Source organism: Dermacentor silvarum, chromosome 1 (genome assembly GCF_013339745.2).
Source record: "Dermacentor silvarum isolate Dsil-2018 chromosome 1, BIME_Dsil_1.4, whole genome shotgun sequence".
Classification (NCBI taxonomy): Eukaryota; Metazoa; Arthropoda; class Arachnida; order Ixodida; family Ixodidae; genus Dermacentor; species Dermacentor silvarum.
In genome coordinates, this window is record NC_051154.1 from 130,683,250 (window position 1) to 131,252,322 (window position 569,073).

Genomic DNA, 569,073 nt, shown 5'->3' on the forward strand with positions numbered 1-569,073 from the left:
CAATGAATGGCTCATACCCCCTTAAAGGGACACTAAAGGCAAATACTAAGTCGACGTGGACTGTTTAAATACCTTTCCAGAAACCTAGAAACGCTTGTCTTGTGCAAAGAAAGACTTAGTTTACGAAAAAATTGCACCTGAAGGGTCCAAATACCTTTATTGCAATTTAAATCTCCCGCCACGCCATCTGAGGAACGGTGACGTTGCATACGCCATTACCGCCCTTTGGTGCCGTCGGTGAGTGAAACGGCGCCCGACATAGGGCGGTACGCTGTGCCGCTGCAGCGTACTTGGTGGCTAACAAGGTGGCTAACAAGCGTACAAGGTGGCTAAAATCAAGGAAGGGGTGAAGTTTCACCCACCATGCACAAAGTACAAAATATGTTAATAGTCATGGCTAGGTGGCGTATGCCACCGCCCGATTTAAAGGGTTCAGCCTCATCCATCCACCCATCCATCCATCCAGCAGCTCCTTTTGGTCAAGCGGTGTGGACCGTTCGGGCATCCCGCGACGTCACATGAAATTCTCTGCTACTTGCAGTTAGTGCGAGGTTCACGAGCCAGAAAAACCAGCGCAGCACTACACGATAACGGAACAACTGAAACGCGAAAGCGTGGGCGGCGCAGAGTCGAGCGAAAACGAAACCTTTCGACCGCTCGCGTCGTTGTCAACGGTGTAATGTCAGTTAGTTCTTTTTTCTAAAAATGAAATAGAACTGGCTAAGTAGTATTTTCTTTCTTCTTATAATACAATACAATGATGTTTTATAACAAGTGGTTCAGTTCTAGTCACAGAATTTAAATGAGGAGTGCCTTCGTCATCGGGCTTCTTGTCCCGGGGGAGTACTTGAATGTCCCGGGGAGTCTCTAACCGCGTCCTGCATTTACCTCAATATCTCGATTACTAAGGCTCTGTTCGCGATAATATTGACACCTTAGAGATACTCGAGCACTAATTCATCACTTTAGCTTGACTTGGTATTTGCCTTTAGTGTCCCTTTAAGCAATGGCTCATATAGCGCCGTAAACGCGGCCTCCCCATTACGACGACAGAAGGGGAGTGAAATTCTACGCTGTAATGATTAGCGGCTACGCAGCCAGCTATGGAAGCAGACGACGACGACGACGAACGCTGGAGCAGTGGCACGAGCGCGTGCCGAGCACGAGCACGAGCGCAAACCGAGGGGCGCCAACAAGCCAGCTGCGGAAGAAGGCGACGACGCTAGAGCCAATGCTGATGATGAGAGTTTTGTGTACACAGGCGATTTCGCCTAGCCATATACGATTTCGCCTATAGTAGGATACAACTTTATTTTTATTTCATCATTCATCATTAGTACAGAAGGAGGTCCCGGAGTTACAAGAACTGTCAGGGGGACCTCCTATTAGTAATTTAACAATGCAATAATTAATACATTATGGCAACATAACAGCAACAGACATCGGAATACACGAAGTTAGTGAAGCAAATAATCAAATACAAGAAAGGTGCTTACAATAATTGAAGTTCAAAATACAGGCAAATGAAATACATACAGCGTATGAATAAATAAATAAATTGACACGTTATGGAAACATAGGAATGACACATATCAAAGAACACGAGGTTAATTTAACGGATAATTAGAAACAAATATATGCTCACAATACGCAAAGTACAAGTGTTATATAGACTATGCGACAAAAAATATATAACATCTAAAAAGAAGGAGAAAAAAAAAGAAGGCAAAGGGAGATATAGAATAAAAAATAAATAAAAGCTATCAATGCATTAGATAAATACAGAAACATTGAAAACTGGAAATTAATTCTGTACACAAAATAGACTCATAGTAATGAGTCTGTAGCCAGTGGTGTCGTTAGTAAATATTTCTTCGTATCTCGCTTGAATGTTAATGTTGTGCGGCAGGCTTTAATATGGGGGGGGGTGTAGTTTGTTCCAGTATTTAATGGCAGTAAAAAGAGCAGTAAACATTCCATAATTAGTGTTTATTCGAGGGAGTAAAAAATTGTTGTTAGCGGAAAATCTCGTATTGTTAGTGTTGGTAAGAGCAGGGCTAATAAATGTATCTAAAATGATTTCATGATTTAGTGTGCGGTATATTAGTAAAACCAATTTGAGCTGGAGCATGTAACGTAATGGTAGTATTTTTAGGGTACTGAAAATTAGTACTGCATGTGACATGTAACTGGAGAAATTGATGATCCTCAGGGCTTGATTTTGTAAATGTTGCAGATGTATTATGTGCGAGCAATATATGTGTTTCCCCAAACTGAGATGGAGTATTGCAAGTGACAATGAATAAATGCGACAATGAATAAATGCGTAATAAAGTGAAGTTCTTACGTTTTGTGGAAAATACGAACGTGTTAGAATTAGTACTCTTATTCCAAAGGCAATTTTTTTTTGACACCATGTCAGCATGCAAGTTAAACTTAAGTTGGGGGTCAAGTTTGACGCCAAGGAAGACAACTTCATGTGCAGGTGAGAGAACATGAGTTTGTAAGACGAGTGGTGGCGCGGGCACGATGACACGTTTATGTGTATGAAAAAGCATAAACTGAGTTTTCGAAGGGTTGATGTGAAGTTTGTTAGTTGTGCACCACGCAGACAAGTTGCTTAGGTGAGAATTTAGTCGGTCTATTACGGTATTTATGCATTAGCTATTAGTAAATATAGTGGTTGCGTCAGCATACAGTATAGATGAAGTACTGGTTAAACAGTGAGGAAGATCGTTAATGTACACCAGGAAAAGTAAGGGCCTAAAAGCGAGCCTTGTGGGACACCCTCAGTGACTGATTTAGTACGTGATAGTGAACCTCCGAAATTTACAACTTGTGTTCTGTTAGTCAAATAACTGCGGATGAGCGTAAGAGCTGGGCCACGAATGCCCAGAGCTTCTAACTTGTAAGAAAGAATGTTATGACAGATGGTATCAAATGCTTTACTGAAGTCAACGAAAACTGAACCAACAATATGGCCGTTGTCAAGGGCATGTTTTATTTTGTCAGTGAATGATGTTATAGCTATTTCAGTTGAATACCCTTTACGAAACCCGTGTTGCTCAGGCGAGAGAAGATTAAATTTGTGAAAGTAGTTTGTTAAGCGGTTTACAAGTAGTTTCTCAATAACTTTGCTAAAAAAAAGATAGCATGCAGATAGAGCGATAGTTTGATATTAATTCTTTGTCACCTTTTTTCAATATAGGAGTTATTTTACCGTGTTTTAATTCGTCGGGGAAAACACCTGTTATGAACATGCAGTTAATAATGTGCGCGAGTACATCGGCGATATGAGATTATACTAATTTGATTTTAGAAGGTTGTAAATTATCAAGGCCGGGACCAGTAGTTCGTAAACTAGCGATTGAATCGGATACTTCTTTGGGTGATGTAGGGAACAAGTAAAATGAATAAGGGGTTTGCCTGAGTACTGGCTGTGGTGTACTGTCTGGTGAATGATCTTGTGTAGGACAGAAAAAAACTATTGAATTCGTCTGCGATAGCAGTGGCTTCCGTTACTATCCTTGTTCATGTGTTAAGATGGTTAAGTGCGTGGTTTGGTGAAGACAGATGAAGAAAGTATCTAACGGTATCCCAGGTTTTGCGGGTGTTATTTTTGTGTCTAAGAATCGCTTTCTCAAAGTAACAACGGCTTGGCTTCTTTCAAGAGTCTGGTAAGTGTATTAGAATAAGTTACGTACCGCGACTTTAAAGTTACATTAAAAGGTTGGCGTTTTAATTTTTTATGAAGGTTATCACGTTTTTTAATACTTTGTAAGAAGGATCCTGTTATCCATGGGTTTCTAGGACGGAGAACCAGTGAGTATTTTGTGTTGGGCTCGTACACTCCGAGTATACGCTTTTAACTTTGTTGTTAAATTGTTCGAATGCCAGGACTGGGTCTGTTATAGAAAGAATCGGGTTCCAGTCGATTTCTTCAATTTGACTAATGAACTTAGTGGTGTGAAAGTTAGCTCTTTTTATGTTTCGTTGGCACGGTGGGTTAATAGACTTTATTAGAACGAATACGGGATAGTGGTCTGTTATGGGAACAGTGACTACGCCAGCGCATTGCTCTAGGTGTAAGTTTGATAACACATGATCTATTAAGGAGTGAGATCCGGACGGAGGACATCTTGTGGGTACGATTATTAATGAATCTAGGCCATATCCTGCATAGCAGTTGGTGTAATTAGAGCAATGACTAGCATTGGGGTTAGTAATATCTATGTTTATGTCACCGAGGATGACGACATTTTTGTTTTCGTTTGCAATGATGTTCAAGATAGCATCTAGTTGCGAACAAAAGTTTGCGGAACAAGATGATGGGGAACGGTATACTGATCCGATTATTGTGTTTCTACTGTTAGCTGAAAGAAAAGATTTATCGAATTCCAAAAATACAGATTCAACGTTAGGGCAAGATAGATCAAGGCGACGGTGATATGAATTGTTAGCTTGTACAAGAATTGCTGAACCACCATACCGAACATCCTTACGGACACATACTTCCATTGCGTATCAGGGTATACCAAACAATTTGCTATCAGCGTTTGTCAACCATATTTCTGAGAGGCAAATGATAGTGAAAGGGTTATTTAGGTTAGAAAAGAAATCTATCATGTTATCATAGTTCTTTGAGAGGCTACGTCTGTTAAAGTGTATCAGGGATTTATGGGTGAGCCTGCTGTTATTTGTTATTGTTTGCCAACAGCAGTTGGCAAAAAAGGCAGACGGATCGCGCGGGGTTGTGTTACTCCGCCAGCCAATCACAGAAGCAAACAAAATCGTCGTCATGCGACGTTTTCAAAATGGCGTCATACTTGATACGACTGTACTTGTCGTGCTTGTACTTTCTACTATAATAGTTGAGCGAAAACGTATAAAATTACGCGTTTATAATTTTATTTTTGTGGTTACCGCCTTATTTAGGTAACAGAGAAACCTTGAAGTACGAACTATTTGCAGCCTCGCGGAGGAACAGTGGCTGGCGCTTATGAGGGCGTGGGCGGGGCTTTACTGCAGACTTAAATTGTATTCGACTATAGACATATAAAGCTTCGCTTTATAAAAGTACATTGCACGAGTGAATCCCAGTACACTACAGTTAAAGAATTAAGAAAAATGGCAAAAGTGAAAGGTGAAGTTCCACTCAAATATGCAAGAAATTGCAATGTACACAGGGGAAAAGAAAGTCAGTGGTTTAGGATTTTAAAGCACACAATCTTTCCTACAGAGCGAAGGAATGTCACTTGGCTGGCATGTTTGGGTGAAACCGACACCTACTTTGAATGGCACACAACCAACATGCGAGAATATAGAACTCCATCGCTATGTCAAATGGTCTAAGCCGGCGCGCATTATGTGAAACATTCTTAGTGGACTGGGACTGGCACTACGATCAACGACTGGGTTCCCTTGAATTGTGAGGGCATTTCAAGCCTCCGGCTCCGCGCGGCGTGGTGGCGTGTGCGGTGGGGGGGGGGGGGGGGGAGAGGGAGAGAGAGAGGGGAAGCGCTCAGCTTGGCATCACTCTGGACTCGGAAAGACAGTCGACAGTCGCTCTTCCCCAGCCGCACAGACACTCACTGCTCGTGGGCCGCCGTTCCAGTACGATTTCAAAATTCTCGTGCCACTCCTGTCGAACTCTCGAACACGATTAATCGAACAGGCCTAATCGATTAAGTCGATTAAATGAAAGGTGGACATCGATTAAGATTAATCGTTTGCGGGATACGTTTAATCGATTAATCGATTAATCGTTCATCGATATTACCAACCCTAGTCGTTTACCATGGAAGAACTCGAAGCTGCCCTGGCAGCTTCTCAACGATCATCCTCTCCAGGCCCTGACGGTGTCACCTATTCTGCACTGGGTACACATTGGACAAGAGGCAAGAAGAGCGCTTCTGAACAGCTTTAACAACTCATGGCAAAGAGGTACAGTTCCCCGGCAATGGAAGTTAAGTCGGCTGGTACCATTACTAAAGCCGGGAAAATCTCCGTTGAACTTGGCGGCATACCGCCCTATCGCTCTCACCAGCTGCACCAGAAATGTCATGGAAAGGATGGTCCTTGCACGTCTAGAACGGTATCTCGAGCGTTACAATATCTACCCCGCTACTATGGCCAAGTTTCGTCGGGGTCGTTCCTCAACTGACAGGGTCATTGACCTCACAACGTTTGTGCAGCAGGAGAAAAGCCGTAAGCGCATATCAGTTGCGCTCTTTCTCGACGTGAAAGGCGCATATGACAACGTTGCACATGATGCCATCGTTACCTCCCTGGAGACTAATGGAATCGGCTGCCGCATGCTTCGTTGGTTATACGAGTGCATAACTCGATCGCCGGTCGTTTTCTGTGCAAACAGAACATGGCCCCACAGCTTATCATTACACGTACTGCGGCGTGCCTCAGGGAGGAGAATAGAGTCGACGTTGTTCAATGTGACACTCATTGGACTATAGCTGACGTTTTACCTAAAACAATCTGCCTCTCGATATACGCAGATGACATTTGCCTTTGGACTTCTGCAGTTACTCGCCTTCTGGTGAGCGCGCGCTTGCAGCGGGCAGCAACCTTGACATAAACATATTTTCAAGCACAAGGCTTGACTGTATCAATCGAGAAATGTTCATTGATTCCATTCACACGTAAACCTATGACACCATACCCAGTCTCTATTAATGGACACGCTATTGCCTACGGAAAGACCGACTGATTTTTAGGTGTAATAATCAACCGCAATCTTTCCTGGAGCCCTCATTGCACGTACCTGAAGAAAAAACTATCGTCGATTGCCCAGGTACTGAGATTTATGTGTGGAAAAACACGGGGCACATCTGTACACTCCATGCTTCATTTGCACAGAGCTCTATTTCTAGGATATCTACGCTACGCTACAGCCTTCCAGTGCTGTCCAGTACGTGCAAGTCAAATGTTCGCTCGTTGGAGAGCTTACAGGGCCAAGCATTGCGCACTTGCTTCGGACTTCCTCGCTGCGCGTCAACACCTGCAATAATCGTCCTCGCCAAGGATTATCCGATCCAAACATACGTTGCAGTGGATAGTCTCAGGGCGCATATCCGTCATCTTCCCCGCACCCCTGATCATCACTTAGGCGTTCTTGCCTTCGCAGAGACCTCGTTCCACCTTTTCTAAAGTTATTGTCACCAATCCAGATTGTCTTCCATCAGGATACACCCCAGCAGCAAAGCCTTCATTCTCCTTGTGGTGCCTGCAACAGCCTCAGGTGCGCCTAAGTATTCCGGGAGTAAAGAAGAAGGCCAATCACCCAAAAATAGTTCTGAGACAAATGGCGCTGCTATTGATGAATGAGACCTACGGGGACCGAATACACATCTATACCGATGGTTCGGTCTTATCTAGCAGCTCTTCAGGTGCCGTTGTAATTCCGGCTACGAAGACCACAATCAAGTTCAAACTGTCACACGTGACAAAAACAACGGCGGCAGAGCTTGCTGCCCTGCGTTCTGCTGTAAAATAACTCCTGCAAGAGACACCTCAAAAACGGGTCAACTTTTGCGATTCTAAGACAGCACTTCAGAGTCTGCATCTTGCCCTTTATCACAGGACTCATGAGCAGCTGGTATATCAGATAAGAGAAGACCGTGCACCATCAAGCTATCGCTAAAAGGCATGAAATTATATTTCAGTGGCTACCTGAACATACCAGCATTGCTGGTAATGAGTTCGCTGACGAAGCCGCCCGGTCTGCTCATCTGGAAGGCCGACCAGTCCCAATCCCCTTATCCAGGATCGACGCTGCAGGAAAGCTTCATATCGTGGCTAAAACTATGGCACACAAATATTGGTCTTCTCTTAACCTCCAGAAGTGTCATCTTCACAAAATTGACCCCTCCTTGAAGATACAAATGCCATCAAACATTTCCCGCTCTGAGGCGACAGTATTGTGTCGCCTCTGGCTCGGGGTGGCATTTACAAAGGCCTACTCGTTCCGCATTGGAATGGGGGATACGCCCATATGTGCGACTCTTGTGGAACCAGAGGAACAGTTGAACACGTCTTATATGTCTCTGTCCCCAGTACGACGTCGAGCGTGAAACTCTCTGGACAGCCTTGAACCAGCTCGACTCTAGACCATTTTCGGAAATGAAGATCCTTGGACTATGGCCGTATACGTCGATGGCACAGAAAGCCACGAAAGCGTTGTTACGATACCTCAAGTCGACAGGTCTTGGCGACCGTCTGTAGACTTGATGCGAAGCTTCAAATGTGCGCGAAACTGTGCACTCTCTATCTCCTTTCTCTCTTTCATCCTTATACCCCCTTCCTCCAGTGCAGGGTAGCAAACCGGACGTGCGTCTGGTTAACCTCCCTGCCTTTCCTCTCTTCTGTTTCTCTCTCTCTGTGTACTTTTGTGTGATGCCTCACTTCTGCAGCCCGGTGTCTGCGCCAGCTCAAGGGGCCTTGTGAACAGAGCTCATGATGAGGTTCTTTTTGTGAAGGGGTAGTGTGATAGATATATCTGTTAGGATACTGTGACTATACAGGGTGTCCCAGCTAAAAGTGGCCAATGTTATAAAAACGACGGAGTGTGCTATAGGAGGCTCAAACCAACTCAGTGGTGTTGAGGATCGCGTGTCCTAGTCTGCGGCATTTTTTTTTTTTTTGGTTTGCAAAGTCAATTAATAAGTATAAACTAATTGTCGAACTTTTTAAATATTGGATTCACCAAGAAAGTGCCAATACGAACGTTGTAGATCACATTTAAAACTGGCCGACTGAAGTGCTTGCAACTAAGTACCATTGATGGAGCTTCTTGTAATTGCCTTTAAAGAAAGCCCCGCGAAATACAAAAACAAGCGCGTGATAGCGCCACTATTTCAGCGCTCCTAAACGACCGATCAAGGAAGGAAATCCACATATCTGTATAGCGGTTCCGGGACGGGCTTGGCGTTACTGGTGGCCGCAAGGTACACGCCAAGAACGCTCGCTAGTAAGCTATGATCGCGAACGGATAGAAGAACATGACAATTGCATTTTCTTTCCCGATTAAACAGTTCGGCAGTCAACATTTACTCAAGCCCGAGCTTCCATTCTTTTTTTCTTGCCTTGTGCGTTCGGGCTTCGTTCCACAAGTGGAGCGAATGATATGTTTTACCATGCCACGTCGAAGCGCGACACACCTTTATCACCGCCGCTTGCTCTGTGCGCCCGATCGCGACAGGGCATGCGAGTGAGTCTCGAAAAAAGCATGCAAACAATGTCCTTTACTAAGCGGTTGTTTGGGGGCGCTGAAATAGTGGCGCTATTAAAGCCCCTATATTTATAAATATAGGGGCTTTAGGCGCTATCACGCGGTTGTTTTTGAATTTCGCGGGCTTTCTTTAAACGCAATTATAAGAAGCTCCATCAATGGTACTTAGTTGCAAACACTTCAGTCGACTATTTTTAAATGTGATCTACAACTTTCGTATTGGCACTTTCTTGGTGTAGCCAATATTTAAAAAGTAAGGCAAGTTTATACTAATTAACACTGCAAAACGAAAAAAAAAAAAAATACCGCAGACTAGGACACGCGATCCTCGACACCACTGATCGAGTTGGTTTGAGCCTCCTAGCAAACTCCGTCGTTTTTAAAACATTGGCTACTTTAAGCTGGGAACCCTGTATATGATAAAAGAGTCGGTGCGCGATGTGCTTGGACACGGGTCCGAGAATCCGAGAAGCAAATGCGCGGTTTTTTTTTTTCTTTTTTTTTTTTTCCCCTACTAGCCGCGGGTCCGAGGAGTCGACGCTCAATGTTCTTAGTCGCGCAGTCGGAAGCGCGGACGCGCGTAATGCTTAGTCACGGGCAGGGCTTAGTCTCCATTCAGTGGAGAGGGGGCCCTCATTGGGCGGTGACAGTATAACGCGCGCACTCACACTATATATATATATTCGCTTTCACTTTTTGATCAGTTTATTTGCGCTGAAAAGCCAACTTCAAGCAGTGTAGCGAAGAACTTTTTAAGGGCGTTCTTCAAAAAAATATATTATTCTTAATGTATTTCACCCACTTATTTATTGTGCCGATTCAATCAAGCATGAATTGTTGCCTTGCTTCACTGACAACCGCCGGCACTAAAACAATATATTTTATGGTTTCACACCTACTTACCTACGAAAGTGTACAAAATACATGCGTCATTAGTATAAAATGGCACTCATAATGCATAACCAAACGAATGGAAATTAACCGGTAACCTTAAGAAACCAAGGTGAACTTTCACTAATTCACGAGCAGGTAGCTTCACGCTCAGGTAGCTCATGAAACAGTATGCTAGCTGTGCCATGGATCTTAGTTGAACAAGGGTGGTGACGGTCATGTACAGTGTCTCATGAAAACGCATGCCAGCAGTACGACAATAACTGCTTTCCTGTCTTGCTAATGCCACATCAGCCGATTATTCGCGATTAAATAATTAATCGAAAATTTGGAGCGTTAGCATTGGCCCACACAAGGCACTACTGGTAATACAATCACCTCCAGCGCTTGTTGAATGGGTGCCGCAGTGCTACAGTTGACCTGCCGAGGGGGGCCGAGCCCCTCCTTGAAAAGACCCCCCCCCCCCCCCCCCTGACTTTAAGCACTGGTCGCGGGTCCATAAAGTACGCGCGCGATGAGCATGGTCGCGGGTCCGAGGAGTCCGCAAGCGATATGCTTGATGGCAGAGTGCGCTTTTGCGCGCTTGTTATGTGTGGAGGACATAGCTGAAGCGGCACATTTGAAGCTGGAGAAATGCGCTTTCTGATGAGACCAAGGTGGCGTCGCTCCGTTGCGCCGTTCCGGAGATACTGTGGCTTGAAAAACGCAGATTTTTTCGTGATTCCCACGAAATGTTTGCCACCTTGGCTGATACAAAAAAAAAAAAAAAATTGTTTGAGCACTTCTACGTGATTTTCAGTGAGGATATTTCGGAATCAGATAGAAAGAGTTGTAGAAACTGAAAATGTTATCTTCAAGAAATGTTTTTTTTTTTTCTTGCCATTTTCCGCGATGCGAAAGCCGCGTTCTCCTAAACTTTCTGAAAGCCAAAATTCCCTAGACCGCACCTGTGGCCAACGGAAGTGAAATAGCGAAAATTTCACCATCCCACTTCCCAAATACTTTTCTGGCAGAGGACTAAAAGTACAAACGCTTAACAATGATCAGATAAAGCAAAGTGGCAGGATGTGGTTTGCCAAGCTCTGTACACAAACACATCTGGGCACTATGCACTTTCTTCCGGGACCCACTGCAACGAAGGTCAGCATGCACCTCCAAGGTGTCCAGCAAAGGAAACCTCGGATCTCGGTCACTATGTGAAAGTTTCAATCGGTGTGCGCTATCTAACATTACACCAACTATAGCGTACTTGAATATTTTAACACGGTCACACAGCTGATGGCTCATTGGCTATGGCATAATGCTGCTGGATGCAAGGCTGTGCTTGGATTCCTGGCAGCAGCAGTTACATATGAATACAGGCAAAACATAATTTTACTTTGATAAAGTTCTTTGCATGATTTGGTTAATTTTAGGATACTTTTAGTTGGGATAATTATTCTAACCCCCCAATTATGGAACCGAGACCGGGCACTGCCAAGGACATAACACTCTAAAGCCGCTGCATGCAATTGAATGCATGCGACCATCTTTCTTCCACTGATATGAAAGTTCTTGTCGTTTGCCACTCTGTTAATCCACTTCCTAGAAATTGTCTGTTGCCCGTCAACATAACACACTTGCAGTCACCGAAAATTATTGCTTTACTGCTTGCCCCTCTACAAGTGGCACTCCTTTGTTGCTGAACAGTTTTTCATACATGTATACAAGTGGCTTTGTCACCTCAGACTATCATGTTTTGACCCTTGCTTTCTTTATTTCTTTTCTCTCTTTTTTTTTTTGCGACATGGCCATTAGGGGCAAGTCCACTTGAACTAAGCACCGACTCTTCCATGTCTCTTGTAAAAATGTGCGGTAGTGATTTCGACGTGCTATGGGCTTCTCAAACACCCAAGCTGTCATTATATGGCCTATAAATAAAAAGCAAAGTCATGATAACATTTTTATTAAAATACAGAGCAAGGACAGGCACTCCAATTCACCAGGAATAATGCCACATGAAAATGTAATGCCCAGGAACTCTTTACAACCACAGCTGAAAATAAAACTCATTTCAAGTGAAGTACATGGTTTCAAAAGATACTCAGTTATTGTGTAGTTTTTGATACAAGATATCCATAAAAATAACAAATTTAACATAAAAAAAGAATATATAATTCCTATATACATACAAACAGCGCTCTTACTGCCCAATGACCAACTTACTGAAATATGTACAGCAGACCTCCACGTAGTACATCTACCTTGTAAATATGGCAAACAATGGTCCCAGTTCTAAAGAACTGATTGTATCCTTGTCACTTTTTCCTTGTAAAGTAGGTCTGTGTAATTAACTATCTACCAGTTATTCAACTAATGTCTTGGACAAGGTTAACTAATTAATCAGTAAAAATGCACCTTATTAAAAGCCTAGTCTTCTCTTTTAAGCTTTCTTACACTTCTGTACAGACAGGCATGCAGAATATATTAAGATGCGCAATGCCATGCTATGTAAACTTTAATGTTTATATTAGAATTATAAACCTTATAGACAATTGCCATTTCAATTAATGATAAGAACGCGGAAGTCAGGTCCCTTCCAAGTTTTTGATAATTCAGTACAGCACCACAACGACAATACAACACTGTAGTGTTCGAAGCAAACTATCTATTTCAAGGTAGATACATATAACTATGTAGTTTGGGGCCGCTTGATTCCTAGGCATTTGTAAAAATTGGAACAGTGATAAAGCATAACAGACAGGACACTATCAAACGTAGTGGACAGAACAGATTGCTACTCCACCTGTTCCACATTTCAATATGTGCACTGGGCCAAAATTCTACATCTTTTGCCGTAAAAATGCAGACATTGCTTTCCGTTATTCACATCACTGTCAAGTTATTCCACCAAGGCACATACCAAACCAGACAGTGAAAATTAAACATCAATTAATTTACTAAACAAGCTGTTTGTGCACCACTAAACTGACATGCACATTTAAATTTTATTTTCGACATTTTAAAACACACAAACAGCTATAACTGTTGCATCACTTAAAGCTCAAACTAACAAAATTCAAGGCAGCAATGCATTATTTCACCTAATCAAATTTCCTCTACGCAAAGAGGGCATACATAAAGCTTTGTGGCGCTTTGGTGGAATCCACACTTGTTAATTTGGAAGGAATAAAGCTGTTTCATCACATTAAGGTTTGAATGTAATAGAGAGATGGGCAACAAAAATCTGCTAGGGTGTGAAGAGTGCAGATCTTGTAAGTGCAGATGGTATGATTAGCAGCAGAACCAGTTAGTTACGTGCACTCCACAGGGCCCTGCTGATACATGCTTGGCACACTCAGGACCCATATGAGAGCGTGCACTGAAAGTTTATGACAGCCAGTGAATATATTTCTACAAAGAATGGTAGTGGCTTTCTAAAGATAATTAGTGCAAGAAAAACTGTACCATCATAAGAGAAAACAAAACGACAGCTAAAATGAAAATATCACTAAGAGGCTTCATACCATAACTGCACAGCATTATGACATACTTTCAAGAAGATACTGAGTGTAGAAATAACTTTACCTAACTGAGTTCGATTGGACTAACCTTACAATGATAAATGCAGTGTTTAACATTTATTGACCAGAAACTGCTAAACTTCCTTCACACACACTCTTTGTTTTTGTTGACAGTACTCTGATACACATGGCAAATTTTTTGGGCGTGCATGATTATCCACGAGCACTCAAAGCAACTTTACAACCAATAACAAGAGCCCTCAAGACAGACATTAGAGACAAGAAAACAAATAGCAAATTTCAGTTTGTTGAGCATTGAAGTAATGCACGTTGTAGATATGCACTGTACAGAGCCACAAACTCACGTACTCGCATTCACATTTCCCACCTTGACAGAACTTTCTGCCTGATGTTTTTTTTTTTCTTTTTTTTTATAAAAGCCAAAAAGTTATCTTTGGGGAAAGTGTAGTGTGTTTTACACCCACAACTATGCAAGAAAACAGAACTAGTACATCTATAAGCCACGGCTGCAACAGACATTGATCTGTGAATGCCACACATGCTGTTTCACCAATCAAAGTGTCCGCCACATTTTAGGACTTTCTGCTCAATTGCAGTTCCTTGTTCCAGAGCAACTCTTGCAACAAGCAGAAAAAAATGAGGTTTAACTATTTAGCACTACTTATTTCATGGAGCTTATTAAAAAACAGCAAATGCAGTGTACTAATACAAGGTTAACGAAGCCATAAAAGGCTGCGAGTGGCAATAATCACTTGCATATCGAAAGGCATTGCACTAATAGTGGTTATATAAGCCTTTGTTCAGCAAAACGATAAGTGCATTGAAACATAAAAGACCGCAGTTCACCAAAAACATTAACTGTATCATATCACAAAACAGGAAGACATGTGCATAAGCCAGGCATGAATGTTAACTGTAATTTCATAGAAGCAAGGACAGTTATTGAATGCCCTATTACTAAGTCTGTAATTTTTGCCTTGATTGTTACAAAACATAAATATTTTGCAGCACGATGGTGTGCCAGTGCATATTGAGCAGTTTTCTTCTCAGTTGCGAGTGCAGTGGTCGAGTCACCTTTTTGCCTTTTAATGTGCGTACGTGTCCAAGCTAACTTTTTTAACGGGGCAGCCAGTTCCTAGAAGGCCAAAAATTGTGAAAAAATAGGATTTCTAAAACTTACATTTTAAATGTCTATAACTCTTTTTGCACTAATCTATTAATTATCTCACTTCATGGATCAATATTTTTGTCAGATAATAACAAAATTAACCCCATAAACCAGTTTCTCTCATATCTTCAGTTGTTCTTTCAGATGTTCTTGCAATTAACTTTGTTTTTACTCCTTGCAATCGGCTATCGTTGATATCTCAGCACCCAGAACAGGTAGAATCACTTTTTTAAACAGTAGAAAGCTGCATGTATGATAAGTGATATAATGAAAGCAAATTTTAAAATTATGGCATCAAAATTTAATTATTTTACTCTATTTTTTGTAGCATTATTCCCACATTGCAAAAAGTGAGCTTCAATGTATTATAATGGCACTTATATTGACGACTTTTTAAAAACACTTGCATTATTGCATTCTTCACTTTTTGGGCTGCTGACCCATGCATTTAAATAAAATTTTTATTCTGCCATTTTTTCACAATTGAGACCTCAAACAATGGTATGTGATTTCTAATTAATTTTATTTACCTTATGAAATATTTTATGCACACAAAAACAAAATAATATTTGAAATCAGCATGAAAAACTAAACAAGTATGCATAATTTCATCAAGATTGCTAGAAAAATTTTAAAATTCACTCAGAATCAGGCTGCTCTCTTAAACCCTAAACCACATCAGATATTTTTTTAACATTTAAAGTAAACACGCACATCGAGTTCAGAATGCCGTCACGATTAACGATGCCAAATGCTGCAGCGCTACGCGCTGCGGGAGCACCACAAAATAAAAAAAACAATGCCGTCCTCCTCCCGTCGCCTTTCCGGTATCCCCAGCAGTCATCACGATGTCAGCAGGGGGAATCTGGTGATGTCAACAGCGGAAACGATGTCCATTGGTTGAACAAGAACCTACAACTTCCGGTTAGTCTGCTAGCAGGTACGCGCGCTTTCTGCTCTTCCTCGTCGTGTTGCTCGTTTGTGCACCCTTGCGAATCGGTAATTACAGCCCGCAAGGCAAGTGCTAAATCGCTCGCGTTCCAACACAGTCGTGCTTAGCGGTCTGATTAGCTGCGCGAACAGAGTGCGACAGTGTTGGCCTTTCCAGACGTGCGCGCAACACAGGGTCTATAGTGGTACACTTCGCATAACACGGGCTGGCACCGCAGCAACAGCGGGTAGCCGAGAAGCGCAGAGTCTACGTTACCGACACGGTAACTCGTCGCACGCCGTTTGCCATTCGCGGGCCGCCGTTCGACAGCGGTTTTTGCTTGTGAAAGGCGAGATTTCCTTGCCGTACGTAGAGAGGATGAGACCGGGACTCATTTGTGTGGCAGCCTCACCACCACTGATTGCTCGACGGTGCCGATATCGTCACTAGCCCTTTTCTGGTTCCCTTCAAAACTAAAACGGACGGCACTTCGAAATGAAATACCGACGCTCACAAGCCGCAATATTTTCTTATCGTTGTTATTGCTCTTCGCAATAATTGTACACAAAGAAGAAAAATACGCTGATATTAGCGACGCCGTCGGCTGCGATGCGAGCACAGCCGAGCCCGTCGTCTCCCGGCGGTAGCCGTGCACTGCAGCTGAGCTGCAGCCGATGTTTTCATTGCCGGTGACGAATGCGCGCAGCTTCGCGGTCCGCGATTGGCCCGTTGATCGTGCAGCGGGCGGGGCGCCGGCCGAACTGCCGTCTACTTTGGACACCTCTCGCGCGGCAGACGTTCTACGGCACTGGCGGCCAGTTCACCGTCGGTATATGTGCCGCTAGCGTGGACGTGCCTTAACCGGAAGTAGGCAGTGTTTTGAGAAGCGCGTTGGCGATGACGTATGTCACATGACCTTTCGAGAAGCACTCGGCGAGGAGGGGAGACCAGCCGATGAGGAGAGTAGCGAAGGAAAGAGCGAAACGAGCGAGGGCCGTTTTTCGATCATCAAACGCGTGTAACTTCGCTATTACGGCACCATTTCGAAAAATTCTCGCAGCTACGTGTTCCTTGTAGACTCGTGCACAACTGCAACACCACAACTAAATTTCGACCTCTGGGTGGTTTAGAGCCCTTTAAAGGGACACTAAAGTAAAATATTAAGTTGAGCTAGATCAATAAAAGTATTGGTGTCGAAGTCTATCATTGTTCTCTGTGTGCCAATATATCCCTTTGTTGCATAGCAAATTGCCGTCGAAGGTCCCGCTGGGGCTCCTCAATTTGAATCGCCCACACCAAGAAGAACGAGTTGACATAATTTCCATGCGACCTCCCCTCTATGCTACTGTTATGTCTTTTAGAGACCGTGGTGTTTTGCTTGCACAAGTAGCTGAAGCTATCCATGCTCTGCGGCTGTGCTTAGCGGCCGGAGCAGGTGGTGCTGGTGTCTCGGCAGCGTAAAAAATGAAAGCCATGCGGCTTGCATTGGTGGGATCAAGGAGTTTATGTAGTATATGGTAGAACATAGCAGCCACACAATGTGAAACAGCCTGTGCTGACATCACATGTGAGAGGTACCATAGTTCACAATAGGTGGCATTACTCTGTTTTTATATTTTCGTCATTTTCTCCCTTAGAATAGCTCTGTTTTCGTTACAAATGACAAATTCGTTATTACAAAAGCAATCTAGCTTGACTTGCTATTTTTCTTTAGTGTCCCTTTGAAAACATAGCCGTGATTGCAAGGATTACTTGCCTGGTAATCTTTATTTTTGTGATGACTTTGCACACGACATAGGAAAAGTAACTACAGTAGCAAAAGAAAGGAAGCTTACTGCCAGTGTTGCCAGTTCCACTTAGAATTAGTGGATTTGGGCTTATTTTTTCACTGAGTCGCTTGTAGATTTTTAGTCGCTTGTCACATTTTTCTGGTCTCATTCGTGTTTTTCCCGCAAAGATTGTTATTATAGTGCCCGTCATGTGCATTTGTCGTTAAATATATGCGATAGCAGCAGGAGTCACGAAATACGAAACTGTCCCTATCCAGTCATCAATGCAGTTCCCAGCAATCGTGGTCATCGTAGTGTGTTGCCAGTGTTCTTTGCACAAAAAGGCTTCAAAGTGGTCAAAGTATGGAAAAAGATATTATAAAGAGTGGGAAAAGGAAATGCAGCTCAAGGACTCGTTATTCCCAGTCACCGGAGATGATAAAACGTTATTCATGTACTGGCAAACATGCAATGAACAGGCTGCAGACTACCCTGGAGGCTATTTTAAATGTAAATGAGTGCTTTTGTTCATTCTTGCGCATATTTTCATTGTACAAAATAATTAAAGTTATTTGTTTACCTTCTCTTTGTATTTGTGCAATTTTTTCATACTATAATTAAACTATTTTCAAGCATGAGAAAATCTGTTCAACTTCTGCTTCTTTAGGGCTTCTTTGCAAAAGTCGTGCCGCTTTTTTTGGGGCTTCTGTTCGGACGATTATTAGCTTGTTTGCTAGGCGGCATCTGGCAACTCTGCTTACTGCTAATATTTCAAGTAACTAAGATAAAAACAATGAGAGGGGGGGGGGGGCTTTTAACAGCAAAGCTGTTTAAGCCAGCCGTAATGTGTGGTTCGTATGAAGAAACTGCTGCGCCGTAGCCATGGCAACCAGGAGAGTGGCGCGGCGCATGCGCACGCGGTCTCCTCCTTGCCAGCTCCCTCCTTCTCTCCTCGGCGCGCTGAGCCAGGAGAAAAAAAAAGGCGAAAGCTTGCACTAGGCCGCGCAAAGCTCAAGACACAGCGAAGCTGGCCGATTGATTGCGTCTCTTGTTGTAGCTAGGTTGAACTTGGCTATGTCGAGGTTTAAACTTGGTTGTAGCTAGGCCTATACTCGTGTGCGTCATCTGTGCTAGTACTGCAAAGGTGCGCGACGGTAGCGCGACGGTGTGGGGGAGCATGACGTCATACCAGCTATGGCGGCGGCGATAGCGCTGCGGTGGCATGATGGCGCGGGCCACCTTTCCAGTACTACTGCAGCTTTTCCAGCACTAGCACAGATGACGTACACGAGTATAGGTCTAGCTATAACCAAGTTTAAACCTCGACATAGCCAAGTTCAACCTACCTACAACCAAGAGACGCAATCAATCGACCAGCTTCACTATATCTTGAGCTTTGCGCAGCCTAGTGCAAGCTTTCGCCTTTTTTTTTAAGCTATGAAGGAGGCATATTCTGCCGTTGAACTGGCAGCCCTAGATCCATGGCACTTTTTATGACGCGATAGGGTCTGTGCAGCTAAAGCCAGTACAGTGCATGAGGAACCGAACATAGCTCCCCTTCAATCCTCTAGATATTTTATTCCTGCAATCGTAGAAAAGCTACAATATTACTTTTCTTCTTGCCTTTCTCTCTCTTTTCTTTTTTTAAGTTGCAGTATGTGCATATAAAACTTTGTTGGTGCATTGCAAGTCCTTCTAAGACTTAAAATGAAGCTTATTTCCTATATTGCCACACTTTTAGTGACTAAAAAATAGAAGCCGCACTAATAACAACAAACTTTTACTCTCTATTTAAAGTATGTGCAAACTGAAGTAGTCCCAACTTAAAATGTAACAACCCCCTTCATGAGAAAACCTTCAATTCTTACAAACTTAGAAACAAAGAAGCATAGTCTATAAGGCTTCCCCATTATGATATACTTTATACTATACCAAGGCGCTGTGTATCCAAACAAGTACAAAACACTTTACGAGGAAACTGTAAATGGTCCGCGCAACAATTACAGAAGTGTTACAAACACTTTAATTTTACAAAACATAACAGGGATTGAAAACAAGGTTGGAAAAATATACAACAAAACAGTAACCAGTACATGTCATGCCATCTTCAATAAGGAACACCTTATAATGCCCAAACCTTGCACAGCCTACTTGCTTTCTGTCTTGTAGTCTTTCTATAGTCATACGACTTCAGAGGGCACATCCAAAAGGGCAAAGTTCGCTGAGTGAGACACGTCTGGAAGCAACTCATTGTGGTATCAACATTGTATCAACCCAATGACACATGATGCTAGAAGATAGCACTATAAGAACATAAATAACAACGGTTTAAAAACAGGCATTTTCTGCATAGATGCACCTAATGTTATATCTTTAGCATGGCCATTTTAGGGCATCTGCTTTTGTGTTAAAGGAGGACTTGAAAGGAGGCCTTTTACCTCATCGCAGCAAAATGGAATGAATAAATTTTTTATGCACTCACGCATATCAACTTTGAAAGAAGCCACACAGACACAGATAAACTGCAGTGCACGTAGAATACCACCAACACTCAAACAGATCACCCGAGTGAAAAGCTAACAGTCGCCGGAGTGCAGCACGCATACAATAGGTTCACCTGCAAAACTGAAAGCAGCATTGATGCAGCTCATTGATGCAGCTATATAACCCGAATTGCAACACACTTTGCCTCACAAAATATCCATCAGCAAACCCGTATGTTCCAGTAGTGCAGAATATGATGATAAAACAAAGCTTCAGATGGGGTTGGGTGGCAACACTATAGTAAATGATAACCCCAGAATCGCTGTCCAACTCAACGAGAATTCGTATAGGTGTGCCAGAAAATTATGTTCGTGTATTTCCATAACATCACGGTGGAAATGCACTACTTTCAATAGACCATAATTTGCAGGGCTTCTAAGGGGGGGAGCCATCTTTTGCCGGGCACGGTGGGAATTGGAGGAAAGAATGAAAGTACAACCGCGAATACGCTCAGCCTGTTCTTAACGCACGCTTGCCACCAGTGTCTGCTCGCCATCATAGGTCTTAGGATACATACATGGTTCATACGCCGTCATCATTTTTCGTAAGGACACCAAAGGCAAATATTAAGTCAAGCTAAAGTGACAGAATATTGCTCGATCAATATTATTGAGAACAGACCTTTAGTAAGTGATAAATTGAAGTAAATGGAGGACACGAATTGAGACTCTACTGGGAGTACTAGTATTAGGCCGATGATGTAACGTCTCACTATAATATCACTAATGCTCCACAATTGATAATAAAAAAATCATTGCATTATAAAACAGAAGAAAATGCCACTTGTCTACTTCTATTCGTTTATTAGAAAAAAGAACTCATTGACATTACCCTTGACAATGATGCAGATATTCAAAAAGTGTCATTTTCGATCGACTCTGTGCTGCCTGCGCTCTCATGTTTTGGTAGTTTCAGTATCACGTAGTGCTCTACTGGTTTTGCAGGCTCGCGAAGCTCATACTAACTGCAAATAGCAGGCAATGCCATGTCCATGCCATGTTTATGGCCGGTTTCTGACCTCACTTTCACATTTCACGCAAAAAGCTGCAGCACCGGTTCACTCACTGACAGTAGTAAAGGGCAGTGATAACGTATGCAATGTCACGCCACCTCACTCGTGGCGAGCGATTTGCATAGCGCTAGAGTAATGCAGCCCCTTCCGTTGCAAGTTTCTCTGGAACTAAGGAACTAAGTTGGCATGACACAAGCACTGTGAGGTTTCTGGATTGGTATTCTAACAGTCTATGTTGACTTAATATTTGCCTTTGGTGTCTGTTTAATGCTTGGGATTCTGAGGCGTTATGTCGGCACATGCAAGTGTAGACACAGCGCCGTAAGGCTAGTTTTTATTTAATGACTAAAGTACATTATTTTAGATTTTATCTTGTAATCTTATTCAGTTGAGCCACACAAGCCCACTTATGACACTGCATGGAGAAATCACTGCAGCCTTCCTGACTTGCAAAACTTTGGTGAGACAGGGGATAAATGAACCAGCAGTCAAATTAATATTAACACAGCAACTTATCTTTTGCTAATGTCCACTCTATACAACAATAATACATCAACAGAATTTGCACACTTCACCGGGCACCAGGTTACAATATCTTACCTGACCTCGCTGAACTAAATTTCGTATACAACTCGTGATATCACAGGAACATTTTCTGTGCTGTAACCTACTAGGAAAGCTGGGAGTTTCTCACGTTTTAGGGTTAGTTCTCTTTAAGGGTTAGTTTTAGGATTTGAAGTCTCGAATACTTCAAAAATATTTGGCTGAGAAGTGTACTAACACGAAACAAATATGGCTAACATCACTTGCACGGGGTCGCTTTTCTGAAGAAACAGTGCATGTCCTTCAAGAGGAACATGATTAAGCAGCTCGTGGAATTCCCACAAACAGAGACCAGCTCTCTAAGCAAAAACAGTAAAATCTCAAAAACAATAACAAAAGAGTACTGACACCAAATTTGTTCATAATTCTCAGCCATCCATAGCAAAAATTTCAATTGCACATAAAAAATAATCCATTATGTGTAGACTCTAGATCATATGTGCTAACCCACCAATGAAGTGACCTTTGTTTGATGTTTTAAAGCTACCTAAAAATTTCTGTGCCTCATAAGAATGGCTATAAAAGAAGTCATGGTGCTAGTCACCATATACAGGCAAAAATAACAGTTTGCTCCTCTAAGCACCCAATTAGTTTTAATTTAAGTAATTTCATTTACCCTAATTCAGACCCTACATCTGCTACAGAGGCCGACTGTGCTAGACTTAAGAAAAATCTGTGACAAAATATTTACATTTTGTTGAATTCCAGAAGGCGAATGACATTAGGTGGTAGTGTGCACAACCCTTAACAGTCTCAGTTATACTCTTAAGGACTGCAAATCTTAGCTTCATAAAAGCGGATGACATATAGTAAAATCCAATGGTTGATCTAGAGCAGGCATTTTTGTTTCACCACAGAATCCACTTTCTATATGTCAATGTGAATTGGGCTCAGGTTTAGCACTTATTTCACACTAGTCTGCACCTTCACACAATGATTGTATGAAGGCATGGATTAAAGCCAGAAGTTCAAGATGGTATCATGTCACTTTTACATAAAATGACCTTGCATTGTTTTAGCATTCCAAGTAAACATTAATGCACAACTTTGCCTTTTTTGAATGCTGGCTGTGTTTCCTGACACTGTCAGGCTCACTTCAACAGCGAGAGCAGTTGTATGTCAAATGATCTTGACACTTTTTTAATCACAGAGAAGCAGAAGCAGTGTATGCTGCACTGTTTCCAAATCTGCTGCCACGACAACTTTCACTATGGTCCAGCATTATTTTTCTTTCCAACTGACAGATTTAGACTTAAGTTACTCAAGTGGGTTCTCCAGATCAACCACAGATTCCTAATCGCAGTCAAACCTCATGGCAGAACACTCTTAGCAGCAACTTGGTGCACAATGGAAGGAAAAAATACAAGTGCACAACAGTGACCCGAAGGAGAAGGTACTTGAAGTTAACAAGCGAGTTTGGCAGAAATGCCAAAACACATACGCACCACACACAACCATTAAGGCAGTTCCCAAACATAGTCCATCTATCTCTCAACATAGCCATTCTCAAAAGCTTCATATTTAGAACTGAACACTTCCAACTTCAATATAGGCCAAGCAGTGACTTTCACACAGCTATGCAATCAAAAAATTGTCATCCGAGTGCAAGCTTGCTTTTGCACATAGTCATTTAACACCTGCAGTTACAATCATCCTTTAGCAGAAACTTCATAGCTGAGACTTGTACACATGCCTATCTTCTGACCATTCTTTTACATACCTCCAATCGTGTACAGCAGATTGTGAGCAATTTTTGCACAAAGAAATAATAAAATAATGAAGTGGTGGTACAAGTCTACGTTGGCTAGTGCTAGAATATGGCAAAATGTTTGCAACTAAGATCTGCTGCATTTGGCATTAAATTCCTCACTCAAGTGAACGCTGATGGCAATAATTTTAAACACAGCCCAATAAAGGTGCCGTGGTTCTGAATCAAAATGAAGCGTAACAACATCTTATAGCAAGCCTTTCAGAGAGCTAGTCGATGTATCATTTCTCTCTGCTCCCGCTCTTCTCTTTCCTTCTCCTCAGCCAAGACGCAATTTGTCTTTTCAGCTGCATCCGCTCCACGACAGATCTTCGACACAATTTCATTGAATTGATCAGGTTTGTCAGCAAAGATGTGATGGCCAGCACCATCAATGATCTGCAAGAGTGCAAACAAAAATAATAAAAGCAAGTACAAAGGTCAGAACACCGGTAACATTGTTTTTTCAGTGCTTTTTTACACTCATTTTACTGACAAATGGATGCACACACAAAAAAAAAAAAAAAAAATTAACAGCTCCAGGAAAGCATCATCCATCTTTTTAATGATAACTATTAAATATAACTACTTTTGGTCTCCTATAAAGTGCACTATAGCACTATCATAACGAAGTGCAGCAGTCACAGATGAGGAACTCAAAGAAAGATTTTGTGTTCTCAGCCCCACCCCTCTTGTCCCAAGATGTTGCAAGTGAAAACAGCCCATGCCATGTCGCATAAGTGGCGCTGTATGTTTTCGGCCTTCATGAGACCTACCACACGTATAGATATTCGCCAGATTTAAAAATGGCTGCCTAGACCATGTTGAATGTGAAGTAATTAGAGCAGATCACAGTCTCTTAGCCTACAGTTTTGATCTACTGATCACTCCAAAAGAAATGAGCGTTCAGATGTGTGGAAGTGCCATGCACTATAAAAGATTGCAATGCATGGGCATTCATGTGTGCTTTCACAAAACAAAGACGTACAGCACTGCACAGCACACCACAAATAATTATATGACATATGCATATGATATCTATCTAGTATTCTTAAAATGTATGTACAAGAAAAGAAAGCATGGCCACCACTCATGGTACTTGCCTCAACATCCACTTCACTCTCTTGCCTAAGTCGCTGAACACGAATACCAGGCTGTTTGTCAACCCAAGATCTAAAAGAACAAAATAAGAAAGTGTGTATATTCAAACATACACAGAAGAAAAGGAATTAGCATTATATCTTATACTAACGTCTACTCCACAAGAAAAGCTCTTCTGGCAGGCTTTTTTAGCTGCTGGCTAATTCGTAAGTTTCCTAACTAAATGACTACTGTCCCAATACACATGGGAATCTAAATTTTAAGGCCTTGAGTCTCCTTTGACCACTATGTTAATAGCTGTGGCACATAACTCCTTAACAATGTCAGCTAACGTGTACAAGAACATTAAAAATGCCCCGCAGTGCACCTGATGTATCCTTAGTTACGAACAACACCTTTCTTCAACATACATTTTCAGAGGCCAGCCAATTCTACATCCCTTTTTGTACAACTAAATTTGTGTGAATATTGTATATTTTCGAATGTAGTTAACCTCCATATAACAAAGTTGATAAAATCGGGACTTTATTATATCGAAATTTCACTATATATTAGCTGATAGTGTTGCCCGCAGTGGGGCGAAGCTATCATGAAAAGAGGCGGCAGCGGGGAGCGGATACTTGTCGGCCTCTCTGTCACAAAAGAGCGCGTAATCTGGGCGCGCGCCACGTGTCTCGAAGATTCCCAGGCTTTGGCCATGCTACGAGATCACGACTCCGATAGGAATGTTCGAGAACGCCTGTGGAAGCTATATAACCGCCGTGCGAGAATCGTTCGGTGGAGTTCAGGAGTTCAGTCCGCACCGGTGAAGTGATGTAACGTAAAGACCGATCGTCTGCCGAAGAAGGGGATTCCCCGGCAAGCTAGTCGACGAGTTCATCGAGCGTCTGCATTTCCGTAAGAAGTTCTTTCTTCGAGATTTGCCCGAGCTACGCCGAGATCGTCTGACTCCAAGACCAACCCAGCACGGTGAATACGATTGGACACTGAGTGTTCCTATTCCTTTTGTACTTTACGTGTTGGACTCTTAGTGCTTTCGTTAATTATTTTCCTGTATTTTGTGAATACCCATCTGATTTGTATTGTGTTGTGTCTAGCCTAAGTGTGCAAGTGTGTGTGTAACTGCCTAGAATATATTTTGTTGTGTTTTGAACCCTCTGGGCTCCGACTCGGTCTTTGGACAGCAACCGGCGTTCGCTGGCGCACCAGAGGGCCCACTCTTAATTGTCCTTGCTTTCGTGGGATTATTTTCGGAAGCTGATAAGGCGGCTTTGGAATTTGGTCCGGCGTCTGCGCCTCGTTCACGGGGTCTGTGACAATATTTCTGGCGTCCGCGACAGGACGTTTCTGGTGCGAATTGTGGGTCCATAGTAGGGAGAAAGAGCCTAGGGTCGTTTACATTGCTATTGTAAACGATTTTGAGTGTTGCACCACGTTTTGCTAACTTGTGTGCAGAGAGCAGTTCGATTGTTGAAATCTAGGCAGATATTTTTTGCACGCGGCAAAATTTTTGAAGGGCATTATGGATCCCGAGATATTAATTAGTTGCCCTTGGTGAGAAGATGGATCTTTCCGGAGCGGAACTACGGAAGTGGGTTAGTCAGAAGGAAAAAGAAGCTGTAGAAAGAGAGAAGCTAGCGGCCGAACGGGCCAAAGAAGAAAGAGAGGCGATGGAGCGAAGAGAGGAAAGAGAAGCAAAGGAGCGACAAATAAGAGAAGAAAGAGAAGCAAAGGTACGACAGATAAAAGAAGAAAGAGAGGCGATGGAGCGAAAAGAAGGAAGAGAAGCAAAGGAGCGACAGATCAGAGAAGAAAGGGAAGCTGAAATAGCTGAGAGAGAAAGACAAAGACAGCACGAGTTAGAACTCGAACGACTTCGTTCGCAGCAGCGCACAGACGCTCCCGCTCAGGCAAGAGTCGATAGCACTGAAAGGGAAGAAACTCGCTTCCGTCTGAACCCAAGCAAGCTGCCTGTGGCATTCGATGAAAGAAAAGATGACTTGGATGCTTATTTGCACAGATTTGAGACAGTTGCTAAAAGCCAGAATTGGCCAGAGGATCAATGGGCCACTGCGTTGAGCACGTGTTTGAGTGGAGAAGCACTTAGTGTGTACGGTAGGCTGATGCCAACCGATGCCTTCAATTATGGAAGGGTGAAAGCCGCTCTACTAAAGAGATTTAGGTTCACCGTAGAAGGCTTCCGAGACAAGTTTAGGACTGGAAAGCCCGCCGATGGCGAGACTGCCACGCAATTTGCCGTACGGCTCGAGCCACTATTTTGATAGGTGGACTGAACTTTCAGAGACTGCACAGGAGCACGGTGCGCTTAGAGAGCTTCTGATCAAGGAGCAATTCCTCATCAGTTACCAGCCGAGCCTGTCACTCTAGCTGAAAGAAAGGAAAGCTAAGTCGCTTCAAGATATGTTGGAATTGGCAGACCAATTTTTGGAAGCACAGGGAGGCACCAATCTCTCCAAGATCAAAAAAGAGGAACCAGTGGACGCAAAGAAACCGACATCCGATGCAAGGAGAAACCCTCAGAAGCCTGTTCCGAGGTGTTATCTCTGTAACCGACTGGGCCACCATGCTAGCAATTGTCGGAGCAATTTTACGCGCCCCAATGATGTCAAATGTTTTAAATGTGGGTGAACTGGGCGCAAAGCCGATACTTGCCGCAACGGAGTGAAAGAAATTTCTCAAGCATCCTGTGTGTATGTCCCGCAAAAACACCAAGAAGACTTACGTCTTCTTGGTGTTTTGATGATGACTTTGTAGACGATGACTTTGTGATGATGACTTTTGATGATGACTTTTTTGACGATGACTTTTTAGAACTCCGAGATGGAAAAAAAATTCCGGTCGTTAATGCGGTGATGACGCAACGCCCCGAATTTCCTGTAAAAGGAATGCCTGTACTTGCCGGAAAAATGGCAGGAAAACAAATTACGGTGTTACGAGATACCGGCAGCAGCACAGTGATCGTACGGAGGGACTTGGTCAAAGACAGTGAGCTCACGGGCGAAACCAGTTTAGTTTACCTGATCGATGGTACGACTAGGAAGCTTGCTGAAGCCAGGATTGAGGTCGAGACCCCCTACTACAGTGGGAATGTCACTGCTCTTTGCATGGACAGCATGACCTAATTCTAGGAAACATTGAGAGAGTTCGCGCCCCAGACGATCCGAAAACTTTGCAAGAGCCGAAGATCGAACCATCGACGATTGAAGAGCCACATGAAAAACCATCAGCAGCTAACGAGAACACCGCGGCAACTGTCACCCGAGCTCGAGCGAAGACTCCCGCAAGGCCTTTCCAACCCCTTTCCACGCCCGATTCCGAAAATAAACCGACCGGGACTCATAACCACGCGAAACAGTACAATCGAAAGACCAAAGACAGGAAATTTAAGAACCGTTGACGGTTAGTTGTGGTGCAAAGCATTTTGATTGAGTGCACCAAGTGTTTATTTATGTATCATGGACATAGTGTTTGTTTGTGTTCTGTAAACTACCCTGTCATAGTTTTGTATACTCGTTGCACATGTTATAATTCAAATGCTTGCCTTGTCACGCGAGATATGTATTTTGTGTAGTACAAATGTAATAGTTACACGAGCGATGTGTTTATTGTGTAGTCCAAGTGAACCTGTGTGACTTGTGTTTGTATTCGATGTATCGTGAGTGAAGTGATGTGTGAATTGTGGTGGACTGATTTATGGACTTATGGACTTGTACGTAGTGGACTTTTGTGCGCGCTTCTTTTGTGGTTTCTTGAATATTATTGCATAATATTCTTAAAGTAGGGGGCAGTGTCACAAAAGAGCGCGTAATCCGGGCGCGCGCCGCGTGTCGCGCAAGCCAGCGAAAAAACACGCCGGCCTCGCGGCAACTTCAACAGAAGGGGAGAGCGCATACGCCTCAAACAACAACGCGAACAACGGCGCCCGGACGTCTAGAAGAGCCTCGACGAAGCGACGAATTTGGTCCGGTGTCTGCGCCTTGTTCACGGGGTCTGTGACACTCTCGCTTCAACGTGTCTCCGAAACTCGATATTACGCAACCTCCAGTACTAAACACGCAGGAAGACCACGCACATGATGGCATGGCATCTCGGTACACCCGCTCTTTGCGAATGCAGCAGATTACCTCTACAACAGGGCATGCGGGCTGTGCATGCGCATAGCCACGCTGACTGCCATGCGCAGCTACAACCATGCTAAAAAAAGGAGACGTGGCCAATGTGCCCCCCCCCCCCCCCTCGTTGCAACAGTTTTTTTTTTCTGGAAAATGTGAACGAAATGTAACGCAGATTTAGGATTGTACTCGATTCTAACACGCACGCAATTTTTCGACCTGTTTTATCGGAAAAAAAGTGCGCGTTAGATTCGAGTAAATACGGTATTGTCGCGCTACTCCCTCGCAGCAACAGTGAAATTTTGTTATAATGAAATTGTCTATAAACACACTTCGTTATATTGAAGTACTAAATACATGGTGTTCTATGGACAAGTTACAAAAAGGTACACTTCGTTAATCGAGAATTTCGTTATGTTGAAGTTCGTTATATCAAGGTATAATTTATAGTAAGTTGTTTAAACATTCATGCTTTAATTTCATAAATGTACACAAATATGCATTCTTGTTGAAGCCTCATGCAATTTACAAAAGTCAGCTTGTACTTTTGCGCTTGCCAACCCTAAAAAAGAAACACTACCATTGCAATACCCTGAAGTCTCACTGACCTTGAGCCGTAGATGAACGTCATAGGCACACCTTGATGCAGCTCTCCAATGCGGCTAATCATAGGGTGTCGGGCCCAACCATACTGCGTCATCATGGCCTTGAATGCTGACTCTCCACTGCATGAACAGTAAGTAGTGAAAGGGCTAGTCAGTACAACCTTTAAAGGATAGCCACAAAGAAAAAAAAATCCACATACACACAAATACAGCCAAGAGACTAGGCTTGCTAGCTTGTTTTGTTTCTTGCCTTAAACAATGTTTTAAATTAGAACTTCAAGAAATAAGGACTAGCGTATGCACCAGTGGAATGATGTGACGCGGTATGAGCCTTCAGATAGAAGATGAAGCACAGGAACCTGGGGAGGGGAGAAAAAGAGAATGAAGTTGAAATAAATAGAGACAAGAGGGAATCGTAGACAACAGAAGGAGTGTTCTATGCTGGACGGTCGCTCCGGATCAAGCACTGCAGAAGCTTCACCGCGATCGAGCACGTCTACGCTGTTCGAAGCTGCGTCCACGTTGGAACTACACGGGTTTTGGTCAAGTAGCTGGCGGTTTTATTGCGATAGCAATTATACGGACACTTCAACCGGATTTCTGCCGTCGCCGTCGCCGTGAGGTTCCCTATAGATAAAATCTTCGCCGTGCGCCGTATGCCCGAGCGGAAGCGTGCGGGGACGCGCGCTATCACGGAGAGCGAACGCACTCAATCTCCCACGCGCAAGCAAGGAAGCGGGAAGCCAGCGCCGGAGGGAGCGGGGGGGCACTTCTACTCTGCCAACAACCGCGCTCGTCGCTCCGCCCGCACCGTCTCTTATCTCCCCACGGCTCTGACCTTTATGCGCCGTGCATTCGCCGCTCAGTTTCCGTTGAAGCGATAGACCGCACGTACCTTCGCCGCTGCGGCGTATGCGCTTGCTGCCAGCGTTTTGACAGTCGTTGTCTGCAGTCATTCAGTGTGATCTATTCATGTTTGTTTGTGCGCGCTCACACCACGCTTGTTCATTCAGTTAGTAATAGTCGGGCCACATTTTCCAACGCACGCTACACATGCAATGCTGCCCGGATCGGCAGTGCAGCGCTACAGGTGTGTCCCTTCGCACGCGCTGCCCACGGGAAGTGCTTCTCATCAACACCACCGTTTCACACGCGCCTTCTCGTGGTCATCGAGTCTCTCTTCATGTCGGTCTACTTACGCCGCAGCACACCTGCTTACTTAATCAGCTCATGGTTACTACAATTCATATTGCTACCAAAGCCGCTCACCTTACTTCGTATGACACTGTGTTGCTATCGCATTCATTGCTTCACCCTTAGGGCAAAACTGTGACATTTTTCTATTGTTCTTTGCTTGCTTAGCTAATTGACTTTGAACATTTCTTCCAATACCCGTTAACCTGTTAGTGTAATTATGTGCTCATCTGCAATGTCTCTCTCATCACCAGGCCAGGAGGCATACTCCTGGTCGGCTTTCATTCCTCCCCATGATTTGCCGGTGGAGCTTTTCTTATGCAGTGGGACCAACAGCGTTCCTGTGGCTTTACTCCCGAGTGATGGCGGAGTGATTCGCTACAACATCTGTCTACAAGGTGTTCTCTACGATTATACCTTGGGCTACCTAGATTCGTTACCAACACTGTGTTATATCAGGAAGCTCATATACCCACTCTAGATTATCGATTCCGCATGCTTACGGTTCAGACTTTTTTAAAAATCTAAGAGTTTTCAAAGAGACATGCACAATACATATTTCTCACTGAACCGTCTGGGTTTATTTACATATCGTGGTCGCGATTACAGTCCTGAGATAATATTTTTACATGCACAGTTACAACAGTTGAATGTGTCCATACGTCAAGTTTGCCATTCGAATGATGCCTTAACTGACTTCAAAATTGAATTCAAGGACATATTTCCAAATCATGCTACACTATTGCATAGCAGACATTTAAATAATATATTACAAGACCACCTAAGCCAGCTAGCTACTGACAACATAATAGCTACCAACACTTCCCTGTGCAATGAGAAGGCAGGAGTGCGGATCTTCTCTGAATCACTTCAATGGTCTTACTCTCTTCGCCTTCCCAACTTCACAGCCATTTGTTAAGCAGAACTAATAGTGATTTAATATAATCGAAAGATTCCCAAAAATGACTCATTAGCTGTTATTGTGACTGACTGACTGTCCATATGCACAGCACTTGCAGCATCTTCAAATTCAAGAATTCTGCAAACATTTTGCTCAATGGTTCCTTCGTACTTTCGGCAAGTACACTTGCTTTGGGTATCGGGACATTGTGGTTTGCACTTGAATGAAATGGCTGATTCACTCACACGAGCATCCCTTAATGGCCGTGTCATATCTGTTTTGCGGACGTCAGCTTATGTAACCGCAGCTAGGTACAAAAAATTGTCTATATCGCAAAATTCCGCAAAATTTAACATCGTCTTCTGATTTCCACCATCTTTGCTTCCCATGAAATAATAATTGCTGTCCTTCAAGGCAATTGGAAGTTTCTTTAACAAAATTGAGATGCTGTATACCACCTCTAAAGTTTTACTTACACAGGTCTGGTCTCCGTGTCCCATCTATGTTCTTTTTGCAATGCACCAGAATCTATTGAGCATTTTTTCTTGTCGTGCCAGCGATTTTTAAGAGAAAGAAATTTCATTTCGAAAACTTCGGCAATTACTAACCTCACCAACCATTCTCTTTTTTGGGGCGACTTCAATGGGACACAGCCACAGGGATGCTTTTCTTGCAGTTTACAATTTTATTAGAGACACAAAAAGAACACCTTGCTGAATTTCTAGAATTATGAATTGTTCCTATTATTTCAATTCTTTATGTGAAAATTATTTTATCTCAATATTCTTAATTGTATTTTTCTAATTGCTGCTAAGCAAATTTAGTTTTTGTTTAAATTCTAACAAACATATTTGAAACCGCCTGCTTCTTGGCCAGTTCTCCCATAGTGGGTATGAGCCAATGTTTGGGAGATGAGATGAGATGGACGCCAGTTCCCCAGCAGAGCAGTCTATTGTGTTCGTTTCACTAGGAATGCTACATTATTTTGGTGCAGACGGCAATGGACTCCAACATGTGGGTGACATTTTTCCTTGAGGAGACCTCTGCAGAGATCATATTTTTGAGATACCAAGCTCAAGATGAACAAGCGGTGGAACTACCTCGTGAACCTGGCTTTGGAGAAGGCTTCCGTGGACACTGCTGAACTATGTTGGAAGAGTGCTGTGAAAGTGAACTTGCATCTGGCGACCTTCAACGAACTAGTTCTTCAACCGATGAGTCGGAAGGGCTGGATCACGGTCTTCGACAAAAGAGGTGAGCCTCGTTTTGAAAGCTCATCAGATACGGCAGGACCAGATAGTGCAACAGAACCGACTGATGGCATCGCTTATAAGCTAGCTAAACGCTGAAAAGCCGGTGACTAAATTTGTAGAACCTGATGCGTTCGACGGCATGTCTTCAAGTACGGAAAGTTGGCTTGAATTCTATGAATATGCCGCTGGAAAGAACAAGTAACAAGCAATGAGGTTACACATGGTCCCTTTCAAACTAATTGACAAGACAGTCATCCGCAAATCACCTTACAACATGTCAAGATATGGTTGCAAGAAGAATTGCAGGAGATGCTACATGCCGATATAATCCGACCTTCGGTATCACCTTTCGGCTTTCCCATAACAATTGTGCTGAAGGAAGATGGGATTTTCAGAATGTGCATATACAACAGGGTTCTCAATCATCAGACAGAACTTATACCATTTCCCACGCCGAAGATAGACATGATTATAGATGAGACAGGCAGTTGCCAAAATTTTTCACGTATTGACTTGTGTAAAGGCTTCTGGCAGATCCCGCTAACCGAAGAAACAAAAATGTACACTACTTTTATCACACCCTTCAATTTGCACGAGTATAACCGGCTTCCTTTCGGCTGGAAGAACTCGCCAGCATGATTCCAAAAGATCATGAACGAAGTCCTGAAGGCTTTACTAGGTGTCTTTTGCAACATGTACATAGACGATATTATCGTCTACTACAAAACAGAGGCTGAACATCAGGAACACCTGTCTCAGGTATTAAATGCCTTGAGCTTGGCACAGCTCAAGGTTAATTTTAAGAAAAGTGCATTCTTTCAAATAAAAGTTGTCTTTCTTGGAAGTCTTTGATGGGACTACCAAAAGCACGAAACAGGAGTCCGTCGAGAGGATCTTCAACTGGTAAAACCATATGAAGTCCACTTATTGCGTGTGTTTTCGGGATTAGCAGGACATTTCAGAGATTTCATAAAAGACAATGCTGTCAAAACTAGATGACTCACGCGCCTAACACAGAAAGAAGTTCCATTTGAGTGGAATGATGAATGTGAGAGAGTCTACTGCGAGCTGGTGCACAAAATCTTTGCTGACCCTATTCTACGCATACCAGATTTTGCTTTACCCTTTGAGCTGAATACCGACGCCTCACACTATGGGACAGGTGCAGTCTTGTATCAGAAATGTTCAGAAGCATCCGGCCGAGAAAAGCGCCACGTAGTAGGTTACGACAGCTACACCCTCAAGCCGCTCTGAAGTTAACTAAACCACTATTGAAAAGGAGGCACTTGCAGTCCTTAAAGCAATTCAGTACTTCCGTACGTAGCTGGAAGGAACAAAGTTCACTTTGTTCACCAATCACCAGGCCCTCACTCATCTCTTGAATATGACCCAACCTAACGGACGTATCGCCAGATGGGCGAACTGCTTGCAGGGCCGTGATTTTGTAGCGAGGTATAATGACTTATTCCTACTCTAGTCTTATCATCCACCGCTCACGGCCGGCCGATCCCGTTGATAATGCGAGCGGACCGTCGCTCTGACCACTGACAAAGCGCGATAAGCGCGAAAAGGCATTATTACATGAAAGGCATCGCTACAAAATACCGGCCCAGCAGTTTGACTTCACCATCTCCCACCGACCTGGACCTCTTTTGACTGATGCAGATGCTTTGTCTAGACTGATGACACAATCCAACAAAGAACAATCGGAAGAAATCAATGAACTAAAATTGTGGGAAGGCACTGAACAACTGATTTTTGTTGAAGGTCGATATCAAGTCCCGTCAACGCTGGATCCCAGGGTGCTTTATTTGTACCATGATAGCCCAGAATCTGGAGAACACGATAGATTTTGGCACACCTACAACAAGCTAGTTGTTGTAGCCTCACATGAAGGAAGAAGTGAATCAGTCATTCGTTCATGCCATATCTGTCAAGTCAACAAAGTGAAACGTAAAGGCCATGATAATACCTTGCCACTCGAATGTGCCACTTGTATTTTGCCGAGCTAAATAAGAAACGAGAAGGAGACAGAAAAACGCAAGCTTTTCTTCTGGCCATAGATGAATCCATTAAGATGGTCGCGGCTTGGGCAGGAAAAGAAGATGCAAATAGCGTCATCGCTCTCCTTGAAAGGGATATGTTTAAGACTACCAGGACGATCCTATGTGACAACGGTCCAGCGTTTAAGAGTGCAGAACTAGCAAGATGGGCTCAAAACCACAATATATCAATCAAATTCTGAGCGCCATACCATCCCGCGGCAAAAGGGCTTGCAGAGTATGCAAGATGTGAAACAGTACATCAGGATGTACGATAGTTTCCCTGGTGGATGGAAATGCTCTTTAGAAGCAGCTGCAAAACATCATAATCGCACCTTCACCGGTGGTTTGGGATGCAGTCCACAGTTCGCTTTTTCAGGAGAAAGCCCTAATCTGCAGGTGGACCGTGAGTTGGGGCTCTTAGAAAATTTCTAGATAGTCGAGGAGAGGAAACAAAAAGCCTAGGAGAAGTACCGTATACCAATGAAAAAAAATTTGGACAAGAGACATCGCGCAGAGATCCCAGGCATTCAAGTCACCGACCTCGTTTTAGTTAGGAAAGGAGTAAGAGATTCCAGTGCCAAATTTTATGGTCCTTACTCAGTGACAAAGACACCCACTCAGAAAGGAATATTGAAGACTGTTTGGTACATCGGTGAATGTGGCTCGGTTGAATGTGCTTCAATTGAAAACATTTTTAAGTATTACCCCAGGAGGGTTTAGCAAAAGAAACCTGGAAGGGTGAAGCGGTATGAGCCTTCGAATAGAAGATGAAGAAGCACAGGAACCTGAGGAGGGAAGAAAAGGAGGATGAAGTTGAAATAAATAGAGAAAAGATGGATGCCAGTTCCACAGCAGAGCTTTAAGTCTACTGTGTCCTTTTAAAAAACTAGGAACGCCACATGATGATCAGAACAACCATGACAGTACTAACAGATAGCTGTCTTATTTCTCAAAATGTGAGACCAATCAGCTAAGGGCATTATGTGTGAACGCAACTTGTGGCCAGATCAGCCTGTTGCATGTATTTTCATAACTGGAGCACATTAAAACCAAGTAAAACAGCCATTTTTGGTGTCTAGTTTTATCCCAAAATGTTGTCAGACTTACACCGCAAATAATTTTGGTCAGCACAAGTCTTTAAAAACAAAACTGGTAAGATCTGACACTATCTAAATTATAAAGCACAAAGCCACTCAGTATTGCTTTTATTGCTAATTTATGTACAACTGCTGGAACTGATATGCACCAGTGCCCTCCAACCAGTTAGAGTGAAAGCACCACTTGTCCACGATATAGCCAATTCATCCCAAGTGTTAAAGACACACTAAAGGCAAATATTAAGTCAATGCAGACTGTTAAAATACCCTTCCAGAAACCTCACAGCATTTGTTTTGTGCCAAGAAGCAACACAGTAGCAGAGAAAATCGCTACTGAGTGGGCGCATTCCTTTACCGCAATTCAAATTGCCTGCGACAAGTGAGGTAGTGTGATGCAGCATATGTCATCACCACCATTTGCCACCGTCATTCCGTAAAATGGCACCCAAGAGCTGGCACTGATGTTTTTATGTAAAGTGCAAAGGGGCAGCCAGAAACCGACCCAAGACAAAGCCGTTAGTTGTGTTGACAAGATCAAAACAAAGTGCACTTGTTTTCCTGGCTTGCGAAGCTCATAATAAAGAGGCAACCACATGCATGCAATATTTAACTGACAAGCGACGTGAAAGACGGACCCTGTCATACTGCCCCGTTTCGCTCTTGGACAACTACAGTATAGACCACTTATAACGCAACCGCTTATAGTGCAGGACCGGATATAATACGGTCTTTTCAACAAGACTCCCGTTAATTTTCCCCTAGCACTCTATGTATACGCGTATCGCTTATAGTGCAGTTGCGGGACACGAAATACCGGTTAAAGTGCAGTTGCCTGGAAGTTCGGCAGTCAACCTAGACGGCAAATGCTCCCCTCAAGCCGCAAATGCCGTATTTACTCGAATCTAACGCGCACTTTTTTTTTCGATAAAATAGGTCCAAAAATTGCGTGCTTGTTAGAATCGAGTACAACCCTAAATCTGCGTTACCATATAGCCGTCGACATTTCAAAATGGCCGCCTCGCACGTGCATCGAGCCTAGCTACTCTCGAGCCTAGCTACCATAGCTTCCTCCATGTGCCGCAGTACACGTGTTTAGGCAATAGTCTACAGTCTGTCTTCACATTCTCTGCGTCTGCTCTATCAGCATGAAGTACCGAGTTCATCATGACGCCACATTCAAAAGGAAAGTGATCGTATGTGCGGAGACGGAGGGAAATCGGGCCGCATCACGGGCATTTGGAGAATCCGAAACTTGCGTTCAGGACTGGCGTAAACAGAAGGAGAGGATTTTCGCCAGCAACGCAATGCAGAACGGTTTCAGTGGACCGAACGTAATTTACGACGATCCACTTTGGCGATACGATCGCCTTGGCCCTATCTTGAAAGAAATCTGCGACAGGTAAAGTCCGCCGCGCGCCGTGTTTTCACCGCTTAGAGGTCGCGTTTAAGCGAGACGCATGATAGCACGAAGGTCAATTCGCTCGCCGCGCTTCGTCACTCGAGTGTTTTGACAGTTCGTTTACGCGGTCAACGAGCGAGATGTGTTCATGTTTGCTTGTGCGTGCATGACACCGTGCTTGTTAATTTATTTAGTAAGCGAATACAGAACCTAGAGCACGGTGACAGCGACGGCAGAAATGCACCTGGAGTGTCCATTATCGCAATAAAATAGTTGTTTTGGTTATAGTGCGGTACCGCTTATAGTGCGGATATTCGCGACTCTAGCGACTTACGTTATAAGCAGTCTACACTGTATAATCAATAATATGCAATGGCAAGAAAGCCTTACCTAGGTGTTTGAGCATTGCAGTGGTATATGTAGTGTGGAACTGTCTGCTTATCATCCACCACATGTCCGTACTTCTTTCCAATATCTGGCCTGATCTTTTCTACTAGCCGTGGACCTGGAAAACAAAAGAAAACAAGTACAGGTTAGCCTGCAGTTAAGGGTTGGCTTTAATGGCAATTAAAATATAGTTTAAGAAGCATTAACACTGACAAATGGATGAGTCAATATTCACCCTTGATCACACAACAACAGTGCAACAGGGCAGGAATAAAAAAAGTGGACAACACAAGTTGGGGAAGAATGGTACCTACAAGGTTTAACATCAAAACACAACACTTTGGCTGCGAGAGATACCGTAGCAGAGGGCTCTAGGATAATTCTGACCTCCTGGAGTTCTTTATGAGGTCCCTGAAAAGGTTTTTGTATCTGTTCACGAATGCTTTCTCACAAGAATTTCGTGTCAGCACCACACAATAAGATAATTATGACTCGTTAAACATTACCCTCTTCTCAAACCACGGCATTCCCCCTCAAGTTCTACACTGGGCGGCCATCGTTATGTTTCACCTCCTTCATGTGGTGATACAAATGTTGTCTACCGTACTTTCCGGTGTATAAGACACATTTTTTTTTTCTTAATTTTTCGTCGGTGCGTCTTATAGAACAGTGCGACTTATGTACATTTTTTTTACCGGAAAAACTGCCGTCAAAGTCGCATTCTATGTTATGGGCACGCGAAGCACGCTGGTTGACTAAATTGCTACGGGTTCTGTGTGCGCTATCAAGGTGGCGGGTACATTCTTCTCGTGATCGAGTTCCTGAGCGCCATGCGAGAAGGATGGAGCAGCAACGCAAGCAGCAGCAGGCCGACCGACTAACGATAAAAACACAGTATTTCTTTTTCTCAATAATTTGAGAATAGCTTTTTCAATATTTATGTTTCTCAATATATTTCTCCAATATTTTTCTCTCAATTTATTTGTCTATGTGTGCTGTAACCGTTTTGCGCGTGGTTTGATACGATAGCGTGAGTGTGATGCAGCTGATGACGAGGGCTTGAACTAGTCTCATCCTCAGTGAGGCCGTGCTTGCTTGGCGCTATTCGGGTTATTATGAATTCTGAGATCATGCTTAGTGCCTCAGTCAAGGCAGTGAGCATGGTCTCGGAAGCAGCACATCATCGAGTGTACTCACCAAAATGCGAGACCGCTGTTCCAATAAAACGAACTTAAAGGAACATTAAACGAATGATAAAGCTTCAGTAACAAAGCGTTGTACCCGTAGAAAATGCAACGATAAGCTCTTCAGCACGCAAGCCCTAGGTTTTCTGCTACGATGCCGATCTGCTAGTGCACCGAGTGGCAGGCTTAGATTAGTGGGGCACTCGACCGACTATCGCTCACACTATCCCTGTCAGAGATACGCGCTAATTCTCCCGTTGCCTAACGTCAGTTGTTGAACATTGCCAACTTTCCCCTTGAACCGAAAACCAATAAAAAATATTTCTGTTTCACTCTGCAACAAAATAATAAATAACGTTTCGGTTACGTTTTCACACCGGTCAAAAATATAGTTCTTTTTCGTTTTTGTTTTCGTTCCGTTCCGACACACTGGTAAATTGCCAAATGAATCGGCAGTGTGTTTTAAAATTTTTAAAGCAAAGCTTTCTTTGTCTTTCCTTTGACTTTTGCGCTGCTGCTGCTGCTGTTTCCTTAAACGTGGCGTCAGGGGGTGGTTCAGAGCATGGCAGAGAGGAAAGTCGATACGAGAAACTCGTTTGGACCTTTCTATCACGTGGCATGTGCACAATGCCCTCTGGAGCTCCCTGGGTGTTGCCACATTAGCCTCTTTACAGCTGTAATTATCCGTGACCCCCCTCAAAAGCACTGCAATAACTGCAGCACTTACCTTTCTACTAATGTGCAAGTCCAGAGGGGACGTAGATACAACTGTAGAGAGGAGGGGGGAGAGGAGGCAGAACTGACGCAGTTGCGAAACGAGTGAATAACAGCCTTGCCACTCTCACAGTTCCCATACAGGGGGCGAGGGAAAAGGTGATGTGAGAAGGCAAGGAAACAGCGGTTGCGGGCAAACTGAAGGTACGTAACGGTACAATTCTGCTATTTCTGAAAAATAAACAGCATGAAAATTTGTCAAGCGGACAACACACGCAGGGCGTGCAGACGCAAAGCCATATTAAAACATTGTAAGGTCTAGGCGACACTACGGAAGCAGGCGCACGTCAAATCAACACTTCTGTGCCTGCCATGATAGCTTGACGGCTATGGCATTGCTGGAGGTTGCGGGTTCAATCCCGAACGTGGCAGCCGCACTTCAATGGGAGCGAAATACAAAAACGCTAGTGCACTTTGATTAAGGTGCACGTTAACGCAGTGGATCATAAACAAGTATACCTGCAGCATACGTTGTGACCACTAGCTAAAAAAAGGCCAACACTTCAAAGAAGAAGGCTCAAGCTGCAAACGGCATCCAGGGCCACAATTTTGTAGCGATGCCTTATGACTTGTTCTATACTAGTCTTATCATCCACTGCTCACGGCCGGCTGATCCTGTTGATAACGCGAGCGGACCGTCGCTCTGACCACTGACAAAGCGTGAAAAGGCATTATTACCGGAAAGGCATTGCTACAAAATACTGGCCCAGCATGGTCATTTGCAGCAGAGGTGCATCTGTGCACAACCTGAATTGCTTGAATATCCTTCCTTGGCCTTCCGAAATGTTTCTCAACTTCTCTGCTAGGGCCAAGTGCATTCGCAGCATGCCATGAAAAAGGCAGATTGTAAAGAAAGAAAGAACCAGAAGTGTCTAGAAATTGCCAACTAACCCCAAGGCCCTGCAATTCGCACAGCAGCCAAAGGGTTGAAGGGGCTGAGCAAGGTGGAGACCACACGGACCCAACTTGGCAGCTGCAGCGCTGGACGAGGCGTGTTGCGCTCAGGGAAACCCCATGGGTCAGCAAGTACAAGGTGGGCCACACGCTCGGGAAAGCGCAATGCATATGAGGCAGCCAGGAAGCCACCCATGCTGTGTCCCAGCAATACAAAGCGATCAAGACCAACCTGTGCTCGCCACTCTTCGATGCCTGGAGTGAGAAAAATGCTAGATTAAGTTCACTCTGATGGAAAGTGATTTACACACAGCCTTATATTTTGCAAACAGTCATCATCAACCCATGTTTACAATTAGATTTATTGCCTTATTCAGTCCAACAGGTGATGCTTCCATTTCCACTGAATAGATGCTGCGTCAACCCAACTTCCACTCATCTACACCACGCAGCAAAAGCCAAGCCACATCATAATTTATTAACTGTCCTGTATCTATGCATCAACAGAATGCTCTAAAGGTAAGCTGTTTCATTGCACTACGGTGTCAGTTTATTCTGTTTCATTTTCTTCTGCTTCTTTATTTTTAATGGGTGCAGAACACCTAGGTACAAGCATGCAGCATGTTTTATCTCCACAAACTTTTAGAGATGCAAGTTTCCCTTGTGCTCCAGGATATGTATTAGTAGAGGGGACCTAGGCTTCCACTGAATGAGCTCAAGTATCAGCTCAAGTATAGCAGGTGGTTTAGCCCACAGAATTTTTCTAATCAAGGTTATAATATAGTATACAGACTTCACAGCTGTTCACAACACTGACAGTATATTACATGCATGTGCCACAAGGGGTGGGTCCAACTGATTTTTCATGGAGACTTATACGTTACCAAATGTTATGACACTTTGCCCACTCCTTTATTAATTCACTTGGACACATGCAATATTTCTTATCACTGTGACCACAGGTGACTTGTTATTCTTTCTACTGCATATTGCTTTATTGTGCTGTGTTTCGCATTTATTAGTCCAACACTTGCCAATTGTTTTTTTTTTTTTATGTATTGCACCATGCTAGAGGCATGAAACTGTTAGTGGTCACCTATGACAATAAATAATCTAACAATAAGTTTTTTGCAGCATATGCACCCTTACTCTGCACAAACTGGTATTCAGCTTCCAGAGGATCCCTCGAGAGGCGTGGCCGTGAACTGCGGCCAAAGCCCAGCAGATCAAAGCAGTACGTTGTGCGGTCCTGGGCTAGGTAATCCAGGTTGAGCAGCCAGAGAGCCACTCCCGAAGCAAAGCCATGCACCAGCACGAGAGGAACCCGCTCTTCCTCTGCAGCTACTTTGGTACTGGGACCCAGCTGAAGGGTACGGATCTGGTGGTTGCCCTTGCAGCCCAGGATTGAGTCTATAGTCACAAATGACGACCGAACAGGAAGCTTCACATCTGTGGAGTACAATAAACCAATAAACAAGAACATGAGCATCACTGGAATATTCGGACACCTTTTTTTATTTTTATTTTCCTTTTTTTTTGCTTTCAAGCAGTGTTTCATTTTGATGGCATAATTGGAGAAGCAAAAACAAGTGATATAGCTGTTGGGATGCGTATTTCATTATTTCTGAGCACTCACAATGACGTTTTCTATCACTAAAATTTTTACACTACAGTTTATATGATGTGGGGAGCACACATGCCCATTTTCTCCCGCGTACTCACGTCGTCGTGTTTGGATGTTGCGGACACGTCGGGAACAGACGTAGACACGCGAGAGGCACGCTATGCCCTCTCCTAGTTCTCGCTCACTCTCGCGACGAGCATACCCTTCCCCCAACTTGCGGGAAAGGAAAAGTTTTCCTACGGGCAAGGAGGACATTCCCCTCGCAAAAGGATAAAGGTGTAAAAGAGCGCCACCGGGGGAGAACCTCTCTCTCTGGCGCCCCGACCTCGAACCTGCCAGATAAGGATATACCTGCTGCACCCCGTGAGTGACCTCCTTTGCCTAACTATGACACACAACGAGATAAGCCTATTTATTACTTATTACAAAGTGGACTTCCCTCTGCAAGTGTGCCTTATTGCTTGCAGCAATAAATATTGTGAGCTGATACCCCTGGTTGCCTTATTCGCCCGAACCCAACATAGCTGCGATTACATGCGCTACGGGTTGGGGAGTACGACGGAATGACAGTGTGCGGCTAGATCTGGAACTTGCCTTCAGCCCTAGCCTCACGTAGAGCGTACCCCCACAATGTAGGGATTGGAGTTTTCAGTTCTTACCAATAAATGTCAAAAACTACCTGCAGATTCCAATTTTATGAATTCGGTCTCAACCGAAAACTGCCAAATTTATGAATTCGTCATGCGCGTCACACTGGGTCTGCACAACATGACCAGACCCTCCCAAGAGGGTTGGGCATTCGTGCTTAAGCCCTCTTACTCATGCTCAGTCGGTACAAAAGCTGCATAAGAATGGATAGTTGGGCTAATGGGTAGAGATGTCTTCTGGCCTGGTGCTCGGCTGTCGTGGGGGTCCACATCTCGAAAGAGGGCCCAATAGAGATTTCAGCTGTTGTCTCTGGGCGCCTCTTGTCCAACCACAGACGGCCTTGTAGACGAGCATCCGCCGCGGCTGTGGGAGGCAAGTGCTGCCGCCGGGTACCTACCGGTAAAATAGGTACAAGCGCGCTCCCGGCCTGGTGCTCGGCCATTATGGGACCTCAACGCTTGGAAAGGGGTGTTTGACCTCAACCCGAAGGTGCCCCCACCTCAATAGGTGCTTGGGGCGCCACATGGGAAATGACCGCATACCTGCCAACCTCAAGACTGTCAAATTCGTAAACTCGCGACCGGGGGGGGGGGGGGGGGGGGGGCGGGGGGGGCGTGTGCACGGGAATTCTGCCGAGGAGTACGACTTCAAACACACTTGGAAGTACTGATAGAGTCTAGTATTGACGAGGCTTCGAGCACGCCATCACACTTCGCAGCCTCTACGGCTACAAAACACCGGAGTGCCGGAGTCGCACTGCGCCCGATGCAGCAGCACGTCGCACAAAAAAAAGCGAGGCCCACAAAACAGGTCATACAGTAAAAGTTCGTTCATTCGGATTTCACGGGACCGACACAAATGTCCCAATTAACCGAATGTCGAATTATCGAGGGTATCAAGAAAACAGTAAACAAATGCTTACTACGTCAACACGCTCTTATTTGCAGTATGAATCAGCAAATTCTGTTTCTATTTTGCATAAACGCAATGCGGAAGCTGCAATTCTCGTCATCTCGCGACTGATTAGAGCTCGCAGCGGCGAAGGTTTCGCGACTTCCTTCACATTGCGGCCGCGGGGCGCGTCTTCATCTGAGACGCGCTTTTCACTAGCGCGCGCACATCCCGTTTATTTTTTCGCCAATGTCGCCGGGTCGCCGCCCATCGCGATGTAGACGGTGCGCCTCTTCCTCTTCACAACCGCAATCTCTCTCCATCCTCGACAGCTTTGCACTGAGTAAAAACGGAACTATTGCTTACCGCAACCGCTGTCAACGTGATCATGCACGGCGACCTTGCGGTTCTGAAGGCGCGCGGCCGACGCACGCATAGTCAAACCGAAACTACCGTTTGCTGCAACTGCGGACGAAAGCGCTGTCGATATCGCCGCGATCATGCATGGCGACTACCGAGTTATGAAGGCACGCGGCCGACGTGCGTACCGAGTCAAAACGAAACTACTGTTTGCCACAACCGCAGCGGACGGAATCGCGGCCGCTATCAAGACGATCATGGATGGTAACTACGCAGTCATGAAGGCACGCGGCCAACGCGGTGCTATGTGCGGCGGTAAACGCAAGCACGAAGCCTTCCGGCGTTGTTGTCATTCCAGTACTCCGTCGCTTCGTTTCGGTGGACGCTAACGTTGTTTTGACGCGGTCCATTCATGTTTCGGAGGGTGGCGTGGCTTACAGCTATGGGCGCGGACCATTCGTGTTCGGAGGGGCGGAAGGGCAACGGGACAGAGGCGCGCGAGGCTGGCGATGCGGAGAAGGATGGAAAACAACGCGCGGCGGCGTGGAACGGCTCAAATTTCTTCTTTTTTTTTTTTTTTTTTTTTTGTCTTTTCAAGGAGTTCGTATTTCATTCCCTGGCGGCACGACACTGAGTGAAAACGAAACTACTTTTTGCCGCAACTACTGCGAATGAAACCGCGGCCGCTATCAACGCGATCACAGATGGCGACTACGCAGTTTTGAAGGCACGCGGCCAACGCGGTGCTATGCGCGCCGGCAAACGCAAGAATAAAAGCTTTAAAGGCTCAAGTAGGCACGAAGCGTTCTGGGGCGCGATCTTGTACGCGTTCCAAAATGGAACGGAGGCGTTCCGTTCCATCGAGCCGCACACGATTGGTCAATTTCAACCGCGACGTTCAAATTGACCAATCGTGTGCGGCTCGATGGAACGGAACGCCTCCGTTCCATTTTGGAACGCGTACAAGATCGCGCCCCTGGCGTTGCTGTCATTCCCGTACGACTTGAACTCCGTCGCTTCGTTTCGGTGGACGCTAATGCCGTTATGGTAGAGTGCACTCTAGTTATAGCTCGTTTGCGTCGCACGTTTGCGGCGCTCCGCGCTCGCCGAGCACCGAGAGTTGTCCGAATTAACCGATGTGCGGCCAAATACGTCCGAATTAACGAGAGTTTCATTGCATTAAATAACGCAAACGCCTGCCGGGACCAAAGGACGTGTCCGAATTAACGAGCTTTTACTGTACTCGCGAAAAAGCCTAGCGAAGGTGACAGGCAAGACGACTAGCCACAGCCTCCCATACCGAAACTGTGCCTGCCGCATCGACCCGAAATCGCCGTCGTCTCTGGGGGCGCCACTTACGTACAGGTGGGCCTTTATGTTGAGACCGCCATGGGAGCGGCCCAGACACCACTTGATTTCCGTGCTCACGTTGGTTTCGACGGGAATTCAGGGCGCAGGCTCCTTTCCCAAGCGTATCACCCCTGAAGGAAGCCGAACGCCAGGCCGGGGTACGCTTGTACCCTTTTGAACCAGTGGGTGCCCGGCGGCGGTGGGAATCGAACCCACAGCCTCCCGCAGCCGAGGCGGGCGTTCTACCACTAGGCCACTAGCGCTCGTCCTGTCTTCTTCTGCCTCCGTCCGTGTCTTCTTCGCGCTTATATCAAGAATATGGTACAAAAGCTCCCATGCATGTGGGGGTGAAAGTGGGGTTTCTGGACAAGCGATTTTTTTTTGTTGTTGTTTTTGCCTACCTCGCCAACCCCCTCATGGCAAAATGAACTGGATAAGGGAGCTGTGTGCGTGTACGAGTCCATTCCTCCCCACTCTTCCAGTGAGTCCGCATCAGCTTACATGTTACTTCATTAACTTCAGACTAATTTTTCCCAGGTTATCACTCGCCTAAGTCGCGGTTCGAATACATTAGACCTCATGCTAGCAACTGCACCTGAAACAATTGACCATGTAGATTATTCGAATGGGTTTAGTGACCACATATTACTACAAGTAACTCTTGCTATCCAGCCACCTTTTGAAGGAACTGAATCAAAGAAAATTAGAGATTATAATAAAGTCAACTACAATGCAATTACACAGAACTCGCTTCCTTTTGTTATAGTATGTTATTATTTTCTTTTTACAGTCACTCAATAGAAGAAAACTGACTTCTTTTCAAAAATAAGATGTTGAGATTACTAGAAAAGCATTGGCCCTTTGATAATTGTAATTAATGATAAAACTAATAGGTGGTTTAAGAAGGCTCTGCGCCAACTCAGAAACAAAAAGAAGCGACTTTATAAGACAGAGAAAAACTCTCATTCACAATCTGCTTGGGATAAGTATGAGGAATGCCTGAAGACATACTGTTACGAAATTGCTGCTACCAAGGAAAAGTATTTTTCTCAGGACTTACCAGTCCTTAAGACTAATCCAGTACAGTCGAAACTAATAAGTACAGTCGAATCTCGATAATTCGAACTCGAAGGGGCCCAAAAATTTGTTCGAATTAAAAGAAGTTCGAATTAAAGGAAGGACGTATTTTTGAAGTACTCGAGCACCATAGCACGAAGCACGAACGGTGCGAGTCGTGAAATATAGCAGCGCACAAGCGCATAAAGAGCGCAACTGCCCACGCTGGCCAATGCTTGGTTCCCGATAACGGCAGAAAACAAAACTTCAGGGAGCGGACAGCGCCAGCATGGCGACGGGCGTGCGCACGGAGACCATGGAATGTGAGGGAGGAGGGCGGCAGGGAAGCTGATTTGGCCTCGGCAACTCCGCCGCTTCGGTGGCTCCCCTCGCCCTCTCTCCCAACTCCCTCGCAGCTCCCTCACCTTCGACGGTCTCAGCCCGCACTCACCGCCGTGCCAGCGCCAGCATAGCCCGCTCCCTGAAGTTTCGTTTTCTGCAGTTATCGGGAAGCAAGTGTTTCCCGGACTGGGCCTCCGCCACTGCATTAAGGGGTCTCTCCAAAGCTTTTTCTCTATGGCGGTGTCGGAGCAATGCTGGTCAGAGGCGCCGCCGCGTTATTTGGTGCGTTGCTGAGAGCATTGTCGGTCTGCGATATGTTCGAATTAACCGTCGCAAATGCTTTCGCCTTCGAACTGCCGAGCGTTTTCGCCCATTGAAATACACATAACTTTGATGGGACCACAGCGTCAGTTCAAGTAAACCGGCAGTTCAAATTACACGTGTTCGAATTAGCGAGATTCGACTGTAGTAAGTCCTGATTGCGACAGTAACCGCATTTCCTTGCATGATGAAAATAACACTCCTATCCCCAACCCTGATTGTCCATATGTTTCTAACTCATTGTTTTCGTCTGTCTTTACTAGTCAAGATGACCATCTTCCCAAAATTCTGGAGCTAAGTTACTCTTACATGTCACCTATTGATATTACAGTCCAAGGTATTCACATAATCGTAGAAAACATTCAAATGTCTTGTTCTTCTGGTATTGACAATATTAACTCTAAAGCTTTATAGAATACTACATCAGTCTCAAGCATAATTTTATCCCACATATTTCGGCATTCGTTAATTACTGGAAAGTTACCTGCTGACTGGAAAATAGCGAAGGTGGTGCCAGTTCACAAAAGTGGAAATAAAAATTCATCTGAAAACTATCGCCCCATTCCCTTGACATGCATCTGTTGCAAAATGCTTGAGCATATCTTAGCTTCTCATATATACGCTCATCTAGAGTCTAAGAGTTTAGTTTTTTTTCTAATAGGCATGGGTTCCGAAAGGGTTTTTCTTGTGAGGCTCAACTCTTCGAATTTACTATTGACCTGCATTCTAACATGAACAGTAACGTACAGACAAATTGAATATTCCTCGACTTTGCTAAGGCCTTTGATCGAGTAATTCACTGCTGCTTGATTTTAGAACTCTCATCACTAAGACAAGCCTCGCTTACGTTTACATGGCTCTGTAATTTTCGAACAAATCAACAGCAATTTAGTGTAGTAAACAATTATTCTTGATCACTTTATTACGTTTCCTCTGGGATAACACAAAGCAGTGTTCTAGGCCCCTTACTTTTTCTAATCTACAGTAATGACTTGCCGGATAACATATCTTGTATGCACATATTTGCTGAATATAGTATTACTTACCATCCAATTTACAACAATAGTGACCATCTCGCCCTTCAACAGGACCTTGAATGTATTGGCTAGTGGTGTAAGACCTGCTTAGTGACTTTACATGTTTCCAAGTACAAACTACTCACCTTTAGCCGTAAATTTCATAACTCTAGTGGCCTATATAAAATTGGTAACTACATGATGGAATATATTATGTAGTACAAGTACCTAGGCACAAACATAACCACGAATCTTTCTTGGTCCGCACATATTATTTCCATCTGTGCTAACACATCAAAGTCATTAAGTTATCTACACCGTAACCCACATAATTCTCCCTCCAGTGTATATAAACTGGCTTATCTCGCTTTAATTCGTCCTCAACTCAAGTTTGCCTCCTCAATTTGGTCCCCGTACCAACAATACCTTATCAACATGTTAGAAGCCATTTGGAACTCGCCGTGGTGGCCTGGTAGCTAAGGCGTTGCACTACTAAGCCCGAGGGCGTGGGATCGAATCACTTCGAAGGAGGTGAAATTCCATGTACCGTGCATTGGGTGCATGTTTTTAAAATGGTCAAAACTAATCCAGAGTCCCTCACTACGGCGTGCCTCATAATCATCGAGGTTTTGGCACATAAAACCCCAGAATTTAATTCAATTTTTAGAATCCATTTTGAACTGAGCCCTAGTTGGTTCATTACGTATAATTACAGATACCCATCCAGCATAACACAAATTAAACAAGACCTCTCACTTGAGCCATTAATTACTCGTCGTGAAATTGCTTTTTATCACTATTCCACAAATTCATTCACATCAGTATGACGTCCTCTGTACACCTTAATCGCGCTCATTGAACTTCACGCAGACTACATAGCAACTTTAGCTTAACACACGTATACGGTGATACTGACGCATTTAACTTATCAGTTCTTCCACAAGCTATTCGTTCGTGGAATGACCTTCCAGATAACCTTGTATCAGAGCGAGATCACGCAAAGTTTTGCAATAACCTTAAAAAATATCTATGCTTCAAAATCTGATGTTTTGCATTTGCCACTATCACCCTTGCCTTTGCCTACAGTACTGTCTTTTTTTACGTGAAAACAATGTTTTGTCAATTGTTTTTATTATCCATGGCTCTGTTGTCGTTAAGTTAAAATTGCTTTTTTGTTCGATGTTGCATTTTGATTTTTGTTTTTTCAATTTTGAATGATATTGTTACTCTGTTGCTTTTATAGTGTATCTTGTTAAGTTCTTGGGTTCATTCGCATCTTTCTGCACTAATCAATGTTTTACTTTGTTAAGGTGTCATTGTACTGTAATCTTTATGTATGTATTTACTGTACTGCCCCCTTACACAATGCTACACGAGGGCTCTGTGAGGTACTTATAAAAAAAAAAAAATATGTGTGATCAGTTTTTCAAAGGACCAAGAATGCCAAAAAGGTGGTACTGTAAAAAAAATTGGTGCTGATAAGTGCCAAATTCTCCAAGTAAAATAAAAATAACTACCTGCCACATTTCAAAAAAATATTGCTGAAAAATCCAATCCCTATTTAAATGCAATCATACAGTTCATTTTTAAACAAAAACACTTAAAGCGGAGCTCTAACATGCCACTTTCAACGTGACATTTTTTTTTTTTTTTGCATTAAACAAAGGGCGAAACCACAGTGCAAGATATATACTCTTTAGGTGGGGACACTTCTCAGCTTGCTTGCGAGACGCGATCGACCAGATAAAGTAGCAGCATCGCGCACCGATCGGCCCAGTGGCAGCAGCGGATACCTATCGGCGGTACGACGCAACTTCAAGACAGAAAAGATTTTTATTGGTTTAAACACCCGTTGGATAGCAACTGGTGCTTGGCGGGAAATCCAAAATGATTGAGTGATGCGCAAAAGTAGGTCACCGTGGTGAGGGGACAGCAGTGGGGGAGAGGGCATCACCTTGACGAAGCATATACGGCGACGCGACGCTGTTCTCTGGCTGCTTGTGGTATCCGATCGTTCCTTGCCCTCGCAAGCTCTAGCCTTCGTTTTAACTGAAGTTGTGTCTACCTGCCGATAGGTATCCGCTGCCGTCACCGGGCCGACGGACGAGCGCCATTGCTACATTTTCTGGTCGATCGCGTCTCGCCAGTGTCCTCACTTAAAGAGTATATATCTTACACCGTGGTCCAAACCCTAGAAAAATACTGACAAGCATCACAGAGCCCTGATAAATTTGTTATAAATACTTGTTTCTACAAAGCAGTTTTGGTTTCAGTTCCCAGGAGATGGATACATCATGACAATGGTTTGCTCCATTACTGCAATTGCTGCACCTGCCACATGCACAAGAAATGTGCACAGCACCCATTTATTACTTTTTTTGTGTGTGTGTGAGTACCATCATCAAATGTAGCCTTACGGCTACACAACATCCGAGAATTTTGCTCTGTGTCATGATGTCGTGATAATGTTGATGATTCCAAGTCCAGCATTTCAAGACCAACTTTAGTATCAAATTAAAATGTGTTTGCCAGCCTTCATACTTGCTAAGTGTCATCCTTTTACGAGCAAGAAGAGTGTGGTACAGTTTCTACAATTTCAAAAATATGTGTCAGTACTCACTATAAGCACAAAACACTTTTAAGAGAAGCACCCATGAACATTTTGATAAGCAACATATTGGTACTTTAAAAAAGAACTGTCCGTATGCCTAAATTAAAAAAAAAAAAAAACAGCACAGTTGGATAACTTTTGTTATCCCTCCCGGCATGCCTGCATTTGTGCAATAGAAGTGCACTCAAAAGGTAGTTTCACAACAAGGTGCATTTCCTGAATGCTGAACACTCCCCAAGTATGCCCTTGTATAACATAACCGGAATTCAAAAAAGAAATACAGGACCACATCTCACATGTGGAACAAGACACAGGACCTAGTGAACAAGACCTAGTGAACTGCAAAGCATGCAGAGGACCCAAAATGTGGCATGGGACAATGGATCAGGGCTAAGCAATGGTGAATGAACATACAAGGTCAAAGCAATAATTTCATTTGCTTTGAGCAGTTTTGCAACTTCAGTCCATGTAGGTAGCACACCGCTCCCGTATGTCAGCAAAAGAGCTGCATACTACAGCATGTACAAGGAATTAGAAGTCATCAACAGACCCAGTCAACAACCTTTCCTTGAATATAAAACACTATTGCCCACTTTCTTTCTAATGGAGGCAATAATGTACTGCAGCAGTTGAAAAACATATTCCTTATGCTCTTTTATTCTCACTGCTAAACCCCTGAACTCCCAGTCAAAAAGGCAAGATCAGTTTCATAGTTTATGCCCTAAACATGTAATTATTTTCTGCTTGTTTCACCTAGCTCCACTTAGAATTGTGTGGAGATAAAGCCTCACAGCACAACTGGACTTTTTGTTCAGTTAACACTAAAGTACTTCCTCTGACAATAACAATTTGTTGAATAAATTTCTGTCAATTCTCTTCTTATCAGTACTGCTGTGGAAAGGCCAAACCACCATGCCAGTGCTGGTCATTATTAAGCACTGACCTTTTTTTCACAGTTTCATTTTTTTTCCTGCGAGAACTCCCACACAATGCCCCTCGTCTTTAAATTTATGGGCTCGCATTATGAAATATGGTCCAAAAAGGTTCTTGCTTGTCTCCAGAAGTGCCTACACATCTGAGACAGCCAGCCAAGTAATCATGCCCGAAAGAGTTACTTACAAAGTTATTTTCTTGTGGAGATTTTAAAATCCCGTACTTAATGCACAAAAGTAATATAAATGCAGCACTAAAACCATGAAGACTTCCACCGCTACCAATTAAAGGGATTCGTCGCTTGATGCGGAAGGCTCGAAACCGTAAGCGGTAATATTTCTTGCCAAGTTGGAATGGTCCTCGTCTTCAGATGTGTACTCATCGCTGGTAGACGCACCAGAACTCGAATCCATGCTCGCGATGGCGACGGCGGCGCGCTTCGAATGACCGCGGCCGGTCGGCTGGCTATCCGACGAGGGTGACGCCTTACAACTCCCGCGGGTCGGGCGGTGAGGCGCTTGCTCACAAAAACGCCAAAAATAAAGCCATCGGCTCAAAAATGAGCTAAGTGACTACTTCTTTTTGGTGTAATCACAAACTGAGGATTCATTTTCAGCATTTTAGTAACATTTTTAGATTTTGTGTCTGTATCCCTTTAAGCCTGTTGCACATCATGACTTGCCAAACTTAAAGGGGCCTTGAAACACTTATCTACGTAATCATAGAATGGCCTCACTATTAAAGGACACGAATCTTATGCCACAAAAATTTTTTTAAGCCTTTAACTATAAAGTTATCATACCGACACCGGGCTTTCTTTCTCTATTCGTCTCCACTACTGTACTGGAAGCTATACAGTGGAGAAGCCAAGAGGGCAAAGCCCCGCCCAAAAGTTGAGTGTCGCGGCGGCGAAAGGGCTCGTCGCGGCACCCCGTGGCGGCCACGGTAGACTATGCTACACAGCACGCCACTGCTAACTCGGAAGCCATGTGCAGCAGATGCAGCTAGCTACACACAATTGTCGTGTGTAGACTGGTGGCGCAAAGATTAAATTATTCTTCTGTCTTTTTGAGATTGCAGACATATATGTTTCATTTATTTAACTCGAAATTAGCAATTATGTACTACTAAGAATGCGCTTGCAATCACGAAATCAGCCAATAAGCATTGGTGGGTCTAGCTGCTTGCGATGGCACTGCATGACGACATTGCGGAAGCAAGAGCAAGTAATATTGTAACGGTATTTCGAGGAGTAAAATACAATAACTGGTTTATTAAGGGCGAACCTATGCCCTGAAACTAACTATGTACACGAAGAGATTTCTAGAACATTCCACACGAGCATCTCTGCGTCGAACACACTTCTTTGTCTTCTCCAGTGATGGTCCGCGCCACTGTCTCGTGCGCGTGCACGAGCGGCATACATTGCGCCACCCCACGAAACCAAGCAGGCGCGCGAGACGTAGCAGACGCTCTTTTGACAGAGTGGCTCGCTGGCTACCGTCGTAGAACACATGTTTAGGAGCAGACTTGCGGCATTACTCCCCCTCCCAATAAGCATCGTCCCGATGCAGACAGAGGGGTAGCTAAGTTTGTCGGAGGCTTTTCGTTATCGCTCGTAGTAGGGCTTCATGCGGACTATGTGGACGACGTCAGCCATGTTAGGGCATTTAGTGCGCTCAATTCCACTAGGGATGACTTCGTAAGTCAGGTTGCTTAGTCGGCGGATAACCTCATACGGGCCAAAGTACCGTCGTAGTAGCTTTTCTGAGAGTCCGCGACGTCGCACTGGTGTCCATACCCATACGTTGTCACCCGGCTGGTACTGAACTATTCCGCAGTGCCTGTTGTAAGAACGTGCGTCCTTGCATTGTTGGTGGCATAATCGGCATCGTGCCAACTGGCGGGCTTCTTCGGCTCTTTGTAGGAACTCGTCAACGTCGCACGGGTTGCCGTCGTCATTATCTGCTGGCAGCATGGCATCTAGCGTTGTTGTGACGGTGCGCCCATAGACAAGTTAAAACGGAGTGACACAAGTAGACTCCTGTAGGGCCGTGTTGTAGGCAAATGTAGCGTAAGGCAGGATCTCGTCCCAAGTCTTATGTTCGATGTCAACATACATTGACAACATGTCAGCAATGGTGCAGTTCAGGCGTTTTGTCAACCCGTTTGTTTGGGGGTGGTATGCAGTGCTTTTTCTATGACTGGTGTTAGTCATCGTCATCAAGCACTGCATCAATTCAGCTGTAAATGCTGCACCTCGATCTGTTATGACAACCATTGGGGCGCCATGTCGAAGCACTATGTTGTGAACAAAAAACTTGGCAACTTCGACGGCCGTTCCCCGCTCAAGGCAGCCAGTTTCAGCATATCGTGTCAAATAGTCGGTCGCGATAACGATCCACCTCTTCCCTGATGAAGATGTGGGAAATGGTCCAAGACCATCCTTCCCAACTTGTTGAAATGGAGTCTTAGGTGGGTCTATGGGTTGAAGAAGACCAGCTGGCTTTACGGGTGGTGTTTTGCGCCTTTGACATTCGCGACATGTTTTCACGTAGTGCTGTACTGACGCTAATAAATTCGGCCAATAATATTTTGCATGGATTCTGGCGAATGTTCGGGTGACACCCAAGTGGCCTGATGATGGGTCATCATGGCAGGCTTCTAATATTTCAGGCCACATAACTGACGGTACGATGAGTAAGAACTTTTCATTTTTGTTTTGGAAGTTTCTCTTGTAGAGTGCGTCATCTCGGAGGCAGAATGAAGATAATTCTCTCTTAAACACTCGTGGAACTTCAACGTTATGCCCTTCGAGATACTTTATGAGTGGGAGCAAATCTGCGTCGGCCCGTTGATGCTCGGCGATTTCCGCGGCTCGCATGACACAAAGGAATGGGAAATTGTCGTCTTCGGAAGAAGAAGAGCCGACCGGTGCACGTGACAAGCAATCAGCGTCGTTATGCTTTCGCCCAGACTTGTATACAACAGTAATATCGTATTCTTGGAGTCTCAGGCTCCACCTCACAAGTCGTCCGGATGGGTCTTTCAAGCTTGCCAGCCAGCAGAGTGAATGGTGTTCGCTGACTGCATGAAACGGCCTGCCGTAGAGGTATGGTCTAAACTTGCTGATGGCCCATATGACTGCCAAGCACTCCTTCTCTGTCGCAGAATAGTTTCTTTCAGCTTTTGAAAGAGTGCGGCTAGCGTACGCTATGACCTTCTCTTCTCCATTTTGCCACTGAACTAAAACTGCGCCAAGACCCAGATTGCTGGCATCTGTGTGGACTTCTGTGTGGTCTCGTCGAAGTGGGCGAGGATTGGCGGGGATTGCAAACGATTTTTTAATTCTTTGAAAGCAGTGTCTTGTTCGATATGCCATACGAAGGGTATATCTTCTTTCGTGAGTCTTGTTAGAGGTTCGGAACTTTTTGAGAAATTTTCTACAAATCGCCTGTAGTAAGCGCATATGCCCAAAAATCGACGCACCTCTTTCTTATCTCGTGGCTTAGGAAATCCTGCGACGGCTGCAGTCTTCTCGGAGTCCGGCCCAATACCTTGAGCACTGATGACGTGACCCAAGAAATGAAGCTCTTCAAATCCAAACTGGCACTTTTCCGGTTTGATTGTCAAGCCGGCCGACTGGATAGCCTGGAGCACTGAACGTAGCCTCTCCACGTGCTGCTCGAACGTTGAAGAGAATACCACAACGTCATCCAAGTAGACTAGGCATGACTGCCATTTGAGACCCGACAGGACACTGTCCATCATGTGCTGGAAGATCGCTGGCGCGCAACGGAGGCCGAATGGGAGTGCTTTAAACTCATAAAGTCCGTCCGGAGTAACGAATGCTGTTTTTTCACGATCTCTTTCGTCCACTTCAATTTGCCAATATCCGCTTTTTAAATCCAATAGAAAAATACTTTGCATCACGCAGCCGGTCCAAGGTGTCATCGATACGTGGCAAGGGGTAGACATCACGCTTGGTGACGCTGTTCAGTTTCCGGTAATCAACACAGAATCTCATTGTGTTCCAAACACTGATACGACCATAGCAGAACTACAAGCGGTAGTAGCAGCGATACAACATCTCCCAGTAACACTCATCACTACACCCATCATATTTACTGATTCAATGTCAGCATGTAGAAAACTCATACATGACGACTTACCTAAACATATCACACAACAGTTACAAGAATGTCTCCATCGGCAGGTAGAGATTGTCTGGATTCCTGGTCATGAGGGGATGTTGGGGAATGAACGAGCTAACCTGCTTGCCTGCGATATGATACTCCAGGCTCCCAACATCCCCCGGCCAAATCTATTCATCTCACCAACGCCTCCACCACAATTGCACCCATTTAGGGACGAGCGCAGGATATACCCTAAGCTACACCAAGACATTACAAGGACACAGGGCACACTCATCAGACAAGCTCAGACGAACACCCTGCTCACTCCAGCATGGAAACACCTCCTCCAAGGCATAATTACTGAAGACCTCCCTCGCTGTAGCCACTGTGGTGCCTATCCTCCAAACACGTCACATATCCTATGGCAATGCCATCCAAAACTACCCCCCCTACCCAAACCTTCATCCCTCCCACCTACCCCTTCCTCCGAGTGGCTGACCGCCGCAACCACCCTTCACGACCAACGATTCCTTGCGGACTTCATCGGCCTAGCGCTGAAGCACGCCGCAAGCGACGCCTTGGACTGAGGGCGTCGATGCACTTTTTTTAATCGCAGAATAAAGTGATTTCTCTCTCTCTCTCTCTCTCATTGTGTAGTCCTTTTTCCTGACAAGAACTACCAGCGACACCCATGGGCTGTTGGACGGCTGAATGACATCGTCCTGAAGCATCTCTTGCACCTGATCCTTTATGATCTCCCATTCTTTCGGCGATACTCGGTATGGGTGTTGGTATACAGGTCTCGTTGCTTCGTCTGTTATTATATGGTGTTTAACAATCTGCGTTCTCCGTACTCTTGTGGAAGTAGAGAAACACACTGCAAAAGCACCTATGAGGTCTTGTATTGTTTTCGCCTAGGCTGGCGATAGGTGTGGGCTTATTGCAACTGCTGCTGCGGCCTTATTCATAGTTTTCGCAGGAGGTGGCTCCGACTCCAGGGTACATAAGCTTGTCACTGCAGTAAAACTGTGCAGGAAGGCGATGGCAGCGTTCTTCGCGACATGCTGAAGTTCGTTTCCGAAGTTTGTCAGCAATAGATCGGCAAGCCCATCGCGTAAGCGGATAATGCCCCTAGCAATGCAAATACCTTTCTTCAGCAGTAGCTCGACATTGCCATCCGCTATACCCTCAGAGTCAACGAATGCTTGATTTCTGACGCGAACCAGTACACTGCTTCGTGGGGGCACAGTTACGTCTGCGTCGAGAACTCGCAAGGCAGTGTAGTCCGGTTCCCTCAGGCTCCTCCATGTCAATGGCCAGCTTCGTCAAGAAGGAAACGCTAGAATTCTGGAGGTCAATTAATTATAGCACCGTTTGCGTGCAGAAAATCCATACCGAGTATAACGTCTCTCGAACAGTCCGGAAGTACTATGAATTCGATAACGTAAGTTACACCTCAAATCAGAACTCTTGCAGTGCATATTCCTAGAGATTTAATGAGGTGACCCCCAGCTGTACGTACGTGCGGTCCGTTCCGCGGCGTCAAAACTTTCTTTAACTGCTTTGCGAGTGCGTAGCTTACGACTGAATAATCAGCACTCGTGTCTACTAAAGCATTCCATTCATGTCCATCCACAGCAATAAGCAAGTCTGAAGAAATTTTCTGCGTACTTATCGTAGTCGTCGCTTTCTGCTTGTCGCTACTGCACTGCGACATTGACGGAGGATCTTCACTTTGTCGAACGTCAGCGGCCTTGCCTCCCCAGGTCGCTGGCTTTAGTTTTCCGGGCGCGGGCTTTCTGAACGACGCCTTGGGGAACTTGAAAAGGGTCATGGGCTTGGTGATCGGTAGCGGGCGGGCGCTGGTGACCGTGGCTGGTGTTGGTAACTAGTAGCTGCAAGTTGACTTCGCGACAAGTAATGCTCAATATCTAAGGGTCTTTCTCCATTGCGGGGGCAAGGTGCATTGACAGCAAATCCACGAAGGCCGACTCGCCGATATGGGCACCATCTGTACATGTGTCCAGCCTCTCCGCAATGGAAGCAGAGCGGCGTCCTGTCGGGTGTGCACCACACATTGCTTTTCCGTGGTCTGTACTCTCCCTGGAAGGATGCACTGCGCGGAGCCAGTGGACGGGCACTGAGGGCTGCGAATGACGCACGGCAGGCCGACGCACGGCGTCAGCGTATGTTGGTACGCGGCGTTCCTGCAGTGGTTGCCCGAGTGAAACAGGCTGCACCTCCGGTTGCGGTTCCAACATGGCATGCCTAACTTCATCCCGAATGACGGCGGCGAGCGAAGAAACAGTCGACCCGACTTGCGGTTGCTGCAGCTTCCGAAGCTCTTCTTTAACGATAGATCGCACCAGCTCTCTTAACGCTTCGGTGTTATTGCCCACGCCTGCCGAAAGAACGTCCACAGGGGCGCTGCTGACATCACGGTTGTAGTGGCTGCTGCAGGGCCTTCTCTATCGTCGTCGCCTCGGTGCGAAACTCCGTAACAGTACGTGGCGGGTTGCGAACCAACCCGGCAAATAGTAGCTCCTCCTTCACGCTGCGCATAAGATGGCACACTTTCTTCTCCTCGGGCATGTTTGCATCGGCACGTTTGAATAGACGCGACATGTCCTCGATGTACATGCCGACACTCTCGTTGGTGCGCTGGTTCCTGGCTTGCAGAGCATTCTCAGCCTTCTCTCGGCGATCGGCACTTGCAAACGCAGCAAGCAGATGTCGCCGAAACTCTTCCCACGAAGTTAACACAAGCTTCGTGATTCTCATACCATGTCTTTGCTGAATCCCCCAACGCGAAGTACATGTGGCGACGTTTCCGTGCCGGGTCCCAGCCGTTGACATCTGCGGCCCTCTTGAATTGCTCCAACCAATCCTCGACGTCTTCGTACGGGTCGCCGTGGAACAGCTCGGGCATGCGTGGCGAGTACACGACGACCTCGGGTGATGTCACCTGGCTAGTCATCGTTGTGGCGTCAGCGGAAGACACCGTCTGTGTGACTGTAGCAGTGGGAAGCGGTCCGAATTCAGGCGGGTCTCCCCGAAGTCAGCGGCTGGCGCGCTGGTGCACTGGAGTCAGCTCTCCAGATTCCAATCGCTGAGGATCGGGACTCCGGTCTCTGGCACCCAGCAGACTTCCGAACATACCCCACACCTCCACCAGAATGTAACGGTATTTCGAGGAGTAAAATACAATAACTGGTTTATTAAGGGCGAACCTGTGCCCTGAAACTATGTACACGAAGAGATTTCTAGAACGTTCCACACGAGCGTCTCTGCGCCCCCCGAACGCACTTCTTTCTCTTCTCCAGTGATGGTCCGCACCACTGTCTCGTGCACGTGCACGAGCGGCATACATTGCGCCACCCCACGAAACCAAGCAGGCGCGCGAGACGTACCAGACGCTCTTTTGACAGAGTGGCTCGCTGGCTACCGTAGTAGAACACATGTTTAGGAGCAGACTTGCGGCATTAATATTTCACCGTTTTTGACACGAGATTGTGAATTCCCTGCTGCATGCAATGCCGTAAAATTTGGCTCACATGTTCACAGCAGCCTCTACGATAGATCAACGTTTTCTTACCATGTTCAAACATTGTTTCAGGGCCCCTTTAATGATTTTCTCCAGCTATCTGTTTTGTTTACAACATCGCGCCATAAAAGGAAAAGTTACCATTCCCTTGACTACATCACGACCCTGTGGCTCAGTGTTTGACAATGAAGGAAACAAGCCAACCATAGCCCTTATCTTATTTACTTATTTGTTACCGTCAGGGCCATACAGTATTCACCCCGCTGTGCCCAAGTATACTTGTCTGGCTACTTGTAGAGCAGTAGCTTTAAAATGGATGGAGCATTGAAAAATGTCACGCTCTAAATACCCAAGCAAGCATTTTAAAATTTTAACCCACACAAACTGTCCAAGTTCAATCGGTTGTGATGTACACACCCAAGATATTTGATATACGTCCAATGCACATGCAGCCAAATTATGCACACAAAACTGCAAGGAAAGGTGGAAACTTCAAATAGGCTTGTTTTTTAAGTGTTGTAAAAATGCATGCATCAAACTCGGGGAACTTGAAAGGCAAACAACCCTTCAAGCGAAATGTTTGAGTACAGGGGCTTTGCCCAGAGCAGCAATGCTTGGCTAGGACATTATTGACCCTGTAATCTTATAATCAATCCAATTTATTTACCATTAAATGTTTTAGTGCACCTTTAAAGGTAGATAAAAGTGCAACATTAAGCAGAAAAAACCGACAACCAATTTTTCTGGTATTGCCCATTTTTTGGTGCAATGGAAATCTTACTTATCACAGATTCCAGTTCTGCAGTGGAGTGCAGAAAAAGTTGCACATTCTTTATCAGCATTTTTTTTATTCGTAGTCATAATCAGGTTTATGCAGTCCTATGCTGGAAACAGGGATATGTGAGCACGGTAGAATTGCACACCGCCTTGATGGGAAGTAGACGACAAATGCCAGTCCTAGGTATAACAGTAATAGTAGTATAAACTTTATTTTGTCCGAGATGGAGTTTAGGGAGGAAAGGAGTGGGAGGGCCCGTCCTCTTCTTCCTCAGGCGGCAGCCAGGCCTTGCGCTTTGGCGGCGTCTTCGGCTCCAGATCTGAGCTGAGCAGTGCAGTCTCCCACTGCTCTAGGGTAGTGATGGGAAGGGGAGGCAATAAGCTAGTGGGTTTTCTGTACCTTATCAGGGGACATGCCCACATGATGTGATGAAGATTGGCTCTACCTGCGCATAATTTGCAATCTGCTGTATATAGCCCAGGATAGAGGTGACTGTACATCACTGGGTTTGGGAAAGTGTGCCTCTGTAAAAGGCGCCAGGTAACTGATTGCTTTTTATCTAAATTTTGGTGGCAGGGTAATGCCTCCTGCCCTGGCGGTAGAATTGTAGAATTTCTTTGTAGGATACCATCCGGTCCCTGCCTGAACGGCGGAGGGATTCGAACTGCTCATTGCAAGAGGTTGTCATGCGGCCGCGGATTGCCAGTTCTCGCGCCGCACTGTGAGCAGCTTCGGAGTGCGCCGGTGCCCAAACGAGTTGCGTCCATCTGCACCAGGTCTCGGGTACCCTAGCCAGAATTTTGAGGGCTTCGAGCAAAATGCGCCTTTTCGAAAATTTCCTATAGCTGTCTTTGAGTCGCTGACTATGAATTTGGCTGCGGAGGAAGCGCACGCCTAAGGCGATTGCGACTTCCTCCCCGACCTCCGGTGAGGTTGTAATAACTGAGCTTGCAGCGATGACTTGATTTTGCTGATCTAGTACAGCTGCTGTCATAGCGTCTCAGTCACGATACTCGGCAGCGTCTACATAGGCCACGTCCTGAGAGTTTCCAAAGCGTTTTTGTAAGGATTTGGTTCTTTCCTGCCTGCGCTCTTGGTTGTGCAGAGGATGAGTGTTTTTAGGTAATGGTGGGACGTGTATGTGTTTTCTTAACTCTGTGGGAATGTCCCGCTTTGGTCCAAATTTGGTGCATGTAATCTCGAGTGATTGGAGAATGTGTTGCCCCGTCGTAGAACGCGCGAGTCTCTCCAGTTGGGCAATTCATTGGGCTTCCATGAGCTCGTCAAGAGTATTGTGTACTCCTAGAGCCTCAAACTTTTCGTTTGCGGTCGTAATTGGGAGGTGTAGAGCCTGCTTGTGTGCTCTCTTGATCATGAGGTTAATTTTGGAGCGTTCATCATTCTTTAGTTGCAGGAATGGGGTAGCATACACTATTCTGCTTATGACAAAAGCCTGTACCAATCTGAGTAAATTAGTTTCTTTCATGCCGTGGTGCCTGTTGGCAATGCGTGAAATGAGTCTTGTTGTTTGATGTACGTGCGAGTCAAGTGCCTTTATCACTTCGTTGTTGTGTCCATTGGCCTGTATTCTGAGTCCAAGGATCCTGATGCTCGGTACTAATGGGATGCCCTGGTCGTTAGCTTTGAGCATGATTGGAGGGGGTGTGGTGACAGTTTTCCTGCCTCTGCACGTGGGTCTATATAGAAGTAACTCTGGCTTTTGTGGGGAGCAGGAGAGTCCTTTAGGTGTTACGTATTCTGTGACAACTTCGATCGCGTTTTGCAAAGTTTCTTGGATTTCTCCGTCACTCCCTCCGGTTACCCAGAGTGTCACGTCGTCTGCATATAAGCTATGCTGTATTTTAGGGATTTTAGCCAGCTTGCTTGGCAATCCTAGCACGGCCATATTGAAGAGGTAGGGAGACAGGACCGAACCGTGGGGTGTCCCTCGATTCCCGAGCGAAATGCTCTCCGAGGTTACCCCACCGACGGTGATTGTGGATGTCCTGTCTGTAAGAAAGCCTTTTATATAATTGTATGCTCTGCAGCCAACTCCTAGTTTGTTTAGCTGGGTTAGGATGGCTTCGTGATGAACATTGTCGAAGGCTTTGGTTAGATCAAGGCCAAGAATTGCCCGGGTATCAAGTTCTGAGCTGTGATCACTGTCTATTATTTGGTGCTTAATTTGAAGCATAATGTCCTACGTGGAAAGTTTGGGCCTGAATCCAATTATCGTGTGAGGGTGCAGGCCGTGCGCTTCCATGTGTTTGTTTAGGCGAGTAAGGATGATGTGTTCCAGAAGTTTGCCTAGGCAGGAGGTGAGCGAGATGGGTCTTAGGTTCTATAGCTGCAACCTCTTGCCCGGCTTTGGTATTATGACAATTTTACTTTCCTTCCACTGTTGAGGGATGTGGCCAGTCTCTCAACACTTATTCAGATACTTAGTTAGTGTTTCTATGGAGTCATCATCCAGGTTCCGTATAGTTTTGTTTGTTACGACCGTCCGGACCCGGAGCGGAGTGCGTTCGTAGACTGTGTATGGCCTCGCGGACTTCAGCTTCTGCGATGGGTTCATCGATTATTGGGTTTGGATCTCCCGTGTATGCGGGTAAGGGCATATTGGAATGGTTTTCGATGTATAGATTCTTGAGTTTGTTAATTAGGTCTGTGTCTGATCCCGGGTAATTATGGATTATTTTGCTGAGATTATGCCCCCTGCATAGTTATACTGCTTTCGGGATCGAGTAGACATCTAAGTATGCGCCATGTTTTGGCCATGCCTATTTGCGCTTCCATTCTATCACATGTCACTGTGCCAGTTTTGGTGGGTTAGCTGGTGAGCATAGTCTTCAATTTGTTTGTTTAAGATCGATATGCGTTTGCGTAGGGATCTATTCAGTTTCTGTTGTTTTAGTCGTCTTTCCAAGCTAGCTTTTGCTTCCCACATGTGGAGGAGCTCGGCATCTCCCGCGGGGTTTTGGGCACCACAGTCTTTACACTGTTTCTTGCGGGGGTAGGGCACACGTCCACGCGATGACCGATCCGGCCGCAGGCTCCGCACACTTCGACTTTTTTCTTGTGGAGGTAGCAGCGGTACTCGGCGCCTCCGTAGTAGACGTAGAAGGGTACCTTTGGGCCTTCAAAGATGATGATGACTGAGTTGGTGTTGCCCATGCGACGGGCCTGCAGGATGGTGGGGTTCTTCTTGTAGATGAGACTTTTGGTGATGTCCTCCGCAGTGTCATAGTCCGGAATGTTGTGGATTACGCCTTTGTAGGTGTCTGCCAGTGGGGCGGTGTAGGCTGTGGCTTCGTAGTGCGTGTCTCAAATTTGGAGTTCTCTGATGCGGTTGTATTTCTCAGCATTTGCCATTCGCGGAGTGCTGATTACTATGACATTTTTTTCCATGCAGGAGCGATATATGTCATCTTCTGCCTCAGCAATCGGTACTGTTGCGGCTTGCAGTACTTCATCTCGAATTTGCGCATCATTTAGTTTTGAGACATTTAGCCCATCGCGGGGCCATACGATGATCTTTATATCTTCCCTTGGCAGTTGTGGCTGTCGCGGCAGCTTCGGTTTCTTGGTAGCACGCGCTGCGCTCTGGCACGCACTAGCACGCGCTTCGCCAGCGCCAGTTGTTTTGCGTCTTTTATCAGCAATTAGGCTGAACTGCGCTACAGCTCTACGGCTCCTATTGCGGTGGCTTCTTTAGTTACTTGTTCAGGTGGAATAGTTTCTCCCTCTACTTCAACGACGTCCGTGCCTTGAAAGGAGCTTACCCGGTGGGTCGGTGGGGTGGTTGACCTGCCCTCGGTGCGGCCTTGAGGCTCCGCGTCGTCCGGCATTGTGCAGCTGCGGCGCGGCAATGATGCCATAGTCTTGGTTAGGGCTGGCTGTCGTTCGGTGTACCCGAAGGGGTTTTGGGCCGTAATGGCCCTCCCAGTGGGCTGATGGTGATGAAACTGGTATCCAGTGAGAGCCTGTAGCTTCAGGGACCTGACACCGTAGGAATTTCAGTCGGAACATAGTTTGCACGCCACAAAAATTGGTTGTTCACGGAGCTCATGCGCGGTACGTTCGCTCCGGTTCACCCCCTGGTGGCGTCTAGGTATAACAAGTTCATTTTTTATTGATCAAGCTGATGTTCATGCGGTTCATAATTCCTGAAATGTTCAATTATATCTGCAACCTCTTTGATCAATACAAGTAAAGCCAAGTTCTTTTTTAGTTAAGCCAAACCATGTTTTCAAAAGCGAAAAGATGCTTTCACATGTGATGCTCAGTTCAGTGTGTTGCCATAGCCCAACACATCCTTTTGATTTAAGTATGCTATCTCTTGAAAATCTGAGCGAGCTGGAGTGAACGATTTTAACCTGCATGCACAATCAGAACTTAGATTCATGTGAAATAGCATGAAAAATATGATATAAAAAAATATCAAAGGACAGCATAAAATGTCATAGCACGTTTTGGGCGGTTTATTTTTTTAAAGCTGCATTCGTAAACTCCGCTTCTGCAATAGCAAACCAGCCACTTTTTCCATGAGAGGAAGCTTGGCAAGTGTCAGAAAACATGCAAAAATGTAAGACAGGCAAAACCGCCATAATGAATTTCCTGTGCCAGCTCACCTTGGACCTTAACAGCCTTTACTCAGGTCTATTTATTTGTTTACCGGCAAGCAAGGCCTACATTGCATTCTAGAGGAACCAGAGACTCAACTTTATTAGTTTCGAGAACTTTGTTTTGCACCATATAGTGGCCCAAAAAGGAGAAAATACTTTAAAATATGCCACACTAACATAGCAGAACTAAAGTTTCGGGGCTAAGTTAAAGTTGTGCCTTGACTTTTTCCAGTAAAAACATATTTTTTCATGCACAATGAATGAAAACGAAGTTTTGTAAGGATCCTTTACTGGTCTAAACTGATGTATTGTTACTCTTTAGTGCCCTTTAAGTTAAATCCTCACCAAGACATAAGAGATTTCAGTAACTCACAGGACAGCAGCTTTCGCTCAGCCTCTTCAAGGTGCTCAGTTGAAGTTGGGCACCATCGGATGTAACCGGAGATCCAACTGGGAACAAGGTCAATCAAGCTGCTCAACAAGGTGTCCGCCAGCAGGCATGTGTGTTTCAGCAGGCGCAACCTGTGCACCCCATATATACAAGCTGTCACCATGCAGACTAACATGCACACACACAGAAAGTGATATTTATTGCCTGCACTTTTTATAGCACAATTGAAAGATTTATATAATCGGAAAACACCCAGACTCGCAAGTCTTACTCAAGAAAGAGCGTAAAAGCATTTGAATAAAGCTGTGAAAACAGTATCAGATACCTTACAATGCTTAGAGTGATGGCAATGGTATGCTATAAAAACTAAAATGGAGATTACAGCGCCTCTGGAATCAGTAAAACTAGTTTTTGTCAAAAGATGCAAGATGTTAATATCTGTACTCAATGTGTGACACATGCTTCAATAACTTTTTTTTTTTTTTTACATTCTCATGCATTGTGACATTTGCTTGACACTACACACAACGGATTTGTGTTAAGAAACAGTGGAAAAGCTGAATGAACAGGAAATGGCAATCCTCAAAAGGGTTTGAAAGAGGACAGGAGGCATGTTAGGAACATGCATGCAGATGTGCGATATGTAGCTAATGCCACACACCGTAGGAAATGTGACATGTAGTAAAAATGGTGATGACCCTTTTGATCAAAAAGGTCAGTTAACAAAACGAAAAAAGTTAACAAAAAAAATTTTTTTCTGGTACTAAAGCCTTAACAGTAGCAAAGGAAAAAAATATTTTAATAAAAAGCAGGGTGCACTTGACTATGATTAAGGCATATACACAATCTCTGCAGCCAAGTGATATGGTCTATAATGCTTTTGACAATATTCACTGTTCAGTGTTGCCACATGCAATTTTTTTATCTTTCTGTGCCAATTCAAATATAAAATTTGTTTAACAGAGAAAAGCATGCTTGTTTACAAAACCTACGATATGAACTTTCGATCTGCATCATAATCTCATTCCATCTTTACAACAGTTGTCCATATGGTGCACTTCTCAATAAACTGCTATGCCAACATGCCAACACATCAACTTATATAGTGAAAAGCCTGTAAGCTAACAAGGATATAAAACATTGTAAAGCAAGGCAGGCAAGCTTCATATGGGCACACATATCAGGAAATGTTAATAACAATGTTTTGCACAGGACAAGTTCCCAGTTGATCCTTCTTCAAAAACATGCTGCAACATCCATCACAGAACTCTACACACAAACTATCATAAGCTACAGACTACTAATGTGAGCACAAAGTCAAAAGCTTGAGCCCAAATAACTAGATTTACCGTCAATTGGCACTTGGTAACTGAACATAATAAGACTACAATGCAATCAAAACAACTAAAGAAGGATTCTTCAGTTGCTATGCCAGCTGAAGACCATTCAGCTTCCAGACTTGAGACATTATTAACTAGTGCAAAAATGACATCGGAGAACAGCAAGAAGCACACAGGACATAATGCTAGGCTTCGACTAGTGTGAAGTCTAGCGTTGTGTCCTGTGTGCTTCTCGCTGCCGTCCAATGCCTTTTTTTGTGCAAGTTAAAAATGTCTCGTCTTCATGACATATTCACCACATGACACTAATTATGGATGCTTTAATGACAAGGCAGACATACATACTAAACGTTTATTTATGTGATAGCTATTTCAAAAATTAATTTCTGTAACATTTAACAATTTTATTAGATTTCCATAGTAAAGCCTTGAGGTGGATACTAGGGGCACCGACCATGTAACCATACCTTCAATGCCACTTCACTGTGGGTTAAAGATGGCGCATGCTTACACAGTTACCAGTTAAGGCACCTTTCAGGAACACATAGACAAGGAAGACTCATCTAATAATACATCCCATAGCATCACAATTACTTTAACAAATGCTATGCAGACAGATGAAATTACCTGTAACATTCTTTGCGTTGAACCTAAAGTACCTCAACCTATGAGCAACTCGGCGCAGACTACAACATGTTTCTAAGACCGGTGAGAGGTTATACTAGACAGCGTGCAGTATTTAAGATTTTCACCACAATTCCAAGCACCAGACACCCTGACTGACACATGACACAAAGTGCAATCAACAATACAAAAATACAGTGACTGTGAGGACAGAGACAAAAAGCCAATGAAGGGGGCTTGATAGGGCCTGTGCCCTCTTCAGACATAGTAGAGACAGAATACCAGAGACACGGGAAATGTATTCCAAGTTCGAAAGAAAATATTAGGGGTGTTCTAATAGTAAATTTCTTATCAAATTAAATATGAACATTCGAGAAAAACTATCACCAAATATCAAATTTAATATTTTCTAACTTCTAAAGCAACATGAAATATGAAGTATGTGCGAGGTCCATTCGGTCAAAAAAGAAATCGGGCTTATATACGTTGATACATGCATATAATGCTGTTCACAATTAGACATCAGGGCAACTGAGGAACCTGTAAATGACATACAACTGGTTAAAATTATCTGGGGCACTATGGCAATGACAGTGATGGAGCAAGAGAACAGCATGTTACCAGAAGCATGTACAATGTTGTTTTGGCAGAAAGAGAGAAGTGTGATACTACAGCACCGCAGATTGCTTTTGAACACTTGCAAACATGGTGAGACTGCCCACATAATAAATTGGAAGAAATTCATATGCGGGGTGCCTAAAAGCTAGCCATTCTTACTGAACGGCTGGAGAGTATTGAGCAGGATTTATCTACCAGTGCGCTCACTCAGGAACTAATGCCCCTGCACAGCAACCGCAACTACTATGCAGCAGAATCATTTGGAACAGTCCTTACATCCATGGTTCTGTCTTCCTCGAGACTCTAATAAGTGTTTTGTCCCTTGTATATTACAAAAAATTTATATTCGATGGCTTCAAATCGTGCATTCTTAAATCAAGTATGAATGGCAGGGACTATTACATTCACATTCGCAATTTCCAATAATCACATGCCCCTAGAAAATTTTTAAAAGAAGTCCCTTCTAGGTACACCCTGCGACAAAATAAGCCGCAGCATGACTTCTGACAAAAAGCTGAATATCTACACAGCCTCAAAATGCAGCCTGGTATTAGCATTTCAGGCTTCAACTAGAAGTATCAACAATGTCGTATACAGTTTTACTGGCTACTGCTACAGGATGCGGAGATATTCAGCTTTTCTCAGACTTCATGACCCGGCTTACTTTGTAACCAGGTGTACACAAAAATTAGTGCAACAAATATTGAAAACTTCTTCAAACAGAGCAATAAAATTCAGAAATTGCAATGGGCTGCTTTAAATGGTGACTGGTGACTTTCTTGCTTCAAATGTTTGATAATGTATATCGGATCATCGGTCGTCTGTAGTTAGTGTGTGTATTGGCTATTTTCCATCACTCACTATTTCAGGCTGTCAAACAAAATAGTTTTCTTTTACAGCTGTGAGGTCTTTAATGCATACGTAACTGATTCTCACGCTAACTTCATAGCGCTTTATCTACTGGGAGAAGTATAAATCTGTCATGGGCAGGAGCTTCAGCTGTTCATAAATAGGATCACCATGGACATCATACTCAACGTTGGCAATATTGTGAATCGCTTTCTTCTGTAATAAATAATTTTTTTTGTATTAGAGAAAATTGGGGTTCCCCAAACCAAGAGACTATCGCTGAGTACAGAGAGAAACTGAGCATTACAAGTTGTAAGCTTAACATGCTTTGGCAATAAAGAATGCTCTCAAGTAAAGGCTCTCAAAATCATAGCCTGAGCTGCAGAGGAGTTTTACAATATGATGAATTCTTGCTTAACCACATATGCTTAGGCTAGTCTACACTCATGAAGCCGCTTAAAAAAATGAGCGTCATGATCTGTGCAAAGCATGCAGCCCAGCCTAGGACACTGATTCCATCTTTACTATTCTGGTGGTTCTCACAAGTAATACCTGCTAAGTACATCCCACACTGGAGGAACACCATGTAGCAGTGTGCGATGTAATGTTACTACAGGTTTGACACCACATTGTCCAAGTCACTAATTAGCACTAAAGAAAGTGCTAATTTTACTGAGTGACATATGCATATGCTCAGGGGCGGATCCAGGTGCCCACTTTGGGAGGAGGGGTGTTGCGCGCCTAACCACACGTCTGTAACCAAATGGTCATGATTTGTTCTCAGTTGCATCCCTTGTGCCTTTTTCATCAATAGCTTGCAGACAACCATGTGAGCAGTTTGAAAGCAATTTATTGACACCGGTGGGCATGGTCAAACCTTGTAAAAGCACTAAAAATTAAACAAAAATTTTATGCAGGAATCTGGATAATATCAGCTACAAATATGAACACAACAATGATTTAGGAAAATTATACAAGCAGCATGGTGGAATGTAGCAGAAGAGTGTAGCGATTTCATCATTTACCCTAAAAGCCCTGCCGAGGTTTGCCTATAGGGAAGTAGAGTAATATGGGTATCACACGGCGTACTTTTGATCGCTATCAAGCCTGATCAGGATTGAATTTCTCGGTCGTGACTGGCTCCTTTCCACAAGCTGCGCGAGGGAGCCAATTGCAATAGACAATTTCGATCCGGATCCATCTTGATCACGATCAAAAGTGGTCATGTGACACTGGTGTAACACTCAAGAGTCATGGACAACAAGTAAACCCTGGGAGAACAAAATTCAAATATTATACAGATATGTCATCATCATCATAAATATAGGCTGATGATGATGACATATCTGTATAATATTTGAATTTTGTTCTCCCAGAGTTTACTTGTAGACAGAAGCAAAACAACTATAATAACGTCTGCTAAAAATAATAAACATACAACTACATCGGAACAAGTGACAATCTTAACCAACGAAAACGGAAGAATCGAAAAGCAGCACATACAACAGAAAGACAATATTTATACAATAACAAAGATGTCCATTTGCGATAACAAGGTTCACAGGTTTGTTATAACAGCATTAGGCTTGGCATATTCGGCAATTAAGGTTGCAAAGACACAACTCATGCAAGCAACTTAGATCACAAGCTAACCTCCGTTGTCCGCTATCTTTGGTTACAAACCGCTGAATTCCTTTTGTCGTGTCAATGTCCCTATGAGTATGTAACAATGACAGTCCCCCCCAGTCAAACACCCTTCGCTCATTTCAGAACGCATTTAAGTCTTCAAACGGTATAGAGCAGAGAATGACCTTTCAGCACTGGCAACATTCACAGGTATGGTGGCCAGTACCTGCAGTATCTGTCGCGCTTACTTAAACAACCTACAAGTCTCTGAAGGTGCGAAATTGGGGGTGGGGATGAAGCGATAAGCTCATTACTACAAAGGCAGCTTTCCAGCCAGTTTCGCGCCTAACAAATAGGTAGAAGTGAGAGGTGCTTTGCTCGCCACCAACAGCTGCAGATGGTTGCTGCAGATGGTTGCTGCAGTGGCCACAAAAATTCCATGTGCCAAAAAATCGCTGTCGAGGGAGGTGGAGGAGGGTGGGGTAGACTGGATTAGTTAGTGGCTTTCGGAGGAGGCGATCGCTAACACCCCCCCCCCTCCCCCCCTCCTCGGATCAGCAACTGCATGTGCTGATGTTTGAAACTGTCATCACATCGTGTCACACTGGTTTGCATTGCTTTATTTTTATTAATGGTTTTGTCATACTGGGTCCCTTCGATTATTCGTCCTCGACAGTCCCAGACTGCCCAAGGCAGTGCTTTCAGCCAATGAACGTTGTGTATATGCCGCGTTAGACAGTCCTGGATAAGTACGGGATGAAAAATCGAAGAGGCCACTAAGGGCAAGGCTTGCTCCTGTTCAGAAGGCTCCATTCACTCTATGATTTATTCCCAATCATAATCACCTTCATAATGTAAATGGTATCACACCACATGCTTAAGCATGTACCAAGTAAACAGAGGGGAGAAACCTAGCTGGGAAAATAAAAGGAAAGAAGGCATGTTACCGCTACCCTATCCCATTTCAACCGATGAGAAAGTTTCATCTCTTTAAGTACAAGTCTTGGCGCCTGTTTAGAGCAGTAGGTATATCTATCCCTTCTACAACAGGTGTCCTAAAAGAGTTAAGTAACTTCAAATTTATTCTAAATAAGCTGAACTCGCCGCTGTGTAGTCGGAAGTTCGACGGTAGCTAAAATTGTGCTGCACATCACATCTACAAGAAACGATCAAATGACTTAGCAAATTCGAGTAGAAATATCGGGTACAACAATGTCACGCATTTGAACAGACAGGCATTACATTATGCGGAGCAGTAAAAGTATACACGCTGGTTCACTGCTACGATTCACCATAGCTCAACGAACTCCAGTACTACGCCGCATGTAGCGCGAAACAGCGAAGTGACTCACCACGAAGCAACTACTGACTACTTCATTCACATGTCATCGACGAACAGCCATATGTAATGCTTGTCAATGTGTCAGCAAATAAAATGCAACTATGCCGTATTCTGGTCAAAAGACACAAACATGTTTTCACTCCCTCCCCAGCAATTACCGGAAACCACACACGTCCGAGCCAGCCCGAGCACACGCAATTGGAGTGAAACCTCTCATCACACAAACCACATTTTTAGCACAAAGCATCCAACGCGAAACTATTTTGATTAAAAAGCTATAGCGGTGTATAGCTAGAAAACTTACAAAGCAGTGATCATGACAGTCTGTCCGACCCCAACGTCGAAAGGAATGAGACTCATTTCAAGGGCGGAAAAAGCCTTGTATCTATGACATTACGAAACTGGCCTTGAAAAGCTCGATCACCCGAAGCTGTCGGCGAAATCATAACGACATCAAACCAATCAACGTGACATTGAACAAGGACTACCCGGAAAACAGATAAAAGGTATTCTTCCTTTTGTAATTGTGAAGGAGGCCTGTTTACAGTAACTTTCAATCAAACACTTCACGGGCGCTTTGCGTCGAGCACACAGGTACAGTCATTCATTCGTTCGCAGTTAAAACTCACCCTTTGGAGAGCTCCGCCGATGATTGATCTTCGAGGGCCATAGTGAAATTGTTCAGTAATCTCGTTACGCTAAGTCGAAAAACAATTCGACAAAGATATATTATATGTTAAGAGCGAGAGGGCGCGCTTGCAAGCACACAAGCGCGTCTCCACTCGCCGCCGATCTTCTACTGCGGCTACCACGGCAACGTACGCTTACACCGCGCACACACATACACACGCACGCGCGCACACTTCTGCGTGTGATTCCCAGCCAGTCTCAGTGGTCCCAGCGCCAAACATATGATTGCACGCCAGCTGGTAAAGAGGGCGCCACAAAACAGACGTGTTTGAATTTATTAAAGCAACGTTTAGTCACATAACGCTAAGCAATATATATATTTAATTATGATAAGTTTTAAATTTTAAATGTTGTTCACCCGCTTGAAAAAAAAGAAAAGTTTTGCTTCTGTTGTGAAAAAACAACAACAAAAAAAAAACAAGCAGAATGATTGTCGTTTGCAGAGGCGGCAAACTTGACTTCGGATATAACTTTCTAATTAAGAAAAATGGTTTAAACAAGATTAAAAATGAAAATGAATGTGTATGAAATCGTACTGGTCGTGCCAGACGATACACTGTGCAGAAGAGGCCAGACGCACTCTGTGTTCAAGATGTCGGATGCGTTCGTGTATTTCTTCGCCAACCCCTGCTTTGACTCGCTGCAAAGTGTCACCCTTGTTCACCACAATGGTGAACTTTCCATCGAGGGGTCTAGACAAGCACACATCTACAAGGCGAGGTTTGTCTTGCACATTTAAACCACTTATCTTCCCCAGCCCACTTCCCTCCGAGATCAACTGCCTAACGCGAGCTGTACAATTTGTAAACGCATAGTAAAACCACGTAGCGCATTATTATAACTCAGTGTGTTCCGTAATGCATGAGCCGGTATAAGTTAGCACATGCCAGAATCGTAGTGTAATAAAATGCGATGCTGCCCCATGAGGCGAAAACGATACCGCGTGGTATCGTGTTTCATGGCGAAATAACTCTTGTCATTAGGTATCTGCAATCTAGTATATATACATGCTGTAAGGACGGACGCTGTCTCTGCACTCATCTAGCATGAAGTCAGCGCTTTCAGTTGACTACATATAGTAATATCAGTTGCAGATTAATACAATTGACAACTGCACCGATCGTCGACGTCTGTTTGCGCCTGCCGGCAACTTAGTTTTATTTATAATTTTTGCTACTTGTTACGGCACTCTCAGTTGCTGTAGAAACAAGATGATTACGTGCTCTTAAAGTTGCGTCTACTGAACCAATAAAACAGGATTGTGCTTATCTGAAAAAAAAAATAATAAATAAAATTTTAAAAAGAAAAAAGAACGCCGCTTACATTTGCGTAGAGTCGTCAGATTTCATATTGAACGCAACGCAAGTTCAATATGAAATCTGAACATTTTGACGGCCTGGCGGCTGTACACCATTTGTGAGCAGTGAGTTTATGCATTGAAAGAAGTGTCCACCTCGTTCGTGCGTCGCGGAGTGCGATTATGTTACTGGAGGTATTGATGTACTATATGTATAAGCGAGAGGCATATTATTTTTTCGTAACTAATATTAAATGAAGCCCTCTGGCAGCTGAGTGTAAATACACTCGCTGTTCAAGCGGGTCGGGTACAGGCGCCAACGCTTGCGAAAAACGTTACGCAGTGAACAAACTCAGTGAATGTGCGCTGTGTGTCATGGTCGTTGCAGGGAGCTCATCTTCTCGGAGAGTCAAGTGATTGCAACGCCCGTATTCCGCGCGCCGTATTCTATCTTGGCCGTCATGCAGGTGAGTATTACCAGCGGTGTACTTTGGCGACTAATCCACATTTATTTATGCTTGCGTGCGCCTTAAAGAACGAAATAGACGAGTTGAGGCGCCTGCGTGCGCAAACTAAAGAGGGGGAGGAATAAACATTTTATTTAAACAGCGGACTGAGGTTCTTGCGGGTGAAGCCCAGGGCCCCACTGGCTCTAGCGGCTCGCTCGGCTTGGGTTCCCAGCTCGAGTCGCGCCTCCCACGACCTTTCAAGTTCGTGGGGAGTGGTGAGTTACCTTCTGCTGGTCTTTGTTTGCAATGCCAAGTGATATGTGTTTGAGGGTTGGTGTGTCGCCGCACCAAGGACAGCAGTCATCGTATTAGGAAGGGTGTATTTTGCTGAGTGTGTTGGGATATATGTGTTTGTTTGTAGGCGTCTCCAGTCACTACACTTCCAGCGTGTGAGTTTAGGGTGGGGTGGCGCCATTGCCTGTCCGCCCGTTCGTTTCCCTGTACACCTTCGTGAGCAGGGCACCGTGTGATGATGTGGTCTTCTCAAAGGTTGGTTCGTAGTATGCCTAGGACGCTCCGAGGGAGGACGCCCCTGAGAAACAGTCGGCAAGCTTCTTGCGAATCATGTGCAGATTGCCCCTTGCCCTCTGCCGCTCGTATGGCTAGTGCTATGGCTGCTGCTTCTGCCACGGACGTGCTCTGGGTGCGGATCGTAGCCGAGGTGATCGCTTGGTTCCCTCTAGTGACGACCGCAGCAAATGCTCTCTGCCTCGAGGAGTAGGGACTTGCGTCTCTGTTTGGGTCGCTGCGTAACCGTCCGAGGGCCACCGCTCTCGCTCGTCTGCGGCCGGCGTTAACCATGGGCTGCATGTTAATTCTTGGGTATTGGGTCCACGTGCATGCGTGCCCTGTCTTGTCTCGGTATTTGGTGCGTATCCTCCCCGCAGAATCGGGGTGCCAAGGGGTAGTGAAGTCTCTGTAGTAAAGCTCTGCCTTGGGTTGTCGAGTTGAGTCTCTCTCTCTCTCTCTCTCTCTCTCTCTCTCTCTCTCTCTGCGCGATGAAGACGGCGGCGGCGTGTTCATCGTATGTACGCGTATTGTAAATACCCCGACTCCCCAGACGCTCTGTGTCAGTGCAGTCGGGGAGGCCCCGTGCAGCTTTGTAGGCCGTGCCTATGAGTACGTTGGCCTGCTCCACTTCACACCTGCGTGAAAGCTGGTGTAGCGGCCACGAGATTGCCACAACGTGCAGGCAAGGGCGAGCAGCGAGCGCACCTCCGAAACCTTTCTAGCCACCATATCGGTTGCACCCCGCGCCCCCGTCCTACACTCTCCACCAATGGTGACGAGTGGAAAGGGCGAGCAGCCCCAATAGCGGCTGAAGCAAAATAAAAATAAAACGAGTTGACAGTTGGGATTCACGCCGTCGAGTCGTCTCTCCTCCACGCGTACTCGCGTCCCAACACTGGTAAGGCAGAGCGTACGCAATGTGGCTGATGACGAAGGCTTGTATCAGTCTCATGGTGTCCTCCTTCATGCCGTCCTTACTGCGGGCGATTCTCAATACGCTCCTGGCTGTGTGTTTGAGCTTGTTTAGCGTTGACGATACGCTTCCCGTCTCCTGAATTAGCATTCCTAGCAACCTAAGCTCCTGCACTTGTTTGGCCTGACTTCCGTTGATCTCCAGATTGAGGATGGGGGAGCGTGTCTGCCAGATGTTTTTAGGTCTGATTTGCATTGACCCTTTTCGCGGCGATCCCGTGTGCGCAGCCATGTTTGATCACGCTGGTGACGCGTCCATTGCTTGCCTCAGCTGCCTCCGTGTTTGCAATGGGTGTACATGACGCCCGGTGCGGCCTTGCAAACCTGTTTTGGGAGACATCTTAGACGCTGACTGGTTGGTCGACACGAAGCTTTGGCGACAGCTTCAGAGGACATGTAAAAGCGCTTTCGAAGCTCATTAAGCTTTGTCCAAACGGCGCGAGCAGCGTTTATGGTGCTTGTTCTAAAAACGAGGCTAAAAATGTATTCCAAGCTATCCAAGCTTTCCGCTTATGAATTGAATCAGGATCAGTGTGTTTTGCTCTTCCTTCTTTATTTGGCAAATACTTTGAAGCAGGTGTTTGTCACATTTCCGACTAAGTGAAGTTCGTCGGTGCGGTCACTATCTGATTATTTTCTGCCTAATCGCTCGCGGGTGTGCTTAGTTGTAATATATTTGTTTTTGCTGCTTCGAACGTAGCTGTTCTGTACTTTGTAATAGCTTGTAGCAAATATGTATTATCGCTAGTAATTACCTCGTTTACTCCTGTGAACCGTCACGAAACATTCAGCTTCGATCATTCGTGTGCTGTCAGTGTAGTCGCTGTCAACAATGCTTTCGCGCACTGATTCAAGAGTGCGCCCATTCACATACTCGTAATACGTTGGCGATAGAGTGTGCGTAAGCTTGCGTGCGAGTTGGGATCGATGTGTGTAGATGACGTGCGCGAAACTTACAATGCCCGGAAGCGGCGCTACTCCCTTTGTCATTGTTTAACGAGCGGTGCTCACCCTTGCCGAGGTTCCGGGGTTGAAGTCTTTTGTTTGGAGGCAGGTAAGCGATACAACGCTGGCGGATGAGTGATTTTTTTTTTTTTATCCACGAGGAAAGTTGTACATCGAGAAGGGCCGGCAACAGAGGCTGTCCGTATGTAGCAATGGTCCGTGAACTTGGTCAAACATACTCATTCCATTCCTTAAGGTGGCGGTCCCACTCCGTCGGCACAAGCCCCCCGTTTTCAGTACTTTTGGAGCAACCGTGGCGGCTCTTCTACTTATGATATAAAGTAATCGTGTATACAATAGCAAAGCTTAATTCTTGTAGATTCTAACTATATATAATATAAAGAAATTGATTAATGCGATTTAGAAATAAATGTTCAAGAAGAAGCATGAGATACATGGTTATTGCGAACTGTGTCTTAGCTGTGACCATATTTAAAAGAAACTACCGCATTTACTGCATTGCGGCTTGCTCTGTAGCTTTAGGACATATTTATCTATTTCCTAGACGCAGCAAAATAATGTTGAATTTTTACTTTTTGGATAATTTGCTTTTGAAGATTGCCAAATATCGCAAACTTCTGTTTTAAACAGCCCGGCAAATACACGCTCAAAGAAGCTAAATTTTGGATAAGTTAAGCCCGGCCCACATGGAGCGAACTTTCACGGCGAACTTCGCGCGGCCCGCACCAGCGCGGCTGATCGCCAGCGTGCCGCCGCCGTGCTGCACCCACATGCGGCGAAAAACAGGCGGCCGTCGCCGCCACGATTTCAGTGTTGCTAGAACAGCGTGATTTCGTTCCCAGTAAAATGCAGTGAAAAAATAGTTTTGTATCTGCAATTAAACCATTTTTTATGTAATCGCGGTAAATAAAACGACTTATTATCTAGGTTTAATGTCCATTTGACAATTTCTGTCACTTTTTATCAAAACATGGACTGCAGGACGCGGAATAATCGCTGGGGCTGGCCACGCTGTGCAGTGGCAATCGTGTTCAGCCGCCGCGGTACCGTAGCCACAGATGCCGTAGCTACAGTGTACTGTACCGTAGCCGCGATATCCGCGGTTTTATGAGAGGTGCTGCGGTAATTGTGCGTTCTGCAAACATCCGTTCCCAGTTTGCACTCGAAGTAATTGCTCAAGAAGGTCGCGGACACATCCTTTCAGTAGTCGCAGAAAACGCCCAGCTGCGCTGTGAACCGGTCCGGACAACGCCACACGACGATCTTTTTCCGTGAGTTCTTGTACTCTGGGTGGCAGCAATCCCATAATATTGGTCGCGCCTGGACGGCTATGATCAGCCGATCGTTGTACGCGATTCGCGCAGCTTTCATCGCCATGTTCTTTGGCTGGCTAGCGAAGTCAAATGTGGCGGCCGGAAGTCGGACGCGACCGCGCCCTGATTGGTCCACGCCACTCGCCGCTTCCGGCGAGCGGCGGATCGCCGGCGAAAATATTTAGCCCACCTTGATCGTCGGCGAACAGCCGCCGGCCGCCGGGCGAACGGCCGCCAGGTGGACGCCGCGCGCGGCCGTTCGCCAGATTTTCGCAAGAAAATCGCTCCATGTGGGCCGGGCTTTAGAGTTCAAGGAATTTCCATTTAGGACGCAAAATTTCATTCATGTACCTTTATTAGTTTTAAACCGCAGCTTCGTAGCTTTAGTACCTTCCCACAAAAATGGGCAAAAGTAGGACCAGAATTCTAAATATTGCTTAATTTCGGTCGCATTATTAGGGAACCACCACCACACTCACCACCACCACCGCCGCCACTACCACTACTACTAGCTGCTACTACTACTACTACTACTACTACTACTACTACTACTACTACTACTACTGATCACAAAGGCGAATCAGTATTAGTGATAGCGAAGCATATAAGACAATTACACAAAGGAAGATTCTTCCCGTATAAATCCGTGTAAGAGCCGCACCCCCCAACTAGAATGCAAATATTTTTTTTTAATAGAACCAAGAACCAATCGCGTTCAGCGCTGATTCCGATCGCGCTCCACTGCGAATTTTCCGCGCAGCGTACTTTCGCGCGTCGCAACTATAAAAAAAAGTCGGTCACAACTTAAGAATACAGGAGAGGCGCCCCGCCCTGATCACTGAAGCGCAGCAGCAGATTGCCACCGCGACTAAAGAAATAGTCCCGCTGACGCGACTCGGCCCAGCTCGAAGCGCGGGCTGCCATGTCCTCCGTCGGCGGGGTCACCGGCCGTCCTGCTCATGACGTCCGTCTTGAGTGCATGCCCATTGGTGGACGCTCGTGTGCATCCGCCTTTGAGGGGCAAATGCCGCTGCCTTCTAAAGTTCTACACGACTATAGTTTGCTGTAGAACCCTACCGGGTTACACAGCAAACTTCTCCGGTGAACTACGTCATCGAACATCTGACGCCTCTTACGGACCTGCGTCGCCGAGGCCGCGAAACTGCCCACGTCGATCGGCTCAAGCCGTATCACGAGCCCTTCGTCCTCACGACGCCTTAGGCCTCCTGTGCGGCTCCGTCTTCAGCGAGGGGGGAAGATGTAAGGAAGAAGTGCGCCGTGCAGAGCTCCGCAGCCGGAACGCCAGCGCTACTGAAGTAGGGCTCGAGTTCGACGCTAGCGGTTCCTGGTGCGCCTGGCTAAGCTTACGCTGTTGTGTCTTCCTGTCGGCGTCCTTCGTGTCGTCCACAGCCGTGCCAGACTTCCTTGTCATACTGCTATTATTCTATGCTACTACTGCTGCTGCTGCTCGTCACGTAGCTGTAATAACTTTTTGCATGAAGTTTATCCTTCATGTGCTAAAGTATAGTGCTCCTGATCAATGTCTCAGAAGCGGCAAGATAAAGGAGGAAAAGATACGCAAAATACTTTAGCAGTTGCCGCATAGTTATTGAATTGATGTACGACGCATCAGCTACCGCTGTCTTTAAAGGGCCCCTCACCGAGCCACATAGAAAATTTCGGTTATATGCTGGAAGTTGTTACGTGCCCTCTAGGGAACGTTAAACCACAAGAATTTTTAAAATTCGTTCATTATTAGACTAGATTTAAAAAAAATTGCGTAGCTTGCACGAAACAGCGGAACTGATCGGCATCTAGCACTACCAAGTCATCCCAAGCATTTTCCGGAATTTATTGATTATTGATCGATTATCGATTGCCTATTGATTGGCTATTGATTGGCTATCGTAAGGTATTGGCCACGTATTTGAGCTAGTCTAAGCACTACCAAGTCACCACAAGCATTTTCAGTAATTTATTTATGTTTGATCGATTATTGATTACCTATTGATTGGCTATCGGAAGGTATTAGCCACGTATTTGGGCTAGGCTTAAACACCTTCGCTAGTTCACAGTAAAGTCCCTATATATATATATATATATATATATATATATATATATATATATATATATATATATTGCTTTCCTTAGGTGGCGACAAGCTTTGAAGCACCGCCGACGAATCTCGTTGGTCGGCGCTCATTTCGTCCGCCATGTTCTTCCTAACGCTGTTCCGCCGCAGTCACTGGCATGCTGCTGCGAGCAAACTTGAGGGCAGGCTGAAGACGCATTATAGTGAGCAGTGTTTCTGTGCGCGTTTATCTTTTGTCTTTTCCTTGTGCGAAGGATTTTCTGCGGTCGGCGCGACCGCAATACAACACGGCAGGCGTCGCCGTAAAGACAACTTTCGCGTTCGGCCTCGACAGTGCAGTCCTAAGGCACTTTTGGGTTCGTATTTGAATATCTGGCCCCCTGCCTGAGACTTATATTTGACTCATGCGTCGCAGAAGCGGCCGTTGACGGTCGGATGCTATCTACGCGAATACGCCGCTTCAGGAGGTTAGGAAGAACATGGCTGCCGACGGAGGTGGATGTCGCTACTTCAAAGAGAGCAGAACATCTAGGGACTTTAATTCACAGGGGTATGTGCCATTGCGCTTGGACCCTTTCTGCACTACCGCCAGGATCGGCCCACATTTTTTTGTGAATGACTAACGGACTAACGGCCGGCTTAAACAGCTCCGCTGTTAATATGTCAGTGCCGCATATCCATCACTTCAGGAGGCGAGATTTACCGCCAACATACACTCTCTCCACTTGCCCCGTCTTTCCTCAGCTAAGTAAATTCATTCCCTGCGTTCTCCCATACCGGAGCTCGAGGGTCGCGTGACGCAAACGTCGCGGGTCCCGCCTTCTTTTTAGGAGCGAAGCTCCTTATAGCGGCACCCGTTCCGTCCCCGTCGTCGTAGTAGTAGTGTGTAACCAGTCTGAGAAAAATGAGAAAAAAAATCCGAAGTTGTGTCCGTAGCGCGGAATCGAACCAGGGACCCCTCGCTTCCGAGCGCGCGGCGTTAGCCCACTACGCCACGAAGCGCACATAGACACACGCACCACGATGGCAATAAATACCCAACATTAACGAAAGGCCGCGTTTCTAGCGCGTTTCTAACGCGTTTGTGCTAGCGCGTTACGGCCCGTGTAAGAAGCTGGTGTAAGACGCTGTGGCCTCTCCGCCTTACCTTCAAGGCGTTTCGAACGCGCTGCCCAAGGCGGTGGCAAGTCAAGTTCAAGTCGAGGAGCGTTTATGAATACGGGGGGTATACTCTCTCAGCAGTCATGTGATGGCGTCGGCAAACGCGGTGCACGTTCCGGCATGTGTAAATGGCTGCGTAAGACGCTGTGGCCGCTCCCCCTTACTAGAGAGTACTGCACGTTTCTAACGCGTTTGTGCTAGCGTCCCCTTAAGCGGGAGATCTGATGTTTCCCTCCGGAGCTTCGCCCACTCATCATCATTCACCCCGTGGATATGCTGTGATTTTTTTCAAGCGAAGCTTGTATACGCTAGCCTGCGCCGGCGATGTAGCGCTAAAGAAAAACAGCTGCTCTCAGAGCTGCACAGGTGGCTCGTGCCACTGCTCCCGCGTTCGTCGGCTGCTCCAACAGCTGGCTGCGTTGCCGCTAATCATTCCAGCGTAGAATTTCACTTCTCTTCCGTCATCGTAATGGCGAAGCTACGGCGTGCCTCATAATCAGAACTGGTTTTGGCACGTAAAACCCAAGAAAGAAGAAGAAGCCGCGTTTACGGGGGTATGAGCCATTGCTTAAGGAGGTATGAGCCATTCATTGTCTTACGTAACGGACAGATTTAATTTTGAAGCAATTTGATGGAAATCCACCCAGAATGAACGCGCTCGGGAAAGGGCTCGTCGTCGACGTGCCGATTCTAGCGTGAGGGCTTCCGAAGCCCAGGCAAAACGTCAGCGAAGAGTCGCGGACCCCGAGTAGAGCGAGCGCGATGTTGAGGCGAAACGTCAGCGTCGTCTAGCCCTCCAGGAACTCGACAACGGTGGTGCACGCCTCAACAACGCTAGCACCAAATTCCCCGGTGTGACGGCTAGGTTTCAACGCGAGTTTCTCAACCGGAACTTCGGAGCCAGCTGCAGTGCGTTGTTGGGACTCGCGTTGATGTCCGGTTCCATCTTACCGCGATCCGCCAGTTGTTGGGGCGCCTGCTACTACAACCTCGACCGGCATCACTTCTAGGTAGCGTGGCGCTGCCGGCAGGCTGCAGACGTCCGGTAGATCATGGCGACCAGGCAGGGCGAGACTATTTTAAGTGCGAAACTTGCACGGTTTATTTCATGTTGAAGGATTGCAAAGAAGAGAATGAATGAAAATACATGGCGGGGCCGCTTAAATGGGCCCTCTAACAATGAGGCGGGGTTTCGCTCCAGTCACGTGACAGGCAAGTCCAGTTGGGGGGGGGGGGGGGGGTGCGGCAGCATCTCCCTCTCGCCTAGGTGACGTTTCCCTGGCTTGTCCCCGCTGGTGGCAACCCGAAGTTCCCGAAGAACGTCATTCGCGGAAGGTGGACAGCTCCCCTAGGCGACGTTTCCCGGGCTTGCCTCCGCTGGCGGCAACCCGAGGCACCTGAAGACGTTATTCGTGGAAGGCGGGCCTATTCGGCTCCCACGCACATGCACACAAAAGGATCATCAACTCGGGCGTCCCAGTCCCCGCACCTGTACACAAAGGGATCAGACTACTGCGTTCCAGATGCTCCGGAAGAACGTTTCGTAGAATGCGGGCTTAATCTCCTCCCCGCACCTGCACACAACGGGATCAGCAACTACTGCGTCCCGCCCGCGACAACCAAGCCGATGGGGAGACCTCTGGTTAATCCTTTTAAACGGGCTGTCGTACGTCAACCGTAACAGCATCTCCGGCGGGGGAAGAAGATCCCGACGCGTAGGGGCCAGCAGCCACTGGGCGAGGGATCGGCGTTTCAGTAGCAGAATTTCTCTCCGTAGTGACGAACCCTTGGTTCGTAGCTTGCAGATTCCCTGGAGTCGTTCATCAGTTCTCGGGGCGCTCTTGTAGGCCTTCTCTCCCTGGTCCGGACCGGTGAAACAGGGCTTGCAAACAGGTCTCGCAACTTTTCGTCTCCTGTTTGGGCTCGCAATCACTCCAGAACAGTGCCGGACCCACAACCACAAACAAACGAGCACCAGGCCACTTTCCCCCAAGACACACCAGGCTTTACAAAAAAAAAAAAAAAAGAAAACTGCTACTGCTTTCCCATTCCTTTCGAGCGTCCTCCCCTTGAACACTAAAAACAGCCATTTCCCGAAAGCGTTATGACGTGATTACTAAATCCGCTAACGATCAACCACAACTACGCGGAAAAAAAAACGTACAAGAAAAAAAGATACTAACGTCGAAATCACGCTGAAACCAGAGCGATCATGAGGTTTTCGCTACTCTAGGGGCAACGACTCAGACCTTCGGCATTGCCTTTAAGTTTGCCCTTCTTATAGCGAATATCGAAGCCAAGCTCTGCCAATAAACTCAAAAAGCCTCAGCTGATGACCTCCGCGTGTTCATTCCTCTACCCCGTTGCGGGGGGAACTGAAAATTATGCTTGACTGAGCGACACCGTCGCAGTAAGCGACCACCTAAGATAGACTTTGCAGCTGTCACAATGGCAGTTAGTTAAAATGCGTACCAGCCAACTAGCGGCTAAGCTTACGAGTAGCCCACTCTAGCACTGCACAAGTTCTCTTTCATATGCCATTGGCATCTTCGCGTGCCGATAGCTTTCGACCACCTCACACACAGGCTGCTCTAAGCCACCTTTGTTCCTCCCTCTCGAAATGACTCTCTACGACCGCTGTCAATCATGTCACCCGGTATGAATAGAAAGAATCGGGACCCTCTCCCGGTAACGTGCTCCGCGTCCTCTAACTCCGCCTCTCCAAAGCGAGAATTTGCCTTAGTGGCACGTGATTCACAAGTCTTCACAGGACAAGAAACCAAGGCGCACTTTAGAACCACGGAACCCGTGACTGCGATTGAAAAAAGGTAAAAGGGACAAAGATGCGTATTGCGTTGCTCTTTCGGTCGTTGCTACCAGCCAGACTGCTACCAGTCAGATTGATACCAGCCCTATACTGTAAGCATTAAATTACAAAACTAAGGTCTGCCTTCGCAAACCCCAAATCTCAATGCTTAACTACAAAATCAGCGCGGTCAAGAGCCACCACCTTTGCAACCTGATTCACGCTTTCCTTCGTGTTAGCTGGCTCGTACGACACAGAAATTCGCAGCATAACACTTAACTTGTAAATTCAAAAGCAAGACTTCTTAAAACTAATAAAAGAAAAAAATTGCTTCACGTTTACATACAAACAAGTTACTGATCGGTGTGGCAAATTGACTAGTTCCTAATGCGCCCTCGATGGGGTCGCAGTCCGAAAGCCCTCGCGCTTCGCCGAGGACGACAAAGGGCGCCAGACATATACTGCCCTCTGCTGACACCTGGCACTCTGTGTCCTCGCAGCTTGCCCTCTCTTCCCCGAAGGGGAGGCCATAAACGCGGGAAGAATAGCCCTTCTCCCTTTGTTCTCGCTTTCGCGACGCATTCCTCCTCGGTGCCTGTTTGACTGGCTGGGTTCATACGCGCATACTCAACCAGTTTGAAACCTGAACATTTCAGCCGCACCTTAACTCGCGGAAACGCGCCCTTTGCTGTCGCAATTAGCCTTTGGGGACGCTTCCGTTTCCTAAGCCTCCCCAAAAAACCCTTTCCCGTTCGGCGCGATGGCCTGGTGCATTGTCTTACGGGCTGCGGTGTGGCGACTTTTTCAAGTTTTCGATGCACCGAATACTTGGCTCCCTTTTTCTGGCGGCGCTGTCTGAAAACGTTTTTCCTTGCCATGCGGTCATCTGTTATGCACCTGCAACCCCCGAGTGTTGGGTTCCCTTTCTGCTCGGCCGTCATGGCATTCTGCTCTACATTTGACGATTCCGGAACGTCTCCGCAAGAAACGCTCTTTGCAATCGCCACTGGCTCTGGTTCCGCGGCGTCTTCGCGCTCTACATTCGGCGGTACCCGAGAGCCGCTCAAGTGCCGAGGCACGAGGTCCGTATCCAGCTCCATATTGACCCCATTGGGGTTGCTGGAACAAGCCTCGTCCCCGCAAGGAGCGCTCTCCGGGATGGCCGCTGACTCAGTTTCGGTGGACGCCTCAAATGCGCTCTCTCCGAAGCTTGAGTCCAGAGCAATATCCGGTTCCCTGTACTGTCGGGCCAATTTACCTGCGCTATCATTGAAAACTATTTCCTTAGCCAGGCCCTCCCCAACTGTAACGGTGGGATCTCGAATCGCCGTTTCCGTACTTTGATCGGCCGCCCCGCTATCTAGGTCTACCTTTGACGACTCCGGCCTTTCGCCCATATGCAGGGGCATGAGGCAGGTCTCCAGTGCCTCGTTAATCTTCTCATGGCAACTGGAACCAGCCTCGTCCTCGCAAGGAACGCTTTCCGGAATCGCCCCTGTTTGTAGACAGGCGACGGCCTCGCTCTTTACGTGCTTTACCTCTGAGGGTTCTGCCACGTCGCACTCTGCGTGCTCTCCATTCCCTGACGCGACCTTAACTGTGGGTTGTCGCTCAGTTACCTCAAGAGTAGGAACTCTTTGTTCGTCCCCTGGATCTTTCCGATCGCTCTCAACCGGAATGCCGAGCTGCCGAAATAAAGCTCTCTTAGCTGTATCGTAATTCCGGTACTCGTCATCAGAAAGGTGAGACAAGACGCAGGACACGTTAAAGGGTAACACGTTGTACAGTTCGAAGGACCAATTTTCACGGTCAAGCTGCACCCCCGCGCATACCTTCTCGAAAAGAGAGAGAAGAACTTTATTTATTTCCGGCAGATTGCTGGAAAAGGGCAAGAAAACTTTTTAAGTTTTCGCCTACTTTGAATACGCCCAGCCTAGATCGTACCTGTTGCCCTCTAAGAAACTGGATTTTCTGTCGAATTTCTTCTATCCGAATTCTGTGCTCTTCCCGTTTTCGTTCCTGTTCCCTCTCGTGCTCTTTCCGTTTTCGTTCCTGTTCCCTCTCGTGCTCTTCTTTAGCCTCTAGGCGCTTGCGTTCTTCCTCCTTATGCTCAATGCTTTCTAAACATTCCTCAAGTTCATCGTCGTCTGCCCCGACTGCTTCGATCGCCTCAATGATCTCCGGCTTTCTCTTCGATTCGGCAATTTGGAGGCCCAACTCTCTGGCCAAGTTTAACAATTCCGGCTTCTTTAGTGCCTTCAGGTTCATGGCTGCCCTTAGTGCTGCTAACTCTTCACTCTATAACAACCTCGACGTACTCCAAACTTCCGTCAACGGTTAAAGAAAATCAATGCTCTGTACTTCCCCAAAAAATACGTAAAGCCTAGTGATATCTCAGTGAAGAAAAGCCGTGCACTCACCATATGCAGTCATGAATCCTGACACCTTCCTTCCGAAGTTGTCACCAGGACCAAGATGAGAAGTTCTCTTAGATGTTATCCAAAGTTGGGGCCTCCGGGGTAGCGCATCCCACCGCTGCCACCAGTTGTTGGGGCGCCTGCTACTACAACCTCGACCGGCATCACTTCTAGGTAGCGTGGCGCTGCCGGCAGGCTGCAGACGTCCGGTAGATCATGGCCACCAGGCAGGGCGAGACGATTTTAAGTGCGAAACTTGCACGGTTTATTTCATGTTGAAGGATTGCAAAGAAGAGAATGAATGAAAATACATGGCGGGGCCGCTTAAATGGGCCCTCTAACAATGAGGATGGGGTTTCGCTCCAGTCACGTGACAGGCAAGTCCAGTTGGGGGGGGGGGGTGCGGCAGCATCTCCCTCTCGCCTAGGTGACGTTTCCCTGGCTTGTCCCCGCTGGTGGCAACCCGAAGTTCCCGAAGAACGTCATTCGCGGAAGGTGGACAGCTCCCCTAGGCGACGTTTCCCGGGCTTGCCTCCGCTGGCGGCAACCCGAGGCTCCTGAAGACGTTATTCGTGGAAGGCGGGCCTATTCGCCTCCCACGCACATGCACACAAAAGGATCATCAACTCGGGCGTCCCAGTCCCCGCACCGGTACACAAAGGGATCAGACTACTGCGTTCCAGATGCTCCGGAAGAACGTTTCGTAGAAGGCGGGCTTAATCTCCTCCCCGCACCTGCACACAACGGGATCAGCAACTCCTGCGTCCCGCCCGCGACAACCAAGCCGATGGGGAGACCTCTGGTTAATCCTTTTAAACGGGCTGTCGTACGTCAACCGTAACAGCGTGTGACGGGTTGTGGTTCGAGCAAAACGTGGCACTCGTCAGTGCTATTCATTCGGAGGAACCCCAAAGAAGCACACGACAAGCTTCGATGACCCCCATCTCCTCGACAGGAAAAGAGCTACTGATGTTTTTTACTCTTTTTATTTTTTTTAACAGCAGAGATGTTAAGGCCTCGCTAGGTAGGTCTCGTCGTAGTGCGCAGCATCGCCGAGCTGAGAGAGTGTGAGCTGGAGAGAGTGGAGTGAACTCAGAGTATAGGAGGTGCAGACAGAGAAAGCGAGACAGAGTGAAAGATATAAAGAAACCAAAATTAACTTTCTTGGCGAGGCGGGATTCGAACCCGGGTATCCACGGTCCGAAGGCGAGCGTTATAACCACTACGCTAGGCACCCACGCTTACAGAACATGCATTTATGGGAACCATGTGGTTGCATTGTACCGACGATTGTAACGCAGCTTGCTGTGCGCGATGGAAAGAATGAGAGACACAGAGAAAGAAAACAATATAAACTTTCTTGGCGAGGCGGGTTTGGAACCCGGGTACTCATGGTCCGAAGGCGAACGTCATACCCACTACGCTATACACTTTTTTTTTATTGCCTGCCTTTGACAGAACATTTCACGAAAAGATCAGCCACAATCAGAACACACAGAGAACAACCTACATTTGGTGAAAACGTATTCAACCAGTATTCTGCTGACTTCGTTTAATTAGAATTCACGCAAAGCCTCCAGTGGCTCTACGCTTGAGAGCCACTCGAGACGTTCCGCTGACGCTTTATGCATTTTCGATAAACCAATGCGTGCTTTCACGAAAATAAATTCGAGCAGGCCGTGCATCCTTGTCAACGTAATATCCTGCCATTCTGGCACGCCAAATACAGTGCAGGCCCATAAGCATAATTAGATCAAAAGTTACCCCATCTTCGTAATCTATGCTTAAGTACCGAATGCCATATGGGTCTAGTGGAAATTCTTTCTGTATTGTTCTCTCTAATACATCCTAAAAATAAACCCCCTCCCAACAGTGTAAAAAAAAACAAAAAAAAAACATGATCTATTCTCTCTGGCTGCTTGCAAATTAAACAGTGCGATCTCCACGGTAAAAATAATTGTTTTCCCTCCAGAAACTTCTTAACAGGTAATGTTCCGGTGTTTAATTAAAAAAAAGTTTTTGTTCCTGGCGGCACCTGCATCTTCTTCACTCTCTTTAAAACATCGCTGCCTGGGCCTCCACTGTACAAGGAAGGACCTGTACAAGGGCACTGGGAAAACAATGTCGCACAAAGCGTAATACAGCTTTTCCCGTTTCACACTGGACAAGTAATCTTTCGAAAACCACACTGAAAGAAATCTTACACTCGATACGATTTCTTTGTAGAAACCACGAATCCCTCCCGAAAGCTCTTCGGTTCAAACAACATATTCGGGCAGCCTTCGGCTTAGCTTCATTTGGCATACAGTGCGCAGGAACGGGTATGTGGCGTGCCGAAAAAACAAGAACCGCTTTACCAACTGCCTTATAAAGAGGTGACCCATTCCCAGCCCGCCATCTTTTACCCGCCGGAACAAGTTGATAAGGCTGCAGCGCTCCCATTCAGATGCCCAGACAAAGACTGCGAAGACCCTGTGTAGCTTCTGAACGTTTAACCGTGAACAATGCAATACCTGCATTACATACCAAAGCTTGCTGATACCGAACAGGCTGCAAACGTTGGCTATGGCAAAAATCGATAGGTTGGCGCCTTTCCACTTCTTCCCTCTCTCCCGAATCATTTTGGTCTGCTTTTCCAATACTGCTCACTATCGCGATAAGCGTCGTGCGGGATTCCCAAGTACTTGCCCGGGGTCGTCACCCAAGGCACGTTGACAAAGAGGTCTGGCTTCTCTGAGTGCGATCCATGCCAGAGCCCAAGACACTTTGACCAGTTAACTCCACTACCGGCGACATGGCTGAATTTACGGACACATTTGACAGCCTCGATTAAACTTCCCTGATCATTCGTGAAAATTGCAACATGATCAGTATATGTGAACAGCTTCACTTGGGCTGCTTGTAACTGAAATCCTCTAATGCTGTTGTTTTCCAGTATCATGCACAGAGTTTGAATGTATATACCAAATAAGAGCGGGATGAGGGGGCAGCCTTGGCGCACCGAACGGTGCACGCTAATGGGGACCGCCAGACTCTTATTTACGATCAATCTCGTCCTGCAGTTTCGGTACGCCAGGGCCACTCCCTCGAAGATAACAGAACCGACATCAGCGTGGTCTAAGACGGCAAACAGAATTTCATGAGCCACGCACTCGAAAGCCTTTTCGAGGTCAATCTGTAGAATGGTTACCCGACCACTAGTATCATCACGGCATTCCAGTACACTGCGCGCTTTGTGAATATTTGTAACGATAGAGCGCCCTTTTATTCCACAGGCCTGGTGAGGCCGACTGTGTCCTGTACGCTATACACCCACGCTTGCAAAGCTCTGCTGTTTCATCAGATTTCACATGCGTGGCACTGGCTTAATTTTTGTGACAGCACGCGCCTTGTCATTGGTCGCCACATCCCCCAGCGCGCCTCTCCTCGTCTGCTGATCACGTGACCTGCCCTCCCCCGGCGCGGCTCTCATCCTCTCCTGGTCACGTGAGTGAGTGAATGAAATAACTTTATTGGAGGTCCGGCGAGGATGTGAACTCGTCGCCCACCCGGCGAGTCCCACGTCGGGACCTCTCCGGCTCTGCTCCTGCGTGACGGCGGCCGTCATCGACGGCGCACGCTCGACTAAGAACAGCTCCGCTGTTAAAACACGCAGACATTCGGTTTGTTTTTTATTATTTCTCTAAACTTTGTTTCGTCTATTGAAGCAACAGATTACACAAATAACAGATGTTTCCTTCAATAATTCTCGAAGGCACGTGTCACTATAAGCGACGTCACAGCACAGACACACATACGTTGGCGCACTTGCCATATTGACCCTTTTCGCGGCAATCCCGTGGGCGCTACCATGTTTTATCACGTGGTGACGCGTCCATTGCTTGCCTCAAGTGCCCCCCCCCCCCCCGTTGCCTCCTTGTTTACAATGGAAGTGTATGATGCCGGCACGGCTTAGAAAACCTCTGTTTTCGGAGATATCCTACACGGTGACTAGGTGGACGACACGAAGCTTTGATCACAGCTTCAGAGGACATGCAAAAGCGCTTTCGGAGCTGATTAAGCTATGTCCAAACGGCGCAAGCAGCGTATATGGTGCTTGTTCTAAAAGCGGGGCTAAATATGTATTCCAAGCTGTCCAAGCTTTCTGATTATGAATTCAGTCAGGATTAGTGTGGTTTGCTCTTTGTTCTTTATTCGGTAAATATTTTGAAGCAGTGGCTTGTGAGTTTCTGACTCCGTGAAGTTCCTCGGTGCGGCCACTATCTGATTATTTTCTGCCTAATCGCTCGCGGGTGTGCTCAGTTCCGATAGATTTGTTCTTGCTGCGCACAAAGCTTGAAACGTGGCTCTTTTGTACATTGTAATGCCTTGTAGCAAATATATGTTACAGCTAGTAACTCGCTTACTCTTGTGGACCGTCACGAAACATTCAGCTTCGACCATTCGTGCGCCATAGGTGTAGTCCGTCAATTACTGTGCGTATACAGTGCGCATATATTCAAATGTGCGCCCATTCACTAAGTGTATTCTTGATACGTCGGCGATAGAGTGGGCGTAAGTTTTCCTGACATTTGGGACAGATGTGCATAGATAACGTGCGCGAAACTTACTATGACAGGAAGCGGCGCTACTCCCTTTGCCATTGCTTAACGAGTGGCACTCACTCTTGCCGACGTTCTGGGGATGAAGCCCTTTCTTTGAAGGTTAGCGATACAAGGCTGGCGGATGAGCAAATTTCTGTATCCTCAAGGAAAGCCGTACATCACGAAGTGCCGGTAACACGTTCGGACAGTTGCAGCAGCGGTCCGCGAACTTGGCCACACAGATTCATTCTATTCTTTAACATGCCAGTAACTATTTTTGCAGCCAACTACTGCACACGTCTTCAATCCACATGGTTCAATCTAGCATGATTGGAGCACAGTGTGTTAGCGAAAACTCAGTTGCATTTCCGACAGCTGATCGCACAGAAACAAGGTAGAAGCGGTAATGGTTTCGTATTCGTGCGCGGTCGCTGAGGAGAGGTGTGGCGCGTTTTAGTGGCGCGCCGCCATGAGCGCCATCTCGTTTCTCTAAAACAAACTGCTCTGCGAAAAGGGTCAATACGTCAACCCTCCGGCTTGGATCGTGGCGCCCGCGAGGAGAAGGGCAAATGTTTGGTTTGAAATTTCAGCAATACTTAGGAAACACGATCATTAGCGTGCATTATATGCACGGCGCTTGTCAGCTCAATATGACCATACCTGGGGAGGGGCCTTTCAAAAAGTTAATGGAAGTATTGCTATTGCAAAACGTCCTATAGAAGTCTACAATGCATACGGGCAATGAATATGATAAAGTTAGAAAAAAAGAATAAAGAAAAAAAAAGCAGATGAAATTACATTATCCGTATAAAAATGAACCCACTGTGTAAGATTTCGACTACATACGGTCGCTACTAAGATGTAATAGATGTCGACGCCAGGCTAGAATAGGGGCCGCGACTAGCCTGAAGAGCGCTCGTCATATTTTGTGCACTAAATGGTTTCTACTACTACTACTACTACTGCTACATGTCGACTGCACGTCATATATACCAGGTGTTTCTGCAAAGACATTGCGAATTTTTTTTAATCGCCTGTGGCAGATAGCGCAATTCTAGTCCTTGAGCTGGTTCCCTCAAAGAGGTGCACATTACTTTGACGAGTAATCGAAATGCCTAATCGACTAATAACGAAAATTAACTAATTAAGTTGTTAACTAGTTACCTTACGGCGCACATTTCAATTTGCAAATTGTAGCCAGTGAGACTGCAACGCATATCCACTTAAAAGGAATTCTGCGGATGAGATCATTTTCGAGATACGCGCCATCAAAATTGCGGTAAAAATGCACTGTCGTTCCACTTACTTTTTTAACAAAACGCCGTTTTATTCATTGAAGCACAAAAGTAACTGGACCGCCACTATATTTGTTCGCAAAAGTCGGGAATTAATATTTTGAAACGGGTTTCATCGTGAGAATTGGTTCCAAATGGATCCGTCTTGCGAACTCCCCGGCTACAATTTGTAAATTGCAATATGTGCCAAAAGGTAATTAGTTAAAACTTATTTATGTGATTTGTCGTTAGTTATAAGTTATGAATTTCGATGTTTCTTGGGAATAATGTCGATGTCGACACGCACAATTAAACGACTCTAAACAGGTGTGGACATTTTGAGTAAACAGTCATGTATAACTGGTCGTTACAAGTCATGGGCAACCAAACGGCTACTGGCTACAAAAAGATGCATAAATATATCAAGAACAGAAATTTGGGCGAGTTTCTACGGATGCATGCTTGCGCTGACAGCGCAAGAGAGTATACGACAGAAACAAGCGTTATTTGACAAGCCGCTTGTCCTGTTACCCCTCTTCTTGACACAAGCGCTTGTCCCGTCGTATTCTCTGCTGCCTTCGTCTTTTCCTCACGCTATTGTGGCCATAGGCATTACAAGAATCCGGAGCAATCTGAATGCTTCTAAACACCTACAAAAATAGAATTTTTCTTGAAATTCCAACAACGGGAGAAAGGCGGAAGTATATTTACTACGGGGCTACATCCATGCAGTTATATTCTACGTTGGACGCCAGGTTTGACGCGCGTTTTCGGCGGCAGGCATGCCCCGCAGGTGCCTTTTCCGATTGCATTAGATTATCGATAGCTCCTGTGATTTCTGAGCGGACACTTTTTGCTCTATATCTGTACGCAGAATTGTTGACCGAAAGCCCAATAGGTCGATGAATGAATGAATGAATGAATGAATGAATGAATGAATGAATGAATGAATGAATGAATGAATCGAGATGACCGCGACTATCGACCGAATCTGAAACGGTCCGTAGAAAGTGGTTCACTGGCAAGCGCGCGAGGCCTCCCACACACAACGCCCTGGTGTCGCGTACTCACGGCGTGCGTTCTCGTGCAGGCGAGCCTGTTGGACAGCGAACCATTCGAGCAGCGCCTGGAGGTGATGGAGCTGCGCGTGTGCTCCAGGCAGCGCGTGCTGCCGAGTGACTTCCAGTCGTGCCTGGTCTACACGTGGCAGGCGCGGCTGGCCCCCGACTGGAACAGAGTGGCACAGTACCTGTTCCATGGTGCGCACCGCCCGGAGAATCCCGCGCCGTTCATGGAACCGGCGCCACTGTGCGCCTGTCCAGCAAAGCCTCGTCACTGGTCCTAATTTGTCTGCAGACGTGGTTTCGAAATGATTTGAGGAGTGTTGCGTCAGTCAAACTGCGGATATTGACTAAAAAAGAAAGAAGAAAAAAGAGAAAGTGACATCAATATTCTAAACGCATAATCTACGAGCATATGGACCTGCTATGGAAAGTTAGACCGCTTACTTGTGTTTTCTTAGCTTGTTTAGCATCATTTTTTAAAGCTGTTTTCAGAAGACATGGTCGGCTGCTCAGGCGCTAACATCGCCGTGAGTTAGCACGCGTCTACGAATGCCCCCTCGACGTCCACGTTTTCTTTCAGAATTTAGAATCGGGGACGCCACAGAAAGCAGCTTAGCGAGGAGCGACCGATAGCGTAGATACCCACTGCGCGCAACTTACCTGACGTAATCTGAGCAATGACTTCCTTTCGGAAAGCGCACCGCCAAGCCCATGGCGGGGACAAATTTGCTTCTCCACTCGAGTCCTGTGGGAAGGAAAGGGTAGTTTGTTTCTGACGTTTCTGATGGTAGAGGTCACAGATCAAAAAGTCACTTTCTACACTATTTGCGGATCCGATATAAAATTGTCCGTCGCTCCTGCATCTTTAAATGTACGTCCGCACTAGCGAGGAAAACGCCGCACGCAGCAGGCGGCAGAAGTGGCATGACCAGATTTGCGGGCGTCTTTGGCGCCGCAGCAAGCGACAGATTCGTTCTCAGCCGGAATCACCGCGACTGTGATAAGGGATGCTTTTAGAGGGGGTGATAGTTATTCGCGTCTTTTGGCCACGCGAATGAATCGGCCGCTACCACGGTGTACGATGTATACTCGTGGCCGCTACTCGCTGGTCTTCCCGCGTTCTATCACTTGCGACGTGCCCCGCGCGTGCGTTTCCCCCGTTAGTGTGGACCACGGTGTAAAATGTGGACCAAGGAGGTTCTAAAAACAATTCTGGAGCAGCAGTGCTCGCGGCTGTTTAACAGCAGTGGTTAAGCCAGCGTTTGCCCTGACTTCACTTCTGAAAGAGTGCCGCGCAGGCTGCAGTCCGCGCACACCTTAAGTGCTTTTGTTTTGCGAATGTGAACGCCAGGGCAATTGTAAAATAAAAGGTCGCTGTTTCTAGCTAAAATATTATATTTGGCTGAGTGTTGATATCAAGAACTCTAAAAAAATGTACCATGGCATTCAGGTTCCCTCCTAAAACCAGTGAAACAAAGGTATATATTCATGTCACACACCCCATGAACGAGGCCCAACGTCGGGCCAAATTCCAAAGCCGACTTATCAACTTCTGAAAATAACCCCACGAAAGCAAGGACAATTAGTAGAGGCCCTCTGGTACGCCAGCAAACGCCGGTTGCTCTCCAAAGGCCGAGTCAGAGTCCAGAGTTGTCAAAACACAACAAAATATATTCTTCAAACAAGGCAGTTATACACACACACGTGCACATAGGTTAGACACTTCACAATACAATTCAGATGGGTATTCACAAAACACAGGAAAATAATTAACGACAGGCACTAAGAGTCCAACACGTAAAGTACAAAATGAATAGGAACACTAAGTGTCCAATCGTATTCACCCGTGCTGGTCTTGAGCCGGATGATCTCGGCGTAGCTCCAGGCAAATCTCGAAGGAGGAACTTCTTCCGCAAATGCAGACGCTCGATGAACTCGTCGGTTACCTTTCCGGGGAATCCCCTTCTTCCGCAGACGGTCAGTCTTCACGTTACATCTCTTCGCCAGCGCGGTCTGATCCCCCTTCTGATTCCCGCACGGCGTTTTTATAGCTTTCACCGGGGGTTCTAGACAGAGGCGTACCAACTATTTCTCGAGTGGGGGGGCAAACCGCAGATGTGACTCTCTCTCTCTCCATATATATATATATATATATATATATATATATATATATTGAATTACTAGTATAATAAGTAAAAAAGCCCGGAAATGAATCTGTCAGGTATTTTTATATGTAACAATAGACCTATTTCTCAATAACACATGGTGAACCATCGAGGCCCGAAAAATTATTTGAATTTGCATTTATTTCTTGTTGCTATAAAATCTATATGTGATGCAGGGACAAATGGCATTGAGTGCCCAGAGGTCCCTGATCCAACCCAGTAGCAGCAGTGCAGCTCACAAAAAAAAAAATGCACATTTGTTGCAGTAAATTTTACTAATTAAAAATTTTACTTGGTGTCTACGGCATAAATATATCGCTATTTAAGGCAATAGTACTGTCGAGGTTATACAGAACGAAGTACAATCAACATGAATTACTCTCAATACTAAAAAGAAAAAGACGGCAGAGGTGTGCGAACTTGGTGAATTACAACTCGATTTTTAGTGAAGCTGTTTTTTTTTTTTTTTCGAACAGTTGCACTAAATGTTTCAGTTTCTTGTAATTACATCGCATACTTTAAAAAGTTACCCGCATATTGGTGTTCCGTTTTAAACCTTGTCCCCGTGTAATGCTTTGAAGCACTTCTTGCTGGAAACTTAAAAAAAAAACAGTAATTCATCAATACACATCTTACTTCGTCAGAAAATTTCATTATCCCCAGATATAAACAAGATGCTCGCTGAGGACACCGGAGAAGCAACCTATACGCATCCCGTATGGTGCACGGGAACAAATGGGAAAACAAGGGTTTAGTAATTATCTGCAACACTTGCATTTAAACCAGAAAAGTGACATTTTCGCAACGCACTGCGCTTAAAATTCTCCCTATTTTCATGGAAATTCAAGTCCATATCTCATGCAATTGTTTTAGGAGTCGGGGAAAGCGGCGGTATGGCACCCTGGAACACTTCAATATGTAACTTTCTACAAAGGCTTACAATGAACCTACACAGAAAAAAACATTTATCGCTCGTCACTCGGGATATTGTTTCGTACTTGGAATAAATATTAACACCGTGTCCCGCATAGCTTACTGAGGATACCGGGATCAACAACTAAATGCCGTGTATAAAGCATAAAAACTGGGGGAAAGGGAGTATTCAGTAGCGGTTTTTCGAGTACGTAAGCAACCACCGCAGTTCAAATTTTCGGAACACGTCACAATAAGGTGGTCTTCATTTCTTCAAAATATAAAATATCTGCTGTTCTTGCTCCTGCCGGGAAACAAGTAGTAGGGTAGCCCTTATTCAGAAACCGCCTGAAAATGAAATCGATAAAAGCAGAAGTGATACAGGCCTTTATAAAAAATTCAGTTAAATGTTCTATTGGCACTGAAATGGCTCTGCACGTTCGACCGAGGTCACTTTCACGAACATACCACCTCGCAGACCCTCATGTAATGTCCCGTTCTGGGACCTTTGAGGTATCATGAATAAATGAACTTGCATATAAAATCCTAATCCGTTGTAAACCAGAATATGCAAGTGCTATCTATGACAACCACCAGGTTAATATGATTAATTCGCTTGAATGGTTCATTGTTTCTGACTACTCCTATAATACAAGTGTCTCAGCCTTAAAATCCCGGTTGTCTCTTCTCTCGCTCACCTCCCGCCGCAAAAGTGCCCGTCTTTTTTTTTTATTTTTTGGGTTCTTTCATTCGCTGCCCACAGGTAACCAAATCATGACTCCAGCGCATCGTTTCTCCCGCCATACGCATCCCAATGCTGTGTATCTACCACGCGCCCATTCCACCAAGTATCAGCGTTCTTTTTTTCTGCACACAGCCCGAGAATGGAATACCCTTCCTTCTGGCATCGCCCTCATCACCGACATTTCCTGTTTCAAAACTGATATTGAAGGCCATCTTTCAAGTCACGCCACCTAACCTGTCCCGTCATTTTTCTACGTGCCCACCCCTCATGTAATGAATGTCCCGTTCTGGGACCTTTGAGGTATCATGAATAAATAAATAAATAAATATACGATAAGTCGTGATTACACAAAGAAATTCGGCAGTTACACCTGTAAGTGGTTTGATTACATTTTTGATAGTGATAAGATATATATTTATACTGCAACGCTACGTACACTATTTCTGGACAGAGATTCAATGGTTCCAGCGTTTCATAATCCAACCATTTCATGCAGTAAGGCATCGTTGGGCGCGGCTGATTAAAATACTTTATCCGGACCTCTCCCCTCGCCCGAAGGTTAAATATATCAAGCCGATTGTTTTGTTTTTCCAAGTATGGGTTAGGCGGTAATTTGTAACTGCGGGAACTGTCCAGCGCCAGGACTTCTGCGCAATGCAAGCGTGTATGGCGAATCTCGCGTGTCGCCCGCTACAGCGCGTCACGAGGAGGTACAATACTCGCTGCCCAAACCGGGGATATGTAGTAAAGAAAAGCATTATTAACGTGGTGACTCTATTAAGAAATAAAATTCAGCTTCAGCTGTAGTTTTGTTGGACTTTCCAGTGTGTAGCCGAAAGTGTCCGGTTTCAAAAGTGGGAGGGAGGGCAAATGGCAAGCTTTGCCCCCCCCCCACACACACACACACTTTTGAAAGCTTGCCTATGGTTCTGGAACCTTCGGTTAAAGTTGGGATCCCGTAGCATGGCCAAAGCCTGGGAATCTTCTAGTCAATAGACCGATCCCACCGACCGATCTGCGCATGCGCCGGTTTTCCTGAAGTAGCACTGCCACCATCTTGGTTGTAGTCAACTGGTCAACCACACCACCGCAGGCCGCGCTCGTTGAGTATGCGCATGAGCTTCCCAGACATCTCTGCGACTCCACCACCGAGAAACATTCGTCATGTATTTTAAGAAATTACATCGGCTGTTCATTGCAGCATGCGAGGCGAACGTTGAAAAGTGCCTGCTGCTCTTTCATTTCGGCTGTTACCCGCTGATTACGCGTTGAGTATCGTATTTGTTTGAGCTTTGTATGTAGTAAATGCTGATGTACGCGGTCGCTTTGCGTTACTATTTTTGCACACGTGCATCTCGGTGACTGCAACGTTATGTTTGCTTAGCGACGGACATAATAGGATTTGTATACATGTTGGAGACAGGTTTGAAATGCGGCGCCGAAACTTTCGTGCCTATAATGACGCGTATACCTATACATGGGTTTCGCGCACGACTTGCAGACTTCGGTAACAGCGATATCTAGAAGTTCTTAGGTAAGCTAGGCGGCGTTTTTAACATAAATGCCGATACCCAATCATCGCCGTGTCATCGCTAGCCAATCAATAGCTAATCGATCAATAATCAATAAATTCCTGAAAATTCTGGGGATGACTTGGTAGTGCATGCTTAGCCTATAGCCCAAATACGTGGCCAATACCTTGCGATAGCCAATCAAAAGCTAATCGATCAATAATCAATAAATTCCGGAAAATGCTGGGGATAACTTGGTAATTCTTAGTCTAGCCCAAATACGTGGCCAATACCTTGCGATAGCCAATTGATAGCTAATCGATAAATAATCTATAAATTCCGGAAAATCTAAGTACACGGGTGTTTTCGCATTTTGCCCCCATCGAAATGCGCCCGCTATTCGTCCCCGTGTTTCTTCTCGCGCTGTGTATTACCAGGACCACCTATTAATCCGTTGGATCCACGTCTCTCGAAGCTTTCGCTCTTTAGAAAACACATAGAATCCGAAGCCTTTGTCTCTTGTTTGGTTGTTGTAGCACCCAGGAACGCAGCAGGTCAATCCACCCATCGCACGATGGCTCTACACGAACCATAAAAATTGCCAAAAATCGTTCGGAAACAGGACGCACAGGCACTCCGGGCGGCTGGGGCGGCCGGATGACTACAAGTACTAGCATGCACCGCGACAGCGGTGGCGTCGTGAAGCTGGCCGGTGGGATCGGTCTATTCTCGGAGCGTCTACGAGGGGGGGTCGACTCCTCCTGTTGGCGCGCGTTCAGGCTTCTCTCTCTCTCTCTCTCTCTCTCTCTCAACTCTCCGTTTGTTCGGGGGTCTGAGAGGGCGTTTCGTCTCTCTCTCTCTCGTTACCGTCGCTTCTAGATTCCGTCGGTCACGTCATTGTGGTCGCGTCGGCTGTTTGAGGCGTATGCGCTCTTCCCCTCCGTTGAAGCTGCCGCGGGGCCGGCGTGCTACTTTCGCTGGCTTGCGTGACACACAGCGCGCGCTTAGATTATGCGCTCTTTTGTGACAATTCAACAGGATATTTACAGCGAAGTTAGCCATCTTAAACATAAACACTCCAAAAACAGTTGCACCCTTTCGGGCGTATTTTTGCCACAGAACAATAATTGTCATCTGACTTGCGTGGCTTTCCTTTCTTTAACGCTGTGCGCCCGGCACTTCTCGGTCACGAACGACAAGAGCGTTATCAGCGTGGCACAGCGTTCTCGACAGGAAAGTAGCAAGTGCAGAGTTTTCAAGATAGGAAACGCAAGCAAGAAAGATGACGATTATTGTTGTGTGGCAAAAATGCACCCCCAAAGGGTGCAACTGTTTTTAGAGTGACGGAGGCGAAAAGTAGGCGTTTCCTACATTCCGCTATTACCTGATGTCTCGTAAATCGTGCGCTCAGTAAGATGGCGGTGGCCTGACTTCACTTTCGAAGCAAGAGTGCCACTCCAGAATCTTTTTTAAAACCTCCTTGGTATGGACGCACCTTAAGAGTGCGCCCTCGCATTTTTCTTTTTTTTTTTTTTTGCGATGATTTAGAACTGCCAGTCACGCCGGCATTTGGTGATAGGACGCAGCGTCATTCCCAGCCCCTCACAATCAGATGCATTTTTTACAGCGTAAGCTGTTATATGCTCATTCCAATAGCCGTTTCTGGTCGCGATGATGCCGCTGCCGCCGCCCCGTAGCCGCTATCGCGGGAAATGCGATAAAAAAGTACCCCGCTCTGAGCCAGGATCGAACCCAGGCCCGCTGCGTGGGAGTCGGATCTTTACCACTAAGCCACGCAAGCGCTTGCTATCAGGCAGAAGAAATATTCCCTTTATACGCGCCCTGCGCCTGCCCGCCTAGGCAGACGCAGACCACCCGAGCCTCCGACAGTATGGTGGCGCCATCTAGTTAACGTACCTGCAACCGCCGCGTGCGACGAAATGCGATTCAGACGAGGCACGCAATCAACGCTATCCCGATGTTAGATGTGCGCCACGTATTCTGGGTACCTCTTCAGCACTGTTATGGCGTCTCCTCGCAAGGTACGAACCGCTCCTGAAGAAGCGAATCGTACAGCTACGTGCGCGGCTACAACCAGGCATCATCGGGCTCTGCAGACTGCTGTGCAGAGAGCATTACAACCGCAGCTCGCCGTCGTAGTCCGGACAGTTCAGATCATTCTCGTCAAAATCCAGGCGAAGACACTTTGCCACGAAGACCTTGTTGTGCGTGGTGCCGAAATTGGAGCGATTCTTGCGACGCTCAACCAGCTTACGCTGTGACTGTGCTGCGTGTGCGTCGCAGGCCTGTAACTTTTTTTTTACTGACTTTCGGTTTTAATTTATTTCGCTTCGACGCACAGATATTATTTGCCTTAGTTGACAATCTTGCAAGGCACAACTCAAAAGTGCAATGTTCTTGAGAAAATTTTGATATTTAAAAGTACAATCGTAAAAGAGAAAGCTGACACCCACCTTAAAGGGACACAAAGCAAATTACGCTTTTACAAATTAGGAAAAAAAAAAGAAATAAAGACACTCGTACCGCAAGTGGACGCTCTGTGCACCAGAAGAGAAGCAAACACGATAAGACGGGTGGCAACGCCTCTTTCACGTTCCCGCATAAGCTCGTACGCAAGGACGCCATGAATTTTGACGGTGACTGCTCTGGCCTAGTTAACTCTTTTTTTTTATCAGTAAGGATTCATTGTATTCTAAAGAGGCCTAAGACTGTGCTGAGCATGTTTCGAGAAATATTACTGTGTCACAACGGCCCGAACTCTAGAAAGCTTGCACTTTGAAATTCATGATGTCACAATGACGTACCGGGGCTGGGGTTTCGGCGTCAAATGGTAAAAAAAAAGGAAAAATTGAAAATTAATGAAGAAACAGGTTTGAAAGATTACTCTATATGCATAAACATTTAATGTTGCCATTTAGTGTCCTCTTGAATGCAGCACAAAACAAGGGAAACCCGCAAGGGATATTTGGAAAGAATTCGTCCTTCACCCTGGTATACACAAGGAACCCGTTTGTGTGTCGTTTGTAGTTTCGTGCTGCATCTACGGGGGATGTAAACTTTCGTTCATTTGCCTTTCTTTCTTTATTTATTTTTGTTATTTTACAGGAAGAGACTTCTTAGTCAACATCGGCGTCCAACTAGCAGTAGGTAATTATACTCTTCTACTGACCATGCTGTCCCTGCTTTTTGTGTATGAACTTTTATCACACCTCCGGGTCTGCTTTACACCGCTTAAGAATTGGTTACGCCGAAGGTATTGGCAACGAAGGATTTAAACTCGGGCCTACAAGAGGCTACGACTCCACAGTAAAGCCCGAAATAATATTACAACGCATTTTAGAAATCCTGCAATTTTGTATTGAAACAGGCTTTTAACGTGGCATTTTCATGACAGTATTTGTTTAAAAAGACTATAAAAACTGTCCAGATTCGGTAGTCATCATTAATTATAACACTAACTTGCGCTATAAGCAATGAGGGTGATGACTTGTGCATTGCTGTTGTCGAATCCCACGAGCGTTACAAGTGTCAATGAATGCGCCACTATTTGTCAAGGAAAAATTTGGATACGCCAAAGGATTCAAGACTGCGAGTATACAGATCAGAGTTGTATTTTTATATAGTATTTTTATTCTTTAATAATTCAACAACCCGACGCGATAAACGACTGAATACGTGCGACTTGGTAAAACAAATTATTATATTACATTGCAGCATTTCATGTCTTGCCGAACGTCCGCGAAATGTCCTATATGGTTGAAACCACGTGTGAAAAAAAAAAAAAGTGGATTCGGGGAAGGAGGCCGCTGCAATATAGCCCCCCCCCCCCCTCCCCTAACGAAAAGGCCTGCGGATGCCTGTGACGCCGAGTCTGCACTGCGCAAAATATTATGTCAAGGTCTTTGTAAAGTTGTAGAGAGTACGTAGCGTGTTTCTATCACTCTATGTGATTGTGAAAGCTCTCGATTATTATTTCTATTTTTCTTCTATTTATGTTGTTCTCTCGATTATAGTGTTTTTTTGTTAGTGTGTGTGTGTAGCAAATCAGTTCTGTGGAAGAGGGGGGGGGGGGGCGGAAGTTTCATGAAAGGCAAAAGTGTCATCCACAGGAATGTGGCGCGAAGCGACAAACCCAAACGGATTACCCAATACTTTTGGAGTTCATAAATGCGCCAAGGTCCAGCAGTCTCTCTGTTCATCTCTTGTTGTGCTCAAATACTCTCTATTTTACGTTTCCAGAGTACAAGCTATTAGCCACAGAGACGCAGACCCAGCTGACGCTGGCCGCTAGGGCTATCAGTCTGCCACACATGACGGTGAGTCCCCCCGCTCTGTCTCTCTGTATATATGTGTGTGCGTGTGCGTGTGGCAAGTTCTTTTATTGCGATAGCAATTATATGGGCACTGCAAGCGGATTTCTGCCGTCGGCGTCGCCGTCGCCGTGAGGTTTCATTTAGAGTCCAACCGCGATGAAATCATCGCCACGCGCCGTATGCTGTATGTGAAAGCTCAAACCTTCCGTAAACCTCTCCACGCAGATGGCTGACCTTCTGCGGGCGTCGCGACTCGACCGCGCCATGTTGCAGCGGCTGTGCGTGGAGGAGGTACCGATAGAGCCCCTGCAGTGCTACGTACTGCCAAGGTATGACGCCGTGTGCTGTGTAAGGCTGTTCAGCGGCAATCGCATATTTCATTTCTTGGGTGCGTCCGTCTAGGGCTTCTGCGCTAGCACGGAAAGTTCCTTGCGTGCACAGCCCACGTGCGCCTTATGTAGAAATAGCCGTAATTTCGCCGAGTCACTTAATGTGCACGATATATTTGGGTCACCCAGAGGAAGGTCACGTGAAGAGAGAAGCTATAGTTGATTGTCTCACTACTCGTTGGCGCCATCTTTCGTCTGTCGTGACCGTCGAGAGTTCACTGACGGAAAAGACAGCAGAAACAATGAAACGTCAGCGAATGTCTGCTGCTAAAGTGAGGCATATTTTTCGTAAAGTGAAGCCTCGCGAAAGTGAAATTGTCGCCGAGAGTGATCGATCGCGGATAAGGCCACTGGGAACAGTGAAAACGTCGTACAGGCGTGTCTTTCACTTTCAGTCACAAAAGTGAAAAACTGTTCACATCAGCAGATCATGGTTTTCATGATGACGGGATCAACCGACCGAAACAAAAGTTGTCTACGCTTTCCTATATGGCGTGTGCAGAGGCGTAGTGACACTTTTCCGAGGACGACGACGAAGTGTCTTCTTGGCAGAACACTTCTTTGCAATTGAATTTTTATTTACATAGAGCTGGTCTCACGAGGTCTCCTCAATGTCACAACTGTAAGGAAATTGAATCAATAGAGCATTACTTTTTATCATGCATGACGATATTCACACCACAGACAGTTATTACTGGAAGCTCCACTCTACAAAATTGGATTAGGTTTAAACATACCAGTATTGTTATCATTTGGGGCCTCAACACTAGGCTATAGTGACAGAGACGTGTGTTGCGCAGTATTTAATTTTTTAACTGAAACAAAACGATTACCCTGCTAATTATTGTATTTGTATTCTACATATCAGATGCATTCATATCACCTAAATTGATTTCTCCAAATTGTTTTGTTAATATTACCTCCCCGTGGTTTAACAGCTCTCCATTTTCACCTTTTCAGTTAGTCTGACTGGTCGCTTGCATGAAAATCTAGTTATTGCGACATCTGCCTTTTTTTTTTTTTGTCTATTACTTGGCGTTTCTTGTTTGCTTGTTTTCAAATAAGAATTTTCTTTAGCATTCCCACTGCCGCCCGATTCTTGGCCTATCCCCCTTAGTGGGTGCGAGCCATGACACAGGTACATCATCATATCATCATCATCATCATCTTTCTCTGCTGTCTGAATTTTTGGTAAAATCCTCGCCTCCCCGTCTTGCGGCCATGGACGCGAAGCATGCCAGATGCCCGCCTGGCCAGAAGTCATCACGGCCGTCAACCACAAGGAAGCGAGCTGGCTCCCCCATTGACACCGAAGCCACCAAGCTGTACTCTATGTCGGAAGACGACTCATCCGACGACAGCTTTATACCCGGCCGGAGTAAGAGGGCGAAGAGAAAGATCGTCAACATATCGCCGTCAACTCCTGCGAGTACAACGACTATGAAGTGAAGGCCTGCGCGCTGACCGCACGTCATCCTCTTTATACCGGAAGAACCCACAAGCAACGTACGATTGCTGAACAGGCAAGCCCTGTCCTTTTTTCTGGAATGTGCGGTGCCAGATCAAATTAAAGACATCAGAATAAATCTACGGAAGAATATACTCGCTATAGACGTGAGTGCACTTGGAAAACTTCAAGAAATCACGGAGCTAGGCGGCATCAAAATGCGCCCCTTTATCCCGATCGACGATACATTCATAGCTGGTGTAATTTACGACATCGACATTGCCATTCCCAATGATGACTTACCTAGCCTCATCAAGCCGGCAAACGAGGGCACTATCATTACGCATGTGCGCCGCCTTGGGAATACGCGCTGCGTAAAAGTAATTTTCAAGGGTGATTGTACACCATCCCACGTTAAAGTCCCACATTTCCGACATCCGGTTCGACCTTTCATCCAGAAGCCGCTTCGATGCCATCAGTGTGTCAGGCTAGGACACGTCAAGGGCGTGTGTCCCAACTCGCTACTGTGTCCCCGTTGCGCTGAACCTCATGCAGAAGAGACCTGCGGTGTCATGGTTCTGAATTGAGCCAACTGTAGCGGCCCTCACGCTGCCTCGTCGAAAGACTGTCCCCGCATCAAGAAGGAGCATGCGGTTCTCAAGCAAATGACCAGAGACAATTCGACCCACAGGGAGGCAGCCGAAGTAGTCCGGCGTCGACGTCGGCGCCATCGTACCTCTTCAAAGAAGGCGCATGCTCGAATTGATAGTGCCCACTCCACTTCGTCACCACTTAATTAGTCGCGGCGCGAAAGGGCCCACCACTTTCACGAAGAAAGAGGATAAGAATCTTTCTTTAGAGGAATGGCCTACACTACCGAGCCGCTCCCTTGCCAAGGAACCTCAGAAGGTCGCGGCCCCACCGGAGCCTTCTCCAGCCATGGATGATTCACCTAAAACAGATCGTCAAGTCATTTCGGTGCTGCGTTCCCTCATGGAAGCCATCCGAGCGCTTTTGGTGGACATGGGGACAACGTCTGCTCGAAGTGCACTTAAAGTGCTGAACGCCTTAAGCCCAGTGCTTGAATCCCTCAACTAGAAAGATGGCTACCCATACCCCATCCTTCCGAAAAGAAGTCAAGGCAGCGTCCTTCATCCAGTGGAACGCTAGAGGGCTCAAATCACGCCTTTCAGATTTTCGTCAGTTTGTGTACACCAATGTGTTTTCACTCATCGTCGTTTGTAAGCCCAACTTGTCGAAACCAATCAGACTGTCAGGGTACGAAGTCATCATGTCGTCAACAATGGTGCATGCAGCAAAATCATCGCTTTTGTTCGTCGTCAACTTATCAATGTTTTGCAACCAATTGCGCCCCACTACGACAATCAATATATATGCATCACAGTTAAAAAGCACAAACTCTTGTTTACTCTCATAGGTGTGTATATATCGCCCTCAAGCCATTTTGATACAAAAAGATTAGCGGATATCTTGAGTGTTTGTCCTGCCCCATGGGTCGTCATAGGGGATTTCAATGCACACCATCCGGCATGGGTAAGTACAAGGACAAATGCAAGAGGACGAAGATTAGCAAGCATCGCCTACAACTATGGCCTTACGCACCTGAACGATGGTAGTCCCACCTTTTTTCTAGGCGTGACATACGGCAGCTGCTTCGACCTTGCTTTCGTCTCCAACTTTCTCGCCATATGTGTGATGTGGTTTCCAGATATTGAGACACATGGGAGTGATCACATTCCCACTTATCTTAACATCAAAGGCTTGTCGTCTAGATCAGGTCCACGGAAAACCATTCGGACGATTCAATGGGCCACCTTCAAATCTGGAAGATGCTTGCCGGGAGGGCCTACCCTCTGGGTTAGAGCAAACAATTAAAAGTACGATGCAAAACGCCACTCGCATGATGACGATCTCTTCAACGCGAAACGACTTCGACATAGAATTAGAGCGACTTCGAGCGCTTCGTCGCCGGGCGGAACGTCGATATCGGCGTACAAAAACAATCAATGACCTTAGGGCGGCCAGGAGGATGCAATAGAAGATTCGGCGTCGGATGGATAGATTAGCGTCGGAACGTTGGCCAACGTTTTGCCAGACACTAGACACCCCCAAGCCATTGTCTCAGATTTGGAAAACGGTGCAAGGTCTGCGTTGCCTTCCGGAACAGCGTTTTCCATTCTAGGCGCTCGCGCTCTTCCAAGGGCGCCAAGACATCGATGTCGCAGAAGACGTTTGTGCGCGGATCGCCGACCAAGCGACTCGTCCAGATCCTCCAGCCCGAGGTGACGTCCCCCATTCCCGTGATTGCCGCATGGACCTTCCTTTTACAATGAAGGAGCTCGAGGCTGCACTAGCTCTCTGCAGGCGCTCTTCATCCAGATGGTATATCATACCGAGCCTTGTGCTAGCTCGGAGAATCCGCACGGAGAGAATTGTTGAGTCTTTATAACTCCTCATGGCAGGAGGGAAACGTTCCTGACGAATGGAAAATAAGCCGCCTGGTGTCATTCTTAGAGCAGGGCAAATCCCCACTCGAACTCACCTCTTGCCGCCCAATAGCGCTGGCCAGCTGTGTAGGAAAGATAATGGAATGGATGATCCTTGGCCGCCTGGAATGGTACCTTGAACACTACAAGATTTATCCGAATTCCATGGCTGGTATCCGACGTGACCGCTCTTCCATCGATAATGTAGTTGATCTCGTTTCGTATGTTCTGCACGAAAGGTCTCGTAAGCGTTTATCTGCAGCTTTATTCTTAGATGTGAAGGGCGCATACGGTAACGTATTACATGAAGCCATTCTCGATGCTCTTGCGAAGGTTGGCCTAGGTGGTCGAGTCTTTTTGTGGATTGCAAGTTACCTGGCTGCAAGATGATTCTTTGTGTTAACTGACGATGGCCCAACTACGCAACGCTATACCAGCAGGGGCGTACCTCAAGGCGGTGCTCTCAGCCCGACGCTATTAAACCTCGCTCTTGTTGAACTTGCAGAATACTTGCCAACTACCATCAAGGTTTCAATATACGCAGACGACATCTGTGTCTGGACTTCGGCAGTCACACGTCTTCAGATACGTGCGCGGCTTCAAAGAGCAGCAACTTTGACAGCGAGCTACTTGTGTAAACAAGGTCTCAGCATATCACCAGAAAAATGCGCAAGAGGCATTTACTCGCAAACCATTGAGGCCTTATGTCATCTCAATCAATGGGCAGACCATTTCATATGTCAGAACACACAGGTTTCTTGGCGTAATCATTGACCGAGACCTCTGTTGGAGCCCGCACGTGGCCTACATGAAACATCGCGTGACAGCAACTTCCCAGTTGTTTTAATACTTGGCAGGAAAGACGTGGGGGATGTCAGTAGACGCAATGCTGAAACTCTACAGAGCTCTCTTTCTCGGTTTTTTAAGATACAGTCTACCTGTACTGAGCAACACTTGCAAGACAAATATTCGTGTTCTGCAGGTAGCACAAGCTCAACACTCAGAGTTTGCCTTGGTTTGCCCAGATGCACGTCAATAGAGGAAACTATTGCGATTGCTCGGGACCATCCAATGCAAACTCACATCACGGTGGAAGTCCTTAGAACGCTCATCAGACATTTTGCACGTGCCCCTTATCATCACTTTGAAACACTACCTTCAGGCAGGCGCCAAGCATCGTTCTCTGAAACTATCGTCAAGTACAACGACAAGCTTCCCTCGGGCTTCACCGCTGCATCTAAACCATCGATACCCCCTTGGTGTCTTATTAGCCCGACTGTACATCTGAGTGTATCAGGAAGAAATCTGAGCTGTCGTCGTCTGTGCTGAAACAACTGTATCTGCTTCTTTTGCAGGAGAGGTATGCGGACAGTGCACATATTTATACTGATGGTTCCACAAACCTCCAGTGTTCGTTCGGTGCTGTCGTTGTCCCACCAAGAGATATTACCATCAGCTTTAGGGCTGACCACCCAATGACATCGACAACTGCGAAACTAGCTGCTCTGCGCGCTGCACTTTGTTTAGTCAATCGGGAACCACCTCGACAATGGTCAATATTAAGTGACTCAAAGGCAGCCCTACAATGTGTGCTTGCAGCTCTTCGTCGCGGGCCATACGTACAGCTCGTATTCGATACTAGATACCTACTCCATACATCACATGAGAAAGGACACCACGTGATGTTTCAGTGGCTGCCAAGTCAGTGCAGCGTCATAGGGAACAAAGACGCCTATAATGCCGCTCGGGAAGCTCTTGAAGACACACAGGAAGAGGCCATACCACTTTCACGGCCCGACGCAGCAAGGAGACTCGAGTGCTTGCACAGGAGATCACGCTTTCTTTATGGTGCACACCATGCAGCCAGACCAACCAAAGCAATCGTCAATTCCACGTGCCCACTTTGATGCATCTCTGTATGCCAACTGGACTCCGCCGAAGAGAGGCCACTCTGCTTTATCGCTTATGGCTAGGGGTGGCATTCACAAAATCTTATTTTTTTTCCTCATTAGAATGGCCGACAACGCACTTTGCAGTACCTGTCTTTGCGAGGAGACGTTAGAACACATTTCATGCGACTGTCCTGAATATAATGTTCAGAGACAGTCCCAGGCATCCGTTTTAGCGCACCTTGACAATAGACCAATGTCAGTGTAAACGATTTTCACATGTCGTCGACAGAAGACATCGCAGCTGAAGGCGACGAAAAGACTGCTTAGATTTTTGAAAGAAACGGGCTTGGACAAGCGGCTGTGACAGTGATGTCACGTACCACGCAAGAATGACGGACCGTGACTGACGATGTGTGTGCTGTGCTATGTGCTCTCTCTCCTCCCCATCTTTCATTCTCCCGCTCCCAAGTGTAGGGTAGCAAACCGGTTGTGCTAAACTGGTTAACCTCCCTGCCTTTCCTTCCTTCCGATTTTCCATTTCAAATACATGTACAACGCAAACATTCTCTCACGAGACAACCACTAGACCGACTTGAGATTTAAATGTGAAAGTTATATTCTAGAAAATGTAGGAAGCGTAATTTAGATTTAGAACCACCGATTTTGTGTCTACAAAGATTGTCGAAAGTTGGTAAGCTTAAAAAAAATTGAAGCTCCAATTTTACAAATCCGTAACTCTGCATCAAAACAGTTTTCGCAGTTCTGTAAACTGCATCTGTTAGAACGTCTGAATCGGACAAATGTGAATTTACAGCTTACGTGATATTGTTACAATGTTTACGAGGGTTTCTACTAAACAAATTAGCGGTATATTTCACAGCGGAGTGTAATGCATCAATTTCGTTCACTTTAGATGCATTGTTAGGCGCAGTTTACAAATTTGCGATATCGTTTTTGCGATACAGTAAGCCATATGTGTCGCATGGATGTGTCGCATGAAGCGCAAAACTTAACACTAACAACAGCTTCAGCTAACTGACATACAGAACATATGCATCATTGCAGGCCGTTATACGCTTGTGTCAGGCTCAACATGATTTTATCATTCAGAAACAACGAATACACGAAAATGGTGCTGGCGCTCCAGCGGTACGCCCAAGGGGCGAGGTTCTCCGTCATATAGGAGGGGGTTCATGGTGCCGTACCCACAGGGCCACCCCTCTTCTTCCAATTACCATAACCCAACTTCCGTTTCACCAGTTAGGCCACGAGCTCTTCCGAAGTAAAATAATTCATTCATTTCATCTGCTTCTGACAACGGATGGTGTCCCTTTATTTCGTGACCTATAATGGTGCTCAAGACTTTAAATTTTGCTTTCTTTTTCCTCGTTACAGCATGAAGACCGCAATTGTCATAGCAGTGTCCTTCAAAGTTTGCCCCGATTGTCCGTATGGAAGCTTCCGTGGGCTGAAGAAGTTCTGGAAAAACACCGTAAGCGACTATGATGTGGAGAATTCTCTACTTGGAGCGCACACTTCCCGCGCATATGCTCGAGATAGAACTACATGCAAAAAAGAAAAACAAAAAAAGATGTACAAAACTTATTCACGAGCTATTCGCGTAGAACTTTACGGAGGTTAAGAAATCCAAGCTCACTATGTACTACATCGTGCGCAAGATGTACGGGTATTTCTTTCCTTGCTTTTGTTCTCACTGTTGTCGTCGACATCGTCGTTACTGCTGTTGTGTTGACGAAAGCTGCGCACGATCGCCGCAGGATTCGTAACGCGCGCAGGAACCAAGAACCATCTTCGGCGACATCTGAAAAGCCATAAAAATGAGCTGAAAAGACGAAATTCATATCAACATATTACAAGCAGAGGAGATGAGCTCATGGAAGAAAAAGAAGTTGAAAAGAGGAGAGATGGGTCAGTGTTAATTAAGGAAAAAAAATACTGTGTATTGCAAGACTTTGAGTTCAAAGCGCCGAAAACTGTCAGTGTTGCATCCAGCCTTTTCGGATTGTAACAGGGGGCAGGCACGGTGCTTCTTCAACTTCTTCCTCAGAGACATTAGCTAACTCGCATGTAGAACACAAGCAAGCAAAGAAAACGGGGCAGAAACAGCGGGTGCTGAAATATTGGCGACGAGGCGTCTGTAACAGAAGAGTGAAAGGAAATGCATACATGTACACGCGCTTGCATTCCATGTAACGGCGCTCGATGACAGGCTGTTCCGTGTCGACAGGCAGCGAGAGAAAAAAAAAAAAAAAAAAGGTAGAACAACGCGCTGTTCGGCTTTGTCTATTCTGAACCCGGATGTAGATGTATGCGAGCAGCTAGTTTCGGTGAAAAAACCCTTGGCCTCTAGCCTTGGCTATAGAGATTCCTACAAAGATCCTTCTCTCGTTTATATGGCGTATTATAATATTTCAGTACGGACGTAGGGTGTTCCAATTCTGTACTCGCACATGATTTAAAATACAACGGGAGCTCTATGCAAATGAACTCAAATGTGTGCGTGCGTGCGCGCGCGTGTGTGTGTTTCCAATTGAAAAAAATTGAATGAATGAAAAACTTTATTTAGTGAGCGTTTTAGCGCACTTCCATCCAGCGCATGCGCTGAAAAGCTCACTAAACATAGTTTTTCATTCATTCATCCAATTTTTTGAATGCTTCTAATTTTCATTACTTTTCCTTTTATTATTTTGTCGATAAAATCCATGTAATGAGAAAAAAACGTTCGGTCACCCGTAATAGACCATTGCAAAAACTTGTTTTAATGATTAGGGTGACCACGCACCATGCACGACCGAAGACGTGGGTTCTCGCAATATTCGTCTGTCTGTACCAGATGAGGTTGCTTATGAAATGTGTAAGCTCGTTACGTTCTTTATTGCTTCTCTCTTGAGTGTATGGCCGGTGAAGTAGCCAACTGAGGCCTCATTCGCAACTGTGCGTGCCTGGCACATGCGTGATTTTAATGCCGACCTGATGGCGCAGTACGGCTACCACATCCCGGAGGAGACTGAGGGAACCATGATCTATGTGAAGGTGCGGTTCCCAGAGCCCCGCGAGCGCTGCTACGTGTACCCTATCCTGTGCGTGCGTCCCACGAAGCCACAGCCCTTGGCATGCCGCAACCCCTACGACATCATAAGCGAGTTTCTGCAATGCGTCGAGCTCAAGATGAGCCATGTGTGCGGCCAGAAGTTCCAATTGGTGTCGCACCATCCGGCGTTCCCCACCTCGGAGCTGCGCTGGACGGCCAAGGACGCTCAGGTGGGTCTGCACTCGCAAGGCCCATAATTGGGTCGCAAGCAGAGGCCGCAAGCAGATAACCACGGCGCCTCATGGGGCGCTACAGTGAGCGTTTGTCCTGTTGGGCTCCACCAGAAGTGAGGTCTTACATGCTGGTCGCATGGATGCTTTGTTTTATCGTTAACATGATTTAAAAAAAAAAATCACCCGTGACGTTTTAGCGCAATTCTACTTCTTGATCTAGATTACTCTCAGAGGCAGACGTTATTTGCGGGAAAAAAAGAAAGTGAATATTTGAATAATGAACAATTATTTGCTATTACCGTTAAGTTAATTACTTTACGCCTCATGTCGCAATTTAAGAACTGTAGTCGGTGAATTTTATAGTCATATCCCCTTTGTATGCATTCTGAAGAAGACACCCGTTTCGAGATATGCTTTTCCAATGTTTCCGACGAAATGCATTTATATTCCAGTAACTTTTGAGCTTCAATGCATAAAAAGCCGTTTTTATTATTATTATTATTATTAAGTAAGCGGAACAAAATGAATTTCTGCGGCAAGTGTGACTGCGTTTATCTCACTCAATTCGTTCCAAGGGGATGTGCCCTGTGATATCATGGGCATCATTTTTTTATATGTAGACGCGTGGGAAGGGTTGAATTCAATTCAAGTATTGGAATATGTGCGCTATACAGTAAACTTCCTGAAAAGTTAGTTAGTGGAATTACGTTAAGTAGTCAATTACGTGTGTTGATTTGCAGTGCAACTAATGTATACATCTTCGAGTATTCCAGCTCAATAAGTAGATTTGTGTTAAATGGCACAGCCGATTTTCAAAATTTCTGTTAACGTTAAAATAAGAAAAGACCCGGAATATATGGCACCGTGACGTGTAAGAACACATCGCATGCATGCATAGCTGCTACAGTTAATCGTGCACTTCGAAGGGCACTTAACTACGTCGTCATCGCTCCGTATTTGTTTCACATCATGCACGAAGCCTTCATTGTACACGAGACTATATATATATATATATATATATATATATATATATATATATATATATATATATACGGACGTGTTCGTGAAATGTGACACATTTTGCAGCGAGCGTCCCACGCCCGTGCTATAGCGCATATATAACGCAATGCAGCCCAATGCTCCGCGTTGAGGAGAATATCCGGGGCCGAACTCGTAACGCCTTTATTGCTCAATGTGCTCTTTGCCTAAGGCTGGTCGCCTTCGCTAAGATCGTAAAGCAGTACTTTCTTTACCTGCCCTCCCGCGTTTGGCTTGGCTGCTGTTGCTGCTGCTATAGGTCGGTCGGCATCTCGGCGGGTATATTTGTGGGCATATATACGAAGGTTATATGTGCGCAGAATGCAGGTACCAGCGAACGGGATTACAGTATAACCCCTGTATACTGAACGAGAACGCATATGACAGGAAGCGCATCTCTGTTCTGCGTAATAATAATGATAACAATTTCCTACATAAAACCTCACGTATCTCTGCACACCGACCTCTTGATAGAATGGTGTAATATATTCAGCGGATCCGTTGATTTTAGCCACTGCATATCATTATGTATGTGCCACTGGGCGTGTGTCCATTCGTGGCCAATCCTCCACGATGGGTATGTGACATTGTGACGCAAGAGGCACAGAATCCTTAAATGCGGCTACGTTTGTGTCGTGTATACACTTCTCCGTGCAAACGCCTGTCGTCGCCTGATATTTGGTGTTTGCATTTCAGCATATAGCTTGTGAGCGGTGTACAGCCTAAACATAAAAATTGCACGATATTGAAGTTGTGACCGCTGTGGTGGATAAACATAAACACTGCCGGAGATTACGCGTTTCATACGATGAAAGCAAACTTAATTGTACGCACTGCCGTTAGTTGTTAGCATTTAGTTATGAGCTTCACTAAAGCTTCCCTTCACATACATTCCTACATGAGCGTTGTCGATCTCCAGTTTTTTTTTTTTTCTACACATAATTCTTGCGTAAGAGTTTTTTTGTGAATACGGGCCCTGGTGTCGAACTGAAGAAATGTTTCTTTCCCAAGTGCTCATTTGTGTTGGCCCTCTACCTTCGCTAAAGAGCTTTTTTCTGAATGCGGGCCCAGGGCCTGCATTTTCAAAGTTATTACGCCAGAACTGTTTGTAATAGCAGATTCCAGACAATCGTGCTATCGGGCTTATTGATAGCTATGGCTTCCAGCCAACAGCAGAACACGCGTACGAACACTTCGACCCATAGCCACCAGGTTCCTCTTACCCAAGGGTGCTTCACCGGTGGCTGACGTTCGTTCGCGACCGCCACACATGCACGCGTTCGGCGCAATAACAAGGTGATCGCTGCAGCAATAATGAGTCATGGAATCCACGTGAAATGTTTGTGAGTAAGGGCCCTGGACACGGCCGCATTGAAGCTGCAGCTCGGTCGTATGACGATTATCGAGTCGACAGTAGCCAATCGGGCGTTGCTGCTGAGTGAATTGTACCCCCCCCCCCCCCCCCCTTGCCATTTCTTTCTCATACGCGACTTTCACCGTTGTTCCCGTTTTAAAGCAAAGCTTTCCATGTCTCACTGATTCGTCCGTGAGTGCCGAAAACGCAATGCAGGAAAGCCAACTTGCACAATGGGACAACGGCGCACGACATACGTATCCTAGAACGCTACAGTTTACATTCGCAGTTGTACCGATAAGAATGGGAACTGCAACGCCACGCTACCCAGATGAACTGTATATATCTGCATTGCATTACGCGCGTCACGCGATGCGTTCCCGGCTGCCACAATGGGTGCACCGCGCGTGCAGCGCACGGCAGAAGAGGCTGCCGTACCGCGAACGTAAGCGCGAGCAAGATCGTGCCCGTAAGGCCGATCCCGTGTATCGGCAACGGCAGAGCCTCAGACCGTCTGCCACAGCGATCACAAGGCAATACTGTGCAACTGTATAAGTCGTCCGTGAAAGTGTGAGTGTGTGCGTGTAATCAACGGCTACATGATCTAAAATAAAGGCTATGCAACTTAACGAAATGTGTCTTCATTCAACTTCAACGTTAAAAAAATACAATACTAAACAAGCAATCAAATGATATAAAAATCGCATCGGGTCGCTCAGCATTTCTTGGGTACGTTGCGTGGTCGTTGGCTTTGGACTTTGATTCAGTTTGCATGAGAGAAAGCTTCGCGTTCAACCATCTTTCTCTAAGAAAGCGCTTTGATTTTTTTCACCTAGCGAAGGCCAGGGTCTGATAGCACGGATTCGCCTTAAATGTACAAAACGGCGGCGGCTCCAGATCATTGCCTGGCGCGAGGCTAAGTCAGTAATAACGTCGAAACATCGCGAGTTTTTGTTGAATCTTCACTGAAGCTTATCGAGTTTCTCACATATGTCGCGCACGTAATTATCGCGCAAGGTCGTACAGATCACGAACTATAACCGTGTTGTGCGCTGTATTGAAATGCGCACGCACTCAAATCTCGACCGCAGGATTCGGGTTTCTAACGGTACAGACATAGAAAACAGATGATATCCGATATTTCAGTCGCTATACGTGTTGCAGAATCTGTTGACCAGAGAGTCGAAATTAGTCGTTTTCAATGAAGCCCACATGAGGGCAACAATTCGAGTTGCGGGCCGAAGATCAGACAAGCAATGTAACAAATAGTTTCCGTAATAGCTATAAGTTTGACAAAATGTATTTTTTTAACTGGACTAAACGCACGGAATCTCGCTTAGACATGGCATGCAAGCTGCTGAGGGGTGTTAAAAACCAGCGATTAAAGAAAATACCTCCGAAGACGGAAGAAACGAACAAGCGAAAACAGAATAACAACACTCGTGATGTCCAAGTGTCGTGCCTTCCATGAGCCGCGCGTCAGCACAGCTGTAGATTAGAGGCCACTATTTCATTCCAAGTATACACACCCTCAGGTTGTGCATTGGCAAGTACCAAAGTTCTATAGCGGCTATTCTTGTTTCAGCTGTGCCTGTCTAGACCGCTCCATCTGTGCAGCTTTTTCCGGGCTTAAAGTGCACGTCGAATAATCAATTAAGCAGTATGGTATTCAAGTGTCGATCGCGCGAGATGAATGTTGAAGGTGTTTTAGAGAGCGCCTTCTTAGCCGAATTGGCTAAAAGAAAAGACGGGGCCCGAGGTTACTGACGCAAGGAACACGCACATGCCCGGGGCCAATAGTCTTTGGACCACGGCATCGGCGCAGAAGGAGAATTTAGTCGATGCCTTTTCACGCAGTCTGGGAGTGCACTAGCAGCTCATGCCTATAAGTACATAGGTACTTATACGCGCGAATTCTGCAGCGCTGCGGTATAATTTCAGCAGATTAGGTTCGATCGAAAATCAGCTTCGTTCTTTTTTTTTTTTCTTCACTACGTTTCCTCAATATCTTTATGCAGGTACAGCCTTTTTTGTTTTTTGTTTTTCTTTTCGTCTCCCAAGAGCCTTGTCTGTCGGCAACGTTTTCATTATTTTTAAATAACACATGCAATGCATTAAAATTCCGCGGCTAGAACCCTGTCTTTGATAAAAAATTAACAGATGCAGCCAAATGCCAGTGTAATTGTTTCAGACCCTACAGAGTATATAAAAGTTTAATCGCGAAATGTGGAGGTCAAGAACTTGGAGGACGCTTAAGCTACGCCTTTAAGAGTGGAACGCGATAGCATTCAAAGATCCCCGACTGCTTCTCACGCCTCCCGGCAACTGCAGCTCATGTAACCGTAATGTTTACCGGGAAACGCTGGCGGCGAACGCTATGCACGAAGGCGATCGTTGTGGTATAAAGCGGCCTCTTCCGTGGGCCGATCCCGGAGGTATGTAGTGCACAGCCGCGCCAAAAAAAAAAATTAATCATTTTCAGCTTTCTGTTATTGTTTCGCGGTATTAATATTTCAGTCTGAGAAGATTTAACAAAAACGCAATGCGCTGTCGATGTTTTGTTTCATGACATTTGTTTGTGGGCTGTCATTATCAAAATTCGTAGGAATAACTTAGTCAAGAATGTAAGACAAGGTATGAGCAACTTTAGTGATAGAATGGTCTGGCAACATAACCCGCATATACCACACGTCATAGAGCAAGGCGTGGTATATACATGTATCTAAATATATACGGAAATTTTCGCGCACGGACAACGACACAGACGCCGGATTTTCTGCGACGCGGGGCCCGTGACGCTATCGCGATAAAAGAAAAAGGGAGCAAAAAGAACCACCTGAGCGTCGACGTACTTTATTCACCAGATGGCAAATTCTTGTGCTAACGGTGAGCGAAAACTGTGCAGCATGACCATCTATAGCTATTTATCAAAATTATTGTATGAAAAGCCCGCGCAAATGACTAAAAGCAAAAGAAGACTAAAATCATTTGCCGAGTATATATTCACTTCATTTATAACTTACCTAAATAGTACCGATTGCTAAGGATCACCACAATGAGAAACAATGCAATAAATAATAATAAAGAACAAAGAACGACATCACGTACAGGCCATTTTTTGAATAAATGATCGCATCCATTGAAAACAGTGCACGACTGGGTTCCTCGCTATGACGGTGAGCGCATTGTGAAATATACCAAGAAAGATCCGGTGCTGCGAATACGAGGTTGGGGGGAGCGTACGATAGCATAACGCAGGCACAACAAAGGCAGCCAGCAGGATGTGTTTCGTCGTTCAAGGCAGCGCAACTGCTGTTTGACTTGTGTCCACGAGCATCCTCAGATAATGACGCTCGGCTTCAAGGTGATGTGCCAGAAGCGTGGTTTTCGAGACGTGAACAGCTAGTGAGCAGTGACATGAACATCGCTAAAAACCACTTGTATGATATAATCCCTGAATCTATCTAGCTGCGACGCATGCTATAAATGTTCCTGACTGTATTACGACCATTTATTTCGCATATCACCTCGTAATAAAAACAATTTGTTTTTTCTTGAACTGCATACTTGCATTTGCTCAAGATATATACGTTGTGTTCTGTTGCTGAGAGATTCGGGTTAGCTCGGCTACTTGATATTCGTTATGTTATGATGCAAAAAATAAATAAGCAAATAATGACGATAAAATAAATAGATTCATTAATGAAAAAATTTCAATAAAAATAATAAACATAGCAACGCCGCAACGGAGTGTTCACTTGACGTATATCCGTGTCACTAACTGAACGATACAGGCACTTTGTGTGGCCCTAATTCATTGGTGTAAGACTCCTCCACGTACTTAATTGACAATAGGTCCAAACACAAAACTCAGTTCAGGTTCTTCTGCACCACGGAACATAAGTGCGACACTGCATACGTAACTGTACAGGACTACTTATCATAAATACCGATCTAGCTCTCTTTCCACTAAAAAGACGTAATTTTCGGACGAAAAAAAATTTTGGCAGATGTTACTTATCCTTAGAAAATCATTCATTTCGCCACACAGAAAAAAATTGAACTACGAATATCGCCCAAGCAGGAAGTTGTAAATACACAAACTCCTACAAGCTACAAAAAAAGAAGAAAAAGGGAAAGAAAGAGAAAAAAGCGGGGACCGGGGGGGTGGGGGGGGGGGGAGGAAACCGAGCACTGCATTCCATCACGTTTATCCCCGGTACGTGGCGTACATCGCCTCTTACATTGCGCCCGAAGAGTGAGGAATCCTCCCCGGATGGTCGGCTCTGGAGCCGCTGCACTTGGTTCCGAATCAGGTTGACAGGAGTGTTTGTTTTCCGCTTATCGGGCTGAGCCGGATCAAGTTATCTCTGAATACTACACACGCTGCTATCACCTATAGACCATGATACGTCGCTCCGTAATGAAAGCGCAATGCAGTTTTTCTGTGGCGGGCGAGCAGAAACACATGCTGCGTGAAACGGACTCGCCATTCGCGTTATTATTGCGATAGCAATTATATGGACACTTCAAGCGGATTTCTGCCGTCGGCGTCGCCGTCGTCGTGAGGTTCCGTGTAAATTCCAAGGGCGATAAAATCGTCGCCGCTCCCCGTATGTGCGAGTGAAAGCACGCTGGGGACGCGTGCTTTCACGGAGAGCAAACGCACTGCGGAGAGCAAACGCCACTTCTTCCGTCGAGCGAAAGCCGTGGGCGTATGAGAGGGAGGGAAAGGGGGGGCGACGCTGTGCTGCGGCACCAAATGCGTAGCTTGCAACTGGGCGCAAGGGGAACGCTGCCGCTATCGTGTGGAAAAGCATACGCACGCCAAACGATATGATGCGTCATTGAACGCGTACACCAACATTAACGCCCCATACTAAACGAAGAGAATGCATATTTAGGCGCGCAGTACCTTGCCTCCTAAATTTGCCCGTTTCTAGCGATAAAAAAAAAATGCGAGACGAGAAGCGTGGCGCGTCGGTGCCTGCGAACGCTGAGAATTGTTCCCTCGTTTGCCACACACTCGATCAGTGTCACGTAGTCAGTGACTCGAGTTGGCGAGAGCTTCATTGAAGAGCGGCACATAGCCAGTGCATTCATGGCGCAGCTCACTAAAGCGTTAGCGTAAAAGGCGTTCATTACAAAGCCGCACATAGTACTTGTGGCGCAGCCGGCTAATGCATCAGGTTTCTGTCCTTGAGGAAGCCTTGTGGCGCGAGTTCGATTCCGCTCAGCATCGGCCAATTTAAGGGATCTTTTTGGTCATTGTAGAGCGGCAGATTCCCAGTGGCACATACCGAGTTGGCGTCAAAGGCGTTCTTTGCAAACACCTACTAGCGCGTATCTAGTGACCCAATTTGGGATGAAAGATTGATATTGAAGACCAGCACGTACCCGGTACTACTCTCGGTCGCCGTAAAAGACTTTCCTCGAGAACAGCGGTACATACATAGTCCCGCGTCTACAGTGATCGGCGTGATAGAGACTCGTTGATGACGGGCACGTATTCACACATTGCCACATGCTCAGTGACCCAAGTTGGTCCGATGGTTGGTTCCGAACTCTGTTACCTCAACAAAGCAGTCAGATGGGCTACCCATTCAACCACTCACTACCCAGTCACTCAGGCAATCGGGAAAACGGTTATAGATACGTACATACATACAATACACATACATACTTAGCCCCCGGAAAGTGCCTGAAGTACGAATGATAACGCATTAAAAATGATCCCGAGAAAAACGTGATTGACAAAAGCAGGCTGCCTTAATTCAGCGAGATTAGATTTGCGTTGATGAAAACAAAATGAAATAAAGAGAAAAAGGGAAGCCAGCAACTTCTGCATCGACTAAGTCACAACAAGGTACCTCAAACAATATAAATGAGGAAGGGGCACATACATTCCCCATAATAATATAAAGTCGAGAACATTAAGCGGTGACTTGAGAGCAAGAACATCTCCATAACAAGACAAAATATAGGACAAGCAACGGTGTAGCTGTTTATTGTGCTATTTGGAATAAACAGCCAATTACTGCCTCCGTGATCTTCTATTCAAAGCATGAGGTATAAGGCGGTTATGGGAGAGCAAGAGAGGCGACGATGCAATAATAAAATGGAGCTACGTGTGCGCCGTCGATCGAGTATATAGGGTAAGTGTGCTGCGAATGCGCACTATACTGTACATGCAGTAATCACATCTGCACAACACACGCTCGCACTAGTGCACACAGACACGCTGAACATGGACGATACGCTTGTACATAAGTACACACACTTCTGTCGCACATCTGAGCGAGCAGGACCCGATAAAGTAGGGTTGAGTCGGCTTGTCGAGCCAAAATGCCGCGGTGTCGGGGTTGTGTATAAACGCTAGCGGGTCGCGCCGTACGAGGGTCGAGACGAGACGAGGTGTGGAGTTCGATCGCCTATCTCACCATTGCAAGATGCGTGTCAACGCGGTTTGGGTCGGGCGAGGTGAACCTGACTCGATCCGCTTGCGTCAAGTTCGTGCAAGCGAAACTGCGGGGGCTCTAAAATTACCTTCACAGCGCGTCATTCACGTTCGACATCTGTACACCCTCGAGCAATTGTGAAATGAAAAAAAAAAAAAAAAACTAATTGCTCGCAAAAGGCTTTGGCTAGGCTTCGCCCTTTAAGAACCCGGAAAAAGTGTTTATTTTCCACCGAAATGTGCAAAATACTCCGAGCACAAGCATAATCAACCAAACCGAAAAATGCTATGCGGAAATTTTTTCAGCAATAGGGAAGCAACACCAGGCAGAAAACCGAAAGCGGTCTTCACCTAAAGCCACCTATGGTATCGTTCGAACTTGTGCAGACAGCTCTCGTCAAATCTATATATATATACGAACCATATCTGTACATTGCATTTGCTTCACATACGTTTGTGATACCGCTGCAGCCGGAGATCTTTCATCCGTCTATCTCCTCTCACCTTGGTTTCAAAGAGAGCATATTCGCGTGCCAAATTTCTTTCTCGTCCTGTGTTCATGTTCTAAACCAACAAATGACGCTTGTTGCCTGTCAATCAGTACTGGCCGAATACATTTAGCCAGAAACTTCGTACTCAATACCAAAACTCAGCAAAAAAAAAAAAAAAACATTTGTTATGGCGCGTTGCCTGTAAGCAACGCTCTTCCATACATTTTTATGCATGCCCCACATATAATTATTCAACGAGATTAAACGTTAACGGGAAAGATACCTGTTACATAATATGTTAGAATGTCAGAGTCGAATCCACATCAGGAGTAATCATTCCTCACATACCAATTCGCTGTTCTCTCTCATATTGCTCACAATTAATCTGCGCCCCAAGTCAGACGTATGCAGCACTAGGGGCTGCGTTCACGTCCACTTTTGAGAAGATACCGGCGAGTGTGGGTAACAGCGAGTCGTAATCGATGTAATCGCGGGTTTCCTATCTGCACGGAGTGAGTTGGTCGCGGACGTGCATGGTGCTCAGTCACGCTCACTGCAGCTTTCCGGCCAGGACGCACCATGACGTGCCGAGCAACGACGGAGCATGCAAATAACAATAAAGGAACGGGAAGACATCAGAGAAAACAAAGGAGCTATTGCGCGAGAATGTTTAGGCGGACATTTTTGTAGCGCGGAAGTCCGCTAAAATAGCGTGCAGTGCGCAGCCCGCTCCATCGGCGTGCATGGTCGTTGTGCCCAGTAGGTCCGCAGCGAATATGCCCGTTACATCCGGCGGCCCTGAAAGCTCCACACGCTGCGTGCCGGTGTCTGGAACAGCTGTTGGATTGAGAAAGGCCATGCCGCTCGAAGCATGGGAAGTCACACTTGGCCGGAGGCTCCAATAGCGTGCTCCAGCCGGCGACAAAGAGGCATGCCAAGGCGCGTCTCCTCTCAGTGTGATATATAGATACGTCGGTTGCGCAAAACCTCGCAGCCGCCGTATTGGAGTGACACCAGCAGTGGAATGGCCGGGGAAGGGGGGGGGGGGAGCAGGGCTGATGCGGCTTCAGCCCCTCCCCCAAAATTTTTTCATGCTGGCATGCACCGCCGACCAAAACAACCGCCGGCTCCGGAAATCATTTTGGATTTTGTCTACAATGTCTTTTACACGCTCGAAAAGGCATTCGGGCACGAACATTGCGAACTCGTGCTGGATTTCGTGGCAATGCCCTTGCACCTGGAGTCACATAACGTAAGGAGCCCCATCCAAGCACAAACTTTCAAGCGAGCGGGCGCATTGCGGCATCTCGCAGCGGCCGCGGAATCTATACGGAGCGCATGGATTTCAATTCGAAACTTTATGGGTATAAAGTTCTCATAAACTTTTGACGCGAAAAAGGTGCACTGACATTTTCAAAGACGTGCTTTAGATTTTCAATTCTGGAACTTTATGGGTTTAGTGTTCTTATAAACTTGGGCCAACATGTGCGCACTGGAGCCCTCGGGTCCAAGCCGTTGCAGAAATGGAAGCATGCACTCGCAATCTTCCACACACACGAAAATACTAAATATCACCGTGACTGTCAGCTGACAGCTAATAATTTTCTCCAAACATATTCAGGAAGCGCGACCAATGTGATCGATTAGCTGGACCAACGCAGGCAAAATAAAATAAGAGAAAACAGAATAATCTCAACGGCCTATTATTGAGGCAGTTCTTTTTTTGCGGGTGACCAAGTCTGGCTTTCCGTGGCCATAGGGACAGTGGTCCTATAGATTTAAGCAAAGCCCCCGCTGAAAATACTGGTGTTTTCAGAGCGCTTTTTCGCATGCGAGCTGATTGTGGAAATTCATATCTGAAGAACCATTTGGAAAGTTGTCTCAGTAGCGCCTCGTATTTTAACCCAGATGTACAAAACCAAATTATAGTAATTTGTGGTGACATTATCAAAGAAAGCCTTGATGCAAGTAAACGCTGTAGACTGCTTCTCCATACTTGCTGACGGAACGACGAATATTGCTCGAATCGAACAGCTTACTGTTCGTGCAAGGTACTTAAACAAGGACGCCAACGACAACCAAGGGGTGTTTTTAGGTTTTAGCACCGGAATAGACGCCCTCTCTCATTACGACTGCAGGTTCTATGTAAATGTGTACAAACTGCTGCAGATTCTAGTCACCCTTCCAGTGACCACTGTCAGCGCAGAGAGAATATTTGTGAACATGAGATTACTAAAAAAACTACTTGCGCTCTACAATGTCGGAGAAACGCATGCTTAGGCTGGCGCTTCTATACGCCCACACAGACGTCGGCAACTTCCCCGCCGCGTGAAGTTTGTCCTTTGGATAGCGAAGCAGCAAAAATCAATGCAAGTAAAAAGCGATGTTCCTTCTCGGTCCATAAAACTCGTAATTATGAAAACGTATGACTGTTCATTAGTTCTTAAAACCGCAGAAAATTTCGCCGTTTATTCTAATAGTTAGCATCATGATCAAAAAATATCAAGCGAATACGAAAATTACGAGGACATCAATAACCAATTTTGACCGACCTTCCCAACAAACACAATCGAATATTGGGTAGTTCAACTTGCCGCATCATCTGTGGCTTTCGTTTGGCCTTTTATTTCGTTATTAGCTACCTCCTTTTATTTCTTTTTTGAACCGGAGCAATACCCTTCTTTAATTTTGGGTGCAGAATATTTGTTGCCGCTCTGCAGGCAGTTAAATTACACATTGTCGTACTGATTTTTGCATTATTCCTCTATTATTCTACCCATATGGTGCTGTCGCGACCGCCGCATGGCCCAAGTACATATCACGATTTGTGCAATTACAGTTTTGTTCTTGCCTGGATGGTCTCTCTTTCTATGCGTAGTTTACTATCTGTGACTGCGCAACACTTTATTTGTCTTGTTTGACGCATTATATACGCGTACAGGGACGTTTGGTTAAATACGTAGATTTATCGGATACTTATAAGTATATTTAAATATCTTGTTGCGAGGTTTTGTGTATACAAGCACTGAACTTTGTTTTCAGCGACACTTTCTTGCCCTTTATCAAGTTGTATCTTCGTATTTGTATATTCCATTCTATCTTCGCATTTCGAATGTATATTTTGCAGAAGTCCTGCTTTTTATATGTACTCACTGTTGCGATTATAATATCGGTGTAATTACAATACACGACCGGTGACAGCTGCTCCTGCGCAATCTTTTGCAACGAAGGACCGGGTCATTGAAGTTTTTCCCTGGCCTTTGCATATGTACAAAAATGTAAACAACGTTCTTGGGTGACAAAGATTCATCAAAATATTTGTCCTCAACTTGTTCATTTCATGGCCTTTACGTTTTTCATATCAGCTGCGTGCACTGCTTTGCTGGTTTCGAACTGATATAGTTCTAAAGTTCGTGTGGTATTTTCTTTACTTACTAAACAGACAAAAAAAAAGCGCGGAAGCACTGGTATCAGTTATTTCTGCCACAATTTTTAGGACATACAAGTATATTCTGGTACGAAAAAATACATACTTGACAGTACGTAGCATTCAATAATTCGTTTGTAGCGCATCTACTATAAAATGGCATTGACAGTGGCAATGTAGTCATTATTCACGTATTTGATCCCTCGACGAATTCTATAAGGAGGAGGCCGCGCTGCAACGTGAGCCCCCCCCCCCCCCCCCCCCTTCCTCCCGGAACAATATTTCCGGCTACGCCAGTGGCCACCAGCGCAGTACAAATGTGCGTATCCGCTGTGAATCCAAAATAATGGCGGTCACACCTCGCGTAGTAATTAGATGTTCGGTAGACTTTTGGGCACAAAGTGTTGTTAGGTGAGGTTGGCCAGGAAAAGAATGGCAGTGTTACGTACATATGCAAGGGACGTATGTGACAATTGAGATTTATCGCGATATTTTATGTGAGATTGTGGGCTCCCTGCTGCATGCAGCGAAATAATGCTTGGCTCGCATGTTCATGGCAGCGTCGGTTACAGATACCGTATTCAAAAACTGTTTCAGTGCCCCTCTAAGTTGTAAAAATGTAAAAATGTTACTTCTGTTATGGATCTGTATATAGGGGTGAGCGGTTTTAATTTTTATTTCCACCCGAAATCTTGGCGTTTTTCTGTGAATATATTTTACTATATAAACTTTCGCCGGTTTGATTGGGCGGATAATTTCTCGCGTCGAGCGTTCCTTTTTTTTATTTTTGTGATGCATATCTCGTTCTCTAATTTTGTAGATGCTGATATGTGCTGCATAACCTTAGATTCTACTCTTCAGCACTGTATTTGAGACCAATACACAAATGACGGAGTCACGGCGTATCTTATTGCGATAGCAATTATATAGACACTCCAAGTGCATTTTACCGTCGCCGTGAGGTTCCGTATAAAGTCCAACGGCGATAAAACCGTCGCCGCGCGCCTTGTACCGTGTGTGAGAGTGAAAGCTTGCGAGGGTGAGCCGGCAACCACCGCTTAATCTCGCGCACGCGAGAGAGGAAGGCGACCGGAAGCGCGAGCAGTCTTCGTTCGCGCGCGAGGCACGGGGAGGAGGCGACGGAGACGGTGGGGGCGCTGCGATCTGCGATGTGACCGAAGTGTGCGCTAGCGGGGGCCTCATATTCAAAGCGATCTGCGATGGGTTCAAAGTGCATGCGCCGAGTGCCGGTAGCTTCATATGCGCGGTGCTTTCGACGTTTAGTTCGCGTTGCAGCGAGAACCTGTGCGAAGGTCAATTTTCTCGCTGCCACTGGCGTGCTTTCTCACTCCAGCGTTTTGAGGAGTTTCCGCGGTCATCGAGCGAGATGTGTTCATTTTACCTGGGCGCGCGTGACACCGTGCTTGTTCATTTAGTTAGTAACCGAATATTTACAACTTTATACGGCCGCCGATAAAACTACTATCCTTAAGGCCCCATTCACACTTGCGACTAGGTGAGGTCGAGCGACCAAGTTAGTCGCAAAGCGACCAGTCGCCAGTAGTCGCAAAGGGTCGCTTTTCTCGAAATGCGACCGTTTCAGGTCAGTCGCTCACTGCTCGATTTTTCAGTCGCGCGACCGCAGTCGCAGAACAATTGAACCAATAAGATGCGAAGGAAGAGCACGTCCGTATACGCTGACGCTTATCTTACGCGGCGATGACATTTCAAGCAGACGTGAACAGCATATCGTGAGACATTTCGGTTTAGTGACTCGTCGGTCGCATTTGTGAGTGTGAACATCGTTCGTCTTGAGTAGCTTTTTGGTCGCCAGTCGCAATCGGTCGCGCAACCTCGCCTAGTCGCAAGTGCGAATGGGCCCTAATTCGTATAGCTGTCTCGAAATTTGCTATCGCAATCGATGCTTCGCTTGCGATAGCAAATTAGCAGACAGCTATATGAATTTGGGATAGTAGTTTTATCGGCGGCCGTATAAAGTTGTAAATATTCACTTAATAACTAAATAAACAAGAGCTTCGCACCCGCCGCGGTGGCTCAGTCATCTAAGGCGTTGCGCCGCTGCGCTTGAGGTCGCGGGATCGAATCCCGGCCGCAGCGGCCGCATTTCGATGGAGGCTGTTATGGACGGGTTGGCATTTCATCTCAGCACTGCCATCCGTTGTTGCGGGTCGGAGATTATTCAGCCGCTGCTGCCAGTTTGTTGAGACTCGGGTAGCGTTTAGGCCGGTGATCCTTCAGCCAGAGGGATGAGTACGTCCGGGAGTAAGAGCGAGAGAAAAAAGGGTTTATTTTACACTATTTACAGTGGCTCCAATATGGAAGCCCACTCCATGGGGGAGCACTTTGAAAGTCTCAGCTCACTACATGTCTGAGCACATATCAGAACAGGTCAGGACACACCACTGCACGCAAGGTGTCCCCTTATAAAACATCGGTCTTCCCTAGTTGACCCGACTAGGGAATCAGATGACCTTGATGCGGCCAATCAGGCGGGCCGTCTTGTTCGCTGAGCTCCGCCTCCAATGTTGCACCTTCGAAGCAAGGACGAGGCAATCCGGAAACAGGGGGTTGACACTCCTTCTACGAAAGTCGGTGACTTGTTTCTTGCCCTCCGACGGTCAGCTTGCCCGGGTCGGGAGAATGGCCTTTGCACTAATCCCCGCGTCTAACGAAGGGGGGCAAGCTTCGTGAGCTTCTTTGTCATCGCGTCCCAGCTGGTGTCGCGCCGCGTCGACAAGTAGGCGGCGGCTGATGAAGGGGGTGGCATCGTGGGAAGCACCTAAAGAATGCGCACTGCCTAGTTGGGGCGCTTGTTTGCCTGTCTCGTCGGTGTCTGGCACTGTCGCCGTCTCGGCGACGCTCATGAAAGGGCCTGCCTCGATGGGAAACAATCAAAGAATGCGCCCGGCCGATTCGGGACGCAACAAGGCACATCGATGGAGCCACGTTGTTGTGCAGATTAAAGAATCCCAGGTGGTTAAAAGTAATCCGGAGCCCTCCACTACGGCGTGCCTCATAATCAGAACTGGTTTTGGCACGAAAAACCCCAGAAAGAAGAAGAAGTATAGTTGCTTCGTCTTTCGGGCGAAACTGCGACTTTTTTTCCGAAAACACTGAACGCTAGAACACGAATGAAATTTTGCGTCCTAAATGGAAATTCCTTGAACTCTACTTTCTCCAAAATTTAGCTTCCTTGAGCATGTAGTTGTCGGGCTGTTTACAACAGAAGATTGCGATATTTGGCAATTTTCAAAAGCAAATTATGCAAAAAGTAAAAATTCAAAATTATTTCGCCTCGTCTAGGAACTAGATAAATATGTCCTAAAGCTACAGAGCAAGCTGCAATGCAATAAGTGCGGTATTTTCTTCTAAATATGGTCACAACTGAGACACAGTTTGCAAAAACCATGTATCTCATGCTTGTTCTTGAACATTTATTTCTAAATCACATCAATCAATTTCTTTATATTATATATAGTTGGAATCTACAAAAATTAAGCTTCTTATGGTTTATACGACAACTTCACATCCTAAGTAGAAGAGCCGCCACGGTTGCTCCAAAAGTACGGAAAACGGGGGGCTCGTGCCGCCGGAGAGGGACCGCCACCTTAATCAGAAGTGGTTTTGGCACGTAAAACCCCAGAAAGAAGATGAAAGGTTGGATTATTCGCATACCCCTAAAAATTACATTACAGGTTGTGAAAAAAAAAATACAATCGCACTTCGCAACAGGTGACATTGAGGCACGATCTTCGGAATAAACCGAGATTGTCCAGTTCAACGCCTGAAGCGCTTGACAAGCGATCACCTAGCGAGAAGCGACCTCAATAGGTGCTTGGGGCGCCACATGGGAAATGGCCGCCATGGGAGCGGCCCAGACATCAAATTGGTGCGTTCTTGTGGTTTTGTCTTGTTTCTTGCACAGCAAGCATGGCGGTCTTACGAACCTCTCCCAAACAACGCACCCCTATAGAAAGCCGGACGCCTGGCCGGGGGGAGTGCTTGTACCCATCTTATTAACCGGTGGGTGTCCGGCGGTGGGGATCGAACCACGCACCTACCGTAGTCGAGCCGGGCGTCCTACCCCATAGGACTGCAGGATGACTAAACACGACTATTCCACAAGACGTGGACGTAGGTGCCGCTTCGGGAGGCCTAGGGTGCCTCGATGCGCTCCTCCGCCGCTGGATCGGCAGCGGAAGAAGAAGAACAACTTTATTGATACAAAAATTTGATTAGTGTAGAGAGCGCGTCGTGGCACCATATATCATGGGCAGGCGGCTGGTGCAGAATGGCCTCGTCCCGCAGAAATTGGGGGCGCAGCCAGCGCCAGCGGGTGACAGCTGCCTCAACTGTGCCTGGGGACATGGAGTGATGGCCAGGGAATCAGCCGCTGCCTTCAAACAGCTCCGTTGATTTGATTACCACCACGTTGTGTTGTTAATTAAACACGACTCATGAGAGCTTGAGTCCAAAGTTTCGTTACGAAGGAATTAAACAAATCGCGCATTCGTGCGATTGGCTCCCCCTGCGCGTTGCTCGAGCAAGTATAGAATGCCATAGACATCGAGATTTGGCGAGATTAGGGCCTGAGGCGACTTCCAAGTGCAGAGGAAGGTTGATACTTTTGTACAGAGGAGGGTTTGAGGCCCACTGCTGGACTGGAGCACGCGCGCGTACACATTCCAGTTTCGGCCATGTGAGGCATTATAGGGTGCATCGATGCCATCGCGATGTTGCATTACCGCACCATGAGGAGTTGCAATGATCTGCCGTACGCTCCTAGAAACGGTGCCGCCGATCGAAGTCTGTGCACAGACATCAGCAGTAAAGTATGCCTGCTTTGATTACAACCCGCTGTAATGCAGGTTGTAATTACGGCCGTTATTGTTGCAAGATTTGTCCATGCGGCCGGGCATTTGTTAAATCGCAGTCGCCCTCAGACGGTGAAATATTTAGAAAATTTCAGTGATTGAAGTTGTGGTTAGATTTTTTTCAGATGTCCTATCACTAACATTATTCCAGTTTATGACGTCCAGATATCATAGAATTGAAATTCTAATTTCGAAAAGCGCGGATATAGGCAGACTCCCACAAACAGTGTTTGCGATAATAAATAAACGTAGAAAGTACAGAACCTTAGTTAATACCTCAAAAACACTTTTTTTATTTGTATTACGTTTTTTTTCTCTCTCTCTCCCTTCCCGCTAGACTAAAATCGAGAAAGTCAGCTGTACACCAAAGCCAAGGTCTGCACAAGTCCCCTACAGACCAGCAGTATCCCTTAAGGCAAAGCCAGTGCCAGCCTCCTTCGGTGACTTGGAAATAGTGCCAAAGAGTGATAAGAAGGTTGATCAGACGGAACAGAGCAGTCACTGTAGTTCGACCAAGATGAAACCATGGTTTGCACCAAAGCAAAGCCGCAATCACGACAGTCGCATCGGCGCTGGCACCAGCGCAGGACAACAAGATGCCCCTGATTGCAGCCGTGAGCAATTTGGCAACACATTAGCGAGCACCCAAGCGTACCGGAGCTCTACGTCAACCGCGTTCCAATATGTAGTAGAATGGCTGAATTCTATCGAGTCGCCCGTGGAACAGAAAGCAAATAACGAAATAACTGCGATGACAAAGGTGTCACATGGTGAACCCAGGGCTCCCCGAGCTACATGTACAGACACGACGAGCTACAAGACCCAAACGGTAGCCTCTCCAGCCACCGCAAGGTCACAGCAGACTCTGCAAGGACAGCAGCCATGCAGCAGCCAAGCTGGCCAAGAGGAAAAGACAAGCTTTGCATGTGTTGCCAACACTGCTAACACAGACGAGGATCCAACAGCCCGAGAGACTGCTTCGCAGCCCTTGGAATCAGCGCCAAAGGAAACTGATGACCTCCCGACATTCTCTAGCACACAGGTGGAGGTGAGTATAGGAGACCTTCATGTTCCTGTTAAACTAATTGTAAATCCTGGGGTGGAGGATGTTAGAAATGCACTAATACCCGCGTTGTCGTTAATTGGCTTTAAAAGATGGCTTCATTCATGTTATCTAGGCTTGGTAGAAAGGGCGGGATGCGCGCATTTCACTTACGAGGGAGCATATAGAAAGGGTGAAATGGCCGATTAATAATGCTCAGATATAAAGTGTTCAGAGCATCAGTCCCAGTCTTTATGGAACAACCCTTAATATATATATATATATATATATATATATATTGGTGAGATATTCTCATAGCATATCTTTATATAACGTTTTCAGCTCCTTCACGGACTGTTCAGCGACTGTTGAAATGAATCAATACGTTACTTGTTCCACGACCACTGCTAAATTTTTCGACGTCGACGATCTTCCTGAGCGCGTATTCCCTTCAACGACAAGTACGGGCTTCCATAAAACGTTCCCACCGTTTGTGCGTTGCAAGCTCTCCGAGAGGTGAATCTTCAAATCATTTTTGTCGCATATCAGGAATGTTTTCCGAGTTTTGCGCAGAAAGTCACAAAACGCCGTTTTTCTTCTCACTCGATCATTTCGGCCTGCGAAGAGCTAGCTGTTTTAACGATAGGAAAGGCGGGGAGGTAGTCACCACGTGTTTACTCAGGTGGCGTTGACAGAACAAACGAATGTACATTGCAGAAACCTTACGGTGGACACTACACAGAACTTGCTGATGGAGGACTGTGCAATACGCAACCAGACTCAACTTACAGATAGCGCGTAATTTCATAAGATTCGCGAATTATTTGGACAGACTTCGCATATTGGTCCAGTGTTATTCAATCTTTTCAACTTGCGCTCTAACTTCTTCGAACTATTATCATATATTTGTGTTAAATGGCACAGCCGATTTTCAAAATTTCTGTTAACGTTAAAATAAGAAAAGACCCGGAATATATGGCACCGTGACGTGTAAGAACACATCGCATGCATGCATAGATGCTATGGTTAATCGTGCACTTCGAAGGGCACTTAACTACGTCGTCATCACTCCGTATTTATTTGTTTCACATCATGCACGAAGCCTTCATTGTACACGAGACTATATATATATACGGACGTGTTGGTGAAATGTGACACATTTTGCAGCTCACCTGCTGGCGGCATCCGGACAAACTAGCGAGCGTCCCACGCCCGTGCTATAGCGCATATATAACGCAATGCAGCCCAATGCTCCGCGTTGAGGAGAATATCCGGGGCCGAACTCGCAACGCCTTTATTGCTCAAGGTGCTCTTTGCCTAAGGCTGGTCGCCTTCACTAAGATCGTAAAGCAATACTTTCTTTACCTGCCCTCCCGCATTTGGCTTGGCTGCTGTTGCTGCTGCTATAGGTCGGTCGGCATCTCGGCGGGTATATTTGCGGGCATATATACGAAGGTTATATGTGCGCAGAATGCAGGTACCAGCGAACGGGATTACAGTATAAAGGCTCATTCACACCGGCGACTGACAGTGGTCGCGCGACCAAGTTGGTCGCAAAGCGACCAGTCGCAAATGGTCGCAAATGGTCGCTTTTCTCGAAAAGCGACCATTTTGGGCCAGTCGCTCACTGCTCGATTTTTCATTCGCGCGACTGTGGTCGCAAAGCTGCTCAACCAATCAGCGCCACGCCAAAAGTGATGTTATGTGTCGTCGTCCGCGCCGAATGCAATGTCCGCGTCACGATATGCAGGCTACAGGCCGGTAATTGGTGTCTTGCCTTGTGATGCTGGAATGCAGCAGTTGCAGCAACGTGTCGAATGTACGCGGTCGCATTCACTGGAAGCTAAACAGCAGGAAAAGAAAGCACAACACAAACCCTCTTTCCAGCTGCCGTTCGTTGGATGAGCACGCCACCCAAAGGTGAACAGTGGGTGAACAGCTTCGCTTTAATATTATGCACCGAATAACACGCAATGTGAACTAGAAATTACAACTTGCTCTCGATAATACTCGTTGTCATGCGCACAAAGTTCGGGCAGGAGGCGGCTTGCGTGGCCGGTCACTTCACGCGCGCGGAGGCACGGGTGCACCTACGAGCGTCGCGTTTTCTTCGGAGGCTTCCGCGCTGCCACAGCTGACACCCCCGGCAGAGCGCATCAGCACAGGGCTCGAATCGCTCGAATCAAAATCGAGCCATCGCTCGAATCAAAATCTATGGCTGTTGCCGGAACGCGAAACCAATTCACACAGTGCCAGCGAAGTTCGCGCTAACTGCGTAGATCCCTAGAATTCTCGCTGAAGAACGAGAATGTCCGGGATTGCGACTTGCAGGTCGCGCTCAGCCGGGCTTGCCGGTGTGAACATCAGTCGCCTTCGGTCGCTTTTTGTTCGCGAGTCGCAAATGGTCGCGCGACCTCCTCAAGTCGCCTGTGTGAATGAGCCTCTGTATGCTGAACGAGAACGCATATGACAGGAAGCACATCTCTGTTCTGCGTAATAATAATAATAACAATTTCCTACATAAAACCTCGCGTATCTCTGCACACCGACCTCTTGATAAAATGGTGTAATATATTCAGCGGATCCGTTGATTTTAGCCATTGCATGTCATTATGTATGGGCCACTGGGCGTGTGTCCATTCGTGGCCAATCCTCCACGATGGGTATGTGACACTGTGACGCAAGAGGCACTGAATCCTTAAATGCGGCTACGTTTGTGTCGTGTATACACTTCTCCGTGCAAACACCTGGCGTCGCCTGATATTTGGTGTTTGCATTTCAGCATATAGCTTGTGAGCGGTGTAGAGCCTAAACACAAAAATTGCACGATATTGAAGTTGTGACCGCTGTGGTGGATAAACATAAACACTGCCGAAGATTACGCGTTTCATACGATGAAAGCAAACTTAATTCGTACGCACTGCCGTTAGTTGTTAGCATTTAATTATGAGCTTCACTAAAGCTTCCCTTCACATACATTCCTACATGAGCGTTGTGGATCTGCTGTTTTTTTTTTTCTTACAAATAATTCTTGCGTAAGAGTTTTTTGTCAATACGGGCCCTGGTGTCGAACTGAAGAAATGCTGCCTTCGCAGGTGCTCATTTGTGTTGGCCCTCTACCTTCGCTAAAGAGCTTTTTTCTGAATGCGGGCCCAGGGCCTGCATTTTCAAAGGTATTACGCCAGAACTGTTTGTAATAGCAGATTCCAGACAATCGTGCTATCGGGCTTATTGATAGCTATGGCTTCCAGCCAACAGCAGAAAACGCGTACGAACACTTGGACCCATAGCCACCAGGTTCCTCTTACCCAAGGGTGCTTCACCGGTGGCTGACGTTCATTCGCGGCCGCCACACATGCACGCGTTCGGCGCAATAACAAGGTGATCGCTGCAGCAATAATGAGTCATGGAATCCACGTGAAATGTTTGTGAGTAAGGGCCCTGGACACGGCCGCATTGAAGCTGCAGCTCGGTCGGTCGTATGACGATTATCGAGTCGACAGTAGCCAATCGGGCGTTGCTGCTGAGTGAATTGTACCCCCCCCCCCTCCCCCCTCGCCATTTCTTTCTCATACGCAACTTTCACCGTTGTTCCCGTTTTAAAGCGAAGCTTTCCATGTCTCACTGATTCGTCCGTGAGAGCCGAAAACGCAATGCAGGGAAGCCAACTTGCACAATGGGACAACGGCGCACGACATACGTATCGTAGAACACTGCAGTTTACATTCGCAGTTGTACCGATAAGAACAATGGGAACTGCAACGCCACGCTACCCAGATGAACTGTATATACAGGGTGTTTCAGCGAACACTTTCAAAATTTATTTAAGGTTGCCTGTGGCAGATAGTGCAATTCTACTTAATAAGCTGGTCTACTCAAAGAGGCGGACAATACTTGCACAAAAAACTAAAATGCACAATCGACTAATCAACAAAAATTCACTAATTAAGTGTTTAACTAATTACCTGATGGCCCATATTGCAATTTACTAATTGTAGCCGTGGAGTTCGCAAGGCGGATCCACTTGGAATTAATTCTCAGGATGACACCAGTTTCGATATATTAATTACCGAACTTTGCGGAGAAATGCATTGGCGTTCCAGTTAGTTTCTTAACAAAACGTCGCTTTATGCATTGAAGTACAATATTAACTGGAACGCCAATGTTACCTAATTAAGTTGTTAACTAGTTACCTTACGGCGCGCATTTCAATTTACAAATTGTAGCCGGTGAGACTGCAACGCATATCCACTTAAAATGAATTCTGCGGATGAGATCATTTTCGAGATACGTGCCATCAAAATTGCGGTAAAAATGCACTGTCGTTCCACTTACTTTTTTAACAAAACGCCGTTTTATTCATTGAAGCACAAAAGTAACTGGACCAGCACTATATTTGTTCGCAAAAGTCAGGAACCAATATCTCGAAACTGGTGTCATCCCGAGAATTCGTTCCAAGTGGATCCGTCTTGCGAACTCAACGGCTACAATTTGTAAATTGCAATATGGACCATCTGGTAATTAGTTAAAAATTAATTAGGGAATTTTTGTTAATTAATCGATTGTGTATTTCAATTTCTTGGGCAAGTAATGTCCGCCTCTTCGAGTAGACCAGCTCATGAACTAGAATTGTACTATCTGCCACAGGTAACCTGTAGGAATTTTCGAAAGTGTTCGCTGAAACACCCTGTATATCTGCATTGCATTACGCGCGTCACGCAATGCGTTCCCGGCCGTCACCATGGGTGCACCGCGGGTGCAGCGCACGGCAGAAGAGGCTGCCGTACCGGGAACGTAAGCGCGAGCAAGATCGTGCCCGTAAGGCCGATCCCGTGTATCGGCAACGGCAGAGCCTCAGACCGTCTACCACAGCGATCACAAGGCAATACTGTGCAACTGTAGAGTCGTCCGTGAAAGTGTGAGTGTGTGCGTGTAATCAACGGCCACATGATCTAAAATAAAGGCTATGCAACTTAACGAAGTGTGTCTTCATTCAACTTCAACGTTAAAAAAAAAATACAATACTAAACATGCAATCAAAAGATATAAAAATCGCATCGGGTCGCTCACCATTTCTTGGGTACGTTGCATGGTCGTTGGCTTTGGACTTTGATTCAGTTTGCATGAGAGAAAGCTTCGCGTTCAACCATCTTTTTCTAAGAAAGGGGCTTTGATTTTTTTTCCACCTAACGAAGGCTAGGGTCTGATAGCACGGATTCGCCTTAAATGTACAAAACGGCGGCGGCTCCAGATCATTGCCTGGCGCGAGGCTAAGTCAGTAATAACGTAGAAACATCGCGAGTTTTTGTTGAATCTTCACTGAAGCTTATCGAGTATCTCACATATGTCGCGCACGTAATTATCGCGCAAGGTCGTACAGATCACCAACTATAACCGTGTTGTGCGCTGTATTGAAATGCGCACGCACTCAAATCTCGACCGCAGGATTCGGGTTTCTAACGGTACAGATATTGAAAGCAGATATCCGATATTTCAGTCGCTATACGTGTTGCAGAATCTGTTGACCAGAGAGTCGAAATTAGTCGTTTTCAATGGAGCCCACATGAGGGCAACAATTCGAGTTGCGGGCCGAAGATCAGACAAGCAATGTAACAAATAGTTTCCGTAATAGCTATAAGTTTGACAAAATGTATTTTTTTAACTGGACTAAACGGACGGAATCTCGCTTAGACATGGCATGCAAGCTGCTGAGGGGTGTTAAAAACCAGCGATTAAAGAAAATACCTCCGAAGACGGAAGAAACCAACAAGTGAAAACAGAATAACAACACTCGTGATGTCCAAGTGTCGTGCCTTCCATGAGCCGCGCGTCAGCACAGCTGTAGATTAGAGGCCACTATTTGATTCCAAGTATACACACCCTCAGGTTGTGCATTTGCAAGTACCAAAGTTCTACAGCGGCTATTCTTGTTTTAGCTGCGAGTGTCTAGACCTCTCCATCTGTGCAGCTTTTTCCGGGCTTGAAGTGCACGTCGAATAATCAATTAAGCAGTATGGCATTCAAGTGTCGATCGCGCGAGATGAATGTTGAAGGTGTTTTAGAGAGCGCCTTATTAGCCGAATTGGCTAAAAAAAAAAAAAAAAGACGGGGCCCGAGGTTACTGACGCAAGGAACACGCACATGTCCGGGGCCAATAGTCTTTGGACCACGGCATCGGCGCAGAAGGAGAATTTAGTCGATGCCTTTTCACGCAGTCTGGGAGTGCACTAGCAGCTCATGCCTATAAGTACATAGGTACTTATACGCGCGAATTCTGCAGCGCTGCGGTATAATTTCAGCAGATTAGGTTTGATCGAAAATCAGCTTCGTTCTTTTTTTTTCTTCACTACGTTTCCTCAATTTCTTTATGGAGGTACAGCCTTTTTTGTTTTTTGTTTTTTTTTTTCGTCTCCCAAGAGCCTTGTCTGTCGGCAACGTTTTCATTATTTTTAAATAACACATGCAATGCATTAAAATTCCGTGGCGAGAACCCTGTTTTTGATAAAAAAATTAACAGATGCAGCCAAATGCCAGTGTAATTGTTTCAGACCCTACAGAGCATATAAAAGTTTAATCGCGAAATGTGGAGGTCAAGAACTTGGAGGACGCTTAAGCTACGCCTTTAAGAGTGGAACGCGATAGCATTCAAAGATCCCCGACTGCTTCTCACGCCTCCCGGCAACTGCAGCTCATGTAACCGTAATGTTTACCGGGAAACGCTGGCGGCGAACGCTATGCACGAAGGCGATCTTTGTGGTATAAACGCGGCCTCTTCCGTGGGCCGATCCCGGAGGTATGTAGTGCACAGCCGCGCCAAAAAAATTTAATCATTTTCAGCTTTCTGTTATTGTTTCGCGGTATTAATATTTCAGTCTGAGAAGATTTAACAAAAACGCAATGCGCTGTCGATGTTTTGTTTCATGACATTTGTTTGTGGGCTGTCATTATCAAAATTCGTAGGAATAACTTAGTCAAGAATGTAAGACAAGGTATGAGCAACTTTAGTGATAGAATGGTCTGGCAACATAACCCGCATATACCACACGTCATAGAGCAAGGCGTGGTATATACATGTATCTAAATATATACGGAAATTTTCGCGCACGGACAACGACACAGACGCCGGATTTTCTGCGACGTGGGGCCCGTGACGCTATCGCGATAAAAGAAAAAGGGAGCAAAAAGAACCACCTGAGCGTCGACGTACTTTGTTCACCAGATGGCAAATTCTTGTGCTAACGGTGAGCGAAAACTGTGCAGCATGACCATCTATAGCTATTTATCAAAATTATTGTATGAAAAGCCCGCGCAAATGACTAAAAGCAAAAGAAGACTAAAATCATTTGCCGAGTATATATTCACTTCATTTATAACTTACCTAAATAGTACCGATTGCTAAGGATCACCACAATGAGAAACAATGCAATAAATAATAATAAAGAACAAAGAACGACATCACGTACAGGCCATTTTTTGAATAAATGATCGCATCCATTGAAAACAGTGCACGACTGGGTTCCTCGCTATGACGGTGAGCGCATTGTGAAATATACGAAGAAAGATCCGGTGCTGCGAATACGAGGTTGGGGGGAGCGTACGATAGCATAACGCAGGCACAACAAAGGCAGCCAGCAGGATGTGTTTCGTCGTTCAAGGCAGCGCAACTGCTGTTTGACTTGTGTCCACGAGCATCCTCAGATAATGACGCTCGGCTTCAAGGCGATGTGCCAGAAGCGTGGTTTTCGAGACGTGAACAGCTAGTGAGCAGTGACATGAACATCGCTAAATACCACTTGTATGATATAATCCCTGAATCTATCTAGCTGCGACGCATGCTATAAATGTTCCTGACTGTATTACGACCATTTATTTCGCATATCACCTCGTAATAAAAACAATTTGCTTTTTCTTGAACTGCATACTTGCATTTGCTTAAGATATATATGTTCTGTTCTGTTGCTGAGAGATTCGGGTTAGCTCGACTAGTTGATATTTCTTTATGTTATGATGCAAAAAATAAATAAGCAAATAATGGCGATAAAATAAATAGATTCATTAATTATAATATTTCAATAAAACTAATAAACATAGCAATGCCGCAACGGAGTGTTCACTTGACGTATATCCGTGTCACTAACTGAACGATACACGCACTTTGTGTGGCCCTAATTCATTGGTGCAAGACTCCTCCACGTACTTAATTGACAATAGGTCCAAACACAAAACTCAGTTCAGGTTCTTCTGCACCACGGAGCATAAGTGCGACACTGCATACGTAACTGTACAGGACTACTTATCATAAATACCGATCTAACTCTCTTTCCACCAAAAAGACGTAATTTTCGGCGGAGCAATTTTTTTTGGCAGATGTTACTCATCCTTATAAAATTATTCATTTCGCCACACAAAAAAAAAATTGAGTTATGAATATCGCCCAGCAGGAAGTTGTAAATAGACAAACTCCTACAAGCGACAAAAAAAAAAAAGAAGAAAAAGGGAGAAAAAAAAGATAAAAAAGCGGGGCGGGGGCGGGGGGGGGGGGGGGGAGTAAAAGAAAAAAAAAGAAACCGAGCAATGCATTCCATCACGTTTATCCCCGGTACGTGGCGTACATCGCCTCTTACATTGCGCCCGAAGAGTGAGGAATCCTCCCCGGATGGTCGGCTCCGGCGCCGCTGTACTTGGTTCCGAATCAGGTTGAGAGGAGTGTTTGTTTTCCGCTTATCGGGCTGAGCCGGATCAAGTTATCTCTGAATACTACACACGCTGCTATCACCTATAGACCATGATACGTCGCTCCGTAATGAAAGCGCAATGCAGTTTTTCTGTGGCGGGCGAGCAGAAACACATGCTGCGTGAAACGGACTCGCCATTCGCGTTATTATTGCGATACCAATTATATGGACACTTCAAGCGGATTTCTGCCGTCGGCGTCGCCGTCGTCGTGAGGTTCCGTGTAAAGTCCAAGGGCGATAAAATCGTCGCCGCTCCCCGTATGTGCGAGTGAAAGCACGCTGGGGACGCGTGCTTTCACGGAGAGCAAACGCACTGCGGAGAGCAAACGCCACTTCTTCCGTCGAGCGAAAGCCGTGGGCGTATGAGAGGGAGGGAAAGGGGGGGGGGCGACGCTGTGCTGCGGCACCAAATGCGTAGCTTGCAACGGGGCGCAAGGGGAACGCTGCCGCTATCGTGTGGAAAAGCATACGCACGCCAAACGATATGATGCGTCATTGAACGCGTACACCAACATTAACGCCCCATACTAAACGAAGAGAATGCATATTTAGGCGCGCAGTACCTTGCCTCCGAAATTTGCCCGTTTCTAGCGATTAAAAAAAAATGCGAGACGAGAAGCGTGGCGCGTCGGTGCCTCCGAACGCTGAGAATTGTGCCCTCGTTTGCCACACACTCGATCAGTGTCACGTAGTCAGTGACTCGAGTTGGCGAGAGCTTCATTGAAGAGCGGCACATAGCCAGTGCATTCATGGCGCAGCTCACTAAAGCGTTAGCGTAAAAGGCGTTCATTACAAAGCCGCACATAGTACTTGTGGCGCAGCCTGCTAATGCATCAGGTTTCTGTCCTTGAGGAAGCCTTGTGGCGCGAGTTCGATTCCGCTCAGCATCGGACAATTTAAGGGATCTTTTTGGTCATTGTAGAGCGGCAGATTCCCAGTGGCACATACCGAGTTGGCGTCAAAGGCGTTCTTTGCAAACACCTACTAGCGCGTATCTAGTGACCCAATTTGGGATGAAAGATTGATATTGAAGACCAGCACGTACCCGGTACTACTCTCGGTCGCCGTAAATGACTTTCCTCGAGAACAGCGGTACATACATAGTCCCGCGTCTACAGTGATCGGCGTGATAGAGACTCGTTGATGACGGGCACGTATTCACACATTGCCACATGCTCAGTGACCCAAGTTGGTACGATGGTTGGTTCCGAACTCTGTTGCCTCAACAAAGCAGTCAGATGGGCTACCCATTCAACCACTCACTACCCAGTCACTCAGGCAATCGGGAAAACGGTTATAGATACGTACACACATACAATACACATACATACTTAGCCCCCGGAAAGTGCCTGAAGTACGAATATATATATATATATATATATATATATATATATATATATACGAACCATATCTGTACATTGCATTTGTGATACCGCTGCAGCCGGAGATCTTTCATCGGTCTATCTCCTCTCACCGTCGTTTCAAAGAAAGCATATTCGCGTGCCAAATTTCTTTCTCGTCCTGTGTTCATGTTCTAAACCAAAAAATGACGTTTGTTGCCTGTCAGTCAGTACTGGTCGAATACATTTAGCCAGAAACTTCGTACTCAATAGCAAAACTCAGCAAGAAAAAAAAAACATTTGTTATGGCGCGTTGCCTGTAAGCAACGCTCTTCCATACATTTTTATGCATGCCCCACATATAATTCAACGAGATTAAACGTTCAACGGGAAAGATACCTGTTACATAATATGTTAGAATGTCAGAGTCGAATCCACATCAGGAGTAATCATTCCTCACATACCAATTCGCTGTTCTCTCTCATATTGCTCACAATTAATCTGCGCCCCAATTCAGACGTATGCAGCACTAGGGGCTGCGTTCACGTCCACTTTTGAGAAGATACCGGCGAGTGTGGGTAACAGCGAGTCGTAATCGATGTAATCGCGGGTTTCCTATCTGCACGGAGTGAGTTGGTCGCGGACGTGGTGCTCAGTCACGCTCACTGCAGCTTTCCGGCCAGGACGCACCATGACGTGCCGAGCAACGACGGAGCATGCAAATAACAATAAAGGAACGGGAAGACATCAGAGAAAACAAAGGAGCTATTGCGCGAGAATTCTTAGGCGGACATTTTTGTAGCGCGGAAGTCCGCGAAAATAGCGTCGGCAGTGCGGAGCCCGCTCCATCGGCGTGCATGGTCGTTGTGCCCAATAGTGCAATCCGCAGCGAATATGCCCGTTACATCCGGCGGCCCTGAAAGCTCCACACGCTGCGTGCCGGTGTCTGGAACAGCTGTTGGATTGAGAAAGGCCATGCCGCTCGAAGCATGGGAAGTCACACTTGGCCGCAGGCTCCAATAGCGTGCTCCAGCAGGCCACACAAAGAGGCACGCCAAGGCGCGTCTCCTCTCAGTGTGATATATAGATACGTCAGTTGCGCAAAACCTCGCAGCCGCCGTATTGGAGTGCCACCAGCAGTGGAATGGCCAGGGAAGGGGGGGAGAGCAGGGCTGATGCGGCTTCAGCCCCTCCCCCAAAATTTTTTCATGCTGGCATGCACCGCCGACCAAAACAACCGCCGGCTCCGGGAATCATTTTGGATTTTGTCTACAATGTCTTTTACACGCTCGAAAAGGCATTCGGGCACGAACATTGCGAACTCGTGCTGGATTTCGTGGCAATGCCCTTGCACCTGGAGTCACATAACGTAAGGAGCCCCATCCAAGCACAAACTTTCAAGCGAGCGAGCGCGTTGCGGCATCTCGCAGCGGCAGCGGAATCTATACGGGGCGCATGGATTTCAATTCGAAACTTTATGGGTATAAAGTTCTCATAAACTTTTGACGCGAAAGGTGCACTGACATTTTCAAAGACGTGCTTTAGATTTTCAATTTTGGAACTTTATGGGTTTAATGTTCTTATAAACTTGGGCCAACATGTGCGCACTGGGGCCCTCGGGTCCAAGCCGTTCCAGAAATGGAAGCACGCACTCGCAATCTTCCACACCCACGAAAATACTAAATATCACCGTGACTGTCAGCTGACAGCTAATAATTTTCTCCAAACATATTCAGGAAGCGCGCCCAATGTGATCGATTAGCTGGACCAGGGCATGCAAAGTAAAATAAGAGAAAACAGAATAGTCTTAACGGCCTATTATTGAGGCAGTTCTTTTTTTGCGGGCGACCAAGTCTGGCTCTCCGTGGCCATAGGGACAGTGGTCCTATAGATTTAAGCAAAGCCCCCGCTGAAAGTACTGGTGTTTTCAGAGCGCTTCTTCGCATGCGAGGTGATTGTGGGAATTCATATCTGAAGAACCATTTGGAAAGTTGTCTCAGTAACGCCTCGTATTTTAGCCCAGATGTACAAAACCAAATTATAGTAATTTGTGGTGACATTATCAAAGAAAGCCTTGATGCAAGTAAACGCTGTAGACTGCTTCTCCATACTTGCTGACGAAACGACGGATATTGCTCGAATCGAACAGCTTACTGTTCGTGCAAGGTACCTAAACAAGGACGCCAACGACACCGAAGGAGTGTTTTTAGGTTTTAGCACCGGAATAGATGCCCTCTCTCATTACGACTGCAGGTTCTATGTAAATGTATACAACTGCTGCAGATTCTAGTCACCCTTCCAGTGACCACTGTCAGCGCAGAGAGAATATTTTTGAACGTGAGATTACTAAAAAACTACTTGCGCTCTACAATGTCGGAGAAACGCATGCTTAGGCTGGCGCTTCTATACGCCCACACAGACGTCGGCAACTTCCCCGCCGCGTGAAGTTTGTCCTTTGGATAGCGAAGCAGCAAAAATCAATGCAAGTAAAAAGCGATGTTCCTTCTCGGTCCATAAAACTCGTAATTTGAAAACGTATGACTGTTCATTAGTTCTTAAAACCGCAGAAAATTTCGCCGTTTATTCTAACAGTTAGAATCATGATAAAAAAATATCAAGCGAATACGAAAATTACGAGGACATCAATAACCAATTTTGACCGACCTTCCCAGCAAACACAGTCGAATATTGGGTAGTTCAACTTGCCGCATCATCTGTGGCTTTCGTTTGGCCTTTTATTTCGTTATTAGCTACCTGCTTTTATTTCTTTTTTGAACCGGAGCAATACCCTTCTTTAATTTTGGGTGCAGAATATTTGTTGCCGCTCTGCAGGCAGTTAAATTACACATTGTCGTACTGATTTTTGCATTATTCCTCTATTATTCTACCCATATGGTGCAGTCGCGACCGCTGCATGGCCCAAGTACATTCATTGGGGGCGAACTTGTGCCCGGCAAGTAAATAAATTAAATAGCTGCAGCGTTCCAAGCAGGAGATCAAGAAGCCTTCTTTTCCACGAGCGGCGCTTCACTTCCTCTTCTTTTTGACAACGGTCACATATATCCCAGTGCGTGCGGCCAATGCACGTGCCATTACGTCTTCGTCTTTGTTGTTCTTACTAATACGCCGTTGTCCTCTTGGAGGGCGCACGAACCTGCGCGCGTTATTTAAAGACGGTTTTTGTCCTGCGTCATTATTCCCCCTCCAAGAACGCATCGTCCCGATGCGTAAAGTGGTGAAACTGTTGACAAGCTTTTGTCCATACTAATGTGGTATATGGCACTGAGTAGAGGTGTTTGCTAGAACATTCACTGCCTGGCATAATATGGCTTCATTCCGACCACATGCACAATTTCTGTGCGACGTGGGCATCGTGATGAGGTCACTTGTCCTTCCGGCCTAACTTCCTAGTTTAAGGGACTAATGCGGCGAAGTACTCGGTATGGGCCGAAATAATGGCGCAGAAGCTTTTCGGACAGGCCGCGCGTCCGTACAGGAGTCCACACCCATACTCTGTCACCTGGTGCATACTCGACTTCTCTTCGCCGCAAGTTGTACCGGTCGGCGTCAATGCGCTGTCTTTGTTGAATGCGGTGTCGCGCCAGCTGACGTGCTTCTTCGGCCCTCTGTATAAATTCGCTGATTTCAGGGGTTTGTTCTGCTCTGTCGTTTACCGGTAGCATTGCATCTAAAGGTGTGGTAACTGTTCGGCCAAAAACAAGCTGAAATGGCGTCACTTGAGTGGTCTCTTGCAATGCGGTATTGTAAGCGAATGTTGCATATGGTAGTATCTTGTCCCATGTACGGTGCTCTAAGTCTACGTAAATTGACAACATATCGGTCAGCGTCCTGTTCAGTCGCTCGGTCAATCCATTTGTTTGAGGGTGATAGGCAGTTGTTTTCCTGTGGCTGGTATGAGTTAGTTGCATAATGGACTGCGTCAAATCCGCTGTAAATGCAGTTCCTCGGTCCGTGATATTAACTGCAGGGTCACCATGTCGTAGTACCACGTTGGTGACAAAGAATTCAGCCACTTCAATGGCTGTAGCACTGATTAGAGAGGCTGTCTCGGCATATCGGGTTAGGTAATCAGTCGCTACTACAATCCATCGTTTCCCTGATGACGATGTCGGAAATGGACCAAGCAAGTCCATTCCTACTTGTTCGAACGGGGCTTCTGGGGGTTCTATTGGTTGAAGGAGGCCTGCGGGTTTTAATGGAGGCGTTTTGCGTCTTTGGCAATCCCGTCATGTTCTCACATAATGCTGCACCGAACTCAATAGCTTTGGCCGGTAGTAGTTGGCATGAATTCGAGCGAATGTTCTGCTCACTCCGAGGTGTCCTGCGGATGGGTCATCGCGACAGGCTTCCAAGATTTCGGATTGCAAAGATGAAGGAAGGACGAGTAAGAATTTATCTGTGCTGTGCTCAAAATTTCTTTTGTAGAGGACGTTATTTCTCATCACATACGATGATAATCCCCATCTGAAAACTCGCGGAACATGAACGGGGTGTCCTTCCAGGTGCCTGATGAGTAGAAGCATCTCGGCGTCAGACTGTTGATGTTTGGCCATCTCAGACGTGGTCACGGCTCCAATAAACTGAAAGTTGTGTCCATCTTCCACAGCACCAGACTCAATCGGAGCACGTGATAAGCAATCAGCATCACTGTGTTTGCGACCAGATCTATACACGAACGTTATGTCGTATTCCTGCAGCCTCAGCCTCCATCTAGCAAGTCGACCAGAAGGATCCTTGAGGTTTGCAAGCCAGCACAACGAGTGATGGTCGCTGATTGCTCGGAACGGCCTACCATATAAGTATGGTCGGAATTTTCCTATGGCCCATATTACTGCAAGACATTTCTTTTCCGTTTCAGAGTAGTTAGTTTCAGCCCTCGAAAGAGTGCGGCTAGCGTATGCAATCACTCTTTCCTCTCCGTTTTGCCATTGAACGAGGACGGAACCAAGCCCGAAATTGCTTGCGTCCGTGTGGATGTCTGTTTCCGCTTCGTCATCAAAGTGCGCAAGAACCGGGTGGTCTTGAAGTCGGCGTCGTAGCTCATTGAATGCATCTTCTTGTTCACTTAGCCAAATGAAAGGTACATCTTCTTTTGTCAATCGCGTTAACGGCTCGGCAATCTTCGAAAAATCTTTGATGAAACGTCTATAATAGGCACAAAGTCCTAAAAATCGCCTGATGGCCTTTTTATTCGTTGGTCTAGGAAACTTTTCTACTGCTGTGGTCTTCTCGGGGTCAGGACGGATGCCTTCAGAACTAATCACATGGCCGAGGAAAAGGAGCTCATGGAAGCCGAAGTGACATTTTTGTGGCTTTATCGTCAGCCCTGCTGAACTAATAGCGTTGAGCACAGTCCGTAGTCGTTCCACATGCTGATCAAAGGTGGTAGAAAAAATCTCGACATCGTCAAGATAAACAAGACAGGACTGCCATTTTAACCCGGATAGTACAGTATCCATCATCCGCTGAAATGTGGCAGGTGCGGAACAGAGGCCGAACGAAGTACCTTGAATTCGTATAGCCCGTCTGGTGTGACGAACGCTGTCTTCTCAAGATCTCTTTCGTCCACTTCTATCTGCCAGTATCCACTTTTGAGGTCGAGAGGGGAAAAGAATTTCGCATCCCGTAGTCTATCAAGGGTGTCATCGATCCTCGGAAGTGGATAAACATCCCGCTTTGTGACGACGTTCAACTTTCGGTAATCTACGCAGAAACGCAAGGTATGATCCTTTTTCTTTACCAGCACCACCGGCGAAGCCCACGGGCTGGTCGACGGTTGAATTACGTCGTCTCTCAGCATTTCTTCAACTTGGTTTCTGATGATCTCTCTCTCCTTCGGTGCCACTCGGTAGGGATGCTGGCAAATAGGCCTGACAGCTTCGTCAACAATGATACGGTGTTTGGCGATGGATGTTCTCTGGACTTTGGATGACGTTGAGAAACACGTGGAGAATTCTCGTATAAGGCTTTCTATTTGCTGCTTCTGGGTCGGTGATAGTGCTGCTTCGATCTTGATGGATGTGAGTATGAAGTATACGCTGTCAGACTTGAGTGGTGCAGCCTCGGAAGGCTTCAAATCCATAATCTGGACATAATCATTAAGGCGGGCAATGACAGTTTCCTTCGCAATGTGCTGGACTTCATTTCCAAAATTAGTCACAAAGACATTCGAACACCCACCACGCAGCTGAACAAGACCTCTGGCCATACAGATCCCTTTTTCGAGTAAGAGGCCAATGTTACTGTCTGCAATTCCTTCATAGTCGCTGAATACGTTGCTTCTTACGGCGACAGCTATGCTGGATCTAGGGGGTATCGTGACGTCGTCGTCTATAATCTCGAGCGCATCAAATTGTTCTTCACACTTGAACGTAGCGATGGCGTGCTTCGTTGAGAACGACACACAAGATTCCTGCAAGTTGATTACTGCACCGTTCGCCTGCAAAAAGTCCATTCCAATAATTAAATCCCTCGAGCATTCTGACAGGGCAATGAAAGTAGCGACGCATGTGAAGCCAAGTATGCCAATTCTAGAAGAGCACCTGCCCACCGGGTCGATAAGGTGTCCTCCGGCTGTTCGAATTTGCGGTCCTCTCCAAGCAGTCAGCACTTTCTTCAGTCTTCTGGCAAGTTCTTTACTCATAACTGAATGGTCTGCGCCTGTGTTTATTAAAGCAGTAATTTCGTAGCCGTCTACAACCACACACAAATCGGAAGTAACGTCACTGTTTCCGCAACTGCTCTCGCGTCTGTCGTTACATTTCGGAGTCACCGCTGGAGGCTCTGTTCTTGTGCCTTACCTCCACAGGTCGCCGGTATTAGTTTTCCCGACGCGGGCTTTGGGAACTTCGCCTCGGGGAGCTGGAGGATGGACGCGGACTTGGTGATCGATACCGCAGTGGTACTGTTGACCGAGGTTGGTGTTGCTGTGAAGTATGAGGGCTTTGGCGCGTTGACAAATGCTCCCGGATTTCAAAAGGGCGTTCGCCGTTTCTTGGGCAAGGAGCGTTTACGGAAAAACCCAGAAGTCCCGCTCTGCGGTACTCGCACATCCGGTAGAGATGACCAGCTTCGCCGCAGTGGTAGCACAGTGGGATTCTATCAGGAGTGCGCCATATGTCAGCCTTCCGCAATCTCGTCTCAGGCGGAGGTGGCGTGAACTGAGGTTCGGGTACATGGGTAGGTGCCGTGACGAAAGTACGTCCAGGCGTTCCTATGAGTACCTCGGCGTACGATACTGTCGGCCGTACCATTAGTGACGCTTGTGGCTGTGCTTGTGGGTGCTGTTCGCGGACTACTTGTCTCACTTCTTCACGAACCACTTCTGCCAATGAAGAGACCGCTGTAGGGCCATTGTTCAGCTGTTGCCTCTGGGGCTCTTCTCGAACCACAGACATTACGAGTTCTCGTAAGACATCGACGCCGTTCCCGAACACCGTTGATATGGCGTCCACAGATGCGACATTGATATCGCGGTTGTAGAGCCTCGCTCGCTGTTGGAGTGTTCTCTCCATAGTTGTCGCCTCGGTGCGGAATTCGGCAACGGTGCGTGGAGGGCTTCGAACCAAACCGGCAAAAAGCTCCTGCTTCACACCGCGCATCAGATGCCGAAGCTTCTTGTCCTCGCTCATGCTCGGATCGGCCCGGCGAAATAAGCGGGACATATCTTCAACATACATTGCCACGCTTTCGTTGTTTCGTTGGCTTCTTGCTTGCAAAGCGGCTTCAGTTTTTTTTCTCTGCGGTCTGTGCTCGAATACGTAGCCAGCAGCTCCCATCGGAAGTCAACCCACGACCGGAGGGCAGCTTCATGGTATTCAAACCACGTTCGTGCAGTCTTGCAACGCGAAATAAACGTTGCGGCGCTTCCGACCTTCGTTCCATCCATTGTAGTCCGCCACACGCTCAAAGCCTTCTAAGCAGTCCTCGGCGTCTTCAAAAGTGTCGCCGTGGAAAGGCTTAGGCGTCATCGGCTGATCAACGACGACGTGGGTTGAGGTGGTCTGGGATGTCATTTCGGTATTGGCTGCTGCTGCTATTCTAGTTGGCTCCGGCAAAAGAGAAAACTCGGGTCGCTCACCACATAGGCGACGGCACGTGCGCTGGTGGACAGGCGTGAGCTCGTTGGGTCCGAGTTGGCGTGGCTCCGGGCTGCTTTCTTCAACTCGAATAGGGCTGGAAATCATACCCCGCACCTCCACCAGAATTGTAACGAATGATACAAGGACTTCTGAGATAACTATTCATTGGGGGCGAACTTGTGCAAGGCAAGTAAATAAATTAAATAGCTGCAGCGTTCCAAGCAGGAGATCAAGAAGCCTTCTTTTCCACGAGCGGCGCTTCACTTCCTCTTCTTTTTGACAACGGTCACATATATCCCAGTGCGTGCGGCCAATGCACGTGCCATTACGTCTTCGTCTTTGTTGTTCTTACTAATACGCCGTTGTCCTCTTGGAGGGCGCACGAACCTGCGCGCGTTATTTAAAGACGGTTTTTGTCTTGCGTCAATATCACGATTTCTGCGATTATAGTTTTGTTCTTGCCTGGATGGTCTCTCTTTCTATGCGTAGTTTACTATCTGTGACTGCGCAACACTTTATTTGTCTTGTTTGACGCATTATATACGCGTACAGGAACGTTTGCTTAAATACGTAGATTTATCGGATACTTATACGTATATTTAAATATCTTGTTGCGTGGTTTTGTGTATACAAGCACTGAACTTTGTTTCCAGCGACACTTTCTTGCCCTTTATCAAGTTGTATCTTCGTATTTGTATATTCCATTCTATCTTCGCATTTCGAATGTATACTTTGCAGAACTCCTGCTTTTTATATGTACTCACTGATGCGACTATAATATCGGTGTAATTACAATACACGACCCGTGACAGCTGCTCCTGCGCAATCTTTTGCAACGAAGGACCGCGTCATTGAAGTTTTCCCCTGGCCTTTGCATATGTACAAAAATGTAAACAACGTTCTTGGGTGACAAAGATTCATCAAAATATTTGTCCTCAACTTGTTCATTTCATGGCCTTTACGTTTTTCATATCAGCTGCGTGCACTGCTTTGCTGGTTTCGAACTGATATAGTTCTAAAGTTCGTGTGGTACTTTCTTTACTTATTAAACAGACAAAAAAAAAAGCGCGGAAGCACTGGTATCAGTTATTTCTGCCACAATTTTTGGGACATACAAGTATATTCTGTTACGAAAAAATACATACTTTACTTGACAGTACGTAGCGTTCAATAATTCGTTCGTAGCGCATCTAATATAAAATGGCATTGACAGTGGCAATGTAGTCATTATTCACGTATTTGATCCCTCGACCAATTCCATAAGGAGGAGGCCGTGCTGCAACTTGAGCCCCCCCCCCCCCGGAACAAAATTTCCGGCTACGCCACTGGCCACCAGCGCAGTAAAAATGTGCTTATCCGCTGTGAATCCAAAATGATAGCTGTCACACCTCGCGTAGTAATTAGATGTTCGGCAAACTTTTGGACACAAAGTGTTTTTAGGTGAGGTTGGCCAGGAAAAGAATGGCAGTGTTACGTACATATGCAAGGGACGTATGTGACAATTGAGATTTATCGCGATATTTTATGTGAGATTGTGGGCTCCCTGCTGCATGCAGCGAAATAATGCTTGGCTCGCATGTTCATGGCAGCGTCGTTTACAGATACCGTATTCAAAAACTGTTTCAGTGCCCCTCTAAGTTGTAAAAATGTAAAAATGGTACTTCTGTTATGGATATGTATATAGGGGTGAGCGCTTTTACTTTTTATTTCCACCCAAAATCTTGGCGTTTTTCTGTGAATATATTTTACTATATAAACTTTCGCCGGCTTGATTGGGTGGATAATTTCTCGCGTCGAGCGTTCCTTTTTTTATTTTTGTGGTGCATATCTCGTTCTCTAATTTTGTAGATGCTGATATGTGCTGCATAACCTTAGATTCTACTCTTCAGCACTGTAGTTGAGACCAATACACAGAATGACGGAGTCACGGCGTATTTTATTGCGATAGCAATTATATAGACAAGTGTTCCAAGTGCATTTTTGCCGTCGCCGTCGCCGTAAGGTTCCGTATAAAGTCCAACTGCGATAAAACCGTCGCCGCGCGCCTTGTACCGTGTGTGAGAGTGAAAGCTTGCGAGGGTGAGCCGGCAACCACCGCTTAATCTCGCGCACGCGAGAGAGGAAGGCGACCGGAAGCGCGAGCAGTCTTCGTTCGCGCGCGAGGCACGGGGAGGAGGCGACGGAGACGGTGGGGGCGCTGCGATCTGCGATGTGACCGAAGTGTACGCTAGCAGGGGCTTCATATTCAAAGCGAACTGCGATGGGTTCAAAGTGCATGCGCCGAGTGCCGGTAGCTTCATATGCGCGGTGCTTTCGACGTTTAGTTCGCGTTGCAGCGAGAACCAGTGCGAAGGTCAATTTGCTCGCTGCCACAGGCGTGCTTTCTCACTCCAGCGTTTTGAGGAGTTTCCGCGGTCATCGAGCGAGATGTGTTCAGTTTACCTGTGCGCGCGTGACACCGTGCTTGTTCATTTAGTTAGTAACCGAATATTTACAACTTTATACGGCCGCCGATAAAACTACTATCCTTAAGGCCCCATTCACACTTGTGACTAGGTGTGGTCGCGCGACCAAGTTAGTGGCAAAGCGACCAGTCGCCAGTAGTCGCAAATGGTCGCTTTTCTCGAAATGCGACCGTTTCGGGCCAGTCGCTCACTGCTCGATTTTTCAGTCGCGCGACCGCAGTCCAGAACAATTGAACCAATAAGATGCGAAGGAAGAGCACGTCCGTATACGCTGACGCTTATTTTACGCGGCGATGACATTTCAAGCAGACGTGAACAGCATATCGTGAGACATTTCGGTTTAGCGACTCGTCGGTCGCATTTGTGAGTAGCTCGTCTTGAGTAGCTTTCTAGTCGCCAGTCGCATCGGTCGCGCGACCTCGCCTAGTCGCAAGTTCGAATGGGCCCTAATTAGTATAGCTGTCCCGAAATTTGCTATTGCAATCGATGCTTCGCTTGCGATAGCAAATTAGCAGACAGCTATACGAATTAGGGATAGTAGTTTTATTGGCGGCTGTATAAAGCTGTAAATATTCGCTTAATAACTAAATAAACAAGAGCTTCGCACCCGCCGCGGTGGCTCAGTCATCTAAGGCGTTGCGCCGCTGAGCTTGAAGTCGCGGGATCGAATCCCGGCCGCAGCGGCCGCATTTCGATGGAGGCACATCGACGGAGCCACGTTGTTGTGCAGATTAAAGAATCCCAGGTGGTGAAAAGTAATCCGGAGCCCTCCACTACGGCGTGCCTCATAATCAGAACTGGTTTTGGCACGAAAAACCCCAGAAAGAAGAAGTATAGTTGCTTCGTCTTTCGGGCGAAACTGCGACTTTTTTTCCGAAAACACTGAACGCTAGTTATAAGCCACAAATCTGATGACACTGAGAATAAGGAGCTGGGCGTTCATAACGAGGACAGACAGGTGTGCTCGATGACCTTCCGGAATTCACAACAGTCGCAGGTTGACAATACGGAAAGGATAAGGGCTGTAAAGGCAATACACGCGGTGCAGTAATGTTGCATTGGAGCAGCATGAACTATTGTTACAGAACTCAAACCTATTCGTTTTTTGTTGTTGTTGTTCAACCAAGGACGGATAAAACTAATACAAACTAACAGTATCAATACTACGGGCATTGGCGGTTTGTCACCACTTGTGAACTCCTTACCTGAGCTAGCTTCTTCATTATCTTTATTCATCTGTTTATACCGTGCGGTTAGTGGGGCAGCCATACCGGGACTCTATTTAGCACGTGTTGAAGGTTTATGAACGGTCGACATGAAAATCTCCGTTCTTGTCTTTTTTTTTTTTTTTTTTTCCCTACGGCGGTGTGTCTTTACTACACGTATTTCTTATTTCACGCTTAGGAGCAGAGTATAGTAGCCGGTGCCTATGACAGGCACCAAGATTTCCATGCCCACATTACAAAGCTACGTGAATAAGGATAATCTTCGTGCCGCTCTATGCAAAACTTATTTTCCAAGATTTCTTCTGGTGCGCCACGTTTTGCTCTATGCAGGCCGCGAGTGTAAAACGACTAAGGGTGTGCGAATAGTGGTTTTTGAGGCCGAATCGAATACGAATCGAACAGTGCCAGAAGCGAATCGAATCGAATATCGAATAGCTGTCGATTGATGAACAGCCGTGATTGCAATTAATATAAAATGAGATTCACATCCTGGTATTCTTAAGGTTAGCTGCAGTTTCTGTCATTACACAGTACGTTATCAAGTGTTGTTTAATAAAAGCACAAATGGAGCATTAGGAGCAAAAAAAAAAAAAAAAACTAATTTCTTCTCATACACAACACTCTTGAGAGAGCGTGAATGATCGCTGTATGGCTATCTAAGCGACGCAGCTTGCTCCAATCCGAAAGTTCTCATGTTTTATGTCTATATAATGCCCGCGACGGGGACAATTTACCGTACTTTTGCTCCAATTTAACGTTTATTTGGGCGCAGTATTCGTGTTGCTATATTCAATAAGTATTCGAAAATATTCACATTTACGAATACTGACTATTCGATTCGTTATTTGAAAGGTTGGATTGCCCGCCGTGCTGGCCCAGTCAGCTAAGGGGTTGCGCTGCTGAGCACGAGAACGCGGGATCGAATCCCGTCCGCGGCGGCCGCATTTCGATGGAGGCGAAAAGCAAAAACGCCCGTGTGGTTGCGTTGTAACGCACGTTAAAGAACACCAGGTGGTCAAAATTATTCCGGAGCCCTCCACTACGGCATGCCTCTTAAGGTGGTGGTCCCACTCCAGCGGAACGAGCCTCCCGCTTTCAGTACTTTTGGAGCAACCGTGGCGGCTCTTCTACTTAGGATATGTAGTTGTCGTATAAACCATATAAAGCTTAATTCTTGTAGATTCGAACTATACATAATATAAAGAAATTTATTGATGTGATCTAGAAATAAATGTTCAAGAACAAGCATGGGATACATGGTTTTTGCGAACTGTGTCTCAGTTGTGACCATATTTAGAAGAAACTACCGCACTTACTGCATTGCGGCTTGCTCTGTAGCTTTATGACATACTTATCTAGTTCCTAGACGTAGCAAAATAATTTTGAATTTTTACTTTTTGCATAATTTGCTTTTGAAAATTGCCAAATATAGCAATCTTCTGTTGTAAACAGCCGGACAACTATATGCTCAAGGAAGCTACATTTTGGAAACTTTAGAGTTCAAGAAATTTCCATGTAGGACGCAAAATTTCATTCATGTACTTTTATTAGTTTTAAACCGCAGCTTCGCAGCTTTAGTACCTTCCCGCAAAAATGGGCAAAAATAAAACCTGAAATCAAATTAATGCTTAATTTCGGCCGCATTATTAGGAAAACTAATAAAGTTACATGAATGAAATTTTGCGTCCTAAATGCACCATTCCTTGAACTCTATTTTCTCCAAAATTTAGCTTCCTTGAGCATGTAGTTGTCGGGCTGTTTACAACAGAAGATTGCTATATTTGGCAATTTTCAAAAGCAAATTATGCAAAAAGTAAAAATTCAAAATTATTTCGCCTCGTCTAGGAACTAGATAAATATGTTCTAAAGCTACAGAGCAAGCTGCAATGCAATAAGTGCGGTATTTTCTTCTAAATATGGTCACAACTGAGACACAGTTTGCAAAAACCATGTATCTCATGCTTGTTCTTGAACATTTATTTCTAAATCACATCAATCAATTTCCTTATATTATATATAGTTGGAATCTACAAGAATTAAACTTCTTATGGTTTATACGACAACTTCACATCCTAAGTTGAAGAGCCGCCACGGTTGCTCCAAAAGTACGGAAAACGGGGGGCTCGTGCCGCCGGAGAGGGACCACCACCTTAATCAGAAGTGGTTTTGGCACGTAAAACCCCAGAAAGAAGATGAAAGGTTGGATTATTCGCATACCCCTAAAAATTACATTACAGGTTTTGAAAAAAAAATACAATCGCACTTCGCAACAGGTGACATTGAGGCACGATCTTCGGAATAACCCGAGATTGTCCAGTTCAACGCCTGAAGCGCTTGACAAGCGATCACCTAGCGACAAGCGACCTCAGTAGGTGCTTGGGGCGCCACATGGGAAATGGCCGCCATGGGAGCGGCCCAGACATCAAATTGGTGCGTTCTTATGGTTTTGTCTTGTTTCTTGCACAGCAAGCATGGCGGTCTTACGAACCTCTCCCAAACAACGCACCCCTATAGAAAGCCGGACGCCTGGCCGGGGGGAGTGCTTGTACCCATCTTATTAACCGGTGGGTGTCCGGCGGTGGGGATCGAACCACACACCTACCGTAGTCGAGCCGGGCGTCCTACCCCATAGGACTACAGGATGACTAAACACGACTATTCCACAGGACGTGGACGTAGGTGCCGCTTCGGGAGGCCTAGGGTGCCTCGATGCGCTCCTCCGCCGCTGGATCGGCAGCGGAAGAAGAAGAACAACTTTATTGATACAAAAATTTGATTAGTGTAGAGAGCGCGTCGTGGCACCATATATATGGGCAGGCGGCTGGTGCAGAATGGCCTCGTCCCGCAGAAATTGGGGGCGCAGCCAGCGCCAGCGGGTGACAGCTGCCTCAACTGTGCCTGGGGACATGGAGTGATGGCCAGGGAATCAGCCGCTGCCTTCAAACAGCTCCGTTGATTTGATTACCACCACGTTGTGTTGTTAATTAAACACGACTCATGAGAGCTTGAGTCCAAAGTTTCGTTACGAAGGAATTAAACAAATCGCGCATTCGTGCGATTGGCTCCCCCTGCTCGTTGCTCGAGCAAGTATAGAATGCCATAGACATCGAGATTTGGCGAGATTAGGGCCTGAGGCGACTTCCAAGTGCAGAGGAAGGTTTATACTTTTGTACAGAGGAGGGTTTGAGGCCCACTGCTGGACTGGAGCACGCGTGCGTACACATTCCAGTTTCGGCCGTGTGAGGCATTATAGGGTGCATCGATGTCATCGCGATGTTGCATTACCGCACCATGAGGAGTTGCAATGATCTGCCGTACGCTCCTAGAAACGGTGCCGCCGATCGAAGTCTGTGCACAGACATCAGCAGTAAAGTATGCCTGCTTTGATTACAACCAGCTGTAATGCACGTTGTAATTACGGCCGTTATTGTTGCAAGATTTGTCCATGCGGCCGGGCATTTGTTAAATCGCAGTCGCCCTCAAACGGTGAAATATTTAGAAATTTTCAGTGATTGAAGTTGTGGTTAGATTTTTTTCAGATGTCCTATCAATAATATTATTCCAGTTTATGACGTCCAGATATCATAGAATTGAAATTCTAATTTCGAAAAGCGCGGAAATCGGCAGACTCCCACAAACAGTGTTTGCGATAATAAATAAACGTAGAAAGTACAGAACCTTAGTTAATACCTCAAAAACACTTTTTTATTTGTATTACGTTTTTTTTTCTCTCTCTCTCCCTTCCCGCTAGGCTAAAATCGACAAAGTCAGCTGTACACCAAAGCCAAGGTCTGCACAAGTCCCCTACAGACCAGCAGTATCCCTTAAGGCAAATCCAGTGCCAGCCTCCTTCGGTGACTTGGAAATAGTGCCAAAGAGTGATAAGAAGGTTGATCGGACGGAACAGAGCAGTCACTGTAGTTCGACCAAGATGAAACCATGGTTTGCACCAAAGCAAAGCCGCAATTACGACAGTCGCATCGGCGCTGGCGCCAGCACAGGACCACAAGATGCCCCTGGTTCTAGCCGTGAGCAATTGGGCAACACTTTAGCGAGCACCCAAGCGTACCGGAGAGCTACGTCAACCGCGTTCCAATATGTAGTAGAATGGCTGAATTCTATCGAGTCGCCTGTGGAACAGAAAGCAAATAACGAAATAACTGCGATAACAAAGGTGTCACATGGTGAACCCAGGGCTCCCCGAGCTAGATGTACAGACACGACGAGCTACACGACACAAAAGGTAGCCTCTCCAGCCACCGCAAGGTCACAGCAGACTCTGAAAGGACAGCAGTCATACAGGGCGACTGTTACTGTGCACAAGAGTCATGATTTTTCTGAAGGTGAGAGCCCTGAAGAATCCGGAAGTGAACTCACAAACCAAGTGAAGATAACACATCTACCCCAGAAGACGTTTACGCAACTCGGAGCACGCAAAGGTGCTCCCACACTGAAGAATTATGATGCCTCTAGTGGCGGGGCTACTAAAAACGCAATGCCTGGACATTCAGGCCACACAAAGGCCGCACAGCAACCGCAGAAAACGTCTGCGCTATATGGAGAAAAGTGTGGCAGCTTAACCACTCCCACACAGAACATTAACGATGTCTCACGCGGTGAAACTCCTGGAAACGAAACAGGTGGATTCCCCGACCATGCTAAGACTGCGCAACTAGTAGAGGGCACATCCACGCAACTTGGAAAAATGTGGGACGGGTCAACTGCTACCGCACAGACTAATCATGACCTCTCACAACGTACAACTTCTCTATACTCAGGCGGTATACTTCCAGCACGAGCCGAAATAGATCAACCAGCACACGAAGCATCCTCCACGATGCTCAAAGGTATGTGGGACGAAGCTCGTTCTACATCAAGGAATACGCCTACGGAAACTCTAGCTTGGGAAGGCGAGACAGCTGGCCAAGAGGAAAAGACACGCTTTGCAACAGCCAGCACTGCTAACACAGACGAGGATCCAACAGCCCGAGAGACTGCTTCGCAGCCCTTGGAATCAGCGCCAAAGGAAACAGATGACCTCCCAACATTCTCTAGCACACAGGTGGAGGTGAGTATAGGAGACCTTCATGTTTCTGTTAAACTAATTGTAAATCCTGGGGCGGAGGATGTTAGAAATGCACTAATACCCGCGTTTGCGTTAATTGGCTGTGAAAGATGGCTTCATTCATGTTATCTAGGCTTGGTAGAAAGGGCGGGATGCGCGCATTTCACTTACTAGGGAGCATATAGAAAGGGTGAAATGGCCGATAAAGAATGCTCAGATATAAAGTGTTCAGAGCATCAGTCCCAGTCTTTATGGAACAACCCTTACATACACACACACACACACACACACACATACACACACACACATATATAGGCGATAGCTGCCTGGCCACCTCTTCACGAATAAAATCTTTTATGTGTTGCGATAGGGTCGAGTTGGGCAGAAGGTCGGCAGAAACCGCATTGCTCGAGACGGAATCGGTGAGCTGAATGTTTTGGCGAGCGATGGAACGTTGGCGGCGCAGCTCGTCAAAGCTCTGACATAGGTTAGTAAGGACTGATACGCTCGTTGGGCTTTTTGCCAGCAGCATCTGGAATGCGCCGTCCTCGATGCCCTTGAGGATATGCTTAATCTTGTCATCCTCTGACATGGTGGGATTTACCCGCTTGCACAAATCGAGAACATCCTCGATGTAGCTGGTGAATGTCTCTCCAGGCTGCTGTGCGCGCTGGCGCAGACGCTGTTCAGCGCGTAGCTTACGGACAGCGGGGCGATCAAACACTTCGGCAAAAAGGGTCTTAAATGCTGACCAGCTTGAAAAGTCTGATTCGTGGTTGAAGAACCACAGTTTGGCTACGTCGGCGAGGTAGAAGGACACATAGGACAGCTTAGCCTGGTCGTCCCATTTATTATGGGCACTTACACGTTCGTACGATGAGAGCCAGGCTTCCACGTCGTGTTCGGCGGTCCCACTGAAAATGGGTGGATCGCTATGAAGAGGGACGCCGGCGCAGACGACAGTGGCAGCCGGTGGTGCAGGCAACGAAGTGGCTGGATCAGGCATAGTGCAGGGCGATTGTGTTGGTGTTGGCAGGGTTCGAGTGCGGAGCTCCAGGACGAGGCGGAGGATCTCAGCAACCTCCACCAAATGCGACGAGGTTTATTGTCGTCGATAACGTTGTAAGAACGCTAGGTACTGGTAGGCACTGCAAGGACTGTTTGTAGCACGGGGTTCTCTCGCGATCACGGCACGGTCCTTTGTCTTCCTCCTCAGTCGGCACATACCCAGGGGCACCTCTGCTTCATTACAATATATATATGTCAGATTCTCATAGCATATCTTTATATAACGTTTTCAGCTCCTTCACGGACTGTTTAGCGACTATTGAAATGAATCAATACGTTACTTGTTCCACGACCACTGCTAAATTTTTCGACGTCGACGATCTTCCTGAGCGCGTATTCCCTTCAACGACAAGTACGGGCTTCCATAAAACGTTCCCACCGTTTGTGCGTTGCAAGCTCTCCGAGAGGTGAATCTTCAAATCATTTTTGTCGCATATCAGGAATGTTTTCCGAGTCTTGCGCAGAAAGTCACAAAACGCCGTTTTTCTTCTCACTCGATCATTTCGGCCTGCGAAGAGCTAGCTGTTTTAACGATAGGAAAGGCGGGGAGGTAGTCACCACGTGTTTACTCAGGTAGCGTTGACAGAACAAACGAATGTACATTGCAGCAACCTTGCGGTGGACACTACACAGAACTTGCTGATGGAGGACTGTGCAATACGCAACCAGACTCAACTTACAGATAGCGCGTAATTTCATAAGGTTCGCGAATTATTTGGACAGACTTCGCATATTGGTCCAGTGTTATTCAATCTTTTCAACTTGCGCTCTAACTTCTTCGAACTATTATCATATATTTGTAGGGACGCAAAGCATCCCAAAGCAAGGCAAGCACTCGTAAGCATTGGACAATTCCAGAAGTCGACAGCCTGATCAAAGATAAGAAGGTAAGTGCGCCGTTCTACAAAAACTATCTTTTATCTTTCCGTATACCATAAGTTGATTGGTTAACCCCTTACTGCATCAATTTTTATTTTGCTTATGGAAAAAAGTAGACGAGCTTTTGTTTTGTCCGGATATGCCTAAACAAGCCTCAATTTTCCAAACAAACGCATGGTTGCGATTTTATGAGCCAATGTTGTCGCTTTGCGAATATGATACACAATGAAGGTTATGGGTTTATTTTATCACCATGCATAAAGACATTTGAATTGCAAAAAAACCTGCCAAAAATTATCAAGACTATTGAAAAAAACATGAAACATTGGTTTAAAAATGGAGTGTATTTCTCGCAGCTCCAGCTAGTACCAGTTATTTTTTTTTTGACGTCACGTTTGATTGACTAATCGATAGATTCAATATCTAGGCCTGATCATTTAGACACCTAGATATTATGTCAGTTTTTGGTTTTCGTAGTCTTTTGGAGTTGACGCAACCCGAAAAAGAAAACCAACTTCCTCTTCCTGTGGTACTCCGTCTGTCGGCCCCCTTCTTGATTTTGGCCTTCCTGTCAGAGTTATTTGTTGCTGCTGTTCTTAGTAGCTCTTGATACATGGAAGGCCCCATGCTAACTTTGTCGTAAACACTGCCAGAGTTTTCATTTGTGGCCTATTCATCACCAGTAATGGCGCTAAAACACCGTATAACCAGTAGAAACATTGCATTTTGTCACCAAATTTGTTCTTTTGCGAGAAGACAAATCTCTCCTCTCCTCCACAAAACATCGCATAACTGCATGGTGTATCATAAATGATCGATTATCGCCAGTGTATAGTTTACTATGAAAACATCGCAGTAGGTTAATAAACAATTATCACCCTGGTATTATTTCAGGACTGATTTGGAGTGTAGAAATAATGAAAATACCCTGTTTATTTGCGGGCATTTTTGCACGTTGCGTGGCGAGCTGCCGTCATACATGTTATTAAAACAATAACTCAAAACTTATTTCCAGCGCTAGAGTCACAATGTATTTAAATGCCTGAGAGGACATAGATGTCGTGTAAATATGTAGTATGTTCTTTCTTTTCGATTCTGTGATGCCAGAAGAAGTTGCTCTATGCGTATCATGGCTTTTTAGATCATTTCACATATCAAAACGTTTTCATCAATTGTGTCTTTCAGTTGGACATCCTTGGAATTTGTGGTTATTCTGGAAATTCTGTTATGTGTTATAGGAAGTTATCCGCTCCGATTTGTGCTTGTTCTGTTTTCGTTTTGGAGCCAACGGGCGAGCTGCTTAACAGTCCTATTAGTTATTCATAAATTTCCAGACGCAACAATGGGCAGCTAAGTACCAAATGGTCGTAATGGCACATGACAAGACGATTACTGCGAAGTAACAACGAAATAAGTAATAAAAATATAAGTATAATATAAAATGAAAGTTGTAAACTAAGAGCTCGTTAGGGTCGGAGTAGTCAGCGGAACGCAGACTGTGCTTTTCTACAAGCAACAAAATACGCTATGACCACTTTCAAGCCCGGACACGTCTGGTATATATACAAAATCATTATACCGGCTGTTTCTACGAAGACTTTAGGTAGTATTTAAAAACAGCCGTTTTGAAATAAATGGACGGTTCCTTCGGAGACATGCCGTCAGTGGTGGCGAGCGCGAGGTGACGGGCGATACGTGGTAATTAGTCGCTAATTAACAAACATTCATGAAATAACCTTGGAACTTTTAGTTTCAGCAGGCTCACCGTAACTGGGAAATTAAAGCAGGCTCTCCGTACAAGCCATATCAACTTTCGTATGTGGAAAAATGCGATTATTCTCCGAACTGTGGCGCGACGAATTTCGGCTATCAGAGCCCTGCGAAACCGAAACGGGGAGGCTGCAGCGAGCGTATAGCCGCGCTTCCTCGAGACGACGTTCTGCTTATGACGTCATCCAGCAGCGGGCAGCCAGCGCGCTGCGGCTTCGCGCTCGTCGCTGTCGCAGCGCGCTGGCTGCCCGCTGCTGGGTGACGTCATAAGCAGAACGTCGCCTCGAGGGGGGCGTGGTATTAATTTTCTTTGCCGATGTATGTTTTCTTTTCTTATTTATGTTTTAATATCTACCAGATATGTCAGAAAGAGATATCACTTCAAATAGCAAAGACGAGCACTTTTTAAAACGCCTTACTAAACGTACCCATATGCTCCCTAACTCCCATTCAATAATCATATAAGAATAATGGGAACATAGGGGGCTTTTTATATGGGATCCCTATGCGCGCACGCACGCATGCACGCACGCACCCACGCCAATAAATTTAATGTAAAACTTATCGCATTTCGTTGCGCACATTTGTGATAATTTATGCTTTTAATTCTCATGACGTCATATAAATGCCGAACGCTAAATGTGCTGACAGTCTGTATAGCTTGTGTGTACTGGTATCTGTGGAGAGAGTTGTTGTTCCAAAATTTAATTCAAGCGCAAAGTCATTGCCAGTTGCAAAGTGTGAAGTCGAAAAAATACTCAAGAGGCCCTATAATTATAACTCTTGTTCTGAAATCTCCTCACGTACTTCCGCCCAAACTGAGCCAATGGCTCTGACATTATTAATGACGTATGAGAGGAGCTACAGCTATCCCATATGCAATGTGAATGCATGAGATGACATTTTCGCATTTCTCTCTCTCTCTCGCTTTCGAAGCCCCGAAAAGCGGTTTTAAGCGTCATTTTTATTTTTTTATTTGAGGGATTTGATGTCGATTTGTGCTAAGTGACCATAGCAGAAATGGGCCGTAATACAGTTGACTTGGCGTGTCTCAACGCTCCTATATATACGTACACGTTTTGAAATAGGTCTGTAATTGAGTGAATAGCTATATTTATCTGCCGTATCATTTTGGGGAAAAACACTTCATTACTTTTTGCTCGTGCATAAATAAAAGTCCTATATAGAGTCATTATGTAAGAAAGACAAAAAACGAACAAACTTGTGCTGTACCTGTACAGTGCATCACAAACTGTCAAATAGCTCCTGATCACCGCCATCACAATGTCAAGCGGCTTAACGCAGAAAGTTGGCTCCTGATCATAGAAGAACACTTAAAGCAGGTCGAAAACTGAGGGGAAGGGAACAAAAACATTTTGACTAATTCATTTGTGGTTGACGCAGGATAAGACACCACCGCACGTAAAACAAGCCGCACATCACATGCCATCAGGCCGCGTGAATTCGAAGTTTTCCTCTTCACGGCAATCTCAAACCCCCGACTCGCGAGTCGTATGTATCGAAGCAGCACAGTATCCGAGTAGCATGACTCCATCAGATGTCTGATGAATGAGCGCATGTCTGAAGAGATGTGGTTAACAGGCATATGCTGTCCCAACAAAATGTCCGCATGACTTCAAAATAACGGCCGAAGGGCTCTACGCGAGTATTAGTCGCGGTAATACGCCAGTGCTTTCCCATTTCGTGAAAAGCAGAAATAAACGCTACGAAGAGCAATCATAAATGAAAACGTTGTAGGATTTATTGAGACTGACCAGACCAACTACTTCTGAAGAGCCAACGTTTGGGTAGTCTTTAGGCATCGAAACTAGAATAGTACCAGGGTCCAGCTGGTAGTACTCTCAACAACCACTATTATGGCAATAATTGCAGGTGAAAACGCTTCCTTGCGCCAAATCCAGCTTATTGGCTAGACCCTATCGAAATGTGAATACGGAAATGTCAGCTCGTGCGCTGAGGACATACCGCAGCTGCACGCCGCCGATGTTCTGCGCACACATCATGCCTCATGATTCATACAGGACTTGGTTTGTGGGAACAAATGGTTGTTCAAATGTGTCCGAGTTCATTCCTGTAAATGCCATGCAAACACACGTGCGTATAGCATACAGAACAAGAGACTATAATTATTGTCAATTGTTTGTCACGTGTAGGATCATGTATACGTAGCGCTTCAATTGATATGTAGGCGCGTGTGTAATTTTAATGGAGTGCACTCAAGGTCAATATAAGTTGAACTATAGAGACATTTTCTCGATTATACAGGGTTTCTCTGCAGTTTGTGCTTGAGTGCTTTAAATGCTTTTGAGCAATAATCGTTTTAACAAAATTTTGGAGGAAAGAAATAAACTACGCTTTCTATAGGTTCGATAATTGGCCCATGAGATAGTGTACCGACGCGGCCACAAATTGTCACCATATTTCGCCACTCATACATTATAACGTCCTGAGAAACCAAAAAGCGTAAGATCGAAGGACCATAAGTTAGAGATAAAATGCGCAATGTGCATTGTTCATGAAGAGTAACCCAAGCAAGCAAATACTTATAAGGCACGTCGCGGCAGGTCCTTCCCAGGCAGAATTAACGTCCAGTCTCATTATCTGGCGTCACTGGCCGCGAAGTCTCGTTTCAAATTTCGTCGCACATTTAAATCTACGTTTTCTTTGCCTTCTTTCCCGGGTTTAGTCTGGCTGCTAGGTTGGTCGCTATCTCGCAGGATTTATTTGTGGATATATTGAAAGAGGGAAGACGACCAGGACAGGCAGCACTGGCAGACCCGTTTATACCGCAGGCACGGCCCGGGCTCAAACACGAAGAAGAAGACAAAACAGGGATAATGATGGCTATGTACAAATGAGAACGATGAAGTACGTTAAATGTGCTTACAATATATACGAAGGTTATATAAAGGTACGCACGAAGTGGCTCATATAAACATTATACAGTTTTTTTTTTTAGCTGCACCAAACTTTTAAAATTAGAAAAATGTAAATCTTGGTCACGTTATGTTTACCATTCGTATGTACGGATTGGCGGCCTCTAGATACAGAGCAATTCCCGCACTTACGTGCGTAATTAGCGAAGTTACGCTAATTAACTTTCTAATTATCAACAATAGGTGGCTACAGCAAATGAGTACTTTGGGGCCCGTCCTCGACACTACCTAGCCCAACGATCAAATTTTCAATAGCGGAGTTCATGTGGGAGCTACGCGAACAATTGGTTCCCCTCGGCAGGCTGCTTGAAACTGAAATTGGCATGCAGCAAAAAGAGCGTCTGTGTCGTCGATGTCGCCGCCCGCCTGCCTTTCGTTACGTCTCCGACGTCACCGCCGGTCCGGCCCAACGAGCAGCTTGCGTTATCTCCTTGCTGTCTGCAGCGTTGGCGTAACGCTTCAATGCCGGCGGGCCGCCAAGTTTACTTCGTCATTCCGTTGGGCCCCACGTTGCGCTGTAGCGCCAACTGCGCTCCTTGGGCTTTTAGATACGACAGGCACGGCGTCATATCAGTCCGTAGCGTCGACGGCGAACGCCGCAGATAGCAAGGAGATAACGCAAGCTGCTCGCGGGCCGCACCGGCGCCTACCTCGGAGACGTGACGAAAGGCAGGGGTGCAGTAGCCACTGTAGCAGGGGGGCGGCGACAACGACGACATCGACGACATAGACGCTCTTTTTGCCTCCATGGCCGTAGCCATTCAGTGTGGCGGATGCGCCGCCTCCGCAAAAGAGGGGGAGAAAAAGAGGAAGTTGACCGCGCCGGCGACGGTGTTGCGGCGTAGATCAAAGCGTGTCGCTACTTTCTAACATCAAGGGGCTTTAGGCTTACGTCCGTATCACGGTGCGTGGACAGGTATAGGAACGGCCGGGGAGAGGGGGAACTTTTTGCAGGGGGGGGGGGGGGGGTGCAGTGGTATGTTCACAGCCAAAAGGCACTATTTGCGGAGTAAATTTATTTCTTTATTCATAAATAAATAAGTAAAATAGACGCATGAAAGCAAAAGTAGAAACAAAATTAATGCGTGGCTTGGAGATATACATTGGAGTTTATTAACGAACAAACAATTAAAATTAATTTTTAAAATGCAAAAAGATACTATCACTTCGTGGAGAAGAGTGCTCAGTCTTGCTGCATGCGGGTTCTCGACTCACCCGAATTGATGACCAGCACACAGCACAATATGTTCACAAACACGCAACTACAGTCACTTAGTCAGTCTTCCTTGAACAGCAACTGCAGACGCCTCGGATTTTTCTGGCCGAATTGCGTGGTGACACGGGTGATAAAGTCATTTCTGTGCTTCATTACACGCTCTCGGTGCACACTCATCATGCGAAGGCCGTCCAGCCTGTCGTTTGTCATCGTTGAGCGTAGCCAGGTTTTCACTCTCCTCATTGTACTGAAGGAGCGTTCGACCGTACAGATAGTAACTGGCAAAGCCAGAGCCACCTCAATGACTTTTGCAACACCGGGGAAGAATGTCTTGGCCTGATGTAGAATCTCGCAGTAAGTTATTTGCGATGGGTCCCCAGTTTTGTTGCACCACATCTCGTACCAAGAGATGGCCTCTTCCTTGAAGTTGTCGATGCCGTAAAAACATTGGAGTTCTTCGGCGAGGGCAGCGAACTCAACAAGGCTCAAATGCTTCATTTTTGATGGATGCAGCTGGAGAAGTTTGAAGCTCCTCTCAGTGCTTTCAGAAAAGCGGCGAGCTAAAGAAGCAGTGAGAGAGTCCAAGTACGGCACATATATTGCCACACGGTAGTATTCCTCCGGCGACTGAATCCCCTAGTTGTCTCGGTGGGCCTGACGAGAGACTTGTCTTGGTGCAGATATCACCACATTTAAGTGATTGGCTACCTCCCTTGCTGCATTCATGATGTTGGAGAACTCCTCTACAGCGTTTGCCTGGTGGCCGCGAAAAATACGTTGCAGCTCAATGATGTGGTCATGCACAGAATGGAAGTCCGTGGGTTTCATATGCTTTTACTCGTTCTCTCCGAAGCCTAGCTGCGGCGTCCCTTTATACCTGTTTTCATTACAGTACGGAAATAGCGCGCGGGCCTCCATTTTTGGTGTTTCTCTCGAACACGTTTTCACTTCTGCAACACCACCTGCTGCAGACACCTCATCGTACACTAACCTTTGTGCTACAAGTGACTCCTTCCTTTTCCACAAGATATTCCTTGTTCACCGAAAATCCCCGCCCCACGGAAGAATTTCCATGCGAAAGGCACAGCACAATCTTCACAAACAGCAGTAGCTCTTCATGAGAACTTGCACAGAGTTCCACCCACAGCTTCTCCAAGCGCTCTCTTGCGCGATCAAATTTTCGCAAACGCACTTGTGCAGTGCTGTTCGATAACACTTGTACATATGATCTACTTTCTCTTTCTCCTTGTTAGCCTTAACACGCCCGTGCTCTATAAGTACTTCAAGTGCAACGTTCAGCTGCTTCTGGCCAGCTTTCACAGAAGCGGCACGAACTGCTGGGTTTAAGCAACTGGTCCCCCTTGTCAGCTTGTATTTCAGAGGTGATCTTTCGTTTATCTTTGCTAAACAGGCCTTAATAAATAAGATGCATTGTTTTTTGACACTTACCACCGCAGTGTCAGATGGTTTAGTGATCTTTCGCAACTCACTTTTGGCGGCAAGGCCTATGTCAAAGGCAGCTATACCAATGATGTTGTTTGGGTTCTCCAGACCAATTTTCATCAGTTTTGAAAATGTGCCTGCAGCATCCAGCTTTTCCTTTAACACGATTCGTTCCAGCAGTGACCGCAACAGGCCGTCCAGTGCTGTTGCAAGAAAAGGTAGCATCGGCTTCTCTGTCTGAAACTCTGCCAAAAATGTCTCCAATTCTTCTGAAACTGAAAGCATAAAGGCCCGCTTTACTGGCAGCATCTCGTCTTTCACAGCCATCTCAACATGAGCATAGCTGCCACACGTTGGAGGTTTCTTTTCTTTCTTGACATGCTCAACATATTTGACCACATTTGGGAGGGCTTGCAGTGCCCTAGCAAGAACCTTGCCATTTTCCAGCCAGCGCACTGAGCAAAACTTTAGCGGAAACAGTGTGAAATTGACCAAGTCGGCTCGGCGTGCAGGGAGGTTCTTGAATAAATTGTACATGCTTCTAAGAAACACTACTGTGTTCCACTTTGTGACATTGTGGCCTGTTTTAAATGCACCACTCACAACGTGCAGTCCGCAGCTTCCAATGTCCATAATATTCTGATTTCCATCAGACGCAGAAAACTCTTGCTTCAATGACTTCAACAACTTCAATTTGACGTTTGGACCATCCATCGAAAGTTGAAGTTTTTTTGCCGGCTCAATGTTCTCGGTGGCCTTTTTGAAAGCGGCAGCTAAATCCTCTGCGCGAGTGTGTCCTAAAAAACAGGACGCCAGGTAGCGGGTTTTGACAACGTCGTCAGCTGGGTCCCAAAACCTGATCAGAACGTCCATTTGCTCTTTCCGAGCAATTTTGTTCAGAGAATCGTCAAAAGCCACGACCACGTGTGGGACACCACGCAGCTTTGATAGTAGCCTGTTTCGGAGGGGCTATACCGTAACAAATTGTATAGCCAACTTTGTCATTACCAAGTTGCAACTTCTTCGCGACGTCGCACGTGGGGAACATGATGGGAAAAAGCGCCGCTGACGCTGCTGCTGAACGAAACGATCCATGGGTCGCTATAGTGCTCAGACACCAAACAACTTCTGCTTTCGTGACACATTTCTTGACTAGAAATTTAAGGATGCCTTCCCGTCAGGCACGACGGCCACTGGTTTAGCAGGCATGCTTTCAGCACTCGTGCTTGGCACAGCCGATACACATTCACTCGTAGCAGTCACGGAACACGGCAAGTTGGGTCCAGCACCGAAAAACGCGCGGATGTTTGTCTGGGAAGCACTTTGCAGCACGCTCACAGCAGCGATGCCCATATTGCTAAGCGTGAAAGTCTTCTGGCATGCTGCACACTGAGCCTTACTTTTATCGTTCGGCACTGCTCTAATACATGAGGCGTGCTCGGATATTTCCGCGTTCACCCAATCAGGGTTAAATGAACACTTCTTCGCAAGAGGCATAGCAACTCACTGCATGCTCACTTCATCGCAAGAAGAATGGTAACTTGGCAATATGGCCGCAGCCCAGGCAGCTTTGCTCCATGCGCGTGAGTAACGTTGTACTCGGAAAGCCCCATGGAGCTATGCACTGCTCTTTTTTTTTTTTACTACGCTTCTGCTTAGCTGTTCTCTGTGGTTTAAGGAGCGATTTCTTAAGCTTTGATCAATGGTAATGAATATTTTCGTGACGATCTGAAAGACTACAGTCAGTTTCCATGACCTGGCCAGATTTTTCAGAAATTCCCTGACTTTTCCAGACGTGTTCAAGTTCCCTGACTTTTCCAGGTTTTCCAGGTTGGTAGACACCCTGCTAGCCTGCGAATCGCTCATCTTTTCAGGGTAATCATGGTCGGGGAGCATTGCTGATACAAAAGGACAGACTGGTGGGCTAGTTGGTATGGCATTATTTACACAGTAGCGCAGAAGCACATGCACGGCGAAAGAAACGGACGGCACACAGCGCTAATAACTGAGTTTTTGTCGCGTTAGGCGCCTGTGTCAGTTAAATTTGCTGTGTTGATACACACACACACACACACACACACACACACACACACATATATATATATATATATATATATATATATATATATATATATATATATATATACAGGGTGTTTCAGCGAACACTTTCACAATTTATTTAAGGTTGTCTGTCGCAGATAGCCCAATTCTAGTCAATGAGGTGGTCTACTCGAAGAGGCGGACATTACTTGCAGAAAAACATGCAATGGATAATCGGCTAATTAACAACATTTTACTAATTAAGTCTTTAACTAATTACCTGATGGCCCACACTGCAATTTACAAATTGTAGCCTTGGAGTTCGCAAGGCGGATCCACTTAGAATTAATATCTCGAAACTGGTGTCATCCCGAGAATTCGTTTCATGTGGATCCGCCTTGCGAACTCCACGGCTACAATTTGTAAATTGCAATTTGGGCCATCAGGTAATTAGTTAAGAACTTAATTAGTGAATTTCTGTTAATTATTTTGTTATGCATTTCAATTTCTTGTGCAAGCAATGTCCGCCTCTTCGAGTAGACCAGCTCATGAGCTGGAATTTTGGTATCTGCCACAGGCAACCTTTAAGAACTTTTGAAAGTGTTCGCTGAAACACCCTGTACATATATATATATATATATATATATATATATTACCCTTTTCGCTGAGCACTTTGTTTAAGAGAAAGAAGATGGCGCTCACGGCGGCGCGCCATTAGGGTGCCTCGATGCTCAGCGCCGCCGTTCAGGGTGGAGACAACCCCGCTGGCGCCGCCATATTGAATCACACGAGCTCAGACTCAGCTACGCTTGCGTTCACAAAGTGTTACTCGCGGCGCACTTCCAAGTGCTTTGCCTTGATGAGGATTTTTTTATCGGTATCGCATCTGCACATCTTTATAACCAATAGCTGTTAACTCGTCGAAGGTCCAAGACGTAAATGTATGGCGCCGGGAACATGCCCCAAGTTGCCGAATTCAATCACATTTAATATGTCGTGTGTATGTTTGAAATACGCACTATTTTCTTGCGCCTCGATGCTTGGTATATAAGGTTTGCGACCCCCTGTGTGTGGAAGTTTTTCTTTTTCGCTGTTGTATTTTGGTTCACACGTCACGCCTCCTTTACCGTAGCCAGCCACTCGCGCACGGCGGTTGCGCGTGCTCTTCGCGTTCGTTGCAATTATTTGACGATATCTACGCGCAATTTTGCTTTTTTTGCCCACAAAACTGTGTGCTGACAGGATTAAGCTGGTGTAAAAATAACTGCGATGTGATAATAAGGTTTAGTTACTGCTGTAGAGAAAAATGTAACGTAACTTGTCTGTGTCAATCTTGCGTAGTACACACAAGAAACCAAACGATGCACAAAATACATTTACTTAGTAATGTCTAGTACAGTCAATCAAGAAAGAGATATGTACATGAAAAATTATATGTACTGTGTGGCGCCTGAAGGTTATGTTGAAAGAGGAAATAAAAAAAAATTCGCAAGGTAGGCTCGACACACACAATTCGGGATAGGGAGAGTTTTTTTTATTTATTCATTACATGGGGGGGGGGGTGTCCAAGTGAGTACATCAACCTTATTACACACAATATAAATCGGAAAACAAGAATACAAACAAGAAAACGCAACCGCGGGTAATATTAATCAAAGAAATCCAGCCAGAATACATCAGCTACCATCAAATACGTCGCATCAGCCAAACACATCGATGGCGAGTACAGAACATTTTATAAATAACCATTACAACACTGATAACTACATTGAAAAAAATAAACAACATTGCATACATATCGCGTACAAAAACCGTAAATGAAACTAAGACAGTCAAATACAGATTAGCAATGTTTTTCACTTCGAAAATATAGTCCATGATGATGTAGGGCTGTTGACTTTAACAGACGGCGCCCATCCTGTCGATTTCCCTCGTACTGGTCCTCTTCAAAGTGTTTCTAAGTACAAGTAAAACGACAAAAGTGATTATTGATATGAAAAGTTGCCTTGTAAATACAGAGAACCCATTACAGTGCTTAAAAATAAATTTTCGCAGAAGTAATGCTGTATTACCTCGCTTCACACGTTTCGAAGAAATGCACAGGCTACAACAGACACCACGCCAGAAAGCGCCGAAACATTTTGGTCCCATGATGTCCCTTGACTCTACTACACTTGGGCATACCGTGCACAGGCATTTAAAGACCGTCACAGTACCCACTACGATCGGGAATGAGCACGAATGACCATCGGCTTACGAGCACCGCGCTACAAATATATTCGTCTAAAGAATCAGCTATATAACGTAACAACCTGAGATCCGCAAGATATCTGCTGAGAAATCAGAGAAAATCACAATGCTTCGCTTGCCACGTACACAACAGCCGCTCTCCCCAGAAGAAGCAATGCGTTCTTTAGTCCCAAATAACCAGTAGCGAAAAAGGAAACTGAGGAAAAAAAAAGAAACAAGAGACACACGATGTGTACTTCCCGTGAAAAAGTAAAATAGGTGGTTTACATGACGATTTGTAGCTAATGTAAGGCTATTTCGCGGCGAAGCAGTTTCGTCAGTCCTTAAAATAAGGGTACTACTCGCATCGACTGCGCCGATCAAACCGGCAAAAGCCTATGCGACGCGCGCTCGCAAACCATAGGCTACTCAGACAGCATCGGTGCAGTGCTTAGTTCGTGAGCGAACGTAGGTACGTGAGCGAGGCTCAGAGAATACTTTCTTATTTAAATGAAAAACACGGTGCGATAGTCTAAACTTTCTTGACACTTACCTCGCAAATGTAGGAGCTATCCGTTGCCTTCCAGTGATACCGCTTTACTTGGGCTTCCCATCTCTTCCTTCGCTCTGGGTCCCGGGGGAAGTGTAAACAACGAAGCCCTTTACGCGTCGATCCGGTGCACTTGGGAACACAACAGCCCGTCATGTCGACTCGATGCACTTGACAAGCTTGTCATTCACGCGGCTGAACACTGTCCAGCAAGTAGAAGCGTCAGCGAAGCATCCGCGCGCACTGTGTCTCGAACTAAGCACCGGCACCAAGCACTCGCAACCGCTCGCTGTGATTCAAGATGGCGTCGCAGCGAGGAAGCGGCGGCGCGGGGGCGGTCAAAGGATGGCACCACCCTGAACGGCGGCGCTGGCATCGAGGCACCCTAGCGCGCCATACCTCTCCTCAGCGACCGTGCACGAATACGAAACCATTACCGCTTCTACCTTGCTTCTGTGCGATCAGCTGTCGGAAATGCGACTGAGTTTTCGCTAACACACTGTGCTCCAATCATGCTAGATTGAATCATGTGGATTGAAGACGTGTGCAGTAGTTGGATGCAAAAATAGTGACTGGCATCTTAAGGAATAGAATGAATCTGTGTGGCCAAGTTCGCGGACCGCTGCTGCAACTGTCCGAACGTGTTACCAGCACTTCGTGATGTACGGCTTTCCTCGAGGATACAGAAATTTGCTCATCCGCCAGCCTTGTATCGCTAACCTTCAAAGAAAGGCCTTCATCCCCAGAACGTCGGCAAGAGTGAGTACCACTCGTTAAACAATGAAAGAGGGAGTAGCGCCGCTTCCTGTCATAGTAAGTTTCGTGCACGTCAGCTATACACATCTGTCCCAAGTGGCAGGGAAACTTACGCCCACTCTATCGCCGACGTATCAAGAATACACTTAGTGAATGGGCGCACATTTGAATATATGCGCACTGTATACGCACAATAAATGACGGACTACACCTATGGCGCACGAATGGTCGAAGCTTAATGTTTCGTGACGGTCCACAACAGTACGCGAGTTACTAGCTGTAATATATATTTGCTATGTAAGGAAGAAGTGCGTCGTGTAGAGCTCCGCAGCCGAATCGCCAGCACTACTGTAGTGGGGCTCGTGCTCGACGCTGTTCCTGGTGCGCCTGGCGAAAACCTACGCTGTTGTGTCTTCCTGTTGGCGTCCTTCGTGCCGTCCACAGCCGTGCTAGACTTCCTTGTCATAATTGGTGGAGGTTTGCTGGGTCTCCTGTAATCCTGGAATTGCGCAGCCGGATCCTCCCTGCCATCATGACCTCCGCAAGCGCCACGAGCGTACCACCACCTGCTCCCCAGTCCTCCGTATGCCCCGGCACACTCCGTCAGCGGGACCCTCCCATCTTTAGCGGTGCTGATGACCACGACGTTGATGGCTGGCTATCATCATACGAACGTGTCAGTCTTAACAACAAATGGGATGACACCACGAAATTGACCACCGTCCCTTTTTAGCTTACCGGAATTGCCCACTTGTGGTTTCGCAACCACGAAAGCGAATTCCCAAGCTGGACTGTGTTCAAGACAAAGTTCAGTGAGGTCTTCGGCCGCCCTGCTGTTCAAAAGCTTCGTGCCGAACGGCGTCTGCAGTCGCGCTCTCAGCAGCCTGGTGAGACCTTTACGAGCTACATCGAAGATGTCATCGCTCTCTGCAAACGCGTCGATGCATCCATGACTGCGGGCAATAAAATCAAGCATATACTGAAGGGCGTCGACGAGGATGCTTTTCAGATGCTGATTTCAAAGAGCCCCTCGACTGTTGGCCAAGTTATTGAACTCTGCCAAAGCTATGACGAGCTCCGCCGTCAACGCCTCCTCATCCGCCGTCCTGTTCCCCATCAGAAATCGTTGTCCGGCTTGACCTCTCCTCTTCACGATTCCAACCTCCTCTCGCAGATCAAGGCTTTCGTCCGGGAAGAAGTTGCTCGCCAGCTCTCCCTTATCTCCAACCCGCCGGAGTCCAGTTCGTCCCTTAGTCCGACCCTACGACACGTCATAGAAGAACAAGTGTCCGAGGTCCTTCCTCTGGAGCGGGCGCCTCAACTCACCGCCCCACTGACTTACGCCGACGCCGTCGCACGACCACGCCCCCCGACGTTCCGGGCTCCGCCTCCGATGCCTAGCCCTGTTTTTACTTCCCCGCCACCACGACCTCCAGTCCATCGAGCAATTAATCCCTGGCGCACAGCGGACAATCGGCCCATCTGCTATTCGTGCGGTATTCCCGGACACGTTGCACGCCTGTGCCGCCGCCGTCCACTTCATCCACGTGACGACCCACGCACAGCAGCGTACGACCATCCGTTGTCTTACGCTCCAGACCGCGATTTACCTCTTCCCCGCCCTAGCCTTCGCCCAGTTTCTGACCGCCGTTCTCCTTCTCCTCGTCGTCGCTCGCTCTCCCCGATGCGTCGACGTCCCTCTACCGCTGACACGGAAAACTAAGTGGCGCAGTTCCCGAGGCAAGAACTGCGTCATCGTCGCAACGCTCAAGCCCTCTTCTTTCGCCGCCCAACGTTATTGATGTCGCTGTTTAAGGTGTCTCTGTGCTTGCCCTCATTGACACAGGTCTTCCATTAGCGCGTTGGAACTTCCATTAGGAAGTTCCAACGCGGTAATGGTGTCGTAAGGCTCCACAGTGCCGAGAGATTCACCGCGAAGCAACGTGATTGCCGAAAAACTATGCCGCTCAATACGAAAAGTTACGACGCCTTTCTTCGGTCCATTACTCCGCACGGCCACAGCGCAGCACGTCCAGCCGGTGGCTGCGTGCACCGCCAGACTTGAAATTCAAGGAGTACGAAATTCGTATAAGCCATCTCGTGTGATGAAAGCTGTTTTAGGCTTATCGTCTGCAGCCATAGGCACCTGCCAATAACCAGAGCGTAGATCGAGGGAGGAAAACAACTCTGCACCTTGTAAGCAGTCTAAGGCGTCATCAATCCGTGGCAATGGATAAACATCCTTTCGGGTTATTTTGTTTAGGCGACGGTAGTCCACGCAAAAGCGGATCGAGCCATCCTTCTTTTTAACTAAAACAACTGGCGATGCCCATGGACTGTCGGATGGTTCAATGACGCCACGCTTGAGCATTTCACCAACTTGCTCATCAATGACGCGTCGTTCTGTCGAAGATACGCGGTATGGTCGCTGCCGTAGCGGTGAGTGAGCACCGGTGTCAATCCGGTGGCATACAGTCGTCGTTCGACCCAGAGAAGTGCTATGGCTGTCAAAAGCAGGGCGAAATTTGTCGAGGAGACGGAGGAGGTCATGGCGCTGCTTGGGGTTTAAGGCGTTGTCGATGACGTGACTGAAAACGTCATCAGGTGATGTGGCAGGTATGGGACAACCGGAGAGGGTGTTGACCTCGGACGATCCATTAGGAAGTTCAAACGCGGTAATGGTGTGGTAAGGCTCCACAGTGCCGAGAGATTCACCGCGAAGCAACGTAATCGGGAATGGGAAGTGGTTGTAGACAGGAAGGTGAGTCGCACCTGCTTGAAGGCCAAGCAGCGCGGTTGGGAGTGGTGAGATGTGGCGACGAACGAAAGCAGTGGAAGGTGTGAAGAGTACGGTAGAGTCGGAGGCAATGGAACAGGATACAGGTGCCAGAACGGATGCGTGCGGAGGTATCTGGATGTCGTCAGTGAGGGACAACTTGGTGCAGGAAAGCGAAACTTCGTCAGATATGGCATTGCCAAGCGAAGAGAAGGCGACTTCTGCACGGGAGCAATCAATGACAGCTTGGTGACGAGAGAGAAAATCCCAACCTAAAATAATATCGTGGGAACAGTGGGGAAGAACGACGAACTCGACGATGTAGAGCAGGTGGACGACGACTTGCGACGAGGCCTTCGCGACGCTACGTCGCCTGCTTACAACACCACCGATACTGCGCCATTTTGATCCAACTGCTCCCACGGAAATCCATACGGATGCTAGCGGCGTTGGTCTTGGCGCTGTGCTGGCCCAGCGAAAGCCCGGCTACCAAGAATATGTTGTTGCTTACGCGAGCCGCACTCTTACGAAAGCCGAAGCAAATTATTCAGTCACGGAAAAAGAATGTCTAGCGATCATCTGGGCCATTACAAAATTTCGTCCATACCTGTACGGCCGGTCCTTCGATGTTGTCACCGATCACCACGCACTTTGCTGGTTGTCGTCCCTCAAGGATCCCTGCAGCCGCCTAGCCCGGTGGGCGCTGAGGCTCCAAGAGACGACATCCGGGTTGTCTACCGCTCAGGCAAGAAGCACCCCGATGCCGATGCTCTTTCGCGCTCGCCTGTCCACACAGACATTGTCAGTGTCTCCGTCCTAGACGACCCACTTCCCCCATTCGCTTCTGTCGACATGGCTTTGGAGCAGCGCAAGGACTCCTGGATTTCATCTTTGATAGATTACATCTCTGATTCACCTGAACGTCCACCATCCCGAGCACTACGCCGGCAAGCTTCGCACTTCGCCATCCGCGACGGCATCGTCTATCGCCGTAACTACAGTTCCGACGGCCGCAAATGGCTGCTTGTAATACCCCGGCAGCTCCGCACCGATGTATGCGCCGCTTTCCACGCCGACCCTCAGTGTGCACACGCTGGTCTCTTCAAGACCTACACCAGACTACGTCATAGGTTTTATTGGCGCGGTATGTACACATTTGTGAAAAAGTACATTCGCGCTTGGACAGAATGTCAACGCCGCAAGCCTGATCCTTGCCGCTCTTCTGGACCAATGCAACCTTTTCCGTGCCCGTCACGACTTTTTGACCGGGTTGGAATAGACCTATACGGGCCTCTTCCATAAACAGCGGCTGGCAATCGCTGGGTCATTGTATCTATAGACCACCTCACGAGGTATGCCGAAACGGCCGCTCTACCAGCCGCGACGGCTCGTGACGTTGCCTCCTTCCTGCTTTAACGCTTCGCTCTACGTCATGGCGCTCCCCGCGAACTACTGAGCGACCGCGGCCGCGTCTTTCTCGCCGATGTCCTTCAAGAACTTCTCACTGATTGCCGCATTATTCATCGCTGTACCACCGCATATCACCCGCAAACAAATGGATTGACAGAACGCTTTAACCGAACTCTTGGCGACATGCTTTCGATGTATGTCGCCTCCAACCACACCAACTGGGACATCATCCTTCCCTATGTCACGTACGCCTACAATACGGCACCCCAGGCAACGACGGGCTTTTCTCCGTTCTTTCTTCTATATGGCCGAGAACCGTCATTTCCCATTGACACTATTCTTCCTTACCGTCCCGACTTATCAGAGGGTACACCGGTTTCCGAGGCCGCCCGGTATGCAGAAGAATGTCGGCAACTAGCTCGCTCCCTTACAACGCAAGAACAAGCGCTACAGAAATTTCGTCATGACGACGAGAGCCCCCACACCCAGTTTTCGCCTGACGCTCTCGTTTGGTTGTGGGTGCCTCCTACTTCCACATCAGGTGTCTCCTCCAAGTTTGTATCCCGATACCATGGACCCTACCGGGTTCTGCAGCAAACTTCTCCGGTGAACTACGTCATCGAACCTCTGACGCCCCCTACGGACCTGCGTCGCCGAGGCCGCGAAACTGTCCACGTCGATCGGCTCAAGCCGTATCACGAGCCCTTCGTCCTCACGACGCCTTAGGCCTCCTGTGCGGCTCCGTCTTCAGCGAGGGGGGAAGATGTAAGGAAGAAGTGCGTCGTGTAGAGCTCCGCAGCCGAATCGCCAGCGCTACTGTAGTGGGGCTCGTGCTCGACGCTGTTCCTGGTGCGCCTGGCGAAAACCTACGCTGTTGTGTCTTCCTGTCGGCGTCCTTCGTGCTGTCCACAGCCGTGCTAGACTTCCTTGTCATAGCTACAAGGTATTGCAATGTACAAAACAGCTACGTTTCAAGCCTTGTGCCCAGGAAGAAGAAATCTATCGGAACTGAGCACACCCGCGAGGGATTAGGCAGAAAATAATCAGATAGTGGCCGCACCGAGGATCTTCACTTAGTCAGAAACTGACAAGCCACTACACGGGTGTTTTCGCATTTCGATGGGGGCGAAATGCGAAAACACCCGTGTACTTAGATTTAGGTGCACGGTAAAGAACCCCAGGTGGTCGAAATTTCCGGAGTCCCCCACTACGGCGTGCCTCATAATCAGATCGTGGTTTTGGCACGTAAAACCCCATAATTTAACTTAACTGCTTCAAAATATTTGCCGAATAAAGAACAAAGAGCAAAACACACTAATCCTGACTGAACTCATAATCGGAAAGCTTGGATAGCTTGGAATACATATTCAGCCCCGCTTTTAGAACAAGCACCATATACGCTGCTTGCGCCGTTTGGACATAGCTTAATAAGCTCCGAAAGCGCTTTTGCATGTTCTCTGAAGCTGTGATCAAAGCTTCATGTCGTCCACCTAGTCAGCGTCTACGATATCTCTCCGAAAACAGAGGTTTTCTAAGCCGCGCCGGCGTCATACACTTCCATTGTAAACAAGGAGGCAACGGAGGCAGTTGAGGCAAGCAATGGACGCCTCACCACGTGATCAAACATGGCAGCGCCCACGGGATCGCCGCGAAAAGGGTCTATATATATATATATATATATATATATATATCTGCACTCGATGAGTTAGCGCTCTGTTCCGTCTGTTTATTTCGCCGTCCGTGTGCTGCTGCGGTACTGTGCGACTAAATCATTGTGGACTTCTTTATCATGTGAGAAGCTTCTTCAACCTTCCCACTATCCAGCAGTGCGCCCAGTTCATTGTTTGAATCCTCGACTGCTGAGGCGAAATGTCAGATCGGACCCCTTCAGAGCTTTGTCCAAATCGTAGAAACTAACAGCAAAAATTGGGCAGCAGTACGATAGTAGCATCCAGGCACGAAACAATGTTTTCGCGCCATGAGTACACATATATACTTGCTGCGGCACAAAAAAATCGCAGTTTCACCCGAAAGGCGAAGCATCAATTGCGATAGCAACTTAGCAGAGAGCTATACGGAGTAAGGATAGTAGTTTTATCAGCTGTATAAACTTGGACATGCAGCAGCACCAGCAACGCGCAGAACTGTTGTCGCGACGCCGTCGCCGTTTTGCCCGCGTTCGCACCGAACGCGCGCGACGTTGGCGACTGTTGCCAGGGCCTCTGGGGGTGGCTCGGAGGTTTTCGACGAGATCAGAACGGGAAACTCGTCGAGCAGAGTCGCAAGTCTTTACCACCTTCTCGCCTCGCAACGTTTTTATATAAATACGTATTTGGTGCCGCAGCTAAACGTCGCCTCCCCTCCCTCACTCCCGTCCCCCCACGGCCTTTCGCGCGACGGAACAAGTCGCGTTTGCTGTCTCTCTCTATATATATATATGGTGATTCTAAAGGAGGAAAGAGACGCTTAATTCTGCAGCCCTTCAGGGAGCACGGCGCAGAACGCGCGTTTGTTCTCCGCCGTATGCAATGTGCAAACGGTGTTAATCTAAGAATATTAGTGCATGAAATTCGTGCTTTTTGCTTTGTAAGGAAGTGAACGTGCAACTTGTTGCAAGGATCTGCATCATCTGACAATATATTTGACAACTTCACAATTAACTCATGCTCTTAAATAATCAACTGATTAGTCCACTATGTTCACTAGAGAATAAACTTGTCATACAGTCAAGGGAACACCCAAGCATATGACGATGGCCTCATTTTTGTTTTTTACTTGCTACCTTTTCTAAATACTGCTGAGGCTGCATGCCTGTATCAAATTTTTAGATGCACTTTACTGATAAAGCTTTTAGAACACGGGAACAGTGAAAAACTTTCAGCCAGAGCACACATCCTGAAACTGAAAAGCTTTATATCTAGGCTGCTATTGTGCTCCAAAAACTATCTGCAGTGAGCCAGATGTGCATCTGCTTAGCATTCAACAGATTAACACTGCTAATTACAGTCTTTCTGGTCCCAGTTTGACAGGCTCAGCAAGGTGAACTCAGCTGTGCTGCTTGCTTGGTTGTGCCACAGCAACATTCCTTGTAACGTCAAGACCAAGAAGAGCGACATCCTCTCCAAGATAATTCAGCATGCTACAAAAGGCTGACAGCAGCAAGGTTACTGGAAGAAGCTTTTTTTATTATTTCTCTTCTTGGGTTGTTTTATTTGACAAAATAAAGCATGCTGCCATAGCAGTCTTTACCACTTTCTTTTCCATCCACTGTAGTGTCGCAGAACATTTCTTGTGGCACCACTGACCTTTGCAACAGGTATTTACACTATTCACAACAAACATATACTCTATACAGCATCCCGAACAAGTTAGGTGTTCCTGTCTGGCCTGGTAGAATGGATCTGCCTATGATGGTTATGTACAATATTTACATGTTGGCCTTGTCCTGGGACAGACACACACTGTACACTTTAATACAAGTAACGTTGTGACCTCTCCTGTCTCACAATTCACTGCTCGCAGGGTCTTGTACTAACACACCAAAATTGTGCTGCTCCTTTACACACAGGCACGTGCCACCATGTGCCACCAACAGCCATTTTACTACTGACAAAAGGAACTCAGTACCACTGCCACATAATTTAGCACAACCTAATCTAGGTCCAGCTTGAAGGCAAAAACACAGAAGCAGAAATGCTTATTGCAATGGTGTTGAGCCCTCTAACTTGGAAGGCAGACACTTGGTGAACAACAGAGAAGCAGCAATTTGAAAGATGGCAGTTGGTGCTAACTATTGTTGCCTTAATGCACTGCAACGTTTTTGAGTATTAAATAATTGGCACCCTTGAAACGCCTTTCATATACGCCACATTTTGCCCCAGGCAACAATGTTCTCAAGAAGAAACAAATGATGTGGACAAACAAAACACAGCTTTGAATTCTCACGTGTTGCACACACATTATAAAAAGAATAAAAACAGAGAACCAAGACAGGCCTAGAAATAAAATAGCCACTAGAAAAAGGCATCAAAGTTATGCTTAATTTTCCTTCCAACTTTGGACTTCTTTTCAAACTTTACCCGTAGACCCTTAAGTTACTATGCAAGCCACCTGCAAGACAGCAATAGAATGCACATGGTTTTCAGTTGCTGCCAATATAAAAAGCTGCACAAGCATAGCTTAAACATGAACAAGCAGCAAATTACATTCAGGACTATCCCAAAGCAGGGAATAGCCCAGTAGAAGCTTGGTAAAGATGTTATGTGACATAACTTACTGCTCTGATCATTACAGAAATCAAAAAAGATGTAGGAAGGAGGATTCTGAAAGAAAATGTCAATCAAAAGTGCCACCCATTGCAGTTGTTTGCACATAATCATTTGCAACACATGATGTCAATGTCACCTATACAGTCAGCCCAAAAAAAATCAATCACTTCGGTGGTCAGTAACTTGCAGAATATACTTTGGTGCAAGTCACCTTTTTCATAACCAAAACACGTTTACAAAAGGGCACATTTGTAGCTTTGAGCTAGCAGATAGCACATATTACATAAAGACAGGAATCTACATTTTGTTGGCAGCACAGTGTTGTTGCATTTCAACTTGCACTTATTTACCTGCACGATAGTACTTTGTGAGAGCTAAGCTGCATGCTGTGGGTGCAGAAGTTTGCATTACATAATGTACTGTGCCACTCACTAGCACATACAGTCTAGAAGTCACGTAGACAATGTGAGTGGTCGTCCACAGTTTTCATTGCATCTCATTTTTGGCAAGTTGTATGATGTCAGCATGCACAATGCCTTTTCATACTCGTATAATTCAGAGTAACAAAAGACTTTCTATCTAACAGAATATATTGTAGAAACTGACAGTTCTGGTTATTTAATAAACTTTGGGTGCAAATGCCAGTACCGTACTAAAATTAGTCTACGATAGTGCCAACTGCGTAGCAAAATTTGTTTGTTTAATTCATATGTGTAAAACTTCCATAACTTAAGGGGACATGGCCTTTGGCAACTGCTTTATTATTATCCTAATATTAACCTTTCAGACTTGTAAACACTACTTTGGTGCAAGTGACCTTTTTCATAACCAAAACATGTTTGCAAATGAGCACATTTGTAGCTTCAAGCTAGCATAGAGCATGTAGCGCCACGAAACGGCGCTTCCGTAGGCAATGCCAAGAGCGCATGCGCGAGGACACGTCACTTTTCTTAAGAGCTTGGAGTGAATAAAAGTTCAGTTGTTGTTTGGGATGCGTGTTGCCTGTACTCGCTTGGCTCAGCCTTGCAGCGTGTCCCAACATTGGTGACCTGGAATAGTGGTGCAGCCACCGGGGTTGAGCATCATCGTCGCTATGACTTCGACGTCGACGACGGACTCCACGACTATGACTTCGACGTCCACGACGGACGCTACGCCGACAGTCTCTTCAGTCGACGGTAAGCTGCCCCCCTTTTGGACCGCAGACCCCGCACTCTGGTTTATTCAAGTAGAAGCGCAGTTCGCAGCACGACGCATCACAGCAGACCTTACCAAATACCACTACGTCGTAAGCAGCCTCCCGCCGCCCATAGCCAGTGAAATACGGGATCTTTTACTCGACCCGCCTGCTGAAAAAGCATACGCAACGCTAAAAGAGACCCTCATCCGCCGTGTCACGCCCCCCGAATCGCAGCGACTGCAGCAACTGCTTCGCGACACGGACCTCGGCGACCGTACTCCCAGTCAGCTGTTGCGGCACATGCAACTATTGCGCGGCGAAACAACAAACAGTGTAGACGGAGCATTATTCCAAGAACTCTTTTTGCAAAAGCTGCCGTCAAATGTCCGCTTGGTTGTCGCTGCGTCAGAACAGAAAGACCTACCTGCGGTCGCCGAGCTTGCTGATCGACTCATGGCGATCACCGCACCCACATCACTGGCTTCCGTGCGAGCACAACATGCTCAGGACGAACTTCAGCAAATGCGTGACGATATTTCTCGGCTCACCGAAACGTTATCAGCTTTGCGCACAAGCAGGAATGCACCAAAGTTAAGCGAGCCAAACACGTCGCTATCGCAACCTCAGCGGGAGAATATATGCTGGTATCATCGGCGGTTCGGAAATGCTGCGCGTAACTGCGTTCCACCCTGCGCGCGCTCGGGAAACGACAGCGGCAAGCACTGAGGGCGACCAGTGCTTCTAAGTTGCCTTCAAGTCGTCCCTCGGTATTTTTTGTTACCGACCGCAACAACGGGGCTCGTTTCTTAGTCGATACAGGCGCCGAGGTGAGCGTGATACCCGCGTCACAAGCCGAAAGGAAGAATCCTAGTACGTCGCCACTCCAAGCCGTCAATAACACGGTGATACGAACATACGGACATCGTTCGCTCACGCTGAATTTCGGTTTCAACAGAACGTTCAAATGGGTGTTCATAGCCGCTGATGTCAAGTTCGCCATATTGGGCGCTGACTTTCTGCAATACTTCGGCCTGCTGGTTGATGTTCGGAACAAACGGCTTCAGGATCCTGTATGTCGTGCACTGGTACAAGGCAAGCCGTGTTGGCGTCCTCCTCTCAGCCCGAGATTACTCCGTCCGTCCGGAGAATCGCGCTTCACCACCATAGTACAAGAGTTCCCAGAGCTGACGCGACAGCAACAGGCATTTGCCGAAGTGAAACACGATGTTCAGCATCACATAGAAATCACAGGACCACCGGTCTACACGCGACCACGGCGTCTTTCATCCGAGAAACTACGGCTAGCCCGACAGGTGTTTTCGCATATGATGGAACTCGGCATAGTACGCCCTTCGTCCAGCCCATATGCGTCGCCTCTTCACATGGTCCCCAAATCAACAGGCGGCGACTGGCGTCCTTGTGGGGATTATAGGGCACTAAACCGTGTGACTGTACCGGACCGTTACCCAGTGCCGCACATCCACGACCTCACCTCCTGCCTGCATGGCGCTAACATTTTCTCAAAAATAGATCTGGTGAGAGCATATCATCAGATACCGGTAGCACCAGAGGATGTTCCCAAGACTGCAATAACAACGCCATTCGGAATGTTCGAATTTCTACGGATGCCTTTCGGCTTACGGAATGCAGGCCAAACTTTTCAACGGTTTATGGATGGCGTTGTCCGGGGCCTCGACTTCTGCAAGGTTTACCTGGATGACCTGCTGATTGCTAGCCGCACGCCCGAAGAGCACGAGGGTCATCTACGCTGCGTACTACAGCGACTGGCAGAGCACGGGATCGTTATCAATATGGCCAAGTGCGTGTTCGGGGTACCATCGCTACCATTTTTGGGCCACAGCATTTCAAGCGCGGGAGTGCAACCACATCAGGACAAGGTCGAAGCAGTACGACGGTTTCCACAGCCAAAAACCATCCGCCAGCTCCGAGAGTTCCTGGGACTCGTAAACTTCTACCGTAGGTTCGTTCCAAAGTGCGCCCACATCCTTCACCCGCTGCACAGCCTACTAGCAGCATCGGGGACTAATGCAAGCACCATTCAGTGGAACGACCAAGCCGTTGAAGCATTCCTGCATGTTAAGGAGGCTCTCGCGAATGCCGCTCTGCTCGTGTACCCACAGCCCGGGGTTCCGCAATGCCTAATGGTGGACGCCTCCGACGCAGCTATTGGAGCCGTATTGCAGCAGAAGTCGAGCGGGAGGTGGCGTCCGATTTCCTTCTTCTCCAGAAAATTGAGCCCGGCCGAACGACGGTACAGCACCTTTGGTAGGGAGCTCCTGGCCATATACGCTGCTATACGACATTTCCGCCACTATGTAGAAGGGCGAGAATTTTTTGTACTCACGGATCACAAGCCGCTGACTTACGCATTGCGCGCGATCAACTCAGACACGGGTGCACACGTGGCACGAGAGCTCCGCCAAATGTCGTACATCGCAGAATTCACGACGGATATACGACATGTCAGCGGGAAGGACAATGCAGCGGCAGATGCTCTTTCGCGCAGCCCAGTGAACGCCATCAGCCTACCAAACGGCATTGACTTCACCGCACTAACGACCGCTCAACACAGCGACAGGGAGTTGAAACACCTACTGAAGTCAACAACCAGCGCCTTGAAGCTACAATGGGTGGATGGACCGACAGGATCTGTATGCTGTGACATGTCCACAGGTAGGGCCAGACCGTTCGTGCCCCATGATCTTCGCCGCAACATTTATGAACTGCTGCACGGCCTCTCGCATCCGGGGATTCGCGCCACTCAACGGCTGTGCACAGATAGGTTCGTGTGGCCCGCAATAAACCGGGATGTCCGACGTTGGACACGGGAGTGCATATCATGTCAGCGCTCCAAAGTTCAGCGCCATACGGTGACCCCCTTAGGATCGTTCCCCGAGCCGGACACTCGATTTTCCAATGTACATTTGGACCTTGTGGGACCATTGCCTTATTGCCAAGGGCAAAACTACTTACTAACTTGCGTAGACCGCTTCACGCGGTGGCCGGAGGCCGTCCCCATCCCAGATATGACCGCCGACACTGTGGCCCGCGCTTTCATCTACCACTGGGTAGCGCGATTCGGAGTTCCATCAACAGTGACAACGGATCGCGGAACGCAATTCGAGTCTGCCCTATTCGGGAACATCACGCGGCTCCTAGGAATCATGCGCATCAGAACCACGGCCTACCATCCCATCAGCAACGGTATGGTGGAAAGGTTTCATCGCCAACTAAAGACTAGCCTGACGGCAGCTTCAAGTCACAGTTGGGTAGAGGCGCTACCCCTGGTTTTATTGGGAATTAGGACGGCTCTGAAAGCGGACATTGGCTGCTGCTCGGCTGAACTCGTATACGGCTCAACACTTCGCCTTCCGGGGGAGTTTGTCGCTGACAGTAAAAACGCAAACGCCCAGGCCAACAACGATTACGCCCTGCGAATGCGGGACATTATGAGCAAGCTACGCGCTGTCCCTCCGCGTCTGCCAGCACCACGGCTTGTCCACGTCCACAGTGATCTCTCCTCCTGCTCTCGCGTGTTTGTAAGACATGACGCCGTACAGCGTCCACTCCAGCCCCCGTATGATGGGCCGTTCAAGGTGGTGAAACGAGGAGAAAAGCACATCACGATCGACCGAGGTGGCCGTCACGACGTGGTTGCGCTTGACCGCGTAAAACCAGCGCATGTGGACAGCAGCAGTGAATTGCGTTCGTCAGCTCGAGTTCTACAGCCACAAGGACTACCAGCAGAACAGACTGAACCGGCTCAACCAGTCGTCGAAAGGTTCACACGGAGTGGACGGCGCACAAGACCTCCCTTGCGAATGAACTTATGAACCGCAGCTCATTGTGGACCCATCCACTAGGGGGGGAGTATTGTAGCGCCACGAAACGGCGCTTCCGTAGGCAATGCCAAGAGCGCATGCGCGAGGACACGTCACTTTTCTTAAGAGCTTCGGAGTGAATAAAAGTTCACTTGTTGTTTGGGATGCGTGTTGCCTGTACTCGCTTGGCTCAGCCTTGCAGCGTGTCCCAACAAGCACATATTACATGAAGACAGGAGTGTATATTTTGTTGGCAACAGAGTGCCGTTGCATTTCAACTTGCACTTATTTACCTGCACAGTCTTATTCAATATCTCTGGGAGACACTTCCAGTCAAAAAAGAGCATTTCGCTTGTATTGCAGCAATTTTAGTCACTGCTGCATAAACTTTTTCATTACCCGAACAACACACAGTACCCTCTCTCTGCAAGTCTTGCTTAGGAGTCACTTTCGAGGCTGCAATCAACTACACCTGTTAAAAAAAAGAACAACCCACATGCATTCTAAGCACTGTACAATAAAACAAATTTGAGGAATTATGGATGCCAAGTTTCTAGAGCAACTGAAGACACTGCAAAAGCCATGTCCACCTCCCTCCATCTAAAAAAAACCAAAGGTTCGAAAACCAGAACCACCAACAGAGAAAAAGTTTTGCATGATAACAAGCATATTAGGATGCATGAAAATAAGCACACTTTGTTCTTATGCACTTACACCAGACCACTGTTTTGCAATACAGACTTTGAGCCCTCCTCAGGCAGTTAAGACTTGATCACAAAATGCCTCAGCAAAGAAATGCTACAAGTAATGGAGATCTTCCAGACAGAAGCGCTATCAGTATTTTCCATCAATGACAAATGAAAATATATGATATAAAAAACTAATGGTCAAAAGAAAATTTAACGCGACTATGAAAACATGAATAAAGGGAAAATGAGCAGCGATACATCACATAATGGCTCAAGTTTTCATGCTCATGGCAGTGGAGCCGTGACAGCTAATGCTACACTGCACCTCCCAAGTGGACTTTGCACTTACACCATGGTGCACTCTTTGAGTGTAACCATAGCCACCAATATGACAAGTTCAAGTTTCAGGAACCCTCTGTTCCTATTTGCAATAGCCCTGTGCCAGGCTGACACAAACCTGACCACACGAAGTAATACTGTCTTCACTAAACATTCACAAAAACTGACTAATAATTCCACTGTCCTGTGCCGGGAATGAATTGCGGGGTAATGCTCCCATGAGTGCGCCAGCCACATGAGTGTGCCATCAGACCGCAACTGACTGCAACCCCTTTTCTTTTGGGTCACCACAATGCCTGGCAAGGGCTTCTCAACCACAAAGAAGGCATGGCTTCAAAACCGCACGAAAATCACACGAATGTTTCCATTCTCGTAGGCACTATGCCAAACATTTAAACACTTCAAAACTGTGGCTGGTGTACTAAACAGAACCTGACTAAGCTCCCCCTTGCAAAAAGCAGTAAGAAAGAAACAAAAATCCCATCAGCAATAAAAAAAACACCATGCCAAGGCGACTGCAAATGGCCATGCCACTGATCAAGAGTCAGCGGGCTGTGTCAGTTGGAAATGACAAATTGTGACACAGCCCTTTCTTTGAACAACACAAATCGCAGGAGCACATATGAACAGATAACAAAGCAAGCAGCTGAAGACTTTGGTCGGGTGAAATTTGGGGCTGCATAGCTGAGCCGAAGATGCGGCAGCATAGGGCACAAATGCCGCAGCAGTCTCCTCCTCTGAGGTGCACAACACTGGCATCCTGGCCTGGCCTCTCTGGCAAGTCATCCAGCAGCAAGGTCAGAGGGTGGCAAGGACTTGGGTGTAGGACATGACAAATGCAAACATTGTCTGCCCACAGCCCCACACCAGTGCGTAGAAGGGCATCATGTGAAACCGAGCTGCCCGGTACACACCAGCTATCACTGCACCTGCACAGAGTCACAACATATGAAGTGAGTACAGGAAGCATGGAACAGCTAAAAGAAACACTTTGAGCCAGGAAGCAATCAAAACTCCATATATTACACAAGGTAAATAAGTAGGAAACGAAATTAAAGAACCCATTTCAACACTACAGTGCTGAGCAACCCTTGCAGTCAGAATTCTAGCTCAGAAACATCTCTAAACATTTCTTGCATTTCTTTAGTAATCAATTGACATCACATGCTTTTCATGTGTCATTTTCATTTCGAAACCTATTGCTTTTCAAAATCAATTTCAGCAAGACTAAGCTTACAGTAAAGCAACTCTTGCACTTGAATCTAGCTGGGAAAATTCGTAAATACTTTTGTGTTTATTTATTTATTAATACTGCAATATCAACGAGTGATCGTAGTAGGGTGGTACATAGCAATTTTTGTGCAAGACATAAGAAGGGACAAGGAAACACGAAAAAACACTGCAGACAACATTGACAATAGGAACAATGTATATGGTTAAAAAAAATATCAGTAGCAGAAGCTACTCAATTGAAAAGAATGAAAACACTGCAAACAAAACATGCTATACAAATCAACGGAACTGTCCTTAAAAAGAGTACAGTGAACCTTCAGTCATAATATAATTAGGGATCGGTTATTGATAGATTAACCTTCTGATTAATCGATTAGAGCTTGAATTGTGACAATTTTTTTATTGTGATTAATCCATTAAGCTCACATGACCAAAATCAGGAAAGTTCAGGCATTGATGCCACCGCTTCTTTTGTTCAACAGCAAGGCATGGGGAATGACTTCCGAGTACGGCCATGCATGCGCGCTGCACTTGCAGCAAAATCTGTCAAAATGATTTGTTTTCTAATTGCTATTTTGTGTGCAATAGGTGCACGTGTGTACATCATTTTTTCTTATCAAGAAAATGGGTAGAGAGCCAGAGGCACGTTCCTTTCCTAGGGTGCTTGAATAAAAGAGGAGGCATGGTGCAGAAGGAAAACAGATGCTGCCCCCTTTGACTTTTTGAGAGAGAGAGTAGACGACATGACCCACTTAAAAGTGCTGGAAAAAAGCGGGCCTGAACTTGTCACGACGTTTGTAAATTTCCTGTGTTCCTGCATTGTAAACTCTCAGCAAGGCACAAGCATGGATGAATATAGGAGTATGAAGGCAAGTCTCGTAGGAAAGTTTGGATTCAAAGTAAAATCAGGGGTTGAACTTGGTAATCTTAGGCGTGATCACTGCCTTATATGCAAGAAGGCATGTTCATACAGTGGGAGTGTCAATACACCCAACTATCACATGATTTAACACAGGAGCTCCCTACTACCAGAGAATCTTAACCCTTTAAACCCCACTACCAAACTGTACTCGTCATGGGAGGTTGTATCAATATCGCCAATGACGAGTCACACTCGTTAGCATGATGTTGTGCTGCTCCCACAGCCAAACACGAGTAACGGTCGACATTGATGGAATGCTGCCATAAAGAGCAGCTTTTTAAATTTTCTTAAAATTCTAACCAGAAACCGCTTAATATATTTTGAGAATTAGAATGACATAGAAAAAATTATGACTACATGAAAAATGTGGGAGATTGTAAATTTTTATGGAATTAATTTGGGGGTTAAAGGGCTAACAAGCTTCTTTGCCTCCACAGCTGGACCTGCGATTGCATTTTACCCAGTTTGATGGTCTTGCGCGTTTGTGCAGAGTGCTGTTTAAGTGTATCATAATAAACATCCTTTTCCATTCTTTACTTGCAGTCTTCCTTCTTTTTAGAAAGAAAATTAGTACCATTTTGCACCTCACCCCTTAAATATTTTTTTCGGCTCTCCATACACACCTGTGATACACCAGTGGTGCAGGATAAGGCAATTCTACTTCAATGCCTCACTCCCTCTATGTCTATTCAAATAGCATGTTTTTTTCCTTTCGCAGTGTCTGGGTGTCAGAAGGTGAAAGAATAGTGGATTCAAAGTGTATTTAATGTGACAAATGACCAGCTTTGATTTTTTTGCTGATGTACGTAAATCAACAAATCCAATTATTCGACTAATTATTCAATTAAAAGGTACTGAATAGTCAAGTTAAACTTTTTAATCAACGCCCAGCCTTACAATTGTCAAGGCTAATTTATTCAACAATGGTTCTCAGAGAGAGAGGGAGAGAAAGACACGTTTATTGATGAAACTGTCCCGAGCGAGGCCCAGTATCACACTGAGGTGGGAAGGTTCCTTAGTCCAGGAACCCTCTGGCTTCGACTGCCTTCTTGGCCCTGGCGACAAGTTGTCGTTGGTCTTCCAGGTCCCCGAGGGTGAGTTTGGCCTCCCACGTTTCGACTAGGTGGTCTTCGTTTGCTTGTGGTGCCCAGTTCGCGTCTGCTTCCGGTTGCATTTCGCTATCTTCATGCCTCGGGCATTCCAGGAGCACTTGAGCCAGGGTGTCGGGAACATTGCAGAGTGGGCAGAGGTAGTTGTGGAGCATCAAGTAGAGGCGGTGCATTATCGTTCCATGAGTGTACGTGTTGCTTTGTGGGCATCTAAGGATCACGCTTTCTTCTGTGCAGAGTTTTAGGTGTGGTGGAGGGTACACTCGGCACTCAAGCCTGTAGTGTAATATCGCCAAATAGTTGGCGGGTACAGCCTCAGCCTCTTCTGCCGCGGGTCAGAGCGTGTGGGGGGAGGGGAGCCCAGCTGATGTGCTCGCGAGCAGCGGCGTGGGCCGCTTCATTCCCCTCTAGTCCCTGGTGTCAGGGTACCCATGTTACGCAGGTGTACGGGAGCAGAGTGCTTGGTCCTTTCAGTAATTGAGTTTTTAGAAAAAAAGGAATATTTATAGCAGCTTATTCGTGGAACTTATGTATTTATTACATACACGCAATCTGCACCACTACGAATACGCAACCAAGCCCAACTAAGCCAAGCCACTGCTGTTAAGACTTTTCGGACAAGGAGTAGACTGCCATGTGGATCCGACCTCCGCTATTACGTAAGGTTGTCTGTCTAGCACGTGCATCTGATTTCTCGGTCGATCGCTGATAAGGTCTATGAGTGCAAACATATTGACAGCAAGTTTCCCGCGATGGCTTGTTACCAGCAACTCTGCCGGCCGCACTAAACACTCTAAATAAGGGCGCACTGCTTAGGCCACTAGCCCTAACCAGCATCGCTTCATTGGAAGTCAGCAAACAAAGTTGCAGAGTGTTGTGCCTAGTCGATGTGGCGGCAACTTTGTTCATGGCTGCCATGTTTGTGGCATTGTGCATGCGATTAATGCCCGAAATACTGTGTGGCATCTGAAAATTTGGTTACTAGGTATTGGTAAAATTTGGTAATTGGTACAGCGTCTGAAATTTGGGCGTGGAACCAGCGGTATGGCAGGAGCGCTTACCAGCTTTCTACTGCTTACGAGGGCTATCTGGGCGGACAGTTTCTCGGCAGCGATGTTTTCAGCCTCAATTTCCGGCGACAGTATGCACCTGCGGATCTTGCCCGGTGTTTCTTCAGCAAAGCCTACAGCTTCCGTTCCCGTCGACGTGTGCCCGGTGCGATATGCAAGCGAGACAATGCCTGATCTTTGTCCGGAGACATATCAAATACGCTCCCCCACGACGGAATTTGACGTTTTCCTAAACTCAAGTGGACAACAATGTGCGCCTGGTAACAATGACTGTCACCTATGGGTACAAATGGACTTGAAGGGTCGTATTTAATCACTAGAAGCTAAGATCGACAAAGTTAATGACGTACGCAATGCCCTCGCGACAACTGCATACCAACAACGGGATGATTGTACCACACTGACGGTTCTCACCGAAAAGATTGACGATATTGAGAACAAAGGAACAATTTGGTCTTCCGTGGTATAGAAGATTCTATTGCAAACGAGCCAGCAGCCAAATCTGAAGAAATTATTTTGGAATTATGCAGAAGCACGCTTGATATCACAGGCCTGAGTATTAGACATGCGCACCGTATAAGGGCATATAAGGCAGGCAAACCACGTCCAGTCATAGAAAAATTCTGTCCCTTCAAATCACGTCAATCGGTGCTGTTGAAAGCTTATAAACTCAGACGCACCAGTTATAGCACATCTGATGATTTTTCACGCTCAGTTAGGGACAAAAAGAAGCTATGGGACTATGCGAGGCTGAACAAGCAGGCCGGTGAGAGGGCTGTCTTGAAGTATGATACGCTTTATCTGCGGGGAAAGCACGTTCGACTCGATAATGCAACAGGAGATATAGCACCGCTGTGATCTTCACAGTTGCGTAACACAGAGCAACCGCTCAGAGTTTTGTTGATAAATTGCCGAAGCATAAAGAATAAAATTGACAATTTTCAATGCCCTCTTCAGCCTACGATTGTTCAGGGCACGGAGTCATGGCTAGATTCTTCTATTTTTGATTCAGAAGTTTTCCTGGCAGGCTACCACTGTTTTCGACGCGATCGAAATTCTCACAGAGGAGGTGTCTTTATTCTTGTTGTAATGAAGAAGACAAGACGACGACGAAGCAGTCAGCAAGCAAGCCACAGTGTTGGTGCTAACCACGCGCCCCGAGCTTGCGCTTGCCCGGATTTTGGCTGCTGGTCGCCTCGCCGCTTCTTGACGTTCGCCTAGCGTTTCTCACCTTCATTGACGTTTACACGTGAATAAATCACGTTGCATTTGGTGGAGGCTGCGTGGGTCCCCCGCACCAACCTGGAACTCCGCTCCCAGACGCTCCCTTCGGTTCCTGCACCCATGATGGTCAACGACACCTCGACTCAGACTGACCCTTCGGCAGCGCCTGCCACCTGCAGCGCCGTGTACCGTGAGCGGGATCCGCTCATCTTCAACGGCTCAGGTGACTCCGATGTTGAAGACTGGTTGTCGACATATGAACGGGTCAGCGCCAATAACAAATGGGACGATTCAACGAAGTTGAATCACGTCATGTTTTATCTCGCGAACATCGCGCGACTGTGGTATCGCAACCACGAGACCGACATATCCACTTGGTCCGTTTTTAAGACTTCCATTTCGCACGTATTTGGTCGGCCTACGGCCCGCAAGCTTCGCGCAGAGCAGCACTTGCGTGAACGTGCGTAACATCCAGGGGAGAATTACACGAGCTACATCGAGGATGTGCTGAATCTCTGCAACCGCGTCAACCCCACCATGACAAAGGGGGAGAAAATCCAGCACATACTGAAGGGCATAGAGGACGACGCTTTTCGGATGCTGCTCGCGAGAAATCCCACCACGATCACGGCACTCATCTCCTTGTGTCAAAGCTTTGACGAGTTGCGTAGGCAGCGCAGGATCGCCCGCCAAGCCCTCATGACGCCAGACACACTATCGAGCTTGCAGCTAGCTGCCCACCCTGCCGATCAACAGCCGCTGCTATCTACCATCAAGGACTTTATCCGGGAAGAGGTAGCGCGTCAGCTTTCATTGCTACCTCTCATGCACGCGCCTTCGCAGTCTTTGGCTCCGGACCTTCAACACGTCATTCGGACCCAGGTTGCTGAGGCCCTCCTGCGTGTGACTCACCAACCACCCGTCACTGCACCACTTACCTACGCTTCCGTCGCGGCTCGGCCCCCTCAACATCCTGCGCCGTATGCTCGACCAGCGATGCCGACCCATGCCTGGCCGACGACCGCGAATGCTGCGCCGCTCGCCTTCACGAGACCTTCGGCTCCGTTCCTCCACCGCCCCGACGCGTGGCGAACGCCAGACAATAGGCCCATCTGCTTTGTCTGTGGTGTCGCTGGACACGTCGCCCGCCACTGTCGCCGATGTCCACCTTCGTCATTTGACGTCATGGGCAGGCCTGTTCTTTCGTCTGCCCGGTCGCCACCAAGGTACGTCCCCGACGATCAACCAGCCTCTGCTAACCGCCGGTCCCTGTCTCCGCGACGATGCTCTCTATCACCCATGCGTCTCCGACCTCCTACGGAGGAGGGAAACTGATCGCTGCAGCTCCGGAGGCAAGAGGTGCATGCGCGTGGAACTGCCCAAGGCCTCCATCTATTTCCGCAAAACATTATCGACGTCGACGTTGAAGGAACCGCCGCATTAGCGCTTATTGACATGGGGGCCGCTGTTTCGGTTATCTGCGAAAACCTATGCCGCAAGATCAAAAAAAGTGACCACGTCGCTCTCGGGACTAATGCTCCGCACGTGTCGCTATTCAAAGTGAACTTTATGTAATCGAGTTTTTCGTGCTGCCGTCATGCTCCCACGACGTTATTCTCGGATGGGACTTCCTTTCACGTCATCACGCAGTCATAGACTGCTCCCGTGCAGAAGTGGCCCTTACGCCACTGCAAACCTCTCTCTCGGTGGATAATCATCCCGACGTTCACAAACTTGTCGTTGCTGCGGACACAGATATTGCCCCTGAAACGTCGACCCTTGTGCCTCTGTCCTGTACGGCCGCCCCTGACGGAACTGTTCTGTTTGCCCTATCGGAGGTACTTCTCCGCCGTCGTGGCCTACGACTGCCGTTTGCTGTACTTACGGTTGAATCAGGTGCTACTACTATGTTAGTTTCCAACTGGCTCCCATCCTCCGTTACATTACTTCGTGGGGAATCTTTGGGTCACATTCAAGGTTCTGATCTCCTGCGCTCCCTCGAGTTTGCAGAGGACCAACCCCATCTTCAACTGAATGCCATGATATCACCTGTTCCCAAACCTTCGGGTCCAGACAGTTTCCACCCTTCTATTGCTGGCGATCTATCGTCAACACAATGCAGCGAACTCCTGGCCCTTCTTCGACACTTCCGCTCCTCCTTCGATTGCGCTCAACCATCTTTAGGTCGTACAACAAGCGTCACACACCACATTTACACCGGTTCCCATGAGCCCTTACGCCAACGACCATACAGAGTTTCAGCAGCAGAACGGCGTATTATCAATGAACAAGTGGATGACATGCTTATGCGTGGTGTCATTCAGCCGTCCCAGAGCCCCTAGTCCTCTCCTGTTGTACTTGTGCGCAAAAAGGATGGATCATTCAGATTCTGTGTTGACTACCGCCGCCTCAATAAGATAACACGGAAGGATGTATACCCGCTGCCCTGCATCGATGATGCTCTCGATTGTTTGCAAGGGGCAGAATATTTCTCGTCACTGGATTTGCGGTCGGGTTACTGGCAAGTTCCAATGGCCGACCCTGACCGACCTAACACGGCGTTTGTCACTACTGATGGACTGTATGAGTTTAACGTCATGCCGTTCGGATTGTGCAATGCCCCAGCTACTTTCGAATGGATGACGGATAACATCCTTCGTGGCTACAAGTGGAATACCTGCCTGTGCTACCTTGACGACATCGTCGTTTTTTCTCGCGATTTTCCAACTCACCTTGTTCGTCTCTGTGCGATTCTCACGTGCCTAACCTCTGCTGGCCTTCAACTTAACATCAAGAAGTGCCACTTTGCTGCACGCCAGTTGACGATACTAGACCACGTCGTCTGCAAGGAGGGCGTTCTTCCGGACCCCGCGAAGCTCCGTGCCATAGCCGAATATCCCAAGCCCAATTCCTTGAAAACACTTACAAGTTTCATTGGGCTGTGCTCGTATTTTTGTCGATTTGTGCGCGACTTTGCTACCATCATCGCGCCTCTTACCAACCTTCTGACCGCCTCTAACGGCCTGTCTGCTTGGCCAACAGAATGCGACGAATCTTTTCGAACGCTACGGCGCTTACTAATGTCGCCACCAATACTTCGTCACTTTGACCCTAATGCGCCTACGGAGATCCATACTGACGCCAGCGGTGTTGGCCTTGGTGCGGTATTGGCTCAAAAAACACCAGAATACCAAGAATACGTCGTTGCCTACGCGAGTTGAACGCTCAAGAAAGCCGAATGTAATTATTCTGTCACTGAGAAAGAGTGCCTCGCCATAATTTGGGCTTTGGCTAAGTTTCGTCCGTACCTTTATGGCCGCCCTTTCGACGTCGTCACGGACCATCATGCTCTATGCTGGCTCTCGTCGCTGAAAGATCCCTCGGGACGCCTCGATCGTTGGGCGCTTCGCCTGCAAGATTAAGACATCCGTGTTGTGTACCGATCCGGCCGCAAACACTCGGACGCTGATGCACTGTCTCGCTCGCCGCTAGCGTCTGAAACGGCTTCTCCATCAGCCTCTTCGGCTCCCTTGTCGCCTATTGACTTTGCAGACATGTCGTCGGAGCAACGCAAGGATGCGTGGATTTGTCAACTCCTTGACTTTCTCACTGACCCATCCACTTATCCCGCCTCAAGAACTCTACGTCGCCAAGCCGCCCATTTCACTATTCGCTACGATCTCCTTTATCGCCGGAATTACGTGTCTGATGGCCAGAGGTGGCTTCTAGTTGTACCTCGTCACATGCGCACGGACATATGCGCTGCCTTCCACAGTGAGCCACAAAGTGCTCACGCCGGTGTTCTCAAGACCTACAATCGCCTGCGGCAGCGATTCTACTGGTGCAGAATGTATGCATTTGTGTGCAAGTACATACGTGCTTGCACTGCCTGTCAGCGGCGCAAGACTCCACCTCAACGCCCCGCCGGTACACTTAAGCCTCTCCCTTGCCCGGCCCGTCCATTCGACCGCGTCGGTATCGACTTATACGGCCCGCTTCCCTCGACCACCTCTGGGAATAGGTGGATAATTGTCAGCGTGGACCACCTCACGCGTTACGCCGAGACTGCAGCTTTGCCCACAGCCACAGCAAGAGATGTTGCGTTTTTCATCTTACGCAACTTCGTACTGCGCCACGGTGCTCCCCGTGAACTTTTAAGCGACAGATGACGTGTTTTCCTGTCTGGTGCAATTGAAGCCTTGCTCGTTCAGTGTAACATTGTTCATCGCATGACAAGTGCATATCATCCGCAAACTAATGGCCTCACTGAGCGATTTAATCGCACTCTGGGGGATATGCTGACGATGTACACTGCGTCAGACCAGACCAATTGGGACACCGTCCTTCCATTCGTCACATATGCGTACACCACTGCTACGCACGCGACTACAGGATTCTCGCCATTCTTTCTCTTGTACGGACGTGAGCCATCATGCACGCTGGACACTATGCTTCCCTACACACCTGACTCATCTGAGTACACTGCAATTTCGTTCACGGGTGTGCTTAGTTGGAATATATTTGTTTTTGCTGCTTCGAACGTAGCTGTTCTGTACTTTGTAATAGCTAGTAGCAAATATTTATTATCGCTAGTAATTACCTCGTTTACTCCTGTGAACCGTCACGAAACATTCAGCTTCGACCATTCGTGTGCTGTCAGTGTAGTCGCTGTCAACAATGCTTTCGCGCACTGATTCAAGAGTGCGCCCATTCACATACTCGTAATACGTTGGCGATAGAGTGTGCGTAAGCTTGCGTGCGAGTTGGGATCGATGTGTGTAGATAACGTGCGCGAAACTTACAATGCCCGGAAGCGGCGCTACTCCCTTTGTCATTGTTTAACGAGCGGTGCTCACCCTTGCCGAGGTTCCGGGGTTGAAGTCTTTTGTTTGGAGGCAGGTAAGCGATACAACGCTGGCGGATGAGTGAAGTTTTTTTTTTTTTTTTTTATCCACGAGGAAAGTCGTACATCGAGAAGGGCCGGCAACAGAGGCTGTCCTGTAGCAATGGTCCGTGAACTTAGTCAAACATACTCATTCCATTCCTTAAGGTGGCGGTTCCTCTACTCAGGATATAGCAACCGTGGCGGCTCTTCTACTCAGGATATAAAGTAGTCGTATATACCATAAAGAAGCTTAATTCTTGTAGATTCCAACTATATATAATATAAAGAAATTGATTGATGTGATTTAGAAATAAATGTTCAAGAACAAGCATGAGATAGATGGTTTTTGCGAACTGTGTCTCAGTTGTGACCATATTTAGAGGAAACTACCACATTTACTGCATTGCGGCTTGCTCTGTAGCTTTAGGACACATTTATCGATTTTCTAGACGCAGCAAAATAATTTAGAATTTTTTTGCTTTTTGGCTAATTTGCTTTTGAAGATTGTCAAATATCGCAAACATCTGTTGTAATAAGCCCGGCAACTACAAGCTCAAAGAAGCTAACTTTTGGATAAGTTAGAGTTCAAGGAATTTCCATTTAGGACGCAAAATTTCATTCATGTACCTTTATTAGTTTTAAACCGCAGCTTCGTAGCTTTAGTACCTTCCCGCAAAAATGGGCAAAAGTAGGACCAGAACTTTAAATATTGCTTAATTTCGGTCGCATTATTAGGGAAACTTATAAAGGAAAATGAACGAAATTTTGTGTCCTAAATGGAAATTCCTCGAACTTTGACTTATCCAAAATTTAGCTTCCTTGAGTTTGTAGTTGCCGGGATGTTTACAACAGAAGTTCGCGATATTTGGCAATCTTCGAAACCAAATTATCTGAAAAGTAAAAATTCAACATTATTTTGCTGCGTCTAGCAAATAGATAAATATGTCCTAAAACTACAGAGCAAGCCGCAATGCAGTAAATGCGGTAGTTTCTTTTAAGTATGGTCACAACTGAGACACAGTTCGCAAAACCGTGTATCTCATGCTTGTTCTTGAACATTTTTTTCTAAATCACATTAATAAATTTCTTTATATTATATATAGTTGGAATCTGCAAGAATTAAGCTCTTTTATGGTACAGACGACACCTTTATATCTTAAGTATATAGAAGAGCCGCCACGGTTGCTCCAAAAGTACTGAAAATGGGGGGCTCGTGCCACCAGAGTGGGACCGCCACCTTAATATGCCAGTCACTATTTTTGCAGCCAACTATTGCACACATCTTCAATCCACTGCTCCACATTTTGCAGCATGAATTGAGCACAGTGCATGAACGAAAACCCAGTTGCATTTCCGACAGCTGATCGCACAGAAACAGGGCACAAGCAGTAATGGTTTCGCATTCGTGCGCTTTCCCTGAGGCAACGTATAGCGCGCCGCCGAAAGCGCCATCTCGTTTCTCGAGAACAAACTGCTCCGCGAAAAGGCTCAATAAATTCTGATTTTTCCGGTGCGCACCGCATGCCTGCCCTCCTCGCGTGTTCTTGAATTGTGTCGATCGCTCTTTGTAGTGTCATGTCTGTTCCGGTAGGACCCTTTGGTCGTCCAAAAGGTGACGTCGTCCGCGCAGATGGCTACTCCATGTTCCGGGTCTTCCTTCAACGCTAGAGCCAATTTCCTCATCCCTGAGTTGAAAAGTAGTGGGAAGAGTACCGTAGAGCCATGTGGAGTGCCCTTGTAGGCCATGTGAATCTTGTCTCATCTTAGGTGGCCAAGCCCTATGGACGCCGTTCTGTCTTTGAGAAAAATGTGCACGTTATAACTGTTGATCCTCTCCCCACAGCCTACCTTTCGTAGGCCGGTGAGTATCGCGTCATGTGATACGTTGTCAAAGGCCTTCTGCAGGTCCAATGCGAGCAGGATTCTGTTCATGCTTCTGGGTAGTGGGTTGAGAACCTCGTCCCGAAGGAGGAGGAAGACGTCCTACGTGGAAACCCCATGTCGGAAACCGTACGTACATCGAATTTGGTGGGAGTTTGTTGTGCTCTAAGTATCCCCCAAGCCGTATTTGTGTGACTTTTTCGAAGAGTTTGCCAAGGCAGGAGCTTAACGAGATTGGTCGGAGGTTCTGGAGAGATTTTGGTTTCCCCGGCTTAGGTATTAGAATGATCTCAGCCTCTTTCCATTTAGGGCCGGGGTATGGACCTTCCTTTCTTCCAAACCGTGTCGTTGAAGAGCAGCATTATTTTCTCTAAAGCTTCGGTGCCCAGGTTTCTGATCATGGCGTTTATTGTGATACGATCCGGTCCGGGCGCCGTGTTCCTCTTGAAGGCCTGCGCTGCAGCGTAAACTTCTGCAAGCGATATCGGTTTGTCAAGGGCGGGGTTAGCCAGTCCCATGTAACCTGGTGTGGTGGTTGGGGTCACCCTTTTTCCCATGTACGTGTTTTGGAGCTCGTGCAGTATAGTTCCACGTCTGAGCCTGCGTAGTTAGCTATGCGCCTCAGGGCGAGCGTCGTTTCTCTCAGCGTGCTTGCAGGGGCGAGCATACTGCGAAGGATTGCCCACGTTTTAACGCGACAGCGTTAAGGGCTCCGTGTCGCAGAGAATCCGGCGTCGGCGGGGATGTTGGCGTCCGTGGCGGAGAAAATCGTCCGCAACCACCCCGACCCTCCGCGGCCCCCCGGCCCTCCGCGTGGCGCAAGGTGTTAGAGCATGAGAAAATCATTCCGAACCACCCCGACCGCGCAGGTCCTTCGTCGTGGTGCAAAGTGTTGGTGAACAAAAATTGAATTTCTCACAGTGAAATCCGTCAGAAAAATTGTAAAGTACAACTTAAGCACAACCTACAGACATGGTGGCGTCGGACTGTTATTTGAATGTACGAAAAAACATAAGTCTGTTACGAGGAAACTCACAAAACTCTTTTGTCAGAATTTCTACCGGGTAGGCTACCGTGCGCTCGAGTGGGCTACTTGCCAAAATATTATCCAGATGGCGCTCGCATCCTCGGCAGGTTAGAAGATAATCTGTTCTCATTGACGCAGTGTATTGAAATAGCAGAAAAGGAACACAGGCCCCTATGGCTCGCATTTCTGGATATCAAGGGAGCCTATGACAGTGTAATCCAAAAGGATTTGTGGGACATACTGGGCACTCTAGATGTGGAAGATGGAGTAAGTAATCTTTTGAAAGATATCTATAAAAGTAACAAGGTGCTTATAAAATGGGAAAACAAGGTATCTGGGCCTGTAGAGATACAGCAGGGGCTTAGGCAGGGGTGCCCTCTGTCACCTCTGTTGTTCATGCTGTATTTACAAGGATTAGAGAAAAAATTGGAGAGGAGCGGACTTGGCTTCAACCTTTCCTATTTCAAGCAAGGAGAATGGATTAAACAGTCATTACCAAGACTGATTTATGCGGATGACATTGTACTTATGGCTGACAGCAAGGAAGACTTGCAGAGATTAATGGACATCTGTGGTAAAGAGGGAGATAGCTTAGGTTTGAAGTTTAGTAAAGAAAAATCGGCAGTCATGATTTTCAATGATAATCAGGGCAGCAAGCATAGGATACAGGAGGTTACGCTGGAGGTAGTGGATAAGTACAAATATCTTGGAGTGTGGATAAACAATGGGGATGAGTACCTAACGGAACATGAAAAATATGTAACGGCTAAAGGTAGCAGAAATGCAGCTGTGATGAAAAATAGGGCACTGTGGAATTACAATAGGTACGAAGTGGTGAGAGGGATTTGGAAAGGGGTGATGGTCCCTAGTTTGACTTTCGGCAATGCGGTCCTGTGCATGAGATCAGAGGTTCGAGCAAGGTTGAAAGTTAAGCAGCGAGGGGTAGGTAGACTTGCTCTGGGAGCACACGGAAATACACCAAATCAGGGGGTACAGGGTGACATGGGATGGACGCCTTACGAGGGCAGTGAAGCTAGCAGCAAGATAGAATTTGAGGAGCGATTGAGAGAAATGGCAGAAAAGCGGTGGGCAAGGAGAGTTTTCAGTTATTTGTACATTAGGAATGTGGACACAAAATGGAGGAAGCGGACCAGAAAATTGTCAATCAAATATTTGGACTGCAGGAGGGGCGCAAACCGGGAAACAGCGGTTAAGAAAAAGGTTAAAGAAACAGAGAGGGGTCTATCAAAAACAGGGATGCAGACGATATCAGCACTGGGAACATACAGAACTTTCAAGCAAGAAATTGCCAAAGAAAATATCTATGATAATTCTAGGGGAAGCTCTTTGTTGTTTGAAGCCAGGACGGGAGTATTGCGGACTAAGATGTACCGAGTCAAGTACCAAGGTATAGACACGTTGTGCGGTGCGTGTGGAGAAGAGGAAACGGCTGAACACCCCATACTTTTCTGTAAAGGACAAAGCAACGGGGCTGATTTTTTCAAAGCATTGGGGTTTAGGGACAGTGAAGGCAAAATAGACTTTAAGCTGGTAGAAATAACCAAACGGAGGTTATCTGATTGGTGGCTAAAATCAAGGCAGGGGTGAAATTTCACCCACCACAAAGTACAAAATATGTTAATTGTCATGGCTAGGTGGCGTATGACACCGCCCGATTTAAAGGGTTCAGCCTCATCCATCCATCCATCCGTGAAATTGGGACTTGGCCTGCCTAATACGTTTTAGATACGCGCGCGCGTCGGGGCAATAGCAAACAATTAATAAAATAATGAAAAAAAGGTCCTAGGGCCTTCCCATTTTAATATAAGACGACTTATATTTCCCCTCGAAAAACGTCTTCCCAGCAATGCATTTCTGTTTAAGTGTGAAGCCGACTTTAAGGGGATCGGTGTTAGCTTAGTCTTTGTAAGCTGGCTTTCCCATGTTCTTTGTTGCAGTGAATGAAGCCTACTTGCCGGATGCGAACGATGCGATGCGAACGGGTCCCGATAACGCTATCGCGTTCTACTCTTAAAGGCGAAGCTTAAGCGTCCTGCAATTTTTTTCTTCGTGCTTAGACTGCCGCGGAGAGAGTCGCCGAAATTCCTTCAGTTCGTAGTGCACAGCCCTTGCGAGTGCGCATTGGCTGCCTCCTTGAGTTGTGCTACGCGCTGTCTGAGCTTTCGGTTGTGCCGTTGTTTCTTCCATTTTTGGTAAGGCTTCTTCTTGCTTCCCAAAGGTGGCTCAGATGGTTGTCGATCACTGGGTTTTCCTCAGTAGTATGAAATTGTCTGGTGGCTTGTCCCGCCGCGTCCCGTAGGTACCCCGTCAAGTCTCCTATCGTGTTGAAGTTCGGGGCCCCTGTTTGGCATTCCCTAAATTTCTTCCAATCTGTCAGACGTGCCGTGCTGATCGGATGTCTTATTTTTGCTGTTTGAATGGAGGCACTGAGAATGTAATGGTTGCTCCCCAGTGTCTCGTCTAGGTTAGTCCAACTGACTCCTCGTTCTTCGCTTACGAAAGTGAGGTCAGGGGCTGTGTCTCTTGACACGCTATTTCCCAGTCTGGTGGGCGAGTCAGGCTGCGTGACGAATATCAGATCGTGAGTCTGAGGTGCCTTCAGTAGCCTGGTACCTTTGGCCGCGTCCCTTCTGTAATCCCACTCCGTGTGTCAGGCGTTCAAGTCCCCTAGCAATACTGCTATATCTCCTCGTTTCGCGGTGTTCATGACGTGTAAGATAATGGGTGTGAAGTGCGCCTTGTGGTCTCGTGGCGAGCTGTATACATTTTCTACGATGTTCTTAAGACGACCTCGCTTTACCGGCCATACCGTGGTGATTTGATGTGGTATTTGAATCCCGGTATAGTTTCAACGCTCGCCTCGAGATACTTCCTAGCCAATATTGACGTCCCCGTGTGATAGGTGTTTGTGTGGCGTGTGTATCCTCATAGTGAGCGTCTCGGTTTGCCTGCTTCTTGCAAGCATATGAAATCTCGGCTGCCTGAGTCGCTGTGTACAGCTGCGGTCATAGGCGCCGACTACGGGGGCGCTCCGGGGCTCGAGATCCCTCTGCTACTAAAATGTTATTCTCAGAGTTCTGTTACCCAACTCGTTTATGGTTTCTATTGAGTTGCCTCGACCTTTTCCCTTCAAATGTTAGTGGGGCTAAAAGCTAACTACGTCATTGTTGACGCGGGCGTGCATGGCTTTTATTCATACTTTCGCTTTATTTCTGAAAATCCTGACAATCGGAAAACAAGCGCATTAGAAGCACCAACGGTGGCTACCTCATCCGCATTTTTTTCACTTCAACATGTTGTTTTAATTTCCAGAGTGAACACGATGCAGACACATTATATTTGAATGTGTACACAGAACTAAATGTATTATATTTTTAAAGAGAAAGAGCTTTTTTGACACATGCTGTAGAACCCGGTAGGGTTCTACAGCATAAAGAAAAAAAAAGCAGATGAAATAACATTATCCGCATAAAAATGAACCCACTGTGTAAGATTTCGACTACATACGGTCGCTACTAAGATGTAATACATGTCGACGCCAAGCTAGAATAGGGGTCGCGACTAGCCTGAAGAGCGCTCGTCATATTTTGTGCACTAAATGGTTTCTACTAGTACTACTACTACTGCTACATGTCGACTGCACGTCATATATACCAGGTGTTTCTGCAAAGACATTGTGAAATTTTTTTTTTAATCGCCTGTGGCAGATAGCACAATCCTAGTCCTTGAGCTGCTTCCCTCAAAGAGGTGCACATTACTTTGACGAGTAATCGAAATGCCTAATCGACTAATAACGAAAATTAACTAATTAAGTTATTAACTAGTTACCTTACGGCGCACATTTCAATTTACAAATTGTAGCCAGTGAGACTGCAACGCATATCCACTTAAAAGGAATTCTGCGGATGAGATCATTTTCGAGATACGCGCCATCAAAATTGCGGTAAAAATGCACTGTCGTTCCACTTACTTTTTTTTAACAAAACGCCGTTTTATTCATTCAAGCACAAAAGTAACTGGCCCACCAATATATTAGTTCGCAAAAGTCGGGAATGAATATTTTGAAACGGGTTTCATCGTGAGAATTGGTTCCAAATGGATCCGTCTTGCGAACTCCCCGGCTACAATTTGTAAATTGCAATATGTGCCAAAAGGTAATTAGTTAAAACTTATTTATGTGATTTGTCGTTAGTTATAAGTTATGAATTTCGATGTTTCTTGGGAATAATGTCGATGTCGACACGCACAATTAAACGACTCTAAACAGGCGTGGACATTTTGAGTCAACAGTCATGTATAACTGGTCGTTACAAGTCATGGGCAACCAAACGGCTACTGGCTACAAAAAGATGCATAAATATATCAAGAACAGAAATTTGGGCGAGTTTCTACGGATGCATGCTTGCGCTGACAGCGCAAGAGAGTATACGACAGAAACAAGCGTTATTTGACAAGCCACTTGTCCTGTTACCCCTCTTCTTGACACAAGCGCTTGTCCCGTCGTATTCTCTGCTGCCTTCGTCTTTTCCTCACGCTATTGTGGCCATAGGCATTACAAGAATCCGGAGCAATCTGAATGCTTCTAAACACCTACAAAAATGTAATTTTTCTAAGGCAGAAGTATATATACTACGGGGCTACATCCATGCAGTTATATTCTACGTTGGACGCACGGTGGAAGAATATTTAGGTGCTGACACTGCGCGCGAGCGAGCGTCCAGATTATGTTCGGCCGCGCGCGGGCGCACCGAGTAGCTCTGCTGCGAGCAGATAGATGGCGCCGCGGCCAGCGGTCCCAGCTTAGCGGCGCCGGCGGCTTGGCATTCCTCTGCCTCCGCTAAATTTTCGTTCATAGTGGAGTGAGTAAATCTCAAAGCGCAAAAAAAAAAAACGTCATTTCACATTAAAGTGATAAGTCTACCAGGCTTCGCTAACATGAAGGTTCCTTGTGCAGGGCGTGGATGACGTGAACACGAATCAATCGGGCAGCACTCAAAGCCCACTGAAGTTACCCTCGCGCGCACAATTTGTTTCGTCCGGTCTAGCCGTTCATCCAAGCATAAAAAAATGAGTGTTAGCCCACGTGCTACCCCCTCGATCAGAAGAAAATAGTGACTGCACCAGAAAATGTATTTCATGCTTATCGCTGCTTCCATTCACACTCAGAAAACCGTTCAATCATCGTTGCGCGAATTCAATGTGGCCGCGATATAAATTAAGAAATGAAACGGCGCAAGCTTGCGATATGCAATGCACTAGAGCAAAGTGGCTGTTCATGGCTAGAACTTAAGATGAGAATGCACATCAACTACTCTTTCAAATGGAAATTTATTAGGCGGGACGAAGGCAGGCGTCTATCTTGAATTAGAGCATCACTACCACAGTTTACTGATGAAAACCTGAGCAAATGCCTTTTTTATTCCAATTCCACTTAACATAGACCGTGTATATTATTCATTGGGCTTTCGTCCATTGAGGACTGAGTGGCTCTTGCAAGATCTAAAAAAAGAGGACTTTCTTCTTCTGAAATTGCATATGAGAATGTGCCAATGTAAGCGTGTTTGACAATGAATGCTACAGCCTGTCCACAAATACACTTACACCCACCACACAATAATCCCATATACCTTTTTTTTTTGCATAGACACAATACGAAAAAACTTGTGCATGAAGCAGCTCGATAATTTTAATAGGTAATAACCATCCCAGAAGCTGGCGGTCTCATACACTCCCACAATGGAAAAATGTTGTATAAAAACATGCAAGCGTGTAATATACACCGCACGCGCATTGTAAAAAAAAAATCAGTAGCCAGTATGGAACAAATTTGAAAATCAGGCACACATCTGCACAGAAAACAGCAGTATTTTACAGGGTGCACAAATATTTCAAAATATGCAAATGTCACGTAGCTGGACAGAACCATAGTAATGTTGTTGCCGTCCCTTGGAGATACTCAGTTATATTTTACATTCCACCAAATTAGATAATTTGTTTTATTTATTGATCAACTGCTCAATTATTATAATTAAATTAAAAGTGTCAATGAGAAAATTGTAGAGCAACATGAAAGATTCCCGATACAGCTTTCTATTGCTCAATACGCGCTACGTAGAAGTGTTTTTCCGAGCATGAAAGAAGCTCACGAATACACGCAAAGTGCCTCGAGCGGCCAGTCGCGCGGCAATATTTCTGCATTCGCGGGTTTCGTTCACGCTTGGAAAACACTTTTATGAATCACGTATTGAGCAACAGAAAGTTATATTGGGAGTTTTCCACGCTGCTGTACAATTCTCTCGTTCACACTTTTTATCCAATTATAGCATTAAAAAAGTTGATTAATCAATTAAGAAAATAATTATGTAATTAAGCGGAATAAAAAATAATCTGAATGTCTCCAAGCGACGGCAGACAAAATTACCTTGGTTCTGTCCAGCTACATGACATTTACATATTTCAAATCTTGGTGCATGATAGTAAACCACCCAATATATATCTTGTACATGCAACAAAATTTGCACAAACTACTGCGGCACACAGGAGGTTCTCTCTTCCGCAGCGGCTTTCGAGGTTTATTTGACCGTGTGAGGTTCTTTGGACAGTTTGGAAATAAGGTGGGAATCCTTTTATCGAGCGCTCCGCGTAATATTGCCACGTGTCTAGCGCGTTGATGACGACGACATAAGACACATCGGCACTTATGAAAAACATGGACAAGAAGAAGAAGAAGCAGTGACTAGCGCGCGGTATTTTAAAACCGTCCGTTCTTGTTACTGCTTCTGCCGACAAGTGCGTTTCATTTGGCCCTCGAGCTTTCGACGTCGTGACAATATGCCATCGATATCGTATCCTCTGAAAAATGGCTGGTGCAGACATGGTCGGTAGGCGTTAGAGTTCGGTCTGCCCTCAGATTTGCACGGCGCCACTGCTCTAGACAACCGCTGTCGGACGGCGCTTTGAATAAAAGCATACGCTCCGCACAAGTCAGGTATCCAGAATTGCAGTTCGGAACGAAGCACTTTCTAGCCATTTCAAACGCCCCTGAGAAGGCCGGTGCCACCTTCGTTGAGGGCACGTGGCGACAATACCCAAGCACAAGCTCATGAAACGAACGCGAACAAAAATCGTGCCTTCAAAACAGCGCAACCGCACATGCAAGCAGGAAGACGAAGCAGCGGCAGCACGCGCCTTGCCGCCCAGGCAGGGACCGCATACCGCAGCGCCCTCTACGACGGCGCCGAACCAGCTGCAACCAAGCCGAACATAATCTGGACGCGAGCGAGCGGCGCTTTCGCGCGCGTTGGGGGGAGAGTGTCAGCACCTCTCCTTATTCTTACACCGTGGTTGGCTGGCGCTGAGCCGTGCTCCCTCATGGGCTGCAGAAGATAGCGCCAACCCCTTTCCTTTCCAAATGAACCACTTAGTAGTAGTGGTTGGACGCCAGGTTTGACGCGCGTTTTCGGCGGCAGCCATGCCCCGCAGGTGCCTTTTCCGATTGCATTAGATTATCGATAGCTCCTGTGGTTTCTGAGTGGACACTTTTTGCTCTATATCTGTACGCAGAATTGTTGACCGAAAGCAGAATAGATCGATGAATGAATGAATGAATGAATTAATGACTCGAGATGACCGCGACTATCGACCGAATCTGAAACGGTCCGTAGAGAGTAGTTCACTGGCAAGCGCGCGAGGCCTTCCACACACAACGCCCGGTGTCGCGTACTCACGGCGTGCGTTCCCGTGCAGGCGAGCCTGTTGGACAGCGAACCATTCGAGCAGCGCCTGGAGGTGATGGAGCTGCGCGTGTGCTCCAGGCAGCGCGTGCTGCCGAGTGACTTCCAGTCGTGCCTGGTCTACACGTGGCAGGCGCGGCTGGCCCCCGACTGGAACAGAGTGGCACAGTACCTGTTCCATGGTGCGCACCGCCCGGAGAATCCCGCGCCGTTCATGGAACCGGCGCCACTGTGCGCCTGTCCAGCAAAGCCTCGTCACTGGTCCTAATTTGTCTGCAGACGTGGTTTCGAAATGATTTGAGGAGTCAGTCAAACTGCGGATATTGACTAAAAAAGAAAGAAGAAAAAAGAGAAAGTGACATCAATATTCTAAACGCATAATCTACGAGCATATGGACCTGCTATGGAAAGTTAGACCGCTTACTTGTGTTTTCTTAGCTTGTTTAGCATCATTTTTTTAAAGGTGTTTTCAGAAGACATGGTCGGCTGCTCAGGCGCTAACATCGCCGTGAGTTTGCACGCGTCCATGAATACCCCCCGACGTCCACGTTTTCTTTAAGAATTTAGAATCTGGGACGCCACAGAAAGCAGCTTAGCGAGAAGCGACCGATAGCGTAGATGCCCACTGCGCGCAACGTACCTGACGTAATCTGAGCAATGCCGCCGCCCTGCCTTCCTTTCAGAAAGCGCCAAGCCCCTGGCGGGGACAAATTTGCTTCTCCCTGCGGGAAGGAAACGGTAGTTTGTATCTGATGGTGGAGATCACAGATCAAAATGTCGCTTTCTACACTATTTGCGGATCCGGTATAAAATTGTCTGTCGCTCCTCCGTCTTTATATGTACGCCCACAGTAGCAGGAAAGCGCCGCACGCAGCAGGCGGCAGAAAGTGGCATTACCACATTTGCGGGCGTCTTTGCCGCCGCCAGCAAGCGACAAATTCGTTCTCAGCCGAAATCACCGCGACTGGGATAAGGGATGCTTAGAGTGGGTGATAGTTATTCGCGTCTTTTGGCCACGCGAATAAATCGGCCACTATACTCGCTGGCCTTCCCGCGTTCTATCACTTGCGACGTGCCCCGCGCGTGCGTTTTCCCCGTTAGTGTGGACCAAGGAGGTTCTAAAAACAATTTTGGAGCGGCAGTGCTCGCTACTGTTTAACAGCAGGGGTGAAGCCAGCGTTTGCCCTGACTTCACCTCTGAAACAGTGCCGCGCAGGCTGCAGTCCGCCCACACCTTAAGTGTTTTTGTTTTGCGAATGTAAACGCTAGGGCAATTGTAAAATAAAAGGTCGTTGTTTCTAGCTAAAATGTTATATTTGGCTGAGTGTTGATATGAAGAACTCTCAAAAAATGTCCCATGGCATTCAGGTTCCCTCCTAAAACCAGTGAAACAAAGGTATATATTCATGTCACACATCCCGTGAACGAGGCCCTGCGCCGGGCCAAATTCCAAAGCCGACTTATCAACTTCAGAAAATAACCCCACGAAAGCAAGGCCAATTAGTAGGGGCCCTTTGGTGCGCCAGCGAACGCCGGTTGCTGTCCAAAGACCGAGTCAGAGCCCAGAGTTGTCAAAACACAACAAAATATATTCTTCAAACAAGGCAGTTATACACACACACGTGCACACTTAGGTTAGACACTTCCCAATACAATTCAGATGGGTATTCACAAAACACAGGAAAATAATTAACGACAAGCACTAAGAGTCCAACACGTAAAGTACAAAATGAATAGGAACACTAAGTGTCCAATCATATTCACCCGTGCTGGTCTTGAGCCGGATGATCTCGGCGTAGCTCCAGGCAAATCTCGAAAAAGGAATTTCTTCCGGAAATGCAGACGCTCGATGAACTCGTCGGTTAGCTTGCCGGGGAATCCCCTTCTTCCGCAGACGGTCAGTCTTCACGTTACATCTCTTCACCGGCGCGGTCTGATCCACCTTCTGATTCCCGCACGGCGTTTTTATAGCTTTCACCGGAGGTTCTGGAACCTTCGGTTAAAGTTGGGATCCCGTAGCATGGCCAAAGCCTGGGAATCTTCTAGTCAATTCTCGCATCTTCGACCGCCGCTGTCGCAGTGTCGTCGAGGGGGGGGGGGGGGTGGCGCCTCCTCCTGCTGGCGCGCGCTCGGGCTTCTCGCTCTCTCTCTCTCAACTCGCCGTTTGTTCAGGGTCTGAGAGTGTGTTTCGTCTCTCTCTATCGTTACCGTCGCTTCTAGATTCCGTCGGTCGCGTCGGCTGTTTGAGGCGTATGCGCTCTCCCCCTCCGTTGAAGCTGCCGCAGGGCCGGCGTGCTACTTTCGCTGGCTTGCGCGACACACAGCGTGCGCTTAGATTATGCGCTCTTTTGTGACAATTCAACAGGATATTGCCAGCGAAGTTGGCCATCTTAAACATAAAGGAGGCGAAAAGTAGGCGTTTCCTACATTCCGCTATTACCTGATGTCTCGTAAATCGTGCGCTGAGTAAGATGGCGGCGGCCTGACTTCACTTTCGAAGCAGGAGTGCCACTCCAGAATCTTTTTTAAAACCTCCTTGGTGTGGACGCACCTTAAGAGTGCGCCCTCGCATTTCTTTGCGATGATTTAGAACTGCCAGTCACGCCGGCATTTGGTGATAGGACGCAGCGTCATTCCCAGCCCCTCACAATCAGATGCATTTTTTTTTTACTGACTTTCGGTTTTAATTTATTTCGCTTCGACGCACAGATATTGTTTGCCTTAGTTTACAATGTTGCAAGGCACAACTCAAAGTGCAATGTTCCTGAGAAAATTTTGATATTTAAAAGTAGACTCGTAAAAGAGAAAGCTGGCACCCACCTAAAGGGACACAAAGCAAAATACGCTTTTACAAATTAGGAAAAAAAGAAAGAAAGACACTCGTACCGCAAGTGGACGCTCGGTGCACCAGAAGAGAACCAAACACGATAGACGGGTGGCAACGCCTCTTTCAAGTTCCCGCATCAGCTCGTACGCAGGGACGCCATGAATTTTGACTGTGACTGCTCTGGCCTAGTTAACTTTTTTTTATCGGTAAATAGTAATTGTATGTTAAAGAGGCCTAAGACTGTGCTCAGCATGTTTCGAGAACTATTACTGCGTCACAACGACCCGAACTCTAGAAAGCACTTTGAAATTCATGACGTCACAATGACGTACCGGGGCTGGGGTTTCGGCGTCAAATGGTAAAAAGAAAAGAAAAAGAAAAAAAAGTGGAAATTAACGAAGAAAGAGGTTTGAAAGAATACTCTATCAGCATAAACTTTTAATGTTGCCATTTAGTGTCCCCTTGAATGCGGCACAAAACAAGGGAGACCCGCAAGGGATATTTGGAAAGAATTCGTCCTTGACCCTGGTATACACCGAGGAACCCGTTTGTGTGTCGTTCGTAATTTCGTGTTGCATCTACGGGGGATGTAAACTTTCGTTCATTTGCCTTTCTTTCTTTGTTTATTTATTTTTGTTATTTTACAGGAAGAGACTTCTTAGTCAACACCGGCGTCCAACTAGCAGTAGGTAATTATACTCTTCTACTGACCATGCTGTCCCTGCTTTTTGTGTATGCACTTGCGTGACACCTCCGGGTTTGCTTGACACCGCTTAAAAATTGGTTAGGCCGAAGGTATTGGCAACGAAGGATTTAAACTCGGGCCTACAAGAGGCTACGACTCCACAGTAACGCCCGAAATAATTTTACAACGCATTTTATAAATCCTGCTATTTTGTATTGAAACAGGCTTTTAACGTTGCATTTTCATGACAGTATTTGTTTAAAAAAACTATAAAAACTGTCCAGATTCGGTAGTCATCATTGATTATAACACTAACTTGCGCTATAAGCAATGAGGGTGATGACTTGTGCATTGCCCTTGTCGAAACCCACGAGCGTTACAAGCGTCAGTGAATGCGCCACTATTTGTCAAGGAAAAATTTGGATACGCCAAAGGATTCACGACTGCGAGTATACAGATCCGAGTTGTATTTTTATATAATATTTTTATTCTTTAATAATTCAAGAACCCGACGCAATAAACTACTGAATACGTGCGACTTGGTAAAACAAATTATTATATCCTATGGCGGCATTTCATGTCTTGACGAACGTCCGCGAAATGCCCTATAGGGTTGAAACCACGTGTAAAAAAAAAGTGGATTCGGGGAAGGCCGCTGCAAGATAGCCCCCCCCCCCCCCCCCCCTCCCCGCCCCCCCTCCCCTAACGAAAAGCCCTGCGCATGCCCATAACGGACATTGTTTAACTGCGCGAAAAAGACCGACCACAAATACAGCATGGAACAAGGACGGGCGCAAACAATGTCCGCTAATATGTACCAACTCGCCCAACAACAAGTTCTTCTAAACAGCATGCCTGTAACGCTGAGTCTGCGCTGCGCAATATATTATCTCAAGGTCTTTGTAAATTTGTAGAGAGTACGTAGCGTGTTTTTATCACTCTATGTGATTGTGAAAACTCTCGATTATTAAAGTTTTTCTTATATTTATGTTGTTCTCTCGTTTATAGTGTTTTTTGTTTGTTTGTGTGTGTGTATCTGGCAAATAAGTTCTGCGGAAAGGGGGGGGGGGGGGGGGGGCGGAAGTTTCATGAAAGGAAAAAGTGTCATCCACACGAATGTAGCGCGAAGCGAGAAATACTTTTGGAGTTCATAAATGCGCCGAGGTCCATCAGTCTCTCTGTTCATCTCTTGTTGTGCTCAAATACTCTCTATTTTACGTTTCCAGAGTACATGATATTAGCCACAGAGACGCAGACCACGCTGACGCTGGCCGGTAGGACTATCAGGCTGCCACGCATGACGGTGAGATAAATGCGCCGAGGTCCATCAGTCTCTCTGTTCATCTCTTGTTGTGCTCAAATACTCTCTATTTTACGTTTCCAGAGTACATGATATTAGCCACAGAGACGCAGACCACGCTGACGCTGGCCGGTAGGACTATCAGGCTGCCACGCATGACGGTGAGCCCCCCGCTCTGTCTCTCTGTATACATGTGTGTGCGTGTGTGTGTGTGGCAAGTTCTTTTATTGCGATAGCAATTATATGGACACTCCAAGCGGATTTCTGCCGTCGGCGTCGCCGTTGTCGTCGCCGTCGCCGTGAGGTTTTGTATTGACCCTTTTTCCGGAGCAGTTTGTTTTAGAGAAACGAGATGGCGCTCATGGCGGCGCGCCATACCTCTCCTCAGCGACCGCGCACGAATACGAAACCATTACCGATTCTACCTTGCTTCTGTGCGATCAGCTGTTGGGAATGCAACTGAGTTTTCGCTAAGACACTGTGCTCCAATCATGCTAGATTGAATCATGTGGATTGAAGACGTGTGCAGTAGTTGGCTGCAAAAATAGTGACTGGCATGTTAAGTAATAGAATGAATCTGTGTGGCCAAGTTCGCGGACCGCTGCTGCAACTGTCCGAACGTGTTACCGGCACTTCGTGATGTACATACGGCTTTCCTCGAGGATACATAAATTTGCTCATCCGCCAGCCTTGTATCGCTCACCTTCAAAGAAAGGGCTTCATCCACAGAACGTCGGCAAGAGTGAGTACCACTCGTTAAACAATGACAAAGGGAGTAGCGCCGCTTCCTGTCATAGTAAGTTTCGCGCACGTTATCTTTACACATCTGTCCCAAATGGCAGGAAAACTTACGCCCACTCTATCGCCAACGTCTCAAGAATAAGTGAATGGGCGCACACTTGAATATATGCGCACTGTATACGCAGAATAAATGACGGACTACACATATGGCGCACGAATGGTCGAAGCTGAATGTTTCGTGACGGTCCACGAAAGTAAGCGAGTTACTTGCTGTAATATATATTTGCTACAAGGTACCCAATGTACAAAACAGCGACATTTCAAACCTTGTGGGCAGGAAGAACAAATATATCGGAACTGAGCACACCCACGAGCGATTAGGCAGAAAATAATGAGACAGTGGCCGCACCGAGGAACTTCACTGAGTCAGAAACTGACAAGCCACTGCTTCAAAATATTTGCCGAATAAAGAACAAAGAGCAAAACATACTAATCCTGAATTAATTCATAATCAGAAAGCTTGGATAGCTTGGAATACATATTTAGTCTTGCTTTTAGAACAAGCACCATATACGCTGCTTGCGCCTTTTGGACATAGCTTAATCATCTCCGAAAGCGCTTTTGCATGTTCTATGAAGCTGTGATCAAAGCTGCGTGTCGTCCAGCTAGTCACCGTCTACGATATCTCCGAAAACAGAGGTTTTCTAAGCCGCGCCGGCGTCATACACTTCCATTGTAAACAAGGAGGCAACGGAGGCAGTTGAGGCAAGCAATGGACGCGTCACCACGTGATCAAACATGGCAGCGCCCACGAGATCGCCGCGAAAAGGGTCAATAGAATCCAATGGTGATGAAATCATCGTCGCGCGCCGTATGCTGTATGTGCGAGTGAAAGCGCGCGAGGGACGCGCGCTTTCACGGGGAGCGAACGCATGGCGGAGAGCAAACGCGACTTCTTCGGTCGCGCGAAAGGCCGTGGGGGGACTGGAGGGAGGGGAGGCAGCGTTTAGCTGCAGCACTAAATGCGAATTTATATATATAGACCGTTTTTTCATGGGCGCCGCCATTGCGTAGGCAGTGGCGCCATCTGTGGGCAGTTGGCATGCTGGCTTGGGCGAACGCCCGTGTTGTATGCTGTGGTATACGCTCGGCGGCAGTTTCTGGTGGATTTTTTCGCACTCGCGCGGTCTATTTACCATGAAATGGCGTCTTCTACGTGGGGAAGGGTCCTGTGAGGCGTAGTGAAGGAATTTAAGTCTGAAGTAATTAAGCGGCTGGAGTAACTGCTGGTGTTAGGGCGGATGGAGCACCCAGCGCGCGGTGCGCGCGTTTGTTTGAGCTTGCAATCAGCCTCGAATATCAGTTAGATATTTCTGAAAATTCGTTTCACGAATGTTACCTTACTGCAGCAATCTCAGCACTATAATTCTAAGCTGTGGTATAGCTGCAACGTATAGTTACGAAACATTTGACGATCCTAACAGCGTGCATTGGTACCGTTCTGCTGGAGAATAAGTCGTGTTGTTTACTTTGACAAGCGTTCAAGATGTTATGTGTAGATACACTGGGCGACAGCCTTGTTTGCTGGTCAAGGTTCCCGCCTACAAATAAAATAGTTTGGTTAATAATAACCGCATACCGTACAGTGTGAATCTCACTTTTCGAGTGGTCGAACGACTAGCTGCAGACTGTGCGAGCGCCCGAGGCAGTACTAAATGCTGTGTTATAGATCTGTTTGTTCTATATAGCGTATGGTCGAAGTGGTCCAAGCATGCAGCACGACCATGCGGAATCTTATTGCGTCGTTATCCCGTGTTCTGTTTTATTTTGACGCAAAAGGAGTACATATGAACCCCCCCCCCCCCTTTTTTTTTTTTCAGCCTCCTAAGTTCAGTCATTTACGACGCATTCACCCACGTTACGGAAATTGTGTACTTACAAATAGCTGTTGGATTCTCTTTATGCGATCCGATTTGTATATTGTGCCTTAAAGAGCAAAAAAGGCAATGCCGATCTAAGCACGAAGCAATTGCATGTGTGTATCATGTTGGTTTGCCAACCGCAGTGCTCGCTGTGTTGAGCAAAGCCTTCGGCCCCTTGCAGGACGTAGACATAGTGATTTGAAGTCTACTAGACTTAAAATGGGTGAGAACGATGCCGGAGGACTGATGGAAATGTATCACAACAACTCTTTGTCGAGTGAAAACCGAAACATCCAACATAGTTAATTCACTTCACATACACACACCGCGGCTGATCATGCGCGTCTCATTTTTGCACATCCAAGAGAAATTTCCAGATACGTAGCTACTGCTGCGCCTAAAGGCTACACAGTGGTTGTCCGACGACTTCGTAAGAACGACGGCCGCTGGATAAAAAAAAAAGGTACGGCCCGTTGCGTGGCGCCGAAACGGCGTCACGGGCCTAGTTCTCCTCGCGCCCGCTCTGGCGCCACTGCTCGGGTACCCCCGTTCACGGAGAAGCATTCCCACAGCCGCGTTTGTACGCGCAACAGTGACTTTATTCAGGCCGTAAATAACGCGTTTTATAGTGGTACATTACAGGTTGAATATTGAAGTAGTTATTAGAAGTGCCGATTACCCCACATATGTGAAAAATCTGCTCTGGGAGTGCCAATCTTTTGTAGAGTGAGCCTCAATGCTCTCCATGAAGACTGCCCGCTCGACTCACCTGAAATGAAAAGAAATGCTCTATTGCGAATAATCGGTTGTGGATTTACGTGTTTCTTAAACACGACTTCAATACGATTGATCGTGTTTATTTACAAGATGTTGAATGCGAAGGTATCGCTCAGCGAAAACAATCCATAGTGCCGCACATGATCCAGCCCAGCTTCGTTCTTCTCTTCAACCGAACTCCCCTCGCACGTTTCAATATTTCTCTGCGCTGGCAGTGGCACGGCCGCTAGGTAGGCAGGTAGTAAAATTTATTAAGGCCCGGAAGAATCTTCACCCCGTTTTCATAGGGCCAAGACTGCAGGCCGCTACCACGTTGGGACGGGAAGGCCAAGGCTCACCGCCTCATGTGGGCCTTCTGGACAGCCCGGAGTTGATCAATCCATTCGTGGCTCTTTTTACATAAAAAAGGTGCGGCCTGCTGCGTCGTGTCGCCACCAGTGGGCGAGCGCGTCTCGGCTGAGTTGACAGTTGCGGCCGATGTTTTTCCTGGGCTCGAAAAAAAAAAGTTTCCTGGGCTGCGCGTTCTTTTTTTTTTTTTTTTTTTTGCATGTACGGCGGATAACCGGGAAACACAGTCGGGACCGCAGTCGGAAGCAAGAGCCTAATCTTTGTGTTATTTTTATAATCATCCTCAGTAAAATGTAATGAACACACCAGCGACCTGTCGCTTGGCTCCCACTTGCTTCCTTTCCCTGACGGCCCTTGGCGACAAATATTCTTCAGCCACGCTTTCCGACCCTGTGGATCGCAAGGGAATTCGTGGTACTTCACAGTAGCGTCTCTTCTCGCGTTCGAGTTGCACAGCGGCACACAACCGCTTCGCGGCATCACACCGCTAGGAAAAACCGTCTGCCAGACATGCGCACACCAAAGAACCGTAGTCAAGCACAGAAAACCTAAGGCAAGCTGCTCACACACAAGATCACACAAAAAAAGCACACTAGAATGCGCACGAAAAAGCACACCAACACGGATAAATCCTACGGCAACCACATTGTAGCACGAACCGGCGTCTGCCTTGTGTACCGTAGTAGTGGCTCCCTCACCAAAAACTGCGGCCGCAACTGTCAACTTTGCCGAGACGCGCTCGCCCATTGACGGCGACGCGATGCAGCAGGCCGCACCTTTTTTTTTTTTTTTTTTTTCTATCCAGCGGCCGTGTAAGAACTGATATCCCGTAAATTACACTCAGAACTAGGCAAAACGCCTCGAATTCGTTCCGCATTGCGCGACCGGCAACACATTCAAGCCGCGCCGCGCCGGCTCGCACAAGCCAGAGAGGAGGAAAGGCTCGTCGCGCGCCCTTTCCTCCTCGCCCGATGAAAAGGTCTATACATAAACGTTGCGAGGCGAGAAGGTGGTAAAGACTTCCGACACTGCTCGACGACTGTCCCGTTCTGATCTCGTCGAAAACCTCCGAGCCGCCCCTAGAGGCACCGGCAACAGTCACCAACGCCGCGTGTGTTCGGTGTGAACGCGGGCAAAACGCCGACGGCGTCGACAGCAGTTCTGCGCGTTGCAGGTGCTGCTGCATGTCCAAGTTTATACACCTGATAAAACAACTATCCTTACTCCGTATAGCTATCTACTAATTTGCTATCGCAATTGATGCTTCGCCGTTCGGGTGAAACTGCGACATTTTTTTTTTTCTGTTTGCTTTTTCTTTGTCGGAAGAAGCTTTCACCTCTGGTAACTGCTGCGCTAAAAGAGTTTACAAGAACGTGACCTGTGAAAACACAACACTGCAGAATGCAAGCAACTTAGACATAATGTGTGGCACCCTTTTCCATCATAGGTATAGTGGTAAACGACGCACTCAGTACACATGTGCTATATTTCATAGCACGCATTGTCCCTAAACGCAAAAAATAATAATCTGAAATAAAAACAATTTTAAAAAACATCGGCCATAAATGTGCGGAGTCAAAAGGTTGTTTTGGTGCGATATTTTCATGTCGTCATTATAGGCAACGCTCTCTCGCTCTCCCTTTTCTTTGTAACACTTCCCATGCGAGCTTGCACTCATCACGTAACTTTTACCTCGAAATTCTTTATTGATATTACACGAGAAGGCAGAGCAACGTGGACTTGGGCACGGACCCGTTTTCAAGCTACAATGACCAAAACCCACGTGGGCAACTTGTGTGTCCGACTTCGAGTCTCAAAATATTTTCTGAATATTTCGAAATAAGACAAGACAAGAAAAATAAAAGAATTGCATGAGGATATACTTGCGTAACCATTTCTGTCAAACATGTACACTTGTGCGCACCAGCTGAAATAAAACGTTTATTGAATTAAAGCCGACGGACTGCTTGTGCGGCGTGCGATTTTTCTTTTCTCTGTCTCTTGTTCTATCTTTTCGTGCCCTTGCGTAACATTACTGCCCAAACCTTTTCCATGCTCGGTAATCGTAAACTTCTCCTCGCAGATGGCTGACCTGCGGAAGTCGCGACACGACCGCGCCACGTTGCAGTGGCTGTCCGCGGAGGAGGTACCGATAGAGCCCTTGCAGTGCTACGTACTGCCAAGGTATGACGCCGTGTGCTGTGTAAGGCTGTTCAGCGGCCATCGCATATTTCATTTCTTGGGTGCGTCCGTTTAGGCTTCTGTGCTAGCACGGAAAGTTCCTTGCGTGCACAGCCCACGTGCGCCTTATATAGAAATAGCCGTAATTTCGCCGAGCCACTTAAAGTGCGCGATATATGTGGGTCACCCAGAGGAAGGTCACGTGAAGAGAGAAGCTATACTCGATTGTCTCACTACTCGTTGGCGCCATCTTTCGTCTCTCGTGACCGTCGAGAGTTCACAGACAGAAAAGACAGCAGAAACAATGAAACGTCAGCGAATGTCTGCTGATAAAGTGAGGCATATTTTTCGTAAAGTGAAGCCTCGCGAAAGTGAAATTGTCGCCGAGAGTGATCGATCGCGGATAAGGCCAGTGAAAACGTCGTACAGGCGTGTCTTTCACTTACAGTCACAAAAGTGAAAAACTGTTCACATCAGCAGATCCTGGTTTTCATGATGACGGGATCAACCGGCCGAAACTAAAGTTGTCTACGCTTTCCTATATGGCGTGTGCAGAGGCATAGTGGCAGTTTTCCGATTTTCCGAGGATGACGTCGAAGTAGCAGAACACTTGTTTCTCTGCTCTCTGAATTTTTGGTGAAATCTTCGCCTTTCGAGGTGCCTTCCCTCTCTGTCTTGCGGCCATGGACGCGGAGCATGCCAGAGGCCCGCCTGGCCAGAAGTCATCACGGCCGTCAACCACAAGGAAGTGAGCTGGCTCCACCAGTGACACCGAAGACACCGAGCTGTACTCTATGTCGGACGACGACTCATCCGACGACAGCTTCATACCCGTCCGGAGTAAGAGGGCGAAGAGAAAGATCGTCAACACATCGCCGTCAACTCCTCCGAGTACGACTATGAAGTCAAGGCCTGCGCGCTGCCCGCACGTCATCATCTTTATGCCGGAAGAACCCACAAGCAACGTACGATTGCTGAACCGGCACGCCCTATCCTTTTTTTCTGGAATGTGCGGTGCCGGATCAAATTAAATACATCAGAATAAATCTACGGAAGAATATACTCGCCATAGACGTGTACAACGTGAGTGCACTTGGAAAACTTCAAGAAATCACGGAGCTAGGCGGCATCAAAATGCGCCCCTTTATCCCGATCGACGATACATCTATAGCTGGTGCAATTTTACGACATCGACATTGCCATCCCCAATGATGACTTACCTAGCTTCATCAAGCCGGCAAACGAGGGCACTATCATTACGCAAGTGCGCCGCCTTGGAAATACGCGCTGCGTAAAAGTAATTTTCAAGGGTGATTGTACACCATCCCACGTTAAATTAGGACATTTCCGACATCCCGTTCGACCATTCGTCCAGAAGCCGCTTCAATGCCATCAGTGTTTCAGGCTAGGACAGGTCAAGGGCGTGTGTCCCAACTCGCTACTGTGTCCCCGTTGCGCTGAACCTCATGCAGAAAAGACCTGCGGTGTCATGGTTCTGAAGTGCGCCAACTGTAGCGGCCCTCACGCTGTCTCGTCGAAAGACTGTCCCAGCATCAAGAATGAGCATGCGGTTCTCAAGCAAATGACCAGAGACAATTAAACCCACAGGGAGGCAGCCGAAATAGTCCGGCGTCGACGTCGGCGCCATCGTACCTCTTCAAAGAAGGCGCATGCTCGAAGTGATAGTGCACACTCCACTTCGGCACCACTTAATTAGTCGCGGCGCGAAAGGGCCCACCACTTCCACGAAGGAAGAGGATAAGAATATTTCTTTAGAGGAGTGGCCTACACTACCGAGCCGCTCCCTTGCCAAGGAACCTCAGAAGGTCGCGGCCCCACCGGAGCCTTCTCCAGCCATGGATGATTCACCTAAAACAGATCGTCAAGTCATTTCGGTGCCGCGTTCTCTCATGGAAGCCACCCGAGCGCTTTTGGTGAACATGGGGACAACGTCTGCTCAACGCGCACTTTAGTGCTGGACGCCTTAAGCCCAGTGCTTGAATCCCTCAACTATAAAGATGGCTGTACCCATACTCCTTCCGAAAAGAAGTCAAGGCAGCGTCCGTCATCCAGTGGAGCGCTAGAGAGCTCAAATCACGCCTTTCAGATTTTCGTCAGTTTGTGTACACCAATGTGTTTCCACTCGTCGTCATTTGTGAGCCCAACTTGTCGAAACCAATCAGACTGTCAGGGTATGAAGTTATCATGGCTTAAAGAAATGGTGCATGCAGCAAAATCATCGCTTTTGTTCGTCGTGAACTTACCTATGTTTTGCAACCAATTGCGCCCCACGACGACAATCAATATATATGTATTACAGTTAAAAAGAACAAACTCTTCTTTACTCTCATGAGCGTGAATATATCACCCTCAAGCAATTTTGGTACAAAAAGATTAGCGGATATCTTGAGTGTTTGTCCTACCCCATGGGTGATTATATAGGGATTTCAATGCACACCGTCCGGCATGGGGAAGTACAAGGACAAATGCAAGACGACGAAGATTAGCAAGCATCGCTTATAACTGTGGCCTAATGCTCTTGAGCGATGGTAGTCCCACCTTTTTTCTAGGTGGGACATACGGCAGCTGCCTCGACCTTGCTTTCGTCTCCAACTCTCTCGCCATATGTGTGAAGTGGTTTCCTTATATTAGGATGCATGAGAGTCAACACATTCCCACTTATCTTAACATCAAAGGCTTGTCTTCTAGATCAGGCCCACGGACCATTTGGACGATTCAATGGGCCACCTTCGAATCTGATATGGCAGATGCTTGCCGCGAGGGCCTACCCTCTGGGTTAGAGCAAACAATTAAAAGTGCGATGCAAAACACCACTCGCATGATGACGATCTCTTCCACGCCAAACGACTGCGACATAGAATTAGAGCGACTTCGAGCACTTCGTCGCCGGGCGGAACGTTGATATCGGCGTACAAATCAATCCATGACCTTACGGCGGCCAGCAGGATGCAAAAGAAGATTCGGCGTCGGATGGATATATTAGCGTCGGAACGTTGTGCAACGTTTTGCCAGACACTAGACCCCCGCAAGCTACTGTCTCAGATTTGGAAATGGTGCAAGGTCTGCGTTGCCTTCTGGAACAGCGTTTTCCATTCAAGGCGCTCGCGCTCTTCCAAGGACGGCAAGACATTGATGTCGCAGAAGACTTTTGTGCGCGGATCGCCGACCAAGCGACTCGTCCAGATCCTCCAGCCCGAGGTGACGTCCCCCATTACCGTGATTGCCGCATGGACCTTCCTTTTACAATGGAGGAGCTCGAGGCTGCACTAGCTCTCTGCAGGCGCTCTTCATCTCCGGGTCCAGATGGTATATCATACCGAGCCTTGTGCTATCTCGGAGAATCCGCACTGGGAGAATTGTTGAGTCTTTATAACTCCTCATGGCAGGAGGGAAACATTCCTGACGAATGGAAAGTAAGCCGCCTGGTGCCACTCTTGAAGCAGGGCGAATCCCCACTCGAGCTCACTTCTTACCGCCCAATAGCGCTGGTCAGGTGTGTAGGAAAGATAATGGAACGGATGACCCTTGGCCGCCTGGATTGGTACCTTGAACACCTACAAGGTTTATCTAAATTCCATGGCTGGTTTCCGACGTGACCGTTCTTCCATCGACAATGTAGTTCATCTCGTTTCGTATGTTCAGCACGAAAGGTCCTGTACGCGTTTATCTGCAGCTTTATTTTTAGATGTGAAGAGTGCATACGATAACCTATTACATGAGGCCATTCTGGATGCTCTTGTGAAGGTTGGCGTAGGTGGTCGAGTCTTGTTGTGGATTGCAAGTTACCTGGCTGCAAGATCATTCTTTGAGTAAACAGACGGTGGCCCAACTACGCGATGCTATACCAGCAGGGGCGTTCCTCAAGGTGGTGCTCTCAGCTCGACGCTGTTTAACCTCGCTCTTGTTGGACTTGCTGAATACTTGCCAACTACCATCAAGATTTCAATATACGCAAACATCTGTCTGGACTTCAGCAGTCACATGTCTTCGGATACGTGCACGGCTTCAAAGAGCAGCAACTTTGACAGCGAGCTTCTAGTGTAAACAAGGTCTCAGCATGTCACCAGAAAGATGCGCACTAGTGGCATTTACTCGCAAACCATTGAGGCTTTAGGTTATCTCGATCAATGGGCAGACCATTTCCTATTCAGAACCCACAGGTTTCTTGGCGTAATCATTGACCGAGACCTCTGTTGGAGCCCGCGCGTGGCCTACATGAAACAGCGCCTGACAGCAACTTCCCAGTTGTTTAAATACTTGGCAGGAAAGACGTGGGGGATGTCAGTAGACGCAATGCTGAAACTCTACAGAGCTAGTCTACAGATACAGTCTACCTGTACTGAGTTATACTTGCAAGACAAATATTCGTGTTTTGCAGGCAGCACAACCTCAAGCACTCAGAGTTTGCCATGGTTTGCCCAGATGCACGTCAATAGAGGCAACTATTGCGATTGCTCGGTACCATCCAATGCAAACTCACATTACGGTGGAAGTCCTGAGAACGCACATCAGGCATTTTGCACGAGCCCCTTATCACCACCTTGCAACACTACCTTCAGACAGGCGGCAAGCATCGTTCTCTAAAACCATCATCAAGTACAACGACAAACTTCTCTCGGGCTTCACCGCTGCATCTACACCATCGATACCCCCGTAGGGCCTTATTACCCCAAAGTACATCTTAGTGTATCAGGAAGAAATCTGAGCTGTCGTCGCCTGTGCTGAAACAACTGTCTCTGCTTCTTTTGCAGGAGAGGTATGCGGACAGTGCACATATTTATACTGATGGTTCCACAAACCTCCAGTGTTCGTCCGGTGCTGTGGTTGTCGCAACAAGAGCTATTGCCATCAGCTTTTGGACTCACCACCCAACGACATCGACAACTGCGGAACTAGCTGCTCTGCGCGCTGCCCTTTGTTTAGTCAATCGGGAACCACCTCGACAATGGTCAATCTTCAGTGACTCAAAGGCAGCCCTACAATGTGTGCTTGCAGCTCTGCGTCACGGGCCATACGAAGAGCTCGTATTCGGTATTAGATACCTACTCCATACAGCACATGAGAAAGGACACCACGTGACGTTTCAGTGGCTGTCAAGTCAGTGCAGCGTCATAGGGAACAAAGACGCCGATAATGCCGCTCGGGCAGCTCTTGAAGACACACAGGAAGAGGCCATACCACTTTCACGGTCCGACGCAGCAAGCAGACTTCAAGTGCTTGCACAGGAGATCACGCTTTCTTTATGGTGCACACCAAGCAGCGAGACCAACCAAAGCAATCGTCAATTCCACCTGTCCTCTTTGATGCATCTCTGTATGCCAACTGGACTCCGCCGAAGAGAGGCCACTCTGCTTTATCGCCTATGGCTATGGGTGGCATTCACGAAATCTTTTTTTTTTCTCAATGGAATGGCCGACAACGCACTTTGCAATGCCTGTCTTTGCGAGGAGACGCTAGAACACATTTCATGCGACTGTCCTGAATATAATGTTCAGAGACAGTCCCTGGCGTCCGTTTTAGCGCACCTTGACAATAGACCAATGTCAGTTGAAACGATTTTCACATGTCGTCGACAGAAGACATCGCAGCTGAAGGCGACGAAAAGACTGCTTAGATTTTTGAAAGAAACGGGCTTGGACAAGCGGCTGTGACAGTGATGTCACGTACCACGCAAGAATGACGGACCGTGACTGACGATGTGTGTGCTGTGCTATGTGCTCTCTCTCTCCTCTCCATCTTTCATTCTCCCGCTCCCAAGTGTAGGGTAGCAAACCGGTTGTGCTAAACTGGTTAACCTCCCTGCCTTTCCTTCCTTCCGATTTTCCATTTCAAATACATGTACAACGCAAACATTCTCTCACGAGACAACCACTAGACCGACTTGAGATTTAAATGTGAAAGTTATATTCTAGAAAATGTAGGAAGCGTAATTTAGATTTAGAACCACCGATTTTGTGTCTACAAAGATTGTCGAAAGTTGGTAAGCTTAAAAAAAATTGAAGCTCCAATTTTACAAATCCGTAACTCTGCACCAAAAACAGTTTTCGCAGTTCTGTAAACTGCATCTGTTAGAACGTCTAAATCGGACAAATGTGAATTTACAGCTTACGTGAAATTGCTACAATGTTTACAAGGGTTTCTACTAAACAAATTAGCGGTATATTTCACAGCGGAGTGTAATGCATCAATTTCGTTCACTTTATATGCATTGTTAGGCGCAGTTTACAAATTGGCGATATCGTTGTTGCGATACAGTAAGCCATATGTGTCGCATGAATGTGTCGCATGAAGCGCAAAACTTACGGAATATATGCATCATTGCAGGCCGTTATACGCTTGTGTCAGGCTCAACCAGTGGCGTAGCCAGAAATTTTGTTCGGGGGGGGGGGGGGGGGGGGGGGGGGCTCACCTTGCAGCGCGGCCTCATCCTTACAGAATTTGTCCAGGGGTCAAATATATTGTGACGGGGCGTCAAATAGATAAAAGAGGGACATTATTTATGTACAGGGACTGTTGGCAGAGATGGCCAACGCGCGCAGCGTTTTTCGGCGATCGTCGTCTTCTTCCTTAATGCAAGGACGCGGCCCGTAACATCTAACCGCCCCGGCGGGCTGAGCGCCGTCTCGGCGCAGACTAATTACACGAGGAGGCGACGGAAAAGTACGGCTTCAGTCGGGATACGTGCACGACGTCACGAGATGGCAGGGTAGATGGTGAAGAACTGTTCAGTGGGGTGATTGGCGATTGTGACGCGGGCCGCCTCCTTGCATTAAGGAAGAAGACGGCCCATAACAAATAACTGCATTGCCATTGCCAATGCCATTGTATATTAGATGCTGCAAACGAATTATTGAACGCTACGCACTGTCATGACAAGTAAAATATGTATTTCTTCATAAAAGAATATATTCCCATGTCCCAAAAATTGTGGCTGCAATAACTGATATCAATGCTACCACGTTTTCGTGTCTATTTAATAAGTAAAGAACATATCATGCGAACTTTAAACCTATATCAGTTCGAAACCAGCAAAGCATTGCAAGCAGCTGATATGAAAAACGTAAAGGCCATGTAATTAACAAGTTGAGGAAAAATATTTTGATGAATCTATGTCATTCAAGAACCTTGTTTGTACATTTGCAACGGCCAATGATGCTGTCCTTCGTTGCAATGGATTGCGCAGGATCAGCTGTTACTGGTCGTGTATTGTGAGTAATTGCACTGAAATTGTAGTCGCAACAGTGAGTACATATAAAAAGCAGGAGTTCTGTAAAATATACATTAGAAATGCGATGATAGAATGCAATATACAAATCCGAAGGTACAACTTGATCAAGGGCAAAGAAAGTATCGCTGGAAACAAAGTTCACTGCTTGTATACACAAAATCTCGCAACAAGATGTTTAAATATACGTATAAGTCACCAATAAATCTAGGTGTCTAATCAAACGTCACTGTATATGATGCGTCAAACAAGACAAATAAACATGTTGCGCAGTCTCGGATAGTAAACTTAACGCATAGAAAGACAGACGATCCAGGTAAGAACAAAACTATGATCGCAGAAATCGTGATGTGTACTTGGACCATCCTGCTCTATAAGGGTAGAATAATAGAGGAAGATGTCGAAATCAGTACGAAAATGTGTATTTTAACGGCCAGCACAGCGGCAACAATTATTCTACACCCAAAATTAAAGAAGGGTATTGCTTCGTTTAAAAAAAGCAGTAAATTCTGGTAGCTAAAAAGGAAAGAAAAAGACAAACGAAAGCCACACATGATGCGGCAAGTTGAACTACCCAATATCCGAGTGTGTTTGTTGGGAAACGCTGCGTGGGCCGGGCTTTCAATGAACTAGGTCGGTCAAAATCGGCTATTAATGTCCTCGTAATTTTCGTATTCGCATGATAATTTTAATCATTATGCTAACTATTGCAATAAACGTTGAAAATTTCTGCGGTTTTAAAAGCTAATGAACAGTCATCTGTTTTCATAACTACGAGCTTATGGACCTGAAGGAACAGAGATTTTTAGTTGTATTGATTTTTGCGGCTTCGCTATCCAAAGTACAAACTTCACTCGGCGTAGAAGTTTAGCGAAGCGGTCAATGACTTCGCACACGTTGATGCCAACGTTTCTGTGGGCGTAGAGAAGTGCCAGCCTAACCATGCGTTCCTCAGACATTGTAGAGCGCAAGTAGTTTTTTAGTAATCTCAAGTCTGAAAATATTATTTCTGCGCTGGCAGTGGTCACTGGAAGGGCGACTACAATCTTCAGCAGTTTGTACATATTTACATAAAACCTGTAGTCGCAGTGAGAGAGGGCATCTATTCCAGTGCTAAAACATTTCTTTGATGTCATTGGCATCCTTGTTTAGGTACCTTGGACAAACAGTAAGCTGTTCGATTCCAGCAATATACGTCGTTTTGTCAGCAAGTACGGAGAAGCAGCCTGCAGTGTTTTCTTTTGCATCTAGCCTTTCTGTGATAATGTCACCAGCCAAAAATTTCTATAATTTGGTTTTGTACATCTGGGCTAAAATACGAGGCATTACTGGGGCAACTTTCCGAATGGTTTTTCAGATATGCATCACCACAATCAGCTCGCATGCAAAGAAGTGCTCTGAAAATATCAGTATTTTCAGCGGAGGCTTTGCTTAAATCCACAGGACCACTGTCTCTATGGCCACGGAGAGCCAGACCTTGTCGCCCTCAAAAAAGAACTGTCTCAATAATAGGCCGTTAACTTTCTTCTGTTTTCTCTTAATTTACTTTGCTTGCCCTGATCCAGCTGATCGATCACATTGGGCGCGCTTCCTGAATATGTTTGGAGAAAATTATCAGCTGCCAGGTGACAGTCACGGTGACATTTAGTATTTTAGTGTGTGTGGAAGATTTCCAGTGCGTGCTTCCACTTCTGGAACAGCTTGGACACGAGGGCTCCAGTGCGCGCAAGTTGGCCCAATTTTATACGAACATTAAACACACAAAATTCCGGAATTGAAAATCTAAAACACGCCTCTGGAAATGTCAGAGCACCTTTCGCGTCAAAAATTTGAGAACTTTATACCCATAAAGTTTCGGAATTGAAATCCATCCGCTCCGTAGATTCCGCGACCGCTGCGAGATGCCGCGACGCGCCCGCTCCCTATCGAAAAGCCCTTGAAAGTTTGTGCTTGGATGGGGCTCCTTGCGTTATGTGACTCCAGGTGCATGGGCGTTTCCACGAAATCCAGCCAGGGTTCGCAATGTTCGTTCGGAAATGTCTTTTCGAGCATGAAAAAGACATTGTAGATAAAATGCAGAATGATTGCTGGCGCCGGTGGTTGTTTTGGTCGGTGGTGCATGACACCACAAAAAAATTTCGGGGGGGGGGGGGGCTGAAATAAGCCCCCCCCCCCTGGCTACGCGCCTGGGCTCAACATGATTTTGTCATTCAGAAACAACGAATACACGAAAATGGCGCTGGCGCTCCAGCGGTACGCCCAAGGCACGGGGTTCATAGTGCCGTATCCACAGCGCCACCCCTCTTCTTCAATCCCCATAACCCACCTCCCGTTTCACCAGTTAGGTCACGATCTCTACCGAAGTAAAATAATTCATTCATTCATTCATTCATTCATTCATTCATTCATTCATTCATTCATTCATTCATTTCATCTGCTTCTGACAACGTATGGTGTCCCTTTATTTCGTGACCTATAATAGTGCTCAAGACTTTCAATTTTGCTTTCTTTTTCCTCGTTACAGCATGGAGACCGCAATTGCCATAGCAGTGGCCCCCAAAGTTTGCCCCGATTGTCCGTATGGACGCTTCCAGGAGCTGAAGAAGTTCTGGAAAGACACCGTAAGCGACTATGATGTGGAGAATTCTCTACTTGGAGCGCACACCTCCCGCGCATATACTCGAGATAGAACTACAGACAAAAAAGAAAAAAAAAGATGTACAAAACTTATTCACGAGCTATTCGCGTAGAACTTTACGGAGGTTAAGAAATCCAAGCTCACTATGTACTACATCGTGCGCAAGATGTTCGGGTATTTCTTTCCTTGCTTTTGTTCTCACTGTTGTCGTCGACATCGTCGTTACTGCTGTTGTGTTGACGAAAGCTGCGCACGATCGCCGCAGGATTCGTAACGCGCGCAGGAACCAAGAACCATCTTCGGCGACATCTGAAAAGCCATAAAAATGAGCTGAAAAGACGAAATTCATATCAACATATTACAAGCAGAGGAGATGAGCTCATGGAAGAAAAAGAAGTTGAAAAGAGGAGAGATGGGTCAGCGTTAATTAGGGGAAAAAAACTACTGTGTATCGCAAGACTTTGAGTTCAAAGCGCCGAAAACTGTCAGTGTTGCATCCAGCCTTTTCGGATTGTAACAGGTGACACGGTGCTTCTTCAGCCTCTACCTCGGAGACATTAGCTAACTCGCATGTAGAACACAAGCGAGCAAAGAAAACGGGGCAGTAACAGCGGGTGCTGAAATATTGGCGACGAGGCGTCTGTAACAGAATAGTGAAAGGAAATGCATACATGTACACGCGCTTGCATTCCATGTAACGGCGCTCGATGACAGACTGTTCCGCGTCGACAGGCAGCGAGAGAAAAAAATCGAAAAGAAAAAAAAAAGATAGAACAACGCGCTGTTCGGCTTTGTCTATTCTGAACCCGGATGTAGATGTATGCGAGCAGCTAGTTTCGGTGAAAAAACCCTTGGCCTCTAGCCTTGGCTGTAGAGATTCCTACAAAGATCCTTCTCTCGTTTATATGGCGTATTATAATATTTCAGTACGGACGTAGGGTGTTCCGATTCTGTACTCGCACATGATTTAAAATACAACGGGAGCTCTATGCAAATGAACTCAAATGTGTGCGTGCGTGCGCGCGCGTGTGTGTGTTTCCAATTGAAAAAAATTGAATGAATGAAAAACTTTATTTAGTGAGCGTTTTAGCGCACTTCCATCCAACGCATGCGCTGAAAAGCTCACTAAACAAAGTTTTTCATTCATTCATCCAATTTTTTGAATGCTTCTAATTTTCATTACTTTTCCTTTTATTATTTTGTCGATAAAATCTATGTAATGAGAAAAAACGTTCGGTCACCCATAATAGACCATTGACAAAACTTGTTTTAATGATTAGGGTGACCACGCACCATGCACGACCGAAGACGTGGGTTCTCGCAATATTCGTCTGTCTGTACCAGATGAGGTTGCTTATGCAATGTGTAAGCTCGTTACGTTCTTTATTGCTTCTCTCTTGAGTGTATGGCCGGTGAAGTAGCCAACTGAGGCCTCATTCGCAACTGTGCGTGCCTGGCACATGCGTGATTTTAATGCCGACCTGCTGGCGCAGTACGGCTACCCCATCCCGGAGGAGACTGAGGGAACCATGATCTATGTGAAAGTGCGGTTCCGAGAACCCCGCGAGCGCTGCTACGTGTACCCCATCCTGTGCGTGCGTCCCACGGAGCCACAGCCCTTGGCATGCCGCAACCCCTACGGCATCATAAGCGAGTTTCTGCAATGCGTCGAGCTCAAGATGAGCCATGTGTGCGGCCAGAAGTTCCAATTGGTGTCGTACAATTCGGCGTTCCCCACCTTGAAGCAGCGCTGGACGGCCAAGGACGCTCAGGTGGGTCTGCACTCGCAAGGCCCATAGAATTGGGTCGCCAGCAGAGGCCGCAAGCAGATAACCACGGCGCCTCATGGGGCGCTATACAGCGAGCGTTTGTCCTGTAGGGCTCCACCAGAAGTGAGGTCTTACATGCTGGTCGCATGGGTGTTTTATTTTATCGTTAACATGATTTTTTATTGCGATAGCAATTATATGGACACTCCAAAGCAGATTTCTGCCGTCGGCGTCGCCGTCGCCGTTGCCGTGAGGTTCCGTATGACGTCCGTGGAGATGAAATCGTCGCCGCGCGCCGAACGCTGTATGTGCGAGTGAAAGGGCACGAGGGACGCGCGCTTTCACGGGGAGTGAACGCACGGCGAAGAAAAAACGCGCGTTCTGCGCCGTGCTCCCTTAAGGGCTGCAGAAGTAAGCGTCTTTTTCCTTCTTTACAATCACCATATATGTAGAACAAACGCGCCTTCATCCGACGCGCGAAAGGCCGTGGCGGGGAAGGGGGGGGGGAGGGGGAGGGAATGGAGACGACGTTTAGCTGCGGCATCAAGTGCCTATTTATATCAGAGGCTCCGGCAACAGTCACCAACGCCGTACGCATTTTGTGCGAACGCGGGCAAAACGCCGACGGCGTCGACAACAGTTCTGCGTGTTGCCGGTGCTGCTGCATGTCCAAGGGTATACACCTGATAAAGCTACTATCATTACTCCGTATAGCTCTCTAATAATTTGCTATCGCAATTGATGCTTCGCCTTTCAGGTGAAACTGCGACAACTTTTTTTTTAAATCACCCGAGACGTTTTAGCGCAATTTATTTGTTTTCATCATGCACGAAGTTTTCATCATCAGACGGCTCCGACGTCCGTCCGTCCGTCCGTCCGTCCACGTTCTTTATTTCGGCACGAGAAAAAGCGTAGTTCAGACAACAGATCCAGCAACAGCAGAGAGGCCTGAGAGATCAAAATTGAGCATAGAAAGTTTTTATTGGAAAAAGGCAGCAGAAAATGTACCTAACAACACGACAGCAGGACCCGATGAAATCACAATACAGCTAATCAAGAACCTCGGTCCAGAAAGCAAGGCACTGCTGACTAATGCCATAGAGCAAGTGATTAGAACAAAGAAAATTCCCGTTGGATGGCGTGAAAGCAAGATGAACCTCATCCACAAAGGCAAAGGAGATAAGGATAAGACGAGCTCGTACAGGCCAGTTACAGTAACGTCGGTGATATATAGAATGGCAATGCAAGCCATAAAATTAGAACTGTCGAAGTGGGTAGAGAAAAACGATGTATTGGGGGAACTACAGAATGGGTTCAGGCCAGGCAGACGCTTAGAGGATAATATGTTTGTACTAAGTCAGTGCATAGATATTTCAGTAGCTCAGAAAAGACCTTTATCGATAGTATATATTAAAGGAGCTTATGACAACGTAGACAGTGAATTGTTGTGGGATATATTTCATCAGCGCGAAGGCAAAGATGACGATTTCGTGGAGCTGCTGAGGGAGATATATAGAGACAACCAAGTACAAGTGGTATGGGAAGGTCGAAAAGGTAATGAAATGGTGGGAATTCACCAAGGATTGAAGCAAGGATGCCCTCTGTCACCGTTCTTGTTCAGCTTTACGTTAAGGGTACAGAAAGACGACTGGAAAACAGCGAATTAGGTTTTGATTTATCCTACATGCGTAATGGACAAATGGTGCAACAGAAGGTCCCTGGACTGATGTACGCAGACGACATTGTGCTACTAGCGGACAATAAAAAGATTTACAGATACTTGCCAATATCTGTGGGAATGCAGTGACAAATCTAGGCCTTAAGTTTAGCACAGAGAAATCAGGAATTATGATCTTTAATGAAGAGACGAGTAACTTCGTGGTGTCAATTCAACAGCAAGTAATACCTATAGTGAAGCAATGTAAGTACCTCAGCGTACACATAAACGAAGCAAAGAATTACTCAAGCAACCACCACGATAATCTGAAAATAAAGGGGAAGCGGAATGCAGCAATAATGAAACACAGAACACTGTGGGGCCACAATAAGTATGAGGTGGTGCGTAGAATCTGAAAAGGAGTAGTGGTGCCAGCGCTAACATTCGCAAATGCCATTCTATGCTTAAAATCGGATATCTTGTCGGGTTTGGAAGTTAACCAAAGATCAGTAGGCCGTTTGGCTTTGGGAGCCCACGGTAATACCACAAATTAGGCAGTGCAGGGTGACATGGGTTGGGCCTCTTTTGAAGTCAGAGAAGCACAGAGCAAAATTAGTTTTGAAGAAAGGCTCAGGAACATGGATGAAAATAAATGGGCGGCTTAAGTGCACAAGTATCTGTACATGAAAAGCGTGGACACAGAATGGAAGAAGAGGTCAAGGAAGGTGGCAACCAAGTACAGGATAATCGAAACTGTAAATAGACAACAAGGAGTCATCAGAAAGAGAGAGAAATAGAGACCGTGAATTAGATGCAAAGAATGGAAACAAAAAGGACAATGGAGATTTACAAGAATGAGAAGAAGTTAGAAGGGAAAATCTGTACGATAACACAATGGGCAGTGCCTTCCTATTTGAGGCTTGAGCCGGTTGCCTAAGGACCAAAACATACCGGAGCAAATATTCGGAACTAGATGAGGCATGTGTATGCTGCAGTAAAGGTCCAAAGACCACTCAGCACATCCTAATGGAATGCGACGGGATCCACCCAGCGAGAACCGTAGGTAACGTGCAACTCCCAGAGGCGCTTGGATTTAAAGTGGAAGGAAACATCAACAGATCAGCCGTACAGATAAGCAAGAGACGATTAGAGTACTGGTGGAAAAAGAAAGCAGGGAAAAGATGGATACGACCTGATCTCTTAAAATCATAGGTAGCGGTACAAGGTAAATTTTTGGGGAAAAAAAGAAAAATAATAATGCGAGACAAAAATGCTAGATAAAGAACTTGTATAGTATACCTGATTTAATCAAGCAGGCTAGGTGACTATTTGTCGCCGTACCGTTTCAAAGGGGATGCCAATAAATCATCATCATCATCAACGTCGGCAGCGACGGCGGCTAGCAGCCACTGTAAGGGCGCTGCATGGAATGCGATCATCCGCGTGAGCAGCTTAATATGCAATAACAAAAAAAAAAAGAAAGCTTCGTAATATACTCGCTCATGCATGGCTACAACTGGCGATAGAGTAGCTATGCTAGCCCTTTCGTAATTGAAAGGCGCCAAGGTAATAATCCGATTGAGCGCGCGTCGATGGTAGAATTTGTAGCTTGCTTTAGCCGATTTACTCCCCGCTGACACCTTATCGAACGCAAAACAAGAAAATTCGCAGTGGTAACTCGGGAGCAAACATTTAATTTTGACACACTGTTTACGCAAACAACTCATTTTTGAAGAGTGGCTCACAATCCGTCCAAAACAAACCATTCTCAGTCATCGATGATGTTTTGCTACGCGATGCACCTGAGTTGGTGCTTTTTTCTCATGGAAAAAAAAATTGTTTAAATTGTTCACAAACAGTTCAAACAGAACGTTCTCAGCCTTATATTATTCTCTGCTTAGTACTGACGCGCCTGAGCTTCAGGTGCTCCTTCTTTTCATGGGAAGACGCTCTCTCTTTGTTGAGCTAGTGCTTTCGTGTAGCAATGCAAACGGTTGACCAAAAAGAATTTAGTTACCTGGTTGGTAAGGCTGGGGCCATGCGGCGCACAGCCCATTATGACGTCGTTTTTGTGCAGGCAGGAGACAAGTTCTTACGACCTGTCACTGTGCAGCACGTTGTAACTGAACCACGTCGAAAAAAGTGGTTTCAAGGGCGTCTATACAAATGAGAAGAGCTTCTCCGAAGGCGAAGGGTAATGAGGCCCCCATTGACGCAGAACTTGGTGAACATCGCCACCTGTTCGTTGGCTTCGCCGGCAGCAACAAGGAGCTCGTCAAAGCATTCCTTGCACACAGACTTCAGGATTATTTTGCGTGCAACATACCCTGTACGTCACGCAAAAGACTAGCCGCGAGTCGCTCATCTTTTCAGGGTAATCATGGTCGGGGAGCATTACTGATTCAAAAGGACAGACTGGTGGGCTAGTTTGTATGGCATTATTTTACACAGTAGCGCAGTAGCACACGCACGGCGAAAGAAACAGACGGCACACAGCGCTAATAACTGAGTTTTTGTCGCGTTAGGCGCCTGTGTCAGTTAAACGTGCTGGATTGATTTGTGTGTCTTCCTGCTCCCTTCCTTTTGTGCAATGATATACAGGGTGTTTCATTTTAGCTGCACCAAATTTTTAAACATTGCCTGTGGTAGATAGCACAGTTATAATCCTTGATCTAAACTAATCGATGAGGCGGCCATTACTTCCACGAGAAATCAAAACGCCTAATTGTGTAATTAACATAATTACGCTAGTCAACTTTTTAATTAATGATTTTACGGCACATCTTTCAATCTACGTATTATAGCCGCTGAGTTCGCAAGGCGTATCCACTTGGAACGGATTCTCAGGACTGAACCAGTTTCGAGATATTAATTTTTAAAGTGTCCGATGAACTGTATGGGCGTTCCAGTTAACTTTTTGAGGCAAACGCTGTTTTATGCATTGAAGCACTAAGTTAACTGGAACGCCCATGTATTTCGTCGGACACTTTGAAAATTAATATCTCGAAACTGGTGCAGTCCTGAGAATTCGTTGTAAGTGGATACGCCTTGCGAACTCAGCGGCTATAATTCGTAGATTGAAAGATGTGCAGTTAAACAACTAATTAAAAAGTTAATTAGTGTAAATATGTTAATTACTCAATTCGGTGTTTTTATTTCTCGTGGAAGTAATGGCCGCCTCATCGATTAGTTTAGATCAACAATTACAATTGTGCTATCTGCCACAGGCAATTTTTAAAATTTTGGTGCAGCTAAAATGAAACACCCTGTATATATATATATATATATATATATATATATATATATCTGCTCTCGTGCAATAAACACTCATGAGTTAGCGCTCTGTTCCGTCTGTTTATTTCGCCATCCGTATACTGCTGCGGTACTGTGTGAATAAATCATTGTGGACTTCTTTATCATGTGAGAAGCTTCTTCAACCTTCCTACTATCCAGCAGTGCACCCAGTTCATTGTTTGCATCCTCACTGCTGAGGCGAAATGTCAGATCGGACCCCTTCAGAGTTGCCACTGCTGGGAGCTTTGACCAAATCGTAGAAACTAACAGCGAAAATTGGGCAGCAGTACGATAGTAGCATCGAGGCACGAAACAATGTTTTCGCGCCATGAGTACACATATATACTTGCTGCAGCACAAAAAAATCGCAGTTTCACCCGAAAGGCGAAGCATCAATTGCGATAGCAACTTAGCAGAGAGCTATACAGAGTAATGGTAGTAGTTTTATCAGCTGTATAAACTTGGACATGCAGCAGCACCAGCAACGCGCAGAACTGTTGTCGACGCCGTCGCCGTTTTGCCCGCGTTCGCACCGAACGCGCGCGGCGTTGGTGACTGTTGCCAGGGCCTCTGGGGGCGGCGGCTCGGAGGTTTTCGACGAGATCGGAACGGGAAACTCGTCGAGCAACGTCGGAAGTCTTTACCACCTTCTCGCATAGCAACATTTTTATATAAATATGCATTTGGTGCCGCAGCTAAACGTCGCCTCCCCTCCCTCCCTCCCGTCCCCCCACGGTCTTTCGCGCGACGGAAGAAGTCGCGTTTGTTCTATATATATATATATATATATATATATATATATATATATATTATGGTGATTCTAAAGGAGGAAAGAGACGCTTAATTCTGCAGCCCTTCAGGGATCACGGCGCAGAACGCGCGTTTGTTCTCCGCCGTGCGTTCGCTCCCCGTGAAAGCGCGCGTCCCTCGCGCCCTTTCACTCGCACATACAGCGTCCGGCGCGCGGCGACGATTTCATCGCCGTTGACGTCATACGGAACCCCACGGCGACACCAAAAATCCTCTTTGAGTGTCCATATAATTGCTATCGCAGAAAAGAAACGAGCGCAACTGCCCACAGGTCAGGGCGGGCGGCGTCATTGTAGCAGCAGAGCCGGCGCGACTCGCATCGGGCGACGTGGTGATCATGATGATGATGATTTATTGGCATCTCCTTTGAAACGGGGCGGCGACAAATAGTCACCTAGCCTGCTTGATTTAATCAGGTATACTATACATGTGCTTTATCTAGTATTTTTGCATACCTCTCATTATTCTTTTTCTTTTTCAAAAATTTACCTTGTACCGCTACCTGTGCTTTTCATACCCGTCTCACACGGGCACCCACAAACTCTTTTAGGATAAGGGAGCGCGAAACTTCCTAAGGGAGTTGAACCTCAAGGAAGTTGTGGCAGTGTCACACGGCCAATAACAAGTTTTCATAAGAAGCCGCCAGAGGCGCTATCAGCGGCGTTTGATGTTTGTAGAATTACAAAAATGTAACTTCTAATTACGCTCCTAGCCATTATAATTAACGCTTCTTCCATAAAAATACTATTTATTATATTTGATGCGAAAAACATACACCTCCCTAAAAATCAAAGTGCACTCGCTAAACATAGCAGTGCTGACAGCGACGCTAGCCACCATGTGCTTCTCTGTGTTCCTTTGCGGCGTGGCGAGTATACTGAATTGCACTTGAACGTTTATTTATTTCAACAGAACTGTTTTGAAAAACACTCGACATTATTTTTAAAGCAAACCATAATTAAATTCTCAGCTTTACAACAACAAGCCTGGGCACGAGAGTACTCCCTTCAGCCGCTGAGGGAGATCGCCGATCTCCCTTGACCAAAAGCTCAAACTCCCTTTTGAGCGTGCTTTGACTACGACAACGTCTTAGTGCGATTGGTACACTTGGGAAAGACCTGCAGAGCACACATTTTTTTAGCCATACGCATTTATTCAATAAGGAGAGATACGAGTAAAAAATCACTGTGTGTAAATGTGTTCGAAAACACGAGAGGCCATGCCCTCTGCGTCCTTTGGTCGGCGTCTCCAAAGTTCGACCCTGACAGGTCTTTGACGCCGTTGTTCAGCTCTGCCTGGTACGTGGCCTCTCGACAAACAGCGCCACATGCGCCTCAGCTGTCTGTGTCCTCTTCAAAGTCAAAGGCGCCGCCATGGAACCAAAATTCAAATGCCAGTTCGACAGACCTTGGCGCAACGCCTCCCGTGCCGACGTACTCCTCGCTGTGGGCCGCTCGGCAATCCTCGAGGTGGTATAACTGCGCGCTATGGGCTGGGAGCCCTACGAAAGAAGAAAAGGAAGACGCGCAGTAGGTAGGAGCCACTCTTGGAGGAAAACAAAGAAACAACCAAACAAACGCGGGGGTTGCGGCGCACCATTTTGAAGCTTAGAAGACGCCTGCTGCTGCGAGGTCCAGGAATTGTAGCTACGCATCTTGATGCGAGACGAGCAGCAGCAGCAGCAGCGGGGAGAGCCAGCGCCGGCCTGGACATGGCGAACATGGCGCTGCCGAACGCGCCCGCCGAACGCGACCTTCTTCGGCATCATGGGTGTCGTGGCCGCGATCACGTTCAGCGCCTTGGGCATCGCGTACAGCACCGCCAAGCCCGGCATGGGCACCGGCGCCATGTCGATGAAGCATCCCGGGATCATTGCCCTTCCTGAAGTCAATCCTCTCAAGTAGCTTCCTCGTTGCCAACTAGCCGCGAATGTGCTGCGACTGTCGCCTAGAGAAAGCTCACAGAAGGACTACCGTAGCAGCACTTATTTTACCCTCGTGCGCAGGCTGCGGGCGCGCTATTATACTCTCGACACCAGGCGCCACCTCTCGGCGTGGACTGTGAGAATCGGCGGACTAGCCTGTGTTTCTATGTGCGTGGCGCTTGGTGGGGGGGGGGGGGGGGGGGGGGGGGTCGTTTTCAGCGTTGCCCTCTTTCCGCGATGGCGATGGTGCTGGCCCGCTATGGCGCAAGACAGGGGTAATTGGAGATCGCAGGGAGATGTCCTCGTCCTGCAGTGGACATAAATATAAGCCGATGATAATCATGGCGATATATATATATATATATATATAGTCTTTTTTATAGTATGTACATACATGCAGCTGGGTTTTATCACGCAATTCTGAAAGATATGACGCCGGCAATATCGAGGCGGCGATACCCTTCAGTATTTTTTTTTTTTTTTCGTTTTCACGTCCTCCCTGGCATACTTGAAGCTCCTATTGTAGTAGCGGCGACCCAACTGCAATTATAAGTTAGGTCACCACCTAACACCGAAGTGGGGCTGATTCAACGGAATCAGCACCACTTCGAAGTTATTTCGCGCGAAGAAAATGCCCACAGAATTCGCCATATTACTTATTGCACATGCGTGCGTTTTCGAATTGAACTAAATCCGTACTTTTCAAAAGGTAAACATGCAGCTGGCGAGTGGGTATACGCACATGGAACGTGAACCGTGTCTCATATGCCACGCTACTCTAGAAAAGAAATGTCTGTTATACAAGCTAGCACCTGATCGGAAGCGTCCGTTTTGATGTGGGGTTTCAGGGACATTTGACTTTTGAGCATGCTTTGACTACGACAACGTCTTGGTGCGATTGGTACACTTGGGAAAGACCTGCAGAGCACACATTTTTTTAGCCATACGCATTTATTCAATAAGGAGAGATACGAGTAAAAAATCACGAAATGTGTTCGAAAACACGAGAGGCCATGCCCTCTGCGTCCTTTGGTCGGCGTCTCCAAAGTTCGACCCTGACAGGTCTTTGACGCCGTTGTTCAGCTCTGCCTGGTACGTGGCCTCTCGACAAACAGCGCCACATGCGCCTCAGCTGTCTGTGTCCTCTTCAAAGTCAAAGGCGCCGCCATGGAACCAAAATTCAAATGCCAGTTCGACAGACCTTGGCGCAACGCCTCCCGTGCCGACGTACTCCTCGCTGTGGGCCGCTCGGCAATCCTCGAGGTGGTATAACTGCGCGCTATGGGCTGGGAGCCCTACGAAAGAAGAAAAGGAAGACGCAGTAGGTATGAGCCACTCTTGGAGGAAAACAAAGAAACAACCAAACAAACGCGGGGGTTGCGGCGCACCATTTTGAAGCTTAGAAGACGCCTGCTGCTGCGAGGTCCAGGAATTGTAGCTACGCACCTTGATGCGAGACGAGCAGTAGCAGCAGCGGGGAGAGCCAGCGCCGGCCTGGACATGGCGAACATGGCGCTGCCGAACGCGCCCGCCGAACGCGACCTTCTTCGGCATCATGGGTGTCGTGGCCGCGATCACATTCAGCGCCTTGGGCATCGCGTACAGCACCGCCAAGCCCGGCATGGGCACCAACGCCAAGTCGATGAAGCATCCCGGGATCATTGCCCTTGCTGAAGTCAATCCCCTCAAGTCGCTTCCTCGTTGTCAACTAGCCGCGAATGTGCTGCGACAGTCGCCTTGAGAAAGCTTACAGCAGGACTACAGTAGCAGCACTTATTTTACCCTCGTGCGCAGGCTGCGGGCGCGCTCCTATACTCTCGACACCAGGTGCCACCTCTCGGCGTGGACTGTGGGAATCGGCGGACTAGCTTGTGTTTCTTTGTGCGTGGCGCTTGGTGGGGGGGGGGGGGTAGTGTTGTTGATGCTCACGGTTTGAGAAGCTGGTTCTTTATTCTATGGTTTGAGTGAGTAGCAACGATGTACAAAAGCTACTTGTTAGGGCGGCATTGTGCCGTCGTCGGCATTCTTGACAGGAATGTGGCGAGCGCCAATTTTTTAAACATTCCGATCAGTGTTACACTCTTTGCAACACTTGAAGGCGAAAGCCTGTTGCAAATTTAGTCATGCATGGAGTTATACATTAAGTTACACATTAGGTTATACATTACCAAATGATAGGCTTTCGCTGCATGTAAAACCCCGTGTCACGCATACCCGCATATCCCGGACTTGGGTATGGAGGTATGCGCCAGACGTGATCGGGTATATGCATTTCCATAGGACCACGTGACATTTCTTTTTTTTTTTTTTTGCCATCCGTGGTGACGCCGGGTTTTCGACAAGCCCATTGCCAACGCTTTAAAAAACACCTCCGCATGAGACACATAAAAGTTTCGCCATAATAACTGCTGGTGGTTTACGTGCCAAAGCCACGATGTGATTATGATGCACGCCGTAGTGGACGATTCCGGAATTTTCGACCACCTGTGGTTTCTTAACGTGCACTGACATCGCACAGTACACGGGCTTCCAGCATTTCGCCCACATTGAAATGCGACTGCCGCGGCCACGATCGAATCCGCGTTGTTCGCGTCAGCTGCAGCCGAACACCGTAACCACTGCACCAACGCGGCAGCGCCGAGCGATGAGTTTGCAAGAAATGAAACGCTAGGAAACCAGATCATGATTATTTTTGCGTGGCAGAAGGGCTCCGCAAGTTCAAGCAAGCGCGCTTTGGTCATGTATCGCGTAGCCAACGATCGAGGCTATTACAAAATATAGAGAAGCTTTCAGAGGCTGTTCAAAAGAAAACAAACAGTGCTTCGCGGCAATATTGCTAGTTTCATCACATCATTCACTCAGTAACCTTACACGAGGTGCAAAACGCATTTCGAAAACCGCTACCCTGTTTGGATAAGTTTGTCGAGGTACGAATGAAATCTAGTTTTATACCTTGTTTTACTTTTGTCAGCAACTATAAAGCTTCACCACAACACGATGTCATGTCACCTCAAAGGCTCATTGACAGCGCGCAGCGACGTTACATGCAGCTGTAAGATGCTATTGGCACTAATTATCTTGCACCATGGCTGGCACTTGCTAGAACACTTAATCTAACAAAATATATCGCTCTACGACGCACGGAAACCAATGCATACGTCTTCCGCAAACGAAAATGCGTCGCCCTCGTCGCGACCACGATACCGCGAAACTTAAGAAGAGTCAAGCGTGCCCTCGGTCCGACGCGTGTTCTACTGCGTTCACCATGCGTACATAATGCAAAAGTGAAATGAGCAGGCACTTAACAATTTTAAGAGTCAACGGTCTGCTTGAAGAACAATTCATTGCCACCGCTCCTGCTTCCGCCAGTGCAGAGATTCGCGGTGCTCGCAGTTCACAGCCATGATGATGATGATGATGATTTATTGGCATCCCGTTTGAAACGGGGCGGCGACAAATAGTCACCTAGCCTGCTTGATTTAATCAGGTGTTCTTTAACTAGCAATTTTGTATGCCTCCTATTGTTCTTTTTCTTTTTTCAAAAATTTACCTTGTACCGCTACCTATGATTTTAAGAGATCAGGTCGTATCCATCTTTTCCCTGCTTTTTTTCCACCAGTACTCTAATCGTCTCTTGCTTATCTCTACGGCTGATCTGTTTATGTTTCCTTCCACTTTAAACCCAAGCGCTTCTGGGAGTTGCACGTTACCTACGGTTCTCGCTGGATAGATCCCGTCGCATTCCATTAGGATTTGCTGAGTGGTCCCTGCATCTTTACTGCAGCATACACACGCCTCATCTTGTTCCGAATATTTGCTCCGGTATGTTTTGGTCCTTAGGCAACCGGCTCGAGCCTCAAATAGCAAGACACTGCCCTTTGTGTGATCGTAGAGATTTTCCCTTCTAATTTCTTTCTTCTCATTCTTGTAAATCTCTATTGTCCTTTTTGTTTCCATTGGGTCAACGTGTCAACGACAGCGTGCGCCCCCTGGCGGCTCCCTACCAGCGGCTTCAATGCGCCCCGTAGGCGCTGCGTGCCGCTCGTCACACTTCCCCATTAAAGTCCCTTTATTCCCCATTCTAGCCACTGTAATGTGGCGACGGCGACTGCGCACGTGACCTGCGCTTCTGTGGTTATAACGTCACGCGCGTCGGAGGTGCCCGCGCGGCTGCAGCAGCGGTTGCGGCAGATGCATGGGAGATGCGGTAACCGCGGCGACGCTTGTGTCGGCGTAGTGTGGTGCCGTATGAAAAAAAAAAAAAAATGCAAGATTTACTAATCTATGCAGCATAAACAGTTGCGCTGGTAATCCGTCCCCATATGAATGTTGCGAACCCACGAATTTATTTAGCCATTCGGTATGCGCCACTTGGGGTATGCGCGTTCTTGGCCAATTCTCTAGAATAGGTATGTCCCACGGTAACGCATGAGGTACACAATCCCTAAATGTTGCTGTATTCTTCTTTCTGGGGTTTCACGTGCCAAAACCAGTTCTGATTATGAGGCACGCCGTAGTAGAGGGCTCCGGATTAATTTTGACCACCTGGGGTTCTTTAACGTGCACTACAACGCAAGTACACGGGCGTTTTTGCATTTCGCCTCCGTCGAAATGTGGCCGCCGTGGCCGGGATTCGATCCCGCGATCTCGTGCTCAGCAGCGCAACGTCTTATAGCTGACTGAGCCACCGCGGCGGGTGGTGCCGCAGCGTACAAGGGCCTTAGACGGTCAGCGCGAGCAAGGACAATGCACTGAAAAATCACCGTTGGACTCTGTCATCAAAGTGATGCTGCGTCCAATCATCGACGTCCTGCAGCTGCTACTGAGTGGTTTATATACGCCAGTGGCGCTAACAGCTGCAAAAATTATGCAAGCTATAGACAGTCTTCTAGCTACACTGTAGTAGCCTCTACCTCTGCCAGCGAAGGTGACTGTGCTGTTATGGGAAGTGTGCACGTACGCGTAGCACAGAAACAGTATGCTTTGCAGCCCTCATCATCGTGTTAACCATACCAACGTCCTCCTTCCTCTTCACGTCCTATTTGTTAACACCTTCCCCAGCGCGGAGTAGCAGGCTAGAGGCACTTCACTGAGGCCGACCTCTCCACCTTTCTGCCATTAAAACGTCTCTCTCTCTCCGCGGCGGAGGAAAATGTCGTACTTCACTTTGCATACGTACACCTTTCAGCGCTAAATTGTACGCATATCCGTTAGCTGTAAAGCATTTAATCAACCGCTTTACTTAAGGTTCGCTTCACATAGATTCCAATCTGCCTTAAGTTTACTTTTGTAACGAGGCGCTTCCGTTTTACGACAGCGCGGTGGACTCGGTTAATTAATTTTGATAATGACTGGATTAAGCGATGAAATTCGATGATGATATTATGAATTAAGTGCGATTTCCAAGATTTAAGGAAACTGGGGGTGCATTAAGATGCGACTGCCTCCAAATAATCTATATAAACTGCCCCTTAAGATAATAAAAAAGTAAATTAACAAATGTTTGTTAATGTTTGTCAAGTCTTCTGAAACACGTTATTAGCGGCAAAGTATTTCCTATCCGCCTCGCAACTCTTCTGCAAAAACACCACATTCACTATGCTCACAGCGTTTTTATAATACATCTATAGAGTCTAAAGCAAGAACACATCCCGTAAGCAATGTGCAAACGGTGTTAATCTAAGCATATTAATACGTAAAACTCATGATTTTTGCTTTGTAAGGAAGTGAACGTGCAACTTGTTGCAACGAACTGCATCATCTGACAGTATATTTGACAACTTCACAATTACCTCACGCTCTTAAAATTTGCAAAGTGGTTTCAACTAATTAGTCCACTATGTTCACTAGAGAATATACTTGTCATACAGTCAAGGGAACACCCAAGCATATGACAATGGCCTTTTTTTTTTACTTGCTACCTTTTCTACATACTGCTCAGGCTGCATGCCTGCATCAGATTTTTAGATGCACTTTACTGCCAAAGCTTTTAGAACACGGGAACAGTGAAAAACTTTCAGCCAGAGCACACATCCTGAAACTGAAAAGTTATATATCTAGGCTGCTATTGTGCTCCAAAAACTATCTGCAGCCAGCCAGATATGCACCTGCTTAGCATTCAACAGATTAACACTGCTAATTACAGTCTTTCTGGTTCCAGTTTGACACGCTCAGCAAGGTGAACTCAGTTGTGCTGCTTGCTTGGTTGCGCCACAGCAACATTCCTTGCAACGTCAAGACCAAGAAGAGCGACATCCTCTTCAAGATAATTCAGCATGCTGCATCAGGGTGACAGCAGCAAGGTTACCGGCACAAGCTTTTTTTTCTCATGCTGCAAAAGGGTGACAGCATCAAGGTTACCGGAGGAAGCTCTCTTTTCTCATGCTGCAAAAGGTTGATAGCAGCAAGGTTACCGGAACAAGCTTTTTTTTTCTCATGCTGCAATAGGGTGACAGCAGCAAGGTTACTGGAAGCTTTTTTTTCTCACGCTACAAAAGGGTGACAGCAGCAAGTTTACCGGAAGCTTTTTTTTTTCTCATGCTGCAAAAGGGTGACAGCAGCAAAGGTTACCGGAACAAGTTTTTTTTTTCTCATGCTTTAATAGGGTGACAGCGGCAAGGTTACTGGAAGCTTTTTTTTCTCACGCTACAAAAGGGTGAAAGCAACAAGATTACTGGAAGAAGCTTTTTTTTATTTCTCTTCTCGGGTTGTTTTATTCGACAAAATAAAGCATGCCGCCATAGCAGTCTTTACCACTTTCTTGTCCATCCACTGTAGTGTCGCAGAACATTTCTTGTGGCACCACTGACCTTTGCAACAGGTATTTACACTATTCACAACATACTCCATACAGCATCCTGAACAAGTTAGGTGTTCCTGTCTGGCCTGGTAGAATGACTCTGCCTATGATGGTTATGTACAATATTTACATGTTGGCCTTGTCCTGGGACAGAGACACACTGTACACTTTAATACAAGTAACGTTGTGACCTCTCCTGTCTCACAATTCACTGCTCGCAGGGTCTTGTACTAAGACATCAAAACTGTGCTGCTCCTTTACACACAGGCACGTGCCACCATGTGCCACCAACAGCCATTTCACTACTGACAAAAGGAACTCAGTACCACTGCCACGTAATTTAGCACAACCTAATGTAGGTCCAGCTTGAAGGCAAAAACACAGAAGCAGAAATGCTTATTGCAATGGTGTTGAGCCCTCTAACTTGGAAGGCAGACACTTGGTGAACAACAGAGAAGCAGCAATTTGAAAGATGGCAGTTGGTGCTAACTATTGTTGCCTTAATGCACTGCAATGTTTTTGAGTATTAAATAATTGGCACCCTTGAAACGCCTTTCATATACGCCACATTTTGCCCCAGGCAACAATGTTCTCAAGAAGAAACAAATGATGTGGACAAACAAAACACAGCTTTGAATTCTCACATGTTGCACACACATTATAAAAAGAATAAAAACAGAGAACCAAGACAGGCCTAGAAATAAAATAGCCTACTAGAAAAAGGCATCAAAGTTATACTTAATTTTCCTTCCAACTTTGGGCTTCTTTTCAAACTTTACCCGTAGACCCTTAAGTTACTATGCAAGCCACCTGCAAGACAGCAATAGAATGCACATGGTTTTCAGTTGCTGCCAATATAAAAAGCTGCACAAGCATAGCTTAAACATGAACAAGCAGCAAATTACATTCAGGACTATCCCAAAGCAGGGAATAGCCCAGTAGAAGCTTGGTAAAGATGTTATGTGACATAACTTACTGCTCTGATCATTACAGAAATCAAAAAAGATGTAGGAAGGAGGATTCTGAAAAAAAAAATGTCAATCAAAAGTGCCACCCATTGCAGTTGTTTGCATATAATCATTTGCAGCACATGATGTCAATGTCACCTACAGTCAGCCCAAAAAAAATCAATCACTTCGGTGGTCAATAACTTGCAGATTATACTTTGGTGCAAGTCACCTTTTTCATAATCAAAACATGTTTCCAAAAGGGTACATTTGTAGCTTCGTGCTAGCAGATAGCACATAATACATAAAGACAGGAGTCTATATTTTGTTGGCAGCACAGTGCTGTGGCATTTCAACTTGCACTTATTTACCTGCATGATAGTACTTTGTGAGAGTTAAGCTGCATGCTGTGGTGCAGCAGTTTGCATTACATCATGTACTGTGCCACTCACTAGCACATACAGTCTAGAAGTCACGTAGACAATGTGAGTGGTTGTCCACAGTTTTCATTGCATCTCATTTTTGGCAAGTTGTATGATGTCAGCATGCACAATGCCTTTTCATACTCGTATAATTCAGAGTAACAAAAGACTTTCTATGTAACAGAATATATTGTAGAAAATGACAGTTCTGCTTGCTTAATAAACTTTGGGTGCAAATACCAGTACTGTACTAAAATTAGTCTACGATAGTACCAACTGCGTGGCAAAATTTGTTTAATTCAAAGGTGTAAAACTGCCATAACTTAAAGGGGACATGGCCTTTGGCAACTGCTTTATTATCCTAACATTAACCTTTCAGACTTGTAAACACTACTTTGGTGTAAGTCACCTTTTTCATAACCAAAACACGTTTACAAATGAGCACATTTGTAGCTTCAAGCTAGCATAGAGCACATATTACATGAAGACAGGAGTGTATATTTTGTTGGCAGCAGAGTGGTGTTGCATTTCAACTTGCACTTATTTACCTGCACAGTCTTATTCAAAATCTCTGGGAGACACTTCCAGTGAAAAAAGAGCACTTCGCTTGTATTGCAGCAATTTTAGTCACTGCTGCATAAACTTTTTCATTACCCGAACAACACACAGTACCCTCTTTGTGCAAGTCTTGCTTAGGAGTCACTTTCGAAGCTGCAATCAACTACACCTGCAAAAAAAGAACAACCCACATGCATTCTAAGCACTGTACAATAAAACAAATTTGAGGAATTATGGATGCCAAGTGTCTAGAGCAACTGAAGTCACTGCAAAAGCCATGTCCTCCTTCCTCCATCTAAAAAAAGCAAAGGTTCGCAAAACCAGAACCACCAACACAGAAAAAGTTTTACATGATAACAAGCATATTAGGATGCATGAAAAAAAGCACACTTTGTTCTTATGCACCTACACCGGACCACTGTTTTGCAATACAGACATTGAGCCCTCCTCAGGTAGTTAAGACTTCATCACAAAATGCCTCAGCAAAGAAATGCTACAACAAGTAATGGAGATCTTCCAGACAGAAGCGCTATCAGTATTTTCCATCAATGACAAATGAAAATATGATAGAAAAAACTAATGTCAAAAGAAAATTTAACGCGACTATGAAAAACATGAATAAAGGGAAAATGAGCAACGATACATCACATAATGGCTCAAGTTTTCATGCTCATGGCGGTGGAGCCGTGACGGCTAATGCTCCACTGCACTTTCCAAGTGGACTCTGCACTTACACCAAATGGTGCACTCTTTGACTGTAGCCATAGCCACCAATATGACAAGTTCAAGTTTTAGGAACCCTCTGTTCCTATTTGCAGTAGCCCTGTACCAGGCTGACACAAACCTGATCACACGAAGTAATACTGTCTTCACTAAACATTCACAAAAACTGACTAATAATTCCACTGTCCTGTGCCGGGAATGAATTGCGGGGTGATGCTCTCATCAGTGCAGCAGCCACATGAGTGTGCCATCCGACCGCAGCTGACTGCAACCCCTTTTCTTTTGGGTCACCACAATACCTGGCAAGGGCTTCTCAACCACACAGAAGGCATGGCTTCAAAACCTCATGACAACCACACAAATGTTTCCATTCTCGTAGGCACTATGCCAAGCCTTTAAACACTTCAAAATTGTGGCTGGTGTAGTAAATAGAACCTGACTAAGCGCCCCCTTGCAAAAAGTCATAAGAAAGAAACAAAAATCCCATCAGCAATAAAAAAACACCATGCCAAGGCGACTGCAAATGGCCATGCCATTGATCAAGAGTCAGCGGGCTGTGTCAGTTGGAAATGACAAATTGTGACACAGCCCTTTCTTTGAACAACACAAATCGCAGGAGCACATATGAACAGATAATAAAGCAAGCAGCTGAAGGCTTTGGTCGGGTGAAATTTGGGGCTGCATAGCTGAGCCGAAGATGCGGCAGCATAGGGCACAAATGCCGCAGCAGTCTCCTCCTCTGAGGTGCACAACACTGGCATCCTGGCCTGGCCTCTCTGGCAAGTCATCCAGCAGCAAGGTCAGAGGGTGGCAAGGACTCGGGTGTAGGACATGACAACTGCAAACACTGTCTGCCCACAGCCCCACACCAGTGCGTAGAAGGGCATCATGTGAAACCGAGCTGCCCGGTACACACCAGCTATCACTGCACCTGCACAGAGTCACAACATATGAAGTGAGTACAGGAAGCATGGAACAGCTAAAAGAAACACTTTGAGCCAGGAAAGCAATCAAAACTCCATATATTACACAAGGTAAATAAGTAGGAAACGAAATTAAAGAACCCATTTCAACACTACAGTGCTAAGCAACCCATGCAGTCAGAATTCTAGCTCAGAAACATCTCTAACCATTTCTTGCATTTCTTTAGTAATCAACTGGCATCACATGTTTTTCATGTGTCATTTTCATTTCGAAACCTATTGATTTTGAAAAACCAATTTCAGCAAGACTAAGCTTACAGTAAAGCAACTCTTGCACTTGAATCTAGCTGGAAAATTCGTAAATACTTTTCTGTTTACTTATTTATTAATACTGCAATATCAACGAGTGATCATTGCAGGGTGGCACATAGAAATTTTTGTGCAAGACATAAGAAGGCACATGGAAACACGAAAAAACACTTCAGACAACATGGACAATAGGAACAATGTATGGTTATAAAAAATATCAGTAGCAGAAGCTACTCAAATGAAAAGAATGAAAACACTGCAAACAACACATGCTGTACAAATCAACGCAACTGTGCTTAAAAAGAGTACAGTGAACTTTCAGTCATAATATAATTAAGGATGGGTTATTGATAGATTAACCTTCTGATTAATTGATTAAAGCTTGAACTGTGACTAATTTTTTTATTGTGATTAATCTGTTAAGCTCACATGACCAAAATCAGGAAAGCTCAGGCATTGATGCCGCCGCTTCCTTTGTTGAACAGCAAGGAACGGGGAATGATTTCCGAGTACGGCCATGCATGCGCGCTGCACTTGCAGCAAAATCTGTCAAAACGATTTGTTTTCTAATTGCTATTTGATGTACGTGCGTACATAATTTTTTTCTTATCAGGAAAATTGGTAGATAGCCAGAGGCATCTTCCTTTCCTAGGGTGCTTGAATAAAAGAGGAGGCATGGTGCAGAACGAAAACAGATGCTGCCCCCTTTGACTTGCTGACAAAGAGGGTTGACGACATGACCCATTTAAAAGTGCAGGAAAAAAGTGCGCCTGAACTTGTCATGACGTTTGTAAATTTCCTGCGTTTCTGCGTTGTATACTCCCAGCAAGGCACAAGCATGGATGAATACAGGAGTATGAAGGCAAGTCTCGCAGGAAAGTTTGGATTCAAAGCAACATCAAAGGTTGAACTTGGGAATCTTAGGCACGTTCACTGCCTTATATGCAAAAAGGCATGTTCATACAGTGTGAGTGTCACTACGCCCAACTATCCATAGGTCGGCGCACTCACTCACACTCATTTCAAAGGCGTGAGTGCGAGTGAGTACCAGTGAGTGTGAGTGGAAGTGAGTGCGAGTGTGAGCGAGTACCAGCGAGTGTGAGTGCAGGTGAGTGTGAGTGCGAGTGAGTTCCAGTGAGTGTGAGTGCAGGTGAGTGCGAGTGAGTGCCTGTGAGTGTGAGTGGAGGTGAGTGCGAGTGCGAGTGAGTGCCTGTGAGTGTGAGTGCCTGTGAGTGTGAGTGGAGGTGAGTGTGAGTGAGTGCCAGTGAGTGCGAGTGAGAGTAAGTGCCAGTGAGTATGAGTGCGAGTGAGTGCCGGTGAGTGTGAGTGAGTGCCAATGAGCGTGAGTGGAGGTGAGTGCCAGTGAGTGTGAGTGGAGGTGAGTGCCAATGAGTGTGAGTGGAAGGTGAGTGTGAACGTCGCGAGTGCCTGTGAGTGTGAGTGGAGATAAGTGTGAACGTGACTGAGTCCTGTGTGAGTGGAGCTGAGCGTGAACGTGAGTGCGAGTACAGGTGAGTGTGAACATGAGTGAGTGCTTGTGGTGGTGAGTGCTTGAACGATAAGCAGTGGTGATATCGGTTCACCTTGCTTGCGGAAAAAATGGAGGGACGTTGTGTGTACAAGCTCACTCGCGGTGATGACTTATCGCGCGAGCAGATTGTGCACGCCAAGATAGAAACCACTCACTAAGGTCGTAATAATCCAAGGTTCGGGCATGAGTGAGACAATGTATAATGAGATGAGCGGATATATTATATTGCGACAGCAATTATATGGACACTCCAAGCGAACTTCTGCCGTGGTCGTCGTTGTGAGGTTCCGTATGAAGTCCAAACACGGCAAAATCGTCGCAGCGTGCTGGCGGTACGCTGTGTGTGCGAGTGAGTGCAAGCTTGCGAGGGTCAGCCGACACTTGCTGCTCAATCTCGCGCGCACGAGGGAAAAGGCGGGGCGGAAGCGCGCGGCTTCTGTCGCGCGTCAGGCATTGAGGGGGGGGGGGGGGGGGGGGGGGGGTCTTCTTGCTCTGGCGGCGGCCGCGTGGGTGTCGTATCTTGAAAGCCATCCGCGACGTGGAAAAAGGGCGCGCGCGCGCGCCACCTCTTCAAAGCGATTTGCGACGTGAACAATGTTCAACTAGAGCCGGTAACTTCGTATGCACGGTGTTTTCGACGTTTAGTTCGCTTTGAAGTGAGAGGTGGCATGAAGGTTAATTCGCTCGCGGCTGTAGCTGCGCCTCCTTACTCCAGCGTTCTGTTCTGTCAGCGAGTCTCCGCAGTCATCGAACGAGATGCGTTCATGTTTACCTGTGCGCGCGTGACACTGTGCTTGTCTATTTAGTTAGTAGGCGAATGTTTACAAGATTATACGGCCCAATAAACTACTATCCTTGCTTTGTATAGCTCTCTACTAATTTGCTATCGCAATCAAAGCTTCGCCTTTCGGGCGAAACTGCGACATTTTCTTTAATACGCCAGGGAATATGTATGGGCTGGAGCGCTGATGGCAGACATATCCAAATCATGACCGGCAAATTTTGCCGTGACTTCCACTGAGTGAAGACGCTTAATACCATGTGATTTGCTACACCTTCGCTGGTCATACGCCTTCAGATGGTGCAATGGCTCCTCATTTTGTTCCTGCTTCTCTCTTAAACGTACACATACAGGCTCCATATTATAAACAGGCAGAGCGGAAGAGGGACTAGCCAAGTTAGCATAGAGTAACAGACACGCACACTCGCATACATACAGAAAAAGCGAAGATGCAATGATAGATACCGCTTTGTTCTCCCTTTTGTGTTTGTTCCGGCGTTAATTAAGTGGTTGACTAAGTATACGGACCGTCAATCTCTCCCTCTATTTCCCGGTCTCTTGGCTCAATCCTACCAAAGGGGAGCTTAGCGAGCATGGGTGGCAAGCATGCACACGTCTAATGTCAATGACAGAGAGATGGGCAGAGAGAGGTTGGGGCTGACGTCAATGTTTATGTCACCGTGAATAAATTGAAACAAAAACGTTAGTCGTGCTAGTTTTGCTCTAATTTACAGTGTTAATAAGCCAGCTCTCTTTAATAATTCAGTCAATGAATCCGTTAACTTGTATTTACTAAAACAGAACCTTATTGCCTTCCTCTGCACCCCTTCCATTCTTGCAATGAGTACTTTTGTGTACGGAAACCAAACAATATTGGCGTGCTTCAGCACTGTTCGAACAAGCATTTTGTAGGCCACCAAGTTTTATCTGGGGGTGCAAGACGAAGGTGTCTTCTCAGAAAGAAGAGTCGCTTTAGTGCTCAGCATGTACATTGATTTCCACTTGAGGTTATTTTGTTAACATGGCTTTCCCATTGTGGAGCGTATGTTAAAGTGACACTTAAATATTTACGCTGAAATGCACAAGTGAGAGGTGTGCCATTTATAATATAAGTAAACTCAGATATCTGTTTCTTTCTTACTTTTAGCGTTACAGATTTTGGGGCATTTAGAGTCATCTGCCACTCCTGACACCAAGAAAAGGCAGAATTTTGTATATGGTGATTATCACTGCAATTAATTTCGTGGTAAGAAATACAATAGTCAGCGAATAGTCAGCGACGGATGTTACCATGTAATCGGGAAGGCAAATTTTTTATGTATATTAAAAATAAAACTGGGTCCAAAACACTGCCTTGGCGCACTCCCGATGGAACAGGTGCTAAATTGGAAGCTTCGTTATGAATATACACGAATTGAGAGCGGTATAGATCGGCACAGTGATTCATGAGTGCACTCACTCACACTCGCACTCATTTCAAAGGGGTGAGTGCCAGTGAGTGCCAGTGAGTGTGAGTGAAGGTGAGTGCGAGTGAGCGCCAGTCAGTAGCGCACCCAGGATCTCTGCCAGGGGGGGGGGTTGACAGTTTGCCAATACCATCTAAACAGCACTAATTTCGATTTCTTCACGGGGAATTGTCAAAAAAATTCGCTTTTTGTGAGTGCGCAGACGTTTGCGCGTCTTATATCTTAGTTGCAGTACTCAAATGCGTAAGGAACGAAAAGGGGTTAAACAAAAGGGGGGGGGGGGTTACAACCCCCGAATCCCCCCCCGTCGGTGCGCCACTGGCGCCAGTGAATGAGAGTGCGAGTGAGTGCCAGTGAGTGTGAGTGCAGGTGAGTGCGAGTGTGAGTGAGTGCCAGTGAGTGTAAGTGGAGGTGCGTGCGAGTGCGAGTGAGTACCAGTGAGTGTGGGGCAGGTGAGTGCGAGTGAGTGCCAGTGAGTGTGAGTGGAGGTGAGTGCGAGTGAGCGCCAGTGCGTGTGAGTGGAAGTGAGTGCGAGTACGCCAAGTGCGAGTGGAGGTGAGTGTTAACGTGAGTGATAGCGGGGCCTGGAAAAAATTATGGTGAGCGAGTGTGAGTGAGTATTCTCCCACACTGTCGACCTACGCAACTATCACATGATTTAACACAGGAGCTCCCTACTACCAGAGAATCTTAACCCTTTAAACCCCACTACCAAACTGTACTCGTCATGGGAGGTTGTATCAATATCGCCAATGATGAGTCGCACTCGTTAGCATGATGTTGTGCTGCTCCCACAGCCAAACACGAGTTACGGTCGGCATTGATGGAATGCTGCCATAAAGAGCAGCTCTTAAAATTTTCTTTAAATTCTAACCAGACACCGCTTAATATATTTTCAGAATTAAAATGACATAGAAAAAATTATGACTACATGAAAAATCTGGCAGATTGTAAATTTTATGGAATTAATTTGGGGGTTAAAGGGCTAACAAGCTTCTTTGCCTCCACAGCTGCACCTGCGATTGCATTTGACCGAGTTTGATGGTCTTGCGCGTTTGCGCAGAGTGCTGTTTAAGTGTATCGTAATAAACACCCTTTCCCATTCTTTATTTGCAGCCTTCCTTTTTTTTTTTTTTTAGAAACAAAATTAGTACCATTTTGCACTTCACCCCTTAAATATTTTTTTCGGTTCTTCATACACAACTGTGATACACCAGTGGTGCAGGATAAGGCAATTCTACTTCAATGCCTCACTCCCTCTATGTCTATTCAAATAGCATGTTTTTTCCTTTCGCAGTATCTGGGTGTCAGAAGGTGAAAGAATAGTGGATTCAAAGTGTATATAATGTGACAAATGACCAGCTTTGATTTTTTTCGCTGATGTACGTAAATCAACCAATCCAATTATTCGACTAATTATTCAATTAAAAGGTACTGAATAGTCGGGTTAAACTTTTTAATCAACGCCCAGCCCAGCCTTACAATTGTCCAGGCTAATTTATTCAACAATGGTTCTCCCAGAGAGAGAGAGAGAGAGAGAGAAAGAAACGTTTATTGATGAAACTGTCCCGAGCGAGGCCCGGTATCACACTGAGCTGGGAAGGTTCCTCAGTCCAGGAACCCTCTGGCTTCGACTGCCTTCTTGGCCCTGGCGACAATTTGTTGTTGGTCTTCCAGGTCCCCGAGGGCGAGCTTGGCCTCCCACGTTTCGACTAGGTGGTCTTCGTTTGCTTGTGGTGCTCGGTTCGCGTCTGTTTCCAGTTGCATTTCGCTGTCTTCATGCCACAGGCATTCTAGGAGCACTTGAGCTAGGGTGCCGGGAACATTGCAGAGTGGGCAGAGGTAGTCGTGGAGCATCGGGTAGAGGCAGTGCATTATCGTCCTGTGAGTGTACGTCTTGCTTTGTAGGCGTCTAAGGATCACGCTTTCCTCTCCGCAGAGTTTTAGGTGCGGTGGAGGGTACACCCGGCGCTCAAGCCTGTAGTGTATTATCACCAAATAGTTGGTGGGTACGGCCTCAGCCTCTTCTGCCGCGGGTCAGAGAGCGTGTGGGGAGAGGGAAGCCCGGCTGATGTGCTCGCGGGCAGCGGCGTGGGCCGCTTCATTCCCCTCTAGTCTCTCGTGTCCGGGTACCCACGTTAAGCAGATGTACAGGAGCAGAGTGCTTGGTCGTTGCAGTATCTTGAGTTTTTAGAAAAAAAAGAGGAATATTTATAGCAGTTTATTCTTGCAACTTATGCATTTATTACATACACGCAATCTGCACCACTACGAATATGCAACCAAGCCTAACCAAGCCAAGTCACTGCTGTTAAGACTTTTAGGACAAGGAGTAGACTGCCATGTGGATCCGACCTCCACTATTACGTAAGGTTGTCTGCCTAACACGTGCATCTGATTTCTCGGTCGATCGCTGATAAGGTCTATGAGTGCAAACATATTGACAGCAAGTTTCCCACGATGGCTTGTTACCAGCAACTCTGCCGGCCGCACCAAACCCCCTAAATAAGGCCGCAATGCTTAGGCCACTAGCCCTAACCAGCGTCGCTTCATGGGAAGTCAACAAAGTTGCAGTGTTGTGCCTAGTCAACATGGCGGCAACTTTGTTCATGGCTGCCATGTTTGTGGCATTGTGCATGCGATTAATGCCTGAAATACTGTGCGGCATCTGAAAATTTGGTAACTTGGTATTGGTACTTTGTAATGGTAAAATTTGGTATTTGGTACGGCATCCGAAATTTGGGCATGGAACCAGCGGTATGGCCGGAGCGCTTACCTGCTTTCTACTGCTTACGAGGGCTATCTGGGCGGACGGTTTCAACATAAATTTCCGGCGACAGTATGCACCTGAGGATCTTGCCGGGTGTTTCTTCAGCAAAGCCTACAGCATCCGTTCCCGTCGACATGTGCCCAGTGCACCACGCGAGCGAGACAGCGCCTGATCTTTGTCCGGAGAAATATCAAGTATGCTCCCCCATGATGGAATTTGACATTTTCCTCAACTCAAGTGGACAACGTGCACCTGGTAACAATGACTGTCACCTATGGGTACAAATGGACTGCAATGGCATTTCGATGACGGGGCGTGGAACTGGCGGTATGGCGGGAGCGCTGACCAGCTTTCTACTGCTTACGTAGCTTGGTGCTCTTGAAATTTCCTGTAAGAAACTGTGTTCTGCTGTGCCGGTTCCACCCCAAGTGCTGTTTTCTATGGTTTTCTTCACGGTCGAGTTCGAAGAGAACGCAACATACACGGCATTTTGCAATTTTTCGCAGTTCAGTGCTTTATTTATTGCTTTTGTTGCTGTGTGGTGGGGATATCAAAATGAACCCAGGGCCAACCAAAGAGCAATTTTCAAAACTTCTAGCTCGTCAGAGTAAAATGATGTCGAAGCTAAATTCGATTGAAGAAAAACAAAACCAACTTACTCTAGACGTTACAGACTTGAAGGGTCATATTTAATCACTAGAAGCTAAGACCGACAAAGTTAACGACGTACGCAATGCCCTCGTGAGAATTGCAGACCTACAAAGGGATGATTGTGCCACACTGACAGTTCTCACCGAAAAGATTGACGATATTGAGAACAAACAGACAAAGAAGGAACAATTTGGTCTTCCGCGGTATAGAAGATTCTATTGCAAACGAGCCAGCAGCCAAATCTGAAGAACTTATTTTGGAATTATGCAGAAGCACGCTTGATATCACAGGCCTGAGTATTAAACATGTGCACCGTATAGGGACATATAAGGCAGGCAAACCGCGTCCAGTCATAGAAAAATTCTGTTCCTTCAAATCACGTCAATCGGTGCTGTTGAAAGCTTATAAACTCAAAGGCACCAGTTACAGCACATCTGATGATTTTTCATGCTCAGTTAGGGACAAAAAGAAGCTATGGGACTATGCGAGGCTTAACAAGCAGAACGGTGAGAGGGCTGTCTTGAAGTATGATACGCTTTATCTGCGGGGAGAGCACTTTCGACTCGATAATGCAACAGGAGATATAGCACAGCTGTGATCTTCGCAGTTGTGTAACACAGAGCAGCCGCTCAGAGTTTTTTTGATAAATTACCAAAGCATAAAGAATAAAATTGACAATTTTCAATGCCCTCTTCAGCCTACGATTGTTCAGGGAACGGAGTCAAGGCTAGATTCTTCATTTTTGGTTCAGAAGTTTTCCCGGCAGGCTAGCACTGTTTTCCACGCGATCGAAATTCTCAAAGAGGAGGTGTCTTTATTCTTGTGAAGAATAGCATACCCTGTGTCCACTTGGCATGCCCAGTTCTTGATGTCGAGACGGTTTTTTTGTAAGATGCGGCTGGTGAACGGCAAGGGCTTGGCGATTGGCTCGTACTATCGGCCGCTAAACGCATCGTATGAGCAGTTCATTGGGCTTTCCGAGTTTCTTGAGGGTATAAAAAATGACCGTGTCTTGATCGGAGGTGATTTTAACCTTCCCGAAATTGACTGGTCCTGTGAGATTCGCAGAAATACCGTTAGTGGTTGTTTATACTTCGCCTTTTTTGACCTAATGAACACTCATGCATTTCAACAGTATGTTCTTAGTGCGTCGCGTAATAATGGTACTGGCCATGTCTTGGACTTGCTGTTGTGTAATGAGCCTGGTGTTGTATCGGATGTGCACACTTTACGTGGTTTGAGCAACCATAATATTGTTGTTGCTGATGCTAGTGTAAAAAACGCATCCGTGACGAAGAAATTGCCAAGGAAAGTGTTCTTGTATTCTAAGGCTGATTGCGGTTCCATAAATCTGTTGTTGGAATCCTATTTCCCAACGTTTGACACATTAGCAGATGATGTGAGCGCTGAACAATTGTGGGAAAACTTTATGTTGTATCTAATAAAAGGACAAGCGCGGTGACGTCACTACTGACGCACCGCAACTTGTGTGTGTATATATTGCCAAGCAAGATGCTGGGTGATCAGATTAAACTGTTCGCCACGAAACGTGTCACAGCTGCCTTCTTGTTCCCGAGCTACAACAACTGGCGACGAGGATGCTGAAACGAATCTACGATGAGAAGGGGCGGATCCCGTGAAGAACTGAGGCAGGGCAGAGCACGGCATGGCCAAGATGTGGGAATTCGACGCATTCCTGGAGGACGGCGATGAAGACTTTGCTTCGTACGTGGAAAGATTCGAGCACTACTGAGAAGTAGCCAACGTACAAGAGGAGAAGCTTAAGAAGTCGGCCTTCATAACGGCCATTGGCAAGAACGCGTACAAGACGCTCAAGGATTTGCTTCTACCGGCGACCCCTGCGGAGAAGAGTCTCGAAGACCTGGTCAAGGTACTGAGTGACCATTACGAGCCTGCAAGCCGAATCATCGCAGAGCGATTCAGATTCAACAGGCGGTACCAAGCGGAAGGTGAGACAGTAGCGACGTTTGCAGTTGCACTGAAGCACTTGGCCGCTAAATGCAAGTACGGCACATTCCTTGACGACGCACTACGCGACCGGATCGTCGCTGGACTGCGAAACCCTGCCATTCAGACGGGTCTACTAAAAAAGAAGGAGCTGTCGTTTGAATCTGCTTGCGACTTTGCCAAAAGCGTTGAAATGGCGGAACAGGAGTTGAGGGGGTTTCGACCTGGCAGTGGAACGGAAGCCGATGTCCATGCGATAAGGAAGACAGGCAGGAAAGCGGCATTTGCGGGCAAGCCAGGCAAGCAATACGAGGCAACCAAGACAAAGTGTCACCGTTGCGGGCAAGAGCATGACGCTATTTCTTGTCGTTATCGGAAAGCAAGGTGCTACAGTTGCAAACGCACGGGTCACTTGGCTCGAGTATGCGGACAACGCCCGCCGGGTGCGGAAAAAATTCACGCCGTTGCCGACCAGCAAGAAGATAATGAGATGATGCTCTACGCCGTACATCACGCCGGCCTTGCGAAGCAGCCGTATCAGGTAGAACTTATGCTCGGAAGGAAGCGCTTGCAGATGCAAGTAGACACAGGAGCCACTGTTTCTCTGATATCGGCAGACCTATGGAAGCAGCTAGTGAATCCTCCCCCGCTCACACCGTCTACGGTTAAGCTGAAGACTTACGGAGGAGAACCGCTGGAAGTGAAGGGGCAAGCCGAGGTTCCGGTCGAGTACAACGGACAGCACAAGATTCTACCAGTAGTTATGGTGCCAAAAAACAAGCCAGCGCTACTTGGACATGATTGGATTGAGAACCTAGACGTCGACTTGAATGGCATTCACACGGTGCAAGCGGAGCTTATGGCTGACAACCTTGTGAAAAGGTATGCCAGTGTTTTCACTCCTGGGTTAGGACTGATAAAGGGCTTTCAAGCGAAACTTTCCTTAAAAGAAGGTAGCTTGCCAGTGTTCTGCAAGGCACGTCCAGTACCATATGCCATAAGGGAGCGAGTTAAAGAAGAGCTAGATAGCCTACAAGCTGATGGGGTACTGGTGGGTGTAACGCGAAGTGACTGGGCCACACCGTTGGTGGTAGTCGAAAAACCAGGGAACAAAGTGCGTCTTTGTGGAGACTATAAAGTGACAGTAAATCCCTGCGTTAAAACTGATCACTACCCGCTGCCAACGGTTGAAGACATGTTCGCGGTCCTAGCAGGAGGCAAAGTGTTTACCGTTTTGGACTTGTCAGCGTACCAGCAAATTGAGCTGCACCCTGACTCGCGGCCCTTGTTGACTATAAATACACACATTGGCTTATTCCAATATGTTCGAATGCCCTACGGCATTTCCAGTGCACCAGCAGTATTCCAAGCAATCATGGACGAGTTGCTGAAGGGATTGTGTGGAGTAGTTTGTTACCTTGACGATGTGCTTATCACAGGTGCCGACTACAACGAATGCCTGGCACGTGTAGAAGCAGTCCTGCAGTGCTTCGAGAAGCACGGCGTCAAAGTAAGGCACTAAAGGTGCAAATTTTTTGTGAAGTCCGTAAGGTATCTGGGCCACGTCATTGATGAGACAGGCGTGCACCCTTGCCTTGAAAAGGTGGAAGCAATTAGAAAGGCTCCAACGCCGAAAAGTTGCACGGAACTAAAGGCCTATCTTGGCATGTTGACATTTTATTCCCGGTTCATGCCGAACATGTCATCGGAACTAAGGCCGCTATACCAACTTCTTCAAAAAGAGGAACCTTGGGCATGGTCGGAGGAGACTGAAAGGGCATTTCAGAAAAGCAAGAAAATGCTCACTCAGGATTCAGTACTAACCTTCTATGACCCTAAAAAACCACTAGGTCTGGTTTGCGACGCATCCCCTTATGGGGTTGGAGCAGTTTTATTTCATGTTGTTTGCGGCCAAGAGAAGCCGATAGCATACGACGCTAAGCAGCGCCGAGAAAGGCTACGCGCATATCGAGAAGGAGGCGTTGGCCGTGGTGTTTGGAGTAAAGCGCTTTCATAAATACATTTATGGGCGTGAGTTCACGATTTATTCCGAACACCTTCCACTAGCTAGCCTGTTTGGCCAGACAAAGCCAATTCCACAGTCGGCTGCCGCGCGCATGCGACGTTGGATGCCGTTACTGGCGGCTTATCAGTACAAGTGGACTTTTAGAAAGGGTGCGCAAGTGGCTAACGCTGACGCGTTATCACGATTGCCGCTTCCGAACGAAGCAGACAAGAGCGACTACGTTCTGTTTTTCTCCGCTGTTGAAGCAGTACCGCTTTCAGCAAGCAAGATTCAAGCAGAAACTGAGAAAGACCACACGTTGTCTAAAGTGAAACTTTTCGTTTTGAATGGCTGGCCTGAAAGGCATTCAGATGTTGACATTGCACCCTATTTTGTCCGGCGAAACGAGCTATCTCTAGACTCTGGTTGCATAACCTGGGGCACTAGAGTAGTTATTCCCGAATCTTTGCAGCCAGAAGTGCTACAGCTTTTGCACGAGGGGCACCCTGGTATCACTCGCATGAAAATGCTATCAAGAAGTCACGTGTGGTGGCCGAAGTTAAATGAGCTGGTCGAAGAAACAGTTCGACGCTGTTCAACTTGCCAGCTCAGCCAAAACGCTGCACCCGCCATACCCCTTATGTCATGGGGAAGGCCCGCCAGACGGTGGCAACGAGTGCATCTAGACTTTGCATACTACAAACAAGACTGGTTTTTGGTGCTTGTCGATGCCCATTCTAATTGGGTCGACGTTATACACATGAAATCGACCACGGCGTAGAAGACTGTAGAAAAGCTTCGCACCATTTTTGCAGCGTTTGGGCTTCCCGAACAGATTGTGACAGACAATGGTCCTCAATTTGTGTCTGACAAATTTGCAGTTTTCCTCAGATCCAATGCTGTGCAACACGTCAAGACACCTCCGTACCATCCGGCTTCGAATGGGGCAGCAGAGAGGCTCGTCCAGACGGTAAAGAAGAACCTGGTACGCCAACTGCAAGATGAGAGGCGCTCGGGGCAAGCCCGAACCATTCAACACCGGCTGGACCAGTTCCTCTTCACATACCGCAACACGCCATGCTCCACGACTGGTAAGACTCCTGCACAGAGTTTCCTGTCTTGGGCACCGCGGACGCGTCTCAGCATTTTGCACCCTGAATTAGCCAAGCGGTCAGAGCCTACTCCATCTAGAGATCAGGACCAGGGACAGAAAAAGAATTGGAGAGAATTTGATGCAGGAGAATGGGTCCGGGTGAGAGGTATCCGACCAGGCGACCCGCACTGGTTAGAAGGAACGATTGTTCGCCGTGTCAGCGTTGCAACTTACATAGTCAAGGTGGAAGGCCAGGAGCGATTCATGCATGCTGATGACATTGTTAATACAAGTACTCCTCTTACTCTACCCAGAACAGTGCGCATCACTGGCGCACCTCTAGCGCAGCCTGGTCCGGCGACCTCTGAAGAAACAGAGGAAACTCCTACCGAGGTCCAGGAACCAACTTCGGAAGCTACAGATTCTACCGCCGAAGAACAACCTTCTGAACCTCTGCCACGCCGAAGCACAAGGGTTCGGCGACAGCCTGAAAGATATGAATATTAACGAAAATAAGGGAGAAGGAATGTTGTATCTAATAAAAGGACAAAGCGCGGTGACGTCACTACTGACGCACCGCAACTTGTGTGTGTATATATTGCCAAGCAAGATGCTGGGTGATCAGATTAAACTGTTCGCCACGAAACGTGTCACAGCTGCCTTCTTGTTCCCGAGCTACAACACTTTAAAGAAAAGCTTTTCTATCTTCCTGATAAGTTCCTGGGACACGGTGCTTTCATCTAGACAAGATAAAGATAAGCCGTGGTTTCATCAGCAACTGTGCATCTTGCTACGCAGGGTGCGGAGGGTGTACTTAGAGTATAAAAAACACAGGTCCCCGGAAAACTCATCTGAACTAAAGAGGCTGAAGTCTGATTTACAGAACTTAACTAAATCAGCTAGGCAATCCTATTTTTCTGGGCTTGGGGAACACTTGGTAGAAGATCCTAAGGAATTTTGGAAGTATATCCGGAAAAATGGTACGGACGAAAATTCTGTCCCCCCCTCTAGAATACTTGGACACAGTCATAGATGATGACAAGTTCAAAGTTGAATTATTCAGTAGTTACTTCTCTTACGTATTTAGTCAACGCCAATTTCGTACACTAGCTGTAGATTTTTCGTTGGGGAAGGAAGAAATGCCTGAGGTTAAGTTTGGCTTGGCAGGTGTGCGGAAGCTATTAGCAAATATTTTCCTAGAAAGGCAAATGGGCCAGATGATATAGCAGCAGCAATCAATAGTAATTGTTATGAATCTTTAAGCCTCCATTTTTGCCGCCTTTTCCAAAAGTGTTTAGATATGCGCGCCGTACCTGCCGACTGGAAATAAGCCAATGTTGTGCCTGTATATAAGAGTGGACCTAAAAATTGTGTTGAGGACTACAGACCAGTGTCTTTGACTAGTATTACATGTAAAGTAATGGAGCACGTTATATACAGTTGTATTATGTCACATCTTGTTAAACATAACCTATTAAATATAAACCAACATGGCTTTCGGCAAGGTTTTTCTTGTTCTACACAACTTGTGGAATACACACACGACTTGGTACTAGCAATTGGCAAAAGGCAGATAATTGATTCCATCTTTCTAGATTTCCAAAAAGCGTTTGACATTTTGGCTCATGATCTACTTATTAGCAAATTACACGCCTACAAATTGAACAAAAAGGTACTTGCATGGATATATGGATACCTTTCAAATAGACAACAGTCTGTGGTTCTCGATGGCATCTCCTCTGATCTTGCTGCGATTACTTCTGTAGTGCTCCAGGGCTCAGTTTTGGGGCCTCTCTTATTTTTTTTATATATAAATGATATTACTAGAGGTATTACGTCGACTTTCAGGATGTTCACCGATGACTGTGTGGTGTAATGGGTTATTAATAGCGATTCCGATTTTTCTTCTCTTCAGAGTGACTTGGATAGAGTTTCATTTTGGTGTGCCAAATGGAAAATGTCATAATACGCCTATCAGACACGATGACGGGACTACACATCCTGAGTAGACTGAACATTAAACCCATATAGACCACGGGAGGCAGAGCACCACTACCTCCCGCAATCAGACATTACCTAATAATCAAGCCAATACCTAAAAACACCCTGGCAGGCAGGCACGATGGCAGGAGAAAAGCCAGGGCAGACAAACTACGCGAAAAGCACGCGCAAGACAAAACCGCAGTCTTTGTTGATGCCGCCAACCAGGGATACAACACATACACCCCGAGTGCCGTGGACGGAAAATCTAGAATCGTAAATGTGGCCTCAACTAGAGCTGCATCAATCAAAGAGGCCGAAGAAGTGGCCATAGCGCTGGCCATCATGAACCCAACTACCCATACTGTCCTGAGCGACTCTAAGAGCGCTATTCTCAGCTTTATGAGGGGCAGTGTGGGACTAAATACAGCCAAGATCTTGAAAAACTTTAATCAGGATGACAGAACAAAAATTAATCTTGTCTGGGTCCCCGCTCACTCGGGAAATCCCGGTAACGAGGAAGCGCATAGAGTGCCCCGAGGGTTAACAAACCGGGCCGCGCTCTCCTTGGAACCGGACCCCCCCGATGGGAGAGGTAGTGACTTCCTACAACGAACTTACCAGCCTATACAAAGAGAACAGGAGAATATACCCAATACCACACAGCAACCTTACAAGAGCGCAGGCCACTATCCTCTGCCGAATTCAAACTAACAGCCTTATCACTCCTCATCGCTTAGCGATCTCCACAGATGGGGAGGTTGACCCAATATGCCAAAACTGCGACAAAAATGCCATAGCAAACCAAAGACACATCCTCTGGGAATGCGAGGGTCTTCCCCCACCCAGAGAGCTTCTGCCAGCTCCCTCTGAAATGACATGGGAGACCCTAATACGGTCTCCTGAAGAAAAGCTACATAAAGGAATCGTTGCCTGGGCGGAAGAGGTCGCCGCAGACAAGCGGCCACCTACAACGCCCTGAAATTTTTTTAATAAAATTGTTTCCTCCCTCCTCACAAAGAAACATTCATATAAGTCATGTCATATGTGTACAAACTAAATAGCGTTACCCTATGCAGGGTTAGCGAATACAAATACTTAGGAGTTTTGTTTACCTCAGATTTAAGATGAAACAGGCATGTACAGAAGATAAGAAAGGCGGCACGTAAGTTGCGCTTCCTACGTCAAAATTTTGGCCAATGACCTAAGGTAGTAAACTGAAAGAATGGCTATATTCTACTCGCGTATGTACGGTACTTGAGTACGTGTGTGTTTGTAGGGACCCTTATAATGGTGAGTTGGTTAATTTACTTGAAAAAATCCAGAATAGGGCGGTACGATTTGTATTGAAAAATTACAACAATAACCTCAGTATCACTGAAAGCAAGCGTAAACTTCAGTGGCAGGATTTAAAGGACAGAAGAAAAAAACCTTAGGCCTAAATTATTTATACATTATTCTAAAACAGGCATTGACAGAGAAAAGTATATTAGGCCACCATCGTATATTTGACGCAGAAGGGACCATAAATTGAAACCTTACAAACTTCCTTTTAAAGATGATGCCTTTGAGATACTAATTTTTTTTGTCAAACCACAAGGGACTGGAACGCTCTTCCGTCAAATATTGTAGGTATTGAATCTAATGATGAATTTTATCGCGCTTTGTGTGTTTCAATTGAAAAACAATTTTTGTAGCGATTTATATAGCCCCTTGCTGTAATGCCTGCAAAAGGCGATGATCCAGGTACCTAATAAATAAATAAAAAATACTGCCATTAGACATTGATGCTAGGGTAGGTGGCGGTGCCGCAGGGAAGTCCAAATAATCACACAGGTTGGAAAAATCAAGTTTCTGAAAAATCAGTCGATGTCTGTATTTCAGACGACCCCTGTCAGACGGCTGCCAGAATATATACTTTGAGGAATGTGCAAACAAAAATTTGCTTCACTATAACTGATAACGTGTCAGATCCTGCATTTTAGATTTTGTTACAGCAGGAGAATACTCACTGAATTAAAGCCTGATCAACAAAATTTTATATTTAAGTACTTTTGATACCCGCGCTCATTGTAACGATATTCAAATGTATATGCATGCACATTTACCAATGTTGGAATTGGCCATTGTGGTATCTTATTTCCAATTTATGAAATGAAACTCAAGAATGGACTTTCACCATTTGTACAAGATACATAAAAAGCCAGCAGATCCAGAGCACTATGTGAAAGGACAGGCCAGTCTCGGGCATGCACCGTCCAGAAAACTAGGAGCTCAATGATACATTCAACAGCATAAGTGATTTTCTGAAGACGTCGTAGCTAGGCAACTAAGTGCCATGCCCCGTTCGAAAAAAAATCAGAAAACAATTCATACGTGTAAAACGCTGCTGGCAGTTCCATCTTCATGTCTGTGTTCATGATCTGAGTCAGAATCAGTCACTGATGTAGTACAAGTCGTGAGGAATGTTTCTCTGTACAGTACCCCTTAACTTTTCTGCAACAACAGCGTAGTAATATCGGGATCTGTTAATGACTTCAGAGCGTTTCTCACACTAGCATAATTTTGGCAGCGCAACAGCGGAGAGAGCACAGCCTAAACAGTCTTCTTTGAATATGCAGCTCTACTCATGAACGCAATCCCAACTCGCTCCTTCCATCAAAGATAATCCTGCAGCGTCCGCACGGAAACACACTGGCTTTGGCATCTCATCACCTTGTGACCTAATGTGAATCTAGGCATGACTTGCCTGCTTCATCGGGAGAAAGCCCTGCAGCGCATGCACGGAAACGCATCAATAGCGCCAACAAACCTATAAAAGGCTGATGCCTGTGATGACCGGTGGCCATACGGCAACGCAACAGCGGAGAGAGCAAAGCCTAAACGTCTTCTTTGAATATGCAGGTTAGTAACACTGCTGTAGCATAGCTGCTATCGTTTTTTTCTCTGCTGTTGTTGCTGCCACTGTTATCTTCACACAACTATGCTTATATTTTTGCTATCCCTGCTGTTTGGTTGATTTGGAGAAAATTCAAACAAATGCTGAGTTTGCGAAGTGACTGGAGGTGCTTGAGTGTAGACTTGGTGATAAGAATGCTAAATTAGCTGAGGATGTGTTCAGAAAGTCCATGCTGAAGTTTCAGGCCTCTGACTTCAACTGTCAAGTCAGAGGCCCAAGGTTAAAAAAGTTGAAACCTTAGTATCTAGTGTTCAGTTTTTGAATGAGTTGGTCAAAAAGTTGTGGAGTGTGAGTTATTGAGGACTGACAACACATCCCTAAAATTTTTAAATACTACTCTCATGACTAAAGTAGCCCAACTCGATCCATATTTGAAAATCAACAACGTTGAGATCAGGGGCATTCCGCGCACTCAAGGAGAAAACTGCAGATCTATAATGCAAACCATTTGAGAAAAAGATTGGGTGCTCTGTTTTGTCCAATGATCTGAACGTTGTTCCCCGGATTTCCACCAAATCGGAAAGCTGAAAGAACCTGATCAATCATTTTTGCTCACCCAAAAAGAAAGCAGAATTTATCAGTAAGGCATGAAAAGCGAGACTTCACGACAGTAACATTAGTGTTTCTCCAACGTCTGATCCTCCCGAGTTTGTCAACGACCATCTGTCTCCAGAGAATAAGGTGCTCTTTTCTAGGGCTCTAGCCTTAAAGAAGGCAAAGAACTGGAAGCTTTTTTAGACTGATAACTGTCAAGTTAAGCTGCAGAAAACAACCGACAGCAGGGTCCATCACATCGTTCACGTATCTGACCTTGAAATAATTACGTAGTTGCACACATAATTCCTAATGCTAATTCTTTTGATTCCAAAACATGGTGTCCTTTTCTGTTGATCATGTCAACCAATTTCAGTCCTAAAGCTTTCACTCTCTAAATATCTTAATGCTAGAAACCTACGCGGGCAGTTTGACGACACCATAGTGAAATCATAGTGAAATATTTAGTGCTCACAATAGACAAGGACACAGTGAAAGTGGACACACGAGCGCTTAATCACAACTGTTTATTTTTTGGAAAGATACAGAACATAAATGACGACATTAACCAATGTACTCTCGACACGTATTACTTCTTTTACAATTATTTGTGTGTCCGAGACTTGGCTGTGTAATGACAATTCCAATGTTTTTTTTGTTTTTTTTACATATTATAGTTCTTGGGAACTGGTATCCAGAGTACTGGTAGGCATTGCTGTTTTTGTATAGGTTAGCCTTACGTATCAGCGTAGACCCGATCTAAACATAAATTTCTGCAATGGTGAAGCTGTATTGCTTGAACTTGACAACGAGTATCTTAATCTTGACAACAAAAATCTTGTACTCGGAATTATTTATTGCTCGCGATGCTCATCCACCACTTAATTTTGTGACACACTCAGTAAAATCACGGAAACATTATTACATGAAAAAAAAAAAAAAAAGCAAGAGCTTATCATCATGGACGAAACAAATATTAACTTACATGATAAAACAGCTTTTTCCTCTACAGGCTATTCTAGTTTATTTCCTAGTTTCAGTTACGAGTGCCTAAATTACCCAATTGACAAGGTGTAGTAATGACGTAAGCATGCTTACTTGATCATGCACTATCAAATGTGCAGCATCTGCCCAAAGCGGAAGTCTTGAGGGTGGATATTGCGGATCATTACCGCAAAAACCGGGCTAGAGATCGAACCGGAATATAGGTCAACGCCCCAACTAACCAATTCCAAAAATGAAAAAAATATTTTTCAATGGCAAAAGTACCGAAAGACACCCTTACCTTTAAACAAATGCGACTCAGCCGATTGCACAATGTTTATTTAAATGCTACTCCGTGCCGTGATGATAAGGTGCTGACAAACACGCGGGTCGATGGTCGCACGATACGAAGCCCACGGCAACCCGCCATCAGTTAAAACTCCAGCAGGGATATTGAACTGACCTAGCTAGCCCTGGTCTATTTAACTGATATTCTGAGTAAAATTATTGATGAGGGTAATTTTGCTGGCTGGGTATTTCTCGATCTCAATAAAGCATTTGACACAATTCTTCATTTCATACTCTTTAAAAAGGTTGAATTAATCGGAATTTGTGGTCCTCCTGTGCTACTTTTAAAGAGTTCCTTACATAACCAAATTCCAATTGTCAGTGTTCTTGATGTTGTCTCGGATATGAAAACAACTAGTTTAAGTGTACCTCAAGGGCCTATTATTGGCACAATTTTTATAAATAATATGCCAAACTGTTAAAATACTGCCAATGTATGCTATATGCCATTGACTTGACACTAAATTCATCCAATTGCATTTCAAAAGTGGTAATTAACTGAACTCTGATATTGCAACCGCTCGTGAATGGTGCAATTAACAAAAACTGCAAATAAACCCTCTAAAATCAAAATTCATTGTTTTCAGCTCTGGCGAACGTCTCAGAAATAGTATACCTCCTATATTAATTAGGTAGCATAATTACCACGAGTGATTATGCCACATACTTGGGAGTCAAATTGGACCACAATCCTAAAAGGGCCCTAAACCACCCCTCGGGCTTGGTGAAATTGCATAGCCAGCGGGTAGCATACGCTGCTGTGAACATCTCAGCCAAGTTTTGCTGTTGAACGCGGTGTGTGGAGCTCACAAGTGGAGCGGGAAATCACCTTTCTCTCAAACGCTCCCTTTTAAAGAAAAGCCATGTTCCTTACTCTTTTCTGGACGCTTTATTTCATAATAAAGCGCATTCCAATATGTAGCTGCCCTTGGCAGCTGCGGTCGGCTACGTAGCGTAGATACCACGGCCGCCGCGAGGTGGCGCCACGAGTCCAATGGCTAAACGCATTGAGGCTCGCTAAGGAGAACCAACCGCGTTTGCCTTACGTTTAGCGCGTCGATGCACCAAAATCGGAAGTCGTGGCGTTTACGTCAACATCTAAATGAAATTTGAACTGCGTGCCACGGTGCCACTTAGAAGGCGGAGCATTCTGACCATGCCCCATTCTGCCGTAGCCTTCGCAGTGCAAGGCAATGAAGGATCGGAGCACAGCGGAGGCCGTGTCTGATTTTCAATAACTACGCTTCTGCTGAACGCATTGAAGTACTTTTTGCGGCAAAGTATCTCTGAAATAGCCTATTTTCACTTCAAATGCCTTTCTCCACTTCCATAAAAAGTGATTCAGGGCCCCTTTAAATTCCATCGTCGTATTGCATGCGTAAAAAGAAAATAGCTTACGGCATACGAGTCCTATCAGAGCACGTCATTTCAACCCTAACACACTATTGTCACTCTATTACGCATTTATTTATTCCCATATCAAACATGCTGCGGTGTCTTGGGGGAACACATATACTCGTACCAGCTCATTGCCAAGTCATTCAATATCAAGCCATCAGTGTACGAACTTATAGCTTTGTGATGCTAATACAAGAGAACTGCTCAGAAGTAATAACACGCTCACCATAACTCAGAGAGGACGCACCGGTCGCCGAGCAGTGTGGACGTGTCCGCGTCGTGCTCCGACAATCTTGCCTATGCTTGGTGTTACAAGCCTGGATACGTGATCCAAAGTATGCACATCAGATTCTGCTAACTGTGCTGCATCTGTGAATATCGGTCTCACCAGGTAGGACCGCTTTTTTGCCATTTTACGGGACTTCTTACTCCGACCTCGTGTGGGAACGCCGGCTTTCACCGGCGGTCGCAGAGGGAGCGTCCGTGCGTGCCGAGCGCGCCGGGCGTTCGCCGAACGCGCCGGGCGTCTGCCGAGCTTCGCGCACGTCATGCCATACACCGCAGAAGGGGAAACGATCGCGCCGGCGGTCCTTCAGGGGGCCGAATGGAAGACAATCGTCAGCAAGAGGCATGAAGAATTCTACCAACGCGAGCGCCGGGAGGCCGCGGAGCGCCGTGCCCTCAATGCGCTCCTGCGACCGACCGACTCAGCGAGTTCGCCCGCTGACAAGGCACACAACAACGGCAAGTACGTCATCAGTCGGAAAAAGACAGCCGAGAGAAAGAAGAGGCCACCCATCCCACGCCTACCACGTGACGACCGCAAGATTGTTGTCAGACCGCGTAATTTAAATTTACGCACTATTCCCCCCGGCATACTGCTGGCGACGGTGTGCGCGCAACTGAATCTCCCGATGCCGGTGATCAGGAACGAAGACCAGCTACGGATTAACCCGTACAACAACACTTTTACCATCAGTACCCCGGAGTGACGAACGCGCCCAGCTCTACCTGAACCTCCCCGGTATCCGCATCAACGATGTGGATCACCCAGTCATGGCCTACCTCCCGGCTCCCGACAACGCCGTACGCGGAGTCATCTATGGAGCGTTGGGAGACGAGTCGGCGGAAGAGATCATTGAACTATGCACCATCGAGAACCCGAAACTCCAGATTCTATCTGCGAGGCGAATGGGACAATCCAGGGCCATGGTGATCACCTTTGCCAGCACAAAGCTCCCAAGAATCGTCAAATTCCAGTGTATGCCCTTCAACTGCTTTCCCTTCAGGGAGAGAGTGGAAACGTGCTACAACTGCAGAAGAACCGGTCATCGAGCCGACGTCTGCTATCAACCCCAAACGCAGCGGTGTCGCCGTTGCGGAGAAGAGCACCCACCACCACCGGAGGGAGAACTCCCGAGCTGTGAAGCACGCTGCATCATATGTGACGGCGTGCACGCCACAGGCAGCCGTAACTGTAAGCAACGTTTCATTACTAAACCCATGAAGGCCCTGCCTTCTTTACCCCCACCGACTACGACGAGCAACAGATACCTACTTCTATCGTCAGATGATGACGAAGATGAAAAAGACTACAGGGATCACTCGGAAAAGAAGGAGAAATCTAGGAGCCACCGCTCAAGAACCCGACGACGATCTGCCAGCCGAGGGCACAGCTACAGCCGATCCAGGGACAGATCAGCCTCCTTCCCGCCCCTTGAAGAAATGAAGAAAGGCGGCAGTAACCAATCCGGCGGCAGAAGCGGCAACAGCAAGACAAGCAACAGCCACGACAACAAGTCTGAGAAGACCTTGAGGTCAAGAAGCAGCAGCAGCAGCTCCAGGAAAGCGGACAAACAGGTGAGCTGGGCAGCTAGGGCCTCTCATGCTCACGCGAGGGAACGCGAGCTTCTGGAGTATAAGGCTATAAACAAAAAACTGCTCGACACTATCGCGCAAATGCAAAAAGCCAAGGTGGAAAAGGCCGAGAACCAAAATTCCCCGCCTAAATTCGCCTCTTTAAGCCGCCCCCCTGCCACCCCAGTAGCGAAACTGCCCTGTGCCTCCACATCTCTCCCGTCTACCAGCGGGGTGACAACCAACATGGAAACGGATGCTAATCGAGGTACTCAAAAAAGACAGTCCTCAGAAAGCATTGATACCGCCGCTAAAACACTAGCTGAAAGCTCTAGCGAGGGCGAGCCGGTGCCCAGGTCTAAGTTCCAGGTAACGTCCAAGGCTCTAGAGCGCATCAATGCGCGCCTAGATAAACACGACCAAGAAATCCACGCTCTTAAAGCAGCTTTCAACCTTTTCACTGACCAAACCATCTAACGCTTCAATAGCATAGACCAGTGCTTTGAGTGCATAGACCAACGCTTTGACCACCTGGACCAACGCTTTGAGCGCATTGAGCAACAGCTGCAGCTAATCCTATAAAGTTTATCACCGCACAACCCTCGCCAACATGGCGCCGCAACCTCAGCGCCTTAGAATTTGGCAGTGAAATTGCAGGGGCTACAAAAACAAACGTAGTGACCTGCTCTTCCGAGTCCAACATGCCGCCAACAAGCCAGATGTAATCGCACTTCAAGAAGCTACCTTACCCGCCCGTCTCGCAGGCTACACCTCTTTTATACCTGCGAATGCGGATCCACAAGGAGGTAGTCGTCTGGTCGCGGTAACTCTAGTCCAGAGAAACATCGCGGCCATACAACACGAATTTGATCACACGTCGGTCACGCACACGATGATAGAAATTCCGCCACGGAAGAAGGGTGATGGAAATGTCTTCATTCTTAATATATATACTCCACCCAGCGATCGCACTTGCGCCATATCAGGCTTAGTCCGTAAAGCGGTCAAGCTCGCCGACAAAGCGCCGTTACTCATAGTCGGAGACTTCAACGCGCCACATCCTGCCTGGGGGTACAGAAAGGCCCAATATAAAGGTACAGTCCTTTGGCAAACCATACAGGATCTAGGTCTAACTACACTCAATGACATAGGCACCCCTACCAGAATAGGAAACAGCATAACTGCAGATACAACCCCAGATCTCACACTCACCAAGAACGTACTTACGGCCACGTGGGTAAACACCGGGCTCACAATGGGTAGCGACCACTACCTGCTCGAAAGGATAGTGGAAACAGCACCATTCAAACCACCGCCACCTAAAGCCAGAATCACCAATTGGGATAATTTCCGCAAAGCCAGGCATAGTAAGGCTCCGATTGACATCGAGGACCTCAGTGATTGGACCCGCGAGCTTAAACAGGATGTACAAAGCCACACCGCAGTTACGGAAGCGGTGAATGAGCAACACACGACTGACCCCAAGTTAAATCACTTGTGGGAGGCGCATCTAGGGCTGCAAAAGCGACGGAAGTCTCAGAAACACAACCGCAAACTCAGGAAACGAATAGCCGAACTAGAAAAGCAAAATTGCAGAATACGCCGCGGAGTTGGAAAGACAGCAATGGGGACAGGTATGTGATCGGGTCAACGGTCAGCTAGGCAACCGGAATACTTGGTTCTTGCTTAGACATCTCCTTGACCCTACGCAGTCCAAGTCAGCCCAGCGAAACAAATTCATTCAGATCGCGCATCAACACGAGGGCACTGCGGATGACCTCATAAAGAGCCTCAAAGACAGATACATCAATACGCATCCGATGCCCAATCCGTACCCGTGGTATGAAGGTGAGGAAAACCCGGAATTAGACCAGGAATTCAGTATAGCAGAGACATGCCACGCCCTCGGGCAACTTAAAACCATGTCAGCAGCTGGCCCCAATGGTGTGACTAACAAAACCCTTAGAAATCTCGACTTTACGTCGGTTACGGCCCTTACTAACCTAATCAACACCTATTGGGAGAAAGGGGATATTCCGCAAGAATGGAGACACGCCAGAATCATCTTCATCCCAAAACCAGGCAAAAAGATGAACATTGAAAATCTCAGACCAATCTCCCTTACGTCGTGCCTAGGCAAGCTCATGGAGCACATGGTCTTAAACAGGCTCAAGGCGTACGTGGAAGACAACAACCTTCTCCCAAACGAAATGATAGGCTTCAGACCGCATCTCTCTACACAGGACATCATGCTCCTCATTAGCGAAGAAATCATCCCACGTAGCAGCTGTGTCAGGGCAGTCCTGGGCTTAGATCTGAACAAAGCCTTCGACAATGTCACGCATGAAAGTATACTTACCAACTTTTCCCAAATTAATCCGGGCCCCAGAACATACAACTACGTCCGATCTTTTTTAATGGAAAGAACGGCCGAGATCTCGGCTGGCAGCACAAACTCAGATCCTATCAGCATGGGTGACCGCGGAACCCCACATTGCTCGGTGCTCTCACCCTTCCTCTTCAACCTGGCCCTGATAAACCTGCCGGCTAAACTAAGAACTGTACCTAATCTCAGGTTCACCTTATATGCGGATGACATCACCCTATGGACTACCAAAGGGCGAGATAGCGACATAGAAGATACCCTGCAAATAGCAGTCGATATTATAGAAGCCCCATGTAGAAACCTTGGGCCTTAGCTGCTCACAACCTAAATCCGAGTTACTGGTCAAGCGTGACATCCCAAGAGGCAAAAAAGCAACTGACTACCCCATCCCGGATCTCAAAATCCTTGTACAAGGAGAACCGGTCAAAAGAGTAAGCACTCTACGAATCTTAGGCATGTATGTACAAGAAAACCGCAGTAATCACATCACCATAGAAAAATTAAGACACGCCACAACGCAAACTATCAGGCTCATTAGGAGAATAGCCAACAAGCGAACAGGGGTAAAAGAGCAGGACCTATGCAAACTAGTCCAAGCCTTTGTAATCAGCAAAATTACTTATGCGCTCCTGTACCTGGAATTAACGCAGAGGGAAACACAAGCGATTGACGGACTAATTAGGCAAGCTTATAAAGCAGCCATCGGGCTCCCAATCAACACGCCTACTGATAAACTATTACAGCTAGGAATACACAACACCTTGGACGAGCTTGTCAAGGCCCACCGGAGGGCACAAGAGCTCAGACTAACCCGAACGACAGCCGGCAGAGAAATACTAAAGGCTATAGGTAAAAACGCTCAACCCTTGGTGGAGGACGTACAGAAACTTCCCCCAAAGATCAGAAACACCATAACTATCAAACCTCTACCAAAGAACATGCATCCTTCCTACCACGAGGGTAGGAGAATAGCTAGAGCCAAAACTCTAGCAAAGAAATACGGGGGAAGGCAGGACGTGGCGTATGTTGATGCGGCGGCATACCCCGGCAATACCAACGCCTTCGCGATAGCGGTCTCCGCGGCAAACGGAGAACCGATATCAATAGCTGCAGTCAGAGTCAAACACTCTAACATTGCGGAGGAAGCGGCCATAGCACTAGCTTTAACTAACCCCAAAATTGAAACAGTTATAAGTGATTCCAAAACTGCCATTAATAATTACTCGAGAGGAAGAATCTCAAAAACCTCTCTCAAAATCCTTCAAAACTACCCCGAAAACCGGGGGGACGCGGAACTGATCTGGGTACCGGCTCACTCTGGCAACCCTGGGAACGAGGCAGCTCACAGTATGGCTCGAGGATCTATCGGCCGAGCCGTGAGCAACGACTCGAGCCCGGAACGCACAAAGGAAGGTCTCATCAGTTACCAGGAAATCACCCAGTACTTTAAGTTAGCTAGACAAACGCTAGCGCCACCTCACAAAAGCCTTACCAAAGCTCAAGAGGTTAAATGGAGACAACTCCAAACCAATACTCTTCCAAACCCGGTCCGAATGCACCACATCAACCCAGACGAATTCAAACCCAATTGCTCGAAATGTGGTCAGAGAGCCACAATGGAACACATCTTTTGGAACTGCCCCGCAGACCCCCCATCCGAAGAACTCCAGAAGCTTGTAGGCTCGCAAAAGTGGGAGACCCTGCTGGCCAGCTCTGATCCGGAAGTACAAGTCCGGGTCACAGCGCGAGCCCAAGAGGTCGCCTTCAGCACTGACTGAGGGCCATCTGGTGGGGTCGCAGAACCCATCACTCCCAGTACCGAGAATAAAGTTTTATGACTGACTGACCATAACTTAGATAATTGATTATAATTTGGACATATTGTTTTATAAGTCGATAAGCAATCAACTCCCAGTTGACCGAATTTCAGAATAATTTTCACTGAATGCTAACATTACCAGATTTACATCAAACAAACATTTTATCTAGCACAAAGGCACCTTAGCTTATTTTCATGTATAATGCTCATATATATATATATATATATATATATATATATATATATATATATGAGCATTATACCAATGGAAATGGAAAATAGCCAATGAAGTAGCCAATAGCCTAGCCAATGGAAAATCGGGGAAGGTGGTTCCACTGCATAAGTCAGGTAACAAAAATCTAACAGGCAATTATCACCCCATCTCACTCTCAAGTACTTGCTGTAAGTTGCTCGAACATATAATTTTAACACATATTGTTCACTTCCTTGAATCAAATGCATTTTTCACACCAGCTTAGCATGGATTTAGAAAAACATTTTCACGTGAAACTCAGCTTGCAATATTTACGCATAAATCACATCGTATTCTCGATCGTTCATCATTTGCAGATTGCATTTTTTTAGACTTCGCTAAAGCATTTTATAAGGTCTGTCATAACCTTTTACTTTATAAACTAAGTCAGCTGAACCTTGACACTAACATCCTGAAGTGGATTGAATGCTTCTTTTCTAATCGCACTCAATTTGTAACCGCAAACAGCCATAACTCTCCACTTCAAAGCGTAAATTCCGGTGTACTGCAAGGTTCAGTGCTCGGGCCTCCTTTGTTTCTCATTTATATTAACGACCTTCCTTCCGCTCTGTCATCTAACATTCACTTATTTGCTGATGATTGTGTTATCTTTCGTGAAATAACTAATGCAGAAGATCCTAACCATCTGCAGTCTGATGTAACTACTGTAGCTAATTGGTGCAAAAAATGGTTAATGGAACTAAACGCTGGCAAATGTAAAGTGATGTGTGTATCCAGAATAACTAACAGCATGCATACATATTATCTAAATAATGTACCCTTGGAAATGGTTAACTCTTGCAAATACCTAGGTGTGCATATCTCTGCTAACTTATCTTGGAATGTTCATACCAACTACGTTATTAGCAATGCTAACCGCATGCTTGGTTACCTGTGCCGTAACTTTTCAACTGCCCCTTCATCCTTAAAAATGCTTCTTTATACTAACCTTATACGTCTGGAACTAGAATATGTATGTGCTGTTTGGGATCCTGCCACTAATAAACTAATAATTTCATTAAGAACTCGTTCAAAATAATTCAGTTCGTTTCATCTTACGTAATTACAATAGAACTGCAAGTGTGTCTGCCATGAAAACTAATCTTTCGCTTAGTCCACTTTCTTCTTGTCGCAAAATCGCACGTTTAGTTCTGTTTCACAAGCTATACCATCATTCAACACTCTGCAATGATTTCATTTTTCAGCCAAAATATGTATCGCCTCAAATCGACCATCGTTGTAAGGTTGGTCCCCAATCATGTCACACTAAAACTTTTTTGCAATTTTTCCTTCGGTCATCCATGGAATGGAACCACCTTCCTGCTGAAATCGTATCCATTCACAATAACCAAAGGTTTCGAGCAGCTTTAGCTAACATTGTATAATCGAAGCATTTTTCCTACTATATGTTTGTAACCTAAGTGCATTTAGTATTTACCATTTTACTATCGTATGTCGCTACCAATTTCTTATGACGATTTAAGCCTAGCTAAATCTGTATAATCAGAAGCCTTTGTACTTGATCGTTCTGCTTTTTTATTATTGTTTTTTTATGTTCATTTGCTGTAACCCACTCCCCTCTTTAATGCCTTTGGCCCTGAGGGTAATAATAAATAATTAAATAAATATATATATTAGTGTGTGTTCAAAAAGAAACTGAACTTTTGGTATAGCATCTTTATTGCTTATTGTACAACATTTTAAGCACTGTCCCCCTCAATGTAGTCCCCTCTACTAGCAATGCACTGTACCCGTCGTTTCTTTCATTTTTGGAAACCCTCCTGGAACACAATTACTGGGATGGTGCGCAGGTCTCTTCTCGCATTGTCCTGAATCACCCTCTATGGTTTCAAAACGACGTTCTTTCAACGTGGTTTTAAGTTTGGGAAACAGGAAATAGTCTGATGGCACTAGGTCCAAAGAATGAGGTGGGTGGGGCACAATGGGAGTGGGATGCTGCAGATAAGGAGCGACGTGTGAGCCGGTGCATTGTCATGATGCATCATCGAAGTCTGGTTTGCCACAATTCAGGCCTCTTACTACACACAGAATTCCTCAAATGTGCTAGAATTCCCTGATAGACTTCCTTGTCTCCCATCTGAACATGTGGTTCAAATTCCTGATGAACAATGCCTTCGCAGTCAAAAAACACAACCAACATCACCTTGATTTTTGACTGACTCATGCGTGCTTTTTTGGACAAGGAGACTCTTTGCCCACCCACTGCGAAGACTACACCTTCATTTCAATGTAGTCAAGAGTTCGACGGAATACCGTCTGGTCAGGTAAAAGCATAGTTATTTGTGAAGCAGGTCACTGACCAAGGTCAAAATGAAAATAAAATGACGTTTCGGGATCCGTACGGGTCCCTTGTTCACAAAGCCATTGTGAACAAGGGACCCGTACGGATCCCGAAACGTCATTTTATTTTCATTTTGACCTTGGTCAGTGACCTGCTTCACAAATAACTATACCTTCATTTCAGTATCGTAGCCATAAACCCACGTCTCATCGCCTGCTACGACGTTCTTAAGGAGAGATAGAGAAAAAAATTATTAAAATAAAGGGACACCGCAGGGTGCACTGTCACTTTGGCACTAATCCAGCGAACAGCTTGTGCACGTGTTCACTCAAGCGGCTGTAGCTCGCCAACTAACGGTCAGAGTGAAACACCGCAAATGTCAGTTTGTTGTCTAAACCTGCTGCTACATGTGCTCAGTAGCCGCTGCACGCTCCCTCTGCCGGTTGGAGCGATTTGAAAAGTTCGGTTTCTTTTTGAACACACCTCGAATTCGATTGATATCTCTGTAATGAAATACATCTATGTGCTTTTTCTCTTTATGCTTATCTGCTTGTAGTTCATGTTTGATATACATCTGTACATACTCACACACTTGTCTTTTATTACTTTTTTCTCTCTTTTTCTATTTTCGTTCAACTTTTATTTTTGTTCTACTTTTTGACCTGTATGTTAATGTCACGATATTGCTTTATTTTGCTGCCATATAGTAATTGCTCTCAACACTTAACCTTGATCGTAGGTTATAGCCTTTGATTATGGGACCTCCTTTGGTATTTCATATCTGTCAGAACTTGTACTACTTTGAAGCAATAAACTTGTATAAACTTTTAGTGTCAAGCATGAGCAGCTGGCTTAGCGGTGCCTGAAAGCGCACGGCAAGGAGACTATACACATCATGTAAGAGAGAAGACTCTGCTTCTACAAGTTTTCCTGCTCACTTTAATCCAAGTGCGAGCCGAAATAATCCGAGCACCATAGAAATAAATTGTACTTTTGGAAACAGCGCTAAAGCAACATAGACAAAAAGGAAAAAAAAACGCAACATGGCACTGACTCACAACTAATTCGTTATTCAGGAAGTTCACACACATATCCCCTTCAGACATGGTGTACACATTTGTGGACGCGACCAAATATTTTGGCCATTTCTGTGCAGTGATGGTAGGAAATCAAGCATGAACATTAAGCTTAGGGTAAGTTGAATATTCTGCTAGCCTAAATTACTTCCATTTTACTTTTGAGTGATGTGTATCGCTACAGAGGACTGCTTTGGTAAAGCATTACTATGTTTTACAGGACGTTTGACATGGAGCATGTCCGGTAGCAACCATGAAATACTTTTTCTTTCTAGTAATGCTTGCAGCCAATAAATAACTTGTGCAAGTAATTCGAGAGCGTGATTGAATCCTTTTATTGCGATAGCAAATATATGGACACTCCAAGCAGATTTCTGCTGTTATTGTGTATGAAGTGACTGACTGTGTATGAAGTAACTGATTGCGATACACTATATATCATGATCAAGCTTGATCTGCCACAGAACCAAGACAAATATTTCGGGCTTCATTAGCTAGCCAAACAGCTAGTACACAACTTATTCTTGAGTGGCCGATTTAAGGTCACTTCAGATGAAACAATCAGCGATTCTAACAAATGAACCGAGTGTTGCGTTAACTGTCACAAGAGTGCTGCACTATATTCGTCCATGCCAGGAGCCTCAACCCTTGTACAGAAGGAGGTAAGGCGTCTTCACAGAATGGTTCAGCTGTTCAAAATTCTGTGAAGTGACCAGAAAGGAATGCTCACAAAATATTCAGAAAATATGCCACAAGAGTATCTTTCCATGAAAAACTCAAGAATCGTTGCTGAGCACTTCAGGTGCTGCAATACGAGGCATGGCATACATAATAAGGCACTAGTAAAATGTGATGACCTCTAGAAAATTTTTTGTGACCAACTTTTTCAGACAGTGCACAGTTCCCTCATCATGATTTCCTGTATGGCCCTTACGCTTCCAAATTGACATTCCTTGAGGGCCTGCTTAGTCTGTCAATCCAGAAAATGACCAAGAGATGTATAAATGCATGCCTGAGCTGCTATCATAATTTTTTCAGCAATGATTTGTCTAGGATTTTCATCCACTGCAGCTTTTCCCCATGCACACACACATATGACCAGGTGCACAATTTTTCAATTAGCAGATGCTGATGGAGACAAATTTCTACAAGAAAGAGGCTCACTCGTCAGGGCGCCTCCTGTCAAGGGCGCCACCAGGCCCATGAGCAAGATGAGCAGTGGGCTGAAGCGGCCTATCTGTTGCTTCCTCAGCATGCTGAAGGCGACCACTGCAGCCACGAAGTGAACAAAGAGAGACGAAAACAGCGCCCACAGGAACACCTGGTACCAGATCTCTGCAGCAAGAAAAATACAATTGAATTCCTGAAAACCCCATATTGTGAAGTATAGCCATTTATGCTCGTGGTTGCCACCTTCTTAAGCATGGTAGACTGCTGAGAGCCCTTTCTCACATTTATGCCCCATTGTAAAGAGGCAATGGCTGTAACACTGCTCCTTAGGCAGCACTGCTAGAAATTTTTATCAATTACCCAATTTGATGGGGCCACACACAAACTTCATTAAAATGGTCTATATAAGTGAAAGCTATGGCATCTGCAAACATCTGGCCTCCAATTAGCTTCAGACACACTTGCCATAAGCAGGCTAAGATTTTCTAGGTGTCTGTTTATGTAAATTTTAAAGTGCAACTGTATTTAGTTTTGCATTCAAACTTTTTCAGACTACATCCAATGTCAGATGCACAAAGCCCAAACTGCATCGGGCTGACTATGGGGATCAAATGGGAGCTCTTACGGTATCCTCCATTTTGGAAAGACCCCTTAACCTTACCCTAAAGAACTTTGCAATACTGCCATAAGTCTAGCAAGTACACCGGTAATCTGAACAGCACACTGCATACTTTTGGAAAAGTTTATATATCCAATTGTAAGTATTTCTGTTAACTTCATGTTTGCAAAGACACCCACCACAGGTTGTCTTGCCGAGTCTAATTTAGCCTTGGCAGGATGCACACAATGTCATTGAGATGCACTGAAGTATTTTTCTTGCAGAGCACCAGTTACAAATAGCAGGAAAAAAAGAGGCCTCCAGTGCAACTAGTGCTCCATTAGAGAAAAACTCAGTTTAGGCAAGGCTTACCAACACTTTCACTGTAGGGTCTACAATCAATACCAGTGTATGTATGATCGATTCAGATAAATAGCAAGGCACCGAAAATAAGCACTGCCTGCCTTAAAACTAGTCCAGCATAAAGAGTGCAAGCGCTGCTGAATCTTAAATGAAAATCAATTGAATGAAATTACTGCTCAAATGGAACACAACCATCAAAGTTGGTTGGCTTTACGTTTTGGAGACACAAAAAAAACTTTTTCTAGTTAAAATCAAATTTGCAAGAATGCTAACTAAACAAAATAAATATGGAGCTGAAAGCTTAAAACGTAATCAGAGCATCATCACGGTGTACATTGCTTGCATTATTCATGGGCCTTTGCATCCTTGTTCAAGCGTTTGCCTGCAGCTATTTTTTCCTCCATCCAAGTTTCGATATGCTTCATTCACACTGGGATCACGGTAGCATTTACACTATGCGCACTCAATGAAATTTTCACCAAAACAGCACTCACTATGTGGAATGTCACTACAAAGTGCTGCCCCACAAACATTCAATACAACTAAAATACAAGGAAATGCAGCTGCAAGAGCTAAAACAGAGATTAAATAACAACCCAATAAATGACTGATCTTTACACTTCGAAAGTTTACTATGCAGAAAAGCGGCCATGATCTCTCTATTTATTAGTGTTTGCGACAATTTTAAATTATATTTTCTGTGGCTACTTTCCAAAATTAAAATTTGTCCATGTAAACAGCCTCTGATGTGTCCTCTGGTACATTCACCCAGTAAATAACACCTAATTAAAAACTTAATGACCTAGACCTGTTTATGAAATTCTGGCATTGACTAGCGCATTTTATGGCTACCTAATATGAAGAATATGCCTTACGGCTACCTTGCAACTATACTCCATTTCATACATCAGGTGCGATGTTGTGGTAGCAGGCTAGGGAGACTTTCTGCAGTGGCTGCGTTCAAACTTAGAAATAGCTCAGTGTTTTCAAGCCACAACTGTGTAAAACTGTTCTTAATATAGGCTCAGTATTGAATGAAAGAAGTTTTAGACCTCAGAAACAAACTGTGGTACACGGATGCTAACACGAGGGCGATTTAGAAAGTAATGCCTTCAAGCACACTACTTTTCCAATAGTACTGCAAACATTTTGAATTCTTTATCATTAATGCACTGATGTTTAATTAAGCTACAGAATGTTACTTGCCTCCACCTTCCTATCTCTTCTCGTTCCAGAGTAATCGAGCAATCCGTGGCGTCCAGTTGAAACAGCAGGCTGCAATTGAATTTCTGACTACAAAGGTTATGGCTTGTGTGGAAATATGATGCGGCTGGATTTTGGTCTTTCACAGTTCTTTCCCACCTCTGCACAATGCTGACAACACAGGCATCCCTGTAAACTGCAGTCAGACGGCGATGAATGTTGATGGGTGCACAACCTTCCGCAGTCAATAATTAAATTACAGCCCACTGTTTCAACCGGACGTCACCACTGGATGCCATGGATTGCTCGATTACTCTGGAACGAGAAGAGATAGGAAGGTGAGGCAAGTGACATGCTGTAGCTTAAACATCAGTGCATTAATGATAAAGAGTTCAAAATGTTTGCAGTACTATTGGCAAAGTAGTGCGCTTGGAGGCATTACTTTCTGAATTGCCCTTGTATATTTAGACCGATTTGCTTTTCATTGTTTTTCTTGCTGGGTTTTTCTTTTGCAGCCCAATGCAGCAGCCACATGTGAATGCTGTTGGCACGCAGTGAAGTGCTGACTGGCTGATAGCTGCTTCTGTTTCGTGTTGTTGCATGTAATCTGGCAAATCTGATATGATGCTCAAGAGACACCACAGGAAATTCACGTCAGGCAAACTTTCAAAAAAAAAAAAAGAAAGAAAGAAAAGAAAAAACTGTCCAGGCAAGGTGTCGAATGCAGGCATTTTTGATTCAGAGCTGTATCTCTAAACCGCTTGACCACAAAAAAAGCGGAGTGACGCTTTTTGATGATCGTACTTGTGTAGCTGCCATTGCATGCCATGTATAGAACCGAGTACAGTCATGAAGCTCCTCTAAAGAGAAACAAGCTTTGTTTTAATCACCTATTTGTACTTGTTCAAGGCTGCGAGCATAACATTTTTTCTGCTTTAACACTTTCCTGTACGCACCTATACATATCGATAGATCGCTATCGATGGTCTCAACTTCAAATTTTGCTGAGCTCGGAGCGGTTTTGGACAGCTAGCACTATTTTTTTAGTTCCACTTTTTTGTTTCTTTTTTTGCAACGCGGGGGATTTTTAAAGCGCCTTTTAGTCGGCCGTGACGAGCACTCGTAGTTTCCAACATGGCGTCAACATCTCGCACAGCTGTTCTTTAAAAATGGTGAATTTTGACGGATTTCTACGAGCCTGCACCAGAACTTTTAGATGGTGGTAGCAGCACAGACTCGGAAGATGATTTTGATTCATCGGATTTCAGCATGGACGGCGAAAGTGCATCAAATAGCCCCGGAACGTCAACAGGCATCCGCCAGCAAGATGAGTTTTCTACTCCAAATTGTTTCGTTGCTGCCACGCTCAGATCTAAAGATATCCGGTGTGTTCTAAAGGTGACAGTTCGTATGTGCAGGGTGTCAACGTCATTTGGGCCAGCGGCGTTTGGGCCGGTGGCGCGCTTGTTGGCGGCCGCACGAATATTTAATTATGAGGTTTTACGTGCCAAAACCACGATCTGATTATGAGGCACGCCGTAGTGGGGGACTTCGAAAATTTGGGCCACCTGGGGTTTTTTAACGTGCACCTAAATCTAAGTACACGGGTGTTTTCGATCCTTTAGCGGCACAAAGAGTACAGTTTTGAGCAAGAAGACAGCTGGGAGTGGACTTCCCGGCCATATGTATATGTATTTATACATGTAAATGTATATTTTGACATTTTTTTATGTTCTCTTGGTGCAAAGCAGCATCAATGTTTTTACGAAGTTTTCTCTTTCTCGTTACAATTCTTTTTTTCTGAAAAAATTTTTTTCATAGACTTCTTAATAAATGTTTGCTTGAAAATAGCACCATTAGAAAGCACATTCCTTCATCTACAAATTGATACCACACACATTTTAATATCAAGCATTTGCTGTAGCAGTAAAAAAATTGTTTACTAGACTGTCCAAAAACTGCCTATTTTCCTGCGGACAGGAAAGTGTTAAATAAGCATCCACAAATACATAAAAATTTAAATGTAAAGCCCAACTGTGAGTAAAATATGCAGTCAGGATGCTTTCCTACTGGATATTGTAACCAGCTACAAAAAGCCACCAGTGCAAAATTGCTATAACATCAATTTTCTTCAAAGTATACATTAACACAGGCATTTCAAGTACGTAGTAAAATATAATAAAATGACGCACAAATATTTAAAAAGCTAGAGGTTTTAATATTGAACTGTGTGCTGAAAAGAAGCAGAAAGAATTTCCTTCTTTCAATAGAAAAAAAACTATTTCGTACAATACATGCATGGCTATTTTAAATACCACTCAACTGGATAACTTGCAAAGCATGATGTGAAGGTCACCACAGTTCCTGGTTGGGCTGGCAATGAACACTTCAAGCAGCCAAAGGAGTCTATACATTGGCCATCTTTCATGACAGGCAAGCTCCAATAATCATAGAGTAATGCCATACGTTTCATCGTACCCAAATATGCAACGAAATTCATTATTGAACTTCCGAACGGAATGCACTGATGTTTAACAGAAGTATTCACTTATGTACTCAATTTGTATTTAAAGTTAGAATACTTACATGTTCCTAATTAATAATAAATGGCTCACATGCTCACCATATACAACTGTTAGAGCTGTGTTTGTAGGGTTAAAAAATGCAGCAGGGACTAGTCTCACAAAAGCGACCAAATGACAGTTTACTGCAATGAGGAAGAGGAGCCTGCTACATAACTTTCTCTGAAAGATGCAAGATACACGCACCAACAAATGTGTCGAGGGGATCACTTGGTGTGAGTCCAATGACATTGATGACTGAGTCTAGGTCCGCTGTCTCAAACTCCGTTCCAGAGGCCATTGGGCACGCTTGCGTTGCACTGGGGCTGTGCCAGAGGCCCCCTCAAAAAGAGTCAAAATCTGCAAAAGAAATTTTACAGTTTATAGCCACAATAAGCAGTGTAGCCAAGCTGAATACCATTTAGTGCGTCTATGCTGAAACCTGTCATGAACAATAGTGTGCCTTTTCTTGTCACTATATATTAAATTTTAGGCAAATTAGAATCCAAATTGTGTGGTTTAACATCCGAAAAATGCTCAGTGGTTTATGAGGGGCATCATAGTTGAGGAACCTGTATTAATTTTGATCACCTGTAGTTTAACATGCACCCAAAGTACAGTACACTAATGTTTTTGCATTCCACTCCTATCGGAATGCAACTACTACAGTTGGTAATTGAGCCCACGGCCTCGTGCTTGAACCCAAGACTAATTGAACCTATGACTACTGAACCACCACGGTGGATCGAATTAAAATTAAACTACGGGGTTTAACGTTCCAAAGAAACTCGAGTGCTGCGACAGATGCCGTAGTGGGGGGTCTCCAGATGAACTTTGACCTTCTGGTGTTCATTCACTTCACCGAAAGCTTCGTACACAAGCACATTAGTATTGCACCTCCGTAGGAATGTGGCAGAAAACCAACCTGCAATCTTGTGCTTAGCTGAAGAAGGTCCTGCCCTTCACCAGCCATCACGGCACATAAATTTTAGGCAAATGCTGCCCCCCCCCCCTTTTGTTTCTGTGCGTCTGCATCACAACCTTTTGAATAATGAACAAGAACTAAGGGGTACTCAATGATTTAGCAGTACTTTTATACTGCCTATAAATGCATATTTTCAACAATGGTGCCTAAAAATGCCCACCATTGATGTGTGCAGCTAAAAATGACTATTACTGGCAATTTTTTCTTTAGAGTATTTTTTTCACAGTGCAGTTTCCTTGCTTTATGTTCACATGATACCAGGTAGCACTAACTTTTGTTACCAGAAACAGGCTCACGTGCAAGGTGATCATCATCACTCTGTGTCCAGGTATCTGGAGGTAGTGTTGGTTCTCCTCAGAGTTTCACTAGTTTTATACAGTAATTTAATAGAATATGCCCACTGCAGCCTTTCAGCCCACAGCATCAGGTGGGCACAGATGCTCAATCATTATGGAAGGCATACTCAACAGTAAAATGTCACAGTACATCTACGTTTTGTCCATCTTCGGACTAGAATGACACAAGCACTTAATAGGTGATATACTATTTGCAGTACCTTTTCACAGCAAGCACCTATTATTTTCTCTTGAGGTGAACAAAAGTCTGCTTTAAAGTGACACGTCAGTGAACTCTCATTAATACGAATTCGGTTAAGCCGAATTCTTAAATGTAACGAACAACATGGGAATATTTCTTTGGTTTTCCATAGACTCAATGCAAAAAAAAATCCGCTTAGAACGAACCGCCTCAGACATACTCTTCATTTATGACAAACATTCGGAGTGACCGCCACTGCTACTGATCCTGGAGGCTAGGGTGCCGGCGGCGCACATCGTCCGTGGACAGAGGCGAAAACACGTGTAGGAAACAAAAACAAAAAAGTAGGAAAAGCGGAGAAACTCTCCTGGCCCATGCCGTTTTTCTCAGCGAGAGCATGTGACCTCGCGTCATCATATGGGTCCTACAGGGTCTCCACCACGACGGCGCCACCGGTGTTGGTCACCGACACCTGCACCAATGACGTGCGAGGTGGCAGATACCTGCTTGAACTCCCTAGTGAACTTTTTCCAGCAGCACGAAAGCACAGGATTTTTAAGGTCATTAGGTGAGATGACGTCGTTTAGTGGCTGCTCGCCGATTCGCACAGAAGCGACAAACATCCAACACGGACTGAATGAAACCAAGCAAGAATACCACTTGAGGACAGTTTTCTATTAAGTTCAGCTAAATAAATGCTTTTTATGTCATTTTTCCCCCCATTGTAAGTCTACTTCATTTACTGTTTTGCAGTAAGATATTTGGATGCACCTGGTCATCTTGCCAGTTATTTTTTGGAGGGCACTTCCGTTAAGACGAACTTCTGATAAGATGAACAAATTTTCATGGTCTCTTCAAGTTCGAAAGGGAGTCTACTGTAATCTATTTCCAGTAAATAAGATAATTTGATTTCACATTACATAAGGTCACCTCACACTGCCAAGAAGATGGACAGCACATTATTTTCTTGCCCATTCCATAGCCATTAAAAGTGCTTACAAACTGACTAGGACATTTAAGCTCATAGGAAACCAGAATTTCCATTTTATAGGTGTCAAATACATCATGGAAACATACAACTGTACCTGTGCTTGTAGGGTGATAAAGTGCAACAAGGACTAGTCTCCCAACAGTGACCAAATGACAGTTAAATTTATTGCAATGAGGAAGGGGAGCCTGCCACTTAAATACATCTTCCTCCACAACCATCTAAATGTAAGTTTCTGGAATCCTATATGAAATACATATCTACTGATCCATGGAACTGCCTTTGTACCAAATTTCAGAATCCTAGCACAAGCATTTGAAAGCTGCATAAAAAAAGGATCAGACAATACTCTGAATCCATACGTATTGTGCGGAGAGAGGTGGCATCTGTAGCCATCCTCAAAAAGAAGCCATTATTTTAAATGTGCAAATATTTTCAGAAAACTATAAACAGCACGATTAATAGTCGAGGAATTATTCAAATTTATTTCACCCTTAAATGTTACCCTAAATTTACCCCTAAATAGCCAGATAGCACGATGTATACAACAGCAATGCGAGCCCAGTTTCTTACTCATAGGGGTGCAGGGAAACTTTAAATTATTCCTTGACTAGATTCACCAACTTTAGTCTTCCATAATTTATCATAAGCCTTCTTGCTGTGCCTGAAAAAGCAAAGCTCAAAGCCATTATCTGCACCAATGTATTTTATCTAGAGGCTGTATCTTATTCATGGAGACGTGAATTGCTCTCCCAGTTTGTGAACAAATCATTTCCTTTTGTAGCATGCCTTGCTTCCATCTAGATTTCTTTTACGATATTACCTCTTTCCGTTAGACACAACTTGTTCCTACTCCAACAAGCATTTCACTTGCATGCTGACAGCTGCTGCACTACACATGATAAATTATGACTGCAGGTATGGCTATTGAATACAAATTTCCTATTTGTGTCCTACTTGGAGCTTTGCAACGCCACCTAATAAGTTAGCCAGTTAACCAACGCCAGCTGATAAGTTAAAAAGTTAACCAGCTGCACTGTGATTATTGACGTGTGTGGCAGGGCTTATAAATGACATCCTTACATGGGTGATGCCCCTTTTTGCAACCCAAATCATTATTCTGTCAATCTTCATCATGCACACCACTGTTTAAAATTACAGTTTTGACATAACTATGTGGTAATTTCTGCCCATCCAGCCACTAAAATAGGGTTATTTCTAACTAGTAAAATTTTGTTAAATAGCCAGGACAATTGTTTCATCAAGCAAGTAATGTACGCCTCTTCAAGCAATCCAGTTCAAGGATTAAACCTGTGCTATCTGCCAGGGTCAATTTTTAAAAAAAATTCTGTATAGATTAAAACAAAATACCCTATATATGATACCATCATAGGCACGACATGACATCAAAGCAGATTATGCGCATTGTCACCTCGGAACTTTCTCTGGGCATACTACTATGAAGATTCAGTTTCCTGTATCAAGGTAGCAATTATTAGAAGGAGCAGTAAGAGTACACAAGACACAAGTACGAGTCACAAGAGTACAGAAAATGCCAAGTGTGAGAAAAACAAATTACCTCACAGCCTCCAATTTTCCGTAGGCACTGCAGTGTCACAGGAATCACTGTCTAAAGTACTTTACTAAAAAATTACGGGACTTTGTTGGATGGACTGTATTGCTACGAGCTGTCAAATCGGGGCCACATTCCCACTGAGGCTAACGAACTGCTGCTTCACACAGTTCAAAAACTCGTGACAATATCAGCCCCTGTCAGGACATTCCACCCCACCATGAAGTTGATTCTAAGCACGGACCGAAACCTTATTTCGCTGTCAACTTTTGTCAGCCTTTGTAGCAGGCTTCTATTCCACAGCAAAACGGCAGCCCCCTCTATACACAAAACTTCTGCACACTGCCTGCAGTCACACACATTGCTCTCTTGGCTTACACTCTAATCAGTGCGACCAATGACCCTGAAGTGGCAACACTACTTGCCTCTACGTTATTCCTTCCTGAAAGATAGGGTGCACTAAACTACAAGACAATAAGTAGGCACCTGCATAATGCATGGGAAACGCACTTTTTGTCTCAACCTTTTTGACCACAAGGTACTACAAGAAATCACAACTAGCATCAAATAAGTATTTAACAAGCACAGAATAATAGCTCTTGTAAGTGTTTGTAGGATACAAAGTTCCCAAAAGAATCTAAATGAGACAAGAGCAACTTCATCATGAAGCATGAACCTATGTATAAATCTGTCAGCTCTAACTACTGAACAAGCAAAGGAAGGCTGACTACGAAATGTGCGCGGCAGCAGTTAGGCTACTATATTTCACTTCATACACATATGCATGCACACACACACAATTTTTTGCTATGCCTTGGAAAGTGTCATACACGACAGTACCGGGTAAAGCTGAACTTCAAAAAATGTAGAACAAAAAAATCATTCTAAAACCTGTAGCTGGCCTATTAAAAGATCACACCAGCTTATTTCACGAATGAAAAAAAAGAATGTAATGTCAGGCTGACCTTGCAAATAAGCACCTACAAGATGCTTGCAGTCAAAAGACAAGGTCAGTGCCGTAAAATGTAGAAACTTTTGCAAATTGTCTTAGCTTAGTGAGAATGCTGCGAACAGCAAAACTGGCACCAAATGGTACCTGGCATGCATTTGGAAGCTACATGCTGTTATTCTCCCAAGGCGCATACAAGGAAGCTGAACAACACTCAAAACACTTTTTCTATGAGCTCCCTTAATTTATGGCTCACTAGGTATACGCATGTTAGAAATGTGCACAAGATATTTAGAACTCAGTTGCTTTCTTTTCTTTTTATGACACGTAATACCATTAAATAAGATTTAGAAGCTTAGCAATGACAGTACCTAAATGCATACCTAGAAATTGCAGAATGGAGAAGACCTGAATACCAACTCTCACACCTGTTGTATAATTTTTATTTGTACACAGACACAGGCAAGTAATGTTCAAAAACTATGCATGGTTATTAGTTGATAAAGTGGCATATTAGCGTTCTTGAGTTGCAAGTCTAAAAATGCATCTTTGGAAATTTCAAGCACAAAAAATGGTCGCATACCATCCCTGGAACTTATATCACACCGTGTTAACCAAGGACCAGGCAACACGCTGTTTCGTCGGTCTAATCGGACGTGCGGAAAATGGTTTCCACTGTTTCCCGATGAATGATAGACAGTTTTGGCACCGTGCTCAAGCGTTGCGAGAGAGCAACAGGAAACGCATAGGCATATACACGTGACATAATCGTCGAGTAACTTAAAACCCCAAATCCCCGTTCCCCAGTGTGTGACTCAACCGCTGCTGCTTTTGTGGTCCAGCTCCCGGCTGCAAACGTTCATTCGACCGGCTTAGAGACACAGCCAGAGAACGACACTGCTTCATGTAACGCTACCGTTCTCCGTTTAACAAAGCAAGCTTCTTTTATCCTGTTATCAAGCTTCTAAAGAGCGCAAGGTGACAAGGCTGCACACAAGGCCCATCATAGCATGATGATGTATTACGAAGGTCACAGCTGCAAACAAACCCGCTTCATATCACCCAGATTAGTAAACACAGCCAGGTTTGCAGGGCAAGCGATAGCACATCGCGTGCTGTCGCTTTGTTCCGCAAGAGGCCGGAGCAACTTTCGGCATGTGTCCTGATCGAAATCACTTTTCAGGAACGCAAGAAAAGGCCGTGGCATCAACCCGCGTGTCGTTAAGAGCATCGCGTTGCTAGGCGCCACCAGAAGAGAAACAAAAATACAGATATCAAGCATTATGCTTTTTTTTTTTTTTCCATGACAAAGAACCGGCAGCTAATTTGGCAAATTGTACCGATTTTAGGCAAGGTTACTGCGAAAACGAAACTCCAAAGAGCAGTTCAGGCCCGTTCGGTCGGTAGGTCGCAAGTACTGCATTCACCACTAGCAAAGACTGTAAACAGCACTTACCATTTTTAAGGCATAACAGGACTAACTTCACTACATTATTCATACAGCCAGCGAAGGTGCTTAGTTCGAAACGTCTACGGAAAATGATAAGTGGCCAAATCCCACGGTGGGTGTATCAATGATGTATACGGTGACCTTAGCCTAAGATACAAATGTTCGCCGGTAGCCTGCTATCCTAATAGAAGGTTTCATAGCTGCCGACTAAACTGAGAATCTTCAAAATATTCACATATCCACGGGAAAGGCGCATAATATTTAAATACACGGGAACCGAAACACTAGCGCTTGTATGGATGGGCATAGGTGACAACCAGCCCTGACACTTTCTTTTAAAAGAAAGGAAAACGTCGGCGCTCTTTAAAGTAACTAATTTAAATAAATAATTTGTAAATTGTTATAAATCGTTTAACAACTGATTAAAGTTAGGTTATAATAAAATATTGTTGTTCAAAACTACCCTGTTACAGCAATGTTATTATAGATGGCAGCACTAAGTTGTCGCTTATAGCGAAAGGTATTTCAACTCGTTCAGCTGGCAAAAAATAGGTTTGCATTAATTTATAGCAGTGTAAAACTGGTTCTTTATTCTATGGTGTCACACGGTCAATGTACCGAATGATGCTGGGTTGTTGAGTACATGTAAGCTCTGGCGCGCGGTACCTACGGGTGCCAAGTCCTCTACCCATCTAACAACGGCACCGGGACTACCGATCTCCACTAGGGTTGGAGATCAGTGACCGGGACCATAGAGTTTCATATTACTATAATTATTTAGAAACTCTATGACCGGGACCGATCTGAGCCGCTATTCTGGACATTCCGCCATTTTCTTCGAGGCGTGACGTAGGCGCGACGCTTACAAAATGGCGCTGATGGCCCCGTTTTGCTTTCGTAACGTGACGCAAATTTGACGTTTCGCCTAAGAAACTGTAATATAGGCATTTAAACTAGCGTGGTTGATAAAGCAAAACAGTTTTCCTCCCCAGTAAAAATAAAGCAGCTAGCTCAAAGCGTACGATTATTCCATCAAAATCGTTTCTCGCTTCCGTCGTCTGCATGCGCGCAGGTTGTCGTCTGCTTCATTAGCTAGGATGCGTGTCCTCGGGAAACTGAATGAGTCATCGTATATTGGCGCCCACGCGCTTGCTTTCTACCTTGAGACAACATACGCGACCTGCCAGTGATGATCAGCGCACGCTCTAGGCCGCGTTATCGCTATCTCGTGATCCGCAAGTGACTCAGCCAGACTCGTCTGGCTGAGAAGCGGCCGAATATCATCGATAGCGTTGCGCGCGCCACAGGTATCCGCTTGCACGACGCAAGCGCCGGCACTGCCATCTCTTGTTCACTTCGCTGCTTACTCGCACCGCGAGAGGTAACTTCAAGACGCCGCCTTGCGTACATTTATTTTTATAAATTAAAAAGTCGCCATTGTCATAGCCTTTGATTACGCGAAAAGACATTAATATTGATTACAATACAAACGCAGTGGCGAAAAGTGCAAAAAGTCGCAAGAAGTTTGCTAGTTGCAACCAATATTATTTCAAATAAACGTGTTTTTAATAAAAATGATGGTTCAAAACACAAATGCCAACACCACCCGAGAGCGATGCAAATGCTATGAGCACGCGTTGTGAACAAAAGATTTTCATCGCCCCAATTGACAGGGAAAATGCGGCGATACGCATGCCTCTCCGCTGTCATTGCATATGGCCGCTCATTACCATAATTCGCGTGGCTCGTCGCACCACAAATTATGGCGGAAAATCTCTGCAATGGCGGCCGAGCGCAACGTCACGCAACGTCAAATTGACGTTTACGAAACAGCCCTTCCTGTGACGCTCTTAACAGGACATTCCTTCAGCCAATCAGCAAGCTGACATGCCGGCTATCTTGGGACGCCACCACATATTCGCGAAATTGCAGATGCATTGCACGAGCTTCTGCACGCTACCGTCCACTTTCTTTTTAAGCGCTAAAGTCGCAATAGAGGTGCCAAGGACCACAAAAAAGTATTAGTCGATAAAGTTTGCAGCTCCACGTCACGTTTCATCATTCTGACGAAAACGCAAAATTGCATTTAGCAAAACTTCCGTTTCCCGGCACAAATTTCAAAACACGTGACCTCCGGACAGCCAATGAGACAGCCAAGATGGCGGATAATGGCGGCCGTGCAGCCGCCATGCGTGTCCAGAATAGAGCCCCTGGATTGAGCTCGATGCAGAGCTTAGAGTGTACTAGACAATTATTCTAGTACACTCTAGCAGAGCAGCTACAGGGTCACTTTCGATCGCGATATTTCTGGATCCGGATCCAGATAATCGTCATCCGGGTAAACCGGGCCAGCGCCTGTACATGCATTGCGATTGAGCAATCATAGGATGACGACCATGCAGTTATGAGAGTTGCAGATGATCAGCAGACGATACAATGACAAACGAAATAATATTTTCTTGAAAAAATAAAGGGAGTTTTATATAACCATTTTTACAGCATATTACTTCTTTCTTGGGTTTTACGTGCCAAAACCAGTTCTGATTATGAGGCACGCCGTAGTGGAGGGCTCCGGGTTAATTTTGACCACCTGGGGTTCTTTAACGTGCACTACAACGCAAGCACACAGGCGTTTTTGCTTTTAGCCTCCATCGAAATGCGGCCGCCGCAGCCGGGATTTTACAGCATATTAGGACAAACGTGATAACTGCTTTGGATCCACTATAACGACACCTGCACCTGGTCCAAGCTTAAATGGTCTGGTCAACTCACCCAAACGAGACCAGGCTGGTTGGACCATAGAGTTGGACCGTGTGGCAGCGATCATTGTCGATTACGATCGAGACATTCAACGCCCAGTATAATTATTACTCCACTAATGGTACGTATGGGATGGAGCATTAAATAATACTTAAATCCTTTTCTGCATTTATAAGGCACCAGTACGAAGCATGGATGACGGCATTTGTGTGTGTGTGTGTGTGTGTGTGTGTGTGTGTGTGTGTGTGTGTGTGTGTGTGTGTGTGTGTGTGTGTGTGTGTGTGTGTGTGTGTGTGTGTGCGTGCGTGCGTGCGTGCGTGCGTGCGTGCGTGCGTGCGTGCGTGCGTGCGTGCGTGCGTGCGTGCGTGCGTGCGTGCGTGCGTGCGTGCGTGCGTGCGTGCGTGCGTGCGTGCGTGCTTGATTCCACCAAACCCTATCACCGGAACTTAAGCCGTAATACTTAAGCCGTAATACTTAAGCCATAATACAGTCTGACTCTTCAAGAGTCATACTGTATTGATAGAACACAATCTAGAAGGACAATCTAGAGCTGGGCGAGTTGTTCCACTTTGAAAGACAAGAAACATCGCACAAACGACGGACAGTACGTGTTGTGTTTTCACTGTCCTTCGTCCTTTGTGTGCTGTTTGTGGTCTTCTTGAAGGACAATGGGTGAGAGTTGTCCGCTCAACAGTTTGGTAATAGGTATGCAGCACAGTTTCATAGCTCTTCCACGCTAATATTTTGTTCAATCTCTGATCTCATGGAAATGGTGGTCGATCGCAGCGGCACAATCCGAAAGCGAAATCGCCCATTATACTACCAGGGGCGGCTCTGAAGGGAAGCGAGGGGAAGCACCCCCTAGCGCCATATGGAGTTCCAAGTGATGGATTGCTTTCCCGCGACCCCAACGAAAATAAAGAATCATGCTCTGCGCCACCAACAGAAAACATCCTGGCGCCGCCCCTGCATGTGTACTAGCATTACAGAACACGTAATGAACCCCATATTAATCGGGAGCTTTTTATTCTGCAGCTAGATCAGCATCCTTTTCGGCTAGTTCAGCATCGAACCGGTAACACTAATTTTTCCGAGCTTCCTTCTTATTCGTTCTTTCTTTTCTTCTTTTTTCTCAGCAGGCGTAGGCCACCTCAGCTGTTAGTACTGATCGAGAACCGTTGCAGGAATGTGTATGACAACAACAAAGTGCTATATATATGACAAATAAAATAAAAAAACATTAAACACTTTTACGATATATATATATATATATATATATATATATATATATATATATATATATGGCCACAAAAAACAAGTATTCGTTCTACGAGACCGTATTGCTGCTGTTTGGATTCGCCTCACATTAAATTGATGAATTCTTTCTGTGATGATGGCTCGGGCACCGAAGCGGAGACGACGCTTGACGGTTGGTGCCCAAGTCACGATGTGGAAAACGGTGTCGTCATACCACTGCAAACGATTTCGCGTTCGTAACCTTCCACGTGTTGCAAGGCGCGGCTGTCAAAAGTACACCGCGCCGTTCACCGAAGTGCACCGGCTCATCAGGAAATGTCCTCAGAAAACTCAGCAGGTCTATGAGCACGCTGCACCAACACTCCTCAATTTGAGCCGCACTGAAAGTAAATGTAAAGGCTTTAGAGCTTATAATAGCCTAGCCAAAGCTAACGTAACCTGCCTATCATGAGGAAAGAGGCAGGGCCCGATCGAAGGCATTAATGACGAAATAACCATATAATATGACATCTTAGCGCATACAGCACAAGTTATAGGTTATGTATTATTGTATTGAATAAATTGAATAAACAAGATGGTTTCTTGTCTTCGTGGGAAGCTATTTAATAATGACTGATTTTCTCCTCTTGGGCTAGCAGTAACTTCAGAAGAACAAAGTTGAAATTTTTTCGCGTTTCAATTTGCCTAATTTTTAAAACTCGATGGTCGAATGAGAGAGAGAAAAACAGAAACACATAATCAACAAGCTAAAATTTTATCGTGAGACACTCCAGGCTGAAGGTCATCCTCATTTTAGTGCGCAAGGAGCATACGAGACCTATTTATTTATTTATTTATTTATTTATTTATTTATTTATTTATTTATTTATTTATTTATTTATTTATTTATTTATTTATTTATTTATTTATTTATTTATTATAAGTACTATCAGTTGCCGAAGCTTCAAAGAGGGGAGTGGGATTGAATTGAATGTTTATTTGATATTGAATACAATTTCTAGAAAGGTACAGGAGCAAAAGGCTCGCAGCGCCTGACAGGGGCCCCTGTACCCTCAACATTATATTGTACGTCATTTAGTAGCAGTTCATTGGCAGTGAGCTAACACACATGATGTTATAGACATCTCACACACTGCACATGGGTTCCACAGAAACAACAATATGATTTCACAAATTATTGTGTTACAGTTTGCTCTTAAAAATAGACGGTGAAACAATAAAAGTTGATAGGTTGCAAAAAGAACAAAACAAAAGAAATAAAAAAATTATGCCCACAAACAGTAAAATACAGGGTATACATGTAATTTGCAATAGTACACTCAAATGCAGCATGTGAGCATGAACATATATGTATCCACGCAGAAAAAGAAAAGGACATTTGTGATATATTTATGTTACAACAATCACTCTCTCAAACACTGTGTTCCTAACAATTCCTTAACGTGATTTTTAATACATTTCTAGTCGTATTCAAAATCAGTATTATTTTCTAGCTTATTTAGGACTGTTAGTACTTGGTAGCTGGCTGTTTACCATAATTAGTCCATGTTTTTACCATTTTCTCTTGGGTCTCGTATTGTAAGGAACTTCATTAATGTTTTCGTGTAGATATAGTGCATTGTTATGTATGTACCGCAGTAGTTTAAAATCATAAGCGTCGTTTGCTTGAAGCATTCTGTATTTAAAAAATAATGGTAATGTGCTTAGTTCATACATGGTACCTGATAGTTTTCGTAAATGCGCATTATCTTCTTTTGTAGAATAATTAGCCTGTTGTGTGTTTTTCTTGGGGTGCCCCATACCAATATTCCGCACGATAATCTGGAGTAGAACAGTGAATTATATGTGTTTTGTTTCAGCCAGATAGGTATTAGATGTGCAATTTTATACAAGCATCCAACAGATCGGGAGAGTTCGATGAAACTGGAACGAAAAACTTAAAAAACAATTGAACTGAAAAAGCAATTCAAAATTCAGGAAAAAAGAAGGCGGCATCATTATACAAGTGTTAAAAAATATAAGAACACTGAGAAACACTAACAGAACAGATGGCATGACACTAAACAAGAATAGTGCCTAGTAAAACAACAGGGGAAACGAAAAAAAAAAAAAACCCACCAGCGGTTAATACTAATATGCCAGATACGTGCATAATGTGAGAAGCCCAGTGAATGTCCACCACGCGAACAGATGTATATCTTTATTGCAGCTATGTATGATTCGTATTAGAACGAGAAAAAAAAATCTGGTGTCGGTATCACGAGAAAGTAAAGAATCAAATAACCAATTGAGAAAAAGCGTACTGTCGGTGACAGATACAATAGAGGCCGGTTGCAATAATTGCAATATGGAAGATGCAATAACTAGCAGCTGCTCCTGCAAACAACTTCAGGGTAAAGCTCCCCTTTCAATGAGAAAATCCGATCTCATGCAGCGGGGATATTTCTCTCGTGAGTTCAATTTTTTAAAAGAAAATAGTCAGTACACTTAATTCATTGCAACTTCACTTCAATTTTCGCAAAATAGGAATTTCCCAACATCACCGCAGAAATCACCGAATCTTTAAACAACGCCTTCATAAAAACTACTTTCCTTTGACATTTGTTTTGTACTGCCGGTACAACACATTCATATGGCTCAGGTCACCTTTCGCAAGCGTGGGTGTTTAGTGCAGTGGGTAAGACAATCGGCTTTTGAGCGTGGGGTCATAGGTTCGAAACTCACCAACGTTTATCATTTCGAATTTATTTTGTTCTATAGATTAATTTCTTTATAGGAATTCGTCTTACGTGACAGACGAACGAACGGGCTTCCTCGTTAGGTAGGCGTTTAAAAGATACCTATCGCTTGGCGCAGCAAATTGAAAGCGATATACGTAAGAGAACATCAGTGTTACGCTATCACCAAAAAAAGCAGTGTATCGAAGAAAAGCAAACACAGAAATACAATACTGTCTATGTAAAAAGGCGATTCTTCAAATGTGACTATCATTCATTCACAGGCATGGTTAGAAATAGCGAATTGCACGCTTGAAAGTATAAGTTGTTTTAGGCTATTTAGCTATAGGAATGAGTCTTAGATAGGTATTGCACAATGTCATAATTTGATGGAAAGTTCTTTGTGCGCCATAAACGCGTTAGTGGCTTTGGCCCGGGAGCGCGGGATCAAATTCCGGTCACGGCGGCCGCATTTCGGTGGAGCCGAAATGCAAAAACACCTTCTTACATGCACTGGGTGCACGATAAACAATCCCAGGTAGTCAAAATTATTCCTCCGTCCGCCACTACGGCGTGCCTCCTATCATATTGTGGTTTTCAAACGTAAAACCCTGGATGTATGTGTGTGCGTGTGTCATAATTTGTGCGTGACTTTTGAAAGTGTAGCCAGTATTTCTACTTAAATAGCGGCTATGAGAAATGCATAGTTTTTTCTCAATTCATTAAATATAGGTACACTTCATTCGATTTAATAAGAATATTTCACGTTTGGAATTCTGTGCACTTATTTCCTGACGAGGAGGTGCTGCTCATCGCTGTAGAACAGAAAGTTTCGCTATGTCCGTAGTGTTACATACGTAACCTAGACCAATAAATAATAGCTAATAAGTCAATGCATAAAGGAGAGAAATACAGTTAAACCTGCTTATAACGAACCTCCATATAACGAATTCCTGGATATAACGAAGTTTTTCAATTCTCCGCAGTTACTCCATAGAAGCACATTTGTTATTTCGAGGGGGTCTCCCACCCCCTCGAAATAACGAATTTTCCCCGCCGACAACCTAAAGATTTCGCCCCAAATTTTGTCATTTTTGCGCGAGCAGCAACCGGAAGCACCTTCTCCGCTCGAATTCACGGCGACTGCGAGGCGAGAGCGAGCGCACGTGTGCGAGCGTGCGCGAGGCGAGCCTGCATCCCTCGACCCGGCGATCTCGCCGTCGCGGGCGTTACCTTTCCCACTCCCTTCATTCAAACCTGATTCCGCCGCTTGCTGGAGCTGGCCTAGCCCGCCAAGCCGGCACTCTCATTTTCCTGTTAATAGAGAGTTTTAGATTAGGGGGACGCAAGCGCTAGCGGGCCCCTACGCTTGCGTCCCCCTAATCTAAAACTCTCTAATGTTGCCGAAGGAAAAAAAAAACGTTTTTTTTTTCAACGCGCTGGCAGCGCCACTCTTTGGTTACTGCGAATCTCTCTGCGCTTCACTTCACTAACATGACACTAGGTGACACTATACGACGCTACGATGCCATCGTGTCGCTCGCTCTTCGTTTCCGACGCCTCGCGCTTGTGCGAAACGACACGCGTCCACGCATCCAGTACCTGGTGTGACATTCCAAGGATGAGTGCTTCGACGTAAAGCCCCTCTATATAAAAAGTAGCGACACGCTTTGAAGAATACCGCCTCCTCCTCGCACGCCCTGTCCGAGGCGGACGCCGCGTCGGTATTGGCCTAATGGCATCACAGGGCCGTCCCGCCGCCGCGCGCTGGCTGCGTTTGTTTACGATCGTGCTCCATCGCCATTTTCGCCCGAGAAGCGTCTACCGACTGGCGAGGAGCACAACGATAGCGGCAAACAGAGTCGGCTTTTATACATGAGTCATCGAAGGTTCGACAGTAATCCCTGGTGCCCGCGTGTCTTCCAGAAAGTACTACACAATTCGAGACACTCAAACAATCAGATTACATAAGCGTCGGTAAAAACGGATAGACCCATCGATAACGTTCCAGAAACTTCCGATACATGCAGGCGCGTCCTGCGCTGAGCGATTACGTTTAACATTTGTTAGCTGGTGAAAAGCGATCAATGGTGAAAGATAAACAAGTGCACGTGTCTCAAGCGGTGTAGACGGCGCCACGGTCGAGAAAGGAGCGCGAAAGAGAGGAGAAACGAGGGGGAGGGAAGGCAGAGGAGGAGAGTTTCGCTGCTTCGACGAAGAAACGCAAGATATTGACCTTGTCTGCAGTTCGCTTTGAAGATAAGCCCGCGCGGGCGCACACTTTTTCCACATCACAGATCGCTTTCAAGATACGGCGTCCGCCGCCGAAGTAAACGCCTCCCTTTCTTGCCTCCCCCGCCGTGCATGTCTAGGACGGAAGCGCGCTTCTGCGCGGTTACTACTCCGACGATGGATGGATGGATGAGGCTGAACCCTTTAAATCGGGCGTTGGCATACGCCACCTAGCCGTGCCTATTAACATATTTTGTACTTTGTGGTGGGTGAAATTTCACCCCTGCCTTGATTTTTGCCACCAATCAGATAACCTCCGTTTGGTTATTTCTACCCGCTTAAAGCCTATTTTGCCTTCACTGTCCCTAAACCCCAATGCTTTGAAAAAATCAGCCCCGTTGCTTTGCACTGTAGGGTTAAGCCCTTTACAGAAAAGTATGAGGTGTCTAGCCGTTTCCTCATCCTCTCCACACGCACCGCACAACGTGTCTATACCTTGGTACTTGACTCGGTACATCTTAGTCCGCAATACTCCCGTCCTGGCTTCAAACAACAAAGAGCTTCCCCTAGATATTTTCTTTGGCAATTTCTTGCTTGAAAGTTCGGTATATTCCCAGTGCTGATTTTGTCTGCACCCCTGTTTTCCCCAGACCCCTCTCTGTTTCTTTAAACCTTTTTCTTAATCGCTGTTTCCTGGTTTGCACCCCTCCTGCAGTCCAAATATTTGATTGACAATTTTCTCGTCCACTTCCTCCATTTTGTGTCAACATTCCTCATGTACAAATAACTGAAAACTCTCCTTGCCCACCGCTTTTCTGCCATTTCTCTCAATCGCTCCTCAAATTCGATCTTGCTGCTAGCTTCCCTGCCCTCAAATGACGTCCATCCCATGTCACCCTGTACCCCCTGATTGTGTGTATTTCCGTGTGCTCCCAAAGCAAGCCTACCTACCCCTCGCTGCTTAACTTCCAACCTTGCTCGAACATCTGATCTCATGCACAGGACCGCATTGCCGAAAGTCAAACTAGGGACCATCACCCCTTTCCAAATCCCTCTCACCACTTCATACCTATTATAATTCCACAGTGCTCTATTTTTCGTCACAGCTGCATTTCTGCTACCTTTAGCCGTTACATATTTTTCATGTTCCGTTAGGTACTCTGCCCCATTGTTTATTCACACTCCAAGATAGTTGCACTTATCCTCTACCTCCAGCGTAACCTCCTGTATCCTATGCTCGCTGCCCTGATTATCATTGAAAATCATGACTGCCGATTTTTCTTTACTAAACTTCAAACCTAAGCTATCTCCCTCTTTACCACAGATCTACATTAATCTTTGCAAGTCTTCCTTGCTGTCAGCCATAAGTACAATGTCATCCGCGTACATCAGTCCTGGTAATGACTGTTTAATTCATTCCCCTTGCTTGAAAAGGAAAGGTTGAAGCCAAGTCCGCTCCGAATTTTTTTCTCTAATCCTTGTAAATACAGCATGAACAACAAAGGTGACAGAGGGCACCCCTGCCTAAGCCCCTGCTGTATCTCTATAGGCTCAGATACCTTGTTTTCCCATTTTATAAGCACCTTGTTACTTTTATAGATATCTTTTCAAATATTACTTACTTCATCTTCCACATCTAGAGGGCCCAGTATGCCTCACAAATCCTTTTGGATTACGCTGTCATAGGCTCCCTTGATATCCAGAAATGCGAGGCATAGGGGCCTGTGTTCCTTTTCTGCTATTTCAATACACTGTGTCAATGAGAACAAATGAGAACAAATTTAAACCGCAATTACGCATTAAGCGGGTACGTGTTAACGAGGTTTGATTGTACTATCCATACTTCGTATAGCTGTCTGCTAATTTGCTGTCGCAATCGATGCTTCGCCTTTCGGACGAAACTGGGACTTTTTTGTTCATCGCAACTTTAGTGTATTGTGAGTAAATCTTGAGCGATAGTACATACGGTAAGCGTTTCGTTTTCGAATTTTCGTGCCGAACCTGCATATAACGAAATCCTCTTTATAACGAAGTTTTTCAGGAATTTGTCAATTTCGTAATATCCAGGTTTAACTGTAATTGCCTTTTGATGGAGAGGGGAAGAACATTACGAAAACGGTATATCATTACAATTTCTCTTGAAATTTTTATGCGTATTTTGTCTACATGGTTATTCCAGCTTAAATTTTTGTGAAAGTTAACTCCCGAAAAAGTATGATTGTTAAGTGTTATAGCTCTATGCCCCATAAAATAGTTTTACGTCACAACATAAACTAGCGGCAGGACAATTTCGGCAGCCCTTGGCTAGGGATATCGCTTGTTTGGGTGAAGCCGTTAGTTAAGTTTAATATACCGGGTGTCCCAGCTAACTAACATTAGCCAAGCTGTTCAATGAAAAAAAAAATTAAGAGAACACTGACGACCCAAGAACTCAGGTGGTATAACTAACTTGCCATGTGTTTTAGTAATCCTTTTTTTTTTTTTTGAACTGCTTGGCTTACGTTAGCTGAGACACCCTATATATAGTATATATACCGTATTAATTCAAACTTGGCGCGACAACAAGATTGGCTCATTATGTCTCATGTACTGAGGCTTGACGGAGGCTGAGTTAATGTGTGTGCGTGTGTTTGCGTTTGCGTGTGTGTGTGTGTGTGGGGGGGGGGGGGTGCAAAAGCTAGTTCAATGAGATTTAATGAGATATCTGGAAATACGTTATCCCAGCGCGGTTAAAATGACTAATGAGCCCTACCCTAAAGTTTTTTTTTTTTTCCATATTCCAGAGAGTCGACTCGAACAAAACATTTTCAGCGGTAAGTTTGCGCCTGTAGTTAAAAAGAACCTTCGCGCAAACCACCCCAGCTGTAACCTTGAAGAAGACGGCTCACTGGCTGAAAGAGGGAGCGGTGTAATTTGATTTGGCAAAAAGAAAGCACATATATGACGGACGATCCATGCCAGCTTCGCCTGCAAGATAACATACGCAAATTGTGGTGCTCGTGCGCTCGTTGTGCATTATCCACCCTTACATTTGCCTTGACAGGTGGGATGAGAAGGCACCCATGTATGTATGTATGTATGTATGTATGTATGTATGTATGTATGTATGTATGTATGTATGTATGTATGTATGTATGTATGTATGTATGTATGTATGTATGTATGTATGTATGTATGTATGTATGTATGTATGTATGTATGTATGTATGTATGTATGTATGTATGTATGTATGTATGTATGTGTACAGGTTTAAAAACCGAAATATCGTGTTCGCTTTATTTTTATATAAGAAAGTATTTATGATCCCTGCTTTTTTTTCAACACAATGATGACTGCAACGCATTTTTGAACCCATTCATAGCATGCTTATCTGATGCTAAGTGTATGTCCTATGTAGAGATGCAAGGACCGGGAAGAAACCCGGGAAGATGGTGGGGAAAAAAGAAAAACTTTTTTTAACTTTATCATCACGAAGAAAGTAAAAAAAAAGAAGAAAAAACAAATTTCCCCATACAGTTCGGCTTGCTATGCTCTGCTTGTGCAGCATACAATTCTAAAAGCGCCGCCACCACCGACGACATGAAAACGGCAGCGCACTTTTCAAGTATCTTCATGATATGCTTTAATTTCGTCTTGAAAATGTATCGCTTTCAAACGTAGCAGAATACAGGACCCCCTTTGGCGTTTGGGACTCCACGAAACACGTGGAACCGTTAGTCCTGGTGGCAAGGCCTTTGCACTAACCAGCCGATGACGCATAGCTTCTATAGACTGGTGCAGATACCTTCGCCATCTGCCAGTTGTGAACGAAACTGTTTTTTGTTTGAAAGTGTTAATAACGAGCTTCGCAACAGACTGACAAGTAAATGTATTCAAAAACTCGTCTATGTACAATCAAATTTCAATGTGGAAGCAGCCGTGATCAATTCTAAAGCGAGTATGTCCAGCGAGAGTGACTCGGGCACTGAGTGACCTCTTTCTCAGTTATAGATCAGCAATGTTTCGTAGAAGAGAACAAGCTTAGTGTTCATTCCATCGTCTTCCCGCTCTCTGCATAATTATCACATGTATTTAAGGATAATTATTTTTATTGTTGGAATAATAGATATAGCTATTTTACTGGTAATGCAATTGTTCTCAAATTTCAAAATTTTCCTTTAGACAATCAGAAAAAAAGTTTTTTGACCCCCTCAAAATTTCCTGAAATTTCGCATCCTTAGACGTACGCCGGTGGTATGAGTACATTTGTTTCGGCCTAGAAAACCTATACTTCAGGGATTTATACACCCCCTTATCACCCCCCCCCCCCCAACCCCCAGGAGAATGTAAGCCATGTAACGAATAACTTCGTATCCACACCCTCCCGCTATGGTGGCTACCACACTCCCGCGTTCTGGTAACACCCCCCCCCCCCTCCAAAAAAAAATCGAAATTCCGGATAAACCCCTGCCTATACTCTATTCAAAACTCATAGAATAGCCAGCTTTACACCAGGCGAAAAACTTGGAGCACGCTTAAGCTTCGCCTTTAATAGTGGAACGCGATAGTATTCAAAGATTCCTGACTGCTTCTCACACTTCCCGATAACTGCAGCTTATATAACCGTAATGTTTAACTGCAAACGCTGGTGGAGAACGCTATGCACGAAGGCGAGCTTTCTGGTTCTTTTTTTTTTTTTTTCTTTCTCCCGCACGGCGGGATCCCCCGCTACCCCGGAGGCGAGCGCCATACCTGGATGGTGTTGCAAGGAACCGAGCAGGGGCGCGCGCCGCTTCCACTAAGACAGACCTCAGACGGCAGCTGGAAAACGGGATGTGTTTGAGTTCTCGTGTAACAGAATTATGTTTTCTCGTATATTGAAATTACAATCCGACGCCATCATGTCTGTAGGTTGTGTGTGTGTGTCGTACATTACGAATTTTCTGACGCATTTTACTTTGAGAAATTCAATTATTTCAGTAACGCCTGTGCGCCACGCGGAGGGCCTGCGTGGTTCGGGATTATTTTTCCCTAACGGACAACGCCGTTAGGTCAAACAAAAGCATATAGGGTGCAGCGGATTCGCCTTGGTGTTGTATTCACCAGGCGCTATATACACTTCATTGGTTGCAGTTAATTTGGCCCGAATTGTGAGCACTGTCAGGTGCAATACTTGCGCACGTGTTTTGCGTTTGTCCTGTGTCCGGGTGAGAACGGCAAAAGCTGGGGCCAAATTCACAAATCTTTTAGTTCGTAAGTGCGTGTTGCTACTGGCCGGCCGCCTGCTCTAATACGTCCAACGTCACGATTCGTTGACGTCTCTTCTTACGAACGGATATAGCGTAATAACGTTTTTGTCAATACAAGCCCTCGTCTCATTGGCTTCACATGTTGATAGCCGACCACTATCTGGTAGCTTTGTTTTGGGCCCCCACTGCATGGTCGGTGATAAGCAACGCCACCGTGATTATATGGACATCTCTAGTCTTTATACAAGACACCGGTCTGGACACACATTTTAAGAGATGCCGCAACGTGCGCAACCTCCACACGAACCTGATAAAATCGGGTCGAGTAAGCCTGTCCAGCTGAAATCCGGTCGTTGGCTTCATGTAAGTGCGAGCGGGTAGGGCTGAGCGAGCCTGCAAGGATGGGTTGTCTGAAAAAAAAAAAAATATATATATATATATATATATATATATATATATATATATATATATATATATATATATATTCTTGTAATTTACGTGTTTACGTGCCACAATTATGCACTGGTTATGAGGCACGCCGTACAGATCAATTTTGACCACCTGGGGTTCTTTAACGGGCACTTAGATCTAACTACACGAGCGTTTCTTGCATTTCGCCCCCACCGAAATGCGGCGTCTTTGGCCGGTCCAGCGAACTCCAGCTCAGCAGCGCGACGCCATAACCACTGGGCTACAGCCACGGGTGGTTTGACTCGCCCAACCCGCTCGGCAAAATGCATGCCAACGCGGTCGAGCGGGCTGGGTCACCTTTGTGACTTCTGACTCCGCCCTCTCGCGTCGAGTTCTTGTAAACGAATGCAATGTTAACTTGCATTCACGCACATTACTTATTTTCATCATCATTCATCACGCATCTCCTTCCCCATCCACGGTGCACAGCAGACCACTCAACACTCCTTAACTAAACTCTTTACATGCTGGTAAAGAAAAAAAAATGGTATTGGGTATAAGCCACTGTTTTACACATGCATCTCTTTCGTGGCTTCTTGGTAGAGGGCAAGACGACTTGGACAAACTATCAGAAATAATGTAATTTAGGGTAATTACAACTATCATTTGTATGAGATGTAAGATTGGTGGCGTCTGTGGATGCATTTTGGATACCACAACATGCAATACTGTAACGAACGAGGAAGATGCCGTGTGCATCGCAGACAAGTTCTTGAAAAGAAGGTGTCGCTGCCATAGGGGTGCCGATTGTTGTACACTTTTGCTTTGTCTAGCATTTCAAATAAAATTTTACACGGCATTGTGTCACCTAAATTTATTTTTGATTGTTTGTCTTGTTCATACTTTCTTGCTCGCTGTGGACAATTATTGTCAAATGTGTGGCTAATTCCTCTCGTCAGTATGAGAAATATTTTAAGGCAACAACAACGACAACAAACAACGCCGATGACGACAACGACGGCTATATATATATATATATATATATATATATATATATATATAGTGTAGCATGTCGTCTGTGACAGCCTGCCGCTGTCGCAGTAGTTGAGTTCACAGACGGAAGAAACGCTGAAGTCTGCTCATTTTTCTTTTCCTTCTATAGTAGCTAGTGTTATAAAGATCTCAAAGTCCGCAAAAAAAAAAATTCGGCTTGTTCATTAGAAAATTTCCGTTTGTTTTTATGCTACACTGGCAATCTTTCCCTTTTGCCTGTGTGCAACATGATGCGGGCTTTCTTGTGCATGCTTTCGAGCAACGTCATTAATTGTAATGATTGTCACAAAGTAACTTAATTTTCTCCTTCCATGGAGCAATTAAGATGTTTAATTTGCACGCAAAAGCGGTTGTCCATAAAAAAAAAGGGGGGGGGGGAGGGGAGGAGGGCAACATTGAATGCTCGTATGTCAGACACCCACCACAAAACAATTGTTTAAAAAATAAATATTTAACAAATATATTGTAAACACGAGTACATAATTGTAATTACCGGCATACACTGGGACACGATTCAAAACTGCTTGCCTTGCGTGGACGAACGAGACGAGAATGAATGAACGAAATAAAATAAAATGACTGTGTTCTGGTGCGTGCCGTAATTAAGCGACATTGCATCTGATAGCCGGCTAATTTCTGTATTCTAAACTGAGGTAAAATATTTTTGAGGTAAAATATTTTGAGGTGTTAGTCTTTTGAATGGTGGGCGTTCAAGCACGCCGTTGTGGGGGACTCCGGATTAATTTGTACCACCTGGGGTTCTTTAATGTGCACCCAATGCGCGGTACACGGGCGTTTTCGCATTTCGCCCGTGTACCGTGCTATATATATATTTATATATATATATATATATATATATATATATGTGTGTGTGTGTGTGTGTGTGTGTGTGTGTGTGTGTGTGTGTGTGTGTGTGTGTGTGTGTGTGTGTGTGTGTGTGTGTGTGTGTGTGTGTGTGTGTGTGTGTGTGTGTTAGGATGTTCCACATCCGCCCCTATAGGTTTCATAGTGGGTGGCGCTGGCTAACACTCCCAGGGTTAGTTCTAGTTGTAAAACATAAATACCCCAGAAAGCAGATGGGAAAACGACTCCGCGGTAGCTCAATGGTGAGAGCATCGCACGCGTATTGCGAAGACGTAGGATCGTTCCCCACCTGCGGCCAGTTGTTTTTTCATCCATTTTCATTTCCATTAATTTATCATTTCTTTAATTCAATTAGTAAGTACAAGTAATTTCCCCTATGTTGTCCTTGGTGTCATTGTTTGTTGGCTTCTTATGATATGATTAGTAATAATCGGGCCCCTCGGTTCCCTTTCTTCTCATTCATATATATATATATATATATATATATATATATATATATATGACGTGTGTGTTTGTGTACATCTATTCATTTTGAAATGAATGGATGCATACACGAAAAAAAATGCAAAAACGCCCGTGTACCGTACATTAAGATCACGTTAAAAAAATCCAAGGTGTTCAAATGTATTCCGGAATCCCCCACTATGACGTGCCTCGTAATCATATCGTGGTTTTGGTGCGTAATAACGCCATAATTTAATTCAATACTCTGGAGTATGTAGTATACTCCGTATATACAACACAGTCCGACTGAGTCCGTATACATACTGTATATATTGGTTTCCTGCAAGACAGTTCAAGACAGAAAACGTCAGACACGAGCCGACGTCATAGGCGTAATAAGCACGTCAGTGTGTGAAAGACGAATTAAGTGGCAAAGGGCAGTCAGTCTTTTGAGGTTATGATTCACTGAATAATTATTTATATACAAAACATGCGCGCGCGCGCGTACTCGTATGCACATACACATGCACGTAATTTGTGCACAGAAGCGGCAATAATGAGCACTGTTACGCAGTACCGCACCCAGGATCTTTGCCGGGGGGGGGGGGGGGTGAATTTTTACGTCGGGGGGTGCAAGCAAGCACTTTGCATAATATGCAATTTCCTTGCTTTAGCCAAAGGAATCCAACAGCAAATAAAATGCATTTTAGTTATAATAATAATGACACCAAGCATGATGACGCTGTGTATTTCTTCAGCGTTTTACTCAAAGTAATTTAAGAGTGAATGAATAAATACAAGACAGTGATAGAGTGTTTTTGTTAATCAGGAAAATTCGACCACAAGTCACCTCCTGAATTGTAATGACAATGTGAACAGAGCACTGCAGGTACACGTTGGACTGGTGGGGCTGGACACGTGGGGGGGGGGGGGGGTTACAACACGAAAAAATTCGACCTCAAGCCACCTCCTGAATTGTAATGACATGTGAACAGAGCACTGCAGGTACACGTTGGACTGGTGGGGCTGGACACGTGGGGGAGGGGTGTTAACTCGGCCTCAGGGGTGGGGGGGGGGGGGGGGGGGGTTACAACACGGAAAATTCGACCTCAAGGCCACCTCCTGAATTGTAATGACAATGTGAACAGAGCACTGCAGGTACACGTTGGACTGGTGGGGCTGGACACGTGGGGGAGGGGTGTTAACTCGGCCTCAGGGGGGGGGGGGGGGGGGGGGTTACAACACGGAAAATTCGACTCAAGCCACCTCCTGAATTGTAATGACAATGTGAACAGAGCACTACAGATACACGTTGGACTGGTGGGGCTGGACACGTGGGGGGAGGGGTGTTAACTCGGCCTCAGGGGAGGGGGGGGGTTACAACACGGAAAATTCGACCTCAAGCCACCTCCTGAATTGTAATGACAATGTGAACACAGCACTACAGATACACGTTGGACTGGTGGGGCTGGACACGTGGGGGGAGGGGTGTTAACTCGGCCTCAGGGGGGGGGGGGGGTTACAACACGGGAAAATTCGACCTCAAGCCACCTCCTGAATTGTAATGACAATGTGAACAGAGCACTACAGATACACGTTGACTGGTGGGGCTGGACACGTGGGGGGAGGGGTGTTAACTCGGCCTCAGGGGGGGGGGGGGGTTACAACACGGAAAATTCGACCTCAAGCCACCTCCTGAATTGTAATGACAATGTGAACAGAGCACTGCAGGTACACGTTGGACTGGTGGGGCTGGACACGTGGGGGGAGGGGTGTTAACTCGGCCTCAGGGGGGGGGGGGGTTACAACACGGAAAATTCGACCTCAAGCCACCTCCTGAATTGTAATGACAATGTGAACAGAGCACTGCAGGTACACGTTGGACTGGTGGGGCTGGACACGTGGGGGGAGGGGTGTTAACTCGGCCTCAGGGGGGGGGGGGGTTACAACACGGAAAATTCGACCTCAAGCCACCTCCTGAATTGTAATGACAATGTGAACAGAGCACTACAGATACACGTTGGACTGGTGGGGCTGGACACGTGGGGGGAGGGGTGTTAACTCGGCCTCAGGGGGGGGGGGGGGGGTTACAACACGGAAAATTCGACCTCAAGCCACCTCCTGAATTGTAATGACAATGTGAACAGAGCACTGCAGGTACACGTTGGACTGGTGGGGCTGGACACGTGGGGGGAGGGGTGTTAACTCGGCCTCAGGGGGGGGGGGGGGTTACAACACGGAAAATTCGACCTCAAGCCACCTACTGAATTGTAATGACAATGTGAACAGAGCACTGCAGGTACACGTTGGACTGGTGGGGCTGGACACGTGGGGGGAGGGGTGTTAACTCGGCCTCAGGGGGGGGGGGGGGGTTACAACACGGAAAATTCGACCTCAAGCCACCTCCTGAATTGTAATGACAATGTGAACAGAGCACTGCAGGTACACGTTGACTGGTGGGGCTGGACACGTGGGGGGAGGGGTGTTAACTCGGCCTCAGGGGGGGGGGGGTTACAACACGGAAAATTCGACCTCAAGCCACCTCCTGAATTGTAATGACAATGTGAACAGAGCACTACAGATACACGTTGGACTGGTGGGGCTGGACACGTGGGGGAGGGGTGTTAACTCGGCCTCAGGGGGGGGGGGGGTTACAACACGGAAAATTCGACCTCAAGCCACCTCCTGAATTGTAATGACAATGTGAACAGAGCACTGCAGGTACACGTTGGACTGGTGGGGCTGGACACGTGGGGGGAGGGGTGTTAACTCGGCCTCAGGGGGGGGGGGGTTACAACACGGAAAATTCGACCTCAAGCCACCTACTGAATTGTAATGACAATGTGAACAGAGCACTGCAGTACACGTGGACTGGTGGGGCTGGACACGTGGGGGGAGGGGTGTTAACTCGGCCTCAGAGGGGGGGGGGGGGTCACAACACGGAAAATTCGACCTCAAGCCACCTCCTGAATTGTAATGGACAATGTGAACAGAGCACTGCAGGTACACGTTGGACTGGTGGGCTGGACACGTGGGGGGAGGGGTGTTAACTCGGCCTCAGGGGGGGGGGGGGTTACAACACGGAAAATTCGACCTCAAGCCACCTCCTGAATTGTAATGACAATGTGAACAGAGCACTGCAGGTACACGTTGGACTGGTGGGGCTGGACACGTGGGGGGAGGGGTGTTAACTCGGCCTCAGGGGGGGGGGGGGGTTACAACACGGAAAATTCGACCTCAAGCAACCTCCTGAATTGTAATGACAATGTGAACAGAGCACTGCAGGTACACGTTGGACTGGTGGGGCTGGACACGTGGGGGGGGGGGGGGGTGTTAAAACTCGGCTAAGGGGACCTACTGATTGTAATGACAACTGTGCACAGAGCTACTTGACGGTACACGTTGGAATGGTGGGGCTGACCACGTGGGGGAGGGGTGTTAACTCGGCTCAGCGGGGGGGGGGTCACAACACGGAAAATTCCGACCTCAAGACCACCTCCTTAATTGTAATGACAATGTGAACAGAGCACTGCAATGTACACGTTGGACTGGTGGGGCTGGACACGTGGGGGGAGGGGTGTTAACTCGGCCTCAGGGGGGGGGGGGGTTACAACACGGAAAAATCGACCTCAATCCACCTCCTGAATTGTAATGACAATGTGAACAGAGCACTGCAGGTACACGTTGGACTGGTGAGGATGGACACGTGGGGGAGGGGTGTTAACTCGGCCTCAGGGGGGGGGGGGGGTTACAACACGGAAAATTCGACCTCAAGCCACCTCCTGAATTGTAATGACAATGTGAACAGAGCACTGCAGGTACACGTTGGACTGGTGGGGCTGGACGCGTGGGGGGAGGGGTGTTAACTCGGCCTCAGGGGGGTCGGGGGTTACAACACGGAAAATTCGACCTCAAGCCACCTACTGAATTGTAATGACAATGTGAACAGAGCACTGCAGGTACACGTTGGACTGGTGGGGCTGGACGCGTAGGGGGAGGGGTGTTAACTCGGCCTCAGAGGGGGGGGGGGGGGGGTCACAACACGGAAAATTCGACCTCAAGCCACCTACTGAATTGTAATGACAATGTGAACAGAGCCCTGAAGGTACACGTTGGACTGGTGGGGCTGGACGCGTGAGGGGAGGGGGGGGGGGTTAACTCGGCCGCAGGGGGAGGGGTTACTCAGGGGGGGGGGTTACAACACCCGACCCCCCCCCCTGGTCGCTGCGCCACTGCTGTTAAGACAAATGCCAGTTTAACTGGCGAGGGCGCTTTGTTCAAGGAACATTTCTTTTGCTTAGCAACGTTGGCTTCATGAGCACTGGGAGCATTGGCTTCATGAGCACTTCATTACATCGAATTTACAAGGACGAACATAGTCTATATATTCACACCAAATCCCGAGTGTTCTGAAATAACATCAAAAGACAAACTCGACGATTTCACAAGTTTCTAACAAATTACGGCGTAATGAGTAATCACTGAGCTATCTTCCCTCCTCGGGGACACCGCCGAGGCGCAAGTTTACGGCAAAGGAACAGGAAAACGAACCAAAATCGTTCTGGTTCCGAGCAGTTGTCGGGACGTTGTTGACCCATGTCTCATATGGCCACCGGCTCCTCAGCTGTGCCGGCGCAAGGAGGGAGGAAAAGCTTGAGATGCTGCAAAGCTATGCCGCCGTGGGTCATCCATCGCCCCCCCCCCCCCCCCCCCCCTTCCCGCTTTCAAAGCAGGGCCCTCGCCGCCGGGCTGAGGAGCGGATACACGCTGTGTATACAGAGCCGAAGGCAAACAGCCGCGAGTGCCTCTCTCGGTGGCCTGTCAGATCGGCGTTCCCGACAGCGCCGACAAACGACGGTCCACAGGAGCCGCGGAAAAGCAAAGCCAGCATGGAGACATCGCGATGCTCGTCACTGCGCGTGTGTGTGGGGCACGTGCCACGCCTGTTGAATGGATCCGCACTCGCTTATACACGGGAGAAACATGTCGGGGGGCGCTTGCATCGCCGAGCTGACCGGGTGGCCCGGTGCCTAAACGCTTCATGTGTGCAAGATTCGTGCGCTGGTTGGTTGATCTTAACCTGTTTTCTTTAACCACAAAATTAGTAACACGCTAACAAAGCGAGCCCGCGGAAGGTAAAGCAGACTACCAGGGTTGGGAGCGGTGCATGCCTTTGAATGTTCATCTGTCTTTGTGTCAAATTTTATTTTTGTTCACCTGTCGGGCGCCGGGAGGAGATTTTCTCATTTTTCGACGATCCACTTTCGTATACATTCGTAAGTGTATGCAAAAATGTTCCAAGTATTCAAACAATATACAAAAAAATGCACATTCGTCATGGTGGCTAACGTAAACCGCAGCCTAAGTGTAAAACTAACCTATCAAGGAATTGTTAGGCATCATCTACTTCACGCGGGCTCCCAGTAGCAGGGCAGAAATGCCGGTCGCTCGCTGTGCAGACAGTTCTCCCATTTTATTGGGGACACAGCGGGCACAGACAGCTTATCTTACTGATGCGCCAGTTGTAACCAGTTGTAAGCGCCACGATACAAGTCTCGAGATGCCTGCACACTGAGCTAGAGATTGCAGGATCGATCCCTGCGGCCGCGGCGACCTCATTTCGCCGGGGGGCGAAATGCAAAAACGCTCGTGTACTTAGATTTAAGCGCATGGTAAAGAATTCCAAGTGGCCAGAATCCATCCGGAGCCCCATGCACTAAGGCGCCCCTCATGACCCACTGGGCAGTTTCGGGGTATTAAACCTCACAGTTAAATTTTTTACAATACTGCTGCGGGAGCAGTGCTACTCACTACACTCAGCGTTCAATCACTTGACTTTACTTCAACCCGTCACTTTAACTCCCCCTCCCCTCTCTCCCCAGCGTAGGGTAGTAAACCAGACCTTCCCCTCTGGTTAACCCCCCTGCCTTTCCCCTTTTCTTCTGTCTGTCTCTCTCTCTCTCTCTCTTCCCTTTGCGCGGCCTCCAGTACGTCAGACACCGTCCGCCTTTGCACACACGCTCCTCAGCTACACAAAGTGAAACCTCTATATAATAAACTAAACTTTAAAAAAAACATAACATATTCGCTTCTTACACCGAGTGCGTAGTCTATGCCCATTATCTCCTAGCAAAAAAGAAAAAAGAAAAAAAAATGTAGAGCCAACAGCACATTTTGGAATCTATGTGAAGCGAACCTTTCGTCAAGAGGTCAATGCTATAAAACTGTTCGCAGCATACGTGCCTACCCGGCGAACCACCAAGACTCCGTAAACCCCACCCTGTGATTATTTATTTATTTATTTGCCCATACTATGAGCCCTTTTCGGGCTGTTACAGGGTGGGAAATACAATCTTATAACAAAACAGTTGCATGCGCAAAAATAATTCATCAGCAATTATCTGTTAACATAGCAATTGCATACAAGGCATATATACACTTACGATTAGAAAAACAACCTTTCCAAATTTCTTTCAAAGGAAACGACAGAGTCAACATTTTCAAAAACCTCGGAATTAAGTTTTTTCCAGACAAACAATTGTTTTAACCAAAAAAGAATGCTTAAAGACATCAACTCTGGAGGAGTAAGGCATGAAAGCATAGCTGCGATTAATCCTTTGTGATTTTAATCTAGCAACCCTTCGGCGCTCTGCAAGTGTCGGAAGGTTAGCCCGATCAAATAATTCTGTAACTGATTGCGTTCGATTGTAGCAGGAAAAGACAAACCTGGCAGCCAGACGCTGAACTTTTTCTAGTTTATTAATGAGGTATTGCTGGTATGGGTCCCAGACTATATACTTGCGTACTCTAGACTAGGGCGAACAATTGCCCGTGGATCCATGTGATCCACGCCACCGCGGATTACGCGGACTCCGGGATCGACCGAATTTTTAATCCCGCCATTCTCCTGGATCAGCCCATTTTACTATTGAACTATCTACAGGACCAGCCCATCTTACTTGGCAAGAAGACAACCGAGCAGACGCGCCGAATCCCAGAAAATAAGGCATAGAAAGCTTCGCTTTAAAAATGAATTATGTGGTTGAAGGCGCACATTTAAGCAATCAATCAATCTCACATTTGTTGCAGTTACCTATAAAATAATTAGGTACCGGTTGCTGTTTCACTGCGTAATTCCGCAGAGAACTGAGCCTGAATAGAGAAACGTCCTCTTTCTCTTTTTATCCGCTTTCCCCCTTGCAGGGTAGCCAACCAGAAATACTTCTGGTTAACCTTCTTGCCTTTCTGCACATCCACGTGCTCACATTCACCGCATTCCTCTCTAACTTCTTTCAATTCCTCTTTTCCCTTCCCCCAGCGTAGGGTAGCCAACCGACCTCTTGACTGTTTAACAATCCCTGTCTTGTTTTTGATCTCTCTCTCTCTTCCCCTCTCTCTCTGTCCTGTGTGTGAGCTATTCGGCAAGACAGCAGCAGCAGCAGCACCCAGCATCCACGGGCAGAAAAGTTCGGCAGGGTTCGACTAGAGAGCTTCGGCTTTAAAAGAAAAAGATGAACAGGAAAGACAAGTGACTAACATTTGCACCATTGGGGTGCGTTACTACTGTAAATCCCTGGACAAGCCCTGAGCAAACGCTTCACTGCAATGCATTCTACCACATAACTGCTCGGCTACTTCGTGTACCCGCGATCCTCATGTCGACGAGGCGCTTATCGGTGAGGAACCCGGACTTGGATGGACGCTGTCGTCGGCAGGGTCAAGGTGCACCGCGCTTCTTTCGGCATCTCTCAGAGGTCATTGATAACGCATCGTCTTCGCAGCGCAGCTAAGACCGATCGGTTCTGAGTACGTGCTTCATCTTATGGCGAACGCCAACACAGGCCTGATAATACGCGCGTAAACCACTCTTACGTCTGCAAAACCGATGCAGCGCAAGAGAGTTTGCGCGAAGGAAGAAATGCAGAAACTGGCGGCAACGTTGTTGATGCGTCGCGAAAGAAAAGTGGGGAGAAGGGGCCAACACTTATAAGAAGTGCATGGGGTGGGGGGGCAAAGACAGAGACAAAGGAAGCGACTACCTTGCAGCGCGTACTACCAAAGTTCGCTGCACACAAAAGTCGAGAAGAAAATTAAATTAAATTATGGGGTTTGACGTGCCAGAACCACGATCTGATATGAGACGTGCCGTAGTGGGGGACTTCGGATTAATTTTGACTGCCGTGGGTTCGTTTTGCAGTTTTTGCATTTCGCACCCATCGAAATGCGGCCGCCACTGCCGGGATCGAACCCGCGACCTAGATTTCAGCGGCGCATTGCAGCCTATAGGCTACCGCGGTGGGTCGTTGCGAAAAGAAAGAAACCTATTTATTGGCAGCATAAAGCCTGAAATTAAAAGATTGGCTGCGGTAGTCGTGGACACGACTCACGAGTACGTGCCATTCGGTGAATACATTCGGTGAAATGCCAAACGTAGAAGTAACACCGCAGTATCACTCACTCACTCACTCACTCACTCACTCACTCACTCACTCACTCACTCACTCACTCACTCACTCACTCACTCACTCACTATATCAATTAATCAATTTTATTAACGTTCCCAAGAACAACCTATACTGGTGTTGGCAGTGGCGCACGTGATAATTGGTATAATTATAATATACATATACAGCCAGTCAAGCGTCCACCACATTTGGCTGGGCACAAGAAATATGTTCATTACATAAGATTTATTTATTTATTTATTTATTTATTTATTTATTTATTTATTTATTTATTTATTTATTTATTTATTAAACATACTTTCAGAGCCCGAATACACTACAGAAAGGAGTGGAAAATATAAAAATAAAAATATTACAAGGAGACCTTGAATTGTTCGGCATCAGTTATGACAGCTATGGTGGCGAAATGTTGGTTCCATGCGACGCTTGCTCTAGGAACAAAAGAACCATTGTAGAAGTTTGTGCGACAAGATGGTAAGCCCACCTTAATTGTGACAATGATCGGTCCTAGCTCATATGTAACGAGAGGGATGAAAAATGGCGTCTTTCAAAGCATTGTCGTAATGATAAATTTTACGAAAAATATTGAGGCGAGAGGATTTACGGTGGGAGGGGAACATCAGGCAAATTTAGGGTTTTCTTCATTGACATGACACAGGAATGACGTGAATAATTTGATAAGATGAAACGTGCTGCGCGATTCTGAATGGCTTCCAGAGTTAGAATGAAGGTGGTCTGATTGGGATCCCATATGGCAAACGCGTACTCTGATTTAGAGCGCACTAGGGTATTGTAGAGTGGTAACTTCAGGGAGCAAGGCACTATGGAAAAATTCCGGCGCAGATAATCGAGCATGCGGTTCGCGTTATCAGGCATGTGTTCTACATGCACATTCTATAGGAGAGATTAGAGGAGACGTGAATTCCAAGGTATTTATAATGTGGTATAAAGGTTATAAACATGGATAAGGTGCTTCAGAAAGGCTGACCAACGTTTCGATAGGAGGACCTATCTGCGTCAATTATAGTTGACAGAAGGTAATGTAATGTTGAAGTACGTATGTGGGCAATGGGTATAAGTGTGACGAGAAACGCGCGCGGTTTTACATTTAGTTGTGTCACGAGCCAATTGCTGCACCATTCAGATACACTATCTAGATCACGCTGAAGGTTAAGAGAATCCGTATGGTTAGTAATTTTTTTGCTAGATTACACTTTTATCAGCAAAAAGCCGGACAGTTGAGGAAGAAAGGCAAGTAGGAAGGTCATTAATGTAAATTAAGAAAACCAGAGAGCTCAGAACAGACCCTTGCGGGACACCAACGATAACTGTTGGCCGTCACATACTGACGACGGTTAGACAGAAATTCTTTAATCCACGAAAGCGCATTGCCATCTATGTTAGGCTGGATAAGCTTTAAAATAAGCAAGTAAGGTGAAACCGAGTGGAATGTCTTAGCAAAATCAATAAAAGTTTTGGATAATTATTAATGGCACGACAAAACACATATTCAATTAATCCAATCAAGCGTTCCAGTCGTTTCAAATTAATTCTGCAAAGTTCTGAACGATACGTTCGCTACCCACTTTCATGAGTGCACCCCCACAGTATTTCCGCATAACCCGAAAAACGCTTTCTTGTCAATGAACCCCATCGCCATTGATGTAATTGGTGTCGAAAGACTGGTTGACTATTTGAAAGTGTCTTCGTCGGCCGGTCAAAATTGTAGTTCATCAAAAATGCTGGAACACATACAGGTGTATTCGTCATTGATTTTGCCAAAAGTTTTTGAACAGTCATTACAGACGTCTGCACTGCCTTCAAACTCGAAGCTAGGGAAGGTGCTTCCTGTGCACAAATCAGATGATGTGCATTCTCCCGCTCTGAAGCGACAGTATTGTACCGCCTCTGGCTCGGGGTGGTATTTATAAAAGCATACTCGTTCCGCGTTGGAATGGGGGATACGCCCATGTGCGACTCTTGTGCAACCAGAGAAACTATTGGACACGTCTTATGTCTCTGTCCCCAGTACGACGTCGAGCGTGATGCTCTCCCCCCTATCCCTTCCGCCGAGTGGATGACCGCCGCAACCACCCTTCACGACCAACGATTCCTTGCGGACTTCATCGGCCTAGCGCTGAAGCACGCGGCAAGCGACGCCCTGGACTGAGGGCATCTATGGATTTTTTATAGTAGAATAAAGTGATTTCTCTCTCTCTCTCTCTCTCTCTGGACATCATTGAACCGGCTGGATTCAAGACCGTTTTCCGAAATGAAGATCCTTGGACCATGGCTGTATGCGCCGATGGCACAGAAAGCGACGAAAGCGCTGTTGAAGTACCAAAAGTCGATAGGTCTTGGCGACCGTCTGTATACTTGGTGCGAACCTTCAAATGTGCGCGCAACTGTGCTCTCTCTATCTCCTCTCTCTCTTCATCCCTCTACCCCCTTCCCCCAGTGCAGGGTAGCAAACCGGATGTGCGTCTGGTTAACCTCCCTGCCTTTCCTTTCTTCTATTTCTACCTCTCTCTCTCTCTCTGCCGTCCCATTTTATTAACGTTCATTCCAGTTACAATGTTAGAGCACATAATATGTTCGCACCTCATTGATCTTTCAGTCCAATTCCTTCTTAAGTAGTTATCAGCATAGATTCCGAAAAGCAGTTTCGTGCGAAAAGTAACTGCTTTGTTTTACTAACAGCATGTTCATAACACTGATCTTGAATTTGATCCTGATTGCATGGCAACTTATCCAGTACACGCGTGAGAACGCCTACTACTGGCTCGAACAGCAGGTCTGTTTTCTTTCTTTTTTTTTTTTCTGTGAAGCTCATGAGACTCATCGAGTTTGTGTACAAAATAAGTTTATGCTGTTTTCGTGCAATGATTTTTAGCTTTTGCAAATGAACATAAACAGGTTCAAACCAGTTTGAATCGTTAGTGTGTTGAACCGGAACAGAACCATTTTTACTGAACAGAACGAAAACTGCACCGCCAAGCAAGTGATTCAGAGCAGGGAACTGAGCCATGTATCAATTCATTAAAAAATCTCTTCATTACCCGTCTGGAACAAAAATAATTAATTTTTAAATTTTGTTTTGTTAACACGTCCATAGCGATCGAAAGCAATGTTTTCGTCAAAGTGGCGATCAAAAATGGTGATAATTCTTTTTCTGTACGGTTTTAATAATGTTAGAATTCGCCTTGCACACTCGGCCCCAGACAACGGAGGCATACTCAAACAAACGAAGGCACACAACTATGCAAAGCGTTATAACTGGTCCGGAACGCTTGCAGTCTCCGGATATCCGGCCACAGCACCGAGAGTGTGAAGTGCGCGTCGCCTCAGACCCTGATTGCCGAAGAAGTTGAGTGTGCTGTCAACATACACGCCAATTATCACTTGCTTTATTCAGTCTTTCTACAATAGTACAACGTTAGCATTGTACGTGAAAAGAACACGTTTCATTTCCACAAAGAAAATCGGTGGACAATTCATCGAAGCATCTTACTTTATTTTCGGACCGATGAATAGCCTTCCGACGAACATTGATTGAATATAGTCATCCTTGTGTCATATCTTGATGTATAGCCATTCGTGATATTTCTTTGTCACAAAGACACAAATATCACGTTCGTATACACCACTTCATTGAAATTGAATATGACTTGCATGAGCGACGAGCGCGCAGAGCGCATTGAAACAACGCAGCGCGGTCGTATCGCTCACACTGAGTCCGCTCCGGGACTACTGATGCTGATGAATTCGGGGCGACAGCCGAAGAGAAGCGCTATCGTTTCAGTGTTGCCTCTTACCGCCGGGCTGCACGCTTTGGCGTTGTCGACGCTGGATGGCTATCGCGTTTAGACTCCTGTATAAGGGCGCTTGACCAGGTTCACAAATGTTCCCTGTCCACACGACGATGAATTTGCCAGTCTGCAAAATCGCTGCCAGGCAAGATCGACGGAACTTTGGAAGGAACAGTTAACCTTTTTTTTTCCCCTTAATGCGGAGCATGGTAACAGTATCTAGTATCTTCTAAAACAAAATGGTAGTCAGATTAGTGCAATCTGTATGAATTTGTTGAATATTTCTGATCAACCCGCCGTGGTTGCTCAGTGGCTATGGTGTTGGGCTGCTGAGCACGAGGTCGCGGGATCGAATCCCGGCCACGGCGGCCGCATTTCGATGGGGGCGAAATGCGAAAACACCCGTGTACTTAGATTTAGGTGCACGTTAAAGAACCCCAGGTGGTCTAAATTTCCGGAGTCCCCCACTACGGCGTGCCTCATAATCAGAACTGGTTTTGGCACGTAAAACCCCATAATTTAATTTTTTTGAATATTTCTGATCACGCAATTTAAGTGTGAACTGACTCTGTAGATGCCCCCCTTCCCCGGCACCCCCTTCCCCTATGTGGTTCGACGCCACCCTGTGAAGCCAACTTCGAGCAAAGGTGCTCAATCGAGCACAACCACCTTCAAACACTTTTTGAACTCTGGATAAACTTCTTGTGATGAATGGACCACAATAACGCTGCGTGTTGTGTATGTACTGTGAAAAATCGATAGAACCCCCTTTCGCCAAAATATATATATCTTACATGTAGTCACTTCCCAATGATATCATAGCTCGAGGATCTAGCTTGCATTGTTAAATATAGATTCGTAGAGTCCAAAGTACTTACATGCTTGCTATTAAAGTCAGTGTGACTAGCACTGGCTTTCTCTGTTTATTTCTTTTACTACGACAAATGAAAAGAACAAAAAAAAAAAAACGAGAAGAAAGGAGAGCGAAATGAAACGAACTTTTGGTGGTTGCCGTGTACATGCTTATTCACGGGCCTTCATAAACAACGTCCACAATCTTGCCTGTGAGCGCGTGTTAATTATTGCGCGTGCATACGGCAGACATCCTTGACTTCAGATACATGTACCTAAAACCTAAAGCGGCGGCATCACTACACTAATTATGCCATATAGAAAACAGCACATTAATACGAGATGACTCGGTGTAATTCTGTGCTAGGCTACGAAACTTTTCGAGAGCGAACGAGATGTAAGGGCGATCGCCGAGAGGAACTAATGTTTACTCGAATGCGTTTATGCAAGCGCTTCACAACGCGTCATGTCAAATGCAATATGACGACTCCCTTTTACGATGCGGATAGACGGATAATGGATTAGTCATTCCCAGTCGTTCCCTGTGACAAATGTTTCAGGTTCATTACTTATCAAGCAAGGCATCTGGCTGCACAGACTAAGAAATGTATCTTTTCCTTGTCACCGCATAGCGTTGTTTGCAAAACCATTCTCTAGTCCTCTCTAGCGCGTAGTTGCCTCGCCACATACGTATTGCGGTGGGTAACATTTAGTGAAAACCCTGGTGCAGGGGTTAGAACACATGGCTCTCAACGGAAAAGTCGCAAGTTCGAGCCCTGCCAGGAAAGGTGGTGTTGTGCTAGGAGACGAGGTCTCTGTGCGGCTCAACGGTATTTTGTGATGACGGATCAACCGACCGACCGAGTAAATTAAGGAAGGAATTGTATTAGACTAAGGCCCTTTAGAATTGATATATTATATATCGCAATGAGAAAAGCACAGTCGTTGACTTTTCGCGTTTTCTAGGTTTCATGGTCAGTTGTCACTGCTCGTCATGACTCATGAAAGAAGACATCCTAAGCACACGAAAAAAAATAAAAAAAAATAAAAATTAGTTGTCTTGGTCACAGTTGTAAGTCGTTTCGGGCTTGAAAATCATCGCGTCAAAATAAGCTTTATGATTAACATTTGCAACAAAATCATCAGCAAGAGAATGATACCAAATTGCAGTTCGCCTGCTATTATCCTTTGTGACCAGCGGCAGCGCTTCCTTTCCTCGCAGTATAAGGCACCGCTGGCACCCAAGGGCCGCCTTGGCCGTCGAACACGTTGCCAGGGCAGTGCCCCGAGGCGAGGCACGATATCGCCTCCAGGGGCTTCGAATAGCCACGACATAATCCTTCAGCCCGCAGCTGGGTTTTGCCGAAGCCAAGGAAACAGAGAAACGAGCAGAGGAAAAAGCGAAAACAAAACTGAGAACGCCGGGTCTGTTCACGGGCGTTCGCCTCGTTAGGAAAAGGCAGCGAGAAAGGGAGACGATCCCCGCCGAACACTGCGGCCATACGCGCGCTGGGGTGGTTCGCCCAGCCGCTACCTACACGCGAGGCTGCTGTCGTCGTCTGCGGCCAGATTAGGCATGCAGCGCAGACACCGCTTAGAAGTCGGCCGCCGGCCATCGGCACGTGGGGGCCAAGCTGGTCGCCCCGTCGAAGGCGACCCCGAACTACACGGCTACGACGAGATGAGGGAACCCTGCGCGCCGGGGTCGCAACCGTGACCCCCAGGCGCACGCGCGCGAGCCCGGCGCGTGCCGAGCGCGTGCCGCCCCATCCTCGCTGCGCTTGTGATGCGCCATTTCCAGGGGCTTCCGGCGCCGGCCGGTGGACGGGGGAGACGGGCTACTTTTAGGCGCGCTTCTTGTACCCCCGGTGAAGGGGCGCGTATATTTATTTCGTCGTATATACCAGGGGGCACCGCGGAGCCGCTTTCTTTTCTTTACTTGGCTCGTCTTCTTCGCCGCGGCTTGTCTCGACTCACCAGGCTTGTCCCCGCCTTTTGATTCGGCTGCTACTGGCGGTAGCGAGAAGAGGACGCAGCGCCCGCACCACGTTCCTGGGCGCCCGCCTTTTATTTATTTCGCCTGCGCCGTTTTTCGATGGAACCTTGGGTTTTGGTTCCGCGCGCCCGAGCGCCGTTTTCTGTCTCTCGCTGCCGCTCCGGATCGCCCGGAGATCTCCTCTCCGTGGGCAAGAGTGGGCGCGGGGTCCCGGCCTTGGGTCGAGCCAAGCTGTTGGCGCCGCGTCTCCCCCATCCAACTTGCGAGCTCAGCTCACGTGCGGCGTCGGCACATGGGCAGGCAGCCATTGGTGCGCTTCCGCCCCCTCCGACACCGCTGGTTGTTGCACTGCTGCTCGCTCGTCGGCGCTGGAATGGCACGGTCGGGAGGAATACTTAATGCGCCACCTGACGTCACTTCCGTGCCAGCTGCAAACCTTGATCTCAAAGTTCAACCCTTTATTTCAGTCTCCACAGTTGCGTTTGAAAGCCCGCAAGCTCGGGCATTCCATCTGGCACTACATTTGCCATCCAGATTTTGCGCCGCCGGAAGAGCGGCCGCCGAGGCGAGCAGTGCGGCGTTAGCGAAAGAAAATTGCAAAGTTTGCCATGAAATTCTTTTGAGCATTTTCGCACCACGTGTACGTCTGAATGCGTCGAGGAGAAGGGAATAAAATGGGGGTGGAAGGAGGGGCTTTTCAGAGAGAAGGGAACTGAGTTGTTATCATAAAAGAAACTTACATGCCGGTTCCGCATGGGCCGCAACGTTCGGGCTTCACTGATTCTTTAAATGACTCAGTGAGGTATTTGCACACGTATATAGAGTAGGGCTGCGCCGTGTCTCAGGTTTGGATACGTCTGCGCCCCAGGGCAACTGAACTCGAGGCAACGTAGTAAGGTATCGGTAAAAACCATTTGATTTTAATGCGGATGCCAGAGGATGAGAGAGCATGCAAAGAAACGCAACAATATCGGCAAAACACGTTGGGGAATAAATCATCAGACCTGGCTGCGGCTTCTCTCTGCGAGACTGTCGCGAGGGACGGGGAGGAAGAACATCTGGAGCGCGAGCCTCTCTCGTCCAGGCGCGCTGAAGCTGCGCGCTAGAATGGGACGCGACGTCGCTTCCGTGAATGTCCGGCTCAAAACCTGGCGCAGGCCGAGATGATAAATCACCCTCGATGCGTTGACTACATTAGAGCGCAGACGAATGACAGTTAGACGAGCGCTGTCGGAGGCGACGATTCCGGCTTTCCGGAAGTGGCGCCGGAAATGGCACCTCCAGCATTAAAGCTCTCGTCCTGCACCTTTCTTTCTTTTTTTAGCGAAGCAGCACCCAACGTGGGCATGGTACAGAGTAAGGGGGGGGGGGGGGGGGGGGTTGACCAATGAGCGGCTTCTAGCTGACACAAATGCTTGGGCACGGCAGATGGAGAGGGGGCTGGCTTAGGTAGAAAGACAGAGAGAAAAAGATTTGGCTGACAATGTTGCAGTCTGCCAACAGCGACGACTGCTGACGTGTGCCACACGTTATAGCCGCTGATGGCACTAGAAGGAGGGGGCGCGCGAACACACACGGAATAATACCACGTAAGGCAGTTACAAAAATAAATGCTGGGCTTGCTTTTAACGTTGACCCCCCCCCCCCCCCCCCTCTTTGTTTTCTTCATGCACCTTATACTTTCTAGACATAAGAACGATGGTACTTACTGAAAATTTTGTCCAAATACTCACTTTGGATCTGTGTCGGCTTCTTCCAGAAGCTGCAAGGTTTTAATGCATGTTTTTTTTAAATTTTGTTATTATTATTCTTAATTAGAGGATTAGAAACGGGGAGACGTTACAGAATACCCATCTGTAGATTGACGTTCATAAACGCAACGCTTCCCGAGGTGCTCTCACAATACGAGTGTCATGCGGTGCGGGCATTCTGTGACGACACCTTTAAAGATGGCGCTCAAAAGGAACCGGTGGACCCGTCTCAAATTGGTCTCCATTCCAATTATGGAGCATTAACAATGCTGCTAAGCTTTGTGACCTGACAAGAACCCGCGTATTCACCATGCCGTGACTGGCGGTGCTACATTTTATGGCATGTGCACCCGCTACTGCGGGGCACGCCACCTGATTCTGATGCGATTGCACGAGGACACGCCACGCCCTTTTGGTTCTCATCCCTTTCTATCGCCGACCCAGCAACAGTGGAATAAATTGGCTCCCGTTTTTCCGTAATTTAAAAGTAGTTCTGCTCTTTCTTAAACTCAGGCAGTGTATACGAACGCAGCTTTGGTTTCTGTGGCTACGGGACAACGGAAAGTCACATAATACAGAATACATAATCAATAATGCGTTTGTATCCCAGAGGATACAAATTCCCTGAGGCAATTGGAGCGCTTTGTGGGAGATAAGGAATTATTCCTGTTGAAGATGATGGCTACACATTTCTTGTCTGAACTTGCAATCGTCTTTATTAAAACTGGCAAATGATTATGATTGCTAAGAGCCAGACGGAGAAAAGAAGCCTGTGCGCGCCCTTTCATAAATGGCATGCACAAAGAGCGCTTATAAGGTATTGCACAGCACTCCGAGTGTTTGTGCAGCCCCCAGCACAATTTTTCGAGAGCGCGGGAGCGGTGTGTTGCAGACTGCGTTTGCTCCATCTACCGGAGGTTCATGTGTCGAGACAATTCTGATATCGAGCAGTGCCTGATTGGCTGCATCATCGCTTCTTTCACTGCCCTTTGCGGGGCGAATATGGCTGTTGAAATGTGCGACATACCACACAGTGCAATAAGACAAACCTTTGGTTACCAGTTTGACGTCTATACTGAGGCTCGCCTGGCGTAGATATGGTGTCTTGATAAAGCGTTGCCGCGAAAGTCAATCACAGAGCGAGAAGTACAGGTGCCCACGAAATAACTCGGAACACGCCGGACCAGTGGCCTTTCGCCGGTGGAGCGCGCCGGTGAAAAAGTTGTGCCAGGGTCTGCGCATGCGCGGTCTCCCTATAGCAAGCTCGCCTGGCTCCCCAGTGCATCTAAACAGCAGGTGTTGCCTTGCTCCAACAGAATAGCGTTGGGTGCCTTTTACCGTTGTCACAGGGGGCTGCATGTGCCGATGCGGTCTCGAGAACGCCGTGTGCTCGCGTGTGCACGCGATCGGCACCTTTTAAAGTGAAAGGCTTAACTGGCTCATTAGTCGCGGAAGGTGACCATCGTCGACAACACTTGCGATAGCAAAAATCAGAAAGCAGCGTACTACACCTCTACCATTCAATGAAGCATGTAAAACTGAATTAAGCACCAAGTAGCTAAAATAATTAAAAGTAATTCAAGAGTCTCAAAGACTAATTAAAAGTAATTAGTGCAATTAAAAACACCGATACACAGACATCATACGACACCTTTATTAAAGCGTGCTAAAGTGAATTACTAAGTAACTAAGAATAATTACGATTAATTAAAAGTAATTAAGGGTTGCGAACAGTAATAGACACTACTTAACATCAATTCGAGACTCCGTGATAAGACTAGGTCACGCCAAATTAAGACTAATTAAGAGTTCCAACAAAGAGGAGTACACACTAATTAGGATCAAAAAAAGGCTCAATAACAGCAAGTAAGAAAACAATTAAACCGAATTACGACCAATTAATAGTTATTTAACTAATTAAACCAACATAAGCAAACAATTGAAAATGAAATGACGTCAACGCATTGAAACTTTCGCCATCAAAGTCATCTCAGCAATCAATATGGGACCCGACTCAACGTTTTTTCTTTTTTTTTTTTTTCATACACACTTAACTCACACAGCTGAACACCCCCTTGATTAGCAACGTATCATCACTGAACGAAAAATTGGATGTTTGCGCCAACCAACGCAGACACGCGAATAAATGTTACAGTACTCCCTAGTAAAACTGCAGTGAAGCGGCCAGATTTCGTAAATAAATAGCGCACTACGCGATGTTCATTGTGACTGCGAAGCATTGAAGAGACGTTTATTACAGTGCCGCGTGCATAAAATTAATTCCTGTGCACGAAAATGGCGTGTTGGACTGTACGCCGTCTGATGTCATTTTGAAAACTTTTATTACTGCACGCAGTCATGCTTGTTAAAGGAGCCGTCATGTGACAGTCAAAGTTCTGATCTTATTCCCAAGTAATAAATGCGGCTCGGAATATAATTGTACAAGGACTAAAATACATCGCGCAACACAATAATCCGGTTGAAAAGTGCGCTACAATGCTATTATAGGCGAGCTGTGGCGCTAGCCCAGATGAAAGGTAAGCTATGAATTCATAGTTTCTTTAGGCGAAATAATTTGCTCAGATATGCAAGACATTAGGTATAATGAAAAGTAGAGCACGGTGAACTCACTGGCCACCACGCAGTTATAAACGCTCATGAATGCCATCCACGCAAGCTATCCAGAAAGCATGACTATCTGTCAGAATGAATGCAGATTCCGACGAGAATACGCCACAAGGATTACGCGTGCGTTTAGAGATTGCGCTGTAGCATACAAGCCCCGCGTAGCCCTATACGCATATCAATGAGTTCATCCGACCACTGCATTAACGAGCAGTTATTTGCGTCGCCTTGGGGGCAAACCATCAATCCGTATTGTGACGATTTTGGTTGTTTAGTAGGACAGTAGAGCATGTTTTATTAGAATTCTCAACCTATAGAGGTGAAAGACTTTATCAATGTCAAATGGATGCTATTTGCTAGACGCTACTATCACTGAGAGGTGTGCATCTGACACATGCAGCTGTGACGAGACACTCACGCCTGTGCCTCGTCATGTCTGTGTCTTATCTGTGCCTACCCGTGCTATATTGCCGAGAAGCAAGCGACCTTCTCTGGAGCGTTTCATCCATGCATAGCCAGCACCGGAATAGCTCAGATATGTCACCTCATATGTAAATTCCCACGATCTTGCTGTAATTTTAGAACTGGCAGCCAGTTAGTGCAGTTTGCAAAGTGGCTCGTCGGGGCGCAGGCATGTTAGTATAATACACTCGCGAACGTATGAAAAATTGGGGACCGTCAAAGAGTCATATTCGGTGGTGAGAGACCTATATAGTATAATCACTCAAATGAAGAAGCGTTTCCTAGCTAGGTGGTTACTTCTGACCCTAATGGTCTGTAAACTGAAGTAGATGCGCTAGGAATGACGTGTTTCTACTGAGATCTATACTTCCACAATGTGGTTTTTTTTTAAATTATAGCTAGCTACTTGCGGCATGTTTTTTTCTTCAGTCTTTTTGTGCAGTGAACTAAGGAGTATCGCTGAGTTTTGTGCGATAGCTTCGTTGCCTTTTCAGCAGCTTTCCGCGGTCGCCACTGATTTGGAATGGCGTTTCTAACCTATAACCAAATGATGGGCAGATACGTGGTAAGGGTGCGGCGAAGAAATGTGAGGAGCAAAGTACACGACGTAACGGTCGCGACGCCGACGAATCACCTTATGTATAGCCACCTGTAAAGGCCCGCCCTACAAATGCGCCGGTGGCCGGTTTTGTTCGCTGCTGAATTACGCAATGAAGCAACAGACGGTATCTAAATATCTTAATTGCAACAAATATCAGCCTTCAAGCGCATACTTATTTTTTTTTTTTTTTGAAGCTTGCTTTGCCTTCCTCCACGGGGTTTGGAGTGTATATGCTCGGTCGGTTTCTCGCCGTGTAAAGAGGGCCGACCCCAGAGGCAGTGTAAATGTAAACTGGGCTGATACCGTATATGGTGTAATCAAAACTGGGCCGATGTCGGATATGATGTAATCAAAACTGGGCCGATCCCGGAGGAAGTGTAATAGTAAACTGGACCAATCCAGGAGATGGCGCACTCAAAAGTTGCCAATCCTGGAGACTGTAATCCGCGGTCGCGTGGATCACATATAGTCTGTGTAGTGGGGGCCTCCGAAGTCGCTTGGTTGGGAGGGCGTATAGGCAAGGCCTGAGCCTGAGCATATAAAACCCCGCATTGTGGGAGTGTGTGGAATTTTTCACCAGTGTTATGGGACAGAAGTTCATTCTCAAATCGGGGGCAGCAGTCGAGACGAAAATGACCCGCGAAAATGGCTAACTATAGTGCATCATCATTGCACGCTCCCTTCCCATAAACTGGAATTTAGTTTTGACTCCCTGATTTAATATGAGTCGTGCCATACTTTCCTCCATCTGTGCGCTGTCTTCGAGGTCATCGCTGTAAATAAATACGTTGTCACCACCAAAGCCAAGTCGAAACATCTTGTCGGGCAGGCACTTATTTGCTATGCTGGAAAACACGGTGCAGAACACGAAAAGTTACGTACGCGTTACCACGAAGTCAAACACCAACAAAAATATTCTGTGATTGAGGAAGAACGTAAGCAGTCCCTTGCGCATAATTGGAACTAAAACAAAATTGCCTCCATCATATGTGTCTATTTGCATAGCATTTAATTGAAATGTGTCGACAAAGGTTCGCTTAACGTTGATTCCAACAAGTGCGTTAGACGTTCCCTCTTTTTGTCTTGCTATCGCTGTCAGTGCTTCGACCTTCGGGTTAAAATACTACAATTTTTGTATAAAATATATGTAGGACGATTTTTTGTAATTATTCTTAGGTTATGCAAACGAATATAAACCGGTCCAACAGGGTTTTTTTTTTTAATCCAAAGTTGAGTCTAACTGAACCGTTTTTGCTTAACCATATCAACAACGGGAACGAAAAGCATTTGATTCGACATTTCGGCGCCAGACCTTTGGATTTCCTCATTGCCTATCTTCTGAATGTTGGTTTGCTTTAAAAGCATTAGCAAATGTTCCTTCCCCGTCACAATGACGGAACATAATTTTTACATCACCCTACTACACCACGCTCAGCTTTTATGTCCATTCACTGTTTCTCCTCCATTCTTTTAAAGCGAAGCTTTCCTTGCCTCTTCCCCGGGATTTGGCGTTAGTCGTCGTTTCATCAGGGGAAATACTTGTGCAAGTATAGTATAAGTCGGGTCACTGCGTGTGTGCCTGAACAGACAGCTTGCTGATGGCTGGCATAGTAGAGACAACTTGGGTCACTGGATAATGTGCCGCTGTGACACAATGGGTGTGAAGCCCTAAATTCATTTAGATGTCGTAATTTTTGTGCCCCATACACCTCTCATCAACATTCCTCCCTTGACATGCATCATACATCGTGCATGATGCAGACAGATAATATCTTCTGCGGGTACCTCGCAAACTCAAACGGGCTTCGCGTTATTTATATTCCAACATTGCGTTGGATCTGCGTGTTTGTTTTTTTTCTTTCCCCTTTCGTCTTGGGGCCTTTCCATCGGCTATTCCATTCTCAGTGCAGAGTAAAGCTTGTAGGTGGTTAGCCACATGCCGGCAGAAATCCCCTCTTCTGACAGAGACTTTCTCGGCTCGTGTGACTGCACCGCCGGGGACTGCATACTGCTCCCGAAGTGCCCTTCTTCTTCTTCTTTTTTTTTTTTTATAGCTGTACTATCATTCGTCTCGTCACTTTTTATTGCCTGCAAAGGGTATCTGAAGGCACCGCTTACAAACTGTTATTACAGATTCATCAGCTATAGTGATCATCACCAGCGGCTGCTCACGTGTAGGCTCGTTGTGCCTATAGCGCAGCCATACTGTTTTAAGCACTCTATACATTGTATTAGCGTCACCCAGTTTCACGAGTGCTCAACTTTCCGATTTTTTTTAATTTAAGTTTATTTTTTATTCCTTACCTTTTTGTACACGGCTCCTGTCTATTCTCTGCGAAGGTCAACAAATTAGGCTGACACATGGGAGTGACATCATGCAAAAGCTGAATCTGCGACCCGACGTTTCACCACCTGTCGACCACACAACGACGAAAAGGACAGTTTGTCTGAAATTTCTATCCGGCGCCTTCGTTGCGTGCTCCCGCGCCTCCCTTTACAACGCGTGTATGCCGTTGAACGCACATGACGCAGCGCATGCACGCACGATCCCGCCCTCAGAACTCGCAGAGCGCACCACGTGGCACGAGTCTAAGGATGCGTAAAGAGGACATTCGTGCTGCCGGCACAGAAGCCGCGTTTGCAAGACATCTGTAGCAGGCACAAGGGGGGGAGAAAGAGATGTCACAGAGTGCCAAGGATGCCATCCGCGCCATAGCCGTGTTGCGAGTGCTCCTGTACGCTCGTGCCGAGCGACCACCGCAAAGACCAGCGCCGAGCAGTGCGCAAAAGAGGAGCCCCTTCGGCGCCAGGAGTATCGCGTTGCCGACTGGGCAGGACGAGCGCTTGCTGCGTGAGTCGCGCGTCTCGTGTCGCGACTTCGCACGTGCGGTCGTCGGTGACGCGGTCGGTTGCTCTGCTGGAAGCCGTCGTTGCATCTCGAGCTCGAGGGAGTGTCACGACACATGAAGGCAACCCGGGATGGCGGACCTGCGAGTGGCTATTCAGAGCACGGTTATACGTATACGAGAGTGTCGGCAAGAGATCGCAAAGGAACAAGTCGGGGCATCGCGAAGGGCGAGTGCCACTGCGCATCTCATAAAAGCCCACTGTTGATTGAAACGCGCTACCGAAAAGACAAACAACATGTAGGGAAAAAAAAAGACGTATACATGCTTAAATGGGGAAGAAAAACACACTAGCAACTGTTTATTTTTCCCGATCACGCGAGCTATAAATACATACCCTAAAGAGAAAGAACCAGGGAAAGACCGGACGGGAGAAGAAAGAGGAAGGAGAGGCAGATGAAAGATGGTGCTCTGGAGGACTGCCTCCTTCCAATATTACGGTGGCGAGACCACGTGATATCGTCATACCCATACACGACAGGTGGAAAGAATCTGAATGAAAAAAAAAAAGGAAGCAAGAGACAGCAAGTCAAGACAAACCTGTTCCACGTTACCAGTCACCTTCGGTCTTCGAGACCCCTATATATATATATGATCTCGCTAAGAAGAAAAGTGACTACATCCTCGAAACGCAATCGAAGGTGCTCTGACGCTTATGTCAGCATTTATATGCCAAATGGCAATCACTTCAACAATTCACTTTCCTGTTCGATATTTTTATATGTGCTACGATACTTGTGCTGTCTAACTTTGATTGGCAGCGGCTGGTGCGATCTGTGCCAAAAGACAGCTGGCAAAGAAAAAAAATCACGCAGAAACTCGTCTGGGAGTTGTCTATAAGTATGCGTACGCATTGTTCCACTTGCTCATCACCACGCAGCCCGGTGTCATTATCAATGTTATGAAACATGATCCGACCATGCAGTATACACGACAGCGCTGCGGCAAAATGAACTGCTGCAGACGGCGGCGCGAGGTGAATCGATGACGCAAGCAAACTGCTGCAGGTGGCGGCGCCAGGTGCGCTGATGACGTTCGGATCATTATAAGCCGTTATCGCTCTTTAGCGCCTTACCCATCCGCGTCGAACCATTATCAAGCGTGATGAACCGTTCTCCGGCGGAGGCTGCATGTGGCGTACGTGGTCGCGCAAGGGATGAAAGCGGGAAGCTAGCGCGCCGTCTTCCTCCATCGCGTGCAAGGCTCTGGGTGGAGGGAGGCGTTCTACACCGGCGGCGGCTGCGTATGGCGCGGCCGCGCGGGCCCTATGTATTTTGAAAGTGATCTGCGATGGGAACTGAGCGCGTCAAGTGCTGATAGCTTCGTGTGCGCTTTGTTCTCACCGCTTAGTTCGCGTTGAAGCGTATGTAAATAATGCGGTATGCAAATGTGCGTTTGCCGGTTTGCATATCTGGAATGCAAATCACACGGACGTAAAGGACCCCTTGCTGTTGCATCGGATATTTACTTGCGTATAAATTCTTGACAACTTGACAAGATGACCTGCGTAATGAAGCACGCAAATCAATGCATGTAAATCAATGCGTAAATCAAGTTTGATGGATTACACCTAGTATGGCTGAGTGAGCTCTCTCAAACGTAATCACTCCCGCTCAGATCGACAAACGTATTGCCGGCAGTAGCGCACCCAGGATCTCTGCCAGGGGGGGAAGGGGGGGGGGGTGTTGACAGTTTGCCAATACCATCTAAACAGCACTAATTTCGATTTCTTCACGGGAAACTGTAAAAAAAAAATGCGCTTTTTGCGAGTGTGCAGACGATTCCGCGTCTTACATCTTAGCTGCAGTACTCAAATGCGTAAGGAAAGAAAAGGGGTTAAACAAAAGGGGGGGGGGGGTTAAGTCGGCCTCAGGGGGGGGGGGGGTTACAACCCCCGAATCCCCCCCCCCCCCCCGTCGGTGCGCCACTGATTGCCGGGCTATGCCTCTCTGAACGTCGAGCGAGAGGCTAAATTTAGCTACGATTGCGTAATGCGTGGTGTGACAACAGCGTCATCTAGGCACGCGACCCATGCATGAACGAGTAATGGCTTCTATTCTCCGCGCAACGATCCGAAAGTAAGGCGCGTTGGTAGTACAGTTGCAAATATGTAAGCGATAATAGTACTATATGTTTTCGTTACAAATGCGGTATTAGCAAGCGACGTCCTATGCTGATCGAACTGAAAGCCGTTTCACGTCAAAATTATGTGCGTAAGTCTTTGTGTACTTTGAGTTCTCCTCTCCTGCGACAATCTGCGGCTGCATTACGGCGTTTTGCTGCCAGCACGTTCTCCTATTTTTCTTGGATGATGTTGACGCTAGACCGGAGCACGCCTGCGCGCTGACTGGGAGGAATTAGCATGAGCCAATTATGGAAGCATTGCACTCAGTGGCGTGAGTGAGCCGATACCGAGCCAGCGCCCGCGCACAACGCGCCCAGCTGCAGACGGAATCTCTGAACGCTTGTCCAGTCATCGGCCTAGAACAGCACGTCTTTCTGCGAGCACGCTAGCGCACGAAATAGGTGCAGCAAGTTTGCGCCTGAAGGAAAAGCGACTCCAGAGACCGTTTTAAGCCATGGCGCGTGTCGTCTCGGTGGTCTACGCAGGGGGACAGTGGACGGACAAGCGGTGCAAACACCAGCCTCGCCCTCATAACAAGGGGGCGAACGAGAATTTCATTCCCGATCAGCACCGCCTGGATTCCATGAACGCCCGCCTGCACACATGGCCGCCACGTTCCCGAACCACCATTGCCGTCGCCATGTTTATAGCGGCGCGCGGGGGGTGGACGGCGGGCCCGGCCGCGAGCGCGGCGCGCACAGCCAGCACCACCGGCCGGGCGGCTGTCGCGCTTGTGTTGTTCCGACCGGATTTATTGCGTAAACAAACCACCGTGCCGAAGGAGGAGGATCTCGGCAATGAGCGCTGCAGCGAGAAAGAAAAACGGACACGATCCTACCACGCTCCTCCCCTCCCTCTGTTGCCTCATCTCGATCACTGGTGGCCTTTGTCAGCGCCTTCCGACAACGCGCAGCCGCTTTTTAACCCCGGTAGCTGCCTGCGGGACGCTGCAATTTCACTTCACTATGCGCGGCCTTATCTCGAAGCGGCTAACGACCCCAAATTTTTGTCGCGCACAGACAACCTCCGCAAAGCTGTGGCCGAGCGGTAAGTGCGATATTTGCGCTATACTGAGGCAACTGACGTGCGATCGATCGACATACCGCGTCTCAGCCACGGATCCAAAATGGTTTAATCTGTACAATATTGTCGGAAAACAGGCGAACGACGCTTGCACGCCACGCGTACGACCGCGTGACAAAAGTTGAATCAAACACGCGTGCGTGCACGACGTCTTGTTCAGCGATGCTCGCGCATTGATGTCGTTCCTTCCGTTCTCTTGTCTCGGCTCGCCAAAACACGAGAGTGCGAGCACGGAAAAGCAAAACAGCGAAAGCGGGCTGCTTTAAATATTTGGATTATCCCCGTCACTGAGCGCGAGCACGTGCAGCCACGTGCCGATGCGCTGCACATGATATCCCGCGAACGCACGGCGCTCTGCCGAGATGCCATCTGTGGTTCTTCCTCCACCAGCCTGTCGGTAAACAGGCCTGCCGCGGCACAGCCATTGTTCATGCAGCAGGGGCGCCTGGCGCTTCACCCAAGCCTTGCGTGTGCCTGCTCTTCGATCTGCAGCGAAGCAGCGGAGCGTTGGGCATCGGCCGCACCCGCCGGCGCCGTCACACGCCAATTCCCTCAACCGAGGCACGCGATATGATAGAGAAGCGGGTTCAAAAGGCTAGCAGGGATCGTCACAGGCCGGACGAGTGCCTGCTCTTCGATCTGCAGTAGCTAGCCCTTTCTTTTTCGCTATTTCTCTCTCACTTTTTTTTTTTTTTTTCAGCGTGTGCGTGAATGAAAATTCGGGGATTTGGGTCGCTCGATCGCTGGACGTGACTGCGTGACATCTCTGTTTCACTTGTTTTCCGTGCACGGCGGAGGGAAGGAAGGCATAAAGGGAGGGGGCATGCATGGCATAATTTTCGCTTAATGATATCCACAGCGATGAGGTTTCTTCAAATGCCGAGGCTAGCCTCTTCTCCCCGACAATACCGGGTGTTCTGCGGTAAGCGATTAAGAAACCGCAGATTCACATAGTAAGAGTTTGTTCTTTCGCAACACGTCTTTCGCGGCGGTGGTCATGACATAGGATAGATGTATTGATCGCCTATGAATATACTAAGTGACTATAATTTACTCAGTAACGTTTTAATCAACAACTTTAGAGGACACCAGAACAGTATTCACTGAAGCTATGATTGGTTAAATCGCAAATTGATGGACTTTTTAACTATAATTTAGCAATTTACATTTTATTTAACTTTATTGGACATGCTGAAATGGCAAAATTGAAGCAAGGTAATGCAAAAAGGTTTGCCCGTTCGCTAGAAATGCTCCAATGTATAGACATGCGCCTTCAAAATTAGAGGCAAAATACATTGCGCTTGTAGTTAACACTTATCATCTCATCGAAAAAATGAATAGCTGATATGTGTTAGCAAGAGCAGCAATGTGTTTTCTGTAAGTATTGAGGACATATTTTTCGAAATACGTGTTATGGACATGAATTCTATCAAATGAATATGATTTATGAAATCGCTGGCTTCAATTCTTTAAGTTCTGCAATTACCATGTGCCTCCTGAAGTTTTAATTAAGAGGTGAGTTAGTCATTTGTACTTAAATAGTCCATTCATTTGTGATTTCATATAGGTCCTACCGTCCGTCGCTCCTGCTTAAGAATTGTAACTTAATCTAATATTCTACTACTACGCGTTTCGTAATAACTTTTAGCTGACGCATGGCGACAATCTGGAAATACGAGCATAAGGAGTACTGCCCGGCACGGAGACTCGTCTCATCTATACCTGAAAAAAAAAATATTAAGAAACCTGTCTGGAATTCCCTATACCGCTTAATCATCCCATCAGTGCGACGCTTATCTCCAATCGGTACCATAGTCGGTACCGCTTTTCTCTCCACCTGTGCTCCAACAAGGTCATCGATCCTGACCCACAGCAACAAGAGACAACGTCCGCAACTGCCACAGTACCAAGCTGCGCTTTAATGTCGAATTTCTTCTGTGTGTCTCAAAACTGGGAGTCAAAGTGCGAAGGAGATTTTTTCTTCCAGCGGGCTATGCAAACTGTTGAACGTGTCTGTGACGTAGACTTCAACCTAAACACAAGGGTTCTGTCAGGCATCCTGGTCACGCTTCCAGCGAGTGCAGCGATCGACAGCACAGCTATTTTTCACCCAGCGACGAGATCATGGCAGTCTGGAACCATATCTATTTTGTTAATTCCTCTGATATTGTGGTGGTCACTTCTCACTGGAGTAACTGCTACTTTATTGCTAACGTAATTGCTAGATAGCCTGTTGTCCCTGCTCCCTTCAATACCTCCCAGTGTACGGTTCGTTTATTTTCACTCCTTAGTTAGTAACCTGTAGTTAAATAGCCCATCCATTTGTGGTTATCACATAGACACTATCGTCTAGTGGCGCCTGTAAGCGTCTGCAACTGTTATATCCAACGTTTAATTTACACGGCCCAGTCTGCATATTTAAAGACTGGAATTCGTCATGAGTAACTTAAGGACACGGCTATATTGCAGTGTGATCAGGAAGACGTCATACCACCATTTGAAGCTTTTTTTACTATGTTTACCCAGCTAGCTGGTGCCTGTAGATGACGCCAGTTATATCCTTCTTCTTTGTCATGTAACCATGCATAACAACGCTACATTTCTATAAGCAAAAACGAAAAAAAAAGAGAAAAGAAATGAGAGAAAAATACTGAGGTCACTTGCAAAGTTCAAAATATTGCACTGGCAGTGACTCCATTCCCTTGAATGCACATCCAAAACACGTCCCTCGAAACATGAAACCGAGCACATGACTGTCACATCGCAAACCCATTGTTTCTGTACGTACGAACAAGCACAGCTTTTTTTCTGAAATGAAATAAGCGAAGTAATTGATTCTTTGAAGCAGTTGCAACCACTGCATCCAGGGCCCAAAACTGTCAAAACTTGATCTACGAGCGAAACGCATACTTGCGAAACATGCGTGCACACTTAATTTTCTTAGAAAAGCGAAATGTAAAACGCAGTTCAGCGTTAAGTTTTGCACTCGGAACGGCATACTTCCATTCTTGTAAATATCACTTCTTCGGTTGGGTAGTCTCAGTCATTCAACGACTGCATGCCAGGTGCTGAATGTACTGAAACATTATCTCCGCAGCGATATCAGGATGTTGTTGTTGTTTTGCTGTCGTCGTCGTCACCGTCTCGTTGCGTTGTTGTGTTTTTGTTTTGAGTTGGCTGTGCTGTACGAGCGCTGCGAGAAGAATAGCTGATTCGCGGCAACGCTACGTAATTACGTCGCTACATCCGGTTGCTTTTCTGTGCCGTAAGCTCACAACATACTGCGAATCGTAAGTTGGGCATGTTCCGCACATGTGCACAGTGTGTACGGGATAGAATATATCCAAAGCATAGTCCCTTAATGTGTTTCTGGTCCACGAACCCGCTCGTTTGATCTAGAGCAGCGCCTGCGCTAGGGGCGCCATAAGAAAGGCCACCAAGCCGAGCGGCCGCCGCAGGCGGCGGCGGTATTTTTTCTGCTCTGCTCGCGTTGCGGCCGAAAGCCCAGCTCCTTTTCGATTTTATTTACATTCTATTGTGTCGAAGCAGTTACAGTATCCAAACTTGAACGTCTGAGAGTGTTTTCTAACTAAAATCAAGGCGCGTACAAAAAGTAAACAATCTCAAAGTCAGCTGGCGGCTCCGTGTGTCAGCAGACGACGCGCATAGAATTCTTCTTACTGAGAAATCTGTCGTTAGTTGGCCCAACCGGCTTCGATTAAAAACTTTAAGCGAATTTTATGTGAATAAGACATTAGCGGCTTGGCGTTGCCAGTAAACGACAACCTGAGCTCAAGGTCGTGTGCAGTTACTGAATTCCGATTGCACTCGAGCCGTTCAGGCAATGGTGACAGATTCTAATCGCGCGTAGCATAAAATGTTCTATGACATCAGAATTAGTTTGAAACAGGTACGTCGGCAGATCACAGCCGTGAATGAAACGCTTGTTTGAAGGGAAGTATTGTCATTTTCATGCATCGCAAGCTTGCTAGTTTTCGTGCGTATTATTCCAAATGTGCGACAAAGTTTTCAAACGCGATTTTTGTTGTCTATATACCCTATGAAAAACCAAACGCTTTATTATGCCTGACTAACTCATCACTGCGCTTATTAATCTCTAACTCGCACAAGCAGAGTGACGATGATTGACGGTCCGTTGCACTCAGTACCATACCTCCTTGGCGAACTGCGACGCATAATAGTATTTGAATCGCGAGCTTTCTTTTAAGCAAATGTAGCCGTTCTAACTCGCGAAAATTCTTATGAGAAATAACATTTAATTTGCGCTTTCACTCAGCACTGCTATAGTGTAGATCTCAAAAACTATCTGAAAGTTGTATTGACACAGAAAATTGACATCTTGTATTTTTGCTGTTGCACTAAGTTCCTAATGTTCCATTTATCACGGCTGGAACCCTTCTTTGCTTCAGGAAAAAAAATACTTCTGTGGCATGGCCCTTTTGTAAGCCGCGCAGCGCTGAGGTAGCAACCTTAAGCAAATGTTAGAATTGTCAATCGCTGTTGCCATCAGCATGCGAAATGCATACGCAAGAACTCAAACTAAGTGGTTATGCGAATAATTTGCCGTCTATAAATATCAACACACAGACAGTGCAATCATGGTTACAGGTCATAAATATTTTCTTGTTTAAACCAGAACAAAGTATTTATATGTGCTTATGTTCTCATGGAGGTACTAATAGGCACCGATTTTATTTGCAATATATAAATGAAACAAATGTTGCAAACAGAACAGGCTATTGAGAATCACACAAACACACACATACACACACACACCCACAGGCACGCACGCACACACACGCACAAGCACACACACACACACACAGACCGTAGAAAACACGAGGAATGGCAGTAGGCCTGAGGCGCGGTTTGTCCCTCGGCAATGATACGGCGTCACCGTTTATCGTGAAATCGTCCGTACGGAGATGGATGATGGATTGAAGTGCTTCGCGCACACACGCACATGCTTGAACTCGAAGCTGAAATCGTCCCTTGCCGTGGCATGGCTCGCTTCCAATTCTCGAAGTGCTCACGAACACTCGGCATGCAAAATAGCGATACCTTTTCGGTAGGGCCTTTGTAGCCGCAACGGCCCTCCGGCACACAACACCTGAACGGCATCGTCAGGCGAACGTGCCACTTCATTTGTAGAATGCCAGAATTCGGATCTTGCCTAAAAATCAATCGCAAATATAAAGTACGCATCCAAACCTTCATCCCACGCCGTTCGCATCTGCAGTCTCTCCGGATTTAACATGAAGAAAGGTGGCCCGCGGCGGCTTCATGCGACATATCGAGCTCTCCCATAGAGTGACGGCGGAGTTTCGTGACCAGAAAAGTATTAGAGTATGCGAAGAGCCACAGCATTGTATAACGCCGTTCGCACGTCTGCCAAATACAACTGCGACACCCTTACGTGAGGACAAGTAGAGAATGCGACGATGCAACGACGATCGATATCAGACTACCTGACGCAGATTGTGTGGTGAGAAGTTTCCTGGCGCACTTTATTCAAGCACCAGTAAGCTGAACAACTTGCCTACGGTATACTACCTGTTCGCCCATGGTCCGCCAAGGACTCGCAAATCTGGGAGTTCGTTTTGTGTGCGCCATTGTCAGTTCACGGTTCTATGATGCTTCTTATCGTTCGCCTGGTCAACGGTACCCTGCACACTACCGAAATCCAATGAAGTCATGAACTATAGACTATTGAAAAATCTGCTTTAGCTGCCGTCGTACCGTTCATATTGCCCACCATTGTAACAAATGGCGGGTACGCCTCCTTGCCTTTGTGACCACCGTTCGCCAGTTATCATCGGCCCGAACAGATTCCGCGTCATATTCAGTCTCAATTTGAACCGCAGCCACCTAACGGCGACCCTATAGTGCAGCATGGAAAGCGGTTCCTCGGCATCATACTGCCGTCGCCAGTCTTGTTAGCCGTCAACTCTTATTTCGGAAAAACTAAGTGATGCAGCTTCCGGAGGTAATGCTGCACTGACAACTCGACCACAACACCCTCTGCCCACTTTGCCGACTCGAAAGAACTTGAATGACGTTGTAGTAGATGGCGGAAGTGTGCCAGCGCTTATCGACACAGGCGCGGAAATATCCTAGATAAATGCTCAGTTCTCCGAACAAGGCCCGAGTACTTTGTTCAGGCGCGGCCGCCTGAACAACGAACTTACACCTGCCGCATCACACACCCTTCGCGCCGCCGATGGAGTGTCACCTACCGTGCTTGGAACGTGCACTACTAGTGTTGGAATCGTTGAACACCTCACCACTGTTTTATTTGTCGTTCTTGAACTGAACTCATCAAGTGGAACTTTGGACACCGTCAAATTACGATATACTGTCCTTGGAAGCTTGGTCTATGCCGCTCGCGCTCAACCCGACACTGACGAGATTTGCTCTGTCCAGAACTTTCCTGTGCCGTCTTCCATTGCAGACATGAGAAGCTATGTTGAATTATGCTCATACTTCCATCGTTTCTCGAAGAAATTTGCCGACAATACTCGCCAGCCTCTCACCGACCTATTGAAAGACGACGTTCCCTTCACACGGGGCCCTGCTCTAGCCGAAGCCTTCTACGCCCTCGTCCGCTTGCTAGCTGCTCCCCCTTTGCTGACGCATTTTCTGTGATTAGTGATCACCATACCAACTGGACGACTGGGTCGGCGGGGTGCTGCACCAATGCGGACTTGCAGCTTTAAGAAAACCGCTGTGTTAAATATTTTCGAACACGCATCCCATATTTCCGTCTTCGTCATCATCCTTTGGCATTCTTGTCATTCCTCCCACTCCCCCACTCTTCCCACCTTGCACAAAGTGCAGCTATCAGCACAGTGGCCAAGGCCGCCCTTTGTGTCTTCCTCCTAATAAACTTTCATGTGCCGCTTTATTTCCCTGCCCTTCTTTCCTCTGCCGAGTTGCTTGTCAGGGGCTGCAAGTTTGAACGCGATAAATCCGTTAACACATTGGTGTGAGGGGCAATAAACCAACAAAACATTGACGTGAGAGGTATATAGTTGCGCAGTAGGTATCTACATCAGCATTGTCATCAACATCGCCGTCGTCGTCATTATCCTGCTACAATTACACTGCAAAATGAAGACTTCTCCCAGCGATATCCAATAACCCCTGTGTGTTACGTCAGCCAACTGTATCATATGCCTATAAAAATTTCCTGATCTCATCACACCACCTAATTTCCCTTCCCTTTTCACTCATTTTGTTAGTCTGATATACGACCCGTTATCTAATCTGCAGAGCAATAAACGTTGAGTATTCTTGTCGCCACTGTGTGGCGTCACTTCATGAATTAGATGAATTGCTCGACCCGCTTTTTTATTTTCATCGCAACGAGAATACTGGCTACAGCTGTTTGCTCTCTAATCCAGTTTCTTTGTTTTGGCTAGTGTTAGAATGCGCTGATCGTATACTTTTCTTTTAAAGGATAACGGTACTTAACGACGTTCACGGCATTCAGTGCGCATAACATGGTAAACTCTAACTCGCAAGACTTCTAGAAAGATCAAAGACAACTCTATATGCTGCCTCATTAAAATGAATTTGAGGTAAAAGAAGATATAACTAATCCTACAATCTTTTATACCAGAAGCAATTTAATTAATGATAGTACGTACGGCCCGCATATTTTACAGCATATCCCGGGTGTAATACAAACCACTCTAGGAAGGCATACTTGAGGGCACGTATGCCCATCCTTTGTCAAAACTTCCTATAGATTACTCCACCAGTGACGAGATCACTCGCGAGGACTGTGGCAGGGCTCCTGTAACATTTCTGGTACTTCAATGCTCAGGTGAACGAAGTGAGTGAGTGAAGAACGCTGTTCCTCTCAATATTTCGGGCTATCGAGTAGTGATTATTGTGCAGATGCCTCAGTAAGTGGCCCGAAGGCAAGTGCGGTCACGAATGCAGTGCTATCGAAACTTCTGCCGATGACAGCCTCGTTTCAGTATTTTAACCCAGTAATTGAAGAATAGCGAGATAACAAGTTTTTGTATGCTACTTTTGAGCAGCACTGCGAGTTTTCCCATATATAGATAAAACACCGTAACCCTCGGCATTAACGGCAAGAGAATTGGTGGCCACTTTTTGGCTGCAATAAAATGCGGAAGCCGGCTGTAACATCGCAGCTGCAAAGACTTGGCCCTGGAGGAAAACAAATAGCATTGGCGGAGGCAAAATGCTTGCTTTCGAAACGTATTGGTCGCAAAGAAATAGCTCGTTTAAAAAAAAAAACATTCCCCAAATAGAGCTGTTTGTTGACCTGCACACGTTTGGGTATAGAAACGACCTTGGACTTATCGTACGGAGGAAATGTCCGTATGCCTTGGACATGGCAGCATTGTTAAACATATTATACACTGGTTGGCTTGCTGACGACATTGGGAGAATCATGTAGGCCTCTCTATGTTGTACCATTATCCAAAACTTGAACACTTTCTCTTAAATGAATCAATTTACAAGGACGCGACATCTATGCATTTCATAAGCTATGATTTCACTTTGTTCTAGGCAACTTTTCTGCAGTATATTTATGTTGCAGGATATGCAAGGTTCGTGTTAGTGTTCCTGTGTGTACCACCTTTGCAGAGCTATACACTATACAGTTCGCAGCGCTTTGTAGCGCGCTCCAATTCATTAATGATGAAGTGACACACAAATGGACCATTTTCTGCGACGCAAAGGCGGCTCTGCAGTCCCTACTATCACCTTTACGCCGCGGTCCACACGAGCAGCTGGTCTTTGTGATTGCCGAGGCAATACACAATCTGACTGAGATAGGGCAAGAAATAACTTTTCAGTGGCTTCCAAGTCATTACGGAATTATCGGCAATGAACGGGCCGATCAAGCTGCCCGCACAGCTCATAAAGAAGATCACCAACGGCCCATACCACTTTCTAGGACTGACGCTGCACGGAAGCTCCGCGTGCTTGCTCGCCAACGCACAAGGTCACAATGGAATGAATCGCACTTCAAGCATGCTCGCTTATACTCTCTGGACCCAACCCTAAGCCTTCGAGTACCATCAAGGCTTCGGCGAGGAGACGCAACCCTTTTGTGCCGATTATGTTTGGGCGTTGCGTTTACCAACGCATATGCGTTCCGCATAGGAATGGCCGACAGCGCAGCCTGTGACCACTGCGGCAATGAAGAATCGATTGTACATATTTTGTGCGACTGCCCGCAGTACAGTGCGCAGAGACATTCTCTTACCAATGCGTTCAACCAAATATTGGACGACCGGCCTCTGTCGGAAGAAAAAATTCTCCACCACAGACTGGACTTAACGTCACAGAAGAAGGCTGTGCAGGCGCTTCTGCGCTTCTTGAGAGCCACCGGCCTATCTGACCGACTGTGATTAGAACACTCTTCCAGTGCAACGAAACAATCGCACACCTTCTTTGTGAGTGCCCTCGTTTCAACCCGCAGAGAGCAGCTCTCTCAGCCACGATAGATCAACTGGACAAAGGGCCAATAACGCAAATCAACATCCTTGGAAACTGGCCTGCACGAGCAATTAACATCGCGATCGAGCCGCCCTGAAGGCACTGCTGCGTTACTTAAAAGACACCGGACTCAGTGACAAATTGTGACTCTACACTGTGTGACGTAGGATGGGACGTTGACACTATGCAACACTAGAACGCCTTCGCAGACTGCGTGACAGTGCCCAAAGAAACAGTTCTGTTTTGTGTGTGTGTGTGTGTGATTTTCTTTCCTTTTTTCCCCTTTTTTTATACTTCATTTCTCTCTCTCTCTCCTGTCGAAACCCTTTACCCCTCCCCCGGTACAGGGTAGCCAACCGTAGATAATTTCTGGTTAACCTCCCTGTCTTTCCTTTACCTTTTGTTTTCTCTCTCTCTCTCTATACACCATACAGTCATACAGATATGCAAAAAGACTGTAAAAACGAAAAATAAAAAATGTTTTATTTGCGCTTGCTAGCTTCATATTGTTCGGGATAAAAGGAAGAGCCTCCCCGAGATTTGAGTACTGTCAAGCATCGGTGTCTTGTGCGTCGATGAAGCGTACCTGGCATATAGGTATTTCTTTTTGACGCCCGGATAAATGTACGTTAGAGAACGCCACCAGTTCATAGAGTTAAACTTTCTTTGGCTCAGAGAGGGCCGACTTGCGCGTTGTGAAAATTACGGAGCGATACACTCGCCTCTGTGTACTAGGTTAACCTGCGATAGTTTAGCCAGCTATTTTCACTGGAAGCGGAGCTTCCGCAATAGTGGTGGGAAAACAGGGATGGCCGCTCAGTAAAGACACGTGCGTGCAAAGCGCGGGATGCGAGTGGCAGTGACGTCACGTGCTAAAGCAACCTCTCTTCATAACAGATGATAAAAGCGGAACGAGAGCAGTATTCTTTGTCGAACAGCACAGAACAGCGCGGCCTGGTGCGATACTCGCTTGAGCAAACACGCGGGCTTGTTTTCCGCCGCCACGGGAAAGCAAGCCCTTGCAGCGGCCACAATCCGCTACAAGGGCCTGCTTTCATGAAACGCGCAGATCGGCCTGGTGAACCATGCAGTTCTGACCGGCATAGGAGTGGAAGAGCCGAACGGTAATGAGGGTGGCGGTGCTCCAGGTTGACCCGCGGCTATTTATTGAGAACACGGCTGGGCGAAATTCCCTCCTTCGCCCACATTTCCCGTCTAGTGCCTCCTCATTGAGGCCCAAGATAATATGGCACTGCTGTCGGAGCGCGCTGTAAGGAAACCGCGTGCGATGAATTTATTTTGAGGCGTTGCCCGTGTATGCGGGGGGGGGGGGGGGGGGGGGGCAGGCTAAGAAACAAAGGAACCAGAAAGCAAGCGAGCAAGCAAGCAGGCAAACAAACAAACAAACAAAGAAACAAGCAAACAAGCAAACAAACGAACAACCGAACAAAACAAACACACGAAGTAAGTAAATAAATAAAATATTGTGCCGCAACTTCTCATGGTGTCCTATAAGTGAACCTCTGGTGCGAGCCTGCTAAATGTATTGCAACATAATTACAGCTCCTGAAAAAAAAAATCAGGAACCATGAGGCTCACAGAATATTTCATACAGTGACGCAGTAGCTCTTAGCACTGTGAATGACCTCCTGTATATTCATTGGGGACCCACGGCAACAACCACCAAGATCTTCGTGCAGGCCGCAGGAGCCCTAGCTCACACACTCGGCGAACCAGCGTATGCACGTGTGTACCATTAAGCGTCCTGAATAGCGAAGCGCACCCTGCAGAGCTCCCTCGGGAAGCGGCGCTGGCCGAGGCCGCGTGAGCGTAAATGGTCAGGGCCCCGTCGCGCGGGCGTGGAGCCCAGGCGGAAGCGCCGCGTTCTGGCAGCCGGCCGGGCATGCGCGCTGGACGCGCGGCCCAAAAGAGAGTGACGATGCACGGCCGGGGGCGAGGACCAGGGCTCACGAGAGACAAGGTGGTTGCCAGCCTTCTCCACCTGTTGGCCGGCTATTTCCGGCGCGACCGAGGTGGTTGGTCGCGACTGCGAAGCGTCTGCAGAGCGTCACGGCCCCAGCGGCGCCTCGGTGCTTCAGGACCCCCGCCGCGTCCATGCAATAGCAGGTCGCGTCCGGTGCAAACACTTTGAAAGGAACTCTTCCGCAGCGACAGCAGCATCAGCAGCGACGACATGTCATCTGACCCACCGAAGGCCGATGAGTGTTAGGCCTAGCGGAAGCACTCGGCTGGTCCACGCAGCTTAGTGCGTGCCTACCACGTCTAGGGGAGACCGACTCTGTTTCAGGTAAGGGTGGCCTCTGCGGGTTCATCATTCACCCGTCCAGTCTTTGCTTAAGTAATGGTTCGGGTGCCTCCGGGCTAGCCGTGTGACGGGCAACTTTGCAGTCCTTGGCGACTAAGTGTCTCCTTTGAGGCACTGGAAAGTTCCTCGTCTGATTGCCAAACGAAGGTGCGCACTGAGCTCGGAGGACTTCGGGTTGGCATGATTAAATCAGCCCATCCGAAACGCAACGATCGCCTTAGGTCACGCTGCTGCGGCTTCATTTCATCGTTGCCTTTTCTTGTAGCGAGATATCGCGCTACGAGAAAAGGCAACGATGAAATGAAGCCTTCTAAAATTTTTGCTGAAAGTCTGATTAATAGCTGTATACAATTCTCATCAAACCCACCAGAAAATTGTGGCTAAATTGTGATGCTTTTTTTTTGTGATGAGTACTTGACAACTTTCTGCTTGTATTTGGCTACCGCGTTTCCGCATTCTTGATGCATTCTTGATTACAGCATTTGTGGTGCATTCTTGATTACTGCATTTGTGGTGAATTCTTGATTACCGCGTTTCGGAAAGGCTTAGATCACTAAACACAGTAGTTACTGCATAAACCGATAGCTGTCGCTCAAAAAGAAAAAAAAATTCCTTCCCTCTTTTTTTTTTTATCTTTCAGTGCGAGACAACGGAAATCACATCATGGCACTTATGTGCCATGATGTGATTCAATTAGGAAGTACAAGTAATTTCCCCTATGTTGTCCTTGGTGTCACTGTTTGTTGGCTTCTTATGATATCATTAATTAAATCGGGCCCCTCGGTTCCCTTTCTTCTCGTTCATTACATAACGAGGGCTCGAATCCGGCAACATGGATGCCTTCAGGTAGCATATGTGGGTTTATATGTCGTTTGCTATAATGTCTGTTTCGTTTTTTCTTATAAAATGCTCATTTCTATACAGCGGCGTGCTTTTAATAAGCCTTTAGAAACACACAATTTCTGGTTGCTGGCGAAAGGTTCATCCTCACCATCTAGCTCTGCGGGACTACTAAGGACATATAAAAAAATTGTCAGGCAAATTTGATTAGTGATTCGCGGGTGCCTTGGATATAATTTGGTCATCGCTCCGTTTGCTACCATGCATACTCCATGGATGCTACACGGCGCCAAAGGCAACATATTTCCAGATTGCTTCGACAGGTGTCCATTTCTGAGGGAAGTTCTAACGACTGTTGTGTTTAATTCACGCCATGAGCGATAGACCCCTCTGGCTTGACTTAATTAGTGTGCACGCGATTCTGTTTGCTGGCTGTATGTGCACATGCACATATCTGTGTTGAACCTGTACTTTGTTCACCTTTTCTTCTTTTTTTTTCATTAATTCAGCAAACGTTTTACGTCTACCCGTAGAACCAGCCAAACGTCCAACATGTATATCTTTACCTATCTCTTCATCGCTAGAACTATGTACGATCTTACTTCATCATTACATCGGCATATATGTCTTACTTTTCATCCTTTTGCAGAACATGTCTAATCGTAAAGTGCAATTGAAAAGTTGTTATAAAATATTTTTGTGGCTCAGATTTCATATCATTCAGTTAAAGCAGAGCGTATCCAAAATGCGCACCCGCCGTTGGCTAGGCGTTAATTGCGCTGCTGAGCGCAAATAACGTAGATCGAACCCGCGACGCATTAGGTTCGATCCCTGGCGCGGCTGCCGCATTTCTATGAGGGCCAAATGCAAAGACACTCGTGTACTTAGATTTAGGAGCACGCTAAAGAACACAAGGTGGTCAAAATTAATCCGGAGTCACTAGTGTGCCCCGTAATCAAATCGTGGTTTTGGCACGTAATACCTCATAATTTAATTTTTTAACGCGCAACATTCTTACCAGAGTCACTTTTTTGAAAGCATAATTACAAATATAACAGAAGCCTTGTACTCCTGTCCATACGAAGAAACGCTTGACCGACCGCTTGTAGAGCTGTTTTGCGTTCACACACGTAGTTTCGCGATAACGCGAACACAATTAAGTTCACCAGTTCCAATCGAGATCAGAGGTTTGTTAATTTCTTTTTTTGCTGCTTTGGTGAATATATTTACTTATTGGCGACAACCAGCGATCTAGGTGACCGATTACTCACTTGCTGCTTGCGTCATCACTGGAATTTCGAATTTTAAAATCTTATAGGTGTTATTGAAAGTCGCAGTCCTCCGGGTGATAGTGAACCGGACAAATTGATCCTATATGTCCAGAAGTCTATATGACATATGTTCTCGGCAAATAGTATTGGTGACCGAAGCTGTTGTCCGAAGCTGTTGTGTATAGCTTACCTTACCGTTTGCCTACAGTTACTAAGCAACAACGCCAAGTTTTCTTCTGCTCTCCAAAGTGTTGAACAGTACTTGGCGTGTTGGTGCAAATTTACTTTTGGGTGAATATTGTACGATTCTTTACTCTGGACCTGCTACATAAGTTACATGATTGATTGATTGATTGACAATGTTACATCAAAGCGACGAGGGCAGAGAAAGCTCGTGGGAGAGCTGACAGTGAACTGGCATTGAAACCGGGCATGTAAGCTTATCAGTGTCGACCGTGCATCGAGGCATCCTCCGTCAGTGGCCGCTGGTTGGAGGGGCAGGACGGCTTCCTCTTTCGACGCTGATCGGGACACTGCAAGCGGAGCGGCCAACTCGCACACGTGGCCGCAGGGCACGGAAGTACGCAAGCACACGCAAACAAGCGCCGAGTGAAACGGCAACCGCGCGGCCGAATCGAGAGCAGAGGAGGCAGGCGCACGTGTGAACATTAGCACGCGCACATGTGCCGAGACTATACCGTCCGAGGAAAAAAAAAAACAGAGCAGAGAGTGGGACAAGAACGAAAGCATGCGCGAGGCAGGGGGCGAAAAAAAAGCGGCGACTCTGCCGCAAAAGAGGGAGGAAGAGGGAACAGACCTGCAGGCACCGATCTTCTGCTTGCTCCGAATTTTAGTGCTCTTTTTTCTCATTGTTGCGGGTCTCTTGGCGATACGATTTTTTTGTTTGTTTGCTTTATTTATTCAGTGATGTTCTAAACGAGTCCACATTTGCGATGAGGAATAAAAGGTCGCCAGAGCGTCCTTCATTCTTGTCGTGCAGAATTCGGTTCGTACGCACACGTGGGAAGGCAAGCAGTGAGACGAGAGCGCCGGCGGGCGTCCGTGTATGAGACAGGATACCGCGCATGTGGCTTCCGGCCCCACGCAAAGCGCAGTGCCGAGACACTTGTTGCGTCCCCACATGCACAAACGGCTTTCGCATTTCTTTTTCTTCTCTCTCTCTCTCTATTTGTGCGTGTGTGCGCGTGTCTTACGAAACATCTGGCGCTGCCAGACCGTTAAGTATATATCTGGAAGTTGCAGGAGCATGCATAAGAAGCTGCCACCATCTGGATGGTTCTGCAGTACTAACCTCTGGTGCCAAAACTTGCAGGGTAACGAAGCTCGAAAGGGAGATAAAGACCGCGCAACGAGCGATGGAATGAAAACTGACAGGTGTGACGCGAAGAGATAGAAAGACAGCAATGTGGACTTGAGATGAAACATGAATAGGTGGGACAGTTGCCACTACAATGGAAAAAATGAGGACTTCGGCAGGTCCTTTATAATGCGTAGAACAGAGAGCATGTTGTCTGTTAGAGCAACTGAATAGGTGTCAATCGAAAGGAAACGCTGTCGAAGGCGACAAAGCACTACAGGTATAGCGCAATAAGATTAGAAAACTTGTAGGCGCAGGATGAGTTCGGCTGGCGCAGTAAAGGGGTAATCGGAGATTTCTGGCAGAAGGCCATGTCCTGCAGTGGAACTAAAAGGGCTGCTGCTGGTCATGCTTCGAGAAATTAATGCGCGGTAGCTGCGCAGCGTGACAGATAATAAATGAGGAAGAAAGTTAAAAGAACACAGAAATACATCAAGATGATCTTTATTATTCGCTGTTATGCGCGCTTTATGTTTTGTGAAGATGTATGGCGACAAATGCGACCCCTGCCCGGAATTCTGACACGCAGAATTGCTTTGTAGCTACTCTGTATTTTTTTTCTTGCTGTATTTTCTCTCTCTCTCTATTTTGTGTGACTTGGCTGACGTGGTGGCTCAGTGTGGTCTGCCGCTGAGCATGCAGTCGTGGGTTCGACTCTACGCGCAGCGGCGACCGCAGTCCGATGGCGGCGGAGTGAACTTAACGTTCGTGTATAGACAACTTTGGGTGCACGGTCAAAAACCTCAATTGCTCAAAATTAACCCGGAGCCTACCACTACGGCGTTCCCCACAAAATACGCGTATCTCTCTATCTATATATCTAATCACTGGAGTGAATTAGTGTTGGCATAGTAAATATATATCTGCAGGCTTTATCGGCTCATGCATGAGCCCTACGCTGCCGTGCATTCCGCACTGCTCCCTTATCGTCATGTCCCAGTCACTACGATGTCAAACGTGATGATTTCACGAATGAAGAAGTACCACAAAGAAAAGGATACGGGCTGTCAAAATTCATAATAACCATGCATTGCTCTAGAACTTGGAATGTTTGAGGTGTCAATGTGAAGATCGAAAGAGATACACCAAGAGATCATTCGCCTCCACGAGAGGCGATCTCCGCGATAACGCGCACCGTTTTTTTTTTTTTTAATGAAACAGATGGAGCGCATGCAATATAAGACTAGGAATATATTTACGCTGTGGTGCTTTAAACATACTTGCGAACTGTAAATGTCTCGAATAATGACAGACTTGAAATCTGCAGTATGAACGTATATGCTTTAAATTCAGCAACAAAAAAGAACATTGGATCCCATTTGTTATAGATTGCTAAAGGATTATTGTAATTTAATTGTGAACGTTATGTGAACTTGTACGCATGCAACTCGGCCTCAAAAACGGAATCGTGCATATGCACCACGAAATGTTTAAAAAAGAAAGAAAGCAAAAAAAAAAAAGAAGAAGAGCATGTGCAGTACTAAATATATAGAAGCCAACGAACGCACTCTACTCATATGGCTGTCAGACTATGAACATTATTCGAAGATACCTATTACCGATTTGCGCTTTATCATTGTTACTCCCCTGGTATGCTACTGCTGGTCAAAGCTTTAAAGTGCTGCGCTGGATACACTAATGCAGGCGTTGGCCGGATAAAGGGGCCGGATAAAGGGGCCGCAACGCTCTGTTATTTTCGTTCGCGCAATTGGACTTATATGGCGCGCCTTTTCGAAGGAAATTGGCAAGGCAAACACTTGTGTGGAAAATAACCGAAAAACAAGAAGACTGAGATGAACGACATGTGCGTCGATGAAAAAGAATGCCTACGGAGAAAAAGTAAACTGCCAGTGTAGCGTGAGAGCAGTCAGTGAAACGAATGCTATGTGTCTCGCTATATGACTGACTTAATAAATCAAATAATGCACCTTGACATTCAAAATGAGAGAATAAGAAACAAATCACTGTTGACATTGCACGCAAATTACTAATTATTATACCATTCGGACTTGATCTCGTGGTTCTTTAAATATTCAGCGGCTTTATCCTTTTCTTTCTGTAAACATTCGTACACACCAAAATTCGCCTAAAAGCAGTAGGAACCTATGCACAAGTTTCTTTAGAAAACAATAACTTATGAATACTTTGTGCAACAGTGCAGCTACTCCAACTTAGCAGTGACCAAGAAAAGTTGGCTCTGCGCGAGAAAGGGTCAGCTAAAACGCGACAAGCACCCGCACAAACACACACAATAAAAGTCATAATGCTGACAGTCGATGCCGTTACGGTTCTTTAAAAGCAGCAGTATCTACCGCCCTCTTTCTTCGAGAGGGGGCTCAACTTACAAAACAAAAAGTAACTGAAAAGGTTCTAACTGCGATCTCGGAGGGGGGATGCGTGCACGAGTGTTTCATGGCTAGCCCTAGTAACGTTAAGGTGTCAATGGCTCCCGCTTTGAGAGAGCGACCGACCAACTGGATAAAATAATAATAATAAAATGCGGAATGGCGCGGGCGCACCACCATCCCTCTCGGCGTCGAGCTGCTACCGGTGGAAACGCACCACAGTCGGCTAAAAATCCACAACCTAGCGCACCATCTGAGGAGAAGAGAGAAAGAAACACAGGAGCACACGCCGCACGCGAGGGGTTGGTGGCGGTGGTGGTGGCGTACCGAGGTCGGGAGGTTGCAGCAGGGGGGTCCAGGGGGGGGGGTTGCGGTGGAAGGGGGTGGCGAGCCGGCGGATACGTCACACGATCCTCCCTTCACTACCGCGACTTTCTCTTTCCCCTCCTGGTGGCATGTCTTTCATTTTGTTTTTTTTTCCCCTCGAAGATCAGTGTGTTACGCGCGCGCTGCTCTTGTTTTTCGCTACGTGATTTCCTCCGGCGTCCCCCATCCTCTCTGTCTCCTCCCCCCACCTCCGGACCCGTGGAAAAGGAGGTGTAGGAGGAGCCTCCTCCCGGAGGAGCTCTCGGGCATCCCGAAACGTCATTCCGTTGCAGACGACGCCGCGGACCAGACGAAGTGTGCGAGCGCGTCAGCTGCCGCTCAAGACTACGTGGTGACTCCAAGACCGTCGTCTCCAAAAGTGGGACGCCCGGTGCGTGACGCTCAGCGGACACCATGCCTCGGGCATTCCTCATCACGAACAAGCGCTACAATTCGACCGTCGACCACGACGACACCGATCAACACCGTCCCGCCGGTGGCGGCAGAGGTGAGCATTTACTTCCGTCGCTTTTCCTGCGGCGACTGTTAAGAATTTGCGCGCTCCTGAGACTGTTTGCCGAATGACAAGTGCAGTTCGGGAGCGACGTTTGTCCAAAGCGCGCAAGGACGCGCTGTCGGCTGCCGAATTCGCGCTTTGGAAAAAAATGCCCTCCTGCGGGATACGCAACTGAACGCTTTTTTGAACGGGAAACAGCTCCCTCTAGTTTTTTGTCAGTTGAAGTGTCGTTGAAAAAATCGGTCCTTAAAATGTCAGTTGAGACCAGGAGTGAAATTATTGAGGCTATTTTTATCTATTGTGAATACACGACACTCATATTCATTTTTCTTTTTTTTTTCTTTTTTTTTTTGCATGAGAAAGTCATCGTTATCGCGAGAAGAGCTGCTTAGAATAGCGCCTGGTCCTTTTGCCTTCTTCGTTCCAAAACGAACATTTTCCCGCGTATAGAGCTAATTTACGATTTGCGGCGCTAACATGGCCTGTACACCGCGACACGTACGGGAGGTTCTACCGTCTACGTCCGCTCTGTTGGAACTCTTAGCCACATTCGTTCTCATTTGCTAGCATCCGTTTCATCTGCGGTGAGACAAAGCTATGCAGTGCGCGACGCACAGACTCTCGCTCTTCTCTGGATCTGCGCTCGACGCCCATTTATGATGGCCATTTCCAGTATAGGTATTTCTCCCTCTTTTTTCCTCGTCTTTTTCATTTTCGCCGCTCAGCTGAGGAAACAGTGGCTCTGGCAATGACAAATGCGTCGCAGACCCAAGGAGCGCTAGCGACACCGGCCCTTCGCGACAACTGCGACTCGGACGCGCCCGATAGTTGCCGTCGTATAGCAAGTCTTCGCAAACCGCCGGTACTGCTACTCGTCGCGCGACACGCACTCCTTGGCCATCGACGGCAATGGCACTTTACCGCATAGCATTTGTGCACTACCTGACAGGTGAGTCGGCGGGGAGCGCACGGCCGCCGAGCCCACGCCGAGCCGCTCGGCGCAAGCCTGAAGCATCGCGCACGCCACTTTGCTTTCTGCTACTGCAGCCGTTTCTGTGGGTATGCGTGTCGGCTGATGACGACGGTTGATTTGTTCCTTGATGTTGCTGTTAATCTTCTGTGGCTTTGAGAACTGATTTCGTGTCCTTGAACAGTCTGGGTCATACGCGGTGCACATTCTGTTTGGTTTGCTTTCGCTCGTATGAATGATTCTAAAACATTTTATTACCTCACCATATAAGCATCGCTTTACCAGCTAGTAGTTTATGAGTATGTGTGCTAGGTCAGCGCTCTTTATTAATGATGCCGGCGAGAACAGATATTAATAATAATAATAGTAGTAATAATAATAGTAATAATAATAATAATAATTAGAAGAAGAATGATGATGATGATGATGATGATGAAGAGGGTGGCGAAGCAGATAAGTAGATAAGTTCGCTGTCATCCCGATGTGTTTAGCGATAACTTGTTGCTTCGTTTTCAGGGGTGTGTTTATAGTGTTTGGCCTATAGGGGAAACCGATGCAGGGGTTGGAAGCGCTTAAATTGTTTCCTGCTATACTCCTTTCGCTTCTAGGTGAGCTAAGGTGATAAATTTATGAGCAGGGACAATTACCATAAATAATGTAATAAAGAAACTACAAAGAGATGCGGACGTAGAAAAAAAAACGAGATATATAGGAACAAACAGTGGAGGACAAATTATCACACTTAAGCGCATAGTTTACGAAAAAGAAATGAGTTCCCACGCACGCACGTAACACAGAATGTTCTCACTGCAATGTCTGTAGAACGCTACGGTTAGAGAGAAGTTCCTAATAGGGCGTATGGTTCCACCGCGTGCGCTAAGCTTGACACACAGTTCTCGCCTCTGCTGCTGGACGTAAAGCTGACAAGTTAACAGCACATGTAAAATGTTATCTGATTCACCGCAAGTGAACACAGAATTTAACGAGCTCAATCTTGCATAGGGAGTGTTTCGTGAAGGAAATACTTTGCCGGAGTCAACATTGCGTAAAAACTATGGGTGAGTGAGCGGTCGCTTCAGTTATGCATGTACAGTGGTCCTTGACCAAATGATTGGAATAACGCGCAGTGATAAGCAACAGTCCTAGTGAAAATTTCTAATATTTTCCAGAGCTCAGATGGAGGAGACGCTGCAAGGTAATAAAGACAGGAAAATTACTGCACCCCGAAAAAGGTTTTCAAGCAAAATGAGAAAAATGTTCTAGCAATGTGTACAGTTATTTTTATGGCTAGCGAGGTTTAAGTTTTAGTTTTAAAAATGGTTATTGTAGGCCACTGACTGGTAGCTATCAACGCCATCTGTTTATAGCAGGGTTAATCCTTTATAAAACAAAAACAAGCTAGACAAAACCTGACGGAGACAAAAGAAAACAGGGGTATCAAGCAGATCACACCTCCTCTAATATTAATATTCAGGGATGAAGAAGAACGATAAAAAAAAACAAAGTCAGAATGAGGCCGGAAGGGTTGCCTAGGAAACTTCAGCGCAACACTAAGGTAATCGTGCACCGTATAGCACGGTGAAGAAGGATAGAAAGCATAAAACTCCAGGCAGTGCAAAGACACTTAATGCGGTAGCATTCATATTCTCCTCCCTCCTTTTCCTGAGGCATGTTTTCCAGTGATCACGTAATTTTTTTTTGTTCCACAGTGAGTAAATCAGGAGCAACATGAGGCGCATAAAGAGCGTGTAATTGTAATGAAATATTTGCCTAGTCAGTGGCTGTGCAGTCGATGGAAGTATAGGTATGATGGCCTTGTTTCCTCCGTACGGTTGTGAAGCACTGAATCAGCCATTATAGAGTGAGAGGGAGAGAGATAGCCTATATTTTATGTATTTATCCTTCTTCCTTAAACACGCACTTTGGCATCTCCAGTCTAGCATGGAGAAAAATAATAGATGGAGAAACTAATGGTCTTCTGGCAACGAGGAAACGCTTCATTAAGCAGTCGTCACTGTATACCGTAGCTTGAATATAACGCGCCAAGTTCTACTAGAATACCTCGTAGGCTAGAGAGTAAATTAAATTTCTTTCGAACTACAAGAGTTCTCGTTTACATTCCGGAGTCAATACCACCGGGCTGCTAGGGACGCATTAGCGGATAGCTCCGGGTTAATTTTTGAGCGTATGGGTTTCTTGAACGCCTCTCTTTAATCTATAAATACTAAGTGCGAGTTCGATTCCCGGTTGCAGCCGCTGTGGAATGGAACATGGCGTGCTTAGATCTGCGTGCCCGTTGAAGAAGGAATCTCCGCCGGTCAAAAGAACCTACACGGCGTCCATCATAAGCTCATTCACTCTGTAGTTGTGAAAGCTAAAACCGGTCAATTATTGTCTCCTCATTAAATATAAGTACGCAGGCGTTTTCGCATTCCGCCTCGATCGGAATACGGGCTATACAACCGGAAACCAAGCCTGCGAATCGAGTTGCGCAGAAGTATTGTTATAAACCTTGTGTGGCGGCAACAAAACGGCAGAATTTCCGACCCACTGAGGTGGGTCATCGGGAGAAAAACACAGACCAATGTGGACATGGCGTTACGAACCTGTAAATAATTAAAAGAACGACCACAGCTTACGTAACTAACAGTGTGCCTCCTTGCTTTGCTGCTTACACTTACATTTCCTACACGCAGTTAAATCAGCCCACTGGTGCCTTCGCGTTATAACGCAGGACCTGCGACGGCGGCGCTTTAAGCTGAAAAGCGCAGAGGCCTGGCCACCGCCTCCAACGTGGTGGTGGGTCAGACAGGAAGCAGGGGAAGAGCCTAAAGTGAGGACAAGAAAATAAGGATAAATTGAAAGAGTAAAAAGAAGAAGAAATGAGTGTTTGCGCGTTCGGCAGCGTAAAAATGTGTGGATAACGATGGGGACGACAGGCCGCGTCTGCGCACAGAGGCGGCCAGCTCGACGCACGCCAATATAGCGTGCGGCTGGCAACCATTCGTTGACACCCGGGAGGTATACCGAACGCGACCACCTCGGTGCACATAAACAGGCGGGCTGCTTCTGTGAGCTGAACTGCACCGACAGCCTTGTGTTTCATCGTTGTTGTATTGGCTGTGTTTTTCTTTTTTTCTTCTTCTTTTCATGTAACTTCACGGTGGCCTACGCGTACGGGCTGTGGCCATACGGGCAGATGGCGTCCACTCTGCCCTTGCAAAGACGTAGGGCGCGGACAAGTCCGGCCTTAGACCAGCCCGAACCTTGAGAAGTGATGTGCTAGTGAATGTTGATTCGTGCTATTGTGCGCAAGCGGCCATTTCGTGACGTTTATGCAGTAAATGACATATAGCTCATACCAGTGAACATTAAGGAGAACTTTTGAGTGTTTTGCAATGCCTCACGAAGTGCTCTCGCGAGAGCGCTGTCATAGCACACAAAGGTGCGAGATTGCCAGTGGTATACTCAGACCTAGCTGACTTGGAACATATGCTCTGGCGGTGCCCCGCGTTACACGACGGCAACTATGTCACGTCGACCAAATGGGAGGCTGCCCTAAGCAGCCCCGATCTTGAAGCACAGCTATGGGCTGTCCATCGGGCCCGCGACGCAGCAGAGAGGCTCGGCCTTTCTGTACCGACGTGGGAGCGGCCCGCTACGTGCTGACGCGCGTTCCGAGGGACTGTCATAAAGTTTTACCATACCATACCATACCATACCATACCATACCCATCAGAAAGCGTACGGGTACCACTTTCCTGTCCTTGTTATTGTCAAATGCAAGGACTGCTGCCCCAGAACGTATAGAAATATACCCTTGGAGATGGGTCGGTTGAATTTCCACGTGTACAAAACGCGCATGCACTTTAAGTTTTACCAGTCAACGTAGATGGCAGATGGCTATCGGCAGAAGGGACACCTTGAAAATGCCATTAGCCCAAATTCCAATGTTGCAGGGTGGTGTTACACATGGTTCTAGTACTTCGGATGACACAATATCGCCCGTCAAATTGCGAAGAAGTACAAGCGGAATGGGGAAGCGAAAAGCCTGGCAGAACTATAGATGGCCGAGGAAAAAATACAAGGCAGTGAAGCTTAAATTACTGTCAAGAATCTACGCCTCTGTAGGCAATAACTTTTTTGTCGTTATAATGTAAAACGCCCAAAGAGCCTGCCATGCTCGTCTTTGCAGATTACACAGTGCACTGCGCATACATAAACCGGATGGTTTACACAACTTGCTGGCCTCGGGCGGACCATAAAATCTCGCGCCCCCTCCTTATAACTTGCTCAGCGCGAATATTGGGTTACAGACAAAAATTATTGGCCGGCAAGCACGCGGCAGCGTCAGACAAGCTCGGAGCAAGAATTCTTTTACGAGCCGGTAATCAGAGCGGCTCGTCGTCCAGGCTCCGCTGACAGGTTCCAGAAGTCATCGCGCCCCTGTAGGTAACGAATGACCGCGCGTCGTCAAAAATCGTAAAAACATGTCATGTCTGCAGCGCGAAAAAAAATCCGCATCAATTTTCTGTGCACCTGCGTATGTGTGGGAGAGAGAGAAGAGAGAAATGAGACTTCTTGTTATCCTTGTAGACCCCCCTCCCCCTCGCTCCTCTCTCTACACACGGTTGGCAGTTTTTCTTGGCTGTAATACTACAGTCTTCCAAACGCTCCCCGCTCCTCTTTCCATCCCACATAAAAAAAAGATAGAGACAAAAAAGAAAGAGAGAGAGACACAAAAAAATAAGAGCAAAGAGAAAACCATACTTTCACCTCTTTTTTTCTTTTTTTTTTTCTTCCCGCCAAAAAGATTGATAGTTGCTGCCGAGCGCTGTGTCGCTTGGTAACGATAGCTACCGAGAATTACCGCGCACTTACTGGCTTGCGTCTGGCTCCACAATGACAAAAAAGGCACGCGTGCTGGTATCTAGAGAACCACCTGCTCCGCGTTCACTGTGCTCTGAGCAATGTGAGAAAGCAGAGTATAGGGCCCTGAATTACAGTATATAACTGCAGCATTGCAAGCATATATATTTCTGACTCTTGAGGTTTATTTGCGTGCGTGACGCGTACGCGGAAGCTCCATTTTGGTTGTTATATTCTCTTTTTCTCTACTCGGCCGAGACACTGCAACACTACGCACGCTTCTAACAGGCTGCCCAGCTGGAAACAATTTTATTGCAAAGCTTGGTCATTGTGTCTTAGAAGAGCTAAACCTTCTTTCTCTAGTGATGTTGCCATACCGAAGAAAAGGCCGAGCGCTGTCTTAGCATGATTGTTATTGAATGTTGAGCCGTTTAATTGATGTATTTGAGGAGGTGACTTCGATTTTGTTTTCTTTTTGCTCAATATTCGGCGGCATACGAATCTTCTACCACTGATAAGTGAGAAATCGCAACGCTGCTGCCGGACAAATTTACATTGTATAAATGGGCCTCTGCGTACATTTAACATAGCTATCGTACCATACGTTGCGCTGAGCATCGTGCACATGCGATATTGGAGCACCGGATACCGTTCTTTTTTAATTGAGGTTTCCTGTTTTGGTTTCCTCTGAGGGAGCAGGAAAAGACAGAAAGGGACCCGTAGATGTCCTTAAAGTCCCGAAGTGCCTCGAGCTTAAAGCGATTGCATTGAACGTTAGAAAAATATATACGAAAGAAAAAACCCCCAAGGTGTGCAACACGGGTGTACATAAAAAACAAACGACCCCACAGCGTCCTTGCGCGTTCATCGCGCTTATATCGAGCTTGCAGGAAAGAGAGCCCCATCTGAACTGAGGACCACCACTTCCGTCTCTCCATGTCGGTTTATTTTGCGTGTGGATTTGCGTCGGCGGTGTCACGCTTCCTTGACGTCACATCCTGTGTCAGTGCACCTCGCAGCGGAGAATCCAGACGAGGTGAAGATGCTGCACATGACAGAGAGCAAGAAAGAAAGAAAATTGACGCCCGCCCCACCTTCTGCAGGCGCGACGCACACTTGCGCGCAAGATGCAACCGACGGGAAATCCGCGTGCCAGGACCTGCGGTTGCGCGCGCCCGTGGGCCCGAGATTGCGGCTCTCAAACACCGAGTCAAAATTAACTTTGCGCGGGAGGGGTGCTCCGCAGCAGCGGCTAACGTGCGGGGAGAGCTGCGGCGGCCGCGGTGAGGGCGCATTCACTCGGGAGCACGGCTCTGCCAGGTTTCGACGCGAGAGTGAGCAGCAAAAAACAAAAAAAGTGTCGTCGTGTCGGAAGGGCCGGAAGTGGCCACATGTTGAATGCCCCGCTACCGGAAGTTCTTCCGAAAGAAGAGACCACGAGTGGGATACGAGGGCCCCCTTAGGGACGGAGGCTGTTACGGGAAGGAAGTGCTTGAATTACAGCACTGTTCAACAGATTGCACACTGCTGCTAAGAGGCTGGAAAACTTCAGCTCAACCAGAGACAGGCCCACGGAGAGTGACCGCTTCTTGCCCCCGTCGCATTTCCTATCGGGTTCCTCCTTGTGGGCTTTCCCCAATAACTTCTACGCCTCTCAAAGCGTTGTCTGGGACCCCCATCGGCATAACCAAAGGCCAATGGCGCTGACTAATTGGACCACCGCTCCATAAGAACATACCCGTGGAGTTCGCCTACCTCTGTTCACGCCGATCATATTTTGGTCCGCTGGTCACACTGAGTTGCTCATTTTGCTATTGTACAGCATAAGGCGCGCTCCATGAGCATGGCATACTAATTGCGCGCAATCGCGACTATCAGGCAGCAGGTTTTATAGATGCGCCCGCCGCTGTCATTGATGACAGTTTCTTCTCTTTCCTCATGACCTAGAAAGAAAAATGAAACAAAGAAAGAAAAAGAAAAGATGCCATTCTGACGGGCTTCAGATTTGCCTCCCTATATGCGTGGCTGGAAAAAAAGGGCTATAAAGAGAAAAAGGAGAACGAACGCGCGGCATGATGCGATGCACTAGACCATTACCCAGTCCCGTAGATTTCCTCAATCCGTAGATGTCCTCAAGTGTCTTGAGCTTAAAGCGATTATATTGAAAGTTAAAAAAAAGTGTACAGAAAAAAAGAAAGGAAACCCAAGTTGTGCAACACGATAATCGAAACAAATGTGTAGCAACGCTCGAACTGCTTTCGGCGTCATCGACGGGTATAGTATTGGGCTTGAAAAACATTTAAGAGAGCTGTCGGTCTAACGCGGTCTCAAATCACACCTCTGTCGCCCGCATGAAACCTTACTTGAAAGTCTATAGACGCCGTCGTTTGACATTACTTTCGTGAGCAGATTTACGACAAAGAAATCTGGACATGGTCAAACCGGGCATTGAAACTCGCGTTTTTTTTTTTTTTTTTTTTTTTTTTGTTAAACAACCGTTCATGCATGCAGTTCAATGTCATCCGAAGGGAAGAGATAAGCGTTCAGTATAAGAATAGAATAACCGGCCTATCGTTTTGTTTTATGCCTACCAATTGTTGTGTACTAAAACCAGAAGCAGGTTAACACAGTACCACCGGTCGAATAGTTTAATAAATACAGAAAGGTATGTCCGTCCTCTCTTTTTGAGATGTGCACGCAGTGTACTATGTATACTGTGAGAAAGTTGAAGCTCTTCCGCCTGCAGAGCTTTCTCGTTTTGACTGGGCGTCTTTCGCGTCAAGCGTACCGCCAGTGCGCGCAGCTTGCCTTCAGGTGTGCAACAATATGAAAGAACGCTTTTCTGCGGAACCCCCTCCCCGGAGGCTCTTTACTGGTGCCCCGTGTTGCATGCACAGGCGTTATCTTAAACGCGCGCCCACGTATTATTTCACAGACACAAACCAACAGGTACTTTGGCAGTTAGAACGTGTCCGGAATTAGCCACACAGACAAACAAAAAAGGTGCACCGAGCAGAGAGACACCAGCCAGGGGCCGAGCGGCACGGTAGACAGCGCCTCCCGCTGCGCCGTGGTACTGCCTGAGTTTACCCAGCGGCGGTATTTCACGTTCGGCCCGGTGGTCTCTGGCGCGTCGCCAGGCCAGCGCTGTCTGCTAGCGCGTCGCGCGGCAGACAACGCCGCGCTGTGCTAAATCGAGCAAAGACGACATCCCGACTTGTCGCGCGCGCGAGGCAAACCCTGCGAAGAAAGCGAAACACACAAGCGCTGCGACCGGCGGCGAAGACGACGACACGACGGCGGCGGCGGTTTAAGCCCATGCAGGAAAACAAAAGGGGAGGGGGAAACTCTCCGAAGGGGTCTGCGTGCGTGGTTCGTTCATGAGGCAGCCCCGTTTTGCTCCGACGTCCGTACAACGTGGGTCGCCATCCATTCTTAGCAAGTCACGGCCGGTGCCTGCGTCTCGTCGTTCGGCCATATGCCTCTTTCGGCAGAGCCGATCGTCTTTCAACCATAATCGACACATTCTCCGCTTCGTGCGGGGACCCTTTCGCGAGGGGACGGGCCAGAAGCACCAAGGTCACCACAGCCAAGTGTAGGTGGAACCACGGCGCCCTCTTTTTATCGGCACCTGCGCGCGCGGGTCGAGGCTGGCTTCCGCGCGAGGACCTCGAGTGACTCAAGTGTCCGTAATCTGGGAAGCGGGGCCTTATATACGCAGGGCTTCTGCTCGTGTTTCACTGAAGCAGATCGTGCCCCATATGGGGCACGTGCGCTGAGGTAGCCCGTCCCACCAACCGTCTTGGATACACAGGACGAGCCGGCGGTTAGCCGTGTGTCTAAGTGCGCCGCAGTTTGCCAAATCGGCGTCTGACATACTGAAATGGGCAATTTAGAATCGGCAGGCTGTAGCTGAGCTGAATACGTAGGTTTCTGCGCTCTATGGACTAAGAAGTGTACTGCTATCGAAGGGTGCATTATACCGGGCCTTCAAAAACTTTCACTATGTTTATTTTAAAGGCTATGCGAGGGCTATGTAAGGGCGTCCTGTATTGATATTTTAGGCTTCTTGACGTGCATATTGCGCGCGGTAAAGTACAGCCACAAAATGTATAATTAAATAGGATTCAATTGAACTGGTTTCACGCTTGCGCGCTTGCGGTGTGCATTTTATATTTGAAACTTGAAGAACAGTCGTATCATAATTAAGGCCAGTTTAATTTCTTTGATTTTTCTACCAGGCTCGTCTCTCAAAATATTATTCGCCAAATTTGTCACTCAGTGAAGCTGAATTTCGCATTCTGAGGTGACAATGTCAGCGCAAGAACTTGACCCATGGGGATGCTCACCGCGTGCTCGGTATACATGTGCCATCTCCCCTGGCTATGCCACTGCTGCACAGCAATGCTTCTTTCCGCTGTGGTGGAAAGCACAAAGTGTGGACGTCAGGGTACTTTTGAGAGCTCTGGATAGTTTATGCTTATGAGCCATATTTTATTTCCTTAAGTTATGTGTAAATAAATCACCTTTCCTAGTCACTTGGCCAAATGTCCCCCCGAGCGAAGATAGCAAAAAGTGAAAATTTTGAATATATTTTTGCCTGCGTCCGTTCGACCGTTGACATGCTACTCTGCGTAGGGAGAGGAAAGGGGATTAAAATAGTCCAGAGGACAATGAAAAAAAAATGTGCGAGTAATCCTGATAATATTATTGCAGATGACACCATGGCGAAAAATTTAGGCTTTTCTGTTATGAAGTGAATAAAGATTTTCGAGAAGGCCAATGTCTGAGAGGTATCGGAGCAAATAAATCGAAGGCCCGCCGCAGTTTTGAAAGACAGCTCATAGAACCTAAGATGCCACGTAACGTTAGCGGAGCATGACAAATCATGTCCGTTTGGCGCTCAAGACAAAATCTATCGTCGCGGTAAGGCGGGGCATTCAAGTAATATGTGTCCCACTGTCTCTAAACTGGCACAGTTATCACATTATGTATAGGTATCGGGGGTACGCCGTACGCGACACAGATAACTGTTCGGGAATGTCGCGCTCATTCGAGGACAATAGTATAACGTACTGATGGTAAATAGCCGTGAAATTCTTGATCTTACAGTGGGGTGACCTAATCGTAGGAAGTTATCTTGATGAAGCGGCAGGCTTCAGCGACGATCCCTTTCTTCATAGGCATATTTTTTTGCCATGTTGGAAGCGTCGGCTTTAGTTATGAGGGATTCTGATTGATTGAGAAGATCTGATTCTACAATTCCTGTACTGACGTCAATTTAGGACAGCTTCATCCGTTTTTTTTTTTTTTCGTTTCCCAAAACAGCGGAGGCGCCAGGTGTCCACTGGAAAGTGATGCAATGTCCAGCAATGATGACCTTGTAGTAAAGATAGCTAATGTGATGGGCTGCAGGTCGGTTGTTAGAGCGCCTGTGCATGTTCCGCATATTTTATAGGGCAATATGACCCAGTGCCATGATGGCTATTGAAGCACACACATAAGGGCTTTCTTAATGCCATATAGCTCGGCTGTCGTTGATGGTGTCGCTCGCTCAAGGGGGAACTATAATCGCTGCCCTGCATATAGAGCAAAAAAAAAAAAAAATGCGTTCAAAGAACGGCGATGAGCTGGAGAGGCATCTGTGACAATGTGGGTTACGGGTGATTATACTCTGTGAACGTATTCCAGAGCAGTCTGATTGGTCGCTGCCTCAGGCATGTTTCTTTTTTTTTTTTTTTTTGCACTGGATCCAAATATTTGATACAATACCAGTGGGTAGCTGTCCATACGCCTCCGCGTGAAAGTCATGGCAATGCTTTTGTCGGGGGACCTCTTGAACTCAGGTAATCCGAAATGTTTGCCAGCGTTCTCCCTGTAGTCTCTGTCCGTTAATACGTATACTATAAACGCAAGCACGTCGCTCTGTAAGTGTTGGCACGAAATTTATTTTTGTCGCGTGTGAGTGAGGTCTCAGGTGTTCCATTGTTATATGGCCACTAGCCATTTTATCGCAAATCAGTTCTGCGGAATCCCCCAAGGTGGAGAATCCCTGCAGCGTTACATAAAAGGGACCTGATTGTCGACTGACTGTGACTGTGTAACAATGTGCACTGTGTGACGCTGTATGTCTATACATCCACGTAGGCCTCTGCTTGTCATACTGCATATGTCTCTCCGTCTCTGCGCGTGATACTGTGTGACTGTGTGTGACACTGCTCCCCAATGTAGTCTCGATGATTCTTTCTTTCTTAATTTTCTCGACTCTTTTGGACACTTTCCCCAGCACAGGACAGACAACCGGAGATGTCCTCTGGTTAACCTACCTGTCTTTTCTTTTCTTTTATCTGCCTGTCTTTATCTGCCAGCGCCGCGCTTGCGGACGGGCACACTGCGCTTCTTATTTACCGGTAGATGGCCTCACCACGCTATGATCATAGATCTAGTGTTCGGGCTCCTTTCGGTGTGCACAGTTGTCAGTGGCGAAGCGTTGTTTGGCTCGGGCATGTCGAGCCGCCACTGACCAGCCAGCCTGGGCCTCGCGTTTGCAGAGAACAGCCCCGAGCGGCGCGTGAGCACAGCCGAGGAACCTGCCGAGCACGAGGCGGAACCATCGTCGCGCGGCCCGGAGGCGACGGCCCAGGGCTGCTGGGCCTCCTGGAAACCGGCCAGCCCGCGGTCTCCCGCTAGCCTCTCGCGGACTGCCACGCCTACCGTGTCTGAAGAGCCGCTCAGCCTGACAGTGCATGATGCGCAACCACAGCTCTCATCTGCAGCAGCAGCGTCGGCGAGCATACTCGCTGCAGTACTGCAACAAGTTCGAACTCTTCAGGTGAGACGCCTTCCCGTCGTAAACAAGAAAGTAAAATATTTGCTTGTTGCGATTATAAACTATATGCACGTCATGTAAACAAGTCATTCCCTGACGCTGCGTTTTGAGAGGTTTCATTGAGATCAATCCGACTAGGGCATTCTATAGCTTTCCCGCAAGTAGCCTGAACTGCATGCACGCCAGCTTAACGCAATTGGTTCATCGCTCGCTATAGCACCATCTATACGCTACTGGTGAAGAGCACCCGCGTAACTCACATAGTATTTAACACATTGACTGCGGCGCAATACTTGTTCATGAACTAAAGTTACTTCACTGACGCGACGTGCACGACATTCTCTCACCAAGCGGCAAGTCTGTCTCTACTGCGGAAACTCTTTTGGGTTCCATGACCACGTTTATGTTCCCATTGAAAATCTATAGCGATGTGTTTAGAAAGGTGATATCAGCGTAATGCGCTTTCAACCGCTCAAATCACCCTACTGACGTAACCACTACAAAACACTCTTGACACATGTCAAGTCTGGTTTCGTTCCGGAAAGTCGCCTAGGTTAAAAAAGCATTTTTGTAAAAGACTCCTGAAGAAACTGCGGTCTGAAGGTAACCAAAACAACGGACACTGGGGTGATTTTTCAGCTTAACAAGAAAAGTACGGAGTCTCATAGCAGACAGCGAAACCGTATAATGACACAGAGCTCAAAAACTATAGTCAGAAGCATCATTAACTAAGTCTCTTAGAATTTCCTGTGAACACAAATGAGAAAACCATAGGTGTTGCATGATCGTTTCTTTCTTTATTTCTTTTTCTCTTGTGAAACGTAAATTTACATCAGGAACTGTGCGTTTCCGATAAAATGGAACTCGCCGTTACGATTATTGATAGACAAATAACAGGAGCTGTTTACAGTCAAAATTTTTTTAATTTTACGCCATGAACGATACCATTATGTTCTACACGTAAAAAAAAACAGTCAATGAAGTTGAGTTTTGAAATTATTAACGAAAAATCGCCTCCAACTCTCACCAAAATGCAAGCTTGTCACCAAAGCGCTAAGCAATTGTACAATGCAGTGGAATGAACGCGTAGAGTCGAGTCGCTAACTAACGATGTGAAACGAGTTCCTAGGGGTGTGACGTCACACAGCACACATTGAAGAGGTGCAATGGCTACTAACACGGCGAGAAAACGTTCGAGTGGCAGGTTGTGGTGAGAGCGGCGAACTGTACTCGTTAATCTGGTTAATTATGATGAGCGCTGACAATGCCCGCTTTCTGTCGCAGGAGCCCGGCGGCACCTCGCGGCTCTCGACCAGTGGGGCCGGCGAGCCGTACTACGCGTGCCCCGAGTGCGGCAAGCGGTACAGCACGTCGAGCAATCTGGCACGACACCGGCAGACGCACCGCAGCGTGACGGACAAGAAGGCACGCCAGTGCCCGCACTGTTCCAAGGTGTACGTGTCCATGCCGGCCTTCTCTATGCACGTGCGGACGCACGGCCAGGGCTGCCAGTGCCCCTTCTGCGGCAAGTGCTTTTCTCGGCCCTGGCTGCTGCAGGGCCACATCCGCACGCACACGGGAGAAAAGCCGTTCAAGTGCTCCCAGTGCTCCAAGGCGTTCGCAGACAAGTCTAACTTGCGCGCCCACGTCCAGACCCACTCTCCCACCAAGCCGTTCGTGTGCCGCCGCTGTGGGAAAGCGTTCGCGCTCAAGAGTTATCTCTACAAGCACGAGGAATCATCATGCATGAGGGTCCGCGCCGGGGCTCCGTCGCCGGCCGTGTCCAAGGCGGAACCCGACATGTGAGCGACGCCAGGCGGCGCAGTCGACACCGAGGCGCCGGCGCACGCGTTGGACTTGTGGCAAGCGTCGTCTCCCAGTGTGGTGGATTCGCCCTCCTTGGCAGCCTGTCCTCACGTCTCCGCGCCGTGGCACAGACTCTCTTTTTCGGCTGTCCGGCGCCTTGTGGGCTTCTTTACACCGGTTCTTTCTGTAGCCACTGCGGCAGTGATGACGATGTGTGGCCCGCCGAGGCCGTCAGCCTTATCAACGTCCGTCCATTTTTGTACACATCTTATTGAAGTGAGACATCAAAAATGTAACCTATACACTACTCTCCGGGGTGTTTAAAGAGCCGCGGTTTAATCATCATGAACTCTGTGAACGCATTAGTCGTAAAAGAGTTGATTACGGTTGTTTTTCGCCAGCATGTACTTCGGTACGAACGCATTCGTGCAAGGGAAAGTGTTCTCTGCACTTCTTCCCTCCTTCTCTCTTTTTTTTTTCTCTCTCTCGTTTAAGTACTTAAACATAGCGGGTGCCTTTGCACGATTTACTATGCATGTGAGGTCGAGTTTCTCAGCTGATCACAAGAGTGTAGCGCTAGTCTACGATGTGTGCCCAGCATGTCAGCATTGTTTTCTGCCTCTTGCATTTAATGAGTCATGCACAACGATGTCATGACTTGCTTGGGCTCATTAAGGGTGCTTATACAACGAAAACATATGTAGTTAGATAACATATTTTTGCAGCATAATGTCATTATCAGTATCATTTATACTTAGGAGTTTTTCATTCACCACCGACTGTATCAAATATATTGGGTCGGTGCATACATCCATGCCATTCTGTTTATTTATTATTTTTAAACCATAGATTAAGAATAGCGAAAAGCTCTAGAATATTCCTGGTGATGTGTTTTGTTAATTTTTTTTCTCAACAGCAGTGTAAAAAACCTCCGCAGATGTGAGATCATCATGAACATTAGATGGGGTGGGGTGGGGCGGGGGAATGTATAGTTGAATGATTCTAAGGATATTTCTGATGGCATAAATTATTCTATCATATATTTAAAAACAAAACGGCATGAACTCTTGCACCAACCTAACCATGCAATATGCTGAAGGGTATTTGTTTCTATTCACGTGATTCTTGTCTTCAAGCGACACGGTTTTTCATTGTTAGATTTCTTCTGCTTAATATTACTCAAATCTATTTACTGATATTTTTAATTACTTTAGGAGTACAAGGAAAAGCCTCAGTGTTTGGAAGTACGACATAGAAGAAAGCCATGCATTATTCGATCTTTATGCTTTACTTCCATTCTTTATATTTGGGATGTGTAATATTACAGTCTTCTCTTTAGAAGAAAAAGAAGTCTTTAAAACGAGGCTCTTCTGCTCTACTACTTTGTTTTTAAAGTTTTTAACTAAAATATCAGATAGAAACTACAAGCCAACGCTCCTTAAAGTGCTGATATGTTGGTTCATTTTTACGCTGGAAGTTTGCCTAACGGCATAAATGATAAGGCTATATACAAATGCAGGCCTGTTTCGGCTATATATACGATGGCAATGCTTGTGGGAGGGTCCAAAATTTCCAAGAATCATAATCCGGTCTTATCGTGGGATGAAGACCCACTGTTTGCAGTTTTTTAGAGCGCCGAAAACAAAGTAAACTTAACCGTAATGCATAGACAACATCGACTTAACATGTTGTACTTACTTTTTCGTTTGTTTCTCACGTAAGGCGTCAGTCAGTGGCGCTACCAGTCATTTTAGTACCGGACGTGAATACTTATTTTGTACAGCTCAAGTCAACAAATTAGAGAAATAGCGACGTATAGTTTTCTTTTCCTTGCATGCCCCACCAAAAGGCTTACATGAAAAAAAAAAAAGAAAAAAAAACGGGCCAGAAAGTGTTACCGTTTGCATTTTTTTCCTTCATCAGATGAGAGTGGCACAATGCCGAAACCAATAATTTTTTTTGCCGGCGGCTTTCAAGCTGGAAATGGTGATAGTGGAAGTGGTGCTACGAATGCGGCTATTTAAGTTCAAACGTGTGAACTGTGGATGTGACCGCAGTGCACTGCCCTCGGCATAAGTATCACAAAAGGACCATGGAGCCCTCAACATATATATATAGATAAGGGGCCGAGATTTATTTTGTGCTTCCAGCATTATTTCATACAATCTGGTCCACAATTTAAAAAAAAATGTTCTGCGCATCTGAACAGAGGCCTCCTTGAACGGAGTTGGGTTTTCGGACGCAAGCCTAAAGCTCATGTCTTAGCTCTTAACGCCGGCAGATCATGGTTGTACATATACTCGGTGATGACGTTATTCGCGTCTGCTGCGAGCGAAAGCAGTGCAACACACAACACGTCCCTCTTTGTCTGTCTCATCGCGCACATTTATTACGAGCATTCCTGCAGCTTAGCAGCAAATCCACTTCGACATTCACTCACGACGTGCCTTACCTTTACATCAATTTCATCGAATCAGATGCGACCTATTTTTAGACGTGACCACCTTTTTTTCATTGTTGCGAGAACAGAAGTTGACGTTTACTCCCTATATTTACCTCTGTGTGTAGCATGCGCGCAGCCGCTGGTGCGCTAGGGCTAGAGGCAATTTCCTCGTCACATGTGCCTTTGTTGGCGCCGACATGCGCTTGCTAACCCGATTGTGTGCTGCTTCCCGTGCGCTGACCACGTTTCCGAGGGTATTGAAGCGAGAAGTTGGCGGGAAAACGCTATTCATCCAAGTCCTCGGGCTGTGCTCCGATCGTTAGCGCACAGTTAGGCCGGCCTGTGCAATATATTTGTGGCGTAACTCGTTGTTCCCAGTGTTTCTTTAACGTAAGCTCGTTGAGGCGCGCTTGGTGCTCCGCTGTTGACTGCAACGGCAAGGGGAGCACACAGCTCAGAGGCGTCGACAGGAGGGAGGGCGATGGGGTGCATGGAGAGGACACCGCTGAGCTGCACGCGATTTCCCTTCAGCGTTTAATTTGACTCGACGGTGAGCGTTGCTGGAGCCTGTTTGCCTCTGCAGAGCAGGACGTGGCGCTCCGGTGATTGTCATCTTATCGTGTCGGTACCAGGATTGGCGTGCGTCTTCCGATGCATCTGGAGCTTTCTCAAGCACCGACTCCCATCGCCCGGTCGACGCCCGGCCGTGTAAATTGAAATCTGCTCTGCAGAGAAAACGGCGCCATTGAGGAGCGCTGAGCTCTCGCTGCAACGCGAAGCCGTGGCACCCTTACAGCCCTCACCTCTGCGCCCCCGTTAAAAGTATAATGCCGTAGTTGTCTGTTGCTCTTGTGTGTTCGTCGTTCGCGCTTAGTCAGTGTCAAGAATGGTTGGGTCCGATTTAAGACCGTTATATTTATGGCAACGCCGCGCTGTGTATACAATGCTCAGTATTCAGCAAACTTTTTTTTTTCTTTTAAAGACCAGCATCACCGCTAGTGCCTTATTACGCGCCGTCCGACGGCGGACGAGCCCGTCTTCTGTTGCTGAATAGTTGGAAGAAGAAATGTGTCCAGTGCCTTGAAGCTAGTATAATACATGACGTGGATATATTTACGGCCATAACAGCAGATACCATGGACTATATAGGAGATGTCCGCCTAACATTGTTTATTTGTACAGCGCGTGTGAACGGCCCTGTTTTTCAATCGCTTTTTCAGCGTCGGAGAGCAAGAACTCCAAGTGCCTTGTCTGTATTTTTTCCCCTTTCCGTTTGATTGATTTCTATATATAATCCACAAGTGCCTTGTTTTTGTTCGTGGACTATGGCACCGCTATATGCCTGACGTCAGACAGGCTTATAGCGTCTGTGTGAGTGCGGCTGGAGGGTGATTTTCGGATACATTTTTTTTTCTTTCTCCCTAATGTGGTGCATGAGTGTGCGTGTGTGAGCGTGTTCCCGGTTGTCGAAATGACAGATGAAAGTGTATAATCTCACTCGCGGCGCTTTCTTGTTGGCGTGAGCCTCACCTGACAGAGAGGCATTGTCAATACTTCAGGGTTGGTGGGACGGGTTGTTTGCCCGAAAAATAAACGAAAAGTGTATTCCAGAAAAGGACGAAAATTGAGGCTCTGGATTATGGCAGACTGGACGGTGCAAATGTAGCGTGCGCGCTTCAATTCCTGAAGTGAACGCATGAGGGTCAGCGCCGAACGATAGATCGATGAAGTTTCTGGCAGTCTAATCGGCGGCACCTGTCGTGCTCAGCGAAATTCCGAAAGTTTGTAAGCCACGTGTAACTGTCGGATGGAGATGCTGTAAGCTGTCAATACGCCCGTCCGGCTGCTGCCACACGCGCCGCAGGTCGTCGTGGCGTTACTTATTTTCGTTAGACGTGAAAGTAAAGACTTTCTGTGGGTTACATCCATTAGTAACAGAAAACAGGGCAATTCATTCTATTTGTTTGCTTCGCTTCATTCCCGAATCAATGTGGTTATTATTTATTTTTTAACTTCGCCATACACTTCCAGAAGGGAAATGGTATTAAAAAAAATGTTAAAGTCCCGATTGTGAGGCAACATATGAGTCCGCGGAAATATCGCTCGTTCACCTCAGGTGCCGTGTACTGCGTTAGTTATGAACAACTGTTCTCAGTAGTGAGCTACGCCTTCCATAAATGGTAGAAATAAAAGTGCGAAAAACAAAAATGCTTAATATTTAGACAATACTGCGAAGTGCTAAACATGTAGCTTCAACTGGAGCTTCAACTGGACTATGACGATATCTATACCAATGAAAGGTACTTTTCACGGAAACTTTTTTTTTTTTTTTTTTTTTTACTATCGTCCTGTGTGCCCGAAATATGTATCCTGCTGCGTCCTTGAAACCAAAGAGGCTAGTCTTGTTTAGGTGCGCGACCTTATATAGTTACTGTACTCTACACTGTGTATTTATTTCTATTTGTATGACGTATTTTGCGCTCGCAAAGAGCGACCTGGTCTGTATCTTTCACCTTCCTGGTTTGAAAGAAAGTAAAACTATCATGCATTGGTACAACCTGACTCCGTCTGTTTCTGCTTCGCCGATATCATTGTGTCTGACTGTCATCATGTGGCTTTGGCACTGTAAGCGTGGAAAAATCTCTTGTGACGACCATCATACGCAGTCAACGTCATGCATGCAAAATGGCTAGTGCGTATTGATAATATAACATGGAATCTCAAGAAACGCAACAGCCAACGCCTTGCCGCAACTGGATTATTGTAACGTTTTACTAAACCCCATTTTCTTTCGATGAAAAAAGAAAGACACAATCCAATGTAGAAAACAGGCAATTTTTTATATATATAATGGGGCATGTCTCCAATGTCTGGGACTCAATATTTAGCAGTGTTTCATTCTATAGAGCTAGCCAGCTGCATTATTCAAGCCACTCCGATAAGCATGTCCCAGTAAGAGACAGAAAAAAAATATTTCTGTTTGGTATACTGGCATGACCGCCCATTAAGGTGCATTCACACGACCGGACGGAGGAGGAATTTCCGCAGCGGATGGCGTATCACGTCACGCGCGCGTCATCAAAACGTGCCGCCCTCGCCTAGTCCGGCCTCCTCCGCTCGTGGTCCTGATTGAAAATGCTCGTCGGTATTTCCATCCGTCCGTTCGGCGGTCGTCTGACGTCAATTTAGCGTAGTCAGCGTCAAATCTGTCAACATTGGACAGATTGGCGTGGCTGCGTGACCTCAACATGAGTGAGGTGCACAAGAAAACGCTAAGTGACGAGGCAACTATCACTTTTTTGGCGCTTGTTGAGGGATTCACAGCGCTATGGAATATAGAGCACGCGGAGTATGCAAACGTGCAGCTGATAATAAGCGTTGGAGTCGAGAGTAAGCACGCGGATTCCGCAAACGGCACTCCGGCTGTGGGAATGCGACCTAACTCGGCTGCGCCGGATTCAAGTGATCACGTGACTGTATGGCCCGCGGAGCAGGCGGGATTTTGCCCTTGCTTGTGTATCCACCTTTACGGGCAGAAAATGAAGGCGGCCACCTGATTTCAGTAGTCTCATTGACTGAACCGTCGGGCTCGCTTTTTAGTATTCAACCATCGCCCCCTTCGAGAACAGGGGCGCTATAACGTAAAATGATTCCAAACTGTTTTGATTCCAATTTCTGCAATCAGCCTCCACGAGTGGTCAAAACATTTTCGGGCCACTCCCAACTTCGCCTGTCTGTCACGCGACGTCACGAAAACCGCGATAGCTCCCCATCTGATATAACGTGTATATACACACTAATTATGCATGATTAAATCACACAAAACAAAAATAATCATTCCTGATTCGACGCATTTTCACCATTAGCCATCTGCTATTGGTCCAATGATTTCTGGCTACGCCCACTTCGCCTGTCGGTCACGCGACCTCATAAAACTGCGAAAACTCACCACGTCAAAGTGACGTGTACGCGAAAAAAAAAAATGCAAAACTGATTTTTTTTTTTCTGAATAGCCACAGACTGCCCCGTTCCGAAAGGAATAGAAGATCGTTGCCCGACGATCTCTCAGGCCCTCGCTACTCGCACCTGCCGGTGAGCATGTATTTATTTGCGCATGATATATCTTTTTTTGCGTGGCAGTAAAATGTTATCGAGCCCTTTCGGCAGGCATACGACATCGCTCTGCCAACTCTTCCTTGCTAAGGATCCGTTTTAGCGGCATTCTTATCCTTCCGTTGCACGCCGCCGCGATTTTCGACCAGCCACCGCAAGCTAAGTAAGGCGAAGCGGACCAATCGGAGAAGCCGACACCACCCTCTTCATGCGGTTATCTATTTTCACTGTGCTGGCTCGGCCCCATCGAAACTCCCTCCACCAGAGAGTGCTCCTCACCTCTTGTCAGCCAATTAGATAAGAAAAACCGCTGATTGTAGACAATGTTATTGGTTTTGAAAGCGAACAAAGGTGACCTCCTATAAACGAGGAGAGTGTTTGATTGGGTTGTTCAGACAACGCTGCGGGTCACCGCCCGATGCTTGCTTCGGTGGTTGCGCAAATTTGACGTCAGGAGTTTGGAATCAAAACAGTTTGGAATCATTTTACGTTATAGCGCCCCAGTTGTGTCGCAGACGCTCGCGCCGCTGAGTATATTTCGCGCTCATATATTCAAAGAGCTACAAACTAACCGAAACGTCCTACCAGAGCATCATGGGACATGCAAACTGTGTCATATTTCTTAATTTTGGGGCTAAAAATTATCATGTACCGGTATCTGTCGGGGAAAAATAGGTTTGCGAAAGTAAGGGCTCGTTTAGTCGTTGACCTTGAACGTGCTCGTATATTGCGCACGATGAATAGTTCCTGAATAGTTAAAAGGAATTTCGAGTGCGTCGGTGGATGTCGTCGATGATCATTGTATATCTATACGAAGCGCTCACGAATCAAGCCCTAGAAGCGGCGTCATCGAAACCGATAAAGAGTCTTTAGAAAACTATTCAGAAGTGTTTAGACATTAAAAAGGCTAACATGAAGTGAATACAATTGCTGTCGGGTATGTCGAAGAATATCTGAACCAAAATGTCACGTCATGAAAGAGTTCCAGCATGTCAAAATCTCTCACAGCGCGGTTCTTACACGAATGCACCCGAAAAAGAGTGCAAGAGTGTAAAAGTGCAATAGTGCAAGGGTGGGCAAGGTATGCTGCACGTTGTCAATAAACTCTGCACTTGCAAATGTGGGTGTGGCGTGAAGAAAACGGAATTGTTATAGACAGTCTTTGAAAAGACGACGACAGTGGTTCTTGGCATTCTTTCGCAGTAGGAATAAACAACGTATAGGAATAAAGCCTCTTGGATCGTCTCAGATCGTTCGTTCATTCATTCATTCATTCATTCATTCATTCATTCATTCATTCATTCATTCATTCATTTTTATTTCCTTAAAGACTCTCGAGGGGCTATTACTTGAGGGGCGGGTTTGTACAGAAGAAGGAATAATTGTCACAACGATTCAGTGTGAAAGTACACTTTTTACGCTTTGCATGAAACCTGAAGGGCAGGCGATACAGTAGCGATACTGTTCGGTCTTTGGCTTCTCTGGGAAAATATGAAGCAGAAAATTTTTTTAGTGTGGGCCCGTGAGCGAGTAACTTGTAGTGAATGCATGGCCAATGCGATGAGATATGTGAGCTGCAGGGATGATGTAAGGGGCGTTGATTAAGTGGAGAGTGAAATAACTTATGAAAGAGAGACAGAATTGCAGCGCGCAGACGAAGAGACAGCTGTGTCTTTTCGTTGGCGCGCTGCAACTCTATCTTTCATAAGTTCTTTCATTGATGCTACGAGTTCATGCGACATCAACGTTTCAGCCCTGAAAGCCGAGTGTAACGTATCACCTTTGGGTGAAAGTCACTCGGTTTTCAGGGATGGAACGCTGATGTCATATGACCCCGAAGCATGAATGAATCTAGCGGCACAATTTTCAACCTCTTCAAGACTGTTTCTGAGACCTATATACTTATGGCAAATTCCCGATGGGGGAATTAATTAACTTCTGGGGTCTTACGTGCCAAATCCACGATATGATACTGAATCACGCTGTAGTGAGGGACTCGTAGTGTGGTACTCAGTGGGGCACGCCGTAGGAGGGGGGGGGGGGGGGGGGTTAATTTTGCCTATCTGGGGTTATTTAACATGCACCTAATGCACGGTACTCCGGTGTTTTTGCATTTCGCCCTCATCGAAATGCGGCCGCCGCCGCCGGGATTTCGATGGGGGATGCGTACTATAACTTAGATCTAACTAATTATTTGTAAGCAAGTAGTTTTACATATTTAGGAGCGTTACGAAAAATGCGTTTTAGGAAACCCAATGCTTTGTTAGCTGGTGACGTGACGTTAGCAACTTGCGTGTTCCAAGACAGATCGTTAAATATGGTATTTATCAGTAGTTACCGATTTAATACGTATTTCAGCAATATTGTAATGAAAGTAAAGTGGACTATGACGGCAAGTGGTGGAAATAAGATTGCATTTATTAGGGTTCAGGGATATTCCAATCATCACACCATTGAAGGACGTGGTCGAGATCTTGCTGTAGTATTATTTGATCAGATGGGATAGTAACGGATGGGTAAATAGAGCCAAATTATCTGCCAATGTCACCACCAGGGAAGCAGCCGAAGCCTGTGGGACGTGTTCCACCAGCGGCACAAGCTGTTTCTCCCAAAAACTCAATAATGCGGGTGTGCTTTTATGCAGGATAGCCAACAGGGCTTAGTTCTGGTTATCATCCCAGCCTTGTTCCATTTCATCAACTCAACTCCTCCTTGGACTCTGCAGACCAGAAAGAAAAATCCTACAGCCAAGGTTAGAAGTATAAAAGGAAACCTGCGAAACAACAGGGATGTGGCATGCGTGGGGCAAGTTGCATAAAATATTTCATGCAGTACGAGTGATTTTAGAAATGAATTTTGTTCTTTAGCACTTTCGAATGATGAGAGTGTAGTACATGCGTGAAGACATGCATTTGCACCTTATGCAGTTCCCTCTTTTATTCTTAATTATTTTTCGAGCGCCGCCCACGGCTAATATAAATGCTGGACCGAGCCACAAACGATAATGCAAAGAAATTAACCTGCCTTAATTAATCTGCATTAAATACAGGAATCAGGTCGTCACGGTCCATAGCTATTACGTGCGAGTACAGTGACAGAATAATCAGTCGCCTTCGTTTACCGCCTCGAGTGCATTTCGATGTGACGCTTACTCATTAGGAATGGCAGCATGCATGAATGCGAATTTGAGGGCATGGTATTGCTGTACCCAGCAATAAGTATATGTACGCTCAAATTAAATAAGGTTCCCGGCGCCATGTACATGATATGGCGCACGCCTTTATCTCCGAAATTTAACCGGCGCGAAGGCTGACTCCTGCTGGTCCACCTTAATTATGATGCACTTTCCACGCTGCATGCAGTGTCCCTGCGCATACGAAAATTCTCTTTTTGCGCTCCCTATCGTATTGGCCTCAGCTTTGTCAGTCCTTTGCAGAGATTCCACCTGTAGCTGAGCGACCCGTGCAGCCTTTCGCAGGGCTAAACTGACGAGAACGCGCAAGGCTATGCCTATAGCATCGCGGTATACTGGGGCCGTATTCTCGGACGATCACTTTCGGGGATACTTTCGCTTTCGCGAGATTACGCGTGGCTACCGCCGGATTCATCGGCGTCTATACGAGCGACAGCATTCATGGTGAGTGCGATGCACGCTGTCTAAGCGCAGTGGCAGGAACGCTCTCACTCGTGGGTACCGATGCTATAGCCCTGCTAAATTTCGCGACAGTGAAAGTATTCAAGAAAGTGATCGTCCGAGAACACTACCCCTGTCGCTGTGCGATCGGACATGAGGCGGTGGTTTCAGCTTTGGCGTATACTCTTTCACTCTTATATAGACCACACTTTTTTTTAAATATGCGACAAATTAGCATGTACAACGAGAAAACCAAGGAATCTATGCAGCTAGCTATACACGATTGGCCACGGCAACCTTACTATCTGATTGTCAGACTGTCGCTGACCGTTATAATCGAGGCGGAGCGCCGCCACCGCAGTCGGTGCAGGTACGGGCGGTACGGGTATCGGTACGGTTATGGAGAAATCTGGAACACATCGGCTGGTGATGTGCCATGTTCCATAGATGAGACGCACCAGTTCTGATAAAAAATATGAGGCCGTGGTGCCTAGCCCAACTCCCCTGTGTACGTACAAAAAAAAAGAAAAAAGAAAGAAAGTGTATGCAGTTTTGATAAACAGTCGACGTAGGATTGTTGGGACCATAACGCTTAGGTGACACGGACAGGGAAAGACGACTAGAACGGGTGCTAGGTATACAGCGCCCGTCCTATAGTAGTCGTTCCCTGTCCGCGTCACCTAAGCGCTATGGCCCCAATAACTGTATCCAACCAACTAGCCCTAAAAGTCTGTAATCCTTGATATAGGATTGTCTTTGGATTAAAATTCGGCCTCTTTCCGTACTAATGCGCATGCGCTAGTACTTGAAACTGGACCGCAGGATGACTTTAGTTGTTTTGCTGAAAGACCGGGCGCAAACTCACTGACACATACGAACGAAGGGAGGGGAACTATTGGCAAGAAAGGGTAGAGAAGATGGCCTAACGTGCATTTCTAAAGCCAGTTGCTCTGCAATGAGGGAAAGAAAGGGGAAGAGAAAGAGGAGTATGATGGTTGGCTATGTGGCGCACATTTTTTGCTGCACACCATATAGAGAAATGGAGTATCCGAGGTTGTCATTACATCAATCTCTCGACAGCAACCCCCTGTATAACAGAACAAAAGCACAAAGTATAGTTAGCGACGTATAGTCGAGTACCACGAAAGACAAACGCGTGACGAGGTGCCCTCCATGTAAGAAACGTGCTTGAGGCGCTCAGTTACTCCCATGTCATTATAGTGTAGTGATGTACGTGGTATACACTGTCGTTAGCGCTTCTTGCATGCCTCGAAACAATTTTAATGATAAAAGAAAACTTCGTTTTTCTTTTTTTTTTCTGCTCTAGATTGTTTGCTTTGAAGAGGTTGAATTCCTGCACACGTCCATTCATACGAACCTTGAGGTAAAAAGTGCGTCTTACCGTGATCTGAGACCTGGTAAGCCAATATTAACGCCGGACCGAAAGACGGATGATGTCGCTTTCTTGAAGTTCCCGTGCCATCTACCTCATCGCCATCTACACCATCGATTTTGACAACGTGTGCCCAAGGGTAGTTATTTCTCGATAATGAACGACTACACAGCGTTCTGAAAGCGCCAGAGAATCAACCTAACAATTTCTGAGACATTTTTTCGCACGCGCACCCACATACACACGTACACAAATTCTTTCTTCCTCTCGTGTCATAGAGTTCACGAGAACAGTGCGCACAGCACAGACCAAGCGCAGCTCCGAACACCACACCTCTTGACCTGCGTGACGCATTTCTGCAAGCGCATCGCGCTTTTCATTGTCGCTCCGGATAAATTATGGTGGATATTTCAGGACTCCGGATAAATTATGTGGCCAGGTGTTATCCTTCGCAGCAAAGCCTTACCCTTTTTTTTTGGGGGGGGGGGGGGGGGGGGGGGGGGCGTTATGTGAGGAGGAAGTTGTAGGTTTGTTCCGTATGGCTGGGTTAAGACTTCCACCGCTCGAGCCAGCCAGGGCTTTGCGTAACTTAACACGCTTGCATAGCAGCCTCTCGTTAGTGTCGCGATTGCTCCCACCGCAGAACCCTTGCGGATGGTACCGCCCAGGTAGGTGGTGGTGGTGGTGGTGATGATGTTGAAGCAGGCGGGGTTAGCCTGGCATACATAGCCGGCAATTGTTCCGCCTGATCCTCCTTCGAGTTGATATCAGGGGTGTGTCACCAAGTGTCTATGAGCCCCGTGTCTCGCAGGAAGGCCAGCAGCAGTCGTTGCACTCTCTTCCTGGTTGTCGCAGGTCCTCCGGGGAAAACGACGTCTTCAAATGTCCTGTGCGTAAGACCGCTCTTTTGTAGGCTGTCGATCATCGCTTTTCTTTCTTTGTCAAACTGCGGGCATATCCAAATGTAATGTTCGATGTCGCCAATGTCACCACAGAAAGCACAGAATGGGGAAGCGCGAAGCCCAGTCTTGAATAACCAAGCTGTGGTGTACGCGGAGTCGGTCCTGATGCGGTATAAAAGCGTCGCTTCTTCGCGGGTAAATCCATGAGTCACGCAGGCGTCGTGGGGATTCTTGTGGATCTCCCTAAAGTGAAGGCGGATTACACCCTTAGGGTTCTGAAGAGCTTTTGGAGCTTTCACTTTTGGGACACATGTCAGCGCTAGGCGTGCAAGGGCGTCAGCTTTCTCGTTTCCATCAATTCCTACGTGTGATGGTATCCACTGGAATCTTATATTAAATCCTTTGCTTGTTAGATCGTTAATCAGTGCCAGAGATTGCCTTGTAAATTTCTCTAGAGGTAGGCCACGATGCAATCTCTGTAACGCTGACTTGGAATCCGTCAGCACCACGACATCTCGTGCAGAGAAGGCCCGTAGTTTCCGCAAAGCCGCGGTGATTGCGGCGCTTTCTACTGTTGTAGAGGAAACTACGCGATCCAGTCGGCCAGACCATGACACATCAAGGGATGGTATGCAGAATGCCGCTGCACAGCTATCTGTTTGTGCGCACACCGAGCCGTCTGTGTAAACTTGTAAGTGGCGTTGAAATACTGTGCTCAAGTGTTCCAGCACAATAAACTTTGCTTCTGCAGTTGAAATGGTGCGTTTCGCCGGTAGGTGGGGTACACTGAGGCTGCAGGTAACGTCCGAAAAAGACCATGGCGGGTCAAGGCGACTGCGTTTAGGCCATTTCAATCCTAAACATTGGAAAGTGTTCAGCGCCGCATGGAAATGTGAGCGAGTTCTTGCTCTTAGCCGCCGGAGAAGCGCCGTGCCTGCGCGGGACTCGCCCAGCCTTAATAGCTGCGTCAGCAACGCCTGAGATGCCAAGAGATGGAGTGGAAGAGATTCTGCCTCATTAGTGACTTTCTTGTTTGAAGCCGTCTGTGGAACTCCCATCGCCAAGCGAAGTCCCTTTCTGTGCACAGCCTCCAAGCGCTCGGATTGACTCGATGACGGGGATATCAGAGGGAGCTGATAGAGAATGCGGCTTGTTATCAGTGCCGCATTCAGTTTAAGCATGGACATAGGATTGTTTCCCCAACGTACACCTGCCAATCGACGAAGTGCGTTGACTCTTTGCACTGATGCAGCCACAACACTTTCGACCGCACGACGCCATAGTAGCTTGCTGTCGATGGTGACGCCCAGGAATCGAACATGAGTTGCACAAAGAATTGAATGCCCTCTGATATTCAGCGTCAGGCGTGTTGACTTGCGTCTCACTCCCGGGAAAAGCATGAAGGCAGATTTTTCCGCTGATAAAGATAGGCCAAGCATCGATAAGTGGCGTTCGATGGCGGAGATTGCGCCCTGGGCGATCCGGGCCAACCGTTTGTGTTGGTACCCCGAGATCCAAATGCAGATGTCATCTGCGTAGATGGACATTTTAACTGCCGTCCGACCTACTTTCAGTGCATCTGGAAGGCTGGCCATGGCAACGTTAAAAAGCAAGGGAGATAGGACGCTTCCTTGTGGGACACCGAGGGAAATTCGTCGCTTATCACTCATTATACTTCCGAGCTTAACTTGGGCATACCGATCTCTGAGAAATTCATGGATGAATCGAAGAGCATTTCCTGAGACACCCATGTTTTGGAGTCCGTTGATGATGCCTGTATGAAGCACACAGTCGTATGCCTTGGCAACGTCCATAAAGATGGCGAGTGTGGAAAGGCCGTCCGCGCGATGGTGCTCGATATGGCTTATTAAATCCAAGACACTGTCCTGGGCACTCAACCGTGGACGAAAGCCGGTCATGCACGATGGCAGTCTATTTCCTTGCTCAAGATACCATGTTAACCTCGCACATACTAGTCTTTCCATCAACTTTGATACGCATGATCTTAGCGATACTGGCCGATATGAGGCGAGGTTCGCAGGATCCTTCCCGGACTTGAGTACTGGCACCACCCATGCTATCTTCCACGTTTCTGGGATCTCTCCCGTGCTCCAGACGTGATTAAATATGTCCAGAAGGGCGCGTCTTCGTTCGTACGGCAGATTTGTCAGCATCTGATTGCTGATCGAATCGGGACCCACAGCACAGCGTCTTCTTAATTTGCTGAGCGCCATATCCAACTCACGGAAAGTGAATGGCGTATCCATGGTATGGAATGCTTGAGACAACAGAGGGTTCGATACTCCTGCTGATCTGCCAGATGTGAATCCATCTGCAAAATCTTCTGCAAGGGTTTGCAAATCTTTTCCTTGCTTCAAAGCAAGTGCTTCAAATGGCCTGTGCGGGCGAATCTTTCCGGATAGGCTATTCATTACTCCCCATATTCTTGTCATGGGAGTAAAGGCCGATAAGCTCTCACAGAAAGCAGCCCACTGAACTCGTCGTAACCTTTTTGTGTGACGACGGATGACAGCGTTTATCCTGTTGTATTCAGTTTTTGCAGAGGGATTTCCCGTTTTTCTCATTAGTTTCCGCTCCGCTCTCCTACGCGCTGCGCAGAGGTTCTTTAGTTTCAAATCAGGAGTAGGAAAATGATCTGGCAGTTTCAACATTGAGGTAGCCACTCTCTTGCTCCGCAGCATATCTGCGAATAGCTCACCAGGGGATTCATCCAACGCTTCTCTGTATGTGTCCCAGCGTGTCACAGCACAGAATTGTCGACCAGCAGTGTGAAATCCGGTGATGTTGGTGAAGATCGGAAAATGGTCGCTGCCCATCCTGTCTGGGGCCGTTGTCGACGATACGTAAAGGTCTGTAGAATGGATCACGAGGTCTATGGCACTCCATGAATCTGGTGGTCTGAAGAAAGTTGGTTTACCATCGTTCGCGATACATAAGTCAGCAGCATCCGCGGCTGCGACAAGTTCCTTGCCTCGGAAATCTGCAATCTTATCTCCCCAAAGCGAATGATGTGCGTTAAAATCGCCACAGATTATTCTAGGAGAGGGGCAACGAATGCAAAGGTCCTTTATAAACGCCTCCATAGAGACCTTCCTGCGTGGACTTATATACACCGACACCACACTGAGTTTTCGGTTTCCTAGGCACACTTGCACAGCGGTGACTTCCAAGTAGGTAGAACAAATGTCCTGCACTGGTAAGGCGACGTGAGGTATTTCTCGCCTGATGTATATCATCGCACTTCCATTAGCAAATGACGGTATACTCGGATTTCCATGTCTGGTGTACCCTGGGATCGTCCTTCCATTAGGGAGACCAGCCTCCGAGAGGGCTAGAATTGGTATAGGTATGTCTCGAAGGAAAAGGCTGAGTTCACACAGACGCTGTTGAATACCGGCGCAGTTCCATTGCATTATTAAGGGCACTTTTGGGCGACGGAATGGACCAAGTGGGCGAGAAATTGTCATTATGCTACTGAGGGTATGTGGAAGTAGAGCAGAGTATTACTGACTCAAGAGCCAGCACTGCTTCCAGCATATCCTTCGTTGAGCTCGCAGGCATCTTCGCGACGTGGGAACGTAGTGCCGTGAACAGAGCGCGTATCACATGCTGGCAGTTTTCCAGCTGACTACTTCCAAGTGGTGCTTGAGGTCGGTTCACTGCGGCCGCATAGGTGCGCTTTTCGGACTCTTTAGGAACAGGTTTCTCAGCGGTGGTGACCGTTTGCGTTGGCTCAATAACTTGGTTTATCGGTGTGAGACGCGGGAAATCAGAAGCGTAGTCTCTTTCCAAAGCAGTTAGTTGTGGCGCGCTGAGTGTCTTCTTCGTGTTCGATGGTGCGCTTGCATTCTTTGGACCCAAAACAAACATCTTATTCCTTCGTTGAGCAGCTGTCCGCGCAGGACATCGACCGTAGCTAGCAGGATGGTCGCCGCCGCAGTTTGCACACACAGAGTTTTCTTTGCTTGCACACGTCTTAAAATCATGAGGTCCCCCACAGCGCTTGCACCTCTGTTCCCCACGACAGTACTTGGCGATATGTCCAAAGCGCTGGCACTTAAAACAGCGTGGTGGTGTCTCCACGTAGTCGACAAGCTCGTGTCTGGTGAAACCAAGGTTGATCTTCTCGGGGCGTTCAGAATTTGGAGCAAATGTGAGAACCACCGAGTTAGTGCGCCTTGACTCCCATTCAGATGACGAGGTGTGGACCCGACGGATGATTCTTTTTGCATGAAATACTCCCTGAGGTCTCAGGAAGGTGAGCAGTTCCTCATCCGAGTACCATTTTGGGACTCCTCTAACAATGCACGTGTTTTTCATATAACTGTGCGGGACACGGGAAGATATGGCTATGCCGCCGATATTCTTGGTCTCTAGAAGGATGTTGGCTTGTCCTTCTGTCTCCACATCTAAGAGCAATGCTCCCTGTGCTGTGAAGCGGCTCTTCACTGGTGCTCCACCGAGAATCGCTTCAAGCTCAGAATACAGGAGAATAGGGTTCACTTGCCTTAAATCAGCTCTCTCGGATGCTGCAGTAATTAGCACTGGAATTCCCTCCGCCCTGTCTTTACGGTGGCGCACAACTCGGAAGCCACCCTCGTCCATGTCGAGGTCTGGAAGGTTCGCCACGTTGTCGTCCTCGATTATTGTTGACTCGTCTTCAGAGTCACCAGTGTCTTGTCGCTTGCAGTCAGGCTGGCTTGTACAAATCAGCTGGCGGCGGGTGCTGCGCCACCCGCCGCCTCACAAGGTGCTAGGACCCAAGCTGGCACCGACGAGCACTCCGCCATGACCTCCCAAGGGGTGACACCGGGTCAGAAATACCGCCCAGGTAATCTCGCTGTCATTATTGTGAAACTAGCTCTCAGATTAGTGTGACGGAACCTAAGAAGATATAGATCTACCCACAATATCGGGCAATGGAAACAGGGAAGAAGTGCGGATAATTCGAGAGCTAAGCCTGCAGTCGAGAACAGAGCTAAGTCCTGTGACAATTGCGGGGTGTAAACCTGCTGAGATGTTGCTATACTGAGTCCAACTGTATATAAAGTGCACGTGTGTGACGACAACGACAAGATGACGGGATAACAATGGCATGACGGCGATGGAGATGACGACTACGTGACGGTCGTCATGGTCACGAAGGCTAGACGACGACGAAAGTGTGAGAATGACGAAATCCCGACGACGAAGCGACGACGACGATTAAACGACAATGATGGTATGACGACAACGGTGCGAGCACGATGGCATGACTTTTCTTGGCTTTTTTCTCATTTGTTCACGCCTCCATTCTCGAGCTGCTTCAGTTTTGGCCACGTTATAATGCTTACGCCACCTGCGGGCCCTGCGGCGCTCCACACAAAAGAAAAACCAAGGAAGATACCGCAAGAAAGTAAATAACGCAGCAACTACTGATGCTACCAGAGTAACCCGGATGCAGCCAGAGGGAAATCTTTCCCTTCGATATCGAGAACAAGCCTTTGCATGCACAATAACATGCGAATACTTTAGCTCGTTTTTCGGCTAGCCGCTCAATATAGGTCTAACAGCTGCACGTGCACCTTCCTTGTTTCTCGTTCTTTTTGTTCCCGGATTTATTATTATTATTATTATTATTATTATTATTATTATTATTATTATTATTATTATTATTATTATTATTATTATTATTATTATTATTATTATTATTATTATTATTATTATTATTATTATTTGCCTTGCACCCGAAAGGGTTTGCTGTTCTTCAATGCGCACGTCACCGCATAATGTTCTCTTTTTTTTTTTTGAGAAAGCGCGAACCGTGTCCCTGTCCCCATCGCACTTTTTTATCACCCAAACATTCGCAGTGCAATAAAAATAACAATTGTTGCGTACAATAACCGGAACAGGCAAAGGCAACGAACACGTTTTCAAGCACCCATGGCACCTTAAGAAGCTGAAAGTATACTCAAACCGCGCGCGACCTCTCCTAGTCGTCCTTAGCGTACAACGAGGAGAGATTCCAGCACGAGGGCCCCGTTGTTCTGCGAGGCAACGCCGAGCAAACCAAAAGATCAGCAACAGTTGCCGCTCCGCAGACCTGCGCCTCACAGCCGTCACCTCTCAGGTGTCTAAATCGGGCTCCAAAGACGGTCTGCGAAGACCTCGGCGTGCGGGCCGCCCGAGAAACCGGGGCAAAGATTTCGCGAAATAGCGCCCTCTTTCATTTCCCTTGGCTTCGGAAAAATTGAAGGCACGTCCCCTGTGACACGAGTGTGTAGCACTAGGTGCGCACAACGCCACGGAAGGGTGGAGGGACGCAACGCGACTCCCCATCTCGAGCGACTTCTGGCTCGCTGCATTTCCCAGCCATAAATAACATTGCTCCGTTCCACGTTGGAGTGGGGTAGGCTGAAGGCGCCACCGCAAAGGAAGAGCCGAGTTAGCACCGTGCACGCCGTCGGAAAAGGGAAAAAAAAAAAGCGCGGGGTTCGCGCGCGCGCGCGCGCGCGCGCAGATCGTCAGCAGCGGTGGGAGAGGGGAGGAGCTCAGGCGACGGGATGTCTCCTCGAGGCACAAATGAAGAACACCTGGCGACCACGGGCTAAAACTAGAACTCTGGGTTCAAGACCCAGATAGGGGGCTCCCCCTCTCTTCGCGAGTAGCCTTCGTAGCACTTCGGCAGCGAGGTCTGCAGCGAGGGTTGGCGAGACGCGAAAAGCGCACCGCGGCAAACAAGGTGACGCCGGCACGAGCGTCGTCTGGCCCCATGGTGATCGAAGGCCCCCTCCGCATTCGTCTCCACCTTTCTGGTGGATATTGAGAAGCGCACTCCGAATAGGTGGTGTCGAACAGTTCGCGCAGGCTTAGATACGGCAAAGCAGCGTTAGACAGTGCACCCGTTCGTCACAGTCTGTGTAAAGGCTAGCACAAAGCCAATGTTGCGAAACTAGAACATCTCTTTAGATGTTTACAGGGTGTCCCAGTTATCACGTAGCACGATTTTTAAAAGAGGAACGGTGTTGCGCGAAGCAAACCTAGTGCGTAGTGTTTCCAGTGCAGTGGAGTAGCCGCCAGTAATTTTTTCGTTGCTGAGATTTAATTAGCTAATTGTAATTAATTATCTAAATCGAGAAGTACTGCCCTAATTATCAAAGTGTCAATGAGAAAATTGTCGAGCGACATGAAAAACTACCGATACAGCTTTCTGTTGCTCCGTACGTGCTACATAAAAGTGTTTTTCCGAGCGTGAAAGAAGCCCGCGAATACACGCAAAGTGGCTCGAGCGACCAGTCGCGCGGCAATTCTGCGTGTATTCGCGGACTCCTTTCACTCTCGGAAAAACAGATTTATGTGGCACGTATTGTCGCACTGTCGTTTCCAGAAATGCCGCAGTGGCAAGATATCCACTGAGAGATGATGTGTTCCTTGTCGATTGCGTGGTAGTGAAGTAGTCGGATACCTGCGACTACTTCACTGTAGGTCCGTGATGGAACGGTGACAGAAGACACTGGGCAGCTGCCTTCCAGTCACAACCCTGCTTTAAAGCGTCAAATTCTTATCGTTGCGTGTGAAACACTGTTCTCGAGGTCGCTTACAAAACAATATCGATAAAGGTTGACCACGCCGAGATGGTTACCGCTCTTCTTTTTTTCTTCATTTTGCCCTACTTACACACGACGGTTTCATGATCAACTATAGTTTAAGGGCAAGTCTTTATCGCAATAAAAACAGTATACAGATTAGGGCTACATCCTGATGCACGCGTATTTGAAGCAGCTATGTTCTCAAAACACGCAACTAAAATACTCACGTGCGCACTAATCTGTACCTACGTAGAAATATGAAGGGGCCAAAAAGCGTGATTATTTCACGCACATAACTTTTACACGAAAGCTTATCTGCGGGATATCGAGGCTGCTCCAAATGTTAGGAGTTGCATCAGCAGGAGCACTGAACAGCTCTTCGGTAGACCCAGTAAATGAAGAAGAAGAAAGAAATCAGACAGGCTGCTATAGCGGCCTCCGGCTGGGGTCACTTTGAATCAGATGCTCCCTCTGCGACGGCCGCCTTGTCTTGAGTGCCGACGCTGCGCGGCCGTGAAAGGAGGTTTTCAAAACAGCTAGGGGAGCTCTATTTCTGTCTAGCCCGCCCCCACAAAGACACCACCTTATAGCGCGACGTTCCTCCTCACCGTAGAAAGTGCTTAGCCTTGCACTTGAACTCTTGGTCTGAACCCTGCAGCTTTGGAGCAAGAAAAGCTGTAATAAACTGAAGTTGCAGGCGCCTTCAGCTGTTCAGGCCCCAGCCTTTCACTCTTTGAAACAAAGGTACCTCTTCTTGCCTATTATGTGCTCACGATCAAGCTCGATGTTCCTTACTAAAATAATATATGGGCTGTGAGGCCAGTTTTATCGTCAGGTTTTGCGTCCTATACTGCGCAATATCGTATTGAAAAGCTGAAAGCACCCTCAACGTTGGTATTACCTTGAAGGCAGGTTAATCTGACGTTGGCATTATGCGGTTGGTTGCACAGAACTTTCCCCTCAATTGTCCTAGGTCAAATGGATTCTGCACTCCGAAAGTGGAAGGAGAGCGAAAGATACGCTCGTGCAAGTAACGCGACTGTTGTAATTTGCTTCCTCGTTGTAAGAGAAAAAAAAATCCGACATGCTCCGCTCAGACTACGTATCCCCCAGTCAATGGCTGCGCTAACCAGCTACAATGTCTTGCATTCCTTCGCACAACCTACCAACGTCAGTCATACGACCGACCGTCTACGGAAGCAATTATTGAGATTGGTATTGGCTTACTCCACTCTGCACTACTCGGTAACATGCATGTTGTCACTTTGTCCCTCTGCGAGCGGGAAAATTCATCCACCAAGTGGAAGTTCGGGTTATCGACGACGAGCTGAACTTTGAAGTTCTCCGGCACGTCAGCCTACATGAATCAGGAACAACCCCTCTAAATACGCACTCCTCGACAACGCAACATACAGCAGAGATTACGACGGTACGGCTCTTCGTTCGAGGACTTCGGCTTGAACGGAGGAATACTGCAGGTTTTCGCTTCAGGTATACGCGAGGGTTGGGGAAACGCGCATCGATGCACCCTTGAACACGGTTTCCTGAATATTGAAAGCCATAAAGTTGGCCAACCCTCTGACTGTGAGGGTTGGCCAACTTGATAGAGCTTGTAAACCCGAAAAGTGTTGCACAATTTGTTTAACAGTATAGTTTTCAGGTTTAATTTCAATTGCGAAAGAAGGTATTTCAAGTTTATTGATAGTATCTCAAATGTGATCCATTAAAACCACTTTGGGAACTTCTTTAAGAAATAGGCTTTTAATGTGTTTTTTTTTTCCTCTGTCTCTCTCTCTCTCTCTCTTTTTTTTTTTGCGCCCGTATAACAGCCATGGGGATCTTGGTTCGAACGCATCTAATGACGAAGTTATTCCTGTATACCAGTGCTGTGACTGAGGCTAGTTGGTTCTACGTACATGTTTAATCACGCTGTTTTTTAACACAAAACACAAAACGGGACGCTAACAATAGTGCTCCAGTAAACCTCCTGTTCGAAGTTCTGTGTTACAGAACAGCGCGGTTCATGTCCATAATGACGCGAATTTCTTAGTTTATTTACGTCGTCGAAGTGATGATGATGATGATTTATTGGCATCCCCTTTGAAACGGGGTGGCGACAAATAGTCACCTAGCCTGCTTGATTTAATCAGGTATACTACACATGTTCTTTATCTCGCATTTTTGTATACCTTTTTCAAAAATTTAGCTTGTACCGCTGCCTATGATTTTAAGAGATCAGGTCGTATCCATCTTTTCCCTGCTTTTTTTCCACCAGTACTCTAATCGTCTCTTGCTGATCTCTACGGCTGATCTGTTTATGTTTCCTTCCACTTTAAACCCAAGCGCTTCTGGGAGTTGCACGTTACCTACGGTTCTCGCTGGGTGGATCCCGTCGCATTCCATTAGGATGTGCTGAGTGGTCTCTGGATCTTTACTGCAGCATACACATGTCTCATCTAGTTCCGAATATTTGTTCCGATATGTTTTCGTCCTTAGGCAACCGGCTCGAGCCTCAAATAGCAAGGCACTGCCCTTTGTGTTATCGTACAGATTTTCCCTTCTAATTTCTTTCTTCTCATTCTTGTAAATCTCCATTGTCCTTTTCGTTTCCATTCTTTGCATCCAATTCACGGTCTCTATTTCTCTCACTTTCTTTCTGATGACCCCTGGTTGTCTATTTACAGTTTCGATTATCCTGTACTTGGTTGCCAACTTCCTTGACCTCTTCCTCCATTCTGTGTCCACGCTTTTCATGTAGAGATACTTGTGCACTTTAGCCGCCCATTTATTTTCATCCATGTTCCTGAGCCTTTCTTCAAAACTAATTTTGCTTTGTGCTTCTCTGACTTCAAAAGAGGCCGAACCCATGTCTCCATGCACTGCCTCATTTGTCGTATTACCGTGTGCTCCCAAAGCCAACCGGCCTACTGATCTTTGGTTAACTTCTAAACCCGCCAATATATCCGATTTTAAGCATATAATGGCATTTGCGAATGTTAGCGCTGGCACCATTACTCCTTTCCAGATTCCACGCACCACCTCATACTTATTGTGGCTCCACAGTGCTCTGTGTTCGAGTGGATTCAGTGTTCGAGTGGATTCAGCTCCCACTAGCGGCAAGTTGTCTTTTATTTCTGACAACTTTCATTTTCCTTTTATTTATAACTTTCACATTTCATCTGAAACAACAAATAATTTCCCCTGTGCTTTCCTTGGCTTCATTATCTGTTGGCTTCATATGGTTGGGATTAACCAAAATCGCGCCCTAACGCACATGTTGTAATCTACGTGAAACGAGCCTTTAGTCATACAGTGTGTATTAAACCGTATGCAACTAAAGGCGATGTGTACAAGTGTGTTTACTTTCATCCTTTGCGACGTGTAGTTTCATATAATGTTTATATTTATCCACTAAAAAGGTCACAACTTTAACCCAATGCAATTTTTACGTTCGATTAAGCTTTACACCACTCACAAGCTATGCCGAAATGCAAACACCAAATCAGGCGGATGCGCAGTGGGTCTGCGCAGTGATGTCACGAGGGCGAATGCAACGTATAATGCTTGCCCAAGGATGATGCCCCCCCCCCCAAAAAAAAAAAAAAAAAAATCCGCTTTAAAAATATAGTGGAAATGAAGAGAAAGGGGCGTGCCACGGGAAGTGTAATCGCCTCACGGCCTTGTGACTCCCAGTCCCGAACTATTGCGTGGCCAAAGACGGGCACAAAGAATGTTATGTTAATAAGGGAGCGAGGGCTGGGAGGGGACCGGCTTAAGTATGAATGGAAGGAGCATGGAGAATAAACAGGGAGAGCTCGATCTTTTCTTTCCTTGTCTCCCTTTCTTGCCGCCAGTTCGTACCAATTAATTCGTACCAACGCGCCCAGCTGCCTCTGGCCTTACATTCTTTAGTTTCATTTTCGCTCATATTGAATCTATCCTGGTGTCCTTCAAGACACTTTCCCGCGCATATTTGACCATATCTTCATTGTCGTGACCATGAAGAGTCTGTTTCTACCGCTGTTAAATGAAACTTCGCCAGATAATCTGCCCAGACCATGCCAAACCTGATCGTGAAATATCAATCGGGCCATCTGTCTTGCCGACGCGTTGTCAGCCTTGAAGCTGGTGCTTCAAGCTTCGATCATTCAACGTCTACAACCCATACCAGCCAAGTAATCACAGAGACGCGTTTGGTGTTGGAAAGACACGCTAACTTCCCATCAGTACCGGTCGCTCAAAGAAGTATACTGTAGTAGCAGCCTCATGGTTTTTTCAATCCTCCGTCGGCCGAAGCTCAAATCTAGTCTCTCACCAATGAGCAAGTCCGCGCTATTACCATAGCGCGGACCGGTGCAGATGGGCACGTACTACACTAACGAGCCCAAACCTGCGCCAACGGGCGGCTGCCTGCAAGCCGGGTGCCGGATGACGTCACGCGCGCTCTGTTACGAGCTCCACGAGTGTCGGGGACGCGCGCTCGTGCGCCGGGGGCATCACACTACTGCAGTGCCGAGCGGCACGCGCGCCCCCACTTCCGCCAGGGCGGCTTCCAGTCGGTGAACTCTTTGGGTTCAGCGTGCTGTTGGCTCGCAACGCGCTCGCACCCACAGCTGGTGCGGGGGCTCCGGAGCCACTTTTGCTCGTCACCCTACCGTCTCGAGGGGGGTCACGTGATGCCAAGATGACGGTGGTCGAGGGCCCCGCGCTTCCGGCCACGTGGCGTCACCCGGCAATGCGCCACGATGGCACATGAATGGGCTGCAAATAACCGACTCGTTGAATGAATCCGCAGCCATCCTCGCGCGCTTTTCTCTACACCCCGACCTGCAACAATGCGCCAGCTGCCGGCACGCTCCCGGCCGGCTGAGCAGCGCTGGCGCCCAACGCAGCTGCAAGTTTGAACGAAATACTGCCGTCCGCGTGAAAAATAGGCTCAGTACTACGTAGATTATAGTACAACTTATCAATTTATTGGTGAATTGTTGCGCAAATATACACAGGACAGAAGAAACGAGATGACAGACGAGTGCTAACAGCTCGTCTGTCGTCTCGTTTCTTCTGTCCTTGTGTATAACTGCGCTGCAATTCCCAATCATGATGTACCAACAAACCCAAACAGCCGCATTACTGAATTGTCAATTTGGTAGATCGCTGCAAATTTAGCCGTTGCCTTGATGGCGATGATGATGAAAACATGTTTATTGACACGCAAGGGAAAATCGGGAAGGGGTCCCTAGTCCGGGGCTCTTATGACGTCTTCGGCGATGGCCCGTGCCCGTCGGATCAGTGCCCGCCGTTGCCTTGAGCCAGCAGCCTTGGGCGCACGCCCTTTGTCGTATCCGGACCACTAGTCCTCCTTTTCGTTCCTTCTTTCGTTCTTTCTTTGTTTTACTTTTTTTTATTATTTACTGCGATCGCAATTATTCGGACACTCGAGACGCGTTCGCGCAGTCACCGTTGGCGCCGCCGTCGTCGTGCTGTACCGCTATCGCGCCGCTCGCGCGCGGAACGCTATAACAGGGTCTCCAGAGGCGCGGAGTGCGTTTGACTGCAATAACGACAAAGCGAAGTAGTGCGCTCAATCGGCTCGCTGGCGAATCCAGGGCAGCATCTTGCCTTCCGCTGCCGGAGAGCGGTGTGCGCACGCACACTATATAGGCACGCTGGCCGTCCTGCTGAGCTGCTGTGTGTATGCACTTGCCTGAGCGGAACGGACAGTAAAGGTCGAGCTAATGTTTATCTAACGTTTCCCTTGGTGCTATACCTATATACTAACGTCGACCGTCGCTCTCATCTAGTGCATCATCGAAGTGTGACTAACGGCGCTCCTCATCAAACCAGCGTTGTGAGACGCCTGGTAGCGCTGCCGGAGTGCTGTTTCTTCTGCCTAGCAGCCTTGCGTGCTGCGTGGCGCCAATATGTCGCACATGTCTATAGTTACAATACCGTCCGAGGAGTTCAAACGCAGTGCTAAACATTGCTATATATAGCTGTCAATGATTCGCCCTTCGCGGGCTAGACTGCCAAAACTTTCTTATACAGCAATAGCCGTTGTATAGGCTCATTCCCCTGATGTCTCGTGATGTTTGACAGCGCGAAAGTATAGACAAATGACGGCGAAAGAGGCGACAAACGAAGACAAGTGTTGATTTCTAAGTGATTTTAATTTTCACGAAAGCGCACGCATATTTACAGGGATGCACATGCGCGATTTCACACTGACGCTTGCACATATCAATGGCAAAACACAAAAACGCTCGACACCAGTCAGTGTCAAAGAGCGGGCGCATCTTTTCTCGCGCATCCCAAATATAGCATAGCTCCTTGGTCGATAGGGCTATTGAAGGCTTGCTTACGTACCACTTTTTACTCAACTGCCGCAACCTATATTAATATAGTAAGTCATGGTCTGGTAATGTGCGTGCCTAGCAATTACTGCAGTGTCATTAAAGAGGGGGTGCAACTGCACTCTGAACAATGTTGTGCCAAGAAGCCACCTGGCTGCTTTCACAGAGTGGAATGGCGCATCATTTTTTTTCTTTTTTTAAGGACTGCGCCTTCTGTAATTAAGGATGTTCGATGTGAAAGGTGATGTGAATGTGATGTGAACAAACCCGCTGTGGACGATAGCTTGACATAATCGTAAGTTTCAGCTTAACCAGTTACCTTCTATGTGGCGAGATTTTACAGCGGAGCTGTTTAAGGTCAATAGTGAAAGCACAGCTAGGAGTAAAAGAGATGCGGAGAGAGAAAGAACGACCGACAGAGAGCGAGAGAAATGGAGAAAGAAATAAAATAAAGTAAACTATCTTGGTGAGGCGGTCCGAAGGCGAGCGTCATAACCACTGCACTGTACACCCACGCTTGCAGAGCATGCATTAATGCGAACCATATGGTTGCATTGTACCGACGATTGCAACACAGTTTGCTATGGGCGAAAGCAAGAGAAAATGAGAGCGAGAGATCGCGAGAGAAAAAGAAAGAGAGAGAGACAGAGAAAGAGATAGAAAGAAAGAGAGAGACAGAGAAAGAGGTAGAGAGAAATAAAGAAAAAAATGTCGCAGTTTCACCCGAAAGCCGAAGCATCAATTGCGATAGCAACTTAGCAGAGAGCTATACGGAGTAAAGATAGTAGTTTTATCAGCTGTATAAACTTGGACATGCAGCAGCACCAGCAACGCGCAGAACTGTTGTCGACGCCGTCGCCGTTTTGCCCGCGTTCGCACCGAACGCGCGCGACGTTGGTGACTGTTGCCAGGGCCTCTGGGGGTGGCTCGGAGGTTTTCGACGAGATCAGAACGGGAAACTCGTCGAGCAGAGTCGGAAGTCTTTACCACCTTCTCGCCTCGCAACGTTTTTATATAAATACGCATTTGGTGCCGCAGCTAAACGTCGCCTCCCCTCCCTCACTCCCGTCCCCTCACGGCCTTTCGCGCGACGGAACAAGTCGCGTTTGCTGTCTCTCTCTATATATATGGTGATTCTAAAGGAGGAAAGAGACGCTTAATTCTGCAGCCCTTCAGGGAGCACGGCGCAGAACGCGCGTTTGTTCTCCGCCGTGCGTTCGCTCCCCGTGCAAGCGCGCGTCCCTCACGCCCGTTCACTCGCACATACAGCGTCCGGCGCGCGGCAACGTTTTCATCGCCGTTGACGTCATACGGAACCTCACGGCGACGATGACGACGACGGCGACGCCGACGGCAGAAATCCGCTTTGAGTGTCCATATAATTGCTATCGCAATAATAGAGAGAGAAAAACAATACAATCTTTCTTGGTGAGGCGGGATTTGCACCCGGGTACTCACGGTCCGAAGGCGAGTGTCATACCCACTACGCTATATACACCAACGCTTGCAGAGCTCAGCTGTTTCATCACATTTCACAAGCGTAGAACTGGCTTAATTTTTCTTTAATCTTGTTTTTCTGAATATATAACATATTGTCACGTGTCACGTGCTAAGGTAGAGGTGCTTCAGCAGTCCCGATTGCCTCGGAAATAAAACATTCACTGACATCGGCGATCGGGTTGGCGTAGGCGATGACAGTACCGGGGAAAAGGTGGCGGTGTTCGTAGCTGAAGTTCATGACAAGAACGTCATAGTGGCCATCTTGGATATCAATAAGGCTTCTTGCTACGCAAAGACCTTGAGAAAGCAGGAGAGAGTGATTGCTTTCTGCGACCGCTTCACCGTGTAAAGCGTCTGTCACATATGCCACTTGAACCACGACACTTGCACGCGGTGGTAACGTGACAGCGTCTTCAATGACACGAAGAGGTGCTCGAGGGTGGATGGTGTTGGTCGTCGCTGCGGCGCTCTTTGTCGGGTAAGTGACGAGGCGCTGTCGTATGTCGATGATAGCTCCGTGCTCCATAAGAAAGTCCATGCCGATGATTAGGTCTCGAGAACACTGAGGGAGAATGCTCAAGCTGGTAACAAACGTAGAGCCGCGAATCTCTACTCGTGCCGTGCACATGCCGAGGGGTGTGACAATGTGCCCGCCAGGTGTACGAACTGGCGTTTGATTCCAAGGCGTCGTCACTTTCTTTAGAAGGGTGGCCAGTTTTTCTCTGATTATTGAATAATCCGCTCCAGTGTCCACTAGAGCAGCCAGTTCACGACCGTCGAGCAATACAGGAATGTCCAAGGAAATTTTTCCGTAATCAACAGGTACTGTCGTCGTCGATGTATCGTCGGTCCACGTACGCGTCAGCAGGGGTCCTTGAGCACGTCCAGACTGAGCGGCCTCGCCCCCGAAGGCCGCTGTGGTTAGTTTTCCCGGCGCGGGCTGGGCGACCGACCCTGCACCACGCTCGAATACGTACGGTGAGTCAGAGAAAACCGCCGCGGCGAAGGGGAGCGTGACTGGTGTCGAGCTGATGAGGATCCGCGCTGCTGGGCAACGTATTCTTCAATTGCAGGAGGACGCTGGCCGAACCTAGGTCGCGGCGAGTTTGCTGAGAATCCGCGTAGTGCGAGCTCTCGATATGAGCACTGACAGTGCTCATATCATAAATACACGTAAATATCATAAATACACGTAAAGTGCCTCGAGCGGCCAGTCGCGCGGCAATTCTGCGTGTATTCCTGGGCTTCTTTCCCACTCTGAAAAACAAATTTATGTAGCACGTATTGAGCAACAGAAAGCTGTATCGGGAGTTTTTCATGTTGATGTACAATTTTATCATTGACACTTTGATAATTAGGACAGTACTTCTCGAGTTAGATAATTAATTACGTTTATCTAATTAAATATTAGTAACGAAAAAATTACTGGCGGCTACTACACTGTGCTGGAAACAATACGCACTAGGTTTGCTTCGCCTAACGCCGTTCCTCTATTTTTAAATCGTGCTGCGTGATAGCTGGGACACCCTGTATATACCTTGGTGGGTATACGCACATAGAACGTGAACCGTATCTCATGCCACGCTACTCTAGAAATATCTGTTATACAAGCACCTGATCGGTAGCGTCCGTTTTGATGTGGAGTTCAAGGACACCACGTCACGTCTTGCTGCGATACACTTGGAAAGACATGCGGAGCACACATTTTTTTTTTTTTTTAGACAAACGCATTTATTCAATCAGGAGAGATGCGAGTAAAAAATCTCGAAATGTGTTCGTAAACAAGAGAGGCCACGTCCTCTGCGCCCAGCGGGGTCTCCAAGGTTCGACCCTGACAGGTCTTTGACGCCGTTGCTCAGCTCTGCCTGGTACGTGGCCTCTCGACAGGCAGCGCCACATGCACCTCAGCCGTCTGTATCCTCTGCAAAGTTCGACGGACCTTGGCGCAACGCCTCCAGTGCCGACGTACGTACTCCCCGCTGTCGGCCGCTCGGAAAACCTCGAGGTGGTATAACTGCGCCTCATGGGCTGCGAGCCCTACGAAAGAAGACGCAGTAGGTATGAGCCACTCTTGGAGGAAAACAAAGAAACAACCAAACAAACGCGGGGGTTGCAGCGCACCATTTTGAAGCTTGGAAGACGCCTGCTGCCGCGAGGTCCAGGAATTGTAGCTATACGCACCTTGATGCGAGACGAGCAGCAGCAGCAGCGGGGAGAGCCAGCGCCGGCCTCAACATGGAAAACATGGCGCTGCCGAACGCGCCCGCCGAACGCGACCTTCTTCGTCATCATGGGTGTCGTGGCCGCGATCACGTTCAGCGCCTTGGGCGTCACGTACGGCACCGCCAAGCCCGCATGGGCACCAACGTTATGTCGATGAAGCATCCCGGGATCATTGCCCTTCCTGAAGTCAATCCTCTCAAGTCTCAAGCCGCGAATGTGCTGCGACTGTCGCCTAGAGAAAGCTCACAGCAGCACTTTCCGCGTTGTCCCTCTTTCCGCGATGATGCCGGCATAAATACAAGCTGATGATGATCACGGTGATATATATATATATATATATATATATATATATAGTTTCGTCAAATCAGCCATTGTGCACATTAAGCTGCGGTGCGTATTATCTTGCTAATTTTTCTCCTGCCGTCTTGCATTTAGGAAGAAACAAGATGTTTTGAGGGACACTTTTTTGTCGCATTTTCACTTAATAAAAGGCTCTGGTGTGCGTCTTTTATTTTTAGAGAAATAAATGGCATTAGCCTGCATTCTAAACGCCGAAGTCGTCGCCGTTTATTCAGATTTACGTGCACTATTTTCTAAGATTGTGTGGTGCAACGACACTGTTGAGACGTGCCTCGGCGATCCATTTTCGTTATATGATAAAGCAAATGGACGGAATTTGTGCATTATCTAGAGTTTATTCAGCTGTTTTCGAATGCGAGTATAGCTCCACAGCAGAATTATGTCCTAGAGTCAAACACTGCCAGGGGGACCATTCTTCCTCTGCTTGTGTGAAACGGCATGAAAACTGAATACATAGTGGCAAGGGAAAAATGTCAGCATTCATTTTATTTGCACTTGTGGATTCATTGTGTTGCTGGTGTACTTGTACTATGGAAAGCACATTTTTATGACCACAGTAATTGTTTCAATCTTTATTCAATGTTTATTGCACCTATAAAAGCCAGAAGATTTCACACAAATACAGAAGGAAGCCACATTTATAATTTAAATTAAGTACATTGCGAAGATTATACACAAAAGAAAATTATAAACAGCAAGTAGGAAAACCTATTGTGCCACTGCTCTTTGGTATCAGTATTAGCATAATTGTATGCCACAGGACATTTGTATAATAATGTTATACAAAGTAAACTATATCACACGTACTATTGATACCTTTAATAAAACTGGTCAATGGGATTAGCTATCCTTGTACGTAGCTGCAGTTTTGCTTACAATGCCTTGGATGCAACGCCTTCACTACAGGGCTATAATTGTATAATATTTATACCTGCGCTTTACTCACAAATAGAGAGAGGCTTCGGTGATTGTGCTTGTCAGAAAAATAAGCAATAGATATGCAGAAATAAAAAAAGGGGGTGTTATGGTTCACAAAGTCAAAGTTGAAAGAATTGATGTGAGGTCAGACCCACAAACTAAGTATGTCAAATTTAAAATACAATGCATTTTGCTGGAAGTAATATGTACAAAAAAGCTTATGTTGTATCACCATACCTAGAAAAACATTATCACTCTCCAAGCTGAGCCAACACACAGCAAAATTAAGAGGTGGCGGCTCTATTACACTGTAAACCTCAAATAAATGCATATTTCACGGTATTTAAAACACTCATTGAGTGGTATATACCAAATTTTCGTGGTTACAGTGAATCTGGCATCATAAAAGGCTATTGTAAAGCAAGTGAACCAAGTGAGCACATTAAATTATTTTGGAAATAGTAAAACCAATGGTATTCCAGGTGACAGAGGTAAATTTCCATTAAATGTCAGGTAAAGACATACAGGATCAAACTTTCAAAAATACATTGTCATCCTCAAGAGTACACTTAGCTCACGCATAATGCATTGAGAACATTCACAGCATATCCATGTCATCACACAGTTTGCTCTAGTGAAAGGTAGGCCAACTAACCTACTGTCATTGTCCATACTGTTTAGCTTGGTGCTGAACAGGACAATTGTTTAAGCAGAATTCGCATGCAGGTGATTCAAGCTACAGCATTCAGCAGGACACCAAACATGTACTTGCACAATTTACAATAAGGTATCACATTTTCCCTCTATAAAAGTTTGACGTCTGCATACAACGCTCTTGAACAATATACGTATGCACTTTACAACGTCACTCAAAAAACAAATGCCTTAACATAGAACCTGGTGGGACAGCCGAAGTTGATGGATAAAGGAATTAATTGTGTGGGCGATCATGAACATAATTCACCTATGAGGAAACTTGTGTAGCAGTTTTTCCTGTACTGTGAGTCGCAGACACCCAAGCTCAGACACCCTGCCTCGGTCAGCAGAGTAGCCATGATCTTGTAAAATTGCTTCCGTGAGTGGTTCACTGGCTGCAGAGCTTCTCCGAGGGGCAATGAAGTTAATTACATCGATGGAGGATGGTTTTTCAGAGGAGCGTACAAAGAGAATTTCAATGTGTTCCAATAGAAAGCAATTTCTGCCATTATGTCCTTGACCTCATTGCAAACTATCAGCCGCTTCAATGCTGCTGCAAACTGCTTTGCTGTTGGGTTGTCATTGCAGCCCCCAAATGATCTTATTGCAGCAAAAAATAACTCAAGGTGGTCCTGACTGAGCTTAGAAGTCAGAAGATATGCCAATAGGCCATTTTCTGTAACCAAGTGGTTGTATAGACGACTGTCTAAGCACACTACAAAGCCAATGAAGCCGGTCTTTTGGTTGGTCCCTGTCATTAGTTTACCAGCTGCAGACTCCCTAAGTGAGCAAAAGTAGGCCTTCAGTTCTTTGACATATGCAGTGACAGGAGCCATATTTTCAGGAGACAGCGGCCTTTTCTATTCTTCTTGCCTTGGATGTCTTGAATTTAAAATGTCAAATGTGTTGTTGACATGTCTGATAAACTCTTCTGTTGGCAAGGAATTTGAAAATTTTGGAATTTTTCGAGCTTTGCAGTCACTAAGATGATCTGCTACCGATTGACTAATTGTTTGAGCCAACAATGAGACTTTCATGGGCTGGTTTTTCCATTTGATATGTGCCTGTCTAAGTTTGTTTGCCAAATGTAGGCCCTCTGTGTACTGGATTTCATGCAGCTCATCAATGTGTTTCCACAATATGAACTGTTTGTTCATATCACAATAGCCTTATCAAACAGAGTGTGCCGCAGTAGCTTCAACAAGTGACAAGGATCCAACATGGCAAAAAGAGGCTTTTTTTGTCACTGGATGCGGAAAAGAAGCATCCAGCTCAGTCAGGTCCATCTTGTAGTCAAGGCTGTGCAGCAATGACAAATTCGTTGCAGTGCCATCGCAGGTGAAACTCACAATGTGTGCACCTTTTTCGTGAACAAAGCTAGCAGCTTGCAGCACCAAATTGCGCCTCTGCTCACCACCAAGGCCATCCACTAGAAAGTAGCCAATCGGCAGCTTCCATTTGCCATTGATTGCAAAAAGCATTAAAACAAATGCATCTTTGGCAACTGGAAAGCTGTCATCATTGACATCAATGCCCACGTCAACATATTCATGGAACCTTTTTCCCTCCCACTCCACATATCTCCAAATGGTGATCTCATCCACAACTAGATTGCATAATGTGGAGTGGCCGTGCTTTACCTTCATAGCCAATGCAGTCATTGCGCCTCTGTTGAAAAACCAGCAGCCCCATCAATGAATTGATACCATTTACACAGTGTCTTTGGATGCGGGAGGCATGTGTTGACAACAGCTCGTACATATATCGGTATGCTCTAGGGAAATAAAAATGCAAATTCAGTGCAAATGTCCTGAGCTCTGGCGAGTAAGCGGGTAACACTGCTGCACCAGACTTATGTGGCAGTTGACACATGAGCAAGTCTTTTTTTGCCCCACCAAGAATCTGCAACATGGAGACATCCTCATTTCCCACAATGCGATTCTCAGACAAATCTTCTATGACATCTTGAAGATGAGCAACCTTTTGCCAAAGCCGGTGATGCGATTGCTGTAGTCTTGATCTTATTCTTGGTCGCAGTTTGTAATTGTGAGTAACGCCATACTTCATGCCTCAGAAAGGCTTTTTCAGGCGTGTCTTCGGCTGGCTGTGGCTGCAAAATATCACACACTGTAACAGGTGCATGAGCAACCAACATGACACAAATCACGTACGCAGAACAAAGTACTTAATTGTTGTGGCATACACTCTGTTGCAAGCTATGAAGAATGTAATGCTAAATTTTAGGTCATTACCATGCTCACGACGGCTTCCGTTTACACTTTTGTGAACTTAAAAACTGTGAGGGCATAAAACTGCCATCCACACAAGTTTGCTAGTGCCACTTAATTTTGTTTGTTTATTTATTTGCAAAATACTGCAGGACCATCTGAACCCGGGCAGGAAAGGTAAAAGTACAAAACAACTAACACAGAAGAGGCCAATGTAGCATAGTTCAACGCGAGATGTTTCACAGAAGCCTTTTAGTTTCAGTGGGCAAAATATACTAAGCTCATATTCCTACACAAAAGACCACTTTTGTCTGCCTGTATCATGACCGATCGAACAAATAAAGAGCATAGAAAATTGTGAGAAACCTGTTGGTCTTCTAGTTCATTGTGTCATTTGAATGGAAAAGATAAATTGAAAATGGATTATCGGCCGCCAATTGGTGTTTAATGCAAACCTTGAGTAAACTCATACCGCTGCAGGTGAATATGAATGTTTCAGCTTTTAATTACATGGTTGCCATGATCATAAATGTTAGTGTCCAAGTGCAGTTCACTGAGTGACATTTAGTATGCTTCAGCTATTAAACAGTTGCCATGAAAATAAATGCTACTTCACTTGCAGTTACCTAAGGAAACAAGTATGTAAAAATTGTAGTGGTCGAGTATTATCCTTACCATAGTATGCCTTGCTTTTTCTTCTTCTTTCTGGGGTTTTGCGTGCCAAAACCAGTTCTGATTATGAGGCACGCTGTAGTAGAGTATGCCTTGCTGTTCGAGGTGTCGCTGGGTTGTGCGTAGGCGGCGCTACAGAAGCTTCACCCTTGAGCGTCCTGGAGGGCCTTGGACTGGGAGACTGGACAAAATGCACCAAGTGCAATAAGGGACTGTTTACTGCAACATAGCTTGAAATTGCTGACCGCGCAAATGAAATACCAGATGCACAGTTGAATCTTAAACCCAGGACTAATAGTGACACCATTGCCTTCATTTACAATTTAAGCATAATAATGACCAGCAAGCAGGATATTGTTAGGGAGATCAGTGGCTGGTGGCTATGTACTGTATTTTTTATCTACTGTCCCAAAAAATGATGTTGATAAAGCTTACCAGCACAGTTCGCATGTTATAAATTTTATTACTGTAGTAAATGTTGGAGCCTAGCAAGAGTGTTAATTACGTGTGTAATGAGAGGACATGGCTGAAGTATAATTCAGAGGAGTGTGTTTTCCTTATTCCAACTTTACTGAAAAGAAAGTAGTTTTTCATCTTGCATAACACTGCTTTGCTGCACTTAGTTTTATTTTCCTTATCTTGTACTTATCCTAGATTTACTAAAATGAGGTTATGATATAGCATATATGGCTTTCATTCATTAGCACTTGCTTTTGCCAGTGTTTACAATGAAATTTGAATGCAGTATGCTTGTCACCTGTGTCAAAAAAGGGCTGTAATGTAGCTGATTATAGGTTGAACAGTTCTATCTTTCTCTTCATTCTGAGCATTACTAATAGACCTTTTAAATCTGTCGAAAACATCTTACAAAAAGCTGTATGACAGTCACATATGCATTTTTGAAACTGCAATAATTACTTTAAAGGTAAAATCCAAAATATTTATTACAGGGAAACACCAGATTTTTTCAACGCAGATCAGAACATGAATAAGGCACACATATGAGAAAACGTCTTAAGCAAGCCCTGTGATCATTACGACAATCAAACATCCCAGGAGATGTTGGATTTCGGAAGGCTCATCAGCGATGTCTGAATCAGTGAAGGACGAACGAGCAGATGTAGCAGTACGCTCTGCTAGCACATCAGACAAGCCCTCAGAGATGTCCATGTCCATTGTGGCTTGAGAGAGACCTGCCTGAATATAAGAAGAGCATACTTCACTTCAGGAATGGTGGGGGACATCTACCACAGTCATGAAAAAGGCATGATCAAACTTGAAACATACATTGTAGCTGTATACAACTGTGCATCAACTTACTGGCTCATCTTGATGCTGTGATGTTCCCGTGGATGCAGCTGCTTCACTTTAAGGTTGACTCATTGTTGTGGCATCGTCCCTGGCAAGCGTCTGCAGTTAAAGAATAACCCACCAGATATTTTTAAGGTTCAACAATAACATTTGCTGTGGAATGAACTTAGGCAACCTTTGCAGAGTCATGCAAAATGCCTCGCATGATCTGTGCATGCTTTCCCTACACACCGCATCCTTTTGTGTAGAAAACTATGTTCGATCTAAGTGTGCTTGTAAAATACACATACAATTAATTGAATCTCAGGGAAAATGGAGCTGTAGTAACTTCGCAGTGCATATTTCACACAAAAATATCATAGACATAGCTGTAACACATACATAATGTAATGTAACGCCCCCTCTGTAATGCCTCCAGGCCTTGAGGGTACTACCAATAAATGAATGAAAATGATGTTAAGTCCTGTAATCTAAAGTACAACTGCGTTATTTCATCTCCACTGTCATTTACATGTTGTTTAAAATTTGTCAACCAACACCATATCTTCTTAAACAAAGAAAAATGGTATTTAGCCTCAACACAGGAATTGATTGAACTTTGCAACATGATGATTGAACTTTGGACGCACAAGCAGAGTTACTATATGCAGAATATTCTCTACGACATTATTGTTCTTATTGACTATTGCAAAACTTAGTATGTTACGTGAAGACTAATCTTTCATGGTTTCTTCAATTAATTGGTTTTATTGCAATTTTGATTGTTTTCAGCCACAAGAAATACATACAAAATTCAGTCAATAATCATTTTTAGAGCAGGAAATGTAATTGTTTGACAATAAATAGTATCACATCGTGGGCTTTTTAGGAGTGTACAGTAGCTGATAAAAGTACTTTAAGGAGAAATAAATGTTTAACACTTTGTGGGAATTAAGACAAAGTTGAAAAAAAATCACTTGACTTGTATTGCACCACTATTTCGTCAGTTATAATTCACACGAGCACGTAGTCACTAGCGAATATATTGCAGTTCCATTTTCATAAATAAAATAAACGTTCATTGTGCTTACCTATGGAAGGACAGACCATCGCGCCGATTTTCTGTTTGATTAGGGTATCCTGGCACACAACACTTCATCACGCAGGTGCGCCTACTGCTGACGAGAGTCCTCGCCTGTCTGCTAAGAAGCCGAATACTTTGAGCAGAGCAACAGTGTCGACTGCACTACCTTAACTACGGGCAGGCACGGCCCTAAATATGTTCGGAGTCTCCGGCTCGCCAGTCTATCCTTAGGCACAAGACAAGACGAATTTTTTTCCCGTGGGAAAACAGTCGCTTTGGACCCGGCCTGTACGTTCGCTTAATCGCCTGCACATTTTAGCAGAGGCGAAAGGCATCATAGTTTCCCAGAAGACGTCCCCAAACGCAACGAATCGTCGTCAGAAGGGCGGCTTGGTTGCCTTCACATGTTTGCAGGGTGAAAGGTTTCCTTGTTTCCCTGATACCGCCCCGAAATGCAACCAGTCGTCCATGAGGTGGTCCTCCCGGATTGTTGGGCTCAATGCCGGTTAACCGACGCCTTCGTTCACAACAGCCTTGGTGCCTGTCTGCTAATTAAGTGGCGAGAATCAGCAGGTTCACACACATGAATACTTTCACTAACGTCAGCGCGCGTTTGCCACGCCGACTATGTGCGCATATATCGAAACCCCCACTGCAGACGAAACCGAAGCTACCGAAGCGAGCCGAGTAAAATCTACCGCTTGCCTATCACGTGAGGGCCTATTTCCCATCATCCTATTCCTCTAAATTTTTTATGCCTAGGCTTCAAGATTGTCATGTGATGCTCCCTCCTAGTTTTTTTCCTTCCTCCATGGCTGCGCATCCCTCATGGCGGCAACCCTGTGCATTTGGTGTGGGCAGGTGCCAGCGATCGTACCTGTCATACCTAATGGCAGCGGTTGGAAGTGACTGTGGTGTGGCCTTATTGATAGCTGTCATTGCTTGGCCTACCGCACTTTTTTTGGAGCATTTCTGTTACAAGTGATCAGGCTGCTCGCAATGTCTGCTTGGAACGCCATCATGTACATGGTGTTTCTCTGTAGCAGCTTCTCAGCACTTGCGTTCCTGAGGTACTATAACCAGCTGTTGCTCAGCGCAAAACACAGAAAATGAGAAATCACCCTCACGGGCCACCCTATGCGCTAAGTCTTGCTCCGCGCATTCATCAACCGAGAGGTCAACTCTGCCAACAACCGCGCTCGTCGCTCGTCCGCACCGTCTCTTATCTCCACACGGCTCTGACCTTTATGCGCCGGGCATTAGCCGCTCAGTTTACGTTGAAGCGATAGACCGCACGTACCTTCGCCCGCTGCGGCGTATGCTTGCTGCCAGCATTTTGACAGTCGTTGTCTGCAGTCATTCAGTGTGATCTATTCATTTTTGTTTGTGCGCGCTCACACCACGCTTGTTCATTCAGTTAGTAATAGTCGGGCCACATTTTCCAACGCACGCTACACATGCAATGCTGCCCGGATCGGCAGTGCAGCGCTACAGGTGTGTCCCTTCGCACGCGCTGCCCACGGGAAGCGCTTCTCATCAACACCACCGTTTCACACGCGCCTGCTGTGTTGCTATCGCATTCATTGCTTTGCCCTTAGGGCGAAACTGTGACTTTTTTTTTTCGTTTTCACGTCCTCCCTGGCATACTTGAAGCTCCTATTGTAGTAGCGGCGACCCAACTGCAATTATAAGTTAGGTCACCACCTAACACCGAAGTGGGGCTGATTCAACGGAATCAGCTCCACTTCGAAGCTATTTCGCGCGAAGAAAATGCCCACAGAAGTCGCCATATTACTTTTTACACATGCGTGCGTTTTCGAATTGAACTAAATCCGTACTTTTCAGAAGGTAAACATGCAGCTGGCGAGTGGGTATACGCACATGGAACGTGTCTCATATGCCACGCTACTCTAGAAAAGAAATGTCTGTTATACAAGCTAGCACCTGATCGGAAGCGTCCGTTTTGATGTGGGGTTTCAGGGACATTTGACTTTTGAGCATGCTTTGACTACGACAACGTCTTGGTGCGATTGGTGCACTTGGAAAGACCTGCAGAGCACACATTTTTTTAGCCATACGCATTTATTCAATCAGGAGAGATGCGAGTAAAAAATCACGAAATGTGTTCGAAAACACGAGAGGCCACGCCCTCTGCGTCCTTTGGTCGGGGTCTCCAAATTTCGACCCTGACAGGTCTTTGACGCCGTTGCTCAGCTCTGCCTGGTACGTGGCCTCTCGACAAACAGCGCCGCATGCGCCTCAGCCGTCTGTATCCTCTTCAAAGGCAAAGGCGCCGCCATGGAACCAAAATTCAAATGCCAGTTCGACAGACCTTGGCGCAACGCCTCCCGTGCCGACGTACTCCTCGCTGTCGGCCGCTCGGCAATCCTCGAGGTGGTATAACTGCGCGCTATGGGCTGGGAGCCCAACGAAAGAAGAAAAGGAAGACGCAGTAGGTATGAGCCACTCTTGGAGGAAAACAAAAACAACCAAACAAACACGGGGGTTGCGGCGCAAAATTTTGAAGCTTAGAAGTCTCCTGCTGCTGCGAGGTCCAGGAATTGTAGCTACGCACCTTGATGCGAGACGAGCAGCAGCAGCAGCAGGGAGAGCCAGCGCCGGTCTGGACATGGAGAACATGGCGCTGCCGAACGCGCCCGCCGAACGCAACCTTCTTCGGCATCATGGGTGTCGTGGCCGCGATCACGTTCAGCGCCTTGGGTCAAAGGTGCCGCCATGGAACCAAAATTCAAATGCCAGTTCGACAGACCTTGGCGCAACGCCTCCCGTGCCGACGTACTCCTCGCTGTCGGCCGCTCGGCAATCCTCGAGGTGGTATAACTGCGCGCTATGGGCTGGGAGCCCAACGAAAGAAGAAAAGGAAGACGCAGTAGGTATGAGCCACTCTTGGAGGAAAACAAAGAAACAACCAAACAAACACGGGGGTTGCGGCGCACCATTTTGAAGCTTAGAAGACTCCTGCTGCTGCGAGGTCCAGGAATTGTAGCTACGCACCTTGATGCGAGACGAGCAGCAGCAGCAGCGGGAGAGCCAGCGCCGGCGTGGACATGGCGAACATGGCGCTGCCGAACGCGCCCGCCGAACGCGACCTTCTTCGGCATCATGGGTGTCGTGGCCGCGATCACGTTCAGCGCCTTGGGCATCGCGTACAGCACCGCCAAGCCCGGCATGGGCACCAACGCCAAGTCGATGAAGCATCCCGGGATCATTGCCCTTGCTGAAGTCAATCCCCTCAAGTCGCTTCCTCGTTGTCAACTAGCCGCGAATGTGCTGCGACAGTCGCCTAGAGAAAGCTCACAGCAGGACTACCGTAGCAGCACTTATTTTACCCTCGTGCGCAGGCTGCGGGCGCGCTCCTATACTCTCGACACCAGGTGCCACCTCTCGGCGTGGACTGTGGGAATCGGCGGACTAGCTTGTGTTTCTTTGTGCGTGGCGCTGGGGGGGGGGGGGGGGGGGGGGGGGGGGTGAGTGTTGTTGATGCTCACGGTTTGAGAAGCTGGTTCTTTATTCTATGGTTTGAGTGAGTAGCAACGATGTACAAAAGCTACTTGTTAGGGCGGCATTGTGCCGTCGTCGGCATTCTTGACAGGAATGTGGCGAGCGCCAATTTTTAAACATTCCGATCAGTGTTACACTCTTTGCAACACTTGAAGGCGAAAGCCTGTTGCAAATTTAGTCATGCATGGAGTTATACATTAAGTTACACATTAGGTTATACATTACCAAATGATAGGCTTTCGCTGCATGTAAAACCCCGTGTCACGCATACCCGCATATCCCGGACTTGGGTATGGAGGTATGCGCCAGACGTGATCGGGTATATGCATTTTCATAGGACCACGTGACATATTTTTTTTTTTTGCCATCCGTGGTGACGCCGGGTTTTCGACAAGGCCATTGCCAACGCTTTAAAAAACACCTCCGCATGAGACACATAAAAGTTTCGTCATAATAACTGCTGGTGGTTTACGTGCCAAAGCCACGATGTGATTATGATGCACGCCGTAGTGGACGATTCCGGAAATTTCGACCACCTGTGGTTCCTTAACGTGCACTGACATCGCACAGTACACGGGCTTCCAGCATTTCGCCCACATTGAAATGCGACTGCCGCGGCCACGATCGAATCCGCGTTGTTCGCGTCAGCAGCCGAACACCGTAACCACTGCACCAACGCGGCAGCGCCGAGCGATGAGTTTGCAAGAAATGAAACGCTAGGAAACCAGATCATGATTATTTTTGCGTGGCAGAAGGGCTCCGCAAGTTCAAGCAAGCGCGCTTTGGTCATGTATCGCGTAGCCAACGATCGAGGCTATTACAAAATTTAGAGAAGCTTTCAAAGGCTGTTCAAAAGGAAACAAACAGTGCTTCGCGGCAATATTGCTAGTTTCATCACATCATTCACTCAGTAACCTTACACGAGGTGCAAAACGCATTTCGAAAAGCGCTACCCTGTTTGGATAAGTTTGTCGAGGTACGAATCAAATCTAGTTTTATACCTTGTTTTACTTTTGTCAGCAACTATAAAGCTTCACCACAACACGATGTCATGTCACTGCAAAGGCTCATTGACAGCGCGCAGCGACGTTACATGCAGCTGTAAGATGCTATTGGCACTAATTATCTTGCACCATGGCTGGCACTTGCTAGAACACTTAATCTAACAAAATATATCGCTCTACGACGCACGGAAACCAATGCATACGTCTTCCGCAAACGAAAATGCGTCGCCCTCGTCGCGACCACGATACCGCGAAACTTAAGAAGAGTCAAGCGTGCCCTCGGTCCGACGCGTGTTCTACTGCGTTCACCATGCGTACATAATGCAAAAGTGAAATGAGCATGCACTTAACAATTTTAAGAGTCAACGGTCCGCTTGAAGAACAATTGATTGCCACCGCTCCTGCTTCCGCCAGTGCAGAGATTCGCGGTGCTCGCAGTTCACAGCCATGATGATGATGATGATGATGATTTATTGGCATCCCCTTTGAAACGGGGCGGCGACAAATAGTCACCTAGCCTGCTTGATTAAATCAGGTATACTATACAAGTTCTTTATCTAGCATTTTTGTATACCTCTCATTATTATTTTTCTTTTTTTCCCCAAAAATTTACCTTGTACCGCTACCTATGATTTTAAGAGATCAGGTCGTATCCATCTTTTCCCTGCTTTTTTTCCACCAGTACTCTAATCGTCTCTTGCTTATCTCTACGGCTGATCTGTTTATGTTTCCTTCCACTTTAAACCCAAGCGCTTCTGGGAGTTGCACGTTACCTACGGTTCTCGCTGGATAGATCCCGTCGCATTCCATTAGGATTTGCTGAGTGGTCCCTGCATCTTTACTGCAGCATACACACGCCTCATCTTGTTCCGAATATTTGCTCCGGTATGTTTTGGTCCTTAGGCAACCGGCTCGAGCCTCAAATAGCAAGACACTGCCCTTTGTGTGATCATAGAGATTTTCCCTTCTAATTTCTTTCTTCTCATTCTTGTAAATCTCTATTGTCCTTTTTGTTTCCATTCTTTACATCCAATTCACGGTCTCTATTTCTCTCACTTTCTTTCTGATAACTCCTGGTTGTCTATTTACAGTTTCGATTATCCTGTACTTGGTTGCCAACTTCCTTGACCTCTTCCTCCATTCTGTGTCCACGCTTTTCATGTACAGATACTTGTGCACTTTAGCCGCCCATTTCTTTTCATCCACGTTCCTGAGCCTTTCTTCAAAACTATTTTTGCTCTGTGCTTCTCTGACTTCAAAAGAGGCCCAACCCATGTCACCCTGCACTGCCTCATTTGTGGTATTACCGTGGGCTCCCAAAGCCAACCGGCCTACTGACCTTTGGTTAACTTCCAAACCCGACAAGATATCCGATTTTAAGCATAGAATGGCATTTGCGAATGTTAGCGCTGACACTATAACTTCTTTCCTGATTACACGCACCACCTCATACTTATTGTGGCCCCACAGTGATCTGTGTTTCATTATTGCTGCATTCCTCTTCCCCTTTATTTTCAGGTTATCTTGGTGGTTGCTTGAGTAATTCTTTCCTTCGTTTATGTGTACGCCGAGATACTTATATTGCTTCACTATAGGTATTACTTGCTGTTGAATTGACAACACGAAGTTACTCGTCTCTTCATTAAAGATCATAATTCCTGATTGCTCTGTGCTAAACTTAAGGCCTAGATTTGTCGCTGCATTCCCACAGATATTCGCAAGCATCTGTAAATCTTTTTTATTGTCCGCTAGTAGTACAATGTCGTCTGCGTACATCAGTCCAGGGACCTTCTGTTGCACCATTTGTCCATTGCGCATGTAGGATAAATCAAAACCTAATTCGCTGCTTTCCAGTCGTCTTTCTATACACTAAAGAGAAACCGGAAGTTGAGCTTTAATGGTAGATTATCCTATCACAATCACAGTCATACCATTCTTACGGTGAACAGATGTTTAATAAGCGAGAAAATAGCGAAAAACTGAAGGATATATAGGTGCTGAGGCCCCTTCGAATTTCCCGTCCTACACGTTCGTGACGTCGGAGATTACTAACGTAGACCGGTCGCGATTGGTCGAGAGTGATTTATCGCTGTTAATAAAACGCAAAATGAAATACACCTTAAACGTACATAAACAGCATTTGCCAACTTTTTAACCCGCTACAAGCGAGGAAGTACAAGTTTATCGCAAAATTAAAGAAAAAATGGCATGGCATTACATCCGGTCGTGATAGCTTGGTAGTTTCGTTTTTGGTCCATGCATCATCGCGCGCGCCTGTTCCGCTCTACAGTGTTTGGATGCGTGTTGCGTGGCTCGAAAAGCGTTGACTTCGCGGGAAACAGCCAGAAAATGCATCGTGTGTGTAGTATTGAGGGCTGTATAAATGACCCAAGGTACTTGCTCAGGGGCAGTGGCAGTGTTGACCCGATTGTGTCCTTTCATGTGGTGCCGCGCGATGAGCCCCGGCTCCCCGGCGTTCGCAATGGCTCAGTGCTCTGCCGATGATAAAACAGCAAAAGAGCCAGAGAAACCGATGGTGTACCCTCTGCATTTCTCGCCCTCGGATTATGTGTAGAATCCTACAAAAAAGTATCTTGGCGTGCCCCAGAAGCCAGTCCTTTCTCGAGCAACTAATGCGGCCTTCATCAAACCCCCTACCGGTGCCCCTGCAGCCGCAAACTGGCGGCTCGGTGAGTGCTGAATGTAATTAAATAAAGCCACGAAATAACCATACCGAGTACGTGCGCAACTTTCTACGCTTGTTCTGTCGCGAACATCGTCGCCTAGCGGACCGGACACACGCCTTCCGTCGACGAAAACGAAGCTCTGCTTTCCGCCGGCGCGGCCGGCGGCTCACCACCAACGCACGCGGAAACTCATACCGTTCCAGCACGGAGGCTCATTTAGCGCTCCGTTTCACTGAATATCGCTGAAATGCAGTCCTGCTTCCCTGGCGAGCTCTTCGTTGCAACGTTCAGCGGCAGCAACCGTATCCATCGCGGCGAACGCAAACGCAGCAGCCATGCAGCCATGATGCAGCCAGCGCATCGGCCGTTTACGCAAGTGGTGACGTATCATGGCGCATTCTGATTCGCTGAGAGCAATGAAATCTGTGACGACACTGCTTCAGCGCCAAAGCTGGGGTGAGAGAAATTGAGGAAGAGGTACTTGGTCTTTGTTTACGAATTTCTCCGCTAATAACTCATATTTTTGCACCCAACAAAAACTGCATGCATTCCTGAAGGTCCCTCTTTTATTCCATCTGAACTTCTCGTTTCTGTTTAGTGTCCCTTTAACGTAAAGCGTGAACGACAATGGTGACAGAGGGCATCCTTGCTTCAATCCTTGGTGAATTCCCACCATTTCATTACCTTTTCGACCTTCCCATACCACTTGTACTTGGTTGTGTCTATATATCTCCCTCAGCAGCTCCACGAAATCGTCATGTATGCCTTCGTGCTGAAGAATATCCCATAACAATTCCCTGTCTACGTTGTCATAAGCTTCTTTAATATCTAGAAATGCTATCGATAAAGGTCTTTTCTGAGCTACTGAAATCTCTATGCACTGACCTAGTACAAACATATTATCCTCTAAGCGTCTGCCTGGCCTGAACCCATTCTGTAGTTCCCCCAATACATCGTTTTTCTCCGCCCACTTGGACAGTTCTAATTTTATGGCTTGCATTGCCATTCTATATATCACCGACGTTACTGTAACTGGCCTGTACGAGCTCGTCTTATCCTTATCTCCTTTGCCTTTGTAGATGAGGTTCATCTTGATTTCACGCCATCCAATGGGAATTTTCTTTGCTCTAATCACTTGCTCTATGGCATTAGTCAGCAGTGCCTTGCTTTTCGGGCCGAGGTTTTTGATTAGCTGTATTGGGATTTCATCGGGCCCTGCTGCCTTGTTGTTAGGGACATTTTCTGCTGCCTTTTTCCAATAAAAGCTTTCTACTGCTAAATTTTGATCTCTCAGGCCTGTCTGCTTGTTGCTGGATCTGTTGTCTGAACTGCGCTTTTTCTAGTGCCGACGTTATCCCTATGCTTGCACCGCGGCTCTAACATCGCGAGAAAATGGCGGCTCCGGAGAACGGCTCTGAAGCACTTCCAGCATTGCCCCTCTTTCCGCGATGGCGATGGTGCTGGCCCGCTATGGCCTGTATCGACGGTTCAGCAATCCACCGGGCAAGAACTTCATTGCTGGAGCACCGAACGTGTACATGGCAAGGAAGGCACTGTCCGAGTCATCCAAGGCCTTCCAGGTGCCAGAGGGCCATAAATGTGACTTGCTTCCCGGACACAAGCCTGGGCTCCTTCCGTGGCTCCGCTCTGACAAGTGATTCCGATGCCGTTCAAAGTATTTGTGCGCACAGCCAGAGCCAAATGTAAGCCGGGGCTCTCCCGGTTGCTCGACGTCTAGGCTTCCGCCGGCCCCGGTAAGCTTGGTTGATTTCTGCAGTCGGCTTCATGGGGTCGTAGGTGATCAGTAGATTCGGCTTGGCACCCAGCTTGGCTGCAGCCCGAAAGCAAAGTCAGCCTCTAAACCTTGTTTAGGGGAATAAGCTTAGCGCAGAGGCAAGCAGTTAGCGGTCGGTCAACCTGAAGAACAGAGTACTCGAGGAAGACGCTTGTAGTTTATCTGGAACAGCTAGACAGGCGACGGTATGTGGCCCATCCCAACACCCACACGCCATTGAAGTATACCTTGAATGCACTGGTATAGAGACCAGCGTGCGCTCGATGGCTTCAAACACAAAAAAGGCCAACAAAAAAAAAGTCGACGCTACAGAAGGCAAGGTCGACGCACATGGTGGTTCAAATGAATCAATGAATAAACGTTGATTATATATCTCTATACTATATCTTTCTGTATCTTCTTCATGTTCATTATTAACTCATTTCGTATCTAATTCGTATCGTATTTCACGCCCAATTACGTCCACCTTGTCTTGTTTATAGCGTCGACACTTGATTAGCCCTTTCTTTTTTTCAGCGTTCGACACTCTGCAATGCGCCCCTCGCCTCGGTTTTCTTGTTACTGTTCACGTTGTTACTTTTTCAGCAATGTTATGTAATATTTTCGCTTACGTAAAAATATTACAATATTGACGAGGGTTTTTGAAAAATTCCCACTTTATAAACCCCCCAGTTACATGCAGTGCCGTAAACTTGATGTTTTTTTTTTTTTTTTTTTTTTTTAGTGATGACCTTAATAACAAAATTTACTCCCTACAGTCGGTAGATCTTAACATTTTCTTTTAAATGAGACATACCTAATCAAATTCAGCGCAGTGGATGGTGAGCAAAACGATTTCTCCTTTCCCATATATTTAGATAGGAGCTCCTGAGGTAAAACTTATTCTTGAGCTGGCAAGCAAAGTCAAGCGCCCAAGATCCGAGATCACTACCAGTTCGTTTATGAGACAGCTGCCATCGAGCTTCAGCAAGGACGGCCATCCTCTGGACAATTTTCTTATGAATTCTAGTAGCTTTTGATCTTGGAATGGAGACCAGAACGAAGCTGTCCATATTTCTGATGCATAATCATCACTTGTTGCCTAATACAGGGAGAATTGAACAAGAAGGAAATACGCTGCCTTCTTAATGTTGCCGGCGACGCGAAAGCCGGAGTCAACGGCATCATTCTGGGCAAAAATTCGGGAGGTAAAGACATAGTAACGGAGAGGAAGAGTTAAGAAATATGTTCACGTTGGCCCAACCCGCCAGTATTACATTTACCGCACCTCTAACTCTCCCACTGAAAGAACTCTCTAAAGCACGAGTAATGTCAAACCAAGAAAAGCAATATAAACTAGAGCTAAAAACTTTACACATCAAATTTCGCTGTGACTGACTGGAACTGTCAACGTGAGCGTTGATCGAATAAAAAAGAACAACATATCATACTATATTGAAATGAAATGTATTGAAGAAAAACATTTTCTTGAGTTTTAGGAATTCATTAACAGGTAATTCTGCTTTCGTGGTATGTTCGTTACGGTCATGCAAGGCAGTACACTTTTCAAAATAATTAGCTAATAATCATTTATTGGGCCTTCTCTTTGTTTACCGTACTCAAAAAGCGATCGTGTGTATTTGTGCCACTGGAATTCCCAAACATCACCACAGAAGACATTCCAGCTTTTGAGACTCTAGTTTCCTAGCTGATGGAAGCAAAACTCCAACGCAGGTACTGAAATGTGCGAACGCTCAGCCATAAAACACTGCTTGATATGCGAAGTAGGTTGCAAGAAGCTTCATTTAGGTATTAGAAAACGTTGCTCTTTGTTTATTTAACGGTGTCAGTGATTTGTTTCGACAGCCTGTTGAATAATATTAGCATTCCTGTTGTTTTGAATTATATAGATAAGCATTTGAACGACTAGTTGGTGTGTAGGGTCAAACGTAGGTTCAAGGTGAAGGCCGCGTATAGGGTAATACAGGGTTTTTTCAGCCGCCGAGCTTGGGCGTTTTTTGAAAAAGTGGTTGGAAACACTGGTGAAATTACGTCATGAAATTACGTCATGCAGCCGGGCGCCTATCTAGCGCTTCTCTCTGGACATGCAGACTGCACCATCTAACGGCGACGCTGGGATGAATGGCCATCCATCAAGTGACGCAAAAGGATTGCTATCCCTTGCTGCATACCCCTTGCGGCGCAACCATCCTGGAGGAATGGCCAAGAATGGGTACATACGCAGTGCCGAAGTTGTCAGTTTGGGCACATACTCAGTGGCCCAAGAATAGTTGTCCACTATTGGCCAGACAGCAGCAAGGTTCTCTATTTGGGTACATTCCCAGTGACCCATGTTGTCTGCTCGGCAAGACAGCAGCCAGCACATATCTAGTTGTCCAAGCTGTGGTAAACAGCGCACGTGAAACAGGTTAGATACGGAACGCAAGCGAACATACCGCAAACTGGGTGGAGTTTTCCAGGAATGTTAACCGCATTAAAACAGGGGCGACTTCCTCAAACTTTGTGGCTGGCCGTCGCCTATATAGCTTCGGCTTACTCAAGCGCGCGATCCCGCCATCAAGGTTTTTGCTGTTAATTCTGGCAGTGGGATGCTCACTCGCGATGCTCGATGCTCCAGGTACCGCGGGCCCGCGGACGCATATTGGCCATGAGCTGGGCACCAGTCGCCGCGACCTCCCGCACGTCCATGGTCTCTCCCGGAGCACAGCGCCGCGTCAGGCGCCAGCGTGAGGAAGCCGCGGCTCCCAAGTCCCGGCCCGCAGGTTGGTTGGTTGTTCAGTGAAATGGCGCAACCCACCATGGGGTATCGTTCTAATAATAAGATGAATTCTGCCGTTTTACGTGTCAAAACCATGCTCCGAGACTTAGGATTAATTTTCACCACTTGGGGTTCTTAGCGGTCACCTAAATCTAAGTACACGAGCGTATTTTAATTTCGCCCCCATCGGAATGCTGCCGCCGCGACTGGGATCGAACACGCGACCTCGAACTCAGTAGAGCAGTGCCATAGACACTAAGCTACCGTCGTGCGTCTGAAGGATTCTTGTGTCTTGTCGGTCTATCTTGTTTTGGTCAGTCGCACTGCGTTTGGGCAAAGCTTTATGAACCAACTCGCCCAAATCACGTTCTTTAATGGAGGATCGGCCATGAATCGTATGGTACATGGATCCAAGAAAATTAAAATTTGAGGAAAATAAATTAGTATGAAAATAAATTAAAGCAAATTAGTATGAACGCAGTCCGTCCCGCAGGTTGGTTGGTTGATCCTCTGTGAAATGGTGCAGCCCACTCTGAGAAATCAGCCATGAATTGGGCGGTACCCAGGGTGCCCACTTCTTCTACCTGCTGTCAAAGTCTGCGCGTGTGCCATCCGGTGAAGTCGATAGCACCGTGCAGCACGTCGCCACAGGGCAAGGTACCAGCAGTTCCCACAGCTTTTATGCACAAATACAGGTCCTGTGGTGATTTTAGAAAATATCATTCACAAGACGATTGAGATTGATGCTTCGCGAGACGGACCGAGAGAGATACGATTCAAGAGCGGGAGAGTAAGCATGTCTACTAAGGTTACGGCATGAGAACACAGTTATAGGATACTATATCAATCTTTTTTTTTTTTTCGCGAAGTGCTACTTCAAATGCAAACAACATCTCAGAGCCTCTGAGCGCATGCAAGTACGCTTTCGGCGGCGAATTGTGGTAACAGGTCACAGAACAGTGCATGCAAAAAATTTTAATAGGAAATAAATGAGAGTAAGTCATGCTCTTCGTGTTCTCAGTATCCGTTTACACATGGCAGTCGATGCTACCTTGGTTATACGGTGGAAACACCGCGGTGCGGAGGATCAGAAATGCGCCGCTAGTAGTGGGAGCAGGATGGGCATCAGCTCAGGAAACAAGAACGTCGCCGAGGCGTTTATCTCCTCTTTTTCAGGCTCCATGCTCCGGTCGGTCATTTGGTCCGGAGGGGACATCGCAACCCGCCATCTTTCTCGCATTAGCGGGCCACGCAGCCCCTCCGGCGGCAGACGCATCGCCACCACTGGGGTAGCAGCAAACAGCCCCCGCCCCAAATGCGCCCGCAATACCTGACCCCCCAGAAAAGCCCAATTCCGGACCCATCCCCTCCCATACGTGGCCACACCGTCGCTGTTGCTACGTTCCACGGAGTGACATTCCGAATCGAGAAGAGGCGCGCTGCTCATTAAACGAACACCGTGCTCGGCAATCACTGCGCAGCACGCCACATCTGGCGCCGTCTCTCGGGTAGCGGCGGCGGAAGCCTCCTGCGCGCGCAAGTAAAGCTCCACACTGTCAGCCGAACTGCACGACGGAAAAGCTCCAGAGTGGCTGCGCGATACGAGGCAGATTTGTCACTCGAGCAGCACGCCGTGGTGGAGAGGATGTTTAGCATTAACATTCCACCATCTTCCCTGCCGCCACCGATGAAATAAAACTACGGCAGCAGAGCACGCCCCGGAGGCCGCGCCAACCAGCAACAGCCACAGCGCGCGCGTACGACCGGGGGTAGTCCAGAAATAGCCGGCGCGCGTCGAGCGCGCGCCGCGGGATCGGGCACGTGACTCCTTCGGCCAAGGCGCCACCTGGGGCATGTCTTGCACGCGCCCCGGGTCACGTGCCAACGCATCACGTGACTCCGAGGTTTCCGTGAATAGAAACTTGTTCCAAGCTCTTCGGCGGCATTAGTGATCGGTTCTAGCGACCAACGTCGGCCCCTCTTGTCCCCCACCATGCGCAAGCGGCGACTGCATACCCTCCCCACAAAGGAACGTGCCCGCCTGCCGTAGGCATGCACTGAAATCTGGAAAGGTGCCCGGGGGACAGTTACTAGCGTCGGTATTTTCTTTATGCTTCCGATTTTCCCTTATACAGTGTCCGTCCATTCGCGCAGTGATGTTTGTCTCCCGGTCATTCCTTCCACAACTCGAGAAAACCAATTTTAGCAACACCTCGCGCCGCTTGGTAGACAAGTTTATTCGAATTTTCCCGCCTAAATAAGCTTTGAAAGTTTGGACTGTTTTCAACTTCAAAGACGTATTCACCTGCGTGTGATCCACCAAACCGAAGATGGTAGCAGAAAATGTTCTTTTTTTTTTAAGTTCTAAAGCACAGGTGTCCTTGGAATTGCAGTCTTAGCCCCGGTACCACTTGCGTGCCTCTAGTCCGCCACTTGCCGACAATGCATAAATAAATTTCATGAAATAGCTGCGAAGTAAAGCGGAGCAACAATTCAGCGTGGTCAGAATCTCAGCAGATCTTCTTGCAACAACTTTCCCATATAACCACATCGGTGTAGCACACAGAAATGAACGTGGAAATACTGAATACCGTTTTTTAGAGGCAAAGATCCTTAGAACATCGCAGTGTGCGTCGCTGATGTAGCAATCAACGAGAGCGTTACTGCAGTTGCTCAACTCGACTGGTTTCTACAACAATTCGATGCGCATCTCCGAATGTGCGAGATGCACATTTCCCTTATTTCTACAACGGCTTCATCGCAGTTCGTTCGTTCATGATTACAGTATAGTGTGCAGCCTTACTTTATGTACAGGATATAAAACAGACAAAGGAATGGCATGCGCCGTGTTACTTTCTTTATGTCATCTCCATATATTTAGGCTATATGCTGCAGTAACCTCTACATTAAGGGTTTTTTTTTTTTTTTTTCGTCCATTGACGGCCTGTTTCCAGCGAAGGCTAGTAAAACGGACGTGCGTCTGGTTAGCCAGCCTGCTTTTTATTACCTCGCTTTCTCCCTCTCTTTTCCACAATTATTTCGCTCGTCCCATACGGAGAACCGCAAGGAAGGATGTAAGCATTTACGTGTTTTTATTTATTTATTTCAATACCCTAAAGGCCCTAGTGGGCATAACATAGGGGGGAATTTCAGGTGAGTACATAAATATAATGTATAAACAATATAAATAGAAGGCAACAATACTTACAACAAAAAAAGAAAAAAGAAACAGCGAGTTAATTTGAACCAAGGTATCCAGAATAGCATAGAAAAAAAATAATCTACGAAATACATTGATAACGAGTACAGAGCGATTTGTTACATGGCCGTTAAACCACTGATCATCAATACATTGGAAAGAACACTGCATACATATAGCGTACAAATACCGTATATGAAACAAAGACAGGCAGATACAGGTTAGGAATGTTTTCCATTTTGTAAATAGCCCAGCAGCGCTGAGTGAAACATTGAAGCATCTGATATCTCGGCGATGTTGGACGGCAGGGAGTTCCATTCGTTTATGCACAATACTAGAGGCGAATTTTGGTACTTCTTAGTCCGGGCGAAAATGGGTGATACTTTGTGCGCATGATCGAGACGGGTTGACGTATGAGGGGCTGGAAAAATGTGCGATTGGGCGAACGTTGTGTTGCTGTGATAAAGTGAGTAAAAAAACGATAGTCGAGCATTTCGCCTGCGCATGACAAGCGTAGCTAGATTAAGTTCAGCTTTTAGTGATAAAACGCTTGTGCAACGTGGATAGGATGACGTGACAAACCGCGCGGCTTTGTTCTGTACCATTTCGAGCATGTTAGTAAGACCTGTCCGGTGAGGATCCCATATGATAGAAGCATATTCTAGAGAGGGCCGAATCAATGATTTGAAAGCGTGCAGTCTTGTATCTTTATTACCGAAATGCAAGCGTCGTTTAAGTAGGCCGAGCTTCTTGAAAGCCTTATTGGTAATATGCTCGATGTGGGCAGCCCAGCTTAAATCGGAAGTAACTATGACGCCCAGGTACTTAAATGACGTGACTTTTTCTATTACTGTGTTTTATTTTATAAGAGTTTGAACATGCAGAAGAAATGTTAGTAAATTTTAAGTGTTTGGTTTTTTCGACATTAATTTCCCTTTGCCAATTACTGCACCATTCCTTTAACCTTGAGAGATCAGATTGTAGTTCTGCGACGTCGACCATGCAAGTTATTTTCTTATAAATAACACAATCGTCCGCGAGAAGACGGATTGACGAACTTATGTTAGAGGCTATGTCATTAATGTATACTAAAAATACAAGAGGACCCAGTACACTCCCTTGCGGCACCCCAGATGTTACTCGTGTCGGTTTAGATATGCAATCCTTAAGTTTAACTGACTGACACCGACTGTTAAGAAATTCTTAGATCCAAGCAGTCGTTCTCTCGTCGAAACCCAGATTACGTATTTTTAACATTAGTCGATTATGGGGAACACGGTCGAAAGCCTATATGTGCCGTATAGCGTATACACTCTCAATTACAAGACGTCACGTATTCGCGATCGCTTGGAAGTGATCGAATTTCATTGTCAATATATGATAGCCGTTATCCAACTTAATTGTTGATGAACACAGCTTCACACACTGACAATAAAATTTCCTTTGTCATATTTTTTCAGCAGTCACTATCATCAGGAGTGGTACCGGGGGGCTGGAATGTTTGAAAAATTGTTCCAGTCCTGAAGGAAGGTCTTTCTTTTTCATGTAGCAATTACCACCCTATCAGATGCATTAACCATGCGTGTGTTCGTAGAACATGTAATTTGCCTACACACTGTAAAATATTTAGCCGTTAACTTGATCAATCCTATATAATCATTATGGTTTTCGTAAAGGTCTATCTTTACAGCCAGCTCTGAGGCCAAATTCCTAAGCTTTTTGAGCCTAATTAACAAAACTCTTTGTTCGTAAGTGCTTTTGCCATTGGCTTGCCGCCTTCGCTAATAATATATCCGGCATCAGGGTTGGCTAGAATTTTCTCTTACGAACAATGCCAGCGTGAGAGGTTTTGTGAATACGGGTCGTTGTTCTTACGAGCAGTTCACCATTTGGTCGCCTTCACTAATACCTTCATCACTTCAGCATCGCAAGTGGCCGTGGCATCTGTTCTTACGAACAATTTTAGTGGAAGAACTTGGTTGTGAATACGGGCCCTTAACGACAAAAGCTCTAACCTTGACCTAAATATTCCAGTTGACGCCCTATTCTCAGAGTTCGACAAGGCCTTTGATAAAGTCCCACATTAACGATGCCTTTTGAAACTTCCTCATTTAAACCTTATCCTTTTTTTTTAGACTGTATCCGTAATTTTCTTACTAATAGACAGCGCTTTGTGCATGCTAACAGTCAGTCGCCTGCCGGAAGCCCAGTTCTTTCTGGCGTTCCTCAAGGCCCCCTTCGTTCTCACTCCTTCGTTTCCTAATTTATGTTACTTCTAACATATAATATATCTAATATATAAGATATAATATATCTAATATATCTTCTAACATACGTCTGTTTGCAGACGCTTGCGAGGGTTATCACCCGATTACTAACGATTATGACTCCCGATCACTACAAGATATCGACAAAATTCACCACATGGCGTAGCTAATGGCCTAATGTTATACTGAACACTATAAAAACGCCATCATTTTCTTTTGTTCGCAGACAGCATGTCCGACCGCTGATCTGCAGCGCCATAATATCGTTACTCGGCGTCACCCACCCAAGTAACCGTTACATGGATTAGGTTGCACTTCACAGTTCTTGTATTCACCTTGTCCCGATATCATTACCGCTCATGGTGTAGAAAAACAGCGCTAAAAACACGGACAAAAGGAAGAACACAGAACGAACGCTTCCGCGTTCGTCCACGTTCGTCCTTCTGTCCGTGTTTTTAGCGCTGTTTTTCTACACCATGAATGCATACCAACGAGCTCGCCTTCAGACCCTTTCAAGTTACCATTATCGCATCCGGCGCCCAAGAACGATGACAGTGGTCCCGCGCAAGTATCAGCGCTGGCTGGTCCGACCCGTCCGCGTTGACGTGCGCGCTGCATATGAATTGAGCCGGCTCGACCTACCCCATTCTGTCCGGTGGCTCATGCCGACTCAACGCTACCCGATGGTGTTTATACGGACTTGACGAGCCCATTGCAGCCCGACAAGCCGACTCGACCCGCTTCAGACGGTTCATGTAAACGCGCTGAGAGATGAACTGAAGAGTAGACTATGCGTTCACAACCGAAGGATAGTTTTGGGTAAGCGAGCCTCATTTCGTTTAAAAGCACCAGCTTGATTCTGCGCCACGCAGCAAGAAAGGGAAGAGGAAAAATGGGAGGTGGCGTGCGCGACCTAAACTTCACGTGGGCCCTCAGCTTCTGTGCGAGAGAAGGGAAAGAAGGAGCGTCACTTGCGGGCGTTGATCGAAAGAGCTCGTGCTGCAGTGAAGCAGCGCGCCTCCTCACGCCATCGCATCGAAGCATTTTATTTGATTCTGTCATTAAATTAAGAATTATTGCGGCATGAAGAACGTACGGCGCTTTACAACTACCAGTGGGCAACCAAAATAGCCAGGTAAGGAGCCCGATTGTGAGGGTGTGTGCGTTTGACGGTAGCGTGCGCATCGGGTGCGCACGTGTTAGGTCGATGAATGACTCCTTGATAATCATGTCCTGCGTGCTGTTACTATTTTCTTTTATTTCTCTCTCTTTCTCTGAAAAGTTATGCACAATAACGTTTCCTCCTTAATTAGCAGGATAGTTGAAAGCAGCTTAAATATTCGCACTTCAGTTCTTGCATGCGCGCGCTTGTTCTAGTGTGGTGTGTGTGTGTTGTGTGTGTGTGTGTGTTGTGTGTGTGTGTGTGTGTGTGTGTGTGTGTGTGTGTGTGTGTGTGTGTGTGTGTGTGTGTGTGTGTGTGTGTGTGTGTGTGTGTGTGTGGTGTGTGTGTGGTGTGTGTGTGTGTGTGTGTGTGTGGTGTGTGTGGTGTGTGTGTGTGTGTGTGTGTGTGTGTGTGTGTGTGTGTGTGTGTGTGTGTGTGTGTGTGCGCGCGTGCGTGCGTGTGTGTGTGTGTGTGTGTGTGTGTGTGTGTGTGTGTGTGTGGGTGTGTGTGTGTGTGTGCGCGCGTGTGCGTGTGCGTGTGTGTGTGTGTGCGCGCGTGCGTGCGTGTGCCGTGTGTGCGCGTGCGTGCGTGCGTGCGTGCGTGCGTGCAGCGCAATCAAACAATCTAGATTTACACGAGAACACCAGCTAAGCTCTAGCTATTCAAAATTTCTCAATAGTGTTTCTTTTTTATGAGCCACTCTCGGAGGCAAGCAAGCAAGCACTAGCGCTGGACATCTATTTAGTTGTATTATTGACACGCCGTATCGCAAGAATTCCTGTGTCGGCGCCGACCATCGTTTGGCGAAAAATAAGTCCGAACCACAACTACGCCGACCCTCCGTAGGCACTAACTACTTGTTTTACCACTAAAGTTGCTCCCACTTTGTCTTACATTCTTTACAAAGTTATTCCTCGGAATACTGAGAATGAAAGTCCACAAACAAATGTCATGAAACAAAACACCGACAGCGCATGACTTTTATGGTAAATCTTCTCAGACTGAAATATTAAAAGTACGAAACAATAACAAAAGACCCCACTTGCTGCGCAGATTCCTTCCGCCTTCACCGTGGAATCGATTGCAATACATGGCAATATCGCATTGCTATATTTCAACGTTTTATAAACCTAACATTTTGGCGTGAAAATTTTCCTAAGTTTTTATTTACATCTGCGTCAAGCGTCTCTAGTTATTATAAGAGCTAAGCCTGCTTGGCGCATTTTTGCAACGAATGACTCTTTCAATGCAACTTTGCTCTTGAGAAGAACACACTTTCGGCAGTTAATAAATGTCCAAAACATCTTGTAGAAGGCCAGCTAAAGAAAAGTGGACATCTGTATCAAGTAGTCAGTGTGCTGCACTGCTGACTTGCACAGGAAGCTTAAACTTGATTACTTCTACCGTGCCACAAATTAAGAGCAACATGTGTCACGAAAGGCTGAGCTTCAGTCTGCTCAGCGTCCGGGCAAGAAACAAAGAATACAATCTAACCCGGCTCTTGATGCAGACTTGTTGGCTCCCGACTTTGGTAACGCGCACAGTTCATGGGAGAGATCTGTCTGATGATGCGAAATGTTACCGTTTTGGCGAAATAAAGGGACACGCCATCGGCCAGGTGCAGGCCATGCGTTCTTAATTACTTTTTTGTGAAAGCGCGTCGCATATTAATTTTAGAACTAAGATATTAAAAACTGGTATACTCTACCAGCAGAATATTTTTATTATTTCAATTACCACGTGGTGTTTTACAATTGGTTGGAACTTATCCGAAAATGCATTGAACAGAAGTACTAGTTACACCCTGCCTACCCTTATTAACATTAGTTTACGCAATGAATAGTAGTCACGAGATTACTTTGCATGAAGACAGACATCATAAAGCTCGGTGTAAATATAATGCTTTAGCGTAACCGCTTCTCAGTGCAACTAAGTTTTTTTCGTGTTGACAATAACTTTAATAACGTAACACCGATTGAGTGGGATAGCCAGCGCAATGCTGCGTTTACCTACCGTGCGACTCGCGCGTATCTCGTTGAGCTCTTTGGCCTGACGGCTATGGTTTTATGGAAGGTAGAAAAAAAAATACCATGGCGTTTGTTGGCCTACTAGCACTCAGTTTTATCACTCTAAAAATATAAGCAGCGACTTGAGAACACCGCGATACACGTGCAAGCATTAAGGACGGGAGCGAACGAATGAAAATACAGCGATTCCACGCACCCAGAGTGTCCTATTGCTGACGTCGGTAAAGCGACGCCATTGGTCACCCAGCTGCCTGATAGACCGATGAATGATAGGCCTGATGGCATTACCATATCGCCCTTAACGCCACGCCCCCGACGAAGTGCCCGACGCGCGTTTTTTTTTTTTTTTTTCTCTGCAGGTTCTAATCACTAATCAAGTTTGAAACGCAGTAATTGAAAGCTTGATAAGTAGTGTTATTAGCCATTATTCATTAGCAATGTGACCATACTGTATTTTCGTGCAAGTTATGTCGGACTGCCACGCTGCGCAGGCGAAATTGCGCTAAAGGCACCTAATGCCAGAACACAGCCAAGCAAAATTGGAAAGACGCGATTCAGATTTGCCCGAACGCGGCAGCACGGGTATTCCCAAGACTGGGCTTCGGACTGGGCAAAGATCGGCGTGTAACACTCAATACAAACGTATCTTCGCGTTTGGAAGGTCCTTTCACTTTGTTCGCAGCCCATAAAGGTTGGCGCCGGCGACACTGGTGGGAGAAATGAGTCGCAGCGTCCCCTGGCCGGTGCAGGCTGCCTATAGGACAGATGATTTAAAAGAAAAAAAAATCTGTTAAGCTAAAAAATAGAAAAGAACGCCCTGCACATCACAGCTGCGTTTGTTCTGCTTTTGACAAAAGTTGGCTTCTCCTCACAAAAACACTTATAGAGGCAAAGTCTGCTCTGACGAACGCGTTTCGGGCCTTTAGCTTCGACAGTCCTTCGAGTTGTATGGATCGAGATTTGTTTGGTGGTGTTCAAAAGCTGTCACTGTAGAAATCTGGGTTAGTTGGTCCTGGTTCTAAAGGACGAAGGCACGATCGAATGAAGAGTTTTAGGAATAGCATCCTTAAGCGGTTTTGCGTATCGAAAGGACCAAAACTAATTTGTGCGCATTTTGCGTTCTTTTGTATGCCTGGTCGATAACGTCCCCTAGCTTTTGAACCCCTATTTACAAAACTCCCTATTGTCTTTTTCCACTAAAGCAATGTTTAGTCTTATCCAAAGACCCTTTCGTCCAAGTAAGACGGGTGTCACACGGCGCACTTTTGAGGGCGATCGAACCCGATCCGGATCAAATTTCTCGGTCGCAATTAGCTCCTTTGCGCAAGCTGGGGGAAGGAGCCAATCGCGACTGAGAATTTCGATCCTGATCGGACTCGATCGCGATCGAAAGTGGTCGTCTGGCACCGATATGAGAAAAGCTCACCTGTGGAAACCATGTCGCTGTTCACAGTACCGCAATGACGATCGCAACGGGACAAAAGGAAGCTGACGCCACGCGCTATTTTTTGCAACAATTTATTTTGAAGATACAGAACATAGAGCATTATATATAAAGATTGTATAAGCATACAGTGTATAAAATATGAAAAAAATTTGGCAGATTGTGGCTAGTGTAAACATTGACAAATGTGGGCGTTTTGTTCGTAGCTTATGCGGATCCAGTACTTATTGGTTCGTCATAATTTGAAGTGAGTATTTGTACTGGACAGAACTGATGACATAGGTTCACTAAAAAGGAGACGCTTGAAATTGCACATCCCCCTCGTAAATCTCACCACCAGAAATCGTTAAGTTTCATACAAAACGTTGGTCGAACGCGTTTACACTAAGCACGTCTATAAAGTGGCACAAACAGTGGTCCAGTAAACAAAGTGTGCGCGCCATCGCGAAATGTCGCTCAGATTTTTAATCCGAGAAGTTCTCACACGTTAAGTGTTCTGACTGCGTAGGCCGGTATAACGACACCTCTATACCCTGCAAATTTACCCTGTGCCAACAGAGGACACAGCTGCCATGTTTTACATCGTTACAACGCGCGACGCCTACTAGCTGCCGTGTGCATCAGGCGAGCATAATTGCGTCGCTCACGTGGGAAAAGGGTGGCGCCCAAAAACGTTCACCCCCACCGTGTTAAAGGTGGTAGTACGTCGTTCAGTTCTTTGGGCTCAATTTTAATATAATTTATTTCTATGAGAAATAAATAAATGGTATCTCTATGATACATTTTTGATGCTAGTTGAGGACGAACTTGTCGCTGCCGAACACAGTGTCGTGCACGCGCACTGCGGATACACCAAGCGCATCGACAGCGACGGCTATTGTTAGATGACACATGCGAGCACACTCTGGTGAACGGAATGTCGCTTGCAATATAAACGTGGCGGTTTCAAGATTTCCGATGGGAAAGCGAAAGAAGAGCGTGAAGCAAATCTGATAACCTTGCTGACGGAAGGAATAAAGTACTCGCTATAGCACACAAGGCAGGCGGGGCGCTCAGGCCAATAAGGCTATCGTGTTACTACGCAGCTGCGTTGCTTCGTTTACCAACACACTAAGGCAAATTCCCTTCCAGAGACTAAAACAGCAGAAAAAGAAAAGTACGAGCCCAGAGCTGAGCGTCGAGCCAACTGGACGCCGCGGTGACAAGTTTTGCGAACACGGGAAGAAACTGTAGTCTTTTCGAACGTTCTTATAGCGCTGAAATGGACAGCAGGTATCTGCTGCCAATCGGGCTGCAACGGACGGCACGCGGGCCCTACAGCTCAGATGCTGACCAGTGTCTCGACCGAGGACCGCTTGATGACGACCGGATCGACAGGCGCGTCGTTACGCGTGGTCTTCGTGTTCTCCACCTTGCGAATCACGTCCAAGCCGTCGATCACCTTGCCAAAGACCACGTGGTGGCCGTCCAGCCAAGGGGTGGCTACGGTCGTGATGAAGAACTGCGCGCCGTTCGTGTTCTTTCCTGCACACGGGAGAGAAAGAACGCAGCAGAGTGGTCACCGTCAGACGCTGCGGGCCCGCAACTGTCAATGCAGCTTCAAAGGAGATAAGTCTTGAAACAGACAACAGGAAAACCAAAATAAGTCTACGCTTACGCTGTCATGTTGCCTGCACTATTTGTAAATAAGACTATCCAGGCTTCGGGCCGTTGTTACTGTCATACATTAATAACGTGTATAACATCGTGTTGAACACCTACAACGCTTTGAAACATGATGCCCGGTGTCGCAGCTCCGTTAAGTTTGTCTCCGATCTATGCTACCTATAGGCCCGATTAAAATGTAACAAATACATCAAAACCAGCATGGCCCTTGCAGTTACTTAAAACAGGGCTGTTACCTTTAAATGTGAAAACGTGCACCCCTGCAAACGTCACCATGATGAGGGCAGGGCGTACACTGTCGCTCGCTCCTATACATCGCAGAAAAAAAAAAATCACCGACGACTACGATACTCCCTAATGCGAAATTTGAGCGCACGTCTACACGTGTTTTCATTTCGCGATATATTGGCTGGCGCGGACAATGTCTCGTGCGGCACAATGCAAATGGAGCGAAGTGTGGCGCGACTGCCTCGCTAACCAGGAGACCGCGAAAGGCAGCACGTGGGTGACGCGTGGACGCGATTCACAGCAGCCGTCGCACACAGACCTCCACCCATGCAGCGCTTTGTTTCCATATACGGTATCAGTGGCGTCATCGGTGAACATACGACACGCGCTATACTCTGGCGCCATCTCGTAGCCATCGTCGCCGCAGAGCCCGTCTTGCGCGGCACTACGCTTTTCATCTCACGCTTTCGCCATACTCCTTCGATTTCCGCCTCATGGTTCCGCTGCACCTTCCTCCTCGCGATCTCCAATATTGCCATCTTTCATTCCCCACTACGCTACGCATTCGCTCTTTCATCCTTCGCTGTCCTCGTTCGCTCGGTTACGCCGAGGGACGCCGAGCGCTGTTGTCTTCGTTCCCTTCTGTCGTCCTACGTGCTCTCGTGCGCTTAACCTCAAGGGGCGCCGACGCTCGCCGCAGAAACGGGCGCCTAAGAGCTGCGTTCTCAAAAGCACATTCGGGTAGCAGGTCAGCTAACAGATCGCAGTATTTAACTTCTTTCTCTTAGTTGCTGGTTTACGACTAATTGGCGCACCGTGGCGCGAGGACTGTACTACGCTTTTTTTTTTTTTAAATCTGATTAGCATTCTTAGCCTACTTCCCCCACTTTGCGGTTTGTATCGTGTTTCTAGTCTCTTTATTCCGGCGGTCTTTCTAATAAAGAGAAAGACTTGGAAAACTTCGCTACTGGATGGGTCCGGTACTTCGTGCGTGGATGGGTCCCCGAGCACAGCAGCCAGATGCTGTATCCGTCGGCAACAATCGCGGGCTGGGCAACAGGAGATTAATCATCAGCGTTAGCATGCACCGGTGAGCCACTGGTGAAAATCTCGGAGGCCATTGATTCGCTGAAATCTTTATTTGAAATGATGGCATGTTGCCTAAGTGGGGATATGGGGATCAAGTTACGAAAAAAAAAAAAGGAGGGGCACTTCGCGCGCCGCTAGATGTGGCAGCGTGCCCAGAGGGAAGCGCGAGAGAGCTAGGAGCCCAGCTCATACATAGGCGGTTCGGTCGTGGCTCTCAGTTCTCTACTAACATTAAACGAGTATTCAACCATCTTCTCAATGGATCTCCCACCGCCAAATTAGATGTGCACCGTCACTTGAATGCTAATCGCATTAACGGCGATAAACATTCCCAAAGGATGGGTTCTGCTCGCATTTATTTAACCTTCACTAAAGATGGTATCGCGCGTTCTTCGCTGCGGCGAGTCGCACAATGCGAGCTAGGTGGCAGGGGATTTCAAGGCAAGGACAGAGTTAACTGCAAAAACAACACGCTCCCATGTCCTGTCGAATACGGCAAGCCAGTGAAGGCGTGCGACCTCGACGTACAGCTGAGACCCAACGTCACCGTACAGCGCTCGTTGGGACTTTGCCTCCTCATGCCAAAGTGGCTTGATGAGCACACCACGCATGCGCCTTGCAAGCTGTTGGTCCGTATCGGTATGAACACTGAATAATCATCAGAGCACTCTGCTGAGCTACGAGTAAAATTGTCCACACAATTTGTTTTCAATTGTGACAATGAAAATCGAAAGCCTCTCGTGACACGACGGTGTTTTCGAGGATTTGTATCAGCGTCCTTTGGGCAATTATTCACGATTGAGCTTGCTTGTATTAGTACCATTTGTTCAAACTTAACCACGAACTTTTTCACGTGCACAGAGTTCATGAGTTTTAGGATAATAACAAATATATATATATATATATATATATATATATATATATATCACCAGCCCTTCCCCTGTCGAGGAAATTAGGATAAGCGAAGCTTGTGTATGTGCATCTGACCTTCGTGGTGATTTTCTTTCTCTCTCTTTCTCTCTTTTTTTTCTCTTTCTCTCCATCTCATTATTTCTCTCTTTCTTTCTCTGACCTTCGTGGTGGCTTTTTTTTTCTCTAGCTCTCTCTTGTCCCTGGTATGTACCATTGAGCTTGGACCTTTTCTGCACTATCGCCAGGATCGGCCCACTTTTCAGCGTGACACCGCCGCCGCCACCACCACCGCCGACACTTGTGAGCGTATAAAGCTTCGCTTAAAAACTCGAATGCACCGTAAGCGCCCGCGTGTGCCACTGTGCGCAATACGCTGATCCACTCAATGTTATCCGCGTCTCATTTAGCATTTCTGTGCACAAAGTCAATTAGTCTCTGCTAATTCAGCCGCGCACATTAGTTCTTTCAGGACAGTTTTCGTTCTGACTAACGGTTTCCTACGGCTTGCTAAGACTCACTGCGGGAGGCACTGGCTTTTAGTCATTAAAAAAAAAAATATTTCCAAAGAACCCACGCTTGTGTCCGAAGGCGGTGGTCGTGGGGGAAGGGGGTCTTTTTTTCCCGCTGTAAATAACCGACACGAGGCAACCAATGAGCGCAGCGGCGCACTACACACAGTCAACGTGCTGCTGTGCATTGTACGGAGGCATCTGCGCCTCTCGTTCACTGCAAACGCGTACTCATTGTAGTACTGCTATGCCTACCCATATGAAAGACTGAAGGTGTTCTCTCCTTGCTAGGCTCACTATCGGACACTCTGCCCCGTAGCTTTCGCGTCGGCAGAATGTTCGAGCAATGTGCATCGTTTTTCTTCATTGAAACGTAGCACCAACAAGGCCGAGCACTGGAAAGGTGAGTGGATTTTATGCACCGTAAAGAAGTGTTACGCACATTATACTCATCTAGTGCGCATGCCCATTGTGCTGGTAGTGTTTCCACTAGTTAAAAACACAAAACTATATCAGCATTTTGTCCGAATGAAACCATAGACGGAACGTGGTTGCACCAGATAACATGCCTCTAGTTTAGGCGCAATTCTACGTCAGCTGAAGTGGATCATCATCCTGCCCAAGAATGATGACGGGTGCTATTACTCTTAATTTCAGCAATCATATCTATTTGTGCTCGTTCTCAATTGATAAACTTTTTTTTTCAATTGCTCGCTACGAACTCCTCGCACTTCCATATAGGTGAGTATGGGTTTCAAAAAATGCGCCATTATGTTACCGGTACTATCGACGGCATTTTCACGTAAAAAAATTTCAAAAAACGTCATGCGTACTGACATTTCAGCATTCCTCCAAATAAGTTGGACTCATATCAGGGCTTAAAATTTTGAATTTTACGCGGACCGAGCCATCGCGTGACTCGTTTATCACTTTTATCTGCATATTCTTCAAAACAGGCCCAGCTTCCACGGGAGGGACGACTATCTCTGCGAACTCGGTCGCGCATTGTGCCCACTGCATCGCCGAAAATGCTCCTGTTTCGAGTCGCTCTTCATTATGCAGCAAGTAAAAACCTGTGTCAAGTGAAAGAGTACATTCCCTACAAGCACCTGGAGTAAAATTGGCGCAACAAGTGGTTGAAAAGCAATGTTTAGCCTTCGCTGCTCCACTCACCGGTATCGCACTAAGCCAACGCAATTCCATCGCTAAAGACCGCGGGAGGATTCCTAGGTATCTGTCGAATTCAGCCTTGTCTGCTTTTTGAAACAATCCCAAAGAAGGTCAACCTCTGCGCCAATCAGAGCACACCATTCTAACCACGAGGATTAAAATACCGGCCAGATATTTTCAGTCTGCGGCAGAAAAAGAAAAAAAAAGAAGAAGAAGAAGAAGAAGAAGAAGGAAGGAGGCAGGAAAGGCACCACAAAGTTTTTTTTTCTTTTTTTTTTCCAGTGTATTGTCTCGTTCCGTCTCCTGCGCTGCAATTAACGGCGGGGCGTGCTTTGGGGTGGCAAATATCACCTGAGTCCTTATAGACCTCATGTGTTCTCCCGTGTGAATCGAGCTTGATATGGCTTTCCGAAAAACCCACGGTGCTCACAGTGAGCTTAAAAGTCTGCGTAAATGAATAACTTGGTTACAATGGGATCGGATTGAAAATTTTTAAATGCGCCAAAGGTTCACGGATGGAGATCGGCGTACAAGCGGTGTCGCCTTAAACTTGGTCGATATAGCTTACCGGCATTGGCCATGCTGAGCGTGCCTGGTCCGTCGTGCGTCAGGGCGAAAGTTTCGTCGTCGAAGTACCGGCCATAGATGCTGATAGAGCCACGGCCTTCCTGCTTCTGCACGTCGCCGCCTGCACAAAGCGTCGGCGGGGCACCGGGTGAACCCAAGAACACAAAGCGTATATGGGGTGAACCAAAAACACTGGCGTGAGCCCTCTCCTACGGTGTCATAGCTCACGGCCCAAAATGACAATGGGCATTTTCTAGAATGAAGGTGGAGGATTGGGCCAGACAGTTTCACTAAAACTTCAAGGGCTCACACTGGATTCGTGAACGTACGAAACACACAGAGCTTATATCGTGTGAATCATCTGGCCGCATGAATTTCACCATCCCCTTGCTAACGACACTTAAAACTATCGCTACAAGATGAGAGGCTTATCTCACGATTATTATTTTTTTTGCGACTCATCGAGACAGGAATTAATCCACGGTATTTGAAGGAAACTTCATTATTATGCCTCTTGACGCGCATGCACATACCTTGAATCATGAACTCCTTAATGACCCTGTGGAAGACTGTGCCCTCGTACTTCAAGCCCTCGTAGCCCTCGCCGGCGAAAGCGACGAAATTGCGGACAGTCTTTGGCGCCACTTTCCCGTATAAGGCGATGACAACGCGGCCGGCATCTTTATCTCCGATGGCGATGTCAAAGTTCACCTTGTGGGTAATCGTCTTGTCCGGGTCCGCCTGGTCAGGAGGAAAGGTGCCGTTAGTCAGTGGACGAAACATTTTTTTTTCTAACAATCAACGCTCTTAGGAATTCATCCTGCTTAACTTTTCCTCGGCGTCTTTTAAACATTTCCCCAATGGACGAGACGTGCACATGAAGCAATAAGTGAAGCCAAAACAACAACTAAAACGCTTCAAGTCTGACCTCCTTGAGGTTTAATCGAAGTCAGGAAGAGTTAGGTCCCTGCCAGGGACTGGATAGCATCAAGGGGAAGATGGGGGTTTGTAACGAGTTGGTGCAGCCGGGTCGGTCGGTCCACACTGATAGCGGTTCTTTTTGCTTTCGAATCACTCGATTGTATGTCCCCAAGTTACACCGAGGATGTAGGAGATGCCATAGATGAGGGCCAGGGTTAATTATTAGCACCCGTGGTTGTTAAATGTACAGCGATGACTATAGGCGTGTTTTGCATTCGCGTCCCACCTGAATGCGGCCGCCGCAGAGGACGGGAATCAAACACGCGGCCTCGTACACTATGGCCGCCAAGCGAGCTCACGGAGTCGTCGTTCATTTCCCCCAATCTACAATTGAGGGAAGTTTGCCAACAGTCATTAAAATTTAGGCCAAGAAACTGCTCCCTTTTGATTCATCGGCTTAACCCTGCCCAGAGCCCGACACAGGTAGAGAGTTATGCGCTATTTTATTCCTAGATTATTTAGGGCCCAGCGCAGTGACAGCAAGATCGATTCAGAAGTGCGGTGGGCGACGCTCGCCAGAAATGTGTCGAACGCCATATTGCGTGCTCCATTGCAAGCGGAAAATGGGGCCGCTTGAACTCACGTCCGAGCTGTCGCCATCGGAAGTGTCGTCATCGCCATATTCCATCGGACGCTGCGGCTCCACAAAACTCCGCGAGTCACATTACCCTCGCAAGCGATAGTGCACTCGGCAGAACTGGCTGCGAGCGGGTCAAAAGCACCCGGTGCTGACTGGCGCAACTTGAAAAGCAACCGTAAGCAAGTTGCTATTTTAACTTGGCACTGATGCGAGCACGCCCGCGGGGCGTGAAGAACGTGCTCCTGCGTCAGTTTCTTTATCTTCCACCGCCTCGAGAAAATAACCAAACCCATTTTGCTGACGCGAGAAAAAGGAGGCCCGAGTATAACACGCGCTGTTTGAGCGGACCGGTCGCGGCTCGGTACCGCCGATGGGTTAATCGTGAAGCCCTCCTCATCTAAATAAAGACGTTAACAAAAGCAGCCCGCGCAGACGCCACGTCGTCAGCGTCTACGTATTCGTTGTTTTGCAGCAATAGCTGTGTGAGGTGCCGGATAAATGTGCTCTGTGTGCGCACCCGTGTGTGCGTGCGCAAACATGCCTAGGAATTTTGGACACTGCCCTTTCGGCTATCTGCCCAACTTCACCGAAGTGCGCCAGCGAAACCCAATGGGCAGCATTAAAAAAATATATATATAGTTCAGAAGGCCGCCCGAACTTCAAACGCTTTCAGTTAACAACGTCGAGAGGGTACGCCCTTTCGATAACAGAATTTCGGTCAGGATTAAAACACTGCTAAAACGCAGCAGGAAAATTATGAATAAGTGCCGTAAATACGCATCCTATTAGAAGGGCGTACGCTCGATGTTGCCAACTGAAAGTTGTTGAAATTCGGGCAGCCTTCTGGAAATATTTTTAAAAATGCTGCCCATGAGTGTCTTGTACCCTCTTAGCGCAAAAATTATTTTGCCCATTGAAGTTACGCCGGTGCATTGCGGTGAAGTTCGACGGATGGCTACAGAGGCAATGTCCAAAATTCCGGAGCATGCATGTGCTTGAATATATATCATATTTTGCGATTCGTAATGCTTCGTAATGTAACATACAGTTCTACTCGTAGAAATGGATGACTCGAAGAGGCGGACGTTACGCACGGGAAATCGAAATTCATATTTGACTAATCGATACATTTTACTAACAAACTTTTTTAACTTGTCACTACAGGGCGCATATTGCAATCTGCGAAGACGTGCCTTGGGAACCCACCTTCATAAATTCACCAGCTCCAATACGTTAAACTGTTTAGTTAAAAAGATCAGTATTTCTTCAGTTTCTTTCATTTCTTTCACAGTTATTGAATTATGCATTGCGACTGTTCGTGCAAATAACACCCGCCTGTCCCAGTAGTCCAGCTCAGGGAGTAGAGTGCTATCTGCCGCGGCGTTGTTTTTAAATTCTCTCGCGATTTTAAAAAAGAATTAAAAACCTCTGGTATAAAGATTTTGTATCTGTGCACGAATTACCCCCCACCGTGAATCCCGCAAAATGTATCTCGAAGATCTATATCGTCTCACTAGTGGATTCCAACAGAGCCCTGTGAATCGAAATGTGATCGTCTCGAACCCTCGACTTTACTTGAGCAACAAATACGAGTGCCAGGTCTTCGTATGCAGTACAACTGAACTGGAGGCGGTACCTCGCTTTATGAAATTTTAATATCTGCTGACAAAAAAACAAAAACAAAAAAAAAACATTTTTTCTGAGGTGATGCGAGAAGACTGTTTTGGATGACTACTTAGGAAGGCGACAACGGAGGAGGAGTAATATGGCAAGAAGACAACCGCAGCGGCTGGTGACAATGATGCCCATTGTAAAGGGGGGAGCCTCAATCTGGCACCACCAGCGCCTCTCGAATGCGTTTTCGAAGGACGATTCTTTACCGTAGCGTCGAAAAAGATAATTAAGATAGAGAACGAAACTATATGAACGCTGACACGGAGATTCTATCCGTTCCCTCAAATGTTCAACAAACTGCCAGAGCAAAGGCGACTGTAGCCGCACCACACGGATCGTAACACTGCTTCTATACCGACGGCCGTAGGTAGAACACAAGGAGGTTTTAAAAAAATATATTGCGAAGAGTGGCGATAATGTCACAAAAGTTAAGCCGGACCGCCACAATTTTAACATAAGCAGGAAAAAACGTTAGCGCACTTTCTTCCACCACCACCATGGTGGCTAATTTTTTACCTCACATAAATTGTTCGACGTCTTCCTCTATGTCACTGGTTTGAGATGGAAGACTAAATGTCCTGTGAAATTTTATGGCACATCATGGTATCAGTACCCAGCGAAAGGTAATATTTTAGCCAGAAACAACGAGCTTTTATTCACCAATAGGCCTAGCATTTGCAAGAAGTCACTAAAAGCAATTGAGCTGTGAGCGGACTTCAGCTGTCACGGCGGTCTTTCAGAGGTGAAGTATGGGCAAGCTCTGGCTTCATCCATGCTGACAAGAAACTGCGGGCGCTGCCACTCAAGCATTTTAATAATAATAATAAAAACTCATTGGTTATGCAGAGAAGTATAAGCGCTGATCTCGCTCAGTTTCGAAATCCCGTAGGTATCATCATCAACACTCGCCTATTCGGTATATTGTGTAAGAGGCGTATACGATTTTTTTTTTAATTCTGGGGTTTTACGGTGCCAAAACTTGGATATACTTATGAGGCACGCCGTCACGGAATGGGGGCGGAATGCTGTAGTGAAGGGCTGGAATCGAACCCACGACCACGTAAAGTCCCTATATAAGAAAAGTACCGCCATCCTTTGATAAACGCCGCTTCTCTCTCTCCCGTATCTCCGATTGGACGATGATAGCGCGCGCCCTTTTTACTTCTTTATATTTTCTTTTTTTCCGCCTCAGAGCCATGTTGAAAGTACTCTGCCGCAGCCGCAGTCGCCGGCGGCGGCGCGCGCCCGGCCTGAAAGCTTCAACGTGGACTTTCTAGGTGCGCCACCGTCGACTTGGCTTTCGCAAGCAAAAAGTAAAGAAAAAAGCAAGCGCTTTAGGAGAGGAGGCGGCGGAGGAAAGAGTAGATGGCGGTACTTTTCTTATATAGGGACTTTACGACCACGAACTCGGCAGCGCCCCCAGTAAGCTATCGTAAGCGCTGGGATACGCGTAATCCCGCAAGTAAGCTTTTCCACATGTCTCGTTTGACCAACACAAGACGGTGAACCTCGCAATAGAAGAGCCGCACTATCTGTTGCCGCCATCTCTGCTGCCCTTTGCACAAGACCAATATGCGTCGGCCATACTGCGTGGGGCCGCTAATATGCGTGTAGACAGATTTTCACATATGCCCTATTAGCACAGCGGCACAGCGCGCTTTTCCATCGTGAATGGAACTGCGCATGCTTATCTTGGAAAACGAGACCCCACAGCCTTCGTCAAGTGACATCCTGCGAGGGCAGGGCAATATCGTTTCTCAAGTCTATCGTGCTTTTCTTTTTGCTGACGATTTCAACGTCCCATCGCCTTTCCCGCTTAGAGCTCGGTTATCTAAGGAGCAACGCTGGTTATCCATGTATTATATATCGCATTTCCGCTAAGCTCTACGCAGCAGTTTCAGACTCTGCTCCCATTACCAAAGGAGAACCGAAAGAGCGCCGTCGCTCGCCTATATATCTAAAAGCATTCAGGGCCAAGGCGCTCCAAGACGTTTCATACAAGGTGATTTCGCCCCACCTATGCACATCGCTGACTACTCTAAAAACAGTTGCACCCTTTGGGGTGCATTTTTCCCACACAACAATAATCGTCATCTGTCTTGCTTGCGTTTCCTATCTTGAAAACTCTGCACTTGCTACTTTCATGTCGAGAACGCTGTGTCACGCTGATAACGCTCTTGTCGTTCGTGACCGAGAAGTGCCGGGCGCACAGCGTTAAAGAAAGGAAAGCCACGCAAGTCAGATGACGATTATTGTTCTGTGGCAAAAATACGCCCCAAAGGGTGCAACTGTTTTTAGAGTGTAGCGAGAGCCGAGTTTTCACGAAAGGAAACGCAGGCAAGGCAGATGATTATCGTTTGGGGACAAGATACAACCCAAAGGGTGTAAGCTTTTTTCAGAGTGTACTCGCCGCGGTGGCGTAGTTGCTTTGGCATTGCGCTACGAAGCCCGAGGTTGCGGGATTGAATCCCGGCCACGGCGGCCGCTTTTCGATAGGGGCGAAATGCAAAAACGCCCGTGTACCGGGCATTGGGTGCACGTTAAAGAACCGCAGGTGATCAAAATTAATCCGGAGTCCCCACTATGGCGTGCCTCATAGTCATATCGTGATTTTAGTGCGTAAAACCCCAGAATTTATAATGCTGAAAGTGAGAAATACTAGGTGGCACAGATCGCTAATTTCGTCGCACATAAAGTGACTAAAACCGAAAATAAAATAAAAAAGAAATAACATTAAATGCTCAATTTGGAACAAAGAGGACCGGGAACTCAGGATCAACTACGGCGCACATGCAAATGTGCGGATGTAGTCGTACAAGCGGCGAGAATTTTTTCTACTACACTGCGTAAAAGGACTTGACTATGCGCTACAGTATTAAGGCAGCGTATTTAACCAATAATATGAACACCAGTACAAGATAAGCGCTGGTGATTAAACAGCCAATTCACCATGGGCGGCCAACAACCCCCCAAAATTTCCTCCTGCTCGCCGCTCTTTTTGCAATTCCTTCAGTGTGCGAATTAGCAATTGAATGAAGTGGCAACCACCGCTGCGGCGGATCAGTGGCTATTGCGTGCTGCTTCTCAGCACGAGTTCGCGGGTTGAATTCCCGGCCACGGTGGCAGCATTCCAATGGGAGGCGGAATTCAAAAACGCTGGTGTACCCTGCTTTGGTTGCACGTTAAAGAATCCAGCTGGTCGATCCGGAGACGCCCCCTTCTCCACTATGGTGCGTCTCATGACCTGCGACTTGCTTCGGGACTTCAAACCCAATTAATTTAATTTAAATCGTAGTCATTCTGGACAAGGACGCTCAACAGACTGCACGTGTAGAACGCTTTTTCTCCCCCCCCCCCCCCCCCCCCACCCCCTCCTATCGCGGGTGGATGGATTCGCAGTTACGGGCAAGGATGCCACGCCGACTCGCACCACTGAGAAAGTATATGGAGAAAGTGGCAGAGTGATGCTGCCTAGAGGAGAGGGAAGAACGGCCGGGGCGAGGGAGGCGGCCACGCGCGAACCCACCCCGGCGACGGGGGCGAAGATCCGCCCGCGCTTCCGTCTTCGGAGCGGCGCTCGGCCTTGGGCTCGCTGTCTGAAAACGGAGCCGATGAGCAAGGCTGCGGCGGGCAGAGGCCGTGCAACATGGCGCGACAGCACTGCTCGAAGCCTCCGGGCGAAGGGAGAGGGGGAAAGGGGTGCAAGATGCCTTTCGCTCAGGCGGCCATTGGTGGACGAAAGAAGCCAAATGCCACGTCTTGCATTTAAATAACAAGCTTAGACTCCCCGAACGACCCTCGTATTTCCCGTTCTGGCTTTTAATAATTAGGCGTGCTCTCCCTGCGTTGTTCCCGAGCACGCATAATGCACTTGTCTCTCTTATCATTACTCCGCGAGTGCGAATAAAAAATAGAGAAAGAACAAACGCATGGGGTTGCGCCTGCGCGCCCGCCCTAGCGAAGCACTGGAGACATATATAATCTGCCAAGACGGTCCTAGCAATCGGGACAATTGAGACATCCTGTTTTCTGTCCCCAAAACCTAAGAACCTATTTGCAAAAACCGGTTCGTCGATCGAGGACTGCGCCTAGTGCGGCAAACCGACTGTACCAGCCACACAGATCATCACTGGCGTTGCTTCAAAAAAACAAAACAAGAATGAACAATTAAACTACAAATAAAAGCATTGATTATGAGTATCGAAGGTCAAAGCTAAGAGTCAGTTTAGCTCAAGGACGGTGTTTCTCGTTAATAAGTAAGATATAGTGAACGCTGCAAGCAGGCTTTGATGAAGAAAAAGTGAAATGAATACTTACGCTTGCTGCATTTCCCAGTAGTGCCACCAGCACGACAATAACGCAAATGGTTCCAGACATGACTGTTAAGAGCTATGACACTTTCGGAAAACTTTCTTAGTGCTGATTTGAACCGCAAAACTTTACACGTCAGGTCGGCACGCTTGTCACCCTTCAACTCCTGAAGCAGACGCCCAGACCAGACGCTATGATGGCGAGTGCGATGAACTAACCGGATCCTCTTTTTGTGTTTTGTTGCTCGTCGTTTAAAAAAATTAAGAATACATTAACTGAAACAAGTAACTTAGTTTTATACCAACATATAAAAATGAGTAATTAAGTAATTTAAAAAGAAAATATTAGAGAACGTCTTTAAAGAGAAAACGGATTTTTTTTTTTTACTTAGCGAGCAACAAATGTTCGCTGGCAACCATGGTCATTTTTGTTTCGTTTTGGTTTTTTAGAAAGAGAGAGAACCTAGGAAAGTGAGAGAGATGCGTGTGCATCTGCCGAACTCCGTAGATTTGTGTGTATTCCGTGGATCGGTGTCCAGCCTACTGTTTACCAAAAGGAATTGGGCTCGTTATCTCGCGTAGCGGTTGAAAGTAGCGGCCGCGTCGCAGTGGGGACAACATCGTCGACACATACCCTCATGTTACGCTTGTGTGGCACATTACTGTCAGGATCCTGCCGTCGTGTCTCAAGTCCGCGGTGTCGGAGCGCAGGGACCGAACAGGCAGTGCTATTCACGTGAGATGTCAGCGCCCGCCAGCAATGTGCAGTCCAACGACGGATCGAAGCGCTACATCCATTTCAGCGGTTACCAACTTTTGCATGGTGCCGCGAACCATTCATTGCAACCTGCCAGGTACAGGATGCACGCTCTACGCTACAGTGCTACTGCCATGCGGACTGTCGGCCTCGTGTTACTGTACTACTGCTTCTCCATCGGTATAACATTCTACCAGAAATGGTTCATCAAGGTAACTGATTTTTGAAGTCCTCGTTGTTGCACAAGGTAAAGTCATGAGTGTCAGGTTTCAGATTTCACATGGTAAAGCCATTTGGTAATGTAGGTGATAATCGGTAGTTAGTTTGGTGGTATGCTACGACAGCTGACGCCGTTGCACTTTCTGGTTATAAATTTTTCTTGGCGATTATTGCGAAAAACACAGACGACGGAGTTAGGAGCTAAATTGTGATTTACAAAATTTGTTCGCGATGCTCGTTGGAAGAACGCATGCGCGTGTCATACGACGTGTGCACTGTTAACATTACGGACATAAATCACTCTACGAGAAGCAATCTGTTCGTGAAATTATCGACGCTGCCATGCATGGCCAATCTCCGAGATGGCCCTGGTCGTTCTTTATAGAAGGATAAGAAGTAATATTGTACCAATGCAAAGTTTAAGGTAAGGTACGATATTGCAAGTGGCGAGCAATTAGTGCCGGCTTCACTATTTGACTGCGGAAGTAGAGACGCCGGATGGTACGGTGATCGATCGCTGGCGTGGCACAGCATGTGGACATTGGCTCTATTAAAGATCGAGTGCTGGCCTTGTTACCGGTGGGGATATTCAAATCAAAGCAGTTTGATGCAGACGTCGAAACGGGCAAACAAGGTTACCTCGGTGTCTCACACTGGCACTTCGTTTTCTGTCAACGATCGTACTACGTATCGGTGGCTTCCGTTGTCCGCTTGTGTTATTTCTCTCTTGTATTCATTTGCGCTTCTGAAATAGCAATTTTGCTATCAACCATAGGATTACAGCCTTTTGCGGCCTGTACGTTGTCAGGCAAAGGCAAGGTACCTTGTCACGAAAATCATGTCACTATTAAAAGCTTGAAAGGAAAAAAAAAAAAAAAAAAAAAAAAACATGGTGTCAATGTGTTCTTGTTAATTTCTTTTTCTTCCGCATCCCATGTCGCAGCGCCATATGGCTATGTTGAAAACTCCTCGGCAGAGAGATTAAACAGCGCCATATGGCTATATTGAAAACTCCTCGGCACAGAGATTAAACATTTAAAAAGGGGAAAAAAAAAAAAAAAAGCCTTCACAAAAGCATTTAACCCTTTATTCCCAAGCTTGAACTTTACTCATCGTAGAAATCTGACCCATATTGTTGAAGAAAAGCCCTATTTGTGTAGGTAATAGCTTTTGTAGTGCCCTCTGATCCCCCCCCCCCCCCCCCAAACCAGGTTTGTAAAAACTTATTTCAGGCCATACAGTTTGGTTTTGATACTAAAACATTTCTTAAAATTGGTTTGCATTTCTTTTATTGTCATTGTTCAGCAGTTTATATTTAGGTCTTCTAGAACAGTGGGACAGATGTTCCACTTCCACTTTAACATACTTAAATGCAGATATAAAACTGATGCTTGAATGGCTTCTAACCTGCTTATACGCTTATACTACTGTTGAACATTGGAAATAACCTAGTGTTTTGCTTTTTTTTTTTTTTTATTTTTACTGCCTTACATAACCTGCTAGGATGTGCCAACTTATCTTATCTTGGGGGGGGGGGGGGGGGGGGGGAGCATTGTTTTTTTGTATTGCGGTTTGTCCACTGGGGCGAGTTAATTTTGATGCACACTCAAGCAGTCACACTCAAGCAGTCATTACTGCTTGAGTGTGCTTGTCCTCACAGGGGTCATTTCTTACACAGCAGCCTTTAAAGGTGTTCCACCATTGTTCCCTTCCCCATACACATTGCTAGTTTTGCTAAGATGAAGGGTGATCTTCGTACAAAAACCAAATCAGCTGAAATCTTTTTTTATGGCGTGCAGCTGCCGCTTCTGTTGAAAAGTAATCCGCCTTCAATGCGTACTTTAAGTACGTTTTTACTTGCGATAATCATATTGTTCCTCCTTTTTCAAACATTCATGCAACTTGCCCCCATTAATGATCTCTTAGTTAGCACAGAAGGTGTCTTAAACCTCATACTAAATCTTGATACAAAGAAAAGTGAAGGGCCTGATGGTATCCCAAACTTGTTTCTCATTCGGTATGCCTTATGGACTTCACGCTACCTTACTCTTCAGTAAATCACTAACTTCCGGCATAGTGCCTTCATCATGGAAGATGGCTAATGTGCTTCCATTACATAAGTCAGGTCGTAAGCAACATCTTTCTAACTACCGTCCAAAATACTAGACCATATAATATACAAACACGTGGAATTTCTTGAATCAAATAGCATTCTCTATAATGTACAGCATGGATTCAGATGCGGGTTTAGCACAATAACACAACTTTTTGAGTTCACGCATGACATAGCTTCTAACCTGGATAAGTGATTTCAAATTGATGCTATATTCATAGATTTTTCCAAAGCTTTCGATACCGTACTTCACTCAAAACTACTATCCTAACTAAATGCCATTCTTAACAACCCTAAATTAGTGAACTGGATAGAGAGTTGTTTGCCCACTGCTCTCAATTCGTAAGCTTCAACTCGATCAATTCCTCGGTGGTGGATGTGTCATCAGGCGTCCCTCAAGGAACGGTCCTCGGTCCTCTTCTTTTCTTACTATATGTTAATGATTTACCGTGTGAGATACTTAAAATCTGAATGTATGCAGACGACTGCGTATTATATGACATCATTTCATCTCTCCTTGGTCATGTTCGCCTTAATGAATCATTCGTCAGATTTTCCAAATGATGTGAAACATGGCAAATGAATATTAACTTCCGTAAGACTATCATTATGTCCTTCTCTAATAAAGCTTGCCCATTCTTTTTCAGCTACGAATTTAATGATAATCCCATTCAACGCATTTCTTAACATAAATATCTTGGTCTTTCACCACTAACCTGTCCTGGTCAAAGCACATTGATTCCATTACAACTAAAGCTCTACAAAAACTCGGTTATTTACGTCGTACACTGTCTAATTCTCCGCGCGACACTAAATTACTGTTATATAAAGCTATTGTCCTCCCTATACTTGAGTATGGTAGTATCATTTGTAATCCCTACAAGCAGTACGAAATAGACAGAGTTGAGGCCATCCGAAGGAAGGCCATTAGATTTATATACCGTCGTTATGACCACCAGTTTTCACCATTGTCAGCCATGTCCTCGCTCAACCTAACATCTCTCGCGACACTTTAATTCTTTAAAATTTTTACATGGCATTATTCATTCGTCCTGTCGCCTCTCTAGTAATGAATATATCCCCTTTACTAAATTCTCTTCTAGTAGGAGACATCACGCACTTAACATTACACCCTTTTTTCCGCGCACTAATACTTTTAAATATAGCGTTTTTCCTCAAACAATTGAAACTTGCACTATACACCCTGATGATAAAAATTAAGTTGACAGAAACAGTAAACTGTTGGTAAATTTTGTTTTTCATTCCAAAAGAAATAGGTAGTTAAAGGGTATAAGGCCAAGTATTATATTTCGGGCTTCTATAGTCTCACAGCAGTAACTTGTTTAAGTGTACTCCTATAAGATCAGATGAGATTATGGGGTTCCACGTGTTGAAACTGCACAGTGGGCTCTGAGAGATGCTATAGCAGAGGGCTCTTGGTTAATTTTGACCACAAGGGCTTTTTAAACATGCACACAAAACATGGTGAATGAGCATTTTTTCATTCCTCCGCTGCGGAATGTGGCCGGGAATCGAATCAGTGACTTAGCCACTGCAGCGGGCATTGCTAGTGAATCTGATGCTGCTCACTCCAATCCCTCTCTGAGTTCAATGCCGCCAACCTGCTTTCTCCACCTCTGGCGAGCCACAGCTTGTGCCTTTTCTTTCTTTTCCTTTGCTTCACATCATGGCCTCAGCTTTGCTTCCTTGTCCACTGTACTTGTCTACAGATTGCTTCTACATCGCAGTGCCCACTGCAACAGTGGATTCGCAAGAGCTTGATTCTCTTGACACTTGATTTTTTGCCAACATCCTGATAGGACAGTTCATTGAAGCATCAATCTCCAGAATGACGGACGCCTCAAAGACACTCAAGGCAGTCTCATGCGCTACACATTGTCACAACATTGTCAGCTTTCGAACTGGCTGAAGTGCTTCCCCCCCCCCCCTTTATTTTTTTAAGATAAATTATTTGTTTTATTTATTAATTACAGCACATTATTACCATGACAACGTGGTGATGATGATGCTTTCGTGTTAAACCGGTCGCTTTCAACAGCATTTTGAGACATGAGTGTAGCACATGTTGCTGGCTTTCAGCGATAAAATTTCATCCAAGACAACATTCGAGAGATCCCACCATCCCATATCTGTGCAAGCCTCTGTTGGAGTGCATCCAGTAATCAATGCAGGTTGACTGCTGAAATTTTGCAGACCAGTGTTTGAAATGCAAAGACATCTTGACGGTGTTCACTTACTTTATTTCAGAGAAAAAGCAGATGAGGTACCATCACCATGACAAAACTACTAAATTCAGTGGAGAGCAACATGTTGATAGTTAGCGTGAAATGTTTAAAGTCCTACTGCAAGGTCTGCAACCATTGTAACAAAACGTTTCCTTAGTTCTTTTTTAACGCAGTCTAGACACATGAAAAATACAAGAAATTATATATCTTCTTTCTCAATTTGCTGAACTTTAGGCACATATTGCTTAAGTTACTGTAGACTGTTGAGTTCTAGGTCATGTAATTCGGGCAGCATTTCGTTGTCATCTATAAAAAAAGAAAAACGCTGATTTCTTGCATATGTTTGAAAAATTATAAAAGCGCAATTGTCGCATGAACCTTCCATCCTTGAAACTTCTATTTATTTAAAGCATTCAATGAAACAAGATTACTTCACATTAGTAGCAGGAATTACCAAAAGTTGTAATTTTTATGGCTGTAGAATATAAACAAGGGAAAAAATATGAATACTGGAAAACAAATACAAATGCTCCGGGACAGCCAAGCTTAACTGACATTCAGCTATTTTCCTACTGTGTGGATGTATGCAGAGAGATTTTTTTCTGTAGGATGAATACAGAGTTTTGCTTTCGAGGGCCTTTGTATGTTATTCATTTCACTGATTCATGGGAATCTAAATCATGTTTCCTTCTTTGACATTGCAAATTTTGAAGAAGGACTGCTTGAACTTAGGCAACTTTAGGTAATTAGTGAAATTAGTATTGATGATTTTCTTGCTGCTAATGTCTGCCTATCCCTGTAGCCTATCTGTGAAAATGGCTCGGGCCTAGATATGACAGTTTTCTTTTTAAATAAGTGTCATACACAAGAAAGAACATCTGGTATGCATTCAATACAGAGTAGATGGTTTCATTATACAATATGTAGGTGCCTTAATTTAATGTTGAAGGCTCTTTTTGTTTCTTTGTTCATATAGGCTGGGTGATAAATTACACTAGTTTCTGGAACGAACTTCTAGGCTGCACTTCACTCTTATTTTGCATGGATATTATATTGAATCATACAAGCTGTTAGCTACTGCTGTTGTGATTGCAGCTGCTGATAGAAAATGTACTGCGCTTATTGGAATAGATTTTGCTGGCTGCTCTTCAAGAACTTCTAATGTTGTACTACTACTGCCTCTTATCTATTCTTTCTGTCGCACTAACAGGGTGTGTGTTTAGCTATACTCTGTTCAGTTATGATTGAGGAGTCATGGCCTCATTTCCTGTAAGCACCTTTTGTAATTCACTTTCCCTTGCTGTGCTCTGCAGGAGTTCCGGTTCCCCCTGACTGTGGTCATCTGCCACCTGGTGGTGAAGTTTGTGCTGTCGGGGTTGTTGCGGTTGGCATACCAGGTTTTCACTGGGCAGCCACGCATTCTGCTCAGCTGGGTAGTCTATGTCAAGCAGCTGGCCATCACAGGAGTGGCCAGTGCACTGGACATTGGCTTCTCTAACTGGAGCTTCGAATTTATTACTGTGTCACTGTAAGTGTACATGCATATCATAGCTGGGTGTTACTCACGTCACTACGGTTGTTGATGTTGGTTGCTTTCTGAATCAGGCTTGGATACTTGGTTTTGTCAGTTGATTGATTCTTGTTGATTCTCATTTTTATAGATAACTTCGTTCTTTTGCCTGCAACTTCTCTCATGCACTCTTTGTCTTGATCACTTGTATAAATGTTTCTAGAACATTAAACCACTAGTGAAATAATGAGAGGTTGGGAAATGAATCACAAGAATGAACAATTCTGTGTCTGGCAGAAGAAAATGTGGCATCATTCAAGGAAGGTAAACCAGTGCAATGCATGTTGCAGAATACAATGACTTATTCATAAAATATGATAGTGGTCCTTGCAACAAAAGTCTAGGCCCACTTATTTTATGAGTACCCACTGCTGTGGCTTAATGTATGGCATTCTGCAGCTGAGCACAAAGTCATGACTAGGGAGCTGATGCTTAGGCACTAAAGCTGTCATTTAAGGCATATATACAGGTAGGCATTAAATGCAGTCATTTAGGCATGTATAGGCACAAATAAGTACTTCCGATGTGCGTCCGAGGATAATTTAATATTTTCCGAGGGACCCAACCCACTGAACCCCTGTTTTGTGAAATTCACTTTATTTTCTTGATAAAATGGAATGAGGCAAGTTGCCTAGGTTGTAAGATTTATCTGAAATTTAGTGTGAATAAACACCACTAGAAAAGTTCTGAAAGCAGTGACAAACAAGCAACTTAATTCTCAAGATTTTCGGGTTTCGTGTTGCACCTTTTGTCTCCGAATAGTGGTTTGTATGCAGAAAAGGAATGCTCTATATTCACTGAAGTTAGGGGCACATATTTGTACTTGGAACATTCAGTGATCCAACACCCTCTGAAATTCCAGAATGTTTGCCGACGAGAATCCTTGGCAGTTCTTTCAGTCCCAAAAACCCGGGATTTTTGTCCAAGCAAGATTGAAGTTTCTAACTATTATCCAGCAAGAGGTCCATAGGCAAGAGGTTTTATAACCTTATCAGCAAGAGGTCCATTTGGGATGGTGTCAAACTTTGCCTGAACATCCCAAGTGAGCCCTACATTCTGGGTCAGAGTTGCGCCCAAGCATTCTAGTTTCTCGATTATGTCGGCTAAAAACACGAAGTGGGTGCACATATACGCTAAGTCACCTTCAAGTGTATCGTTGCGCAGAGCAGTTCGAGCCCTTCTCTTAGCGATGCTCTCGTCTGCTACAAAGCTGTTAATAACAGCCTTTATGCCGCAAAGTGTTTGTGGTAGTAATCTGATGTCTTCAGCCAAGTTTCCCAGCAGGTTATAGCATTATAAACAAAATGAAGGTAGGACAAAACATGTAAAAAGGCATATTTAGGCCCTGAAAATATCATATAGGCACCAACATCAAAATAGGCATTTATAAGCACAATAAAAGTGCCACTAAAATATTTCTAAGCCCATAGGTCATGCTTATATGTTAAGTAGGCACGATAAGGATGTAAGAAAAAAACTAGGCATATCGCCTAAAGTTCTGGTCTCTATGACAGTGGCCAGTTATAATAGGGGGCCTGATATAGGTTCATGTTAAAGAACACCAGTTGGTCGAAATTAAACCAGAGCCCTGCAATTCAGTGTTCCTCATGGCCTACACTGGAGTGGGTTGAACTTAAACCTCATCAATTATTATTTTCATGAGTAACATACAGGCACTATTTAGATTATGCGAATTCATGTAATGCCAGGCTTTTGATTCTACTTTGGGGCTGCACTCTACACAAACCTTTAGCAGTTCATAAAAGCGCCATTCATTGTGAAGCACACTTGAAGCTGAGCTTTTAAAACACTAAATTTCTTGCACTTCATATGAGCAACTATACCAGTTTTGCACTTGCATGTTTAGGGAAAATAAGTTAAATTCTACATTATTAGTTGCTCTGTTTGAGACATTCTAGCACATTTGTTCTAAAATAATGGCTTCCTTCTGAGATGGCCTAGCTCACTTAAATTGTCTACCTGCTGTGGTGGCTCAGTGGCTAATATGTTGCGCTACTAAGCACGAAGTCATGGGTTTGATCATCCTGGCCATAGCAGCCACATTCCGATGAGGACGGAGTGTAAAATGCGCGTGAACCATCCTTTGGGTGCAAGTTAAAGAACCCCAGCTGGTCTAGTCAGAGAACAGTCACCACCCGCCACAGTGGCTTAGTGGCTATGGTATTGCGCTGCTAAGCACGACGTCGTGGGATCAAATCCTGGCTACGACAGAATTTTGATGTGGGCAAAATGCAAAAACACTTGTGTATTGCATTAAAGATCCCCTGGGGGTCAAAATTAATCCGGAGTCCCCCACTACGGCATGCCTCATAATCAAATTGTGGTTTTCGCACATAAAACCCCAGAATTCAATTCAAGAGAACAGTCACCACCTTCAGTCAGCCAACACAAATATGGTGACAATGGTTGTATGCATAAGCCTGTTTAGAGTAAGAATGATCAATGCTACCAGGTATCTAGAAAATCATAAGCAAGACTGCACTGTTATAAAGGCATTTGCAGTTGGAAAAAAAAAAAAAAAGACGCAAACAAAAAAGGAAATAGTTAATTTTATCACTGAGCATCCAAAATAGACATTTCTGGCCGCTATAAAATTGGTGCTAAACTGTTTATTAGCCGTCACTTCATACTTGTATGCATAAAAGGTATGGCCAAGATGTATAAAGAAGTACACACCTGCCTAGAATCATGTCTATAGTAATTAATAATAATGATGATACAATTAAAATAACCCAGAAACAGAAAAATGCCTTACTGGTTAAAAAGCCTGGTTATTGTGATCATTTTATGAGAAATGAATTATATGTACAGTCAACCAAAAAAGCTTACGGACCATGGTATCTCAGAAAACATCCAATTTCTTAGCAGCCTCACCAACGCAGCCTAGTATTCGCATTTACAGCTTTTACCAGAATATCTGAGCAACATTGTGATGTTCGGTTTTACTGAGTACTATTGCACGCTGCTTGGAAATTGGACGTTTTCTGAGATCCCATGGTCCGTAAACTTTTTGGGTTGACGGTACATAACTGAGACACTGTATGGTGGGTTTTATCTTCATTGACCAAGGAGGTTTATGACAGTTGCATCTAATTGTAGTGCTATGATCGGTGTTGTGAAGTCTTCATGAAGCTTTGTTGCTAAAACTTGTCACATTCTTTTTAAATTTGTGCATGTTACAGCAGGGCAATTGATCAGTGAACTTTCAAATTACCTAGTGTTTTAATTATGAATATATCTTTTCATTTGAGTGAATCTGTTTAATATAGCTGTACTCAATGAGCTATGCATGCGTATCTAAAATTCTGCTTGCAGTTGTCAGCAGATAGTTCCCCTGTTCAAGTAAACCTGGCCCTGTGTCATCAGGGATTTTCTGATGTTAGTCGACATCAGTGGTTTGCATTTGCGTTTCCACACAATGATGGTCTAGTGGCAGAGCATTCACCTCATATGCAGGAGTTATCACAACTGTAAACCCACTGGTTTTTCTAATAGGTATAAATTACCCTCAGTGTTGTCATCGGCTGCTTGGTAAGATTTGCATCTTGAAAGTGAGCCTTGTAGAAAATTTCCTGTGTTGCTTTCTGCTCATCTTTTTTACAACCAACCCGCCACAGTGGCTTCGGGGATGTGGCGTTGCACTGCTAAGCACGAGGTGGCTGGCTCAATTCCTGGCCATGGTAGCAACATTCCTATGGGGGCGGAATGGAAAAATGCTCATGTACCATGCACTGGGTGCACGGTAACGAGCACCAGGTGATCAAAATCCAGAGCCCCCCACTATGGCGTGCATCATAATCATATCATGGTTTTGGCTACAGTGTACTTGAAGAGTTGTAGTGCGCTCACAACGCGGCAGAGCTTGACGCACTTCGTGTCGCCGCCGACAGGCGGCGCGGTTCGCAGCGTCACCTGAAACTTTCCTACGCGTCGCGGTAAAACAGCTATGGCGTGTTGCTGTTTTCGCCCTATAAAAGTAAAATGCACGACGTGCAGTGCACGAAAGTTCTTTTGGTGCACCTTCGCAGTGTGCAGTGAAATAAATTACTATCGTTGCGGCTGATCTACAGAGGGTTGGCGATGTTTTGAGCCGGAGGCACGGATGAACTAGCCTTGCTATTCATGCTGTTCTGTTAAAGCTTGATACGGCCGCTGTAGTCACGGTAGCAAGAGGCACTCGAGTTTTTTCTGCAGCTGATCGATAAAATGGTCAGTGTGGTTTCCCCACAACCACCGTGCATCTGCATTCCCAGCACCACCGCGCCGAATTTAACCACCACTTCGTTTTTTTTTTTTGTTTTTTTTTTTTCCCACAGGTAAGGCGTGCAGCGCCTTAGACATTTTCACGTTGCTCCATCTATTCACGAAATTAAATATTTAGGTATCAAGCCCGTTTCACATGGTGCAAATTTTCAGTGCGTTTTTCGCAGCTGCGATTTCCACAGATGCGAAATTCGCAATCCCGTTTCACATGGATCTACGGCAGCTGCGTTTTTCACATACTCGTTAAGCATTCTGACTGGCGATAACGTATGAGCGAGCGGCCTCCTATTGGTCGTCTGTTTCCACCGCTACAGTGGCTACCAACGCATCTGCGTTTTTCGTAGAGAAGTTCAGCACGCCGAACATCGAAAAAACGCACGCACGAAGGGTCCGGCGGCCTATTTGCCGCAGCTGCGAATTCGCACGTGCAAATTCGCAGACAAAATGGCACCATGTGAAACGGGCTTCATTGCTGCACAATTTAAGCTGGTTAGCTGGTTATTTATGTATTACATCTTTCGTAACGTTAATGCGACATGAAATCGAAAGGATGAAAATACCAGGTTACATTTATGCAATAACAATGTTTATTTACAACGAAATAAAGAATGATCCCGGAAGCGCCGGGAGCAGCCGGTGAAAACTCCGAATAGCTACTATCTAGTGCGCTTCGGATTTTCTTCACGAGTGCTTCGTCCCTTTCACACCTTTTCCTTTTGTTCCTGGGCTTCGGTGTCGTCTTCGTCAGGTACTGTGGTAAATTCGGAAGAATCGTGGAAACAGCATTTTCTGATAGCAGTGACAATTGTCACGAGGAATGCACACCTCTTTGCACTCTATAAGGTGCACAAGTTCCTAATTATGAATCGCGGTTCGAAGTGTAACTCACAGACCCGCAAGATTCCTCCAGTGTCTTATCTGCACGGTTGAGGTTCCTCTCCCATTCCTTTTGCCGTTCTTCATCACGTGGAACGCTGAGCAAAGATGCCTTTGGTGCATCTTTCACACGACTGTAGCCAGTTCTGCACTTGGGTGCAATGCAGTATTTTCGACGGCGGCTAGCCATTCTCACTCACTCAGAGTGCACATTGAGTAAAGCGTCAAGCACAGAGGATACTGCTGAAAACGCCGACGGGACTTGCAGTCGAGAGCCGACAACGTCGATATTAAGTGGTTATTTTTCAGAAAGGAAAGGTTGGCGCTATCTTCTGCAGCCCTTGAGGGAGAACGGTCAACGTCGCGATCCAACAGAACGTACTCCATACAAAGCGAGGGAAGTTTTCAGGAGAAACTGGCGGCAGCGCCTCTGGCAGGCACCGGAGCAGTCGACGCTGAGTGCGCCGCGGCGACGCGGCGCAGGGATACGGCAGTGAGCACACTGCCCCTATTCTAGTACACTGTAGTTTTGGCGCATGAAACCCGAGTATTTTTCTTTTCCTTTACAACCCCAGAGGGCCTTGTAGTAGAGCCTCTGCCACGAACGTTGGAGGCAGGCTAGAGCTGCTGCTAGAAATCTACCAGCAAAATTGAATACAAGCATGCCCCCAAGCCAGCTGCTCAGCTATTACGGGATCTGTACAACGAGATGTAACATGGAAATTTGCTGATATGTCCTTTGTTTTAGAGTGCAGCTCTTAGGTGTCTGTTTCTGCGGCGAGCGGTGTAACCGAGTGAACGAGCACAGCGAAAGATGAAAGCAAATGCGAATCACAGTGGGGGCTGAAAGCGGAGAGGAGGGTGCAGCGGAACCATGAGGTGGAAAGTGAACGAGGGTATGGCAAAAGCGTGAAAAGAAAAGCGTAGTGCGCAGACGATGGCTACGATATGGCGCCAGAGTAGTACGCGTCGTCTGGTAAACTTGTTGGCAGCAGCTGCTGTGAATCTCACCCAAGCGTCACCCACGCACTTGCTCTTGTGATCTCCAGATTCGCGAGGCAGTCGTGCCACACTTCGTTCTGTTTGCAATGTGCTGCACAAGACAGATTGTCTGCCCCAGCCAATATCTAAGCAAATTAACAAAATAAAGTTGTTTCCTCCTCCTCCCAGCCAATATATCGCAAAATGAGAACACGTATACAGCTGCACTCAAATTTCGCATTAGATAGTATCGTAATCGCTGTAGAATTTTTCTTATCTGGCTTATCACTGGAATGGTGTTTAGTATAAAGGCAATAGCTAGGGATATGCAGCTAATTCATATTTCAAACAGCCTATTTCGCAGAATTGTCCAATTGTAAAGTTTGTTCTCTGTTAGGTGTTTATTGTGAAAATAAATATAATAAATTAATTCAGGTAATTAATTGATTAAAGGCTGGCAGATAATTTAGGATTTAATGATGCTCAGCCTAGCATGTGTGATACATCTGCACACTGTATATGCTAGGAGCAAGGCATATGTACGTAGCTTCAAGTCACTGTCACGGTACGAATTAATGTCACAGCTCATGTGCTAGTGTTGCTTCTAATTGCATTCTAATTCTGCCTGTTACCTCTAGCATAAGCAGTCTTGTTTGCTCGTCTTGTTCACTTGTTACATAATGGTGTTCTGCCGCAAGATAACTACACAGTCATGCAGCATGTTGCTGACTTGATGTCAATAATTTTTGCAGGTACACAATGACAAAATCTACCTGCATTATATTTATCTTAGGCTTCTCCCTGGTTTTTGGACTTGAGCGTAGGGTAAGTGTGTCCTTGTTTTTGTTTTGAGCTTTTTTATTTTTATCAACAATAGTCTAGACAAGAGAAATTAGAGAACCTTTGTCAATGAAGAATGACTTTTTGGAATGAGAAGCTAAATGCATTGAGTGGATACATTTGAATGCCAAATGAAAAGCTAAAAAGATGTTGTGGGCAGCATCTTTAACAGCACTCTACTACTGCTAGATACCAGAATTTTGGACGCTAACGACAAACCCACTATATGGACACACGAGTGAACAATATTGTAACTGCATAACCACATGTTGGGTGTTTGTTATGCCAGCTGCTCTTAGAAAAAATCACCAGTTTTCTTAGGACAGTGTAGTGTAGATAACTGCGCACTTTTAAAAATTGGCATTAGGGACATCAGACAGTAGTAAGTGTATGATTATTATTAATTATATTAACTAATTATATACGCATTGTACACCAACTTTGCATTTAGTTCATTTGGGGTACGTATCGTAATTGAAAAAATGAGGTTGGTCAGTGTACTAGGCATGTCCACCTAATAGGGTTCCGTGAGAAAGCTGAATAGACAAAGTTAATCACACTTGCAGTGCATGCGCATGAGTTTTGCTATGATGCCTTTTGTCATTGCTGCTTTGCCGCTCTGGTCAGGTTCAAGGCAATATTGAGCAGGGAGGTCAGGCACTTTGTGTTTTTTTTTATTTATTATTTCTGATAGTATTTTTTCAAAAGTATTATTTCAAAGGTATTATTACGAAAGTATTTTTCGAAAGAGTTATTTCAACAGTATTCTAATGCACTTACTATGGATCACTTCTGAAGATTGATTTCTTTGTGTTGCGAGGAACAAATAAGCAAAAGGAGACACCTTCGAGTCTGTAGTACAACAGATTAATGATAGGAAAAATTGTCATACATCCGACTGTAGCATGAAGCTACAAAGGAAACCCATACGGGTTTCTCAAACGGAAAAGCTTTGCAATTGAAGAAAAATTCATCCTGGTCTGGGGAATTATTCCTCAAAGCTTTCCTTTCTGAGGAACTCGTATGGGTTCCCTCTGTAGCTTCATGCTCAGGTGGATGACAATTTCCCCTGTCATGAACCTGTCTTATACTTACTTTTTTATGACATGATTTACCAATAAACAAAAAAAGAGGCTCACTGCACCCAATGGTAGCTGCCATTCACTACATTAAGAACTATCAGTATCTTTTGCAGCTGTGGTAGCATTTTGAAATCGAAGTGAGACGAGTCATTTCTTTAGGCATAGGTATGCAGCCAGGTAAAAACCATTTCAGCTGCAACTGCATGTTGCACATCATCTCATTTCCAGTCGGCATGCCTAGGATGTGAGAAAACATTCTTTTTTGCTGTACCTGTGGTCTGTAAGCCTTTGTCTCGGAGTTTGCATGTGTTCAGCCAAATTCTTTAAAATGCCATGAGCCTGTAGCTGGGCCTCCCTCATAGCACTCAAACTATGGTTTCAAATTCACTTTAGAAATTGTCGTACCTTGTTTTGACTATAGCGCATTGAATACTGAATACTGAACGAGTGCCTTGGTTCTCTCTTTCTTGCAGCGATGTTCCCTTGTGTTCATTGTACTTCTGATAGCACTCGGACTTTTCATGTTCACCTACCAGTCAACACAGTTCAACACGGAAGGCTTCTTGCTTGTTCTTAGTGCCTCATTTCTTGCTGGGCTCCGTTGGACCCTTGCTCAACTTGTGATGCAACGCAAAGAAGTCGGTGAGTTGATAAAGGTTTTTGTATCAGCATGGATAATCTGCTTAATAGTATGTGTGTGTCTACAACGTGCCTCATGAGATGGGTTACCAAGAATCCTGCACCTTGAAGGCTGCATGATAGTGACCAGCTCACTGATACTGATTTATGTTTCAATGACAGATAGTACATTGGTAAGTGATTTCAACCATTATAAAGCCCTTGTGGGGAGGATAATTACTTTAACTGAACAATATAATTATCAGAATATACTGCAGAGGGTGGCACCATATAAAGGGTTAGATAAGGTGAGCTAGACTCTTTTTAAATAATAATGCAATCTAAAAAAAAATTCTGGGATTTTAGCCTCTTCACTTCTGACCGCTCGGCGTGCTTGGTGTTCCACGTAAGATAATTGCTCTAAAATTTGCTACAGACATCGTACTTACAAAATGTCTGATTTATTTTGTTACGAAAAGGCTTCCGCGTCAAATGCGGTAAAAACATAGGAAGTGAGCATAATAAAGGTTTCAAACGAGCAGGAACGCGGAGTGCACTTTTGCGTATTTTTGCACTCAGTCTTGGGCTTTTGAACTTTGCCCTCGAAAACCAAGCACAGCATCGAATGGTTCTGCTTTACAGTTTTTGGTGGTATATGTGGAAAAAAAAATAAGCCCAATCTGAAGCCTGTATGTTTTTTTTTCGAGCCTGGTACTCTGGTTGCAACGGCTACAAGAACAGAGTGGAGTCTGACAAGCAGGAATCTTTCCATTGTTTTACCAAGAACTCCTGCTGAAAGTGTAGACAATCATGTCCATCTAGTGTCCGAAACCCAAAACAACTAGAAAATAACCCGCAATGTGCTGCCATGTATGAAAAATAGCCAGAAGCAGTCATTCATTGAGCGGCCGACGAATCGCCGGCTGTGGAAGCAAATGGGTCAAGTGCCACAACCATGATGAGGCATGCTGTAGTGGGTAACTCTGCATTGATTTTGGCCACCTGGGTTTCTGTACCATGCACCCAGTGCTTAATACACAACCATTTTTTCATTTTGCCCCCATCGGAATGTGACCGCCGCAACGGGGGCAAACTCATGACCTTGTGCTCTGCAGCACAACTCCCTAGCCACTGAACTATCGCAGTGGGCACTACTAGTGCATTCTATGGCATATCAGTTCTGCTGAATTCCACAAAGTGGAGGAAGTTTCATGAAAGTGTAAATAGTCGCCCACCCAAGAGTAACACGAACTTACAAAGCAAACCCATATGAGTTCCTCAAAAAAAAAAAAAAAAAACGTCGCCATTGAAAAATTTGTCGTGGTCCGGGGACAGAACTTGGGACTAATGCTTTTTTTGAGTAGTTGCTCTACCATCTGAACTAACCAGGATGCTAGGAGATCACGTAGTGAGGTTGAATTAATCAACAGCACGAAGAACTCAATGCTACTCTTAGGTGGATGAAAATTTTCCCTTAGTACAATCTATGCAGTTAAACTAGTGCAGTGTTCTTCGCAGTCATGCTACGCAACTTGGAGTTTATATTAACGTTTCATATAATTAGTTATCTGCTAAATGAATTGGAAGCCTTCCTGTATGAAAATTGACAGTCCAGCCAGCTGCACGACAGCATCGACAAAATGCAAGCGCTAAAAACAGCAGTGGCTCATGGGGCACCCATTGTGGTTCACACTGCACTGCATGAAAATAAACCAACAGAGATTCCCCGAGTAGCTGCGAGCGAAATGGGACCGAGCCCAGCATTAAATCCCCCATCCTTACAGTCGGTCAGGAAATGTGTATGGGAGGCGCCATTCTAGGATGTTTGTGACGGTGCAAGTTCCCCTGACAGGGGCTTGTCCCAGAGTGGCTGCCAGGCCCATCTCCGCCATTGCGCGCCCGGGATGGAGCCTCGTGTGAGTTGGGTGTCGTGAGAGTGTAGCCCGAAGTGGGTGTAAACTCCATCTAAGGCTAAATACAACTGAGAGCCCGATAATTTCTCTTGCAGGAAATGCAGTGTAGTCCTGGTTGCCATGGAAAAATGTTGCAATGTTGTTAGCCCAGAATGTTTCAATGTCACTGTAATAACCAGTGTCATCACTGTAGCATGTAGCTATTCACTATTTATTATGTGTCGCCACTGAAAGCTGTTCAGATCAAGTTTTCTATATAAAGCATGCAAAAGTGGTTAATGCAGTGTGGTGGCTAGCTTGTGCACCCTAACCACACTTCTCTGAAGGGTGCTTCTGAACATGCTTCGATCTGTGTCTTAGATAGTGTCCCATCAGTGAAATAGCATCAATAATGGTAGCCACCACTGCATTCCTAGCGTCTTTTCCAGCACAATGTTGCAAGATAAAACAACTTGTGTTGTTTTGCAATCAAATAAGTGGCCTAAGGGGCACACCTGTCATGTACTGACACCAACATGCAGAACCCCTTTGATTCACTGGGGCACTGACCCAGTTACAGAGTCAGGTTTGTTCATTTCTTCAGCATTTGAGTGCACTGTTGTCATGATACACAAATGAGCTGTTGCATAATATTTTTTTTTTTTTTTAATTTGGGGGTTTTCTTTCACCAGAGGAACAAATAACCACCTGAAGGTTCACATGGCGCACGGTCAGATTCACATTTTTCACTGGTGCTTCACAACTTTCTCAAACAAGCAGAGCCATGAGAACAATATTTAGAGTATTAGAAAATATTAGAATATTTTAGAAACCTTACCTAATTAACCAATTTCATTAAGTGCAAAAATATGCTCGGTTGCGCTAGTACATTGCAGACAGCATGTGTATAGTATTGAGTGCAGCATAACGGAAACTTACACTTAGCACATTCAAGGAAAAGTTTAGCAGCACCTTTCAAATTTCTTCATTACTATTTCCTCGTTACTAAATACCTCATTACTAGTATTTCTCTTTATTGGTGTTGTAATCGTCGTCATCGTCATTGTTGTTTTGCCCTATTCACTTGGTATTCTGCAATCCTTTGAAATAATACTAATACAGTTTTGTATGTATTTTTTACATTTGCTTTTACACTTACTTATAGCATACTCCTTCTTGTTTTTTATTGCTGATTTTTATTTTTATTGTCTGTACTGAACAGGCCTGATGTTTAACTTACTGCCATGTTAATGTTGCCATTAGTGTTTGATCTAATATTGAAGTTAACTGAAAGAAAATTCCCTCAAGTGTTATCTGCGAGACATCCTCTTATATTATCTAAGGTCAGTTGATAAAAAAGTTACCTTGTTTTATCTAGGTACCTTATTATTATCCCCTCTACAAAAATATACTAGGACTATCTGATGTCTTTGTTCATTGCTTAGCTTGTCAGCCTTTTAAATTTAATATTGGAAGTGAATGTGTCCAATAGAAAGGCACAATATTAGATTTCTGAGTATTAAAGGTTGACCTCATGGTTTTTGTTTGCTCTGAAAATGCAGGTTTAGGTAATCCAATTGACATGATCTTCCATGTCCAGCCATGGATGATTCTTGGCCTTCTTCCACTGGCCATAGCATTTGAAGGTGAGTGCATTTATCCTGATCAAAGGGCAGATGTGGGAAAACGCTACAAAGTGGATTAAAGAATGTGAATTTTTTAATTACCATTTTGGTCTTGTCTGCAGTTTCCACTTTCCATTTTACTTTTACACGTTAAAAAATTGAACCAGAATTTGACCTAGAGAACAGTGAAAATTACATCTAATGCAGTGACAGTGCCTTGAAAAACTGCAAATTAGTCATGAAAGTAGAGAATCTTGCATGGTATTAGAGGTGTCTACTGTAAAGTTTCTATTCTAAGCAGAAAAATGGCAAAAGCAGCACATGGTAAAACCTGCAAACAATTTTTGACTAGCTGATCAGAACTTACCTAATAGCTAGAACATAGCTGAATCAGTTAGGAAGTTTAAAAATTTAGCCGGGCCCCACGTTTTTGTGGGAATCATTATTAAGCGAAAATTTCTTTGTTGTTTGTACAAATGTTAAAACAAATTTGATAATGCAATTATGGAAATTTCTGCAGTCTGCTAGTTGATTAGACATAACACTGTTGCGCAAAATAGCGAAGAGAGAGGACTAAGCAAGAAAACAAAATACAACACCTGAGCACAAACTATTAACTGTTTAATTTTCAGAAAACGAAGCATGCATATATAGCCTACTCACATGCGCAGAGATGCACTTCCCAGTCTACCTGCGCCCTCTATTTTCAGTGATTAAGCTAATCTCTTTTTTGCTGAGTGATATGGACGGCGCGCTGTCACATAAGCCATTTGGGGCCATCTTGATATTGTAGGTTTCAACGACTTCTCTTTTTATTTGGTTTCTACACTTGAGTAGAATCACCATCCTGTGGAAGGTAGGCTTGCGCATGAAGCGCAATGTGGGGCGAGGTTCCCCGGTGCTTGTATCAGACTGCAGTTGTATCGGTGTTCGCGCAGTCGATCATTTATACACCTGCATGTCTGGCCCACATAATCAGCCCCACATGTCAAAGCTATCTTGTAGACTACGTCCGTTGCGCAGCCAACAAATCTTGTGGCATTGCTTGTAGTGCATGCATTTGGGGTGTTCCTTTCGCTGGTCATTCCATTTACTTTTGCACACATTTCCTTTAGCTTTCGTGGGGCTGTGAGGACCACTCATACGCCACTCCCACCGACAACTCACACCTACCTTTTTCAGTCGGTGTGATACTGTGTGCATATAAGACATAGTTATGAAAGGCTTGCCCCTTGCATCTTCCTTGGGACCTTTCTGCAGTCTGATACAAGCACCGGGGCACCTCACCACACATTGCACTTCATGCACAAGTGCAAGCCTATCTTCCACAGGACGGTGATTCTGCTCAAGTGTTGAAACCAAAGAAAAAGAGAAGTAGTTGAAGCCTACAACATCAATATGTCTCCACATGGCTCATGTGTCAGTGCACCGTGCATATCACACAGCAAGAAAGAGATAAGCTTAATCACTGAGAATAGAGGGTGCAGGTAGACTGGGAAGTGCATCTCAGCGCATGTGAATGGGTCATACATATGTACGCTTCGTTTTCTGAAAAATAAAACAGTTGATAGTTTGCGCTCAGGTGTCGTGTCTTGTTTTCTCGCTTAGTCCTGTCCCTTCCTCATTTTGGGCAATAGTGTTAATTTTATAATGCAACACTAATGACAAAAATATTTGTACAATATGAGGCAAATGGAATGTAATTTTATGCACGTCTCTGTAACCGACTTCATCATTTCTCTGTAGCTCCTCGCTCCTGTGGTCCCATTTTTGTTCCATTTACTTCTTTTTTCCACACTCAGCTGCTTTTGATGCTGGCTTCTTAGCTATTACCTCTTGTTCTGCTTGTCTATTCAGGCACATGCCCAATCTTGGGCATTGGCCAAGAATGGGCACATACCCAGTGGTGCAAGTTGTTGCCTGCTTGGCAAGACAGTACCCGTAAAATGGGGGGAGGAGGCAAAGAAAGCTTTGCTTTAAAACAAATAATTCCTGATGGTGTTTTTGAGCTGCATAACAAAATCTCTACTTTTGCTATTGTAGAGCTAAGCAAAATTTTGCATCTTGTTTTCTTGTATGTCTTCATCTTTGCTGCACTGATGTTTCATGTGTGATAACCTGATAATGTCACCGCTTAGTTGAATCATCGCGCTTGCTCATTTTGGTGTTATTCAAATTACCATACGGTGTATTTAAACGGCTCATCAGAGTGCTTCTCTATTCACTCTTTTTGGTTGCAAAATCAAATAATGTTGCACTTGTTTCAAATGTCTTCCGAGCATCTGTAAATGTCACGAGTGCATTTTTACCAAATTGCAGAGTGGGCTGACTCTACACATTTTGTACGCTCTTTTGCATACCGAAAGTTATTTTATCTCTCAGCGAGTTTTTACTGGTAGCCTTCAATGGTGTGCAGAATGTGTGTGCTTATGGGATCTGTCTCAAATGTTTGTGAAAAATTTAACATTTCTAACAGAGGCGGGTCTGAAGTACAAACATTTGATCTAAGTTTCTGCTAACAACAGTTACAGTCACAGGACAATTCTGGTTTCTGATTGCACTGTACAAAGTATTCAGGAGCAAAATCTGCTGTTGTGCGGTATTCATTGCAGAAAATTACCATGTTAAAAATTGGGCACAAAAAAAAGCAGAGAAATACTAGGAAATCTGGTTTTCCAGTGCACATGGGCAAACCATTTTTGGTCTCGTTCACAGGAATTCCAATTGCGACTTCAGAGAAGGTGTTCCGCTTTCGTGATGCTGAAGTCGTGCTGCGCACGTGCAAGTACGTCCTGGCAGGCTCCTTGCTCGCTTTTTTGATGGAGCTGAGCGAGTATCTGCTGCTCACATACACTTCCAGCCTGACACTCTCCATTGCTGGCATTATAAAAGTGAGTGGTGAAGGAAGTTTTAAAGAAGGGTTGCTGTTTCTGTTTTGTCTTAGCAAATATAAATTTTACTTTTTGTATGGCCATATGGTATTAGAATAGCTTCAGTAACATAAAGACATAACTCAAATTACTAGTTACGGGCTGCATTGGTAGAGGAATAATGTACAATGAGGCAATGCAGAACAATCGAAAAAACTTCACCGATGTTGACAAATGTAAGCATTGTATGCTTTTTAAAATATGCACAGAAGAAGAAGAAAAAGCATTTTACACTGCTTTTGCCAAATAGGGTGAAATAAGATGCGCAGTGGTGTATTAAAACTGGTGACACTGTCTTGCACTACCTACAGTAAGTAAAGGTCTTAGAAGGCTCATATTGTCATGTACAAAAGACTTATGTGCGCGTGTCTGGTGCGGCGGACGATCAGTGACCATCAAAGAAGAAAAAGAATGGCGGGATTTGGCGCGTGCTCGCCTGACACGGCACCTCGGCCAACAGCGAATCACGAAGACACACGATTGCTGGAAGAGGGAGCAGAAGAAGAAGAGAAGGAAGGCGGCGTTCGAAGAGAAGGCCGGTGTGCGGAGTGGTCGAGGCAAGGTTGTCGGGCTCTGGGTCCGAACCTCAAGACCTCAAGAGCACCCGTCGGAGAAGTGAGGCTGTCTGACTGTGGGTCCGAGTCTTAAAGACTTCAGGAGCGCTGGGCGGAGAAGCGAAGCTGTCGGGCTGCGGGCCCGAGTTTCATAACTTCAGCGACGATCCGGCCTCTGTTCTACCTCCAGCCTTTGGTGTCCGTGGGTCCTGCAGTGACATGGTGCTGAAGGCAAGCCCTACCTACTTTCCTCCTGTGACTTCTTGGCCGAGCTGCGGACGATCGTCAAGACGCAAGTAGTGTCTCATCGTCTTATACTCACGCGACCGACGCACTGCATCTGACGCCGTCGCAACGCCGCCCCGTACAGCGCTGCACCGACGCTACCAAGTAATTGTGACCGGTCACGAACTTTAATTACTGTTATATATATAATTATTTATTGTGAGAGAACATTTAAAAGATGCATGAACTTTTATATTAATCTTAGTACCTTGGTTAGTTAGTTTGTGTGTGACAGTTTATGTTAATTATATGTTCATGTCTTGTTAACAATCGGCTTCGTTGTTTCTTTTCCCCACTGCGAATTAGTCTCAGTGGTGGCCACAATAATTCGAACCGTGCAAGTATAAATACATTCCCGGGTAAACAACCCTTCGTTGACCTAGGAAGATCAAATCATCACACATATGCAAGCCTTCAATAGGCTCATATGTGCCATTGCTTTATAGACAGTCACATTCAGAGAGTTTGCCCTCAGTAAGAGAGGTTTTTATCATAACTCTTCATCTGGGAGATGAATTTGTTGATCTAACAGTTATCTATAGTAAAAGCTCGATGATACGATCACGGCTAATACGAATTTCCGGATGATACGAATTTTTCTGTGGTCCCGGCCGAGCCCCAATACTTTGCAACGTGCTAGAGAACGGTTGTTACGAATCGATTTCCGGCCTGCGTCGGTTGATACGAATAAACGCCGCCCCACCGACGGCCGCGAAAGAGAACAGCGCGCAGTCACGCGCTTTCTCCCGTTCTCTTTTGGTGCGGAGGCGCGGACGCGGCGCCGGACAGCGCGGACTCCGCGACTGGGCGCGAGGAGTTTAAAGCGGTGGCGCTCTTGTACTTTTCCTCCTTTTCGGCGGCCGCCCATCGGACGGAGTGGCTGCTGTGCTTCGGGCCGCGTTCTTTGTGTTTGCGCCATTTTACCTAGTCGCAGCGAGCTATGTCTACCGAGATAGGATTGTCTACTGAGATAGAAGGACATTAGAGACTTTTTCTTCAAGAAATAAATGCTTTTTACGTACATGTGCCTGAGTGAGTTCACCTCTGACTCTTTAATTTAGCTACAGTCGAATCTCGTTAATTCGAACACACTTATTTCGAACATACCGCGCACCGACAATGCTCTTAGCAGCGCGCCAAATCACGCGGCGGCGCCTCCGACCGGTATTGCTCCGACACCGCCGTAGAGCAAAAGCTCAGAAGAGACCCCTCAATGCCGCGCGCGAAGGAACGGGGAAAAAAAAAGAACCCGCGGCGGAAATTTCATCCTCTCTCAAATTGCAAGGTCGCCGTTTCTGCATCGCGCCGGAACAAGCGTGTACGTGCCGACTAGTGTGTTCTAGACAACCGTATTCTAGCACACACTAGTGCCGACGTCTCAGCCACGCAGATAAAATGGCAGTGAACCCTTCTCCTCTATGCTTCCTCTATTTTCTAGTCACATGTTGACCTTGCACGCTGCGGCAGCAACACAGAGGGAAGCAGCGGCGGAGGCGCAGTCGTGCCAACGAAACTGCCCACGCCCGCAAACGCTCGCTTCCCGATAACGGCAGAAAACGAAACTTCAGGGAGCGGCTAAAATAAGCTGGCGCCAGCACAGCGGCGGGCGCGCACGGAGTCGAAGGCGAGAAAGCTACGAGGGAGTTGAGAGGGAGGGAGGAAGGGCGAGGGGAGCCACAGAAGCAGCGGAGTTGACGCGGCCAAATCCGCTTCCCTGCCGCCCTCCTCCCTCACCTTCGACGGTCTCCGCGCGCACCCATGTGCCAGCGCCGCCCGCTCCCTGAAGCTTCGTTTTCTGCCATTATCGGGAAGCGACCGTTAGCCGGCCTGGGCAGTTTCGTGGCCCGCGCTTGCTATGCGCTTGCTCGCCGCGATATTTCACGACTCGCACCGTTCGTGCATCGTGCTATGGTGCACGAATACTTCAAAAATACGTCCTTTTAATTCGAACAAATTTTCGGGCCCCTTCGAGTTAGAATTATCGAGATTCGACTGTAGTTTTAATTGTTTCGATGATACGAATTTCGGCTAATTCGAATATTTTTCGTGACCCCGTGAGATTCGTATCATCGAGCTTTCACTGTATTGTTCTTTTTTCCCCATTGTATGCCAAAAAGCAATATCATGCAATAAAATATTTACTGATGAAACATGCAAGATGTTTCACTATTTTGTGAATGAAGCAATCTTTCTTCATTAGTGTATTTTCAGTATAGTGTTATTCATTAAATTGTATAAAAAGTATGCACTATAGCTGCAATGCTGTTTTTGCAAGGTCATCATTACTTATAAGATAATATGTTTTGTGGGGTCTCACATGTGATCTTGGGACAAAGGAACGACACATAGTAGTGCAAACAATCAAAAGGGCATTTATTGCACCTTTCATACACTAATACATACTAGCCGAATTACAACCAATTGAACATTCACACGGGCGCGCGACAAATCAAGGAAGTCCGACTCACCGCGACCCGATAGCGAGCGAATACGTTCGCCCCATGCTATGACACCATCGCCTAGTCGTTCACGTGTACAGTCACGCGAACGGTGGCGCGCTCGAACGATCCGTGTTCGTCCATACCGGTGTCCCGCTCTAAGCCTCGCGCGACGGTCGTGCGAAGCGGGCCGGCGCACGCGCGAAGCGTTCGTGCGTGGAAGCGGGCTGGCGCACGCGCGAAGCGTTCGTGCGTGTTGGTCGCCGATCCCCAGCCAAAAAGAGAACGCCTCCGACCTTTTTCTCCCAAGTGACCTCGCCGTTCGGTGGCCTTAGCATCGCGACACCAGCGCCATCTCTCGCAACGCGCCGCAACCACCGCCGGGCTTAGCCACGCAGAGAAGCCGGACTACAGGAGACATGCGGGGAAAACAACATCAGGGGACGCGTGAGAGTTGCGCATCCCCACAGTTTGTGACTTCTGTAACACTCATAAAAAAATTGAACATAATGTGATGGATGCTATATTGTAGCTCCATTCACAGCCTCCACATCATAGTTGTAAATGAGCTGCGAATATATATTGAGGCGCAGCTTTTCAATATGTTAGTGGCCCACTAAATTGATGTCTAGGTCAACAAAAAAATCATATAAATTAGTTATCGCTCTGAACTGTACCAATAGTTATTGAGTAGAAATTTTAAAAACTCGTGTGAACAATATAATCATTTCATATAAACTGTTTCATATTTACCTCTTTAGACACGATAATCGATTGCAGTAACTGATTTTGTAGCGTAGTGAGGGAGTTGTAAACTTGGGAGTTAAACTTTTCTGAAATTGCCAATTTTCAGCAGTCTTAACATTTGAGAGCTGAAGTAAAATGTCTGCACCCCGAAGTCACTAGAATTTTACTTTTAAAAAAATACATAATTCATTCAGATCAGTTCATTGCATGCCGAATGATTATATATATATATATATATATATTTTGTAACGAAGAGAAGCAGACAGACAATCGGCCTTCCGCCAGAACGCCTGGTTTACTTCTGCCTCCTCTTCTTCGCTCGCCCCTAGCACCCGGTGTCCAAGCGCCCGCGCCCAAGTGCATGTCTTCATCTTTACACTCGGCCATGCTGCTGAAGATAGCTCTGGCGGTTGTGAATGCGCGCTGATGCTGGAAAATCATTGTATAGTCGTCGTCGGAAGTAGTCGTCAAGACCGTCCAGCGCGCAACCAGCTCCTCGGGGGGTCGGCACTGACTGTTGCGCTCTGGTTGCGGGTCTTGCCGTCGATTGTCCTGCCGCTGAGCGTTGTCGGTTTCGGGCGAGGTTGGGGAGATTCCCTTGGAGGGTGCTCCGTTGATTTTTGTGGGTGGCTGGAGGGCATGGTCGGAGCCATTCTGGTGCGGCGCTTCGTTGCGGTGGCCGCTGTGCCTTGGACAGAATATCCTGCGATACGTGCCCATCAGCGACGGGATAATCGTCGGCGAAACCTGCGACCCTCGCGCAACAGTCAGTGCCGCCCGCCAGAACAGCTGGTTACACACTGGATGGCTCACCAACGACGACCGAACTCCCTGGACAAGTTTCCTCGATATTAAGGTGCATGGTTACAAGTGCGCCGTATACTTGCAGCGTGGCCGAGTGTGAAGACGAAGTGAGCTTGGCCTCGGGCGCTCGCAAGGCGGGCGCTGGGAAAGAGGACAAGGAGGACAAAAAGAGAATAGAACAGCCGGCCCAGGAACGGGTGCTGTCTCTGTCTCTCCATTACTATATATATATATATATATATATATATATATATATATTTTTTTTTTTTTTTAACATTTGTTAGGGATTAGTAGGGAAATTTGAGGAATTGGCCCTGATCTAAAACTACCTCTTAAAGTGACTGTCAACCCTCCAATATGCGTCGAGGGATTGTGGTGCCTGTGAAAAAATGCCGTCTCAAAATGATAGAAAGAAGTCCCATACTTACTTGTGTGAGGCTCTCTCTCCCCCCCCCCCCTTTTTTTTTTTTTGAAGTGGGAAAATTTGGGATAAATAAATTTTTTTCACTAGGTGTCACGCATACTCGCGTGCTGGGTTATTCCCCTGCAAGCTGCTACAATATGGCACTAGTCCATGACTGAAAAATTGGTTGGTGACTGTTGATGGGTTCATAGTCAGCCACCAGGCGTTGCATTTATTTGCATGGCAGTCTGAGCACAGTTTGAGGCTTCAGTGAATAGGCTTTTGTTCCTGCCATGTATAAGGCCCACCCCAGGTGAAAAATATTGAAAAAAAAAAAAGTGTGAACCCTACACGAGTAAATGCTGTATGTATAATTATATCCCTTAAAGGGACACTAAGAAAAAATTAAGTCGAGCTGTATAAGTAAAGTACCTGTAAAGACATGCCGCCTTGAACTGCCTGCACATAGCTTGCCGTGACATCATGAATTGACAGTGTCTGCTTGGGCTCTTAATTTTTCATCAATAAAGATTGACTACATTATATTTTAAAGAAGCCAAAGAGAGAGTTTAGCAAGTTTTTAGAACCTTTACTGTGACACAACAGCCAAAGTGCGAGAAAATACATTGACATTCGTAACATAACACTAGCGTACCAGCACTGGGGTTATGGCACGAAATTCGAAAGGTGGTAGTTAGGCATTCATTTTACCATCCATTAAATATCCTCTTACTGCAAAATTAACAAAAATAGACTTTTGAAAGAATACTTTTTCAGTCTAAACATGTTTATTGCCTCTCTTTAGTGTCCCATTAAATAAGGAATTATGTTGTTACTTTGATGCAGAGAGTTGCAAAAGTTGACACACAGTAGTGAAACACTGTAATCAAATAAGTTGTCCTACTTGACATCAGATAAATATGTTTGTCTTAGCCTTTGTCAAGAATAGCTCTGTGTTTCATCAAAATTTATTTCTATGCTACTACTGGGGCTTTTACACCTAATTTAACCCCTTCCATGCCTTGGATGAGCTGGAATCATGCACGCATTTCTGATAAAAACGACCAAGGGCAAGCTCAACTCGTTAGCAGCAATGCTATGGACGAGCCTAGTTTTGTCTCAGCGCATAGTCTTGCTTTTGGTCGATGGCAGCGCACAATCCAGGGGACAGCACAAGCAGAAGCGAATTTATTCTTTCTGAGGAAGTAATTCAGGATAATAGCATCGCACTGAAGTGTTTAATTTTCTGCATGCACTTATTGATGAAAAGTGGCACAGCCTTCAAAGGCCACCATGTATTGTCACATCACCTACCGTAAATGTGCAGCATTGTGCTTATTTTTGTCTGGTTCAGCTTGCGCATTTTCGCGCTTATTTCCCCACTTTTGGCTCCTTCAGGGAATGTCATGTGTCGTTTTCATTCTCTTGTGTTGTCTTGAGCTGAGGCTGCTGCTATTCAGCCAGTGCCTCGCTTCCCCACTGCCGGCCTCTGTTTTAATGTCCAACAAAAATAGAAGAAGAAAAAAAACTCACTCGGCTTTGTATTGAATTATAAGCTTCGCAGAAGCGTATCACAATTCGCATACATTTTTAAAAACCTTTTCAATTGCGTGGTTAACAAAACTCACTTTTCTTGCTGCCAAAGTTTCACGTGTTTTCAGTTCATTGAATGTGGTGCGCTATCACTCTCAATTATCAGTGTTCCCAACATCCATGCACATTGAACTGAGATTGAGCAAGCTTGCAGATATAAATATTACGGCTCAAAATTTTTTTATTATTTTTCTCCCGGTGTTAAAGCGAAAAAAAAAATATCTGTTCAGTTTGTGTTCAGGTTCAGCGTGCTCCGATATTGTTCCGGTTTAGTTTGAGCTCAGAGAAATAAAAATTGATAACAGTTCGCAAACTGGTGTGGAGAAATACAAATTTATAACGGTTCTCGAACCGGTTCAGCACAGTAAACTTGATTCTGCCCTATGGCGAAATGCTGCAGAGTGCTATGGACTTGTCCGCATGGCACATGAGCAGGCTTTGTCAGGAGCTGGAAGAAATGGGCTTTATGGCCCATGTGAGACAAAAATCAAATGTTTTTTTTTACATGAATGCAATGAAGGTTAATGTTGTACAGCTACAGTAGCTATACACAAAAAGTCATTCATCTTAGGCAGTATCATCGCAAGAGTGTGCCACACGCGATGCATTGCCTTGACACGTCCTCCTTCTTTCCTGCGTTTAATTTATTGTGATAGAAATTCTATGGTCACTCCAGGAGAATTTCTGTCAACTTTGCTGGCATCTCTTTGAGGTTCCGTATAAAGTTCAAGTGCAATAAGATCGCGGCCGTGCTCAGTGTACTCTAAGTGAGAAGGCAAGCATGCAAGGGTGAGCCAAGAAGGATGGTGGCTTGATGGGGCTGTGCTGACTTTTCGTGCATGCAAGGGGTGGAGCTGGGAGTGTGCGCGCGCTTTTGGAGTGTGTGTGCATAGGGGGGGGGGGGGGGGGGGGGGGTAGTGTGCTTCTCCACTTGCACTCCGACTGCGCGTGTTCTATCTTAGAGGAAATCTGCGGTGAGTTCGAAGGCCGGCATACCTAAGATAGCTGATGGCTTCGTGTGCACTGTGTTCTCCCTCACTTAGATAACGTTGAAGTGAGAGGCAGCACAAAGGTGAATTCACTCGCAGCTCCTGTCGCTCTTCATCACACCAGCATTCTGACAGTGTGTGTCCACGGTCATGAGTGAGATGTGCTCATGTTTGACTGTGTGCACGTGACACTGTGCTTGTTGATTTAGCTAGTAAGCGAATGTTTACAGCAGTTTACACAGCTGATAAAATTACAAACCTTACTGCTTATATCTGTTTAATGATTTGCTATCGCAATCAATGCTCTGCCTCTCGGGCAAAACTGCAACTTTTTTATTGTCATCCATACTGAGTGCAGGAAAAAAACTAGAAGTTTATGGGGGTTTTTAAATAGCAAAATTTTCTAATCGAATAGAATACTGAATATTTCCAATTTTTTAAAAAGTGAAATGAAAAATTGTTCTTTTGTTGCCTATTCCACAGCATAAGGGTTGCTTACATACGTTGATACGTGTACACCGTAATACAGTACAATCACACCTGGTGCATGATAACACTGAAAGTATTTTAAAAATAAGAAAAGGAACAGGAGGTCTCAAATGCATGTAGTACAGTGTATAGTTCTCATTGAAAGAGCAAAGGGCAATACCAGCTCCACGCATCGTTTCGAAGAAATCGACTTTTGATTGAAATTATAGGGTTTTACGTGCCAAACCACAATCTGATTATGAGGCACACACCGTAGTGGGGGACTCCGGAATAATTTTGACCACCTGGGGTTCTTTAATGTGCACCTAAATCTAAGTATATGAGTGTTTTTGCATTTCGCCCCCATCGAAATGCGGCCGCCGTGGCCGGGATTCGATCCCGTTACCTCATGTTTAGCAGCCCAGCACCATAGCCACTAAGCAACCACAGCGGGTAAATCCAATTATGATGAGATTGGTCAAATAATACATAAATTACATAAATTACAAATATTAGTATTATATAAATTACTACCCTAAACTTCTAGTCCATAGCAAACAAAGAAGCCAGCAAGGGCCATTTGCTCAGGTTTCTGCGCTTTTTGCTTAAATATAAGCCGGTGAGGACATTGATGCTTCTGTACCATGAACAAAGACAGTTTGTGCTAAACACCATGACGATATTGCTTCCGCAGCTGAATGTTGCGCAGAGTCTTGCACTGACTAAGCACAGATAAAAAAGTCCATATCATGCACATGGGGCCTGAGGAATCATTTGCAGAAGTGGAAGAGCGTTATACACTGCTCTGATGCTAAACGTGTGTTGTAACATGGCAGGCAACAAATGCACATTCCCCGTCCAGTTTATTGCCGTTGTTACCGCACACTGAGAAGGTGACAGCATTCATTAGCAACTACAGTGTTATTCTTATAAGAAGCCATGCTGATTAACTATAGTTCGTTTTCCCATTCTTGAAGACACCATCTTTTTTGTGCTTCTTGCATCCTGGCGTGTGCATTTTATGTCGTATCTGGTAATAGTAGCAAGCTGGCCTAACAGCCGAAGTGGGAGCTTCAACAGAAAGGGTTATACTGAAGTGCCCTTGAAACAAAATTTCGGCACTGGAACACAACTGGCATGTGCGAGTTCATAAATGCAAGTGTCTCTGCCACCAGATTGTCTATTGTCTATCCCCATTCTCCCACATAATACAACTCGTGAGTCGAAACAATCTCGTAGGGTGCGCTGACTGAAAAGTAGCAATTACACTCAAACGTCGTTATAACGTAACGGTATATAACGAAATAATGAATATAACGAAGTAAATGAAATTCCCTTGAAATCTCCATAGAGAACCATGCATTTGAAACCTCGTAACGAAGTAAAATTGACCTGTCAGTGGATGTAACGAACTATATTAGTCCACCAAAAAAAAAAAACCGACCACAGTGCGTGAAGTATTCCGCGAAGTTCGACACACGTTCGGCGCGGCTGTTTTAAAACTCCCGCGTCGACCTCACGGCCATACGCGGCATGGCTCGCTCAACCAGTGGAGCAAAACGAGCGGCCAAGAGGCGCAGCGCTTGCCACTGTAGCAGCGCCGCAGCAGCAGCAGTGAGCGAAGTGACCTTCGTGGTGTCTATCACTTCAACACAAACTGATCGCCGAAAACACAACAACACGCACAAAGCTACGAGCCGCCGACGCACCTGCCTAGTCTCTGCCACCAACGCAGATCGCTTTCAATCAAGATACGGCCCGTGCTGGTCGCGCAGTTGATGCCAGAGCACAACGCCGTACGGGCACGCACTTTTCCACGTCGCAGATCGTTTTCAAGATACGGCGCCGGAGTAATCCCCCCTAAACCCCCCCCTCCCCCCGTGCCTCGCGAGCTACAGAAGAAACGCGCTTCCGCCCCACCTTTCTGATTCGCGCGTGTGAGTTTGAACCGCAATCATCGACTGACTCTCGCACGCCTTCACTCGCACATACAGCATACGGCGCGCAGCGACGGCATGGTTGCCCTTGGACTTTATACGGAACAGTTATGCGGCAAAAAAACATTTTGGGGCCCCAACGCATCATAGACACCAGCTTTAGATAGCAAATACGGATCTCTAAGGCCATTTTTTTTGGTAATGGAAACTGAAAATACGTCATAGGTGTTGCGCCCGGCACTTTGGGCGGCCAATCCCATCGTCAAACCACCAAGCCAAGCGACATGAAAAGTCAACATGGCCACTCGGGCCGGCGCGGGGCGGCAGTTCGCAACACATGATGCAGGAACAGTCTCACAGTTGCGACGCAACAGCAGGGTTCCCAATGCATTGGGTCCTATAGGAGCTATGCCGGAACTGGCCGAAAACGACGTAAGAGCCGGGAAAACGTAGAACCCGGGAACGTAACAGCAGGGTTCTGTAGTTGTGCACCCAACTGAGCATACATTGCCGTAAACTGTTATAATTGATACAGTTAAACCTGCTTGTAACGAACCTCCATATAACGAATTCCTGGATATAACGAAGTTTTTGTATTCCCCGCCGTGACTCCATAGAAGCGCATGTATTTGAAACCTGTATGTAACAAAGTGGCAGCAGGAGACCCCCTCGATGTAACGAATTTTCCCTGCCGACAACCTAGAGATTCCGCCCCAAATTTTGTCATTTTTGCGCGAGCAGCAACCGGAAGCACCTTCTCCGCCGCGCTGGAATGTGAAGCGGCGGCGGCGCGCTCGAATTCACGGCGCGAGAGCGAGCCCACGTGTGCGTGCGTGCGAGCGTGCGCGAGGCGGGCCTGCACCCCTCGACCCGGCGATCTTGCTGCCGCGGGCGTGACCTTTCCCCTTCCCTTCATTCAAACCCGACCCCGCCGCTTGTTGCAGCTGGCCCAGCCTGCCAAGCCGGCACTCTCCTTGTCCTGTTGATGTTGCCGAAGGGCAACATCAACGCACTGGCTGACGCAACGCACTGGCTGCGTCACTCTCTCGTTACTGCGCAAGTCTCTGCGCTTCACTTCACTAACTTGACATTAGGTGACACTATACGATGCTACGATGCCATTGTGTCGCTCGCTCTACGTTTCCGACGCCTCGCGCTTGTGCGAAACGACACGCGTCCACGCATCCAGTACCTGGTGTGACATTCGAAGGATGAGTGCGTCGACAAAGAAACACGGGATATTGACCTTGTCTGCAGTTCGCTTTGAAGATAAGCCCGGGCGGGTGCACACTTTTTTCACATCGCAGATCGCTTTCAAGATACGGCGGCCGCCGCCGAAGCAAACGCCTGCCTTTCTCGCCTCCCCCCCCCCTTCTCCCTCGCGCGCGCGAGATTGAGTCGGCTGACCCCCGCAAGCTTTCACTTGCACGCACAGCGTACGGCGCGTGGCGACGATGTTGCCGTGTTTGGACTTTACACGGAACCTCAAAGTGACGTCCACTGGGACGGCACAAATGCGCTTCGCAATAAAATGTGCTTCTGCGCGGTTACTACTCCGACGGCGACAGCGAATTCACACCCCCTACCGGCAGCTTCTCCGCGTTACCGGGGACTTATCTCGAAGGCCATACTTTTGTGCGCGGCAATCGGCAGAAAATACGTCATGGTGGCCATGTTGTTAGTTCACTATCGCTGGCGACCTGTCGTCTGGGCATCGCAACTCGAGAATCGAATGTCTGCACACATGAGATTTTGCCGATTTTGTGCCTGTGCGTGTAGAACAAGAAAAATAGTACGCACTAACCGTTTGGTTGGCAATGAGCGACTACGGCTTAAGCGGTGTCAGCCAATACATGGGGTTCAATGCGGGCTGGGTGGGGGAATCTTCGCGACTACGTAAACTGCAATTACGCATTAAGCAGGTACGTATTAACGAGGTTTGACTATACTATCCTTACTTCGTATAGCTGTCTGCTAATTTGCTGTCGCAATCGCAAAGACCTTCGCCTTTCGGGCGAAACTGGGACTTTTTGGTCATGGTAACTTTAGTGTATTGGGGGTAAATCTTGAGCGATAGTACATACGGTAAGCGTTTCTTTTTCCAATTTTTGTGCCGAACCTGCATATAACGAAATCCTCTTTATAACGAAGTTTTTCGGAAATTTGTCAATTTCGTTATATCCAGGTTTAACTGTATAACGAAATAATGGATATAACGAAATAATTACGGCTCCCCTTCAACTTCGTTATAACGAGGTTTGAGTGTATTTAAAGGAATTGATAATGTATTGAGGGCACCCGTTTGCACCCTATATGCTTGAACCGTTTCGTGCCAAACTGATAACCATTATTTTTTCGGTTCAGGTTCAGTTCTGGTTTAGGCACATTTTAAGAATATCAGTTCTGGTATGGTTTTCGGTTTGGGTTCAATTCGACACCCTGATTTTTGTATGATGAGCTTTTGATGTTGCTTCGCTCACTTATCATGGCTTTTATAGTATTTGCCATTAGGCTTTAATTTTTTTTTTTGTCATTGATGCTTTCATTGATACTGTTGCATTCATGGTCCTTTGAAGGGGCCAATGTCCAGGTGTCCAGGACTGGATTATTCGTTTTTACTTGTCTTTCTAATTGGAAATGAAAGCAACCCAAATGTGGGGATGTATTCGATATTGCTTGGCACCAGGCAGGATTGTAATGAGGACAATGAGTTTCTTAAATGAAATCCGCCATCAATTGTAACATGTATAAAAATTCTATATTCAAAGTCTGCATTGACTTCTTAAATCATGAGAGAGAGAGAGAGCCACAAACATTCACCCTGCGTTTAAGTCTCTAGGGAAATGAGGTCTTATAGTTAATTCACAACAAGTGAGAAAGGTGTCATTTTTCTTTTTTGCTTCGGCTAGATAGACATGTTACTCATCATTTGCCAAAGTAACCTTGTACTTGATTTCAGTTGTTATTCTTGCAAGTGTGAAAGTATAGTGCTCAGAATACATAAATGCAAACAAGGAGATCTCAAAGTCAGAAGACCTAGTGCTGCTGTTGTACATCAGAGAAGTGTCACTACATTTGCTGACTGGTCTTTAAGGCGTTTGACTTTTCTGGCCTACTCGATTATTCAGACATCCTGTGGCATTGCCATTTTCTGATTAGAAAAAAAAGCTTGTAATATCAGCTGAAATTTTGGAACGCCGTATGGTGTCTTGCTCAAGTTTTCAGGCGTGATTCGTGTATTGCATTGTGAAAATAGTGGCCATGAACAGTGCCGATGCTATTTAGGTTACCGTTGCTTTCGTTTCGAGACAGTTTCTCAGATTTTTATGTGCTGCAGCCACTGAACTCTGCACCAAACCATAATCTTATTTGCTGGCACCACAAAAGCATGAATTCGTTAGGCCTAACTTCTTGAACAGTGTTTGCAATGAAAATTTTCCACTCGCCAGCATGACAGTGGGTAGTGAGCTGGCGTGGGAAGCTTGCCGCTAATGTGTTTGTATGAGTGGCTCATTACTGATCGGGCCTCGCATGCACAAGCTAAACTTGCATCACGTCACCATCACGGAAGCCGAAGAGCTGGCCACCGCATTAGCCATCTGCGAAGGCCAACACGCAAACAAACCACTGACGATCCTCACGGATTCCCAGCAGGCCTGCCGCAACTTCCTACAGGGAAAAATCGCCGGACCTGCTGCACAAGTCCTAGCCCAAATACCCAAGGAGGACACTGACGACATCACCACCCAAACCATCATCTGGATCCCGGGCCACGCTGCAATCACGGGTAACCTGTATGCCGACAGAGCAGCTCGGGAATTTGTACATAACCGAGCACTCATCACGCCGACTGCAGATGACCCTGACCCAGTTGACCCCGAGTATTCAGCCATCCTGAATTACCACACAAGGAGTCGCTTGCAATATCCCCCACCCCATCGAAACTAAAGACGGAGGATGCCGCTGCCTGCCATCTCCAGACAGGCACTTACACAAACCTACACATATTACATCGCATACACCCCACAGCCTACATGGACGAGTTCTCGGGGTGCGAGGATACACCAACCCTATACTACATTACGTGGGAGTGCACGCTACACAACATAGAACACCACAACATGAACACCACGAAGGAGCAACGGGAGGCACTGCTGTCCAGCTCGGCCCTCGACGACCAGCTCAAGCTGATCCAGAGGGCAGAGAAGATGGCAAGAGCCAGCGGAGCCCTGGACTAGGGGACCCGACCATTAGCGATGCCCTTTCGGGGCAACACAAAACTCTGATTATTTTTCTAATAAAGTTTATCTATCTATCTATCTACGTCACGTCAGAAGTTACTGCAAGTACAGTAACATCTACCATGTTTAGCTGGGTGTAGGCAGACTGTTTCTAAGCTAGTTTGTGTGACAGCAGCACTTTGCCTCATCGCACAGCATGCAACGCTCCTTGGGCTGTGCAATGGGCAGGTGTAAAGTGCTCCTGTGGCCTGAGCCATCAAGAAAATTCCAAGTTAAATTATTTCACTGAAGGACAGTGCTGACCAAAGTCTGTATATGATCTTTCTGTGCTACTGTTACTGTACTAAAGTAAAAAAATATTTTTTTTGATTTTGTAATCTTACAATAGTATTCACTCAAGGGAGACAACTTGAATGCAATGCACTACCCTCCTTCATTCTGCCTTTGTTTTGGGGCTTTGACAACTACATTAAAGCCAGATGCATTTTGAAACATCATTCGCTGGCGTAATCATATTGTTGCCTCAAATTTTCAAGAAAATTTACACTAATTAGTGCAATACCATTGTGTCACCCTGGGCTACAGAAAAAATCACTTGTGATGTACTTTTCAAATGCTGCAAGATGACATCACCTCCAGGATGCATCATCAACATACCAGACACCAAAAGATGTTACCTTTCGACCTATGTGTTCAGTTAAGTGAAAATAGTTTTTACCTGAAAAACACTAGAGGGGATGGTCACTTTATCCACATGCATAAAGGTTCTGCTTTGTGCATTTAACTTTGACACTTATAAAAATAATAGCTCACATTCGTAAAATACCAGTCAATAATAAGAACTCAGGTAATCGGTAATCAGGTAATCTCCGGAGTACAATCAGCTTCTCTATATAGCTTTCATAGATTATGAGAAGGCATTTGATTCAGTAGAGATACCAGCAGTCATAGAGGCATTGCGTAATCAAGAAGTACAGGAGGCATACGTGAATATCTTCACAAATATCTATATAAAGATTCCACAGCTACCTTGGTTCTCAACAAGAAAAGTAGAAAGTTACCTATCAAGAAAGGGGTCAGGCAAGGACACACAATCTCTCCATTGTTATTCACTGCATGCTTAGAAGAAGTATTCAAGCCATTAGACTGGGAAGGCTTAGGAGTGAGGATCAACGGCGAATTTCTCGACAACCTTTGGTTTGCAGATGACATTGTCCTGTTCAGCAACTCTGGGGACAAATGACAACAAATGATCGAGCACCTAAAACGAGAAAATGTAAGAGTGGGGTTGAAGATTAATATGCAGAAGACAAAGATAATGTTCAACAGCCTGACAAGAGAACAAGAATTCAGGATCGCCAGTCAGCCTCTAGGGTCTGTACAGGAGTACGTTTATCTAGGTCAAATACTTACAGGGTACCCTGATCATGAGAAGGGAATTTACAGAATAAAAATGGGTTTGAGTGCACACGGCAGGCATTGTCAAATCCTGACTGGGAGCTTACCACTGTCATTGAAAAGAGAAGTGTACAATCATTGCATTCCACCAGTGTTAACATATGGGGCAGAAAGTTGGAGGTTAACAAAGAAGCTCGTGAACAAGTTAAGGACCACACAAAGAGCGATGGAACGAAAAATGTCAGTCGTAACCTTAAGAGACAGGAAGAGAGCGGTGTGGATCAGAAAGCAAACGGGCATAGCAGATATTCTAGTTGACATTAAGAAAAATAAATGGAACTGGGCAGGCCATGTAATGTGTAGGGTAGATAACCGGTGGACCATTAGAGTTAACAGAATGGGTACCAAGAGAAGACAAGCGCAGTCGAGGACGGCAGAAAACTAGGTAGAGTGATGAAATTAGGAAATTTACAGGTGGAAATTGGAATTAGCTAGCGCAAGACGGGGGTAATTGGAGATCGCAGAGAGAGGCCTTCGTCCTGCAGTGGACATAAATATAGGCTGATGATGACGATGATTAATATATATAGAGAGAGAAACGGGCTTGGAAATGCAGGGACGTTAACCCGAAAACATTCTGGTTTACTACCCTGCACTAGGGGAAGGGGAAATAAAAGGCAGAAAGACTAGGGGAGAGAAAAAGCAGTCACAAAAAAAAATTTAAGAATAAAAAAAAATAGAGGAGTGAGAACGTCCGTGAGAACTTAAGTCTGTCAGATAGTCCGATGAACGCAGCACTATCCTCCCATCCGATGCGGAAAGCAAACGACTTCGTGAATGCGACGCCAATCCACAATCGGCAAAGTACCATTGTTTCGGGTCGGGATAGTCCAGGTGGAGGTCGAAGTCGAAGCCAGGGGTCCAGTCGATGCAGACAGGTGTGCTGCAAACTATGTGTGTTCCACAACAATTGTGTGGCATCGTTTGCAAGCACTCAGAGTTTCGCTGCTGCATCTGTTCTTGACAGTGGGATTGGTTCCTGCACGCCGTCTTCATGAGCAGATCGAGCAGCTTCATCGGCATGTTTGTTGCCCATTACGCCACAGTGGCTAGGGGGAGCCACTGAAAGGTGACGTCGTGTCCTTGCACGACGAGGCGATGAAGGAGCTCTCGGATTTCTAGGACTAGTTGTTTGTAGGGTCCACGGCGTAAGGCGGAAAGCAAGCAATGTATAGCTGCCTTGGAGTCACTGAAAACACTCCATTTGTTAGGTGGTTCCTCACTAATTATGCGAAGTGTGCTACGAAGAGCAGCAAGCCCTACAGCTGTCGATGTCGTCTGGTGTGATGTCTTGAACTTCAAGATGGGGGACTTTCACAGGAAAAAAACACTGATCCTGCAGAACTGTCCATGGTGATTGAACCATCAGTGTATAATGGGTATGATCACTGTATTTTTCTAACAGCAAGATCAGTGAAAGTTGCTTGAGAGTTGGTGATGAGAGTTGGGCCTTCCTTCGAATTCCTGGCACTGTCAGTCGAACTTGTGGCTGAGCCAAGCACCAAGGGGGAAACAAAACTCTCACTGCAGCTGTGTAATCTGATGGAAGGTATACACGATAAGGCAGTATCGTCTGGCCAAAAGAAGCACGTGGTCGGTCTTCTGGCACTGAGGCTAGATAGTGGGAAGGGGCGCTAGCAAGGTGCCTGATGTGTGTTCTGAGTGCTTCCATAACAATGTGAATCTTGGCCGGGTAGTCCTACGCAATTGCCATGGTTTCTGATGTTGATGTACATCGTGGCACCCCTAGATAGAGCCTAAGCGCCTGTGCCTGAGCACTTTCGATTGTACGGATGTTAGTTCTACAGGTATTGGTCAGCACTGCCTAGCTGTACCTCAGATACCCCAGAAACAGCATCCTGTAGAGTTGCATCATCACGTGTACTGAAGTACCTCAGGAGTTTCCTCCAAGAAACTTGAAGAGATCAGAGATGGCTGTCAGGCGCTTTTTTAGGTAGGTGACATGGGGACTCCAACAGAGGTCACGATCGATGATTACCCCCTAAGAACCTGTCCGTCCTGACGTAAGAGATATTTTGTCCATCAATGTATATGGCGTATGAAGCCATTGGTTTCCAGCTAAACGCGACCAATGCACATTTTTCTAGGGAAACCTTGAGGCCTTGTTCACTAAGGTACGTCATTATCAACGTCGCAGATTTTTTTAGCCTTGCACGAACTTGAGGACGCGTCATGCCAGATGCCCAGACGCGTATGTCATCGGCATATATTGACAACTTCACCATATTTCGTAGGCATTCTACGAGAGCAATGAGCACAAGGTTGATGATGAATAAGAACTGACATAGACAGGCATTTCATCTTTGTGATTTCTACACGTCTTAGGAGGATTAAGGAGCTGAATTTTCAAATAGGTTCTTATGAATTTTTTACTTTTTTTAGGCAGGCTGTGCTGCTATCTTGATTTTTGTGTGTGTGTGTGTGTGTGTGTGTGTGTGTGTGTGTGTGTGTGTGTGTGTGTGTGTGTGTGTGTGTGTGTGTGTGTGTGTGTGTCTGCGTGCGTGCGTGTCCTAGTCGCTTATTGGCTTGATATTATTTGGTCACTCTGCTTGAAGTGTTGCACATTGAAGCGTTGCACTTTCACAATTTGTACAACCTGAAGCTGCACAGAAACTAAGACTTGCTTCACTGTGAACAATACTGTATTGTATCTTGCATGTGTTCCATCATTATAAACCCTTTTCACGGCAATCCCATGGGCTCTGCCATGTTTGATCACATTGTGATGCATCCATTGCTTGCCTCAGCTGCTTCCGTGTTTACAATGGTGGTGCGTGATGCTGGTACGGCTCGGCAAACCTCTGTTTTGGCGCGGATATTGTAGACGGTGATTGAGCGGATGACACGAAGCTTTGGCCACAGCTTCAGAGAATATGTGAGGATATAAGCGCTTTTGGAGCTCATTACACCTTGGCCAAACAGTGCTAGCAGCGTACCATGCTTGTACTGGAAGCGGGGCCAGAAATTTATTCTCAGCTGTCCAACTTTCTGTTTCTGAATTAAATCAGGATCAGTGTCTTTTGCTTTTCATTCTTTATTTGCACGTCACTTTGAAGCTGCTGCTTGTCGTGTTTGTGATTCAGTATAACGTGTCTCGATGTGGTCACTATCTGATGTTTATTTACTGCCTTAAGCCCAAACTCCATGTGAGCGATTTTGTGCGCAACAGCGATGAGCGATGGCTTCGAGCAACAAAACGAGCCGTCGCACTAACGGATCACTTGTTCTTGCCGCTCATCGCCCGGAAGTGCTGTGAGCAACTAGCCAATAGCGTGAAGCTGGAACAGGATGTACATTAGTAACGTACTGCCAGTTGGCGTACGAAACGAGCAAACGGCTGAATTTTGATGCTTGCAAGTGTAAAAAGCCTACTGCAAGACCTTCATAAATATTTTATGCTGCGCGTGCAGCAATACAAATCAGCTTAAATAATTAGAGCGTGTGTCACATTAGTTTCGGTGCATATTTGCTGCCCTTATACCAGCAACACAGAGGAGACGTGGAGACAGCCATCTCCATCGCGTCGCTTGTCTCCGTTGCGCACAAGATCGCTTAGATGGGGTTTATACTTAATTGCTCACAGGTGTGTTCAGTTGCAGTAGACTTGTTCTTGCCGCTAACAAAGTTTGGAACGTAGATATTCTGTATTTTGTAATAGCTTGTAACAAAGACGTATTATCACTAGTCACTCATTCTGTGAACCATCACGAACTGTTTAGATTCGAACATTCGTGTGCTCTCGGTGTAGTCCGTCATCCATGCTTCGGCGCATTGATTCAAGAGTGAGCCCATTTACTTATTCTTGATACGTGGGCGATAGAGTGAGCATCAGTTTGAGTGTAAGTTGCAGTGAATGTCTGTAGATAACGTGCAAGAAACCTACTATGCCAGGAAGCAGTGCTACTCCTTTTGTCACTGTGTAATGAGCGGTACTCACTCTTGCCAATGTTCTGGGGTTGAAGTCCTTTCTTTGGAGGTTAGCAACACAACGCTGGCACGTGATTGAAACTTCTTTATCCTCAAGGAAAGCCGTACATCACGAAGAGCCAGCAACACAGGCATACCTTGTGTAGCAGTGGTCCGCGAACTTGGCCACACAGATTCATTCCATGCCTTAATATGCCAGTCACTGTTTTTCCAGCCAGCTACTGCAGACGTCTTCCCTCTGCCTTTCCACATTTTGCGGCATGAATGGAGCACACTGCATTAGCGATTACCCAGTTGCATTTTCGACAGCTGATCGCACGGTAGCAGGGCAGAAGCGGTAATGGTTTCGCATTCGTGCGCACTTGAGGCAATGTGCGGCGTGCCGCCGTAAGTGCCATCTCGTTCCTCTAGAGCAAACTACTGCACGAAAAGAGTCTATAGAAACTACCATTGCAAAGGCGGTTGATCAACCAAGCATTAGATCGGCTTTATTTTATGCCATAATTTACTGTAGATTTATTCATTGTAAGGATTTTCAGCTGTGCACCTAAGGGAAGGCTAAGCTGTGCTTCAAACTTATTTGCAGCACCTGGATGCTATTTTGTTATTTTTCATAAGTGAATGGAGCAGAGCTTTTCTCGCGCTTACTGTGTTGTCTAACATGGCTATGATCTGTTACTCATGTAGAGGCCTATGAAAAAGTGTCCCTCGACTTTGTGGTCAGAAACCACTTGATTAAAATCATCACTCAACCTGTATGAATTTAATATGAGGGTGTCTACCAACCGGGAAAGCCGGGAATTCTCTGGGATTTTGATTAGTCTGGAAATACTCAGGGAAAACTCAGGGAATTTGCTTTTTTATCAGGGAAAATTGGCTGTAATTTTATTGAAAGAGAGTGCAATTTGCGGTAATGCTGGCTTGAGTGAGGGAGAGGATGCGGCTTGTACATAGCGCGTCCTCTCCACAGTCACTGCCAGCCTCCCACACTTTGCTGTCTAGAAACAGTGCCAGCAAAGCGGCAAAAAACGTTGCGACGCCGAAGTGAGTCGAAAGCAGACACTTCCCGGCACCATCACCGATGACGCCATGTAATGCAGGGAACGCGCTTCATACTGCTCACATGTGAGCTCTTCGACGGTTGCCGCCACCGTTGTTTCCCTGTGTTTCCCAGACTGTAGACAGCTAAAGCAAGGTGGCAGGAAACGTTGTGGGCTAGACTAGTTGTGACGCTTCCGCTTACTAATACCAGTTCCAAATGAACTGTTCCTGCACAACACCTTGATGGAAGCATTCATTTCTATCTCATGGGGCGCACGCACGCAATGCAGGTGGTGCAGCAGGTGGGAAATATAGCTACGCCGCTGCGCGCCCTGCCGACGCTCTGCCGACGCTCTGGCAGACATACAAAGTAAAGAATTGTGTCAGGTTTTATTGCGATAGCAATTATATGGACACTCGAGGCGCATTCCTGCCGTCACGGTGACGTTCCGTATAAAGTCCAAGCACGATAAAATCGCCGCGCGCTGTATTTGTATGTGCGAGCGAAAGCTTGCGAGGGTCACATAACGATTGCTGCTCAACCTCGCGTGTGAAAGGAAGGAAAGTAGGGAGAAAGTGGGCGGTCTTCCGTCGCGCACGAGGCACCGGGAGGAGGAGAGGGACGGGGGGGTCTACTCTGGCGGCTGCTGCATACGGGCATGGTCGCGCAGGCGGTTTATCTTGAAAGCGATCTGCGACGTGGATAAAGTGCGCCGAGTGCTGGTAGCTTTGTATGCGCTATGCATTCAACGCTTAGTTCGCGTTAAAGCGAATGGCAGCTCGAAAGTCAATTCCCTCGCTGCTGCTGCCATGCTTCCTCACTCCAGCATTTTGACAAACGAGTTTCCGCGGTCAAGTGAGATGTGTTCATGTTTACCTGTGCGTGCGTGACACCGTGCTTGTTAATCTAGTTAGTAAGAGAATTTTCAAGTTTATACAGCCAATAAAACTAATATCCTTACATCGTATAGCTGTCCACTAATTTCCTATCGCAATCAATGCTTCGCCTTTCGGACGAAACTACGACTTTTTTAGTGGAGCCGTTCTAAACCAACTTAGTTTCAATCACTGCAGTGGCACCGCAGGCAAGCTTTGTTTGATGTGATAAGTATGATGGCATTCAAGTGCACTTTCATCCAGGACTGGACGAATCCGAACCATCGCAAGTTTGCAGCCTGGGTTAGGCCCATTGAAAGTAATGTGAACGCGGCAACTGACGCCGAGATGTCCATGTCCTTATCCAAACCAAAATAAATTGTTTAAAGCAGTGAAACGCAACACTGAGGAAACTGGGTGGTTAAGGTTGACTTTCCATTTGCGGAGAGAGAATCTCACTTCTGACAAAGTTCGGGCCTCATACCAATGAGGTTATCAGTTGATAGAAATAGCTCATATTCAATAATACTTGCTTCTGTATGCACCTCGTTTTTATTATTCGTATTTGAGAATGTTCAACTCAATTTACAATGGGTTTTGCCATTTTTTTCGAAGATATTTTATTCGCTGTACATTTTACTAACCCCTCCCTTCTCTTTTCTTTTTGAATGAAATAAACACTACTCTTTGCTATTCAAACTGGATTAAGTAATTTTTTTTAGCATGCTTACTAGAGAGTGACAGCATCGGGCAAGACAGTGTCAGCCCGTTTTGACATAAAACAAGGTTCTGTGTCACTCGGGGGAATTTTGCAAAAGCACTCGGCCAAAGCCTGGAAAACTCGGGGAATTTGGAAATATTAACTTGGTAGACACCCTGATGATGTCCATGACGATGCCAATGTCAGCATGAACATGTAAGGCCAGGTGGCATGAACATTTCAGGAGCAGGAAAACAAACAAACAGAGAAAGATAAGGATAAGTATAACACTAACAATTAGGTAGGGGAATGTGGTATGATAAAACAAGGCAGCTAGGTAATCAAACGGCATATTATTTCTGGTGATCTTATGTGAAGTGGTCTCTTACAGGAAGTTTGCACGCTGTACCTGGCCGTCAAATACAGCGGAGATGAGATGAGCTCAATGAATGTGCTGGGCTTAATCATCTGCCTTTTGGGCATTGCACTGCACATTGTTGTGAAGTCACTCAACACTAATGGTAAGAGGTCACAATAATTTCTTATTTTCTTTGTGACAGTGGCTTGTTGAAACCTGTTTAGGCAAGTGTTCATATCTGCTGCTTCACTTGCTCTCAGTCTTTCGAATGTGTGTGCTGCTTGTGCGTAATGTGGGCTTGCACTTCCCTTTAGTATGCTCTCCTTCACTAATTCACTTTCTTAACCCCGCATTACTCTTTCTATGCACCAAGACTCTAAAGAAATTATGCAGTAACCACCCCGTTTATGCCAGCCAGCTTCATTTACAAAATTTGCAGCTTATGGCATTTTCCATGCTGCACTGTGTAGTTGCACTTGCTTACAATTGTAGGGATGTAGACAAAGGGCACATTGGCAGCAGCATGCTGCCTTGTCTTATGTTTTGTATATGTCAGCATAACATCAGTTCCTGTGTCTGTTTTGCTGCAAGCAAACCATAAGGACATGCAAACTTAGCTGGCACAATTGTTATGGAAGCCATTTTCTTGTCTGGCCTAACAAATGCGGCAACCTCTGCAATTGTGTGTGCGTCTTCTTAACTTGCTTACTGTGCTTCCAGGGCAGTAACAGTGCATGTACTCTTGTTGCTTCTCTATCACTTGGCTTAGCTGCACCCTTGTAGGCAATGACTTGCCGTGCTATTTCAGGGCTGGGGCTCGATTCCATCATGCGAGTCACGTGCATGCTTCTTCCTGGATCGCTTCTTCCGCTTTTAACATGCAGAAAGGTACGTGATGCCTGACACTGCTCTGCTAGCTTGCATCATGTGCTTCTCAGTGTCCTCTTGTCAGGTTGCAGACTTTAGCGGCTGTTTCTTGCAATAATGACAGAACATATGGCAACAAAGTTCCTTATAGCCAATACAACCAAGGGACAAAAACAAAGATACATCATGACTCACAGTTCTAACAGGTGAAATTTTATACAGATAAAAAAAATTCCTGTGCTTTTTTTTTTTTAATATGATGCATAGGTAGTGCACTAGTTATGGAAATTAGCTGTGCAGAGTGTAAGTATGAAGCACAGTATCTCCTGCACACAAAACAGACTAGAGGTTGTTACTTCCACCTGACACAGTAGCTCAGTGGCAGAGGCGTCTCCTAACCGCAAGATCGCGCCTTTAATTTCCAGTCATAGCAGCTGCATTCCATTGGGGCAGAATGCAAACACACTTGTGTACTTAAGGTTTAGATGCATGTCAAAGAACCCCAAGTGGTCAGAATGAATCCATAGCACTCACTACAACATCCCTCATAGCCCACTGTGTAGCTTTGGGGCATTCAGTTTCAATTAACAGTAGTGAAAGTATTTTTGATGGTCGTAAGGAATCATTCGCCCATGAAATACTATAACGCTGCAGTGTTGTTAGCTCTTTATGACCATGCTTCACAGCAATTTTTCCAAGACTTCTAAACCGACTAAGTAGGTTGCGTCAAGTACCAGTTGGTTGCCGCTACCGAGGTGGCACCAGCAAGCTAATAGTAGTGGACTAAGAAGCACGCAGCTCTGTAGACACACTAGAAGTCTTTAGATTGACAGTGCACACTTGTGAGCATCATCGTTTTGCAAAACTGTGGCCCTTGATTACTTGTGGTGTTCACGTGAAGGTACTGAAGGCTCATGTACTAAAATGTGGCCTACTACCCATCACCGTTCTCTTGGCCAGGGGCGCTATAACGTAAAGCTATTCCAAACTTTTCTATTCCAATTCTGCAATCAGCCTACTACGATTGGTCAAAACATTTTCAGGCCACTCCCAACTTCGCCTGTCTGTCACGCGACATCACGAAAACCGCGATAGCTCCCCATCTGATATAACGTGTACACACTGATTATGCATGATTAAACTACACAAAAGAAAAATCATTATTTCCGATTCGATGCCTGTTCACCCTTAGCCCTCTGCTATTGGCCCAATGTTTTCAGGCTGGGCCCACATCGCCTGTCTGTCACACGACCTCACAAAACCGCGAAAACTCACCGCATCAAAATGACGTGTACGCGAAAAAAATGCATTAATATGCCGAACAAAACTGAAGAGTTTTCTGAATAGCCAGAGATTGCCCTGTTCCGTAAGGAATAGGAGATGGCTGGCCTGCCGATCGCTCAGGCCCTCACTACTCGCACCTGCCGGTGAGCATGTATTTATTTGCGCATGATAAACCTTTTCGCGTGGCAGTAAAATGTTATCGAACCCTTTTGGCACGTATACGACATCGCTATATATTTTCGACCAGCCACCACAAGCTAAGTAAGGCGAAGCAGACCAATCAGAGAAGCCGGCACCTCCCTCTTCATGCGGTTATCTATTTTCACTGCTCTGGCTCGGCCCCATCGAAACCCTCTCCACTAGAGCATGCACCTTGCCTCTTGTCAGCCAATTAGATAACAAACGCCTCTCAGTGCAGGCAATGTCATTCATTTTGAAAGTGAACAAAGGTGACTTCCTATAAACAAGGAGAGAGTTTGATTGGGTTGTTCAGACAACACTGCGGGTCACCGCCCGATGCTTGCGTTGGTGGTTACGTAAATTTGACGACAGGAGATTGTAATAAAAACAGTTTGGGATAGCGTTACGTTATAGCGGCCCTGGTTTGCCATGTTGACAGTCAGCTTTAAAGCCTTTATACTGAAAAATACATGCCAGCACCTCCTTTTACTAGATGACTAGAACATGGCTTGCTCTCGCGTTGCAGCCATCCGACTGTACATTGTAAGCTAATTCCAACAGATGGCTGTGGCCACTGACATTGTTTAAGAGGAGTTGTAACATTATTTCCAGCATGATAGCACCCACTGGCTGACCTCTGGATGAATGCTCATATAACGTACCCATCATCTACTCGTGATTTTTGTTTAGAGTTCCCTTGTGGTGCCAGTGTTCTGTAAGTGGCACTAGTTTGGACAGTTGTGTAAATTATGAAGCAGGAAAGGAAACAGCAGCATGCTTTTCAGATCACATTCCAGGTTTCTTGTTACAGGAGGTGCTGTACAAGCCAATAACCATATGCATTATTATGCCTCTAGGCCTGCATTTTCAAGCATGCTACATCTACTTCCTGCGAATGATACTACATCATTGCACTTGGCACCTCAGCAGTCATAAGCATGGCAGAAAAAATATGTGGTTCTATTCTGGTCTTCTATGTACCGTGCACACAAGGGCGTCTTAAGATGCACAGAAAGAACGAATGCTACAGGCACATAGCGCTGATTCACAACTGAAAGATTTATTGGCACTACATGTGATGTAAAAAGCTGTGCATTTAGATCTTTAAAAGCAAAACGAAGAACACAAATGAGAAACGAGAACACAAATGCAACCTAAGCCTGGTACTGTAGTGAGTTAGCATATGTGCACTCATCCTCTCCTTACACAGCTTGATAGAAATTTGATGTGTCACATAACAAAATACCACGAAACTGCTGTGCTTACTCTGTTAACAGATTAGAACAGTCTTCTCTGGGAAACTAATAGTGCACAACATAGACTTCCGAAAATTGATAATGATATGTGGCCTTCCGCGTGATATTTTCCTTAGAAGCCTTGCTAGCACTTTACAAAAACTACATGGCATGCAAACACATTTGATGGCATCTTTTTGGGCATAAATATCTCAAAAGTGGTGCTTGTCTTAGTATTTCTGGCAATGTACATGGATTGAGCAGTGACTCATTTCAATTCTAAAGTACAAAAAGTGTACTTAGGTAATTAAGTTTCAAAAATTGATTAGTACATTTTGCTTAATTGGAAAAAAAGAAATGCCTGGTATTTCATTTCAAATGCTCATTTCCGCTGCTTCAGCCATTATTTTCATGCTGAACATGGTAGTGTAGATTGATTGTTTGATAATACAGCTCCACAATAGCTCCATGTGCACGGTGTGCCACCCCCTGGTTACGTCGCTGTTGACAATGATCGGATTAAAACATTTTAATTTAGGTAGTATTTTCCATGAGTCACAAATTCATATAGAAGAAAGCATGCCACCATCAGGTAAATAAGCAAGTTTTTATATGGAACCTTATGTTTCAATCAGCAACTATTTCAGTTACGTTTCCTCTCTGCATGGTTAGCTCTCTAATGGTTAGAAGTAACGCTGTAATAATGGCTAAGTTGAAGGTGCTTGAATTGTTGTGCTTGTATATTACCAGAAACATAAATATTGAATACCAAAGATGTGCTTATGTTGTGACTGAGACTTAAGACGAAGCTTTGGCTAAGTGAAGTCGCAGTGTGCTTGATGTCATCCAGAAAATGAATAATGCTTTATCTGCTTTGTTTTATACAGTTGTATTTGGAGACTGCAGACTGCTGTTAGAAAAGTATTTTATCATATACATGCCCTTGCTCATCTTAGCCTGTAACAGGGGGAAATATTGACACACTGCTAAAGAAACAGCATTTTACTTGGACTTCAGGTGTCCTTATGAAGGTATAGGTTGAGAGTTAATTTGTCGAGGCTAGCCTGCTTTTTACAATTTCTTGGAGGTTGTGGATGTAAGAATTTAATTGCTATTGTGTGAACTCCTGCTGCTAAAAAATGTGAAACCAAACATTTGTGCGTGCACACACATATATGCAAATGGAAATGTTTGCTTGATGAACTATTCATAAAAAATTGTAACGGGTAAATTTTCAACCCAAGGAAATCACAGTAAACACATCTTTTGTGCTATCAAGCTCAGTTATCAAGCTGTTACCAAAGCTGCAACATGCATATGTTTCCGAGAGTGCTCACATTCGGTCATTGTAATGATATATTTCAGCGGAAGAGGATACCGTTTACGAGCGTATGGGGTCAGAGCAAAATCTGCTGAATACAGGCAATGAAGTTGGTGAAAACAGCGATGAAGAAGTTTGTCACTTTGAAATGCAGCCACTAACAAGAAGACAGCAGGCTCAGCGAATGGGCTTATGATCAGCCAGGTGCTGCAACCTTGCATTGAAACATTGTGTGTCCAACTGCTGAAGCTCTGTAGTGGCCTGTATTTTGCAGGTGCACTGAACACTGGAATATTCTGCCAGCAGCCAATGGGATCAACACATGTAGGGAGGGAAACAAGACTTTGTTTATATTTTAAGGTGTTGCAGATGTTGTCTGTCTTGTTTGTTCTTGTGCTTACATTTTTTTTTTCTGTCGTCCTTAAACTTGTGTGTTTGTCTTGATTAGTATGGGAACACAATTCATGAGCACACTGGGCACACTTGGTGTATTGAAAAGCATCCAATGACTTTGTGACATTACTACCATACATGGCGTGCCATGTAGCAAAAGCTGAGCTTTATAAAGATGTCCATTATGTGTTTGTCTTGACAGAGTCTTTGTGTTGACAGAAGTATGAATTATTCATAACTAGTAATCAAATTTGTGATTAATGTGTGCTGAATTTCAGCAAGGGCCTTCGCATCTTTTTAATGATTTTTTTGCTCTTCCTGTATTTTCTCCTACACTGCAAAGAGAGTGCATAAGATGTAAACAAAGCTGAAAATCCTCTTTTATATATATTCAATAACAGCAACAGCAGCAACATAGACATAGCCGCTTCTAAACATGCAGTGTTCACATCTGGTGCTCATGCTACTGATATCTTGAATCTTTCTCTATTGGTGCCTTGTCATGACTTGTGTGACTATTGTGTAGTTGATGCGGCCTGTGGGTCAACATCTGTGTGCTTTTGGCTGAAAAGGATTTCGGTATTTCAACTGATTAAGATGTTGATTAGTGAAGTTATCAAGAACTAATGCTATATAATTAACTTAGTCTTAGACACCACTACCAGATGTGTCAGAAATGCCACAATGTCAGCAGCAAAAGTCCTGGGCATTTGTGCATTTAAACCAAATGGCTTGATTTTTTAAATTATGTCAAGGTTACATGTGACACAATCTGTGCTAATGCTGTGTTCAGTGCTTCATTACAAGAACAGGTTCTCTTCTCTAGAAGAAAGTAGCTTCGCTGTGTAATGTAGTGCTGTGTTGGACATACGTGTGGGTATCAGAAATGTCATACTACACAGCAATTTGTTTAGCGCACTGTACAGAAAGTATGGTATGATAAATATTCGTTGCAGCCTGCTGTTGCTGTCTATACTGCCTCAAAAATGAGCTGGAATACTCATAATTATTTTTATTTTTTCCTGAGAACCTAGAACTAGTACATATTGGACGATTAAGCATGATGCACATTGCTTCTAGCAGTGTGTGTCAATTTTTTTTTTCTAGAACTGAAAGCAATATTTGTTGAAAGGTAAATATGCACAAATCTATGCTAGTCCCCGTAAACACTAGTCTTATAGGGCTGAAGAGCAGATGTGAGTGTTAAAAATTTGTACAGATGCATGCTGTTCCTGTTAATATGTCTGTAGTTGTGCATACTGCCAGTTTTTCAGCACGTGAAATATGTGTGAGTATGATCACACCTGTATGGCAAGATTCACCCCCACTCTCTTTTTTCTCTTTTTCTTTTAATAAATAAGAACATATGGCAAGGTTCATCGCCGCTTTTTATCCTTTTAATAAGTAAAGTCATACTATAATGTGAATTTACTGCATCTTAAAACTTGTCAGGAACCAGACAGGCTTCTTTGCAGATGCAGCCATTACTTCACATTTGTCTAGTATTATTTTTTGTGCAGTTACCAAGATGTCACGTAATATGCACCCAACAAGGTCTGTTTAAAACCCTTCTGCAGCCACTACTGTTTTGATAAGGCAGGTCACAGACTTGAAAGAGGTAACAGTCTGTAGGAAACTGTGCTGCAGTGTCTATATAGCAATATAATTTAATTTAATTTACACTCATGGTTATTTCCTATAAAAACGAAAACAATCAAGTCAGCATTTCTATTTTGCTTTAGAAATATATTTTGTGTTCTTCTAGCATGGTGTTTGGAAAATGTGATACATTCTGCATTCCGCTGTTTTTTTATGTGTGTGTGTGTGCGTCCTGAAATACTTTATTTTTTCTAGCAATAAAACAATGAATGTGGGAGAAATTGCAGAGGGTGTTGTGTGTTTAAATAAATTGCGGTCTTCAACAAAACTGTCGAGCAAATATTGTGGCTCAATACAAAAAATACTGTTACATGGATAAACGCAATAAGCAAGCTCCGTACAGGGACATCCACTGTTAGGCAGAACAATTCAGTACTATTCAGTCCGAGATAGCATCAATATTTCTTCTAGATTATGGGGAAGTTTTGGCAATATAATACACAGATATTCATTGATGAGAGATTATCCGGTGGGCCTTCGTTCCAAACTGAAACTGCTATGAGTGCTTGAACACTACTGGGGGAGTGGACGAGCCCCTTTACAAGGTGTGCGCCCACACTTTGTGTATTGCACTGACCAAACTGAACAATGCCTGGAGGTCCACTTGCTCTGTCCACTGATTTTTCATCTTAACTGCAGTGCCTTCACTCTATAGCTGAGTTTTACATAGTATATTGCATTTTAAGGCTTTAATTAGGCTCATACTCGTGACATCCGTCCGTCCGTACATGCCCTGGAACGGTGCCAGCTGTGGCCTCTCCCCCTTACACTCTCTCAGCAATCACGTGATGGCACAGTGGCGCTTGCGGCAATGCTCCTTCATCAGACGTCTCGTTGCAGCAGGCAAGTTAGTCGGATGGCTCCCAAGCGGCCCGGTGATGATTCCACGGCAAGCGGTTCGGAGAAGTGCCCTTGAATGTGGATTCCCCCGATACCAAACGCCAGAAGAAGAATGAGCGAATGCGCATGCGGCGGTAGTCAGTCAAATGGGTACAGGCTTTCGCCGAACACACTTTGGAATTTACAAAGTGTCCTTCAATTTTTCATATATCAGTATTCCTACCACTTGTAAAAAGCTTTTAAAATTGCACTGTCAAAGTGGGCACTTTTAACTGGCAGGGTGGAGTTATCAGGCAAAGAATGCCAAGTAAATTAATTTACAACAAAAATTTCATAGAATTATCCCACCTTATGGCTTACTCTGATGAATAGTTGCTGGATATTAATAGCACTGAAGTTGACTTGTGTGTATTTTTTTCTTTTTTTCTGTTTTAGCAGGGCAAATGTACCACTCAATAATTTATTTCCAGCATATTAGAAAAATGCTGGTCTGTTTTTGTATTTTGCTTCTCTACATTCAAAGTTCAGTAATTTTAACTTTAAAAGCTATGGTGAAGCCATTGGTTGAGCCTGTATGGTGCATAACAGTGGCAATCGCCAACCTAACTGCTTAGGTTTACAGTGCCTTATTTGCAGTGTACATACCTGTTTAAACGCTGAGCTATTGGAAGGTTGATAAAGGTTACCAGCTTAGTGAACAAGTGGTTTACTGAGTAAAATACATGGAGAAGGGCAGAAATATAGTAGACAGCACAGGGGGTGTATTCTCTAAGTGTCCACCTAGTGGACATGTCCATTTCGTCTGCTGCTGAAGTTCTGATTGGCTGGGCTGGGGTATGCGTGAGACGGAGACAGGCGCCCCCAGCCAATCAACACTTCAGCAGCAGATGAAATGGACATGTCCACTGGGTGAATACTTACAGAAAACCCCCAGCTCTGTCCAACAGAGTACTTCTGTGACCAGCATGCCTACTATGCCACCCTTGCTTTCAATGTCCGTCTTTGTCAGCAAAAGAGTGAAAAAACCAGGTTTGCGCATGAAAAGTTTTCTTGAGAGTGTCTGTCTTGAAGCCCGTGGTGGTAATAACAGGAAACAGGGCGGATCCAGAGTAGCGCCAAAGGTGAAGCCTTTATCGAAACAAAGATGGAGGGGGGTGACTGCATGCGCAAATTTGTCGGCTCTCAAGTTTGCCAAGACCGAGTCGTCTCAGAAGGTGATGAAGCCTACATGGTTGATAATAACCGCATAGGCTAAAATTATTTAGGTACTGTTTATGAGGACGACATATTTACTGGAAATCTGTGAAAATAATTATGTAAGCCCAGAAAAATACCCTTTGCTAGTGGTGACGTCCTTGAAAGAATGAAAATGTATGAGTTGTGAGTGAATGAAGTTACATTCAAAAACAAACTCTCAGCAACAGAAACAAAATGCAAAGAGTAGTACTCCAAATATCTTGCCTCTTGCCCCTTCTTTACGAATAGATGAATGCAAATAATAATAGTAAGCAGTTGAAAATTGGATGCCAACCACAAAAGTAAAATCTGAGATGTTTCAGCTCCCACATGAGATTAACACAGCAAGCTGGGCGAGTTGGTAACTGAACATGTTTCTTAGGGGTGGGCAGCGCTACCCGAACGAAGGACAGAGGATGAGTGAAGTCGTATCGTCTCTTCCTCTGTCCTTCGTTCGGGTAGCGCTGCCCACCCCTAAGAAACATGTCCCGCATCAGAGCCATGTTCACAATGATTGTAAACAAAGCACCAGTTGAACCCCTTATTTTTCAATTTTGTCGTCAGCATCCAATTTTAAACTACTTACTATGCTTCTTTCAACCAGACCAGACAGGCTTCTGTCGAACTCTTCACTACTTCAATGCAAATAATTAGAAGTGAGCAAATATCAAATTTTTCCAATATGAATCAAATATGAATAGTTAGTGTAGAATATTCGAACGCAGAGGCACACATTTTTTTGGCATATTTATCTTGGTATAATTAAGCACCATGCTTGTACTGACTAGTAAAAAAAAAGACTGCTAACTATCAGGGAAAATTAGGGTTATATTTAAACATAACATCATTAATTGTCATTTAAAGAGCTGTACAAACAGCCTCTCAAAATATTTAGAGCCTGGTGGCAAACCAGCTTTCTAAGAGTGAATGGCTGCTGTATGACTAGCTGTAAAAGAATGCTAAATAAATGGTTGCCAAAAAAATTGGAAGTGGTAAAAATGGAAAACAAAAGCTGCAGAAGGACGTTTTTGCTGTAAACACATGTAAAAGGACATGTTTACAGAAACAAATCTCTGGTTATAAAAAATTTACATGACTAAACTGCCAATAATATTAAATGATCGACTATAAGCAAAAATTGGGGGTTGTCATGTAGCCTTCCATCATGAAACCAAAAACAAAGCTTGCATTATCCATTTTGTTTCTGCATTGCTTCCAAAATTTTTTTTGTTTCACTCCTGATAATTTGCGATACTTTGTTAGTAGACGGAGAATGGTAAGAACTTTAATATGCAGTTATTGCAAAATACTTGGATAGTTTTATGTAATCAAAAGTACTGAATAGTTAATTATTTTAGAATAGGAATATTTAGTGTGTGATATTTTATTCATATTCAAAACTTCGAATATTCGTGCACCCCTACAAAAAACACTTCCTTTACCAGTGTTCATGCCAAAAGCCCCCCTCTCATATGTACAGCCACCTCTACAATCCTGAGGCATACTGAGATTATGTGTGTGGCAGCCTAAGCAAAGAAAAAATCCTGAGGCACGATTAGATTTGCCTTATGTGGTAAGTGTCATTCTGCAACAGCTTGGATCTGCCTGCTTTGTTGAGTAATTGTACATCACATACTTGTAACAGTGAAGTAGTGCTTCCAAGAATCGTGTCCAAACTGCACCCACTAAAACAATCTGGGATATTCAAAAAGACAAGTACGTGTTTTGCTCGCAAAATGACTTTTAGTGTTCTCAATTATGTGAAGTGTGCTATTTTATGATTACTGTAATTTGCTAATGCAAAGAAATAACCAGCTAGCATCTCTTGCTTCATATGTATGCGCTGAACCAAGAACGTAATTAAGGAAAAAGAACATCAGAAATAAACACAAATTTTTGTGCGCTTACTGGCATATAATAATTCTTGATGCTATGTTTGGATGAGGCATTTAGCTTGAATGATAGCCACGTAACATGCTTTCCAAAGCATCCCTTAACTTACCTGTGTTGCTCAGCATCATTCCAGAAGCTTTCAGCAGATTAATTTTTCATTTGAATCAATTAGAGAATTCTGCCTCAGTTGCAGTTGACTTCATTTTTTGAAGTTACATCTTAAGAAATCAGTGCTAGGAGAGAGTATAGCATTATGCACTGCATAACATGAAGCACTTCCTAAAAATACACATGATTCATGATCATTCACTGCATTAGTACTACCTCCCACTGAAGCAGACTGAAAACATATCTGGGCATTGCATTCAATAGCTGCTGTAATATGAGAAAATTGCTGCTTGTAGGCATGAATGAACCAAGTGAATAAGGAATATAGATTCTCAAACTTCTAGTATTGAGTGTAGCAGCATTTAAGAAAAACACATTGCAACTAAAAATTGCAAAACATGTGAAACACTGAAATAGCTAGGGAGAGTTTAATAGCCCAATAAACAGGGGAACTGCAAATTCCCAACATTTCTGAATACTTTTTTTTTTTCACTCTCGCCTCATAAATATGGCTTCGCTTAATTGCTTGCACCTCTGCCTTAATTCCATAATTCCCTGCTCTCGTTGCTTTGCCCATGCTGATTGACACCTAGCAAAAAGGTTAGGGCAAAAACAGCTGAGCATGTGCTTGTGTTGTGAGGCCAGCTGTCCATGTCTGGTAGCCACATGCCATTTTCTCACAGTAGATGAAAGGGAAGCCATGAGGGTAAGCCATAGAGAAGACAGATACCTTGGTTCAATGATAAATGAAAATGCCAACATGGAAATATGGGACAGCCCACAGAATCAGCATAATTGACATAGATTGGAATAACTGAAAAGATTCATCATGGTATAAATCAGAATAAATTGATTAAGCGTGGGCTCTGGTTTATGTAAAATTCCACATGGTAATATGGTAATAAAATTCTATGTGTAAATTCTATATCGGAGCTGCATCTCATACAGAACTGTGGCCTTACATGCCTCGATTATGAAATGATGCAGGCCAAGAGTGGATCAAGGTTAGCATCAAGAGGGGGCCCCCTCCAAGAAGAGAACTAGAGGGGGGGGGGGGGGGGAGATTTTCTACGTAACAGATAAAGAGTCATATGTGTTGAAACTAGTGCCGACATTTCTTTGGGAGACACAAACTTCCAAGGCTGAACCTGCCAATGTTGTAGGTGAAATGGTATATATATTCCGGTATAGGCATAAAGCATATCTTTTTCATACTGTGTTTCCCATTAAACTTAGGCCAATGCTGTTTTAATATAGCAGTTGCCAACGGACAGATAAAAGGTAAATCTGCACAACTAAGTCTATGACTGGAATATGCTAATATAGCTGTTTACTGCTTATAATTAATAACCAAGTCTTTTTTTTTTCACATAAATAATGTGCTGATATTCCCAAAAGAGCATCATGCAGTAACTTAAGTGTGTTTAGTTAAATAAGGCACAAAAATGCTTCACTCAAAACTGTATACTGCAATTGTTTATAAGAATGATTAGTTGTCGAACTTGTCGATAAGGACTTTATTTATATTTACTGTTTCAGCAAAATACTAACAATATTACATGACTGAAATGTTGCGACCTCACTCAGTATGTACACGGCTCTTTCATACATAAATTACGGTGCTCTGTCAATAAATGTGTTGGAGTCGGACAATTTTATTCCACGGAGCTGGAGACTTTCTTGAAAGGATGCAAAGATGGCAGGAATATCCTTTCTGCATTGTTTAGTGAGTCCTTGTTAATACAGAGTAATTAAATTTTAACTTGATGTTACAATCAGTGTATGAAGCCACATTTTTTCACAAGAAAATTTAAATCACCAGCTCAAATCACATGTACAAGTTAATTACTAGCTGCAGGCATAACAAGGAATAAAGAACTAATACTTTACCATTGCTGACAAAACACAGCATTGAACATGTGCCAAAAATTTCCTTTGCATGGTCACTTTAGTAAAGCTGTCATGTGTAGCAGCTACTCTGCAGTCTGACTGAGTGAACTGGAGTAACGTTGGGTAAGCAGCATGCAATTGACCCGTGCTCAATTTTTGTGGATTTTTTCCTTGCCACTATACTGGACAGAATTGGCAAAAAGAATTTGCACCCACAAATAATGTGGACCCCGTGACTCAAGGAGCTACACAGCAAGGTATACACATTCAAATCTCGATATTTTCTATTTTCTACAAGGGTGGCGATGTGGGCTTGTTGGTTGATCATCATGGAATGGCATGTAGTGTAGCCCAGTGAAAACAAGGACACAATAAGAAACGAAATGCAGACACAAGTGCCTAGTTATGTCTGCGTTCCGTTTCTTCTTGTGTCCTTGTTTTCGCTGCACTAAACTACATGCCATTCAATATTCTAGCAGTCACATTCATGAACACTGAAAACCTAGAATCAACTCACATCTTGTCTGATTTACCACAATTTAAAAGCAAAATATGGTATTCTAGGTCTAATTGAGTTCGGGTGATTTGAGTACCGTTGACATATAATTTTTGAGGATGTTTATTTTCTTCTCCTGTACATGGCTCAACTGCTACTATAAGTGCGAACGTAGGCAAAAATGACATATTTTTGGCTCTTGCATAAATTTTATGGTATGGTTGCATGATCTAATCAAGTAGTTTTGATTTAATGAAGTTCTCGATTTAACAATTAAAGTTCTAAAACCTCAGATCCCAATAAACTTTGTTAACTAGACTATAGGTGTACTTAACCAAAGTACTGTATACCAAAGTAACTACAGCCGCTGAGAGTGGCGAGCAAAATATAATTGACATTACTTTACTCAAAACACGCCAAGCGCTGCTGCACAAGTGCATTGGGCAAGAAAAGACCTGCGGGAGCCGCGGTACCTAGCCCGTTCATTAAAAGCAGCGCATTGCTGCATTGCCGCAGGCTTGAAACAGTTATTTGTTGTGCATTGGGAAGCAGTCTTTCGATTACTAATTTTTACTACCAGCCACACGCACGCGTAGTGGCTACGAGGCAAACATGGCCGTGCGTGCACTTTGCTGTGCCCGGATCGGCTGGTTGCGATACGGGTTCTCCATGGCTGCATGTCTTGAACGGTGCAGAATTGGCCGCGGTACCGAAAGCACGCGGATCGGGCGGCCCGTGCAGACGAAGCGCAAATCTGAGCTCAGCGTAAAGACGCCGTTATCATTATATTATGTTGCGATTATTATTATTATTTTTTTTTTGTCAAGTGGATGCGTCATCGTTCACCGTCACCGTTCGCGGTCTTCACTTTGTCGTCGGCATTGCGTTGTCATTTCGAATTCGTCGTAATATCACGCCGTCGAATGCTGCCGCTATCACGCTGCGTCGTAGGTCATGCAGTCATTGTCATGAATGCAGTTGTCATCCCACGGTACGTTATGCCTCAATCGTCCTGACTACTAAATTTTCATCCCATCGTCGATCGTGCCATCGTAGCCGCACCATCATCATCAAACTGTTGTTGACATTCGACAGACCCACTACACAGATTAGCATTCTCATAGAACAGAATGCATGTGGTATGTGACGTACCGCGTAATATTGTGAGAGACGCTCGGGCGGAGCAATTGCTGGCCTTAATCGCCAGGCCAATCCTCCCTGATGCTACTAATAACCCACCACCACATCACTTATTTCAATCTCCACAATAATCCTTAATTGAGTCACAAAACTTCTTCAGCAAATGTCAACATTGCCATAATCACAGGCCTTCTCATGCAAAACACAACTAATGTCATGTTCACTAACTTGACCTCCACTCTCGAACTTGGTTCTTGCGTTGAATGCATCCTTTTAGCTTTTGAAAGTCTGATACTTTGTGCCGCTGCCTCCTCCTAAACTTAAGCGAACTTAATATTGATCCACATGCAATTACTAAAATGCACTGAATATGCTTTCTTTATGACCAAGCACAATGTGTAATGTTACCAACTCCAATTCACAAACCTGTCTTTTGTAACTTCTGGCATGCTACAATGCTGAGTGTTTAGGCCCGTGATATTTCTTATTTTAGATCTCCCAAACAACTTAACATCTAACATTAAGCTTTTTGTTGATTAGTGTGTAATTTGTCATGAGACTACCAAACCCCGGCAGTTCCCTTTCACTTCAAACAGACTAATATATGTCTTTTTAGAGTGTCATCACTAGTTAAAAACAAAACATCAGCAAAGGTAAAATGAAGAGATTTTCACTTTATAGCTAGTGCTTCTAGCGCATTTACCTACAAAATTAACAACTCTGTTTTTTCTAAGTCTGTCACCTTGTACATCGGTATGCACATTACTAATAATCTCTCAAGGCAAATGCACATCAATTACATGACTAATGCTGATAGCCAAACACTTGGCTTTTTGTGTTGCAATTTTTCTTGGAAGATCAAAAGTGGAGTATGCTTCATCAATCTGGGATATATCTACAAAGAACACAAATCTCACATTTAATTGAAGCCATATAAAACCAACCTGCACATTTTATTGTAGTTGCTTATTCCCATACTGCAAGCATATGATCGGCCTTGATTGGCCAGACTTGTCATCAAGAAAACTTACCCATTTATTTTCTTTCATAAACTTTACTTCACAAATTCTCAATTGAAACATGATCTGTTTTTTTACCTCCTTGTATCTCACTGAGAATGAACCACCACCTCAAGGTGCCGATAGTAGCCAACTTGCCAAACCAATCTTTACTATTCCTGTCGAAGACAGCCTCAGAATATATATACGTTATCATACCCGCCTAATTTTCTGCCGTCCTCGACTACGCTTCCCATCCCTTGGCACCCATTATGTAACTCTAATGGTCCACCAATTATCTGCCCTACGTGTTACATGGCCTGCCCAGCTCCATTTTTTTTTTTTCTCTTAATCTCTACTAGAACATTGGCTATCCCCGTTTTCTCTTTGATCCGCACTGCTCTCTTCCTGTCACTTAACGTTACACCTAACATTTTTCGTTCCATCGCTCCTTGTGCGGTCCTTAACTTGTTCACGAGCTTCTTTGTTAACCTCCAAGTTTCTGCCCCATATGTTAGCACTAGTATAATGCAGTGATTGTACACTTGATTGTACACAATGATATATATATAGTTTGTATTCACCATCCAGGGACTAAGAGAATTAAGCCAGACAACATCACTGACCAATTTCTTTGACTAAAGGAAAGGAATTAATTTTTGATCTTGTACATCTTGTTCTTACTGTACATGTCCCTCGTCTCCATCCAGGTTCCCAACATTTCAATATAAAAAGCTTGTCTTTTGCAACCTCTGTTTGTATTTTCGACATGGAATAAAACAGCCTTTTATCTCTAAACCATTTACTTTTAAACCATTCTGTTTGGTTCATTTGTCTAACTTCTGCAGAGATGCATTCGCATCTTCAGTAATTAATTGGCTCTGTCTTCTTGCTTGCCAAAAATATGCCGTCATGTCATGGTAATTAGAAAGGCCTTCTGTTAGCGATGGGTATTGTAGTTCAAAACTATCAGTGCAATATTGCACATAGAAAACCATTCTTGGATTCTTGAGTGTCCCCTTGTATGAAGGTAAACTGAACATCAGTAAATTATTGTTCAGCTTGATATGATACTGCAGCATGCTTGTTATTTAACTCTGCAAGAAACTGGTCTTACTGTCATACCAAGAGTGTATTTCAATGGGTATTATTCTCTTCTTTTTGATATTAGTTCATAAGGTTCACAGATATGTATCTGTGTCAACAATAATACCTGACACCACAAACTCTCAATTTTGTACAACATACACTACATTTAATCAGATAAAACTTCCATGTTTGTCTCTTGTACCAGTCTATACTCAGGGGTAGGAAGCCATCCCCACTCATGGTCTTGGAAGCCAAGACCACGACTGGGGATGGCTGGCCAAGATTTATGGTGTCTGTCCCATGTTATGCATCCGGTAAGCTTCTGTGGTGGTGAGAGGACATGTCAGACATCATGTGATTTTTCATTCTAATATTAGTGTGCACAGAGTTATCAGCATGATAATATCCTTCAGGCTATAAAACATTCCTCCAGCATGCAGTCTATATGCTTATGCCTGTTTGTTGCTTCTGGCAACAACATCCTTTGGAGCTCACTCACTCGCTGTCTGACCTAGAAATGATTGCACAAAAATGAAGAACGCTGCCTTCTCTAAATTTATTAGCGACAAGAAAGCCACCCTGGAAGCAATTATATACCTACACAGCAACACACACCAAAACCTAAAAATGGGGGAGAAAACACGAATTAAACTAACAACAAAAGCCAGACACCCAACATGTGTCATTACATATTACGCAAGCGTGCACATTGAACCTGAGTTAAAGTGATAGACAGTTGACTAACGTACTCCTGTGCCTGCATCTGGATATGATAAGACTATATACGATAGACTCGGCTACTCTTTGTGTACAATGATCTTTGTGTATCATAATGTTGCCCATGTTTGTGAAATCTGGTGCACAACCACACGAATGAAAATGGCTTTATAGGTGGTTCAACTTTTGAGGAGCTACAGTGTTCCATTAAGAGGATGCATCAACCCTTCTGGCCAATGTACGCATTACCATGCAAACACGCCGTAATGTGTACATATAAGCAACACCACATGGCACAAATTATATATTTGCCATGTGTCATTAAAGCTACATCATTATTTAAGCACATCAGAATTGGTGCAAATGTTGGTGCACAATATATGCATTTACTGTAAGCAATCATAAATAAGGCAGGAGCTTGGAATATGCTTGGAAATGCTTTGGTTATGCACAAGTCAAGGATTTCTTTTTGGCGTCACCCACTACGATTCGTTTTCTTGTATGTATGTATGTATATATATATATATACACATAATAACCTCCAAGTGATGCATCGGCAGCGTTCGTACCATGTTTTCGACCGTAATTCCTCTCTGTTTTGGGCCCAAAATCCAGGGGCTACATCGCCACAGTAACGTAATGGCCCCTGTCCACTTTTGGTATACTTCACCGCAATACATTGCTTATGTTTCACCGCATAACATGACTATATTACGCAAAGCTGACTTTACGGAACCGGCATTATGTAACGCATCTTTGTCATTTTGCTGCTCTCACGAGCATAAGTTCGCACAACCACAAAACGAAGACTTCAGTTGATGCTGGTTGATTTTCTAGCTAACGTACATTTCGAGACCTCCACGTTGCTCACACAAAAACCGGTGAAGTTCTCGCGCTCATACGCGCTTCTATAAAGGCAGCGTGATTACCTACAATTATGGCACGGTCATAAGCGGCGACGACATCCACACAAATTACATTAAGTTCCACTAAGCTACTAGGCAACGCGATTAATCACGGGCACAGGTGCCAACTGGCATAAGCGGCGACGACATCCGCACAAACCACATCATATATTAAGCAGCTGGACAACGGTCACGGGCACAGGCGAAGCCCGCTAAACACGACACGGGCAGAACGACAACGCCCACTTCACTACACTCGATTACTGCACCACAGACTCTCACATTTACATAACTTCACAAACTTCACTCTCGAGCTCCTAATTTTTGTCGGTTCATTACTTTAGCGCCACCTATTTAAAAATAAGCTTTAATATACGAAGCCAAGTCAAATGATTATTTAGCGTCTATTTGGGTGAACGTATACTATGCGCTTTTGCTCAAATCACTAAAGCGACCATCGACCGGGTCGAGTGAATATGGAACGAATTTTCTACCGCTGTTATCACAACAGCTGAGATCACTGCGCAATCGCGGTATTAGTAGATACTTCCGCTAGAGTGTATTGATTCTAGGTCACTCTACTTCCGCCGCCTGCGCTGCAGCGCTCGTCGCTGCACGGTGCTGCACGGAACTACTGAAACAGAGTATATATATATATATATATATATATATATATATATATATATATATATATATATATATATATATATATATATATGTGTGTGTGTAATAGCCTTTCCACCCACTGCAGATTACGTCCAAGATAGGGCGCGCACGGCCGCGCTAACCTGCCCCCCCCTCCCCCCCCCTCCCCATCTTTAGCGCCCGAGAAGACGGGGCGCATCCTCACCACCCTCCTCATTTGCGCGTGCGAGATGCTTCCCGGCTCGCAGCACGCACGCTTTCCCTCGCACCAACAACATACGGCGTATCGTATTGCACTTGGACTTTATACGGAACCTCACGGCGACGCCGATGGCGGAAATTCGCCTGGGCGGCCTGGAGTGTCCATGTAATTGCTATCGTAATACAATCTAGAGCAATTTCCAGGAAGGATTTTGCACAGAAATGTGCAGTAATTGAATGATGCTGGAAATTATGTCCCTTGTGTATTTTAGGTTCGGTGGTTCACAAATGACCACTTAAAATAGATTTATGGAAAACACAGTTTTTTTTCTCGCAAGAGAAACATTATCTCCACAACTAACAACCTTTTTGCTGCGAGAGTTTGCTCAATTGTTGTAATGTACGTACTACGTGTCTAATGCATCTACTGAACTACAACAGTTATCTCAAGAATATTTACTTAAAATAACAAGTTTCCCTTCGAGAAATGCCCTTATTGGGACGTCAGTGTTGAAAAATTTATTTTGAGGTAAACTACAATGTGAATGCTATTGTTTTATATCAGTCAAATGCCCGCAATGTGAACAATACTTGACAGAAGTTTCAACGCTCTAATGCATTATAGTTATATGTTGTAAATATTCCTTGACCGCAGTACAAATACAAATAGATACAAAAGCTTACGATACTCCAACACTACTCAATACAGTCAAACCTCGATATAACGAACCTTGATTTAAGGAAATTCGCGATGTAACGAACTATTTTCATTTCTCGATCTTAGTTGCATTGAAAACCGTCTATTTTTCTTCGTGATTTAACGAAGTTTTCGGCAATTTCAAGCATGTACTTGGAGCCTGTATGGCTAGTAAATCTAGCAAAATTTATTTTTATTTGCAGTTTTATCTATGTAAAAACGTTCACATTCGACTACGGCATTCCTTTTTTGCACAACCCGTCGCAACAAAATGTCCGTGCTGCCGTGGCTGTCGACCCTTGACCTCTACAACAGTGACATCATGCTGGCACACAGAACACTTTTTAGTTGGTCCCGGAAGCTCTCAAGTTCCAGCGAATTGTTGTAGAGGGCGAAATCACACTGCTTTTATTTTATGTCAGATGGTACTAAGTTAATATTTTGAGTTATGTAGAGTAATATTAACTACGAATTCTGCGTTTAGCCGTCGTGAACGCAAAATAATGTTCAGCAACATCGACCTCTCAAGTGACATCTGCCTAAGGCGTAGAAAAAGTTCAGCTGTCCAGCGGTCTGCGACGGCGACGCGCCCATGACATCTTTTTTAACGAGCGAAAACGAGTCTTTTGCGCTATGATATCTCGCGTTATATGCCTGATCGTCTGATCTTGTTTTCTCGTTTTATTTTCTTTTTTTAGTTAGCTTGGCCCGGTTTAGCTGATACACACTCTATATAGTGTCCATTTACATCAACCTGGCCGCCATTGTAGGTCTCTAGCACACCTAGAACATGCGTTAAAAACAACTTTTACTCCGCCTCCTCTCGACATCCAGTAGCTACGCGCGAAAGTACGCTGCGCAGGACCATTCGCTGTTGAGCCCGATCAGAATCAACGCACGGAACGCGATTGCTTCTCGGTTGGATATGTTCTTTTTTTTTTTTTTTTTTTTAAAGTATTGGCTGTCAAGTTGGGGGTGCGGCCCTTACACGGATGCGATCCTTGCACGGATTTACACGGTAAGAATCTTTCTTCGTCTAATTGTCTTCTACTTCGCTATCACTAATACTGCTTCGCCTTCCCGGCTAAGCTGCACTCTTTTTTTTTTTTTTTTTTTTTTTGAGTACTTTGAGTCCGGTATAAGCGCTGTTGCGCATGACTTTTAGACTTCTATTTATTCTGATTTCGAGTGCATCCGGCTTGGCATCATTTCGGTTACTGACAGAATTCTATATACAAGGTGTTTCATAGAACACTTTCAAAATTTTTTAAATGTTGCCTGTGGCAGCTAGCACAAATCTAGTTCATGAGCTCGTCTACTCAAAGAGGTGGACATTACTTGCACAAACATTGAAATGCATAATCTACAAATTAACAAAATTAATCAATGAAGTTTTTAGCTATTTCCTTATGGCCTATGTTGCAATTTACAAATTCTAGCCGTGGAGTTCGGATCCACTTGGAACTAATTCTCAGGCGGAAACCAGTGTCGAGATATTCATTCTCTAATTTTGTGGAGAAATGCATTGGCGTGCCAGTAACTTTCTTAACAAAACGTCGTTTTATCCATCGAAGCACAAAAGTATGAATTATAAATTATGGGGTTTTGCGTGCCCAAACCACGATCTGATTATGAGGCACGCCTTAGTGGATGACTCTGGAATAATTTAGGTCACCTGGGGTTCTTTAACGTGCACCTAAATCTAAGTATACGGGTGTTCTAGCATTTCGCCCCCATAGAAATGCAGCAGCCGTGGCCGTGATTTGATCCCGCGACATCATGCTTAGCAGTCTAACACCATAGCCAGTAAGCAACCACGGCAGGTAAGCACAAAAGTGACTGGAACGCAAATGCATTTCTCCGCAATGTTCGGGAATTAATATCTCGTAACTGGTGCCATCCTGAGAATTAGTTCCTAGTGCATCCGCCTTGCGAACTCCACGGCAAGAATTTGTAAATTACAACATGGGCCATAAGTTAATGTGTTAAAAACCTGATTTTTGAATTTTTGTTAATTAGTCGATTATGCATTTCAATTTTTGTGCAAGTAATGTCCGCCTCCTCGAGTAGACCAGCTCATGAACTAGAATTGTGCTATCTGCCACAGGCAACCTTTAAAATGTTTTTGAAAGTGTTTGCTGAAAAACCCTGTTTTTATGGCCTCTGCATGCCAGAGGCTAGGTTCCCATCCCTAATGCGTAAATGTTGTAAATAATTAGAAGAGCTTTTCTTGTCTTTTTTTTTTTTTTTTTTGTCTCCAGTCGTTAGCATTGCCTACTGGAAAGAGAATCGATATTGAGACACATATCACTCACGTGCTTTTCACACGCCGTGCAGGTGTTTTTTTTTTTTTTTTTTTTTTTTTCCCCCCCCCCCCCCCCCCCGACCTTTCGTAGTCGGCGCCTATGTTCCAAGGTGTTCATGAGAAAAAATAACTACGGCAACTTCGCGACACCACACCGCTACGGAAAACAACTACGCTTGTGAGCGAGCTAGCTTTACTTCTACATGGCCGCTACCACTGGCACTCGCGAAAACTGCTTTTGAAGAATGCTGGTGGTCATATTTTTTGCGACAGGGCCATCACCCTGTCAGCGAGGAGCAATACAGAAATCCGAGGGGGGGGGGGGGGGGGGGGATCAGGACATCGATCTGGACATCCCCCCTGGATCCGCGCCTGAGCATAGTATTCTCCCCATTTTCGCAAAATTTGGACTTGGTGGCGTTGCTAGCTCTCCCAGGGAAGCGGGCACACTTCACCGTTGGTAACACACAATTATAACGCTCCGGATTATTTGAATATGCAATTTACTGCTGAGACCGTAATTATTCCACATCAAACTTTGCCTAGGCATTACTCTTAACGAGCCCCTACTTTTAGCGAAATTTAAACAAGGTGCATTGTTTAGTTCACCGAGAACACCGAGGAAAGCTACCACAAAACTTATCATCATCATCACCATCATCATCATCATCATCAGCCTATATTTATGTCTACTGCAGGACGAAGGCCTCTCCCTGCGATCTCCAATTACCACTGTCTTGCGCTAGCTGATTCCAACTTGCGCCTGCCAATTTCCTAACTTGATCACTCCAGCTAGTTTTCTGCCGTCCTCGACTGCTCTTCCCTTCTCTTGGTATAATTCTGTAACTCGAATAGTCCACCGGTTATCTATTCTATGCATTGCGTGGCCTGCCCAGCTCCATTTTTTTCTCTTAATGTCAATTAGAATATCTGCTATCCCAGTTTGCTCTGTGATCCATACCACTCTCTTCCTGTCTCTTAACGTTACGCCTAACATTTTTCGTTCAATTCCTCTTTGCGCTGTCTTCAGCTTGCTCTCAAGCTTCTTTGTTACAGGGCCCCTAAACCACCTCAGATATTTTTTGAACATTTCAAGTTAACACGCGCATCGAGTTCAGAATGCCGTCACGATCAACGATGCCAAACGCTGCAGCGCTACGCGCCGCGGGCGCGCCACAAAAAAAAAAAAAAAAAAAAAAAAAAAAAAAAAAAAAAAAAAAAAACAATGCCGTCCTTCTCTCCTGGCCTTTCCGGTATCCCCAGCGGTCATCCCGATGTCACCAGGGTGCATCTGGTGATGTCAACGGGGTCGACGATGTCGAGTGGTCGAGCAAGAACCTACGACTTCCTGTTAGTCTGCTAGCCGGTAATAGAAATACGCAGCCCGGCTACAGTGTAGCCCGGCCGTGGATGGAGCGAGCGCCTCGATCAGCCGTTTACGCAATCGGTGACGTATCCTGGCGCCCTCTGATTCGCTGAAAGCAATGAAATCCGTGACGACACTGCTTCAGCGCCGAATCTGGGGTGAGAGAAATTGAGGAAGAGATATTTGGTCTTTGTTTACAAATTTCTCTGCTAATAACTCATATTTCTACACCTAACAAAAACTGCATGCATTCCTGAAGGTCCCTCTTTTATTCCAGCTGAACTTCCTATTTCTCTTTAGTGCCCTTTAACTGGAAGTGGAGTGTTTTTAGAAGCGCGTATGTGACGTGACATTTGGAGGAGCACTCAGCGAGGAGGAGACCAGCCGACGAGGAAAGTAGCGAAGGAAAGAGCGAAACGAGCGAGGGGGGTGTTTCGATCATCAAACGCGTGTAACTCCGCTATTACGGCACCATTTTGAAAAAAATTCTCGCGGCTACGTGTTCGTTGTAGACTCGTGCACAACTGCTACACCACAACTAAATATCGACCTCTGGGTGGTTTAGGGGCTCTTTAACTTTAAAGTTTCTGCCCCATATGTTAGCACCCATTACTATAGCCACCTGGAAATTTTAGGAATTTTTGATTGAGAGAAAGTTGAGAAAAAAAGTCGCAGTTTCGCCCGAAAGGCGAAGCATCAATTGCGATCGCAAATTAGTAGAGAGCTATATGAAGCAAGGATAGTAGTTGAATGGGCCGTATAAAGTTGTAAACATTCGCTTACTAACTAAATAGACAAGTATGGTGTCACGCGCGCACAGGTAAACATGAACTCATTTCGCTCGATGACCGCGGGAACTGCTTGGAAAATTCCGGAGTGAGAAAGCGCGCCAGCAGCAGCGGGCAAATTGACCTTCGCGCTGTCTCTCGTCTCGCTTCAACGCAAACTAAACGTCGAAAGCAAAGCGCATACGAAGCTACCGGCACTCGGTGCATGCATTCTGTCCCTATCGTTTGAAGATGAGGGCCGTGTGGGCGCGCATTTCGCCCACATCGCCGATCGCTTTCAAATATGGCGCCCGCGCGGCCGCGCTGTGAGCAGCAGCCGACGGAGTAGAAAGCACCCTCTCCCTTCCACCCGCGCGCGAAAGAGGACCACGCGCTGAGCCGTGCTCTCTCAAAGGCTGCAGAAGATAGCGCCAACCTTTCCTTTCTCAAATGAACCACTTAGTAGGACCACGCGCTTCCGGCCTGCCCTTCTCCCTCGCGTTCGCTACATTGAGCCGCGATTGCCGGCTCACCCTCACACGCTTTCACTGGCACATGCAGCGTACAGCGGGCGGCGACGATTTTATCGCCGTTGGACTTCATACGGAACCTCACGGGGACTGCGACGACGGCAACGCTGAGGGCATAAATGCGTTGGAGTGTCCATATAATTTATATCGCAATAAAACACAAAATCTCTGACGTCTCTTATGTGCCTACCATGCCCCCTTTAGAGGATAACAGTTAAAAAACCAGACTAACAGCGATGCTAAGCGAACGGCGCGAACAAAAACGAAATGTAAATGCTGATCCTGCTTCAGGATCAATGCTGATAAGTTTAAGCAAGAAAACAGCGCAGCACGTAAGTACGAAATCCTCTTTTAAAGTTAGAATAAAACACAGGTGCCTGTACATCTGTAAAATCTTGTAAGATTGAAACGTTAAAAATTTTTTCGCTGGAGTATTGAGTTGAGCAGAGTGAACCTGGGCCTTAACCTGTGCATCTGCGCGGTCCACGTGAGTGAAGTAGATCGACCGCCGGGCCGACACGCACGAGCTGCGTCCCGGTTTTCCCGCTCTTTTCGCAACGGACTTTTTAAAGTGTTCTAAAAGAAGCCGTTAGAGCGACAGCTATTTGTTTGCATTGCTTCCTCGTGTCGTCACCGCTTCTTTCAATCAATTTGCTGGATTCCTGTGCCTCCGCAACGCAGTCGACCAGTCGTTTTCGACATGACATCACAGTCCCTTCAAAGCTCAACCTGCTCAACTGTCCGATTTCAAAGTAGCAGCTCAACCAGCTCAACTGTCAAATTTACAAGTAGCAGTTCAATATCTTTGGACGGGTCGTCACACACAGGCAGCGAAACGTGGCAAGGTATTGTAAATCAAGTGATGTCAATAGAGACACCTGAGACGTCCGCTAGCTCTACTGTGTTGGATGAGACTGATCACGAAGCCGACTCGTGGAGTCGTGCTGAGTCGCAGATGGGTCGACGACGACATTCTCCAAAAAGGTAAGTGTACGTGTGCTTTCCTATGTAAAACTGAAACTCAGTACTGAATGTTGTGCTACAGTTTTCAAGATTAGTGCTCAATTTAAGTTTGCCACTTTAAAAGTCAACCTGCTTCACTCTCTCTCGCTCATTTGGGGTGTCTATTTATGTGGCATACGTTTGATAATTCAGTTTATAAAGGTATATATCTGACAATTTCGGCAAAGGCAGCTCCCGGGAAGCACTAAAATATTGTAGTTTTGTTTGATTTCCTTTAAATTCGATATAATTCCGGTCGCGTACATTTTACTGCATCTGCAGCTACTGGCCTCAAAGTAGCACCTTCGTGTAGGCCTGTTATCAAAAATTCTACTCCATGTCAGCTCCCTATAAATGTATGGCAAGGTATTTTAAATGCCACAATTTCTTTGCATGCATCACCCTCTTGATTGCCTATCTCGCCCGCTGTACCAATTAATGTAAATTGAGAAAGAGGTAGTGTAAATGTAGATGATTGGTAGGTTTATAAGCGATAAGGATCAATTTAAACAAAACAAAAACACGAACCATTCCACTCTGAAGGTGGATGACCAGCGAAGCTGTTTAGCACACGAAGCAGAGCACACGACTTGCGTCGTTTTGCATGGCGAGCCGCTGGCGGCTGGCCTCTCGGGAACAATCTTCATCATTGTTTGTCGCCCGCCGCTCTTCGTAGGCGCGCTGCTCCTCGGGAGTTCGCACTACATGCCCCATTACGACGAGAGAGAAGTGAAATTCAAAATGGAGAACGGCAGCTTGTCTTGGGAGACCATGTTTGCACAACTCGCCCGTCTAGGACGGGGCTTCTACGCCGCGACCTACGGTGACTTTTCTGTATATATAACTTCATTTTAAACTGCTCTTCGTCCCTGCGTCAGACGCTTCGGAAAGAGAAAAGCACGTTTTTTTTTTTTTTTTTTTTTTTTTTTTTGTGTGTGTGTGCTTGCCATCAGATGAGCCTTCGAGGAGGCTATGGATGAGGTGAAGCGCCAACTTTTGATTCCCGCGCCGCGATACACGAAACAGGCGCCCATTCCTTGAAGGTACTTGCATGAAGTCATTTGGTGTAGACAATCGCACTGTTCCTTTTTTTTTTTTTTTTTTGCGTGGCCGCTAAACAGCTTGGATCATTATAAATATATTGTTGGGGGATGGTTAAGTGCATCCTCTGTAGTGCTCAAATTTAATTATTCTGTCCGTTGCAAGATGTACTCAATGTGCCATGCAACGAATGGTTCTCGTCCATGCGGAGTCGACAGATATTTTCAACTGTAGCTTTTTTGTCCAACTTCGCATCCGCGCGCGGCTGACGTAAAGTCGCTATATAAGAAAAGTACCGCCATCCTTTGATAAACGCCGCTTCTCTCTCTCCTGTATCTCCGATTGGACGATGATTGCGCGCGCTTTTCACTTCTTTATATTATTTTTTTTTTCCGCCTCAGAACCATGTTGAAAGTCCTCTGCGCAGCCGCAGTCGCCGGCGGCGGCGCGCGCCCGGCCTGAAAGCTTCAACGTAGACTTTCTAGGTGCGCCACCGTCGACTTGGCTTTCGCAAGCAAAAAGTAAAGAAAAAAGCAAGCGCTTCAGGAGAGCAGGCGGTGGAGGAAAGAGTAGATGGCGGTACTTTTCTTATATAGGGATTTTAGGCTGACGAGGGGGCGAGCGCCATCTGGATGGTGTTTTTGCACAAGGAAGTGCACTCGCCCGTCTTTCTTCGTGACGAACGAACCGCATTGGCAAGCAGCCAGTGATCGTTCTAGATGTTTCAGCTCGTCGTCCGATTTTAAGCAGCCAGACCAAAGGTCATCGTCATGTTTGAAGTCCTGCAAGTGTCTCGCAAGAATGGGTGCCTGAGCATCAACAGTATCGCTCATGGTAGACGCGCCAATAACATTTGAAATAAATTAATAAACAAACAAACCGATCGCACGTGGAGAAAAGCAAACGAGTCAGCGCGCAACGACGCGCCCGGGAAACCTTGTCGCAAGGCGCTGAGCCGTGCTCCCTCAAGGGCTGCAGAAGATAGCGTGAACCTTTCCCTTTCCTCACGAACCACTTACTACTACTACCAAGCAAATGAAAAAAAAAAAAAAAGAGCTGCCGCGCATGTGACCTGTAACATCGTTGAAAGTGGCGGCGCAGAAGCCCCGCCCTAGACGGGCGAGTTGTGAAAACAACGTCTCCCTCGAATGAGCCGTCTACTGCGGCCGAGGTCCTCTCTCGCGCTTCCCTCTGGACACTCTGCGCCAACTAGCGGCGCCATCTCGAAGTCCGCGCATGGCCTCGGAGATGCGTGGCTCGCCGGTGCGTTGGCTGTTCCCTCGCTGCTCGTGTGCATTCGTCGCCCATCGTGTCAAAGCGTCGGGCTGCTGTGTTTGAGGAGAGAGAGAGAGAATAAACTTTATTACAATATTGTGGAGACCAGGAGGACCCCCTGTGACACGGGTTCGATCCCGCCGAGCACCGGCAAAGTTTTTTGATTGTGGCAGAAACCAAAGATGGATTGTCAGTGTCAGCGATAGCTTTCTTGTGTGACCTGCCGCATATGCCCATATCATCCGTGAATCACGAAACCAATTCTCACTGCCAACCGCAGCACCCCACTTGAAGCTCCATAGCTAGCTGATAGGTGCCTGCAACAGACACGTACCCAGCGTACATTCGCCCTAGCTATTCATCCCTAGGCATCACCTCTGGTAACCCAGTAATCCGCAAACGATAAGAAGTTCACAAACTAAAGCTTGCTAGTAATTTGACCTTTGGGCTTGGTCAGCTTACATGAGGGAGAACTATACCAGCATGGGGTTGCTGAGTGACCATTTCAGGCTCTACTTTTTATCTATTTGTGCTGTGATCTATTTTAATTCTTTGTCCCTACACTTTTGAATTTTGTCTGTTCATGCATATGCATGGTTGAATGATCACTGTTGCTGGACAACTGGAGAACCTCCTCTTTATGCCAATGACATATGTAAGGTAACTATGTACACTTTCTTGAAAGGCAGAGGGCAGGCACATAACATTTTCTTTTGGAAGAGTGCCTCCTGCATTCTTGACTTGCCCCTGGACTATAGGTGTATGGTTCTTATCCACATAAAAAATAATCGAAGAATTACAGAGTGTACATAATTGTTTAAATGTCCAGGTTACCAATATTGTTTCTCAATGACGTGCCCTATAACCCAGATCTAAGTTCATTGCATCATCCCCATTATTAACCATAGGGGCTGTATGGGAATAATACAGGCTCTTTATTTGTGTAGAATGTACTGTCTTCAGCTGAAGCTTATCATGGTTAAGCTACTAACCTGTGACAGATGAACTTTTGTAACTTGTTAGTGTGTCTTGTTAACTTGTTGGCTGCATGGTTTGGTGCGAGGAATGCTTGATATGATTTCGAAGTTTTGTGTACTTCTGTTTATGCAACAAATCATAACTGTGTCTCAGATGGTGGGCTAGCCTGCAACAGAGAGAAATTCAGCCAAGTTCTTGCATTGTCGCATTAGCTTGCTCATACACTTGCAACCACAGAGTTGCATGAACTGTGGCAGGTATGTGTATGCTAAAAGTAGTAAGCCATTAATCTGTAGCTGCGATTTGCTGTATTGAGGGACTATGCGTAAACCTTTTGTCATGCAGGCATGTCTGGAGAACTCTGAGTGGCTACAAGAAATCTAGGCTGCAGCATGAAAACACAAAAAAGAAGCAACTGAGTGAAGCATGCTCACCTCCAAGGATGTCAACAAGAAAAGTACACTGGACTAAGCCTGAGCAAGCAGTAAGCCCCCCCCCCCCCCCCCCCAATGCATTATCACATTTTACTCCAGTTGATGATCCAATAGCTGCAAATGTGTCATTCTGGCACATTTTTTTACTAAAGAGAGGATTCAAGTTTCTTGAGACATGTTGGGGACTATGGCAGGAGAGCTTTATGAGAAATGAGCTCTGCAATTAGGTATAACCAAGCAAGGCAAGCAGAAGCTACTACAGATTTGCAGTGTTCTACTGGAAGTGAAGCCCTTCAAGGGGTGATGCGGGGCTAAAATCTTGATTTTTGCCAGAAAATGCATTTTTCTAATTTTGTTTATTCTGAATTCCTAGACATATAAAGAAGCTCATCACCAAGTTTGGTTGCAATCTGCGTCGTAAAAAGTAAGAAAACTTGCAGTCGCGGTCACAGAGCGCACAAGAAACAACATGGAGTGAATGCTTCGCATTAGAAATTTCATTTTTCATGCACTTTAATCATGGGAGACCTTCCATCGAGAGAACAGCAGACTGCAAAATAAAAAACTAAAAATAAAGGCGTAATTCTGCCTGGGGCGCGCCCTTGTCTGTGAGCGCAGACAAGGACACTGGACTGCTCTAAAGCTGAAAAAAAGCGAAGACGAATTGAAGTGATTGCCATAGAGTGGGTTTGAATTGAAGAGGAGGGTTCAACCTATGGAGCAGGACACTTTAAATAATAATTGTGGTCTTAAAATAAAATAGCGTGTTCTGAAATCTTTGGGCTCATTTTTCTCAGTTTGCACTTTGTGGCCAAACAAAATCTTTAGGAAAACTACCATTTCCAAGCTACTTTGCTAAAACCTGCAAACCTGCTTTCAAAAATGTTTCTGGGCTTAAATATTGTCAGGAACAAGATGAGCTACATTTTATCTTTTTAAATTTTTATTAACACAAAGAATTATTACGTATCTGACATATAATGACAATGAAAAAAATTGAACTTATCCTCAAAGTGATGACATTGTTACAAAAAGTGTAATGAAAAACACGTGACTGGCCTTCTCCTGCACTGTGACCCCTCCTAAAGGTATCTAACAAAAACAATGAGTATGTCTTCATTATTTCTGAAATGATAGTTTTCCTAAAGTGACATGCCTATAATTGGTCCGTATGACAGCCATAACTTCTTTTCTATTTAATCGGTATTAATGAAATTTACAGTATATACTTAAAACAAGAAAATACATAAACCTATAATTTTAGCATCTGGTTGCTGTACAAGGTTTCTGAGCAGCCAAAGGAATGCTCTGCATTATTTCCAGTGTGAATGAATTGTATTGTCTGCACAGAATGTTCATGCAAAGAATAAAAGCTGTTTCTTTGTGGTCTAGAGCTTCTGTTAAATTTTGTGGCTGCCACAATGGCTGCCACTGCACAGCAGCATGGGCTGTGATTTGTTATGGGGCATGCCACAAATTGTAGTGCGCATGCATTATGATCAGAAGACCACCTCGCTTTCACCTTTTAACATTTCCTTCTCCAAGATTTTACTTTTATATGTCTTTTAATTTGTGAATGCTTAAAGCATCATTGTTAATCTCAACTAACGGCCAGGCTCTGCCACATTGTGTGCAGTTAAAAAACCTATGAGTACTTTCAGGGTTGTCCATGTGAATCATTTCACCATGAAGAGCATAAGGAGAACACTCCTGCTTCATTCTCATCAAATGTCAAAATGATGGCGTTCGGATCTGCAGGACCTTCCAGTTTGCAGTCATCAAAGCAGGGCAAACCGGTGAGTGTAAATATTTCCTTTAAAAGGCCACTAGAGAAAAAATGTTAAGCCAGATAGGTAGATCGTATCTCTAAAATATAAAATTAGCCATTTTTACCCTAAGTAGAGGGTTGGTAAGGCAGGAAGGACACAGAAACAAAATACAGGTAACAACACAACCTTAAGGTTATGCGCTATTTCTTTGTGGCAGAATGATTTTTAGTGCCCACTTGGTGCTATTAAATCATTTATGAATAAATTAGTATTATACTACATTTTCTACTGTACCGAGCCCTAGCCTACCAAATTTGGAGCACTGTACCTGCGCAAAAAATGGCCAAAGTAGACGGATGTACAATGAAAATCTGTCATGTTACTCTGACATCATTGGTGCCACAGCTTGGGTGCAAAATTCAGAAAAGAAGGTTTGACCTTCATTGTCCCCTATTTTAGAGAAAATTTTGAAAATTGATTGAAACTGAAAATTAAACATTTTCAGCTAATTAAATGCATTTAAAATTTTGAAAAAAGTGCCTTACCAGGCTAAACTGATTTATTGCTTCTCTTTAGTGTGTTTAAAAAAGAAACTAGGAAGTGCATTTATTAGAAGCTAATATGTTTCAAGCTGCTTCAGAGGATGTGAGAGCAGCAACAGAAATAAAGGAAGTGTGCAGCTGCTGTTCTATGATTGCACCGCATTGCTTGCAACTGTTCTTTACTGAAATGATATACAGTAGAATCTCGTTAAATAGAGACCTCAAGGGAACTAATGGCCAGGCCATTATGTGCATACCCTATTGTGTGCAGTTAAAAAAAAAAAACCTATGATAACTTTCAGGGTTGTCCACGTGAATCGTCTCACCATGAAGAGCATAAGGAGAACACTCCTGCTTCATCCTCATCAAATGTCAAAATGATGGCGTTCGGATCTGCAGGACCTTCCAGTTTGCAGTCATCAAAGCAGGGCAAACCGGTGAGTGTAAATATTTCCTTTAAAAGGGCACTAGAGAAAAAATGTTAAGACAGATAGGTAGATCATATCTCTAAAATATAAAATTAGCCATTTTTACCCTAAGTAGAGGGTCGGTAAGGCAGGAAGGACACAGAAACAAAATACAGGTAACAACACAACCTTAAGGTTATGCGCCTTAATTGGGGGGGGGGGGGAGCTAGGTTTTGTTGTCTAGTTGTCAAGTTTTGTTGTTGACTTTTACAAACGACTAACACAAGCAATTGATGGTCTCATTTTACACGCAAACATCCTACTAGTGAGATCATGTAAGGATCACAGGATCATGTAATATGGCAACGAGAGCTGTTTGCAAATAATGTGAGGAACTCGGCGATACAAATTCTCATTCTCAGGCACTATTAATGCACTTAAAAGGAACCGTGATAATAACGACAAGTAGAGATGGCTTTGGCGATTCCTTCCTTACTTTGTACTCCTCACTTTTTTTAACAAAGGAATTAAAGAAAATACAAAAAGTAGTGCACAGGGGCATGCTTCGTAGAAGGTGTGATGCATTTCTTTTTTTTTTTTTTGACATTTACTATCATATGCATTAGGAGCATTTCTATGCTCAGTGTTCATCCTAGACCTGTCGGGCCTTTCATCCTCATGTGTTGGTTGTCCTGTTTTACTTGTTCCCAATGTACGCTCTTGAAACAAAATAATGGAATTATTCTTTGAATGTAAAATAGTTGGGGAAACATCTTCTCAATGCCACAGCAACCATTCACAATGCAGAGTGACATCAGCACTGTGTTATTTCCTTCAAAGAAGATTGCTGCTCTGTTTACATGTCAGCGACGTGCGGGAAATGCTATGCAATGCACATAGTTGTATTCGTGTAAACATGGCTACGGAAAAAAGCTACAAGCTTTTGTGCACTCACCGGCGGCAGGCGCTGAATATATATATTTATGTGTACTGGTTTTCACTTGAGAGTTAGACGAAAATTACAAATATACCATATTCATGCTATATTAATAACATTAATAATATGATTTATCTTCACCACTTGCTCACAAAAGTGGGCAGCGTTCATTAGTTTTGTAACCGCTGCATTTATTAATATCCTTTACAAAAGGGCAAACTTCGGGGAAAAATAAAGTTTAATCCAATTTTCATCACTTTTGTTCGGGATGCAAAAATTGCACATTATTCGCTTTTACCCGAAAACGAAGAACCCTAATTATATGTCATACACCCTCTTAACACTGTTAGATATACTATTATGCATAAAGAAGTGTATGTATGTAGCAGCTAGTTTGGCCCGTGGTTTGGTTTGGGCGCGGTCAACAGCTTCTGAATTGACGGCTTTTCTAGTTTCAGTTTCGAGGAGGCGGCGTCTACATATCAAAACAAAAACATAGGTCTTACTGCTCCAGTCGGTTGCCGAATAACACACAGTTGTGCAGGAGGAGTCCGAATTATCGAATGGCGTGCTGTAAGGCATCCGAAATTTCAGTTGTCCTTATTTTAGTTGTCTATGGGATGAGTGGTGGTGCCAGGAAGCTTTCCAGATATGTACATGCATTAAAAATCTATCAAAGTTCTGTCTGCTTGAGTCTTTGCCACCGCTCTTTAGGTATGGCTTTCTGGTCAGAAGACAGCTGTTGCAAAAAAATATATTTCAGAGCCTGCCTTTTTCTGAAAAAAATAATTTTGAGCTTGCTTTTGTGGCTCTGTTTACAGAGAGTTGCAAGAATATTGGCTCCGAATTTCAGGGGCAGGGGAGAAAAGGGGCACCATCCCTTGTGCCGCCCCTGGTTGCCAGTCCTGCTTTACTGAAATTTGGCCAGCACTAGGGTTATTTTGATGCAAAAGTATAAATGGATGTTGCGACTTCATTGTCAAATATACGCTAGGCCAGATGTCTTTCAGACTACCCCATCTTGGCCCACTCATAGGAGTTTTGAACATAGCCATATATTTGAAAGTTTTGTAGTCATTTTATTGGTGCTCTGTTTCAAGCAATTTTATTCCATATGTATTATTCTATATTGAATGTTAATGTCAAATTTCATTTTCAATGTTGATGATTCCACATTTTATACAATTACTTCTCAGCCAGTTTTAGAATCATAATCTTGCTTTTAGGAATGATAAATGGTCCTTGTAAATGCCAGTTACAGACAGCCATGTTGTATTAGCTACATTTCTATGCTAATGTACAAAGAAGATATTTGCTCCCATGAAGTGCTTTCATCTTGTTTTCTGTAAAACCTATTGAGGCCACAAGCATACTTATCATGAGAATACTTATCCATTGCAAAATTTTCCACTTGTCATTTGTGAAATTGTTGACATTCCCCCCTACATTGCAAAAAAAAAAAAGGCAATATTTGATGTACTATATGCTTGCCTCATGGATAAATTTGCATGGCCAGATTACTAGGTGGCCTAGACTATAGCATGTTTACTTGTAAATGTAACTTTAATTGCTAGCAAGATTTAAGGCCGCACGCTTAGTACTGTCAGCGCTAAGGTACAGGCATTCTCGGGTGGGGCCCAGGCCCCCCCCCCCCCCCTGGATCCACTTGTGCCTTCCACCTATTCTCTGAGCTTTATGACAATCTTTTTTGCACAAAACAATGTACCATACTGCAGTAGAGAACCTCTCCCACATCTCTTGCTCTAAAAAAATTGATAGGTCCACTGTGCTCTAGCATTATAAGGTACCAATGTTATTGAGATGGCCAATGGCATGTGAAGTGCAGTCTAAAAAGCCTAAACACATTCCACTAAGACTTTTGCTTTTAATGCGTGACGAAAAGATAAATAATATTACAATTTAACTAGAGTTGAGAACTGCCAAATATAAAGAAAAGCTTGTATGACGTACGTAAACTGATCACATTATACCCACCGTGGTGGCTCAGTGGCTGTGGCATTCTGTTGCGAAGGTTGCAGGTTCAATTACCGGCTACAGCGACTGCACTTTCACATGTGCAGAATGGAAAAAACGCTATAGCTTTGAGTACACATTAAAAACCATAGGTGGTCAAAATTAACCCAGGACCCCCAAATATTGTGTATGTCATAGCCAAATTGTGACATTACATTTGATTTGGGACATTAAATCATAACTAATTTTTGAAATTTAGCTTCTCAATGACAGTGCAACTTAGTTACTTTCTTTCTTGCAGGCCAAACCCAAGAAGGGAATGAGGAGGCTGGCCAAGAGCAAGGTGCAACAGGAGATCAAACGTCTTCAATTGTCTGCCAACACGATCATCCCAAAACGTAGATTTGCTATGGTAGTACGCGAGGTACTTGCTCAGGTTACTGGTAAGAACTTTAATATGCAAAAACTGGCCCTTCAAATTATTCAAGAGGCTAGTGAAGCAGTCATTGTGGCACTTATGGAAGGAACTGACATGCTCGCCCAGCACTCTAAGCGCGTGACTATTATGCAAAGGGACCTAGTCACTTTGCTTTCCCTCTTGAAAGGCTATGGGAACATGCAAGGGTCCCTCTCGTAAAGGCATTACATAATTTTTGTTATAATGTTTAGGTGCAATGTATTAGTGCACTGTAATAAAGGGCGTGTGTTCTATCCATTTTTCAAAGGCTTAACAGTCTAACTTAGCTGCAGACCACACAAAGAATGAGCAGCTTTGTTGTATTTTACTCCGCTATATTTTGTTAATAAAATTTGAAGTTTATTTCACCTGATTCGTCACCAAATATCTTTGTGCCTAAGCCTAAAGGCTGTAGCGTAGCATTCTGCTATTGAGTACATGGTTGCTGGTTCAAGTCCCGGCTGCAGCAGCTGCATTCTGATGAGGGCAGAATGCAATGCTCCTGTGATGTGCTGTAGGCGCACAATAAACAACTCCAAGTGGTGGAAATCACAATGTGCCACCACGGCCGCTCGATGAAACGCACGAGGTGCGGCCTGCTATGTCACCCGAAACCGGTGTGAGGCGCCTAGTTCTCCGCGCCACTGCTGCGCCGCTGCGTTTCTTTGGCGCCGTCCGCATGCTTCGCGCAGCGGCCGCGCTTCGCATTTACATTTTATTTACGCACTTGTGCTTTTTGTTTCCAAAATATTAAATAAAATATCAACGCTGCCTGCAAGGATATAAATATACCAGGAATCGGTATTGGGCCGCCAATAGGCTCACATAGGCCAGGACGGCGCACTTCTGCGGCTGGTTTCAAGCCTTATGACTATCGTTCAAGAGAACTGGTGAGCTCTTTATCGAGAGGCAGTACTGCTGATACTGTGGGCACTTTTGTTGAGTGTGCTAATTTACTTGCGTCGCTTGAAGTGCTTGTTTGCTGGTTAAAAAAACGGAAAAAAAATGTTAAATGAAACTTCTTACAAATGCGTGCATAATGAGATAGGTTTGTATAACTATTATAAAATAGTTTCTTTAGTTTCACCTTTCTAGAAAAATGGGGCAAGTAGCAGTTTATAACGGATTGTACATTCAGCCACATTGCCGGCGTGTGGCATATTTATGTAAAGACGATGCAGGTGAAAAAAAAAAAAAAAAGTTGTTCAGCGTGAATAGAGCACTTCCTATGGTAAGAAAAAAAAGCACCCTGTAATATGAAACATTTTACAAATGCGTGCATAATGGCATAGCTGGTTGGTATATATTTTCTTCTAGATTTCTTTAGTTTCACCTTTCTAGAAAAAAGGGGTAGATGGCAGTTTATAACGGATTGTACATATTTATGTTAAGACAATGCAGTGAAAAAAAGTTACTCAGCGTGAACAGAGCAATTGCAATGGTGAAAAGAAAAAAAAAAGATCGAGGGAGGCTGTGCCAATTGTTATTTTCTTTATTTACACAATGTGAAGCCACGGAAAAGTGCCTCGATGAACAGCTTGCAAATCGTACTACCTTCCGTGCCAGAGGCTTGTAGGTGAGTTTTAACCGCTCCACTGTTGCATTTAGGTCCCCGGTCCAGTTCGCCAGTGGCGACTGTAACAATTTGCTTAGAAACACCTTACACACCTCGGTGTGGCCGTTGGTGAAGTGAAGCGAACACACCAATTAAAAGCGTGTCTCTCGGCTCCTAAATGCTTCCTTTGCCACTTGTCCCTGTCACGAAGTGTTCTTCAACCATGCTTTAGGGCGTTCTATGTCGCTCGGAAACTCTGGGTACCTGATTAATGATTCTTTTCTTGGGTTAGTAACACACAGCGGCACTCAACAGTGTCGCGGGACTACCCGCCGTGGTTGCTCAGTGGCCATGGTGTTGGGCTGCAGAGGTCGCGGGATCGAACCCCAGCCACGGCGGCCGCATTACGATGGGGACGAAATGCGAAAATACCCCTGTACTTAGATTTAGTTGCATGTTATGCAGGTGGTCCAAATTTCCGGAGTCCCCCACTACATGGAAAAACTCTGCTAAACAAAATAACAGATGGGAAAATTATTTGCATAAGTTCATAGCACAATGTACAATTGTATAATCCAGAAAAACTTATACAGGCATATTCAGTTTTACCGTATAAAAACAGCACAAACAAAAACTTATTACATGTGTGGAACAGAAGAGTCATTGAAAAAGCAATGATAAAATTAATTGCAAAAATTGCAACGGCGTGCCTCATAATCAGATCATGGTTTTAGCACGTAAAACCCCATAATTTGATTTTTTTTCACAGTTTCACGGGATAGTGCCACATGCAACACGACAAGGACCTCGACATATTTATACTACCCTGTGTACAAAAGGCATTGCACAAAAGGCATGCAAGCAAGACGCGAAATCTCTCCCGCGGCACCTTCCCGGAGCAGTAGCACCACGCCTAAAGCGGCGGTAAATGTCAACTTTCGCTTCACAGCTCTGCCCATACTTCGCCGCGCCACGTGGCAGGCTGCACCTTGTGCGTCTCATCGAGCGGCCGTGGTGCTACTATGACACAAGGGGGATAGAAGCCTGAAATGTATTCACACGTGTGTTGCACTTCTCACTGCCTACAACTCTCATCATTTTTCGCTCAGCGAGTATCACAGATTGCCTTCATCCTTGTCGCATCACTTTGCTGACGTCTCACATTGTGCATGTCTGCTTTTGTCTTTGCATTTCGGCATTGCTTGTGAATAGTGTAGTGCATAAACATACATGTTGCATAGGATGAAAATAAAGACCTTTAGCTGTAAGGCATTTAGTTAACTGCACAAGAAAGCTCCATTATACATAGATTCCAATATGTGCATTGGGTCTGCATAATTTTTCTGACAAGATCTGTGCCTACATCATGGATGTTGCTGCAGGATCTATCACCTATCAAAGTGTCAATGAGAAAATTATAGAGCAACATGAAGAACTCCCAATGCCGCTTTCTCTTGCTCAATACACGCTACATAAAAGTGTTTTTCCAAGCGTGAAAGAAGCCCGCGGATACATACAAAGTGCCTCGAGCGGCCAGTGGCATGGCAATTCTGCTTGTATTCGCGGGCTTCTTTCACGCTCGGAAAAACACTTTTATGTAGCACATATTGAGCAACAGAAAGGTGTATCGGGAGTTTTTCATGTTGCTCTACAACTTTCTCATTGACACTTTCACAATTAGGACAGTACTTCTCGACTTAGATAATTAATTACAATTACCTAATTAAGTCTCAGTAACGAAAAAATTACTGCCGGCTACTCCACTGTACTGGAAACAATACGCACTAGGTTTGCTTCGCGTAACGCTGTTCCTCTTTTTTTAATCGTACTGCGCGATAGCTGGGACACCCTGTATACTGAAAAATAAAAGAGATCAAACTGTTATTTTGATCCCCGATCCTCACCATTTGTGGCAGCGAAGGTCCTAGAGATAGTGGTCAGATTTCCTGCATTTTGAGAGCAAAACATTTGGCAGCTGTTGCTATCATCAGCAGCACTATGCACCAACAGTTTGCCTGTGGTGATATCTGTGTGTATACCGGCAGTGCTGGCTAGACTGGATTGCAGTCAGAGCGCATGTGACCACTGCTCATTTGACTTACATGTTGAGTGAATGTGACACGCATATAGCTTGCTATGTACATGGTACCCCATGAGCAACATTGAGGTGGGGGCTGTTTGGGGCATTACCAGTTGGCACAAGATAAAGGAAATTCACTAAGCCACACATGGCAGTGGCCAACACCTAAGCGCACAAGGGGTGGCAACATCTGCTTTAGGAAAAATGGCTTATTTCTGTTACACAGATTTTACAAACAGTGCCTAGCCCCATCATACTGTCAATAAGCTATCAAATAATTTCCATCTTGAAACATCAGCAGCATGCTCTTACATACAATGCATGCTTTCCTATTAACCCTTTATTGACGAGTGTTCCATACAGGCAACATACCAGAAAAAAAAATCTTCTCACCCAGTTTCAGCATTAAGTACGAACTTCTTGGTAAATATCTTCGGCCAACACTGAATGACAGGCAGCAAGCATCATATATTGGTTTAGAGCAGGAAAACTGGATGAGGAAGAGGAAGTTTGGCACGCGACTCACTGTCTTTTGAAAACGAGGTCAGAGGAGCAACGCCGATGCAAGGTATCTAGCTGCAGTGGTGTCACACATGTGATGTAAAGCAAATGAAATGTACACCTATGGTTCACATATGACGAGAGCTGTCTGTAAAAATTGAAAACGAAGCCTTAGGTGCCTTGGGGTGAAGCTCACTTTCAATTTCCCGCCTGGGGTTTTCCCCCTATTGCTGAAAAAAATTGTACAAAATATATATTTTTTCTTTTTGTGAATTATGCCTATTCTTGATGTGTTTTGTACATTTAGATAGAAAATAATTTTTTCTGGCTATTTATATGTCTCGTCCTTAAAGGGTTAAACGGTACTTATCAACCCCTTGAAGTAATATGTGTTCCATTCTGTAACAGACTAACTCAATTATAGTTTGATAATCAGTCTATTGGGCTTAATATACCTGCCTTTTGCAAGGACATGCTTCTTTATATTTGAAAGTATTTTTGCAATTAATTTTATCATTGCTTTTTCAATGACTCTTCTGTTCCACACATGTAATAAGTTTTTGTTTGTGCTGTTTTTATACGGTAAAACTGAATATGCCTGTATAAGTTTTTCTGGATTATACAATTATATATTGTGCTATGAACTTATGCAAATAATTTTCCCATCTGTTATTTTGTTTAGCAGAGTTTTTCCATGATGCTGCCCACTATAGGAGCAATTGCCTTGTCAAGCTACTGTTTGGTGCAGCTTTTTGCAACCACCCTATTGTTGTATTTCAAGGATAAACAAGATTGAATTTCATACATCCCATGATTGGGAATTTCTCCATTAAAATGAAGTAACAAATGCATTATTTTTATGACCTTTCAAGGGACTCATTTCATTCGTTACTCATTACTTGTTCTGTTGCAACAGGAATCAATATTTAATGTCTGGCTCCCACTGTTCATCCAACACGGCTAGAAATACTTTGAACATTGCCTGCTGTAACTGAAGGATTATCTGCTGCAGGTGCAGTTATTCAGCATTCATATGGAACCATTCCCCCTGAAGCAACTTAACCAAGGATACCTCCCACCCGACTGCATACAGATGATCTTTTTCAGGCAATATTAGGCAATTGATGTTGAGTGTCCAGGGACGTCTTTGATGCAGTTAGTGCCAAAATGTATACACGGCAGGATCCGAGAAAAAGATTTTCACAGCCTAGTATACCGAGATTTCTAGCCTGTACTACTATATGCAAACAGCACATAGTACGATTTTACCAACTACAGTCACTAACTACTTGGAAATTCATTTTCTCAAACCCCGAGGTCAGTAAAGTTTTGATGCTGATGGTACATCCAGATGCCATCTAAAACCAATTCATTCTAGGCATTCAGATGAAATGAAACTTTTTTTCAGTGCTCCACAAACTTTGGACCTTATGTAGACAGAAATTTGCTAGCTGTGGTTAGTGGCATTTAACCTCTACTCGGATAGCCTCAAGTCCTAGAAACTGCCTACTAATGTCAATCTGCATTTTTTCAACCCAAGGTAGTACATGACTTTCTCTGCTGCTGCCTTTGTTTCCCTCAAAAAATTTCACTAAAATTTGCATCAATACAATTCAGTCGGTTTGTTCAGATCAGCGCCTCCTATTTTTTCAATGCCAGTGCAATCGCTCGCTCCGCAATGGGAGCTGTTAGTTCGCCTCAGCTCAGCGAGTTGCTGTGATGCGACGCTACCCAGAGGGTACGACTGCTTGCGTCACGCGTGCGCCGCTGCCGTTCTGGAGGAGATGCGGCAGACGCTTCACGCATCTGTAAGGATTACTTCCACTTCCGTCGTGAGGCACCACCCAGAGGGTACTCTCCCCCACATCCGTAAAACGCGCGAACGCTAGCCGACAGGGGAGAGTAGGAAAGGGCGATCGAAGAGGGTGGTGAACAGTTGGATCGGCCACATCTGGCTGGCATTGCTGGTTCAGATTTAAGAAAGCTAAAGGAGGAATGTGGAAAGACAGGTATTTTAACAGTATTGAACCACAAGATCAAATACCATAACTACCAACTTACGCACCCATTTATTCGTCAAAACGTATGGCTGGTCTTAGCATAGCATAGTGCACTATGATCATATGGAGCTTATAATTTACATCTCGTGGCTTCAGCTGGTCTGCATCGTGAATATTGCAAAATTTTCAGTATGACTGACAAAGTATGATGATCTGGAGGTGTCTCACTTATGCAACGAATGCAGCCATATTGAAACTCCCCTGGCTGTCTGCATTATGGTTGCATAACTGTAAACCCCCAGTGTCCTTGTACAGCTATCACTAAGATCAAAGAAACAGCTATTAATGTATGTCCTTTAGGTACACACAGATTTGATGTGCATTGAACATCAATTAGGAGGTGTATTGAATTAATGGAAAAATGTCTTGTTCAGGCAGAGACATTCATTCCAATGCAGCCTACCTTTGGTGGCTTTTCGCTCACTGCTCATTTACAACAAAATGCATCACATCTACTTGATATAAGTTAGGTTTTATTCTTGTGCCTTTTTAGAGAGAAAAAAAAAAAAAAAAGAAAGAAAAGATTTCAAGTATTCAGTTCCATCTATGAAGCCAGTTTTCTTCAAATGCTACGATTGAGCTAACTTTTTCTTGTTCACACATCCTTTTTTCAAACTTATACAGACTAGCTGACACAATGAAAAATGGATAACGGACCTCATCTGACAACAAATAATGCCTCGCAAAGGGTACTTATTTCAACAGTGCTTGTATAGACCTTTCCACAAATAGAGTAATGTCTGGCACCATGTTCAGCAATGAACCATTGGTGGCATGTACGCACAGATTTAAGTTGAAGCACAAGGTATCCATCCGCACGCACTGTCACAGTCCCAACCGGCACTTTTCATTATGCAGCATGTTCAGTCACTAGTTTTTATGCATCAAAACTCAAATGTACACTGCCCATAGATAGCTCCATTGCAATCGTTTATCAGTACATTCCATAGGAAAGCAATATCCACATATTTTGTAAAGGTCATTACTTTATTTCAAATGCATAAAAAAATAGTATCACCTCCATAAATCCTGCTTACAAATCCATTCAATGCCATAGGATGGGTATTGGTACAGTAAATGACTCCAATAGATGTGCTTGAAATGCCAAACCAGAAAACCCAGAAAGTATACATAACTGACAAAACAGGCGAAATACTGTGGGCACCAAGTTTCCATGTGGAGCTGACATCCAGTGCACAGTTGTACGATATGGGACAGTGGGAGTTCATAAAATTGCCAACAATGGCTTCACAACTTCATGCAGTACACAGAAAATGTTTAAATACTCACACAGCACTGAAATACCAGCAGCAATAAGTCAGTTATTGCACATTACTGTCATAAGAGTCTGCATCAAGTGCTCTTTGTACCATACTTCTCCCCTGTGCACTTAAAATCTACTTTGAACAATGCCTTTTTTACATGTTACTAGCCTCACAATTACTACAAGCAAAATACACTTTAATCAAGGCTCAAAAGTGTCTTAAATACATTCTAAACAAAGTTCAAATACCTTAAACATGAAATTCATTTTAACAAAGGCTCACAATAACCTTAAATACAAAATCAACAAGATAAAAAGAAAAAAAGTTAGCAGATCCACTTCTTCCACTCCAAGCTCAAACATAAAACTTGCAGGGAAATGTGCTCCTTAGTTTTCCTCATGCACAAAATACAGCGCAACAACTTGCATGGGGCCTATGTTGCTGACAAAATAGTCTTGTCGCTTGAGCAAATTATAACATAAATATCTCAACCATTGTTCTGGGAACAATTAGCAGGCACAACAGTATGTCAGGCATGAATTGGAAGACAACTGATGACATAATCAAATGTGTTAACTAGAGCCACCAAACTAAGGCTTCTAAGCTCCCAATGTACATGTAGGTAGCGCCAAAGCCAGGGAAGAAGATTTTGCAGCATAAGCATGACTGAGCACTGACATCGGCTAGGAAAACGTTGGTAAGAACATTCACAGTCCAAATGGCACTAGATTTGAGATCTTGGAGGGATCAGCCATCCCCAAACAATGGAGCAAAAAACACCAATGTGAAGCAGAACACTATGGCATTGGACAACTGGTGAGCTTCTCAAAATACTCGTTTCCATGCACATTTTAGTGTATAAAAATTGGTCCCCCGACATGGCAACACCCCAAGAAGGTTGAGCATGCAGTCACTTGTAACATAATTCAAAAACTGGCAGTGAAACGGCACCACGTGGACACAACCTGACAAAGACGCACACAAAACTGCTGGCAACACATGTGAGACACTGTCTTGATGACTTTGCCATGCAGATGACATGTTTTGATTGCAAGCTTCTCCCTGTCTTGCCAAAGCTTGGCTGTTAACAAAATAGCTCTTCAGGGAACCACTTGCAAAACTATATCAACACAAATGGTTGAACAGATGATACACAATGTATCTATATACATGGTTACAAGAGGCATGGAATGGGTTATCAACGAATGCCCAGCATTCCACAGACTTGCCAAAGCAGTGTTTCTTTTTAGAAACAAACAAGCTCTGCAGAAAACTAGGAACCCTGTGCTGACAACAGAGTCAGGTAGATCAACTACACATTGACCTCTAGCATGTGGACACCCTTGAGCCCAACTCTTCACTTAAAGAAACCCTAATGATACAGCTGTAACAGCCATGTCAGCTGGGACAATTGAGACTAGACATGCAAGTGCATCTACACTCTGGTTACATTTCTTTGCTCTTGAAGATTGTGTGCTCTATGTCCACAGCGCGAGATCTTACACTGGTGTGCTGTCAACAAACAGCAGAAGCGGTACGGGGCCACACATAACCACTTGCAACAAGCCATTTCTATGAGAACTACTGGACAGCAGGAGGCGTGAGTAGTCCCAAAACTGTGCTGTTGCCACTGGCCACCTTGTCATGCTTAGGTTCTGCAGAGGCACTGGCTTCCTTCTTCAGACAAAATGCCCTCTCCTGGTAGCAACAAACAAACCATATTAATTCACGCTCTTAAACAGTGCATCCACCCACAGTCTCACAAGAATTGGAGGTGCATGCTACCACAATGAACACTAATGAAGTGATGCAATGCATGTGACATTCACTACAATAGAGAACGATTCCAGTTTAAGCTAGCAACTTTGCTGCACAAATATCTGCTAAAGGCCAAAACATAGCTTACTAAACATATGCCTAAAGGACAACTTCAGCATTTTTTTTTCACAAGACTTGATTAATCTGCACCTCCTGTCATGTTATGTAATTCATTTTGTACCAAAGAAAAAAGAAAGTTTAAATAAACAAAAATTGCTATGCTAGATGTGAAATTTAACCAGGTAGCCTAGATACACAACTCTTGCGACAATGATGACACAAAATCATGCATACACTGTACAATGACTTCTAAATGCTGTTACATGACTATTCGTGGTGGCGAGGAAACTAAAAATTGCTTAAAAATGATTACATTGTTGTTACTTATATTCCACAAAATGATGTCAATTCTCATGGGTAGCATTTTTGTGAAAATCGTTCGTTCAAAGACATGAAAGTGGAACATATACAGCAATCTTTAAAATTAATTTGCAGAAGAACTACGAGATTCTGAGCTGCAACATTTGATGCTGCTCATAACTAATATATTATTGAGATCAGTGGGTCTAAAGTTATTGCCCGAGCTGCACCTTGACTAATTCTGAATTCATACGGCAAAGTAAGCCAATAAGATAAACTTTATCTTCATTACCACTGAGTTCTGTTTGCTTCATTTTTGTACTGCATATGTCCGCCATCACAGCATGAACTGCCTTATGCAACTCAAGAAAGAATGCAGAATACACAATATTTTTATAATTGCACAAAACAAGACTCATTCTTAAGAGGAAGCTTTATCTTGGGAGCTCCAATCTGCATGGGAAGGGAGAAATAGTTTTTCTCAGCTACCAATGCACTGATTTTGATGAGGTTTGTTGTATTTAAAAGAAAAAGTAAAATTAGATCTTTTATTTGGGCAGGTTTTTTTTTTTCTTTCAAAAATGGTTGAAATTTCCAAATTGAAAGCACCTAATAATGCATTTAAAGTGGATAAAATTGTGTATTAAACACCACTGTGAAATGTACTAATAAATTGTGAGTATAGATAGCAAGCATATTTTTAAGAAGTTTTTCCTGAGCACACAGTGCTGTGGGATACACATGCACTTTATTAATGTTCGTTTACCTTTAGATGCAGCACAAGCAGCAAACTTATAACAGTAGATACTGACAAGCAACACATTGTTTTTAGATCACAGTGACATTTCAGCAACATTGCTGTTGAATTCCACCTGCTCAAGGAACTCTTCTAAATAAACTTGCTCAAAGCAAGTACTCATTGGTTTATGTGGCTTCTTGCGCTGCCACAAGAGGATGGCCCAGGTCTTGTGCTGCCCCATTTTTCAGGAGAACATTTTCATGAACAGAATTTATATTTCGTAAAACTTTATGCAACATTTGTAAAGTCGTACAATGAGCCAAAATTCACAAACTTTATGCAATATTCGGGAGAGTTGGCAGGTATGGTATATAGCCTTCACTCAGGATGAGGTGCTGTTTATTACTTTCTGTGCATAAAATTTCAGATCTTCACTAGGGTTTATTTTTAAGGTTGAGTAATGCAGACAAAAGCAGATTCATACGACAGACGAAATAGAATACGCTCGAACCTCATTAAAACGAAGTTGAAGGCGACGCCTAAATTACTCCGTTTTATCTGAAGTACGCTGTGATTTTGTATGAGAAACCCTTACGCACATCCCAATTCAATGCTGCTGAACGATGTCTCAGTTCAAGCAGAATAATCTATTTGGAAAATTTGGATTGTTGTGCTGTGTGTCAACTATTACACTTAGCAATAGTAATTAGATACTTTGTTCAAAATCAGCCAAGATAAACTAACAGTTGCTGCAAGAGGGATGCTGAAACAGAAATCCGCACTTATATGTACTAATGCCATATGTTGGCGGGGAATACTACTGCACTGATACAAAGCTCAGCACGATGATTTAGAGGGAACCACACCTTTCACCATGCGAGGAAAGAGAGGGTGACAGAAGGCTGTGAATGTGTAGCAGGAGCACCACACAATTGCACGTCAAGTACCTAACTCCACTCGCAGAAGATGCACCAAACTGCCGGAAAATAGTCTAAAAAGAAATTCCCTTTCTTGAAAGCTGTTACTGGGCCCATTCAAGGTACATTAGTCTACTTACCACAAGCTGGAGATTAACATGATGAACTTGTATTTCGTGTCCAGATTTCCCGCAGGTTCCAGACGTGTCTTTTGATCCTTCTTTGATAACCGTGGCAAAAGGTGCCATCCACTCAATGCAGTCAGCTAAATCAGCAGTCTTGTAGCCTGTAGTGGAGAGTTTTACAATAAATGTGTTTGGCCCACCAGTGGTTTTAAAACTATTAGACCTCAAAAACCCCTCAGCCTGCTTAAAGGTTGTACGACTTTCTTGAGTACTTGATTTTAAAGACTTACACAGAAAGACAGATGTCAGGCTAACGTAACTGGAATTAAGAGCAGCAGCAAGATATGCATTTCAGGTGCTTATTTGCCATTCATAGTTTAGTCTATGAATATCTCTTCAGCTTAATGCACAATGCTTTCGGTGTTTGCAATAGTCATGTGAAGCTCACACAACCAGCTATCCATTGATAAAGGTCTACACAATGATAACTTAAATAGCTGCTTTTACGAAAAGGGGCAAACAATGCAAAATCATAGAAAAGTAAATGACACAACATGCCTACTGGTGCAGTGTCCTTTGCCTTGTCCATATTTTTATGCTGTCCATGAGATGAACTAAATATTACTACAACATTGCAGCTCCCAATTTTGCACACTACCTGCTACAGTAAGGCCTACTGTAACTTTTCTGTTGACAGGCCTTAATTTCTTTTTAATTTAATACGATACCACAGATTAACACAAGCTTAAGCAGGAGAGAATATATAGTCAGCATCAAAAGTTTACAAACTATGAAATCCGAGAAAAAATTGAATTTCCAAGCAGTCTGTGACAGTTGCCAGTAAAACCATACAATGCCATGTATATACAAACAGTATACTAGTACAGAACTGCAGTGCAAATACAAAGCTGTGGATCCTTTGGACCATAAAATTTTCATGCCAAAGAAATACAGCAAAGGGACACTTTTGATATACAAGTGATAAATACCATAAAGGAAAAATAAGAACTGGAACTGCACTGTTCTTAAAGGGCCCTGAACCATTTTTTATCGAAGTCAAGAAATGCACTTGAAGTTAAATTAGACTATTTCAGATATACATTGCCGCAAGAAGTCCTTCAAAGTTCGCGGCGCTTCCGCTCCTTCAATAATTTACACTGCCGAGGCTATGACAGAGCGGGGTGTGCCCAAGATGCTCCGCCTACTGAACGTCACCATGGCGCGCATTTCAAATTTGATTGTAGATGTTCACGTAGAAGATTTCCAATTTTGGTGCCAGGACGCACCAATCGACAGTTGTCCTCAGCGAGCTGCAGTGCACTCAGCCAGTAGACTTGTCGCGGCACCCCGCGGTATCTATGCTATGTTGCAGACCGTAGCTACATGCAACTGCAGTATTTGCTTTGTGCATGACAGGGCTGGAGTGCGTGCTTGCGCTCACATGCTCCTGTCTGGCTGTGCTAGGTGGTGCGGACCAGCTTTGACCTGCACCAGCTTGACCGACAGATAGTAGCCACATCAAACTTGCGCTTTTTGAAGCGCTATCAATAGCTCATTACGAAGGGAATCTGCCAAGGAGTCTAACCAGGAGCGACCAAGCGTGAGCGCTCGCTGGTAAGCGTGCATGTGGTCTGACCTCAAGTTTTGCGTGGTTCAAGGCTAGTCGAGTGTTCAAAACTACTTGAGACCAGCAGGTGTGACACCGATAAGCAGGGTGGTCAAAGTTTAAATCCTACGTGGGCGGCAGCGGCCAAACGTGAGCAGACGATAGTCGGCTTCTTGCAAAAGTACGGAATTATTTTCGAAACACGAAAGCAGATTGTCGCTTACTTCAGCTTGTTTATTAAGCTGCATCAATAAATAAACACAGTAACAGTAGGAAGCGCATTGATCAAAACACCCTTCTTGACTGATGTCAGCTATTGGCCAATAGCAGGCGCATATAAGAGAAAGGTGACTTCGCGCTTCGCTTGCGAGATCCACGCACCGCGCACAACCGAAAAATTTGGCTGAGATGTTCACAGCAGTGTATGCTATCCACGAACTGGATTTACAGTGAAGCTGTATACTTCTACCAGCCAAAGAAATTTTCGTGTCGGTGTAAGCAAAAAACGCCATACCCCATACCAACTGTGCGATAGCTTCGCCGAGCTGGGGGAGAGAGAGTGAAAGCAGAGTATAAAAATAGCATTGCGCAGCATAGCGGATGCGTGGTGGAGAGGAGGAGTGAGGCAGGTGGTAGTGGGATGCGTAGAGCTGCTGCCGACGCCGACTGCGCTCGTGCCTAATGCGCCTGGTGTCCGTGACTGCAGCCGATGCCTCTGGTGGCGGCTCGGCAGGCTTCGACCAGAGAACTGCACACTAGTTGCTTCCGAAAGACTGAAGCGAGAGCTAGGGAAGCTGAAACCAAGCGTCTCGGAAGAGAACATCACGAGTTTAGACTGAAGGAAGCCGTGAGTTCGTGTAGGCGAAGAAATGAAGATCCGGAGGCTTGTGAACGTGGCTGGTTGAATTCCTCGCGATACTACGCAGAACATCGTGAAGAAATCCTGAGCGCCAGGAAACTAAGTGTGTGGTTTGCCACTACTTTACTAGGCTTTCCCCAGCTCCGCTGGTCTCTGGTGTTTGCGGTAGCAGAGCCACACATAATTTATATATATATACACTTAGTGACGTCACCACGCTTTCATATATAAAAGGGAGACCCATCTAGCAACTCATTGAGTTCATTCTAAGACGGCCATGGGTAGACCACGGAAATCAAAGATTTCAGTGGTCTACCCATGGTCAACCAAAATTAAAAACACCAGGAGGGGTACTCTGTAAGAGTCCACCTAGTGGGACTGTCCACTTCAGCTTTCGCAATTGGCTCCAGCAACACGAGCGAGAAGGAGCTAGCCAGTCTCCTTCTCTATCATGCAGCTGGAGCTAATCGGAGACAGCCGAAATGAACAGTCCACTAGGTGGACTCTTACAGAATACCCCCCCCCCCCCAGAAGAGGAGCGTGAATACAATGCTCGACTATGTGTGGTGTTTGATACAGCTTCATTGGACATTCACGTTCGCAGGGCGGAATGGTGGCCAATTTTTTTCACCAAGCCAGAGGGGTGGGTCAGGGCCCCTTTAAAATGTAGGAATTGGGCAACAGCAGCAGAATCATTCTAGAGAAAATTTATGTTTTAAGAAGGTGGTTCTAGCAAATAGAGATTTGATTCATTGATGTGTATGGCACAAAGCTATGTTTCACTATGTAATCCAGCAGTTCTATGCAAAGCGTTCCAAAATATAAGAAAGCCAAGATGTTTAATCAAGTAGCAAGTGTTTCGAGTGACTACATGGCTGATGATGAATCGTCTAAAGCCTCTGTACAGTTTCGTGAACTTACAGGCAGCACTGTAAAAGGGTCCCAAGCAATATGTGCTTACTTGAGGGAAGGTCTAGTATTGATTTATATTATCAGCCTGAAAGCAGAGGAGTTTGCCAGGTTATTCTTTGGAAGACTCAATTAGGTGCTGGAGAGCATATATCATTTAGACGCACTGTCCAGTTGAGATGCAACATCAATATTAATCCGAATACAGCCAAACCTCGATACAACGAAGTCGTACTTGCAGCAAGAAACATTGTTAAATTGTGAATTCCGTTAAGTCGATGTTTTAAAGTTACCGCAGTAAAAATAATTTCACAAATTCCCAGAACATTCCCGGTAGATAGTATCTTGTGATTAAGCATTTATAAAGCCCCTTTAGATGCGGCATTATGCAGAAAGGCGAACTTATTGCATGATAATGAAGCAAGCTCACCAGAAACAGCTGATGCCAGGGTTGGAGACATCATGTGATGGATTGCTGAAGCAGCAACAGCACTGTATGCGAATTGTAGGCAGTCTACGTCCAGCATGCATAGATCCACCAACTGAAACAATAGGACACATGTTAATGTAAACTGTAGTTATACCTAAGGGAAAACCAGGCAGCAGCACTCACACATTCATACTTAAATCAACTGACACTGACATTAAACTTGGGGGCTTTAGGTGCCAATACCAAAATGTGATTATGAGGCACGTCGTAGTGGGGGACTGCGGATAAATTTTCTCCACCATTTTTTTTTTTAACATGCACCTAAACCTAACAAGTCCGCGAACATTTTTGCATTTCGCCCTCATTGAAATGTAGCCACCGTGGCCGAGATCGAACTTGCAACCTCGAGCACAGCAACCCAACGCCACAGCTACCACGACTAGTGCGACCTGCCGCTCACTCACAGCTTCAGAATTAAAATTATATTGTGGGGTTTAGTGTCCCGAAACTGCAGAGTGGGTTCTGAGGGAGGCATTTGTGAATGACTGTGGGTTAATTTGGACCACACTGCTTCAGAATAATGTGAGCACTCATTAGTGTCAATCTCTATAAGGTGCATTCAATGCTGCTGTTTCAATAATTTTAAAAAGATTGGCAGGAGCTACATTAATTGTATTAGTGAACTTGCATTATTTCGCCATTCTGCTGGGACAACAAGCGTATCTATGCAAGGAGGATTAACTCCAAATTTTAATTCCCAATATTGATAATACTGTATAAATAATGTTAAAAAAAAAAAAAAGGAATGTCCTCGACAACTATTTTTAGCTTTGTAACTAATAAAGACAGCCATTAAAATTTTTTGGGAAGTTTGTTCCATTGTTAATTATGCTTTTTTTAATCAAGAGATACAACTAGGGTTGCCAATTCTCAAGTGGACGAAGTCGGGAGATGGGGGAAAGGTGGGGGTGCCGGCAACTACAGGAGCTGCCAGTCTGTACAAGCAACAAAGTTGAAGAAAATTTGTTTAGTCCTACTGTGTCGTGATTTACATGAAAGGTTCAGTATAGTTGCCCGACTAACATAGCTACCAATATGAATAGAGGTGCTGTGAATGGTTAGGGCCTAGAACAGAACTAGAACCACGACAACAAAACCACCTTTATGTTTACTACAATGCAGCAGAACATGAAAAAAAAAAAAATCAAACAAGCTGTCAGGAATTATGAATAGGAAATTTGGTCTATTGATTGTTATCCAGTAGAAAAAAAAAACAAAAGTCTGAACATTTGCCTGTCCTGACTTACGGGACACATACTGATAAATCAGGACTGCCCTGTTAAATTTGGAACAGTTGGCAACCCAAGATAAAACCAATGGAACTGTGAATGAGCAATCATTAATAATAATAAAAAAAATGCCATAGATCAATATAAATCATAAACCAACTAGCCCAGCTGTTGGTTTATGTTCCTCTTGAAAATCTTCTTTCTCTAGATGAATACAGCTACACTAATTCACATTTTTGTAGCTTCTATCGGTTTCACTTACAAAAATTTCTGACAGGCTAGGTTATCACACATCACATACATGACCTTAAAAAAAAAAAAAAAAGACAAGAAAAAGTAAAAAAGTTTAAACTTATTACACACCTGTGCAACTTGTACAAAAGAGCAAGCGGAGAATCCTGGGTGTAGAAAGTTCATATCTTCTTTGTCCCTCTTCTCCTTTTTTGCAGCTATCTGAAGGTAGGTGTTAAGCCACCCATTCACAGTTACTGGAGTCAAGTCCCAGTTGAGAGCCTGCACAGAAGACAATAGGACACAAAAAATTATTTAGTTTCAGCATTCAGTTGTACTGAAGCAGAAAAAATGAAGTACCAATATTTTTTCAGTCAAAGCACGTTTGTCTTGATTGAGTAAAGTTGAAGGCATTAAAAGGACTTTGCGACACCAAGTATACAACCGCAGCAATTTGGGCCTGTTGGTATAAGAGGTCTCTTAGAAAAGTATCCAACCTTTGGCCGAAGAAAAAAAAACTGGCATAACTGGAGTGTTGGAAACCTAATCACCCTCAGAGTAGTCTCCTTGGGACTCCACACACTTCTCCCAGCGGTGCTGCCATTGTTGGAAGCATTCCGAGAAGGCCCTCTTTCGGAATGGAGTTTAGCTCAGCTGTCATTGCAGCCATGTCCTCTCTTGTCTGAAATCGTGCTCCTTTCAATGGCCTCTTGATTTTGGGAAACAGCCAGAAGTCGCAGGGGGCCATATCAGGAGAGTAAGGTGCCTGTTGAACTATAGGAGTACTCTTTGGTGACTGTTTGACCCTGTGGTGCGTACTCGTGGTGTACCACACCACGGGAGTCAAAGAAAGCAGTCAGCATCACTTTGACGTTGCTGCACACTTGGCGGGCCTTCTTTGGTCTTGGTGATGTGGAATGCTTCCACTGCGACGACTGGGATTTTGTTTCCGGGTCGTACCCGTACACCCAAGACTCGTCACCAGTGATTATGGTGTTCATGAAGTCGGGGTCACTGTTTGTGGAATCCAGCATGTCCTGCGAGACTTCAATACGAAGTTGCTTTTGCTCCACCGTGAGCAGCTTCGGCACGAATTTCACTGCAATTCTCTTCATGGCCAAATCTTCGGTCATAGAGGAATGTGCAGAAAAAGTGCTGATGCTCACCTCTTCCTCAATTTCTCGGGTAGCCATACTACGGTCCCGCATCACCACAGCGTTCACTTCGGCAATGACGTGGTCATTTCGGCATGTTGATGGCCGACCGGAGCGTGGCTTGCTCTCCACCGATGTGCGTCCGTCTTTAAACCGGTTGTACCACTCCTTCTTCGATTGTATCTGTAGCATCATCACCGAAAGCTGTCTGAATCTTCCAAATGGTTTCCACTTGGCTGTTGCCCAGTTTCTGGCAAAATCTGATGCAGTAGCGCTGCTCCAGTCGCTCCGTCATTTTCCTTGCAATAAAAAAACCGACGAGAGCACTGCGCACTACCTCACTCAAACGCTGCGTCCCAGCGACTGACGCAATCAGCAGGCGGGTAAACATTTGCGCATGCGCACGAAGGTTCAAGGTCGGCTGATGCAAGCGCGCTTGTTTCATATCCATCAGCTCTTCACAAAAAAAAAAAAAAAAAAAAAAGGGAAAGGTCGGATACTTTTCTAACAGACCTCGTACGATGGTAAAGAACTTTGAATACTGTATAGACTCGTGTAAGGGCTGCACACAACCTTTGCAGCCCAAAATTTGTAGAAAAACATTTTCCAACGAAGAAGCAATTGCGTTCGGTGCCCCGATGTAGCACGTGAGCATCAGTGAATTTTCGCATGCTGCATACGTTTGCATGCCACTACTACCTAGAAGGCGAGAGCTGGGGTGTGCACAAGTCGCCGGCTGGGCCGGCACCATTTTGACCAAAAGGTTCGGTCACGTGTAAGGGCCGCACCTTGTCAAAATTGTAACAAAAAAAAAAAAAAAAAAAAATGTGGCCCTTACACAACAAGCCTAGGGTAAAGCAAGTACGTGAGAAGAATACAAGAAAAGAGAGCGCTAACTTCCAACAAACATTAATGAAAACAGTGGCTAATATACATTGCAACGATAGCACGCGACGGCAACTGTTCACGTTTTTAGTACGTCTATCTCTCTATCAGTAAAAAGCGCTGATGGAGTACTCTCACAATCTGGACAGAGTCCTAAAATCAGATTGGCTTTCATAATTTCATGAATCAGCCGGTCACAATCCTTACAGACAACAGTACAAGCATCAAATGAAGGATTGCATCCACAACGTGTACAATAAAGTGCCAGCCAACCATCACGTGCATTTTTCACATTATTTGCATGCTCACAGAGGCAATCATTGAGGCAACAACCCGTCTGACCTATATACAGCTTATTACACGAAAATGGTATTTTGTAAACCACAATGTAGATACAAGTGACAAACTGCACTCTGTTTTTTATTACACATACTCTTTCCATCAACACATCGCCGTAAATGACACAAGTGACGAGCTTTCGTGTGGTAAGCTGTATATAGGACAGATGGGTCACTGCCTTAACGATTGCCTCCGTGAACATGCAAATAATGTGAAAAATACATGTGATAGTTGGCTGGCACTCCATTGTACAAGCTGCGGATGCAAGCCTTCTTTTTATGTTTGTACTGTTGTCTGCAAGGCTCGTGACCGGCTGACTCGTGAAATTATGGAAGCCAATCTGATTTTAGAACTTGGTCCAGAATGTGTGAGCACTCCGTCAGTGCTGACGTTGAAATGTATATTAGCCGCTGTTTTCACGAATAAAGTTCGTTGGAATTAAGCGCGTCTTTCCTTGTATTCTTCTCACATACTTGCGCTATTCAATATCCTTTAAAAAGTATGTATTTTAAAAGTAAAAAGTATTTTTTATTCCCTCTCAGCATGATCATGCGTGAGCTGCCATGACAGCCCTGCCATCAAAGTATTTATATTTAGTATTTTAATCTGAACAGACATGTGTACTTCTCGCCAACCAAAACAGCATACAGCAGTGATATTTGGCAGTGGATATGGTGAGATATACTACAATTCATTCTGAGTGGTTGGGCAAGCATTGTGCGCACCTTTTTCTTGTACTCTTACAAATGAAAAAGATAATGATAAAATTTAGCAGCCTTTTCATCTAGGAAGCAAGCACAAAAATAACACTGAAACATCCAAAGGGTGTAATTGTAACCTAGCCGCTTCAAATCGAAGCACAACTTGTGTTCACTAGTTGGACGTCCTCTCTGGCTTAAAAAAATCTGCCCACACTTTTTTTTTTTTTGCTATGAACTAAAGGTGGCACAACCCATCTTGGTTTTAGTCAGCTGGTACCCTCTCTTCACAAAGGAGTCAAGTTCAAATCAAGAGCATTAAGTCCTCAGCTCTTGGCTGACCCATACGAGTTTCCTACAATAATTACTAGAGAGATCTTTGGCACTGCAATCGTTCAGCCACCATGGGAATGACGGTTAGTACATGGATTTGTCTGATCTTCATGCTTGTGGCTTCGTTTATTATGCTTTATCAGCCTTCCTTGGTGTAAATTTTAAAACAAAGGCAATAAGACTGTGCGAACACGTATAATCGGTGCTAATTGCAGCGGTTTGGCTTGTCCATGCATCCGTGGCGTAATAGTTTCAATATCCGGCTTCTGTACTAGAAGTCCTGTGTTCAATTCCTGCTGTCAGACAATTTTATTATTGCTTAATTATTCATAATTAACACAGTATTATCTTGAAAATGATCAGTCTGCAATAGTCACCAAGCCATTTAAGCAGTGTAAGAAAATACATGTATTGCCCACCATTGCCATGCTGCCCTGCTTGCAGTTCCCATAGACATTAGCACGACAGTTCCCTTTAGTAATTGTATGAAACTCTATAGGATGGCCAGACGTCATCGGTAGTGCACGTGTACATATGCTCACAGAGCAACCTTGATCTGAAAGCTTCTGGTACAGGCTCATCAAAGAGTTGCTCTCATCAGTACCAGCATGTTGGTGAATGGAATGTGATAAAGGACACTTCTTTTCATCTGCTTCTCTTTTGAATTTTGAGATTGAATAACTTGTTCTGCTGGTGCTGATGTAGCAATTCTTTAATATCTCATTATTACTTTTTTTTCTTTTGCATCAAACAATAAGCACCTATCTAATAAAGAAACAATAAGAACACATTTCTTAGTACACTCCTATGGCTCTGACTAGGCCTAAATTAATTAGGATACATATACACTTTACTAACAGCAACTTATCTTCAGACACAGCACACCAGCAAACTTGAAATAGAGAGTACCAAGCAACATTGTTGTTGCCTATTTCTCCTGCTGCAGGAACTTGTCTGTGTAAACCCACTTGAAGCAAGTACACATTAAAAACAGTTGACACTGTTTGGGGCATATCATGTCCTTTAACAATAATTGTCATCTGTCTTGCTTACATTTCCTTTCTTGAAAACTCTGCGCTCGATACTTTCCTATCAAGAACGCTATATCAGGCTGATAAAGCATGTACCGTTCGTGACCTAGAAATACTGGGCGTGCAACATTAAAGAAAGGAAAGGCACATAAGATAGTTATTGTTTGGAGAAAAGGTAGTACCCACAGGGTGTAAACTTTTCTTATGGTACATTCAACTGGTTGCTTTCGAGCGCTCTCTCGATGTGGTTTACATTCGTCTGGTCGAAACTGAGCACTCAGAACAAATTCAGCTTATTCATTTAGAGCGCTCAGAAGCTCTCCACCTTCAACCTGAGAGCACAACTGAGATATGTCAAAAACTCCATCATATGGCTACTGTTATTGCTCTGAGAGCAGCTAGCATGTTCGGCTGGGGCAGGCTTTCTCTGGCTCCAAACTCGAGGGGGCTCCGCATTGCTGCAAGCCGAGTTGGAGTACAGTAGGAACCAGTCAAATGTACCATTATAATGTACCCCTCTGGTGTCCTTTCACCTTCAGAAGGCTTCCAATGATAAAGTCGAGACTGGCGAGCACAACTTGTTGCTAACAGAATTTTGCTGCCTAAAAACTTGACACAACATTCATAAAATTGTAAAATGAGGCCACATTTTTAAACTTCGGAAAAAAAATTTGTGAGAGTTGGCAGGTATGCAGTTATCAATCAAGTCAAAACAGACCCACAATCACTGTAAAGCAAAATGCATGAACATTTGTAGAAAAGGCCACATAAAATGAGAACTGCACTTGCCACAAGAATTGATAGCTCCTTATCAAGAATTTCACTCTCCTGGCAAGCACCATCAGTCACATAGGCAAACTCTGCCAGCTTTGGTGGATAAATTTCCTGAAAAGAAATTCAGAATACCAGTTAAAGAGACAAGGGGGTTGGTTCAAATAAACCACATTGTGGTTTCATTATTTTAATACTTATGCTACACAGGCAAATATAATGCAATTAAATGTAGTGGCTTAACTCTGTGCCACACACTATGAAATGGGGGCAAGATGATGAATATTCAGGAAGGCCATGTGGGCTATTCCCGAGAGCTTCACAATCTGCATGCCGCCCATGGGCCACTGTTCACTGATGCTAAAGATCGTTTAACAGCCCCAGATGCAATTTTGTGCTGTGGCAGTTGTGTGCAAAGAATACCATGGGTTCTACCAGCAGATGCCTTTGCATGGTCAGTTTCAAACAGTACTGGCTTTCAAAGTTTTTTTTTTTTTTTTTTTTTTTTTTTTTTTTTTAAATCTAGGCCCTTGGCCTTATGCTCAACATGAAGTGTTGATAGCAAAAGTAAAAATGTGCCCAAAGATAGTGAAACCCGCCATGTAAGGACCAATTACTAATCTACTGCAGCAGATATGCTGAACAGTTTGCATACATACTCGTTGAAAACTTCAGACAAGCATATCCATTGCATTTATCTACGCACTGTTCACATCTGCAACCTAAATCAAGCTACACATTGTCAGCATTGCTTCAGCCTATGTGCCCCAAGTCACATTACCACTTTTACTCTGCTTACCTAGTTACATCAAGCACTAACTATTGTAGGCTGGTTAAGCAATAACTCGATTTGTATTCATACATTGCACATAATACGCAGAAGCCCAGAAATTAACAACAAAGCTAGTGTCAAGCTAACAGGAGTGCACAATATCCCACGTTGTATGTGTGTGCCTGGTAAGGAAAGTGTTGCTGCGACTGTGCGATTGCCAATCACACACAGAACAGTTATCTAGGGCTCAAAACAGAATATTCATTGGAGCACAAACTTCTCTTTGTGCTGATATGCTGCTGTCTATTTGATATCTTAATGCTTACTAAACAAAGTATGGGTACTGCTAGCTGCCCCAAAATATGAAAGCAATTGTAAAGCACGATAAACTGGTAGGAAAACACTAAATCAGGCTTGACTAGCAGATTACTCACTTGGAACACTTGGCATATGCTTCATTAAAAAGATTTGCAGCTTATTATAGAGGGAAACAAGGAAACTGAACTTTCTCACTTAAATGCAAAATCTGAAATTGACACTGGTGAAGCAACATTTTTTTTTCTTCGTAACAAAAGTGGAAAAATTGGCAGTGATAAAAAGATGACTATCAATCCCTCTTAATGCGACTTTTAAACTGATGTTTCATATTAAATGTTTCTTGGTATCCCTTTTATATTTTCCTTTAGTGTATCAGTCTGCATGTAAATAAACCTGAAGTTCAAGCCCATTGTGTGTCACCCAAAAAACAAAACACTGGAGTCTCGCATAAAACAAAGAGCCTGACATAAACCAAGACATGGAACAAAGAGCCTGACATAAACCAAGACATGGAGGACTTAAAACCCCAATACTACAGTTGTGTGCAGTAAATATGGAACTGATAATGGTTTTGCATCTTAGAGGGAAGCTTTAGCTGAGCAGCTCTCACTCACATACATGGGAACGAAAGAATTGTTTTTCTCAAAAACCACTGCACAGACATTAAGAGGTTTGATATACTTAAAAGAAAAAGTTATCTAGTAACTGTAGGAAACAAATTTTTTAAAGGCCGTCAATATTTACTGTTTACAAAAACTGCTGAAAATTGAAAAAAAAAAAAAAAAATTAAGTGCCATGTTTGCAACTAAGTCAGCAATAAGAACGATATCACAATTAGGGAAACTACACCTAATTCATCTAAAGCAGACAAATTTGGTCTTTCAGACCGCTCACGAATATACCACTAATTTGTTAGGACTTTTGCAAAACCCTCATAAACATAAAACTTTCATGTAATCTGCTAATTCAAAAATTACAGTCTGCTTGAGATGGTCTAACAGGCGCTGTTTATAGAACTGCGATATCTGTTTTTGGCCCTAAGTTATGGATTTGTAAACTTCATGCTATCTTTTTTAAGCTTGTCAATTTTTTTCAATTTTTTGTAAAAAATTTGAGGCCCTAAATCAAAATTCTGCTTCAAGAGTTGCTAGAATTTGCTTTTTTCTCTCAACTGCAACAAATTTCATTTAAATCTGTCCAACAGTTGTTTCAGGTGAATTCAATCCACAATCTATTGCTTTGCCTTAACCATTGTGGCAGGTGTGAAAATAAAGCAGCTAAAAGCTAAACAATGCACAGGATTATTATGCATCATCAAGTTCAATTATGCAAGCACTTTTATTGGACAAGACAGTACCTCCATTTTGGCCGCAAGAAATAGGGCTGTGATGCCTAGTAATTGAAGCTGATTCTTTGGAAGGTTGGAAGACTTGGCAAGGTAGCGATCAAGGATGTCTTGAGCCAAGTAGTAGGTGTCTCTGTGCAACCTGTAAACTTCACAGACCTGAAACATAGGTCAGATATAGTCAGCTTTATGCTTGCATGGTTCAGCATTATGTACATTCGCGAGCAAAAGTTTGGAGACCATGGCATCAGCCAAAAATTAAAAGTTCTCCGAGCACAGATACACAATATGGAATTGTTTCAATACACTGCATTTAGTCGTATTTGCACATGCAGGCTATAACACTTGATTTCAACAGGCATGCCCAGGCTGAGGCACCATTGGTCTTCAAACTTCTGCTCGCAAGTGTAAAAACAATAATTTTATGGAGATGCTACACCAAGATTAAAATATATCTTCAAAACATTTCACTACTGCAGAGAAGTTTTGATCATGACAACATATACAAATACAGCTAAAAACAAGCTCACTTGTAATATTAATAGAGCTTTATGACCAAAAGTCACCGCTGGGCTGTAGGAAAGGCGGTAGGGCTAGAGTAATTCTGGCAAGAGAATCGCAGATGCACTAAAACTTGAGATGCTTTTGCATTTCACCCCCATGCTACTGCCATGGCAGGGTTTCGAACCAGGGGCTTTGTTCAGAAGTAAAACGCCACAGCCATTGTGGCAGATGAGAATCGCAGATGCACTAAAACTTGAGATGCTTTTGCATTTCACCCCCATGCTACTGCCATGGCAGGGTTTCGAACCAGGGGCTTTGTTCAGAAGTAAAACGCCACAGCCATTGTGGCAGATATATATCTCATGGAGATGCCATCAGAGTAGACTCGTCGACTTATTTCTAGTTGAAAATAGTGCCATAAGATGCCAGTGTTCTATTTGCTAGTACTTTGTTGTTGGCTTCTGTTTGCATCTCATATCTAATGCTGAAGGCATTTCAGAAAAGGTGCTGGTATGGCGACAACAGAAAAGGAGGGGATAAGTCATTCATGGTAGAGCTGAGAAAAATTGCCAACTGTTGATGTTCTGACGAGTTCCCTATAAACATGACTAAATATATATACATATATATATATTCAGCCATGTGCCTGTTTGTTTTCATTCAGAAGCAGTACACAAACCAATCTAAACCGCACCTCAATCAGCCAGTCAAGGAGAATTGCACGCATCCGTGGCTGCAAAGCAGGGTGCCGCTCAAGCACAGATGCACTGTGGACATAGATGAGGTCTTTGCGAACCATCTGACTCCAGACATTCTCCTGGTCAGCCCAAGAAAACTGAGGAAGTGGAGAATTGCGGCATGCCCGTGGTTCAGGTGTTGGGAGGCCATGAATGCCTCGAAATTGACTATAGCTCTTTGGTGTGCCTCCACTGCTGAAGCATGAAGTGCTGCTGCGATCTGGGCTCCCAAAGCAAGTAACCATGGTTGGTGCTTCTTCAAAGCTTTCACTGACGTCTGATGAAGGTGTTTCCTGCAATGTTAAAAGCATTTGTTTCACTGACGTCTGATGAAGGTGTTTCCTGCAACGTTAAAAGCATTTGCAAGCGATGTAAAAAAAGTATATTTCTTTAAAACTCGGTCACTTACGAAGCACGTTGCACAGATGCTGCAACTCCCTTATAGCCTGAGACACTAAGGTTCAAGCTACATTCTAAACAATTTCGAATTTTGTAAACTAGACATTAAACACACATCACACGATTACAAACGTCTCGTTTCTGCGTATGCGTGATGGTCATGAACCGCGACACACAGCGCGAAGCCATGCGAGACTTCAGCGGCGCCGAATATTAGTGCCTGACCGCCGTCAAAATTACAGGACTAAGCAAAACATGCATTACAACTGTAGTCCTACAACGTCATAAATATCGACGAAACTTTATATTGTGTAACTACTAGCCGAGCGCAGTGCAGTAACGCATCTTTGCACATACCGGTGATGTGGCCATCAGTACCATCGTATGTGGGCTTAGCGACTAGAGCAGAACTCTTGCGGCCATTTACTGTAGCCCGAATCACCTTTAGCAAGCGCAGTAAATCAAACATGCAAGACACTAAACAGCAGCAAGCCATAAACGCAAATAATCGCACGGAATGCCCACTGGTCATGACGCCACACAAAGGACACCTTCGATCGTGCAAAGAATCGGCTGAGATCAATTTACATAAAATGAATACCGAGAAAACGCAAACTTGTTCCAAACAGTTCAAAAAATTGTTAGAAAAGATTAGGTAGGGCAGATAACAAACGGGGGAAATTAACGACAAACCTCGACGAAAGGCTTGGCGGCCTATTGTAATGCCGGTGAAATATGGTAGGGCGACAGCGCCTATTTTAAGCACAAATTCCAACAGCATATCATTAAAAAAATAGCATTAACTGCTCGTTCTTAAAACATAATCTCAAGTAAAGCGCTCACTACATCACGTACAAAAAAGTGCCGAACATCAAGGTCCGTTGAGCGCCAAAATGTAGCACCGCCCCGCGATTTTTTTCCCACGCGAAGTAGGCCTTAAGTGGACAAAGTGGCGTAAAATTTACTAACCTCGGCAGTGACTGGTGCTCGTCGTCTCTTCCGAAGCATAATGTGATCAGCAGACCCGCGAGACCGCTTCGATCGGGTAGCTTTTGTGCTGAAAAGGTGCATTGCAGAGTAAGAAAAGGAAGCCCAGGAAGCCAGTTGCCGCCAAACCTACCCGTGCATACGGCAGTCATTACCGCTTTCCCAGCTCAAAAATACAAAACGACTTGAAAAGTTTTCCAACACTTACTATCTTTTAGACATGTCTCCAGAGGTAGCTTGGTCAGTGTTCCATCCGAAAAATCTGCGAGGGCGGGAAAAGCCGGGTAAGTGGCAGCTTGCCGCCAAGATTTTGGCGCGGTTACGCGCGACCAGTCAGCACTCAACGTAATCGCGCCAAATCGAACAGCCAAACCCAGGCCCAATGGAAAGGCTAAATGACGATCAATTCAACCCACTATTCTCCGGGAACAATACACGTCGCTCGTGCGCAATGAATACCGGCGGACACCGGTGATTACCATAATACGCATTCCGCTGCTGATGCCGGGTAAGTACGCGGGAAAGCCTGTGTATCGTGCAAAACAATATTCCCGGCTGAAATACAAATGTTAGTTGGACAGGAGAAGCAGAACACAACGCTTACGATTTGGATGGAGTGAGAAGCGGCCAAGTAAGCCTCCGTGAGTCTAGCTGAAGCGCAGCAGAAAGGCGGGCATCCCCCAGGTAGGTAAACGATCTCTGTTGGGAGCAAGGAGCACGGCGCACTGCCGGGTTTCCCTCTGTCGCCAATCGCGCGCAGCCCAAAAGCGCGCCGGCGGAACAGCTGAGTGGGAAGGAGGTGACACCCTTCTCTCCCGCAGCCTCTCTCCGCTCCTCTCTGGATGTCTCCGTGCTCTCCCTCTCTCTCGCCCTTTCCGGAATGCTGCGGTTGCCGGACTCCACTTGGTCGCTCTCCCACGTCGCAGCTCGGCTTCTCTGCCCAAAATTTTCTGACAACTTCAAAACTTTCGCTCACGCGGGTTTGTTCTTATTACTTCAGTTATTACTGATTCAGTGAGGAGTTGTAAATTTTCGATTTTAAATGGTGCGTAATAAAATGTACGGTCTCATGACACTTCCTACGTAATGCAAGCCACAAAATTATACCGCACATTAATTAAGTCTGTGCTGTCGCATTACGAATAATGGTCGTTGCTTAGTTGCTTTGGCGTTGCGCTGCTAAGCACGAGGTCGCGGGATCAAATTCCGGCCGCGGCGGCCGCATTTCTATGGGGCGAAATGCGAAAACGCCCGTGCATGGTCAAAAAAAGCCCCGCCACTACGGCGTGCCTCATAATCAGATCGTTGTTTCGGCACATAAAACCCCAGAATTAATGTTTTATTTTTTTTTCGAATAATGGTCGTGAACTAATAAACTTCGGGAAATTTCTGCAAAGACAACTCTGAACGAGTGTATTCGACTGCACCGAGCATGGCTAGGAATATCCTCTCCGAAAATTTTCGGGTCATCTGTCGCATTCAGTAAAAAAGGCGAGAGAGAACAGCAACGCTAGAATTATTGTGTGCTCAGTTACGTACACTACAACATTCACTTGTCCTTAGTTCTCTAAAGGTAGATGATGCAGGGCAAATGCTTCGGCCTTTCACTACCCCCAAAAGATGCACAGAGACGAAATTTCTGCCCGCACACCACTCCCAGCTTCTTTTTATCGGCAAAAAAAAAAAAAAAAAAAAAAAAAGACGACCACGTTCACTTCGCGGAATGTTTGTTTAAAAGCCAGACAAAACAACCAAAGCTGTTATTATCTATTAGATTACAAAAATTTTTGCACACGCTTACGCTATAGCTGTGATTCGTGTCGCTCTCTTATCAGAAACACAGTGAAACCTATATACTGCAATTGTTTAGAATCAACCAGAGTACACACACATCCTATCCCAGGTATGTGGAGAGAAAATGTCCTCCTGCCGCTCGGAATGGATTTTGGCCCTAAATATTCTGTAAACGTTCAATATCACGCTTAGTGACGTAACTGGGCACGTACCGCCTTGGCCAATAATAATAATAATAATAATAATAATAATAATAATAATAATAATAATAATAATAATAATAATAATAATAATAATAATAATAATAATAATAATAATAATAAAACGACAGAGTAATGCTTCCTGGAACAATGTAACACATTAAGTAGCTTGCAGATCTTCGTAAAAAAGAAGCCAGAGTTCTCTGGCAGCTTTCCGCGGAATCACTGACTGCATTGTAGCTTGCTCCTACATTTGCGGCTAAAATTAATGTGTGCATAATGTTTCCTTCCTTTCTTATTATTGTGAAAACTCAGCCGTTCGAGCCATCATATTGAAGAATGTTGCGTATAGTTCGTGGGTACATCCGGTAAGACGCACAGCAAACAGCGAGCACAGGCTAGATAGAGTTAGGACGATGACTAGCAGAAAGAAATAATAATTTTAGGCGATAAGCAGGGGAAGAACATAAGCCACCCCGCAAGTGGTGGTATATCACGCACTTTTACCGCCGCGGTGGTATAAGTGGCGTTGCGCTGCTGCGCCCGACGTTGCGGGACAAACTCCACGGTTTGAAGTTTTTTTAACGTCATTTGCTCGCGTACTGTCACGCTCCGCTATCGCCGGGATCGGCCACTCGGCGCTACGGATGATTAAAAAAATCGATAAAATCGGAGGAAATTAACCCATACAAAAAAAGAAAGAAAAGAAAGAAAGCGGCTTCAGAAGGGGGTCTTCAAGATTCCGATGTGGGATAGCAGCGCTGCGATTTTGTAGCAAGGCATTATGACTTATTCTACTCTAGTCTTATCATCCACCGCTCACGGCCGGCTGATACCGTTGATAATGCGAGCGGACCGTCGCTCCGACCACTGACAAAGCGCGATAAGCGCGAAAAGGCATTATGACATTAAAGGCATCGCTACAAAATACCGGCCCAGCATTGATTAGCTGCGGAAGCGTTTCTGGAGATTTCTTTCGTCGCACTCTCGATGTTTCTCTGGGCGCCTGCAATGACACGAAGCCTGCACGTCACTGTCAGGAGGAAACCAGAGTCATTGTGAACATTAATTGCCAGCGGAAATGAGTAAATGATGCACAGTTAACGTAGTCTGAACAAGTGCTAGCTTTCTTTTCATTTGTTTTTATTTTACTTACCAAACTTTCATGATTCTTTTACAGCAGCTAATGAAGCATTCCTCGCCGGAAACGACGCGACTGCCGAAAGAAATGATGTGAGTACGTAGGAACCCAACAACGGAATATCCCTGTTCAGTGCCTCGCAGCGTTCAGGTGCGGCAAGACCCCGCCACAAGGATCTGTATGGAGGGGCGCTGCCTCAAGGATCCGGTCAGACGAGCTACGAGACCGCTCGAACGCGCGCAAGAGGGGCGGGAAATGTAGGGGAGGTGGGTTCGCTTTTTGGCGGTTAACCTATCAATTAACTGCCAGCGATTCGATCCTCGAAAGCGCAATATCAGTCAAGGTACTTAAATTCCAAAAAGGACCAACAATGTGCTATCAGCCCACAGAGCGTCGGAATTTTCGGCACCAGTTGGACTTTCTCGAATTTAGCCTGCCCCAAACTTCTGCGCCAATGGGCTGCGCACGCAGTTTTCTTGATAGAATGGATCTCTCAGGACATGAAGAAAATTTAAGTCACACAAATTTTCCTTTATTATAATAACAAGGTGACACGTGTTATCGTCTCCCCTCCCCCACAATAAAAGCGGACAGCCTCTAAATATATTTATACGTCAAAAGAGAAATCAGCCACAGAGCTTTAGCCATGTCGTATAACCTCACGGGGAAGCACATCGGTGAATATTTCAGTCTGTATGCACGCTTTTGTCCGTAGATGACCAAAGGCAGATGGTGTCGCGCATGTACGTCGGGTCCTATTAGTCGCTTCCTCCACACTGCGTTTTATTTCCACCATCTCTTTCTTATTAAAAAAATAAAGAAGAAAGAAAGTAAAAGAGGAGGAGGAGGGGGGGGGGGGGGGTCAGTTGGTGCAGGTGGCGGTTCATGAGCCCAACTCAATGGACCATTTGCGGACCTCGAACTTGGGTGAAAAAAAAAAAAAAAAAAAAAAAAAAAAAAAAAAGTGGTGTAGCGCTGGCTAGTTCAAGCGTGAGGCAGATCGATGCACGCGCGCTCATTCCCCTCGAGTGCAGGCGCGCCGCGTTCATGTTCCTTGGCTTCGTGTTCGTATCTTTAGAGGTAAACACGTCCTTTAAACTAGATTCTGAAAATTAGCAGAGCGATTCCCACACGTAAACCTGCGCCTGCTCGTACGGCGCCTGGTATGTGGTTAATAAATAAATAATTATTAGACATTAATGAACAAATTAAAGATCTAGCGGTAGCACTAAGGACCTGCAAGGGAAATGCTTCAGCGGTGGACGCACCGCGAGAACGCTCTGTGCACGGAACATGTAGTACAGCGTGCTGGAAGGACAACTCTTTTCTACTTGGAACTTGCAGCTCTTTTTTTTTTTTCTTTTTTTGCGTGCTGTAGATCTCCACGCACAAGTAAAATAATTACCGGGATTGCGCGAACCCGTCCCCACATGTACGAACTTTCCAGCCACAAACTTTTGTTAGTGGAAATGAGCATGGAAATGGGAAAGGCGATTGCTCGTCGGCAAAATATCTTGATCGGGGATACCTATATAATGCTACCAAATAGCAACAGGTCCCATGCCCGATCAAAAATTTTCAACCTGGTAGCAAAAAATACGAAAGACAATCGTGTTTTTATCCTACTTGCGTGTTCAGGAGCGAGGGAATGCAACGCTAGCCGGCCAGACAAGCGCGCGTGATTTGCAGGGGGTTGGGGGGAAATCTTGTTTTCTTTGTGCCTTGAACCTGTCTTGCCACAGGGGAGGACGGCGAGGTGGGAGGGGGGCTGGTACATGGTGCCGGGTGCGCTTGCTAACGTGGGCAAAACGCAGCGTGACCTTTCTTCAGGGCACCACTACTTCGCAGTGTAGGGCGTTCTTTGCCCTGGCTTTCTAGCCGGGAAGGGCGACGTAGGGGGAAACTGGAGAATTCCGGGGAGCTTTCAAGTGACCTCCCGTCCGTGGCTTCATGGACGAGTTAGTTGTCCTCGAGTTCGTTCCGCCCTTCTGTCATCGCGCCAGGCGCTCCACCGGGAACGAAGGCGGCGCACTCTGTTCTCTCTCTCTCCTCTACGGTCCCCGTACATAGTAGATGGCTCCCGTAACAGGAACACTACCCCGATCCTGTGTCATGTTTCCTTGAAAACTGCCTCCGCCTGCCAGCGATTACTGGCTTCACCAGGGTGACAAGATTCTCGAGGCGCACTAAAAGTGGGCACATCAATCATTTAGAAGAGCTGTGAATTGGGCTAGTTGGTGTGCATTCAGGTTTTTTTTTTCTTTTTTTTTTTGCGCTAAGTACTGTAGGACGCAAAAGAGACGAAACGAACACTGGATACGAAGCCCCTGTGTCACTTCGTGTCCGCTACATATCCAGTGTTCGTGTCGTCCCTGTTGCGTCCTACAGTATACTTAGCGGAAGAAAAAAATGAATGCACATCACTCGTGCGTACATAGGGGAAGGGCAAGAATCCAGCTGGCGGTACTATATAGCCTGTTCTGCTCATTTGAACAAAAGGGAAAAAAGGGTGAGTGCAATCGGAGGTGAGGAGTATTTATTCATAGCGCCTGCGGATGGGGACGCGCTGCATCTGTCAAGGGGTTCCTTTCTGACTTTCCCCAGTGCTTCTTTCCCAATTTTTTTTCTGCTCTTGTTTTGTAGCAGAACTGTCCTGGCTTTAGGAGCACGGGTGTCGAAAGGCCACGACACATTTGCTTCGTGTCAATGATCCTTCCTCATTTGACGCTAGGCGAAAGGTCTGGTTTTAGCGGTACGCTACCGTTTCGTTGTATTTTACTGCAAGCAGTAGTACGAGCCCGAATATTAATGATCGCTTTATAGCTTATGCTCGTCCCGAAAGTCGGTTTTACGAATTATTGTAAGCAAAAAAGAAATTAGAATAAAGAACAAGAAGGAAACTTACTATAATTCGTTTGTTTAATAACAAGTTTTTTTTGTTCATTGTCTTTTCTTTACTCCGGTACAATGAAAAAACTCAAATGTGTCAATACCTTCAATGGTCAGGCGGCGCAGCGATCGGCTCAGCCGTCAGCGCCACTGTGTCAGTTCCGCGTAACACCAAGGCGGCCACTTCTACGAAGGCATGCTTTTGCGGCGCTCGTTTGAAACATGTTGGTCGTTCTAAATTGTGGTTTTTAAGGCAACCGAAAACACTGAAGAACATTTTCGACCACCGACACTTGAGAAAGGACGTTAACTTTACGACAACAACCCCGTATATCGTGTCAAAAAAGTAAACAGCACGCACATCGCAGCGAAGTACTTGTCACAACAAAGCAAGCACGTTTACGACGTCAAACTCAAAGTACGTTAAAAATACATATTTTATTCCACTTAAATGCGCAAATATAGCCGTATACGTTTTTCAACGATCATTTGTAGTTTCATTACTTGGAGCGTGCCTTGCACATCACATTTGTCGAGATTTTGGCGAGATGGCAGGTAACCTGAATAAGTCTTGATGGAGCTTTCTCCGTTGCCGAAGTGCCACGAGCATATTCTTGTGTTGTCGTTCGGGCTCCAATGTGAGAGGTAATCACCGCTGAAATATAAGAGAGAACAATCAGCTGACAGTAAACACCACGAAGACTGAACAAATGTGTGCTGAACAAATTTGCGAATACTCGATGTGTGCTGCGGTGCACTCCAGATTTTGTTCTGTTGTCCTAAACGCGAGAAACCATCGTAATGAATGAGCCCGGTTTCAGCAGTCGCGTTTTGATCCAGGCGCAGAAAGGAGCTGCATGTTCCAGCAGTGCGTACAAAGTTCCCGCACGGAGCGCTTACGAAGCTAGATTTGACACGTAACAACCACTGCGCTTTTTTTTTTTTTTTTTGGAGCGAGACGAACTAAATAACTATATAAACCAATTTACAGCAGCTGGAATCAGATCACGCGTGTTTATGCAGCTGTCGCTTTATTGTGCGTTTTCACGGATGCTGCCTGCTGCTTTTCTTTTTCTTAATAATTTTGCGTTTACGTCTTAGTTGAACAGAAAGTCCCAAGAGCGACACTTACCTGACGGGTCGAACCGCGACGATCCACTTCAGCCGTCGGGTTTCTTCACATGCATGGTCTTGAAGGGAAGCGGCATAATTTGATGCCGACATCCCCTTCGCGGTAGTGAAAATACTTAAAGCAGCAGTATCCCTCAGTTGGGCACTGCTAAACTCGGGCCTCGGGTTCCGACTGAGGTTTAGTACGAGCAGTGCCAATGAGAACCACCGCCTCCCTGGCCTGGCATTCGCGGATGACCTGGTAATCATGGCAGAGAACAGAGAGGATCTACAGACCCTCCTCGACATTTGCCAGGTGGAAATCTCGCGCATCGGGCTGTGCTTCAGTACCAGGAAGTCGGCGGTCGTTTGTCTGGCTGAAGGGCTTACTGATCCAGCTGTCCTGACTCTCGGGGGCGAGTCGGTGGCTATATGTAATGAGTACAGGTACCTCGGGGTCACTCTCTGTGCTGAGGCAGATAAATACAGCTTCCACGAGACCGCACTGCGGCAGGCGGCTCTTCGGGCGCAACGTATCCTCCGCCGGCGGTGCTTGTGGGGCTGTAACCGTTTCCTGATGATCCACGATCTATGGAAACTGGTTCATGTACCCGGCCTCACCTTTGCAAATGCAGTTACCTGCCTCTCACCAGCAACACGAGAGTGGCTGGAGCGTCAGCAGCGGGAGGCTGGGCGCACTGCTCTTGGATGCCATGGCCACGTAGCCAATGAGGCCGTGCAGGGAGATGTGGGATGGTCGAGCTTCGAGGCCCGGGAAGCTGCGAGCAAGATCGCCTACCGTGGCCGTCTCCTCTTCCTACCACGCACGCAATGGGCTCGCCGAGTTTTCGAGTATCTCTCGGCGACATGCATGCGAACTGACTGGACACGCCGAGTGTACCATATCGAGAAGAAGTACGGCTTCTTTGGTGAAAAAATCGAGGCCGACGCTGCAACCAAGTGGTCGATCGAGGTCCGCCGACGCGTGAAGGAAGCGGAAACCACCATCTGGAGCAAGGAAATGGAGTCGAAATCCACCCTTGAACTCTACCGGGGAAACAAACGAGGGATCAGTGCGGAGTGCTTCTATGACAACAGCATTGGAAGCAGCCTCCTGTTCGAGGCGAGGGTAGGGGCACTGCGCACTCTCGTATACCGCAGCCGCTTCCAAGACACCGGTATGTGCACCAAGTGCAGGCTCTGCGGGGCGGAGGCCGAGACGCAAGAGCAACTCATCCTTCGATGCGCTGGCCTGCAGACTGCTCCGGCAGAGGACACATATCTCCCTCGGGCACTCGGTTTTCACTTGCTCGAGGCAGAGGATGGAAACCACATCGCGAATGGACGCAACGTCGGCCGGACCTGCGCTGTAGTGGCCACCAAAAAGCGACTGACTGAGTGGTGGACCAGTGTGCGCCGGATGTGACTCTAGTTTGCATAGTGACCTACGAAGTGCACATTTCCTTCCTTTCTGTCTTTTCTTTTCTTTCTCCTTTTTTTATTTATTTATCTATTTATTTGTTTAAACCCTCCAGGCCAGGACATTGCGTGTGTCCACCCGTTACAAAGGGGCTGGCCGCTACTACATCATCATCATCAACTGCATTGCAGGGTGCCTATACATCACGCCCCCATCACGCATATCGGAACGCATCGGTCATCGACTCCAAGTTGGACGCCCACGTATCCGGACTAGTACATTCGAAGCATCGTTTTTTCCTCGTGCAGCAAAAGCCTGGAACGACCTTGCCCATGACATCGCCACCATCACATGCCCAACCACATTTTCTGTAACCATTACCGATATTTTGTGATCACTTGTATGTATGTGTTTGTAACTACCGCTATTAATTACCACTCCTTATGTAATACACCGTAACGGGGTTTTTAAGGTAGTTTACGTGCGGGACGCTATTCCATTACGCTTTGAATTACGCATACACAGGGCACCTAATTCTATGTGTGTGTGCGTCCGGAAAGTGCGATAGGCAGCGCAATGGAAGCCAGGAGCGCGTTGTATTTTTACTTCACATGTCCGTCGATCTGCAACGAAACAGACAAGCAGTACAAGCTGTCTACCATAGCCTCCGAAATCCTCTAATCTCAGAGGCCATATGCCGTCGTCGCGCCTATCTCCCGACTTTAGCGACAGATGGCGCTCGCATCTCAGAAAAAATTTCTCTCGTTAGGCTTAGGCGCGTTCGAAACGAGAAGCGATCTCGAAAATTCCTCAAGATTAGTCATAACACTCTCTCGGCGAAGCGGCATGAGACTAAGCAAAAGCCGTTTACGCAGTCATTTGCTACGAACAAAGTGAATTCTACAAAAACAACGCCAAATTCAGTTCGAAGCGGGCGACCGGGACCGCCGCCATGTTTTACGTACACTACGTACACCACGTAATAAAGTGAAGTGTTCACATGCACACGTTTGAGCACTTTTGGTAGCTCGATAAAGCCCCGGCAGGATTGCTACAGTTTTGTTCATTATGCGAAGCTGTTCTTCGCTTTTCACACTCCTCGAATCATAATTCGCAAATCGCTTGTTGCGTTTTATTTTTTCGAGGGAGGAGGGGGGGGGGGGGCTGTCCTAGCTTACAGATTTCATTCGTAAAAATGGTGTTCTAAAATAACTGCAAGCCTTGTGCTTTTGCCTTCGTGCCTTCTTAGTGCTGTCGTCATACTTCGTGACCATCCATACTTTGCATTCCCCGTATTTCAAGTATAGTGTTTGAAACCGAGTTTCTTGTCAAAAGTATAGGCAACCCTTAAAAACGCGGGGTTTTCTCTATCCACACGTGGTTGTCGTAATTTCGCACTGTTGCGATTTCTTTAGAGCTGCGACGCCCGGACCACGTGTATTTGACCTTTTGCAAAATAGTTGTGCGCATGCGCGAAAAAACAGCTCGCTCGGCGCGCCCTCTACTTGGATGGAAAACAAACCGCTTCCCGCCGGCCGGGCAGGCTTGAATACTAAGAGGCGACTGATGTGGCTGCGTTTTCAGCAATGCCAACTCATTGTGTTGCTTACGGCTGCACGAATTACTTTTATGGCAAAAATAAGCTTCGTTTTTTTTTTTTTTTTTTAAGATTTCCGAGCAAGAATAAGGTGGCCAGGAGAGCAGCATGGATTGCGGCTAGCAGACGCCTGAATCCCGACAGTTCGGCATGGGAACCGAAAGAACACTCGCGCATTTGCAGCGCGCATTTCATCGCAAGTTTCTTTCTTTTTTCATTTTATTCTGGTTAACACCATTTGTCATAGATGACGACGTCCTTCTTCCATCCTAGGCCGGCCGTCTAACTTCGTGAAGCGCCCTGATTACGTTCCGACGGTCTTCACGTACTACGTACATGTGTACTGCTGGCGACGCTGTTGTGCGACGACACAGCCGCTGGTTGAAACGGCAGCATATCGAGTTTAAGTGCGCTGTTCACCTAGTTTGTTGTTGTTGCACATGTACACAGAACTCGCGGGTTCGCGCGCAGTTTTCCGTGATGCTTTTCATGGGTGCGCACAGCAACAGCAGATGATTTGTGCGCGAGGCACGACGCTTACTCAAACTGAGTGACACGGCCAGTAATACCGATATCACACGGGCTCTTTTAATCGCGATCAACGCCGATCCGTATCAGATTTTTTGATCGCGATCAACAGTGGTCGCCGTTACGCGGTTGAAACTAATACGGATTGAGTTTGACGCTAACGTCAGCCAAATCGCGATCTCAGACAGATCACAATGCGCAGATCACGTTCGTCTTGATCCCGATTAAAGCCTGACCGCGATTAAATCTGACCGTGTAGCAGCAGCTAATACTGATCAAACCTAATCCGGATCGGTGTTGATCGCGATTAAAAGTGCCCGTGTGACACCGGTATGACACAAGCATTTTTTAAATTATTATTTTGGAACTCATTCGCGTCGTGTGAAGCTTTGACGTAAACGCAGCTCTTCATAGATGGTGAGCATGCCGCTCGAACCAGCCCAAAGCACGAATCGCCTGTTTCCAAGTTCATCATCGCATTGCGATGATGAACTTGGAACGTCGATGCGCCTGGCGAACGTTGTGCGTGCTGGAATGCAGGTATCGCCAAACGTCTTCGATTGTCACTTTGCACTGCGAAAAATCGCCTGTCCATCCAATCTCCGAAAAGGAGAACGGGTTTGTATCTTCCTCGATCATCGGCAAAGGCGTGCAACAAGAAGCACCACTTTAAATCGACCAAAAAAAAAAAAAAAAAAAAAGGCGCCAGCGAGCAATGGCTTCCGCAAGGCAGCACGGCAGCTCAGGCACTGTTTTCCATCCAAATATGTTTCGGCCGCTGCTCGGTAGAGGGCGCGCACTATTTTGAAAAATAGTGCGGGGTGAAATATAAAAAAAATAGTGCGGGGTGCGGGGTGAAACAGGGGTGAAATTTCACCCACCACAAAGCACAAATTATCTTAATAGTCATGGCTAGGTGGCGTATGTCACCGCCCGATTTAAAGGGTTCAGCCTCATCCATCCATCCATCCAAGGTCAATTCCGATTCACCCAGAGCGACCATGCTCGGATCACGTGCAAACGCATGGTGATCGGCGTGCCCAACGATCTCGCTCGTCACCATGAATAGACGTGTCGATCAGTCGCGAGGGTCAGAGACAAAACCTGTCGTCCAGCCCTCAACCTCGCTCCCCCGCTGAGGACGTTCACCCGGCTCGGGTCGCCTACCATTTCTGCTAACCTTTGGATTGCCCTAGCCTGCAGTAGGGGAGAAGAGAGGGAGAAAGTACCCGGATGGTGGAGGGTAATAAAAAGGCCAGCCAGCAGCCACGTGGGGAACACTTTTGCTTTGCCCTAGCGTGCAGGTGCAGGCACGCTGAACTTTTCTTGTATGCTTTCCTTGGAGCACACCTCTCACCCGTAAGCATGTATTAAACTATGTTACTTGTTTTTACGTCGCCTCGTCTTCCCTGCCGGATCCTCTCCGATGGTCAACCTGGTTCGAGCTCCAAGCAGACGCCGTTGAAGGCAACGTTACTAGATGTTGAGGGTACCCCCAAACCTCGGCCCGTAACAACTGGTTATCAGCGGTGAAATCCATCAAATCCCAACCCGCTCTGCAACTGGATGCCAAGCGGTGATGCATGGATCTACGAGCCTCGTCTACCAAGTCCCAACTTGGCTGCAAGTTGGTGAGTGTGGGACTTTCTTTGCTGAGTTTTGCCAGGTTTTGTTGAAGTGTCAAAACAGAACGGGTAATTCGAGCTATTGCATGTTGTCGCCTAGTTAGGTTGCGGCAAGATAGTTGTGTATAGTAGAGATAGCAGCACTGAAAACAGTCATGAACTTGAAGTCGTTGCGTAAACCGGAGTTGTTGGAGCTAGCAAAGGAGTTGCGCCTGGATTTCACTGACGCACTCCGAAAACCAGAGTTGATTAAGGCTATTCTTGCTCTAGAGGCTGAGGATGATGAGCTTACGGAATGCCTAGAGATCATTAGAGAGAGGGAGACTGCAAAAAGTCGGACAGAAGAGCGTGAACGACAGGAACGTAAAGAACTGGAACGTGAAGAACGGGAACGTAGAGAACAGAAGGAAAGTGAAGAACGGGAACGTAAAGGACAGAAAGAAAGGGAACACGTACTAAAACTGAAGCGACTCGAGAACGAGCTCGAGCAGCAGGGCAGAGGAGCGATGGAAACAGTGCAGGAGAGCGCGTATCATTAAAGATGATCTGTCATCTTTAATGATACGCGCTCTCCTGCACTATCAGCTCGGAGAGGACATGGGTGTTTTTCTTGGTCAACTTCGAGCGGACATGCGAGAAGCAAGGGTTCTCTCGCGAGTCGTGGCCACAGCGTCTGCTGACACTGTTACCGGGCGAGGCAACGGACGCAGTCGACGCAGAACCTCAGAGTGCCGTCTCTTTTCTTCACGAGCACAACTGGGGCAGCCCAGGGACTTTTCGATGGTTGTATGATGTCGTTGCCGAGCATGTCTTCAACTTGTGTCCGGATCGCTTCGCGCTCGTGGGCAGACACGCGGTAAGGTGACTGTCGGGTTGGTCTCGCGCCATCTTTGGTGATTATCTGGTAGTAAAGTTCAGGTTCTTCTTGGTTCCACTCCTCTACTTGGGCGTCCGAGACGCACCGCCAGAGACGATGCACGCGAGTGAGGAGTTCTGCCGCTACGAATAGCGGCGACGGGTTCGCTGAGTTGAAATAGACTCCGATGACGATCGAGAAAAAAAAAACACTTCTATTCACAACTATTTACAAGAATTTACGAATACACATACAAAACACATACAAGATGGAACTGGTACAAATAGGGCGACCCTATATCGACATACTCGATGGTGCATAGCACCGAAGTTTGTCCAGAACGCTTGGACGGGGCAACGGGGCCACGTTTTCAACCCTTCGGCGCCCCGCCCCAAGCATTTACCACCCAATCGCCAATTGCCACCGAGTGGCTATGAGTGGTCCGCCGACGCACCAATCACGAATCCTGTGCTAGGATCGTCTTGTTCGCCGGCGCTTCCAGTATTGCGCTTCTTCCAAGCGCCCTTTCCTCTGCCACCTTTTACGGTATCTTTCTCCCTATCCCTCAAAACAACATACAAATAACAACCACGTTCCAAGAAAGGGGGGGGGGGGGGCAGATGCATAGCATGCGTGCTCCCGCGCAAAGCCACAGCGCCCAGCACAATGGGCTCAATAAAATCCTAACAAGCAGGCAGCACCTGCAAGCCAAAGTGCTTGACCTTTGGTGTGACCCCTTCCCCGCTCGCACTTACTAGAAAAACTGATAGCGCAGTAGCTGCGGGCATACATCAATGAAACCTGTCGACCGACACTTTGGGCTCACGTACCCCTATTCAGTAAATGCTTGCTCGAAGAAGCCTTTCACGACGGCCGATTGGCAACGGTCTTCCGTCGTCATGCGCCGCCCGTCATTTCTCAGAGCTAGTCGGTCCGCAAGTACATCTGGTAAACTGTAATCGCGTCCGTCACGTTTGACACCACTTGAAAGCGTGTCTCCGAATGAATTTCTGAACCGTGCGCCACAACCGGCAAGGATCATTGACGCGTCACGCCTTGCTGCCACAAATCGCCCATCCACGTGCCGGTTTTAATCTGGCAGTGTCATGAGCCGTGCGTCTGCTCATCTCGGCGCCGTCAACGCGATAGGCATCCGCCGCCGACCAATTATCCTATTGTGCTTTGCCTGTCAAGCAAGGACCATTGACGAAATACGCTAGCCGTCTCTTAAGCTTTCCTCTGCAGCCGTTCCCTTCAACAGAATGAAAAGGGTGCAAAATGCCGGTTTCAAGCTTGCCGATCTATAATTAAAGACAAAACTCGTTCTTTTCTAGCAGCAGGCTTACACCCCCCACCCAAGACTAGGCAACCACTTGCTTACAGTGTTGCCGAAGCGGAAACCAGAAAAAGCCGGCTGCATGTAACATAGCCATTATGCAGCAGCTTGACAAAAAGGAAAAGAAGGCAAACTGCAAGACTGCCGTAAACATTCTACTATTACGATTAGCTCCTTCCTACCGAACTAACCATGTGACAGGTGCTACGCCTGGGGTGTAAAAAAAAAAGAAAGAAAAAAAAAACCTGTTATACAGTGCAACTAGTGCACTAGTTACTACAGTGCACTACAGTGTAACTAGTGCAAGTACCTGTTGCACTAGTTAGCTTACAAACAAACACACACACAAAAAAAAAAACAGCTGAATTCTAACGCCGACGGAACACTTCATACGCGCGACATGTCATGCAGTTCATGAAAAAAAAAATCGCAACTCCGGCACAGTAATCAATCACAAGAACGCGACTAGAAAGCACCCGCTACAAGCACAAATAATTGTAACTTGCCCCTCGTGCGGTATTATAGGAATAAAACAAAATAGCAGATACAACAAAAAAATGAACCACAAATTAAGCATTTTATTGATGCAGCCGCACTCGCCAAATTATAAGTAGCATGCAGCATAAGATAAGGCTAAACCAACAAAATACAGCGAGATACATGACAAGTATCGTGCAACACTGCGACTGCTCGCGTACTGCGAGCCTCCGTTCCGATACACTGCGGAAACGAAAAAAAAAAAAAAAACGCGTTCTCAAAAACACATTGCCACCAATGAACTCTAGTAAGCGCTTACGCTAGCACAACTAGGCACAGAACCCAGACAAATATCCAAGTTATGCATCAACTAAAGCTCAATGCATGCAACTTATCGTGCACCACCTGAACACCCGAAGACGTATACAACGTTCAAGCAAAATCCGCACCGTGGATGTTATCGCTTGGAACGCGTTACCAAGCGAAGCTGTAAATAATCCAAATCTAGATCAGTTTTGTTCATTTGTGGAGCAACTAATGGAGCCTGTATAGCTACTTTTCTGGCTGTAAAAGTGCAGAAAGTATCTTCCGGTGTTGTATTGAACTGTTTTTATTTGTACATCTCTTTTATCATGTATAGCATGCGGTTTCTTATGGCAGATTTGTTTTATTGCGATAGCAATTATATGGACACTTCCACCGGATTTCTGCCGTCGTCGTCGCCGTCGCCGTGAGGTTCCGTATAGATAAAATCTTCGCCGCGCGCCGTATGCCCGAGCGGAAGCGTGCGGGGACGCACGCTGTCACGGAGAGCGAACGCACTCAATCTTCCACGCGCAAGCAAGGGAAGCGGGAAGCGAGCGCTGGAGGGAGCGGGGGGGGGGGGGGGCGCATTTCTACTCTGCCAACAACCGCGCTCGTCGCTCGCTCGCACTGTCTCTTATCTCCACACGGCTCTGACCTTTATGCGCTGTGCATTCGCCGCTCAGTTTCCGTTGAAGCGATAGACCGCACGTACCTTCGCCCGTTGCTGCGGCGTATGCGCTTGCTGCCAGCGTTTTGACAGTCATTGTCTGCAGTCATTCAGTGTGATCTATTCATGTTTGTTTGTGCGCGCTCACACCACGCTTGTTCAATCAGTAATAGTCGGGCCACATTTTCCAACGCACGCTACACATGAAATATTGCCCGGGTCGGCAGTGCAGCGCTACAGGTGTGTCCCTTCGCACGCGCTGCCCACGGGCAGCGCTTCTCATCAACACCACCGTTTCACACGCGCCTTCTCGTGGTCATCGAGTCTCTCTTCATGTCGGTCTACTTACGCCGCAGCACACCTGCTTACTTAATCAGCTCATGTTTACTACAATTCATATTGCTACCAAAGCCGCTCACCTTACTTCGTATGACATTGCTGTGTTGCTATCGCATTCATTGCTTCGCCTTTAGGGCGAAATTGTGACATTTTTTTTATCGTGTACGCGAAGTGTAACAATGTAGGTAACATACCATTGATCTACTTGCTATTGAAAAAGTGTTCCGGTCTTCCTCGTATCGCCCCTGTTGTTTTTCTGGGAACTTGTTGTATCTTATTAGATACCTGTGATGTTGTATGCCTGCTACCTGTATGGGTCTGCAGAAGACCTACAGTATTCATAAATAAAAAAAAATAAAAGAAATGTGCGACCATGGTCCTAGGATCTCGAAACGTTCTTGAGTCCAGGTGGTCTAGCGTGGTTCAGATTGCTTTCTGTCACAGTGAGTACAATTAAATGCAAAGTGCATCACCTGATCCGAAGAAGCAAATTAGGACAGGGGATGAACTATAGAAAAGCGCTGACTTGGGTTAGATGAATAATAATAATAATAATAATAATAATAATAATAATAATAATAATAATAATGTCAGCTTCACATCTTAGAACATGGTTCGTTGGAATTGTTAAAAAGATCCAGATGTTTATTACATTGATCCCCTTAGTGAACTTAATGTCGCAATAGAACTCAAAAGCCGAGTTGAAACAGGCGTCTGGCGACCTGGATACGGCGTATGCAAAAGCAAAAAAAAAAAAAAAAAAAAAAAAAAAAGCGACACGAACGGTCCCACCGCAGGCGGAACTCGATAGCGAAAATACACAGGGGCATTGAAAGCCACACACAGCAGCTGTGTAAGCAACAGTGGGAAAACACCTGCAGTAACATGGAGAATCGGCTAGGGCTGGCGAAGACGTGGAACTTGCTTAGGTACATGCTTGACCCAGAAGAGACGAAAACCGCGTATAGACAGAACATCAACAGAATCATCCATGCGTATGAAGGCTCCGAACAGAACATCTTACGGGAGATCAGGGAACGGTACATTAATTCGGTCCCACCGGTAACGAACGCATCCAGAATACGAAGGCGCAATCAGCGAAGACCTAGACAGACCGATCGGCGAGTCCGAGAACAGGGCAGTGTTACATAAGCTCAACACCAAATCGGCGCCCGGGCCCGACGGGATCACAAACGAAACGCTCAGGAATTTAGACGATAAATCCATAAAGAAACTGACGGAATACGTCAGCACGTGCTGGGAAACCGGACGCGTACCGCAGCAATGGAAGACAGCGCACGTCGTGCTGATACCGAAGCCGGGCAAGCGACTGCAGCTAGAGAACCTCAGACCGGTCTCCCTGACTTCGTGCGTGGGGCGCGGTCCTCACAAGGCTGATTAACTACCTCGATGACTGCGGCCTGCTCCCCCACACGATGTTGGGGTTCAGGAGAAACCTCTCTACGCAGGACGCGATGCTACAGATCAAACACCAGGTCATAAACAGCCCGACCAGGCCCACCAAGGCCATACTCGGCCTGGACCTGAAGAAGGCCTTTGACAACGTAACGCTCGCAATCATACTGGCCAAACTGCAGGGACTCGGCCTTGGCGAACGAACGTAGAATTACGTTCGAGACTTTTTCACGAATAGAAAGGCCAAGCTTACTCTCGGGGAGCTTACTTCCGAACAAATAGAGTTGGGTAGCGCCGGCACTCCACAGGGATCGGTGATATCGCCCATGCTTTTAAATGCGAATGCATTTCTTAGTCGGGGCATGTCAGGCGTCTGTCGGTGTCCGCGCGCCGGCAGGTGTTATCTCTCCGCTCTCACTCCCTTTCTCATAGCAACAGCTGCGGGCGCGCGCGCTCATCCTCGCCCCTAGCAACCGGAGCAGTGGTGCGGGCGGAGTACGAGAGAGTGAGTGGAGAGGAGGAGCGCGCTCTGGCGTGTGAGGGCGCTCGCATCGCGGGAACTCGGCGGAGCTCCCGCGTGTGTGGAGAGAGTGTAGGAGAGGGTAGGTGCAGTGCTTCGCCGCAGTTTGACGTGCCCGGCACCGGCAAGTTGACTCGCGCGCGCGCGAATCGCGCCGTGCACGAGGCTAGAAGTACACTGTAGTACAGTGTACTTCTAGTACACTGTAACGAGGCCAAGAGCAACGGCTACGTCATCAGAAGCGTCACCTGGGTACCCATCGAAATGCAGTCTCTCACGCTCACCATTGACCGCAAGGCCGGCATTGCCTGCAAGCGAACGCAGTTTCCCCTCGTCCAGGCCAGCGCCATCACGGTTCACAAGTCTCAGGGGGGAACGTACGCCTCGGTCGTGTACGAGTACGCCAGGACGCACCCGCAAAAGCTCGTCTACGTTGCGCTCTCGCGCTGCACCAACCTCAACGGCCTCTACCTCACAAACTGCGACGGAGACCACACCTTCTACCATCGAGAGGCCAACCCGGACAAGTCCATGGTGGACGAGTTTCGCAGGCTCGAGAGTCACCACCTGCACACCGTCACGCAACGATACCTCGCCGCGTTGAAAGAACAGGAACTGTCTCGAGTGTGCGAAGGCGGCTCCAGAGAGTTTACGCTCGCGCTCCTCAACGTTCGCTCTCTCTCCGCCCACGCGCTGGACGTTGTCAGCACGGTGTAAGAAAATATTCTTCCACCGTGGTTGCCAGAGACCCCGTGCTCGGCAAAGTTGACCTCCTGTGTCTCACCGAGACTTGGAATAACGGCACTGCTGCCGGTAGTGGTTGTGAGGACGCTGTGGTTCGCGGGTACGACGCTGCTGCGTGCGCGCGCGCCGTTGCCACTCGCCGAGCGGGCGATGTGAACGTGTTCCTCAAGCGATACCTGCCCTTCAGCGAAGAACTGCGACAGCAACGGCAGTCCTCGCTTCTCGTTCTCGATCGCCGCGTCTGCCCTAGTGTCAGTGGTGGTCTGTGTGACGATGGTGCCGACGACGCCGTCAACGAGTACTACTTTGCTCGAAGCGGCAAGGACGGCGAATACTGCGGCGTTAATCTCGTTGCTAACGTGTATGGGAACCTCATATCGCATGCCGTTGCCACCTCGCCCGTTCGAGACACGTCTCTGTACAAAGACTTCTACACCCTTGCCTACACCGGAGACGGAGTCTTTGTGGTGACCGTGTACCTCGCGCCCAACCTCACTCGTGACGCCGTTGCCGCGCAACTGGACGCGGCTATGGAAAGTGTGTGTGTGCGCTCCAAAGTATCTGACCCCGTCGTCTTGGTTGGCTACTTTAACGTGGACGTGAGAAAGAAGAGCGGCGAGTGGTTGGTGGAGTACATGCGGACAAAGTACTCTATGCAGTGTGCCTCCGCCGAGTCCGACAAGTGTCCGACTACCATTCACGGAAGTTGCATTGATCTCGCCTTTACCCGAAACTGTGACGTGCGCATGCTTCTCAAAGACCCTTTGACTGTACACTTTAGCGACCACAAGGCTGTGATTATGGCCGTCAGGTACAATGACAACACAAACAGGTGCTGATGAATCTGTAAATAAATGGTTACGGTACAAATCCTCGTCTCGTCATTAATTTACGCCATTAAAATTACTACGCCGTGTACTCTCGGCGCAAGAAATGCATTCGCATTTCCTCACGATTCCCTTCGGGGAAGTGGGGGCAATTTTTTTAACCTAGCTCTCGTGGGGTTGCCGCCTAAGCTAAACGAAATCGAAGGGCTCAATCACAGCCTCTACGCTGACGACATTACGTTGTGGGTTACCGAGGGCTGCGACGGTCAGATAGAACACACGTTGTAACGTACTATCGAGACGGTCGAACAATACTTGGAGAACACCGGACTGACCTGCTCCGCGGAAAAGTCCGAACTGTTAGTTTACAGACCTAGGCGAAGAAGCCGCAAGCCGAACGGCGAGACGAACGACGAGGATCCCGGTAGGAACATACGACTAACGACG

At 45.9% G+C, this 569,073-nt stretch overlaps 11 protein-coding genes across 36 annotated transcripts; 5 read left to right on the plus strand and 6 right to left on the minus strand.

The window, feature by feature from the left end:
* Nucleotides 1-12,059: 12,059 nt before the first annotated feature.
* LOC119436030 (1-acylglycerol-3-phosphate O-acyltransferase ABHD5) lies at nt 12,060-72,295 on the minus strand. Of its 3 annotated transcripts, XR_007463152.1 has the most exons (9): nt 72,055-72,295; nt 65,009-65,157; nt 41,550-41,849; nt 40,398-40,655; nt 37,552-37,666; nt 29,276-29,392; nt 24,537-24,606; nt 21,617-23,832; nt 12,060-21,529 (listed from the first exon to the last, which is right to left on the minus strand). XR_007463152.1 is itself a non-coding variant. In XM_037702767.2 (8 exons), the coding sequence occupies exons 1-8, from the start codon at nt 72,093-72,095 to the stop codon at nt 23,656-23,658; spliced, it is 1,155 nt and encodes a 384-aa protein (XP_037558695.1). In that variant the 5' UTR covers nt 72,096-72,295; the 3' UTR covers nt 12,060-23,655. The 3 variants fall into 3 exon arrangements, 2 of the variants coding, with proteins under 2 accessions (XP_037558695.1, XP_037558694.1); XM_037702767.2 differs by having other exon boundaries at nt 12,060-23,832; nt 65,009-65,085; XM_037702766.2 differs by having other exon boundaries at nt 12,060-23,832.
* Nucleotides 72,296-72,647: 352 nt separating this feature from the next.
* Nucleotides 72,648-230,884, plus strand: LOC119459201 (uncharacterized protein C18orf63-like). Its single transcript, XM_037721053.2, has 8 exons — nt 72,648-72,835; nt 73,801-73,879; nt 93,106-93,274; nt 211,895-211,936; nt 213,317-213,393; nt 219,104-219,204; nt 228,972-229,068; nt 230,579-230,884. The coding sequence occupies exons 1-8, from the start codon at nt 72,708-72,710 to the stop codon at nt 230,882-230,884; spliced, it is 999 nt and encodes a 332-aa protein (XP_037576981.2). The 5' UTR covers nt 72,648-72,707.
* On the plus strand, nt 102,977-180,150 carry LOC119459294 (uncharacterized). The gene is made up of 6 exons (XM_037721129.2): nt 102,977-103,075; nt 110,377-110,473; nt 111,985-112,263; nt 130,266-130,976; nt 159,775-159,858; nt 180,019-180,150. The coding sequence occupies exons 1-6, from the start codon at nt 103,011-103,013 to the stop codon at nt 180,148-180,150; spliced, it is 1,368 nt and encodes a 455-aa protein (XP_037577057.2). The 5' UTR covers nt 102,977-103,010.
* Nucleotides 180,171-292,073, minus strand: LOC119436033 (transmembrane protein 170A). 16 transcript variants are annotated; one of them, XR_007463161.1, is made up of 6 exons: nt 291,765-292,073; nt 285,484-285,636; nt 280,546-280,716; nt 247,117-248,919; nt 246,490-246,517; nt 180,682-182,053 (listed from the first exon to the last, which is right to left on the minus strand). XR_007463161.1 is itself a non-coding variant. In XM_049655339.1 (4 exons), the coding sequence occupies exons 2-4, from the start codon at nt 285,575-285,577 to the stop codon at nt 248,789-248,791; spliced, it is 396 nt and encodes a 131-aa protein (XP_049511296.1). In that variant the 5' UTR covers nt 285,578-285,636; nt 291,765-292,073; the 3' UTR covers nt 245,225-248,788. The 16 variants fall into 16 exon arrangements, 4 of the variants coding, with proteins under 4 accessions (XP_049511296.1, XP_049511300.1, XP_049511301.1 ...); XR_007463153.1 differs by lacking the exon at nt 180,682-182,053 and adding an exon at nt 180,171-180,489 and having other exon boundaries at nt 245,530-248,919; XR_007463155.1 differs by lacking the exon at nt 180,682-182,053 and adding an exon at nt 180,496-180,648 and having other exon boundaries at nt 245,689-248,919.
* LOC119450390 (uncharacterized) lies at nt 237,837-409,218 on the minus strand. 2 transcript variants are annotated; one of them, XM_049655306.1, is made up of 3 exons: nt 409,144-409,218; nt 238,212-238,598; nt 237,837-238,116 (listed from the first exon to the last, which is right to left on the minus strand). In XM_049655306.1, the coding sequence occupies exons 2-3, from the start codon at nt 238,486-238,488 to the stop codon at nt 237,950-237,952; spliced, it is 444 nt and encodes a 147-aa protein (XP_049511263.1). In that variant the 5' UTR covers nt 238,489-238,598; nt 409,144-409,218; the 3' UTR covers nt 237,837-237,949. The 2 variants fall into 2 exon arrangements, with proteins under 2 accessions (XP_049511263.1, XP_037569758.1); XM_037713830.2 differs by lacking the exon at nt 409,144-409,218 and adding an exon at nt 240,299-240,373.
* On the minus strand, nt 239,217-409,198 carry LOC119450400 (uncharacterized). 4 transcript variants are annotated; one of them, XM_049655320.1, is made up of 3 exons: nt 408,927-409,198; nt 239,928-240,081; nt 239,217-239,834 (listed from the first exon to the last, which is right to left on the minus strand). In XM_049655320.1, the coding sequence occupies exons 1-3, from the start codon at nt 409,044-409,046 to the stop codon at nt 239,668-239,670; spliced, it is 441 nt and encodes a 146-aa protein (XP_049511277.1). In that variant the 5' UTR covers nt 409,047-409,198; the 3' UTR covers nt 239,217-239,667. The 4 variants fall into 4 exon arrangements, with proteins under 4 accessions (XP_049511277.1, XP_049511289.1, XP_037569776.1 ...); XM_049655332.1 differs by lacking the exon at nt 239,928-240,081 and adding an exon at nt 398,527-398,622; XM_037713848.2 differs by lacking the exon at nt 408,927-409,198 and having other exon boundaries at nt 239,986-240,328.
* Nucleotides 346,920-373,421, plus strand: LOC119436035 (transcriptional repressor scratch 1). 2 transcript variants are annotated; one of them, XM_037702771.2, is made up of 4 exons: nt 346,920-347,212; nt 353,659-353,938; nt 366,338-366,618; nt 367,900-373,421. In XM_037702771.2, the coding sequence occupies exons 2-4, from the start codon at nt 353,845-353,847 to the stop codon at nt 368,419-368,421; spliced, it is 897 nt and encodes a 298-aa protein (XP_037558699.1). In that variant the 5' UTR covers nt 346,920-347,212; nt 353,659-353,844; the 3' UTR covers nt 368,422-373,421. The 2 variants fall into 2 exon arrangements, with proteins under 2 accessions (XP_037558699.1, XP_049511247.1); XM_049655290.1 differs by having other exon boundaries at nt 353,724-353,938.
* Nucleotides 409,219-427,983: 18,765 nt separating the features above from the next.
* Nucleotides 427,984-441,556, minus strand: LOC119436038 (uncharacterized). 2 transcript variants are annotated; one of them, XM_037702776.2, is made up of 4 exons: nt 441,374-441,556; nt 434,355-434,562; nt 433,823-433,942; nt 427,984-429,205 (listed from the first exon to the last, which is right to left on the minus strand). In XM_037702776.2, exons 1-4 carry the CDS (start codon nt 441,431-441,433, stop codon nt 429,003-429,005), a joined length of 591 nt encoding a protein of 196 aa, XP_037558704.1. In that variant the 5' UTR covers nt 441,434-441,556; the 3' UTR covers nt 427,984-429,002. The 2 variants fall into 2 exon arrangements, with proteins under 2 accessions (XP_037558704.1, XP_049511253.1); XM_049655296.1 differs by lacking the exon at nt 441,374-441,556 and adding an exon at nt 435,386-435,482.
* Nucleotides 441,557-441,818: 262 nt separating this feature from the next.
* On the plus strand, nt 441,819-493,446 carry LOC119436037 (solute carrier family 35 member C2-like). 2 transcript variants are annotated; one of them, XM_037702774.2, is made up of 9 exons: nt 441,819-442,335; nt 448,015-448,229; nt 455,165-455,237; nt 456,808-456,976; nt 460,407-460,490; nt 463,185-463,360; nt 486,273-486,402; nt 487,048-487,127; nt 491,171-493,446. In XM_037702774.2, the coding sequence occupies exons 1-9, from the start codon at nt 442,108-442,110 to the stop codon at nt 491,219-491,221; spliced, it is 1,206 nt and encodes a 401-aa protein (XP_037558702.1). In that variant the 5' UTR covers nt 441,819-442,107; the 3' UTR covers nt 491,222-493,446. The 2 variants fall into 2 exon arrangements, with proteins under 2 accessions (XP_037558702.1, XP_037558701.1); XM_037702773.2 differs by lacking the exon at nt 487,048-487,127 and having other exon boundaries at nt 441,820-442,335.
* An 18,094-nt stretch (nt 493,447-511,540) lies between these two features.
* Nucleotides 511,541-522,365, plus strand: LOC125939824 (uncharacterized). Of its 2 annotated transcripts, XM_049655281.1 has the most exons (5): nt 511,541-511,985; nt 515,643-515,781; nt 517,393-517,527; nt 518,345-518,479; nt 521,662-522,365. In XM_049655281.1, the coding sequence occupies exons 1-5, from the start codon at nt 511,702-511,704 to the stop codon at nt 521,995-521,997; spliced, it is 1,029 nt and encodes a 342-aa protein (XP_049511238.1). In that variant the 5' UTR covers nt 511,541-511,701; the 3' UTR covers nt 521,998-522,365. The 2 variants fall into 2 exon arrangements, with proteins under 2 accessions (XP_049511238.1, XP_049511240.1); XM_049655283.1 differs by lacking the exon at nt 518,345-518,479.
* Nucleotides 522,366-528,981: 6,616 nt separating this feature from the next.
* Nucleotides 528,982-549,596, minus strand: LOC119436039 (G1/S-specific cyclin-E1-like). Its single transcript, XM_037702777.2, has 10 exons — nt 549,439-549,596; nt 549,043-549,096; nt 548,817-548,904; nt 547,406-547,741; nt 546,220-546,366; nt 543,791-543,886; nt 538,694-538,843; nt 537,042-537,153; nt 533,253-533,398; nt 528,982-530,976 (listed from the first exon to the last, which is right to left on the minus strand). Exons 2-10 carry the CDS (start codon nt 549,054-549,056, stop codon nt 530,860-530,862), a joined length of 1,206 nt encoding a protein of 401 aa, XP_037558705.1. The 5' UTR covers nt 549,057-549,096; nt 549,439-549,596; the 3' UTR covers nt 528,982-530,859.
* Nucleotides 549,597-569,073: the final 19,477 nt, after the last annotated feature.

Excerpts from the sequence above, each read along its gene's own strand:
- LOC119436039 (XM_037702777.2), bottom strand. Across the intron at positions 537,154-538,693 it reads CTTTTGTACAAGTTGCACAG|TTGGTGGATCTATGCATGCT; the intron begins GTGTGTAATAAG and ends CTATTGTTTCAG. Across the intron at positions 530,977-533,252 it reads ATGTTAATCTCCAGCTTGTG|GAGAGGGCATTTTGTCTGAA; the intron begins GTAAGTAGACTA and ends TGTTGCTACCAG.
- LOC119459201 (XM_037721053.2), top strand. The coding sequence starts at position 72,708 with ATGTCGGATGCGTTCGTGTATTTCTTCGCCAACCCCTGCTTTGACTCG. Across the intron at positions 72,836-73,800 it reads GCACACATCTACAAGGCGAG|GGAGCTCATCTTCTCGGAGA; the intron begins GTTTGTCTTGCA and ends TGGTCGTTGCAG. Across the intron at positions 73,880-93,105 it reads CTATCTTGGCCGTCATGCAG|GCGAGCCTGTTGGACAGCGA; the intron begins GTGAGTATTACC and ends GTTCTCGTGCAG.
- LOC125939824 (XM_049655281.1), top strand. The coding sequence starts at position 511,702 with ATGACATCACAGTCCCTTCAAAGCTCAACCTGCTCAACTGTCCGATTT. Across the intron at positions 511,986-515,642 it reads CGACGACATTCTCCAAAAAG|GCATGTCTGGAGAACTCTGA; the intron begins GTAAGTGTACGT and ends TTTGTCATGCAG. Across the intron at positions 515,782-517,392 it reads GGACTAAGCCTGAGCAAGCA|GGTTGTCCATGTGAATCATT; the intron begins GTAAGCCCCCCC and ends GAGTACTTTCAG.
- LOC119450400 (XM_049655320.1), bottom strand. The coding sequence starts at position 409,046 with ATGATCCCGGGATGCTTCATCGACTTGGCGTTGGTGCCCATGCCGGGC. Across the intron at positions 240,082-408,926 it reads CACCCATGATGCCGAAGAAG|GTCGCGTTCGGCGGGCGCGT; the intron begins GTCGCGTTCGGC and ends ATGCCGAAGAAG. Across the intron at positions 239,835-239,927 it reads GTCTTCTAAGCTTCAAAATG|GGCTCCCAGCCCATAGCGCG; the intron begins GTGCGCCGCAAC and ends CTTCTTTCGTAG.
- LOC119436035 (XM_037702771.2), top strand. The coding sequence starts at position 353,845 with ATGCCTCGGGCATTCCTCATCACGAACAAGCGCTACAATTCGACCGTC. Across the intron at positions 353,939-366,337 it reads TCCCGCCGGTGGCGGCAGAG|AGAACAGCCCCGAGCGGCGC; the intron begins GTGAGCATTTAC and ends TCGCGTTTGCAG. Across the intron at positions 366,619-367,899 it reads AACAAGTTCGAACTCTTCAG|GAGCCCGGCGGCACCTCGCG; the intron begins GTGAGACGCCTT and ends TTTCTGTCGCAG.
- LOC119450390 (XM_049655306.1), bottom strand. The coding sequence starts at position 238,488 with ATGATCCCGGGATGCTTCATCGACATGGCGCCGGTGCCCATGCCGGGC. Across the intron at positions 238,117-238,211 it reads GTCTTCTAAGCTTCAAAATG|GGCTCCCAGCCCATAGCGCG; the intron begins GTGCGCCGCAAC and ends CTTCTTTCGTAG.
- LOC119436037 (XM_037702773.2), top strand. The coding sequence starts at position 442,108 with ATGTCAGCGCCCGCCAGCAATGTGCAGTCCAACGACGGATCGAAGCGC. Across the intron at positions 448,230-455,164 it reads GAATTTATTACTGTGTCACT|GTACACAATGACAAAATCTA; the intron begins GTAAGTGTACAT and ends TAATTTTTGCAG. Across the intron at positions 455,238-456,807 it reads TTTTTGGACTTGAGCGTAGG|CGATGTTCCCTTGTGTTCAT; the intron begins GTAAGTGTGTCC and ends TCTTTCTTGCAG.
- LOC119459294 (XM_037721129.2), top strand. The coding sequence starts at position 103,011 with ATGTTGCAGCGGCTGTGCGTGGAGGAGGTACCGATAGAGCCCCTGCAG. Across the intron at positions 112,264-130,265 it reads GGACGGCCAAGGACGCTCAG|ACTAAAATCGAGAAAGTCAG; the intron begins GTGGGTCTGCAC and ends CCTTCCCGCTAG. Across the intron at positions 159,859-180,018 it reads GCCTGATCAAAGATAAGAAG|TTTGACAGGCTCAGCAAGGT; the intron begins GTAAGTGCGCCG and ends TTCTGGTCCCAG.
- LOC119436033 (XM_049655339.1), bottom strand. The coding sequence starts at position 285,577 with ATGGCCTCTGGAACGGAGTTTGAGACAGCGGACCTAGACTCAGTCATC. Across the intron at positions 280,717-285,483 it reads TCCCCTCGACACATTTGTTG|AGATCTGGTACCAGGTGTTC; the intron begins GTGCGTGTATCT and ends TTCTTGCTGCAG. Across the intron at positions 248,920-280,545 it reads GACAGGAGGCGCCCTGACGA|GTGCAGTGATAGCTGGTGTG; the intron begins GTGAGCCTCTTT and ends GACTCTGTGCAG.
- LOC119436038 (XM_037702776.2), bottom strand. The coding sequence starts at position 441,433 with ATGTCTGGAACCATTTGCGTTATTGTCGTGCTGGTGGCACTACTGGGA. Across the intron at positions 434,563-441,373 it reads TACTGGGAAATGCAGCAAGC|GCGGACCCGGACAAGACGAT; the intron begins GTAAGTATTCAT and ends CCTCCTGACCAG. Across the intron at positions 433,943-434,354 it reads TAAGGAGTTCATGATTCAAG|GCGGCGACGTGCAGAAGCAG; the intron begins GTATGTGCATGC and ends CGCTTTGTGCAG.
- LOC119436030 (XM_037702766.2), bottom strand. The coding sequence starts at position 72,095 with ATGGCCCTCGAAGATCAATCATCGGCGGAGCTCTCCAAAGG. Across the intron at positions 65,158-72,054 it reads TCGGCGGAGCTCTCCAAAGG|GTTGCGCCTGCTGAAACACA; the intron begins GTGAGTTTTAAC and ends TGGGGTGCACAG. Across the intron at positions 37,667-40,397 it reads GCGAATTGCAGGGCCTTGGG|GTCCACGGCTAGTAGAAAAG; the intron begins GTTAGTTGGCAA and ends TTTGTTTTCCAG.